The sequence below is a fragment of the Schistocerca cancellata genome, chromosome 10 (assembly GCF_023864275.1).
Source record: "Schistocerca cancellata isolate TAMUIC-IGC-003103 chromosome 10, iqSchCanc2.1, whole genome shotgun sequence".
Classification (NCBI taxonomy): domain Eukaryota; kingdom Metazoa; phylum Arthropoda; class Insecta; order Orthoptera; family Acrididae; genus Schistocerca; species Schistocerca cancellata.
This window is the reverse complement of record NC_064635.1, coordinates 208,810,299-209,387,014: the sequence shown is the minus strand read 5'-3', so window position 1 is coordinate 209,387,014 and position 576,716 is coordinate 208,810,299. Positions and strand designations below refer to the sequence as shown.

Below are 576,716 nucleotides of genomic sequence, written 5' to 3'. Positions count from 1 at the left end.
AAGAGTGACAAATTAGTAAATGCGCTGCGCCAGATGCAAACTACATTTAAGTAAATAAGAACAGATATATGACTACTTATTAGAAGATTCACAAAGAAATACGATCCTGGCCGGATGTCGCCAAGTGTAACCTCCCCACAGAATTATTTTTTTAAAATTAGAAACCAAGAACCAAGTGTAACCTCCGCACAAAAATAATAATTAAATTAATTTTATATATTGTAACCTCTGAACAAAATTGGCTCCCATTTATAATCTCTGTGCAGAAATACATTCACATTTAATGTAACCACAAAATTCAATTCCTAAAACCGGAAATAATAAAAAAATTCAGTAACCTGGTAAATTTTATGACGACAGCAGCGCTGCGTCTCGGCCCTGTATTCTGAATAAAAAAGGAAAAATTCTTACCTCAATAAAAACTGCGAATATATCTGCTCTTACGTAAAAACTTTTCGGGACAGCTTCGTGCAATGCTGGGCCATATTTTTTTTTTGTTTCTTGGAAGGAATGATCATGCATTGGAAATATTCTTTAAATTGAAATGAATGCTTTTCTTAAAAAAATTACTTTATATTATAAAAATTATTATTGGGGCATTTTTTTAAAGAAATTAATGACAGTTAATATACATTACTAGATATGCGCAAGGCTGCTTCTTTACCTTCTACAATAATACTCATCCTCCAAAGTCCCGACCAGAGCAGACTGCCGACACGCGCAGGCACGCGCCGACTACTGCAGACTACTGAAGACTAACGCAGACATGCCGACTGGCGACAAGCAACAACTAACGACATACTGCTCTCTGGTCAGAGGCTCTGTCATGCCTCGCCCATCGCCGGCAACGCATACGTCTTACACACTGACTAACTAGAATCAAACATACGGAAAATGATATTTCCACTCTCGAACACCAGTCTCAGTCATGTAACATATTCGAGATCTTGGCTATAATTTACACGTCGTCAACTAAGGTCTAGAGAACAGACAAGCGTGTATCCAACACACCACAGTTGATCTTCACTCATCTAAACAAAGGAAGCAAATGTGCAGAAGCAGTCAACCGAACAATCTATATCCCATCGAATAACACTCCAACGCAAATCAATCTTCTTCTCAAATTCTCACTTCATCACCAAAGACGCCCCACACATACTATTAATTCGCTATTCGGTCGTCTAGAGGACATCAAAGTTAATTCTTACAGATCAATACACTCCAACAGCTCTCTGCATTCAGACAGCTGCTCCAGTTATTTATTATTATTTATTATCATTTATGATCATTTATTATTATTTATTATAATTTATTATTAGTTATATCATGCCCGTGTGTTCTCCACGAGGTTCGGAGTCCAACTGGGTTAGTACACATCGCCACCAGCAGAGGATCTCATTCAATATGTCCGATTTTGGTAGGGAGATTGAATTTTGGTGGAAGATCATACAATTCGTTTACCTAACAAAAATGGCTCCAAGTTCAACTGGGTTTGGCTCCTATCACAACCACCAGAGCGCTCTTTCATCACGTCAGCTGATTACGCAATTGCCATTATTCAAGATGACTGCACCCAGTGCGAAACGTGTCACCTTTCCCGAACCTGCATGCTACATTAAAATTCCAGCTTGGCTATAGTCACACCCTACACATCGTTCAGCTGATCCCATTTCCACATCTTTCCGCATCTGATATCTGCAATTTAAGTCAGAGAAAGACATATCCATTACCTTCTGCAGCCTGTCTAGAAAACAGAACGATCTCAGTTACTGCAACAGGACCTTGTCTTGACCATTCGCCGGAAATGCGAGCGCTGGCGGCGGCATGTCAAAGCCACATATCTGTCCATCTAAACAGCCGTCCACTAAGGCCCAGGACCAGCATGCCGAAGTGGGCTCTCTCTATACCTGCACTCCAGCTATTGTCTAACGACATACACTGCACAGATGGATGTCTGAATAGCGCAGATCTCTATCCTCCCCTGCATCTCCAACTCGACATGTAAACAGTGTCTCCCCCAGCCAGCGAACCCGATGTCATTCACGCTGCACTGACAATTTCCACTCACAAATCTTAAATACTCTCATATATAAAAGCCTATTCACTCCTGTCAAAACTCCCCTTCTCCCTTTCTAAGCATAGATGAGTATGCATTTAGAACAAATAGACAAACATAATTCCAAGCAGAAGTCATACATATGATTAAAAAGAAAAAAAAGACCTCAATTTAGATTATCCGATATTTATTTACATGTCCTAATGATACAGTCGTAGATGAGTCGTGACATCCACTTGCTCACTCCTTCAAAACACGCTTTCATGGCACTTGTTCTACTTATATGCCACCCACCCTGTTATAATAATTTTGTACAAGCATTTACGCCCCCACATACACAGACATCTCCAGACTCGTGTATTAGAAGACCAAAAATATTCTTAATATAATAATATAAAATTCACCTCGTACTCGTCGATATTAAGCACAGTCCTAGTACTTTAGCGTGCCATAGACCTCTAACTACAATTACTGCCCCGTACAGACATTAACACGGCCTGATGCACGGCCGCTCACAGGAAACTATAACTTGCACCTTGTAAATCATATTCTTACAGTCGATAGCATAACATTGAATGATTTTAAATAAAGGACAGCCACAACACAAGGAAACTAGAAGAGCCTGGTGGCGTTATGGCGACTTTCCAAACTACCCCCCCCCCCCCCCCGAAAGTGATTGACGGCCTCTATATTTAAACTCACATGTCGCAATGACCCAATTGTTGATAACTCTGCATTCCATTTCTAGTCATTGTTCACCGTTTTCGGTGACAGCAACCCTAGAAGTTGCAGTCCATCAACCAAAATTTCTTCCCCAACTCAAACAAGCATTATCGCTCAATCATTATGTGGTACCCAATGCACGGATGGCATGGATGAGACACCACCGATCTGCTGTAATATTATCCTCCACAGCTGATATCGCGAAAAATTTTACAGTAAGTCCAACACTGGCCAATCATGTGACAGCATGTTTTCCTAATTTCAGTATCATAGCTAAACCATACCTCCTCTACTTTGCAAGTATCAATGCGAGCATTGATAGATGACTGCTCAGTACGTCCATTCATACTTAATTCTTGAACACATAAAAACGATCAAAGTATACCAGACAACGATATACATATTCCTAAGACCTCGCACATAGTACTCGCTCTGTGTCTGGCGGTCACAGAGCAATCTCGCCCTCTTACGTTAAAAGACCATCCTCACTTCGGCATTGACCAGCCTACCCCGCAATCGCTACCCAATTAATCCTCAACCGAGCAGACGAATATAGCTACACTTCACCTCTCTTGAATAGAGCTTTCCTAGTCCTAACCCCTCCAACTGCACCACATTTTTCGAGATGTAACCAAGTCTTGGAGTTTAGCGCACCATATCGATCTATAGTGCCTTAATTTAATAGCATACAGTTAAGAAGAACAACAACGGAGTGATATTTATACGCAACGTAGTTCGATACATTTTTACGTAAATCATCCAATCTATCATGTGTAAAGTACTGTAGCTGCATACAACTGGAACGCAGACTATATCACGTGACTAAAGTATCCAGATAGAACACTGGGGAAAAAATTGACCTTAAACAACTTGTCCTTCTCTAGAATAAATGAGTCAACGTTTAAATCCTACCTAGTTACAACACTGTCTCAATCGATCATCCAGTACACTCTCTGTTATCATTTAACACAGATATGAGTAAGTTTAGACGTGAATGATACTCTGTCCTCCTGAAAAGCATCAAATACAGTATTCAACTCGCGTGTATCACTGCTATCTCAGTAGACATACACTATAATACGAACTCAACGAGAAAAAAAATTGACTTCCTTCCTGATTCTGCTCGATTCGATGTCATCGTTTTCCTACATTCCTCTTGTTGCCGCATACTTGACTCCATGTACAAATTGCTATCTGCGAACCAGAAGATAAACAAGCACGTCCTCATTTTCACCGCATTTCGGCGTATATTAGGTTAGTTTATACGTATGCCCTAATCAGTTTTCGCATTTCTTTCGATTTTATATCAGATCCATCCATGCGACCGCGACATAACATATCGTTCCGTGCTCTAAAATTGCCTGTAAATGTAACCCAGGCGTATCCAGCCACCTCCACATTCGGAGAGCGCTTGCTCTGTTTTCTGTATGTCTATTCCTGTTCTTCCTTTCATCGTCCTGCCTCCTCATTCATTTCAACTGGGAACTTCCCTTGTTGTGAAGGCGATGGAGAAGCTGTACCCTTCTTCAATGATCCTGACTTCAGCCACCGATCCATGTTAGAAGTAATAAACTGGTCAAAAATCGACTTATGAAGTAGGTAGCGCAGTGACAAAGCAAGTTTAACATTTAATGATGCCTGGGGCCGCATACGTGCCAGCGAGCGCTGTGATTGGTTGACAAAGCTCTCTCCGCGCATGCATAAAAGGTTTCAGCGCATCTAGTGCCGTGAGCTGGAGCACAAACTGAGAGGCACCCACATGCCTTGCTCATACTGTGGCAACAAGCAGTCAGGCCTGCAAGATGAGTGGTCTGCCAAGCGAGTGGATTCATTCTTATCTGTCGAGTAACATGAACTCTAGTACTCACAATAAAGTTACAAATTATCCTCCCGTATGAATAATGCAACGGATACGCACATCTGACTATTAGTAATTTACACAACACTGACTGTTCCCCACGCACTGGCAATACCACATTTTTCTTTCTTATTTAACGGCTTTTATCAACACGTGGCCATCGCACTGAATATGAATGGCGCACACATTATAAATTCTGGATATCATGACAACATTCAATTCGAAGGAAAAGGCCACCAATCTTTTTCTTTTCACTATCTTATTTATTCCGATAAATTCTATAACCTAAACACACAAATTCTATAACCTACAACAATAACACATGAGAAATTCCGCCCAGTGGGCATGGCTTTACATTGGTGATTCTCTATCTTATGGTCTCGTAATTATTCAACGCTACAGTGCACTTTCTGGATAGGATGGTGGATCTTTTTGTTATATCTCACACTTCGACTCTCACAATCATCGTCACGAAACTTTCCTCCAGACCGAGCGGTACAAAAGGAACACGCATAACCCACTACCTCTGCAACTACCTAGCTACTCTCCCATGCAAACCACACATACCCAAATTACATGACATACACCACACTACAACATGGAATACAACACAATAAATAGTCACAACACTATCACTTTCAGCTTTCCCACTTCAATTAGTATTCATCCCAGTTTCACACGACACTGCCCCACTTCGTAATTCTTCTTTCCTACTATGAACTCTGGAGATATATGCACGTCTTCCTGTGCAATGCAAGCCAAGTGGCGTTGCTGGATAGACGGCTGACTCACCTTGCTTCTCTCTCTGAGTATTATAGTTTGGATCAAGCGTCACACGGAAACATAACATGCAAAGTAATATTAAGTGCGTATTCATCACACACGCGAGTCCTCAACTGATACCATGGACGAGTACTTCTCTTTATCCTTTGTCTCATACACAGATTGAGACTCACACAGTACTCACCACGTGGAAGTACTCGTCTCTAATTTCAAGTCCTGCACACGCCATTCCTTAAATATTTCAACTTATAGTACACACGCTAGTAATTCAGCTTAACTTAGGCACACGGAAGTATTTCAACTTATTGCTACACGTGGTTTCATTGTGACCGTTGGTCACTTCCAAAGATTACTACGATCCCATTAATATTACCTGCCTGACATTTAATTCTCCCCACAAAAGTTCCTGAAATAGAGAAATTATTATTTCAAACTACTCTTAAATATTCCACATGCATACCATGTCTCCACTCTTTTGTCTTTACGGAGCACACCTAAGACAGGTCTTAACAGCACAAGATCCCGTGGCAGAGTGCTGAAACATGGCCGTTCTTCAGGTCATCTCGCGCCTCTGTCGAGGCGGGGGAAGACCATGCTACTGTATTGGTCAGCCACATTTCAGGCGCTCAAAGCTCCGGTAAGTTTCATCTCTTTGGTCCCACCAAAGGTGGCCAAAGGATCATCTCAAAAATGATCATATATTCACATTCACTATCTGCGGTTAGCAGTCGACCATACATTCATTCATTTCACAGATCTCACCAAACTGGATGTAGGGATTTATTTTGTGGTAGTGCACATGTGATCAATTAAATAAATAAATTGTCATTCTTTCCCACACTGGTATCCAGCTTCGCTGTATTAATTGAAATTGAGTTATTATTAGAAAAAATATGTTGTTCTGACAAAAATAATGAAGTATGTTGTACCTATTTTCAATGTCAGGCGGTACTGTACCCTTTCACCACCGGCTACCCATGCAGAAAAAAATGGCACGGTACTATCCTTGCAATGCGAGGGTAGTTCCGAACATTTTTTTAAGGAAGCTGTATTAGAACAAACGTAGCAAGTCATCAAAGTAACCAGGAGGAGATCTTAGCCCCTGGTGACCTCAAATAGACGACCAAATGCTGTTACTTTACCAAATTATTGACACAGTTGTTGCATTATTGTACTCTCCACAATCCGGAGTAACGTATACAAACAAATTTACAGCAATCCACATGACAAATAAAACATTACATCATACAAATAAAAAATAATGCTGAGATAAAAATTTGCTTAGTTACTGGGATCTTCGTTATTTTTATGAGTAATCCAAACTTCACTAATTCTATGACAAATAAAAAAAATACTAATTGTACTCATGAAATTTTAAATAGCTCACCGTCCAAACACAGAACAAGTAATCCGACATTCATAAATTGCGTTGTAATAATCTTTTACACGGCAATGTCTAAATACAAAACAAAATCAACAAAAGAAAAAATTGCGTACACTAGTTCCATGTATAATGTCAGGCTCCATACCATTACTCTAAAATATACATCAAACGTACAGAGAAATAAAACTGAGAAGAAAAACAATGATATACACCACAAGTTTCATACTGATTACGTAATATAGTTTATCTAAGACATCATGTCATCCCTCATTAACTATCATCACTTAAGCAATTGCCACAACTACTCGACTGTGAGTTTAACCTTATCCTTGTCCACCAGTACAAATAACTGCTGCTGAGCGAGTAAGTCCATCAACTTTGATCAATACACGCAATAAATACTTAGCAATAAGTGCTTGAATCCACCAGTAGCTCTCGTATCTTACTCTACTGCTCATTTCTCTGTTGTTACACATTTAGACGACAAGAACTTGCATTTCGACTAGCCTTCATTACACTTTAATGCGAAATATCACCACTGTGATAATGCAAATAAGTGGCTTCAGTCAACACACCAACAAGATCATTACTGTCCACGACATCAAAATGCATCAGTTAATTCCGATATTTGTTGTGCAATGCAAACTCTTGTCCCCTGTGACAACCTTACTGATCAATGCAACAAGAGCCGCTACGTTAGTATTACGCCACTGGCTAATAATTAAAGCATCATTGTACCAAATATTCTAATAAACATGTTACGTGTACTTGATAACCCAGAACAAACAAAAAAAAACACACTAACTATTCTAAACACAAATGTTAATAAAATACAATTACACTTGCTGTCCCTTCAGGAATGAAACATATAAAAAAATTTACACAATCACAAGTACAAATACATTATTCCCTATCTTGCGAGTCACACGGAATCATTTCATTCTGTGATTTTCTTGGGGTCAAAAAAGTTGCTGACAGGTTCCCTAGAAACACTGTCTCGGTGTCATAGCTCTCCCATGGTTACCCGGACGAAAGTCTTTAAGTCACTCAAATCGGCATTTTGAACACGCACTGAACAGTAAACTGTATCTCACATTAAACACAAATGTCATAGTCACTCTCAGAGTACCATCCACACGAATCTGGTCGTCCAGAAATGGCCCTACAACTACTATTACCCACGGTTCTGTCCTTTCAGTTCATGGTGTGATTAAAAGTCGTAAGTTCTCACCAAACTGGATGTAGGGATTTATTTTGTGGGAGTGCACATGTGATCAATTAAATAAATAAATTGTCATTCTTTCCCACACTGGTATCCGGCTTCGCTGTATTAATTGAAATTGAGTTATTATTAGAAAAAATATGTTCTTCTGACAAAAATAATGAAGTATGTTGTACCTATTTTCAATGTCGGGCGGTACTGTACCCTTTCAAAACGACCCCCCTATTGTTGCGAAACAGTCGATCAGAGAAGCCGCATTCTCTGGCCACTAAACTGTGTGTGCGTTCTCACTTCGGAAAGCGCAAAGGCTAATTGGGAATACGACCTGAAGTAAAAGTACAAGTTTTTCAAACGAAAAAAATAGTGATGAATTTGATTTTCACATTTTTATTCAATAATTTTACTCCTAAGATACGACTTGGCAAACAAATGGTAATGAGATGGGGAGCTATTAATATCAATGGGGGCTACTCTGGGAAGAAGGTAGAGCTGGCAGAGGCTGCAAGTAAGATGGGGCTGGACATTTTAGCTGTTAGTGACATTCGGGTAAGGGGTGAGAAAGAAGAGGAAGTGGGAGAATACAAGGTCTACCTGTCAGGAGTCAAAGCAGGAATAGCACAATGGGGTGTAGGGCTTTACATCAGGAAAGAAATGGAACCCAGCGTAGTTGCAATAAGGTATGTAAACGAACGACGGATGTGGATAGATTTGACAGTGTCTAGCAAGAAAATTAGGATTGTGTCAGTATATTCACATTGTGAAGGGACAGATCAAGATAAGATGGATAGTTTTTATGAGGCACTCAGTGATGTAGTTGGTAGAGTAAAGGACAAGGACAGTGTTCTGCTCATGGGTGATTTTAACGCCAGGACTGGAAATCGAACAGAAGGGTATGAAAAGGTTATGGGTAAATTTGGAGAGGATATGGAGGCCAACAGGAACGGGAAACAACTCTTGGATTTCTGTGCCAGTATGGGCTTAGTAATCACAAACTCCTTTTTGAAACATAAGAACATTCACCGGTATACTTGGGAAGGCAGGGGAACCAGATCTGTCATTGACTATATAATAACAGATCAGGAATTCAGGAAGGCTGTGAGGGACACACGTGTATTCAGGGGATTCTCTGATGACACTGATCATTATTTAATCTGCAGTGAAATTGGGATTGTGAGGCCGAAAGTGCAGGAGGTCAGGTCCATATGTAGGAGGATAAGAGTGGAGAAACTTCAGGATAAGGAAATCAGGCACGAGTACATAACAGCGATCTCAGAAAGGTACCAGTTAGTTGAATGTAGCCAATTACAGTCATTGGAAAAGGAATGGACAAGGTACAGGGACACAGTACTAGAAGTGGCTAAAGAATGTCTTGAAACAGTAGTGTGTAAAAGTAGGAAGAAGCAAACAGCTTGGTGGAATGATACAGTCAAGGCAGCCTGTAAAAGGAAAAGGAAGGCGTATCAAAAATGGCTACATACCAGAACCCAGGTAGACAGAGAAAGTTATGTTGAAGAAAGAAACAAAGCAAAACAGATAATTGCAGCATCCAAGAAGAAATCGTGGGAAGACTTTGGAAACAGGTTGGAGACTATGGGTCAAGCTGCTGGAAAACCATTCTGGAGTGTAATTAGCAGTCTTCGAAAGGGAGGTAAGAAGGAAATGACAAGTATTTTGGACAGGACAGGAAAACTGCTGGTGAATCCTGTGGATGCCATGGGAAGATGGAGGGAATATTTTGAAGAGTTGCTCAATGTAGGTGAAAATGCGATCAGTAATGTTTCAGATTTCGAGGTAGAATGGGATAGGAATGATGATGGAAATAGGATCACATTTGAGGAAGTGGAAAAAATGGTCAATAGATTGCAGTGCAATAAAGCGGCTGGGGTGGATGAAATTAAGTCGGAACTCATCAAATACAGTGGAATGTCAGGTCTTAAATGGCTACACAGGATAATTGAAATGGCCTGGGAGTCGGGAAAGGTTCCATCAGACTGGACAAAAGCAGTAATCACACCAATCTTTAAACATGGAAACAGAAAAGATTGTAACAACTACAGAAGTATCTCTTTAATCAGCGTTGTGGGTAAAATCTTCTCAGGTATTGTTGAAAGGAAAGTGCGAGTATTAGTTGAGGACCAATTGGATGAAAATCAGTGTGGGTTTAGGCCTCTTAGAGGTTGTCAGGACCAGATCTTTAGCTTACGGCAAATAATGGAGAAGTGTTATGAGTGGAACAGGGAATTGTATCTATGCTTTATAGATCTAGAAAAGGCATACGACCGGGTTCCTAGGAGGAAGTTATTGTCTGTTCTACAAGATTATGGAATACGAGGCAAACTTTTGCAAGCAATTAAATGTCTTTACATGGATAGTCAGGCAGCAGTTAGAGTTGACGGTAAATTGAGTTCGTGGTTCAGAGTAGTTTCAGGGGTAAAACAAGGCTGCAACCTGTCTCCACTGTTGTTCATATTATTTATGGATCATATGTTGAAAACAATAGACTGGCTGGGTGAGATTAAGATATGTGAACACAAAAGAAGCAGTCTTGCATATGCGGATGACTTAGTTGTGATGGCAGATTCGATTGAAAGTTTGGAAAGTAATATTTCAGAGCTAGATCAGAAATGTAAGGACTATGGTATGAAGATTAGCATCTCCAAAACGAAAGTAATGTCAGTGGGAAAGAAATATAAACGGATTGAGTGCCAAATAGGAGGAACAAAGTTAGAACAGGTGGACGGTTTCAAGTACTTAGGATGCATATTCTCACAGGATGGCAACATAGTGAAAGAACTGGAAGCGAGGTGTAGCAAAGCTAATGTAGTGAGCGGTCAGCTACGATCTACTCTCTTCTGCAAGAAGGAAGTCAGTACCAAGACTAAGTTATCTGTGCACCGTTCAATCTTTCGACCAACTTTGTTGTATGGGAGCGAAAGCTGGGTGGATTCAGGTTACCTTATCAACAAGGTTGAGGTTACGGATATGAAAGTAGCTAGGATGATTGCAGGTACTAGTAGATGGGAACAATGGCAGGAGGGTGTCCACAATGAGGAAATCGAAGAAAAACTGGGAATGAACTCTATAGACGTAGCAGTCAGGGCGAACAGGCTTAGATGGTGGGGTCATGTTACACGCATGGGAGAAGCAAGGTTACCCAAGAGACTCATGGATTCAGCAGTAGAGGGTAGGAGGAGTCGGGGCAGACCGAGGAGAAGGTACCTGGATTCGGTTAAGAATGATTTTGAAGTAATAGGTTTAACATCAGAAGAGGCATCAATGTTAGCACTGAATAGGGGATCATGGAGGAACTGTATAAGGGGGGCTATGCTCCAGACTGAACGCTGAAAGGCATAATCAGTCTTAAATGATGATGATGATGATGATGAATTTTACTCATTATTTTACACGATTTGGTGAAAGGTGGCCGCGGACCCCCTAGAAAGAGCCGGCGGACCTCTAAGGGGTCCGCGGACCACACGTTGGGAAGCCCTGCTCTAGACGACCGAATAGCGAATTAATAATGGTCATCAAGTGAGAATTTGAGAAGATGATTGATTCGCGTTGGAGTGTTATTCGATGGGATGTAGACTGTTCGGTTGACTGCTTCTGCACATTTGCTTCCTTTACTCAGCTGAGTGAAGATCAACTGTGGTGTGTTGGATACACGCTTGTCTGTTCTCTAGACCTTAGTTGACGACGTGTAAATTATAGCCAAGATCTCGAATATGTTACATGACTGAGACCGGTGTTCGAGAGTGGAAATATCATTTTGCGTATGTTTGTTTCTAGTTAGTAAGTGGTTTACAGCATGCTGCACATAGATAAAGTTCGGCTTTTGTAGAAAATTAATTTGAAGTCTATATCTTGGGAATTATGATGAACTAGTGATCGGTAGGGTGTAGCCTAGTGCATGATATTGAGAAGTACAGCTAAAATGGCGTAATATTATGGAGAATGTACATGTGTTGTTGCAGTCTATGAGTCTGAGGATGTTTGTAGAAAAGCGAAGAGACAAGGAAGGAGAAACAGTAAGGCGTTTGTGCTGAGGGGGAACGATACCGAATTTGTAAAAAGAGTTATGAGGGTTGTAACGTGCGCGCGTGGCTCACGATACTCATTAAAGCCTGTACTATGGTACGTTAACGGGCTTCACCTTATGAGAAAGGATTGTGGTATAGATATTGACCGCGTGTACCTGAATGGAGGCAAATCAGACTTACACCCACTCTGTAATAACAATGATACGTCAAATAAGTCCGAAATGCAACTACACGTCAGGACGGACAAAGAAACAACACAGAAGATGCTACCAATTTGTTAATAATACGGTCGCCAGCCTAATTACGCATTAACTGAGTTTCTTTCCTGTACAAGTTGGTGTATATTCGTGCAAACCAACACGTAGTAACACTGCATAATCTAGTAAATTTTAGAACCATAAAATCTATTGAACTGATAATTTCACTTTCTGTACTGATATGGATAAACCATAAATACGTAACACTACACTATAATGTTTACTACAAAACTTTGTACTGTCTATAGATCTGATTAAAATCGGGCATACCGCTCCCTAGATATAGCACTTTCGAATCACACACACAATGTCAATTTTGATAAAGATAAAACACTGATAAATTTTAGTTTTATATCGACTTTAACTTTGTTGGTCAAATCAGTTTAGAACACTTCAGAATTCAAATGAATAAAAAAAGGGGGGGGGTACCCTGAAACTGTTATGATCACTGTCCAAAAAAATTGATTACTGAAATCATTATGCGCTCAAGATTTCCAATATATGAGTTACTACTCTTTTCATCTTATTTCCTGCTTATTTAAATACCTTTATATCTGTCTCAAAATAATTAAACTTCATTTCTAACTCAATATTAAAGTTATCTTCCAACTTTGTCAGACCTTCGTTATTCATTTACTGGTTCATTAACAAAACAGTTCTTTAAACACCATTCTAACATAGTTAGGTCTGCAGGTAATTATTATTAACACAAACTTTAATTTTTCATCTCGGGACACTCGGATTGCACAACATTTGGAAAGGACCCTGTCTAGGTTAGTTGTGAGGATAATTAAACGATAGGAAAGTTCTGGTAAAATTTAAGTTGTTATTGAACAGTATGGAACAAAAGTAACACTGGTCCATACGAATACAGTACTAAAAGTTTCAACCTGTTCGTATCGATGCGGCGGTTGGCAGGCGGCGAGATGGCGAGGCACAGAGCACACATACAACCACAGCCATGGCTCTTGATGTATCGGCACTTTACTTCTTCATAGCCTCGCAATACTTTTCCGTTTAGTGCCTATGGAGTTTTGCCATGCTGTATGGGCGTTGGAACGGCATAGCCGAGGCTCAATGAAACCACGTCTTCCAGGAGAGCCTCCTCGATCCAGAACGTGTTGCTCAGATCGATGCCCAACTCCGACTTCTACTGCTGAGCCCGTTGTGCCGTGCAGCGCCCGTGCGCATTTTCCCGCGCTCGCCTGCCATCCACCTTTTACCGCTCCCTTACAGACAGGGTATTCACCTGAGGTTTTGCATTCTACATATCCTAATACATTGCCTACGTATGGACCAGACGCACAATTACAATTTTAAACATGTTACAACAGTTTCAACATTTGTTACCTTTCAATTCAAATGGTTCAAATGGCTCTGAGCACTATGGAACTCAACATCTTAAGTCATAAGTCCCCTAGAACTTAGAACTACTTAAACCTAACTAACCTAAGGACATCACACACACCCATGCCCGAGGCAGGATTCGAACCTGCGACCGTAGCAGTCCCGCGGTTCCGGACTGCAGCGCCAGAACCGCTAGACCACCGCGGCCGGCTACCTTTCAATTCTTTTACAATATTGCTTGACATTTGACATAAACATTAATATTCACTTCGAAATTTGTTTACAGTTTTCTTAAGACAATGACATGAAACAAAAAGGAAATGAAATCAGAACATCGATTGCACTAATTTATCGAAAAATCAGAAGAAAAAAAATATTATTTATATGTACAATAGTACAGCGTTGTTGTTGTTACCTGCGTGTCGGGTCTGTAGAGAGAAAGAGCAGGTTGACGGTGCTTTCCTAGGATTGGAGAGCATTGCGGTATATAGACGCTGTAGGAATAGGATATTTTTTTCACATGCTGTAGAGATATACTGGACAAGTGGACTGTTTTGTGTCAAATGTGTATATACTGTATTGTAAAGTTACTGTGGTTTACATTGTGTAGCGTTTGTATATATTGCATTGAAAGTTAATATTTTTTGTTCTGTGATGAGTAGAGAGGAAGTCGTAAGAACGGTAGAGATATTTCCAGAGTAACAGCGGTCAAGAGAGTGTATTTCCGATACTTAGCTCGTTGTGGAATGCCAATCAATTGAGACCGCGATGGTAAGATTTAACTGCTGTGCCGACTGTGCAACATGACAACAGGTACATCAGGGCCAGTGTTTTTTGTTTGAGAGTGATAGATATACTCGATGCCTAAATAAAATGTAAGTTATTTGTGGGACGATATAGAATATGAGAGAGTTCTAGCTGGTTCTTATTTTTTCTACTTGGAGGTTTTGTTAGATCAAATTGCTGAGGCAAGTAGCTACGAGAGCGCGAGGGATGTGATTGCAGCATGTCTCCGTCTCTCAGCGGTTAACTACAGGTGGGGCGAGCGATGTACTCGGCTTAGGTACTGGGGGTGTGCTCTGGCCATATCCTAGACCGTGTGGATTGAACAACAGTATTCGGGTCATAGTTTAGCTAAAATATTTACAGAGGGTATGTCCGACGCGAGTATAAAGATCCAGGCTGTGACGTGGGCGGTCTCGCGCTCGTGGTGTGTGAGAGAGGCAAAGCAGACGATCTTGAGTCATCACAGGTGACTTACGTTAGTGGCTTCGTTTGCCGCAATTTTCTTGTGTTGCTAACTAAACACGAACTGACCATCAGAATTCAACCATGGCTTATTAGTATAGACAAAATGTGATATAAGTTAATGTGGGTTAGTAGACGTTAGTGCACGTTAGTAAACGGAAGTACACATTAGTACATGTTAGCCAACGAACATGGGTCGGTAAAGGGACGTGGTGGTCGGTAGGGACTTTAACTATTTCATTTCAAGTCCAGGTGGACGTGGCAGTGGCGCAAATTCATTCCACGTCTAGGTGGACGTGGCAGTTTTCTGCGTCAGAGAGGTTAATTAATTGATCAAATCAATTAAGTAGTCATACGAACTTTGTTACATTCACTTGCGGAGATACTAAGCTAGGTGCGCGCGATGGCTCATGTGTATGGACGTGTATTTTCGCGACGATCTCGGTTTAGGTAAGCGCAGAATGTGGATTGAATAATGAGAGTCGGGTGATCAATTAACTTAGCGAGGGACGTCGTGGTGACGTCACGGAGGATTTCACTCTCGAGCAAACTTTGCCACCAAACGTGCGGCAGGGCATTATTTGTCAACAAGGTGCTGGATCAACCGACCTACCGTTATGAGTCGGCAGGTTCCAACCTGTCCAGCGAGCAGGTTTGGCAGCCAACTGGTCGGTGGGGGCTTAGGAGTAAAACAATAAGTAAGGGCGAAAAATTCAAACTTCGTAGGAAGAGGCGGACTTAGGTTAGTGCACATGGCCCAATTGGTCTCTTTTTTTTTCGTAGGTGTGACAGATTATTGTGTTTGAATTTGAATTTGTGAGAGATTTTTTGTTATGGAAGTAAGGGAATTGGCTTTCTTGCCGCAAAAATCGACCATCTTGAATAAATAATAATGAATCATAATAAATGCTAATAAATAATAGCAAATGATAATAATAATAAATAGAAGTACGGGTTTCCAGAGATTATGGAGAGTGACTCTGAACATGGCGCGATTTTCTATGTTAGTGGAGGTAGGCCAATAATAATAAATGATGATAAAAAATAATAAATAATAAATGATAATAAATAATGATAATAGATAATAATAAATGATGAATGATAATGAATAATAATAAAGACAAGTATGGTTTTGCAGCTATTATTGTTTTGGAATGTGAATTTGGCGTGAATTTTCTCGTGGAGGTAGGTCAATAATAATAAATGATAATAAATGATAATGAATGATAATAAATGATAATCAATGATAATAAATGATAATCAATAATAATGAATAATAATAAAGACAAGTACGGTTTTGCATGCATTATCTTGTTGGAATTTGAATTTGGCACCAATTTCTTCTGGAGGGTTAGGTTATTGGACGTAGCCCAATTGGTCTATTTTCCCGCCAAAATTCAAACTTCTCACCATTTTTTCTGGAGGTTAGGTTAGTGGACGTAGCACAATTGGCCTATTTTCCCGCCAAAAGCCGCCATCATGGATGACGTCATCGCCGCCATGTTGAATAAATTTGGCAACAATGCAGAGTGGCCTGACACGAACCTTGCCCCACTACTACAAATCACTTGCGCGACCAATCCTAGAATCTTGCTCAAGTATGTGTAACCCATACTAGATAGCTCTAACAGGGAATATTGAACGTATAGACAGGAGGGCTGCACACATAAACACAGGTTTGTTTAATCCATGGGACAGTGTCACACAGATACTGAAGGAACTGAATGGCATATTCTTGAAGACAGTCATAAACTGTCCCAAGAAAGTCTATTAAAAAGTTTCAAGAACCAGCTTTAAATGGTTACTCAATGAGTATACTACAACCCCAAGCCCCTATGTGTCGCTTCTGACAAGTGTGAGACTGGTTCTGATCTATCTTCCTACCACGGTTGCGCAAGGTCGCTCTGTGAGTGCTTTAGGAATTTGATGTTCAAGCTATGGTATGCCAGGTAGGAAGATACCACTTCACGCATGCAGAGTGCAGAAGAGTGCAGCAATACGGACAATGATGTAATCAGACAATTATCTCAATGCCGGTTCCACTACACTCCCTGGAAAGGAAATATTATCGCTAACAGAAATTAGTGTACGAGTTCAGGTATAACTATATGTTAGCAAAAATGAAGATCTTAGATTTTCGTTATTAAGGTTCATTTTTACACCCAGTATGACTTCGTGACATAGCAATGCTAGCAAAATTACGTACAGGATGGTAAAATATTGATACTGGGTGTTCACAACTGTGAAGCGAAATTCCTAACTATTGTAAAGTTCCTTATTGGTAAGATGTCTGGGGGTTGATAAAATGCAAACAAATTAAATACAATTGGGCCAGAGATATCTATTACACTAAAATGCACAACGAAAAAAACCAAAATTGAATGGGGGTCAGTTAAGAGCAATCGAAAAGAAGTATACAATTAATACAATTCATAACTCTACAGTGGCTGATCAATCGTTTTCGTTAGATCAGACATCTCGTGTTTCTGCTTCAATTAAGCCCGACAGTCGTGAATATGTTTAACTGCAGGTTATGGTGGAATATACGAAAATACGAGGGCAGTTCAATAAGTAATGCAACACATTTTTTTTCTGAAACAGTGGTTGTTTTATTCAGCATTGAAATACACCAGGTTATTCCCCAATCTTTTAGCTACACAACACTATTCTTCAACGTAATCTCCATTCAATGCTACGGCCTTACGCCACCTTGAAATGAGGGCCTGTATACCTGCACGGTACCATTCCACTGGTCGATGTCGGAGCCAACGTCGTACTGCATCAATAACTTCTTCATCATCCGTGTAGTGCCTCCCACGGATTGCGTCCTTCATTGGGCCAAACATATGGAAATCCGACGGTGTGAGATCGGGGCTGTAGGGTGCATGAGGAAGAACAGTCCACTGAAGTTTTGTGAGCTCCTCTCGGGTTCGAAGACTTGTGTGAGGTCTTGCGTTGTCACGAAGAGGGAGAAGTTCGTTCAGATTTTTGTGCCTACGAACACGCTGAAGTCGTTTCTTCAATTTCTGAAGAGTAGCACAATACGCTTCAGAGTTGATCGTTTGACCATGGGGAAGGACATCGAACAGAATAACCCCTTCAGCGTCCCAGAAGACTGTAACCGTGACTTTAGCGGCTGAGGGTATGGCTTTAAACTTTTTCTTGGTAGGGGAGTGGGTGTGGCGCCACTCCATTGATTGCCATTTTGTTTCAGGTTCGAAGTGATGAACCCATGTTTCATCGCCTGTAACAATCTTTGACAAGAAATTGTCACCCTCAGCCACATGACGAGCAAGCAATTCCGCACAGATGGTTCTCCTTTGCTCTTTATGGTGTTCGGTTAGACAACGAGGGACCCAGCGGGAACAAACCTTTGAATATCCCAACTGGTGAACAATTGTGACAGCACTACCAACAGAGATGTCAAGTTGAGCACTGAGTTGTTTGATGGTGATCCGTCGATCATCTCGAACGAGTGTGTTCGCACGCTCCGCCATTGCAGGAGTCACAGCTGTGCACGGCCGGCCCGCACGCGGGAGATCAGACAGTCTTACTTGACCTTGCGGCGATGATGACACACGCTTTGCCCAACGACTCACCGTGCTTTTGTCCACTGCCAGATCACCGTAGACATTCTGCAAGCGCCTACGAATATCTGAGATGCCCTGGTTTTCCGCCAAAAGAAACTCGATCACTGCCCTTTGTTTGCAACGCACATCCGTTACAGACGCCATTTTAACAGCTCCGTACAGCGCTGCCACCTGTCGGAAGTCAATGAAACTATACGAGACGAAGCGGGAATGTTTGAAAATATTTCACAAGAAATTTCCGGTTTTTTCAACCAAAATTGGCCGAGAAAAAAATGTGTTGCATTACTTATTGAACTGCCCTCGTAAGGAGAGACAGAGGCGACCGCAGTTCCGAGTGTCAATCGAATATCGCTTGCTGGCGTGGCACGAGCTAGCACCAGCGGCGGCAGTGGCTGCTGTCGGCGCGAGCTGTGAACCTGAGAACCTACTCCAAATCTCTCTCAGCTGTTAAACACCAGTTGCATACGTTTTCTACGTTTTTGATGATGCCGAGACTCTTAGTTATTCCCTAGCTAAGTTAATTGGCACGGTACACGCTATTTGGCTGGAATAGCATGTACGACGTTGCTCTCAAATCGCTTGCAAGCATTAACTGTCAGCGCTCCGTGCTACTCTCCATACTAGGAGACTGCAGTTTAACTCCTTACGAGTTAAGACGAGCCTGTCGACAAGTGTTCACATAGTGACTCTCGCAATCGTCTCAGTGCGGCGCATGTCGCCATGCTCAAACATTCGACGATTTACTGCAAAATAAGAAGCCAGTTACGCTGTCTGCAATTTGCCTATATCAAAGCTGGTGGCCACGCGTTTTCTTTCTGGCCAATCAGGGCGTTCGCACTTATTATATCTCCACGCACTAGAGTTTTGTAGCCTGTCACGGACGTCGTTTCTTTCGTAGGCGAGGGTTTAACTTCTGCTACATAATGCTGAGATAAACAGCTTTTTCTTTCGTGCAAGTTTTAAGGTAGGTGGCTACAGTGAGTCACCAGTGTTTTGAGTTGGGTTTCTCTGGACATTTATCTTGCATGTCCCGCCATGTCCCTGTAGAAAGGAACTGTAAGCCTACCGCGAGATAGGACTTCAGTGCAGCCAAAATGTTCCACACTTGATGGAGAAGGACTTAAAATGTCACTAGACGGTCTTCCCAGTGTGTCGTTATACTTCTTTTCGCGATGTACCCTACCAGACACGGGAGTTCTTCAGCAAAGCAGTCGGGTTCCTTGCTGACAGTTCATCTTCTGCTGCAGGTTGTAGAGGTAAGTTAACATCTCGTAATTCTCTTCTCCACCATCTACCATTTCCAGTGCTTTGCTCATGCCGGGCAAAATTCCTCTGAACAAACGTGACGTCAGAAGTCCATCACTGTCATCTGCCTGTACAGACTTTTCATTTTATAGCACTGTACCCCAAGAGTAGTGGTTGGAATCGATGTTTCACTTCTGCTGAAGAAGGATTCACCTGCGAGAAAAAAATTTTCACTGTGTCTTCGTTCAGTTTTGCAGTTGCAATATATTTCATTTGCATTGGCTGAAGGTCTGAAAACAGTCCAAATACCGACCCAATAGTTATCATGATGCCTTTCTGGAATGAGAGCAAACGATATGTGCTGCCTACGCACTTGTTTCCGGCACACGTGTACAGTCCCTTAATATTCTTTCCTGAATGTCCTTGTGCATCCTATCACCACAGGATAACGTATTCTTGTCGTTGGATCTCCGGGCATTCAGGAAGTCACATACGTCGTTTGCAAACTGAAAAAAAAAAAAATATTGCCGCTTCGTCTTCTTCGAGCATCAGGTATCTTATGGCTTTAGCCGTCGTACTCGAAAAAGTTGCATAGCTACATAAACCGTTGGACGTTCTCTGTCCTTGACACTGAGGTGGATTTGCGATGGTTTAGGACGCAACTTCATTTCACTCCTATTTAATGCAAGAAGATTTGTTAACAGTTTTCCCACATGGAAATCTTATTCCATCGTCCTGAAAGTGTTTATTCGTTAATTTAAATAAATGTGGAACTCTGAAAACACCCAGATTCTTTTATTTTCACATTGCGGATTTGGAAAGGAGGAATTTGTCTCTGTTACATTAAGACCTTTCCGAACAGATCAGTTTCTTGTGCTGAGGTCACACGCTTCCGCAGCATCATTGTAGCCAACAAGATGTATGGAGCAGATGGTGTGTTCAGTTGATCACCTGTATCGGTGTGTCAAAAATCATAGTAGACTGGTTGCTTCCATCCTGAAAATAAATTGCGTACCACATCAAAAATGGTTCAAGTGGCTCTGAGCACTATGGGTGTCCCCTAGACTTAGAACTACTTAAACGTAACTAACTTAAGGACATCACACACATCCATGCCCGAGGCAGGATTCGAACCTGCGACCATAGCAGCAGCGCGGTTCCGGACTGAGGCGCCTAGAACCGCTCGGCCACAGCGGCCGGCGCGTACCATATCAAACAACACGTTAGTGTGCGGCGCTACAACACGATCTTCAACAGAATCGTATGTAAATTGATGTTTACATTTATTTCGTCGAATGAGAGCACACGTACAATTGAAGAGTGTGTGTGCCTAACGCTGTAACGTGCAGTTCTATTTGACGCCTGCCAATATATTTGAGTATGTGACGACTCCCAAGGATTGTGCGTCTTTTAATTCTTTGTTTCCTCCGTGGAGTTTGACGATGGTTTTATCCTATCAGACACGGATTGTCGTGTGCTGTCCGCGCTCGTCTTTTGACAGTTTGAGAGATTTTTTACTGACCATGCACGGTTCGGATCGGATGCCCATCTGGTGATTCATCCACGATTTTACCGCGTAGTGACATGTTCTTATGCGCACTTGCACCTTGGAAGTCGTCGCATTACAAGTATTGGTTTAACATGACCTGAAGATATACCTCCAGGGCATGAAACCGATCGTCATGCAGAGAAAGAAACAATAAACAGCTATTGTAGATTTGGACTTTCACTCAGTTTATAATAGATTATTTTACCATGTTTGATTTTAAACGAAGAGTAACTGCTTTACAGATGTCTTCTCTTTGCCATTTTGCTTGTTTCTTTCCACTCAGAAAGCAGTTTATCTACGTTCTTGAAAACAGTTTGTCTAATATTCCGGTCGCCTTCTTCTGCAGTCGCTTCTTTTGATACTTCGGGTGGTGTTTTTATATTCGCAACATCAGGTTTCACTTTTAGTTTTAGGCACTTCTCACTATGCCTCGGTTTTGCACATATAGCTGTCTGTTTGTTGTTCCTGTATTCTAATTCTTCTATTCGTTTACGAAGTTCCCTAATTTGTTTACTGTCAATATCACATTCATCTGTAGCTGTTGTCTGATCCTTTTTTTTTTTTTTTTTTTTGGGAGACACATTAACCAAATGCTCAAGTGCACTTTGTATTGTCTTCCTTGCCTGCAACCTGCCTGCCCAGGGTGACCAGACGTACTCTAAAACAGTACAAGTACATTTTTTCATCTTTTTCTCTATGTGCTCTACACTTTCCCTTTATTTACACATGCTGTACTCATTTTGGAATTCTCGGTCTCGTATAATCTGTTGCGGCCACATATAGCGTTGCTTCATGCAGTGGAGAATGGCAAAACAGAGGCACGCCAGCGACGCACGCACAGATAGCCTTGCTGACAGCAGCAGTTAACCGACAGACTGACGCAAGGACGCACACAGACCGAGCGCCGAGCGAAGCCCGGAGAGTGGCGAGTAAGGGGAAGTGAGGCCAGTACGCTAAGTTACGCTGCAATATACTGCGGGAGTAATAACAAAAGCTACCACCGAGGGTAAAAAACGTCCTCCTGCCGGATATAAATAGTGGACGGCAGGCAGCAACAGACAGAAGCCATTAGGAAGCAGTTCGGATCTGAGGACGGACGTGGTCCGTGTCCGAATGTTCAATCTTCGTAGGTGACGATTCCGGATGTCTGTTCCAGCTCGCAGGCGTCATCCGTTCGCCGCCAGATGTCAACTTCAGCTCTGGAGGTCGGCCGAGTTCGGTCGGCACCGTGGCTGACTGACTACAGCGGGAACTTCCGGCAGGACCGGCCGCAGCGCGGTCTCGGCCACAGGCGCCGCCGGGGGCTGACGCCCGGACTTCACGGCAACCCGGCCCCACGGCGTGTGGTCCACCCGTGACGGCAGCTCGCGGACATCGCGACTGACGGCTTCGCAGCCGCCGGTGCAGCAGGCGTCGGCAGCTGACGTAACGGCGACGCGGCTCCGTGAGCGGCGACGAGTTCATCTCGACCACAGGGCATCCTGGCTTCAGCGGAGCACTGGTGGCCTGAGGCTCCCGATGGCGATCAGAATCTACACGGCAGCAGCCAGGCGGAGGGATCTGCAGGGCTGGGCAGCGACGACGAGGGAGAAACTGTAAAGAAAGTTCAATAAACAATTGTAAAACTCACCGCCGTCTCATTCTTTGGCGCAGCCACTGTTTCTGCTGCTAACAAGTGGTGCAGAAGATGTAACAAGTGGTGTCAGGTGCACCCACGCCACGACTTTGACTAGCACTGTGCGGAGCAACCGAGAAACACCGAATAGGGTGGTGGTGGTTGTTGGGATGTTTAAGGGGGACTAAACAGCTAAGGTCATCAGTCCCCCATTCCAAAAACAGGCGAGACATAAATGCACGAAGCAGGGAAAACCCCAAGGGGAAGGAGACTCCCACCAGGCCCTAAAAGAACACAAATGTGGTAACGAACACTACAGACACGAAGAGTACAGATGAACACCAGAGAAAAAGAAACAGAAGAAAAGAATAGGGTGAGTCCAGCAACTGCCTTCTCTCTATGTTTTCTGTGTAGCTAGACACGTAGAGGGTAACGTTAAGGGATGTGAGAGTGTCATTTGAAAGGCCTAGCTGCCCTGTAGACTTATCGCAGTTTCGTGGGAATGATAGTCACGTTAACTTAGTACCATCTAAATGTGTAGTGTGTGGATTAACAGGTCACGTCGCTCATTGCGATAAATTTGTACCGAGCACTTTTGATGTGTGTGTCTTCTATGGTCACGAAACGAGGCAATGTGGTAAATCTAGACGGCTTGTCATTAGACGTGCTAGGAATTAACTTGCTTCTGGGTAATACAGTTTTACTTTTGTGAGGGGAGGTATACCACACGGAAAATGCCAGAGACACGTTCAACCAGGACAAGTGACACCGTAGTCGCATTGACAGAGCAAGTTAAGAAACTGAAGAAAATAAACTGCAAAAGCATCACATGCAGAGGATGGAACAACAATTGTTGCAAAATATTCAATCGGGCTCGGGAAGCGATAGTGTAGAATGCAAGGGTACTGTCTTTTCCGGTGTGGCAGATTGTTCAGCGGCTAATTTAATACCTTCCTTCGCGGGTAAAACATCAGAATGTGAATGTTTTAATGGGTGACGTACGTAGTACGGCTAGACTGTGTGGCTGGTCGGATGAAACGTGTGTGAAAATGGCGAGGTTATGGTTAGTAGGTGACGCAAAGACTTATGTGGCATACCATGAAGGGTTAAAGGATGCTACTACGTTCACAGAGTTGGCTGAGGGTTTATTGCAAAGGTTTAGGAAACAAAACAGTGCCAGATTTTTTAGAGAAAAATTGGGGTGGATGATGCAAAAAATGGGCGAAACGGTGGAAGAATTTTCAGACAGAATTAGGAGAACGAATGCGGCACACGTATGAGTTAACGCAAGATGCGAATGCAAATGAAGTTCTATTGAAAGAAGCAGAGAAGCTTTAGACGCATTTTTGCGAGGGGTCTCGCCGGATTTTTCACGCCGGATACGGATTGAAAATCCGAGTGACTTAGCAGCAGCATTGCGCGTAGCTACACATTTGCAGGAAGTGGATAGCGCCACTAGAAGTCGCAAGGACAAGAAATTTTTTTCGTCTTTCAAAGAGTGTTATCATTGTGGGAAGCAAGGTCATTTTAAGGGACAATGTCAAGAACCGCAGTGTTTCAGTTGTCAGAAAATAGGGCATAAGGCACAGCAGTGTAAAGCCAAGAAAGGGGTTAATGATACAGCAGGTAAAAAACTGTTAAACGAAAAAGGGAGTGTTCCTGCCGTCGGGAGGCATTCCCAGAGAGTGCACGAAGAGGCGGAGTGTAGTTTGATGGTTTGGCAAAGAGTTTTAGTGGATGCTGGAGCGCAGGTATCAGTTGTCAGTGTGGACCTCGTGGGCAAGAAAGGATTGGAAGCCGAGATACACATTGCGCGCAGTAGGTGATAAAAAATTAGATGCACTAGGGACAGCACAGCTCAAGTTTAAAGATAGCGAACGTGTGGTTCCGGGAGCAAATGGAGGAGTTGTCAACTGTGGGACAGGGATTTTCAGTGATACTTGAGTTGGACTTTCTGATTAAACATCACGCCAAAATTGACCTTTCTCAACATACGCTGGAACTCGATGGGAACTTGTTCTCAATGGGTACAGCCGTCGCAAATGTTTCAGAGTCGCAAGGTGCACGATAGCTGTGGTCTCACCGTCTGACACCACACTTGCTAGGTGGTAGCCTTTAAATCGGACGCTGTCCGATAGTATACGTCGGACCCGCGTGTCGCCACTATCAGTGATTGCAGACCGAGCGCCGCCACACGGCAGGTCTAGAGCTACGTCATTTGCTACGACCTAGCAAGGCGCCATATTCAGTTACTATTAATATTGTGAATCATGTACCGTCAAGAGCGACGTTCATCATTAAGGGATTAAAGTTAAGTATTCCACCAGCTACGTCCGTTTTTCTCAATTATAATTTCCTTGTCATGTTCCAGACCTCACGCCAGCCTGCGTGAGCTAAAACGCGTGCCTTTCGGCCTCCTCTAGTAAAACGGTGTTGGCTCTCCTGCCAACCACAACAATAGCTAAGGTGATACAAGTGCATTAAAGGTGATTTCGTGTGACAAAGTACGAACATATACAGGGAAGTTGATCTGGGTACCGGTAGATGTCGATGTGCCACAGCAGGGGTTATTCTCAGTAGAGCCACTTCCCAGTAATGAGGTTTTAGACGAAAAGCATTGCTTCATTCGTAGGAGTGTATCACGGGTAACGGACATAAACGGGCAATTTATGGTTCCAGTGAGTTTAGATAACTTCGGGCGGGATGATGTCGATCTGCCGAAGGGTTTAGTAATAGCCACAGTAGAGTTAATGGATGAAGAGGACATCGATAGTTCGAGGCTAGACTATAATGTAAAGCAAACCGTCAGCATGTCTGCACTTCGTGACAAGGTAAATCATTTGAGAGGAAATGATCGTTCGGGTATGGAAGCATTATTACTAAAGTATAAACAATTGTTTGAAGCACAGGCTACGTTACCTGCTACACCGATAACACAGCATCATATTCCGACAGGGAATCACGCTCCGGTGTATCATAAGCCACACAGACTACCGAAACAATTACAACCAGTAGTAGAGCAATTAATAGAGCAACAACTGGAAGATGGGATAATCCAGCACAATAATAGTCCTTGGTCTAGTAGCGTGATCCTAGTCCCGAAAAAGACACAGGATCGGTCAAAAAAATTTCGCATTTGTTGCGTTTACAGACATTTGAATGACCAGACAGTGGCGGACGTATATCCGATTCCGAATATCACAGAAACGTTAGACAACCTAGGGGGCACTGTAAATTTTTGTCCACTATTTATTTGCGAAGCGGTTATCACCAGATTGAAGTATGTCCTGAGGACAGGCCAAAAACAGCATTTACGACGCACTGTGGTCACTTCGAGTATAAAAGAATGGCGTTTGGTCTAAAAAACGGTCCAGCAACAGTTCAGAGGTTGTTGGATGGCGTCCTTCGCGGGTTGAAACCGAAAAAATGCATGGTGTATCTGGATGACATTATAGTTTTTTCAAGAGATATAGAACAGCATGTGGAGCGGTTAGAGGAGGTGTTTAAAAGATTAGAGGCAACACTGCTAACATTAAGTTTGGACAAATGCCATTTTGCGCAAGCACAAGTAAATTATCTCGGGCATGTTATCAGGACGGGGTACGGACAGATCCTCGTCTCACTTCTGCAGTACGAGATTTTCCGGTTCCGCAAACGGTTAAACAACTGCAATCGTATTTTGGTCTTGCGAGCTATTATCGAAAATTCGTACAGGGGTTAGCAGAAATAGCGAGGCCACTTACCAAGTTGCTAAGAAAAGGTGTTACCTTCCAGTGGACGTCAGAGTGCGAGAAAGCATTTCAAGAGTTGAAACGGATACTGACATCAGATCGAGTTTGGAAGTTTCCAGACTTTTCGAAAGAGATTATACTACAATGTGACGCAACTAATCATGCTCTTGGGGCTGTGCTTGGGCAAGAAATTGATGGAAAAGAACATCCGATTACGTTCGCGTCTCGCCAACTTAACAAGGCGGAACAAAATTACTCCACGACGGAGAAGGAATTGTTAGCGGTAATATACGGGATTTCGTACGTTCGATGTTATCTGTACGGTAGAAGGTTTAAGGTTGTGACGGATCATTCAGCTCTGAAATGGGTATTAGGTCTGAAAGACCCAGCGAGTAGGCTAGCGAGATCGGCGCTGAAACTCAGTGAGTTCGATTATGAGGTAATACACAAGCCAGGTGTGAAACATGCCAATGCTGACGCATTGAGCAGGAAACTGGCAATATTACAAGTAACAGGGGTGACTGAAGATGAGTGGAAAAGGAAACAAGCCGTGGATAGTGATTGTCAATTGTTCAGAAAGCAACCGCAGTTCCTAGTACAGGACGGGTTACTTTGCAGGTCGACGAAATGCGGTCTACGCGTCGTCGTAGTAGCAGCATTAAGATCTGAAGTTTTCAACAGGCGCATGACCATTTTCTTTCAGCACATGGCGAGAGAAGAGCTACGGATAGGCGGATAACGGAGACGTTTTGGTGGAGGACACGACAGTAGTAGAGTAACCTATGTGCCAGCGCAATCTGCATTGGTGCCAAATTTATTCAAGATGGCGGCGATGACGTCATCCAAGATGGTATCGTGTAGACTTGGCAACGGAGCATGACGTCATCCAAGATGGCGGCTTTTGGTGGGAAAATAGTTCAATTAGACTAAATCCACTAAACTGACCCTCCAGAAGAAATTTGCGCCAGATTCAAATTCCAACAAGATAATGCATGAAAAACTGTACTTGTCTTTATTATTATCCATTATTATTGATTATCATTTATTAACATTCATTATTATTTATTATTATTCTTATTATTTATTATTATTATTGGCCTACCTGCACTAGAAAATTCGCGATAAATTCAAATTCCAGCACGATAATGGCTGCAAAACCATACTTCTCTTTATTATTATTATTCTTTATCATTCATCATTTATTATTATTTGTTATTATTGTTGACCTATCTCCACTAGAAAATAGCGCCAAATTCAAACACGATAATGTCTCAAAACTGTACTTCTGTTTTTTATTATTTATTATCATTTACTATTATTATTTAGCCAAGATGTCCGATTTTCCCGGCGAGAAAACCATTTGCCTTACATCCATAACAAAAATCTATCACAAGTGCAAATGCCAGCACCATAATCGATAAAACGTACGAACTTTCGCGGTCACTTATCTTCTTTCACTAGTAACCTATCAAAATCACGACAAATAATAAAGTGCACTTATAGTAGGCTAAGTCACGTCCTTTGATTTTGCTGGGGCAAAGGTACTGAGGTCTTTATTTCAAGCAGTATGGTCATCACTTGTTCTCCAACACAACCAGTACACATATTCGAGATCGCAGCAGCGCCCAATGCAGTCGCCACGACGTCTGCGCTCCAACTGAATTAGTTCAACTCGTCGCCACCCCCTGGCGCTGCCAGCCAGCGCGCGGGCTGTGGCGTACAGCGGTGACGTGAGGCGGCGAGCTGGGGCCGGCCCGCACTAGCCGCTGGACCGGCGATCGCTCCCACGTCGTAAACGTGTTTTCGCTGGACACGCTGGAGCTTGCCGAGGTTGACGTCACGACGGTCCCTTGTCCGTTCACCATGTGTATTATTCGCCTCCGCAAGTTTCCCGCCAAAATTGTATGCCTCGGAACTGAATCACACAACGGTCGGCCGTTCAGCTCAGCACGTGGTCCGACAAAGAACGCCCTGCCACACTTTTGGTGCGAAAGTTGTTTTCTTGGGCACGTTCAAACCTGTCGATATCGACCGTTCGCCACCCACCACGTGATTTTGTGCGATCGACAATGCCGTGATACACTTTTGGCGCCAAAGTTTGCTCAACAGTTGAATCCGCCATGACTGTACAAGAGCATGTTTGCTCACCACAAGAGCCCTCGCTAAGTTAATTCACTCTCTCTCGCGCCACGCCACCGCCCTGCTCACGTCTGACCGCTTACGTCACACACCCTCGATCGCCCCCTCCATACACACAACGGGCATAGTCTTCTGTAAATATGCTAACACCCACAACGCGCATCTAACCTATCAATTACCTAAGTACTTAATTCCATTTCAATTTTAATCATATCAAATAATTCTATTTACAATTTCATATACGTTTTTAAAGGTGTTCGCCCGCATCTCGTGGTCGTGCGGTAGCGTTCTCGCTTCCCACGCCCGGGTTCCCGGGTTCGATTTCCGGCGGGGTCAGGGATTTTCTCTGCCTCGTGATGGCTGGGTGTTGTGTGCTGTCCTTAGGTTAGTTAGGTTTAAGTAGTTCTAAGTTCTAGGGGACTTATGACCACAGCAGTTGAGTCCCATAGTGCTCAGAGCCATTTGAACCATTTTTTTAAAGGTGTTCAAGTACCTACTTTCAAATACTTTAAGAGGAGCAGACCCCAACCTCTTCCTAGGAACTCTCGCCGAGTTTGAATTCTGTCAGTAAAGAAACGTCACTTGCGATTTCGCTACCAACCTAAGAAAATTGCGCGTAAAGAAAGGGCACTTGTACTAACCTCAGCCACCCGACCACCACTTCCTCCTAGGATCAGGCGCCAAGTGCGAATTCTGCCAGTAAACAAAGCTCACTTGCGTCTTCGCTATCAACTTAAGAAAATTGCTGTAAACGAAGCGTAGCACTACCACCACTTCCTAGGGGCAGGTGGAAAAACAGCTCAGCCCACACTAGGCTGATGGAAGGAGGAAGGAGTGTACTCTATTCATTTGGGAGCAATTTATTTAGGGATGGAGTATATGTATCACAGAACACACGCTTTGACATGCCCCACACCATACAGACCCGCAAACCAATCCCACGTAACTCACTTATAAGGCTCTAGACAGACGCTTGCTAATTGTATACAGTTAAAAATAACGCATAGCACAGCCTACAGACATGCGAACCGCTCGTAAATAATGCAAAACATTTACGTCCAAATAGCCAAACAACTCCTAATTTTCGGAAATAATTTCAGCACAGAACTGCAAACTGCTCCTAAGTAATACAGCACAATGATGTGTAGTCACGCTAAAAATTGTAAACTATTCAAATAGCGCATATGTAGCCCTACCGACCCAATCTCGAAATAATGCAGTCAACGCACGCAAACACAGTCCATTGAGTACACAGGAGGCAGCGATAAGTGATGTATACCTCAGATGTCGAAACGCGCACAGTTGAATACTGTATTTTATGCTTTTCAGGAGGACAGAGAATCATTCACGTCTAAACTTACCCACATCTGTGTTAAAGGATAACAGTGAGTGTACGGGATGATCGATTGAGATAGAGCTGTAACTAGGTACGATTTAAACGTTCTCATTTATTCTAGAAAAGGACAAGTTGCTGAAGGTCATTTTTCTTCTTCCAGTGTTCTATCGGGATGCTTTAGTCACGTAATTCAGTCTGCGTTCTAGTCGTATGCAGCTACAATACTTTAGACATGATAGACTGGAAGATTTACGTAAAAATGTGTCGGACTACGTTTGCATATAAATATCACTCCGTTCTTGTTCTTCTTAACTGTATGCTATTAAATTAAGGCACTTTGAGATCTGTTACTATGACCGCTATACGCAGAGAGATTGATCGAGTACTATGCACGTAGTCTTAGAAATATGTATATCATTGTCTGGTCGCAATGATACTTGCAAAGTGGAGGAGGTATGGTTTAGCTATGATACTGAAATTAGGAAAACATGCTGTGACATGATTGGCCAGTGTTGGACTTACTGTAAAATTTTTCGCGATATCAGCTGTGATGGATAATATTACAGTAGATCGGTGGTGTCTTATCCATGCCATCCGTGCATTGGGTACCACATAATGATTGAGTGACAATGCTTGTTTGAGCTGGGGAAGAAATTTTGGTTGATGGACTGCAACTTCTAGGGTTGCTAGCACCGGAAACGGTGATCCCGTACTTGTGTGCAAAATGAACAGTCACTAGAAATGGAATGCAGAGTTATCAACCATTGGGTCATCACAACATATGAGTTTAAATGTAGAGGCTGTCAATCACATTCGTGGGGGGGGGGGGGGGGGGGGTAGTTTGGAAAGTCGCCACAACACCACGAGGCTCTTCTAGTTTCCTTGTGTTGTGGCTGTTCTTTATTTAAAATCATTGAATGTTATGCTATCGACTGTAAGAATATGATTTACAAGGTGCAAGGTATAGTTTCCTGTGACAGGCCATGCATCGGTCCGTGTTAATGTCTGTGCAGGGCAGGAATTCTAGTTAGTCAGAGGTCTATGGCACGCTAAAGTACTAGGACTGCGCTTAATATCGACGAGTACGAGGTGAATTTTATAATATTATATTAAAAATATTTTTGGTCTTCTAATACACGAGTCTGGAGATGTCTGTAGAAAAGGGAGCAGGCTCTGATCAGAAAGACTGACGCATTTCTGCCAACGGGAAAAGGCTCCCGAATTAGCTGAACTGTTCTGAGAGCGACTTGGGTCGGCTGGGGGTGCTCTGATGCAAAATGGTGAATTTGTACCGTATGGGAAAATGAACTGTATCTTTATTACAAGGACGAGGTGCGCGTCGGAAAATTGTCATCATTGGTCTGTGTTTAAGTATATAATATTAAATGCCCTATCCTAAGTGAGAGGTGTGTGTATGTCGGTAAAAGTATTAGCTTATTTGACTACATGTATGTGTAATTTGGTATGTTTAATTGTTCACTGAATATGACTATCTGTGGAAAAAACAATTATTATGTTCTATTGAGCTGGGTTTTGTGTGGGGGCGTAAATCCTTGTACAGAATTATTATAACAGGGTGGGTGGCATATAAGTAGCACAAGTTGTGTGAAAGTGTGTGTTGAAGGAGTGAGCGAGTGGATACCACGACTCATCTTCGACTGTATCATTAGGAAACGTAAATAAATGTCGGATAACCTAAACTGAGGTCATTTTTTTATTCTTTTTAATCATATGTATAACTTATGATTGGAATTATGTTTGTCTATTTGTTCTAAATGCATACTAATCTATGCTTAGAAAGGGAGAATGCTTTTTTTATTATTAAGTGAGTTTTGGCAGGAGTGAATAGGCATTTATATATGCAAGTCTTTAAGATTTGTGAGTGGAAATTGTCAGCGCAGCGTGAATGATGTCGGGTTCGCTGGCTGGGGGAGAGACACTGTTTACATGTCGAGTTGGAGGTGCAGGGGAGGATAGAGATCTGTTCTATGCAGGAATCCATTTGTGCAGTGTATGTCGTTAGAAAATAGCTGGAGAGCAGGTTGTTGCGAATATAAATTAATAGCGAGTATGTATTAAAATATAGAAAGACTAGTTCAGCTAGTTAAAAGCAATGAAGTGCATGCTCCGGGAAGAAAAGCGTTGTGACAGTATTTGTTAACGATAGGAACCCAGCCGTTGCAGAGGCGCCGATACTTAACCGCCGTACCCCGGGTACATAGCAGGGCACACACGTCTCGTGATGATGGAATTGTACCAGTACGTGTGGCCAGCCTCCAAGATGGAGATACAGAAATTTCTAGACGCTTCTAGAAGATTTTATGACGCACAAACGCAGTATAAATAGGGGACCTTTCAGGGAGTCAGGGCAGTCGTCAGAGGGTCACCAGCGAGACGTCAGTCAGCAGAAAGTACTTCAGTATCCATCCATAAATAAATTGCTCCCAACTAAATAGAGTACACCCCTTCCTCCTTCCATCAGCCTAGTTCAGGTTGAGTCGTTGTCCCCTAGGAAGTGGTGGTAGTGCTACACTTCGTTTACAGCAATTTTCTTACGTTGGTAGCGAAGACGCAAGTGAGCTTTGTTTACTGGCAGAATTCGCACTTGGCGCCTGATCCTAGGAGGAAGTGGTGGTCGGGTGGCTGAGGTTAGTACAAATGCCCTTTCTTTACGCGCAATTTTCTTAGGTTGGTAGCGAAATCGCAAGTGACGTTTCTTTACTGACAGAATTCAAACTCGGCGAGAGTTCCTAGGAAGAGGTTGGGGTCTGCTCCTCTTAAAGTAATGAAAGTAGGTACTTGAACACCTTTAAAAAAATGGTTCAAATGGCTCTGAGCACTATGGGACTCAACTGCTGTGGTCATAAGTCCCCTAGAACTTAGAACTACTTAAACCTAACTAACCTAAGGACAGCACACAACACCCAGCCATCACGAGGCAGAGAAAATCCCTGACCCCGCCGGGAATCGAACCCGGGAACCCGGGCGTGGGAAGCGAGAACGCTACCGCACGACCACGAGATGCGGGCGAACACCTTTAAAAACGTATATGAAATTGTAAATTGAATTATTTGATATGATTAAAATTGAAATGGAATTAAGTACTTAGGTAATTGATAGGTTAGATGCGCGTTGTGGGTGTTAGCATATTTACAGAAGACTATGCCCGTTGCGTGTATGGAGGGGGCGATCGAGGGTGTGTGACGTAAGCGGTCAGACGTGAGCGGGGCGGTGGCGTGGCGCGAGAGAGAGTGAATTAACTTAGCGAGGGCTCTTGTGGTGAGCAAACATGCTCTTGTACAGTTATGGCGGATTCAACTGTTGAGCAAAGTTTGGCGCCAAAAATGTATCACGGCATTCTCGGTCCCACAAAGACACATGGTGGGCGGCGAACGGTCGACATCGACAGGTTTGAAAGGGCCCAGGAAAACAACTTTCGCGCCAAAAGTGTGGCAGGGCGTTCTTTGTCGGACCACGAGCTGAGCTGAACGGCCGACCGTTGTGTGATTCAGCTGCGAGGCATACAATTTTGGCGGGAAACTTGCGGAGGCGACTAATACACATGGTGAACGGACAAGGGACCGTTGTGACGTCAACCTCGGCAAGCTCCAGCGTGTCCAGCGAAAACACGTTTACGACGTGGGAGCGATCGCCGGTCCAGCGGCTAGTGCGGGCCGGCCCCAGCTCGCCGCCTCACGTCACCGCTGTACGCCACAGCCCGCGCGCTGGCTGGCAGCACCAGGGGGTGGCGACGAGTTGAACTAATTCAGTTGGAGCGCAGACGTCGTGGCGACTGCATTGGGCGCTGCTGCGATCTCGAATATGTGTACTGGTTGTGTTGGAGAACAAGTGATGACCATACTGCTTGAAATAAAGACCTCAGTACCTTTGCCCCTTCAAAATCAAAGGACGTGACTTAGGTTACTATAAGTGCACTTTATTATTTGTCGTGATTTTGATAGGTTACTAGTGAAAGAAGATAAGTGACCGCGAAAGTTCGTACGTTTTATCGATTATGGTGCTGGCATTTGAACTTGTGATAGATTTTTGTTATGGATGTAAAGCAAATGGCTTTCTCGCCAGGAAAATCGGACATCTTGGCTAAATAATAATAATAAATGATAATAAATCTATTTTCGTGCATTTTTTGTATTTGTCATGAATTTTGTTTTTTCAGATGAAATTTTCAGACCAGTTCTGTTTGCTAATTTTTCCTGAATGTTTATTTGAGTAACTGCTTCTGTCAGGTTTTCTGAAAGTATTGCGAAATCATCCGCAAATGGCAATCAGTTCACCTTAATGCCATTTGTTTTCCCTCCCAGAGTTATTGGTTCAATTTTGTGATTTTTTAGCTCCGAATTCCAGATCCTTACAATTTTTTCTAGAACACAGTTAAACAGTAAAGGTGATAAACCATCACCCTGTCTAACACCAGTTTTTATTTCAAAAGGCTGAGATACCTCTCCCATAAATTTGACTTTAGATACTGTACCTGTTAGTGTTTCACGAATATTTACAACAAGAAATGTATATCTAGAAAAACAAAACAAAAACACTACACCACAGTGGTATGACTAGAATGTTTATATCGATCTGAAAGCCTAACGATGAACTATAAGATGGACAAACTAGAGGTACTGGAAAGAAGGATTATTAGGAAAATAATGGGTGCAATGAAAACTGCAGTTGGTTGGAAAATAAGAAGTAATGAGGATATCTACAGAAATATAGAGAAAATATCTGAAGTAATGGCTAAACGAAGATTAACCTTTTTTGGACATCTCTACCAAATGGATGAAAATAGACTAACAAAACAAATACTCCTATATTTCTGGAAGAAGAAATCGACAATAGCATTGATTACAGAAGTAAGAAAAGATCTTGAAAGAAACATCAAAGAATCAGAAATAGCAGAAAGAAACAGTTTTAAAAATAAAATACTAAATTTGCAAGGCTTTCAAAGCAGAAGAAATAAAAAATCGGGAACAACATGGACAGAAGAAAGGAAGAGACTTCATGGGGAGAAAGTGAGGGGAATACTGGAAAAATAGGAAACAACAACAAAGGAAGATGAGGAACTGAAGTTTTTAACGTGATCCTAGTTGGTCAATCCGATTGTAAAAAAAAAAGAAAAAAAGATGATAATAAATAATAAAAAATAGAAGTACAGTTTTCAAGACATTATCATGTTTGAATTTAGCGCAATTATCTTGTGGAGGTAGGCCAATATAACAAACAAATAATAATAAATGATGAATGATAAACAATAATAATAATAAAAAGAAGTACGGTTTTGCAGCCATTATCGTGCTGGAATTTGGATTTGGCGCGAATTTTCTAGTGGAGGTAGGCCAATAATAAATAATAATAATAAACACATGGAGGCCCAGGAAAAGAATAGGCCTCTGGTATGTCCTGCCAGTCGTAAAAGGCGACGAAAAGAACAAAGCACTAATAGGGCTAACCCCCCTTTTAGTGTGATTAGTTGGTTCAGGACAGAACTAATGAAGCCTCGGACAAGTGCTGTCATGGTTGGGGACGACGCTTGAACCCTATGCCCGTCCACAATGGTAACGACACTGCTAGCAACACGGAAAATGATTTAAATCCAAATAGAGATGTTTTGCAGGATATGCTTCCTGCAACCACCCTAGAAGGAAAACGAAGACAGAGGATCAGATGGTCAGATGAAGTTAACTCACACCTCATGTTCTGTTAATACCAAGCAACAAACTTAGGAACCAACACAACTGGATACAGATCACAAGTATACACAAAATTTATACCAGATACACAGAATTAAAATTTTTAACAGAACAACGACTAGCTGATCAGATCCGTGTAATAATAAAAAATAACAGGATACCCCAGTCATAATTAGAAAACATCAAACAACAAGTACAACAAATACTAGAACAAAATAATGTGCAATCAGATGAAGAAGAAAATACAGTAATGGACTCAAACATCCCAGAGCAAACAAACAAAGAACAACATGCATCAATTAAACAATCAGAGGAAAACGAAATCTTAAGACAGCCACCAGAACAAGCACAAACAGAACACGAAGTGACGCACATGTTAGATATAGAAGAAAAATTTCAGCTGACATATATAGAATACAAAGACACAAATACAGTCATTAGACCATTCTTGCATAGACCACCAAATAACCCACAAGTCTAAACAACAACAACAACTATCAACATAATCATACACAACAAAATCAATGAAAATACAACTATGGAAGAGTTACAACTACTGGTTTATATAGGAGCACTCACTACACTAAATATACACACTAGGCAGAGATCAGAACAAACCAACACACAGAAGAAACCCACAAAACCAGCATGGTAACACAGGCTACAGATCAGAATAGAAAAACTGAGAAAAGACATCGGACAGCTAACACAATTTATAAGAAATGAAATATCAGACAAAAAATGAAAAAGATTAGGTAAAATCTCACAACAAGAAGCAATAGAGCAATTAGATGAAAAGAAGCAGAAATTACAAGCATTGGCCAAACGACTTAGAAGATACAAAAAAAGTGAAAATAGAAGGAAACAAAACCAAACATTCAACACAAACCAAAAGAGATTTTACCAAACGATAGATAACACACACATTAAAATAGACAACCCACCAAACATAACAGACATGGAACACTTCTGGAGCAACATATGGTTAAACCCGGTACAACATAACAGGCATGCACGGTGGATACAAGCAGAAACAGACACATACAAGATGATACCACAAATGCCCGAAGTGATAATTTTGCAACATGAAGTCACCCGAGCAATTAATTCTACACACAATTGGAAAGCCCCTGGAAATGATAAAATAGCAAATTTCTGGCTAAAGAAGTTCACCTCAACACATTCACATCTAACTAAATTATTTAACAGTTACATTGCAGACCCATACACATTTCCTGATACTCTTACACATGGAATAACTTACCTGAAACCTAAAGATCAAGCAGACACAGCAAACGCAGCTAAATATCGCCCCATAGCATGCCTACCAACAATGCACAAAATATTAACTTCAGTCATTACACAGAAACTAATGACACATACAACACAGAACAAAATTATAAATGAAGAACAAAAAGGCTGTTGCAAAGGAGCACGAGGATGTAAAGAGCCACTGATAATAGATGCAGAGGTGACATATCAAGCTAAAACTAAACAAAGGTCGCTACACTACGCATACATTGATTATCAAAAAGCTTTTGATAGTGTACCCCACTCATGGTTACTACAAATATTGTAAATATACAAAGTAGATCCTAAATTGATACAGTTCCTAAACATAGTAATGAAAAATTGGAAAACCACACTTAATATCCAAACAAATTCAAGTAATATCACATCGCAGCCAATACAGATTAAGTGTGGAATATACCAAGGAGACTCATTAAGTCCTTTCTTGTTCTGCCTTGCTCTGAACCAACTATCCAACAACTAAATAATACAAATTATGGATACATTATTACTGGAACATACCAACACAATATCACACATTTGCTATACATGGGTGATCTAAAACTACTGGCAGCAACAAATCAACAACTCAACCAATTACTAAAGATAACAGAAGTATTCAGCAATGATATAAATATGGCTTTTGGAACAGACAAATGTAAGAAAAATGCATAGCCAAGGGAAAACACACTAAACAAGAAGATTACATATTGGATAACCACAGTGACTGCATAGAAGCGATGGAAAAAAACAGATGGCTATACATATCTAGGATACAGACAAAAAATAGGAATAGATCATACAAATATTAAAGAAGAACTAAAAGAAAAATATAGACAAAGACTAACAAAAATACTGAAAACAGAATTGACAGCAAGAAACAAGACAAAAGCTATAAATACCTATGCTATACCAATATTGACCTACTCATTTGAAGTAGTGAAATGGAGTAACACAGACCTAGATGCACTCAATACACTTACACGATCACAATACCACAAATATAGAATACATCACATACATTCAGCAACAGAAAGATTCACATTAAGCAGAAAGGAAGGAGGAAGGGGATTTATCGGAATAAAAAACCTACATTACGGACAGGTAGACAATTTAAGAAAATTTTTTCTAGAACAAGCAGAAACTAGCAAAATACACAAAGCAATCACTCATATAAATACATTGGCTACACCATTGCAATTTCATAACCACTCCTAAACCCTTTAGTTCACATAACATCAACAGAAACGAAGAAAGTAAATTGGAAAAAGAAAACACTACATGGCAAGCACCCGTATCACCTAACACATCCACACATCGATCAAGACGCATCCAACACATGCCTAAGAAAAGGCAATATATACAGTGAGACAGAAGGACTCATGATTGCAATACAGTATCAAACAATAAACACCAGATATTACAGCAAGCATATTATTAAAGATCCCAATACCACAACAGATAAATGCAGACTTTGCAAACAACAAATAGAAACAGTAGATCACATCACAAGCAGATGTACAATACTAGCAAATACAGAATACCCCAGAAGACATGACAATGTAGCAAAATTAATACATCAACAACTTGCCATACAACATAAACTAATAAAACAACACGTTCCCATATACAAGTATGCACCACAAAATGTACTGGAGAATGATGGATACAAATTATACCAGAACAGAACCATTATAACAGATAAAACAACATCACATAACAAACCTGACATCATACTCACCAATAAAAAGAAGAAATTAACACAACTAATCGAAATATCCATACCCAATACAACAAATATACAGAAGAAAACAGGAGAAAAAATTGAAAAATACATCCAACTGGCTGAGGAAGTCAAAGACATGTGGCATCAGGATAAAGTTGACATCATACCAATTATACTATCAACTACAGGAGTCATGCCACACAATATCCACCAATACATCAATGCAATACAGCTACATCCAAACATATATACAACTACAGAAATCTGTAATTATTGATACATGTTCAATTACCCAAAAGTTCCTAAATGCAATGTAACATATACCGTACAATTAAAAGGAAGTCACACTTGATCAAGGTCCACATCACTTTCCATTTTTAACCAGACATAATGTCTGAGACAGGAAAGAATAATAATAAATAATAATAAATGATAATGAATGTTAATAAATGATAATCAATAATAATGAATAATAATAAAGACAAGTACAGTTTTGCATGCATTATCTTGTTGGAATTTGAATTTGGCGCCAATTTCTTCTGGAGGGTCAGGTTAGTGGACTTAGTCTAATTGGCCTATTTTCCCGCCATAATTCAAACTTCCCACCATTTTTCTGGAGGGTTAGGTTAGTGGACATAGCACAATTGGCCTATTTTCCCACCAAAAGCCGCCATCTTGGATGGAGTCATGTGCCGTTGCCAAGTCTACATACAGCTATCTTGGATGATGTAATCGCCGCCATCTTGAATAAATTGGGCACCAATGCAGAGTGTGTTGGCACATAGGTTTCTCTATTACTCACGACGTCAAGACGTGGACGAGTACGACAGGAAATGTGTGCCATGTGCACAGCTTGCAGACCTGAGCCATCAAAAGATTCAGCTTCAAAGATTACCAGAGGCAGACAGACCTTTCCAACAAATCAGAATCGATGTATTAGGCCCACTTAATAGGAGTGCAGCATGGAATAAGTATGTGTTAACAGTGATTGACCTCTTTTCTAGGTATTTATTCATGGTTGCATTACCAGATCAGAAAGCAAGTATGGTGGCACAAGCTTTAGTTAATAATTGGTTACTCAGGTATGGGATACCTCAGTTTTTAATCTCGGATCAAGTCACTAATTTCACATCTGATCTGATGAAGCAACTGCGTAAGTTACTGAAGGTAAAGAAACTACGGACTAGTCCATTCCATCCACAAGCAAACGGACGAACAGAGAGAATGAATCACACGATAGCTAAGACGTTGAGTCACTATGTAAATAGTCAACACACCGACTGGGATGTGTACTTGCAATTGGTAATCAGTGCATGTAAGTGTCGCCGTACGAAGTGGTGTATGGGCGGAAGATGCCATCACTTTTTGACATGCTTCGTCCAAGGCTGGGAGCGGAGTGCGAGCATGTAAGGAAATTTGTGAAAACCATTAAGGAAGTATGGCAGAGAGTTAGACGAGCTAACATGAAAGCATTGGAACGACAAGAACGTATGGGAGGTACAACGAGGAAGTTGCCACAGTACAGAGTAGGCCAATGGGTGCTACTAGCTAATCCGTATGATCACAAGGGAGAACCAAGAAGTTCACAAACAAGTTCCAGGGACCATACCAGGTAGTGGAAATGACATCACCTGTCAATGTAAAACTACAATTGCCTACCAAGACAATGGTGGTTCATGTTAGCAGAGTTAAGCCGTTCCAGGGGGTAGTACATCCGTGTATATGTACATCTCCTTCTGGCAGAAAGCGAAAAGAAGCGCCAGAAGCAGACAGTAAACCGGGTATTAAGTTGCGTTCGAGGGATGTGTAGTTAACAGTAATTACACTCCTGGAAATTGAAATAAGAACACCGTGAATTCATTGTCCCAGGAAGGGGAAACTTTATTGACACATTCCTGGGGTCAGATACATCACATGATCACACTGACAGAACCACAGGCACATAGACACAGGCAACAGAGCATGCACAATGTCGGCACTAGTACAGTGTATATCCACCTTTCGCAGCAATGCAGGCTGCTATTCTCCCATGGAGACGATCGTAGAGATGCTGGATGTAGTCCTGTGGAACGGCTTGCCATACCATTTCCACCTGGCGCCTCAGTTGGACCAGCGTTCGTGCTGGACGTGCAGACCGCGTGAGACGACGCTTCATCCAGTCACAAACATGCTCAATGGGGGACAGATCCGGAGATCTTGCTGGCCAGGGTAGTTGACTTACACCTTCTAGAGCACGTTGGGTGGCACGGGATACATGCGGACGTGCATTGTCCTGTTGGAACAGCAAGTTCCCTCGCCTGTCTAGGAATGGTAGAACGATGGGTTCGATGACGGTTTGGATGTACCGTGCACTATTCAGTGTCCCCTCGACGATCACCAGTGGTGTACAGCCAGTGTAGGAGATCGCTCCCCACACCATGATGCCGGGTGTTGGCCCTGTGTGCCTCGGTCGTATGCAGTCCTGATTGTGGCGCTCACCTGCACGGCGCCAAACACGCATACGACCATCATTGGCACCGAGGCAGAAGCGACTCTCATCGCTGACGACGACACGTCTCCATTCGTCCCTCCATTCACGCCTGTCGCGACACCACTGGAGGCGGGCTGCACGATGTTGGGGCGTGAGCGGAAGACGACCTAATGGTGTGCGGGACCGTAGCCCAGCTTCATGGAGACGGTTGCGAATGGTCCTCGCCGATACCCCAGGAGCAACAGTGTCCCTAATTTGCTGGGAAGTGGCGGTGCGGTCCCCTACGGCACTGCGTAGGATCCTACGGTCTTGGCGTGCATCCGTGCGTCGCTGCGGTCCGGTCCCAGGTCGACGGGCACGTGCACCTTCCGCCGACCACTGGCGACAACATCGATGTACTGTGGAGACCTCACGCCCCACGTGTTGAGCAATTCGGCGGTACGTCCACCCGGCCTCCCGCATGCCCACTATACGCCCTCGCTCAAAGTCCGTCAACTGCACATACAGTTCACGTCCACGCTGTCGCGGCATGCTACCAGTGTTAAAGACTGCGATGGAGCTCCGTATGCCACGGCAAACTGGCTGACACTGACGGCGGCGGTGCACAAATGCTGCGCAGCTAGCGCCATTCGACGGCCAACACCGCGGTTCCTGGTGTGTCCGCTGTGCCGTGCGTGTGATCATTGCTTGTACAGCCCTCTCGCAGTGTCCGGAGCAAGTATGGTGGGTCTGACACACCGGTGTCAATGTGTTCTTTTTTCCATTTCTAGGAGTGTATAATGTGTGTATTATTTTTGTGCACAGACTAGGGTTATTTTATTGGTATTAAGGGGTAGTGATGGGAGTTTTTTTCTTCTCTTTACATTCTGTAGGTGACACAGGATGGGGTACAAGTGGATAGTATGGGGCATAGTACTTTGGCAGCTGACACAAGCTGGCCAGGTACAGGATATGCCGTTGCGAAGTGGGGTGTTGTTCGGAAAACAACCGGATGTGGTCCTCACGAGTCACGAATGGACGCTTCAGCTGGCACTCAATATCCTGCAGGTAAGGAACGAGATGCGGCAGCTACAGGAGGTGGTATCGAGTGTGGAAATGGTTGCATCTAAGAACGGAATATTACAGGACGTGCAAGAAGGGTACTAGTGTTTGGATAGGTCATGTAAGGAAATAAGGGAACAACGGCGCCAACTCGTGAGCATGATTCCAGGGAGGAGAAAGAGAGTAAAGAGGGTTTGGTTGAATGCAGGTGGGAAGTTGCTGAAAACAATTTTTGGAACATCGGATAGAGACGATATTGAGGGTTTGAACAATCTTTAACAGTTATTCGCGACAGGGAGGAAAGCATAGGGAAGTTAGTGGATATACACACAACAGAGATACGGGGATTAGGTACACAGTTATTGAATGTGACACGCGTGGTGCATGGGATGGCTACAGGGTTACGAGCATATATACAAGGTCCGGCAGAAAAACCTCCCCTTTAAGGAAAGCTAATAAAAACAAAACCAAATAAGGTAGAACAATTTTATTTATACTAAATAAAAGTACATATTATGCCATTTTAGAAAATACTCTTATGGTCTTACTTTTTAAATAAAACATCCCTTAAATGGCTTCCTGCACTGTCGACACACTGATTGAGTCTTTCCCTGAAGTTATTCATTACTCTTTGAGTCATTTCAGGTGGAATATCTTCAACCTCTTGTGTAATTGCTTCTTTCAGGGCTCGTAAAGATTGTGGACGTTGTTCATAAACTTTTGCTTTTAAATAGCCCCAAAGAAAGAAATCACAGGGCGTTAAGTCCGGCGATCGTGGGGGCCAGCCAATGTCTCCACGCAACGAGATCACATGTCCAGGAAACATTTCCTTCACCAATGCCAGTGACTGCCGCGCTGTGTGGGCTGTAGCACCATCTTGCTGGAACCACACGTTCTCTGTTTCACCAAAAAGCTCCCTTAGTTGCGGTTGGAGAAAGTCGCGGAGCATGGCACAATAGCGTTCACTGTTGACGGTTAAATTCCTGTCATTTTCTTCGAAAAAGTAAGGACCGATCACTCTGGAATTGTAAACAGCACACCATACTGTTACTTTAGGGCTATGAAGTGGTCGTTGATGAAGTTCTTGGGGATTGTGTTCACACCAGTACCTGCAATTTTGGCTGTTCACTGTTCCGGCAAGGTGAAAGTGTGCTTCATCAGAAAAAATCACAATATCGTTGGGACGAATGTTCCGAAGAAGGTCTTGGCACAAACTTACACGGACACCACAGTCTCGTGCACTCAGTTCCTGCGTAGTTACAAGTTTGTAAGGATGCATTTTAAGATCTCGATGCAAGATTCTTCTCACACTTCGATCAGATATCCGTAATGCTGCCGCATGCTTTTTAGCGGATCGTCGAGGAGATTGTTGAACTGAAGCTCTAACTGCATCAACATTTCCGGGGCCTGTTGCAGTCCGTGGTCGTCCAGGTGGTTTCCTTTTTAATGCGGAACCTGTCTCACGAAAGTTAGCAACCCAAGAATAAATTGTTTTCTTATCGGGAACAGGGTCCCGTCGTCCGAGCGCAAAGCGAACGCGAAAAGCACGTTGAGTTTTAATAGGCGATTCGCCATTTCGAATAAAATCTTCCACTACGAAGGCACGATGTTCACCAGACCACGCCATGGCGTACACTGAAAACGGCACGTAGGCAGCTACTTAACGACGCGCCCCCCACCACTCTGCTCCTTCTACTGTCCGCTGCACGTTACTTTATAATCGGGGAGTTTTTTATGCCGGACCCTGTAGAACAAACCCAGAAATTATTGAATATAGATCTGCAACAGGTACAAGCGCGATTGCATATAGTGGAAAGGAAGCTGGAAATGGCTAAATTGCTGCAGGAACTGGTTAACAGCATTGGTGATGCACGAGTGAGGATGGATGAATGGCAAGAGGCAGTACATCACGCATTGCATGGGCAGGTGAGTGTGACATTGATGCCACCAGAAAAAATCAGACAGAGTCTGAAGCAGGCAGAGGGAGAGTTTCCAGGGGGGTAGAGCGCATAGTGCTGGTAATTGAAGCGAATGTGTCACTTTTTTATCATATGTCTAGGATTAAGGTAACAACAGATCTACACTCCTGGAAATGGAAAAAAGAACACATTGACACCGGTGTGTCAGACCCACCATACTTGCTCCGGACACTGCGAGAGGGCTGTACAAGCAATGATCACACGCACGGCACAGCGGACACACCAGGAACCGCGGTGTTGGCCGTCGAATGGCGCTAGCTGCGCAGCATTTGTGCACCGCCGCCGTCAGTGTCAGCCAGTTTGCCGTGGCATACGGAGCTCCATCGCAGTCTTTAACACTGGTAGCATGCCGCGACAGCGTGGACGTGAACTGTATGTGCAGTTGACGGACTTTGAGCGAGGGCGTATAGTGGGCATGCGGGAGGCCGGGTGGACGTACCGCCGAATTGCTCAACACGTGGGGCGTGAGGTCTCCACAGTACATCGATGTTGTCGCCAGTGGTCGGCGGAAGGTGCACGTGCCCGTCGACCTGGGACCGGACCGCAGCGACGCACGGATGCACGCCAAGACCGTAGGATCCTACGCAGTGCCGTAGGGGACCGCACCGCCACTTCCCAGCAAATTAGGGACACTGTTGCTCCTGGGGTATCGGCGAGGACCATTCGCAACCGTCTCCATGAAGCTGGGCTACGGTCCCGCACACCGTTAGGCCGTCTTCCGCTCACGCCCCAACATCGTGCAGCCCGCCTCGAGTGGTGTCGCGACAGGCGTGAATGGAGGGACGAATGGAGACGTGTCGTCTTCAGCGATGAGAGTCGCTTCTGCCTTGGTGGCAATGATGATCGTATGCGTGTTTGGCGCCGTGCAGGTGAGCGCCACAATCAGGACTGCATACGACCGAGGCACACAGGGCCAACACCCGGCATCATGGTGTGGGGAGCGATCTCCTACACTGGCCGTACACCACTGGTGATCGTCGAGGGGACACTGAATAGTGCACGGTACATCCAAACCGTCATCGAACCCATCGTTCTACCATTCCTAGACCGGCAAGGGAACTTGCTGTTCCAACAGGACAATGCACGTCCGCATGTATCCCGTGCCACCCAACGTGCTCTAGAAGGTGTAAGGCAACTACCCTGGCCAGCAAGATCTCCGGATATGTCCCCCATTGAGCATGTTTGGGACTGGATGAAGCGTCGTCTCACGCGGTCTGCACGTCCAGCACGAACGCTGGTCCAACTGAGGCGCCAGGTGGAAATGGCATGGCAAGCCGTTCCACAGGACTACATCCAGCATCTCTACGATCGTCTCCATGGGAGAATAGCAGCCTGCATTGCTGCGAAAGGTGGATATACACTGTACTAGTGCCGACATTGTGCATGCTCTGTTGCCTGTGTCTATGTGCCTGTGGTTCTGTCAGTGTGATCATGTGATGTATCTGACCCCAGGAATGTGTCAATAAAGTTTCCCCTTCCTGGGACAATGAATTCACGGTGTTCTTATTTCAATTTCCAGGAGTGTATTTAAGATGTATATAGAGATAGATTTCCAGTAACTAGTGTGGGGAGACAGTATCACTGTTACACAGTGCATCCTTATCCGGTCAGATGGGAGTGCATGGGGCAGGGCGTACAGTTCAGGACACAGGAGGTTTTATTAATTTCTAAGGAGGGTTATACTCCTGCTGCTATGGCGAGTAGATGTCTAACGGCGTCGGGTTCCATTTGTCCATCACGGGTTGTTTTCACGGGCAAGGGGTTGTGTGAGATCCAGTTATTTAGGGCAGAAGCAGAAGCTTCGGAGTGTCGGAGAATAATGGTGAAGCCTACGCCACATTATCAGCAAGCTGGGAGGCATCGGTGGGATTCAGTATTCACTACGGAGAGGATATCAGCCAAGTGTTATGGCAATGGGAATTGGACAGCAACCACGCAGATGGAATTACGGGACAGTGGTTTGCTAATCGACGGGACAAATTGTGAAATAGTAGGGGATCGTTTCAGCTTACCAGCGACAGTCACGGGAGTCACCCAGGTTACACATACTCATCTGACGTTGCACTGGCCAGATGCGTCATTCAGCATCGCTCCAGGAGAAAATTTGTCGTATATTAACAACACCTTGGATGCTACACTATTGCAAACGGTAGATAAACTAGTAGATTCGGAGAAAGGTCAAATTTCAATGCAGCAATTATTAAGGCATGTGGAGGAGTACGATACCAGGCGGAAATGTAGCATAGTGACCATTGTTATTTCAACCAGTACTATTACCTTGTTGATTGTATTTATCGGTGTGGTATATGTCTTATTAAAACAGAGGATTCAGCATGTTAATGCAAGACCGCTCCGTGAGATTCCCTCTGAATGGATTACCAGTAGGGCACGAGTCAGGGCAACCTGGATGTATATAGGGTAGAAGCAGAATATAGGATAGAACTAGAGTTAACGTATAGGGTAAATTCGGGGACGAATTTAATTTTTAGGAGGCAGTGTTGCGGCCACATGTAGTAAGCTTTGCTTCACACAGTGCAGAATGGCTAAACAGAGACACGCCGGCGACCGAGGCGTTGCGAAGTAAGCACGCACAGATAGCCTTGCTGACAGCAGCAGTCTACCGACAAATTGACGCATGGATGCACACGGACCGAGCGAAGCCCGGAGAGTGGCGAGTAAGGGGAACTGAGGCCAGCACGCTAAGTTACGCTGCAATATACTGCGGGAGTAATAACAAAAGCTACCACCGAGGGTAAAAAACGTCCCCCTGCCGGATATAAATAGTGGACGGCAGGCAGCAACAGGCAGAAGCCATTAGGAAGCAGTTCGGATCTGAGGATGGACGTGGTCCGTGTCCGAATGTTCAATCTTCGTAGGTGACGATTCCGGATGTCTGTTCCAGGTCGCAGGCGTCATCCGTTCGCCGCCAGATGTCAACTTCAGCTCTGGAGGCCAGCCCGAGTCCGGTCGGCACCGTGGCTGACTGACTACAGCGGGAACTTCCGGCAGGACCGGCCGCAGCGCGGTCTCGGCCACAGGCGCCGCCGGGGGCTGACGCCCGGACTTCACGGCAACCCGGCCCCACGGCGCGCGGTCCGCCCGTGACGGGAGCTCGCGGACATCGCGACTGAAGGTCGGGACACACATGCCCGGACCGTGGCCGTGACGGACACGGCCTGACGGTAGAACTGTCTTGTGAGCTGTGCAAATACGCAAGACTGTTCTGTGTACAAAACATGGATGTGGAACGACTAATAGAAGAAGTTCATAAGTTTCCTGTTCTTTACGATCAGGGAAGTGAAAACTACAGGAATAGTGAGTACAAAGACAGAGTTTGTCATCAAGCTAAAAGAGGATTTTTTCAATTGTACAAGACGTTGAGGTGAAGCAACTCATGAATGACGTATCAGTCCATCAATTCACTCCATCATCCTCAAATTCCTCAGCAAAATCTGTTTCAACACCATATCTTTCACCTGTGGAAAACGAGTCAACAGAACCTACACAGCAGCTTTTGGATCTGCAAAGGAATTCCCACGATTCGTATATAAACAACCAAAGCGATCATCCTCCAAGTTCCCCTGCATCCTCATCAGCTTCAGAAACTAATTCACTGAATAGTCCTCATTTGTTTTTCTTAGGGTAGTAGAAATTTAACTGTATTATTTACTAACTTATGTATTTATCTTTCAATTACTAAAGTAATAAAATAAAAATGCTGTCCTTAAAACTTCATATTTATTTGTGTTCTGTGTACTTTTCTTTAACCTACCTTAAAAAAAACAGCAAGTCGTTCTTTGGGTGAAACTGAAAAAATGGTTCAAATGGCTCTGAGCACTATGGGACTCAACATCTTATGTCATAAGTCCCCTAGAACTTAGAACTACTTAAACCTAACTAACCTAAGGACATCACACACAACCATGCCCGAGGCAGGATTCGAACCTGCGACCGTAGCAGTCCTGCGGTTCCGGACTGCAGCGCCAGAACCGCTAGACCACCGCGGCCGGCCGGGTGAAACTGATACTCTCCAGAAAGTGTCCTATTTTCTCAGTCTTGGTTCTAGTTTCTTTAAAAGTTCACAGAAGCTGTACTGCGTCATCTCATAATATTCATAAAACTTAGTCTCATCATCTATGAGATGAGAAAATAATGTTCGAAACTCTCCCTGTACTGGTCTTGTTTTCCAGGCACTGTGGATCCATAATTTTCTTCTTCTTTTTTGCCTTGGTTCTTTTTCCTCTTCGTCTAGAGCAAGTGCTATAAGTCCTATTCACTATTACGAAAATTAGTTGAACATGTTTTACAGCTTTCACAAACAGAAACACGGATCACCGCGTCCGAGTCACTACAAGGAACAACAGAGACACGGACGTGCCCCGGTCATGTGTGGCCCCTGCAGGAACGGACCGTATTACGGCCGTCGCTCGTCCGACGCTCGGCCCTGACACGGCCCGGACGTGTGTGTCCCGACCTTGACGGCTTCGCAGCCGCCGGTGCAGCAGGCGTCGGCAGCTGACGTAACGGCGACGCGGCTCCGTGAGCGGCGACGAGTTCATCTCGACCACAGGGCGTACTGGCTTCAGCGGAGCACTGGTGGCCTGAGGCGATCAGCAGCGCGCGTTGCGATCATTGTCGGAGAATCTACACGGCAGCAGCCAGGCGGAGGGATCTGCAGGGCTGGGCAGCGACGACGAGGGTGAAATTGTAAAGAAAGTTCAATAAACAATTGTAAAACTCACCGCTGTCTCAGTCTTTGGGGCAGCCACTGTGTCTGCTGCTAACAAGTGGTGCAGAAGCCGTAACACATTCTACTTCAGAAGTTAGAAGACAGGCAAGTGAATACATTTATTCCACTTACATTAACGACACTGCAGAACACATTAACGAGAATGGTGTTCTAAACAAAACTCAGTTACAGGAAACTGTCAGGATATTTTACTACGAGTGTAACCTATACTTAAAAAATTGATCTAAACGATTTATCAAAGATGTGCTTGAAGTAAGGAACTTGCTGTTAAATTCTATTGTAACAAACGAAGAATTTAAATCACGCTTTGAACTGTACGGAAATGTAAGAGAATACCACGGTGACGAAAACATTATTTTTGATACTGTGCCATAAAGCTAGTAACTGAAGAATACTGGTAATCCTGGAGAACCAATAACGTGTGTCTTCAGAACAAATGGGAGATTGTCCTACAGTGCTGTGCGAATGCTGGTTGTGATTGAAATGAAGAATTTCAAATGTTCGTGGAGTTCATTTTCGCTATTCCAGGAGCCGATGCAGACTGTGAAAGAGTTTTCAGTGTTACTCTGAAAAAAAAATAGGCTTTCAGCAGAGAAAATGGAAAGTGTGATGAAAATAAGAACCAACTCTGACTACAACTGCCGCAGTTTTGGAATGCCACGAGAAAAGAGACCTCCCTTCTCGAATATGTGGGAATCTCAGAAAAATATAATAAGAAAAGACCAAGTTGAAGTGCACAATCTTAAGTGTTCATCAGAGAAGGCAAAGTTAAATGTATGTATTTTTAAATGAACAAATAAATATTACACGTTTGGACAATTCAATTGATATACTACGTGATCAAATGTATCCGGATACCCCACAAAACATACGTTTTTCATATTAAGTGCATTGTGCTGCCACCTGCTGCCAGGTACTCCGTATCAGCGATGTCAGTAGTCATTAGACATCCTGAGAGAGCAGAATGGGGCGCTCCGCGGAACTCACAAACTTCGAATGTGGTCAGGTGGTTGGGTGTCACTTGTGTCATACGTTTGTACGCGAGATTTCCACACTCCTCAACATCCCTAGGTCCACTGTCTACTATGTGATAGTGAAACAGAAACCTGAAGCGACACGTACAGCACAAAAGCATACATGCCGACCTCGTCTGTTAACTGTCAGGGGCAGTCGACAGTTGAAGAGGACCGTAATGTGTAATAGGCAGAAAACATCACACAGGAATTCCAAACTGGATCAGGATCCACTGCAAGTACTATGACAGTTAGGCGGGAGCTGAGAAAACTTGGATTTGACGGTCGAGCAGCTGCTCATAAACCACACATCACGCCAGCAAACGCCAAACGACGCCTCGCTTGGTGTAAGGTGCGTAAACATTGGACGATTGAACAGTGGAAAAACGTTTTATGGAGTGACGAATCACGGTACACAATGTGTCGAGCCGATGGCAGGGTGCCATCTGCCAGCGTGTGTAGTACCACCAGTAAAATTCGGAGGTATGTGGTCTTATGGTGTAGTCGAGTTTTTCATGGAGGGGCCTTGCACCCCTTATTGTTTTGCATGGCACTATCACAGCACAGGCCTACATTGATGTTTTAAGCATCTTCTTGCTTCGCACTGTTGAAGAACAATTCGGGGATGGCGATTGCATCTTTCAACACGATCGATCGCCTGTTCATAATTCACTGCCTGTGGCGGAGTGGCTACACGACAGTAACATCCCTGTAATGGACTGGCCTGCACAGTCCTGACCTGAATCCTATAGAACACCTTTGGGATGTTTTGGAACGCCGATTTCGTGACACACCTCACCGACCGACATCGATACCTCTTCTCAGTGCAGCACTCCGTGAAGACTGGGCTGCCATTCCCCGACAAATCTTCCAGCACCTGATTGAACGTATGCCTGCGAGAGTGGACGCTGTCATCAAGGCTAAGGGTGGGCCAACACCATATTGAATTCCAGCATTACCGATGGAGGGCGTCACGGACTTGTAAATCATTTACAGCCAAGTGTCCGGATAATATTGATCACATTGCGTATGAATTCTTTTCCAGATGGAAATATATGGTCACCCTGTGTCTGTCCTACCTGAAGAAACTGCATCAGCTGCACTTGCATTACCACTTAACACTGGAAACACTTCCTGTTATATTTATCCTCAGTACTGTGCCTGATTTAAACACTTTCCTATGTGATACATTACGTAGTCATACACGTGAGTCACAGACTTAACCATCAGGTATGAAATGTAAACAACACACGTTGTTGTAATATCGAAGAAATCTTTCTGGTGGCACTTCGTTATCCAGACTTTCTGCAACTGATTGTCTTTTGGATACAAATGATAGATTACATCCGAAACTTTTGTTTTCCTGCTGTACGACAGGCATCCTGAAACAGCACAGCGAGGTACTTTAAAATACAACGTTTATCAGGCGTCGCAAAGCACGACAAGCAAAAGCACACGAACAAGCTGCCTTGTTCACCTCGATACACAATGGAGTTGCACGCTCTCAAGTGGTCCGATGATGACGACACGCGCAAAACGACAAATTTTTCAGCGATCTGCGCATCCAATTTGAACTGCCCCCCCGGTTCTCATAACAAAACCTTTGCGTTAATATGAACGTCACATAATTCCTAGCATTCAACGATCGTTGCCAACATTGGCCCACTACGCCGCCGCAGCTGTAAGTAGAATTTAACCGTCCCCAACAATAGCAAGTAAAATCATAGCCGAAGATTAATTAAAAGACAATCGTGTAAATGTTTATAAATCGCCACTTTTTCACTAAGAAAGTGTATTACAAAGTGTTTCAACCATAAACTAATTGACGGCCAGCGTCTTTGCGAGAGATCCACGGAACATGCAACTAACTGTCGTCTAAGCAACACTGCAAACAGCCTCGTGAAAGCGTTCTCATGCGCTGTGGCAAGAGGTTTAGGAGCAGATAAATTGCTGTTGAAAATCTCGCTGTTTCCTTTGTACGAAATAGTGTCACGTAGTGCACTGAATCATGGAGAAAGAAGACGATAAAATGGACGATATTGGTATTGAAGAGGTATGGCATGGGCTGTTTACTTTTTTCACGTGTAACGCGCGTGCTTTGTATGGATGGTTTGATCACTGTGCTCTTGTCTTTCAGTCGGCGGTTTCAAGCACCGACCAAGTAGCCACGTCACTCGCTGACACGCCTTTTGGTGCGATACAAAGAGAATACGAAACAGTAAGTTTTCAGCATTATCGTGCACTTAATAATGATAGTTGGAGAAGTTGAACAATGAAAAATCCAGGATGGAATGTAACAATAATGATGAAAAGGGTAGTTGCTACTCACCATTCAGCCGAAATGTTGGGTAGCAGATAGGCACAACAAAACGACTGTCAGAAAGTATACTTTCGTCCAACAAGGCCTTCGTCGACAATAGACGACACACACACACACACACACACACACACAGACACACGTAAACGTAATCACACACACATCACACGTGATTTGCGTTTACGTGTGTGTGTGTGTGTGTGTGTGTGTGTGTGTGTGTGTGTGTGTGTGTATGTTGTCTGTTTTCGACAAAGGCCTTGTTGGACGAAAGCTCACTTGCTGACGGCCTTGTTGTTGTGCATATCTGCTACTCCACGCCTCTCCGCTTTATGGTGAAATGCAAAAGCTAATTTGATATATCGGCCAGGAAAATATGAATTTCTGCAGTTGTTGTTCATTACATAATGAACGGATTCTATTTATTGCATTCAACAATCAAAGACGAGTAAATAACCGTGGTCATGTCATACTTCATTAAAACTCGAAATTATGCCAATAGTAAATAAAATCAAATACGACAGCAACAGTGTACTAGAGCAAAGATCGCTGAGCTGGACGACCAGCACTCCCCTATTCGATCGTTACCTTCCATCCCATGATTTTTACCAATCCGATCTATATTTGCCCTTCGCTTAGTACGTGTATCAGTAGTCTTCAATGTATGTAATGTATTTGACCATGGAAGTTTATTAAAGAGAGGGCAAAACTCTAAAATCGTTTCCTTTGATATAAATGATTCCGCGAATTTGAAAACTTGCAATGCCTCAAGCACTAATTTTGACCAGATACGTACAAAACGCATTGTATTTGAAACGACGGATAATTATCCACTTAAAACTCCTAAGATAGGTTACCTTGGTATCTAAAGAATATACCTATTTCAGTATAATATGCAACCCTTTGATTTTATTAATCTCGACCCAATATGAATGCTACTTTTTTTATTTAAAGAACTGAAATTATATTATCGTATGACATCCAGGAGTGATAAAATTACGATTGCTTGGTAACAATCTCACAGTTCTGGAATACATTCTGTTGTTACGTCCAAGCCGTACCATACCCTATGAAATCGCGATACGGAAACCACAACATATTCGGAGTAAAACAGCCATATAATTCTCGCAAACAAGCATAGCCATGTCATTGCTTCATTCGTATCGATTTAAGATGTCCTCTTACTTCCCACCCTAATCACATCTTTGACGAAAAAAAAGCGTCCAATATTTGTGACAACTAAAATTATGTGTGAAGCCATGGCTCTATTTATGTCAATACTGTACGTATATTAATTTTTGAGTGCACGCGACGAAATAGCCATGTTGTCGTTGACGAATAGATGACGCTCGCTGTAATTGTCTAACAAGATCACGTGTCCTGCGCTCAGATTGTGTATCAAAAGCACATCGCACACAAAAGCACATCACACAGTGCAATCTCGATTTCATAGTTTCCGTAGATATTGTGCCGTATTTGGTGGATTTCGTATTTATATCTCATTATCGCGCAAATATGCAGTTTTAATGCTACAACTAATTAAATATCTATCCAAGACACGTCCTTTTTTCTCGATTTGTTGTGCTACTGTGGCAGTAAATTCCATGCCGATGTATAAAAGGTTAACCTAGTCTGAATGCTACTTTTTTATCCAGAAAAGTGAAATTATCATACGACATCCATGAAACAACGAGTTATCGAATATAGCTAAACATTAAAAAATACATTGTTTTCGAATAATGTTAAGTTCAAAATAGTCTTCACAGGTTTGCCACCGGATCACGTTGTGCAAACTGCAGCTGTCCGACATCTTCAGGTGCCTAGCCACCAGCAAGGAGCGATATGTAGGGGGTTGTAATATATTGCTAGAGCCATCATTTAAAGCCGGTTCTTGAAACTGTGTTAGTAGACCTTCTGGGGATATTTCACGTTTACCTCCAAAGTTTTGCCAGTTGAGTTCCTTCAGCACCTCTTTGGCATACTCCTACAGATTAAAAAGATCCCGTGGCCATTCATGCCGCCCTTCTCTGTATACGTTCAATATCCGCTGTTAGTCCTATCTGGGATGGGTGCCACATACTTGAGCAATATTCTAGGATGGGTAAGTGATTTGTAAGTAACCTCCTTTGTAGAGTGACTGCACTTCCTCGGTATTCTACCAATAAACTGGCCTACCACCTGCTTTGCCCTGCTGAGCCTATGTGATCATTCCATTTCGTGTCCGTACTAAGTGTTACACCCAAGTATTTGCATAGTTTACAAACTTCAGCTGTGATTCACTATCATTGTATTCAGAGGAAACAGTTTTCTTTTTGTGAAGTGCACAATTTTACATTTTTTACACACTTTGAAACCTTATCAAGGTCTGGCTCAATATTTTTACAGCTTCTTTCACATTGAACTTCGTGTGAGATTACGGCATTATCTGAAAAAAAAAGGCGGAATTCACTATTAATCTTGTCTGCAAGATTATTAACATACAAGTTGAACAGCAAGGGACTCATTAGTCATTACACTTCCCTGAACTTCGCCCGAAATTACTTCTACATGTTCCGATGACTCTTCATCCAAGATAACATGCTGTGTCCTCAGTGCCAGGAAATCCTTAATCGAGTCACAAATGTCTCTTGATACCCCATATGATCACACTTTTTGACAATAAGCGTAGGTGTGGTACTAAGCCAAATGCTTTGCAGAAATCAAGAAATACTGCGTCTACGTGACTGCCTTGTTCCTTGGCTTTCAGGATGTCACGTGAGAAAAGCGCGAATTGTGTGAACATGATCTGTGTTTGCGAAACCCATGCCTGTTGGCTTTGAGGAGGTTTTTTGTTCAAGACACCTCATTATGTTTGAGCTCAAAATATGTTCTAAGACATTACCTGGAATGGATAAGTTTTGTGAATCACTTCGCCACCCTTCTTGTAGACAGGTGTGTTTTCGTGCAAGTACTGGACACAATTTTTTGTTCGAGGGACCTTCTGTAGATTATAGTTAACACAGGGGTTACCTCAGTCGCGAATTGCGTATAGAATCTGATGTGGATTGACTTTGATGCTATTTCATTGGCATATGCGAAATACATCCTTTTATATTATAAGTATGTATGCCACTTTTCTGATTCAACAATCGTAAAGTTATATTCTCAGATAATTAAATCCAGCTCTCAGACGAGTTATGAAGTATAGCTAGTAAATATTCACAAAAAGTTTGTTGATATTCCAATAATGTTAGGTTAACATAGATTCCAAATCTCAAAATTAAAATAAAATCCGAGCGAATGAGAAAATCCTGTTGAATTTCAACAGAAATGACCAACAAAAAATGCCACACTAAATGGAAGTGGACGAAAAAGGAATAAATTCTAACAAATGCCTATTCAACTCTGAAAACACTTTGTTTGCATACAGAACTTCACAGCTGATAATGTTTTAAAATGGGCTTATTGCATTAGTTCTGTGATTTCTGTTTTTTATGTGGACTGGTGTAATTACATTTGAAACAAAATGCGTTATGTAAGGTACATTTTCTGGGTTGATTGGAACTCAGGACCAGTATTTGACAGGATGAAAGTGAGAAATCTCCGAAAACCACCTCGAAATTGGCCAGTACAATAGACTTTTAACAGTATGGGACTGAACCAACAACGTCCTTGTCTCTTCAGTTTTTTGAGTTATTGTGCCGCCGTGCTATATGAAGTGCTATGTTGCACCCTGTAGAGTTTGGGAAGCACCCGGTTCTTGGAATGGATATCTTTTCAAACTTTCCTCCTTGTGCAAACAATGGCGTTTTCCTTTTTTAACTGATGTACTTGGCTCCGTAGACTATGTTAACACGGGAGATGATGCCAGGTGGCCACTCGACAACAGAATGGCCGGGAGGGCGTCGTATTGACCCCAGGTCGTGCTCTTCAACAGCCCCACTACAGCAACACTGCTGCCCGACACTCATCATATACGTCATAGGTGGGCAGCCCACAATTGGTTTCGATCGAGGGGGGCGTTAATACACATACACCTGTCTCTCTCTTTCTGCTCCAGAAAATCAAACTAGTTTGCTGTTCTTGTAATTTGAGATGCTGCGAAAGTGTACCTGCCGACCATGGTTCTCAGGTTTTTCAGTAAAAAGTGAAAACACACGTAAAAGGAATGGAATACAGAAGTACAGCGCCGGCAGTTGTGGCCGAGCGGTTCTAGGCGCTGCAGTCTGGAACCGCGCGACCGCTATGGTCGCAGGTTCGAATCCTGCCTCAGGCATGGATGTGTGTGATGTCCTTAGGTTAGTTGGGCTAAAGTAGTTCTTCTAGGGAACCGATGACCTCAAGTCCCATAATGCTCAGAGCCATTTGAGCCAGGAGTACAGCAGCAATTACTCCACAATAACTGCAACAGAATGCTCGGGTTTTGAAATACTGTCTTGCCACGAGGGAGCAGTGGCGGAAAGAAAGTGGCCCAACAAAGTACAATCGAGTCGAATTTTAGTGGCATGACAAAAGTTGCCTCTCTTAACTTGCGCCACTGAAAACTGGGAATTCACACATGCAACTGCAGTATCCATCAATTAGTATTGAGTATAACTGTGGCGATACTTTTACTGCATGTGAGAGCCCGCCTTAAGTAAGGAGACATCCATTAACTACGTGAGCGCAAAATGCGGAGGAGAGCTCTGACAAAACCGCAGCTAAACGGATTTTGGGGGAGGGGGGGGCAATGAAAATCTCATGTCAACCTTTTCATTCAGAGAATATACATGCATTATTATAATGGATAGTAATTTGTTTTTGTTTTATATAGTTAATGTGGAGCATAGCCTATGTTACACTTCCCACCTGTCTTCTCTGAACTGAACTGAACCGAATGACCTCCACGTGTCTATGCCCGTAATTCCGCTATTTGAAAGAAGAGTTCGCTGCTGTCCTGCTATTCCCCTATTTCTATTTGAAACAAGAGTTCGCTGCTGTGCCGCTCAAAGTTGGTCAGTCAGTGACTTATTTGCAGTTTTTTACAACACATATAAATCCAGTGTTATTGTGTTCAAGATTAATTTATGTCAAACCTTATATAATATGTGGCATGCAAACAAGTCAAAACACGTTTTGTGGAAGAAAGCTAAGCCGAAGTTCACCGACGAGATTTCTTTTAGTGATCATATGAATCAAGAGAGAGAAAAGCTTCGTAAATAAGGGTTTAGTGACATTTAATGTGCATAATATGACAATAAAACGTAATTTTTGCAGGAATCCGTTAAAATGGTTAAGACTATTTTGGTGTAGTCTTTTTGTCAATCTGCCCTTGTTTGTCTGTCTGAATACTTCTCAGGGTAGGAAAGTATGAAACAAAGTGTTTTTAATATTGTGTTAAAAACACTCTTTAACACGAACAATGGAAACTCCAGGTTGAAATAACAACAGGGTATGTTTCTGTTTATGAAGAAGGCTGTGGCCGAAAGCTTATGTGTAAATATCTTAATTATGCCTCTATGCAACTTGTCATCTGTCTTTCCCTACTTTGTTTAATACGCTTTATAAATAAAACATGATTTTATTAGTGTTCTACTGACTGTTTAAAAGAAATTAAACAGTTAATTTTTACGCATTGTTACCCAATTGCAGGTAAACCTCACGTGAGTAGAGATGGGCAAATGGAAACACATAACTGTTTCGAAACAAATGAAACAGTGCAATGTAATGTTTCGAAACGCTGTATCAAAACAGTGAAACAGTTGGTGTTTTTTAATAGCATAGGCCTTCACATTACATCATCTTGAATTTGTACTCGTCATAAAAACACAAAAGAGGTGCGAGAGAGCCAATCACATCGTAGAAAATATGAAACCTTCACTTAGGCGTCTTAACAGTTTCGTATTTCCTGTGACAAATGTGCTGCTTTCGTGTCATGTGACTTTCCTATTGCCTTAGGACAGACTTAGTGTGTTTGACATTAGAGATTTTCCAAACACGTTTTCCTTTATTCTAGTGCCCAATTTTGATAGATTTTATGAATGATAATTTGTATGTGCTCTTGAAAAGTCATATCATGAGATATAATTTATTGAGATAGCATTCTGGCAAGCGAGGCACCGAATTAACTTTTACGAATGTGCCACTCACATTTTTCTACACAGTTAAATTTTCCATTGTTTGTCACACAGAGCAGCATGCAAAGTAACTGATGCAGACAGATAAAAAAATTATCATAACAGAGTTGGGCATATAGCAAAATGGTCAAGTATGGCAGTTTTTCATCAAACATTCACAAGTTAGCTGGATACAGCTCGATAGAATGTACACTTGATTGGACTGGAAAACATGTTAAAACATTTCAAGGTAACTGAAATGCAGAAATTTGTACGTTTCCTTGAAGTATAAATCCAGACTAAAATTTAAAACAATTCATACAGTGTAACGCCTTTGTTATACCTGTATCATGGCAGATGTTGGTCTACATCACTTACAGTTCTTGCTAAAAAAAGTTTGTTTGAGGTACATCGAAATCTACATCTACATTTATACTCCGCAAGCCACCCAACGGTGTGTGGCGGAGAGCAATTTACGTGCCACTGTCATTACCTCCCTTTCCTGTTCCAGTCGCTCGCCGGAGTGGCCGTGCGGTTCTGGGCGCTACAGTCTGGAATCGAGCGACCGCTACGGTCGCAGGTTCGAATCCTGCCTCGGGCATGGATGTGTGTGATGTCCTCAACCTGTTCCAGTCGCGTATGGTTCGCGGGAAGAACGACTGCCGGAAAGCCTCCGCGCGCGCTCGAATCTCTCTAATTTTACGTTTGTGATCTCCTCGGGAGGTATGAGGAAGCAATATATTCGATACCTCATCCAGAAACGCACCCTCTCGAAACCTCAACAACAAGCTACACCGCGATGCAGAGTGCCTCTCTTGCAGAGTCCACCACTTGAGTTTGTTAAACATCTCCGTAATGCTATCACGGTTACCAAATAACCCTGTGACGAAACGCGCCGCTCTTCTTTGGATCTTCTCTATCTCCTCCGTCAACCCGATCTGGTACGGATCCCACACTGATGAGCAATACTCAAGTATAGGTCGAACGAGTGTTTTGTAAGCCACCTCCTTTGTTGATGGACTACATTTTCTAAGGACTCTCCCAATGAATCTCAGCCTGGCACCCACCTTACCAACAATTAATTTTATATAATCATTCCACTTCAAATTGTTCCGTGCGCATACTCCTAGATATTTTACAGAAGTAACTGCTGCCAGTGTTTTTTCTGCTATCATATAATCATACAATAAAGGATCCTTCTTTCTATGTATTCTCAATACATTACATTTGTCTATATTAAGGGTCAGTTGCCACTCCCTGCACCAAGTGTCTATCCGCTGCAGATCTTCCTGCATTTCGCTGCAATTTTCTAATGCTGCAACTTCTCTGTATACTACAGCATCATCCGCGAAAAGCCGCATGGAAATTATGACACTATCTACTAGGTCATTGATACATATTGTGAAAAGCAATGGTCCCATAACACTCCCCTGTGGCACGCCAGAGGTTACTGTAACGTCTGTAGACGTCTCTCCATTGAGAACAACATGCTGTGTTTTGTTTGCTAAAAACTCTTCAATCCAGCCACACAGCTGGTCTGATATTCCGTAGGCTCTTACTTTGTTTATCAGGCGACAGTTCGGAACTGTATCGAACGCCTTCCGGAAGTCAAGGAAAATGGCATCTACCTGGGAGACTGTAACTAATATTTTCTGGTTTTCATGAAAAAATAAAGCGAGTTGGATCTCACACGATCGCTATTTCCGGAATCCCTGTTGATTACTACAGAGTAGATTCTGGGTTTTCAGAAATGACGTGATACGTGGGCAAAAAACATGTTCTAAAATTCTACAACAGACCAATGTCAAAGATATAGGCCTATAGTTTTGCGCACCTGTTCGACGACCCTTCTTGAAAACTGGAACTATCTGTGCTCTTTTCCAATCATTTGGAACCTTCTGTTCCTCTAGAGACTTGCGGTACACGGCTGTTAGAAGGGTAGCAAGTTCTTTCGCGTACTCTGTGTAGAATCGAATTGGTATCGCGTGAGGTCCAGTGGACTTTCCCCTGTTGACTGATTTCAGTTGCTTTTCTATTCCTTGGACACTTCGATGTCAGCCATTTTTTCGTTGGTGCGAGGATTTAGAGAAGGAACTGCAGTGCGGTTTTCCTCTGTGAAACAGCTTTGGGAAAAGGTGTTTAGTATTTCAGCTCCCACTCATTTCTGTACTGCTTCTGGGTCGTCGTCAGCTATTGACCTTGTCTGGATATGCTGTTTCAAACCACTTATTGGTTTAACGTAGGACCAGAACTTCCTAGGATTTTCTGTCCCCCCCCTCCCAGGGGCTCAGCATTCATTTGCTGAGTACGGGCTTGGCGACCCCGGGGTCCTGAGCTGGGGACTGGTCAGCGCCGCCAGTCTCCTGTCACCGTAACCCCCAAAGATGCTTCAGCGACCACCGCATGGCGCGGCGGTGGAATGTTGTGTGCTGTGGGGAATGGTAATCTTGGCTTGACCGCCTGGATTGCGAGGAAGGTAAACCTCTATAAAAAAAACCTCAATCTTACGGTGTGCTGCGCGCCTATGAGATGCATGGCTGTTGGGGTGGAAGAGTCGCAAGCGGGCAACCTCTGAGGCACCTGCCGCACCCCAGTTGTATAAGGCTTACTCAGGCACGCGGGGCTCTGTCTGAGCGGACCTTTAGTTCCCTAGCTGCTCGTGGGACCACAATGGGCCCTTCGACCTGTACGTTTCCCCCTACCAGTGGATTGGGTGGGCCACTGGTAGGAAAACACACCCCATCGAAAAAGCGACTTCGTGCTGCGAGTCCTCCAGCGCCTGGTGTTACTAGAGATTTATCAGACTGTCGTAACAGAGCACATGCTGATAACCAGAATGTGTTTTTGATTGTCAAACGGAACGAAGGTAGCTTTGAGAGAGTTTCTCCCTTTTACATCCACATGGGTCTTGAGGGAATTGCAGAAACACTGAAATTTATGAAGCGACTGCGCAATAGGACTCTGTTAGTTGAAACTTCTAGTTCCCGTCAAGTCACTGCTCTTCGGAAAGCAACCTGTCTCGGAGAGTACGCTATCGAGACTGAGCTCCACTCCACTTTGAACTATAGTAAGGGTGATGTGACATGTAGGGACTTGGTGGATATCCCCAAGGACGAGTTGAAATCTGAGTGGGCTGACGAAGATATTGTCGACGTGCAGCATATTAGGAAACGAGTCGATGGCGACCTAGTCAAATCCGACTCGTTAATTCTCACGTTCAATTGCCCGAGACTCCCAGAGCATGTTAAAGCGGGTTTCTTACGTTTGCCAGTACGGCCATATTTCCCGAACCCAATACGCTGTTTTAAATGTCAGCGCTTTGGGCATACTACGGTGGGGTGCAATGGGATAGCCACTTGTGGTAAATGTGGTCAGCCTGCCCATGAAGGAGCCGATTGATCATCGCCTATGAAGTGCGTGAATTGTTCTGGGAGTCACCCTGTCTTGAGCCGGGTCTGTCCCATCTATCTCGAGGAACGGAAGATACAGGAGATCAAAACATCTAAGTGCATCCCCTATGGTGAGGCCAAGAAGCTCTTTAAGGCCATGCAGCCTCCTGTGTTTACAAAATCTTTCGCTTCCACTCTGCAGAAACCAGTACAGTTGGCCACTGTTGCTACACAAATGGATGTTGCTAGTGCCAGCACTAATACCTGCGTTTGCCAGTGCACTTGTGCTGCTGCGGTTGTTTTGCAACTTGCAGCTCTCCCCACAACGCCGGACAAGGCCGTGGTTGCTGACATTGGGGTACTTCCTGCCCCTCCCCATGTATCACCTTCTGCCCAGGCGAGTAAAGCTCCAACTGTTGACAAGGTTCTGCATTCTAAGCCCCCTAAGACGAAGACGCTGAAGGTGAAGGTTTTGTCACCTGAGGAGACTAGTCAGGGTCAGTCCGATGATGATGCCATCGTACTGTCTGACATCTCCCTTGGGTTGCCATCGGAGCTGATGGACATTGATGTCGACCGGGGGCGATATTCTCGCCCCAGGAATAGATCTCCGGCCAGTACGGGCTCTCCTCCAAAGCACAGAGGCAGGGTGAAAGTTCAGCCACCCTGATCACTGGCTCCCATAATACAGTGGAACCTGAATGGGCTCAGGAATCATGTGGCCGAATTACAACTCCTTGTACGAGAGCGCCCATTGTGCTTATGTCTCCAAGAGACACATTTTCGGGCCACTGATGCTCCTTCTTTACGGGGCTATACCGTGTATCGAAAAGATGATCTGATGGGGGAAAGGGCAAAGGGTGGTGTTGTGGTTTTTGTCCTTGACATGCACCACTCATCTGAGCTCCCTCTCGTTACGGACTTGCAAGCAGTTGCAGTTGACCTTCTTGTGGGGTGGAGGCTCACAATCTGTTCCATTTACTTACCGCCTCAGGATGCAATAGACTCTGAGGCTCTCACAGACCTTATTAGCCAACTCCCCCGACCATTTCTCCTTCTGGTGGACCTCAATGCTCATAATGTCTTATGGGGCTCTACGACTACTTGCCCCAGGGGTCGTATTCTGGAAAGCCTCATGGTTTCCGAAGAACTGTGCATCCTCAACTCTGGTGCTCCCACTCATTTCTGTACTGCTTCTGGGTCGTCGTCAGCTATTGACCTTTCCTTTTGCTCTCCAGCACTCGCGGATTCTGCTCTGTGGGAGGTTGCCGCTGACCTCCATTCTAGTGACCACTTCCCCCTTTGGATTCGCCTCCTGGATGAGACTGTGGCATTACCAGTGCCGCCCAGGTGGGACCTCTGCAGAGCTGACTGGACACTTTTCAGCCATTTAGCTGTTTTGGAACACCGTGCCAGCGTCCACGAATGGGTCGACCATGTTACAGCCGTGATCTCCCATGCTGCTGAATTGTCGATCCCACGCTCCTCAAGTCATCCCAAGAGGCGTCCTGTCCCTTGGTGGACCACTGAGTGCCACTCAGCCATCCGAGCCTTCCGTGCAGCTCTGCGCCGCTTCAAGTGCCGTCCCTCAGCTGACAATCTTGCGGCCTTTCGGGTGGCAAGGGCCAAGGCGCTGCGAGTGATTAAAGAGCGCAAACGACGGTCATGGCAATCATTCTTGAACTCCATCTCCCGCTCCACTAGTTCTACGAAAGTATGGGAAGCCATCAGGAGGATTTCCGGGAAATGCAGCCAACTACCTGTCATGGCATTGCTGAATCAGGGTTGTCTATTCACGGCGCCGAGAGACATTGCCCAAACACTGGCCATGTATTTTGCGGAATCTACTGCCACTATTAACTGTGATCCAGATTTCTGCCGCTACCGCACTGCCATCGAGAGGGATCACTTGGACTTCCGGTCTCCAAATTCTGCACCCTACAACTGCCCCTTCACAATGTGAGAACTGGATTCGGCGCTGTCTGTGGCTCATGATACTGCGCCAGGTGATGATCAAATCCTGTACAGCATGCTGCACCACTTGTTGCTGCCATCCAAGGAAGTTCTCCTGAATTGTTTTAATATGATATGGTCATCCGGCACCTTCCCTGACTTGTGGAGGGAGGCGATTTTGATTCCCCTCCTCAAACCGGGGAAGGACCGAATGCATCCCAGTAGTTATCGGAGTATTGCTTTGACGAGCTGTGTCGGGAAGACATTGGAACGCATGGTCAACCGTCGCCTGGTTTGGCTGCTCGAGACCAGGCAGCTCCTTAGCCACTCTCAGTGTGGCTTTCGGAGATGTCGTTCAACTATAGACAACTTGGCCCTGCTTGAGGCGGCCATCCAGCAGGCCTTCCTACGTAACCAGCATTCTCTAGCTGTATTCTTTGACATTAATAAGGCGTATGACATTACTTGGCGCCGCCTTATCCTCAATCAACTCCATCAGTGGGGCTTTCGTGGCGATCTCCCTATCTTCATTCGGCCCTTTGTTTCCCACCGCCTCTTTCGATATCGGGTTGGTAATGTGCTATCTGATTTGTACATGCAGGAGAATGGTGTTCCTCAGGGAGCGTTTTAAGTGTCACCCTCTTTGCCATCGCAATTAACAGTATCACGTCCACTATCCGGAGTCCTGCGCAGTGCTCCTTGTTTGTGGACGATTTTGCTGTTTTCTGTTCTTCCTCCAGTCTTGTCACTGCTAGTCGGCAGCTGCAGCTTACGATAAAGCGATTAGAGGCATGGACTGCGAAGACGGGCTTTGCCTTTTGTGCAGACAAATGTGTGTGTGTTCATTTTAATCGTTCTCGACGTGCTTTTACCTCCCCTGAATTGCGCCTGAGGGACACCATTCATCCTTTTAGAGGCACTGTGAGGTTCCTGGGCCTCACTTTTGATTCCAAGTTGCCGTGGTTGCCGCACCTTAAAGACCTCAAGGTGCGGGCCCTGAAGGCACTGAATATTTTGAAGTGTCTGAGCCATTGGTCCTGGGGAGCAGATCAGGCGCGTCTGCTGCAGTTTTATAGGGCTTTCATCTGATCGCGTCTTGACTACGGATGCACCGTGTATGGGTCAGCGAGACCTTCGTATCTCAAGATTCTTGACGCAGGACACCATGAGGGTATCAGGCTGGCCACTGGTGCCTTCCGTACCAGTCCCATCCCCAGCCTGTGTGCTGAGGCAGGGGAACCGCCGCTCGCCATCCGGCGGAAACTCCTCACGGTGCGACGGGTGTGTCAATTCCTTGCCTGTCCTACCTCCCCTGCGTACCCTACTGTTGCCCGACTGCCTATGGAACGTCTCTTTTCCAGTCGTCCAAGGGCAACGAGACCATTTGGGATTCGTGCCAAGCATTTGCTTGAGTCCCTTGGTGTGGAGCGTGTGGCACCCCAGGCTTTTACCCGCCTGCCTCCCTGTTTGCTCCAGAGGCCCAGCATCCTTTTAGACTTGTCAGAGTATCGCGTTTGTTTTTACCTCCTTATTTTACGATATTTTAAACCAGCATCCCGACCATGTACCAGTATTTACAGATGGCTCTAAACAGGGGGACTCCTTTGGTTGTGCTGTTGTTTTCCCTGATCGAGTCGTCAAGTTACGGCTTCCTGCGGCGTTTAGCATCTTTGATGCCGAATTGTTTGCGATCTTGCGGGCATTGGAGCAGATGAGATGTGTTCCCAGTCTTAAGTTTCTCATCTGTTCTGACTCCCTGAGTGCCCTTCAGACCATGTAACACTTGTACCCAGCGGATACGGTCGTCCAGAACATCCATGATGCCCTACTCCATCTGCAACGGCAGGGGAAGGAGGTTTCCTTCTGCTGGGTGCCGGGGCACGTGGGTATTAGGGGAAACGAACTGGCGGATGTGGCTGCCAAAGATGCATGTTCCCTCCCTCAAGTTGTTGAATGTGCCGTCCCCCTCCATGCTGTTACCTCCCTTTTGCGTTTTCGTATTATGCGTCAATGGGAAGAGGAGTGGCTGGCAGTCGGTGAAAATAAGCTGCGTTTGGTCAAGGCCACCACGTGGCCGTGGCGTACGTCCTACCAGTCGTGCAGGCGGGATGAGGTTCTCCTCACTCGCCTCCGCATCGGGCACAGTCCCTTAACGCACGGTTTTTTACACCGGCGGGAGGACCCCCCAATGTGCAGTGCTTGTGGCGTCCAGATTACTGTCCGCCACATTTTACTTGACTGTCCTTTATTCTCTGACCAGAGGGTGGTGGTTTCCTTGCCACCGGATTTGCCCTCTATTTTGCAACACGACGCAACGACTGTGGTTAAGGTCTTACGGTTTTGTGTCCTGTCCAATTTGTTGCCTCGGATTTTAGGGAGAGGATTTTAATGTGCTGCTGGGTGACTGGCTCACCCAGGTTTTAGGTAAGAGGTCCGCCAGTCACGATTACCTACTTGTTTCACTTCGATTTGTGTTCTCTTTTTCTTGTGTTTCCTTTCCTTTTTTAGTGCGTTTCTTCTCCTCTTGTTTTGCCTCTGTATGTGAGGATTTGGAACTGCGTCAGGCCTGTGTCTATTAGCCATTCTCCTTGTTCGCTGTCCGTCTTCGTCCCTTCACCGCATGTGTTCCTGTTCCTATGCGTTTGCGCGCTGATGACCACGCTGTTTAGCGCCCGAAAAAACACACACACACACACACGATTTTCTGTCAAGTCGGTGCATAGAATTTTACTTTCGAATTCGCTGAACGCTTCACGCATAGCCCTCCTTACGCTAACTTCGACATCGTTTAGCTTCTGTTTGTCTGAGAGGTTTTGGCTGCGTTTAAATTTGCAGTGAAGCTCTCTTTGCTTTCGCAGTAGTTTCCTAACTTTGTTGTTGAACCGTGGTGGGTTTTTCCCGTCCCTCACAGTTTCACTCGGCGCGTACCTGTCTAAAACGCATTTTACGGTTGCCTCGACATTTTTCCATAAATACTCAACATTGTCAGTGTCAGAACATAAATTTTCGTTTTGATCTGTTAGGTAGTCTGAAATCTGCCTCCTATTACTCTTGCTAAACAGATAAACCTTCCTCCCTTTTTTTATATTCCTATTTACTTCCATATTCAGGGATGCTGCAATGGCCTTATGATCACTGATTCCCTGTTCTGCACTTACAGAGTCGAAATGTTCGGGTCTGTTTATCAGTAGGTCCAAGATGTTATCTCCACGAGTCGGTTCTCTGTTTAATTGCTCGAGTGCACTCAGTATAATGTTACTCGATGCTCTGTCCCTACCACCCGTCCTAAACATCTGAGTGTCCCAGTCTATATCTGGTAAATTGAAATCTCCACCTAAGACTATAATATGCTGAGGAAATTTATGTGAAATGTATTCCAGATTTTCTCTCAGTTGTTCTGCCACTAATGCTGCTGAGTCGGCAGGTCGGTAAAAGGAGCCAATTATTAACCTAGCTCGGTTGCTGAGTATGACCTCCACCCATAATAATTCACAGGAACTATCCACTTCTATTTCACTACAGGATAAAGTACTACTAATAGCGACAAACACGCCACCACCGGTTGCATGCAATCTATCCTTTCTAAACACCGTCTGTGCCTTTGTAAAAATTTCGGCAGAATTTATCTCTGGCTTGAGCCAGCTTTCCGTACCTATAACGATTTCAGCTTCGGTGCTTTCTATCAGCGCTTGAAGTTCCGGTACTTTACCAACGCAGCTTCGACAGTTTACAATTACAATACCGATTGTTGCTTGGTCCCTGCATGTCCTGACTTTGCCCCACACCCTTTGAGGCTGTTGCTCTTTCTGTACTTGCCCGAGGCCATCTAACCTAAAAACCGCCCAGTTCACGCCACACAACCCCTGCTACCCTTGTAGCCGCCTGCTGTGTGTAGTGGACTCCTGACCTATCCAGCGGAATCTGAAACCCCACCACCCTATGGCGCAAGTCGAGCAATCGCAGAACCGTCTCAGCCTCTGATTCAGACCCTCCACTCGGCTCTGTACCAAAGGTCCGCAGTCAGTCCTGTTGACGATGCTGCAGATTGTGAGCTCTGCTTTCATCCCGCTACTGAGACTGGCAGTCTTCACCAAATCAGATAGCCGCCGGAAGCCATAGAGGATTTCCTCCGATCCATAGTGACACACATCATTGGTGCCGAAATGAGCGACCACCTGCAGATGGGTGCACCCTGTACCCTTCATGGCATCCGGAAAGACCCTTTCCACATCTGGAATGACTCCCCCCGGTATGCACATGGAGTGCACATTGGTTTTCTTCCCCTCCCTTGCAGCCATATCCCTAAGGGGCCCCATTATGCGCCTGACGTTGGAGCTCCCAACTACCAGTAAGCCCACCCTCTGCGACTGCCCAGATCTTGCAGACTGAGGGGCAACCTCTGGAACAGGACAAGCAGCCATGTCCGGCCGAAGATCAGTATCAGCTGGAGACAGAGCCTGTAACTGGTTCGTCAGACAAACTGGAGAGGCCTTCCGTTCAGCCCTCTGGAATGTCTTTCCCCCCCTGCCACACCTCGAGACAAACTCCCACTCTCCCACAGGTGAGGGGTCAGCCTCAATGTGGGCAGTATCCCGGGCAGCCACAGCCGTAGCCCGATCGGGGGATGCGTGGGACGAGCTGGCCGTCCCCGACAAACCCCCGTCCGGACCCCCAGAGTGATGCCCATTGGCAACAGCCTCAAGCTGTGTTACCGAAGCCAACACTGCCTGAAGCTGGGAGCGAAGGGATGCCAACTCAGCCCACATCCGAACACAGCAGTCGCAGTCCCTATCCATGCTAAATACTGTTGTGCAAAGAAAGTCTGAACTAATCTACAGCCGGCCACAGTGGCCGTGCGGTTCTAGGCGCCACAGTCCGGAACCGCACGACTGCTACGGTCGCAGGTTCGAATCCTGCCTCGGGCATGGATGTGTGTGATGTCCTTAGGTTAGTTAGGTTTAAGTAGTTCTAAGTTCTAGGGGACTGATGACCTCAGCAGTTAAGTCCCATAGTGCTTTGAACCATTTGAACTAATCTGCAGAGAGCACAAACAATTTGACACAAAGTTTAAACGGTTACTAAAATACAAGACTGCCTAGTAAATGGCAATAATGCTGCTACTTGCGTACTGCTGACACACTGCTCGCGGGCAGAAGACTAACTGTACTGTCAGTAACGTACAAAGACTATTTGAAAGAAATAAACAAATGACAGACGACTACGCGACTTTGCACGTCACAGATAATAAAATGCAAATCTGCCCCTGCTAATTACGAAACTACACAATGATTTGACGGATTTAACTAAACAAGTGCGCTAAGAACAATCAAACAATTTTTCAACTTTTCTACTACACTTCTATGAATGCTAAATAAGCCACTTGCTGCTACCTGCGCACTGCTGACACACTGCTCGGTGGCAGAAGGTACAGGTATATGGAGTTCCCTCAAATACTCACAGAAAGCAGATATATTATCATTTTATTATAAACTTCCCCAGGAAATCAGAGATGAAGTTAATCTGTTGTTGAAATGCAATTTTTGTCACAGTATCTGAACGCCAAAAACAAAAGCATCAAAGTACCATTGTTGATCTGCCTGAGAATTATTTATGTTACACAAGTATTATGATACCCATCGTGTAATCACCAAACATAGCACATTTACAAAAGTAAACACACAAACATATACATGCATAAATCAGATAATTATTATGAAACACATAAATAAATAACAGACTCAAAAAAATTAAACTCGCTGAATGGTGAGCGACAAATTTGAGAAAAATTTTCTTGTACAGTAGCTACATGTAAGATTTAGCGACTAAAAGAAATACAGTCAAATACAAATTCAGTGTACATTGTCCAGAAAAGAACAAACTCAATTCAGATTTTACTATTTCATTTCTGAGTAGACCTGCTGTACCTATTCTAAGTTGTAGTTTAGAAATATCATTTTTGGTACTTTTCCGCTTGAAAGCCAGGATCGTCTGTCTGTTATTGTTTGTGCCTGCTTTGAAAACATCCGCTCACAAGGAACAGAGGTGGCCAAAATACAAAGACGTCGTTTCATTATTTCAAACAGCGCAGGAAACAGTACAAGATTTTTTTTCCACCACAGCAATGGATCTTGTGATCTGTGTATCAGTGGCATCTTCATGTATTTATCAAGCTCGACTATACTTGCAGCACGTGGATCGTCTACACTTTGGATAAAGCCTCCTACAGCTTGGTCAAAATCTTGCCAAATGTTGCCACTACTGGAGTTGAATGTGCTCACAGCAACTGTTTTGGCTGGTGGTGGATTGTCTGTAGAACACCGAGCGGGTTTCTGTCGTATTGCACAGCAGTTTTTTGATTATGGCAACTTTTGTTTCGTTTAAGCGATGCCAAGTTTTTGGAAATCCATATTCCCTGAAGCGAGGATCCAATAATGTTGCTTCACTAGCAGTTGCTTTATCTGCAAACTTTTGAACGAGTCAAGTACAGATTCCATCCTCAAGTTTAGCAGTTGCTGTATTAATGGCTTCATTGCTATAGTCTGAGTTTTTCAGTCAGTGACTTTGTAAGCCTTTGCTTAATAAGACAACTTTTGACAAAGTTACATTTCTTTCGTTGCTAATTTCTGTTGTGACTTGCTCAAAAGGAGATAGTATTTCACAGGATTTTTCAACAATTGACCAGTCTTCATTAGACAGTATTGTTTGTGAATCGACACTGAGGACGGCGAGGCTGATTTGATTTTCAAAAGCCCGTCAGACATTTCATACGGGGAATTCCATCTCATAGTGTACCCTTGTTTCGATGTTAAAATAGGGAAACCCATTTGCTTCTGAATATTGTGTAATTTGTCAAGTGCTTGGGGACTTCTTTTGAAAAATTCCGCTATTGACTTCACTTTTGCCCTTGTGTCTGTAATTGTTTCAAGACTTACTTGCATAATGTATGTACAAAACAAGGTACATACCACCATTTGCACATAATCATTGCCTTCACCGTGTTCTGTACATTGTATATAGTAGAAGCTACAATTTTATTGGTAATACCCCAAGTTGAATCAGATTTTGTAATTCACTGGAAATGTTTTCAGCTGCAGTTTTTAATCAATGAAGTGAGCAGTCACTGCAATATAATTCTCATTTTTCACAGATGTCCATCCATCAGTCATAATGCAGATGTAGGATGCAGCTTGCACTGCAGATCTTACTTGCATTAGTGTGTTGTCGAACACTTGAGAGAGTTAATTGTTGGAGAGTGTTTTTCTACTGGGAAGTACATAGTTTTCTATATCTACATCTACATGGATACTCTGTAAATCACTTTTAAGTGCCTGACAGAGGGTTCATCGAACCACCTTCACAATTCTCTGTTATTCCAATCTAGTACAGCGCGCGGAAACAACGAAGACCTATATCTTTCCGTACGAGCTACGATTTCCCTTATTTTATCGTTTCCCCCCGTGTAGGTCGGTGTCAACAAAATATTTTCGCATTCAGAGGAGAAAGTTGGTGATTGAAATTTCCAGCCCAAGTGACACTCTCTCCCATATTTCGCGATAATACAAAACGTGCTGCCCTTCTTTGAACTTTTTTGGTGTTCTCCGTCAGTCCTATCTGGTAAGGATCCCACACCGTGCAGTAGTCTTCTAAAAGAGGACGGACAAGCGTAGTGTAGGCAGTCTCCTTAGTAGGTCTGTTACATTTTCTAAGTGTCCCGCCAATAAAACGCAGTCTTTGGTTAGCCTTCCTCACAACATTTTCTACGTGTTCCTTTCAATTTAAGTTCTTGGTAATTGTAATTCCTAGGCATTTAACTGAATTTACGGCATTTGGATTTGACTTATTAATAATGTAACCGAAGTTTAACGAATTCTTTTCAGCACTCATGTTGACGACCTCAAACTTTACATTATTTAGGGTCAACTGCCAATTTTCGAATGATTCAGGTATCTTTTCTAAATCGTATTGCAATTTGTTTTGATCTTCTGATGACTTTATTAGTCGATAAACGACAGCGTCATCTGCAAACAACCGCTGAGATTGTCTCCCAAATCGTTTCTATAGACAAGGAACAGCGAAGGGCCTATAACATTACCCTGCGGAACGCCAGATGTGCTGTCACCGCCAGACACCACACTTGCTAGGTGGTAGCCTTTAAATCGGCCGCGGTCCGCTAGTATACGACGGACCTGCATGTCGCCACTGTCAGTGATGGCAGACCGAGCGCCGCCACACGGCAGGTCTAGTGAGACGTACTAGCACTCGCCCAGTTGTACAGCCGACTTGCTAGCGAAGCTACACTGACAAATACGCTCTCATTTGCCGAGACGATAGTTAGAATAGCCTTCAGCTACGTCATTTGCTACGACCTAGCAAGGCGCCATAGCATTTGATAATTAATATTGTGAAGCCTGTACAGTAACAAGAGCGATGTTCTACAATTATGGATTAAAGTTAAGTATTCTACCAGTTACTCTTGTTTTGCTAGTCTTATTTCTCTGACCTGTTCCAGACCTCACGCCAGCCTGCGTGAGCTTAATCGCGTGCCTTTCGGCTTCCTCCAAACTCCGTGAATTGGCTCCTGCCAATTCACAACACCAGAAATCACTTCCGTTTTACTTGATGACTTTCCGTCAATTTCTACAAACTACAAATGCAAAAATACGGAATCGATCTGAAATCCTTTGTCAATAGTACTCAACACTTCATGCGAATTAAGAGCTAGTTGTGTTTCACAAGAGCGATGTTTCCTAAATCCATGTTGACTGTGTGTCAATAGACCGTTTTCTTCGAGGTAATTCATATGTCCTCCCCTCATGAACCATGGACCTTGCCGTTGCTGGAGAGGCTTGCGTGCCTCAGCGATACAGACAGCCGTACCGTAGGTGCAACCACAATGGAGGGGTATCTGTTGTGAGGCCCGACAAACGTGTGGTTCCTGAAAAGGGGCAGCAGCCTTTTCAGTAGTTGCAGGGGCAACAGTCTGGATGATTGACTGATCTGGCCTTGTAACGCTAACCAAAACGGCCTTGCTGTGCTGGTACTGCGAACGGCTGAAAGATAGGGGAAACTACAGCCGTAATTTTTCCCGAGGGCATGCAGCTTTACTGTATGGTTAAATGATGAAGGCGCCCTCTTGGGTAAAATATTCCGGAAGTAAAATAGTCCCCCATTCGGATCTCCGGGGACGTTGTTATCAGGAGAAAGAAAACTGGCGTTCTACGGATCGGAGCGTAGAATGTCAGATCCCTTAATCGGTCAGGTAGGTTAGAAAATTTAAAAAGGGAAATGGATAGGTTAAAGTTAGATATAGTGGGAATTAGTGAAGTTCGGTGGCAGGAGGAACAAGACTTTTGGTCAGGTGAATACAGGGTTATAAACACAAAATCAAATAGGGGTAATGCAGGAGTAGGTTTAATAATGAATAAAAAAATAGGAGTGAGGGTAAGCTACTACAAACAGCGTAGTGAACGCATTATTGGGGCAAAGATAGACACGAAGCCCACACCTACGACAGTAGTACAAGTTTATAGCTCTGCAGATGACGAAGAAATTGAAGAAATGTATGATGAAATAAAAGAAATTATTCAGATAGTGAAGGGAGACGAAAATTTAATAATCATAGGTGACTGGAATTCGAGAGTAGGGAAAGGGAGGGAAGGAAACATAGTAGGTGAATATGGATTGGGGAGAAAGAAATGAAAGAGGAAGCCGTATGGTAGAATTTTGCACAGAGCATAACGTAATCATAGCTAACACTTGGTGCAATAATCATAAAAGAAGGTTGTACACATGGAAGTATCCTAGAAATACTAGAAGGTATCAGATAGATTATATAATGGTAAGACAGAGATTTAGGAACCAGGTATTAAATTGTAAGACATTTTCTAGGGGCAGATGTGAACTCTGACCACAATCTATTGGTTATGAGCTGTAGATTAAAACTGAAGAAACTGCAAAAAGGTGGGAATTTAAGGAGATGGGACCTGGACAAACTGATTAAACCAGATGTTGTACAGAGTTTCAGGGAGAGCATAAGGGAACAATTGTCACAAATGGGGGAAAGAAATACAGTAGAAGAAGAATGGGTAGCTCTGAGGGATGAAGTAGTGAAGGCAGCAGAGGATCAAGTAGGTTAACAGACGAGGGCTAGTAGAAATCCTTGGGTAACAGAAGAAATATTGAATTTAATTCATGAAAGGAGAAAATATAAAAAATGCAGTAAATGAAGCAGACAAAAAGGAATACAAACGTCTCAAAAATGAGATCGACAGGAAGTGCAAAATGTCTAAGCAGTGATGGCTAGAGGACAAATGTAAGGATGTAGAGGCTTGTCTCACTAGAGGTAAGATGGATACTGCCTACAGGAAAATTAAACAGATAGGAGAACCTCTTGTATGAATATCAAGAGCTCAGGTGGAAACCCAGTTCTAAGCAAAGAAGGGAAAGCAGAAAGGTGGAAGGAGTATATAGAAGGTCTATACAAGGGCGATGTACTTGAGGACAATATTATGGAAATGGAAGAGGATGTAGATGAAGATGATATGGGAGATATGATACTGTGGGAAGAGTTTGACAGGGCACTGAAAGACCTGAGTCGAAACAAGGCCCCGGGATTAGACAGCATTCCATTAGAACTACTGACGGCCTTGGGAGAGCCATACCTGACAAAACTCTACCATCTGTTGAGCAAGATGTATGAGACAGGCGAAATACCCTCAGACTTCAAGAAGAATATAATAATTCCAATCCCAAAGAAAGCAGGTGCTGACAGATATGAAAATTACCGAACTATCAGTTTAATAAGTCACGGATGCAAAATACTAACGCGAATTCTTTACAGACAAATGGAAAAACTGGTAGAAACCGATCTCGAGGAAGATCAGTTTGGATTCCATAGAAATATTGGAACACGTGAGGCAATCCTGACCCTACGACTTATCTGAGAAGCTAGATTAAGGAAAGGCAAAGCTACATTTCTAGCATTTGTAGACTTAGAGAAAGCTTTTGACAATGTTGACATGAATACTCTCTTTCAAATTCTGAAGGTGGCAGGGATAAAATACAGGGAGCGAAATGCTATTTGCAATTTGCACAGAAACCAGATGGCAGTTATAAGAGTCGAGGGACATGAAAGGGAAGTAGTGGTTGGGAAGGGAGTGAGACAGGGTTGTAGCCTCTCACCGATGTTATTCAACCTGTATATTGAGAAGCAGTAAAGAAACCAAAAGAAAAATTCGGAGTTGGTATTAAAATCCATGGAGAAGAAATAAAAACTTTGGGGGTCGCCGATGACATTGTAATTCTGTCAGAGACAGCAAAGGACTTGGAAGAGCAGTTGAATGGAATGGACAGTGTCTTGAAAGGAGGATACAAGATGAACATCAACAAAAGCAAAACGAGGATAATGGAATGTTGTCGAATTAAATCAGGTGATGCTGAGGGTATTAGATTAGGAAATGAGACACTTAAAGTAGTAAAGGAGTTTTGCTATTTGGGGAGGAAAATAACTGATGATGGTCGAAGTAGAGAGGATATAAAATGTAGACTGGCAATGGCAAGAAAAGAGTTTTTGAAGAAGAGAAATTTGTTAACTTCGAGTATAGATTTAAGTGCCAGGAAGTCGTTTCTGAAAGTATTTGTATGGAGTGTAGCCATGTATGGAAGTGAAACATGGACGATAAATAGTTTGGACAAGAAGAGAATAGAAGCTTTAGAAATGTGGTGCAACAGAAGAATGCTGAAGATTAGATGGGTAGATCACATAACTAATGAGGGGTATTGAATAGAATTGGGGAGAAGAGGAGTTTGTGGCACAACTTGACAAGAAGAAGGGACCGGTTGGTAGGACATGTTCTGAGGCATCAAGGGATCACATATTTAGCATTGGAGGGCACCGTGGAGGGTAAAAATCGTAGAGGGAGACCAAGAGATGAATACACTAAGCAGATTCAGAAGGAAGTATGTTGCAGTAAGTACTGGGAGATGAAGCAGCTTGCACAGGATAGAGTAGCATGGAGAGCTGCATCAAACCAGTCTCAGGACTGAAGACCACAACAATTCATATGTCCCAAAATCCTTCATTTAAAAAATAAGTCATTTTTCTGAATTCTGTACTCTCATCTGCGTTAAATGGAAGATATTCTTTAACAATAAGTATTAAAATCTTTTCGTCTATTTTGGCTCGTTTGGATGAAGGCACTGGTCTTGGTGCAAATCTAATAATCTTTGTTTGTCCACCACTAGAGATTGGTCGAACTCGTTCATTCCCGTGAACTACTTCATTCATTTCACTCTTTGCGGTGAAGCGTTCAAATGTAGTAGTCATTCGTGAAGTACGGAAGGCTGTCGAAGTTGCCCAGTTCGCCGCTCAGCCGCGGCTACGCTCGCTTCGCCTCGCTCGTACAATAAAGCTTCGTAATACTTCACAATTTTACCAACAGGTGGCCGAACTATGCAGTAACGTGCACGCAACGTTTTACGCTCTTACAGCGTCTGGGTTAACTTAAATAGAGCATGGTCGAAGGGGACAAGGGAAAGATAAACACAGAAGCCTGTCACATAAAAGAAGGTTTTACATTTAATCTTGCTCGACATTTTCTCATGAAGCGCCCAAAAATCTCTTTATCTGCCAAGTGAAACCTTATTTGTTGCCAACTGTGGTGGACGAGCGGTTCTAGGCGTTTCAGTCTGGAACCGCGCGACCGCTACGGTCGCAGGTTCAAATCCTGCCTCGCGCATGGATGTGTGTGATGTCCTTAGGTTAGTTAGGTTTAAGTAGTTCTAAGTTCTAGGGGACTGATGACCTCAGAAGTTAAGTCCCATAGTGCTCAGAGCCATTTTGAACCTTATTTGTTGTATTCGTGGACTGAAAACTGGGGCTACCAACGAAATGGAGTCCAATTTTATGTTCCTTTTAAAATTTAATCCAAAATAGAATGAGTATGTTTACCATTGTCACTGAGTCTACGTTAAGTAATTATTCAGAAGTTTTCCTGTAGATTTTATTTTTGTTGAGAATAATAACCCAACTTCAAAACGTAAACTGTCACCTGTAGTCATTGGTACGATTTCAGGTAAAAACGCTCTTTATTTTATTCGGATAGCAGTTTTTGGTGTCTGTACACTCTTATACAATGGCTAGCAACTCGCGATCGCGTAAAAGTAGTGAAATTTGGGGTTTCTTCGCCGATTTAGGTGATGGGAAAGCAAATTGCAACTGTTGTTAATAGTGTATTTCGTATAAAGGAAGAAATACATTTAATCTAGCGCGTCATGTTCGAGTGCTGCATCCAACAGTGTCATTGTCAGTCAAGCGCTTAGCGCCCCCTGCTCCTGCATCTTCCGATATTTCTTGGACAAATAACCCGGACAATCCGGAACCAACATCAGCAATTGCCAGAAGCGAACAGCAGTTGGTGCCAGAAAATAACAAATGAAAATAAATTCTGCTGAGAAGGTGAAATTAAACCTGATCAGGCACTGTGAGAAATTTGTGACGAACACATCCACTGCTAATGCAACAATCTCAGTTCCAACCACTGAGCTTCATTATCAGACAGCAGACATCAATATCACGGAGCATTACCTATGTATTTTCCGAAACCTCTTTCGAACAAAAGAAATCAGGTCATTTTGCACTTCTGGAGACTGTTGTAAAGGATTATTTGCCCTCCAACATAGTGGAAAGCAAACATTTCCAAAGTTTTGTAGGCAAATTGCATGGTGCTTACAGAATGCCAGCTTGGAAGACAATTTCCACTACACTACTACAACAACAGTACGCCATGATGAAAGAAATTGTAAGAGTCAAAATTAATTCTGCAGAAGCGGTTGTGCTGACCTCAACGGTTGTGCTGGGTGGACCTCAACCACAAATGAGAGTTGTTCGTCGGTGACAGCACACTACGTTAAAGACCTGGAACTAACGTCTTCCCTCCTAGAGTGCTTTAAATACGACGAAAGGCACACGTCAGAAAAACTCTCCGAAGAACTGCGACGTGTCACAAGGGAATGGGGCATTCAAGAAAAAGCCGTGTGTGTTGTTAGCGACAATGCTGCTAATATTGTGGCAGCTGTGACTCACAGCCTGGAAACACATCCCCTGCTTTGCACACACACTCAATTTAGTTGTTCAGAATTGGCTTTCGCACATTCAACCCATTCTGAACAAAGTAAAAAAAAAAGTTAATTTTTTTAAAAGAAGTTCGGGGGTCTGCACGAAACTGAAAAAGATGCAGGAACAGTTAAAAGAGCGAGTTCTGACACTAAAACAGGACGCTGTTACAAGATGGAATCCAGCCTATGATATGCTGCGAAGAATAATCGAGGTTAAGAATTCCTTAATGACAGTTATCAACTCTGAATTATCCGGATCTTCCAAATCTGACTGCAGAGAACACTGCAAGTGTAACACAAGCCTGTGACCTGACTGATGACCACAGATCTTAAGTCCCATAGTGCTCAGAACCATTTGAACCAATTTGATGAAGTGTTTTCCTGGCTGCTGAGTAATCCACACCCGAGAGCTGCTGCAATAGTGGAAGTGGACAAATATTTACAAGAGCCCCTGCTACAGACACAAGGAAATCCACTTCAGTGGTGGTCTAAACGGCTGTCGCTCTTTGAACTTGCAAAAATACGACTGTGTATTGTTGCAACCTCCACGCCGTGTGAAAGAGTGTTCTCGAAGGCAGGACATCTTATAACTGACAGAAGAAATCGCCTGACAGGAAAAAAGTGGAACAAATCATGTTCTTAAACGGAAATCTCTGAATATTCGCCAAATCTGTTGATGTTTATTCATAAATATATATGTATTTTTTTAAAAATTTAACTAGGATAATCCTCATATTGGCATTTAGTATAATTATTTCAATAATTTGCACAAGATAAACATTCCTACATGGACGATTATCTTTCAAGCGTGTATTCCACGCATGCTTCAGTTCCAGACTCACAAGGTAAGCAATTTATTTTCATGTTGGCTGTGCGTTCTCACACAGCCAGCCTTATCGTTTGTATCTTTAATATTCGTTTGTCTACAAGCGCTGCCAATGGTAGCCTAACCGTAGACGCGAAGTATAACTGCACAAATAGTCACGGGTAATGATGTCAGCACTGCAGGAAGCAGCTGACGCTGCCTTCCCCTCGCCCCTCACCAACAAACCCCTCCTAAACCTAGAGGGATGCTAAGTTCACCCAACCTGGATATGATGTGATGTCATTATGACGTATATACACTTTAGTCGATTAACACACCTATCGACTTTTACGAACGTTCGAGATTCTAAACTGTCGTCAGCTAGTGGTTTGTTTTGACACGTGCGATCCTGATAACAGCTCAATGTGGCAGCGTATATGTATTTCGCCAAAATAAAAGTAAAAGAGCTGGATATTAATAGAAATATTCCTGACCGTGGCCTTGAAAACACCACGGACAACACGTTTCGTAAAAAAGTGAAGTCTTCTTATGTCCCGACCAGATTAGATTGTGTGATTGTTGTATTGAACGCTTACGCCGAAAATAATATTTATTTATTATCAATATTTTAGTATGGTTTCATACAATTGGTCTTGTCAGTACATATTAGACTGTAGCAGCATACTCTTGCTGACTTTTTTTTCTTAATTTATATATCTGAAAGAGAACTCGTTCAAGTTTGTTAGTTAAGTAATTTATATGTCCATCCCAACTCCAAGTAATTTTACACTCGGACCGCGGAGACAGGTACCTTAGTGTCCAGTAATGACTGGTGTGTAGAATGATTGAATTTCGAACTTAAAAAGAAAAATATGAGGCATTGTTGAAGAAAAATTTTCGACCGGAGATGAAATACGAGGGGAAGTGGATTTCTCAATGTAATCTTAACCAAAGGTTAGTGTCTTGACGCATCTAAAGATTTTGACTGCTGAGTGCTTCTTCTCACCGAGTACGAATAACCGACGCTCTTCAGCTGGATCAGAAGTACATCAATTTCTGCTTGAGATTCACAATAACCACGCAATTGCCCGTCGTCATCGATGCTGAACTCTTTCAGCTTTTCTCTCATTAGTCTCTCGAATGCTGAACACATAATTAGAGACGAGCAAACGTAAAACAACGCACAGGACACAAACACAATACAATACACGATTTAAACGTAAGGAACGCAAAACACATCTAAACGAATGGCGCAGAGCACAGCGCTACCCTGTCACAACCTCTCGAAAGTTCAGAAAAGTCGAATAGTCGATATACTGTTTCTATCGTTTTCGGTGTAGCGTGTATACGTCATAATGACGTCACATCGTATCCAAGTCCGGTGAACTTAGCATCCTCCCTAAACCTACCGTTACCCACAAACACCACGCGATTCGTCGACTGGCAGGAGAGGGAGGACTGAAGTGAAGGTAGAACGAGTGACGTATCGCCGATGTAGTGGGAGAGGAGAAGAGAGTGAGTGAACTAGAAAAATGTGTGGAGTGTGCTATCTGTGAAGAGTTTGAGTTCATTGAAATTGAGTGGTTAGTTCAACTTCACTGGAGTGTAGCGTTCATTTGAACGACTCATTCATGAGCTCCCCTTCACGATCTACCACACGTACCCAGAAGTGCTGGGTATTTCTTGCAAAGATTGTTCACGTTGACGCAGAGGCACTGAAATGGCCAGATTCCTGAACAGTTGCTCTGGAAACTGAACTGGCTTTGTCACTGTCCCAATTCATAAAAACTCGTGTCGAACGAGTTCCACTTAATTTAACTGTTGGATGCGTATGTCGCAAATGTCTGTTTAAGCAACAAGCTGAACTACTTTTAAGATACAACATTGTTGAGCACAAGTTACTTTTAATTTTCTCAGGAAACATTTTCAGAAAATAATCCCACACCGGTCCTCGTAACGCCATAGCTCAAGACACAAGAACCAACACGAACGGAACCGGAGGCGGGAGCAAACTGCAGAAACAACGGATCCGCTACTGGGATTTCCACATTCCTTTAGTATGGATAATAAACCCGTCCTGCTAATTTTCATGTACACACAAGGAATCATTGTGGAGATTAGGCACATTGACTATAGACTCACAAATCAAGGCGCATAATTCGAATAAATAACAAAATATAAGAGCAAAAAGTTTTGTAGGTATTTTTTGAAGGTATTTCGAAGCTTCACTATAAAACCACCACGCTTCGCAGCCCTTCCCGTTCACAATTACACCATCAATGATCCGTCAATCAGACTGCTTGCAAGTATACATAAATATGTCTAAAACTGCCACTCTACGCCTTTTTTATTCAAAATGTTGTAAGTTTACCTGCGTTTTTTAATATGATTGCGTGAACAAAGAAGTGTATGTTATAAGAGGTGTGTAATTTAACTCAATGTTTTTCACTCTTTTGTTACGGTATTTTGAATGGGGGCAGTGTGCGTTATTTTATTGTTTGTTAGTGTTTATAAAGCAGCTATTGCGCCATTTCGGAATAGCGCAGTCAATTAGAAACGAAGCTTTATTTTCGTAATTCTTAAGCTTCATGCTGTTGCGTGTCAAAAAGATTTCGACACTTTTGAAAGTGTTTTATGAAGCAGTATGTTAAATGTGTTTCAGTACGCCGGTCGAAGTGGCCGTGCGGTTCTGGCGCTGCAGTCTGGAACCGCGAGACCGCTACGGTCGCGGGTTCGAATCCTGCCTCGGGCATGGATGTGTGTGATGTCCTTAGGTTAGTTAGGTTTAACTAGTTCTAAGTTCTAGGGGACTAATGACCTCAGAAGTTGAGTCCCATAGTGCTCAGAGCCATTTTTTTTTTTGTGTTTCAGTACCTGTGCCGTGCCCAAATTTTGCCCGAGACAGAGAGGAATCAAACATCACTGTTTCGATACGATTAGTCCGTTCCAAGCACAAGTCGACTGAAACAGTGTTACTTGGAAACAACGATACAGTTTTCGTGTCTTGCTCGAGATTGAATCTGGGCCCGTTATCCGAGACGGAGCGGAATGAAACACCACTGTTGCGAAACACTGGAACAGTTCCACGTATCGATACACTGTATCGAAACATAGAAATAGTGGCCAAGTCTACATGTGAGTGGATGAGGGCGTCCCACCACATCCAACAAATCGTACCAAGGGAGATTTTAAAGAACACACCTCATGTAATTAATGGTCTTCCACTAAGTATGACTCAAGCCTGTGGGTATGATTCTGCTGTGCGACAAACACAGCCAGCATCGTTTCGGAAATGGCGACGGAAATCAGTTAGGCCCTATGTATCGACTTGAGCCGTGTTTATGTTGTTCCGGCAGTTGACATCGAAATCTGCGTTGAACAGGTCGCTTTCTGCAGCTGCTGTGCGAGAACGCGACAGACAAATGATTGAGGGGACTGTATCCCTTTCATGCCCTGCATGCGCAATTGTGCATTTATGTTATTTCCTGCTTTATTTTTTGGTCATTCAGGGCAGCAACGCAAAATTGTGGCTGGAGGATTCTGCATTTGAATAACTGCTACACTTGCGATCCATGGCATCAGCATCATATTTAATCAGTCAAAGAGTATGATATTATTTGTAGTTCATCTGTATCACCACCTTTACATTCATCACGATGCACAAATGGAATTAGAATCACAACTCTACCCTCCTTTGGCACAAATGAAACTAGACTCAGATCATGCATGAAAGCACACATTAAATAACTAACTTCCTTGCTTCTCGCACTTAAGCATTATTTTGGAATCTCTCTCTCTCTCTCTCTCTCTGCCTCTTTCTCATCCACTTAAGTCAATTTTTGTTTTGAGACATGTTGGTAACTCGATTCAGCTAAACCAGTCGTCTGTGGTAATATTGAGTTAGTCGTTTAGTTGGTTGAGCTAGTGTAACAACAGTCTGAGTTGGTTTTTGGAAGGTTTTTTTTTCCCTACTGGACTTAGATTTCGCCCACATGAACTCTATCGTATGCATCTCTACCACGGGAATCTGTACCCAATACAATATCTGCCATAAATATGTCTACCACTTTTACTCCATACCATCACAATATGCATTCAAGAATCAACAATTTTATTCACTATAGATCATTTTACAATGATATTGGCTTCGTCATACAGGATGTACTATTGCATACAGAATAATAAAATAAACTAGTGTCAGTACATTATACAATACATTTTAAGCATGGCAGTGTACCAAATTACACCAGGATAACTTCTAAAAGTTAATGCAATAAGCTATAATATAGTATTGTTTATTGTGTACATTATGTAATCACACACAATTATCCACAGCACACAATAATATGTTTAACTACAGACAACTTTTAAATGCTAATATCCTCCTCAGGCATCTCAAAGAATTCTTTAATGTTATAGAATGGATGATCTGACAGCCAGCTGCACCACTTAATTAAAAAAATATATATATCCATAGACTGAACTTGAATTGGCAGTTTACTGACATTGTGAGTGGGTCTACTTTGTGGAAATTTCCTGTTCTTACTAATCTGTGGTGCAGTATGTCTAAATTACCCTTAGCCCTGGTGTTGTGTTAATGTATTTCCCCTCTGCCAGTAAATTCAGAAATATTATTTTAATGTAGAGTACAGACACATAGATGTATAACTTTATAATTATAAGTATTCGGAGTCTGGAAAAAAAGAGGACGACAGTGCTCCTTTTACGTATTATGCATAAGGATTTTTTTTGTAATTTCAAGATGTTCTTGATGTGAGGGGAGTGCCCCCATGTAATCAGACCATATGAAATATGTGACTAGAATTGCCCAAAGTATGTCACCCTAAGGTACTCCAAGCTCATTACCTCCCTTAGTTTCAAAATAAGGTATGCCACCCGAGATATTTTTTCACATACGTGATTGACATGTTCCTCCCAACAGAGTTTTGAGCCAATGTGAATAGCTAAGAGTTTTACCGACTTCTTGCCTACTTCATTTAATATTCCCATTAAAAGTTGTTGGGTTTTATCAGGACTGCTCTGAAGCTTATTGGCTGCAAATCAATCCAGGGCCTTATAAAGTGTTTCTTTTGTTAGGCTATTCAGATCTGAAATGTTCTGATGTGTGGTAAGTAGTATTATATTGTCAACATAACACAGAACAGGGTGGACTATGTTTTGAGGTAAATCATTAACAGCTACAATGAAGAAGAAGAAGAAGGGTCTAAGGATAGATCATTGTGGTACACCTGTGCTGATTTCCATTATGGAAGAATTAACATTTCTGACTGAAACAAATTGTTTTCGATTACTTAAATAAGAATTTATCACAGCTAAAGTGCTCCCTCTCACCCCATAAAAATCTAGTTTCCCCAGTAGTATGTCAACAGGAATGCAATCGAAAGCTTTGCTTAGGTCACATAATATCAGTGATACCGTGTTATTGTTTTCAAAAGCTGTTAAAGTTTGGTCAATGATTTCCAAGATGGCCCCTGTTGTGTTTTCCCCTTGTGAAAACCAAACTTATTGCTACATAGTATATTGTGTTTTTCAAAGAAGCCGTTTATCTGTGTGTATCAGTGCCTCAAATATCTTTGAGAATATTGGAACAATGGAGACTGGTCTGTAGCTTTGGGGAAGATGTTTGCCCCTTTTTTAAAAACTGGGACAACTTTTGTTTCCATACCTTAAGTGCATCTGGAAAAACTCTAAATTCTACACATTTATTAAAAATAAAAGCTAATGGCTTGCCGATTGAGTGTATTGTCTTTTTAATTATGTTATTTGATAAACAATAACAGTCCATACTTTTAGCACCTGAAAATTTGGATACAGATTTTATAACATAAGCAGGTGTGACAGCCCTCCATTGAAATACCAGGTTAACAGGCAGTGGTGTTTCAACAAGGTCCATTGCAGATGAATTTGTTGCTTTAATGTCAGAATTTCTTTAACTGAGTTTAAAAAGTGCTGATTTAATTCCTCAGGCTCAAACAGAGCTGTTTCTGTGCATTTTGGTGTATTCTCTTGTTTTATTATTTGCCATGAATTTATTGGGAGCCCTTTCTATATAGTTTTCCACTGCTTGCTTTTTTGTCAGAAGTAGTTTAGCTTTGTAGTATTTTTTGCATTTCAGGTATGACCCATGAATGGTCATGCTCTGTTTTGCTCCTTGGTTAGCGGCTTGCTCATGCATCTGGTACAGCGTATGCATATGATACTCAAAATATTTTCGGTCATAAGCAAATTCCATATACGAGGATCTGGATTAGCTACTAGAGCCGGTGGTCACATTGTTGTAAACCAAATGATGTTATGCTTCTGTCACAAGATTGCTTGAGAAGAGGCCATCTAGTAGTAGTAGTAGTAGTAGTAGTTTATTCATCCAGAAACAATGTACATTGCATGGATTTAGTAATATATATATATATATATATATATATATATATATATATATATATATATATATATATATATATATATATATATATATTTAAAAAGAAAGATGATGAGACTTACCAAACAAAAGCGCTGGCAGGTCGATAGACACATAAACAAACACAAACATACACACAAAATCTAGCTTTCGCAACCAACGGTTGCCTCGTCAGGAAAGAGGGAAGGAGAAGGAAAGACAAAAGGATATGGGTTTTAAGGGAGAGGGTAAGGAGTCATTCCAATCCCGGGAGCGGAAAGACTTACCTTAGGGGGAAAAAAGGACAGGTATACACTCGTACACACACACATATCCATCCATACATACAAGACACAAGCAGACATGTCTGCTTGTGTCTTGTATGTATGGATGGATATGTGTGTGTGTACGAGTGTATACCTGTCCTTTTTTCCCCCTAAGGTAAGTCTTTCCGCTCCCGGGATTGGAATGACTCCTTACCCTCTCCCTTAAAACCCATAGCCTTTTGTCTTTCCTTCTCCTTCCCTCTTTCCTGACGAGGCAACCGTTGGTTGCGAAAGCTAGATTTTGTGTGTATGTTTGTGTTTGTTTATGTGTCTATCGACCTGCCAGCGCTTTTGTTTGGTAAGTCTCATCATCTTTCTTTTTAAATATATTTTTCCCACGTGGAATGTTTCCCTCTATTATATTCATATATATATATATATATATATATATATATATATATATATCTAAAAAGAAAGATGATGAAACTTACCAAACAAAAGCGCTGGCAGGTCGATAGACACACAAACAAACACAAACATACACACAAAATTGTAGCTTTCGCAACCAATGGTTGCCTCGTCAGGAAAGAGGGAAGGAGAGGGAAAGACAAAAGGATTTGGGTTTTAAGGGAGAGGGTAAGGAGTCATTCCAATCCTGGGAGCGGAAAGACTTACCTTAGGGGGAAAAAAGGACAGGTATACACTCGTGCACACACACACATATCCATCCTCATATACACAGACACAAGCAGACATATTCCACGTGGAATGTTTCCCTCTATATATATATATATATATATATATATATATATATATATATATATATATAGCAGAGATATGTGTGTGTGTGCGCGAGTGTATACCTGTCCTTTTTTCCCCCTAAGGTAAGTCTTTCCGCTCCCAGGATTGGAATGACTCCTTACCCTCTCCCTTAAAACCCAAATCATTTTGTCTTTCCCTCTCCTTCCCTCTTGTCTTTCCTTCCAACCGTTGGTTGCGAAAGCTAGATTTTGTGTGTATGTTTGTGTTTGTTTGTGTGTCTATCGACCTGCCAGCGCTTTTGTTTGGTAAGTCTCATCATCTTTCTTTTTAAATATATTTTTCCCTCGTGGAATGTTTCCCTCTATTATATATATATATATATATATATATATATATAAAAATAAAAAGATGATGTGACTTACCAAATGAAAGTGCTGGCAGGTCGACAGACACACAAACGAACACAAACATACACACAAAATTCAAGCTTTCGCAACAAACTGTTGCCTCATCAGGAAAGAGGGAAGGAGAGGGAAAGACGAAAGGATGTGGGTTTTAAGGGAGAGGGTAAGGAGTCATTCCAGTCCCGGGAGCGGAAAGACTTACCTTAGGGGGAAAAAGGGACGGGTATACACTTGCACACACACACATATCCATCCACACATATACAGACACAAGCAGACATATTTATCTCTTTGTCCTTAAATATGTCTGCTTGTGTCTGTATATGTGTGGATGGATATGTATGTGTGTGCAAGTGTATACCCGTCCCTTTTTCCCCCTAAGGTAAGTCTTTCCGCTCCCGGGACTGGAATGACTCCTTACCCTCTCCCTTAAAACCCACATCCTTTCGTCTTTTCCTCTCCTTCCCTCTTTCCTGATGAGGCAACAGTTTGTTGCGAAAGCTTGAATTTTGTGTGTATGTTTGTGTTCGTTTGTGTGTCTGTCGACCTGCCAGCACTTTCATTTGGTAAGTCACATCATCTTTGTTTTTAGGTATAATTTTCCTACGTGGAATGTTTCCTTCTATTATTCTATTATAAGCGTATATATAAGATGATGAGACTTACCCAACAAAAGCGCTGGCAGGTCGATAGACACACAAATAAACACAAACATACACACAAAACTCTAGCTTTCGCAACCAACGGTTGCCTCGTCAGGAAAGAGGGAAGGAGAAGGAAAGACAAAAGGATTGGGTTTTAAGGGAGAGGGTAAGGAGTCATTCCAATCCCGGGAGTGGAAAGACTTACCTTAGGGGGAAAAAAGGACAGGTTTACACTCGCACACACACACATATCAATCCACACATACACAGACACAAGCAGACATTTGTAAAGGCAAAGAGTTTGGGCAGAGATGTCAGTCGGGACGGAAGTACAGAGGCAAAGATGATGTTGAAAGACAGGTGAGGTATGAGCGGCGGCAGATTGAAATTAGCGGAGATTGAGGCCTGGCGGATAGCGAGAAGAGAGGATATGCTGAAGGGCAAGTTCCCATCTCCGGAGTTCTGACAGGTTGGTGTTAGTGGGAAGTATCCAGATAACCCGGACGGTGTAACACTGTGCCAAGATGTGCTGGCCGTGCACCAAGGCATGTTTAGCCACAGGGTGATCCTCATTACCAACAAACACTGTCTGCCTGTGTCCATTCATGCGAATGGACAGTTTGTTGCTGGTCATTCCCACATAGAACGCTTCACAGTGTAGGCAGGTCAGTTGGTAAATCACGTGGGTGCTTTCACACGTGGCTCTGCCTTTGATCGTGTACACCTTCCGGGTTACAGGACTGGAATAGGTGGTGGTGGGAGGGTGCATGGGACAGGTTTTACACCGGGGGCAGTTACAAGGGTAGGAGCCAGAGGGTAGGGAAGGTGGTTTGGGGATTTCATAAGGATGAACTAAGAGGTTACGAAGGTTAGGTGGACGGCGGATAGACACTCTTGGTGGAGTGGGGAGGATTTCATGAAGGATGGATCTCATTTCAGGGCAGGATTTGAGGAAGTCGTATCCCTGCTGGAGAGCCACATTCAGAATCTGATCCAGTCCCGGAAAGTATCCTGTCACAAGTGGGGCACTTTTGGGGTTCTTCTGTGGAAGGTTCCGGGTTTGAGGAGATGAGGAAGTGGCTCTGGTTATTTGCTTCTGTACCAGGTCGGGAGGGTAGTTACGGGATGCAAAAGCTGTTTTCAGATTGTTGGTGTAATGGTTCAAGGATTCCGGACTGGAGCAGATTCGTTTGCCACGAAGACCTAGGCTGTAGGGAAGGGACCGTTTGATGTGGAATGGGTGGCAGCTGTCATAATGGAGGTACTGTTGCTTGTTGGTGGGTTTGATGTGGACGGACGTGTGAAGCTGGCCATTGGACAGGTGGAGGTCAACGTCAAGGAAAGTGGCATGGGATTTAGAGTAGGACCAGGTGAATCTGATGGAACCAAAGGAGTTGAGGTTGGAGAGGAAATTCTGGAGTTCTTCTTCACTGTGAGTCCAGACCATGAAAATGTCATCAATAAATCTGTACCAAACTTTGGGTTGGCAGGCCTGGGTAACCAAGAAGGCTTCCTCTAAGCGACCCATGAATAGGTTGGCGTACGAGGGGGCCATCCTGGTACCCATGGCTGTTCCCTTTAATTGTTGGTATGTCTGGCCTTCAAAAGTGAAGAAGTTGTGGGTCAGGATGAAGCTGGCTAAGGTAATGAGGAAAGAGGTTTTAGGTAGGGCGGCAGGTGATCGGTGTGAAAGGAAGTGCTCCATCGCAGCAAGGCCCTGGACATGCGGAATATTTGTGTAGGCCTCAATCTCCGCTAATTTCAATCAGTCGCCGCTCATACCTCACCTGTCTTTCAACATCATCTTTGCCTCTGTACTTCCGTCCCGACTGACATCTCTGCCCAAACTCTTTGCCTTTACAAATGTCTGCTTGTGTCTGTGTATGTGTGGATTGATATGTGTGTGTGTGCGAGTGTAAACCTGTCCTTTTTTCCCCCTAAGGTAAGTCTTTCCACTCCCGGGATTGGAATGACTCCTTACCCTCTCCCTTAAAACCCAATCCTTTTGTCTTTCCTTCTCCTTCCCTCTTTCCTGACGAGGCAACCGTTGGTTGCGAAAGCTAGAGTTTTGTGTGTATGTTTGTGTTTATTTGTGTGTCTATCGACCTGCCAGCGCTTTTGTTGGGTAAGTCTCATCATCTTTCTTTTTAAATATTTTTCCCACGTGGAATGTTTCCCTCTAATATATATATATATATATATATATATATATATATATATATATATATATATATATATATATATATATATATATAAAAATGTCTGCTTGTGTCTGTGTATGTGTGGATGGATACGTGTGTGTGTGCGAGTGTATACCCGTCCTTTTTTTCCCCCTAAGGTAAGTCTTTCCGCTTCTGGGATTGGAATGACTCCTTACCCTCTCCCTTAAAACCCAAATCCTTTCGTTTTTCCCTCTCATTCCCTCTTTCCTGATGAGGCAACCGTTGGTTGCGAAAGCTAGAATTTTGTGTGTTTGTGTTTGTTTGTGTGTCTGTCGACGTGCCAGCGCTTTCGTTTGGTAAGTCAAATCATCTTTGTTTATATATTTAAAAAGAAAGATGATGAGACTTACCAAACAAAAGCGCTGGCAGGTCGATAGACACACAAACAAACACAAACATACACACAAAAATCTAGCTTTCGCAACCAACGGTTGCCTCGTCAGGAAAGAGGGAAGGAGAAGGAAAGACAAAAGGATATGGGTTTTAAGGGAGAGGGTAAGGAGTCATTCCAATCCCGGGAGCGGAAAGACTTACCCTAGGGGGAAAAAAGGACAGGTATACACTCGCACACACACACACATATCCATCCGCATATACACAGACACAAGCAGACATTTTTCCCACGTGGAATGTTTCCCTCTATTATATTCACATCTTTGTTTATATATATATATATATAGTGAACAATACTCTAGACACAATTCAAATGTGCATAGTAGACTACACATCACATTGCATTGAAATAGAATGTACAACTTTGATTAATTACATTAATGTATGAGAAAGACTTTTTACATGGAATACACAGTTGATATTTAGATATAACACATAATAATTCCAACACTTTTGTACATATTATTTATTTAGACCATAGCTACAGTAAGATAAAAATTACTATTGGCACAGAGTACATAAATATAATTGTTTTGTATGAAGCTATTCCAGGTATTCGATTACCCTATAATAGCAGTTGGTCATTAAAAATTGCTTCTTTAAATGAAGACAATTTTTTTATTTCTTTTATCTTTACCGGTAGTTTGTTATACAATCTACTTACTTGTATGTTTGTTTGTTTCTGCGCCAAAGCCTTATTAACTCTTTTAATATGAATGTCATTGCACTTTCTTGTGTTGTAAGTATGTAGATCCGAGTTGGATTGGAAATTGTCAATATTTCTTTCTACATTAATTACGCTTTTTTGTATATGGATCCACAGTAAGGGTAGAATAAATTAGCTGTTGAAATAATTGCTTTGAAAGAGTTAGCCTTGAACTGTTGGTAATTATTCTAACAAGCTCGTTTTTGTAGAGTGAAGATGGTTTTGAGATTTTTCTTACTATGACTCCAGAAGGTGAGGCCATAGGTAATAGCAGAATGGATATAAGCAAAGTAAACAGTTATGCTATATTCTCTACAACATACAAAGCTAATAACATGTAATGCAAAACAAGCAGAGCTTAACTTATGAGAGAGATACAGGATGGGGGATTTCCAGTCTAAATTTTCATCTATATGTACACCTAAGAATTTTGTGGTAGCAACTCTCACAGTTTCTTTATTTTATATTCTGAGATCCAGATCAGAGTGTGACTTTGTTTTCGTGTAATGGATATAATTAATTTTAGAGATATTTATGGTTAATTTGTTCATTTCAAACCAATTTTGCAAATATTCTATAACTCTGGTTGCCGATGGTGGCAATACCTGGTTTATGTCAGTTAGTACAATGTTTGTGTCATCTGCAAACAGGATTATGTGAGTAACATTTACTGGAATCTTGATATCATTTATGTAAAGAAGAAATAGGAGAGGTCCTAGAACACTCCCCTGCAGTACCCCAACTGGCACACTCTGAATATCCGATCTGTAAACAATACGTTGGTTTTTACTGTTTGTTGATGCAATTTCTACTATCTGTTTCCTATTATGGAGATATGACTGAAACCACTTTTTTGCCACTCCTCATATACCAACATATTCTAATTGGCTAGCAGGATATCATGTTGGACAGTATCAAATGCCTCTGATAAGTCCAAGTTTATTCCTATTGTACTCTTGTTCCTATCTAGCCCTGTTACAATGTTGTCAATGAATTGGGTGATGGCTGACTCTGTACTCATACCTTTGATAAGCCGTGTTGGTTTACAGACAATACATTGAATTTGTAATTCTGTTTTTCATGACTGTCTCTATTACTTTTGAAAATACTGATAATAAAGCTATTGGTCTATAGTTTCCCATTTCGTGTATATTGCCATTTTTATACAATGGTTTTATTTTTGCATATTTTAATCGTTGTGGAGACTCCTTTTGACAACGATATGTTTATGACGTGTGATAGTGGTTCTGATATGACACTAGCACATCTCGTCATGACTGAACAACGTACCTCGTCAATCCCTGAGGACATTTTATTCTTCATTGTTTTTATTATTCGATTAACTTCCAATTTGTTCATGGGAGGTAGCAATATTGAATTAACACTTTGTTCTCCTGGGATTGATGTTCTACTACTCCTAGAATAATTTTTGCTCAGATTGATTGGACTATTTATGAAGTAGTCATTAATGAAATCTGCTAAAGTAAGATTTCTGACTAAGCGCACCTTGATCATCTTTTAAAACAAAATAATCTAATTTCTAACATTTTTGCTTTGGGCCTATTTCTTTTTTTCCTACATTCCACATAACTTTCGATTTGTTTGCTGACCCAGCAATTGCACTGTCATTGTGCATTGTCTTGACTTTTTTGATCACCTTCCTGTAAATTTTCTTATATGTCTTAACAAAATCTGTGAATTGTTCATCTTTGATGTGTTTTTTGAGTTGACTGATATGTTTTAGTGTTTGACTAGATACTCTAATAGCAGGTGTTACCCACTGGCTTGTGTTCTTAGGCATGGAATTGATCTTTGTGAGCTTTTTTGGGAAACACATCTCAAAAAGGGACATGAATATCCTAGAAAAAGCATTGAAAGATACCTCGGTTGTTGTTTGTGCAAAGACATCTTCCCAGGTTTCATTAGCTAACAACTGGATGAAAGTATTCACTTTTTCTCTATAGAAGTGCGTTTTGCATTCCCACTTATATTTTACTGCCTTGAGAACAGAGGAATTTATGTATGCTAATAGTGTATTGTGATCCGAAAGACCTAAGTTTATTTTTAGTGCCTCAGTGATACCATTATCCATATTTGTGAAAATATTGTCTGAAAGAGAAGATGACAGTTCTGTTATTATGGTGGCATCTGTAAAGAGTGGTTTCATGTGAAAGCTGCTTAGTATACTCAAAAGCTGTCTTTTTTTTCATCACTTTCAATTAACAGGTTAATATTAAAATCCCCACATAACAATAATTTCACTTTGTTACTATAAAAAGTGTGTAATGCTGCTTCTATTTTTTTGAAGAATATGTTTTTGTCACCCAGTGGTGATCTATATATTGTTATGACAACTAGTTTTTCACTCTTCTCCTCAGTTTTTAACTCTATGGAACATGATTCAAAATGTTTTTTCTGTACTTTGATGGTCTAATTCTGTTGTCACTTTGAACTGCGGTCCTACTCTAGAGTAAATGCATACCCCACCGGTATTAAAAACACTTCGGCAATAATGTGTTGCTAAATTAAAGTTGCTTGTATTTATGAGACTTAATTCACTAGCCTTGCACCAGTATTCAGATAAACAAATACAAGAGGCATCAGCAAGATTGTTTAAAGCTATTTCTAAATCTAGCACTTTGTTTTTGAGGTACTAAATATTGTGACACTTTATCCTGACTGGTTTGCAAGTATTTTTTCTTTTGTCATTACCTAGTAATGTGCTGCTTTTTCATAGTAGTTGTGACTTATCTGCAAATTTTCTTGCTGGTTTGTCACAATCTTTTCCTTTTCTTTGTTTGAAGCCATAAAAAATCCTTATTTAATGATGTAGATGTACCTTGTCTTTGCTCCTCCTTAAGCAGTGTGTTGTTGCTACAACTGTTGTTCATGGTTTTGTTGCTGCAGCTACTGTTGTTGTTGGTTTAGTTGCTGCTGCTGCTTCTGTTATTGTTAGTTCTGTTGCTACTGTTACTGTTGTTGTTGGTTCTGTTGCTGCTGTTGTTGTTGCTGCTGCTTCTGCGGCTAGAGGTGGTGGTGGTGGTAGTGGTTGTGGTGGTGGTAGTGGTTGTGGTGGTGGTACTGACAGGATTCTTCATCCGGTTGCTGCCTTTGATTCTTTTATTGGCACTGTTTCTGTTGATGGTGGATCTGTTGTTGTAGTATCTGTTGGTTTTGCTGTTGTTTCTGCCAATGGTTTTGTTGCTGTTACTGATGGTGGTTTGACCATTTGTGATAATTTTACTGCTGCTACTGGTGATGATTTTGATGTTGCTGTTGCTTCTGTTGTTGTTGTTACTTGTGATGAACCTGCTTTTATTGATTTTTGTGATGATACTGTTACTGTTGTTGATGGTGCTGCAGATGTTTGATGGTGCCTTTTTATTTCATCCAATACTTTTTGTGCTACAATTTTCTTCCCTAGGCCATTCAAATGAAGGCCATGAGAAGTGTGGAATCTCTGACCAATGCCACTAATATCAACAACACAAACATTTCAGAATTGACTGCATATACTGGAAAAACTCTCATTAGCAGTACTAAACTCTTTGTTCATTCAAGACCAGGGTGGCAGATCATAGCGATGTGGAATGCTGACAAAGAGAATGTTTGTATGTGACAAATGAGCCAGATGCTTTTTCAATTCTGAGAGGGTTGTAAAGGTTTCATTTTTATATACATCGTTAGAGCCACCAAACAAAGCTACAAAGTCTTTTGAAGTCAATTTGATATAATTTCATCAGTGTAAACATTCTTAATTACCTCCGAAAGGGAAGCCCCAGGCTTGACATAACTCATGAAACTGATGCCTCATTAACAAGAGAGGCTATTCCGCGTCCGTGGCTATCAGCTAAAATGTGCAGTTTTCCCATATGATTATGTATTTTTTGCTGTGACCTAGGCATATGTTGACATGGATTGCATGTAGGCCTATTCAGGGGAGCAGCAATGGCTGAAACGTACCTGTGTATTTTCAAAAATATTTTCTGAAGCACTATCATCACTTATTTCGCTTAGCACTTCGTACCTGTTTTGTAGTTGAATAGGTGGGTTTTGTCTGACCCTGTAGACATTGGTCTCATAATTCCATTCTGACGATTTTTTGTGTGTTTTCGTGCACACCAAGAATGGAACTTTGTTTCGCATACGCCATTACTGCCTACTCTCCTGTACTTTTTACACACGTTATGTCTTGTATTTTTGCTACTATAGCTTATGATTCCCGTGAAGTTCACTGAGCGATTTATTTACGCTCGTTGTGTTCAGCTGCAGGGATTTGTTGCACTCGTGTTGTAAAACATGTATCCCTTCCACTAACACTGCAATGATATTGTTTGTGTAATCCATCTTATTAAGTTTTTGCATATGAATGAAATATATATTGAAGTACACATTATGTCTGACAGCATGGTCAGTGCATTCTACCATTGATACTTTTTTTCCAGGCAGTTACTGAATTGTCAAGAACAGATGGTCTCGAAAAATATGCACGGGCATTTACTAATGTTTATGAGTTCTTTAACAAGACTTATGCAAATGAAAAACTTCTAGCGTTAAAATGCCAGGAGCTTGAATCAAATCTGGAGTCATGTACAGAAAAGTGTTCTGTAGCAGTGGCTCAGGTGGAAGAAAATAGGGATATCATAGCAAAGTTCAAGCAGGTAAGCTTAAAATTACCCAATGTATCATTTTTTTATTTGGGAGATAATTACTTTTTAAGTAAATTTTTTAAAATTAATACTGTAATTAAGTTAAATTTTTCCACAATTTGTTCACCGCAGGACTTAGAGTGGTCTCGGAAACTAACAGATGCTGCTCATGTACGGGAACAAAATGCACAAGAAGCAATAGAAAATCTACGGCAACAAGTTTCTCGCCTGAAACAGGAAATTGAAAAGAAAAAAGAAATGGCAGGAGAACAGGCGGATGAGTAAGTGATGGTAACTACTGATTTGAACACATCATATGGATGTAGTTTATGAATGTATTGCTAATTAATGTGTTACTTTGAGTTCTTTTCATAGACAGTGATCAAGTTACTTAATTCAGTTAATCAGTGATTTCTTCCTGTCCTTTACCTCCCCTCCCTCACCAACCTACTTTTTCCTTAAGTATAAACACAAGAACAATTTCAAACAGCCATGGTTGCTATTGTGCAGCATTTATTGTGATGACCGGTTTCAGCAAATTATGTTGCCGTCATCAGATCTGTAAAGCATAGATCAACATCTTCAAGCACACTGGGATCAGACATAAACTTGCGTAATACAGTTTAACAGAAACATGGACTATACTGTGAAATATAATGTACCTTCTGCAGGCTTTTGACACTGTTGACCACAAAATATTACTGGAAAAAATAGAATACTGTGGTATCAGAGGAATTGCAAACAACTGGATTGCTACAATCCTAACCAATCGTATGCAGAGAGTCAGCATGAAATACACTAATAGACAAAGCAACTCAATAACTGAAACACTATCAAGTAATAAAACTGTAAAGCAACGTGTTCCACAGGGCTCAGTATTGGGACCCCTACTTTTCCTCCTGTATATTAATGACTTGAGCTTGAATGTTGATGCACACAAAACAATAATATATGCTGATGACACAACTGTACTCCTCAAAGGGGAGAATACAGAGGCTGTGCAAAAAGCTGTGAACTTGGCCACTGAACAACTGAGCAACTGGGCTAAAATCAACAGATTAACTATCAACACCAAAAAGACAGCTTCCATGAACTTTCACACAACACAAAATGCAAATTACTCTCAGCCATTTGTCACTGTAAATAACCAGCCAATAGATACCGACATTGTTTTCAAATTCCTGTGTCTGTGGGTTCAAGATAACCTGAAATGGAATACACATACAGGAAAGGTAAATGCCAGGATTTGTACTGGCTGTTATGTATTGAGTGTACTGAAAACATGTGCTAGCCTGAAAACATTAACCAGCGCGTACTGCTTCTCCAACTGCTCTGAGCACATTCAGAATCCAGAAGAGCGCAATGAGGATTATTACTGGGAGCAAACCCAGAGACTCCTGCAAACTCATCTTCAGAAAGTAGAAAATCCTTACACTGCCTTGCCTCTACATTCTCGAGACTCTAAAATTTTTCAGAAACCACATAGTGCTAACTGACCCCAGAGTCGTAAAAAATAATGAAATACATGAACACAACACCAGCAAAAATGCAAATCTGCATGTTATACGTACAAACACTCAACTGTGTAAAAAGGGAAGTTTCCACAAGGGCCTCCAACTGTTCAAAAATCTTCCCACATGTGCTAAGTCCATCGAAGACAACATACAATTTAGCAAAGCCGTGAAGTCATATTTGTTGTGTGTGGCACTGTTTTTACTCTGTAAATGAATACTTAGAACAGTAATCTTGCTATTTGTGTTAAGTTGAAAACATTGAGCAATATAATACATTAGGATACTATAGGCCTATGTTAATATATGTTAACAATGTTAACTGATATCTTCCGACATCTGCAACACACTGTGTACCATCAGATCACATGGAATAAATAAAATAAATAAATAAGTACATTCATTGAATCTTGACCAAATGCGTTGGATATCATATCTTAGCATAGAACGATATTTCGTGAACATGAGAACAATAGTGTATCAGCAAGTCAAGCATAAAATGACTATTACGCAAAACAAGGTACATATTGCACTGATTATGCAAGCTTGTGTTCATAAATTAGCAGAATAAAGAGTGAGATTCTCTTGTAAACATCACACACATTACAACTAGCCACCAGGCGACTTTGGTAGCAGTTGCAAACAAAAATAAGTCATGTCATATAATGTATGATCCAAAAATTTTACACTGCAGACATACAATAAATAAATAATCCAAAATCAGAGTATGTTACAGTTATTTTGTTATAATAATTCTAAATTAATATTATATAAAATTTAAAACCACCATAGAAACCATAATGGGATGCACTGTATCTTCAATATATCATTAATACACAAGTAGTGAAGCCAGTCATATGGCATGTTCATATGATAAAAATAAATACTATAAAAATATACATGTTATAAAATGCAGGCAGCATAAAGCCTTGACAACCGTACAATGTTTTTCGATACATCGGTGCAGTTGTACATGAAGGAACTACAAAGGGAACATTAAATTTTCCACTTATAACTACCACAAACACATCATTACAAGTACAGAAGCTATGCAATGACATCACTTAAATGGCTTTATAGAATCACAATATTTACACTGTCAACATGTAGATTGAAGTTTAGGTACTAGTATGGTGCTCAAGGTCTTGGTGTGAAAGACACAGATGACAAGACCACAGGAATAAACAGCGCAATCCTGCAACTTGCTAAGTAATACAATAAAAATAAACTTGCTCTACAATATATTCATTACAAATAGTGCCCTGTAGCTTGCTACACACAATTCACAGTGTATTAAACTATCAACTTGTAGCTCAAAGTCCAAGGGTGCTAGTACTTAATGCTGCTTACATTTTATGACATGTATGTTTTTATAATATGAACATGTTATATGACTGGCTCCACTACTCATTTATTAGACAATACATTGAAGGTACCGTGCTTCCTGTTATGTTTTTGAAGATGGTTTTCAATTTTATGTAATTTTAATTTAAAATTATTATAACAAAAGAAGTGTAATGTACTCTGATTTGGATTATTGATTTATTATATGTCTGCTGTGTAAAATTCATGGATCACTGGTTTGTCTTTATACTTCAAGTGACACGAAGCCTTTTTTTTTTAAAAAAAAGAGAGAGAGAGTGAGAGAGAGAGAGAGAGAGAGACTACTACCACAGTGTCACTTGGTAGCTGGTTGTAAGGTCTATGATGTTTACATAAGAATCTCTCTCTTCATCCTGCTAATGTGCGAAGATGGGCTTGTATAATCAGTGCAATATGCACATTGTTTTATGTAATAATTATTTTATGCTTGACTTGCTGATAGACTACTGTCCATATAATAGTCTTTAAATAATAAAATATCACCAATAGGAATTTTCTGTGACTTGTCCAAAGCATTTGATTGTGTGAACCATGACATTATGTTACTGAAATTACAATTCTATGGTATAAATGGAATAGCACATGCATGGTTTAAGTCATACCTACAGAACAGGAAACAAAAAGTTTCTTTATATGGTCAAGTGATTTAAATAAGTTTGCCACTTCATCTAAATGGGATGTTCCCTTCTGTCCTTGATATATGTGAACGACGACCTCCCTTCTTATGTGAAAGAAGAAGCTGAATTTACACTGTTTGCTGATGATACAAGCATCATTATTAATACAGTAAAAGAAACTCCAATTGAAAATGATACAAATAAGGTCTTTGCAAAAGTCATTAATTGGCTTTCTGCAAATAGGCTTGCTTTAAACTTTGAAAAAACACAGTACATCCAATTTTCTGTAGCAAAAAGTATGGTTCCTTCAATAAATATAAAACATCAACAGAAGTCAGTAGACAGGGTAAAGCATACTAAGTTTTTGGGTGTAGATATAGATGAGAATCATAATTGGAAAATTCATATTTTGGATCTTCTAAAGAGACTAGGTTCAGCAACTTTTGCAATCAGAATAATTTCCAATTATGAGAATATAGAAATTAGTAAGCTAACATACTTTTCATACTTCACTGTCTGATGACATATGGAATAATATTTTGGGGCAACTCAACACTTAGACAAAAAGTGCTCACTTTTCAAAAGAAAGTGGTTAGAATAATGTGTGGGGTTCATAGTCACACATCTTGTAGGTATGGTATCTTTTTAAAAGATTGGGAATTCTTACAACAGCCTCACAATACATTTACTCACTAAAGAAATTTGTTCTCAGCAACATGGACCAGATTAGAAACCACAGTGACATTCATGATTATAATACCAGAAAAAAGAAGGACTTACACTATCCTTTACTCAACCTGTCTTTGGCACATAAAGGGGTAAAATATGCTGCTATAAAAATTGTTGACAAATTACCTGATGAAATAGAATGTCTGACAGACAGCAATAATAGCTTAAAATATAAATTGAAATCATATCTCCTTGACAACTCCTTCTATACCATAGATGAATTCTTGAATAGGAATAAATAAATCTATAAATATAGTATATGCATGTTGTGCCATTTAAGGGAATGGGATAAAGAACAGAAATATTAATCTTTAACACTGTACTGTAAATGGAACACGCAACCAACTAACTATTGTTCTCATGTTCATGAAATATCATTCTGTGATATGATACTATATAGGATGTGTTTGGTCAAGATTCAGTGAATGTGCTGCAGAAGGTATGTTATATTCCATGGTATAGTTCGTGTAGGCAGCATCTATCTTGAACCATGGACCTTGCCGTTGGTGGGGAGGCTTGAGTGCCTCAACAATACAGATAGCCGTACCGTAGGTGCAACCACAATGGAGGGGTATCTGCTGAGAGGCCAGACAAACGTGTGGTTTCTGAAGAGGGGCAGCAGCCTTTTCAGTAGTTGCAGGGGCAACAGACTGGATGATTGACTGATCTGGCCTTGTAACACTAACCAAAACAGCCTTGCTGTTGTGGTACTGCGAATGGCTGAAAGCAAGGGGAAACTACGGCTGTCATTTTTCCCGAGGGCATGCGGCTTTACAGTATGATTAAATGATGATGGTGTACTCTTGGGTAAAATATTCTGGAGGTAAAATAGTCCCCCATTCGGATCTCCAGGTGGGGACTACTCAAAAGGATGTCATTATCAGAAGAAATAAAACTGGCATTCTACGGATCAGAGCATGGAATGTCAGATCCCTTGCAGGAGTAGATTTAATAATGAATAGGAAAGTAGGAGTGTGGGCAAGCTACTACAAACAGCATAGTGAACGCATTATTGTGGCCAAGATAGATACGAAGCCCACACCTACTACAGTAGTACAAGTTTATATGCCAACTAGCACTGCAGATGATGATGAAGTTGATGAAATGTATGATGAGATAAAAGAAATTATTCAGGTAGTGAAGGGAGACAAAAATTTAATAGTCATGGGTGACTGGAATTCGACAGTACGAAAAGGAAGAGAAGGAAACGTAGTAGGCGAATATGGATTGGGGCTAAGAAATGAAAGAGGAAGCCGCCTGGTGGAATTTTGCACAGAGCATAACTTAATCATAGCTAACACTTGGTTCAAGAGTCATGAAAGAAGGTTGTATACATGGAAGAACCCTGGAGATACTAGAAGGTTTCAGATAGATTATATAATGCTAAGACTGATTTAGGAACCAGGTTTTAAATTGTAAGACATTTCCAGTGGCAGATGTAGACTCTGACCACAATCCATTGGTTACGAATGGTAGATTAAAACTGAAGAAACTGCAAAAAGGTGGGAATTTAAGGAGATGGGACCTGGATAAACTGAAATAACCAGAGGTTGTAGAGAGTTTCAGGGAGAGCATAAGGGAACAATTGACAGGAATGGGGGAAAGAAATACAGTAGAAGAAGAATGGGTAGCTTTGAAGGATGAAATAGTGAAGGCAGCAGAGGATCAAGTACGTAAAAAGATGAGGGCTAGTAGAAATCCATGGGTAACAGAAGAGATACTGAATTTAATTGATGAAAGGAGAAAATACAAAAATGCAGTAAATGAAGCAGGCAAAAAGGAATACAAAGTCTCAAAAATGAGATCGACGGGAAGTGCAAAATGGCTAGAGGAGAAATGTAAGAATGTACAGGCTTATCTCGGGGTACTGTCTACAGGAAAATTAAAGAGACCTTTGGAGAATAGAGAACCACTTGCATGAATATCAAGAGCTCAGATGGAAACCCAGTTCTAAGCAAAGAAAGGAATACAAAAGGTGAAATGGAGTATATACAGGGTCTATACAGGGGCGATGTTCTTGAGGACGATATTATGGAAATGGAAGAGGATGTAGATGAAGATGAAATGGGAGATACGATACTGCATGAAGAGTTTGAGAGAGCACTGAAAGACCTGAGTTGAAACAAGGCCCCAGGGTAGACAACATTCCATTAGAACTACTGATAGCCTTGGGAGAGCCAGTCCTGACAAAACTCTACCATTTGGTGAGCAAGATGTATGAGACAGGCAAAATTCCCTCAGACTTCAAGAACAATATAATAATTCCAATCCCAAAGAAAGCAGGTGTTGACAGATGTGAAAATTACCGAACTATCAGTTTAATAAGTCACAGCTGCAATATACTAACGCGAATTCTTTACAGACAAATGGAAAAACTGGTAGAAGCCGACCTCTGGGAAGATCAGTTTGGATTCCGTAGAAATATTGGAACACGTGAGGCAATACTGACCATACAACTTATCTTAGAAGAAAGATTAAGGAAAGGCAAACCTACGTTTCTATCATTTGTAGACTTAGAGAAAGCTTTTGACAATGTTGACTGGAATACTCTCTTTTAAATTCTGAAGGTGGCAGGGGTAAAATACAGGGAGCGAAAGGCTATTTACAATTTTTACAGAAAGCAGATGGCAGTTGTAAGAGTTGAGGGACATGAAAGGGAAGCACTGGTTGGGAAGGGAGTGAGACAGGGTTGTAGCCCCTCCCCGATGCTATTCAATCTGATATTGAGCAAGCAGTAAAGGAAACAAAAAAAAAGTTTGGAGTAGGTATTAAAATCCATGGAGAAGAAATAAAAGCTTTGAGGTTCGCCGATGACATTGTAATTCTGTCAGAGACAGCAAAGGACTTGGAAGAGCAGTTGAACGGAATGGATAGTGTCTTGAAAGGAGAATATAAGAGGAACATAAACAAAAGCAAAACGAGGATAATGGAATGTAGTCGAATTAATTAGGGTGATGCTGAGGGAATTAGATTAGGAAATGAGACACTTTAGAGAGGATATAAAATGTAGACTGGCTATGGCAAGGAAAGCATTTCTTAAGAAGAGAAATTTGTTAACATCGAGTATAGATTTAAGTGTCAGGAAGTCGTTTCTGAAAGTATTTGTATGGCGTGTAGCCATGTATGGAAGTGAAACATGGACGATAAATAGTTTGGATAAGAAGAGAATAGAAGCTTTCGAAATGTGGTGCTACAGAAGAATGCTGAAGATTAGATGGGTAGATCACATAACTAATGAGGAAGTATTGAATAGGATTGGGGAGAAGAGGAGTTTGTGGCACAACTTGACAAGAAGAAGGGATCGGTTGGTAGGACATGTTCTGAGGCATCAAGGGATCACAAATTTAGTATTGGAGGGCAGCGTGGAGGGTAAAAATCGTAGAGGGAGACCAAGAGATGAATACACTAAGCAGATTCAGAAGGATGTAGGTTGCAGTAAGTACTGGGAGATGAAGCAGCTTGCACAGGATAGAGTAGCATGGAGAGCTGCATCAAACCAGTCTCAGGAGTGAAGACCACAACAACAACATTTCGTGTTTATATTAAGTTGTTTTACATCTTTACATATGATACCAGTGCGGCTTTACAGATCTGATATGGCAATGTAGTTTGCTGAAACCGGTCATCACAATAAATGCTGTACAATATCGACCTTGCCTGTTTGAAATTGTGCTTCTGTTTCTACAGTAATCTAGATTATCCCCTAACTTGACAATGTTCAGCAGATATGCTTTTTATAAAGTCATTATGTGGTCATGCGGTTTGTTGCCTTACAGAAGAATGTTCACCCATCTGTTGTGATCTCTGCAGAAAACTGGCCTGCCCTGGCGTCATGTATGTTTCTTAATTATTGTCATTTTGAAGTATAGTAAAACTTGCTCGAAATGGAATCACATGGGACTAAAATAATTGTCACGGGACAAGTTTCCATATTACACAAAACGCAGAAGGCTGCGTGAAATTTGTCAGGTGTCATGTACAAAAGCATAAGTTTGTACTGTGCACGTATTTACCTACCTTCACTCCTGCGCAGTAGACGTTCATTTGCAGTATATTTTAAAATTGTATTTGTAGGTATGCAAAAATGTTCAGTGTGTGCCCACATGTGTCAATAATTATGGAAAACAAGAAACACTGACAAACGTATGACTCACCAATGAATCATTTCCTCTGATGCACCAACACTGTGCCTAACTTGTTCATCGCTGCACAGAGTGGCACGATTTAATGCTGACGCACACAGCGCTGCACTGCGGCGAATCTCTTTTCTCGGTTGTGTGCTGCTCGACAGTATTGTCAGAGCTGTACAGTCCTTGTAATAAAGGTTGTGACCTTGTAAGTCATGAATAAATAATGTATACTGTAATACAACATTACTGTATAAGCTATTTTGCAGATTATACAATGAGTTATTAATCAAGTCTTAAATGTGCATTCCATTTCCACGTTAGGCACATCCTGCTTTATACAAAAAATTAGCATGTACCGAATACATTGGGAATGAAATACTTGCATCCTTAGGTCAGAGTTCTGAATTATACACGCTCCAGATTATGAATATGTCATCAGTAAATCTCGACCGGGTGAAGGATTTGGGATTGTGGTTGTTTCCTCTACATGGCCCGTGAATAGGTTGGCATAGGATGCTGCCATGAGAGTGGCCATAGCCATATCCCTGACTTGTTTGTAGGTAATGCCTTCAAAGAAGAATTAATTGTAGATGAGGATATAGTTGGTCACAATAACTTGGAAGGAGGTTGTAGGTCTGAAATCCATTGGACGTTGAGAAAGATAGTGTTTGATAGTGGTAAGGCCGTGGGCATTATGGATGTTAGTGTAAATGCAGGTAGCATCGATAGTGATGAGCAGGGCACCATACGGTAAAGGAATAGTAACTGTGGAGAGTGGAGAGTCAGTGGAGAAAACAGTTGGTATCTTATATATAGGAGGGTAAGTTGTAAGTAACAGGTTGAAGCTGTCGGTCTATGAGAGCAGATATTCTCTCAGCGAGGGCACAGTAGCCACAGACTGGGACTACTGCTGGATTTCTGCAATGGGGTCACAGTGGCAGGGTTTATGAGTGGATGACAGCTGGCAGAGTCCTTCCTCCAGGTAATCCTTGCAGTTAAAAACAACATTGATGAAGGCTTTGTCAGCATGTAGGATTATAAATTTGTGATCAGTTTTTAGGTGTGGATAGCATTTCTTTTTGCAGATGTAAGCTAAGTTTGCATGCCATTGTGCCCCTACTGAGAGAATCTCTACTCTCATAGACCAATACCTTCAGCGTATGATGTGCAACCTTCCCTCATCTATAAAAGATACCTACCATTTCCTCCACAGACTCTGCACTCTCCACAGTTCCTGTTCCTTTACCACACGGTGCCCTGCTCGTCACTATTGATGCTATTTCACTTTACACTAACATCCCTAATGCCCGTGGCCTTACTGCTATTGAAAACTACCTTTCCCAATGCTTGATAGATTCCAAACCTACAACCTCCTTCCTAATCACCATGACCAACTATATCTTCACCTACAATTACTTCTCCTATGAAGCCATTAACTACAAACAAACTTGGGGTACGGCAATTGGCACTCGCAACACACTACCCTGTACCAACCTATTCGTGGGCCATCTAGAGGAATCCTCCTAAACACCCAAAATCCCAAACCCCTCACCTGGTTCAGATTTACTGATGACATCCTCATAATCTGAGGCCTTCACCGACTGTAATTACCCTTCCCCCCGACCTTGTACAAAAATATATCTCCCGTGCCTCATCTCTCCAGTCACCCACCATCTCTCAGGTTCCACTGTTTGGAGACTGAGGAGCATTCCCTTCGTGACTCAGTTCCACCGAGGACTGGAGCAGTTGAATCACATACTCCGCCAGGGTTTTGACACCTCGTGTTGTGTCCTGAAATGAAAACTGTCCTACTCACTATCCTTGCCACTCTTCCCACAGTGGTATTCCGATGCCCACTGAACCTACACATTATCCTTGTCCATCCCTACACAACTGACCCTTGCTCCCAACCCCTTGCCTCAGAGCTCATATCCCTGTAATATACCTAGAGGCAAGGCTCTGTCCCATACATCCTCCTACCACCACCTACTCCAGTCTGGTCACAAACATCACCTATCCCATCAAAGGCAGGGCTACCTGTGATCGAGTCATGTAATCTACAAGCTAAGCTCAACTGTGGGCGTCACAACCGACAAGCTGTCTGTCTGCCACCGACAAACTGTGGCCAAGAAACAGCTGGACAAGCCCATTTCTGAGCACGGCACCCAACACACTGTCTGTATTTCAATGACTGCTTCACAGCCTGTGCCATCTGGATCCATTCCACCAACATCAGCTTTTCCGAATTGCTCAGGTGGGAGTTCTCCGTGCAGTATATCCTACATTCCCTTAACGCTCCTGGCCTCAACCTTTGTTAGTCTTTGTCCTTACATGCTAGCCTCTTCCCTGTTCCCATCCCAGAACTACAGTCCTCTATTCCACCAACCCACCCACAGTCTTTTCTACATCTCTCCTTTCTGCTAATCTGCCCCGCCCTCCATCTAACCTTCTGACTGCACCTAGCTGCCCTACACTCTCCCCACATTGTGCCTGTATCCTCCCACAAGCAGCACTTAACTGTTCTCCGCTCTTAACCTGCTTTCCCTCCCCCTCCCTGCCCCAGCCTCTGCCTTGCCCCCACCACCCGGTTGCGTCTCCCGTCGTTTGCTGCCGCTCACATTGTGGCCTCGGCAGCCAGAGACCACGGTCATGTATGTGAGTTGTGTTTGTGAAGGGTGTTTGTGTATGTTCTATCTTCAATAAAGGCTTTGTTGGCCTGAAGAATTATTTTCTGATAGTCTTTTTGTTGTGCCCATCTATGACTCAGCATCTCTGCTGGATTGTAGTCTTTATTGCTTATGATACTATTAGGCTAGATCTCCCAGTGTGGTAATGCAAGAAACATCTTTCATGTTGAACCTGTGGCTCATTGCATGTAAGAAGCAAACTATCATATGATTTCTATATGGGGGCTGTACGCTTCTAGACCACAATCGGTTGCTAATGGTTTAATGCTACCGTTGTACCGTGTTGTGCTAATCTTTTCATATCTGCTGAACTGTTCCTTCACTTCTTATTTTTCCCCTCTTATTGCTCCATCCAGGTCTATCTGAACTGTCTATCCTACTACCTTCTCTTGACCATCGTCAGTTTTCCACCTCGGTTGCCCTCTTGTATTTTACGAGTGCTCTCCACTTATGTCTGTCAGTGTACTAGTCTTCTCTCAGGGTGTTTCCTACCTGATCGCTCTTATTCTGGTGTCCCTGTTTACTTGGTCCAGCCAACTCTTCCTTGATCTTACTAGTGGTCTGCCAATCCCATCCACATGTAGCCACTATTGCACTCACCTGCCCACGTCTGTTCGTTTGACATTGCCAAATCAGCCCAAATGGACCCTTGCCACTCCTTTTTTCAAGGATGTGTACACTCCAACTTTTTCTCTTATTTTTTCATTTATATTCATATCCTTCATAGGCTTCTGGACCAAAATATGAAAGAAATTCGTTTCTTCAGCCCACTGTTCGTTGTTGATCTGTTTGGTTGCTGTGCATGTTTCTAGGCCATATGTTGTTATGGGGATAAAGTAAGATTGAAAGAAAGCCTGTTTTGATCTTATGGGGACTTGTTCATTCCAGAGTAGATTCTGAACTCGATACCATAAGTGAGCACTGTGGCAGGGTTATTGATCTTGTGCTGTATCCTGTTATCGCTGGAAATGGTACACTTGATATATTTGTACTGGTCTACTATTTCCAGTTGCGAATTTTCCATTCTTAGTTTTCCTGCCTCTTGATTGACATTGCAAATGTTTTACTCATCTGTGCTCCTAGACAGTCATTCCAGGTGGGCAGCTCTCCTGCATTTCTTTTTCTGTATTATCTCAAAGTAGTACATTGTCTTCACATGCCAAGATTTTGATCTCCTTGTTTTGCTTCATTCCTTTCATAGCTTCTTCTGTGACACTGATAAAAAGTTACAGGGGATGGGCACTGCCTTGTTGAACTACTTTAATTGTTTGGAAACATTTTCTATCTGTACACAATTGCAGCAATCTTTGCAATGTGAGAATTAATCTTGTAGGTATATTTTTATTTCCCATTCTCTCCCATATTGTCTTCCCTGAGACTATCAAATGCTTTTTCAAGATCTAAAACTGGAAGTGTTAAGTCTCTGCTCTTCTCCCAGTGCTTTTCCATCAATATTATGCATGCTTATATGAGGGTTCTCTGACTCCATGCTGCTCTTTCTATGGTTGTGGTTCTGTTAGCCTTTTGTTGTGCATTTTCTCAAATATTTTCAGACTGTGAGACTGCTGTCCGCCCTGATAGCCGAATGGTCAGTGTGAAGGACTGCCGTCCTAAGGGGCCTGGGTTCAGGGATTTTCTCCACTCAGAGACTGGGTGTCGTGTTGTCTTCATCGTCATTTCATCCCCATCTGGTGCGCAGGTCACCCAATGTGGTGTCGAGTGTAATAAGACCTGCAAAGAGGCGGCCGGACCTGCCCCTTAAGGGGCCTCCTGGCCAGTGACACCAAGTGCTCATCTCCATTGTTCTATAACTGCTACATTTCCTTCAGCATCTTTTTTTGAAGAGAGGTACTATTACTTTCTGTTTCCAATTATGTGGAATTTGCACATATTACTCTATGATGTCACTGTATTCTTAGTGGACCAGCTGCTTTGATCATGCCTACACTGACTTCATAAAATGAAGCAATGAACAGTATCGTCAGCTATGTGTCTGCATCTATTATTTATTTAACTGTGACTAATTTTGGTGATCCACTCCACAGTGGCAAGTGGTGGTGATGTAATCAACAGTAATCAGCAACGTAAAAGGAATGAAAACATTGGTATCCACAAACCAGTTCACATGTGGCGTGACTAGTTGGTTGATGGGTTGCATCAGATGCACCGTACATAAGCACAGTGGCGCCAACTTAGGGGGAGGGGGGGGGGAGGGGGATGGCAAGGTACTTCGTGTCCCCCCCCCCCAAAAGTTAAAAGTAGGGGCCTCGCCCCCCCCCCTCCCCCCCCATGATATTCAAACATGCATTTCTCACCACTCTCTTCCCCTTCCTCATCTCTTACAGGGAAATTTGTTAAAACTTGCACGTACATTTTTGCATAATAGTATGTAATGATTATGAAGGAAAAAAATACCGATTTTACGAGTTATTGCGTATTCCTTTCTGCTACTCCTCCAACCTCCGCATATGACGAACTGTCGTGACAGTGTTTGTCCCCTGCATCTGTACTATTCCCATACTTTTACTGTACGTAGAGATGCGGGGAATGAAAGCTCACCGTGAGCTCGCAGCGCTTTGGCTGCTATGACGAGCTCCACTTCCTCCCACAGCAGCCTGCTGGCAGCTTGTAAAAGAAACTAATGAGCAATGGTGACACCGAATTTGATGGCGATCGCTAGAAGGCCTAGGTAACGTTAAAGACTCTTCATTCATTTTTGTAAATTCTATTGACAATCACTAGGTACAACACCATACAAATCAGCACTGGCTCCAGGCATTTTGCTGCCCCGCGCGAACATGTCAAGCATCCCCCCCCCCCCCACCCCCCCCATTTTTCGACATAGTCAACTTTTCCCACAATATATTTCATATATGATGCCTTATTTTCACATATCACACTCATTCGTCTCTTTGTTGTGAAAATGTCTTTAAGATCAAAGCAGCAGTCAGTGATATGTTTACAGTGCAATACATTTTAAGCCATTTTTGTTGGAGAAAACATTTCTTTTGTAAATCGGAGCACACTGTTTCTGTACCACAGATAATTTTCAATAAGACCCTTGATTTTATGAATAATTTGTATTTCCAATTTATTCTCACATTCCTTCATTTACGCAAGATGGATTTGCCGCCCCCAAAAAAATCTGCCACCCTGGGTGATGGCACGGTTTGCCCCTCCTCTCCCCCCTCCCCCCCTGCCCTCCCTAGAGTCAGCCCTGACAATAATCAACACTATTGTTACTTGGCTACTTCTTGTTAGGTGCACAATACTGTTACGCAGGCCACAGCTAATGTTGGCAGCAAACGTAAATATTCCGGAGTAGGGCATCGCCAGTGGTCAGTTAGTCTTTCTGTGATTCGGTTCAGTTGTTAATCTTTCGTCCCTTACTGTCCAGTTTAAAATGGACAAGTTTATAATTAGGAAGAAATGTGACAATGTGGAAAGTGTTAGTGATGGTGTGTTAGTGTTAGTGTTAGTGGTGCGGTGTGTGACAACAAAGACACAGATAGTGACGGAACTGTGGCGGTGACACACTGTTCGCAGAAGAAAACAGCACTGTTATCAGCCCTCTTGGAAACAGCAATTTGGATGGATTGATTACAATAAGGTAAAAGATGTTATTTTTTGCAAAATTTGCAGACAAATGTTTGAAGAAAATCGTTTTCAGTTTTCTCACAAAATGGAAAAACTTTCAATAAACTGGTTTTTTGAACTGGAAGAAAGTGGTAGAAAAGTTGAAAGTGCATGAAGCATCGGGCTGCCACAGAGAAGCTGTACTGAAATTCAAATCCTTAAATTTGAATGACAATGTATTTAGCCAGATTTCCAAAGAAAAACTGACACAAATGAAAGAAAACCGAGTTTGTTTACTAAAAATAATATCTTCCCCCATTTTTTTAGCATTGCAGGGGCTTGCAATACATGGGCATATTGATGAAACACATAACTCTGACAATTTATTACGCCTTTGATGTGAAGATAACCAGCTACTTTTAATATGGCTACAGCACGAAACTTACAATTGGACATCCCATGTTGTGCAAAACAAAATTTTGGCCATTTTAAGTCATACACTTCTTATAAAATTATTGGAGGATATCAAGAGTGAAGAGTATTCTGCAATAATAGCAGACAAAACAACAGACATAGCCACCAAAGAGCAATTTAGTATCTGTATAAGATTTGTTGATGCTTTGGTAGAGGTAGAAGAATATTTGTTAGGGCTATACTCAATACAAAGTACCACAGCTAAGGCTCTGTTTGATATTATTATCGACATTTTAAGACAATTTGGTTTGCCTACATCTAATTGTAGGGGCCAATGCTTTGATGGTTCAGCTAACATGGCCGGATTATATAATGGTGTCCAAGCAAAGTTTATGGAAATGGACAAGAGAGCTATGTTTGTGCACTGCCTTGCACACTGTTTAAATCTAACACTACAAGACACTGTGAAAGCAGTTCCAGAATGTCAAAATGCATTGAATGTTATGAAGGACTTAATACATTTTGTGAGAGATTCACCTAAAAGATTAGATCTTTTTGCTCACCAGAAGGCAGATGCCTCTACAAATTTGAAACCACTCTGTCCTACAAGGTGGGCCGTAAGATGCTTCACAATGTCTTCAGTTTTGTCCAACTATACAGAACTTCAGGAATTATTTCTAAATGTTTCAAGAAATGACAATTCAGACACTGGGGCCACAGCAAACGGCTTTTTGATTAATATGCAGATGTATGGTTTCTTTTTCATGTAAAACTTTTGGTAAAACTGTTTGGTCATATTGATACCGTAAACATAGCACTACAGAGGAAACCCCTACACTTAGAGGAGGCCAATAAGATGGTTTCCACTCATGTAACTTCTATTAAATTTATGAGAAACAATTTTGAATCATTCTGGGGTGAAGTAACTTCAAAATGTCAAGATATGAATGTTGATTCCCCAAAATTACTCCGTAGAAGAAAAGTCCCTAAGAAATACAATGACTCCATCAATTCATCTGTAGAAACATTCACTGAAGTATGTGACAAATATAGAAGATTGTATTATGAAACAATGGATACATCCATCAGCTTCTTGGAATCATGGTTCAAAACTCAACCATTCCTGTTTGTAAATCAAATTGAACAATTTTTTCTTGGTGATAACAAACATTCATTCGATATTTTATCTTTCTACAAATCAGATATAGACAAAGAACGCTTGCTGCTCCACTGGAGCATGTTTCATGAGATTATCCAAAGTAGTGATTCTGCGAATATTAGTTCATTGGATGACATAGTGAAATACCTAAAACAGGAAAACCACCTGTTTGGCCTACTGCCTGAACTAGTGAAATTCATACGTGTAGTGCTGACGATTTCGGTAACGTCCTGCACTGCTGAGCAATTGTTTACTTGTCTGCAGAGGGTGAAAACATATCTTCGTTCTATAATGAGGCAGGATCGTCTTAATGCCATCGCCCTTCTCAACGCCCATAGAGGTGAATCGATGAAACTCGACCTTGATGCCATATGTGACGAGTTCATATGCAGGAATGATCTGAGGAGGAGTACATTTGCCATAAAAAATTAAGGTATGCTTCTTCAACTTTATTTATGTATTTGTTTTGTACCACTACTGACCTAAACTCCAACTGAAATGATATTGTGATTGATGTTTCAGCGAGTCGAGGGATAGGGGCTAGTCGCCAGCCATTCGTAGTTTGCATGATTTTCAGCTGTTTGCATTTTTCATTATCCTCACAATCTTCTTTTGTTTCTTGAAAGGTGTTATGCTGTGAGGGGAATTTCCCAAGAATATGATGTCATAACTCAAAAGGGAATTTATGCATGCATAAATGCATAATACACCTCTCTCCTTCAGCACTTGTGTTGTTCCATATAATTCTCATTGCATAGGTCATTTTAGATAGATTAGAATTTAAGAATGTGATGTGGGAATTCCATTTCAGATTGTCATATAAGTAAACAAAGCAATTTTGCTTCAGTGACGCTTTAAAGTGTTAATCAGTAGCTTATTCTTCACAAACCACTCTGAAGTCTTTTCATTTGTAACTTCAGCATACAGCCTAAGAGCCTTTCTATTTCCACCTTCAATCGATACACTGGTGTCATCTGCAAATAGGACTGGTTTGGAATGTCGAACATGTAGATGGAAACGCAAAGCTATCTGTCAAATGTAGTACCTACTAAAATGATTCTTGCCCCCCCCCCCCCCCAAAAGTATTTTCAAGTCAACACCTCTGCATAAGCAGTTTGTGGATGCCAATATTTTCATTCCTTTTAATGGCACTGAGTGCTGTTGGTTATATGACCACCATTTGCCATAGATGGGCCTGACAAGGTTTTTATTATTTTTATGGTGTCAATTACTATCGGTTATACACTGTCCGGTCACATCAATGCAACCACCTGTCAAAAGCCTGAATAATTACCTTTTGCAGTGCAGACTGCTACGAGGCGTGCACTCCCAGTAGATGCCACCGTGCCAAGGAAAAACAAACTGCATACAGTAGGGGCGGACACGGTCCTGAGGGATAGATGCTTACTTGTGTCGACCAACAGTATCTTCCAGAATGACAAGATCACCTAGGGAATGTCACGAAAACATTCCCCAGACCGTAATACTCCTTTCACGTTTTGCTTTCAGATGTTACTCCATACGCACCGATGACCGTCTGTCCGACGGAGCGTAAAATGTGATTCGTCTGAAAAGTCCTCCAGTTGCCACTCGGTGGACATCCAGTTGTGGTACTGGCATGCAAATTGCAGCCTCGATTGCCAATAAATGGCAGTCATCACGGGTGCGGGAACCGGGCACCTGCTGTGGAGGCCCGTATGCAGCAACATTTGCCAAGTGATCGTCAAGGAGACACTGTCGGTAGCCCCTCGGTTTATCTGGGTCTGGGTGGTCAGTTGCACAACAGTTGCATGTGTATTCACCCGTACACATCTCTGTAGTGGTCATTCGTCCCTGCCATCTGTGGCCTGTGGTGCAGCAGAGATACTCGGGTGCCGGTCGTGGATAGTATCATTTTGCCACGCTCGATATACTTTAATCGTGGTGGCACACAAACAATTTACAAACTTATCCATTTCAGAAATGCTTCCTTCCAGGGCCAGAAAGCCAATGGTAGTGCCATTTTGGATGTCTCATAAATCACTCTGTTTTGGGATTATGATAATAATGTCGTGTGACGAGGGCCTCCCGTTGGGTAGACCGCTCGCCTGGTGCAAGTCTTTTGATTTGATGCCACTTCGGCGTCTTGCGTGTTGATGGGTATGAAATGATGATGATTAGGACAACACAACACCCAGTCCCTGAGCGGAGAAAATCTCCGACCCAGCCGGGAATCGAACTCAGGCCCTTAGGATTGACAGTCTGTCGCGCTGACCACTCAGCTACGGGGGGCGGACGGGATTATGATAACGACTACACTGTTTTTCCATATCCCCCTGATATGCTTTATATATCCTTCCCAGTAGTGTTGCCACCTGCCATCTGAGAATGGTTTCTGCATGCTGACTTCAGAGATAGGTAGTGATCACATTAATGTGACTGGACAGTATATGTTCACCATTTGCCAGAGAGGGACCTGCTGATGATTGTGTGGAGCACCAAAACCAGTCACGGTTAAAAAAACAGTAGGTATAGATGCACAGCTGATGGTGTTATTCATTAATTCACATACATTCATCAGCTGTTGTCACACTAGCTATATGAGGTCAAGGATGGATGTACAAAAATTTTCATCAAACCTGTCAATTTTTCTTTGGGCATACTATAAATACTGCTTCAGCTTCCTTCCGTATTGGTGGATTCCAACCATTACAACTGAAACTAGCTTTCTTTCATTATATTACTTGGGTCTTCTCCTGTACTGCTCTATAAATTTTTAAGTAGATTTTCATGATCTCCTTAATTCTTTCTCTTTCTTGACACTGTGTTTCCATCTGGTTTTTCTGTTGCTCTTATGTATTCACTGTTTCTTCTTATTTTTTGATACAACAGTTTACAATCAACATTGCTGTATTGTTCTGTTTTGTCTGTGAAATGACTCCAAGCTTTCTGTTTTTCTTCTATCATAACTCTTTTTTACTTTTAGCTTCTGATCTTTGTATTTCTGCTGTGATTAATTTACTCCGGATTTGTTTCTTCTGCTACCCTCATGCGTTTCTTTATCTCTACCTGTTCTGGCTTCATTTTTCTCTTTCACAACAATCGTCATGTTATCGTTACATTGAAGGGTTTATTTCATCTTTTTTCATCTAATTTTACCACATACTTCTACTGCAGCTCCAACAATACTTTGTTTCAATCTAATCCACTCATTATTTCCTTCTTGTGACACACCTGATGGCAATTTGTTGCCCACTTTCTTTGAATATCTACATCTACATCTACATCCATACTCCGCAAGCCACCTGACGGTGTGTGGCGGAGGGTACCTTCAGTACCTCTATCGGTTCTCCCTTCTATTCCAGTCTCGTATTGTTCGTGGAAAGAAGGATTGTCGGTATGCCTCTGTGTGGGCTCTAATCTCTCTGATTTTATACTCATGGTCTCTTCGCGAGATATACGTAGGAGGGAGCAATATACTGCTTGACTCTTCGGTGAAGGTATGTTCTCAAAACTTTGACAAAAGCCCGTACCGAGCTACTGAGCGTCTCTCCTGCAGAGTCTTCCACTGGAGTTTATCTATCATCTCCGTAACGCTTTTGCGATTACTAAATGATCCTGTAACGAAGCGCGCTGCTCTCCGTTGGATCTTCTCTCTGTCTTGTATCAACCCTATCTGGTACGGATCCCACACTGCTGAGCAGTATTCAAGCAGTGGGCGAACAAGCGTACTGTAACCTACTTCCTTTGTTTTCGGATTGCATTTCCTTAGGATTCTTCCAATGAATCTCAGTCTGCCATCTGCTTTACCGACAATCAACTTTATATGATCATTCCATTTTAAATCACTCCTAATGCGTACTCCCAGATAATTTATGGTATTAACTGCTTCCAGTTGCTGACCTGCTATTTTGTAGCTAAATGATAAAGGAGCTATCTTTCTGTGTATTTGCAGCACATTACACTTGTCTACATTGACATTCAATTGCCATTCCCTGCACCATGCGTCAATTCGCTGCAGATCCTCCTGCATTTCAGTACAATTTTCCATTGTTACAACCTCTCGATACACCACAGCATCATCTGCAAAAAGCCTCAGTGAACTTCCGATGTCATCCACAAGGTCATTTATGTATATTGTGAATAGCAACGGTCCTATGACACTCCCCTGCGGCACACCTGAAATCACTCTTACTTCGGAAGACTTCTCTCCATTGAGAATAACATGCTGCGTCCTGTTATCTAGGAACTCTTCAATCCAATCACACAATTGGTCTGATAGTCCATATGCTCTTACTTTGTTCATTAAACGACTGTGGGGAACTGTATCGAACGCCTTGCGGAAGTCAAGAAACACGGCATCTACCTGTGAACCCGTGTCTATGGCCCTGTGAGTCTCGTGGATGAATAGCGCGAGCTGGGTTTCACATGACCGTCTTTTTCGAAACCCATGCTGATTTCTACAGAGTAGATTTCTCGTCTCCAGAAAAGTCATTATACTCGAACACAATACATGTTCCAAAATTCTACAACTGATCGACGTTAGAGATATAGGTCTATAGTTCTGCACATCTGTTCGACATCCCTTCTTGAAAACGGGGATGACCTGTGCCCTTTTCCAATCCTTTGGAACGCTACGCTCTTCTAGAGACCTACGGTACACCGCTGCAAGAAGGGGGGCAAGTTCCTTCGCGTACTCTGTGTAAAATTGAACTGGTATCCCATCAGGTCCAGAGGCCTTTCCTCTTTTGAGCGATTTTAATTGTTTCTCTATCCCTCTGTTGTCTATTTCGATATCTACCATTTTGTCATTTGTGCGACAATCTAGAGCAGGAACTACAGTGCAATCTTCCTCTGTGAAACAACTTTGGAAAAAGACATTTAGTATTTCGGCCTTTAGTCTGTCATCCTCTGTTTCAGTACCATTTTGGTCACAGAGTGTCTGGACATTTTGTTTTGCTCCACCTACCGCTTTGACATAAGACCAAAATTTCTTAGGATTTTCTGCCAAGTCAGTACATAGAACTTTACTTTCGAATTCATTGAACGCCTCTCGCATAGCCCTCCTCACACTACATTTCGCTTCGCGTAATTTTTGTTTGTCTGCAAGGCTTTGGCTATGTTTATGTTTGCTGTGAAGTTCCCTTTGCTTCCGCAGCAGTTTTCTAACTCGGTTGTTGTACCACGGTGGCTCTTTTCCATCTCTTACGATCTTGCTTGGCACATACTCATCTAACGCATAATGTACGACGGTTTTGAACTTTGTCCACTGATCCTCAACACTATCTGTACTTGAGACAAAACTTTTGTGTTGAGCCAACAGGTACTCTGAAATCTGCTTTTTGTCACTTTTTCTAAACAGAAAAATCTTCCTACCCTTTTTAATATTCCTATTTACGGCTGAAATCATCGATGCCGTAACTGCTTTATGATCGCTGATTCCCTGTTCTGCGTTAACTTTTTCAAATAGTTTGGGTCTCTTTGTCACCAGAAGGTCTAATATGTTATCGCCACGAGTCGGTTCTCTGTTTAACTGCTCAAGGTAGTTTTCAGATAAAGCACTTAAAAAAATTTCACTGGATTCTTTGTCCCTGCCACCCGTTATGAACGTTTGTGTCTCCCAGTCTATATCCGGCAAATTAAAATCTCCACCCAGAACTATAACATGGTGGGGAAATTTACTCGAAATATTTTCCAAATTATCCCTCAGGTGCTCAGCCACAACAGCTGCTGAGCCAGGGGGCCTATAGAGACATCCAATTACCATGTCTGAGCCTGCTTTAACCGCGACCATCACCCAAATCATTTCACATTTCGGATCTCCGTCAATTTCCTTCGATACTATTGCACTTCTTACTGCTATAAACACGCCTCCCCCTTCACTGTTCAGCCTGTCTCTGCGGTATACATTCCAATCTGAGTTTAGGATTTCGTTACTGTTTACGTCTGGTTTCAGCCAACTTTCTGTCCCTAGTACTATATGGGCATTGTGATCGTTTATTAATGAGAGCAGTTCTGGGACCTTTCTATAGACGCTCCTGCAGTTTACTATTAGCACATTAATATTCTTATTCCCTGTTGCATTTTGCCTACTCCTACCTTGCCGCGTCTCAGGAGGCGTCTTGTCGGGCCTAAGGAGGGGATTCTCTAACCTAAAAAACCCCCATGTGCACTCCACACGTACTCCGCTACCCTTGTAGCCGCTTCCGGTGTGTAGTGCACGCCTGACCTATTAAGGGGGACCCTACATTTCTCCACCCGATAGCGGAGGTCGAGAAATTTGCACCCCAGATCTCTGCAGAATCGTCTGAGCCTCTGGTTTAAGCCTTCCACTCGGCTCCAAACCAGAGGACCACGATCGGTTCTGGGAACGATACTACAAATAGTTAGCTCTGATTCCACCCCGCGAGCGAGGCTTTCCGCCTTCACCAATTCCACCAACCGCCTGTACGAACTGAGGATGACCTCTGAACCCAGACAGCATGAGTCATTGGTGCCGACATGAGCAACAATTTGCAGTCGGGTGCACCCAGTGCTCTCTATCGCCGCCGGTAGGGCCTCCTCCACATCTCGGATGAGACCCCCCGGCAAGCAGACAGAGTGAACACTGGCATTCTTCCCCGACCTTCCCGCTATTTCCCTAAGGGGCTCCATCACCCGCCTAACGTTGGAGCTCCCAATAACTAATAAACCCCTGCCCCGTGTGCCTGCTCGGACCTTGCTGAAGGAGCAGCCACATGTCCACTCACAGGCAGAGCGGGCGATGCCACACGGCCAGCCTCCACATTGACCCTCCGCCTCGTGCGCCGCGAACGCCGCTGAACCCGCCACTCCCCTTGGGGAGAGGGTGGCCCAACCGCGCCCGGTACCCGCGAAGATGTCTCGACAGCAGGGACAGTGAGTGAAGCATGTAACACCTGGGGTGTACCTTGCGACACACCAGACTCCCCACTGCCGCTACACTCCGAGGCAGCAGCCTGAAGACGGCTGACTGCGGCCATCAACACGCTCAGCTGTTTGCGAACAGTGGCCAGCTCCTCCTGCGTCCGTACACAGCAGTCACACATCCTATCCATCCTAAGGAATCAATTTACTGAAGAGAGTTAATCAACCTTTAACTAGACTGCTAATTCACTAGAGGCAGCTGCTTATTCACTAAACTGTGGTTGCTAGCCACTTCTTGTAGAAAACAATGAAAATAGCACTACCTGTCTCTGGACTGTATTGAAAACAAACTCTAGCACTACTGGCACTATGGTTGACTACAGGGACTCTCTCTGACTGTATTCAAAACAAACACGAAATCTATGGAACACTATTACTAGCACTCGAAAATTAAAGCTTCCTAAAAGCAAATTCACACGGAAGAAGAAGTGACAAGTAAGAAAAATACAGTTAATACTTAGATTAAGGTAGCTCGCTGCACAGCAGACGTGAAGCAGGCGGCAGTTACGACGACACTGACACTGACTATGGCTGACTAAAGGGACTCTCTCTGACTGTATTCAAAACAAACACGAAATCTATGGAACACTATTACTAGCACTCGAAAATTAAAGCTTCCTAAAAGCAAATACACACGGAAGAAGAAGTGACAAGTAAGAAAAATACAGTTAATACTTAAATTAAGGTAGCTCGCTGCACAGCAGACGTGAAGCAGGCGGCAGTTACGACGACACTGACACTGACTATGGCTGACTAAAGGGACTCTCTCCGACTGTATTCAAAACAAACACGAAATCTATGGAACACTATTACTAGCACTCGAAAATTAAAGCTTCCTAAAAGCAAATACACACGGAAGAAGAAGTGACAAGTAAGAAAAATACAGTTAATACTTAAATTAAGGTAGCTCGCTGCACAGCAGACGTGAAGCAGGCGGCAGTTACGACGACACTGACACTGACTATGGCTGACTAAAGGGACTCTCTCTGACTGTATTCAAAACAAACACGAAATCTATGGAACACTATTACTAGCACTCGAAAATTAAAGCTTCCTAAAAGCAAATACACACGGAAGAAGAAGTGACAAGTAAGAAAAATACAGTTAATACTTAAATTAAGGTAGCTCGCTGCACAGCAGACGTGAAGCAGGCGGCAGTTACGACGACACTGACACTGACTATGGCTGACTAAAGGGACTATCTCTGACTGTATTCAAAACAAACACGAAATCTATGGAACACTATTACTAGCACTCGAAAATTAAAGCTTCCTAAAAGCAAATTCACACGGAAGAAGAAGTGACAAGTAAGAAAAATACAGTTAATACTTAAATTAAGGTAGCTCGCTGCACAGCAGACGTGAAGCAGGCGGCAGTTTCTTGTTTCTTGTTTCTCCGGCCTCCTTAGTTCCCACTTTTAATTTTTGGTTTCCTGCATTTTTGTGGTCTATGAACTTTATGTTGTATTGCTGCATGGAACAATATGTGGTCACTGTCTAACTTTCACTGCTATAACTCTGATATTAAGTATGGTCTTACCTACTCCAATCTCTGACATGATATAATTGATCACAGTTTTAGACTATCCATTCCAGCTGTACCTTATTACTCTGTAACTTAGCTGTTTCTGGAAGGAACTGGTATTTATTCAAAGTCCACTCCTTACACATTGATCTTTCACATTCTGGGTTCCTGTTGCCATATCCATGTGGATACATGATTCTTGTTGCTGTACCCTTGTGATGATACTGTGCATTTATATCCAAGTCTGTCAGATCCAACTTGGGCATTCAAATCTCCCACTATTATTAAATTACTAAATTTTTTTATCTTGTTTTGTGCCTATGTCTGGAGACGGACTCTTATGACTGTAAGATGTGGTTTCTCTTCTTTTCTCTCTGTAGTGGAAAGTCTCTGTCCTCACTTTATCCTTCTCTTTTCCTTGATTCTTCTCATACCCTTCTTCTCCGCTGTGGTGTTTAAGACCTCTTCTCTTCTTTCCATTTCTTTGTTCCTCCCTTCCTCTTTCTTTCTTCCCTGTGCATGTCTGAAGGCTGACCCATGCATTTCCACACATAGTCGGTGACGGGGTAACGCGTAATCGCCCACCCAGGGTAGACAAGTAGGACACGTACGTACGCCGTGGTAAAGGCCAGGCACAGGGAGCTGGTACCTCCCGAAGGTGCCGATTGGTCCCTCTGTCCATTTCTCGGGAGGTGTGACCTGGGGTGTGGACAATCACCTAAAGTGGGACTGCCCTCAGAGAGGACCCCCACTAGGAAGGAATGTGCCATCGCAGACGCTGGTAATGGGAGATACTTTTGCAATGGTTTCCTCTACTTCTACAACTTCTGCCCACAAGACAAAGTTTGATAAGTCTCAGTCATGGACAATTGTTCCATCATGCCAATGTTCCTAGTCGTTTCTCAGCCTGACAGAGGTCAAGACTTCTCCACAGTCAACCCTTTCATTATTCAGAGAGGTTTTGATACAATTACAGGCCGTGTCAAGTCTTGTTCCCAGTTACAAAATGGAACCTTGTTGTTAGAAACATTGCTTCAAACTACACTGCTACACATCATCCCTGTCTGGGTGGAAGCGCACCGCACTTTATCTCATTGCACAGGGTGGTTTATACAAGATCACTTGACGGATTATCCATTGAGGACATTCAAAATTACTTGTCTGATCAGGACATAGTGGCCATACATCGTGTCATGAAACGGCTTAAAAAAAATTGGTACTGACCCGTACACTCTTCTTGACATTTGACAGAGTTCAACTTCCATCCAGTATTAAAGTGGGATATGAGATCATTTCAGTTTGCCCTTACATCCCCAGCCCTACGCATTGCTATCGGTGTCAGCAGTTTAATCATACCAGCCAGTCGTGTTCCAATTTGACCAAATGCGTTATTTGTGGCAGGGATGCCCATAAGGATGATTGTCCACCTCTATCCCATCATTATATCAACTGTATGGGTGACCACACTACTTCTTCTAGAGATTGCCCGATCTTTACAGATGAATGAATTATTCAGGAAATATGAGTGAGGGAAAAGGTGCTGCTCATAAGTTATTCGCCAGGAGAAAGTCCACTGTGCTCCCCGCGGGAAAATATAGCACTGTCATTGCCTCTCCTTGACCTACTAAGGAGGTAGTCATGCAGACTTGTGATCTCACCTTTAGTGCCACAGTCGTCAGATTGGCCCGCCGAAAGATCACCTGTTCAACCTCCCCACTATCAACCACTCACTCTAAGGCTCAACCTTCATTGGCTCTTGCTAAATCATGGTCCCCAAAATCAGATGCCCATACTTCCAAAAAAAAAAAAGCGTACGCGCGAAGATTTTTTACTTACCCAGACCTCACAGCCATCGAGTCCTCCCTCTTCTCAACGTCCTGCTTCCAAGAAGGCTCACAAGAAAGAAAATTCCTCTCCTTCTCCGCCACGGCGTGTCTCTTTTACAGCACCACCCAGCGGTAGCCATCCTCGGCCATCTTCCGTGTCGTTGTGACCCACTGCAATCATTGGTGCCAGTAGCTGCCCCCGAACAACCTGTGGACAGAATCTTCTGCCTTTGGCTGAATGCCATTCCACACTGTCGGCCACAGGCATCAGCAGTCGTTAAGTTGACGGCAACTGTGGTGAGATTTTTCCCTTTTCTCTCCACCCTATGTCCATTATACATTATACATTATATAACCTCAGAATTTGCTGCAATTGCGATGATTTGTCAATCCTCTTATGATCCTACTCCCCAGTCATCTTCTGTCTTCAGGAAACGAAGCTATGTCCCCACTAAGGCTTTGTTTTCCCTCATTTCCAATTGGTTTGGTTTGATCTCCCCTCTGTTTATGTTACTCCAGCACATGGGGACTTATGATTCTTCTCCATGATACTATCCATTACCACCCAATCCCCTTAAACAGTTTCTTCCAAGCTGTCGCTGTATGTCTTTCCCTTTCTGGATACATCTTCTCTCTTTGTACCATATGCATACCATCGTCCACACAAATGGCAAGAGCCAATCTCCTTCGTCTACTTGGTCAGCTTCCACCCCCTTATTTGCTGGTTGGGGACTTCAGTGCTCACCACTCACTTTGGGGATCTCTGTGTCTTTGTCCAAGAGGCTCGCTATTGATTGGCCTCTTCCAACAAGTGGATCTTGTTTGCCTCAACACTGGGGAACCTACATTTTTGTCTGCCTCTACAGCAACCTCCTCTCATTTGGATCTTTCAGTTGGTACTGTTCAGTTAGATCAGTGCTTCAAATGGTTCATTCTTGCTGATACACACTCAAGTGACCATTTTCCATGTGTTCTTCGATTACAGCCACAACTGCCATCTGTTCTCCCAAGACGCTGGAAGTTTACCAAAGATGATTGGAAACTTTTCTCCTCGTTAGTAACATTTGATGTCCGTCAATTTCCTAGCATCGATAATCAGGTACTCATGTAACGGAAGTTATTCTTACAGCTGCCGGCCGCGGTGGTCTAGCGGTTCTAGGCGCGCAGTCCGGAACCACGCGACTGCTACGGTCGCAGGTTCGAATCCTGCCTCGGGCATGGATGTGTGTGATGTCCTTAGGTTAGTTAGGTTTAAGTAGTTCTAAGTTCTAGGGGACTGATGACCACAGATGTTAAGTCCCATAGTGCTCAGAGCCATTTGAACCATTTTTGAACAGCTGTGGAACATTCAATACCTCATACCTCCCCTTTACCCCAGCGTCCCCCAGTTCCTTGGTGAAATGAGGCATGCCATGATGCAGCATGTGAGCGAAGACATGCTCTTCGTGTTTTCCGCAACCATCTGAAGTTGGCCAACTGTATCTGCTATAAGCAGTTACGTGCCCGGTGCTGTTGCATCATCCGCAATAGCAAGAAGGCAAGCTGGGACTTCTTTACCAACTCCTTTAGCACCTCCACTCCCTCATCTGTAGTTTAAAGTCGAATTAGATGGTTATCCTGCACGTCTAGTTTCTCCCCAATCTCTGGGCTAACTGACGCGCAAGATACCTTAGTGGACCCAGTCACAATTTCTAACTCATTGGGTAAACATTTTGCTGAGATTTCAAGCTCTTCAAATTACGTGCCAGCCTTTTTCCTGAAGAAACGAGCAGCAGAAGTGTGACCTCTTGCTTTCTCCTCTCAAAATTCCGAAAGCTATAATACTGTTTTCTGTATGTGGGAACTCGAACACCCACTCTCTTTGTCTCGCTCTTCTGTCACAGGACTGGATGGCATACATGTCCGTATGTTGCTGCGTTTATCATACCGCAGTCTGCGTTACCTCTTTCACCTTTATAATCAAATTTGGACTGACAGTACCTTTCCCAGAAGATGGCAGGAAGCTATCGTAATTCCTGTTCTGAAACTTGGAAAGGACAAACATCTCCCCTCTAGCTATCACCCCATCTGTCTCATGAGTAGTGTACGTAAGGCTTTGGAGCGGATGGTAAATTGCTGTTTTGGCTGGTGGTTGGAGTCCCGAAACCTTTTAATACCTGTCCAATGTGGTTTCCGAAAGTATCTTTCCACAACTGACCATCTTGTTTCTCTCTCCACTTATATCATGAACAATTTTCTTAGGATACACCAAATGGTAGCTACATTTTTTGATCTGGAGCAGGCATGCAATACCTGTTGGAGGACAGGCATCCTCCACACACTGTTCTCTTGGGGCTTTCGAGGTCGGCTACCATTTTTAATTCGTGAATTTGTGACAGAGTGCACATTTAAGGTGCGCGTGAACACTGCCCTCTCCTGTACTTACTCCAAAACAACAGGGTGTCCCAGGGCTCCATGTTAAGTGTTGTACTGTTTGCCGTTGCCATAAATCCGATTATGGACTATCTCCTTCCCGATGACTTGGGCTCCCTCTTTGTCAATGATTTTACAATCTACTACAGCTCTCAATGGACCAGTCTTCTTGAACGAAGTCTTCAAAGCTGTCTCAATCGCCTCCACTCGTGGAGCATCGAAACTGGCTTCTGATTTTCTCCCAGTAAGACCGTCTGTGTAAATTTTTGGCATCATACAGAGTTTTACCTGCCTTACATACATCTAGGCCCTGTCAATTTTCCATTCAGGGATATCACCAAATTCTTTGCTGCTGGTCTTCCCACATTTCATATCTTTCGGCTAGCTGTCTGCGATGCTTCAACACCCTCCTTGTTCTGAGTGGTACCTCCTGGGGAGTGGACAGAGTGGTCCTCCTCCACCTATATCGCACCTTACTGCACTCGAAATTGAACTATGGAAAGATAGTTTAGTCCTCTGCAAGGCCATCTATTCTTCGTCATCTGTCCACTACCGTGGATTGTGTATAGCGTCTGGAGCTTTTCACACCAGCCCCATGGAGAGCCTTCACACTGAGACTGTAGAACCTCCACTGTCCAATTGGCGAGCTATCCTTCTGAGTCATTACGGTAGTCATCTATCTTCCATGCCTGTTCATCTGACCCATGCCCCTGATTTTGATGCCTCCTTGGATTTAGGGCACGCAGGCCGCCATTGCTCTCTACTGCCACCAGTAGTCCACTTCTGTCAACTACTACATTCCCTTTCCTTCCAATTTTCAAAAACTTTCTTGGCTTCACCGCCGGACCTGCCTTCTCCGTGACCTTTGCCAGCTTCCCAACACCCAACAAGGATAGTACACCCCCCCCCCCTTCCCCGCTCCTCCTCCACTATAGTTTATCGTCAGGCATTTGCTCCTCTATGCGCACAAATGGAGGGTGCCACATTTATTTACACTGACGGATCAAAGACCTCATATGGTATTGGGAGTGCCTATGTTTGTGACACTCCTGTTAGATTTTGGCTTCCCAACCAGTGTTCGGCTTTTCCTGTGGAGCTTTACGCTGTTCTCCAGGCTGTCCAATACATCCATCACCATAAGCGGATTCAGTATATTATACACGTGGAATCGCTCAGCTCTCTTCTTAAGCTTCGAGCTCTTTATCCTGTCCATCATCTGGTCCACCGGATTCAGGACTGCCTCCACGTGATCCACTTGGGAGGCGGCTCTGTGGCATTCCTCTAGCTCCCAGGGCATGTTGGAATCCGCTGAAATGAGGCAGCTGATATAGCGGCCAAGGCTGCTGTCTCTCTTCTTCGGCCCACTGTTTGTGTGGTTCCCTTTCCTGATCTACAGAGCATTTTATGTCATCGCGTTGCTCTTTTAAGGCACACACTTTGGTCTGCACATCCCGATAATAAATGACGGCACGTCAAACCTCTTCCGTATGCTTGGACCTCTTCCTCTCAGCCTTGTCTTTGGGAGGAGGTAATTTTAACTAGACTCTGGATAGGAAACTGTCTTTTTAGCCATTGATGTCTTTTAAGTGGCGATCCTCCCCCTCTTTGTCCCCACAGCTCTCACCCATGGACGATGAGACAACTTTCACTTCAGTGCCCCTATTTTAATACGATACATGCCCTTTTACAGCTGTCGCCTGATATATCTTCCCTTTTAGCAGATGACACGCACTCAGCCAATCGCGTCCTTGAGTTTATCAGTGTCAGTGAGGTGACATCAGTCATTTGAAGCTCTTTGCCGAGGAAACCAAACCCTTCAGTTTTTAGTTTCCCTCCTTGAGTTTCACTCCCATTGCTGCTCATTAGACATTCGGTTTTTTACCCTTCACTAAGCCACAGAATGGGCATTGATCACACAAATGATTTGTAAACAACCTCTTTTGTAGACTAATTGCACTTTGTCAGTATTCTACCAACAAACTGAAGTCTACCACCTACTTTACTCACGACTGAGCCTACATGATCATTCCATTTCATATGCCTACAAAGTGTAACACCCAGGTTTTTGTATGATTTGGCTGATTCCAACTGTAACTCACTGGTATTATAGTCGTTGGATACTAGGTTTTTTTGTGTTGTAAAATGCACAATTGAACATACTTGCACGTTTAAAGCAAGTTGCTAATCTTTGTACCACTTTGATATCTTAGGAAGATCTTACTGAATATTTATGCAGCTTTTTTCAGATGGTACTTCATTATAGATAACTGCATCATCACCAAAAAGTCTCAGGTTACTGTTAATATTGTGTGCAAGGTCATTAATATACGATATGAACAGAAAGGGTCCCATCACACCTCCCACATCCAAAGTTACTTCTACATCTCTCTGTCCAAGATAATATATCTTGTCCTCCCTACCAAAAAGTCCTCAATCAAGCCATAAATGTCACTTGATACCCCATATTATCATACTTTTGACAATAAATGTAGGTGTGGTACTGAGTGAAATGCTTTTTGGAAATCAAGACGTACTGCACCTACCTGACTGTCTTGATCCAAAGCTTTTAGTATGTCATGCGAGAAAAGTGTGAGTTGGGTTTCACATGATCAATGTTTTTGGGCTCCATGCTGGTTGGCATTGAGGAGGTCATGCTGTTCAAGATTATTGTTTGAGCTCAGAATAGTCTACAAGATTGGACAACATAGTTTTGTGGGTCACTACCACTACCCTTCTTATAAACGTGTGAACTGTGCCATGAGGCACTAATAAAATTATTCATGCTGAAATTGTAGATTGCTTGTCTGTTCCTGATGTGGATGCTTCATGTTATTTTGCAATTCAATTTTTTGTGCCCTGTTCAGATGTTAATTGAACTGTCATATCTGTATGCTAGCACAACCACATAGCACCACAATTAACAATGAACTAAAGGTATGAGCAGCTTCAGTACTGCTTCAATATAACATGGAAGAAGTGGACATTCCTCACTGAAAGAAATCTTACAATATCAAACAAAGGCTGTGATCTGAGAAGAATACGCACCTGGAGCTCAGTACTGCAAGGATGTAAATATTGGAATACGAGGGTGGTTCGAAAAGTTTTTTCCATTTGGTAATAAAAAAGGAATTGAATACAAATAAAGAAAGCAAATCATTTCATGGAAATCTATAACATCTACACTACTTTTCAATATAACCCCCATAATTTTCCAGGCATTTCTCATAGTGTAGTATACATTTATATATTCCTTCATCATAGAATGTTGACACCTGTGTTATCAACCATGTGCTCTAATGTGTTCTTTTATCTCGTCATCACTGTTGAAGCACTTATCACCAAGGAACGACTGAAGATGCTGAAAGAAATGAAAATTGCTAGAAGAGAGGTGTTAACTGAATGGAGGATGGCCAAAAATGTCCCAGCCAAAGCTCTGGAGTAGTTACTTAGTCACATTCTCAGTGTATGGTCGGGCGTTGTTGTCAATGAAACCCACATCTTTTGAGATAGTTCCTTTGCACTTGTTCCATATTGTGCAGTGCAATTTCTTAAGCATCTCCCGATAAATATCCTTATTGATTGTTTCACGTCATGGTAAAAAATTGGTCAGTCAAATGCCTTGTCTGTCCCAAAACACGGTGAACATTCCTTTTCATGGTGTCAAGAGTTGCTTGGGTTTAATCTTTCACGGGGACGAAGTGTGCCTCCATTCCATCGATTGCTGTTTCATTTCACGGGTCTCATAAGTAATCTAAGTTTCATCCTCTGTAACAGGTTTGTTGATGAATGTCACTTGGTTTAACATTCTTAGAATTCAGAAAATGCTTCGTAGAACTTGGTTCACACGCAGTGGGATTTTAGACCGACGATGCCATTACAAAATATCACTAAGAATGACACACAACCCAGAGCGAGCTCAAAATGTGTCATTTCATTCTGCTTGTATTGCGCTCCAGCAGAACTGCAATCGTAGCAGTGCCGTGGAGAAAAATCGAAACGGAACTTACTTTCCAAACTACTTTCGTATTTGAAAACTGGAAAAGGAGTCAAAATGTTTCAGATGTAATATTATGGAAGGATGCTGAAAATTAAGAGAATTGATAAGAAACTAGGAGCCTCCCTCCCCCACCCACCACAGAATTAGTGAGGAAATGATACTTCACAGAATAATGTAGGTAGAGAGATAAAAATTGACTCGCATGCTTAAGATGCCATGGGGTTTTATTGAAACCAGAAAAATGACCAACATATGGTGCTTCATATGATACAAAAGCAACAATGACCATAACAAGTGATCTTTAGCAAAGACTATATTCCTTATAACAAATGCTCAACATGTCGGCCATCATTAATCAGCAGTATGTGTAGTCGAGGGACAATTCTGTGAATAGCACTGTGCAACTTGTCAGTAGTTATGGTAAGAAATTGCTGTCGAATGTTGTTTTCTTAGCAACCCTAGTGAGGTCACATAATCACAGTAGACTTGGTAACCCCACAACTGGTAACAGATGGAGGTCTGGGTACCTAGAAGGCTGAGCATGTCAGAGATCTTTCAGATGTGTAGCAATGTGGGGTGGAGCTCCTTCCTGCATAATAAAAATCATACCTTCCAGCAACTGTTTATCAACCAGGTGGCTAGGATGACCTGACTCCCTCTCTACATCTGCATATCTGTGTTGCCCATTTGGGTACAGTTCATAGTAGTGCATATTGTCCAGAGCTATTCAAATCCAGGCATTTCTCCTGGATGCAGAGCAGTTTCATGCATTATGGAGGGCTGTTTTGTTGCCAGAAGCATTTGCACTCATCAGTGGCACTGAATTCATCCTCAGCAAAATCGTAGATTGGGATGTCTTGATCTGAATTTTATCACACCACAGAGAGCTCATCACTCAATTTTCTAGCTAGGTGTTATCAAGAGTCTCATGGTATTTATGTAGTAGTGCATTCTCCCGGCTGGTATCAGGAGGGACTCAAGATAGGTAACCAGTATATGTGAGTGGATTGTATTGCTCCTCTTAACAATGTGCATGATTCATTAAGTAGTACATTGACCTCTCTACATATGGACTGTTGAGTCAGACAGACGCACAGTTCTCTGCTGTCAAGTAGACCAGTTCGAGTGCCAGTATTCAAACAGTGCTGACAATCCCCAACTATTGAAGCAGAACTTATGAAGAATGTTATTTCTTCTTCGGAGCTTAGCAGATTTAGGTGTCAAGTGCTCCTTAAAAGAAACTGTTCTGTCTAAGGTAATCTCTAAGTATTTTGGATGCATCTCATGATGAAGTTTGTATCCTTCAAAATAAACTTCAAAAGCTCTGCGTGGTGATTTGCTGGACTGATGAAAACTTGCAACATCTGTTTTATTTGTATTAGACTGTAACCTCCATTTATGGAAGTATTGGCTTAAGATGTCTAGATTAGAAGTTAGGGTTTCTCCTGACCTAGACATCTTAAGCAAATATGTAAAGCTGAGAAACAAAGGCAGTCTGATCTCAGAGATCTCGTGGCTAAAATAAATTTGTCATAAGACTTGTGAAATATGTCATGAACGATTCCCAAACTCCAGTTTTCCTGAAAAATATAGTGTTTAGAAGTTGATAACATAATGGTGGTCCAATGGCAATGCCTCTAATCAAAGCCTAACCTAAGCTATCAATTCAAACTCTTGAAGCAGTTGCAAACATTTTGCGGAAAATTACTGGTAGCCCGAAAAAATCTGTCGGGTGGCTTTTTCAACGGACAAGTGTTAATTGTGGAATGACTTTTAAGCCCTCACACATGAAATCATACCACATATCATATGTTTAGGCATTACTTGCAGCTGATTAAGAAAAGGAGGACAAGTGTTGCTTAAAAAACTGTCAATGGTGAATGTTACCCTCCACTGTATTTTATGAGTGACAATTCTTGGTTTCACCTTTCCAGTCATGTGAACAGCTACAGGTCCACCAAAAACCCTTACATTGGGGATCAAATTCCTCATTGTAACAAAATAACTGCAGTTTTGGTGCAGATTTTCTAGTAGTCAGTTATCAATTTAATACACTTTTAACCATTTAAATATCTTGTTTGTCTTTAATTGTTCAAGAGCTTATACCTACAGTTTTTTTCCCACTGTATTACAATTTATTGTTTCCAAGAATGCTGAGCTTTAGAAGCTGAACTTTTGACTGCATGAAATTCAAGTAGCTATTAACATTTTGTTTACAGTGGCTTGAACATAATATGAAATAATTTATACAAATAAAAACATTAAAAATTACTGAAACATTTCTATACAGAAGAAAATACAGCAGCTGTGACTGAAATAAATAGTTCTCAGACAATAACTGGGTAATGTCCTTTTCCTGACCCTTCTTTCTTCTCCTTCAACCCTTCTGCCTGAAGAAGGAGCCACGGCTCGGAATGCTTGCCAGTCACAACAGTTTTTTACGTGTGTGTTCTGCTGCCGGTTGGTGAGTACATTTTTTATCTACCCAATTAAATACCTTCAGTTAAAGGAACATGAAAGGCTGTGCTGCTTCTTCCTGCAAGATAGAGGTATTTGGCCAACATTGCTTTAATCTTTCATATCTGCGAAGCCTCCACAGAGGAACACACAAAAAGCAAAGGTTTGTGTCCATCTCATTTTCTTGACTACACCTTGTGATTTATTATCTTTGGGGATATTTAACTGGAAAAGTGTAGGAAAGAAGCCCAAAAACGATAGGCCAACTCAAGGAGAAAAAAACGTGGAGGGATGCAGGGTGACCATTTTCAACATAAGGTGTAATTTTTAAATTAATTGTAATACAGCCTGTCCCACTCAAATCTTCCTAATTTCAAAGACCCAGGAAAGAAAACCACAGTAGATACGACAATGAGATATGCACCACATTGTAGAGCGTCTCAAAAAATTTATTTATTTGTCGTCAATACACCTCTACATGTGAACCATTTGTAGCACGAAGAATATCGAATCTATATTCAATTTCTTGGCAAGTTATTTGTAACATTTCCTCTGTTTATTGTTGCAGTCGCATTAGTGATACTATGTTGCAACTTAGGAATATCATCCACTTTGGTAGTATACACTCTGTCCTTCACTGATCCCCACATGAAGAAATCAAACAACTTAATGTGTCGGGTGAACATGGTGGCCAGGCAATGGGTCCTCCGATCCAACGATTAGGAAATTTCCTATCCAGGAACTTGCGAACAGCCATTGACCAATGTGACTGAGTTCCACCTTGTTGAAAAATGATGTTGGGTTGCAAGTCTTGTATCTGAGGGTACACAAACTGCTCCAACATGTCCAGATACACTGACCCGTTCACTGTTTGTTCCACAAAGAAAAATGGTCCAACAATCCTGTCATGCATTAGCCTGCACCAGACATTTAGTTTAGGGCTATCATGAACACATTCAATGACAACATGCGGATTTTGTGAATCCCAAATCCGAACATTATGCCCATTAACCCTTCCTGATAGGTGAAAGGTTGCCTCATCTGTGAATAAACATCTTTCCAGAAAGCTGGCATCCATATCAATATGCTGCAGCATATCCGCAGTAAATTGTTGTTGGCATGGTTTGTCGTTTGGCGTCAGATATAGCAGAATTTGTGCTTCTTAAGCACACATACGAAGACGTTTGTGAACTACACGATGCAATGTTGATTGGGGTACATCGAGTTGCCTAGATACTTGATGAATTAACTTACGTGGGCTTCTGAGAAACGTTTGTCTGATGTCCTTCACTGTCTCTTCTGAAACACCATAACGAGCAATGTCAGAATGTTTCAGAACACTTCCTGTTGCCAGAAACTTCCTATACCATTCCTTAATTGTTTTCACATCAGGTGGATCACATTCATACACACGACAATAATTTCTTTGCACAGTAATCGGCGAATTTGTTTCTGGAAACCACAATACTGCTTGCGAGCGCTGCTGTGGAGTCGCCATTTTCACTCCATGTGACTATGCTGCACTCTGGTGACGATACTTGGCACTTCTGACATGGGAATATAAATTGGGGAATATAAATTGTTTGAGATGCTCTACAATGTGGTGCATTTTTCATTGTCTTATCTACTGTGGTTTTTCTCTTCTGGGTCCTTGAAATCAGGGAGGTTTGAGTGGAACACCCTGTATTTAAAAGTATGATTTTAAATAAAATGATGTTTTTCTATGAATGAAAGTATGTATTATGTATGTGAGACCACTTTCATCTAGGACATACTCTGCTTTCCTGTTATCACCGGTGGAGGAGTGTCAATAAATAGCATACAATTTCACTTTTATCTCCTTGTATGTTTTTTCATCCTGAATCAAAACCTAAATGCCAAATGGTACTGCACTTTTTCCATCTTACTGGAAAACACGTAGCATAACTTAGTGAAATGTTTACCAAATCCAAACTAATCTACAAATAACTGTCATTTTTGGTTTAGCATCCTCTAACTGATGGTGGCAGATGATCATAACACCAACTTGCATTAACAATGACATCTGTATTCATGGTTTCTTCTGGAACTGCTAGCAAAAGTGCTCACCATTATTATCGGACAGTGAAGTGTTCCGTTTTGTAGGCTACTTGGAAGAGATAAAATTTTGTGATTTGTGATAATGCTTAGAGAACAACCTATTGACCCATTTTCTGCAGTAGTTGCATTTAAAATGTTTGAATATACATTTTGTATTGTTTGTCACACTCCCATTTATTTCTATATTTCCATGCACCTGAAGAAAATTCAGTCTTCTCAGTGTTTTACAGTGGTGAAGAGCTACAGACTCATACTGTTTTCCATCCCAGGTGGCAGACTTAAGAGTCACAGTAATATATAAACTGAAGCACTGAGACCCATAAGGGCCTGAAGCGACACTGCCATCGATTGAGATTTTAGCATGTATTGATGCTCCTGACATGTGTTGAACTTAGGGTGAACCAGCTTTATCTACATCTGTAGCCCCACACAGCTGTCTGTCAGATTTCTCTGACGATATTCATTTTCACATGGGCCCACAGCACAAAGTATAATTTTGCTGCTCTGCACTGCTCAGTTGTTATGTAGGATACACATTGTAATTTAATGTGTGCATCATGTGCATAGTTGTAATGCATTGTAATTGCATGTGTATTGGTAGTTTTATCTGAACCTCAAGCCACAGAATATGCATAATGGAAATGATGATAATGAGAACCATGAAGTGTTGGAATAGGTCATAATTGTGTGTGTGTGTGTGTGTGTGTGTGTGTGGTGCATTTAATATCTGTTCAGTTCCACATTAATTACAAACTTTAGAAAGACAGTATTTCCACTGGCCTATATGTGGAAATTTTGTTAATTAGCATTAATAATAAATATAATCTTAAATATTAATTAATATTCCATAACAGGAAATGAGTACATTGTTTTTTCATATGAAGTGTAGGATGTTGAGACTTGGTTAAAAGGCAATTCAGATCTTTGGGACTGGTAAAAAGCACTCCGTCTTCAGGCCACAAGTGGCCCATTGGGACCATCCGACCGCCTTGTCATCCCCAGATAAGGATGTGAATAGGAGGGGCGTAGACTTAGAGAAAGCTTTTGACAATGTTAACTGGAATACTCTCTTTCAAATTCTGAAGGTGGTAGGGGTAAAATACAGGGAGCGAAAGGCTATTTACAGTTTGTACAGAAACCAGATGTCAGTTATAGGAGTCGAGGGGCATGAAAGGGAAGCAGTGGTTGGGAAAGGAGTGAGACAGGGTTGTAGCCTCTCCCCGATGTTATTCAATCTGTGTATTGAGCAAGAAGTAAAGGAAACAAAAGAAAAATTCGGAGTAGGAATTAAAATCCATGGAGAAGAAATACAAACTTTGAGGTTTGCCAATGACATTGTGATTCTGTTAGAGACAGTAAAGGACCTGGAAGAGCAGCTGAATGGAATGGACAGTGTCTTGAAAGGAGGATATAAGACGAACATCAATAAAAGCAAAACAAGGATAATTTAATGTAGTCGAATTAAATCAGGTGAAGCTGCGGGAATTAGATTAGGAAATGACATGCTTAAAGTAGTAAAGGAGTTTTGCTATTTAGGGAGTAAAATAACCGATGATGGTCGAAGTAGAGAGGATATAAAATGTAGACTGGCAATGGCAAGGAAAGCGTTTCTCAAGAAGAGGAATTTGTTAACATCGAGTATAGATTTAAGTGTCGGGAAGTTGTTTCTGAAAGTATTTGTGTGGAGTGTAGCCATGTATGGAAGTGAAACATGGACGATAACTAGTTTGGACAAGAAGAGAATAGAAGCTTTCAAAATGTGGTGCTACAGAAGAATGCTGAAGATAAGGTGGGTAGATCACGTAACTAATGAGGAGGTATTGAATAGGATTGGGGAGAAGAGAAGTTTGTGGCACAACTTGACTAGAAGAAGGGATCAGTTGGTAGGACATGTTTTGAGGCATCAAGGGATCATAAATTTAGCATTGGAGGGCAGTGTGGAGGGTAAAAATCGTAGAGGGAGACCAAGAGATGAATACACTAAGCAGATTCAGAAGGATGTAGGCTGCAGTAGATACTGGGAGATGAAGAAGCTTGCACAAGATAGAGTAGCATGGAGAGCTGCATCAAACCAGTCTCAGGACTGAAGACCACAACAACAACAACAGGAGGGGCGTGTGGTCAGCACACCGCTCTCCCGGTCGTTACGATGGTTTTCTTTGACCGGAGCCGCTACTATTCAGTCGAGTAGCTCCTCAATTGGCATCACGAGGCTGAGTGCACCCCAAAAAATGGCAACAGTGCACGGTGGCCCGGATGGTCACCCATCCAAGTACCGACCACGCCCGACAGCGCTTAACTTCGGTGATCTGATGGGAACTGGTGTATCCACTGCAGCGAGGCGGTTGCTTTGGGACTGGTAGTTTGTCTATAAATTTGATTTTCACAGACATCTATATAGTTCTCAACAGCATGGTACGAGAAGTATCTCACAAACATTGTCCATCCAAAGAGTCCTGAGAGAGGAGAGAGGAATGATACTCCTGGTGTACAAGAGACATCAGCACAATAACTATGTTGGCAGCTAGAACTAACAACTGCAAACAATAGAAACAAGAGATATGCATTTGACCAGGCTGTTGTGAGTAGGCAGTGTTATGTAGTGGATGTGCAGCTGCAATATGTCACAAGTCACAACATCCTCTAAATCCCGTGGTCAAGACATTCTCAAGAATGTTTTGGAAAAAGAGAAAAGTGTGTGCAAAGTTTGTCCCACACACCCTGTCTCCCAGAGTAGGGCAGGTGGGAGGGTGGGGGGGTTAGAAGAAGAAGAAGGTAGCGACACCTGAGTGCCAGCCTCAGGTTGATTGAAATGCAAACCACAGACAATTATTTTCCAAAAAATGTGACGAGTGAGCTGAACAACTTCCTAAAGAAGAACTTGCCTGACTGTTTCACACTTCTGTGTGAATGTTCTGTGCATAGTGCTCAAATGGGGGAGACTAAGTAGAACACCTCAAGTATTAAAACCACTATCTTAACTTTTCTCTAATTTTTAGTAATCCAGACTCAAAACCTTTTGCGCTGATGTGGTATGATGGTGAGCATGTTCAGAAGTAGCTGAACGGCTGATATGTGAATACCATTAAATGTCTACAGTCAACTTTTTATGACACTAGGGAAGGTTATTTTCTGATAACCTTTCATTGCTCATTTAGTTTAAAAATGTGTATAACTGTATTGTACTAACATTGGCCTCCACTGTATGTATTGTGTAAACTGTGTACAGACTCATTCTGTGGAACAAACAAACGACTGAACTGAATGGAATTGTGGCAGGTCTGGTCCTGCTGCGAAGAGTAAAGAAGGTCTTATGAAAGAAAGAGAGAAGCTATTGAACGATTTGTCAGTCATAAAGGAAAGATTGGCAAACACACTGAATTACCAAGCGGAGCTGGAAAAGGAAATGTCTGCAGCTGACGCACGAATTAGTGAGCTGACTCAAGAAGTGGAGGTGCATTTTAGAGATATAAAGTAGTTTCCATTGAACATTACATTACTTTTGTAGGCAGTACACATGGAGGGTATGGGGAAAGACAATGGTAACCCTCAAATTTGAATTTTTCATACTGAGTACAGTAAGACAATGGTAATCCTGATCTATGCTAGGTGGTGTAACAAGTTCATCTTATCGACGACAGATGGCAGCACAATGTTGATTTGTTTCTGTGGGAACCCACATGTGGTGATTCCAGTGATTCTGACTGTTTTGGTGATGGCATTAATGATCCAGATTTCAATTTAAATGAGGAGATGGAAGATTCTATTTATATTAATTCTACTGCAATCAAGTAAGTTTTGTTTTCCACATAATGTTGTTATTTGCTGGTTACCATTATCTTCATGCTAGCTAGTTAGGTTATGTATTTTATTTCCATATTCAACTTTTTTTACAAGATCTTGATACGAAGATAGAGTTAACACATCTTTTACTGCAACTACATTGTCATCTGTAAATCATGGGATGTTTACAAAAAGAAATATTCTTGTATTTGTGGGTTACCATTTTATTCATCATAACATTGATGAGGTTACCATTTTATTGGTTAACAGCACTTTTTAATATTACACTATCCATACAATTTTTTTCTTTTAGTGGAGTGAAGAGAATCATAACAGAACTGACCCTGAGAATAAAGACGTCGCAATGAAAACATCGAGAAAAAGAAAAAAAAAAAAAAAAACCTAGTGAACAAACAACAACAGAAGAAACTTACAAGGAATAGTGAACTTGAATGTACTACAAAAGAAGGTATTCTAAAAAGTGTTTTGAATGGATCAGGGAGAAACTTATACAGATTATAAACAAGCCATTCTGGAACACTGGGGACTTCAATAGACAAAATGCTTATTTGTTTGGTTCCAAGCAGCTGGAATCCATAAAAAGAAGATATACAGGCAATGAAATTAGCAGGCGTAACAACACTGTATGATACAATGTTATAAAAGATGACAGAAGCACTGATGTCTGTAAAGTTGCATTTTTAAGCATACATGGTTTGCAACACAACAGAGGTAGAGTAGAAAACATGCAATCCAAAATGTGAACAGTGGCTGCTACTCCACCAGAAGATAGAAGAGGCAAACACAAGAATAGACCACATGCCTATTCAGAGGAAGATGCGCAATTAGTCAAAAAACATATAGAAGGTATTCCAAAATACAAAAGTCACTACAGTAGAAAAGATAATGGTGAACAATTCTATGTGTCAATGGAATATTCCATACAAAGTTGCTACAACCATTATAAAGATGAATACTACCCTGATATCAAAGTGAAGACTGTATGTTTTGATAAGTATCATCGCATTTTCATTCAAGATTACAATATTTCATTCAAACCGCCAATATCAGATACTTCCCCAACAGGTGATCCAAATGAAATTCAACTGATAGAAGGAAAAAACGACCTGGAAAGATGAAGAGAAATAAATATACAGAAGGAGTTACATCTCAGAAAAGCCCAGGCAGGTCAGGATAATATAAAACTGCAAACAGAGAAGGCAGTTTTTGATAAAGACAACAATTTAATAACTTCTGATCTACAACAGGCATTGCCCACTCCTAAACTCTCTACAGGTCCAATGTTCTGTAAGATTCAGCATTTATCCCTGTAATTCGTCACCAGGTCATTCTTTCTTTTGGATGAAACGGTAGCATCAAGGGGTTGAGAGCAAATAGGCAGCTGCTTGCTGTAGTATTTTGATCACAATATGTGAGGGAATAAGTTTGATTGCAATTTAAGACAACTGCTCTGGGCAAAACAAAAACTGGAACATTGTGTTTGTTTGGATGCTGCTTATAGCAAAAGGAAGATTTTCCAACATTGAGCACCACTTCCCACTTCCTGGATATTCCATGTTGCCAAGTGATAGAGATTTTGCTGTTGTGGAGCAGTATGTATGCCGACATGTGCAGTTTGTGTGTGCCCCTCAAGACTGTGTGGACAACTTGAAGTGTGGCCAAACACGACCATTTTGTGTCCATGTTATGTTGTCAGAAGATTTTGTATGCATCACTGACATGAGACCTACATTTAGTCAAAAGAATACCTCAATAGAAGGGCATAAGGTGTTATTGCGAGATGATGTAGAGCTCCTTCTCAGTGCAGATGCGCCAGGAATATTGTTCGTATCAAATACATTTCATGGGGAAGACTGACAGAAGGTGAGTTAACCCAGATGAGGTTGCCCTACCATTAGAAGGAACACGTCTTCAAAAGAAGTATTCTGGGTCAGTTCCAATTGTCTCGAAGAAGAAACAAGACCTCATATCTGTACTGAACTGGATACCATCTATTTATCACAAATTCTACAAAGCAATAAAAACCAAGAAGATATTTACAAATGAGGATGAGTATATAGATGCATCTGCAGATGAAATGTGAGGATTTTCAGCTGTCCTGTGTTTGTTGCAGGAAAACAATGGTATGCCACATAATATGTTTGCCACAGCTAGGAAAAGATAGCATTCTGAACATTATTAACTCAAAGTTTGTAGTACAAATAATAAAATATTAATATCTTATGTATGAAATATTTTTTTAAACTTTTCCAGTTGAATATCTCCACTCACCTAATGTGGGTTACCATTATATTTCCCAGTACCCTTCAAATATTGTTTCTTGCCAATATCTGCTTGCAAAACTTGTGTATGGAAGACACTAGCATAGAAACATTGTGCAATAATGATTGAGTTTTAAATAATTTTCTTTAAATTGATCAAAATTATTTTTTCAAAACCTGTTTCTTTTCTTCATGTACAGGGCCATGTGTCAGAAGCGAGCAAGCAACAGAGAATCCGAGACCGCATGGAACAAGATCTGAAAGATATGAAAGCAGAAGTGGAATCCAAGGAGAAGGAGAATTCAGCCTTGTCTTTAAACCTGAAACAAACACAGAATCGTGAGGAGAAACTTCAGATAACCTTATGTGAAGAGAAGGTACTTAAATGCTGTGATTAATCCATCTTATGTAGTGTTTGCCTTTTTCTTCATTTCATGGATTAGACTAAAATGTCTTGTCCCCACTCCAGCTTCCTTTTTCTGGACCCACAAATACTTCTTTATCTTCATTGTTGCTGTTTTATTACTTTGTTCATCATTTGTTTATCTCTGGTTATTTATGTTGTGGGTTGGCAGGAGAGCCAACACAGTGTTCATAGAGGAAGCCGAAAGGCATGCGTTTTAGCTCACGCAGGTTGGCGTGAGGTCTGGAACAGGACAAGGAAATTAGACTTTAGAAAAAACGGACATAGCTGGTGGAATACTTAACTTTAATCCATTAATGATGAGCGTCGGTCTGACGGTACATGAATCACAAGATCAATAGCAACTGATAATGGTGCCTTGCTAGGTCCTAGCAAATGACGTAGCTGAAGGCTATGCTAACTATCGTCTCGGCAAATGAGAGCATATTTTGTCAGTGAACCATCGCTAGCAAAGTCGGTTGAACAACTGGGGCGAGTGCTAGGAAGTGTCTCTAGACCTGCCGTGTGGCGGCGCTCGGTCTGACAGTGGCGACACGCGGGTCCGACGTATACTATCAGACAGCGGCCGATTTAAAGGCTACCACCTAGCAAGTGTGGCGTCTGGCGGTGACACCACAATTTCAATAAGTTTCTTCTATTTTTCCACAATTTCTTGGATTTTCTCAAATTTGGAATATGAACTGCTCAAAAAAGGTTTTGTACCATCTGCTTATTTTCAAGCATTTGTGGTCTGAGATTCAAGGAGAATGGGGAATCAGAATGTTAGCCTCATGAAATTGAAAATACAGGGTTGTTCCTAATTACCTATGGGGTTTGAGAAGATAACTACATGAAAACTGCAAGACATGCAGAAATTAGACACACATCAGTAGACAGAGTATCTCTCCAAGTTTTTAATTCACATTACAGGTGCTCAATATGGGCACCATTAGTGAGGTGAAAAATGTCAGTACGACAGTTGAACTCTTAACATACACATCCCAACATATCAGAGTCGATATCAGTGAATGCATTAATTATCCTTCCTTGCAACTTTTCCAAATTAACAGGCAGTGGAAGCAGAAACACATGATCTTTGACATAACCCCATAAGATGAAATCACATGGAGTTAATGTCACATCACCATGGGGGACAGTGGAGAAGAGAAGAATCACTATGGGATGTGTCTCCAATACAGTGCTGTGACACTTCAGCATTGAAGTAATCATGAATATCTGAAAGAAAGTATGGTGGAGTAGCATCTTGTTACAAAATAAAGTCTCCACTGTCTTTGTGGAATAAGCCGATGCTGTGTTATGTCCAGTTTTCTCCACAAAGAAAAATGGTCCATTAACTTTTGAAGAGGACATGGCGTAAAAGATTTTAACTTTAGGTGAATCATGAATGTGTTCCAGAAGCTTGTGTGGATATTCCGTGCCCCAAACATGCACATTATCAACAAATCACTGAAATAAAAGACAAAGACAGTGAAATACAAAAAAATCTGGTTTTTGCAATATGTTGTTGTTGTGGTCTTTGTCCAGAGACTGGTTTGATGCAGCTCTTCATGCTACTCTATCCTGTGCAAGCTGCTTCATCTCCCAGTACCTACTGCAACCTTCATTCTTCTGAATCTGCTTAGTGTATTCATCTGTTGGTCTACCTCTACAATTTATATGCTCCACGCTGCCCTGAAATAGTAAATTGGTGATCCCTTGATGTTTCTGAATGTGTCCTACCCACCGACCCCTTCTTCTAGTCAAGTTGTGCCACAAATTTCCCTTCCCCCCAATTCTATTCAGTACCTCCTCATTAGTTATGTGATACACCCATCTAATCTTCAGCATTCTTTTGCAACACCACATTTCAAAAGCTTCTATTCTCTTCTTGTCCAAACTATTTATTGTCCATGTTTCACTTCCATACATGGCTTCACTCCATACAACTACTTTCAGAAACGACTTCCTGCCACTTAAATCTATACTCGATGTTAACAAATTCTTCTTCTTCACAAATGCTTTCCTTGCCATTGCCAGTCTACATTTTATATCCTCTCTACTTCGACCATCATCAGTTATCATTTACTACTTTAAGCATCTCATTTCCTAATCTAATTCCCGCAGCTTCACCCGATTTAATTCGACTACATTAAATTATCCTTGTTTTGCTTTTATTGATGTTCATCTTGTATCCTCCTTTCAAGACACTGTCCATTCCATTCAGCTGCTCTTCCAGGTCCTTTACTGTCTGTGACAGAATCACAGTGTCATTGGCAAACCTCAAAGTTTGTATTTCTTCTCCATGGATTTTAATTCCTACTCCGAATTTTTCTTTTGTTTCCTTTACTGCTTGCTCAATACACAGATTGAATAACATCGGGGAGAGGCTACAACCCTGTCTCACTCCCTTCCCAACCACTGCTTCCCTTTCATGCCCCTTGACTCTTATAACTGCCGTCTGGTTTCTGTACAAATTGTAAATAGCCTTTCGCTCCCTGTATTTTACCCCTGCCACCTATAGAATTTGAGAGAGAGGATTCCAGTCAACACTGTCAAAAGCTTTATCTAAGTCTACAAATGCTAGATATACGTAGGTTTGCCTTTCCTTAATCTGTTTTCTAAGATAAGTCATATGGTCCATACTGCCTCACATGTTCCAACATTTCTATGCAATCCAAACTGATCTTTCCCAAGGTCAGCTTCTACCAGTTTCTCCATTCATCTGTAAAAAATTTGTGTCGGTATTATGCTTCTGTGACTTATTAAACTGATAGTTCAATAATTTTCACATATCTTGACACCTGCTTTCTTTTGGGATTGGAGTTATCATATTCTTCTTGAATATACGTACATCTTGCCCACTAGATGGTAGAGTTTTGTCAGGGCTGGTTCTCCCAAGGCTATCAGTATTTCTAATGGAATGTTGTCTACTCCTAGGGCCTTGTTTCGTCTTAGGTCTTTCAGTGCTCTATCAAACTCCTCACATAGTATAATATTTCCCATTTCATCTTCATCTACACCCTCTTCCATTTCCATAATATTGTCCTTAAGTACATCTCCCTTGTATAGACCTCTCTGCTTTTCCTTCTTTGCTTAGAACTGTGTTTTCATCTGAGCTCTTGGTATTCAAACAAGTGGTTCTCTTTTTTTTTCCCCAAAGGTCTCTTTAATTTTCCTGTGGGCAGTATCTACCTTACCCATAGTGATATATGCCTCTACATCCAAACATTTGTCCTCTAGCCAGCCCTGCTTAGCCATTTTGCACTTCCTGTCGATCTCATTTTTGAGACATTTCATCTCTCAAAGCTACTCATTATTCTTCTACATTATTTCTTTCCTCTATTCTTGTCAGTTGTTCCCTAATTCTGACTCAAACTCTCTATGACCTCTGGTTCTTGCAGTTTATCCAAGTCCCATCTCCTTTAATTCCCACCGTTTTGCAGTTTCTTCAGTTTTAATCTTCAATTCATACCTAATAGGTTGTGGTCCGAGTCCACATCTGCCCCTATGAAATGTCTTACAATTTAAAACCAGGTTCCTAAGTCTCTGTGTTACCATTATATAATCTATCTGAAACCTTCCAGTGTCTCCAGGCCTCTTCCATGTATACAGCCTTCTTTTATGATTCGTGAACCAAGTGTTTGCTATGATTAAGTTATGCTCTGTGCGGAATTCTACCAGGCGGCTTACTCTTTCATTCCTTACCCTAATTCCATATTCACCTATTACATTTCCTTCTCTTCCTTTTCCTTCTATCAAATTCTAGTCACCCATGACTATTAAATTTTCGTCTCCCTTCACTATCTGAATAATATATTTTATCTCATCATACATTTCTTCAATGTCTTCATCATCTGCAGAGCTAGTTGGCATATAAGCTTGTACTACTGTAGTAGGCATGGGCTTTGTGTCTGTCTTGGCCACAATAATGCATTCACTATTCTGTTTGTAGTAGCTTACCCACATTCCTATTTTTTTATTCATTATTAAACCTACTCCTGCATTACCCCTATTTGATTTTGTGTTTATAACCCTGTATTTGCCTGACCAGAAGTCTTGTTCCTCCTGCCACTGAACTTCACTAATTTCCACTATATCTAACTTTAACCTATCCATTTCCCTTTTAAATTTTCTAACCTACCTGCCCGATTAAGAGATCTGACATTCCACGCTCCGACCTGTAGAACGCCAGTTTTCTTTGTCCTGATAACAACGTCCTGATTAGTCCCCGGCTGGAGATCCAAATGGGGGACTATTTTACCTCTGGAATATTTTATCCAAAGGAAGCCATCATCATTTAACCATACAGTAAAGCTGCGTGCCCTTGGGAAAAATTTCAGCTGTAGTTTCCCCTTGCTTTCAGCTGTTCGCACTATCAGCAGAGCAAGGCTGTTTTGGTTAATGTTACAAGGCCAGATCAGTCAATCATCCATACTGTTGCCCCTGCAATTACTGAAAGGCTGCTGCCCCTCTTCAGGAACGACACCTTTGTCTGGTCTCTCAACAGATACCCCTCCATTGTGGTTGCACCAACGGTACAGCTATCTGTATCGCTAAGGCACTCAAGCCTTCCCACCAGTGGGAAGGTCCATGGTTCATGGGGTGTTTTGCAATAATGAGCAAGAAAACAAGAATGAAGGCTGAGAATGGATAGTGCTAGAACCTGTCATATTCCTCCTATGTGTAAATGGCTTAGCTGATAAAATACTTGATGGAATGACAGTACTCTTTGAAGATGGCACCAATATTCTGATTAACTCAAACAGTGAGGAAAATCTACAGCAAACTGCAAAATCAATTATCCACAGCTTAACACAGTGATTCAAGGTAAGCAGGCTCATTGATTTCTGAAAAAAACTGTGCAGTTAACTTTCGCAACATGCAAAACCATCGTTGAAGGAAAAAAAATGTCTCAAATGTCAGTTATACGAAATTTTTAGGCACACACTTTCTTTAGGATTTGAAGTGGGAAATGCACCTTACCAATCTCACAGTGGAATGGTCCAATAAGACATGTTGAAACCTACCCTGAAATTTTTTACACAGGAAGAAGACAATGAAAGAAATGCATTGCCAAAATTTTAACTGAGAAGAGGCACTGGAAGTATTTTGTAAAAAATGTTGAAGTTACACATTTCTGCCATGTGAAGAACAGCTTATAACAGCGGTTTGTACAGCCCTGCCCAGCTAACATGCAACTCGGCGAATCACTCATGCAGTGCTGCGTAGAGCAGTTATCTGGATTTCCCAGACACCAATTTTAAGCACCACTTGCTTTCAGCCATTCGCAGTACCACAGCAAGCCTGATTTACAATGGACAAATGGAAACGAATGCGTGTGAATGAGCATTTGCAGAAAATTCTCTACCATTTGCTTGTATATGGGTAGAACCGTTTATACTAGAGGGAACAGAGGAGAACACAAGGTAGCGAACATTGCCTATGAATGCTGTGTTATTAGTTTTTAGTGTTTGGAGCTAATATTCAGCATACAGAATACAACTCTGTGTTTTTAGAGCCACAATGCAAAACTTTGCTGTTCAGTAAGGATTATTTGGCGAGCACACTGTTCTTGATGGATTATGCAAAATGGCACAGGAAAGGAAGAATTTAAGTGTCTCAATTTGTATTGAAGTGTGACATGCATAGAGATCCTGCACTTTACACGGAATTGCATCTCCATCTCTCCTTAGCACTGATCCAAAATTGTCCATGTGTGTTGGCTGCCGTTTTTCCTGGCTTCCAGTGTTAGTGAGAGGAAAGTTATAAACAAAACACTAATTATCGATGTCGAGCATCATCTCAAGACATGACACAGCTAGGGTTTCCACTGTGTGTGTAAGGTCTAATGGTTATATTATTTTTTTTCTAAAACAAAAATGGTCTAGTGGAAAAGCACATGCTTTGTGACCCAGAGAGTGTGGGATCAAATCCCATTCAGACCACAACCCACAACTTTTTCACGATTAACCGAGACTTCACTTCTCACAGATATTGTAGTGGCCACGAAAGACATGTGATTCAGATTCCACAAGAAACTGCAGGTCTTCATTTTTCTATTAGGTAACTAGAGAAGGTTAGGGACATGTAAGTAGCTGCAGTGTCGTGTAGTTGAAAGACCAGTAGGCCTTCTGGGCACACCAGACTCTTTTGCTTGTGTGTGTTAGGTTGTTTGCTCTGGTGAAAACCTGGTTTAAACTAAACAAACATAATTTTTAAATAACTTCATATTGACAGTTCAGTTCTTGCACATATAATGCTGATAAAAGAAGCTACCAGAGAAAATAAAATCATGGCAATGTTTGATGTCACAGACGACTTCCATCAATGTGGACTTGTAATTTGTTGAAATGAAATATGTCTTGCAGTACTACATTTTATAACAATTCCTGTAGGCCATTCCTTATAATAATGTTTGAATGTTTTACATTTGACCATCAGTGAAACAGTTCTTTGTTTATTCCCCATAGTCATCACAAAAATGTGAAATGTCTATTGAATGACAAATGAAACATTTTTCTTGCACCATGCACACTGGACAAAGGAACAATTGTTGCAGTCAGGTCCTTTGCGGTAACCATTATTTTTATTTAGACAGAGCTGGTATGAAGCCATAAATGATTCCAGCCGTTGTTCTGCATATTGCTGTTCTGCATATTGCTCTGCATAGCAGGCATACTTGATCAGATTCGTAAAGCGTGGCAAAGAAAACTGGTCGTGCACAAATGACTGGAGCTTAAGAATATTTTTCTGTTGATAAACCTGGATAGAGAGAGAGAGGTATTGGAAATTATGTTGTCTGATAATTTCATGAAAACTGCTTTCCACTGTTGAAACAATTCTTTATCTTACTTGTAGTTCCAGATGGAATCCACATGACATCAACAGATTTTTCGTCATCCTCCACAAAAGCAGAGGCATCTAGTGTCCAGACCATGAATCCAACAAAAGCAGTGAATTAGTTTCTGTAGCTGGTAGGAATACGTTTCAAATGAAATGCTGAAATTCATCTTTCTCATTTTTTGAGATTTTTCCAACAAGACAGTCCATTTTTTTTATTTTTGGTCATAATTTGCCTTGTGGTTGTTTAAGACAGAAACAGCTGTGGAAACAGTAAACCACTTATACTTATCACTGGTTTTATCATTTATGAATGTGTCATTGCACTCATTGATTGGACAATCGACTCTGTCTTTTTTTACCCCAAAATAATAAAGTGCAGTGTCCACGCAGTTCTTTCATGAAACCTGACTGATCGGCATTATAAGCAGCCGTTGCAGGGATAACAGCAAGATTCATCTTCACATCAGCTATGAATTTCTCAATAGCATTGTCTATCACTGGCAGCTGCTCAAAATGTTTACCTGACACTGCTTAACTTCAATGATTTTTTTCCCTCCTTCGTTAACTAATGTTTCACTGCATTTTCTTTGTCGCTGAAAGCCGTAGCAGTATGTGTATTTTTTTTTTTTAGGCTCGGAAGGTATTCCTCTTCAGAACTGTTACTGGCACAACTGACGTCATCTGAACCATAATTCATTGAATCATCACAGTTATTACATTTTTCTTCTGACGAATCCACAATTTCAAACAAAATGTTGATATTACTTGAAGGAATGGCAAGGAAATCTACTAACAAATGACACGTATGTACATTCTCAGGAGAAGTAGGTGATTTCAGCTGGAAACCACGTTCTTATTTTATCATTGCTAAATTGAGAACGTTAATTGGATTCCGCATTACTGTGAAACCGGAAGAAAAAAAATGGTACTATTAGCAGGTGTGCCTTACAAAAGCACAATAAATATCAATTTAGCTTTATCTGCATTGTCAATACATACCAATAGTGCAAAAAGCAACTGATAATTTGTAATACACTCCTGGAAATGGAAAAAAGAACACATTGACACCGGTGTGTCAGACCCACCATTCTTGCTCCGGACACTGCGAGAGGGCTGTACAAGCAATGATCACACGCACGGCACAGCGGACACACCAGGAACCGCGGTGTTGGCCGTCGAATGGCGCTAGCTGCGCAGCATTTGTGCACCGCCGCCGTCAGTGTCAGCCAGTTTGCCGTGGCATACGGAGCTCCATCGCAGTCTTTAACACTGGTAGCATGCCGCGACAGCGTGGACGTGAACCTTATGTGCAGTTGACGGACTTTGAGCGAGGGCGTATAGTGGGCATGCGGGAGGCCGGGTGGACGTACTGCCGAATTGCTCAACACGTGGGGCGTGAGGTCTCCACAGTACATCGATGTTGTCGCCAGTGGTCGGCGGAAGGTGCACGTGCCCGTCGACCTGGGACCGGACCGCAGCGACGCACGGATGCATGCCAAGACCGTAGGATCCTACGCAGTGCCGTAGGGGACCGCACCGCCACTTCCCAGCAAATTAGGGACACTGTTGCTCCTGGGGTATCGGCGAGGACCATTCGCAACCGTCTCCATGAAGCTGGGCTACGGTCTCGCACACCGTTAGGCCGTCTTCCGCTCCCGCCCCAACATCGTGCAGCCCGCCTCCAGTGGTGTCGCGACAGGCGTGAATGGAGGGACGAATGGAGACGTGTCGTCTTCAGCGATGAGAGTCGCTTCTGCCTTGGTGCCAATGATGGTCGTATGCGTGTTTGGCGCCGTGCAGGTGAGCGCCACAATCAGGACTGCATACGACCGAGGCACACAGGGCCAACACCCGGCATTATGGTGTGGGGAGCGATCTCCTACACTGGCCGTACACCACTGGTGATCGTCGAGGGGACACTGAATAGTGCACGGTACATCCAAACCGTCATCGAACCCATCGTTCTACCATTCCTAGACCGGCAAGGGAACTTGCTGTTCCAACAGGACAATGCACGTCCGCATGTATCCCGTGCCACCCAACGTGCTCTAGAAGGTGTAAGGCAACTACCCTGGCCAGCAAGATCTCCGGATCTGTCCCCCATTGAGCATGTTTGGGACTGGATGAAGCGTCGTCTCACGCGGTCTGCACGTCCAGCACGAACGCTGGTCCAACTGAGGCGCCAGGTGGAAATGGCATGGCAAGCCGTTCCACAGGACTACATCCAGCATCTCTACGATCGTCTCCATGGGAGAATAGCAGCCTGCATTGCTGCGAAAGGTTGATATACACTGTACTAGTGCCGACATTGTGCATGCTCTGTTGCCTGTGTCTATGTGCCTGTGGTTCTGTCAGTGTGATCATGTGATGTATCTGACCCCAGGAATGTGTCAATAAAGTTTCCCCTTCCTGGGACAATGAATTCACGGTGTTCTTATTTCAATTTCCAGGAGTGTAGATGTTACTTGAGTGGCTAATTCGAGTTAGTAGTAACTGTGTAGTGTAGTGTCAGAGACACTATCAGTGAATGGTAAGCTGAAATGTTCTTCATAAATTATGATTAGGTTGTGTTGTGTTTACTGTTTACAAGTGTATCACTGACTTTTGCTGTGTGTGTTTGTCTATTTGCGCATGCGCAGTTGCTACAGTGCCAATAGGAGTATACATTTCTACCGCTGCTTGGCACGCTATGAATTTGGCAATCCTGAGCTACTTTTTTTAAATATGTGTGATATGTGGTGTTTGCTGGTACTAAGAAAAACAATACAGATAGCTGTACCGTAGGTGCAACCACCATAGTAGGAAAAGGAAGAGAAGGAAAAATTGTAGGTGAATATGGAATTGAGGTAAGGAACGAAAGAGGAAGCCGCCTGGTAGAATTTTCCACAGAGCATAACTTAATCATAACGAACACTTGGTGTAATAATCGTGAAAGAAGGTTGTATATGTGGAAGAGGCCTGGAGACACTGGAAGGTTTTAGATAGATTATATAATGGTAAGAAAGAGGTTCAGGAATCAGGTTTTAAATTGTAAGACATTTCACAGGGGCTGATGTAGACTCTGACCACAATCTGTTGGTTATGAACTGTACATTAAAACTGAAGAAATTGCAAAAAGGTGTGAATTTAAGGAGATGGGACCTGGATAAACTGACAGAACCAGAGGTTGTAGAGAGTTTCAAAGAGAGCATCAGGGAACAATTGACAAGAATGGGAGAAAGAAATACAGTAGAAGAAGAATGGGTAGCTTTGAGAGATGAAATAGTGAAGGTAGCACAGGATCAAGTAGGTAAAAAGATGAGGACTCATAGAAATCCTTGGGTAACAGAAGAGATACTGAATTTAATTGATAAAAGGAGAAAATACAAAAATGCAGTAAATGAAGCAGGCAGAAAGCTATACAAATGTCTCAAAAATGAGATTGACAGGAAGTGCAAAATGGCTAAGAAGGGATGGCTAGAGGACAAATGTAAGGATGTAGAGCCATATATCACTAGGGGTAAGATAGATACTGCCTACAGGAAAATTAAAGAGATCTTTGGAGAAAAGAGAACCACTTTAATGAATATCAAGAGCTCAGATGGAAATCTGGTTCTAAGCAAGGAAGGGAAAGCAGGTGCGAGTATATAGAGGGTCTATACAAGGGTGATGTACTTGAGGACAGTATTATGGATATGGAAGAGAATGTAGATGAAGATGAAATGGGAGATATGATACTGCATAAAGAGTCTGAAAGAGCACTGAAAGACCTGAGATGAAACAAGGCCCCAGGAGTAGACAACATTCCATTAGAAATACTGATAGCCTTGGGTGAGCAAGCCCTGATAAAACTCTACCATCTAGTTGGCAAAATACCCTCAGACTTCAAGAAGAATATAATAACTCCAATCCCAAAAGAAAGCAGGTGTCAACATATGTGAAAATTACTGAACTATCAGTTTAATAAGTCACAGCAGCAAATTACTGACACGAATTCTTTACAGATGAATGGAGAAACTGGTAGAAGCTGACCTTGGGAAAGATCAGTTTGGATTCCGTAGAAATGTTGAAACACGTGAGGCAGTACTGACCGTATGACTTATCTTAGAAAATAGATTAAGGAAAGGCGAGCCTACGTATCTAGCATTTGTAGACATAGAGAAAGCTTTTGACAATGTTGACTGGAATACTCTCTTTCAAATTCTGAAGATGGTAGGAGTCAAATACAGGGATCAAAAGGCTGTTTACCATTTGTACAGAAACCAGATGTCAGTTATAGGAGTCGAGGGGCATGAAAGGGAAGCAATGGTTGGGAAGGGAGGTTTGTAGCCTATCCCCGATGTCATTCAATCTTGTATTGAGCCAGCAGTAAATGAAACAAAAGGAAAATTTGTGTTAGGAATTAAAATCCATGGAAAAGAAATAAAAACTTAGTGGTTTGCCGATGACATTGTAATTCTGTCAGAGACAGCAAAGGAACTGGAACAGCAGTTGGACAGAATGGACAGTGTCTTGAAGGTGTAATGGTACTTGAATTACGTAACCATTATGATACCTCACCTGAACCTCTCGATACCAGTGATATTCTACTGTATTTCTGTTAACTACTTAACATATTTCTGAGACAACATTCAGATTTGATTTCATTTGTGAAACATTGATATGTTTATATTGCAATGATATTATTCTTATGTGTATTCTTTCTTTTGTCACTATGATCTTTGACATACTGGGAACTCTGATTTTTGGGTGCATAAGTGATAGTTAGTTAGTTGTTGAGTTGTTAGAGAGTCGGACCTTGAGAAGGTCAAGGCCTGGACGTCATGTAGGAAAGACGCGTATTGTAGTACGCTTATAAAATGTGAACTTTAACAGTGACTGTGAGGAAGATGTTTTCAACTATGTTTTGCATTGTGAAGTGATGTTTTGTGTTTACGTGTAATTGTAATTAAAAGGAAGTGTAACTTAAATTCGGAGTGCTGATTGCTGTTTTTACATCACCATTGTCCAGCAAAAGTGTAATCTTTAAGAATGGTTTGTGAAGCGCATCTACAAAACTTTTGAATATAGCAGTATAAAACCTAGGCCTCTTTGCATCCGAGCTTGGAATCATAACCACCTAGATTTTCAACGATTGAGCCACGATTTTACGACGAGACCTGCGTGGGAAACACAAAAAGATGAGTGCCTAGTTTTTTCATTATTTCATGAAATGACTATTAACTGTGCTCTAATGACACCTGCCACATAATATGACTGTTGTTGCCTGATAATGCAGTATTTAGCAGCGTGAGCAACACCACAATCATTATTAAAATTTTGACCTTTGTTGTGGTAGGGTTGTTAGAAAGGGAGGATATAAGATGAACATAAACAAAAGCAAGATGAGGATAATGGAATGTAGTCAAATTAAATCGGGTGATCCTGAGGAAATTAGACTATGATAGACATCTAAAGTAGTAAATGAGTTTTGCTATTTGGGAAGCAAAATAACTGATGATGCTCGAAGTATAAAGGATATGAAATGTAGATTGGCAATGGCAAGAAAATCATTTCTGAAGAAGAGAAGTTTGTTAACATCGAGTTTAAGTGTCAGGAAGTGTTTTCTGATAGAATTTGTATGGAGTGTAGCCATGTATGGAAATGAAACTTGGATGATAAATAGTTTACACAAGAAGCTTTTGAAATGTGGTGCTATAGAAGAATGCTGGATATTCAATGGGTAGATCACGTAACTAATGAGAAGGTACTGAATAGAACTGGGTAGAGGAGGAATTTTTGGCACAACTTGACTAGAAGAAGAGATTGCTTGGTAGGACATGTTCTGAGGTATCAAGGGATCACCAATCTAATGTTGGAGGGCAGTGTGGAGATTAGAAATTGTAGAGGGAGACCAACAGAGGAATATACTAAGCAGACTCAGAAGGATGTAGGTTGCAGTAGGTACTGGGAGATGAAGCTTGCACAGAAACAGACTCAGAAGGATGTAAGTTGCAGTAGGTACTGGGAGATGAAGCTTGCACAGGGTAGTATAGCATGGAGAGCTGCATCAAACCAGTCTCTGGACTGAAGACCATAACAACAACAACAAGAACAAGGAAAGCATGGAAGGGAGGACCCACCATTGTAAATTTCTTTTCACACAACCTGTTTATTTAACAATATATAATCATAAATTAAAACAAGAACAGTATGATGATAATTATAAGGGCTCGGACCTGCAGCCCACCTGTTATTGGGTGAAACAGTAGTATTTACTACAGCGCTAGACACAGTTGCTCTTATTAAATGCCCTTCTGCATCACATGAAAACATATAAGTAATATTGATGTCAAGAGTGTTTCAATAACTAAAACAAATGACATAAATTTTTTTAAAAAATTTGGAAACTGTATGTCGAATGTTTGGGGCTGATTTGTGCACCGATGCTTAAAGATTAAACAAATCAGGAAACACTTATGGCTATGATAAAGCTTACTTCAACGAGAGCAACCTTTTCATTTCAATCAGCAACAAGATGCGACTGGATCCCAACTCATCCCTTTTGACAATCTTATTCTGACTTAAGCCCTGATGACACTTGGCTGTTAATATGTCAAAAGTTAAATTGCTTCTCATTTATGAAGGCCACTCTGAAGGATTGTTTTAAAACATTATGTATGAGCACTTATTACAAGAGAACTCACTCGGTGGAACCTCAAATCCAGTTAAAAATACACCAATAATGACCTGGTCTTCCAAAGACAGGAACATACAGCTTAGTGCAACAGGTAGCTCAGATTATCTCAAATACAATTACAATCAAGGTATTGAACTGGTTAATATCTAAATCTAACCACATGGCCCCTGTTTGTTTGACGGCAACTTGTACCGTGGTACAATTGTTCTGGTTGTAATTCGGACCGTGAGCTGATTCATTAAAACATTGATGATCGGATATAAACTAGAAGGGAGGGGCAATATAATATCAGAACCAATTTTCAAATGACAACCAGCATCTTAGTACAATACTACGGTCTATATTTACAACCAAAGAGCCGACCGAGTAAAACTCTGAGGGTCGAGTACAAACCAGAAAATAATTAGGAGGTCAGGTAGACAATGACACCAATCACCACGAGGATTACAGAATGTTACTCTCCTTTATCAGCAAGTAGCTCCACGGATCCATGGTGCATCGCGGTGGTTACTGAGTCGTGCCAATGAAAGCCAGGTAGAAGGGGGCAGCTAGGCCTCAAGTGATCGTCCGACACAGATGTTGCCAGCTGACTGGTGGGATGTCAGCCTGCTGCTTGTTGTTGACACTGACCCCAATGAAGTACTCCAGTATCCTTCCACCTGGTGCCCCCTCTCGCAGGCAAGCTAACCCATATATATATATATATATGAAAAATAAAAGTGATGTGACTTACCAAACGAAAGTGCTGGCAGGTTGATAGACACACAAACAAACACAAACATACACACAAAATTCAAGCTTTCGCAACCAACGGTTGCTTCATCAGGAAAGGGGGAAGGAGAGGGAAAGATGAAAGGATGTGGGTTTTAAGGGAGAGGGTAAGGAGTCATTCCAATCCTGGGAGCTGAAAGACTTACCTTAGGGGGAAAGAAGGACAGGTATACACTTGCACACACACACATATCCATCCGCACATACACAGACAGGTCGCTGATATGGAGTATCTGTCAGTAGGTGGTAGCACACTGCACCTAACATAAAAATGTATGTTTTTGGGGGTGTCTGGATACTTTTTATCACATAGTGTAGGTATTTAGTCAACATGTCTTCGTGAACCTGCACACCCCTAATATTGTATTTGAACAGTAGAGGATTGCATTAAGTTACAGTTTTCTATGTTTAGAGCTTGGTGCCATTCATCACACCAAATAGAAATTCTGTCAAAGTCATGCTGTATCTCTCTACGGTCACTCAGCAATAATACTTTTCTGTATGCTACAGCATCATCAGCAAATAGCCACAGATTGTTGCTCACCCAATCCATCAAATCATTTGGAATCTTGTTACAGTTCTTTATGCCACTTCTGACGATACCCTCGGCTCTGACAGACACTCACTGTTGAAGACAGTGTACTGGGTCCTATAATTTAAATAGTCTTTTATGTATCTGGGAAACTGTAGCGTGGGCTCGTACTTTGTTAACAATCCACAGTAGAGCACAGTGTCAAACATATTTTGGACACCTAGGAGTACAGAATGTGCCTGTTCCCCTTCACCTATCAGAGGATAGCATATGAGAAAAGGGCAAGCTGAGTTTTCACAAGTGCTGATCCATGGTCTGATGTTTTTTTTATCTCGAGGAACTTTATTCCATTCAAAATGAGAATATGTTTAATGATTCTGCAGCAAACTGATGTTAAAGATATGGGTCTGTAATTTTGAGGGTCTGTTCGCTTACCCTTCTTATGCACAGGAGTCAACTGCACTTTTTTCCAGTTACTCGGGGTTTGCACTGAGTAAGCGATTTGCAATAGATGTAAGCTCGATGATGGACCTGAAGTACAGAGTACTCACTATAAATCCAAATTCCATCCAGACCTGAGGTCTCATTTGTTTTCAACTCGTGCAGTCACTTCTCAGTGCCAGGATTGTGTATTCCCATGTTCTCCACATCTGAGTCTGTGCAACAGTCAAAAATGATATATCTGGACAATCCTTCTGTGTGAATGACGTTTTAAACTCGAAATTTAAGAACTGAGCTCTCGTATTGCTGTCTTCTGTTGCTACACCAGAGTGGTCAATGAGTGAGTGGACAGTAGTCTTTGATGAATTTAGTAGTTTTATGTAGAAACAGAAATTTCTGGGTTCTTGGCAAGATCCTTCACTAAGCTATGATGGAGGAAGCTATTGTATGATCTGCATATCGATCATTTTACATATGAACATATTTGTGCAATAATTGGGGTTAGTAGATTAGCGCTTCATAGAACCTGCATGCAGTTGCTGTTACTGTCTGTTGATAGGTCCACACCCATGTTTTCCTCCATGACAGGGTTTATGTAACATAGTGCTTTCCTTTACTCCCAAATCAAAATTTTAAATTATTGTTGTTGTGGTTTTCAGTCTGAAGACAGATTTGACACAGCTTTCCATGCTAGACTGTCCTGTGCAAGCCTCTTCATCTCCATGTAAATCCAAAACCTACATTGATTTGTAGTCAGGGCTTTGTCTTCCTCTACAGTTTTATCAGCCATACTGTCTTCTTCCCTGTACTGATTATCATCTGTTTCACTTTTGTGTAAGGCTACATTCCAGACAAATACTTTCAGAAAATATTCCAAACATTTAGATTTACACTACTGTTTGTAAAAAGTGAAACACTCAGAAGTGATGGTCTGCAACACACCACATAAGATCATGTGTGGAACAATGGAACCGTAATAAGTTATTTAAATGACAAAGAGCTAGTGTGCACATAAGCCCAACAGCACCCTCTTTGGCGAGACCAAATGCAATGCTCAGTCAGTGTAGAGCCATTGTTCGAAGTGGAAACACGTAATCCAGTGTCAGTATGCCTCACTGACATCACAGGGTGGAATGTCAGCACATGAGTGCATTCGAACGGAGCAGAACGATCGGTCTCCGAGAGGCGGTTTTGTCGTTCTGTGATATTGCAGCTCACACGGGGAACACTGTTTCAGCAATGAAGCATATGTGGAACCTGTAGAGAGAAGAGGGCCGTACATAGTGTGGACAGCGTACTGCGTGACACTGTGTGACAACATGTGAGATGACTGCCATCTTTTCTGCTGGGCTGTAATGGATAGAACAGTTTTGTCCACAGTTTTGGTACGATGTCGGGGCACTGCGATGGGTGTGGACATTTTTGCATCAATAGTTCGGCACCGTCCTCTGCCAACTGGGCTGGAGGGACGTGTGCCATTGCAAAGGCTTCTATTGACTAGGACCCACCGACACAGCAGACTGCAGTGGGCACGTGAACTCTTGACACTCGTGTGCTGAGCGGAAAAAACCCTTTCTTTCAGGTGAGTCTCATTTAAATTGTCATACAGTGATGGCAGCATACCTGTTTTATGATGCCGTGGTGAATGCAATCGAGCAGACTGCTTGTCGAGTGACGTAGCTGACGAACTCCGAGTGTGACGATTTGGTGTGCGATTGCCTGTAACGTGCGATATCACGTCTACATTTGGCGGGCAATCAGAACAGCTACTGCTATATCTGGGAAGTTTTAAATCCCAAAATACTGTCTCGCCTGCAGGCTGTTCTAGATGCCATATTTCAGCAGTACAACACCCGGTCACATGTCGTGAGCAATGTGCGAGCCTTCTTCGGAGAACGAGGGACACTATTGCTTACCTTGCTCGCCCATTCACTTGATGTGTCACCTGTCGAACGTGTCCAGGATATAGTGGGTCGGCAACTTTTTCATTCAGGTCCTCCTGTAATCTACAGTTGTTGTTTATGGTAGTACCTACAAAATGTGTGGCAGAGTATTCCCCAGCAGCATATTCAGGCACTCTTTGATTCCATCTAGCAGCTCTGATTGCAGCACATGGCCGCACTACTCTGTACTGAATTTCCACAGTCGCAGTGCCTGTACAGGTCTGTAATCTTAATCATTTGTGTAGTGTCATATCCCTAATCAGTGGAATAAATTTCACACCTCCCAGTCTTGGTGTTTCACTTTTTAAACTGGCAGTGTATATTAGATGATAAAGTGTGCTGAACAGATCCTCAACCTTAAAACGGTACTGGCATACTCCAAGATGTGAAACCGCAAATTGCCGTGTCATCTTTGTTGATTTCAAGAAGGCCTACGACTCTGTTGATAGAGAAATGCATAACAAAATACTCCAGGAATTAGGACTAGACAACAAAACCCACAGACTAATTCTAGCAACCTTGACAAACACACATTCGAAGGCAAATTTAGAGGTGAGGTTTCAAAAAGCTTTGAGATAAAAACTGGAGTGAGACAAGGGGATGGACTTTCACCTCTTGTCTTCAACTGTGTCCTCGAGAAGGTTGTGAGAGGATGGCACAAAGAACTGACCAATTTGGGTGTCCAGAATGGTGTCTACCTGGGCCGTAAGAACGAAGGACTCGTTGTAGATTGCCTGGCTTTTGCAGACGACATGGCACTGATTGCTGATTCTCTTGAAATGGCAACAATGCAGATAAACTGCCTCAGAAAACGGGCAGCCAAAGTGGGTCTTCAAGTGTTGCTGGAGGAAACAGAGTTCTTCACCGACATCAAAGAAGCTAACAAAGAGATGTTACTAGACCAGGGAAAGATCAAAAGGACTGAGAAATTTAAGTATTTAATTGAACCCAACTTACCAGAAAAAACATCATTATTCATGGGAGTCAACAAGTTGGAACTAGCCTATTGACTAGCTATAAACACGTACAACAAGAGATGCCTGTCACGAAACCTGAAACTTAAGCACTACACATCAGTCATACGACGAGAAGCCCTGTATGCTGTGGAATGTCTTTCTATGAACCGGAGAGGTCTGATGGAGAAATTGGAAGTCAGAGAGAGGAGAATCCTCAGGAAGATCCTAGGCCTGGCAGAAGAAGCTGGGGAATTCAGGAGGCGGCATAACTTGGAGCTCTATGAACATATCGAGAGGCTCTCTGACTGTGCAAGAAAAAGAAGGGTAGCTTTCTGTAGCCATGTTGCAAGATTGCCTCCAAACAGATTTACCAACCGTCTGTTCACCTTCTGGCAAAACAAGAAGGTTCGCATCACTTGACAGACAGAAACTTGGAAGGACGTTAAAGTACTGGGAATAACTAATATCCAGAACAGACATTCTGTGAGACACGTCCTGAAGGAAGTCTGAGGATTTCAGGAAAGGCCCCAAAGAAAAGGTATCCCCTGGTCAGAAGAAAGGGAGTTACACTGACAGGGGATGTGACAGTACTGGGCAAAGATCAAAGCCCAACAATTGAACAAGTGTGGTCCAAAGTAGATCCATTCGAAACAAGAAGAAGAAGAGAAGAAGAAGAAGAAGAAGAAGAAGAAGATGATAATGATAAAGTATCTTTCATTTTCAGAAAAGCTTTTTTTAAATACAGGTCTGGATTTTACATCCTCTCTACTTCTGCTATCAAGTTGTTTTACTACTCAGATAGCAAAACTTATCTGCAACTTTTAGTGTTTCATTTCCTGAGCAAATCACCTCAATAGCATTTGATTTAACTTGAATCTACTCAAGTATCCTTGCATGTTTGTTTTTTATATTCACATTATAACCTCATTTCAAGATGCTTTTCATTTTGTTCAAATGATCTTCCAAGTTCTTTACCGTCTCTAACATAATTACAATGTCATCGGTAAACTTCAAAGTTTTTATTTCTTCTCTCAGAACTTTAATTCTCTTTTGCATACTCACAGTTTTCCATTAATGTTTGTTCAATGTAAAGATTGAATAACACTTAGGATAGGCTACATCTCTGTCTCACTCCCTTTTCAGCTACTACTTTCCTGTCATGCCCTTTGACCTTTATAACTGCAGTCTAGTCCTTATAAAAGTTGTGGACAACCTTTTGCTCCGTATAATCTATCTGTGTTACCTTTAGAATTTCAAAGAGATTATTCCAGTTTAGAATGTTAAAAGATTTCTCCCAGTAGATCCAGAAGAAAGCCCCTGTACCATGGGTGAAACATTGGTTTCTACAGTACAGTTTGTGATGTTATGACACAGTGCCATACTCAGTAAACATTTATGTTAACTGATTTTGGACATGGAAGCCTACACAGTTAAAGATTTCTCTAAATCTACATATGCTATAAATGGAAGTTTGTCTTTCTTCAGTCATATCTTCTCCAGTTAAGTTATAGTGTCAGTATTGTCTCACAGAATCCAGAATCCAAAATGATTTTTTCTGAGGTCAGTTTCTAGCAGTCTTTCCATTCCTCTGTAAATAATTCCTGTCAGTATTTTGCAATCGTTACTTATAGCTGGGTAATATTTATATCTATCACCATCTACTGTTTTTAGGTTGGTTGTTTGGTTGTTTCGGGGAAGGAGACCAGACAGCGAGGTCATCGGTCTCATCGGATTAGGGAAGGACGGGGAAGGAAGTCGGCCGTGCCCTTTGATAGGAACCATCCCGACATTTGCCTGGAGCGATTTAGGGAAATCACGGAAAACCTAAATCAGGATGGCCGGACGTGGGATTGAACCGTCGTCCTCCCGAATGCGAGTCCAGTGTGTAACCACTGCGCCACCTCGCTCGGTCTACTGTTTTTAGAATTTGGGATTATTACCTTCATCTTTAAGTATTAGGGTATTTTGCCACTTTCATGGCAGAGTACTTTTGTCATGGCTAGCTTTTCTAAAGATTTTCATAATTCTGAAGGAATACCATCCATTCTAGATGCCTGGTTTAGACTAATGTCTTTCAGTGCTCTATCAGACTATACAAATGATATTGTGTAGCACTTTAAACTGCTGATCAGTTTATTATTTGTTGTGAACCCAGCTCGGTTAAAGACAATTTTCCAGAATATATTGTAGACATGGCAGATTCTGTCAAATTCTTGCCACAGTATCACACCTCCCATCTCATTTACATCGTCTTCCTCTTCACTTATTGTTACATATTTTTGTTTCTCTCACACATAAAATAATTTTATTCATTATGGTGAAATTGTATAACTGAATATTTTTTGTTTCAGATTAAAGTAGAGAATCTAACAAAGCAAGTCGAATCTCTGAATTCGCAGCTGCAAAAGACAACGCTCGATTATGAACACCAGCAAATATTATCTGCTAAACTGACAGCTGAAAATCTAGAGAAGACCACTGAAATAAAGGTTAGTTGTATAAAGCAAAATGTAAACAGTAACATGTACTAAGATTCTCGGGTTGTTATATATTCTGTAACTTCAAACATTTTTGGGTTTCCTTTAACAATTGAAGTCTAAATAACTCTAAATAGAACATTTTATGTTGCTGTAGGCTAAGTAAATGCTGCAGGTGGTGAACCCAGCTTGTTGGCTGCAGCACGGCTCCTACCAGTCTTTCCCACAGAATGGAATTATGCTGACGCACCTCAGAGTAGTATACTGTCCGTTAATCTATGTCTTTTTTCATTGGTTTGAGGATCCACAGTCTGTGATACCTGTGATGTGCAAATCAAAGAATGCCACATTTTAACATTAAGCAAGCCTCCAGCCGGAGATTTTAGTGTGTTGCAGAATGGTTGGCACAAACATTTTATAGTCCAGTGATTAGCCAGCCACAGTTATTTGTTGTACTATTTTACACCTTTCTATGGAATTTCTGTTTATTGTAAAAAACGTAACTATTACAATGACAAAGAGGACACATTTCATATCAGTAACCGTGTGAGACTGTGGCCAGTGCCATCTCCCTGGTATTTCTTTCTCCCGGTGGTGCCCTAATTTATTTTTCCTGGTCATAACAAATATTGTCACATACTTGGGTAATGCCATTATTAATGTAATATATTTTGTTTGTACACAGAAAACATTTATACACCAGTGGAAATTGAAAAAATTACTGCTTCTAAAAATATGACACACAAATGTTATATTTCTGAGGGGCACTGGTAGATAGCTGTAAATGAAATGATTAAAACTGCATGAAGTTGGTACCACATACTCTCAAAACAAGAGAAATGTACCATTAATAAATTTTGTATCATTGTAAATTAATCTTGTAATCTGATACTATCAGTTTCTCTATCTTTCTTTAGGGGACTGTCTTATAGTTGACCACATTCAGAGACAACTACAGTTCAAGTGGAACTAAGGGCTTCCAGGGGCAACAAAAATTTGATTTTCAATATTTCATGCAGTTATTAAACAAATTTAAAAATAACCTACTCATTAAGAGCTATAATCATCTTGAGGGTGGTCATAAAAGTTCTTACCCTGATAGTGAAAACAAGAATGTATTTTTCAAAGAAGTTTTTTTTCTTTAATGTAGTTTCCCCTAATATCAATAAATTTCATCCAGTGTTGTTCCAGTGCCACTATCTCCTCTCCATAGTGTTGCTCTGGATGTGCTGCAAAGTAACCATCTATAACCGCAATGCCTTTTAGATTGGATGAAAAGTACCTTACAGTGTGGAATTTCTTCAGATTTGATAATAGATGAAAGTCCAAGGGAGCCAAATATGGGGAAATAGGGTGCTTGTTCCAGCACTTCATAGTGCACATCCCTCAATTTCCTCATTTCCAAGACACTTTTGTTCACTGCCCTGATGAAAGCTGATTTTTTCTTATTTAAGCCATGCCTGCTTTCATGAATGTTTGCATCCAGTTTCATTGGAAGCTGATGGAAGTATTCTCCAGCGTTTTTTGAGAGAATCAATGAACAAAATTTCTTTCACATCCCAAAACACCGAGGCCATCATCTTTCCCGTCTACAACGCCATTCTTATTTTCTATAGATCTGAAGAAATGGCTTCTATGTGCTGCATAGTCTGCTGTTGGGATTCAGGTGTGTAGTGGTAATCCATGTTTTGTCCACTCTCGCATATCTGTGCAGAAAATCAGTTCTGTTTTCTTAAAATGCACTGTGAACTTTTTGGAAAGTGTCATGTGAATGCATTTGTGATCTGTAATGAGCACATGCAGCATCCATCTTGCACTTAGCTTTCTCATGTTCAGTTCCTGGTGCAAGATGTGACCAACACATTCCTGTGATATCTTTAGAGCATGAGCAATTTCATGCACCCTTACATGCTGATCTTCCAAAATCATATCATGCACTCTGTCAATGATGACCAGTGTGCTTGCACTTTTTGGATGTCCTCCGCACGGATCATCTTGGATGCTTTTACAGCCCTGTTTAAACTCGGCTACTCATTTATTTGCACTGGAAATTGAAGGTGAAGAGCTGTCATTTAGATCTATGTACCACAAATGAATTTAAGTTGTTGTTAAACATTCTTTTACAGAGAATTTAATCACTGCACAATACACTTTTTTTTCGGTTTTCAGCATCACGCACAGCACAATTGCTTCAAGCGACTGCTTACAGTCAACTGCTGCCTGGAATGACTTGCAATTTTACATTGCATCTACTAACACTTGTACGAATGTAGGGGGGGAAATATCATATCAATAGTGCTGCAATCTCTGGGCGAGGCAGAGAAGTTTCCAGACAGCCCTCATATGTTAAAGGTGTCATTCGATAGTCGAGTACGAGGATCATCCGATAAGTAAGTTTGCACTCTCCCATTAATTTTTTCACAGCCAAACAACTGTCAGTTGTTGATATCCATAGATAGTTAACCCGTGTCTCTGGGGAAGATTGTATGAGCATGCAAATGGTTTGAAGTTGGCATGTACAGTTTGTGAAAGGGCGTGGAGATGTGCACAATAAATAGCGCTCAGGGACAGGTGATGATGCCATTATTGCAATTTCTAATATTGTAGAGGAAAATTGTCATATTGCCAATGATAACATCCCAATGTGTCTACCACCCAGTGCTAGAATTGGATGCTCATCCGTCGCAAAGACCCTCACAGACGATCTTCACCGTCACAAAGTCTTTGCGAGATGTTTTCTGTGAGTAATACTGCGAGCAGCAATGAATGGATTCGACCAGAATGTTTCAGGAAATGCATCAGAGAGGGAGATCAGTTCTTCAAATGGCTTGTCATTGGGGTTGAGACAAGAATTCATTTGACTCCTGAGCCAAAACATCAGGGCACGATGTGTAAGAAACCTGGTGATAGTGCCCCAAACAAAGTAAAAAGTTATGGTGAACATCTTTTGGAGCTGCCAGAGGGTTTTGCTTTCATTTCTTGCCTTACAACAACACATTGAATGTGGAGAGGTACTGTAATGTCTCGAGGAGTCTGCAACCTGCCACAAAATGGAAATGTCTGGGACTTTTGTCTTACAAAGTTCTTGTACTTCTCGGCAGTCCTCGGCCTCAAACTACTCGTCGACCCAGACGGAGCTCGGAAGATTCGTGTGCCAAGTGTTTTCACATCCTCCGTATTCACCAGATCTTGTCCCGAATGATTTTCACGTGTTCCCCCAACTCAAAGTTCTTCTTGGAGCTAAGTACCTAAACACCGGCAACAGTGAACAGCTGGTTCAAGCACAGGACCCGGCCCGGTACAACACTGGTTTGGAAAAACTTGTATCACATTACTAAAGATGCCTGGTAAGCGTGATGACTATGTAGAAAAGTAACAAACATTGTGCAGTGCCAATACAATTATTTCAATGTGATAAATTGTGTGTAACGTTTTTTTTTGTAAAATAGGGAAACTTATGTATTGGATACCCCTCCTCATATTACAGTTAAATGGTCTACGTGTCTTGCAGCAGCATAACTCGTGGTGCACAAATTACCTACACTACATTCATCCAGTGTTTGAAAATGTGAGCACTTAGCAAATTACAACAAACTTTACACATTATTTTGAATTTTCATGAAAATTTTCCTTGCTTACACTCCCCACAAATTGATGAAAGGAAAAAAAGTTTACTACTTACTACATTTTCACTATTCATGCAGTACTGTTTCAGCATCCAGCATGATGTTTGTTTATTACTTTACTACCAGTTCTGTTTGTAACACTTTTTGCAAACAGTATCCACATATACCACTGAATGTTTCCTCAAAATTATATCACTGTATTATTATTATTATTATTATTATTATTATTTTGTTTATGGTTTACATTGTCATTTTACTTTCTTAAGTAAATGGTTATTATACATAAAATACACAGTATAAAAACAAACACTCAAAAATTTTAAGACAGGTTATCTAGGTCTCTTAACCAGTCTCACACATATTGGCATCACCAAATGCAGTTCAATAAGTCCACCAGGTAATTTTGTTAATAACCACTCTTTAGTCAGGTGCTGAGTAGTTTGCATGACAGTGGCATACTTACCAGGTCCTGTACTGAATTTATTCAGAGCTGTCAGTGTCATGTGAAGACCAGATCCACTTACACATTTTGTAGGATCAGTAATAAGGCAAAAATTTTCTAGAGGAAACTTTTGGCAAAGCTCCCTCCAATCATGACACACGTCTTGTATAAGAGACACATCTTGCATTGGGTAGGGTGATATCCTTGATGATTTAAGTCTGCTAACAGGTGTATTTTGTAGCTGATTATACAGAAGTAAGTTCTGTTGAGGAGCATACTTTTGTAACGCTCTTACAGTTGCTGCTTTTCATCTAATTGATGTTGGAACACAGCAGATATAGTCACTGCAAGATTATATCATTATAAAATATGCTGTTTGGGAGATGACTTTTATACATGGTAGTTAGATTCTTTAAGAATTTGGAGGTGGTATTTTACTGGAGTTTACTAACTGAGTACACTGTTTGAAAGGACAAATCAGTCTTTCAAGAAGACCTGTACAATTGTGCTTAGTGTTTTCATGTGTGTGTCCAGAATGAATTTTTCATTCTTAAGTGGAATGAGCACTGTTTTTGAAACTTTCTGGCAGATTAAAACTGTAGGTCGTTTGTGGGGAAACTCTTTTAATAACTGACCATCCAGGTATGACTCGTGACCTGCCCTTCCAGGTTTAGTCCTGCCGGTACCTCTTTCCTATCTTTGAAACTTCACAGAATATCTTCCACATATCTTGTGAGACTGGCACTCCAGGACAAATGGATGTCACAGAAAAATGGCTTAGCCACAGACTAGGGAGATATTTCACTCTGCACCAGGCTATGTGCCATTTTGTAACTCCCTGACAGGTTAAAACTGTGCGAAGAGTTGGGTCTCAAACCCGGAACCTTACTTGCCATAGAGTTAGTGCGTACGTTGAGCCATTTCGGGTGGTTGCCTTAGGGGCAGTGTGCATATGGGGGACATGATTGTTTATCTGCCTTGTGAAGTCTGAACGAACATATTCTAATGTATTCCACAAAATAAAGTGGAAAGAAAATTATGTGACTGTTCAAAGTTCAGTGTTTGAGTGGTGGAACATGTCACATAGATGGTGCTGCTAACCTCAACATATGATATAAGATTGTCTTTATTGGCATAAGTGTGCTTTTCTCATCATAAGTTTACAACTCTCAAAGCCATGGCTGTAGTTGGAAAATAGTGGGTTTGGTGCCACATGACAATGCGGTTGTTAATGTTGATACAAGCAAAGTCAGCTTCGCATTAAGGTAATAGTAATTGGACTCGGTTAATTTTATAGACTGAAGGCTTGAATGATGTACATAGTAATTCAGAAACAATAGCATGCTAATGGCGTGTGATTAAAGTGTCACCAACCAAAATATTTATAATTAGTAGAGCAGCATATTAGTTATTCTTCTGTTAAATAAAACCAAATACAATTTCCAGTATATTATAATTAATTCATTAACAAATGCGGTTCATAACATTCTCATCCAGAGAGTAACGAGAGAGATAACAAGTGTTAAAGATGAGCATATTAAATAAAACAGAACACAATTTCCAGTATATTGTAATTAATTCATTACTGAATACAGTACATTAACTTTCATCTGGAGACAGATGAGAGAGATAACAAGCATTCAAGACAAGCATTAAGAGAAGAGTTGAAACAGGAGTGAACCGTACACAACTTTTTAAAACAATTGATTCACAAAATTCACACAGATAGTGTTACATGCACTAAAGATGTGCTCTCAGCAGGATGACTGTGTCTTTGACTTTAAATTGCTGTATATTGTCACAGAAGAAGCTGAGTAGCACCGTGGTGTAGTGGTTGTGATACTAGACTGTTGCGTGGAGAGTCCTAAGCTCAAAACTCATCTGGACTGTACAATTTTAGTTTCTATATTCGGTTCGAGTACATTCTAGAAGTATCCACAAATGTCAAGAATCATTGTACTGGAATGTTCTATAGCTGTGTATACGGTATGTGTTCTGGCCGGAGGCAGTTCGCTCGGTGCTCTTGTATGTGCAGGTGCTGAATAAACCTTCATTAAGTGAAGTTAATGTTCATCATTCAGCTAATTACACCTTCTTCTACATGACATTATTCTGGTGGAGACGCTTGGTATTGGAACTTGTGATAGCGCACATTATCGATGACACAGTGACTCCAATGAGGCCACCACAGAGCCGCCATTGACGTGGCGAGAAACTTGAGTTCGAGCCATAGTCAGCAGATCGAAATCTACCGGAGACAGAAGAAGAAGAGGACATCACAATGACAGCAGCTGTGTGCCACCACATGAGATATCCTTCCGGATTCTCTGGTGACGATGGCCAAGATCCGAACAAGTGGCTGAAGGTATATGAGCATATAGCCAAATTTAACAAATGGGATGACACCGTGTGTTTGGCTAATGTATTTTTCTACATGGAGGGCACTGCCAAGCAGTGGTATGAGAACAACGAGGAGAAGTTCACAAACTGGGAAGTATTCCAGGTGGAACTGCGCAAGTATTTTGGCGACACACAATGATAGAAGTGCAAGGCTGAAGATAAAGTGCAGAGCACAGCGTCCAGGAGAAACTACAGCATCCTACATTCAAGACGTATTGGAGCTATGTAAAATAGTGGATCCTAGAATAAAGGAGGAACATAAGGTTGCACATCTCATGAAGGGTGTTACTGAGGACATGTATCAAGCACTACTCCTGAAGGAGGTTTTGACAGCAGACGACTTCATAAAATGGTGCCAATATATCAAGACAATGCATCAAAAAAGAATTACACGCAAGAAGTTTGAACAACTTCCAAACATCATATTGATGTCTGTGACGGAAGAAGTAACTGATTTCAGAAGTGTTCTTCATCAGATATTGAGAGAGGAAGTTCAGAAGGCACTTGGATTGCATGGTGAGCAAAAAACTGAGACACTTCAAGAGGTCATAGGGTAGGAAGTAAAACAGACATTGAACCCAATCTCTCATCCTTCATTTCCCTTTAAAATGGTGAAAAAGTCGAGACCCAGGTGGAGATACGTTCCTACAATACAACATGAGGAACCTGTTTGGGCACCAAGGAAGAGTGACATCTGGAGGACCCAGGATAACCAACCAGTATGTTTCCACTGCGGATGACTGGGACATGTGGTGCACTATTCTCGAGAAAGGCGGCAGATATTTGATGATGCCCGCACCAGAAGATAGCAGGCTGATCTTAGCCGATGCCAAACCCGGGACGACTAAGGTGAACAAGAAGATACGGGTGCAGGACGACGTAGATCACCATCGCCGCAAGCTAGCCGCTGGAGAGGACGCTCCCCAACATGCTGATCGAGGTCTCCATCACCATTTAGAAGCCCCAGCTGATTATCTAACTGCCGCAACCTGGAAAAATAAAGGGTGCGACCTTTCTTGGAGGTGAGGCCACCAAAGAGAAAAATCCTCTGCTGTTGAACGCTACAAGAATGATAGAAAACTACGACGATATCTTCATGGATGGCTGACCAGCCCAAGCTCTTGTGGACTCTGGAGCATCACACTCAGTCATTTTGGTGCAGTACCGTCGTCAGTTGCAGAAAACCGTATTCGTTGACAACAAAACATCTCTCCTGAACGTGGCTAACGGGGAATATGTAAAACCTACAGGAAGATGTACTATTCATGTGGATGTAAGTAGCCATACACAGCCCTTAGAATTCATTGTCTTACAAGAGTATAGTCATGACATCATTCTCAGATGAGAATTTTTGAAAGTTTCTCAAGCAATTATAGATTGTGGTTGCTCGAAGATTATGCTAGACGAGTTGACATACTTTGGACAGGAAGATGCACATCCAAGTGTGTGGAGAGTATGTGTGCTGGATGAAGTGATTATTCCTGCGGTCAGCACTAGAAAGGTAACTGTCATGTGTCATGCCATGCATCAACCCATAGATCTTGTGGTGGAATGGAAGAGAAGCATACCACTGGAGAATAACTTGGTCATTCCAGCCTCTGTCATCTCGTTTAAGAATGAGTTCAGGGAATTGTGGATAGTTAACAGTTGCCGAGAAACACAGATCCTTCCAAGACGCATGTACATAGCAAACGCTGAGCCACTAATTGCAGAACAGCTGAGTGTCATAGAAACCTCCCATGCTGAGTCTGTGGGCGAAATTAGTACTACCACTACGAGACAAGATCTTCTAGCTCGACTATCACCAGATCTCACTAAGGAACAACAGAAAAAGTTTTTTGCCATTCTTCAAGAGTTCTCTGAATGCTTCAATCCACAGGGGAAGAGCAAATTAGACAAATCGATGGTGAGGCACTGGATTAGCACTGGAGACCGTCAACCAATAAGCCAGAGAGCATACCGTGTGTCAGCAATGGAATGTCGAATAATTCACGATGGGGTAGAGAAAATGATGAAGAATGGCATCATTCAGCCTTCGCTGAGCCCATGGTCATCACCAGTGGTCCTCGCCAGGAGAAAGGATGGCAGTTGGCGCTTTTGTGTTGATTGCAGGAAGCTTAATAAGATAACTAAAAAGGACGTTTACCCCATTCCACGAATTGACGATACACTAGATTGTCTGAAGGGGGAGAAGTTTTTCTCAACCATGGACATGTACTTGGGATACTGGAAAATCGAAGTAGATGAGGCTGATCATCACCTCTGAGGGCTTGTATGAGTTTAAGGGAATGCCGTTTGGTTTGTGTAATGCACCAGCAACTTTTGAACGAATGATGGATAATCTTCTACGTCACCTGAAGTGGATGATGTGTCTTTGGTATTTAGATGACATTATAGTGTTCTCAGAGACATTTGATGAACATACAAAAAGACTGAGGGCCATTTTTAAGTGTCTCCAACAAGGTGGACTGAAATCCAAGAAAGTCTGTCTTTGGAGCAAAAGAAATCAGAAAACACCTTGTGTCAAATGAAGGTATGCAGCCATACCCAGAAAAGGTGAGATCTATAACGAAATTTCCTATTCCTAAAAGTATTAGAGATGTGAGAAGCTTCCTCAGATTGTGTTCTTATTACTGTCGTTTTACCAAAGACTTTTGTATCAAAGCCAGGCTACTCCAAGAGTTGTTAAAAGCCGATGCTAAATTATCTGGGGTGGTGCTCAACAAGATTCTTTCGATGTACTGTGAAAAGCTCTGACAACTGACCCTGTACTTGGTCTGTATGATGAGAGAGCACCTACAGAACTACACACAGATGCCAGTGGGTATGGGATCGGTCTTGTTCTGGTGCAAATTTCAGATGGAAAGGAGAAGGTTATAGCCTATGCTTCTAGGACATTTACAAAAGCCAAGATAAACTACTCAACTACAGAAAGAGAATGTCTTGCTGTGATCTGGGCCATGTGCAAATTTCGACAGTATCTCTATGGAAGGCCAATCAAATTGTTACAGACCATCATTCACTTTGTTGGTTGACAGGTCTTAAGGATCCAACAGGATGACTCGCCAGGTGGGCTTTACATCTTCAAGAGTATGACATTATCATAGTGTACAAAGGTGGAAGAAAACACCAAGATGCTGACTGTCTCTCAATAAACACTGTGCAAGACCATAAAGAATTTAATGAAGATAGTAACTGTCTCACTGCACTCCAGGATCTCTCTGCTGAGCGGAAGAAGGACTTCAAGATATCTCAAATTATGCTTGCTTTATATTGGTGAGAGGATGTGAAAGGACAATTTAAGGTAGTTAATGGATCGCTTTGCAAGAAAAACTGATCCGTTTGGAAAGAGGTGGCTACCAGTGATTCCTAAACATATGCGCTTAGATGTTCTACAGAAATTCCATGACACACCTGAGGCTGGACATTTAGGATTTATTAAGACATACAATAGAATCTGCAAGAGATTTTTCTGGCCAGGTTTATTTAGGAGTGTCTGTCACTATGTGTTGTGCTGTCCAGAGTGCCAGAGGAGAAAGGCAGTTCCTCAGAAACCACCTGGCTGACTCATACCAATTCCACCAGCAGAAACGCATTTCCAGCATGTTGGGATTGAACTCCTCGGCCGCTTTCCAATGTCTGCTAGTGGCAATAGATGGATTATTGTTTGCACTGATTATCTGACATTATGTGCCATTACAAAAGCTGTGAAAACTGCCGAAGCATCCGAGCTAGCCAAATTCATTGTGAAAGATATTGGATTAAAACACGGTGCCCCAAGGTCATTAGTTACACACAGAGAGAAAATTTTTCAATCGAATCTTGTGACAGAGATAAACCATTGGTGCAACATTATTCATCACATGACGACTGCCTGCCATCCACAAACTAATGGGCTTACTGAACACCTTAATAAGACCTTGGCCAACATGCTATCAGTGTTTGTCAATGTCGAGCAGAGCAATTGGGATGAGGTGCTACCTTTTGTGACGTTTGCTTACAACACCGCCAAACAAGACACCACAGGATTTACGCCATTTTTCTTGGTGCATGGGCATCAGGCGACTACAACGACGGACACTGTGTTTCCGTTACATCCTGTTGATGTGGACGATGACTACATCGACCAGGTGTTAATCAGAGCTGAGGAAGCTCGGCAGTTAGTTCGACTCTGCACATTGCAGGCTCAAGAAAACGATCACCAAGTGTATGATGCCAGTGGCAAAAACAGTCAATACTGTCGCTGTACGATAGCGATGGAAATATTACCAACGATGGCGCAACTAAAGTGCAGTTACTAAATACAGTTTTCCAAAATTCCTTCACAAAAGAAGACAAAGTAAATATTTCAGCATTTGAAACCAGAACAGCTGCTAGCATGAGTGATGTAAAAGTAGATATCTTAGGTGTTGCAAAACAACTCAAATCACTTAAGAAAGGCAAGTCTTCCGGTCCAAATGGTATACCAGTCAGGTTCCTCTCAGATTAATGCAGACACAATAGTGCCTTTCTTAGCAATCATATACAACCGCTCGCTTGATGAAAGGTCTGCTAAAGACTGGAAAGTAGCACAGGTCACGCCAATATTCAAGAAAGGAAATAGGAGTTAACCCATTGAATTTTAGACCCATATCACTGACCTCAATTTGCAGTAGGATTTTGGAGCGTATACTGTACTCAAACATTATGAATCGCCTTGAAGAAAATGACTTATTGATACATAACCAACATGGATTCAGAAAATATTGTTCTTGTGCAACACAGCTAGCTCTTTATTCCCATGAAGTAATGAGTGCTGTCGACAAGGGATCTCATATTGATTCCGTGTTCCTAGATTTCCAGAAGGCTTTTGATACCTGTCACACACAGTGGTTATGGTTACTACAAGCCACACCACAAGTTGGGAAACAGGGCCAAATTTCTAGTAGTTTACTGTCGAGTTGAGATTTTCACAAATGTTTTATTCGTATCTTACAGAAACTAGCAGTACAGCAATAAACAGCCTTTTAAACATGCCGCTAATGGCAATCAAGTAATTTATAGCAATACAACAATTTAAAAAAAATTTTTTTAAAGAAAAACACAGAAGCTAGCAGTTTGACAATAAGCAACCTTTTAAAACACATCGCTAATGGCAATCAAGTAATTTATAGCAATACAACAGTTAAAATTTTTTTTTTTAAAAAACACAGAAGCTAGCAGTACGGCAATAAACTACCTTTAAAACACTGATAACACCAATCAAAGTAATTTATAGCATCACAACAATTTTAAAAAATTTAAAGAAAATTAGTAAGCAGGCTACTAAAGTAAATACAGAACTTTGTTAATAAGGTACGGTGAGGTAGTGAAGCTACCAACACCACCATTACAAAAATTAATCAGGTCTCAGCAAACACATGATTAATGGCAATAAAAGGAATTTACAAACTTGGAGGAATTTAAAATTTTTTTAAACAAAAGTGTCCTGGAATATCATTAGAACATAACAGATATGACGGACCCGTGTAACACGGCCACAAATCACCCACTCAGGGATGCTCAGGCTAGACAGAATACTGACCAATTTAAATACACCCGTAAACACAATTTCCACTCTCAGGCTGGTCACTGCACCGACTTTTAGCCAGAAAAATCTTGTTATAAGATGGCGTAACTTGCTGACAGAATTAGAGGTAACCTCATGCAAGAAAACATTACACCACTCAGTCCTGAATGAGTGACCACATGATCAACCAACAAGAAGCATGAATTTACTCATAACCCGTGACAGAATAGCGAAACAATTAAACTGCCAAAACTACACCTCCCATTGGACAGTAACGAGAGGGGGAGGAAAGATCACTGTCTTCATTTACACCGGTGCCAGGGACAGGAAACCCAGTCGCCGGAGGCCAAAAGGCAGAAGATCCGCTGGTTACACAAAATTATTACTTAATGATTAAACCTTCCACGAACTTAACTTGCAATTATGCTCAAACAGGCAGTACACAACCTCTGATGGCAAGGATCCACACATCCGACTGCGCATGTGTCGCCAGTGTACCTAACATGCCATGGTCATGCGACAACACGCTCTGTCACTGGAGTTCACATCTTCTCAGATGTACTTGATACTGCTTTCCCGCTTGATTGTCCCAAACGAAGAGATTCACTGGACCCAATCGTCTCTCAATGGTACACGGCCCAATAAAACGAGGAGTCAATTTTCCCAGCCTGTTGACTCGTGCGTCTGTCCCCCCCCCCCCCCCCCCCCCCCCCCTGGTAACCCTGGTAATTACAAATATAAACTTGATCACCAAGCTTGCCCTGAAACTGACGCCGTCTCCGGTTATAACGAATGGCTTGTCTGTTATGAGCTCCGAGAATATTACACCTGGCCCTACCCCTGTTTTCCTTAATAAGCTGGGGAGTAATAACTGCCGGAATTAGGTCTTGAATCTCCCACAAATTAGTAAGGGGAGAATTAACAAGAAAAGTAAACATCAGAGGAGCAGGGGTTGCCTTGATGGATTCATGTTAAAGGCGAAACTAATCCACCAGAGATTTGAATCCCACTTCCTAGGAGAATCGTGATGGTAAATAATAAGAGCGGATTTCAAATTGTGGTTCACCCTTTCCGCAAAAGATCCCTGAGGGTAATATGGAGTTGTGGTAATATGCTGTATCCCGTTCTTGAAGGTAAACATTCTAAACTGAGCCAAATGAAAAGCAGGAACATTATCGCTAACCAATTGTTTAGGCAGTCCCAAACATCGAAGATGTTGAGTAAATGAGCAATGGTAGTGACAGCGTTTACACTTTGACTCGGTATAAGCCAAGTAAACCTAGAATATATTGATTACCCTGGTTAGTCTGGGGTAACGGATCCGCATAATCGATGTACAATTTGTCCATAGGATAAGCCTCACGCTCCGAACTAAGCAACCCTTGACCCAATACATTACTAGGCTTAGCAATACAGCTTTCCCAACACTGTGCTACCATCTGTCTTATATCTCGCTCCATACAAGGCCAAGTGAGAAATTCCTTCACATTCTTTAATGTCTTATAGGTGCCTAAATGTCCCCGAGAACAGGCCAACACTATACAACTAAAATCCTCTTCCCCACTCTCCTGATTGTGATCAACGCTGGGTGAACTATCAAACATCTGACTTAGCACGTCAGCCACAACATTGTCAGTTCCTCTGATATGTTTAACAGTAAATCCCTGTTTTACGTGGGTGAGCCAAAACCCAACACAGCGCCTGATTATCAGTTTCCAGATCAAAGGGTTGATGCTCCAAATATAATCAATACTTTTCTAAGGCAAAGAGGACCGCCAGCACCTCGCACTCATACACTGAATACTTGAGTTCAGCATTTGTTAACCAGCGCGATGCATATGCTAGCGGCTACCTCTGCCCGTCCCCTTCTTGGAGAAGAACTGCAGAAACCCTGGAGTTAGAAGCGTCAGTTTGCACAATAAACCTCTTACTAAAATCAGCAACGCCCAATACCGGAGGATTGGCAATCGCTTCTTTGATCTGGTCGAAGGCTGCCTGCTGTGCGGTTCCCCATTCAAACTTAACTCCCTTCCGACAGAGTTCATTAAGGGGTGCCATAAATTGAGCGAAGTGGGGGACAAAGTGCGCCTAAAATAATTAGCCATGCCAATAAATTTGGCTATTCCCCTTTTATCTCTAGGGGGTGGTAGTGTTCTTAAGGCCTTTGTACGGTCCTGGTCAATACGTATACTTCGGCCCGATACCAGGTGTCCCAAAAATGAGACCTGCAGATGAGCAAAGTGACCTTTTTGGGTTTGACTGTCAACCTGGCACTCTGCAGCCTAATGAATACCTGCCAGATATGCTCAAGATGTTCTTCAAATGACTTACTATAGATGACCAAGTCATATAAATAGTTATACACACAAACCAAATCACCTAAGACATTTTCCAACAATCGCATCAATACAGCTGCCCCGATAGCAAGACCAAAGGTAACCCTATTAAATTCAAACAGATTCCCATCTGTGCAAAAGGTGGTAACATGCTTACAGTCCTCCATTAGAGGAATTTGGTAATACACCTGATTAAGATCGAGGACCGTGAACCAATTTGCATCCGCAGACCAAGTGAATGAATTATCAAGGTCGGGAAGAGGAACCGACTCCAACACCATCTCGTTATTCAGGCAACGATAATCGACAACAACTCTGAAGTCCCGCCCTCGATCCTCGGGCACGAGGAACACCGGAGACGCGTAGGACGAAGTCGAGGGTCTAATGACTCCCTCTTCGAGCATTTTAGATATTTTAGACCTCAAAACCTTGACTTTAGGTGGTGACAAATGATAAGGAGACTGACTAACAGGAATTGGGTCACTAAGGTGAATCTTATACTGAAGAACTTTGGTAACTCCTAGTCAATCACAGAGAAGCTGAGGAAAATCAAGACGAGAAGCCCGCTCCACCGAGAGATGCCCCAGATCAGACTTGCCTGCTTTGACCGCCAAGGCCTTAGGACCCACACATTGCACCCGCTGCTTACATTCACAAAAACCAAACTTCACTTCAGGCTTAAACTTAAAGAAAAAGGTATGCCCCGCACAGTCCAAAACCAAACGAGTTTTATTAATAAAGTCACACCCGAGAATAAAGTTAGCCAACAATCCTTTCACCGAGGCAAAATATATGGGCCAAGAAAATTCTCCCATGGACAAACCCCCAGGATCCCATCCTTGCAGAGGTAACAGCTGCCCATCAGCCAAACGACATCTCTGAACCACGGATGGAATCGATCTAAGGCGAGTAATATGCGTAAACTCCAAGTACCAATGCAAATCTAACTAGGAAATAGAACTTTTGGAATCCAACATCTCACAGAGAGGTTTACCTCCCACACTACAGCAAATATATGGCAACGAGGAGATCGGGGTAGCAATCACTTGGGCACACGTGGCTCGATAACTCCGAGTTCCTCTTTTACCGACAACCTGGCATTCGAGGAGCACTACATTCCCTAACAAAATGCCCTATGCTTCCACATCTGAAACATCGTCGATCCTCCTGCTTATTCACATCACTGCAAATTCCCCGTGTCTTCTTAACCTGTAGATCAGTTTGTGATAACTGCTTCCTACCCTCATCGGGCAGCCCGTTCTCGAGAGACAATGCTCAGATACTACCCACTGCCTCATCCAACTCCTGCCAATTGACAGGATGCTGCCTGAAGACGAAATCAGATTTATCCACCGCTCACATGCCTCTTAAAACTATCGAAACCAGTTCTTCCTCCGAAAGCCCTACTAACGACGCCAATGACGCTAACCCCTCGTCCTTCCGTTGCATACGCCAAATATAACTACACTCCAGCTGTTGCCGGAGTCCTCTGGTTAATTTTTTATCAATGACCCGCTGCCTTAACTGAGTTAAAGACAAACGTCCTTCCATTGCTTGTGAGATAAATTGCCTTAACTCATCTCCCGTTAATGGATACAAGAGCTCCGAGATCAGCTGATGAGAAACTCTCAATGCTTGTGCATGCTGTTCGAGCCGAACCAACAACCACAATAAATCTTATATTTGTTCAGGATGATCTATACGTAACTCCCTGATATCCTTAAACAAATACATGATGGGGTTAGGTAACTTGGAATATGCCGCCTGTCCGGCACTCACAGAGTCACAACCACCCTCACGACTCATCCCATCACAGAACTCTAATTCCTCTCTTCACTCAGGGAGTCCCTTTCTTAGTTCCAAACAAGCAAGATCAAGTTGCAATGCACTTATTCTCTCCTGCAACTCCACCCACGACTGCTTATCTGAGCCACTTAATTCAACTGACCCTAAATCTTGTACCCAATTACCAAGTTGAGCTAACTGCTCCCGCACCCTATCTAATTGCCTACCAATAGGCTGAGCATCCTCTAAGGATATAGTATCTCTGAGACGATCAACTGCCTCACCCAAGAATTTTGCTGCCGCCTTACACTCACCACTGACTTCCGGCGTGATGACCACTAGAGACGAAAATGCAGACTGTAAACGCGCTACCAGCTCCGACACACTTCCTTCCGTGGGCTGCTGGCAGATGGCCAATTCATACAACAAATGTTCCCTCTTCAACAAGTTTATTCAAGGGCACTTTTGCTGTTCCATAATTACTAGGATGCTGAAACAGAACAAACTAATCAGCTTTTGCACCACACAAAGATATCAGACAATGAAACAATTTCTCGAACTCGACAGTAAGCAACTGACCAAGAGACCGTAACCACGCTCTGCTACCAGAGCTGACACACACAGTGGTTACAGTTACTACAAGCCACACCACAAGTTGGGAAACGGAAATTTCTAGTAGTTTACTGTCGAGTTGAGATTTTCACAAATGTTTTATTTGTATCTTACAGAAACTAGCAGTACGGCAATAAACAGCCTTTTAAACACGCCGCTAATGGCAGTCAAGTAATTTATAGCAATACAAGAACTTAAAAAAAATTAAAGAAAATTAGTAAACAGGCTACTAAAGTAAATACAGAACTTTGTTAATAAGGTACGGTGAGGTAGTGAAGCTACCAACACCGCCATTAAAAAAATTAAACAGGTCACAGCAAACACACGATTAGTGCCAATAAAAGGAATTTACAAACTTGGAGGAATTTAAAAAAGAATAGCGAAACAATTAAACTGCCAAAACTACACCTCCCATCGGACAGTCACGAGAGGAGGAGGAAAGATCACTGTCTTCATTTACACTGGTGTCAGGGACAGGAAACCCGGTCGCCGGAGGCCACAAGGCAGAAGAGACGCTGGTTACACAAAATTATTACTTAATGATTAAACCTTCCACAAACTTAACTTGCAATTATGCTCGAACAGGCAGTACATGACCACCGATGGCAAGGATCCACACATCCAAATGTGCACACGTCGCTAGTGTACCCAACATGCCACGGTCACGTGACAACACGCTCTGTCACCGGAGTTCACGTCTTCTCTGCAACGCTCCTTCATGTTAGGTGTCTCCTTTTAAACTCCAGTGTTGAAACAGAGGATGTAAAGAATCTAGTTAACATCCCACCGAGGCGAAATGAACAGCAACTACTCGTGGGGCGATTCTGTATACAACCAACATGCGGGGAGCTCTTCCATCAACTTGACCCACTCGTTACACACAAACGACATACATCATGTGGTGACTCGGTACAACCGACCATGCCTGCTTCGCGCTGGAGAGCCACACTGCCCTCCCGCGTCCACCACACTCTCTGTGTGCATCCCCCCCCCCCCTTACTTTCGCACCACCATTCGATGTTACAACCAGTCAAAGATCTCACTTCCTCCATAGCAGTTTCCTGGAAGCAAAAACACAGATATTGATAGCAGAGGGAAAAGACAACCAAGCAGCCACTTAATGACAGACAACATATCAAACAAACATGTCAGGGGAAGAAAAGGAAAACCAATGCAATATAAATACAAGGTGTAGCACGAGTCGGTACACGGCTCAATACCATTCCTCACAAATGACTATTAATCAAATTGCGTGCATATGGAGTATCATCTCAGTTGTGTGACTGGATTCGTGATTACCTCTCAGAGAGGTGACAGTGCGTAGTGATAGATGGTAAATCATCGAGTAGAGCAGAAGTGATATCTGGCATTCCACAAGGTAGTGTCATAGGCCCTCTGCTGGCATTCCACAAGGTAGTGTCATAGGCCCTCTGCTGGTCCTGATTTATATAAATGATCTAGGTGATAATCTGAGAAGCCTCCGTAGATTGTTTGCTGTCTAGTAAAATCATCAGATGATCAATTCCAATTACAAAATGATCTAGAGAGAATTTCTGTATGATGCAAAAAGTGGTAATTAGCACTAAACAAAGAAAAGTGTGAGGTCATCCACATGGGTACTAAAAGAAATCTGATAAATTTTGTGTACACGATAAATAGCACAAATCTGAGGGCTGTCAATTTGACTAAATACCTAGGAATTACAATTACGAGCAACTTAAATTGGAAAGATCACGTAGATAATATTGTGGGGAGGGCGAAACAAAGACTGCGCTTTGTTGACAGAACGCTTAGAAGATGCGACAAACCCACTAAAGAGACAGCCTACATTACACTTGTCTGTCCTCTGCTGGAATATTGCTGCATGGTATGGTATTCTTACCAGGTGGGATTGACGGAGGACATTGAAAAAGTGCAAAGAAGGGCAGCTCATTTCGTGTTATCGCGCAATAGGTGTGAGAGTATCACTGATAAGATATATGAGTTGGGGTGGCAATCACTGAAACAAAGGCAGTTTTCTTTGTGGCGAGATCTATTTTCGAAATTTCAATCACCAACTTTTTCTTCAGAATGTGTAAATACACTCCTGGAAATTGAAATAAGAACACCATGAATTCATTGTCCCAGGAAGGGGAAACTTTATTGACACATTCCTGGGGTCAGATACATCACATGATCACACTGACAGAACCACAGGCACATAGACACAGGCAACAGAGCATGCACAATGTCGGCACTAGTACAGTGTATATCCACCTTTCGCAGCAATGCAGGCTGCTATTCTCCCATGGAGACGATCGTAGAGATGCTGGATGTAGTCCTGTGGAACGGCTTGCCATCCCATTTCCACCTGGCGCCTCAGTTGGACCAGTGTTCGTGCTGGATGTGCAGACCGCGTGAGACGACGCTTCATCCAGTCCCAAACATGCTCAATGGGGGACAGATCCGGAGATCGTGCTGGCCAGGGTAGTTGACTTACACCTTCTAGAGCACGTTGGGTGGCACGGGATACATGCGGACGTGCATTGTCCTGTTGGAACAGCAAGTTCCCTTGCCGGTCTAGGAATGGTAGAACGATGGGTTCGATGACGGTTTGGATGTACCGTGCACTATTCAGTGTCCCCTCGACGATCACCAGTGGTGTACGGCCAGTGAAGGCGATCGCTCCCCACATCATGATGCCGGGTGTTGGCCCTGTGTGCCTCGGTCGTATGCAGTCCTGATTGTGGCGCTCACCTGCACGGCGCCAAACACGCATACGACCATCATTGGCACCGAGGCAGAAGCGACTCTCATCGCTGAAGACGACACGTCTCCATTCGTCCCTCCATTCACGCCTGTCGCGACACCACTGGAGGCGGGCTGCACAATGCTGGGGCGTGAGCGGAAGACGGCCTAACGGTGTGCGGGACCGTAGCCCAGCTTCATGGAGACGGTTGCGAATGGTCCTCACCGATACCCCAGGAGCAACAGTGTCCCTAATTTGCTGGGAAGTGGCGGTGCGGTCCCCTACGGCACTGCGTAGGATCCTACGGTCTTGGCGTGCATCCGTGCGTCGCTGCGGTCCGGTCCCAGGTCGACGGGCACGTGCACCTTCCGCCGACCACTGGCGACAACATCGATGTACTGTGGAGACCTCACGCCCCACGTGTTGAGCAACTCGGCGGTACGTCCACCTGGCCTCCCGCATGCCCACTATACGCCCTCGCTCAAAGTCCGTCAACTGCACATACGGTTCATGTCCATGCTGTCGCGGCATGCTACCAGTGTTAAAGACTGCGATGGAGCTCCGTATGCCACAGCAAACTGGCTGACACTGACGGCGGCGGTGCACAAATGCTGCGCAGCTAGCGCCATTCGACGGCCAACACCGCGGTTCCTGGTGTGTCCGCTGTGCCGTGCGTGTGATCATTGCCCTCTCGCAGTGTCCAGAGCAAGTATGGTGGGTCTGACACACCGGTGTCCATGTGTTCTTTTTTCCATTTCCAGGAGTGTATTTTGTTGACACCCACCTACGTAGGGAGAAATGATCATTATAATAAAATAAGAGAAACCAGAGCTTGAACAGAAAGATTTAGGTATTCCTTTTTCCCATGCACCATTTGAAAATGGAATGGTGGAGAAGCAGTAGGAAACTGGTTTGATGAACCCTCTGTGAGGTACACAAGTGTGAATTGTGGAGTAACCATGTAGATGTAGATGTAGTCGCGAGCCACTGCCCTGTTGTCTACCAGCCTGGTGACCTCTCCTGGATCTTCACTCCTGTTTGGAAAGTTGGTCTCTCTGGGAAGCTCCTCAGGCGCTACTTTGCCCCTTATAAGGTTGCAAGACAGTTGTGTGATGTTACTTATGAAGTTGAAGATTTTTACCCCCACACAAGACAACGAAAGATCAGAGATGCAGTCCATATCCTTCGAATGAAGCCCTACAAGGATCCTGCAACCCAGGGTAAATTCTAATCTCCAGCGACAGGCAGCAAGCAGAAAGATGATGAAAAGCGTAGCGGCAAAGGAAGTTCTAAGAAGATCACCGCCAGGGCGAGCATCAGTCATCGGGAGGCGGAGTATGCGGGACCGATGACTCATTCCCGGGATAGGAGGATGTAACACCGAGACGCTGTTCTGTTAACGAGGGAGCAGTCCCACAGAAGAAGCTGCATAGCACCATGGCATAGTGGTTCTGATACTAAACTGATGCATGGAGGGTTGTAAGTTCGAAACTCACTTGGACTGTACAATTTTAATTTCTATATTTGGTTTGAATACATTCTAGAAGTATCCACAAATGTCAAGAATCATTGTACTGGAATGTTCTGTAGCTGTATATATATTGTATGTGTTCTGGCTGAGGCAGTTCGCTCGGCGCTCTTGTGTGTGCAAGTGCTGAATAAAACTTTGTTAAGTGAAGTTAGTGTTCGTCATTCATCTAATTACACCTTCTTCTATGTGACAATATAAAAGGCAATGTCCTGACTGAGTGACTGACTCACTGACTCATCATCGACCCACCAAAACCCCTGAGGATGGAAACTGAAAATTCTGAGAAGGTGTGGATCTTATATTGTAGGCTTCGTTTAAGAATGGATTTTTCAAAATTCCAACTCAAAGAGGGTAAAATAGGAATGAAGAGCTTTTTTGAAAATGTCACTATTAAGGCAATTTTGAAGCTAGACCTAGGAAAACTGGTATGTTGTTTCTCAGTTAGAAATAAAGAAATACATGTTTCAGCATTTTTGGAAATTTAACCCTTTAGAGGTGCAATAACGGGTGAAAGCTTTTATTTTTTTATTTATTTATTTTTTTTTCCTTCTAAAATGTCATTATTAAAGAACTATTAAAGCATTTTTAAAGCTACATCTATGAACATTGGTATTTGACTTCTCAGTTACAAATAAAAAAGTACGTGCTTTACTGTTTTTAGAAATCGAACCCCTCGGGGGGTGGAATAGGGGATGTTCCTTTTCACAGTATTGTTTTATTATGAAAGCATTTTTAAAGCTAAATCTATGAAATTTTAAATTTACATTCTTAGAAATAAAAAAAAAATGTGTTTCACTGTTTTTGAAAATTGAACACCAGTGGAGGTGAAATGGAGGATGAAAGATTTGATTTAAATATTTCATTCTGCAAGCCTTTTTGATGCTAAATCTATGAAAATCTGTATTTGTCTTTTCTGTAAGAAATAAAACATATTCATGTCACTGGTTTTGGGAAGTCAACCCCTTAGGGGGTGAAATAGGGGCAAAACATTTTAAGAAAGTATTTCATTGCAAAAGCATTTTTAAAGCTAAAGCTTTGAAACTAGTATTTGGGTAGGGATGAAAAAATACGTGTTTCACTGTTTTGGGAAATTCATACCTTTGGGGGGGTTTGAAATAGGGTCAGACCGATTCACTGACTCATCATCAGGCATCATTTAAGAAGGGAGTGTCTGAAATCCCACTCCTAAAAGTGGGAAATAAGGGATGAAAGGCTTTTTGAAAGTATGTCACTGTTAATGGAATTTTGAAGCTAGAACTGTGAAAACTGTTATTTGGTTTTTCAGTCAGGAAATTAAAAAAAATATATATGTTTCAACATTTTTGGAAATTTAACTACTAGGGGAGTAAAATGGGAAGTGAAAGGTTTATTATTATTATTTTTACTAAAGAACTACCAAAGAAATTTCAATGCTATGTCTATGATAACTGGTATTTGACTTTTTTGTTAGAAATTAAAAAAAATGTGTTTCAGTGGTTCTGGAAATTCACCCCCTGAGAGGGTGTAGTAGGGGATGAAAATGTTTAAGAAAACATTTCATTACATTCAAAAAATTTTGAAGCTAAATTTATGAGAATTGGTATTTCGCTTCTTGGTTAGGCAATGGAAGTTGCCGTGAAAATATCTCTACAAGAATGCAAAAGTTAAGATTTCAAAAACTTTGGACATCAGCTACCAGAATTGCTTTTTTGTCAGAAGTACATTTGGAAAACACCACTCTCATATGGTGTTAATTAGGATGTAAAGCTTAGAAGATGTTGTAATTTGTGTACAATGTAAAAATTTGATTAAATAAGAACGAACAAAAACCTCTGCTGGCCATACAGTCTATGCTAGCTAGTCACATTACAATAATTTCTTCTTCTGTCTGCCTTCCCATTCTTTATTACTGTGTACACGCACAGATGACATTTTAGGCACTGTCTCAGAGATTTTTGTATTGGTAGGTGATGGCTGGCCACAGAAAATGAAGTGATGTTATGCTTCTGCAGAAATAACTGAAGAATTTCACTGTGTTTATGCAGCATGTTATTAATTGCTGCATAGGATGGTAGGGTTTTATTTTTGCATGTTGGTATTCTGGTTGCTGTGAGTTTATTTATCAATTGCCATTTTTTATTTGTAGTTCACTGTTACTATTAGAGTTTAAATATTGTCATTTGGAGATAGTGAGTGAAGCTGTTGATGCTAGAAAATGGAGTGACAAGAGAAGAGAAAGTGGAACATTTCTGACATATTCTTCTGTTTCAATAGAGGGGGTAGCAGCAGTAGAGGTAGCCAGAAATATTTTCACTGTGTATGGAGATAATGTGTTAATTCACAATGATCCACATCAGTGAACTTGTGAACTGGCAGATGTGATGAAATGTGAACATTCCACCATCATGTGACATTTGCATGCAGTGGGGAAGGTTAAAAAATTGGTTGTATGGATACTGTATTCTCTAAGCTAAAATCACAAAACTCAGTGGGTGGCCATATATACATCTCTGCTTGCTTTTCATCAATTGGCTTGTGAACAACACAAACCATTCCTATCCTGTATCGTTACTGGTAACGAGAAATGGTGTCTTTATGCCAACGTAAGAAAAGGAATGGAATGATTGAGCCTAAACAAAGCAGCAACTCCCTGTACAAAAGCTCTGTGCACATCTGTAAAAGATAATGTTATGCATCTGATGGAACTGTGACAGTGTGGTGTCCTATGAATTGATTCCCTGAGGTGTAATTGTCATGCTGACATTTATTGTCAACAACTGTCTTGCAGACACAATCCAACTGGAAAGGCTGCACGAGGTGATTCTACTCGACGATAATGCCTGTGTGCATTCTGCTAGGCTGGAAAAAAAAAAAAAAAATAAAATAAAATAAAATAAAATAAAGTAAAATAAAAAAAATAAAAAAAAATGTACAAGAGTTGGGTTGGGAAGTCATTCAACACCCGCATTATTCAACTAATCTCGCACTCTCAAATTTTCACCTTTTCTGCTGTTTGCCGAACAGCCTTCAAGGAACATCCTTTCTGAACGAAAATGCATCCTGTACACAGCTCGATGAGTTCTTCGCCTCAAAATCACGTGATTCCTACAGTTGCAGAATCGAAAAGATAGCCAGCATTGGCAGACTAGTAAATAGTGAAAGAGACTGTATTATTAATGACAAAAGTCTCTTGTTGTGTGTACCTGTTGTGTCCATTAAACTTACAAGAAAATGCTACAAACGTATGCATCAGACAAGTACCTGAAAAAAAGGAAACAAGTAATTGCACAACTATATTTTTTGAGGTGACAGTTGCAGCGTAAAAGCTACCCCTTGTCTTCCTCCTGCAGCATAACATTTCAAATCATCACATTTACTACCCGTCATCAGGGAGAGTGCCCTGTGGAATCATAGTGTTCGTGTGTCATATCGTGAAGGGGATTCCCTTTGAATTTGTCACCAGTTTATATTTCTTTCATTTTGCAGACGAAGGAGGACGAGCTTACAAAAGTTCGCAACGAGCTCTCGAAAGCTTCCAAACTGCAAGACAGCTACCTGAAAAAAGCCCAGCATATGGACCAACTACGAGGCTACGCAGAACAGAAGAAGGTAAAAGCCATGGAGACTTTGGCACTGGTGCAGCGGGATATGGAGGCTGCCAGGAAGCAGGCAATTCAGGACAAGCGCACAATCGAGAACGTGACGCGCCAGAAGGAAATACTCAAGAACAACCTGCTGAAGCAGTCCAGTAAGTTGCTGAAAATGTGACATCAGCTTTCAGAGTAACACTGTTGCCGTTAGATTATATCTGGGATAGTACATGCCATAGACCCGATAGCAAAGGCATTCTCAGAAATGTGTAGCTTTGACATAGATTAAGACAAATTTATAACCTAAATTGACAAATATTAGTTGATCAAAGACAAAATAAACCTTCCCATTGCATAGCTTCATCTTCCCTCCCACCTCCACCATCCTAATCAGCATTTCCCCCAAGGGTACTTAATTATTTGCTGTACGCATGAGGACCGTTCAACAATTAAAACAGAGAAACTGTATTTTTCAAAATGAGACTTTTACATTGAGGTGACAAAAGTCATGGGATTCCTCCTAATATTGTGTCAGACCTCCTTTTACCTGGTGTAGTGCTGCAGCTCTACATAGCAGGAACTTAACAAGTTGTTGGAAGTCCCTTGCAGAAATGCTGAGCCATGCTGCCTCAGGGTTGCTGGAACAGAATTTTGTGCTCAAACTGACTTATTGATTATGTGTCATAAATGTTTGATGGGATTTATGCTGGCTGGTCTGGGAAGCCAAATCATTCCCTCAAATTGTCCAGAATGTTCTTCAAACCAGTCATGAATAATTATGTCTCAGTGATGCTGCACATTGTCATTCATATAAATTCCATCATTGGTCTGAACACAAAGTCCACGAATGGCAGCAAATGATTTCCAAGTAGCCAGACATAATCATTTCCAATCAATGATCGGTTCAGTTGGACCAGAGGACCCAGTCTGTTCCATGTAAACACAGCCCACACAATTATGTGGAGCCCCCACCAGCTTGCACAGTACTTTGTTAACAACTTGGGTCCATGGCTCCGTGCAGTCTGTGACTCACTCAAACACTACTAATTGCTCTTACTAATTGAAATTACGACTATCCCACAAGGCCACATCTTTACAGTTGTCTATGGTCTAATCAATACGGTCAAGAGTCCAGGAGAGGCACTGTGAGCGATGTCGTGCTGTTAGCAAAGGCACTTATGTCAGTCGTCTGCTGCCATAGCCCATTAATGCCAGATTTTGCCACACTGTCCTAATGGATACTTTCTTCATATGTTCCACATTGATTTCTGTGTTTATTTCATGCAGTACTGCTTGTCCAAAGATTGGGAATTCTTACAACAGCCTCACAGTACATTTACTCACTAATGAAATTTGTTCTCAACAACATGGACCAGTTTAAAAACGACAGTGACATTCATGATTATAATACCAGAAAAAAGAAGGACTTGCACTATCCTTTACTCAAGCTATTGTTGGCACAGAAAGGGGTAAAATAGGCTGCTATAAAATTTTTTGGCAAATTACCAGATTAAATAAAATGTCTGACAGACAGCAGTAATAGCTTCAAAAATAAATTGAAATCATATTTCCTTGACAACTCCTTCTATACAATAGATTAATTCTTGAATAGGAATAAATAAATCTATAAATACAGTATATATACATGTTGTGCCATTGAAGGGAATGGGGTAAATAATAGAAATATTAATCATTAACACAGTACTGTAATATATATATATATATATATATGAATATAATAGAGGGAAACATTCCACGTGGGAAAAATATATTTAAAAAGATGATGAGACTTACCAAACAAAAGCGCTGGCAGGTCGATAGACACACAAACAAACACAAACATACACACAAAATCTAGCTTTCGCAACCAACGGTTGCCTCGTCAGGAAAGAGGGAAGGAGAAGGAAAGACAAAAGGATATGGGTTTTAAGGGAGAGGGTAAGGAGTCATTCCAATCCCGGGAGCGGAAAGACTTACCTTAGGGGGAAAAAAGGACAGGTATACACTCGCACACACACACATATCCATCCACACATACAAGACACAAGCAGACATTACCCGTCCTTTTTTCCCCATAAGGTAAGTCTTTCCGCTCCCGGGACTGGAATGACTCCTTACCCTCTCCCTTAAAACCCATATCCTTTTGTCTTTCCTTCTCCTTCCCTCTTTCCTGACGAGGCAACCGTTGGTTGCGAAAGCTAGATTTTGTGTGTATGTTTGTGTTTGTTTGTGTGTCTATCGACCTGCCAGCGCTTTTGTTTGGTAAGTCTTTTTAAATAAATAAATATATATATATATATATATATATATATATATATATATATATATATATATATATATATATATATATATATATACCTAAAAACAAAGATGATGTGACTTACCAAATGAAAGTGCTGGCAGGTCGACAGACACACAAACTAACACAAACATACACACAAAATTCTAGCTTTCGCAACCAACGGTTGCCTCGTCAGGAAAGAGGGAAAGACAAAAGGATCTGGGTTTTAAGGGAGAGGGTAAGGAGTCATTCCAATCCCGGGAGCGGAAAGACTTACCTTATGGGGAAAAAAGGACGGGTATACACTCGCGCGCACACACACACATATCCATCCACACATATACAGACACAAGCAGACATTACCCGTCCTTTTTTCCCCATAAGGTAAGTCTTTCCGCTCCCGGGACTGGAATGACTCCTTACCCTCTCCCTTAAAACCCACATCCTTTCGTCTTTCCCTCTCCTTCCCTCTTTCCTGATGAGGCAACAGTTTGTTGCGAAAGCTTGAATTTTGTGTGTATGTTTGTGTTCGTTTGTGTGTCTGTCGACCTGCCAGCACTTTCATTTGGTAAGTCACATCATCTTTGTTTATATATATATATATATATATACCCAACAAAAGCGCTGGCAGGTCGATAGACACACAAATAAACACAAACACACACACAAAACTCTAGCTTTCGCAACCAACGGTTGCCTCGTCAGGAAAGAGGGAAGGAGAAGGAAAGACAAAAGGATATGGGTTTTAAGGGAGAGGGTAAGGAGTCATTCCCGGGAGCGGAAAGACTTACCTTAGGGGGAAAAAAGGACAGGTATACACTCGCACACACACACATATCCATCCATACATACAAGACACAAGCAGACATTTTTGAAAAATATATATATAAAATAGAAGGAAACATTCCACGAAGGAAAAATATACCTAAAAACAAAGACGATGTGACTTACCAAATGAAAGTGCTGGCAGGTCGACAGACACACAAACGAACACAAACATACAAACAAAATTCAAGCTTTCGCAACAAACTGTTGCCTCATCAGGAAAGAGGGAAGGAGAGGGAAAGACGAAAGGATGTGGGTTTTAAGGGAGAGGGTAAGGAGTCATTCCAGTCCCGGGAGCGGAAAGACTTACCTTAGGGGGAAAAAAGGACGGGTATACACTCGCACACACACACATATCCATCCACACATATACATACACAAACAGACATATTTAAAGACAAAGAGTTTGGGCAGAGATGTCAGTCGAGGCAGAAGTGCAGAGGCAAAGATGTTGTTGAATGACAGGTGAGGTATGAGTGGCGGCAACTTGAAATTAGCGGAGATTGAGGCCTGGAGGATAACGGGAAGAGAGGATATATTGAAGAGCAAGTTCCCATCTCCGGAGTTCGGATAGGTTGGTGTTAGTAGGAAGTATCCAGATAACCCGGACGGTGTAACACTGCGCCAAGATGTGCTGGTCGTGCACCAAGGCATGTTTAGCCACAGGGTGATCCTCATTACCAACAAACACTGTCTGCCTGTGTCCATTCATGCGAATGGACAGTTTGTTGCTGGTCATTCCCACATAGAACGCATCACAGTGTAGGCAGGTCAGTTGGTAGATCACGTGGGTGCTTTCACACGTGGCTCTGCCTTTGATTGTGTACACCTTCCGGGTTACAGGACTGGAGTAGGTGGTGGTGGGAGGGTGCATGGGACAGGTTTTACACCGGGGGCGGTTACAAGGGTAGGAGCCAGAGGGTAGGGAAGGTGGTTTGGGGATTTCATAGGGATGAACTAAGAGGTTACAAAGGTTAGGTGGACGGCGGAAAGACACTCTTGGTGGAGTGGGGAGTATTTCATGAAGGATGGATCTCATTTGAGGGCAGGATTTGAGGAAGTCGTATCCCTGCTGGAGAGCCACATTCAGAATCTGATCCAGTCCCGGAAAGTATCCTGTCACAAGTGGGTCACTTTTGTGGTTCTTCTGTGGGAGGTTCTGGGTTTGAGAGGATGAGGAAGTGGCTCTGGTTATTTGCTTCTGTACCAGGTCGGGAGGGTAGTTGCGGGATGCGAAAGCTGTTGTCAGGTTGTTGGTGTAATGGTTCAGGGATTCCGGACTGGAGCAGATTCCTTTGCCACGAAGAACTAGGCTGTAGAGAAGGGACCGTTTGATGTGGAATGGGTGGCAGCTGTCATAATGGAGGTTGTTGGGGGGTTTGATGTGGACGGACGTGTGAAGCTGGCCATTGGACAGGTGGAGGTCAACATCAAGGAAAGTGGCATGGGATTTGGAGTAGGACCAGGTGAATCTGATGGAACCAAAGGAGTTGAGGTTGGAGAGGAAATTCTGGAGTTCTTCTTCACTGTGAGTCCAGATCATGAAGATGTCATCAATAAATCTGTACCAAACTTTGGGTTGGCAGGCCTGGGTAACCAAGAAGGCTTCCTCTAAGCGACCCATGAATAGGTTGGCGTACGAGGGGGCCATCCTGGTACCCATGGCTGTTCCCTTTAATTGTTGGTATGTCTGGTTTTCAAAAGTGAAGAAGTTGTAGGCAGAGATACGTTCTGTGGGGGCTTGGTAACCAGCTACAATGGGGCGACCGGGATGTTTGGGTTTGTGAATTTTAGGAAGTAGGTAGAAGGTAGGGGTGCGGGGTGTCGTTGGGGTCAGGAGGATGATGGAGTGAGGTGAAAGGTTTTGTAGGGGGCCTAAGGTTCTGAGGATTCCTTGAAGCTCCACCTGGACATCAGGAATGGGATTACCTTGGCGAACTTTGTATGTTGTCTGAAAGCTGATGCAGTCCCTGAGCCACATACTCCCGACGATCAAGTACCATGGTCGGGGAACCCTTGTCAGCGGGAAGAATGACGATGGATCGGTGAGCTTTCAGATCACGGATAGCCTGGGCTTCAGCTGTGGTGATGTTGGGAGTAGGATTAAGGTTTTTGAAGAAAGATTGAGAGTCAAGGCTGGAAGTGAGAAATTCCTGGAAGGTTTGGAGAGGGTGATTTTGAGGAAGAGGAGGTGGGCCCCACTGTGACGGAGGACGCAACTGATCCAGGCAGGGTTCAATTTGGATAGTGTCTTGGGGAGTTGGATCATTAGGAGTAGGATTAGGATTATTTTTCTCGTGGCAAAGTGATATTTCCATCAGAGACTACGAGTGTAGGACAGTAAATCTTTGACGACGGCTGTTTGGTTGAATCTGGGAGTGGGGCTGAAGGTGAGGCCTTTGGATAGGACAGAGGTTTCGGATTGGGAGAGGGGTTTGGAGGAAAGGTTAACTACTGAATTGGGGTGTTGTGGTTCCAGATTGTGTTGACTAGAATTTTGAGGTTTTGGGGGGAGTGGAGCTGGAAGTGGGAGATTTAGTAGATGGGAGAGACTGGGTCTGTGTACGATGAGAGGAAGTGGTGGAATCAACCAGAAGAAGCACGACAGATTTCAGCATTAAGTTTTTTGCGAATTCTAAAGCCTATTCTTTCAGTATGGCACCTGAAATAGGTACATTAGCTACACACTGTTGCTGAAACCGAGTCTGTAGGCATTTTTCTGCACATGGAAATTTTCCATACTGAATATGCATCAGTTTCTCGCTGCTTGTCCTGGCTTTTGAAGCTCTGGATCATATCTGCATTTAATTTGCCAGTATGGTAGTTAAGGTGGAATACGGGATTTTGAGACAGTCTGTAATGCTCACTTTATGTTCACTAGAACTTTTTGCACATCTTCAATTATATTTACTTTCTCCTGCGTGGAAAGATATGTTCTTTTATTTTGTGATGAACTCGTCATTTTCACATGCACAAAAATTAGAAACTACACTTAAGAATTGAATTCGCCAATTGCAAAAACACTCCTAGTTTCACTCACTGTGCTATCTACCTGCTTACACTACTGTCAAGTGTCACCGGTACGTATTGTGTGACTGTTGGACCGCGGGCCACATTCCCTCCACATTACACGACGCCACCGAGAAATGCTACTCCACATCGCTCGTGCATTCGAAGGTCACGGGGCGCACAACGTCATGCCACCACTGAGAACAGGTGCAGCTGTTGCTGTGTGCAAATTTGGTGCTGGCACTACTGCTGCTGTTTTTGCTGACATCTCGTGCTGACTGTTCGTGAGCAGCTACGCGCTGCTCGGCCAGCAACCTAGAGTGGTGTGTGAAGGCCGCTGTAGGGAGCAGTGTTCCAAGTTATACAGTTTGAAACTGACTACCACAGTGTCACCATGTGTACTGTTGCTAAGATCTCAGTAATAAGTGCAAGACAGCAAAGCAAAGTCACTGGCCACACTATATACAAAACCTTTTGAGACAATTTCTCAGTCTTCATAATGTATAAGTGCAACAAAAATAATAGTGTAAAATTGCGAAAAAATATGAATGGAAGACTTGAAAGCGGAGTAACTTTGCATGCAAAATCGAAAAAGTGCACAGCACACAGTGTAAAAGTGCAAAAGACGTAGAGCTGAGAAACATATAAATGTGACCAGAATGAGATTTTGACTCTGCAGCGGAGTGTGAGCTGATATATAAATGTGGTTTCACTGTAACATGGTGTATATGACACGGGAGATCCGTGAAAAACCCAGGAATTTTTTCATCTGGTAGAAAACTGGGAAAAATCTGGGAATTTTTTTAGAATTCCGGGATTTTTTTTGTTCTTTTTTTGTTTTTTGGTGGAGGGGGGAAGTAGGGGGTAGTGGTGCCAAATTCATAGTTTTGCAGAAAAAAACCTCATTTAACAAAGCGTCTGGTATCCAGCACACATTGGTGTATCAATTATTCATATGATTTTGAAAAGTATCCCTGTTGATTTTTGAACATTTTTGAACATATTCTAAGTTTATTTCTGAATGAATCGTAAGTTGATTTTTGAATGAGTGCATAATGTACATCATGTCTCTACCAGTGGAATCCTCCTCATGTCTAGAAATAAACTTTCCTGCAGACAGAAGGGGTCGGGGAACAGGGACATCACACATATTATGAAAAAATATGACGATTCCAAGGTTATATAAAAATTTCGTACTACTACTTTTCGATCTCTTGCTTGAGAAGCTGGAGCATATGAATTAAATGTGAATCTATTACCTAACTTAAAACTTATTACTTGTAGTAGGCCTTAATAGCCATTTGATATTGGTACTTCATGAATTATATTCTGTCGTGTTAAAAAAAGGCGACCATTTGTGCCAAAACAGTCTCGTTTATTTGGTGTGTGTTACAATTGCTGCAATATTAGACAGGCCTATTTCATTTTATCTAGCAGACAGTGACAAAATACATGTAATCAGATTGAGAAACCACACCAGTCTTGGGTACTGTTTGTGTTAACAGCTTTTTCAGTATTAGACAATGACATTTCGTTTTTTCATTTAGCAAAACGTTTGATGAAGTTTGAGGAGGTAATAGATGCTTTCGCAGAACGGAAAGCCCACCATGTAAAGCTGTAGCAAGGTTAGAGAAAAAAATAAGCTAGGACTTCAGGATTGAAAAATGTGTACTTTCTTGTCACTTGTCTTTATTGGTTTTATGTATCGATATTTAATTTTATGTTACACAAAAAAGCAAGTTATTAGCTAATATACAATAAAGAGTACAAATTTTCTGAATAGTTTCCCCTTTACGATTTTTACCCTTCACACTGCCCTCCAATACTAAATTGGTCAGGGTGTATACGACCTGGGACTACTGGAGGATCTGGGAAAAACCTGGGAATTTTTTCATGCAGGAGAAAACCAGGAAAAACCTGAGAATTTTTTAGAATTCCGGGAAGTTTTCATTGTTTTAGTTTTCAGTTAAATTTTTGTAACGTTGAGTGGTAAGAACCAATACTCTAACAAAGAATATTACTGTATCTCGCTACTGCAGCAATAAAACATGAATGGGGGGGGGGGGGGGGGGAACCTTGAGTTGCAAAGGAAATGCACCACATACAACAACAAAACACAGTCCTCATACAAGCGTCTGCCAACAGCAAGATGTGTCAAAGGCTATAGGAAGACTATGCAATGTTTCATAACAACAAATTGCCTACGATGAGCGTGACGTCACAACAGTTTACCTTAGATTCGTTTGAGTGGTTGCGAATGAGTTTATGCTCATGTGCAGTTGAGTCATGTAAGAGTAGTACCTTGCTCTCGCTTGTGGCTACAGAAGTGTGACAGTTAGCTGTATAAGCAATAGCAGCAAGCAGACAGATGCTATCTGGTTACTGGTGCACCTAAGCTGCCAGATTTATGTATGCGCAACAGGCCCGGAACTAGGGGTAGGGGGCGAGGGCAAACCGGGGTACCTACCTCGAGCGGCAGATTTGGGGGCGGGGGGGGGGGGGGGGGGGGGAATTCATATCATATTCTTGAGGAAAAAGATCATGTTTCACAAAGCGCCTAGCAACCACTGCACATTGGTCTATCATATGATTTTTAACGCATCCCTGTTGGTTTTTTAACAGTTTTGATCAAATTCTAAGATGATTTCTGAATGAATCATAAGTTGATCTTTGCATGCGTGCATAGTATACGTGATGTCTCTGCCAGGGGAATCCCCGTCGCATCTAGAAATCCACATTCCTGCAGACAAAAGAGGACGGGGCTGTACGAGCTGAGCGAATAGAGCTGAATGGGTGAATGCCATTCACTGTTTATGTGGTTGACTGGGTTTGCAAATGAGCAGCATTGTTATAATTACTAGCAAATTCCATAGATTCAGACTACCAGAGTGTAAATAAATAACTAACAAGAATAACAGCCAACAAAGATTATGTATTGTCTTCTCCGAGTATCCAAGGAAATGAAATTTGAAAGAAAATTTTCGGCCAGACCACTACACTACTAAGGGCCAGTTGTACAGTTCCCAGCTAGCAGCCGCTAAAGTTCTATTCTGGGAGTCACACAGACAACATGTTGTACGAACACATAATAACGCCTAACCGGAGAATAAATGCGGGATAACTGCACCGGTGATTGCAGCAGGGTTAGTGAAGTTAACCAGAGAATAAGTTTTGACACTGGCAGGAATAGTTACAGAGTTAGTGATGACAAGATTGTTTGTTAGAACGAGGAAGGAGAAGAAAAGGGGACTCACACAAATTATGGAAGAAAATGACGATTCCAAATTTATATAAAAATTTCATACTACTACTTTTCGATCTCATGCTTCAGAAGCTAGAGAGTATGAATGAAATGTGAAACTATTTTCTAACATAAAAATTTTTTGGTTGTAGTAGGCCTAATAGGCATTTGATATTGGTACTTCATGAATTATATTCTGTATTGTTATAAAAATGACAGTTTATGCCAAAACAGTCTCGTTTATTTGGTGTGTGTAACAGTTGCTGCAATATTAGCCAGGCCTATTTCGTTTATCTAGCAGACAGTGACAAAATACATGCAATCAGATGGAGGGACCACACCAGTCTTGGGTAGTATTTGTATTAACAGAGTTTCTAGTATTAGACAACGACATTTCATTTTTTCATTGACGAACTTTGATGAGGTAATAGATTCTTTCCCAGAAAGGAAAGTATGCCGTATAAAGCTGTGGCAAGATTAGAGAGAAAAAAAGCTAGGACTTAAGGATTGAAGAAATGTGTACTGTCTTGCTTGACTCTTGTTTTTACTCATTTTATGTATCATATATTTAATTTTATGTCACACAAAACAGTTATTAGCTAACAGGCAGTAAAGACTGCAAATTTTCTGAAGAGCTCTTGTTCTGCCAGTTACAAATAATCCCATCCAGTATTAATTGCAAGGTTTTTTTAAAGAGGGGCAGGATATCAATCCGGCCAACTGGGAGCAGGAGAGGCACCACAGGGCATTTTAATTTCCACTTGCTTGAATATAGTTTAATGGCCCCTTTACAATATATTACACATTTGAATTCCACAGAGCGAAATACTGAGACTTGTGATGGAAGAATGCTGTGTTAAGAGGCTCGGCACTGCACTTCGGCACAATTAAGACCAAATAACATGTATTATGTTCCCTCAAACATATATGTTTTATGTTACAGACTCTTCAGAAAGATGAGTGCTAAAAAATGAAGATATCTTTGAGAAGTTGATTTTTAAAATTTTTGTCATCCTACCTCAAATGCTTGAGGAAGGGGAGTGCCACTATCTAATGTTGCCCCGTTTCGGGAATATTGTAGATGTGGACCTGATGGACAGAGCAATCTGAGTTGTAGTGGGGAGTAGAGATGAGTCGAACTCGTTCATTCCCGTGAACTACTTCATTCATTTCACTCTTTGCCGTGAAGTATTCAAGTGAAGTAGTTCATTCATGAAGTACGGAAGCCTGTCGAAGTTGCCCAGTTCACCACTCAGCCACGGCTACGCTCGCTTCGCCTCACTCGTACAATAAAGCTTCGTAATACTTCATAATTTCACCAACACATGGCCGAACTATGCAGTAACGTGCACACAACGTTTTATGCTCTTACAGCGTCTGAGTTAACTTAAATAGAGCATGGTCGAAGGGGACAAAGGAAAGATAAACAGAGAAGCCTGTCACATATAAAGAAGGTATTACATTTAATCTTGCTCGTCATTTCTCATGAAGCGTCCAAAAAGGTCTTTATCTCCCAAGTGAAACCTTATTTGTTGTATTCATGGACTGAAAACTAGGGCTGCCAACGAAATGCAGTCCAATTTTATGTTCCTTTTAAAATTTAATCCAGAACAGCATGAGTATGTTTACCACTGTCACAAACTCTATATACCTACATTAATTAAGCAATTATTCAAAAGTTTTCCTGTAGATTTTATTTTTGTTGAGAATAGTAACCCTCCAAATTCAAAATGTAAACTGTCACCTGTAGTCATTGGTATGATTTCGGATAAAATCCCTCTTTATTTTATTCGGAAAGCAGTTTTTGTGTCTGTTCACTCTTATACAATGGTTAGCAACTCGCGATCGTGTAAAAGTAATGAAATTTGAGGTTTCTTCTCCGATTTATGTGATGGGAAAGAAGAGCGCAACTGTTGTTCTAAGTGTATTTCATATAAAGGAGGAAATACATTTAATCTATCGCATCATGTTTGAGTACTGCATCCAACAGTGTCATTGTCAGTCAGGCGCTTTGCTCCTTAGTGCCCTCTGCTCCTACATCTTCCAATATTTCTTGGACAAATAACCCGGACAATCCGGAACCAACATCAGCAATTGCCAGAAGCGAACAGCAGTTGGTGCCAGAAAATAGCAGTATCACTTAATTATCAGAGAGCAGACATCAATATCATGGAACATTACCTATGTATTTTCCGAAACCTCTTTCGAACAAAAGAAATCAGGAGATAGATTTCACACTTCTGGAGACTGTTATAAAGGATTATTTGCCCTTCAACATAGTGGAAAGCTAACATTTCCAAAGTTTTGTAGGCAAACTGAATGATGCTTACAGAATGCCAGCTCAGAAGACCATTTCCAATACACTACTACAACAACAGTATGCCATGGTGAAAGAAATGGTGAGAGTCAAAATTAATTTTGCGGAAGTGGTTGTGCTGACAATGGATGGGTGGACTTACACCACAAATGAGAGTTATTTGTCAGTGACAGCACACTACATTAAAGATCTGGAGCTGGTGTCTTCCCTCCTAGAGTGCTTTAAATATGACAAAAGGCACACGTCAGAAAAACTGCCCGAAGAACCGCTACGTGTCACAAGGGAATGGGGCATTCAAGAAAAAGTCATGTGTGTTGTTAGCGACAATGCTGCTAATATTGTGGCAACTGTGACTCACAGCCTGGAAACACATCCCCTGCTTTGCACACACACTCAATTTAGTTGTTCAGAATGGGCTTCTGCACATTCAACCCATTCTGAATAAAGTAAAAAAAAAGTTGAATTTTTTAAAAGGAAGTTCGCAGGTCTGCAAGAAACTGAAAAAGATGCAGGAACAGTTAAAAGAGCAAGTTCTGACACTAAAACAGGACACTGTTACAAGATGGAATTCAGCCTATGATATGCTGCAAAGAATAATCGAGGTTAAGAATTCCCTAATGACAGTTATCACTCTGAATTATCCGGATCTTCCAAATCTGACTGCAGAGAACACTGCAAGTGTAACACAAGCCTGTGACCTGTTGAAATTTTTCAAAGACTGCACTGAGGAAATGTCAAGTGAAAATTCTGTCACTGCTTCTAAAGTTATACTCCTTAGTCACTCATTGAAAAAATGGTGTTGTAGGTTTGTTAATAACACTGAAATTCGTGTAGACGTGCAACACATGGCCAAAAGGTAGCTGGAGACCTAAAACAACTATTTCAAAATATAGAGGAAAATTCAATTTTTGCAGAAGCAACTTAATCGGGTTCCCAGTTCAAATTACGTGGTTTTTCTGATAAAAATTCTGCTGAGAAGGTGAAATTAGATTTGATCAGGCACTGTGAGAAATTTGTGACGAACACATCCACTGCTACTGCAACAATCTCAGTTCCAACCACTGAATCTACTTCTAGTCTCTGGCTTGAATTTGATGAAATGTTTTCCTGGCTGCTGAGTGATCCACACCCGAGAGCTGCTGCAGTAGTGGAAGTGGACAAATATTTACAAGAGCCCCTGCTACAGAGACAAGGAAATCCACTTCAGTGGTGGTCTGCATAGCTGTCAGCATACCCCTCGCTCTTTGAACGTGCAAAAATATGACTGTGTGTTGTTGCGACCTCCATGCCATGTAAAAGAGTGTTCTCGAAGGCAGGACACCTTATAACTGACAGAAGAAATCGCCTGACAGGAAAAAATGTGGAACAAATCATGTTCTTAAATGGAAATCTCTGAACATTCGCCAAATCCATTGATGTTTATTCATAAATATATATGTATTTTTTTTTTAATTTAATTACGATAATCCACAGATTGACATTTAGTGTAATTATTTCAATAATGTGAATATAATAGAGGGAAACATTCCACGTGGGAAAAATATATCTAAAAACAAAGATGATGAGACTTACCAAACAAAAGCGCTGGCAGATCGATAGACACACAAACAAACACAAACATACAACCAAAATTCAAGCTTTTGCAACAAACAGTTGCTTCGTCAGGAAAGAGGGAAGGGGAGGGAAAGACGAAAGGATGTGGGTTTTAAGGGAGAGGGTAAGGAGTCATTCCAATCCCGGGAGTGGAATGGCTTACCTTGGGGAGAAAAAAGCACAGGTATACACTCGCACACACACACACACATATCCATCCGCATATACACAGGTGTCTGTGTATATGTATATTACCTTAGCCAGCTTCGTCCTGACCCACAACTTATTCACTTTTGAAGGCCAGACATACCATCAATTAAAGAGAACAGTCATGGGTACCAGGATGGCCCCCTCATACGCAACCTATTCATGGGTCACTTAGAGGAAGCTTTCTTGGTTACCCAGGCCTGCAAACCCAACGTTTGGTACAGATTTATTGATGACATCTTCATGATCTGGACTCACAGTGAAGAAGAACTCCAGAATTTCCTCTCCAACCTCAACTCCTTTGGTTCTATCAGATTCACCTGGTCCTACTCTAAATCTCACGCCACTTTCCTTGATGTTGACCTCCATCTGTCCAATGGCCAGCTTCACACGTCCGCCCACATCAAACCCACCAACAAGCAACAGTACCTCCATTACGACAGCTGCCACCCATTCCACATCAAACGGTCCCTTCCCTACAGCCTAGGTCTTCGTGGCAAACGAATCTGCTCCAGTCCAGAATCCCTGAACCATTACACCAACAACCTGAAAACAGCTTTCACATCCCACAACTACCCTCCCGACCTGGTACAGAAGCAAATAACCAGAGCCAATTCCTCATCCCTTCAAACCCAGAACCTCCCACAGAAGAATCCCAAAAGTGCCCCACTTGTGACAGGATACTTTCCGGGACTTGGATCAGACTCTGAATGTGGCTCTCCAGCAGGGATATGACTTCCTCAAATCCTGCCCTCAAATGAGATCCATCCTTCATGAAATCCTCCCCACTCCACCAAGAGTGTCTTTCCACTGTCCACCTAACCTTCGTAACCTCTTAGTTCATCCTTATGAAATCCCCAAACCACCTTCCCTACCCTCTGGCTCCTACCCTTGTAACCGCCCCCGGTGTAAAACCTGTCCCATGCACGCTCCCACCACCACCTATTCCTGTCCTGTAACCCGGAAGGTGTACACGATCAAAGGCAGAGCCTCTTGTGAAAGCACCCACGTGATTTACCAACTGACCTGCCTACACTGTGAAGCTTTCTATGTGGGAATGACCAGCAACAAACTGTCCATTTGCATGAATGGACACAGGCAGACAGTGTTTGTTGGTAATGAGGATCACCCTGTGGCTAAACATGCCTAGGTGCATGGCCAGCACATCTTGGCACAGTGTTACACCGTCCGGGTTATCTGGATACTTCCCACTAACACGAACCTGTCAGAACTCCGGAGATGGGAACTTGCCCTTCAGTATATCCTCTCTTCTTGTTATCCGCCAGGCCTCAACCTCTGCTAATTTCAAGTTGCCGCCACTCATACCTCACCTGTCTTTCAACAACAATTTTGCCTCTTTACTTCCACCTTGACTGACATCTCTGCCCAAACTCTTTGTCTTTACAAATGTCTGCTTGTGTCTGTGTATGTGCGGATGGATATGTGTGTGTGTGTGTGCGATTGTATACCTGTCCTTTTTTCCCCCTAAGGTAAGTCTTTCCGCTCCCGGGATTGGAATGACTCCTTACCCTCTCCCTTAAAACCCACATCCTTTCGTCTTTCCCTCTCCTTCCCTCTTTCCTGATGAAGCAACCGTTTGTTGCAAAAGCTTGAATTTTGTGTGTATGTTTGTGTTTGTTTGTGTGTCTATCGACCTGCCAGCGCTTTTAATGTTTTTACACTTACAAGCAATCGGGCTTCCTGCATCATAGTAGCTGCCCAAGTGCGGTGACACCTGTTATATGGTGCTCACTGGCAATTGCTGAAACGAACCTATTTCTAACAGGTCACAGGAAAATATTGAGAATGTTTGTTTGAAAAGTGTCACTTTCAAAGTAAATTTCCTTTTATGCAAGCTGAACTATGTGCGAGAATGTACAATGAAATTCTTAAATCACAGAGCGTTTGTCTATCATTTAAAAATCAACTGTTTGAGGATGCCCATTTAGAAAAGTTTCGAGCCCACAAGATCAGACGTTTATGTCATTATTAAAAATTTTACTGACCCATTTGTGTGTTGTATCTTAAAAGTGTAACATGTGCAGAAAAGATCAATCTTATATGTGAAAGCTTAGCTTCTCTTGCAGTTTATCAATGTTTGAGACCAATATCATATGTGAAAGCTATGCTTTTCTTGTAGCAACACTATGTATATTAATTTAAACCATTAACTTTTCCAATTTGTGTATACACGCTGCTATTGGCTGACTACATCAACGTGTCCTATGATCTAAATATACGCTGTCATTGGCTGGCAAGATCACATGACATGAGCTATGACTGGCTTACAAATACTTTGGAAAGTAACATAGAATTCAAATTTACACTTTTGTAATATGAAAATATATAGCGTTTTACTGTTCTGAGGAAAAGTATAGTGTCACTTAACACAGAAAAAGTGAATTTTCACTCAAGAGAAAATGTATTTTTAACCGGGAAATCTGGGAATTTTATTTTCTTGTCCATGTATACACCTTGCCCCAGTGATGAACTACTCTTTCTTTTGTACCTCATGCAAAGAAGTTGTTGCATTGTTGTTTGAACCACTTTCCACAAATTCTTTGACCTCCTCATTGTTGCTGAACTTTTTTCTATATAATGTGTCATTGAGCAGATCAAAGAAATGAAAATCCAAGGGAGGATGAGGTAGCATCCCTCAACACATTTTTTTTCCTGTGGTTTGTCATGTCAGCATGGCAGTGTGAGGACAAGCATTGTTGTGTAGCAATACGCTTTTTGTGCATTTTCAACTTCTAGCTGTGTAATGAATAGTCCATTAAATTTTGGGCATACATACGCTCAAATAAAATTTCCTCCACATATCATCCGGCCGTCCTCAGAGTGAGTCACGAGACTGACGACAAGATGACAAGCACGGCTTTATATGCTCCACCATGGCATTACTGCACATGCTGGTCACAGATGTTGGTTGGCGGCAAATAAATATGCTTACACATGCGCCGCCTGTGGCAAAGGTGTACAGACATTAGATTCCCTTATCGATGTATTGGCGGCAGTGACACCATGACGACTTCTCTGCAGTTTAATTACCCCAAGAGCCAGAGTCATTGCTTCATCCAAATTAAAACCATTATCTTTATTTATTAAATTATTAGCTAATCTAATCTTTATAGCTTTCTTGAAGACAGATTTCCAAAAGGAAGAGGTTGATGTTAAAATCTTCACATCACTGTAATTCATAGAATGCCCTATATCAATACAATGTTCGGCCACTTCTGACTTGTCTGGCTGTGACAAGCATGTGTATCTTCAATGCTCTACAATCTCTCATGAACGGTGTATGTTGTTTGACCTGTGTACGACTTCTCACAATTTCCAGAAGATCACCTTAACACAGTGTTTCCCAAGAATATGGCCTATCTTCGAGGAAAGAGCACCCACATAGGGCAAAAAAGCACTTGATCTGAAGGAATTACTTTCTTCTACCCCATCACATACCTGCATTCTAAGTTTTGCATTGAATCCTCTACGAATTTGTTGTGGAGAAAATCCATTTGTGAAGTATGTGAGCTCTTCTTGCAAATTATCTTTATCAGATATACAGTACGCCTTATGCACTAAGGTCTTAAGGACACCTATGGTCTATGAAGAGTGATGGCAGCTACTGGCATGTAGATATAGATTTGTGTGTTGTGATTTCTGATATACGGCATTTCCTAATGTACCATCAACTTTACGGAGATAACATCCAAAAAGGGGAGATACCCGTCTTTTTCTATTTCCATAATAAATTTTTATACTTCCATGGATAGAATTCAAATGCTCAAGAAATCTATGTATTTCATACATACCGTGTGGCCATACCACAAATGCAGTACCTCCAGAAGACTGTTGGTTTAAAACTTGCAGGGTCCTCAAAGTCTTCCATGAATAAATTAGCTACCAGTGGGAGGGGGAGGGGGGGCTTCCCATAGCAACACCTTCTATCTGCTCATAAAATTCATCATTAAACTGAAAATAAAATGATAAATGCACTTGTTCAAATAAGGCCATAATGTTCTTATCAGAATGGTGGCAGATAAGAGATAAAGAGTCCTTTAAAGGTACCTTGGTGTATAATGGTACCATGTCAAAACTAGCAAGTATGTCCGTACTATTTAGCCTGACATTGCTAAGTCTGAATAAAATCCATAGTATTACAAATGTGGTGACTACATTTTCCTACCAATGGTTTTAATGAGGAAGCTAAATATTTGACAAAAAAATATGTTGGTGAACCGATAGTGCTCATTATAGTTCTCATAGACAAGTCCTCTAGATGCTCATTGTTAGCCATCTTGAGAACTTTAGGAAACCTATAAAATCTCCATGGTACTGCACCTCGCACTTTTAAACTTCTTATGACTTCCTTTGGTAGTGATGAAGCATTCAGCAAGGCAGCTGTCTTTACTGTCACCTTGTTGGGAGGATCTTTATTAATCTTCCGGTATGCACCAGAACTATGTAGACCACATATCTTTTCCTTGTAGATTTCCTGAGGCAAAAGGATGGTAGCATTACCTTTATGAGCAATACAAAAGCTGCATGAGGATACTGACTCAGTTGTCCTGCGTATTTATTCATGGAAGACTTTGAGGACAAGGCAGTGGACTCAGCAAATTTTAAACCAACAGTCTTCTGGAGGTACATGGATGACACATTTGTGGTATGGCCACACGGGATAGATGAAATATATAGATTTCTTGAGCATTTGAATTCTATCCATGCTAGTATCAAATTTACTATGGAAATAGAAAAAGACAGCTGTCTCCCCTTTTTGGATGTTGTCGTTTGACGTAAAGTTGATGGCACCTTAGGACATGTCGTATATCAGAAACCAAAACACACAAATCTAAATCTACATGCCAGTAGCTGCCATCACTCTTCAAAGACCATAGGTGTCCTTAAGACCTTCTAATGTTTTTCTAACAACATGATACAGTGTGGTACTGGGGTGCAAGACCCACACGTCTCTCGCAGTTGACTTACATATTGTGTGCAGCCGATCCTCTTCTCTAGGTAATCAGCTACGTCGATCTCCCAAAAGCTTCTTCTCCAAAGACTATAGTGGATTACAGGAATTTATTAAGCCACTTCTCTATTCTCGAAATAATTTGTGTACTCATGGAACACTTTCAGTTCATTCTTGGTATATTTTCATCTCTCACCACAAAGCAACATTTACTCTTTTTCACCTAAGTAATTAAACTCTGGCAGGTCAACTGGTGTCTTTAAATGTCAGACTTGATAGACACAAATATTATAATAGGTTGTAACAATCCAATAATTAATGGACATCACATGCATCCTGTCTCATGCAGAGCTAAGATATAAAATAAGATAAAAGTCTCTAGTCTCCAGCGAGCCCAATACATGAATGTGCATAGAAATCAAGCATGTGATGGGGGAAGAAGATAGTAATTCCTTTAGATCTAGTGTGTTTTTGCCCTATGTGGATGCTCTTTCCTTGAAGATAGGCCGTATTCTTGAGAAACGCTGTGTTAAGGTGATCTTCCGGCCCCCCACGAAGATTGCATCTTTACTTGGCTCTGTGAAGGACGATTTACAGCTTCATAAAGCGGGTGTGTATCAGATTCCTTGCAGAAATTGTGAGAAGTCATACATAGGTCACACAACACACACCGTTCATGAGAGATGTGTGGAACATCGAAGATACAGCCAGACAAGTCAGCTGTGGCCTAACATTGTATTGATACAGGGCATTCCATGAAGTACAGTGATGTGAAGATTTTAACATCCACCCCTTCCTTTTGGGAATCTGTCTTCAAGGAAGCTGTAGGGATTAGATTAGCTAATAATTTAATAAATAGAGATAATGGTTTTAATTTGGACAAAGCATGGAATCCGGCTCTCGGGGTAATTAAACTGCAAAGAAGTCATCACGGTGTCACCACTGTCAAACATACATTGATAAGGGAATCTAATGTTTGTACACTGTTGCCACAAGCAGTGCACGTGTAAGCATATTACTTTTCCGGTGACCAGCATCTGTGACCTGCACATGCAGTACCACTGCAGTGGGGCATATAAGGACATGCTTTGCCTCATTCTGAGGATGGACAGATGATACGTGGCCGAAATATCAGTGGAGGAAATTTTATTTGTAGGGCTGCATGCTCGAAATTTAATGGACTCTAATGCCTTTTGTTTGAGATCCATGATATTTCCCTCTCATTGTTGGCTTTACCTTGTTCATCTGCTGTGTCTGAGTAGTAGGTACTGTTTATTGTTTACTGCTTTTCCAAACAATCATAGGAGGTGACATCATGGGCATCCCAAGAAACGGTGAACAACGATTTTTCACAGTGACGCTTATGTTCTGAATTTGCAGGTGAGCTGATTTGCTTCCATTCCATGCTTTATCTTTTGGACTATGGTCCAAAATTGTGAACCAAAGTGCTATCTTGTTTAGAAAAGGGTCACCTTCCCTTTGATAGTTCTCTCACATCCATACACACTATGAGTTGTATTTCCTTGTGTTGTTGCATTATTTCTTTTGGGACCCACCTTGCACTTTTTTTGCTGTATTTGAACTTTTTACTGATTATGTTACAAACTGTTCCAACACTTACTGTAATTGTTTTTGTTGTATGTTCAACTGTAACATGACAGTTTTCATGAATAATGTGAATGTGGATTTCAGGTGAAGGAGTTAACACTTCAACTGGCAGACCAGGGCATTGCTCGTCACTCACTGAGGTTCGGCTGTTTTTGAACTGTTCTACCCACATACAAAAATTAGTTCAACACTGTAAAATATTCAAGAAAAGATTTTCACTAATTGTTCATCTGCAGAAAGCAAAAATTGGACCAGTGAACATTGCTCAACTTATGTGGAAACCTTAAGCAGACACACATGCCATCATTAAATGCAATATTGAGGGTTCTTTTTCTCTTCCTTCAGCATGAGTGCCCTATTCAGCCATTAACGGTTAACATGTAAATTTGAATTTGTTTAACTTAGACATAAACATATTTCATTACAATAACTAAACATTGTTCTTCACTATTGGGCAAACAATGACAAGCCTAATTTCTTAACACTGAAGTAAAAAAATCAAGCTCGTAAGTCACTACTCCTTGGAATACAAATGATTTCTGAACTAAAATGGTGACTACATCTTGGAAAACTATTAATACTCATAGTCAAACCATGGCAATCTAGTGTGTTTTTGCCCTATGTGGGTGCTCTTTCCTCAAAGAGGAGTTCTATCCAATTATAATATTTTCCTTTACTTACAGATGATGTTTCCTATTCCTCTTCTCACTGGAGTCTGACTTCCATTTTAACTTGTTGTAATAAGTTGGTGAAAGGCGATAGGATATCTAAGGAGATTCCAGTTATGGCAGCTTCCCTGGTCTACAATTATATTTTTCTAAATACCTGCATGAACTTCAATTCAAATTTTAAAAAAAAAGTTATATTTATTTCTTCAAGAGTGGTCCATTATTTCATGGGCTATTTTGATAACAAGTTCATTGCTGCGTTTACCCCAATTCCTGCTCTGTGTGGCATTAAAAATGCTTTTAGAATAAGAAATAAGCAAAATCCTTTCATCATTCTGGGTTAAAGAGCATTTAATGACCTTCATGACTGGTGCTTCTTCTATAATGTAAGGAGAGGCTGACAAAGGAAGCTCATACTGTTCAAAGTGACTTGTTCTTGGACAAGATATAGCACACAGAGTGTTACCTTCTGATGTAATTTTTGAACCATCTGTGGAAATACAAAGAGTTTCACTCCATTTTTCATGGAGATGTGCTGACTATTGCATTAAGGTTGCTGCCAGTGTATGCATTAAATTCCAAGTAAAGCACTGGAGCAGAGGACATGCAGAGTCAAAGAGGCCCATCATTATAAACAAAACAATTTCTATCTGTCATCTGCTCTCAGATCATCCCAGTGACACCAACCTAAAGTCATGAAACTACAAAACTACTGCTACAAATTGTTTTATTTCTACATAAGTTTGCCTCTTTAATGATTGAACATCTCTTGTATTCCAATCATTGTCTCCCCCTACAGCTTTTACCCTCTAAAGCTTCATCTTGTACCACAGAGATTATTTCCTGATGCCTTAACACTTTTGTGGTTGATCAAATACGTATGTACCACTAAAGTAATATGCAGTTTTGAGTATTAGGATGCTTATATCTCATATCTGTCTAATGCTAGTATATAGCAAGGTGCTTTCAGAACTTGAAGAAAAATATTATGGACCATGGGATTGATAGTAGGAGACTGTGAGTGATCAAATGGGGTGGCACGTGTTTATAGGTGGTGTAGTGCATCTGTTTCAAGAAAATCAGATCAAATCACCATCTCCTCCATTCTGGGAAAGTCTGACATAACTAACTGTGTTTTCTTGTACATCATATGTTATGAAATGAAATGTTACTACACATTTCAGTAAATGTATATGATTTGTATGTAGTGGGATGTATATACTGCAGAAAACTTCATAGAATGTAGAAAACATTGGTGTGTCATGTATCAAAGCCATCTTCAAATGTAATTCCATAGGCTTACATGGCAAGAGTCAGTTGGCATAAGAGTTTTCTGAATATTGTATCACGTCTTAATCTAAAAGAAAAAAATAAAAAAAAAAAAACCGAAAGCAACATTTCAGCCACGATTGCAGCGGCCTTCTTTTGTAACCGTAGCTGGAACATGGTGGCCTTCTTTTGTAACCATAGTTGAAATGTTGGTCCTCCAGTATAGTTTTTCACATTTTGACATGGTATGATACCCAGAAAACTTTTATATCAACCACTTTCAAATGTTGTGTTGAAATGTAATGAGCACTATTTCATGTTTTTCATTGTCAAGAGAATAAACATGTTTAGGTACTGATTTATTGTACTTTTTCCCATAACTGCAAGCATGATAAAATCATTCAACTAAAAATTTATTTCTGAAAATCCTAAGTTCACTCGAAAATGTGGATCTAGTTAGGTTCGTATGACACACGTGCCATACTTCACCAATTTTCAAAATAGGTCAGCTTAAAAATTTTTTGTTAATGAAAGTATATTATTTCTCACAAAGGAAGACAGTTCTTGACTTTTTTTTCAAATCCATGCAGAATCAGTTTTAACAGTGAAAGGTCTGATACCGCGCACTGCGGAATTTGAATCCCCACCAGACGTCATGGACGTCGAAGACCCCTAGAGGTCTCTGCACCATCACACCATAAGCTGTGGTGGCGTGCGCCTGCTGGCCCGCTTTTAGTGTGAGGGTGCCACAGTGGAACACCTGGTTGCAGTGGCCAATAGCGGCTTCCCTGATAGCGTGCTTAAGCGCTTGCCTCTCACTCAGCCAGCCAGTCTAACCGTGTGTACGTCTCTGGACACATCGCTTCACCTTAGACAGCTTATTTGCTTTCTTGTTCTGTGTACGAGTGGACATGGTTGTTAGGTTTTCTTGTGACTCCGTTGTTTCGATCTTTTTGTTGTTCATTCTGTCCTTTGTTGGTCGTGTCCCCCCTCTCCCATTGTGTTGTTGTTCGTGGGCTGCTCCGTGGGTCCCACCGAGCTTTCTGTCACTTCAACCCCGCGACCGTTCCGGTCGCCGTTACAATAAAAGGGTTAACATGTCATATCATACAGTCCTGTGTTCTTGTCAGTGTATTCCGTATATTCTTTCCTAACTGATTCTGCTGAGAAACTCCAAGTTCTTTTATCCAATCAGCCAACCTATTTTTTCAGCATTCTTCTATAAAAACACTTTTCAAACTCTTCAATTTTTTCTGATTTTCCCCCCAGTTCAGGATTTATTCTCATACGATACTGTGCTCCAGTTGTGCATTGTCAGAAATAGAAAATTATGACTAATACTAGTAGAATTCTTGCAGCAAGGAATGATGTGTTTGCTCATTCTAGCCCTTTTTATGACCTCCTTGGTTCAGACATAAAGAGAGCAACGTGAAAAGTGTTCTGAAATGGTAAGGGTGCAAAAATCTGATAGCGGTAAATGACTGAGGCCACACTCGCCAGAAAAATTTGACAAATTTTTCTCCCAAACGATTTATGTAAGGCACAAACTGGCAACCTCAGCACATTTAACTAGTAAGTGAAGCTCTTGTAAGATAATTATTAAATTATCAGAAAGTGCCAATTATTAAAACACGTAACAAAACTCGAGGTAGTTTGAAGTCACCAATAAAAAAACATGAAAAACTTATTTAAAAGTGCCAGTGAATAAACAACAAAATAGTTTAAGGGCACTGATGAGCAAATGAAACCAGACACCAAAATATTCCATGGATTTAAACTTATTAAGTGACAGAACTCCACGAACAAGAGTTAACTTATAACTCAGAATTTACGGAAAGACCTTGACTGATGAAGAATGTCAAGGCCTCATCCTGAAAAACGTAAGAAGGTGGGGTAAGCATATTTGTGTTTGACATGGGTCACAACATGCTGTCACTCCAGATTTAAACCGGTACACTAAAACAGTTAAGTTCTAAAGCAATATTACCACACATACTATATAATCTTAAAACAACTACATACGTTCTAAAATAAGGTATGAGTTTTGCCCTTTTCCTACAGTTTAACAGCACAAAGGAATTTATCAAATGAGCGCGTTCCAGTAACCGACTCTTTTGTCTCAGTTGCATACATTGAAACTGGTTGCCAGCTCAGGAAATTCAACAAATTCAACAATGCTATTACAGCAAGAAGGACAATATTTGCAGATAAATTCAAATTGCAGGAATGTACACAAATTACTACCAGCACTTGTCATTAAATCTTAAATAGAAGGAACACACATCTGACTCCTTGTACCACTGTGGTTGGTACCAAATTTCTCAACGTCCAATATACATACAGGAACATAAACCAAAGGGCAGCCGAGCTGGCACGAGCGCTATCAAGACTGACTAATGTGAGTAGTATGTTCACTCACCTTTGTCGTGACAAAACCCCATTAAGATGTAGTACAGCATATGAGAGCTCACCGTTAACCTCTGTTGTATGATGATAATGACTGCCACAATAGTCTCACATCAGGTACACATCAGTGAACTACCTTTGGGGCAGAATCAAAACCTGAAATCACTGCAGTTCACTGAATGCTGCAAACCAGCAGTGGAAATGCCACACAGGAACTGATGACTTTATTTGTGGCGCCTCATCACTTAGCTCGTTCCAAACCTGCCACCTTTCCAAGTTGACACTTGCCACTATCCTGGGCAGTCTCGATGTGCTCGCTGCTGCCAGCCGACTGTGTAATCGATGCACTGCTCAAGCCACACACTATCCATATGGTGTTCCCACATTGTATTAATAGTGGTGTGTGCAGAATTCGTGTCCTCTAAGAGCGTGCCAAGGAAACTCCAGGTATCGGAAGTTGAGGCCCCACCACTAGCTTACCAAAATATTGATATGAATGCATCATGTTCCGTTGTGTTCATTAAATTTAAAAGTTGTGTACAGTGTCAGCTGGGTGGTCAGGATGTGTGGGCATCTGGGAAAGGCAATAAGAAAAACAGATGTTTTAAGAAGTAAAAATTGGCCAGGTGCAAGTAAGATTCACGCTCTGAGGATTCTGTACAAACTTAATTATGTATATGGACAGTTCATCAATTCTGGGAATCAAGAAGCTCAATGATTTTTGGCTGTTATTGGCATTTATACTGGAATGGTATCAGTCCTGGGAATTCTAAGACTTTTGAGGATATTTTAATTTCAATTTTGACGTCAGATAACAAATGACGAAAGATTTTTTTTTCATGCAATATAATTATAGATTAACAATTTACTGGCCCTTTATTTGTACTGTGAAATCTTACTTCCTGCCACATTTCAAAATTCTACATCCATGAGAAGTACACCGTACATTTTAATAAGTGAGACTTTGTGTGTCAAAACATGTGAAGCTTAAGTTTTTTACATCACATAGTCTTCATTATGTGACATAACTTTCAACTAGATACATTTACCCATTCCTGAGAAAAAAAGGTCTTAACAGATGGATGACCAGGGAGGCAGTCAGATAACAGATTAACCTAACTTGTTGCTAAATTTGATGGTTTTGGGTTAATGAGAAGTACTCTGCAGTTTTGATGAGTAAGTTTGTGAATGTAGAAATGTGTGTCATAAATGGCTGTATCTTTTAATTACATTTACATAGAAGCTTCATTTTTTTACACTGTGAAGGGCCCATAGATTTTAGTGTATGACATAAATTTCAATGTGATATGTTTACCACTTCCTAGGAAAAAGGACTTTCAACAGTTGGACAGACAGACAGACAACAGAGTGGTCCTATAAGGGCTCAGTTTTTATCAGTATCTCCTGATGAGTCTATGAGACACGGTCTGAGGGAGTGTTTTTGCTCTACAACAAGACCTTAACTCATTCTGCACACCGACCGAGGTGGTGCAGTGGTTAGCACACTGGACTCGCATTCGGGAGGACGATGGTCCAATCCCACGTCTGGCCATCCAGATTTAGGTTTTCCATGATTTCCCTAAATTGCTTGAGGTAAATGCCGTGATGGTTCCTTTGATAGGGCACAGCTGACTTCCTTCCCCGTCCTTCCCTAATCTGATGAGATTGATGACCTTGTAGTTTGGTCTCCTCCCCAATCGACCCGACCCCATTCTGCACCAGGTACAGTCACATGTACAGCTTTTTTACACTATCAATTTTTTCCTCAATCCCTGGATTCTCCTGACATGCCACCCAGTGACTTCTTCCTCTTTCTTTGTATTAAGATGTTCCCAGAATGATGATAAGGTGGTACTCGAGGTGGAATGTTTCTTGAACAGCCAAAAGCTAGACTTCCACAGTAATCCATCACTGGGAAAAATGGGTCACATTGAAGGGTGATCGTGTAAAAAAGGGACTAACATCTTCACTAAGCTTCATTATCACAGCCTGAGGAGTTTCCTAGTCTTCCTCCCCCCCCCCCCCCCCCCCCTGCTCCTCCCCGCCCCCCCTTCTCCCGCCCTCCTGACAAGATGATGGCAGAAAGGTATAAATACTGGAAATCTGCTTCTATGAGTACTGTTGCCAACCATTCTGCTGCTGTTAATCATTCTTCAGATTGAGCAATTGAGCATTGAATAGAATAAGGAGATAAGTGATTCTGGAATAGAAAATCAAAATCTCTCAAAAAGAGAAGGGAACTGGACCTAATTATACTGGATGTCACCAGGTGCATTTTATCTGTTCTTTCGGCAGATATTTGCAATTTCATTTTTTCTGTGCATAGCTGGAGTCCCCCTGAACAAATCCTGCTCATCGTGTCCCTTATACAATGTCCAGTGCCAATAGAAAGCATCGATCAGTTTCCCATTATGAACAGAAGATTTGTAAATCAGAATTTTACGTGCCTATTCGATAGAGTGGTCCCAAATTAGTCTAGTGCAATGTTCTTTTAATCAATATATATGAGCAGCAACATTGTATTTTTTGTTCAATTGGAAGTTAATATAGTTAGTTTTCTTTACATTTAGGGTTACTTTATTTTTTAATGACCAGTTGTGAACATTGAGAGCCTCGTTTGCTCTTTCTGACAGTTGTGTTGGGTTTTCACAGCAACATAGTAATAACAGGTGAAAATCCAACACAACTGTCAGAAAGAGCAAACGAGGCTCTCAATGATGTCCACAACTGGTCATTAAAAAATAAAGTAACCCTAAATGTAAAGAAAACTAACTATATTAACTTCCAATTGAACAAAAAACATAATGCCACTAGAATAAAAGTTAATAATAATGAATTAGAACGTGTAACAAGTACCAAATTCTTAGGGATGAATGTAGACGGCCAATGGACAAACTATGTCAACATTCTGGCAAAGAAATTATCCACAGCATGCTACGCTCTTACAATCCTTGCACTGGTATGCAATAATACCTGTCTTAAAATAACATATTACGGATATCTACACTCAGTCCTCAGCTGTGGGACCATGTTTTGGGGAACAAGTGCCAGTAACATACAAACTGTGTTCAAAGTACAAAAAAGAGCCATAAGGATAATAACAAACAGCAACAACAGGGCCCACTGTCTGGAATTATTTAGAAAGCTAGGCATTCTAACTGTTTCTTGTGAGTATATCTTTCAGAACATAATGTTCATTAAGAAAAATCTCAACATGTATAACACAAACAGCCTAATACATGACCATGAAACAAGATCTTGTCACCACTTCCATCTAGATAGAAAGAACAAGGCAAAGACGCAAAAAAGTATATTTTATAATGGGATAAAACTGTATAACAAATTACCACAGGAAATTAAAGAAATAAATGAGCCCCTCACTTTCAGACAAAAGCTTACAACCTTCTTAGTAAGTAAAAGTTGTTATACTGTAAAAGAATATTTAACATAGATGTAGATTATTAGCAACATATGACATTATGACCAAAATATGAGGTAATTATAAATGTGTGTATGACTAGTTATAAAAACTACACAAAATATGAGAAATCTGTTTCATTGTAAATGTAAATGTGTGCTCATGTATTATAAACTGACGACATCCATACAATATATATTGTTCCATGGATGAATAAATAAATAAATAAATAAAAAACAGTAATACACAAACAGTAATCAGTGGTCCAGCAGCAACTGGGCGGCACTGCTGGGTGGTGGGGTAGTGTGATGCTGGAACACTATTAATACACCTTGATAAAACAAAAACCACACTAGATTGATTGGGACTGCATCATCAAATGGGCACATAAAATTCCCCTTTAAAAAGCAGTTTGTTTGTAACTGGAAATAAATCGGTGCTCTCTGTCGATGCTAGGCATCTCACAGAAGAAGTGGTGCGCATTATTTGTTTGGGCTGACTCCAGCTACACACTGCGAAAATGAAACTGCAAGTATCTGCTGAAACAACAGAGTAAATGTGATGAGTCTTAGGAGAGACACCCTGTATGCATGTACAATCATACAATTTTAAACAGTGGAAAGTCGAATTTGGAATATCATGAGAAGGATAGATTGTTACCGGAAGACGACACACTCAGTTTCAGACAGGCATAACAAAAAGATTGTTACATACTAAGCCCTCGACCAAAGCCTTCTTCAAAAAGGAAGTAAAACACACACACATATTCAAACAAGCAGGCACAGCTCTCTCTCTCTCTCTCTCTCTCTCTCTCTCTCTCTCTCTCTCTCTCTCTCTCACACACACACACACACACACACACACACACACACACGACTGCTGTCTCTTAGCAGACTGCAGTGGTGAGTATCAGTCTATCATTTTCAGAATTATTCAAGGACAATTTTATTTAGATTATGCAGAGGATCTGCTCTTTTACTAGAAGCCCTTTATCATACATCACTGGAACATTTAAGAGTTTTAAGTGATTGAAAAAAAGGTGCAGCTCATACTACCTTCGAAAACGGCCATTGTACAGAAGCAGATAATTACAGGCCTAACGGTGTGTAGTTGAATCGTGGAACATTAGTTTCAGTTTGCATATTAAGACTTTCCTGGAGATCAGAGATCTCTGTATTAATCAATGTAGACTCAGCAAACAGTCAGCAGTCTTGTTAGTCAATGGAATCTGGTAGCCGGTGGGTGGCAGCTTCATATTGGTGCTGTTGTTCCTTGACTTCAAGAAGTTTTTCAGTAAGTTCTGTGATACTGTCTTGCAAACAGAATGCAAGCTTCCAGAATATTTGACAGCTTTTGTGACTAGATAGAGGACTTCCAAGCTAACAAAGCCTAACACATGTTTATTGATGGTAAGAACCATTTAATGTGAAAGTAATTTTGGGTGTCCCCCAAGAGCATGTTACAGGATCTTTAGTGCTCAAGAGATCTGTGAATAATGTGGCCAATAATGTTGCAAGCTTCACAAGGTTGTTAGTGTATGTTGCTGTTGTATATAGCAAACCTGTAATGTGAGAAAACAATACCATAATTTAAGAAGACTTACTGAGGGCATGGCAGTTGATACTCAACATAGAAAAATGTGATGTACTGTGCATAAATAGGCTGGGAAGAAATCCTTTATAGTTTGAGTAAGAAATTGGTAGTTAAACAATATGATACACAACACTGATATACATCACACTGCATAATTATTTCGTTACACTTACACGAATGGTTTTATAATGTCACAAAAAGTAATAATCAGACTTCAAAGGATAATAACCCAATACAGTTTTATAAAATGACAAAATAGTTAGTTCATAATGTAAACAAACTTGATTTTACTAGTGTTATGTATGTATTAAAACATTGTATTTTGTATAAAATGATAATGCTTTAGCATTATTCACCATTATAGTAGACAATTAAAATACACTCCTGGAAATGGAAAAAAGAACACATTGACACCGGTGTGTCAGACCCACCATACTTGCTCCGGACACTGCGAGAGGGCTGTACAAGCAATGATCACACGCACGGCACAGCGGACACACCAGGAACCGCGGTGTTGGCCGTCGAATGGCGCTAGCTGCGCAGCATTTGTGCACCGCCGCCGTCAGTGTCAGCCAGTTTGCCGTGGCATACGGAGCTCCATCACAGTCTTTAACACTGGTAGCATGCCGCGACAGCGTGGACGTGAACCGTATGTGCAGTTGGCGGACTTTGAGCGAGGGCGTATAGTGGGCATGCGGGAGGCCGGGTGGACGTACCGCCGAATTGCTCAACACGTGGGGCGTGAGGTCTCCACAGTACATCGATGTTGTCGCCAGTGGTCGGCGGAAGGTGCACGTGCCTGTCGACCTGGGACCGGACCGCAGCGACGCAAGGATGCACGCCAAGACCGTAGGATGCTACGCAGTGCCGTAGGGGACCGCACCGCCACTTCCCAGCAAATTAGGGACACTGTTGCTCCTGGAGTATCGGCGAGGACCATTCGCAACCGTCTCCATGAAGCTGGGCTACGGTCCCACACACCGTTAGGCCGTCTTCCGCTCACGCCCCAACATCGTGCAGCCCGCCTCCAGTGGTGTCGCGACAGGCGTGAATGGAGGGACGAATGGAGACGTGTCGTCTTCAGCGATGAGAGTCGCTTCTGCCTTGGTGCCAATGATGGTCGTATGCGTGTTTGGCGCCGTGCAGGTGAGCACCACAATCAGGACTGCATACGACCGAGGCACACAGGGCCAACACCCGGCATCATGGTGTGGGGAGCGATCTCCTACACTGGCCGTACACCACTGGTGATCGTCGAGGGGACACTGAACAGTGCACGGTACATCCAAACCGTCATCGAACCCATCGTTCTACCATTCCTAGACCGGCAAGGGAACTTGCTGTTCCAACAGGACAATGCACGTCCGCATGTATCCCGTGCCACCCAACGTGCTCTAGAAGGTGTAAGTCAACTACCCTGGCCAGCAAGATCTCCGGATCTGTCCCCCATTGAGCATGTTTGGGACTGGATGAAGCGTCGTCTCACGCGGTCTGCACATCCAGCACGAACGCTGGTCCAACTGAGGCGCCAGGTGGAAATGGCATGGCAAGCCGTTCCACAGGACTACATCCAGCATCTCTATGATCGTCTCCATGGGAGAATAGCAGCCTGCATTGCTGCGAAAGGTGGATATACACTGTACTAGTGCCGACATTGTGCATGCTCTGTTGCCTGTGTCTATTTGCCTGTGGTTCTGTCAGTGTGATCATGTGATGTATCTGACCCCAGGAATGTGTCAATAAAGTTTCCCCTTCCTGGGACAATGAATTCACGGTGTTCTTATTTCAATTTCCAGGAGTGTATTTACTGTGTAGGGTTTCCCAGTGTAATGATTCTCAGTAGTCTCCTCAGGTTTGCTGCTAGAGCTTAAATCAATGTGACTCAATATTTAGGTGATCCACAGCTTTTCTATAGCCCAGATCACAACTAACAATTTGATCAAGGAGTGATTTTGAATTTTTAGTAAAGCACGAGCTGACACCTGCAGTAGTGAAACAGCTTTCCTGTTGAATTTTTTCCTCAGTCCTTGTTTTGAGTTCGTCAGTCATGACTGCAGGTCAGTCTAATCATTCTCCATCATCATATTTGCTCATCCACCATAAAATATGATGCATCAGGTTTGAACTGAAGTGCCATTCAGTAAATTTCCACAAACTTTGCTTATCTGCCTGTAAATTTTGATTATAATAGAAGGAAACATTCCACGAAGGAAAAATATATCTAAAAACAAAGATGATGTGACTTACCAAATGAAAGTGCTGGCAGGTCGACAGACACACAAACGAACACAAACATACACACAAAATTCAAGCTTTCGCAACAAACTGTTGCCTCATCAGGAAAGAGGGAAGGAGAGGGAAAGACGAAAGGATGTGGGTTTTAAGGGAGAGGGTAAGGAGTCATTCCAGTCCCGGGAGCGGAAAGACTTGCCTTAGGGGGAAAAAAAGGACGGGTACACACTCGCGCGCACACACACACATATCCACACATATCCACACATATCCATATGTCACCTTCGAATTCCCCATCTTCTTCTGCCAGACCTTGGATCTTCCTGAGAATTCTCCTCTCTCTGACTTCCAGTTCCTCCATCAGATCTCTCCAGTTCATGGAAAGACATTCCATGGCATACAGGACTTCTGGTCGTAAGTTTCAGGTCATGTGACAGGCATTTTTTGTTGTAGTTGTTCATAGACAGTCGATAGGCTAGTTGCAACTTGTTGACTCTCATGGATAGTGATGTTTTTTCTGATAAGTTGGGTTCAATCCATTCGCTGAGATACTTAAACTTCTCACTCCTTTTGATTTTCCCCTGGTCTAGTAACATCTCTCAGTTAGCTTCTTTGATGTTTTTTTCCAGTGACACTTGAAGATCCCCTTTGGCTACCTGTTTTTGGAGGCAGTTTAACTGCATTGTTGCCATTTAAGGAGGATCAGCAATTTCTGCTGTGTCACTGCAAAAGCCAGGCAATCTACAACCAGTCCTTCATTCTTACGGTCCAGTTAGACACCAGTTTGAACACCCGAACTGGTCAGTTCCTTGTACCATTGTCTCACAACCTCTTCAAGGACACATTGCAAGTGTCTCACTACAATTTTTATCTTGAAGCTTTCTGACATCTGACCTCTAAATTTGACATCAGAATGGGTGTTGGTCAAGGTTTCTAGAATGAGCCTGCGGGTTTTGTTGTCTAGGGCTAGTTCCTGGAGTATTTCGTTAAGCGTTTCTCTATCAACGGCGTCGTAGGTCTTCCTGAAATCAACAAAGGTGATGACCACCTTGCAATTTCTCATCTTGGAGTATGCCAGTACAGTTTTAAGGTTGAGGATCTGTTCTGTACAGGATCAAGTCTTCATGAAGCATCCGTGATATTCTCCCAGTTGGCTATCCAGCTGATCTTCTGCCCTTGTTCGTAATGCCTTGGAGAGAATCTTGTATGTTACTGGGGCAAAAGAAATTCTACGGTAGTTGTTCAGATCAGTAAAATCTCCCTTTTTGTGAAGTGGATGGATCAGAGCTGTGTTCCAATCAGGTGGTAATTTCTCCATTTCCCAGACATTCTGGATGATCTCAGTGAGCTTGCCCATGCATTGCTTCCAACACAATTCCAGAGTTCAGGAACGATAGAGTCCTCTCCAGCTGCCTTATTATTCTTCAAAAGTTGAATGACTTGTCCATCTTCTTCGAATGAAGGGGCAGTGAGTTTGGGTTTGATGTGGTTTGTCTGTAGTCAAAGTCTTCATTGGGTGGATCACAGTTGAGTAGGTTTTAAAGTACTCAACTAATAGGTGGCAGTTGTCCTTGTCATTAAAAACCAATGTGCCTGCGACTCTCTGAAGTGGAAACTTGGCGGATTGTATTTTCTGAGTGCCTGCTTGATGGTTCTGTAGAAATCTCTGGAATTATTCTTAGCAAAGCTCTCTTCGATTTGGGTTAGTTGGTTTTGTGTGAAGGTCCATTTGGTTCCTCGAATTACCTTCTTTGGTCCCAAAAGTTCTCCCAATTTTTCTTGGTTTTCTTACAATTCCACTTCCCTCAGATAGTCTGTCTTTGGGCTATTGCATTGTCACAGTCTTTATTCCACCACAGATGCTTCCTTCTTCTGGTGAGGAGGAGGGGGGGGCGGGGATTCATTGGTCATCTTCACAAGAGTTTCCTTCAGTTGGTCCCAGCTGTTGAAATCTGTACTGTTCAGTCTCTGGCTTACTTCTTGTCTGTTCTTAAATCACTCTACATCAATTCTTACCATCTTGGAGGTTCTGTGTGCTCTAATGTTTTGAGGCTGGAGTCTCATTTTGATCTTTGTGAGACAGTGGTCTGACTCCAGATTGGCACTTGTTAATTCCTTTACATCTTGTATTTCCTTTTGAGATTTTTTTGAAAATGGACACTGTGATCAAACCTATCTGGACACATGGCTGAAATTGACTTACAAGTTTGTGGCAGCCTCCTTTGGTAATGAAGGAACTCAATATGTTGTTGGCCCAACCTTAGCCTTCATGATAGCTTCCACTCTCGCAGGCATGCATTCAGTCAGGTGCTGGAAGATTTCTTGCGGAATGGCAGCCCATTCTTCATGGAGTGCTGTACTGAGGAGAGGTATCGATGTCAGTTGTTGAGGCCTGACATGAAGTCAGCATTGCAAAACATCCCAAAGGTGTTCTGTGGCATTCAGGTCAGGACTCTGTGCAGGCTAGTACAGTGATGTTATTGTCATGTAACCACTCTGCCACAGGCCGTGCATTATGAACAGGTGCTCGATCATGTTGAAAGATGCAATCGCCATCCTTGAATTGCTCTTCAACAGTGGGAAGCAAGAAGGGCTTAAAACATCAATTTATGCCTGCACTGTGATAGTGATATGCAAAACAACAATGGGTGCAAACCCCCTCCGTGAAAAGCACGACCACACCATAACACCACCGCCTCCGAATTTTACTGTTGGCACTATACATGCTGGCAGATGAAATTCACTAGGCATTCACCATACCCACATCCTGCCACTGGGTCACTACATTGTGTACCATGATTTGTCACTCCACACAATGTTTTTCTGCTGTTCAATTGTCCAATGTTTATGCTCCTTGTATCAAGCAAGGCATCATTTGGCATTTAACAGTGTAGTTTGTGGCTTATGAGCAGCCGCTCGACTATGAAATCGAAGTTTTCTCATCTCCTGCCTAACTGTCATAGTACATACAGTGGATCTTGATGCAATTTGGAATTCCTGTGTGATGGTCTGGGTAGATGGCGGTCTCTGTCAGTCAACAAACGAGGTTGGACTGTACACTTTTGTGCTGTGTGTGCCCCTTAATGTTTCCACTTCTCTATCACATCGGAAACAGTGAACCTAGGGATGTTTAGGAGTGTGGAAACCTTGCATACAGACATGTGACACAAGTAACACCCAATGATCTGACCACGTTAGAAGTCTGTGAGTTCTGCAGAGAGCCCCATTCTGCTCTTTCACTACTGAGGTTGCTAATATGGAGCACCTGGCAGTAGGTGGCAGCATAATGCACCTAATATGAAAAACGTATGTTTTTGCGGTTGTTTGGATACTTTTGATCACATAGTGTATTTGGAATTCACCCAAGTTGGTGTTAGGTGAAATCCAACTTTTATACTTTCTTGGTAGGTGTTTGAAGGCTGTAGACTTCATGACCAACCCAAAAGTCCTACAGAGATCCACCAATCATTCCCCATTGTGGTTGGTTCTCATATGTGCCAGATATTTGCCCACTATATTTCTGTATTTTCTTTTCTCTCTTACCAGTTGAGCATTGAAGTCACCAAGCATTGTGATGGTGTGTGTCTCTGGAACTTTGGAGAGAATATCTTCTAAATCTGCCCAGAATTTCTCAGTTCTGTCTGGATTGCATCTGTTGTCCTGTTTGGTTTGGGCATGTATGTTGACCATAGCCCTTGTTAGCACATTTGAGGGAGAGGATGGATACACAACTGCTTGGGGAGGTGAAGTCACTCACTGAATCCAGTATCCGATTATAAATCCTGTACCTAAGGGGGGTACGTTCTTCATCACCTGCTGACCTACTTTTCCTTTGAGGATTCTGTATCTTTGGGACTCAAAGGCATGATCATCCGTGAATCTGGTTTCTTGTACTGCTGTCAGTACTACGTTGTGTTGTGTTAGTGAATCGGTCAGATGTTCCAATTTACCCACTTTGAGAAGTGAATTAGGCTCAAATGTTGCGAAGAAGCTTTGCTGTCTTGGTCTGAGTTTACGTCTGGTGATTTCAGGATGCTCTGACTCATCCTCAAAGCATGTTGGTGCAGACTCCCCAGAATACGAAGGACCGCTAATGTCATCTCAGGTGACGGTGGATTGGTTACCACCTGGGGTAGTGCATTCAGTGAGTTTTCCCTCCATGCTCAGTTGAAGATTATTCTTCATGGAAGAGTGACGAGCCACTGTCCAAGATACTACCCAAGTTGTTAGCTTGAGCAGCTTATTATTTGTTGTTTCCAGGGCTCTCGGGTGTCCAGCTGGATGCGATTGTGGAAGTCCCACAATATTTTTGCAATTAACCTTTCTGCCATCATCAGGTGGTTCTGATGGAATGGTCTGTCTGCTCATTGTCGGTGTTATCTATGTCCATCAGTCGGGCTTTGATTCCCTGCGCTCATGGTCCGATTGCAGCTGCTGACATTCCAATTGCGAGTGCCGACCCTTTGATTACGGCTGCTGGCAATCCGATTATGCCCGACGACAATCCATTTGCGGGTCCTGACCCAGGTCTGTGCCGTCCCTGGCATTGCGCTGGGTGTTGGAAGATGCAGAATCCTGTGGAGTGTCCCCAGTGGTCGTCGTGGAAGGAACTTGTGTTCACTTGAGGCATGATGCCTTGATGGAGCTAAGTAATGGTTTCCATGCCTTGCTGAGTTGAAAACCTGTGTCTTGGTTTATGAGATTGTTCTTTTTGCAAATTTCAATGGCCTCCTTGAAGGTGCTTTCCCAGTAGAAGCTGGTAGGGGCCAAAATCTTGTTCTCTTCGTATTTCATATTGTGCCCAGTTTCCAAGCAGTGTTCTGTCGGTACTAACTTGTTGGGCTGGCCTAGGCACTTGTGGTGTTGGTGTTCTTTGCAGCAGTCTTTGACTGTGGGATCGTTTGACTGATGTAGGATTTGCCACAACTATGTGGAATATTATATATGCCTGCTTTCTTGAGGCCACATTTGTCTTTACTTGCCCCTGGTATGGCATGTATTTTGGACGGTGGTTGGAATACCATTTCAGTTTTTGAGTATACGTGCATGTACGCATGTGTGTCTATCGTTGACTAGGGCCTTAATGGCTGAAAGATTTAAATGTGAATCTTTTTGTTGTGCCTATCTGCGACTCAGCATCTCCGCTATATGGTGAGTAGCAACTTTCCTTCTCACAACATTGTTACATTCTTACTTGCTGTTAGCTTTATGATGGCACCAACGATTACATTGGTCTATGACTTCACATTAACATTGGTGAGAGAAATGCAGAACCCATTACATCACAACATGCTTTACTTTTCGAATGTCCCTCGTATCAGTTAATTGTATGGCATTCCTCAGACACTAATTCCCAGAGTTATATCACAGCCCAACGCTGGGAGTGCTAAGACATCTTACCACAATTTTTCCAGATAGTAATTTCTTCATCTGTCCCATAGTTATGACTACATGTGTCTGCACTTCTTGCTCAACAGGAACTTATGGCACACTATGTCGGAATGGGTAGGAACTACGCTGCCAGAAAAAAATAAAAAATAAAAAAATAAATAAAAAATTAGTACACCCTTTTAGAGATTTCCAATTCACTTAAGATTTATTGTTTCAACAGTGCATATGGAGTGCATGGAACGATTACGTTTACATTACAAGTGGTTCTGAGATACCAGGTATCAACACGTGTATTTAGTACATGGTGTAGCTTTGATGGGAGGCAATGCAGTCACTGACTCTGGCATCCAATTCATCATGCAGCCAGTGAATACAGTCATCGGATACGTTATTACGTGCCTGCTCGACTTGTTCATGTAGTTCTGTAAGAGTTGCTGGTTGATGTGTCACAAGTCACTTCTTGTCCTCACATGTCCCACATGTGCTCTTTTGGAGACAAGTCCAGAAATTGTGGTAGCCAGGAAAGTTGATGCACATCTTGCAGAGCACAAGTTTCACGAGTAGTGTGTGGATGAGCATTATCCCGTTGGAACAACACATCACCTTTTGGTTGCAAGAATGGCAAAAGAATGGGTCTAACAACATTGTGCATGTATCAAGTGCTGGTTAGGATTCACTCTAGAAACACCAAAGGTGAACAAGAATTATAGCTTATTGCACCCCAGACCATAAGACCTGGGTTGGGGCCAATTTGTCTTGTGTGAATTCACTCTAAGAGGCAGCATTCACCAGGTCTGATGAAGAAGCTTGCACAGGATAGAGTAGAATGGAGAGCTGCATCAAACCAGTCTCAGGACTGAAGACCACAACAACAACATGTCGTACGTGCAGGCAGAATCTGCTTTTATCACTTACGATCGTGGTGCTCCATTCCATCTTCCAAACGAAACTCCGATGGCACCTGTCGAACTGTGCACATCGATGCTGTGGTGAGTGGAAGATGGATTAGAGGTGTACATGTCCATAGTCCCACTGCTAATAACCTGTCAACAGTTCATGTTGTTGCATCTGGTCTCACAAGCTATCTTATCTGTGTTGTGGTAGCTGTACGATGTACCACTGCTGCACTTAAAATACAATAATCCTGGAAAGCATCTGTTCTGCGTGGGCATCCAGAGCATTGTCTATAGGTGTGAGAATGTTCATGTGACCACTGACATCAGCGTCATTGCACAACAGACACCATGTCCAACTTATACGGCAATTCTCCAAAAGGACCATCCCGCCACTCAGAAGGCCACAATTTGACCCCTTTTGAAGTTACTCAGTTGGATGTAAGAATCATGAGTGCGTCTTTGTGGCATGATTGCTTGCTTGCTTCACATGTTTGCACCACAGTAATCCTTCTGGCTGTGAGCATTTCCTATTAAATGGTAGACACAGATGATGCTCTGGTAGCTCTGCCACTATGCTATCTGTTGGTGGACCATATTGAAACCATTATCACTACATCTGCTATCCCCCAGGTGACATATACCATCAAAATACGGATCAAAATCTGTGTCGTCTTTCCAGAAGTATTAATTTTTTCCCTGCAGTGTATTTTATTTTTTATGTTTATTATTTATTAGTTATTGCTTTAAACATGCCACACAGTTTAATTTGTCTGCATTTTTGATGCAATTATTGCAAGGAATATTATAGTTTTATTATTTGTTCCAAAGATACGGTGGCCGAGCAGAATAAAATTCTGCAGATTGGGGAGCAGGCACGACGAGGTCTCGAGTTGAAGCTGGGACAGGCAATGAACGAGGCTGCAAAGCAAGCCAACAACATCGCGGACCTCGAGCACGAGAGAGACAGGTAGGCTTTACCTGGGGGAGTGATTTTTTGATTGTGCTGCTGTCCTCTAAAGTTAAATAACTGATGCTTTTACAGTGGGCCTGTGGAAAGATAGTAGTTCCTGGAGCAAGGAGATCCAGGAGAAGCAAACATTGGCCAGTATTTATTTTGCTTCTTCTCTTCCTTATTCATATTAACTACCATACTCTACCATCCTGTCTGTTGGCACCCTTCTATTCTGTGTGTCCATTTCCTTCTGCTGTGATCTATTACATATTAACACCAACTGTGATCTATGTATTCAGAATTTCAGATTTGGTCACAGTATTGTGTTTCGGTGGTGTGCTATTAGCCCAGAGTTAACCATCACCTGTAAATCTGCTGTACTTACGTAGTTATTATGGGGGCACCTATTTTGTTAGATTTTTCCGTAGTGGTTTTGAACAAACCTATAGTAGCCTCTCACCTGTTTAAAATAGATTGTTGTCCTCAGATGATAGTACCTTTCTTTGTGAGCAAGCAGAAAGTCATTAATTTTTATTTGCTCAAATTAGTTTACACGATACATAGACTGTGTGCTTGCAACACACAAATCAAAAGTGTACTCCTTGTAAACTTAATATGTAGCTTGTGTATTATATTTTGGAAGAAATATGTCATAAATATGCAAATGGGCAACATTATACAGGGTGATTTTCCTAAATGGGGACAAATTGCAGCAAATGATCCCTGAGATGGTAAGTTACATAAAACCTTATGTGGCTGTGTAGCCAAAAACTCATTCTGAGGTGAAGATAAAAGATCTTTGACCATTTGAGTTTCAGTGATTGAAAGTTATGTGAGAATACATCAGGCAAGTGAAAATATTCTGTCAGTATTAGTGTCTCAGCTCCACATGGCTCCAGCTACTGGACCATAAACTGTTCACACATTGGTATGAGGGAGCATCTTCTTCACCACTATTGCCAACTCTGGTGTGGAAATTTGTCTTGTAGTGCAGCACTGAGGGACGGTAGCCCAGTATACTAACCAGCAACAAACTGACATTGTCTTTACATATGGACAGGCAAATGACAATGGATGGATGGCTGTATAACTGTACTGGAAAAGTGCCCCCATCAACAGCAACTGGACCATAAACTGTTTGCCACAGTGTTTCATTATGTGTCAGACAGGATTGTTTACGGGAAAGGGCAACCACACAAAGTGGGTGCACTTTGTAAGTACGAGGAGCATTCAGTAAGTAATGCAACACATTTCTTTTTACTCGGCCTGTTTCACTTGAAAAAAATTCAGAATTCATTGTTGGACATGTAGTGGCACATGTCGGCACATATGACACCTTCTTCTTGGGTTGTGAGGCCATCCTTGGCTCCTTTCTGCAGCTCGCTGATTTGGTGTAGGCAACTAGCAACGCACGCGGGTTGCAGGCTAAGCTGCCTATCTGTAACATCATACCCAGGGTTGATCACGGTCCTCTGGTTTTGAGCAGAGTGAAGGTCTAAACCAGAGGCTCAGATGACTCTGCGACGGTATCGAATGCGTTTCTCGTCCTCCGCTATCGGGTGCAGAATTGTAGGGTTCTCCTTAACAGGTCAGGTGTGCACTACATGCGGGAATTGGCTACTAGGGTAGCAAAGTGTGTGTGGCATGCACATGGGCCTTATTTAGGTTAGAGAATCTCTCCCTTGGGAGCAAAGATGAGTAGCCTGTTAAATCAGCCACAGCGACCTCAAAGAATCTTGGTCCTCACAGATCAGAGATAGAAAAGATTAATATGATTTTAGTAAACTGCAGGAGCATCCAAACTGCAGGAGCATCCAAGGAAAGGTTCCAGAATTAGTATCGCTTTCTGAAGGTTATAATGGACAGATAGTATTGTGAACAGAAAGCTGGTTGAAGCCAGGCGTCAGTGACAATGGAATCCTAACTTTGGATTGGAATGTTTATCGTAGGGATAGGTTAGTCACTAATGTTGGTGGTGTGTTTATTGCAGCAAAAAATTTGATAAAATCTAGCGAGATTATTGCAGATTCCAAATGTGAATTAATCTGGGTGAAACTGAATATCAAAGAACAGTCATAAATGGTGATCTGATGCTTTCATAGGCAAGCCTTGTCAGGATATGTAGTTGTACAGTGCTTCAGATAGAACTTGCATAATATCATTAGTAATTTTTCCGATTGTGCCGTTGTAATAGGGGGTGATTTAAACTTTCCAGATATAGATTGGGAGTGTTATGCCATCAAAACTGGTGCCAGAGACAGGGAATTGTGTGGCATTGTTCTGGACGTCTTATCCAAAAATTACCTTGAGCAGATAGTTAGAGAACCAACTTGTGAGGGTAACATCTTTGACCTCCTGGCAACAAACAGACCTGAACTTATTGAATCAGTTAACATAGAGGAAGGTATCAGTGACCATAAGGCTGTGACAGCATCTATGATGATGGGTGCTATAAGAAATGTTAAGAAAGGTAGGAAGATAGTGAAGAGAACAAAGATGTGGAGAACAAATGGAAAAAATTCAAAGGCATTGTTCAATATGTGGGGTCTTGCTCACTCATCACTAATAGAGTGCCTAAGGGATACAGCATTCTCAGAATGCTATACAACACTTCAAACAAACAACATTAGTAGTTTTATTTTTAGAAACCAAATTGACAATACTTAACTTTGATTACAGCAAATGTCCCTAGTGAGTGGTGACATGAAAACAGTAAAGTTCTTGCTATACACAAAGTCCAAGTAAGCACTTTATATGGATCATGACAATCTGATAGCGTAGCAGAAATGTCTGCTGCAGACTGGGCTGATCTGAGCAGTTGAGGCTAGCAGGAGCGGTGCATATATTCACTTCTTCCAGGTGTCGCTCTTGGCGCAATGCGGTCCAATTCTGCGCACCATTGGTCGATGTTTCCTCACAGCTTTCTCTGGTCTTGTGTACTGCATCTTCGTTGTGGTGCCTGTGGTGGTTATGCCAGAACATTCCCCCCCCCCCCCCCCCCTCCCCCCCAGTGATGGACCATCGTTATGTTTGGAGTGCGACCACGGTGGGAGTTGCAGGAGATTGGACGCTCTGATGGGCTGGAAGCTGTAGCTGCAGAGGACGTCAAGCTTCTGGCTGTACGCCACCATCCGGCCTTCACTATGGCAGAAATGTCCCCTGGAAAATGACCTGAAGGGGTACGCAACTACCTCCTGCTGCCATGAACCAGATGAAGAAGGTGGGAACTGTTGTGGTGTGGATGGGTCCAGCTGCATTGGTAGGATGAGAGGGGGCGAAGGCTCCGTCCCCATGGGGTCATGTTACGGTGTCATGATAACACCCTCTGGTGGCTGCTGTGGCCATGCTGTCCTCTGGAACCATGAATCTGGGGAAGAGAGACTGAAAGATTGTGGTGTACATGACAGAGGCAATGTTGATTTTGATGGCGGCGCTGCAAGCCATCTGGACTGAAAGAAGGTACATGCAAGCTCCTAGTCAATGGATGATCTCGCCTTGCGCCCGCCTTCTGCTGCCACTAAGAACCTTGTGAAAGACAACATCTTGTGGCACAAGGCAATACTTGCGACCTTCCTTTGCCACCAGATTCTGAGGAGGGTGAAGCAGTGCGTAATAGTGGCAGGCGTGAAGCAATTCCGCCGCCGACGGTCCATCTCGTGGGTGTGAACGACATGAGGTGAGAAACAGTTACAATGCTTGATCCCTAACGTGTGCGGAGCGAAGTTTGGCCATCTGCTGCTTGAATATCCTGAAAAAATGTTCTGCTTTGCCATTTGACTGTGGGTGGAACAAATCACTAGTTAGATGCTGTATGCCATTGCATTCACAGAATGTTTCAAATTCATTTGACGTGAACTGAGGTCCATTGCCTGACAGTATTACTTCAGGTAAACCTTCTATGCAAAAAATCAATTACAACACATGAATTGTGCTACGTGATGTTGTCGAGTTCATTGGCACAGCAAAAAGAAACTTGCTATATGAGTCGACCACAATTAACCAACGGGTGTTCCAAAAAGGTCCCGCAAAGTGTATGTGCACACGTTGCCATGGCAATTGCAACTTAGGCCAAGCAGAGAATTTCTGTGGTGGAGCGGACTGATTTTCCACACAAGCGTAACACTGTGAGGTCATCTGTTCTATTTTGGTGTCCATAAGTACAGCATTAACGTGCTAACTGTTTCGTACAAACAATCCCCCAGTGTCCTTTGTGAAATAACTGCAACATTTGTTTTTGCAAAGCTTTAGGGATTAACATACATGACTGGCCACTGTCATTCTGAAGAGGAATCGCACCTTTCTGTACAGAAAACCCATGCCAACATGCAAAGTATTGGTGCACTACAGAGTTCTTTATGCTACCCACTGAGTGAGGCCACGTTGTGCAAGTAAAGTGGAGCAAAATGTTCAAATCTGGATCAGCGTCTGTGGCCTGTGCAACTTTCCTATAGTTGAGCTGAAAAGACTGCAGCAATTCAGAGCCCTGAACATTACTGTGACGACAAGATGCAGCAGGATCGTCAAAAGTCTGTATTAGGGTCAATCAGAAGACATGAAAGTGCATCCACTTTATCATGTTGAGCTGTTGGATGATACACAATCTCGTACTGGTATTGAGACAACAACAAAGCCTATCTTTGCAATTTTTGGGCAGTTCGTACATGAACCGGTTTCATCGGATGAAAGAAGGACTGTGATCTGTTACGAAGTAGAATTTTCTGCCATACAAATAATGGTGGAATTTGGTGACACCATACAAATAGCTAAAGCCTCTTTTTTAAGTTGTGAAAAATTACACTGAGCTTTGCACAACACTTTTGATGCTAAAGCAATAGGTCTGTCCTTATCACCAATTCTGGGAAAAGCACAGCACCAATTCCATTAAGAGGAAGTGTCAACTTGCAATACAACTGGTTTTTCAGGATTGAAATGAACTGAGCATCAATTGCTGAACAATGCATCTTAAACTTTTTGAAAACCTACTTGGCACTCACCTGTCCAAACAGAGGGGATATTCTTGTGATGCAAGCGATGCAATAGAGCTCCGATTTGTGCAGCATTTGGTATGAACCAAATATAATAATTCATCTTCCCTAAGACTGACTGCAATTTTGTGTCAATGTGAGGAACCAGCAAATCTTGTTTGGCTAACAAATGCAACTGCAGGGGATGTACACCTTGACTGTTAATGACATGGCCAAGATTCTGCAATCCAGGTTTAAAAAAATCGCACTTGTCCAGTCTACACTTTAGTCCTGCATCAGCCAACACACAAAACAGCGCACATAAATTTGCAATATGTTCTTCAGATGCACGACCTGCTACAACAGTATCATACAAATGGTTTGAACAGTTTGGCACTTGTGCAATCAGCTGTTTCAAATAACGTTGGAAAATGGCAGGTGCAGAAGCACTGCCAAAAGGGAAAAACAAATATTTAAACAATCCCAAATGAGTATTTACTACACACACTTTTTGAGATTCTTCATCAAGTGGTATTTAAAGATATGCAATGCGCAAATCAATTTTTGAAATGTAATGTGCAACACCTAATTTGTCCATGAGGTCCCCTGGGCATGGCAATTGATAAGTATCAATTGCAGTTTGTGGGTTGACTGTATACTTAAAGACAATACAGAGGTGAATGCAACCTGAAGGTTTGGGGAGAAAAATCAGTCGACTTGCCCACTGATTAGCTGATAAGGGCACAATAACTCTGCTATCCTGCAATTCTTTAAGTTCAGCAGTGACTTTGTCCTGTAATTCAATGGTAACAGTTCTGGCCTGGCAAAATTTCAGCTGAGCACTGTCTTTCAGAGTAATATGTGCAACACAATTGCTAGCTGTGCCTAAACATTTAGAAAAGAGTTGTGGGAGTTGCTTTTAGCAAGTGAACAATAAGTTTGTTTGACTGATGTATCACTGATGAAATTGCACACTTTCTAGTTGCAGACTTGAAATATACTGCATTAATGACATGGGCCTTGTGACTAAGATTTTTGGGAGTGGGCCAAATTCTTATGTTTGTTCTGTTGCAAACACACGGATTGTACATGTCCTTTCCCACCACAAGCATAATAGTGAGCTCGTTGGGAGGGACAGTCTCGGTGGTTGTGCCATGTATAACAGTGAGGGCAAGACTCATTTGTGTTCGCCTGTGCAGCTGCCTGTTTAGTGAACTGTGTACGTGGCATGGATAGGTGTCGTTTACCCGGCTTGACTAGTGCAAGCTGCCAATGCAGAATGGGGTGATCGCAACTAAGGGACTCAACTCAGCAAATAGCTGGCTGCCCAAATGTATGAGCCGACAAGGCCCTGGAATCGTACTGATCTGGTATGTGCACCACCTGCTGAAATGATGGATTGGACTGTTTCAAAATTTTTTGTCTGATTTTGACATTAGGCACATTGTACACGATCACATCATGCAACATAACAAATGGTTCAAATGGCTCTGAGCACTATGGGACTTAACTGCTGTGGTCATCAGTCCCCTAGAACTTAGAACTACTTAAACCTAACTAACCTAAGGACATCACACACATCCATGCCCGAGGCAGGATTCGAACCTGCGACCGTAGCAGCCCCGTGGTTCCGGACTGCGCGCCTAGAACCACAAGACCACCGCGGCCGGCTGCAACATAACATCTGAAAATAAAGCACCACAAGCATATTTTAATTTACTGTTCCTTGCCATACTCTACAAATCTGTTACCTACTCACGATATGTTTGTTCTGCCCATTTTTTGCAATTGAAGAATTGATACCAAATTGCTACCACATTCACTTATGGTCATAATAGTTTGTTACAGCCTGTACCATCTGATCGTAATAGAGTTCATGGAGTGGTGGCAGGAAAAAGTTTTTCAATGAGGTGGAACACTGCACTTCCTACCGTTCATAATAGATATGGAAGAATAGATATGGAAGTTTCACAGTACCTGGTCTGTTGTGGGTGGTGATGTGCACCTCAAACTGGAACACCCACTCTTTTGTTCACTAACCTGTCAAAAAGGTGGTATGGCGGCTGTAGTAGGCAGTGCTTGTTCAGTAGGGTGCGCAGCGTTGGCTAGTAGCTGCTGCACCATGTTGAGCAGGGTAGAAATCTGGTTCATCTGAAACTGAAAAATCTGCATTAGCTGTGTTGCATCGAATGCTTGTGGCTGTGGTGCCTGACCAGGGGGTGGGACAGGATTGGTGAGCATTTTGGAAGACACAAATGCAAAAAATATACAAGGCAAGAATTCTAAATAATGACAAAATCATAGAAATGTTCTTCAACACCCACTTGAAAACACCGATTAGCAAACACGACAAGAAACTGTTTAAAGCAAAGTGAGTGCCCGTGGGAAGTAAAGACGACAGAGAATTAAGGCGTCGGCACAATATACACAAAAAAATCGGTGGCCATCAGGCACGGGAATTGTTTCTAATACCTCGCTGCCAGTTATGGGATCTTGCCCACTCGTTGTTAACAGGGTGCCTAAGGGATGCAGCATTCTAGGAATGCTATACAACAGTTCAAACAAATAATATTAGTAGTTTTATTTCTAGAAAGCAGATTGACAATACTTAACTTTGATTACAGTACATGTCACTAGTGAGAGATGACATGAAAATAGTAAAGTTTTTGCTACACACAAAGTCCAAGTAAGCACTTGATACGGATCATGACAATCTGATAGCATAGCGCAAATGTCTGCTGCAGACTGGGCCTATCTGAGCAGCCGAGGCTAGCAGGAGCTGTGCTTATATTCACTTCTTCCAAGTGTCGCTCTTGGCATGGTGCGGACCAATTCTGTACACCATTGGCAGACGTTTCCTAACTGCCTTCTCTGGTCTTGCATACTGCATCTTCATTCTGGTGCTTGTGGTTATGACAGAATACAATATGCCCTAGACAAGTATGTTCTGAGTAAAGTTTTAAGGGATGGGAAATGTCCACCATGGTTTAATAGCAGTGTTAGAAAAGCACTACGTAAACAAAGAGTACTTCATCTCAGATTAAAGAGAAGTAAAAACCTAGCTGACAAACAAAAGCTGAACGAAGCAAAAGGAGATCAGAGAGAGAAGCATTCAATGATTTTGAAAGTAAACGTTGTCAACCAACCTGTGTAAAAACCGTAACAGATTTTGCTCGTAAGTAAAATCAGTTAGAGGGTCAAAATCATCTATTCATTCTCTCAGCGACCACACCAGTACATAAATGGCAGATAGCAGAGAGAAGACTGAAATATTGAATTCGGTTTTCCAAAGTTGTTTCACTGCAGAAGATCCCTCCTTTTAACTGCCGTACAAACATCGAAATGGCAGATATTGTGATAACTGATTGCAGATTTGAAAATCAGCTACAATCGCTCAGTTGTGGAAAGGCTTCAGGAACAGATGAGATACCTATAAGATTCTATAAAGATTATGTGAAAGAACTTGCTCCCCTCCTAGCAGTAATTTATTGTAGATTGCTTGAGCAACGAAAGGTACCTAATGACTGGAAAAAAAAGTGCAGGTCATTCTCGTTTATAAGAAAGGCCATAAGACAGATCCACACAATTATAGACCTATATCGTTGATGTCAATCTGTTGTAGACTTGTGGAACATGTTTTATGGTCAACAATTATGACATTTTTGGAAAATGAACATTCCCTCTATAAAAATCAACATGGATTCCTCAAACAGAGATCCTGCATAACTCAGCTCGCTCTGTTCCTCCATGAGATCCACAGCGCAGTGGACAGTGGCGCTCAGGCTGGTGCCGTGTTCCTTGATTTCAGTAAGGCATTTACAGTCACGCATTGCTGTTTAATGAAAAAAATATGAGCTTGCGGAGTATCGAAGCAGACCTGCAATTGGATTCCAGACTTTCTTGCAGATGAACTCAACAAGTCACTCTTAACAGAACAAAATCGACAGATGTGAAGGTTGTGGTGTCACTGCCAGACACCACACTTGCTAGGTGGTAGCCTTTAAATCGGCCGTGGTCCGCTTGTATACGTCGGACCCGCGTGTCGCCACTGTCAGTGATTGCAGACCGAGCGCCGCCACACGGCAGGTCTAGGGAGACGTCCTAGCACTCGCCCCAGTTGTACAGACGACTTTGCTAGCGATGCTACACTGACAACTACGCTCTCATTTGCTGAGACGATAGTTAGCATAGCCTTCAGCTACGTCATTTGCTACGACCTGGCAAGGCGCCATTACCAGTTAAAATTGAGATTGTAAGACATGTACCGTCAAGAGCGATGTACACCAATTATGGATTAAAGTTAAGTATTCCAGAAGCTATGTAGTATTTTTGGCTACTATAATTCCTTGTCATTTTCCAGACCTCACGCCAGCCTGTGTGAGCTTAAATGCATGCCTTTTGGCTTTCTCCAAACTCCGTGAATTGGCTCCTGCCAATTCACAACAAAGGTAATATCTGGAGTACCACAGAGAAGTGTGATAGGACCATTGCTGTTTACAATATATATAAATGATATAGTAGAAAGCGTCAGATGCTCTTTAAGGCTATTTGCAGATGATGCAGTTGTCTATATCAAAGTGGCAACGCCAGAAGATAGTAAGAATTTGCAGAACGACTTGCAGAGAATTGATGAATGGTGCAGATTCTGGTAGTTGACCCTGAACGTAAATAAATGTAACATATTGCGCATACATAGTAAAAGAAATCCAGTACTGTACAGGTACACTATTGATGACAAACAGCTCAAGACAGTGTCTGCCGTAAAATATCTAGGCGTAACTATGCAAAGTGACCTTAAGCGGAATGACAGTATAAAACAGATAGTGGGAAAAGCAGACACCCGACTCAGATTCGTCGGAAGAATCTTAAGGAAAGAAGTGGCTTATAAGGCTCTCGTTCGTCCGATTCTCTAGTATCGTTCATCTATCTGGGATCCTTATCAGGTAGGACGGATAGAGGAGACGGGGAACATCTGACAAAGGGCGGCGTGTTTCATCACGGGATCATTTAGCTGGCAAGAGAGTGTTACAGAGATACTAAACTAACTCCACTGGCAGATGTTACAAGAGAGGCACGGTGCATCACAGAGAGATTTACTATCGAAAGTTCAGGACAGCAGGAGGAGTCGGACAACTTATTACCTTCCCCCCACGTACATCTCGCGTATTGACCACGCCGAGAAAATTCGAGAAATTAGAGCCGATACAGAGGGTTACCGACAGTCGTTCTTCTCGAGCACTATTTGCGAGTGGAATAGGGTGGGGATCGATATTATTACCAAAAGTACCCTCCGCCACATACCGTTAGGTGGTTTGTGGAGAACGGTGCAGATGTAGATTGTGGAATATTTCTGCTCCGGCCCCTAAGTTTTGTGAAGTTTTAATAGGTGGCACTATAATGTAGCCTTCAAAATGGTATTTGTAACAGAGGTGTGTTCCAAATAGAGAGCTTTTACTGAGTTTCTTTTGGCAGAAAACCGTAGCAACACAGATCTCCACAGGCGCTCGCAAAATATCTACAGAGTCCTAGCAGTGAACAGAAGCACGACGAACTGCCGGACGAGGTGTCGTCACCATCGCGACGAGGTCGCGCAAACCTGTCCGATCTCCCAGGTGCCAGCCGGCCGCACGTGGCCGAGGTCGGTACGTGTGGACACTGTCATCGGAGATCGTCAGTGGAACGCAATCGAACACCTCACTGCACGTCCGGATATCTCTGTCGATAGTGCCGACACACTCGTCCACCGGTTCGGGAACTCGAAGGTACGTGCCCGCTCGGTTGCTCGCCACCTGACAGAAGACCGTATAGAGCAACAGAGGAATGGAGGACGAACTCCGTACAAAGCAGTACGTGGGCGACAGGGAGGTTACGCACCGGGACGTAGGCTCTGACATCGAGCAGTAGAGTGGTACCGTGAGAGTGCACAGGCTCGTCCGATAAGATGGTGCGAGGCCATCACATTGAACAGAGATTACGTTGAAAAATAGGATCGTGTAGCTGAAAGAGTTGGGAATAAAATGGTATATTGGAATTCTGAATAAAACCACTCTGCTTTCGGAAAAAAAAGTGGCGCATTTTTTGACGCGTGCCCCTCGTACGTAGGCCGTGGAGGAACAGGTGTCGAACACTGTAGAATGTGACCCCGGTAGCAGCACCGGGCAGGTGGCCTACCGACACGGGTAAGCCCGACGATCGTGTGGAACATCCTCCACAGCAGCTGCCACTGTCCCTCTTACTTAGAATGTGTGAATGCTTTGTTACTTACGGACTACACGGCATCGGTTTTGTTGCCGATTAATTTCACAGGTCACCAGTGTGCCGGGACTTCTATCGTGCCTTCTGTTCGCAGACGAGGGGCCGTATCGTCATCTTCACAACTCTCACTCGTGAGCTGTCGAGAATCTGTGCAGTATGGTGGCAGTGGTTCGGCCTCAGTGTGAGGGTGGGATTATCGATTACCGCTTCATGGGACCGGTCGTCCCTCCACTACGCCTCGCAGGTGAGGCATATCTGCACTTCCTACGTGTGACCGTACCTCCCTCGCTTTGGTGGTAATGTGGCTGCCACGTGTCGGTGCTCCAGTTCACTTCTGCATTTTTGTGTGGACGCATCTCACCGGGCGATCCAGTCGGACGGCCCACGTAGTCACTGGGCATCGACCTCTTAGATTCCTTTCTGTGTGCACCCCTGAAATAGGTCACGTATGTGGAGCCTATCCCAGATGTACGACACTCGAACAATGCATTTGTGCTGCCAGTGATGCCATTTGGTTGCGGGACGACATATTGTGAATATGTGCGTAAGTCATTGCCATGTTGTGTATGCGTGTGCTTAGAGGCCCATTGGATCTGCTTCAGACTCCTTCTCTAGCTGTGGTCTCATTAAAACATTTCGTGCACAACATTGTACTGTACAGGAATTATGAATTTGGTTCCTTATTCCATATCTTCCAGTACCCTTGCAGTGATTGTTTTCTGGTAAAAAAGCAAGGAGAAAAGTTTGTTTCATAAACTACTCGCCTTACTTCTCAACATAGTCTTCTTTGAGCAATTTAAACTTGCCCCGGCGATCCTCCAGCTTTTTCATGCCGTGGGAAAAATAGGTTCTGTCAAACACTGCAAAGTATTGATTGACTGCAACTATCATTATCTCATGTGGTGGATATTTCTTACCAACAAACCAAAGTTAGGAAACAGGAAGAAGTCACGTGGGGTTAAGTCTGGTGAATAGGGTGGATGAGCAACTATTTCAAAGCCAATTCATGCACTTTTGCCATTGTTATTGCTGATGTGTGGGATGGTGCATTATCTTAGTGAAAAATCACTTTTTTTTGCTAGCCAACCTTTGTCATTTTTCAAGCAATGCAAGTTTCAGACAATCCAACAATAAAGCATAATGTGATCCAGTTATTGTTCTCCCTTTTTCCAAGTAATCTATGAGGATTATTCCTCGGGAATTACAAAAAACAGTGACCGTCACCTTACCAGCTGACAAAATGGTCTTTGCTTTCTTCAGTGCACTTTCACCAGTTGTTGTCTATTGTGCTGACTGCCATTGTAACTCTGGTGTGTAGTGATGGATCCAGGTTTCTCAACAGTCACAAATTTGCACAAAAAGTCCCGTGAATTGCGATTAAACATTACCAGATGTTGTGTTGGAATGTTGTGCCGGATGTGCTTTTGGTCAGCTGTGAGCAATTGTGGTACATACCTCACACCCAGCTTCTTTGTAGTCAATTCTCCAAGCAGCTTATTATGATGATGCCTACAGTCTCAGAAATCTCAGGAATTTTTATTCAGCCTTTGTGGTGGCCTCAGTTGAATGACTGGAGTGTGCTTCATCTTCAGTGAGGGTGCAGAGTCCCTGTGAACTTCATCCAATTCTGTTTTGATCTGTGCAGCAGCCCAATCCTTTGAATGAAAATGTTTAATGACAGCACAAAGCCGGGTTTTCTCGTTTTTCTATTGCAGTTGACATACTGACTAGTTCAGAAGACTGTCAACATTGAACTGTACATTGTACATTGTTGAAATTCTTTTTATGATCCTCGGAATAATTGAGTTTACCTACCGTGAAGGTGTGACAAAAATGTGCCATTCATTCGTGGAAATTTACCCGTACTTTTCAAACCACCCTTGTATACGTTATCTCTACTTTCATTTGAAACTAGTGATATCACAAAATTCAATAGTGATACACTTATTAACAGACGTTATTTTATGTAGGTAATTAAAAAAAAAAAAAAGGCTAAGGAGAGGGTTAAAACTCACAGTGAAAGAATATTAATTATTGGATTTACTTATATTGCTGTACCCAGTGAAAGTGAGAAAGAATTAAAGTCCTATTGAATGGAATGGACAGTCTGATGAGCAAAGCAATTGACTGAGAATGAACCAAAGGAAGATTAAAGTAATGAGGAGTAGCAGAAATATGTATACGAATAAATTTAACATCAAATTACGGATGGTGTTGTAGGTGAAACTGGACTTTTGCTACCTTGGAGGAAGCAAAATAACTCATGATGGATGGAACAAGGAGGTTGTAAGCAGCAGACTAGCACAGGAAAAGAGAGCATTCCATACAAAATATGTGTACTGGCAACAAACACAGACTTTAATCTGAGGAGGAACTTTCTGGTGAGTTCACATCTGGAACACAGTACTGTATGGAGGTAAATCATTGACTTTGACAAAAAGTGGAAAAGAAAAGTGTCGAAGTGTTTGAAATGAGTGTTACAGATGGATATTGAAAATTAAGTGGACTGATAATATGAGAAATGAGAACTGTCTCAGCAGAATCAGTGGGGAAAGTGATAAGCAGAGAACATTAACTAGAAGGTACAGGATGATGAGACATTTTCAGGCATCGTGGAATAACTTCATGGTGCTGTAAGAAAACACAGGAAAAATTGTCGGAAAAGCAGAGACAGAAATATGTCCAAGAAATAATTGAAGACATTGGGTGTAAGTGCTAACATGAGATGAAGAGTTTGGTACAGGAGAGGAAATCACAGTGGACCGCATTGAGCAAGTCCGAAGAGTGATGATGAACAAGAAAACAGTTCCTCCCAGCATGCTTATCTCCCAACCAGCCGCTGAATGTAGCTAATTTTCCATGCTGGGATGATATTTCCTAACACCTACAAGCCACTTTCCTACCTCTTGTCATTCTGATGCATGACCCAGAAGTCCATTAACATTTGAAAATTCTATACTTCATGGACTATTATAGGATAAAAATTGACACAAGTGTTGGAAATAACATAGGGTTTTATTGAAACCAAAAAAAATGCACAAAAGGCTAACAGGTGGTGCTTCATATGATACAAAAGCAATAATTAGCATGATAGTTGATATGTAGCATGGATAATATTCTTTATAGCAAATATTCGTCATGTCAGGTGTCATTCTCAACAATTACCTGTAGTGTAGGGACAATGTTGTGAACAGCACTGTACAGGATATCATTAGGTACAGTGAGAAATTGGCTATGGATGTCGTCTTTTAGTAACCCCAATGAGGCAGCACGATCATGGTAGACTTGCGACTTCTGGTATCACCACAATGAATAATAATCAAACTGGTTAACATCTGGGGAACTGGGAGGCGAAGCACGGTGGAAAGTGGCAGCTCAGTACATGATTCTCACCAAGTGAACATGCAAGAGGTCTTTCATGTTTGTAGCTGTATGGGGTGGAGTACTACCCTGCATAAAACTCATACCTTCCAGCAAGTGTTTATCAGCCAAGCAAGGGTTGATGCAATTCTGTTACATGTTAGCATACTTTTATATCTTCAAATGTAACACATTTTTCGGACAACACAACACACATATAAGTCACTGAGTAAGTTGACCTGTGTACAAGTCGGCATTCGATTAAACACTGAGTCTCAGTCTAGCGACCGCTGCTTGGCTGGCCGCTTAGGTGGCGCAGCTGCACGTAGAGGACGTGCGTAATTGCGCGGCGGCACTTTGAATAATCGGCGAGTCACAACACATACCTTGCAACCATCACACTGATAGTTTGAAAAGCAGCACACTGCACTTCCTTGAAGAAAAAGGGACTGGTCACAATTGATGTTGTAAACCCACACCGCCCCATGACTTTCTCATCATGCAGTGGGTTTTCTATGACAGTTCTAGGATTTTTGGTTGCTGAAATTCTGCAGTTGTAATTGTTGACAGACTCTTGGGATGTAAAATGGGCTTCATTGGTTCATGAAACGTTAGACAACCAATGTCATTTTCTCCAATTTTTTGAGGTGCTCACACAACAAATGCTCTCGCATCACAACAACAGCAGCTAACAGTTCACGATGATGCTGGATTTGGTACGGATAGCATTGGGGGGTATGTTTTAGTGCCTCCAAACAGTAGTGGGTGGAATGCCGGTGCAACTTAAGACTTAGTGAACACTGACTTCAGCGAGTGGAGATGAACCTGCTAAAGTCTCCATTTTCTCCTGAAATGTCTGAGCAGCAGTGCACTTGCTTCCGGTCATTAACCATGGGTGCAGCTGTCTAAACAAATGGTGGCTTTGAACTTCCTGCTGGCCGTTGTGGCTGAGCGGTTCTAGGCACTTTAGCCCAGAACTGCGCGATTGCTACGGTCGCAGGTTCAAATTCCGCATCGGGCATGGATGTGTGTGATGTCCTTAGGTTAGTTAGGTTTAAGTAGTTCTAAGTTCTAGGGGACTGATGACCTCAGATGTTAAGTCCAATAGTGCTCAGAGCCATTTGAACTTCCTGATCATTTTCTTCACAGCGACACTTGTCATAAGATTAGATTAGATTAGATTTACTTTCATTCCTATTGATTCGTAGTGAGGAGGTCCTCCAGGATGTAGAACATGTCAGAAAAACAATAATACATGACAAATAGTTACAACTGAAACAAATAAGCCAATGTACCTTCCACAGGTCCCAAGTGGAATGATTGTCATTTTTTTTAATGAACACTGTATGAAAGAATCATTTTACAGACACTCATTTACTAAGATCGCATTAATGCACTGAATTAAATTTTTTTTAAATGATTTTTTTTTTAAATTTTTTGTTTATAAGGTAATAAACATGTAATAGAACTACTACAATACTTATTTGCAGTGAACACATTACTTGCTGAAATGGTGTAGACGTTAGATTCTACTTACACACATGGCTGCTGGCAAGTTATTGAAAATGTGTATTCCTGAATAATGCACACCTTTTTGTACAAGAATAAGTGACTTTAAATCAAGGGCATTACCTATTCGAACATCCTTTTTGTAGGACTGTAAAGCTGCAGTAGTGTATTCTCCATTCTGCTAATGAAGCTTCACTAACACTACCTTTTCTGGTACCAAACATGCTGTGATTGGTGGAACGTCTGACTTTCCCTCTCACTACAGCCCATTTTATACACAATTCTCACACAGCATCACTGATGTGTTGCTATCCAGCTCCCTCCGTTGTTCAATTTCCGAACTCGTTTTTGGTTTCAATAAAACCCCATGTCATTTCTGACATGTGTGTCAATTTTTACCTCTCTACCTACATTATTTCATAGGTTACTGTATTTCTAAATATTAACGGACTTTTGGGTCACCATGTGTTTCCCCTCTCTCTGTGTGTATGTGTGTGTGTTTTACATCTGACAATATTTTCGGCCTTTTTTGATGTGCCTGCCTGCTGCTCATCACATGCTCTATTCAGTTTTTATTTATCCATTACCTTATGCTACTACACCAGAGGCAGAGTACCTATGAGAACAACGATGTCAAGGTCTCATGCAATTTCTGTGCAGTATTCTATATGGGTGCGAACATCAACCAGTCTCCACTGAAAACTGTAGGCCCAATCAGAGTTGAACACACTGCTGTGAACAACAGGCTCTGTTGCAACAGCTGCTGAGTAACTCATGCCCAATGGGTTGCTCCTCTCCTCCTCAGCCCCATCCCCCCCACCAATACCTGTTTCTCTTAACTATGTAGATGGGAGTTGTCTTTCTATACATCCTTTGTTTCTGTCTTCCTCCTGGCTTCTGTGGCTCTGATGAAATCGATGCCAACATCAATATGCATTCATCTTTGGACTCTAAGAATTATCTTTGGCTGTTCCCCTGTGTTCAGTTCAGTTATTTGCGATCCTTGTATGTGTTAAGGTTAATAAATGAGCTATTGCTAAATGGCTGTGATTATTGCACAACCAACCCGGTAATCCTCCTCACTGGTGACCCCGAGTTGTAACCTCTCCCATTGTCGCCATTTTACTGTGTCCACGACCCCCGTGTCGGTTATTTTCGCGTGTATTACATTGACACAGCATTTGAACAATGACTTCAGTCCAGCGCCTAACACTGGATTTTGTGATCGACATGCATCGTGTTGCGGGCGATGTACACCCGCCAGGACTGCAACACGATGCCTCTCACTCCATGATTGTGCCAATTTCGCCGGACATTTCGAGCCTGCAACAATAAGTGAGGTTAGGAGTGCACATGACTCTGGCTATCAAACGCCTTTGTTCCCGCACACGTGCCCTCCCTCATCGACTGTACAATTACCTCTTACTGATCTCCGTGCAGTGCAGGACCAATGCCGATTTCTGCAAATGCTTTGTCGGACAACCTACTACCACCAGGACAACGATTTGCCACACCACAATCTGTGCAGTACCACCCGGATACCTGCTACATGGCCGGAACTGCTTCGTTCACAGGTCTACCTCCTCAGCATCTGACCACACCTGTGCCTGCCTCGATTCAACATCAGCACACGCCTTCCTACTTCGATACCTCGGCCTGCAACAGGAACAGTAATTTGTTATCTGTACCTGACCTCAGCCTCCACCCCACTGCTATGCCTCAGTGTTTTATGCCACGACATTCACCTTATCCGCACACCGTTTTGAGTGGAGTGACTACGAACAGTGAACATTCAGACATACCATCCCACGTTCAACATCACTTCCCACACTGTGCTTCTGGACAGCCCCACCTCCACAGCCTCCCTGCAACACAGGTGGCCCCGGCTCTGATCATACATCGTGCTTTCCACGGACCAACATACGTTCTCAAATTTTGAACTTTTTCTCACCTGTCGCCCCCGTGCTGGCTCCAGTCGAGCTTCCACTACTGTTCTCGGCACATCTCGGTGCCTCATCTGCGTCGGTCTTCTGTGATGCATCAATCCAAACACACACGCAACGTGTTGAGCTTCCACAACCGCAATCGACACATTACGGTGTCTCACCTGCATCAGGATTCCGCACTCGACCACAACGTGTCACCTTCATGCAGCCACCTGAACAGCCATCGTTGCCACATCCCCTGGAGGCACACTCTCCTGGAATACTACAGCAACAACAGCTCGATTCAGGCAGTGCCCCCACAAACTCAACTCAACCTGCTCTTCCGAACATTCTACAATGCTTACCATTGCTGCCGCCGTTTAATCCCGACAGAGCAACAACCTGGTTCAAAATTGTGGACGAAGTGTTCGACCATTACAAACTCGACGAGTTTCTGTGCCTCATCACCCACCTGCACGACCAGGAGGACTTGATTTCTGACCTGGTCGACGCCCCGGACTCATCTAACCGGTGCACTCTAGCGAAAAAGACAGTTCTACGTCAGCTTGCACGCTCAACTGAGGCACCAATATGGCAAGTGCTCCATGTCGAGCAACTAGGCAACGACAAACCTTCCCAGCTCTGGAGATGGCTACGTGCCCTGGTCATTGCCAATCTATTCTCTGACACAGCTCTCCTCGCCATCTGGTCAGATAAACTATCTCCTCACATCCGCTTTGCTCTGGCTCAGAGGTCTCCTGAACCTGTCGAGCAAAGAATGACAATTGCTGACAAGCTACACGATGCATCACTGCCCTATTTCGCCAGTGACTGCCTACCTGACAAGTCTCAGGTTCAGGTTCATCGCCCTGTGGCCGGGGCTGTACTGAGCCGACCGTTCTGCTCGCTACGGGAAGCAATAAACAAGCAACTGGGACGTGACCGGCTCCGCCCACAGTCACACCCTCTCCTGCAACCGAACCTGCTGTGGCCACCGAACCCTGGCCACCACCACTGGCAATGAACTTTCCGCAGGAAATACAACCGCACTACCCGTACTGTTACTTCCACACACGGTTTGGTGAGGTGGCATGGAACTGCAGACCACCCTGCTACTTCCAAAATGCCACTCGCAGGTATGTCTAGTTGCTGCCTCCTGTGCACAACATGACAGGCACCACCCAGTGCTCCATTCTGTCGGGGAACGACCGGATAATTGCGGATGACTTTGCATTAAAGACATTTCGTAGGGATACCTTTTCCTAGTGGACACAGGCGCTGATGTTTCAGTGCTGCCTACGTCCTTAGCGTTGTTGAACATCTGCCCTCATCATACTTCACTGCAAGCCTTCAGTTCAACTAAACTACAATGCTCGGGTTCAACTACCCACATCGTCTCACTCTCCGCAAACTGCAAACTCGAGTGGACTTCTTTAGTGTGCGAAATTGACAAACCTATACTAGGCGTTGACTTCTTGCGACACCACAAACTTTCACCGGACCTAGTGTGAAACACCGTGTTTCATCATCTGTCCAAGACTCACTTCCCCTGTGTTCCGTCGAGAAACCCCACCCATGACACATCGGTCCGGGCTCATCTCATCCGTACGTGCCTGTCTATGTTGACGATGTTACAAGAAAACATGCACAAGTGCCTTGTCGAGCTTGAACATGTCGCTCGCCTATGCAAGGAAAACTCTGGGCCCTCCCTCCAGCTCCACGAAACACAGCTCCAGCTCTCCAATGCAGCAAAGGAATTACAGACACTACAGCAAGGATAAAGCAAGGTCAGTAAGTGCACCGAATCTGCTTGCAATCGCAGCAATCGAGCCTCCGCATGTTTAACTCTCGCTAACCCTCGCGACTGTGCTGTCAAGACTGCAATAACATGTACTGACAGTTCCGCAGGGCCACACCCTCCTAACACGGCAGCGTTTGACACTCAGCCGGACACAAGTGTGCATGCGCGACAAACGTCACGTGTTCCTGAACTGACACCTAGCGAGGTGGCGCAGTGGTGGCACACTGGACTCGCATTCGGGAGGATGACAGTTCACTCCTGCGTCTGGGCATCCTGATTTAGGTTTTCGGTGATTTCCCTAAATCGCTCCAGGCAAATGCTGGGATGGTTCCTTTCAAAGGGCACAGCCGACTTCCTTCCCTAATCTGATGAGACCGATGACCTTGCTGTCTGGTCTTTTCCCCCAAAACAACCCAACCCAACCAATTTCAACCAACCCTGAACTGACGGCTCCTATCTCGCCCCTCACGGACAGCACCTCAAACTATGCAACTTCGGCTCCTACACGCCGCCATGCGACCGCCACTGACAACACAAACAGTGCACTTGCGCCAAGCGTTTCGCCCGCGATCGTGCTGCCACAGCCCCTCGGACAATGGACTCACCAGCGGCTCACGAGCTCTACCGAGCTCACCCGACCACGGTGCCACTGCTTCAAAACTGCAACCATCTTGTCGTGTTGACTCCTGGGACACTTTGCCGCCCCAGCTCTGGTCGGATCCGCCAAGTGGCTCTGAACACCATGACCACGACTCGCCTGCCCCGCCCGCCACACATTGTAAACAAACCTCCTCCCGTGCCACCGGCGACATTTCCGTCGTCACCAATGGCACGGTTCACAAGCTTCGTCTCACGCCAGGTCCCCCGATCTCCAGTAAACTACAACGACTTTGTCCCGAGTTCCTCTCCGGCCTTAAAAATCAGATTTCTGAACTACTAAGCTCCAGCGTCATTGAACCCTCTGCCAGTAGCTGGTCTACGCCCATACATATGACACCCAAGAAAGACGGGTCCTGGCACATGTGTGGAGACTACCATCGACTAAATGCACGAACAATTATGGACAGCTACATTCCCGACTTTACCACATTCTCTGTCAATGATTGCAAACGGGCCTACCACCAGGTCCCCATGGCACCTGAAGACATTGAGAAGACAGCAGTCACCACCCCGATCGTGTTATTTCAGGTTCGATTCATGCCCTTCAGTCTGAAAAACGCAACCCAGACCTGGCAACGCTTCATCAATGAAGTGCTATTCGACCTAAAATTCTGCTTTGCATATCTTGATGACATTCTTATGTTCAGCTCCTCGTCGAGGACAAAATTCGACATGTACAAACTGTTATGAACACTCTCGTGACAGCAGGCATCGAGACCAACCAGGACATCAACCCGCTGTCACTTTTCTTGGTTTTCTGGTCTCTGCCGACAGATGACATCTACCTCGGGCTACGGAGATTCAGACTCCACTGACGGACGCCTTGGCAGGCACCAAAACTTCTGGATCTTGGCCTGTTCCATGGACCCCTGCTATGACTGACTCTTTCACTGCCCTCAAAAATCTTCTTGCCGAGGCCTGCACCATCACGCATCCTCATCCCAATGCACAGCTTTTCATCACCACAGACGCGAGCGATACTGCCATCAGAGCTGTCCTTAGACAGACAATTGATGGCCAAACTTCGCCTCTACAGTTCTTCTCGCGCGAGCTCACCAGTGCACAACGGAAATATTCCGCGTTTGACAGGGAGTTGCTCGTGGTCTACGAAGAGATTAAGCATTTTAAGACTGATGTTGAGGGATGTCCTTTCTATGTTTTAACTGACCACAAACCCCTGGTTGCGGCCATTACAAACCCGCCAGCTGACCCGCCTCCTCACCGCTTCAGATACATGGACTTTATATCTCAGTTCACCACCAATGTCAGACACATAAAGGGTGCTGACAATATAGTTGCTGATTTCCTTTCACGAGTTGATGCCCTCCATTTGCTGTTAGACCTCACTGACCTGCCTAACCTCCAACCCGCCGACGGGGAATCACAAAACCTGATTTCAGACTCTACTTCTTCACTACACTTCATCCGCACCACCTTCCCTGGCATTTCTGGTGAGATCTGATGCGATGAAAGTACGGGCACGTTACGCCCCCTCATCCCAACCATGCTCTGTTGAGCGGTCTTCAATGCATTGCATAATTTAGCCCACCCTGGTGTTCGTGCATCCACCCGCCTCGTAGCGGAGTGCTTTGTGTGGAGAAATGTCAACAAGGACTGCCAGCAATGGGCACGCTCCTGCGTCATGTGCCAACGCTGCAAAGTACACAACCACACTTTACTGCCCCTCGGCGCATTTTTGATCCCTCCTGGGCGTTTCCAGCATATTCATATTGACATTGTCGGCCCTCTCTCCCCCTCTAACGGCTTTGGTTATGTTCTCTCGTCTATTGACCGAACAACTCGCTGGGTCAAGGCTGTCCCCCTCCCCAATATTACGGCAGAAACTTTTGCTCGAGCTTTCGTCGAGTCATGGGTATTGCGTTTTGGATGTCCAGCTGACTGTTCAGTGGGATTTGTAACATTTTCGGCATCCAGCGCATCTGTACCTCAGCATATCACCCGGAAAGTAACGGGCTAGTTGAGCGCTGGCACTGCACTTTCAAGATGGCTCTTCGATGCTACGACTCTCTATGGGTGGAGGCCCTTCCCCTTGTGCTACTCAGCATTTGTGCGATTTATAAGGAAGACCTCAAAGGCACAATAGCAGAGTTTGTATACGGCCAGAACATTGTTCTCCCTGGCGAACTTGTGAGCCCTTCCGCTTCTCTCCCTCAGTCTAACTTACCTTCCTTCGTGAACCGCGTCAGACACCACTTCATTAACCTCCATATCCCTCAGCCTGCCAGCCATTCCCGCCTTAAGGTTCACGTCCCGAAATCTCTGGACAATTGCGAGTACGTCATGCTCCTAGATGACACTGTCTGTGTTCCCCTCCAACCTCCATATACCGGCTTGTACCAAGTTCTCCAGGGCTCAGCCAACATGTATGACATCCAGATGAAAGATTCAGCTGTTACAGTCTCTCTCAACAGACTTAAGCCTGCTCATGTCGAGCCTTCTTCTACCCCCATTCAGGCCACGACCACGCCACTCACTGTCATGGCTCACGACGCTCCGACCACTCCCTCCACGTCGGACTTACACACTCTGTCGAGTGACTTTCAGCTCTCCTCTGACCTCGCCCTCTACTCTGGTCTCACGCACTCCGTCAAGTGACCACATGCTCCCCAGTGGACATGCTTCGTGTGTTTGCCATGCCCACCGGAGACATCATTGTTGTCGCTCTTTTCCACCCGCAAACTGCCGGCCTACCTGTTGCTGTACAACCAGTACGACACCCGGCTCGCTTCAACAACTTCCAGGTTCAGTGGCTGAACCTTCCTTCACAACATCTACCCACACAGCTCCCCGACAACACTGTCGAGGTGTCCGTGGTCCGGCTCCCACGGTCCACCCTGCTGACACCATAGTCACCACCCCCCCCCCCCCACCCGCACCCCCGCAGCCTCTCAAGAATACTCCGTACTGCAGGGGGGGGGGGGGCTATGTGGTGCTGATGAAATCGACACCAACATCGATATGCATTCATCTTTGGACACTAAGCATTATCTTTGGCTGTTCCACCATGTTCAGTTCAGTTCTTTGTGATCCTTGTATGTGTTAAGGTTAACAAACGAACTATTGCTAAATGGGTGTGATTATTGGTGCAACCAGTGTGATTATTGGTGCAACCAACCCGGTAATCCTCCTCACTTCTATCTCCACTAACCTCCTGCCCGACATCAACATCCATATGGCCCCAGGACCAACTTCATTTATCTCATGCCCGCAGCCTTTTCCTCAGTCTCCCCTTCCTCTGTTCTGTCACTCCCTACCAGTCCACTGCTCTCTGTCATCACCAAGCTCAAGAAAGTGTTTGCCTAAAAGCTAGCCAGTTTTCAGTCTTATAATATGCACCTGTTGATGCCTCAATGCCTCTACTATTCAGTGAGTTGTTATCTTTACTCATAAATTATTCATATTGTGAATTACACATATTATCTTCCATACTATATTTCCCATTATTGCAACCTTTATAGAATATTTTTCAAGGAAAAATATCACTTTTCCCTCTTTTTGTACACAGGCACATTGCAGAAGGTATTGAACTGACAAGGAAAATGCAAGAGACCATGGAGGATGTGCAGTTCAAACAGATGACTATTATTGATCAAAAGAAGCAACTGGCTGATGCTGAAATTAAGTTCTCAAAGCAACAGGACACGATAGAAGCCTTGCGGTCAGATAGAAACAGCCTTAGTAAAACTCTGCAACAGTCTAAGGTAACAAATTAATCCAGTATTGTTGAAGCACCAGTTGTAAATAAATTGTGTGATACTAAGACTGTGGTGAAAATGAAGTTCACTCATAGTACCTTTCCATTTTGTACTTCATCTATCTGGTAACTTTAGCACCTTTTATGCCTAAGTCTTAAGTTTTTCTTCCCATTCTTCTGCATATTATTCCTGTCACTAGTTTGAAAGCACAACAATTAAACTGATAGACCAACAGCTTTTTATTATCTCCTTGTGAATTCATTCCTCCTCAGGGGACACCGCCTCAATGTAGCACTGGGCGAGCAGGTTTGCGTGCCTTGAATCTGGAGGGCTATGCCAGCGGGAGCTTAGGTACCAGAAGGGTCACCCAAGCTGGACAGGCCAAAGGGGAGGAGCTAAACAATAGACAAAGTGTGTTCCACAATGGCCTGTCGCTCCCCGTTTCGTATCCCAAACCTGTCCTCACCATGTCCTTTTGCTGTCATTTCCTGTTATATGTATAAGACCTCAACGGCAGTGACAGCAGAGAAAGAGTCTTTCAGAACGGTGAAGCTGTCAGAAGAGGCACCTTTTCTCTTTGGGTACAAAAGAGTACAAGTAGCGACTGTACCCCAGAGGGGCAGCTACAGACAGCGTCTGATTCATAGTGAGCAGCTGATTTTAGACTGGCTATCCTACTACCTATGTGGAAAGTAACGGGAAACTACAGCTTTACATTCCCAAACAGTACATGGTACATCTCTCCATGTGAAAGATTCCAGAGTTAAAACTTCTCCTCATTCGGAGGGGAACAGATTGAGAGTAGACATATTTGAAAGGAAGAAAGGGACAGTGAAGGAAGGCAAGATAAGGATTGGAATATGGAATGTGAGGAGACTACTGCAAACAGGAAAGCTAGAGAATGCAAAACAGGATATAAAAGGAACAGATTAGATGACCTCGGTTTGTGCGAAATGAGATGGGGAGAGAGTGGTGAGATAGAAAGTGGAGATTATAAGCTCTTTTACTCAGGGGAAATCAAGAGTAGTGAAATCGGAGTAGGAATATTGATAGAGCAAAAGCTGAAAAATAAGGTAATGAAGATGGAAGAGTTATGATGATGCTATGACTGAAGGGTTGTTCGAAAGATTTGGTGTTAATACAGGTATATATATGCCAACCAGGCAGCATAGAGATGAGGAAGTGGAAGAATATTATAAGAAAATACAAGAACTCATCGAGAAAGAAAATAGAAATGCCTGCATTATCATCATGGGGGACTGGAATGCAGTGGTGGGTGAAGGAAGAGACGAAGATACAGTAGGAAAATTTGGATTAGGAATAATAAATGAAAGAGGTGAATGACTAATTAGTTTCTATTAAGAAAATTCATTAGCAGTGGGTAACACATTATTTGAACACCACAAAAAGTGTCGTTACACATGCATATCAAATTTGAATAGAGAAAGATATCGGTTGGACTGCAGCCTGATACAAAAAAGGCTTAGGAACTGTTTTAAGAATGCTAAAGCTTATTCAGGAGTGGATATCAATTCAGACCACAACCCAGTAGTGGGAGAAACACAAGTGAAGTTGAAAAAAGTCTGGAGAGGTAAAGCAAAAGAAAGACTAAACATAGAAAGACTCTAAGAGGTATGAAAGGCATCAGATTTGGAAAACAGATTAACAGAAAAATGGGAAAGAGGTAGTGTTGATGAAAGTATTAATGATAAATGGATAAAAATTAGGGGAGGACTCATGGACTGTGTGAAAGCAGTACTAGGAATTAGAGTATCCCAAAGTACCAGGAAAGAATGTATCCCAAAGTACCAGGAAAGAATGGATAATAGAATCATGTTGAAAAAGATGGAAGAGCAGAGGAAGTGGAAAAATGTAGAAACTGAAGAAGGCAAAAAGAGGCACACGAAACTGAATAGTGGATTAAGAAGAGAAACTGAAGAAGCAAGAAAAAAATGGATGAAACAGAAATGCGATGAAATAGAGAAAATGGAGAAAGAGGGAAAGTATGAAATGATGTATAGACTGGCTAGTGAGATAGTTTTTGGATATAAAAGAAAGAGGAATAACATGGGAATAGAAAGAGTGGATGGTACTCTAGCAGAAGGAGGGTTTGAACAGGTGGCAAGAATACATTGAATGTCTGTATAAGGGGGATGAAATACAAAGTGAAATTAAGGTTGAAGTGGAGCAATATGTGCTGCAAGATGAAAAGGGATTCACCACCTTGGAAGCAGAAGTAATAAAGGCACTGAAGGAGATGAAGACTAGGAAGGCATGTGGATTTGATGATTTGCCAGCAGAACTGTTGAAGAGTCTGGGAAGCAAGGCGAGAAAAGAAACAGTCTACCTCTGTAACAAGATATATGGCAAAGGGGAATGGCTTGAGAACTTCTTGCAACAGTTATGATACCAATAGAGAAAAGAGAAACACTAAAAAATGTGAAGAGCGTAGGACTATCAGTCGTAATTTCTCATGCAGCTAAAGGCTTGCTGAGAGTGTTGAATAGAAGGCTATAAGACAAGCTGGATAGAGGGGTTGCAGAGGAGCAGTTCAGATTTAGAAGAAGAAAAGGAACAAGTAATGCCGTTGGCCTGTTAAGAACTATAGGGGAAAGATGTATGGAAAAAGGCAGAGAAATCTTTGCTGTTTTTATAGATTTAGAAAAGGCTTTTGATAGAGTTCAATGGAACAAACTGATGGATATTTTGAAGAGGAAAGGAGTAGATTGGAAAAAGAGATGACTGATACAGAATCTATATTTACACCGGAAAGTAAAAATAAGGATTGGAAATGAAATTTCACAAGGAAGCAGCACTGGACGAGGTGTTAGACAAGGTTGCTTCCTTTCCCCACTGTTGTTTAATGCATCCCTTGAAGAGATTACTGCGAAAGGCTTAGATGGGAAAAGAGGAGTATGTATTGGTGGAAAGAGAATAGAATGTATAACATTTGCTGATGACATGGTATTAGTGGCAGAAAGTGAGCGGACAGTGAATAACATGCTGAAAGATCTGAATGAAGCTTGTGTGGAATATGGGATGCAAATAAACACAGCAAAAACAAAGAGTATGGTCATCAGTACAAGACGCAGACTGTCCAATATTAAAATAGGACAATCTACCATTAGCCAAGTAAGTGCATTTAAATATCTTGGAAGCACAATAACTGAAGACTTGAGATGTCACCAGGAGGTGAGAAAACTAGAATTTGTCATGGCGGAGGACGTATTCAACAGATGGAGGAGACTCTTATGTGGCAGATTAGATAAGGTCAACGGAAAAATCTTGGCAAATGTTTTGTCTGGAGTGTTGCATTATATGGGGGAGAAACATGGATGCTGAGATGAGAGGATGAAAAAAGGTTAGAAGCATTTGAGATATGGATGTGGAGGAGAATGGAGAGAATAAGCTGGATGGAAGGAGTGAGTAATGAAAGAGTACTGGAAAGGGTTGGTGAGAGAAGATGTCTGCTGAAGGTTGTAAGAGAAAGGAAAAAGAACTGGTTGGGACATTCAATGAGAAGGGAGTGCTTGCTAGCAGATGCTTTGGAAGGATTGGTTTGTGGGAGAAGACTGAGAGGAAGAAGCAGATACAAGATGATAGACAACATAAAGAGAAGAGGAAATTATGCAGACCTGAAGAGGATGGCAGAAGACTGGACAGCCTGGAGACCTACCATGTGAAAATCTGCCTTTTGGCAGAACACTGATGATGATGATCATTCATTCATTCATTCCACATCCACAACTATAGTTGGGAACTCATTTTGCAATGGGTGACAGAAGGTACACTCCCTTATACCATTAGTTATGGTTTCCTTTGTTTAATTCACATATAGATCCCTGCTTTGATACCTCTGCGTGTGCACTGTAACTGAGGACTGTTTTCACAAAAGTCAATAACTACGAAAAGAACACATTTTATTGAATTACTTGAACAGTATACATTGATTTTGTCTTACAAAATTGTATCATGAATTTTTTCCAAAACTGAACGTCTACAGATGAATTGTTTTATAGCAGTAATGTTGTAGTTTATTTTAACCTCTTGAAAAAATAATAATTAATAAAAAATTTGTTCATTAAGGTACTGTAGTTCATTATCTTCATTGTCATGTTCATCACATCACTCTCAAGCCTTCCCCGTAGGCCTCTCAAACTTCTTCTGATGATATATCAAAAAATCTGTTTAGTTTCTTTACGTTGTCAGCTTTTTTGAGACTTACACACGGTGTCTGTGGTTTATTACAGCTAATGCTCAAATGTCCTTGAAACCATCTGTATTACTTTTGTTCACTTCAACAACTTCTTCACTTCAGCAACTTCTTCACTTCAGGGAACTGACACCATGAATCCTGCAGGGCTCTCCATAAATACAAGGGGGTGGAGATCTCTTCTGAATAGTACAGTCAAGGCATCCCAGATATGCTCAATAATGTTCATGTCTGGGGAATTTGGTGGCCAGCAGAAACGTTTAAACTCAGAAGAGAGTTCCTGGAGCCAATCTGTAGCAGTTCTGGAAGTGTGGGGCGTCACATTATCCTGTTAGAATTGTCCAAGTCCATCGGAATACACAGTGGATGCATTGTGCATTGATGCAGGTGATCAGACAGGATGCTTACATTTGTGTCACCTGTCAGGATTGTATCCAGACATATCAGGGTCCCATATAGATGCCCCACACCATTACAGAGTCTCCACATGCTTGAACAGTCCCCTGCTGACATGCAGGGTCCATGGATTCATGAGGTTGTCTCCATACTGGTACATGTCCATCCGGTCAATACAATTTGAAATGAGACTCATCCAGCCAGCAACATCTTTCCAATCACAAACAGTCCAATGTCAGTGTTGGCGGGCCCAGGCGAGGTGTAAAGTTTGCGTCGTGCAGTTATCGAGGGTATACGAGTGGGCCTTCACCTCCAAAAGCCTATATCAATTATGTTTTGTTGAATAGTTCGCATGTTGACACTTGTTGATGGACCATGTAATGGTCGCCTGGTCGTAATATAGCTAATTGCTATAATCGCACTATTTCACTCCCATTTACGGAGCTTGTTAGCACTTGATGTTAGGTTGGCGCCATTAAAATGCATTGTGTTGTGGTAATCGCTGCTACTTGCTGGATCGCTGCTGTGTCTCGATGCTGATGCTGATGCTGGCTCTAAATCTGGTTGTCTAGGGTTAAAAACATGAGGTCCCATGTTTTTTATGTGCTTTTGATGATAAAGAACGAGCGAAACCAACAAATATGTAAACTTCAAATATTTATTACTCTGGTGGCCATCTTAATTCCACTGTCCACCAAAGACCATGACACAACACAAAGTAGTACTTCCGTTACATGTTCTTTGCATTGTTTATCCATCTCAAACAATAACACACAAACACACTTTACCAAAGTGACATTCCGACTGCGACCCTTCTTGCTGCTCGTATTTATAACATTGTCAAAGAACTACTAAAAAGAGATATAGTTTATAAGTCACATGTACATCTGTTATCATAATTTGTGCAGAAAAGTTATTAATTTGCATCGAGTGACATAATTTAACATGTTATTAAAATGACAGAGAGATTTGTTGACTTGACAGAATAATTCTTTGTTACAAAAAGGCCGTTTTTTAGAAGTTTGTCAATTGACTTCTCTAATTTGCATAAATAAGTAAATAACATGAATTATTAAGAATTACATTGGTTTTCGTCTAAAATAGGATTGATTTCGTGAATACTGAGTGAAAACGCTCCTAGTGAACAAATAGGTTTCACTGGGTGATTTTTATTTAAGGAGATCCAAAATACCTAAGTTGGCCACTATTTTTCGTACTTCATATTAATTATTTAAGATGAACTTAGTGCTTTTACATGATGACATTTGCTGTATCAGTGATCAAGTGATATAAACTTTTGTGTGGGTCAGTTACTCAGTATAATTTAATGGGTTGACTGTTTATGCAGACATGTTATGCAATCATTGTTAACATACACAATAACTTTTCTATAATCATAAATACTTGTTAAACTGGTTGAATTTGGAAGGTATCGCATACTTTGGTACAGTAAAGCCTTTAATATGTTCCGTTACAACCAGCATTGAAATCTTCAGCAATTTCCAGAAGGGTTGTGTTTCTGCTGCACTGGACTATTCTCTTCAATCGGCATTGGTCCCACTCTTGCAGGATCTTTTTCCGGCCTCAGCCATGTCAGAGATTTGATGTTTTACTGCATTCTTGATACACTTGTGAAATGGTCGTATTGGAACATCACTTCATTGCTAGCTCAGAGATGATGCATCCCATCATTTGTGCACCAACTCCAACACCATGTTCAGACTCAATTAAGTCTTGATAACCTGCCATTGTAGCAGCAGTAACTGATATAACAACTGTGTCAGACACTTGTTGTCTTATATAAGTCATTTGATAAGACCTGGCAATATCTTACACCAGTCAACATGTTTCATAATACGTAAGGGCCTATTAGGCTATCACCAATAATTCTACCCATACGTTGTAAATCACCACTGATTCCTTGCTCCTTCAACTGTGTGCGGACTTGCGCCAGCCAACATATGTTGGCTTTGAAAATTGACAATCCAGGCATGTGTGAAACTAGCCTTGTGTGTGAACGGTATCTTTGCTGCAAAACATTGGTCTACATCACATCTTAGCAACAGCCATTATCAAAAGTGCATTTTGTCAGACTGATCTTGTGGCCAGATAGCCCAGACATGCTGTACACGATATGGATATAGCAACTGTTTGTGTGGGATCACCCAGACTATGCAGTACCAACCCAGATAGATGAAGAAATTCTACACTAATTCCAGGGTCTTCTTCCGTACATTGCAGTATTCACTTCTCTACAACAGGAGTAACAAAGATGTGAGGTCCGCCATGATCTGTTATTGTCAGAGCTGTGGAGCCAGAGTCTGCTAGGCATTAGAAAAGACCTGTGAATAATTATGCAGTAGTACCATGCATTCTGGATATTTTTCATTGTACAGGACTTGGGCGATATGGTTGCTTCTTTTTGACAGGCCACAATAGAAGATCACATCTACCTCTTCCTGTATGAGGCTTCCATTATGCTGGTAAATATGTGGATAAAACTACAGTATAAAAGCACTTCACACACTTATCAAAATACTAACAGGTTCCATTAGAACTGACGTATGCACTGCACTTACCCAGAACTGTGAATACAGTTTACAGTAACAACACTAACATATATTTATTGTGTGTTGTATCTCTAGACAGTAAGAGAGGAATAGTCTTCCTTTGTTTATTGCAATCTGTAGGTTGTTAATAATAGCAAAGAACTTGCAGTAGAAGAGATGTGTTTAAAAGTAGGGAAGATGTCAAACTCTTATAGCATTTTAGAGACATGTTTACTGGACATTTTTTCCATACTAAAGTTTTATGTTCGCACAAACACTGTACCAGACACTCAGCAGAAGCACTGTGTTACTTGAGGAGCATCAAAATGATAGTCCATTTCATTCCTCACATGAATTAACAGGTTCCTGTTTAATGAATCAACAGCTTCAACAGTTTGATTTCTCAGCTCTTGAAGAATAACTGTGTAGGTGGGATGAAGATTGTCTTTTATGTACCCCCATAGAAAAAAAATTGCAAGGTGTGATGTCTGGTGAACTGGGAGGCCAAGCGAAATGTACAAGATCTTGTTGTTCATCTCTTCCCATCCAGAATTGTGGGATGGTGTTGTTAAGATAATGCTACACCTCAGGGTGAAAATGAGGTGGGACAATGCCATGCATAAAAATGAGATAATTGGAATCTTCATTAAGTTGAGGAAACAACCAATTTTGAAGCACGTCCAGGTATGACATTATTATGTCAATTTTCCCTGCACAAAAGAAAGATTCATATACTTTGTGAACAGGGACACCACAAAACACATTCAGTTTCAGTGAGTCTCTTTCACGTTCCACCAGCTGCGACATAGTCGTTCAATGACACCGTCAGGATTTTGTGACTCCCAGATACTTACATTATAGCAGTTCACTTTAACCAATAGTAAAGTTCATCTGAAAAGATGAATCATTTAGAAAATATGCCCTCTGCCATATCCTGGAGAACTGAAATGCAAAATTCGTACTATCCGTTATGGTCACAGGGATGCAATTCTGCATAACTGCAATTTTTAAGGCTTCATACGTAAGCATCGTTTTGGAACATGCCTCGCTGTTGATAGTGGAAGTCAAAGTTCTTGGCTGCCCATCTCGGAGACTTCTGAGGACTCCGTGTGATCGCATCTAGGATACACTTGACATTTTCATCAGGTGTGCGCAGCTGACCAGTGCTCTTCCCTTTACGTATGCAACCGACTTCCAACAATCTTGTATTCCAGTCATAAATTTTCTTGCACAGAGTCAGCTCCTTCCCATATAAGTGGCAGAATGCATGTCGTATCTGAACAGTGGACGGACTTTGTCCAAATTCCAACACAGAAAATGATGTTTATTGTGGTGTAATCAGCATGTTACTACAAACAAAGAACAGCACAGCTGAGTCAAAACTTTGAACCTTTCTCTGTCCAGTGACATGCACGGTGTGTTTCTATTTTTTATAGCTTGTGTGTAACAAGCAATTGAAATCCACTCTTTATTTCTGAATCACACGGTATGAAATACTTTTCTTTAATCCCCTGTATAAGGATACTGTGCAAGTAATGTCGCGTACCTCACATCTGGATATGGGCTCGTTTGCAGCAAGACAAGTATCCACACGTACATTGTGATTACCAGAGAACCACAGAATGTTGTCACGGTGACTATAGTTGTACCTTCCCTTCGTGCAGTAGGAGAGAGAGGCATACTCCAGAAACAGCATTGGGCACAGGAGAGGCTCCACATCATCTTCTGAGAAAACTCAGATTCTACATACAATAAGACAATTGATGTACTCATGTGTGTTGGCTCTGAGAAGAACAAATATTGCCAAATTGCATTCTTCTTCATAAGGATGCAGCACCTCGGGTAACGATATTGGGAGAGGGTATTGTTATTGTTGTAGTCTTCAGTCCTGAGACTGGTTTGATGCAGCTCTCCATGCTACTCTATCCTGTGCAAGCTTCTTCATTTCCCAGTACCTACTGCAACCTACATCCTTCTGAATCGGCGTAGTGTATTCATCTCTTGGTCTCTCTCTATGATTTTTACCCTCCACGCTGCCCTACAATGCTAAGTTTGTGATCCCTTGATATCTCAGAACATGTCCTAGCAACCAGTCCCTTCTTCTTGTCAAGTTGTGCCACAAACTCCTCTTCTCCCAAATTCTATTCAATACCTCCTCATTAGTTATGTGATCTATCCATCTAATCTTCAGCATTCTTCTGTAGCACCACATTTCGAAAGCTTATCTTCTCTTCTTGTCCAAACTATTTATCATCTATGTTTCACTTCCATACATGGCTACACTCCATACAAATACTTTCAGAAACGACTTCCTGACACCACTTAAATCTATACTCCATGTTAACAACTTTCTCTTTTTCAGAAACGCTTTCCTTGCCATTGCCAGTCTACATTTTATATCTTCTCTACTTTGACCATAATCAGTTATTTTCTCCCCAAATAACAAAACTCCTTTAGTACTTTAAGTGTCTCCTTTCCTAAGCTAATTCCCTCAGCATCATCCGACTTAATTTGACTATGTGCCACTATCCTTGTTTTGCTTTTGTTGATGTTCATCTTGTATACTTCTTTCAAGACACTGTCCAGTCCGTTCAACTGCTCTTCCAAGTCCTTTGCTGTCTCTGACAGAATTACAATGTCATCAGTGAACCTCACAGTTTTTATTTCTTGTCCATGAGTTTTAATACCTACTCCGAATTTTTCTCTTGTTTCCTTTCCTGCTTGTTCAATATACAGATTGAATAACATCGGGGAAAGGCTACAACCCTGTCTCACTCCCTTCCCAACCACTGCTTCCCATTCATGCCCCTCGACTCTTATAACTGCCATCTGGTTTCTGTACAAATTGTAAATAGCCTTTCACTCCCTGTATTTTACCCCCGCCATCTTCAGAATTTGAAAGAGAGTATTCCAGTCAACATTGTCCAATGCTTTAAGTCTATAAATGCTAGAAACATAGGTTTGCCTTTCCTTAATCTTTCTTCTTAGATAAGTCATAAGGTCAGTATTGCCTCACGTGTTCCAATATTTCTATGGAAACCAAACTGATGTTCCCTGAGGCCAGCTTCTACCAGTTTTTCCATTAGTCTGTAAAGAATTCGTGTTGGTATTTTGCAGCTGTGCCTTACTAAATTGATCGGTAATTTTCACATCTGTCAACATATGCTTTCTTTGGGACTGGAATTATTATATTTTTCTTGAAGTCTGATGGTATTCATCTGTCTCATACATCTTGCTCACCAGATGGTAGAGTTTTGTCAGGACTGGCTCTCCCAAGGCTGTCAGTAGTTCTAATGGAATGTTGTCTACTCCTGGGGCTTTATTTCGACTCAGGTCTTTCAGTGCTCTGTCAAACTCTTCATGCAGTATCGTATCTCCCATTTCATCTTCATCTACATCCTCATCCATTTCCATAATATTGTCCTCAAGTACATCGCCCTTGTATAAACCCTCTATATACTCCTTCCACCTTTCTGCCTTCCCTTCTTTGCTTAGAACTGGGTTTCCATCTGAGCTCTTGATAGTCATACAAGTGGTTCTCTTTTCTCCAAAGGTCTCTTTAATTTTCCTGTAGGCAGTATCTATCTTACCCCTAGTGAGATAAACCTCCTCATCCTTACATTTGTCCTCTAGCCATGCCAGCTTAGCCATTTTGCACTTCCTGTCAATCTCATTTTTGAGACATTTGTATTCCTTTTTGCCTGCTTCGTTTACTGCATTTTTATATTTTCTCCTTTCATCAATTAAATTCAATATTTCTTCTGTTACCCAAGGATTTCTACTAGCCCTCATCTTTTTACCTACTTGATCCTCTGCTGCCTTCACTACTTCATCCCTCAGAGCTACCCATTCTTTTTCTACTGCATTTCGTTCCCCCATTCCTGTCAAGTGTTCCTTCATGCTCTCCCTGAAATTCTGTATGACCTCTGGTTTAATCAGTTTATCCAGGTCCCATCTCCTTAAATTCCCACCTTTGGGAGAGGGTACATGACACAATTACCTTTGGTTCATATAGCTGGTAATTTCGACAGCTCAGATACTTTCAGACAGTATTCCACCATTGCCTCATTGAAAACGACCGATCACAGGTTGCCGAGAGACCGGTATGCCACCACTCACCATCTCGTATGATCGGTGAACTCCGGTGTGGAGTTGAAGCGGCGTGGAGGTCAGTTCAACTTTATGCCTGGCAGGGCTGAACTGGTGTTGCTGCCAGAAATTGACTGTGCACTAAATTTTGTGTTGTGTATACTTTTAAATCACCTACAAATTTTATTGTGTATTTTTGTTACTGCACTATAAATGCACAGTAGGTAAAATTTTGTTATCCTTCCTGGTGCTGCAATTTTAAAGCAATGTAGTTTCAGAAGTTAGGACAGTGGCACACACTGTCAAAATGTGTCTTTCGTCTGTACTAAATAGAGTGATTGATAAAAAAAGTGAAGTACCTCGAAGACACGGTCCGCTATCAGTGTAACTTCGAACACATGCACACTGTCGGCAGGTACATAGATGATTAGGGTTGCAATTTGCTGTGGCAGGTAGAATGGCCACCTAGAGTGCATTAGCATCATCCTTGTCTAGTGTTGTTACCGGACCCGGTAGGGTACACTGTTGCTGTTGTGGTCTTCAGTCCTGAGACTGGTTTGATGCAGCTCTCCATGCTAATCTATCCTGTGCAAGCTCCTTCATCTCCCAGTACCTACTGCAACCTACATCCTTCTGAATCTGCTTAGTGAATTCATCTCTTGGTCTCCCTCTACAATATTTACCCTCCACGCTGCCCTCCAATGCTAAATTAGTGATCCCTTGATGCCTCAGGATATGTCCTACCAACTGATCCCTTCTTCTAGTTAAGTTGTGCCACAAACTTCTCTTCTCCCCAATCCTATTCAATACCTCCTCATTAGTTATGTGATCTACCCACTTAATCTTCAACATTCTTCTGTAGCACCACATTCCGAAAGCTTCTATTCTCTTTTTGTCCAAACTATTTATTGCCCATGTTTCACTTCCATACATGGCTACACTCCATACAAATACTTTCAGAAACGACTTCCTGACACTTAAATCCGTACTCGATGTTAACAAATTTCTCTTCTTCAGAAACGCTTTCCTTGCCATTGCCAGTCTACATTTTATATCCTCTCTACTTTGACCATCATCAGTTATTTTGCTCCCCAAATAGCAAAGCTCCTTTACTACTTTAAGTGTCTCATTTCCTAATCTAATTCCCTCAGCATCACCCAACTTAATTTGACTACATTCCATTATCCTCGTTTCGCTTTTGTTGATGTTCATCTTATATCCTCCTTTCAAGACACTGTCCATTCCGTTCAACTGCTCTTCCAAGTCCTTTGCTGTCTCTGACAGAATTACAATGTCATCGGCGAACCTCAACGTTTTTATTTCTTCTCCATGGATTTTAATACCTGCTCCAAACTTTTCTTTTGTTTCCTTTACTGCTTGCTCAATATACAGATTGGATAACATTGGGGAGAGGCTACAACCCTGTCTCACTCCCTTCCCAACCACTGCTTCCCTCTCATGCCACTCGACTCCTATAACTGCCATCTGGTTTCTGTACAAATTGTAAATAGCCTTTCACTCCCTGTATTTTACCCCTGCCACCTTTAGAATTTGAAAGAGAGTATTCCGGTCAACATTGTCAAAAGCTTTCTCTAAGTCTACAAATGCTAGAAACATAGGTTTGCCTTTCCTTAATCTTTCTTCTAAGATGAGTCGCAAGGTCAGTATTGCATCACGTGTTCCAACATTTCTATGGAATCCAAACTGATCTTCCCCGAGGTTGGCTTCTACAAGTTTTTCCATTCTTCTGTAAATAATTCGTGTTAGCATTTTGCAGCTGTGACTTATTAAACTGATAGTTCGGTAATTTTCACATCTGTCAACACCTGCTTTCTTTGGGATTGGAATTATTATATTCTTCTTGAAGTCTGAGGGTATTTCTCCTGTCTCATACATCTTGCTCACCAGATGGTAGAGTTTTGTCAGGACTGGTTCTCCCAAGGCCGTCAGTAGTACTAATGGAATGTTGTCTACTCCTGGGTCCTTGTTTCGACTCAGGTCTTTCAGTGCTCTGTCAAACTCTTCACGCAGTATCGTATCTCCCATTTCATCTTCATCTACATCCTCTTCCATTTCCATAATATTGTCCTCAAGTACATACCCTCTATATACTCCTTCCACCTTTCTGCTTTCCCTTCTTTGCTTAGAACTGGGTTTCCATCTGAGATCTTGATTTTTGTACAAGTGGCTCTCTTTTCTCCAAAGGTCTCTTTAATTTTCCTGTAGGCAGTATCTGTCTTACCCCTAGTGAGAGAAACCTCCACATCCTTACATTTGTCCTCTAGCCATGCCAGCTTAGCCATTTTGCAATTCCTGTCGATCTCATTTTTAAGACGTTTGTATTCCTTTTTGCCTGCTTCATTTACTGCATTTTTATATTTTCTCCTTTCATCAATTAAATTCAATATTTCTTCTGTTACCCAAGGATTTCTACTAGCCCTCGTCTTTTTACCTACTTGATCCTCTGCTGCCTTCACTACTTCATCCCTCAGAGCTACCCATTCTTCTTCTACTGTATTTCTTTCCCCCATTCCTGTCAATTGTTCCCTTATGCTTTCCCTGAAACACTCTACAACCTCTGGTTCTTTCAGTTTATCCAGGTCCCATCTCCTTAAATTCCCACCTTTTTGCAATTTCTTCAGTTTTAATCTACAGTTCATAACCAATAGATTGTGTTCAGAGTCCACATCTGCCCCTGGAAATGTCCTACAATTTAAAACCTCGTTCCTAAATCTCTGTCTTACCATTATATAATCTATCTGTTACTGTTTAGTATCTCCAGGATTCTTCCATGTATACAACCTTCTTTTATGATTCTTGAACCAAGTGTTAGCTATGATTAAGTTATGCTATGTGCAAAATTCTAACAGACAGCTTCCTCTTTCATTTCTTAGCCCCAATCCATATTCACCTACTACATTTCCTTCTCTCCCTTTTCCTACTGTCGAATTCCAGTCACCCATGACTATTAAATTTTTGTCTCCCTTCGCTACCTGAATAATTTCTTTTATCTCATCATACATTTCTTCAATTTCTTCGCCATCTGCAGAGCTAGTTGGCATATAAACTTGTACTACTGTAGTAGGCATGGGCTTTGTGTCTATCTTGGGCACTATAATACATTCACTATGCTGTTTGTAGTAGATTACCCGCACTCCTATTTTTTTTTAATTCATTATTAAACCTACTCCTGCATTACCCCTATTTGATTTTGTATTTATAACCCTGTATTCACCTAGGGTACACCAGGACCGTGAATGTCAGATACCGAGTGGTCGCCACGAAGGTCACGGAGGAGTCACGTACTCGTAAGAGACGGCACTGTGGGCACTTGACAGAGCTCGAAAGGAGCCCCACCATGGGTTTACATTCGGTGAGCTGGTCAAACTGAGCGATATTTGTATTCGTGCGGCATTCTGACGCGACGTCGGTCTGATATCGGACCGCGTGGGAATGTGAGGCAGACGCACCTGTCGCCGAGGTTACAGTCGACCACATCTGATCACTGTGAGGGAGGCTCATCGTATTGTGCACTGAGCACGTACTGAGCACCTGCTGTCCGAGAATTAGTAGTGGACCCACTGTAACATTCTCTGTTGTCCTGCACTGACGGTTCGAGACTAGCAAAACCCAGACTAGTGAATTACCGTACCACTGTTAACGCACCTGCAGTTGGAGTGGTGACACAACTAGCAGAAATAAGACACCTAACAGGTGCTGTCACACGTGTTCGGTGACGAATTGCTCGTCTGCACGACCCCGGATGACCACTGTAGGAAACTACGGCGGCACCCTGGAGAGAGGTTCCACTCTTGCAGTGTTTTGGAGAGGCACAATGGTGATACACCCATTTTCATTGTGAGGGACCTGTCGGGTGTGACCTCTATCGGGTACGACCTCAGTTCACGGCAGGGAGTGACCGAGCAAACTCTCGACAGCACAAAGTTACGTCACAGACGTCCTGCGTCTTTGAGTGTCAGCTCTAATTTGCCAGTATCGTGGCACCGTGTTTTGACAGGCTGAAATAATACCCTCTCAGTTTTTTCGTCAGGCAGTATATTTTGCCTAATGAAAATAAGTAATGGCCTGTAATTCTGTATTATAATTTTATTATTAACTTATTTCTCATTTCTCTTTTACTATGCAAATCATAATTTATGAAATTTACCTAATTTGTTAACTTCTTTGTTAATACTTTCATAAAGCTGTAATTATTACCTTGCCTCCATAAAGAAGTACTTTTTAAAATTTGGGTTCTGTTGGTATTCTTGTTTTTTCCTGCATGTTGCATTAATTGTTCCACATATAGCTTGGGGTCTGTTTAGTTTTATCTTTTTATCTTTGTCATAGTCATGACTGACATTGCTAAAATTGCATAGCTAAAATGAGAAACTTGTTTGACTGACTTATTATCAAATTTACTATTTATTTATTTGGGTAATTTTCCTTCGAACAATATTACTTCGGTTTTCATAGAACAAATTGTGATAGACTGCTACTCCTCACGTACAAGTGTCGAGCAGCAGACGGGCACTTTTAGGAGTAAAGAGTTTGACAATACCAGGTTTCAGAAAAAGTCCTCCATCAGATGAGAAACAAACACATACAAATTTAAACACTGAAAACTATCACACATGAGGCCACTTAGCCACAGCACCTGGTGGCTGCACATGTGTGAGTTGTGCACGTACATGTGAGTGTGTATGTGTTTGTTTCTTGTCTTGTGAAGGTTTTATCCATTTTTGATTTTCCATTACTTTAGCTTTAATTTTTGATGTCAGTAAATAGTAATCGGAGCAGATAAAATTCAGTTTACGAATAGTGAATTGCAGCCTGTCTTTTGATGTGCTGTGTACTGCTAGTAGTGAATACGAGTGTGAATGCACTGAATGTAATGTCACCACACTCGTGTACTTAAATCAGCCACTGACCGAATCATCACAGGCCGGCCACTAGAGGCACCTATAAAAGTGCCCACACGGCACTGTCTCTGGCACACTGTGTATCACCGACTCGTGCCTTTATATGTGCAGAGTAATGCTGACTGGCTGTCCCTTGTGTTCTTCTACTTTGTGCCACTCATATCAGTTGTTCTGTGTCTTGTTATGTGTGGAGTCAAGAGAGGCATATTTCCATTATTGTTCAGAGGTTTATAATTAAAGCTACATCTGTGTTACTTGGATCAGTTTCATGTGTTACTCAGTTATTACATTTCTCATCCACAATTAAAATATCATCAGCAATAATAACATCTGTAATGTTCTGCTGTCATCAATTTTTACTCCTTTGAGCAAAACAGTTTTCTTTCCACCCGTGCAAGGCACGATCTAGATATCTGTGGGTCGGAGGTATAGGACACTATAGCACAATCGTATGAGTTTCTTGTCCCCTACTCAGAGTCCACTTTACCTTAGAGGTATACAACACCATCTGGACATAGTACTGTATACTACTGTATACTTCTGCACACTCTGGTGGTACTAGAATAAACTTGAGGTCAGTCCAGTCAGTTTTACATGGGATTTGACAGCATTACCTCCAGTGTGTGTTTCGTACAACTTAATAATTATGAATCCAAACTCCTGTGGGTACAAATTTATGGTATTACTTAAAGGCAGTAATAGTGCTGCCTCAATGTTGTTGTTGTTGTGGTCTTCAGTCCTGAGACTGGTTTGATGCAGCTTACCATGCTACTCTATCCTGTGCAAGCTTCTTCATCTCCCAGTACTTACAGCAACCTACATCCTTCTGAATATGCTTAGTGTATTCATCTCTTGGTCTCCCTCTATGATTTTTACCCTCCACGCTGTCCTCCAATGCTGAATTTGTGATCCCTTGATGCCTCAGAACATGTCCTACCAACTGGTCCCTGCGGCTGAGTCACAGCTCTCGTACAAGATAAGTAATTTAAGTAGTAATAAACTTTTTTTAACACTTTAAACTAATTTATTACGTTAATTATAGTGCTCGTCAAGCGTACCATTAAAGGTTTTTGTCTTACTCGCGTATTTTCACAGTAATCACGTAAAGTTCGTTTTGTTTACATATCGCGGCTAGGCTGAACTTTTGAACTTTCAGATTAAACTTCATACCGCAATTTTAAGTGCATTTACTGATAGTTTAGTGTGCTAAATACGTTTGCTGCCCCTTTATATCTGTAGAGTATCGTCATCTCTTAAGTAATTTCCAGTAAAAAACTACTGAACCACTGTTTACATAGTCGCGAATGGGCCTAATTTTTCGTACACGTATTTTCATTGTTTTCTGATAACTTAATTGTCTTTCTGTCACTAAAATCTATTTGCACCATGAGTGTAAAGTGCCTGACATGCCGTTGAATCGTTAGCTCTGGGGTCTGGTGTGATGGATGTAGTAACTTTTCATTGGGGCGATTGTAGTGACGTGGGAATTGGGAAAATGAGCGAGACTCATCAGTGGTTCTGTGGGCTATGCAGTAGAGATAGGAAGATTGTGGAACAGGAGGGGAAAATTGCTGCCCTTCAAGCTGAGTTAGATGTGGCTAGGTGAGAACTGGGTAGGTTAAGGGGGGAGAAGGGTAAACAGGGGTGGGAAGTGGCAACAGGCATAAGGAACAGGCCAAGAAATTCTTCTGACAGCTTTGTTATTAATGTACAAAATAGGTTTGACCTGTTGCCTCAGTCAGAAACTGATGAGCCTCTCACAGAAGTAGATGTAGACAGGGCTCAACAAGCTTTCAGCAGCAAATTGAATAAGAATGTAGGGATGTCTCCAAAGAGAAAGAAAGTCTTGTTGCTAGGTAGTTCGCATGCAAGGGGTGTGGGCCAACTTCTGCAGGATGAATTAGGGTCAGAATACCAGGTCACAAGTTTTTTCAAACCTAGTGCTGGACTGGGGCAGGTTACAGAGGATTTAGGTTCACTATGTAGAGGCTTTACTAAGGAAGATACCGTGGTTATTGTGGGTGGGCCAGGCAACAGTATTGATAGAGATCCGAGGTACAGCATAAAGTGTGACCTGGCAAAGATTGCATCAGCATCGAGTCATACCAGTGTCGGGTTTGTGTCGGTTCTGGAGCGCCACGACCAACCTCATTTGAGCTCTTCTGTCAGGAGAGTTAGTTTGGAGTTGGAACAGCTACTTGGATCTGGTGCAGGGTCACACATTGGTGTGGTTCCTGTTGATTCACTCTGTAGGTGGGACTATACTAGACATGGCCTACACCTCAACAAGAAAGGGAAGGGTAAACGGGCTGGGCTGATAGCAGGAAATTTAAAGGGGGGAGGAACTACATCTCATGGTGGAAACTCTTTTTTAGTGTAAGATCAGTGTCCAGTGGGAAACTCAGCCAGGCAAGTACTAAAGATGTTCAAAAAGTTCAAGATACTCACAAAAGTAAAGTGAAAAATAATGTTAGTATATTTCATCAAAATATTGAGGGTTTGAAGAATAAAATTGATGAGCTTCTGCTTTGTTTAGAAGATATAGAAACTGAGAATATAATAGATGTACTATGCCTGTCTGAGCATCACATTGTCATTGATATGCAAAAGGTTAGCATCAATGGGTACAAATTAGCTGCACATGTAAGTAGAGATAATATGATGAGAGGAGGAGTTGCCATATATGTCAAAAGCTTCCACAGTGTAAAAAATTTAGAAACTAAAAAATTTTGTGTAGAGCAACATATGGAAGCATGTGCCACTGAACATAAACTAAATGATGGCACTTCCATAATTGTAACAGTGTATAGGTCTCTCTCAGGGAATTTCCAGCTATTTATAGAAAACTTGGATGCTTTGTTGTGCTATCTGTCAGACAGGGGGAAGCAAATTATCATTTGTGGGGATTTCAATGTTGATTTGCTGAAAGAGTGTAATAGGAAGAATGACCTTGTAGTATTACTCAGTTCTTTCAATTTGAGCTCCACCATTGATGTTCCTACTCAGATAACAAAGAACAGCAGTACATTGATATGTAACTTTTTTATAGACCAAGATAAGTTTAAGGACATAATTGCTTATCCTGTTGAGAATGGTCTTTCAGATCATGGTGCACAGCTAGTTACAGTACATGACGTAGCTCCATGCAGTATATCAAATCAGAATTTCAAAGCAGTGCATTCAATTAACAATATAAATTTTGCAAACTTTAGGGAAAGTCTACAGCAGCTAGACTGGGATGAAGTGTATAAGGAACCCGATGCAAACTTGAAATATAACTTATTTCACGATACATTTTTAAGAGTATTTGAAAATTGTTTTCCCAAGAAAATAGTTAAACATAATTCCAAGAAAACATATAAAAAACCTTGGCTAACTAAAGGAATAAGAATATCTTGCAACCGTAAAAGAGAACTGTATCTAACAGCAAGAGGGAGTACTGACCCCGAAATTGTTCAATATTATAAAAACTATTGTGCGGTACTAAGAAAAGTTATTAAAAAGTCCAGAAGCATGTGTATCATGTCTGTGATCAGTAACTCTGATAATAAAATTAAAGCAATTTGGAATATTATTGAAAGGGAAACAGGGCAACCAAGTGCACAGGAAGACTTTAGTGCCATAAAACTGAATGACAAGTGTACTAACAAACAATCAGAAATTGAAAATATTTTCAATAATCATTTTTTAAATGTTGTGGAGAAAATAGGATCTAGATCTTCACTAGAAGAGGCAAGGCTACTAACAGAAGAGGCCATACCTGTGCAGTTTGAAACAACTGTAATTCACCAACCTCTCCCTCTGAAATCAGTAAAATAATAAACTCACTGAAAAGTGAAAGCTCTTACGGAATTGATGGCATTTCCAGCAAGGTACTTCAAATCTTGTTCCCCACAGATAAGTAGGATTCTCAGCCACGTATGTAATAGCTCTTTGGAGCAGGGTGTTTTCCCCAATACACTGAAATATGCCATTGTAAAACCATTCCAGAAAAAGGGGGATACGTCGGATGTCAACAACTACTGCCCAATCTCTCTTCTGACAGCTCTATCAAAAATTTTTGAGAAAGTAATGTATTCAAGAGTAACCTCCCATATCTGTAAAAATAAAGTACTAACAAAATGTCAGTTTGGTTTTCAGAAAGGCTTTTCAACAGAAAATGCTATAGACGCTTTCGCTGATCAAATATTAAATGCTCTGAATAACCGGACATGACCCATTGGTATTTTTTGTGATCTCTTAAAGGCCTTTGATTGTGTAAATCATGGAATTCTTTTAGATAAGCTAAATCATTATGGTTTGAGTGGGGCAGTGCACAAATGGTTTAATTAATACCTAACTGGAAGAATGCAGTAAATTGAAATAAGTGGTTCATGTAATGTTAAAACAACAGCTGATTCCTCAAACTGGGGGGCTATCAAGTACGGGGTCCCACAGGGTTCGGTCTTAGGTCCTTTACTGTTCTTAATATACATTAATGACTTACCGTTCCACATTGATGAAGATGCAAAGTTAGTTCTTTTTGCTGATGATACAAGTATAGTAATAACATCCAAAAACCAAGAATCCAGTGATGTAATTGTAAGTGATGTTTTTCACAAAATTATTAAGTGGTTCTCAGCAAACGGACACTCTTTAAATTTTGATAAAACACAGTATATACAGTTCCATACAGTAAATGGCACAACTCCAGTAATAAATATAGACTTTGAACAGAAGTCTGTAGCTAAGGTAGAATTTTCAAAATTTTTAGATGCGTCCATTGATGAGAGGTTAAACTGGAAGCAACACATTGATGGTCTGCTGAAATGTCTGAGTTCAGCTAAGTATGCTATTAGGGTTATTGCAAATTTTGGTGATAAGAATCTCAGTAAATTAGCTTACTATGCCTGCTTTCATTCACTGCTTTCGTATGTCATCATATTCTGGGGTAAGTCATCATTGAGTAGAGAAGTATTCATTGCTCAAAAACGTGTAATCAGAATAATTGCTGGAGCCCACCCACGGTCATCCTGCAGACATCTATTTAAGGATCTAGGGATCCTCACAGTAACCTCACAGTATATTTGTTCACTTATGAAATTTGTTGTTAATAATCCAACCCAGTTCAAAAGCAATAGCAGTGTGCATAGCTATAACACCAGGAGAAAGGGTGGTCTTCACTATGCAGGGTTAAATCTGACTTTGGCACAGAAAGACGTAAATTATGCTGCCACAAAAGTCTTTGGTCACCTACCAAACAGCATCAAAACCCTGACAGATAGCTAACTAACATTTAGAAATAAATTAAAAGAATTTCTAGATGACAACTCCTTCTACTCATTGGATGAAATTTTAGATATAAATTAAGGGGAGAAAAAACTTAAACATTAGTGTCATGCAATATTTTGTGTAATGTAATATCTTGTACAGACATCTTTTATTAACCTGACACATTCCACATCGTTACGAAGTGTCGTATTCATGATCTATGGAACAAGTATTAATCTAATCTAATCTTTTTGTCAAGTTGTGGCATAAACTCCTCATCTCCCTAATTCTATTCAATACCTCCTCATTAGTTATGTGCTCTACCCATCTAATCTTCAGCATTCTTCTGTAGCACCGCATTTTGAAAGCTTCTGTTCTCTTCTTGTCCACCTCAATAGGTAAGCTATAATGTTTTCTACAGTTATTAATGAATAATGTGGTTGTAAACATAACATAACTTATGAGGCATTTGTATTTCACCAGATGAGGAACCATTATGTGGTCTGTTTTGTTTCAGAATCAACTACTAATCCAACTAACTATCATACTATTGGCAGCGAAGAAGATGTAAGGGAGCATTCAAGTAACAACAAGCAGGATGCCACTGATTGTGACAAAACCTATGAACCTTCGAGTAGGACAGGTTCTGATTTGGATGACAATAAGAGTACACAGAATCGGTCAAAGAACAGGTTAAAAAGCAACAGTAATGTTCAAACTATCACAAATGAACAATAAATACTGAATGTACTAGAGGAAGATTTATACTTAAGCAGTGATAGTGAAAGTGCTGTTAAAAGTTGTGCAGTTTTAGAAATGAATGAACGTGTGGGAATGAATGTAAACAATAAAACTAATATTCCACAGCAATGGAAGTGTAATGCCCATAAACACAAAGTAGCTGGTGGAAGGAATATGCCAATAAAAAACTGTTCCTGCTAAAGTGTGTAGGATGAAATGCTCAGAAAAACTGCTTGAAACTGAAAGACAGATTTTTCATTCATACTGGCATGAGGAAATGTCTACAGATATGAAAAGGCAATTTGTTGGCATGTGTGTTTAACTATATAGTACAGTTAGTTCAAGAAAAAGAAACTTAACCTCGAATAAGTGTAAAGAAAACACTCTATTTTACTGCAAATGGTGGATGAGTTAAGGTGTGCAATATTATGTTTTTTAACACACGTACACTCAAATACAGCTGTAGTAAACATTTTAAAAAACATGGAGGTAGGTGGAGTAGTAAGAAAAGATCAAAGGGGTAGGCATACTCCAAGCAGAAAAACACCTGATGAAACTGTTGAACATATTAAGAGACATAGTTCTTCTTTCCCACATTATGGAAGTCACTACAGTAGGGATCAGTGTGACAGGAAATATTTAGGACCAGAGCTGAACATACAAAAAATGTATGACCTATACATAAATGACTGTATTCAAAAGAATATTGACTCTGAGATAAGGGGTAAAAAATGGCTTTACGCAGACATCTTTAATAAACAATTCAATTTGTCATTCAATCCGCCTGAAAAAGACACCTGTGATACATGTGATATGTTTCTGATACATGTGATATGTTTCAGGCAGAGATGAAAAGTAATCTGACTCCAGAAGAGACAGAATCTGTTGGAGCTGAGCATACTGCTCATCTGAATGAATCAAAAAACAGGTACCTTCTAAAAAGTAATGACACTAACAAGGCAAGAGGAACACCAACACACAAAGTGTTAACCAGAGACATTAAGAAATGTTTGCCATCCCCACTTATATCAAATGGTACTAGTGTCTATAAAAGGAAACTTTGGGCCTTAAATTTTACCTTGTATGATGCATCAGATTCCTCAGTTAACTGTGTAATGTGGGATGAGTCAAAAGGAGGGCAAGGCGGAAACCAAATTACATCAGCAATTTTGAAGTGGGCTGATAGTGTCATAACTGACAGTGGCATGGAAGAAATCACACTTTGCACAGACAACTGCTTTGGACAAAATTAGAATGTGAATATTATAATGTGTTTTTTTCTGGTTATTGCATAAGTATCCACAAATTAGGACCATAACTCTGAAGTTTCTACTAAAAGGCCATACCCGTGTGGAGGCTGACAGTGTTCATGTGTTAATAGAGAGGAAATGGAAGAAATTGAATACTATGAGGGATTTTAACAGCTTGAGACTGGCAAAAATTGGTAAGACACACTTCCAGCAAGTACATTGTTCATAATATGAAACTTCAAGATTTCAAAAGTTTCAATTCACTGTATGCCACAAAAGACTCTGAAAGGTCTCCCCTTATTCAGGGGAAAATGGATGTGGAGAAATGGCCATTTTTAGTATCAAAGAGTGTGCAATTACAAGTGAAACATGAAAACATGGAAATTCTGTACTTCAAAACATCTTCTGATGTGACAAAAAACAGGCCGACTTCGTTAGGCTATGCAGACATGGACTTACATTTCCAGCAGATTTTAACCAACTCTCAGATGTCACAAGACCTGTTTCGCTGCAGAAATATAATGATTTAATGGCACTGTTGCCATATATCCCTTCAGTTTGTCATGCATTTTATAAGAACCTAGAACGTGCACATAGTACAAACATAACCGACTAACCGGAAGAAGACATAGATGTGATTTAGGACCAAATGTGACATTTATGTTCATACAGCAACTTGTACCACTATGTGAGTAATGTTCTTTTCATGTAATATATTCTTACAATGAAAGTAATGTGATTGAGTGATATTATTCATTGAATACCAAGACCAATATGCCACACAATGCAATATGTTTACGAGAGGTATACAACACCATGTACATTATATATCTTCAAAACTGGTACAAATTAAAAAAAAGACTATTACATGTGAAGCAACATGATACTTAATGTTCAAAGTCTAATCTGACCAAATTTCATCACAGTGATGCTTTATTTAAGGGAGAACATGGTAAAACATCTTCAAATTGCTCTCCTGTAAAATTGACATAGTACCCTATACCTTGGACACAGATATATGTTAAAAACTCTAGGCAACTTGATTTGAAATTATTTGCTAATTATTTAATTGCACCAGGTTTATTACTATTTTGATGTTGTTGTATAATGTTATAACACGGTTTACAATTTCTTTTATTTCTTATTTCGTTTCTTTAGTTAACCTGATCTAATTATGGCCGTCAGACCCCTCTTACATTGGACCAAGGCTCCACACATACAGTGTGTATTACATCACAATTATGTAAGAAAATAACAATTTTAGTATGAAAACTAGTATTAAAATGATTTGAGTGCCCGCACTGGCGGTGTGCCTAAATTATACTGACTATGAACCAACAAAGGTAATACAGCATAACCTGTACTACTGCAGCTGCAGTCACAAATAATGATAATAATAGTAATAATAATAATAATAATAATAATAATAATAATAATGACAACATAATAATAATAATAATAATCATAGTCACAATAATGTACATTATTTTGAAGGCATGGTCAAGTACAGTCATCAATAGACATCATAATCAGATGTATGACAACCCACCCAGCATCATGTCATAAACTAACATGTCAGTTCAACTCTAAATCTATATAGAGGAGACACTGAGTTGCAAACAGACACAACAAAAATGCCGCTATTCCTTTGAGCTTTCACCCAAAAGGCCTTCTTCCAAAATAGAAAGTGCATGCGCGCGCTCATACACACACACACACACACACACACACACACACACACACACACACACACAAGCCTGGCAATTGAGGCTGTGACTCAATGTGTACTTGCTATGTTGCGTAGCACTTTATCCATCATTTGAGTTCAACTCTAAATCTGAAGCACATATAGGTTTAGAGTTGAATTGACACATTCGTTTGTGACATGATGCTTCATAGTGGTTATAGGTTGTCATGCATCTGATTACTATGTCACAATACATTTGAAGATGATCTATTTATGACTGAAACTGGTTGTTAATAAAACTGGCAATACAGCTGTGTGCATGTGTTGATTTTTCAGAAATGTCTGTAGTGCGTTTTGGATTTCCATCTCCTTGAAGAATCTCTCATAAGACTTTTCCATTTACTGAATTGAAGTCATGCAGAGTTCTCTGGTTTTTGAAATCTATAAATGCCAGATGAGTAGTTAGGCTGGATTCTCTGGAATTTTGTATTAGTTGATTAACAGCCAAAACATCAATATATGAGTGTTCATTTCTAAAACTAATTGCTCATTTGAGATAATTTTTATCATGTTCAGTATTCTTCAGAATAATTTATATGTAGTGTTAAGGACACTTATACCTTTGCAAGTGATTGTATCATTGCTGTTGCCTGCTATGTTGCCTGTTATTGCCCACAGCCCACAAAAGGGTTAACCTTTTGTGGGCTGTGGGCGATAAGGTTCCCACTAAATGTATTTCTTTAAGGGAATATGTGGTCACACTTTTGTACGCTCCTGACATCTAGTGGCAGTCTGCTGCACCAGCTGCAGTTTCTGTTTGTTGTGAAATATAGCCTACAGGCCTGTGGAAAGTATATATCCCACCAAACAATGGTGTTTTAATGGTTCTTGGGAAGTATGATTATCACTGAAGTAGTTTCCGGAATGAGCTTGGGAAGTATACTTATCACAAAATTAATGTGTCATTTGTGGTCCTTGGGAAGCATACTTTCCACCAACTTAGGGGTATCTCAAAGCCTTTGGGCATATGTCTTACCTTCTCTGTCTATGCCTGACATCTTGTGGTAGTACACTCGAAGTGTATGAAAACCACTACAGCTATCAGTTTCTGTTTGTTGTGGGATCAGCTGTTGTCGGAACACATTGCTTCACTTCTGAAATATACATTATTGTGACCTGTAACAGCTCATATCTTTATTGCTTGATAATGATTCCAGTATTGTGGTCAGTAAACCTTAATATCAGTAACAAATAAATTTTAAATAAAGTAGAAGAAAACATAAAATAAAAAGAGAAAACACTGTTCATTATTTTTGTATGTGTAATGGTAACACATAACAACTCGCAAAAGGGAAGTGGGAAATCCATTTACCAGTATAGTTTTAATACTTCACAATGGAGCTGTGGTAATATACGTACCATCATATTTTTTTATCCTCAAGCAAAAAATAAAATTATCAAAAAATAAATATAGTCAACTGATCACAGTTCTAATAGGATAACAAAAAATTATCTTTGCTGAGTTGCTACAAAAAAATGCACCTGTGAAAGGGTGAAAGATTAGATATTACTTTATTTTCTTGTATTGCAGGATGAAATCAGTGAACTCAAGCAGAAGCTGGAGGTAATGACACGTGAGGTAGAACAGCTTAAGGAATGTGTGTCATCTGCAGAAGCTCAATTGCGAAAGGAACAGTCAGGTATCTGGTGGCCATTGTGTTCAAAAGTAAGTTACAAATGTCTGCTTGTGTCTGTATATGTGCGGATGGATATGTGTGTGTGTGTGTGTGTGTGTGTGTGCGCGCGCGCGCGCGCGCGTGCGCGCGAATGTATACCTGTTCTTTTTTCCCCCTAAGGTAAGTCTTTCCGCTCCAGGGATTGGAATGACTCCTCACCCTCTCCCTTAAAACCCACATCCTTTTGTCTTTCCCTCTCCTTCCATCTTTCCTGATGAAGCAACCGTGGGTTGCGAAAGCTTGAATTTTGTGTGTGTGTTTGTGTTTGTTTGTGTGTCTATCAACATACCAACATTTTCATTTGGTAAGTTACATCATCTTTGTTTTTAAATAGATATAAAAGTCGATTTAAAAGCTACTATTAATACATGCTATGCTGAAGACACACTAGTATTGGCAGAACACAGCTACAGACACTGTTTAAGAAGTTATTAAGGTCAACAACAATTTTGGTCTCATAATGAATTTTAGCAAAACCAAATCATGATTATTAGCAAAACTGCAAAGATCTCATCTGGTATTACTATCAGTACCAAACCCACTGGAAGGACATCAAAATGTAACCATCTCAGTACTAGGATCAATAATAAACTTGATCAGATCCTGGAAATCGGTAGCAGAACTGAACAAGTTAGACCAGCCTTTTTAAGGATGAGATGTTTGTTACCGACAATAATTTAAACTTGCAACTAAAATTCCAAATGAGTCCCTTATTCTTTATTGGAAGGCATCACTGAAGAAGATTGAAGTATTAGAGATGTGAATGTTGTAATGAGTGTTAAAAATGCCCTGGACACAAAGACTTACCCGTGAAAACATTCTAAAGTAAATCAGTAATGAGAAGGCAATGGAAAACCCAATCAAAGCCAGAAAACTTGAATATTTTGGCCATATCATGAGAGGAGAGAAATGAAATATTCTAAGACTGATAATGGAAAGAACAGTTGTAGGGAACAGATCAGTAGTGAGAAGATGAACATTTTGGCTACAGAATGTGAGAGTGTGGTTTGGATGCACTTCTTCAGCTGGTTAGATCGACAAAATCAGAAACAAGATTAGTCACTATGATGCCTGACCTCCAAGGAGATATGACACCTTGAGAAGAAGGTGTTAGAAAGTTCTGGCAGAATATAAATAATTTAAAAGGTAACAACTCGTTGAATAGTAGAGGTGTGGAGTCATCCACAGCCACATAAACAAGACTGAAAGCTGGCTAGCTTTTGGATAAATTCGTAAAAAAAGTCTGTGGAGTAGAAAAATTTACCCAGAAGATATGATTTTAGGCTATATTTCAATTTAGATGTACTATTAGCCAGTCATTTTATGTTACTTTGCAAATTTTCAAAGCTTATGTGGCTGCATGTTGAACTAGTGTTGAGCCACTGACAGCTTTAACAATGAATAATAAAGGTCAAGTGTTTTCTTGATGTTGTAGCTGTTGCCCTCATCATTTTTCTCTGGTTGTGGTGGGTTATTTATGACAAGTTTCCTTACATACTGTGAGGGAGTGGTTAAAGTGCCTATCTCCTCGAATAAGCACCTACAAGATTATTGTTGGCAAATAAGATATACTATTCTCCTTGCTAACTTTTGGGCTTTCGATTAGTGACGATGAGGACAACACAACACCCAGTCTACAAGTGGAGGAAATCTCGAACCGGGCCCGCTGCACGGTAGACAAACACGTTGCACTCAACTGAGCAGGTGGACAAAATCTGGAGATTACTTGAAGAGCGAAAGCAGCTGAACCTAATTTTTCAGACAGTTCAGTAATATGTTTCATCCATTGTCTTTGTCAATATGCACAGCCAAAAATCTACTGATTCCAGTACATGTGTTACATCAATTATTGGTCTCTCTCTCTCCATTTGTTGTACAGAACTGAATATACCCCCTGCCACCCCAAAATTAACGTATATTTGATTTTCAGAAAACTGGTCATTTGAGAAACATAGTAAAGCACTTGTTCTGTTTCCTTCTCTGTAACACAGTTAATACTATGCTTGTTTCTTCTGTAAAAAGTACCAGCTGTGCCTAATGTTTATTCAGTGAAAGGTGGAAAGAATAGTAGTGGGCCCAAAATCAAACACTGTGGTACTTCCATTGTGATTCTGAGACACTCCTTTCAACATTGTTGGAATTGTACAGCACAACTTATGAATTCTTTTTGTTAAGTATAATTCAAACCTTTTTGTAGCATTGCTGAAAGTCCAGAAGGAACGGGAGGCGCTCAGGGCAGAGCTACAGCAGACACGGGAGACACTGTCAGCGAGTCGGCAGGAGGTGGCGGCTCTGAACCAGGAGGTGCGCCGCCTGCAGCAGACCATCCACGAGGGTGAGATGGAGCGCCGCCGCCTGCAGAAGGACATGGACAAGGTACGGGCACAGATGACCGAACAATATCGTTAGGCTATATCTACTCCTACATTTACACCTGTTTGACATAAGCCACAGTACGATGTGTTCTCTCGGCCGTTCCGGTGTTCTCGGCAGTGAGGATACGTAAACAGAGTCCTTAATGTATCCCCAAAGGAAAAAGTCACAGGGGACAGTGCCCCATCGTCTTCATCACTGTGTCCGATCCGGCAATGTTTCTTTATTGAGAATATTGACACAATACAATGTATCCGATGAACAATTTTACACGATTGACGTAACACTGCATTTGAAAATAATGGAGTGTCGAAATCCTTAAGGTGTTTTTGGAAATAATAAAAGTGTGGTCGAGACATAAGAAAAATTAAGAAAGTGCATCCAAACGATTGCTTCATCTCACAGCGTTTTCACGCAAATTTCACTGCTTTTTTATTTACAGACACGTCCTGTGTCTTTAAATTCCTAAGGAAATTAATTCCTCTACAAAGGAAGTGGCTTACAAAACATTTGTTCAACTAATGTTTGATTATTGCACATCAGTTTCAGATCCTGTCAGATTAGATTAATGAAGGAGGCAAAGAACTTCCAAAGAAGAGTAGCAATGTTTGCCACAGGATCATTTAGCAAGTGCGAGAGCATTAGGGAGATTGAGATGGATAACAAACTTAAGTGGCAGATGTTTCAAAAGGGGCACGGTGCAGCACAGGGAGACTTGCTGTCAACTATTCTGACACTGTGTGTTCCACGGGGAATCAAACGGCTCGTTACTTCCTTCCACATGCACCTTGCAAAATGATTATGACAGAAAATGCAGATAAATTAGAGCTTACTTTGAGGCTTCCTGAGCATTACTCGCAAAGGGGAAATATTAGTGATATCACACGTATCCTCCATCATACAGTGTAAGGTGGCTTCCAGAGTGCAGCTGAAGTTGCAGAAATAAACAGTAGTGAAGTTTTCAGCTTTTGCAACAATATTTCTGGACACAATGCTAAGTAAGAGATTGTATCCCTATGATAAATGCGTAGCTCATTGAAAATGAATAATGATATGCTGTGATGCTGAACTATCTCATAATATGTACAGCTACAGCTACGTATGCACTCAGCGAGTCACCCTGTGGTGCACGATGGTCTTTTGTACGATCGTCTGTCACTCCCATCGTGCTCCACTCAGGAATGGAGTGTGAGAAAAATTACCCTCTGTGTGGATCTCTCTTATCTATGTCTTTTGAGTAATACACTTGATGTACAATGGAGGAAGTGGAAGTGTTTTGCAAATCCATAATCTTTCACATACGTGTATCAGGTAAAAGGATATCATCTTCCTTTTTGAAATTCCCATCCGAGATATTTTAGTATCGTCATAACACCCACCATAACACCCACTAATGATTGAATTTTATTTCCTTTAACTTGAACCGATGAATCGTGATTTTCAGTGTGGCATCTGCTTTCCCTGCAACTGTTTTTGCGTAGTAGATCAACTTTAGCTTACTGTGACTAGTTACACCTAGATATTTTGTGAATTTTACTGTTTCCCTTTATGAAATGATTACATGGCATTATTGGGTGGGGGACCCTTTCTGTGGCTCTGTGGATGCCTGGTGCAAGTTTTTTTACACACATCAAAAAAAGTTTTGCATCACCCCGGTTCCTAGAATTCGTGAAGATAGGCGTTGGCTGTGGGTATTGTATCACAGACACAGTCCCTTTGATGGTACAGAGATGTCACTAAACCCACCCAAAGATGAAACAACCTTGCACAAGCAGCACCTATTAGACAGAGAGGGTCCGACAGCCAGTCAGTTCCAGTCATTCCACCAGGAAGGAGGTACACGGTTCGTGTTGTCTGTAGTTCGACTGTGCCTAGACGGTCAGTACCACAGTTTGATTGCATCCGCAACGTTACTTTTTGCCAAGTAAGGGCTCTCAACAAGGGAAGTGTCCAGGCATTTCAGAGTGAACCGAAGCGACGTTGTTCAGCTGTTGAGGAGATACAGAGAGACAATGACATGCCTCGCTCAGGCTGCCTGAGTGCTACTACTACATTGAATGACCTCTACCTATGGATTATGGCTCAGAGGAACCCTGACAGCAATGCCACCATGTTGAATAATGCTTTTCGTGCAGCCACAGGATGTCGTGTTACGACTCAAACTGTGCGCAATAGTCTGCGTGACGCATAACTTCACTCCTGACATCCACAGCGAGGTCAATCTTCGTAACCACGACACCGTAAACAACGTGCCGAATGGACCACTCAGGATTGGCATCACATTCTATTCACCATCAGTGTCGCGTATTCCTTCAACCAAACAACTGTTGGAGAAGTGTTTGGAGGCAACCTGGTCATGTTGAATGCCTCGGACACATTGTCCAGCGAGTGAAGCAAGGTGGAGGTTTCCTACTGTTTTGGGGTGGCATTATGTGGGGCTGACATATGCCACTAGTGGTCACGGAAGGTAACATAACAGCTGTACAATACGTGAATGCCATCCTGCAACCATATTGGCAGCATATCGGTGAGGCATTCATCTTCGTGGATGACAGTTCACACCCCCATCATGTACATCTTGTGAATGACTTCCTTCACGATAACAGCATCGCTCGACTAGAGTTCTCCAGACATGAATCGTATCGAACATGCTTGGGATAGATTGAACAGGGCTGTTTATGGGTGATGTGACACACCAACCACTCTGAGGGATCTATGCTGAATCGCTGTTGAGGAGTGGGACAATCTGGACCAACAGTGCCTCGATGAGCATGTAGATAGTATGCCATGATGAATAAGGGTATGTGTCAGTGCAAGAGGACGTGCTACTGGGTGTTAGAGGCACCAGTGTGTACAGCAATCTGGACCACTACCTCTGAAGGTCTCACTGTATGGTAGTACAACATGCAATGTGTGGTTTTCATGTGCAATAAAAAGGGCAGAAATGATGTTTACATTAATCTCTATTCCAACTTTCTGTACAGGTTCCAGAACTCCTGGAATCGAGGTGATGCAAAACTTTTTTTGGTGTTTGTATTTGACACAACTTTGGTGACATTCACTTCAGTGAAGATGAGATGAATGAGTAGGACAACGCAAACACCCAGTTCCTGAGAGATGAAAATCTCCAGCTAAAAATCTCCAGTATTGCATACACATGGTATAAAAGGGCAGTGCATTGGCAGAACTGTCATTTGTACTGAGGTGATTCACACGAAAAGATTTACGATGTGATTATGGCCACATGACGTGATTTGATACATTTTGAACATGGAATGGTAGCTGGAGCTAGATGCTTGGGACATTCCATTTTAGAGATCATTACGGAATTCAGTATTCTGAGATCCAAAGTGTCAGGAGCGTGCCGAGAATACCAAATTCCAAGCATTACCTCTCTCTGTGGACAACACAGTGGCTGACAGCCTTTACTCAGTGATCAACAGTAGTGGCATTTGCGTAGATTTGTCAGTGCTAACAGACAAGCAACACTGCATGAAATAACCACATAAATCAATGTGGGACATAAGAGGAATGTTTCCATTAGGACAGTGTGGTGAAATTTGACGTTAATGGACTATGGCAGCAGATGATCAATGTGAGTGCTTTTGCTAGCACCACACCATCACCTGCAGCACACCTCCTGGGCTCGTGACTGCATTGGTTGGATCCTAGATGATTGGAAAACCTTAGCCTGCTCAGATAAGTCCTGATTTCAGATGGTAAGAGCAGATGATGGTACAGTGTGAGTGTGGTGTAGACCTCAGCAAACAATGTACGCAGGTTATCAACAAGGCATTGTACTAGCTGGTGGTGGTAGCTGTGCTTACATGGAATGGACTGAGTCCTCTGGTCCAACTGAACCAATCATTGACTAGAAAAGGTTATGTTTAACTACTTGGGGACCATTTGCATTTGCGTACTTCACGTTTCCAAACAACAATATCGCTGGGCCACATTTATTCACGATTGATTTGAAGAATGTTTGAGAGAATGAGTTGCCCACTCAGTTTGCCCAGCATGAATTCCATTTAACATATACGGGACATGATTGAGAAGTCCGTTTGTGCACAAAATTGCAATTATGGATGGCTATAGAGTGAACGTGGCTCACTATTTCTGCTGGGTACATACAATGATTTGTTGTCTGTGCCATGTCGAGTTGCTGGACTAGGCTGAGCAAAAGGAGTTCTGATACAATATTAGGAGGTATCCTTTGACTTTTGTCACCTCAGAATATTTATATTGAGGGTCAAGCCAACCTCTGCAGGTCTTCCCGTATTTTCCTACAACCTTCTGGCATTGTCACTTTCCTATTACTTGAAATAATAATATTGTAGTATTTGTGTAAGCATAAGGAAACACTTTCTATTAGTAAGGCTTAACAAAATGTGAAAGCATGTATCTTATTGTGGTTTTCCCCCTCACAGATCCTCAATGAGCGTGACATCCTGGGTACCCAGTTGGTACGAAGAAATGATGAGCGACTGATTCTGCACGAGAAGATCAAACTGCTGGAGGGGACTGTGACCAAGGGTGATGCCGAGTATGAGCAGCGCATGGAAGACATCAAACTGCTCAAGCTGGAGGTCCAGACTCTCAGGTGGGCAGGCTACAATAACCGCTAATTTGAGTATCACAAAGTGGAAGCACACAGTGCTGTAGACATTTCTAGTGAGCTGCTGAAATATACTGCCTAGCATGCAGGGACTAATGAGGTTTCTACATTTGTTGCAGCAGTGTATAAATGTGACACTGAAAGTAAGGGGTAACCTGAACCGTGCTCTGGCTCGTGTTTGTGACGTTGACATGTTGGCGTCATGTATTCGGATTGTGACCTCTCATTTGATTAGTCCGTTCACTGGTACCACTACATTTGCTTGCTTTGTCTGTCTGCGAGTGGCAGCAGCGGCATTTATCGGGAGCGAGTACTGTGGTACTATCTTTGGAGCGACCTCTAGTATTTCCGGGTCATCATGTGTCGGAGTTCAGCTGGGACAGATCAGCAGTGAGGTCAGACAGCACCAGTACTCGCCAAGGGAGCTGGCAATATATGCACTGCCCGATGGAAGGATGTGGTCGCGAGAGTGCACGACCACATAGAGGTTTGGATTCAGTGAGTTTAAGTTGAATGGATCGTAATATTCGAGTAGTGCAACTTTCATTTGTGTATGTGTCCACCCGTCGAAGTGACCTCACACCATCAGGCTGTCAGTTGGCAGTTTTATACTCTGACGTTTCCCTTGCCTGACTTGCTTGGCAACAACCGATGGTGGGACTTAGAAAAAGCAGGAAAAGGTGTGGATGGGGCATAACCAGTTACCGTTGGTTGTACAGTAAACACATACACTTAATCTAAGGAAACAATTTTTTAAAGACAGTCATTCTTAAAAAAATTGATTAACACAAGCTACACTGACAGCTGAAGGTCTTATTAAGAAGAATTCAAATCATTTGTTGGCTGAAGGCCATAAGCAATAGGAATCATTTAAACAAAATATTATTTTTAAACAATTGACACAATCAGATCGAATAAAGAAGGGATTGATCCACAGTCAAGAGTTATGCTCACTTAAAGGGATGGCAACTCAAACTAGGGACAGCTTAACACCGACCAACACACTCGCAAAATCCATCTAAAGTGCGATAACCGATACCACGATAAAATGACAGTTAACATCGTCAAATGACAAGCATTTAATTACACAAGTTGGCTCAGCCAAATCCTAGTACGCAGACAGGGTTAAGACCAAACTGCCTATTCAAATTCTGACTACATGCACACGGAACCGCAAAGATAATTCCACAAACAACTCAAACAATTCTAAAACAGTGACTATACAGCGACAACCCAAATTGCACGTAGACACGAATGTTAAGAACACAGAAACGGTCAAAAAATCAGATACACATCATCCACTGAGACGACCGACCGAACGACCGACCGTCGGTCGTTGCCAATCGAGTAAGGCGAGGGAAACGTCGGAGTATAAAACTGCCAACTGACAGCTTGAAGGCACGAGGACACTTCAACGGACGGACACACACACGAGTGAAAGTTGCACTACTCAGATATAACGATCCATTTAAATTAAACTCGCCGAATCTGGACCTCTACGCGGTCGTGCACTCTCGCGACCACATCCTTCCATCGGGCAGTGCATATATCGCCAGCTCCCTCGGCGAGTACTGGCGCTGCCGGAGTTTACTGCTGCTCCGTCCCAACTTAACTCCGACACACGACGACCCGGTAATACTAGAGGTCACTCCAAAGATAGTACGACAGTACTCGCTGTCGATAAATGCCGCTGCTGCCACTCACGGACAGACAAAGTGAGCAAACGTAGTGGCACCAGTGAACGGACTAAGCAAACGAGAGCTCACAATCCGAATACACGACACCATCTTATCGACGGCGCAAACACTAGTCGGAGCACGGCTCGACCTGCCCCCCTCAAACAGCAACCTGGGGGTCACATCTCAAAATGAAGTTGACCAGCAGCTCTTTAAGGAAGGCGAAAGACAATGGCTACAAGAAAGCCCCGAGCGAGATTCCTGTGTGGACTCAACCGGGCAGAGGCAACACCTGCCAACTGGCAACTCGACATCTCTGTGAAAGGAAAGGACTGACTTAAGTCCCACAAGATGACCGATTCAGCTCGACGATGAAAAGAATTGAGATACCCACTTGGACCCATCCGTGCAGAGGGAACGCCTGCCCACAGGCAACCCCACATCCCTGCACTGAAGAAGGTACCGAGCTAAGTCTCATGAGATGACCGACTTCGAGAACTATCTGAAGCTGAACAACACAAAGGAACTATCAGAATTTAAAGGGCAGCAAAAGGTTGGCCACCTACTCAAAAACAAATGTAAGGCAAATGAGGTGATGTCTCGAAACAAACACAGCAGGGGATCAGAGAATTTAGCAAATGCTGCACCTAACCTCTCAGAAGACATAAGCGCATTATTCCCGGGCTGGCTCACATGCCACCCTGAAGATAACAGGTCCTACTCCCCAGTCCTCATCCGCTTTCCATTTGGTTAAGTGCATTAACTGTGCCCGCACCCTGTCTAACTGTCTGCCACTAGGTCGAGTGCCTTCGAGAAAGCCGACGGAGTCCTCGAGACCCCTAGTAGGCTTAAACCGAAACTCAGTGGCTGCTTCTGTCTCACCCACAGCGTCCGGTGTGACATCGAATCACTGGAGGACGGTAGCACGGAAACGGTTCGCCAAGTCCGGGGCCGAATTGCCAGCTCGTAATGAGGTGGTCGCTCCTCGACAGGCCGATGCCTGACTGGCTTTGGCATCAGTCACCTGAAACGGCCGAATAGCAAAGACAAATATCGTGCAACACTGACGTAGTTACACTTCGAACCGACGGTAACTGGAATGTAAATATTACAATCGTAACCTAGCTCTGCTACCACTGAGATGTGGGTACTTAAGGAAGGCAGGAGAAGGTGTGGGCAGGCCTCGTCAGTTACCATCGGTTGCACAGTAAACATGTACACTATATTTAAGGAAATAATTTTTTAAAAACAACCATTTAAAAAAAATGACTAACACAAGCTGCTCTGACGGCTCTAAGCCTTCTTAAGAAGAATTCAAATTATTTGTCGGCTGAAGGCCACGAGCAATACTTAAGAACAATTAGTGGCTGAAGGCCTGAATTACAAGTGAGGAAGACAACTACACATTGAAAATACCAAAATAATAGTAAAACAGTCATTTAAAAAAATTGACTGTGACTCAAGCTACACTGATGGCTGAAGGCCTTATTAAGAAAGAATTCAAATTTATTGTTGGATGAAGGCCTGGAACAATACTTCACAATAATTAATGGCTGAAGGCCTGAATTACAAATGAGGAAGACAATTACACATTAAAATACCAAAATAAATTTTAAAACAATCATCAATAAATTGACTGTGCCAAAAGCTACACTGACGGCTAAAGGCCTTAAGAAGAATTCAAAGTACTTGTCGGCTGAATCATTTCAACAAAATATTATTTTTAAACAATTGACACAATCAGACCAAATAAAGAAGGGAGTCATCCACAGACAGTGCTCCAAGGATCGACCTGAGAAAAGTCCCTATAGCTGCGTATGGTGAGACAGGCAGCCAAGCGTTATGCTCACGTAACAGGATGGCAACTCAAATTAGGGACAGTTTAAACGCCGACCAACCATCTTACCAAATCGACCTTACATCTGATAACCAGTACAATGATGGAATAATTCAGGTGAGGGCGAAGTGACAGACAGCACTGCATCTGTAGAATCCAGCTTTTAAAACACCGAAAGGCAGAAGGAACCACTCCACAAATGCAGTACGCAGACAGCGTTAAAATAACTGATCAACAAACACACTAGATACACATGGAACCTCAAAAACAATTTCACCAACAACTCAAACAATGCTAACAACAGTCACTGTGAAACAACAAGCATGAACCACAAGTTGATGCAAACACATGAGACAACTGACCGAATGACCAACCAATGGTCGTCCCTGCTCAAGTCAGGCAAGGGAAGGTGCCAGTAGGACTTGTCGACTGACAGATTATTGCAATGAGGTCACTTCCATGGATGGACACACACACACACACACACACACACACACACACACACACACACACACACACACCAGTGAAGGTTGCGCTACCCAAAATTAAGATCCATTCAACTTAAACTTGCTGAATCTGGATCTCGACATGGTCATGCACTCTCGTGACCACATCCTTCCATTGGGCAGTACACGTATCACCAGCTGTCCTGGCAAGTACTGGCACTGTGCGGACCTGACTGCTCCTCCTTCCTAAGCCAATCAGGTGACACACGACAACCTGGAAATACTAGAGGTCGCTCCGAAGATAGTACCACAGTACTTGCTATCGATAAGCTCTGCTAATGCCACAGAAGCACAGACAAAGCGAGCAAACGTAGTGGCACCAGTGAACAGAGGAAGAAAACGATAGACGATAATCCCAGTACGTGATGCCAACCTGTCAGTGGCACCGAGATGAGCCGGAGCATGGCTCATAACCCTTTGTTATGAATATTAATTTTTAGTTTTTAATAAACCATGACATTATTTGAGTACAATCTCGCTGTCACTTTTCAATAGAGTCTGTTTTGTTTGAGAAAGAAGATATGATCGAAACAGGCTGTTTTATTGTCGATGCTATTAGCTAACTTTCACTGTTAGTCATTTTCATACATCCATTAGTAATAATGTGCTATACACACATGTGAAAGTGATGTGTATCTTTACTTACGTGCTGTCTATTTAATTAACTGTCAAAATATATGACTTTTCACTCTGCAGTTGTGTTTGTACTGATATGGAGCTTCCTAGCAGTTTAAAATTGTGTGCCAGACTGGTACTCGAAGTCAGGACCTTTGCTTTTCATGGACAAGTGCTCTACCAACTGAGCTATGTGAGCACAACTCACGACCTGCAGAGATATCCTTTCTTGTAGGAGTATTTGTCTTGCAAGTTTTGTGCTAGAGGTTCTGTGAAGTTTGGAAGGTAGGAGATGAGGTACCGGTGGAAGTAAAGCTCCGAGGATAGGTCATGCGTTGAGCTTGGGTAGCCCAGTCAGTAAAGCACTTGATTACAAAAGGCAAGGGTCATTGATGGATTCTTATCTGTTTCTGTTACATGTAAATGATCTATTAAATATATATAAAATAGAAAAAAACATTCCACATGGGAAAAATATATTAAAAACAAAGATTCCATGACTTACCAAACGGGAAAGCGCTGGTAGATAGGCGCAATAAAAATACACACAAACACACACCCAAAATTTCAAGCTTTCGCAACCAACGGTTGCTTCGTCAGGAAAGAGGGAGGAGAGGGAAAGATGAAAGGATGTGGGTTTTAAGGGAGAGGGTAAGGAGTCATTCCAATCCCGGGAGCGGAAAGACTTACCTTAGGGGGAAAAAAGGACAGGTATACACTCTCACACACACACATGTCCATCCGCATATACACAGACACAAACAGACATTTGTAAAGGCAAAGAGTTTGGGCAGAGATGTCAGTCGGGACAGAAGTACAGAGGCAAAGATGATGTTGAAAGACAGGTGAGGTATGAGCGGCGGCAAATTGAAATTAGAAATTAGCGGAGATTGAGGCCTGGCGGATAGCGAGAAGAGAGGATATGCTGAAGGGCAAGTTCCCATCTCCGGAGTTCTGACAGGTTGGTGTTAGTGGGAAGTATCCAGATAACCCGGACGGTGTAACACTGTGCCAAGATGTGCTGGCCGTGCACCAAGGCATGTTTAGCCACAGGGTGATCCATAATCTGCCACCACCAAACCACTCTTTTAATACATCCTCACGTAGTTTTTTCGAAATTTTCCCGTATTTCTCCACCCTTTAACGTGTTTTGGTGGCAACACAACCACCTAACCTTTATGCACATCATTATCTACCTACACAAGTTCACCACAGGATCAAAATAGCCCAGCTCTAACCATCCCTTTTTCGCCTTTTTTCACACCAGACCTCCATTTGCTTTCTAGTTTTACCTTTATCTCTCCCCATATATTTTTATATTTATTTTCATTTTCATTTCAGCCTCGTGTTCCACTTTCCACCTTCTATTACCATGTCACCCTCACAACACCTCCACAACGACCCCATTAAGTTTTATTTACATTCCCTCCGCAAACATGCCTTCGCCCTAGCCAGATTACACTCCCATATTTTATTTTCTCAGGCTTGTCTGACATTTGGCATCACCCCCAAAGGCCTCACACTTAAAGTTCCCATCTCTGGCTGCAACCCTTCTTTCCATCAGTCCCTATACCAGTTCCAAACCGAACAATCCATTGCCCTCACCCACCTAATCCTTCACCTACACATCCACTCAGCCAATCAACACACCCACCAACTCCTGTCCCTAATAAAAGTCCTCAATCTTTCCTCTCCCACATCCACACCGGTTGTTCAGAGCATCCTCCTACAGGCCAACCGCAAATTAGAACAGCATGCCACCCTCCACCTTAAAAAACTATCCAATCTCCTGGTTTCCCACCTCCGGAAAGGCAACTCACTCACCCTTCACAACCTTTCCAGCAAACCTCAACCTCCTCTCATTGCACACAAACCCAGTCTCTCCCATCTACTCAATCTCCCACTTCCAGCTCCACTCCCTCCAAAACCTCAAAATCCTTCCCTCTTTCCTGACGAGGCAACCGTTGGTTGCGAAAGCTAGAATTTTGTGTGTATGTTTGTGTTTGTTTGTGTGTCTATCGACCTGCCAGCGCTTTTGTTTGGTAAGTCTCATCATCTTTCTTTTTATATATATATATAAAAAAAGCGCTGGCAGGTTGATAGACACACAAACAAACACAAACATACACACAAAATTCAAGCTTTCACAACAAACTGTTGCCTCATCAGGAAAGAGGGAAGGAGAGGGAAAGACGAAAGGATGTGGGTTTTAAGGGAGAGGGTAAGGAGTCATTCCAGTCCCGGGAGCGGGAAGACTTACCTTAGGGAGAAAAAGGGACGGGTATACACTCGAGGTTTCGGGTTTGAGGAAATGAGGAAGTGGCTCTGGTTATTTGCTTCTGTACCAGGTCAGGAGGGTAGTTGCAGGATGCGAAAGCTGTTTTGTTGGTGTAATGGTTCAGGGATTCCGGACTGGAGCAGATTTGTTTGGCACGAAGGCCTAGGCTGTAGGGAAGGGACCGTTTGATATGGAATGGGTGGCAGCTGTCATAATGGAGGTACTGTTACTTGTTGGTGGGTTTGATGTGGACGGATGTGTGAAGCTGGCCATTGGACAGATGGAGGTCAATGTCAAGGAAAGTGGCATGGTTTTTGGAGTAGGACCAGGTGAATCTGATGGAACCAAAGGAGTTGAGGTTGGAGAGGAAATTCTGGAGTTCTTCTTCACTGTGAGTCCAGATCATGAAGATGTCGTCAATCAATCTGTACCAAACTTTGGGTTGACCGGCCTGGGTAGCCAAGAAGGCTTCCTCTAAGCGACCCATAAATAGGTTGACATACGAGGGGGCCATCATGGTACCCTGGCTGTTCCCTTTAATTGTTGGTATGTTGGCCTTCAAAAGTGAAGAAGTTGTGAGTCAGGATGAAGCTGGCTAAGGTGATGCGTAAAGAGGTTTTAGGTAGGATGGCAGGTGATCGGCGTGAAAGGAAGTGCTCCATTGCAGCAAGGCTCTGGACGTGTGGGATATTTGTGTATAGGGAAGTGGCATCAATGGTTACAAGGATGGTTTCCAGGGGTAACAGACTGGGTAAGGTTTCCAGACGTTCGAGAAAGTGGTTGGTGTCTTTGATGAAGGATGGGAGACTGCATGTAATGGGTTGAAGGTGTTGATCTATGTAGGCAGAGATACGTTCTGTGGGGGCTTGGTAACCAGCTACAATGGAGCGGCCGGGATGTTTGAGTTTGTGAATTTTAGGAAGTAGGTAGAAGGTAGGAGTGTGAGGTGTCAGTGGGGTCAGGAGGTTGATGGAGTCAGGTGAAAGGTTTCGTAGGGGGCATAAGGCTTTGAGGATTCCTTGAAGCTCCGCCTGGACATCAGGAATGGGATTACCTTGGCAAACTTTGTATTTAGTGTTGTCTGAAAGCTGATGCAGTCCCTCAGCCACATACTCCCGATGATCAAGTATCATAGTCATGGAACCCTTGTCAGCTGGAAGAATGATGATGGATCAGTCAGCTTTCAGATCACGGATAGCCTGGGCTTCGGCTGTGGTGATGTTGGGAGTAGGATTAAGGTTTTTCAAGAAAGATTGAGAGGCAAGGCTGGAAGTGTGGAATTCCTGGAAGTTTTGGAGAGGGTGATTTTGAGGAAGAGGAGGTGGGTCCTGCTGTGATGGAGGTTGGAACTGTTCCAGGCAGGGTTCAATTTGGATAGTGTCTTGGGGAGTTGGATCATTAGGAGTAGGATTAGGATTATTTTTCTCGTGGCAAAGTGATATTTCCATCAGAGACTACGAGTGTAGGACAGTAAATCTTTGACAAGGGCTGTTTGGTTGAATCTGGGAGTGGGGCTGAAGGTGAGGCCTTTGGATAGGACAGAGGTTTCGGATTGGGAGAGAGGTTTGGAGGAAAGGTTAACTACTGAATTGGTGTGTTGTGGTTCCAGATTGTGTTGACTAGAAATTTGAGGTGTTGGGGGGAGTGGAGCTGGAAGTGGGAGATTTAGTAGATGGGAGAGACGGGGTCTGTGTGAAATGAGAGGAAGTTGAGGTTTGTTGGAAAGGTTGTGGAGGGTGTGTGAGTTGCCTTTCCGGAGGTGGGAAACCAGGAGATTGGATAGTTTTTTGAGGTGGAGGGTGGCATGCTGTTCTAATTTGCGGTTGGCCTGTAGGAGGATGCTCTGAACAGCCGGTGTGGATGTGGGGAAGGAAAGATTGAGGACTTCGATTAGGGATAGGAGTTGACGGGTGTGTTCATTGACTGAGTCGATGTGTAGGTGAAGGATTAGGCAGGTGAGGGCTGTGGATTGTGAGATTTGAAACTGGTATAGGGACTGATGGAAAGAAGGATTACAGCCAGGGATGGGAACTTTAAGTGTGAGGGCTTTGGGGGTAATGCCAAATGTCAGACAAGCCTGAGTAAATAAAATGTGGGAGCGTAATCTGGCTAGGATGAACGCATGTTTGCGGAGGGAATGTAAATAAAATTTAATGGCGTCATTGTAGGGATGTTGTGAGGGCGACATGGTATTAGAAGGTGGAAAGGGTAACATGAGGCTAAAGTGAAAATAAAAATATATAGGGAGAGATAAAGGTGTGAAAAAAGTCGAAAAAGTGTTGGTTTGAGATGAGCTGTGTTGATCCTGTGCTGAACTTAGGTTGGTGAACCACGATGGGTACAAAGGTTAGGTAGTTGTGTTGCCTCCAAAACACGTTAAAGGGTGGAGAAATTCAGGAAAATTTCGAAAAAACTGCGTGTAAATGTATTCAAAGGAATGGTTATGTGCTGGCAGATTATGAAAATGAGGCTAACAATTGTCTGACGAAGAAATAATAACATTTAAACCTGTGGGAAGCTGCTAAAAATTGATCGGTTATGTGGGAAAAAATGGGAATGGAAATAAAACGAAAGTTGTTGGAAATAGCTGAAATGGTTATTTAATGGGTGAAAGGAACTGAAGCTATGAAATAGTATTCATGAGTTTACACGAAATGTTTGTAAACTGGGAACAGTGGATTTTATAGCAGCGGTAATGTTGAAAGCGTTAAAAAATTTTAGGTTATGGTTTGGAAGTAAATTACGTATTATTGAATATATTTAGGCAGGATAAAATGTATGGTAGATTATGGAAAAAAGGGAAGATGAATACAAAGTGAAACTACTTGTACAAACAAAAAGAGAAAGTAAGATGACAGAAAAGATTTCGCAATGCAACAGTGACAATAACAGACGTAGTTGTTGGGTTCAAATTAATGATATAAATAAAATAGAAAGAAACATTCCACATGGGAAAAATATATTAAAAACAAAGATTCCATGACTTACCAAACGGGAAAGTGCTGGTAGGTAGACACAATAAAAAAAACACAAACACACAAAATTTCAAGCTTTCACAACCAACGGTTGCTTTGTCAGGAAAGAGGGAAGGAGAGGGAAAGACGAAAGGATGTGGGTTTTAAGGGAGAGGGTAAGGAGTCATTCCAATCCCGGGAGCGGAAAGACTCACCTTAGGGGGAAAAAAGGACAGGTATACACTCGCACACACACACACACACACACACGCATATACACAGACACAAGCAGACATTTGTAAAGGCAAAGAGTTTCGGCACAGAAGTCAGTCGAGACGGAAGTACAGAGGCAAAAACACTGTGCCAAGATGTGCTGGCCGTGCACCAAGGCATGTTTAGCCACAGGGTGAACCTCATTATCAACAGACACTGTCTGCCTGTGTCCATTCATGTGAATGGACAGTTTGTTGCTGGTCATTCCCACATAGAAGGCTTCACAGTGTAGGTAGGTCAGTTGGTAAATCACGTGGGTGCTTTCACACGTGGCTCTGCCTTTGATCGTGTACGCCTTCTGGGTTACAGGACTGGAATAGGTGGTGGTGGGAGGGTGCATGGGACAGGTTTTACACCGGGGGTGGTTACAAGGGTAGGAGCCAGAGGGTAGGGAAGGTGGTTTGGGGATTTCATAGGGATGAACTAAGAGGTTACGAAGGTTAGGTGGACGGCAGATAGACACTCTTGGTGGAGTGGGGAGGATTTCATGAAGGATGGATCTCATTTCAGGGCAGGATTTGAGGAAGTCGTATCCCTGCTGGAGAGCCACATTCAGAGTCTGTTCCAGTCCTGGAAAGTATCCTGTCACAAGTGGGGCACTTTTGGGGTTCTTCTGTGGGAGGTTTCAGGTTTGAGGAGATGAGGAAGTGGCTCTGGTTATTTTCTTCGGTACCAGGTCAGGAGGGTAGTTCTGGGATGCGAAAGCTGTTTTCAGGTTGTTGGTGTAATGGTTCAAGGATTCCGGTCTGGAGCAGATTTGTTTGCCACGAAGACCCAGGCTGTAGGGAAGGGACCATTTGATGTGGAATGGGTGGCAGCTGTCATAATGGAGGTAATGTTGCTTGTTGGTGGGTTTGATGTGGACGGATGTGTGAAGCTGGCCATTGGACAGATGGAGGTCAACGTCACAGAAAGTGGCATGGGATTTAGAGTAGCACCAGGTGAATCTGATGGAACCAAAGGAGTTGAGGTTGGAGAGAAAATTCTTGAAAGCGGATAAAAAAAAATTTTTTTTGGTTATGGTTTGGAAGTGGGTTACGTATTATTATGTATTACGTATTATTGAGTATATATCAGCAGGATAAAAGTGTATAGTAGATTACGGTAAAAAGGAGAAGGTGAATACAAAGTGAAACTACTGGCAAAAACAGGAGGAGGAAATAAGACGACAGAAAAGACTTCGAAATGCAACAGTGACAATAACAAACGTAATTGTTGGGTTCAAATTAATGATAGGAATATAATAGAGGGGAACATTCCACGTGGGAAAAATATATCTAAAAACAAAGATGATGAGGCTTACGAAACAAAAGCACTGGCAGATCGATAGACACACAAACAAACACAAACATACACACAAAATTCAAGCTTTCGCAACAAACAGTTGCTTCATCAGGAAAGAGGGAAGGGGAGGGAAAGACGAAAGGATGTGGGTTTTAAGGGAGAGTGTAAGGAGTCATTCCACTCCCGGGAGCGGAAAGACTTACCTTAGGGGGAAAAAAGGACAGGAATACACTCGCACACACACACATATCGATCCGCATATACAGACATTTGTAAAGGCAAAGAGTTTGGGCAGAGATGTCAGTCGAGGTGGAAGTACAGAGGCAAAGATGTTGTTGAAAGACAGGTGAGGTATGAGCGGCGGCAAATTGAAATTAGCGGAGACTGAGGCCTGGCGGATAGCGAGAAGAGAGGATATGCTGAAGGGCAAGTTCCCATCTCTGGAGTTCTGACAGGTTGGTGTTAGTGGGAAGTATCCAGATAACCCGGATGGTGTAACACTGTGCTAAGATGTGTTGGCCGTGCACCAAGCATGTTTAGCCACAGGGTGATCCTCATTACCAACAAACACTGTCTGCATGTGTCCATTCATGTGAATGGACAGTTTGTTGCTGGTCATTCCCACATAGAAGGCTTCACAGTGTAGGCAGATCAGTTGGTAAATCACGTGGGTGCTTTCACACATGGCTCTGCCTTTGATCGGTGTCAGAACTCCGGAGATGGGAACTTGCCCTTCACCATATCCTCTCTTCCCGCTATCCGCCAGGCCTCAATCTCCGCTAATTTCTAATTTCAATTTGCCGCCGCTCATACCTCACCTGTCTTTCAACAACATCTTTGCCTCTGTACTTCCACCTTGACTGACATCTCTACCCAAACTCTTTGCCTTTACAAATGTCTGTGTATATGCGGATGGATATGTGTGTGTGTGCGAGTGTATACCTGTCCGTTTTTCCCCCTAAGGTAAGTTTGTTGCGAAAGCTTGAATTTTGTGGGTGTGTTTGTATATATATATATAAAACAATGATGATGTAACTTACCAAACGAAAGTGTTGGTATGTCGATAGACACACAAATAAACACAAACATACACACAAAATTCAAGCTTTCGCAACCCATTGTTGCTCCATCAGGAAAGAGGGAAGGAGAGGGAAAGACGAAAGTATGTGGCTTTTACGGGAGAGGATAAGGAGTCATTCCAACCTCGGGAGCGGAAAGACTGACCTTAGGGGGAAAAAGACAGGTGTACACTTGCTTACACACACATAGCCATCCGTACGTATACATACACAAGCAGACACTTGTAAAGGCCCCTACAGTATTTGCAAATCATGTGTATTGCAAATAAGTGCCTGTCTGCCACTCACTGCTTTTTCTGAGGTATATAAATTTGGGATTTATCATGTGTCTCAAATATAGCAGCTGAGCAAGTACGCATTTGTGCTTTGGTACCAAATGGGAGAAGGGGAGCATATAGAGAAAACACAAAACTAAAAGATAAGAGCCACCCTAGTCTATAGTTCTGCACGAGTCTCATGATAGTTCTTATACACTTGGAAGGTCTGTTCCTTTCTACAATCATGCGGCGTGGTCCATTGACACAGAAACCTGAAGTTAACTAGTGCTAGAAGAGAACAGAATTGAGCAGGCATCCCATCCGATTAGTATGGGATTCTATGCACTTGCTCTATTGAGTGATTTATTCTGTTCTTCAGTTCTGTACCCACATACTTCAACATGTCACATTTTCATCTCTCTGATGATTGAACATAGAATATGCGCTTTGATATTCTTTAGTTGCCACTGGTATGGATTCAGAGGCAGTCACTGTCAACCCTCTCACGCCATTCAGCATACGCGGCTTTGCAGTATAGACGGTGTGCTTCAGGGTTCCCCACAATGGCGTCTTTCAACACATTTCTCACAATTGTAATGTGACAGTGCATCATCTTGGTGAGAAAAAAAATCATCATTTTGGTACATTTGGTGAACAGCTGGTGCAATTTGTTCCTGCAACATGGTTGTTCCTTCAAACAAAGGATGTCCAACAAATTCTCTGACAGACTTACCACACCACATTGGTAACACAGTAAGATTAACAGTTTGATCTTCTGTAATGTGGGGTTTATCTCTAGCCCCAAACACATAGTTATGGCGATTGATGGTTCCATTCAATTTAAATGTTGCCTTATCAGACCAGTGACACGAGTCAGTTGTTCATTATTTGCAAAACGATTCACAAAATTCATGATGCCTGTCCAGATCATACTCATTCATTGTGGGAAGCAGCCTGCTTCAAAAAGCACTGAACACTTCATTTGCTTACACCAGAATTACGTGCACCTTGCCGTACAGGCTTCTTTGGGGTTTTTGTGAAAGCTTGTACCACTGGGCCTCTTTGATCCTCTACTGATTTCTTCCTGTCATACGTTTCCCTCTCGAGATCACACACATTTCCTTCCCTCTCAGATTTGTCAGGTAATTTTATAATTGTTAAATGTGACGGTGTTGCCATAGAGACTCTGCCTGCTATCCTCTCTGCTCTTCTTTCATATTTTCACATTTCCATTAATACTTTAAAATACAGTTTCTTTGCTCCAATGACATGTTTCTACCCACCTTGCTATTTACGTGTTGTCACTGGCAACTGAAAGTAAGTGAAGGTAAACAAATGAGTCACTACACACACTAGTCATGAGAGAAGCATAAAATCACAATTGCATCAGGTTATCACTAATACTTCCTTGGTGAAATCCCTTTTTGGGACGCCACATATTTTAATGTTGTAACAACATAATGTTATCATGACCAGTAGTGACAGAGGGAATGATTAATAATTATGGATTTAATACATCAAAGCTCATGTTGAGTTATTGAGGCCAACAGTTTTTTCATCACTGTCACCACTAACTGCAGATGTTTTGGGTGGTCGGCATTTGTTTTGTAGGCAGGAGAAGACGCAGATGACAACCAAAGTGAACAACATGAGTGACCTGAGACAGGAGATCCTTCACCTGGAGCGGAACCTGACCCACGAGAAGCTCAAGTGCCGGGCCCTGGAAGAGGAGCTGCAGAACCCGCTCAATGTTCATCGCTGGAGGCGACTCGAGGTAGCTCACTTGTTATGCAGCTCTATCATTAGTCTGAAGACAGGTTTGATGCAGCTCTCCATCCTATAATCCAATTAAAACTGCTTGATAGTTGTCACTTCATGTGTTGGAGGTGGTTTCCTCCAGTCAGAGCACTTCTTCATCATGCCCGAATCAAACTGTGACAACTGTTCAGCTCACTTCCAATTTCTTGTTCGGCTTCCTTGATGAGTTTGGATCCTGCATCCTGAGTCTGGGCCTTTTATTTCATCACATGTGGTAATGTTACCAAAAACAAGAAAACACACACACACAATGATGATCCTTTTACACGAGATGCCATTCAGTCTCACATACAGAGTTGTTACACTCACAGATGTAATAACCTAACTGAAGATAGTGGCACAGTGCTGCAGTTCATGTACAAATGTGATGTATAGAAAGTCGTATGTTCGAATCTTGTCAAAGGTAGTAATATTATTTTTATTTCTAAATCTAATCAAAATACTTTGATTATTAATTTTATTCAGGTAATTAATTAAAATGTAATATTTTCATTTATAATACTTTGTTCTGTCATTTTCATCATCTTGTTGACTTTTTAAATAGCTCTTTTTTTCTTCCTATCATTACTTTTTCATTTACAATCTTCCTGTGACACCTATAATTTGCAACCAAGTGCCAACCGTGACTGTTCATCAGTTGATGATGGGGCAACTCATGTAGCCAGCATGAGGATAGTTTCTGGTAACCAATGATAGTGATAACCTGTATTTTGACTTTAGTGCTGAAACTGAGTTTGCTTATTGAGGTTAGCTTTAATTGCTGTGAATAAAGTGATCACGATTTTAGTTCCACAGCAGCTTGTCGACCACCATTCTCTTGGATATACTGCACAGCACAGGGTGGTTGTTATGTTAGGACATGAGTTTAAATTTGTGACTGTAAAATGCATTGTCTGCCACAGTTCAGTCATTGGTGACTTAAAATCAGCTGTCAGCAGAACTTAACACATTTCTATGATACCTCACGGTGAACTCTTCCAACATTACTTTGTTTTACACATTACAGCATTTGTGAAGTGACTGGCGTATTTGTGTCACCTATAACCAATCAGTAGCAGGCAGCCAATGTGGCAACAAGTAAGTGACAGAAGTTAACTGCCGCATAATACTAGTCATATTAGAGTCTATTATGTGGAAACCTCTTCACCTCTGCACAATGCATAGGCATTTGAACCTGCTTTTTCTATATTTATGCCGTGTTCCCTGGTTCTCTCTAAAATTCTTATCCACTCCCCCTCCCCTCAACAAAGTACCGAATTGATGATTTCTTGATGCCTCATGTGTTTCCTGTCGACCAAAACCTTCTTTTAGTCAAGTTGTCCCTTACGTCTCTTTTTTTCTCCAGTTCCATTCAGTATCTCCTCATTACTTACTCCATCAGGATTCTTCTGTAGCATCAGATTTCAAAAGTTTCTATTCTCTTCTTGTCTGAACTACTTATCATCCATGTTTCACTTCCATACTAGGCTACATTCCAGACAAATATATGCAGAAAATACTTTCTAACACTTAAATTTAAATAACAAAACTGATCTTCTACTTTTAGTGTGTCATTTTCAAGTATAATTTTCTTAGTGTTGCTTCATTTAATTTGGTTGCATTCAATTACTCTCATTATACTTTTGTGGGTTTGACCTTATTTCTTTTCAGGGCATTATCCCTTTCATTCAACTGCTCTTCTAACTCGTTTGCAATCTTCAACAGAATTACAATGTCATTGATAGACCTCAAAGTTTATATTTCCTCTTTGTGATCCTCAATTTCCTTTCTTAATTTCTCCTTCGTTTCCTTTACTGCTTGCTCAATATAAAGGTCGAATAACATTGCTGACATGCTACACAGCTGTCTAACTCCCTTCTTAAGTGCTGTTTTGCTTTCATGCCCTTTGTCTTTTGTAACCGCAGTCTGGTTTCTATACAAGTTGTACATAATCTTTTGCTCTTTGTATTTTATTCCTACTAACTTCAAAATTTTAAAGAGTGGAATCCAGCCAGTTTTGTCAAAAGCTTTCTCTAAATCAGGGCTTCCCAACATGTGGTCCGCAGACCCCTTAGGGGTCCACCAGCTCTTTCTAGGGGCTCCGCGGCCACCTTTAACCAAATTGTGTAAAATAATGAGTAAAATTATTGAATAAAAATGTGAAAACCAAATTCATCACTATTTTTTTGGTGTGGAAAACGTGTGTACTTTTACTTTAGGTCATATTCCCAAGCAGCCTTTGCGGTTCGTAAGTGAGAACGCTTACCATATTTACTCGAATCTAAGCCGCACTTTTTTTCCGGTTTTTGTAATAAAAAAAACCGCCTGCGGCTTAGAATCAAGTGCAACGCGGAAGTTCTGAAAAATGTTGGTAGGTGCCGCCACAACTAACTTCTGTTGTCAAATATATGTAGCGCTTCGCAGGCACAAAGACAAATACTGGCACCAAAACCTCTGCGTCAGTAAATAAATTTAAAAAAAGGCGGAAGACGAGCTTTTTTTCTCCACCCTGAGTTTCAACCACTGCATTTTCATACATTATCCAACGAAGTAAATACAAATTCCGTATTGTTCATCTTCGAATGTAGCAGCATTTCAATGCACTAGGAAAATCCGACTGGCAAGACTGTTTGGGATGTTTCCCAATATGGCCAACTCTGCGTTCTGAATTATGCCTACCTGTGAGAAGAGATGGTTGCTAATAGGAACTTTTATGAATTGTGAATCACATGCAGTATTCTCTCCACCATAATAATAATACGAATATAAACATTTTGCCATGTATTCTTTCGTGTTTGCTGCTACGAAACTAGAGTGAGACAACAGCAAACGCGGAAGAATATACATATCATGTCATGTTTATATTCGTATTATTCTTATGCCGAATAGTGATACAGTCAGAAATGAAGCACGGCAATGGATTAGATTTTAAAATCTAAGATGACTCTAATATCTGTGCAGAACGTAATGTACTAAAGAGGCGTCTGCAAAGATTTTCAAATGGAGAAAAATTTTCGCTAAACTCTCGTTCAGAACATCTTCTATCATATGCAGTCTATTATTTGGTTCTTGTTGATCATTATCAAAGAAAGCAGTCTCTTGCCATTGTTTCGCTAATGAGACAATTCTTCCCTTTTTTTTTTTCTTTTTTTTTTTAATTGTAAGCGGTGGTAGCCGCGAGCGGCGACAGGTCGTAAACACTCATTATAAGAATGCAACAAACAATGCATGACACAGTACAGTAATGCATTTTCAGCTCTGAGTGACATAAACACCTATAACAAAGAGAACGGCACTTATCAGATCAAAGAAAAATAAGCAATCAATTCAAACCAGACGAAGCACGTGAAAAAGGAAGGGTACCCGTATAAATACGGACGAAGCACCTGACGCATAGCAACGGCTACCTGGTAAAGCTTAACTGCTAAGCTTACAACTCGAACCAAACTGCTATAGCTGTATCATCATTCGACCTAAACTGTGTCTCATATTACGATGGACCAACTTTGTTTCGATTTGGAGGTGCGGCCTAAAACTTTTCTCTCCCCTTGAATTTCGAGTCTAAGATATCAGGTGCGGCTTAGATTCGGGAAAATTTTTTCCCCTCGATTTCGAGTCTCATTTTTCAAGTTCGGGTTAGATTCAAGTGGGGCTTAAATTCGAGTAAATACAGTACACAGTTTAGTGGCGGAGAATGCGGCTTCTATGATCGACTGTTTCGCAACAATACGAGGGTCGTTTGTGCACCAGCTCACGGAGCTAGATGCGCTGAAAGCTTTAACGCATGCGAGGGGCGAGCTTCAGCGACCAACCACAGCGCTCGCTGGCACGTATGCGGCCCCAGGCATCATTAAATGTTAAACTTGCTTTGTCACTGCACTACCTACTTCATAAGTCGTTGACCAGTATATTACTTCTAACATGGATCAGTGGCTGAAGTCAGGATCATTGAAGAAGGGTGTAGTTTCTCCATTGCCTTCACAACAAGGGAAGTTTCCAGTTGAAATGAATGAGGAGGGAGGACGACCAAAGGGAGAACAATCACAAAAGCTCCACAGCCGGATTTATTATGTGAAAACGCTGCAAGTACTCCACTGGTTGCAATATCCTGTGGAAGTGGAATAACCAAGAAGCGCAAGTACAATGAAAGCTATTTAGAAATGGGCATTATGGAGACAAAGGAGGGTAAAGCTCAGTGTGTAATTTGTGCGTGAATCCTTCCAAACAGTTCGATGGTTCCAGTTAAATTGTGCCGTCATTTTGAAGGTACTCACCCAGATTTCCAGGCTAAAGACATCGATTTTTTCAAAAGGAAGAGTGCTGAACTAGATGCTTCTCAGCATTGCATGAAAACTCATGCAAAAACAATTAATGAAAATTCATTAAAAGCTTCTTTCTTGGTTAGTTATCGAGTGGCAAAAACAGGCAAAGCTCATACAATTGCAGAAAAGCTCATAAAACCGTGTGTTAATGATATTGTTTCTTGCATGCTAGACGAAAAGGCAGAAAGCTTGTATCTTCGGTGCCATTATCAAACAATACTGTCAAGACACGCTTTGTTGACATGTCAAAAGATGTGAAAGACACTCTTGTTTCTCGCATCCAACACAATTCATTTTCTCTGCAGATAGATGAATCCACTGATGTTGCAGGATTAGTGATTTTATTGGCTTTTGTCCGTTATGAATATTCTGGAGGTTTTGTGGAGGACCTCTTATTGTGCAGACCACTACCAGCCAACACAACAGGTGCTGAAATATTCCGTCTATTGGATGATTATTTGAGGACTAACGAAGTTTCGTGGTCTAATTGCATAGATGTGTGCACAGTTGGTGCAAGAGCTATGACAGGTGCTACAGTTGGAGCGGAGCAATAACGAAAATAAAAGAAAACGCCAAGAATTGCAGCAGTAGTCATAGTGCTCTCCACAGATACACTTTAGCTATGAAAAAAAAAATGCCTGTTTCGTTCAAGAAAGTTTTAGACGAATCCATTCAAATCATTAACTACATAAAATCAAGGCCTTTGAAGTCAAGACTTTTCACAATACTGTGTGAAGATATGGGAAGCATTCATCGTTCCCTGCTTCTCCACACAGAAGTGAGGTGGCTCTCACGTGGGAATGCACTCTCTTGGTTGTACGAATTCAGATTGCAAGTCTTAGCTTTCCTTTTGGAGCATAACACCAAATTATCAGACCTTATTAAAGACGAAAATTGGCAGTGTATACTTGCCTATTCGTCAGATATTTTCTCCAAAATGAATGAAATGAATAGTTCACTCTAAGGGCAAAGTGAAACAAAGGTCATTGCTATTGACAAAGTTCGAGCATTCAAGAGGAAAATCAATTTTTGGGCAGAGTGTCATGGAGGGGGAGGTCAAGGGTTTTCCTCTTCTCAAAGAGTTTTTGAAAAACAAAACATTGGCGCTTGATGTCATTGTTTGAGCATTATTTCCCAACATCTGAAGATGAGTAGATGCAGAAATACGAATGGGTGGTCAACCCATTCACTGTATCCAAAAAGCCGAACATTCTATCATGAAATGAATATGAGTTGTTGATAGAAATTGCCACAGACCCTACCTTGAAATCAAGTTTCGACATTGATGGTTACTCACACTTTTGGATCCATTTGGATAACAAGAAATACTACACCCTTGTTGAAAAGGCAAAAAGTGTACTTCTTCTGTTTGCCACAACATACATGTGTGAATATGGATTCTCGATCTATGCTGCCCACAAAACTAAGTATGCAGCTATCTAGATGCGGAACTGGACATCCATCTGCAGCTGTCAAGAATTGAACCCAACTTTTCAAAATTGTGTCAGCAGAAGCACCCTCAACCATCACATTAGGATTCCATTATTATTCCTACAGACTCAACTATAGTAAAGAAGAAAACATTTATTTTTGTAGATGCTCAGTGACTGTACCTGAACTATAACTCTGTAGGAATTTTGTTTCTGGCCTCTATCGTTCACAAATTAATTATTAACTGAATTCTGTTGGAATTGATTTATTTGTTACAAAAATTAAAATGATCTCTGAAGCTAATTTCTTTTCCTTATAATATATTCCGTCCTCTCAGTTAAAAATATGGCCTGCCTGTACTTGAATTACAATTACGTGCTGTTACTCTGACACTATATTGTGCAACTGCTGCGAGCGTAAACAAATGAGGACTTTTCACGTGCCACCTTGTAAAAGGTAAACCTCTTCTGCCAGAATTGTTTCCTTTGGGAAAAAAAGTCTTACGTTCTGTGAAATGCTCTGTCCTCTTTTCCTAATTTGTTTACAGTTGAGGCTGACTGCCACAGTATAGTGTCCGAGTAGTAGTTGAAGTTGTCAGCTATGGCTAAACTGTTGCCACGCCGCCTGCCAGTTGCCAGCTACCAACTGACAGTACACTTGCAACGCCGCCTGATAGCTGTCAGCTGTGGACTGACAGATGTTGTTCAGTAGATACGCAAAGACGTAAAAATAACTAGACTTTCCGAGCTGTTTACATGGGCACGAGAATTGATTGTGGAACTGGAAAACGGCTTTATAAAAGCAGATTTGCAGAATCGATTATTAAGTGTTTACCTGACCAACCAAAAGAGGAACTGGGACATCGGCTTACGAAATCCGGTTTTGGAAACGCATGAAAACTGGGTGAATGTATTCCCACACATTGCACAACAGATGTCATAATAGTCCTTTAAAGGCAATTCCTTGGCCTCTTTTCTTTCATGATGTGTTTGTATCCCGAATCATGGGTCTGCCTCTTTTCTTCACAGCTGCGCGAAATGGCCGAGCAGTCTAAGGCGCCATGTCGTCGTGGATTGCACGGCCGCTCCCGCCGGAGGTTCGAGTCCTCCCTTGGGCATGTGTGTGTGTGTGTACTTTTTCCTTAGCAGAAGTTAAACTTAGGTTAATAGTGTGTAAGACTAGGGACTGATGACCTCATCAGTTAAGCCCCATAGACCTGACATACATTCGAACATTTTTCTTCAGATTTCACGAAAAAACCACACACACACACACACACTGTTACGAAATATGCATGCTCCTTACTTACACAACAGTAGCCAAACAGTGGAAGTGAACAGACCACAAGCGGGAGCTTGTCAACAGCGAAATGTTTGAACAGTTTGGACGTGACTTTAATTGCTCTTGGAGGAAGGCAGCTCCAATGTGTGAAATATCAATTACCAAGTAATTTTAATCAGGCTATAGTGTGTTGAACAAAGGGAGTAAATCCACTAGTGAGTGTCTGGATACAATGGGAATTCAAATTGGATTGTTAATTTCAAGTTGTTTTCATCCATCTCTAAACCAAAGACTATTGATACTTCAGGGGGGGGGGGGGGGGGGGGGGGGGGGGGGGAGAGGGGGCATTGGGACATTGGGAACATTGCAATTGCATTAACAAGCTTTCAGTTTCCATGGTTTTCGCTGTGAAATCTAAAGTTACTGTGCTCTTGACTGACTAGGGGTCCGCCATGGATTTTCGACTGAAGAAGGGGTGCGCCAGCTGAAAAGGTTTGGAAGCGCTGCTCTAAATTTACAAATGATATAAGTGTAGGTTTACCTTTCTTCATCCTGTCTTGTAATATAAATCATAGGATGATTCGTGCCTTGTGTGTTCCTACATTTCAGTGGAACCCAAAATGGTTTTCTCCAGTGATGACTTCTACCAATTTTTCTATCCTCCTGTAAATAATTTGTGTAAGGATTGTACAGCCATGACTTATTAAACTGATAACTGAGTAATATTCATAGCTATCAGCACCTGCCTTCTTTGGTATCGGAATTATTACATTTTTCCTGAACATTTTTCCAAAGAAAATTCAGCACTGGCCGTATCAGTGATTTTTATTAAATCTGCGACCGGTTTCGCGCCATTTATCGGTGCATCCTCAGGCAATCTGTACAAAAAATAGTATAATAAGAGCTCGTATAAACTATTCGATCCCCAAATTCTGAGGTATAAACGGAAATTTTAAACAACCAGTTTTTTGAATGGTACAGGAAAGTACACACATACATTATTTATAACATGGTAGATTGTAGATTGTAGATTGTATTTTATTGGTCCTGTTGTCTACATAGCAGCTTATGCATAAGACATTGGACAAGTCAAGTTATAAATATACAGGCTGAAAGTAATTTCAAGGCATACATATTTAAGCTTACAATAATACACTTTACACACAAGTATTTATATAACACATTTCATAAATTTAAATATTCTTCAATGGAATAAAAGCAGTGATGCTGTAAATATGACTTTAGAGATTTTCCAAATGTATTGACCTCAGTGATAGGTTTTATGTTTTCAGGAAGTTTGTTATAAAGCTTAACTCCCATGTGAAAAGTACCTTTTTGGCACAGTGCTGTGCTGATTTGAGTCATATGTAAGTTCCTGTTTTGTCTGGTAAAGTGCTCATGTATATCACAGTTTTTTTGTAGCCTCTGGTCCTTGCCTATTACATTTAATTTAAAGAACAAAAGGGTTTCCATAATGTATACACACGGTAATGGGGGAATACCAGATTTCTTAAACAGGGGTTTACAAGAGTCTCTAGGCTTGCACCCAAACAAGATTCTAATGGCCCTTTTTTGTAGTTTAAAAGTGCTATTAGCTATTTTAGAGTTTCCCCAGAAGGTGACCCCATATCTAAGACGAGAATGAAAGTACGCATGATATGCATTCAATACTGTTTTCTCACTACAGCATGATTTTAATGAACAAAGAAGATAACATGTTTTGCTCAGTTCTGCATTGAGACATTCAATATGCTTATTCCATCTGATGTTACTCTGCAGCCAAAGTCCTAAGAATTTGGTTTCAGTACTGTTACCAACTGGTTCGTCATTGATAGAGACTGATGGGATAAACATGTCCTTGTTAGGAACATTGTGGAATTTTAGAGCAACGGTTTTCTTACTGTTTATTACAAGCTGATTACTCTGTGCCCAGCTGCTAAGTTGTTTCGTGACCGTGTTTACTGTCTGCTGTAACTGTTCATCATCGTCTCCTTTTAGTAGAATCGTGGTGTCATCTGCAAATATGATTGATTTGTGTGCATCAATATTTAAGCTTAGATCATTTATGTACAGAAGAAACAGAAGGGGTCCCAATACGGATCCTTGGGGTACACCACATTTTATTTGTTTATAGTCAGATAAGTGATTAGAAACAGTTTTTAGTTCAATATTTGTGTGCTTGACGCACACTGCCTGCATACGATTTGTCAGGAAGGAACTGATCCACTTGTTGGACAGACCTCGAATACCATATCTTTCTAGCTTTGATAGCAGAATTTTATGGTCCACCATGTCAAAAGCTTTTGACAAGTCAATAAAGACTCCTATTGTTTCCTGTTTTTTGTCCATCAGGTTTAGGATGGAATTGATGCACTCATAGACAGCAGTTGTCGTTGACCTCTTATTTCTGAATCCATGTTGTTCATTACATAGGATGCTGTTTTTATTTATAAATTTCATAAGTTTCTCATACATAACTTTTTCCAGTACTTTTGAGATGCAGGAGGAAATTGTGATGGGTCTGTAGTTATTTACATTGTCTTTATCCCCTTTTTTATATACAGGAATAACATCAGGGAAAGTGCCTGCCTGAAGTGAGCAGTCGCATAAATGTGTGAGTACTTCAATTAGGTTTGATGCACTCTTCTTTAACATTGTTGCAGGTATACCATCAATACCTGCCGATTTGGAATTTTTTAGTCCTTTTATTGCTTTAGCTACTTCATCTTGTGTAACAGAACTGATGTACATTGATCCTCTACATGTACTTATTTTATATTCATTTGCCTGGATGCTCTTAAAGTTTGATTGTAACATATTTTCAGCAACACCTGTGAAAAATTTGTTAAATGTGTTAGCTATTTCTAAGGGGTTTGTTACTTTTTTATTTTTATGTGATAGTGTTATGTTTTTCCAAGGTTGTCTGTATTCTCCACATTCTTTTTTTATAACACTCCACATAGCCTTTGATTTATTAGCTGAATTATAAATGATTTCATCATTATGCATTATTTTTGCTGCTTTTATTACTTTTCTTAATATTTTGGAGTATTTTTTATAGTATGCGCGTACTACAGGTGAGGAATTTTTTGAGTTACATATTTCATGAAGTAGTCTTTTCTTCTGGCATGAAACCCTTATTCCCTTTGTGATCCAGCTGTTTGTTCTAGAGTTTCCCTGTATGGTTAATGTTTTCAGTGGGAATGCAAGTTCAAAGAAATGGGTTAATGTATCAATGAAAGTGTCGAATTTTTCATTTATATCGTTCATTTTGTACACTCCTAGCCATTTTTCTTTCTGTAATAAGTTGTTGAAGTAGTTCACATTATGCTGATTATAGCTTCGATATGCTGTTCTAAAAGACATGTTGTTAATAATACTGCCTTGTACTTTTATGCTTAATATTTGAGCAAGATGATCACTAAAACCTGCATTGAAAATTTTTAGTGAGGTGTTGTGTAAACTCTTCTTTACTAGAAACTGATCAAGAGCTGTTTGACAAGTTTCTGATACTCGGGTAGCTGCTTTTACTTCAGCCTTTAAATTGTAGGACGTTGCAAGGTTCAAAATGGTCTCCCTATTTCCACTATTCGTGAGGAAGTCAATATTGAAGTCACCACAGATTATCAATTCACAATCCATTTTATTTACTTTATTTAGCAATGACTCCATTTTGTTTAAGAAAAGATCAAAATTCTCGGACGGTGATCGGTAAACTGTAGCAATAACCAGGTTGAACTGAGTAATTTTTATAGCTGCAATTTCATAATCCTTTTCGACATTTGCCCTAGTTAAGTCAGGTAGTGTAATAAAATCTACATTATCCTTTGTGTAAATTGCTACCCCACCCTGTTTGCTGTTTTTCCTGCAGTAGTAAGCAGCCAAGACAAATTTGTTTATTTTCGTATTCTGGATTAATTCTGGGTTGAGCCAGTGCTCTGAAATGCATAACACTGAGATATCATTAAGTTCATGTGTTAATAGAACGTTAATTTCATCAATTTTATTACGCAGGGATTGCACATTGTGGTGATAAATTTTTAGTTCGGGTGTATTCACGATTTGGTAATAGGGAATCATATTTACAGCATCACATACCTCTAGTTTAAATTAGGAAAGTCAGCAGCGTTGTATTTTCGTTCTTCTTTCTTGTTTATTTTGTTTTCCTCACTGTTGGAAGGATGTTCAGGAAGCTGATAAATTGTTCTATCCCTTACAAGTCTTTCTTTGATTATTTCAGTAACACGATCACAAACAAATCTTTTCCCATCATAGTTCAAATGCATTCCATGCTTCGTGTGCAGATTTCCATGTAGCTTGCTTATATCCAGTACATCGCACTTAGTGTATTGAGAACACAGTTTCCTTATTTTAATGTTTGTTTTCCGAATTTCTTTGTTTACACACGAATTATAAATCAGATCATGCCTATGAGGAAGTGTGGCAATTACTGTGTTTCTGCATTTATTGGCTTGTAAAAAATTCTGTAGCGTTTTCACGCAAACCTCTGCTTCATTTTTTGCCACATCGTTTGAACCCATTATACAGACGATAAAGTCATTTTCTTGCATTAATTTCGTCTGAGAGTTAATGTCTACAACATTTTTACATCCCGCTCCCGGTTTCACTACACTAGTCACTGCTATGTCGCGATTTTTCTCACGGAGCATGATGGATAGATTCCTGCCATGACTGTCTGTTAGTAATAGTACACTACTCTTTTTCCCTGATGATCTGTGTTTGTTGTTGACATTATTTGAAAAAACGCTATTCATTTTCAGTTCACTGTCTTTTTCAAGTTCACGATCATTTGGAGAGTCGTTATCACAGTCACTTGTTTGCAAAACATGATATTTGTTTTTCTCCGAAAATGTGACATTTTTAGCAGACTTTGTTGTTCTTTTTGTAGTTGGAACACTATTTTTGTACGGCACTTTTACCCACTCGGACGATATATTACTTTTGTCTTGCATCACTTCACTTAGTGTTGGCTTCGATCGCAGATCCCGATTTTCTTTCTTGAGTGCGTCAATATCGCTTCTTAAGGAACTGAATATGAATTGTAAGCTAGCAATTCGTTCTTTTAGCGTTGTTATTGCAGTGTTACAGTTCTTACAAACACCCTTTTTAACAGCATAACTATAACTATTTCTCAAGTTAGATTCACACACTTCTACACTCGCGGCCATCTTGCTAATGTTGAACATTGCCCTGTAGCCACTCCCCACCTTTCATGTCCAATATACTGTCATGTGGTGAAAGCGGTAGCTAAAATTTGAAAATCTTTGTTAAAATTTTTTTAAATAATGGGAGCGGCAATGACCTAGAAAATAAAAATAAAATACAATGCTGATAAAAATCCCCTAAACACAAACGACGAAGAGTGCAAACATTAGCATGAACAAACAGTGCAATTAGAGCCATGTAAACATCTCAGAACTTACTGTGCCAGCTGAGAGGAGCTGCACGGCAGCGGACACGGCCTGACTGACTGGCCAAAACCCGGAAAGCACTCACGCAGTGGCGCGAGGATCGCCAGAGGCCAGATGGTGTGTACATGGTGTGAAGAGTACGGGGTTCTGAACATTTGATAAACAGTTCCTTATGTCATTTTTTTTAAAATAAAAGTCTAATATCATACTAGGTGGCCAATATAAAACATGGTAGTTAGTTAAAACCATAAGAATAATAATTGTGGTGGTTCTGAATGCATAAGGCCCGGAGTGTGCATAAAAATATATAGGACAGAACCTACTAACAAGTGAGCTAGAGGGCTACCTGTTTAAGTAATCAAAATTTTCTAAAAGACCCTTGTGCCTCAGATCGGTCTGGGAATTAAGTGAGGAGCGAGGGGATTTCTTCAGAACTCTGAAGATTTCAACCTCTTCCCAAACATTAAGGGTGTTGCCCTTATTTTCCAAGTGTAACACCCACAAGATTTGGATACTGGTGATATTGTGACCCGTTTCCCGCAAATGCGCACCTACGGCTGATTTTGAGCCTGGGTCGCTGGTGTGCTCCTTAAAGCGGGTCTCAAAACTTCTTCCTGTCTGGCCTATGTACTCTGCATCACAATCATCACAGGCGATACTGTATACCACCGACAACTTGAAACTATTCCCTGTTGCAGCTTCCTTGTGCCTGAATTTCTGTCCATTGTTTTTAGGACTATAAAAAGTCAGATTTATTCCCTTAAAACTTAAGCATTTGCCGATTCTGCTTGAAATGTTACCATAAGCATGAAGCTCACACCCCACTCACACCCAGAAGATTCACTTCCCTATGGCCAGCAAGCAGCGGATTAGCTATTGGGTGTAAATTCCACATGACACCTTTTTATGGTACCTGGGGACCTGTGTCTATGGCCCTCTGAGTCTCGTGGATGAATAGCGTGAGCTGGGTTTCACACAATCGTCTGTTTTGAAACCCATGCTGATTCCTACAGAGTAGATTTCTAGTTTCCAGAAAAGTCATTATACTCTAACATAATATGTGTTCCAAAATTCTACAACTGATTGACGTTAGAGATATAGGTCTATAGTTCTGTTCATCTGTTCGACATCCCTTCTTGAAAATGGGGATGACCTGTGCCCTTTTCCAATCCTTTGGAGTGCTATGCTCTTCTAGAGACCTACAGCACACCACTGTAAGAAGGGGGGCAAGTTCCTTCACGTACTCTGTGTAAAATCTAACTGGTATCCCATCAGGTCCAGCGGCCTTTCCTCTTTTGAGCGATTTTAATTGTTTTCTATCCCTCTGTCATCTATTTCAATATCTACCATTTTGTCATCAGTGTGACAATCTAGAGAAGGAACTACAGTGCAGTCTTCCTCTGTGAAACAGCTTTGGAAAAAGACATTTAGTATTTCGGCCTTTAGTCTGTCATCCTCTGTTTCAGTACCATTTTGGTCACAGAGTGTCTGGACATTTTGTTTTGATCCACCTACCGCTTTAACATAAGACCAAAATTTTTTACAATTTTCTACCAAATCAGTACATAGAACTTTACTTTTGAATTCATTGAACGCCTCTTGCATAGCCCTCCTCACACAGCATTTCGCTTCGTGTAATTTTTGTTTGTCTGCAAGGCTTTGCCTATGTTTATGTTTGCTGTGAAGTTCCCCTTGCTTCTGCAGCAGTTTTCTAACTTGGTCATTGTACCATGGTGGCTCTTTTCTATCTCTTATGATCTTTCTTCGCACATACTCATCTAATGCATATTGTACGATGGTTTTGAACTTTGTCCACTGATCCTCAACACTATCTGTACTTGAGACAAAACTTTTGTGATGATCCATCAAGTACTCTGAAATCTGCTTTTTGTCACTTTTGCCAAACAGAAAATTCTTCCCACCTTTTTTAATATTTCTATTTATGGCTGAAAACATCGATGCAATAACCGCCTTATGATTGTCGGTTCTCTGTTCTGTGTTAACTGTTTCAAATAGTTTGGGTCTGTTTGTCACCAGAAGGTCTAATACGTTATTGCCACGAGTTGGTTCTCTGTTTAACTGCTCAACGTAGTTTTTAGATAATGCACTTAAAAAAATTTCACTGGATTCTTTGTCCCTGCCAACCGTTATAAATGTTTGAGTCTCCCAGTCTGTTTCTGGCAAATTATAATCTCCACCCAGGACTATAATATGGTCAGGAAATCTACTCAAAATATTTTCCAAATTTTCCTTCAGGTGCCCTGACACAACAGCTGCTGATCCAGAGGGCCTATAGAGACATCCAATTACCATGTTTGAGCCTGCTTTAACCGTGACCTTCACCCAAATTATTTCACATTTTGGATCTCCGTCAATTTCCTTCGATACTATTGCACTTTTTATCACTATAAACACGCGTCCCCCTTCACTGTCCAGCCTGTCTCTGTGGTATACATTCCAATCTGAGTTTAGAATTTCATTACTGTTTACATCTGGTTTCAGCCAACTTTCCGTCCCTGGTACTATGTGGGTATTGTGACCATTTATTAATGAGAGCAGTTCTGGGACCTTTCTATAGACACTTCTGCAGTTTACTATTACCACATTAATATTGTTATTCCCTGTTGCATTTTGCCTACTACTACCTTGTCGCTAAAAAACCCACACGTACACTTCACACATACTACACTACCTTTGTAGCCACTTCCTGCGTGTAGCGCATGACTGACCTATTCAGGGGGACCCTATATTTCTCCACCCGATAGCGGAGGTCGAGAAATTTGCACCCCAGATCTCCGCAGAATTGTCTGAGCCTCTGGTTTAAACCTTCCACTCAGCTCAAAACCAGAGGACCACAATCGGTTCTGGGAATGATACTACAAATAGTTAGCTCAGATTCCACCCTGCAAGTGAGGCTTTCCGCCTTCACCAACTCCGCCAACCGCCTTTATGAACTGAGGATGACCTTTGAACCCAGACGGCTGGAGTCATTGGTGCTGACATGAGCAACAATTTGTAGTTGGGTGCACCCAGGGCTCTCTATCACCGCCGGCAGGGCCTCCTCCACATCTCAGATGAGACCACCTGTCAAGCAGACAGAGTGAACACTGGCCTTCTTCCCCGACCTTTCGGCTATTTCCCTAAGGGGCTCCACCACCCTCCTAACATTGGAGCTCCGAATCACTAATAAACCCCTCCCCCGTGTGCCTGCTCAGACCTTGCTGAAGCAGCGGCCACATGTCCACTCACAGGCAGAGTGGGCGATGCCACACGGCCAGCCTCCACATTGACCCTCCGCCTCGGTTGACGTGAACGCCACTGAACCCGCCACTCCCCTTGGCCCAACCACACCCAGTACCCACAAAGATGTCTCAACAGCAAGGACTGTGGGTGAAGCATGTAACACCTGTGGTGTACCATGTGACACACCAGACTCCCCACTGCTGCTACACTCCGAGGCAGCAAACTGAAGACGGTTGACAGCGGCCATCAACACGTTCAGCTGTTCGCGAACAGTAGCCAGCTCCTGCTGCGCCTGTACACAGCAGTCACATATCCTATCCATCCTAAGCAATCAACAATTCACTGTAGATAGTTCATCAACTTTTAACTAGACTGCTAATTCACTAAAGGCGGCTGATAGCTGACTAAACTGTGGTTACTAGACACTTCTTGTTGGCAACAATGAAAATAAGCACTACCTGTCTCTGTACTGTATTCAAAACAAACACGAAATCTATGGTACACTGTTACTAGTACTTGAAAATTAAAGCTTCCTGAAAGCAAAAACACATGGAAAAAGAAGTGACAAGTAAGAAAACACAGTTAATACTTAAATTTATGTAGCTCACTGTGCAGGAGATGAAGCAGATGGAAATTATGACAGCATAAAGTGTGGTTAGCAGTATTTCAGTTGACAACCTGAATGAGCTGGGAAATTACGAACAACTGTTGATTAGATGTGTACAAAGGCGCATCTATGGATGAGGCATGATTATGCATTAAACGTAACACCATAACTTATTTATTGTTTTTACTGTGTGTAGCCACATTCCTACCACACACTATGATGGTTAACGAAGATACATAAAATATAAAGAGTTTCAAAAATGGGTGTGTGTCAATTGATGATGACAATTCCCAGTTGCTTGTTAGCTGACATCGTGCTGTAAAATGTGCATCACACCGTAAAATGCTTACAAACCAAGAGAATTGAATGTGAAAGATCATACACTGACTATCCGAGACATCTGCAACTCTTTGGGAATAACTTATGGTTCATGTGAACATATTCTGTCAAAAGAATTGCACGAGAATAGGACTGTGGCAAAGTTTGTGCCACGACTGCTTCAAGACAATTATAAGTGACAAGAGACGAAAGTCTGAAGGGATATGAAGCAACTGATTCGAGGTGATCCAAACATTCTTTCAAAGGCTTCCATTTGTGGTGAATATTGGATTTCTGGATATGACCCTGAAACTAAGCAGCAGTTGTCACAATGGAAAAACCCTCCTCCACCTTGTGCCAAAAAAGCTCCACAAATCAAGAGTAATGTCAAGTCCGTGTTGATTATTATTGTTATTTTTTATGTTGTTTGTAAAGAATTCTATTGCAATGTTGAAAATATTATGCAAATGATTGTTGCTGCTCACCACACAGTGGAGATGCTGCGTCACAGATAGGCACAACAAAAAGATTGTTAGACAAAGCTTTCAGCCAAACAGTACTGCATCAGAATTAATGACTTCATACAAAAGCTCACAGTCTGGCCTCAGCAATCGGAGACTGTGGCCGTGTGTTTGTCAGCTGCATTTGCTTGAGTCATGTGTGTATATTGCGTAATTCCGATGAAGGCCTGTTTGGCCAAAACATTTTTCTGACGTTCTTTTCGTTGTGCCTATCTGTGACTCAGCATCTTTACTGTATGGTGAGTAGCAATTACCCTTTTCATAGGATTGTCATATTCAATTCTGAGTTTTCTATTCCAATGTGCTAAGAGATCTGAGGGAAGACTGGGTTCCCCATCATGACAATGATTGACTTTATACACTTACATTATTCAGGACTTTTGACTAAAAACAAGTAACATTTATTTCCCACCCTCCACACCCACCAGACTTTTCTCTGTGTGACATTGTCTCTTTCCCTTGATGAAAATCAATTTGAATGAGTGAATATTAGATACAGTGAAAGGAATTGCAATTGGTACTAAATACCCTCCTGTGTCCGGCCATTCTGATGAGGTTTTCCATAATTACCATAAATCACTCCAGGCAAATGCCGGAGTGATTCCTTTGAAAGGGCACGGCCGACTTCCTTCCCCATCCTTCCCTAATTACAATGAGACCGATGACCAAATTCCCTCGATTACAATCAATTTGAAAGGGTGAATATTAGATACAGTGAAAGGAATTGCAATTGGTACTAAACACCCTAACAAAGAAAGACAGACGGTTCAATCCCGTGTCCAGCCATTCTGATTAGGTTTTCCATGATTTCCCTAAATCACTCCAGGCAAATGCCAGAGTGGTTCCTTTGAAAGGGCACAGCCAACTTCCTTCCCCATCCTTCCCTAATTCCAATGGGACTGATTACCTCGCTGTTTGGTCTCTTCCCCCAAACAACCCAACCCAAAGAAAGACACCCATGGTGCATTTTAGATGTGGCATTCAATCCCAAGACACCTATTTTGAAGGTGGTGATGCAAAATAAGATGGAGTGAAATGTAATAATTTTAATTAATGTATTTCAATAGCTTTTGGAGACCATGTTGTAGTTTATCCTGCACAGTGTTATTCAATGTTTCACTTTTTCCTTTTGGATGGGAAACCATCTGGCAAGATAAAAGTAAACTTAGATGATGTTTATTTTTGGCATCTCCATCAGTAATAATACCTAGATATAGGTTTAACAAAGTCAGTTGTGGCCAGACATACAGTTTTGATGAGGATTGCCAAAGATGCCTCACAGGTGTGGTTGACAAAGATATCATTTAAACAGTTTATGACATAGTTCTCAGTGATTGTCAAATGGAAGTCTATAAAATAACAGAAGCCACATACTGGCATGGTATTTAATATTTTATGTGATGGACTGATAATGAAAAAATTGTAGGGCAGCGGGTTTCACGGTTGCTGATAGTGGACACAAGCCGGTGTGGCTTGCAACTTTGAACCTGTGCTTAGAAAAATTTAAGCAACATCAAAAGAACTTTTTGCATTCAGATCTTGATTCACCATTACGTCCCAGAAACTGAGCAGGATTCAGAACAAATCAGTTGCTTCCAGTGTTATCAATTCAAAAGAACACATTGGGCCGAAAAGTTATGGTTGTGACTTTTTGGGAATTGAAAATTGTCATACTACTTAAGAAGAGGAGAAGTAGTCATAGGACAATTATTCAGTGAAATACTGGACTGAATCAACAAGGAACTGAAGGAAACACAGCCCTCTTTGGCAAATAAAAATGTTCTGTTGCACCACAACGTTTGAGGTAGACAAACATGAAGAAGTGACTTCCCTTGTGAGTAGACCTCTCATTGCAAGCTCAGCATCTTGGATTCTTTCCTCTTCTCAACCATTCTTTTCTTTTTACAGTGATCTAACTCAATGACATCTGTTAACTGCTATCTACTCTATATTTTGATCGGCAATGATATTAAAAGGATAGATTGCTGCTCACCACATAGTAGAGGCATTGAGTCACAGACAGGCGCAATGGGATGACTGCTTAACATTTAAGCTTTGCTCAAAAAAGTCCGTCTCCTGAAATAGAAAACACACGAATTTGTACAAGCACAACTCTCATACAAATGGCTACTGTCTCTGGCCACCAGGGGCTGACTGCCCAGTGTGGGTTTTCATAACATGATGAAACCAGCCCACAGTCAATAGTTACTTCCACTCACACCAAGAACAAAGTGCTGCCTAGTATTAAATCAAAATTCTATGGTAGCTGTAGAAAAACTGTGTGCACAAAACTAAATGTTTAACCAAAACAAATGATATCAGAATTTCATATGATCAATACAGTTAAATCGATGGAATTTACAGCTGTTTAATATAGTATGATTTCAAAAAAAAACCTTTACGTCACTCATGTAAGTGAGTGCATCATGCTGAAAGGTCATCCAATGTGTCAAACAAATCTGCCTGAGCAAATTAGGCCACATAAAGTTCCTGAGCTCATCAAACAAGTAATTTAACTATGATGACAGAACTTACTAATCAACAATGTACAAATTAAGCCAGGATCTTCAAATTACAACATGCACACATATTCTGAAGACAGCTCAGTGTACTCACACTTGATTTTTATTATCCCACTTACCAAAAGTTTAGGAATAGCTTGTTTGTAGCAAGAGCATTTTTTTTTTGTTAAAAATGGCAATAAATAAAGACTTATGTCATTCAAAAGTGGTATATACTGTGTAAATTCTGAGAGTACCATGACATATTGTATAGAGAGTACCATGACATATTGTATAAATATCAGTAACAAATACATATGACATGCTAATAGATAGTATTATCGTGATGTGTGTTTTTATTGTCTCAAGCACTTTGCCAACAATAGTAGATGTACAATGATTTGAGAGGTTTCTAAATGATCAACATATCTATTCATGTATAATGTACATCATCAACATTTGACAAATAAGAGTGTCAGGTCATGTAGTATTTCAGAAAGTCACAGTTGATGTTGGATGACATGAGTTCTTGGCTTCATGTCTGTTCACACTCTCAAGTTATGACTCTACTTGTATTTCTGGCAGGCAATTAGGCCATGCCATTACAGTAATGGTATTTATAAAATTTTGTGGTCTGTGTTTTCACAGGGTGTTTAACATTTGAATGTATTGTAACTTTTACGAGATGGTGGTATGTAGCATATTTGCTATTAGTTTAACATTTTGCTGGACTCAAACTTTTGCAAGTAAAGTGCGTAACTTAGTTGCATTTTTTATATCAGCAGTTGTGGCCAGTACTTTATTTTGATTGAACTTAGTCATTTCTTGCGTGAGGAAATGTCACTGACAGCTTTTTTAATTGGTAGTATTTATCAGAACTGGACATTACAGAGAACTAATGAGGCAACATAATACTGAATAATAGTAGGGTATGAATTTTGCTTAAACACATTGCATTGCAATCAGATTCTTATGTCAGACTTCTTATAAGGCCAGCAATCTATACACATTGGATTTTAATGACTCAAGCATTGACTTTTTCCAGTCCAGCTTTATCTGTTATTGTTTAGAGTTGTGAATTAGTTGCAGCCTTGTCTATTTAATTTAGTGTGTTGATGAAGTTGACATTTTTTCTGCATGTTTCACCTACCTCATAAGTAAATATCACCTAGAGATTAATTGTAAGGCTCTATGATGTCACAGAGACATGAGAAATGAGCAAAATTTATTGCAGGATCATAAATTTGTGTCAAATCTCACTCGACCTTATTGGGCTATAGTTGAAGGGTTATCATGCTAAAGTGGCTAAGTGTCAGTTTTGCATAAATTGTATTTCCTGCTTCATAAGTGATATGCGAACAGGGTTTTTCATAATAAAAGGGCTATCTCCAATGATGACTGATGCAGGTGCTACAAAAGTCAGCATGACATCAGAGGTAACTCCTATGACTTGTTCATGCTCAGTGGGGTAAGTACAGAAAGTGTTACACAAGTTGGCTTATGGGGCAGAGAGGTGATACACTTCCGCTTGCCCCTCTCATTTTGTAGCCAGTCTCTTGTGTTTCTTCATTGGTAGTGCAATGGATACTGAAAACAATTTAAATAATTCAGCAGTGGGATGTGACAGAAAAACTGGTGACTTGTAAAACTATACAGACGCTAATATGCCACTTCTGACACCAAATGTAAAAGAGTTCGTGCCAGGATGGGGGGATATAATTGTTACATCCCACTTCTGACACCAGTTGTAAAGTTAGGGGAAGTTTATAAGTGGCTTCTGCAACCGACTTCCAAAAAGACATTTGTTCTGCTCAAGGTCTGGATTACAAGAGAGAGAAGCAGGCGATTACTGCTTTGAAGCACGCTCCGGCATCCACACATGTGATCGGTAACCTGTGCACGCTATTGGCTAAAATCAATGGCATGAATTTGCTAGCAGTTGCAGCAGAGGGCTCAGGGCATCTCCTGTCAGCAGCTTTAACTGGACAGAACCGCCTCGGTTTTGAAAGGCAAGTGACTTGTGTCACATAGACACGGCATGAATTACTCTGGGAGAAAACTTGTAAAGATTCCACTAGGCCTTTGAAATAAATTTCTTAAACCAACACCCTAAAATATTCCTTAACTAGTTGCCATCCTGTACATTCCTTGCCCCTTCCAGAGAAGTGGTGACAAACATTGTTTACAAAAGGGTGTTGGTCACTCCCCGGCAAAATGGTTTGCCATAGTAGGGGCCTTAATACTATGGGAGGGATCTGTTACAATATTTCGTTTAGTGTATGTAAATGGGAGAGGATTTACATGCAGTCACGTTTATCAAATTTCATGAGTAAGAAAATAGTATAATATTAACTTGCTCAAATTACAGTACAATATCTCTTGTAATAGTTGAAATCATCACTATCCATATAATCAAGTCTTAAGACAAACGAAGTTAAATGACACCATAACGCTTCACAAAGTAGGTATGAACTATCATGGTTTCTATTAGTTTGAGGGAAAAATCTGCTATTATAACAAAATACTTAATTCTATGGTAATAAAAGTATTTGGGTAAAAAACATAATAAATTGACTTACTGCAGATCATTAACACCTAGCATGGGTTACACTTGGGTTAAGTACATTTAAAAGTTTGGATCTGTCTCTAATTCCAAAGAAATGACGATTTTTCACCAAAATGTGAGAGGACTTGGTAATAAAGTAAATGACATTACTGTTCTGTTAGAGGAACCACAAGGAATAAAAGATACTGATGTATTATGTTTTAGTGAACACCATGTGAAAGATATTGAAAGGTTACAGCTAAGTGGTTACTGTCAGGCAGCGCATTACTCTAGAACCATCATGGAAAAAGGTGGAGTGGTAATTTATGTAAAAAACAACATATCTTACAATGCATTAGATTTAAAGAGCCATTGTATAGAGCAACAAATTGAAGTATGTGGTGTTGAGATTACTGTAAATGACTTCACGACTGTAGTGTTAGCACTGTATAGATCTCCCTCAGGGAATTTGGATGTATTTCTTAAGCACTTAGATTCTTTATTATCCAAACTGTACTCAAAGTCCAAGAACTTGATAATTACTGGTGACTTTAATGTTGATTTCCTAAATGAGAGCAATAGTAAAGCTGATTTAGTACATTTAATGGAGTCTTATAATCTGATGGCAATAGTAGATTTCCCAACTAGGATTACCGTTAACAGTAAAAGTCTGATAGATAATATATTTATAGATAAGTCTAAATACAATGAGATCACTGTACATCCAGTCCTCGGCCTTTCTGATCATGGTGGTCAATTGCTTAGGCTCAATTACATCAGTGTGTGCAACAGTTCCGAGCATTCTTGGAAATCCTTTAGGATAATAAATGAACAGGGCCTTAAAAAATTCAATGATAGCCTAAAAGAGATAGACTGGAGCCGAGTTTATAAGGAAACAGATGTAAACAAAAAGTACAATTCATTTATAAATGAATTCATGTCTGTATTTGAGTCCATCTTTCCCAAAAAAGTAGTTAGAAATAGTCATATAGGCAATGCCAAGAAGTCTTGGATCACTACAGGGATAATAACATCTTGTAAAACAAAGAGGATGTTATACAGTTCTCTCAGGACTTGTAATGATCCAAAGAAACGACAACAGTACAAACTTTACTGTAGCATTCTCAAGAAGGTTATAAATAAATCTAAAAGTATGTGCATAAAATCAGAAATTGAAAGCTCAGAAAATAAAATTAAAACTATATGGAATGTAATAAAGAGGGAAACTGGCAGGACAACAGGGAACATGTCTCAGGTAGAGATTAATACAGGGGACAGTATCATAAAGAAACCTGAGTTGGTTGCAGAAATATTTAATAACCACTTTTTGAGAGCAGCAGAGAAGACAGGCTGTAATGGTTCTACGGAAGAATCATTGTCCCTCCTATTAGCAACAGAATCCCACAGTTATCCTTACCTCCAGTTACTGTAAGTGAAGTCATAAGAGTAATTAGATCATTAAAAAATAAAAATTCTGCTGGTGTGGACAATATTTCTAGTAAAATACTGAAACACTGTTATAAATTTGTCAGTCCCGTCTTATGCAACATATACAATGCATCCCTACAAGATGGGATTGTCCCTGATAGACTTAAGTTGGCTGTAGTGATTCCTCTCTTTAAAAAAGGGGATAAAAGCATTGTTACAAACTATCGCCCAATATCCCTATTAACTACCTTCTCGAAAATTCTAGAAAAACTCATGCACAGGAGGATTGTAGACCATCTCAACTTCCACAGTATCTTAAGCAAAAATCAGTTTGGTTTTCATGCCGGTCTTTGTACTGAACAGGCAATATTCTCTTTCAGCAACCAAGTTTTGGAAGCCATTAACAAAAAAATGTCTCCAGTGGGTATTTTTTGTGATCTTACGAAAGCCTTTGACTGTGTAAACCACCAAATTCTTTGGCAAAAGGCAGAATACTATGGTTTAGGTGGTACTGTTGGCTTGTGGCTACAATCATATCTACAGGATCGGAAGCAGACTGTAATGCTAAATGGCTCTTCTGGAGAACCTACCTCGTCTGAATGGGGCACGATAACGTGTGGTGTGCCTCAAGGCTCCGTTTTAGGCCCACTGCTTTTCCTCATCTTTATTAATGATCTTCCTCTTTGTTCTGAGACAAACAGCAAATTTACCCTGTTTGCCGATGATACCACAATTCTAATTGACGATTTGATTGATCATGATCTTGAAAAAACTACAAATACTGTTTTTAATGACATCTTAAATTGGTTCTCCTCAAATGGTCTCTCGCTCAATGCAGATAAAACTCATTATATGAGGTTCCATACATCACAAAGTAATCCCGATGAAATTAACATAAAATGTAGAGATCAACCAATACAGAAAGTTGAAGACACAAAATTCCTGGGTGCTTACATAGACAGTAAATGTAATTGGTCAGTTCACATTCTTCATCTATGTAAAAAACTTAGCTCGGCAACATTTGCATTACGGGTAATTTCTTCAGTGGCTGAAGTTGACACTATTAAGGTTGCCTACTTTGGCTACTTCCACTCATTGATGTCATATGCTATCATTTTCTGGGGGAACCAACCACTTGCAAAAAAAGTTTTCACCATCCAAAAAAAAGCAATCAGAATAATGTGTGGGGTCCATCAAAGACACTCTTGCAGGCACTTGTTTCGGAAGATAGGTATCCTAACAACTGCCTCACAGTATATTTTTTCCTTGCTCACCTTTGTGTGCAAAAATTATTCCATCTACCAAGACAACAGTAAATTCCATGGTTATAACACGAGAAACAAAAACAATCTACATTTAGAAATGAAACGTCTCACTCTGGTACAAAAAGGAGTTTACTACTCCAGCATTAAGCTGTTCAATGCTCTACCACTACATATCAAATGTGTTCATACAGAACTGCCAAAATTTAAACAAGTTCTCAAAGATTACCTGACAGAGAAATCTTATTATACTGTGGATGAATACCTGAAAGAAAATGTATACCATCACTAAACTTATTGTGTCTAGAAGTAGTTCAATTGATTTTATTGTGCATTTGAGCATTAGCGCACTTTTTGTAACAACAGATTGGCTGTACATGTATTTACTCTTGTAGGCCTAATATCTGATTTAACTTTGTGCTCTTATCTTTAACCTTTATTTGAAATTCCTTTTTCTGTCAAATGGTAATTATGTTATCTAGCTGACATTGTATCTGTTACTGTATTTATAGTATGTCTTACTTAAACTATGTACAATTTGCCATTGAATTGCCCTTGTATTTATTGTAAGTTTAAATTGAAACCTGTACAATTTGACACGTTCCATATCCTTGTGATTGACTCACTAACTGGATCTACGGAACAAGAAATAAATAAATAAATAAATAAATAAATAAATAAAGAAGAATGATAACAAATGTAAAATCTTAGTACATCCTCCACGTATCAGTTACAGGTAATGGTTATATAAAGTTCCACCGGCTACAACATATACTGACAAAACAGTGGAATTAAGGATGAAATGAGGGGACTGTCAAATGGCATAAAATAAGCTTGTAAAACAAAGTAATAGGCATGGATAACACACAAGCAAAACTCTAGAAAAGGTAATTAAAAGTGTGTCCATAGTGACAAAACAGCTAACAATATTCTCATCCTATTGATAAAACTTCATATAAAGGAAGGGAAAGAATCCAGTGAGTTTTTAAGCAGTTCACAAAATACGGAAAGGTTCACATATAGAATGTGGTTCTGCATGACAGAAACGCACACACTGTTTGTAAACAAACTTTGACTGATGGGAGATGAGCATGTGTCTTGGCCGGCAGTTAAGTGTGATGTCGACAGACTTTAATGGCCGTTCTCTCTAGCAGGGGGATGGAGGGGATATCATCTGTGGCATAAAGCATGTCTTGTGGGAGGGGAAAAAGCAGGGAGGTAAGCACAAGGGATGAGGAATGGTGAGAGGGGTAAAGGGGGAGGGTCTGGCAGTGGCACTTTCAGCATGCAGCACAGCTGTCGGCATGTACTGGTGGAATTTAGTGGTTTCATAAGTGATTTGCTTAAGTACTGGATGTTAGGGCTTAGGAAGAAAAGGAATTTGACCAATGGAAAAAATCGTGTTGTATTTAATGCAGGGTTTGTTCTGGGTATAATAGTGGACAGCCGTCTGTGGTTGCAACGCCAGGGTAGCCCGACATATTGGCCATTTATGCTGAGCAGCACACCCGCAGCGAACCGGAAGGGTCCTAACGTTAAAGGATAAGGAATTGGGTATAATTGGGAACAAGTTCAGGTAGATGAGCAAGTCAGAGCAATGGTAGTAACCCAATGCAATGCATTGTCGAGGAAGACATAGTGCGATTACATCTCGTGGGTGTAAACTACTACGAAATTACCAAAATCCCTGAAGTAACAGGGTGAGCTACGGAAAAAAGGGTTGCACAAATTACTTCGACATTGTACAATGAACCGCGGGACTGCTACGGTCGCAGGTTCGAATCCTGCCTCGAGCATGGGTGTGTGTGATGTCCTTAGGTTAGTTAGGTTTAAGTAGTTCTAAGTTCTAGGGGACTTATGACCTAAGATGTTGAGTCCCATAGTGCTCTGAGCCATTGTACAATGAAACTTTTTATTTATTTGGGTGGTAGTCTCTTGCTAACTAAATTTTCAACAATAGTGTGTTCTGCGCTTGGGCGATGACTTTACATCATGGGTGCAAAACATCAACAAATTAGTGTTAATTTCAGCTGGAGCTTCAGTCTCGTAACATCACGGGTGTGTTTGTTTGAATAAACAAACGGGTGTCTTTCATTTCCTAAACACATGACAGGGCACTGTATCCAAATGGTAAAAGTGTCAATTTCCATGCTTGCTCGTAACATCTTCACTTCATCAATAAATTACTTTGTAAGAAGTAGGATGAATAATAATGAAACTTGTGTTCATCTGGGTGAACTCTCTATATCGCTTACCACTCTACAGTGAGAGGGTAGTGCACTTCTTCTCAACTTCAGGGATACATTCATCTCCTCTCTGTTGAGTAGATAACTCGGGTGCTTCATTTAGCAAGGATTTCCATGAAAATGCATATCGTAGTGTGCATGGTAAGGGTTTACGGAAGGTGATAGGGTGGTACTACACTTCGGAGGAGTCTTGGAAATGCAAAGCGCCACCAAACTAAATGGTGGTGCATGGAAAGACACCCCATAATGGCCAGCTTTGTTATGGCAATGCATTTCCGTTTTGTGTTCCATCAGCTGGTGGTCGCTTGCTTCTAAATTCCACTCGGAATTATAGTCTGATTATCAGGCATGAGGGTGAAAAACTCAAAATCATTTTTAATCTTAGGCTGCTTGAAAGAAAACAGGGAAATAAATGCTTATAAAACGACAGTAGACTTAGCTTACCCACAAAGCAGTGGAGTATTAGTTGCAAAAGTTAGATAAAAATTCAAAGTATCACAATCTATTGAACAAGAAAAGACAAATAGAATGGACAACAAAAGGAGGGCTTCCACAATCTAGGTTTGACAGCAAAACAAAACGTTCAATGACCTACGCTTGTAAAAAGTAACATTGTAGAAAAATTTTAGTAGGGAAAACTTGATGCATTCTTTCGAAAGGCAAAACAAAATCATTGTCAATAATGGAGATCTAAAAGTGAAATACAGTACAATACAAAAATTCTCCAACAAAGATGAATAATGCAAATAGCTTAATATCATCAAATAACAAATACTTATACAGTAGTTGTGAGAGGGTACCTTAAAACACTTAATACTCTGCGTACATGCTCACTCAAAACTTATACAATAAATGGCTTATAAATCAAATGAAGATTAGACTTAATTATGACAGGCAAGATGAACATTCGGGGCATGACTGGCTTATTGCAAGCCGACAGCTGTGCCAGTCAACATGGTTGCGCCATGCAGTCTCTGCATATAATAAACGTTCACAGGGAAATTAGGCCGCAATTTAGATGACTAAAAAAAGAAACATGGTCTCAACTGGAAACTCGCTGCATGGTAAAGGGAATCATGGTTAATGGTTCTGTTGTTGATAATTCTTCCGGGTTATATGGCCATGGTCCATGAAATTCTTCTATTCCTAACGTTTTGTCCAATACTACGTTGGACATCTTCAGAGGTATGGCTGGTCCTTCTGAGTCCTGCCGACTGACAAGTCGGGCGTCAGAGAGCAGCCTACATACCAAGCAAAGTGGGTGTGGTCTAGCTTGCACATAGTAGCAGAGAGAAAACTAGTCAAACATAAAATGTAACTATCGATAACAGTCCCTCATAGATAAAAATCACTTAACGATTATTTAATGCCACTGTCCATATCCTGCTTAATTTCGAGGTCTCATCTTTTCTATTAAAATTATCTTCGTGTTTATAAATTTCAATAGCCTCCCTATACAGTTGTGGATAATAGTTTGTGATAGGACTTAAAACTATAGTTTCAGAAAACTTAACTACATGGTTACCTGACTGAAGTGCATGTTCCGCAACAGCCGATTTATCTATTTTTCCCAGTCGACAAAGACTTTTATGCTCCTTTACCCTTGTATTCACACTTCTTTTCATAGTACCAATATAGATCTCACCACAAGTACACGGAATTTTATACACACCGCTAGATGATAATGGTGGCCTTCTATCTTTAACAGAATGAAGTACTTGTCCTATTTTTCTGGTAGGTTTGAATACTGGTTTCACTTTATGTTTCAGCAAAATTTTTGCCGATTCGATCTGTAACCTTACTAATGAAAGGTAAAGACACCATGTTCTTCCATTGCTGTGTACCATCCTTGTCCTTTGGCCTGCTGTAGTTAGGTCTTAAAACTCTATTAATTTCTTTGTTTGAGTACCCATTCTTTTTGAAGGCCTGTTTCAGATGATTCAGTTCCATATCCAGATGTTCTGGCATACAAATCCGTTTTGCCCTGTCCACTACACTTTTGATTACACCTCTTTTTTGTTGTGTGTGATGATTGGAGTTCTTATGTAAGTATCTATCATTATGTGTGCTCTTCCAAAACACTTTATGTTTTAGACTGCCATCTGTCTGTCACATGACTAACACACTGAGAAATGAAATAGTCTGGTCTTTTTCCGCTTCAATGGTAAACTGAATTTTAGGGTTTATGCTATTAAGATAATCAAAAAATTCATCTAAGGCTTTTTTACCATGTGTCCAAACCACGAGTGTGTCATCTACATAATGATACCAACAACATGGTTTCTTATTTGCTTTATTCAACGCTAACTGTTCAAATTTTTCCATGTAAAAATTGGCAATCACAGGGCTCAACAGGTTACCCATGGCAACACCATCCACTTGCTCATATAACTCCTCATCCCACTGAAACTGGCTAGATGTGAGACAGTGTCGAAACAGAGTGGTCAAATCTTCAGGGAAAACTTCCATTATGTAAACCATAACTTCATTGACCGGAATCATAGTAAACAGAGATACAATATCAAAACTGACCAGAATGTCTTCAGGAGCCAAGGTTAGACCTTCAATTTTCTCAATAAAATGACATGAATCCCTCACATAAGAATCAGTCTTGCCAATGTATGGTTGTAGAAGAGTAGCTAGATACCTAGATATTTGATAAGTGGGGGAATCAATCACACTAACAATGGGTCTCAGAGGGAGATTTATTTTGTGAACTTTAGGTAAACCATAAAGTCTGGGACACTTAGCTTCACTCCTTAGCAAAACATTTTTTATCCTTCTGTGGAATGGAAGAACATGGTGTATTTACTTTTCATTAGTAAGGTTACAGATCGAATCGGCAAAAATTTTGCTGAAACATAAAGTGAAACCAGTATTCAAACCTACCAGAAAAATAGGACAAGTACTTCATTCTGTTAAAGATAGAAGGCCACCATTATCATCTAGCGGTGTGTATAAAATTCTGTGTACTTGTGGTGAGATCTATACTGGTACTTCGAAAAGAAGTGTGAATACGAGGGTAAAGGAGCATAAAAGTCTTTGTCGACTGGTAAAAATAGATAAATCGGCTGTTGCGGAACATGCACTTCAGTCAGGTGTCCATGTAGTAAAGTTTTCTGAAACTACAGTTTTAAGTCCTACCACAAACTATTATCCACAACTGTATAGGGAGGCTATTGAAATTTATAAACACGAAGATAATTTTAATAGAAAAGAAGAAGCCTTGAAGTTAAGCGAGATATGGACAGTGACGTTACAGAATCGATAAGTGATTTTTATCGATGACGGACTATTATCGATAGGTACATTTTATCTTTGACTAGCTTTCCCTCTGCTACTATGTGCAAGCTAGACCACACCCACTTTCCTCGGTATGTAGGCTGCTCTCTGACGCCCGACTTGTCAGTCAGCAGGACTCAGAAGGACCAGACATACCTCTGAAGATGTCCAACGTAGTATTGGACGAAACGTTAGGAATAGAAGAATTCCATAGACCACGGCCATATAACCCGCAAGAATTATCAACAACAGTACCATCCGGTCATGAAAGCCTTCATTCTATAGTTAATGGTTCTGTGCTGACCTATGGGGTGGCAGCATAAAACAGACCATTTAACATCACATAAAACAACGCACAGAGCACCTTTTGCCTGTTCACCAATAACCTCAATAAAAGAACCTCATACATCACTTCATATCAATAAAACTTGGCTGCCCTCAGGGGAATTACAGCCAGAAGTCGTCATATCCTCTCTTATAAACTTACAGTGGTAGAACAGATCAATTCTGTTTCATCAAACTTTGTACATTGTGTTAACCAATCAAGAAACTACCACTTAATGAAAAACAGAAGGCACGGATAGAAAAAGTATAAATGGTCGGGAAAGAGGATGCAGAGAGACAAGAATTTAGGGTGCCAACGATTTCGGATACCTTGCGGACGCGGTATGACGACACAGGGTCTTACAGAGCCCTTAAGCGCTTACGTCTGTGGGGCAACGATAAGGAACCTACTTTCATTATGCTTATAGGAAAGATGAAAGAGAAAGAGTTGATCGTGACATGAAAATGAAATGGAAGACAATGCTGTGAACAGCTAGGAGCCTTTGTGGTTGCTAAACACATTGTGCAAGCTGCACATCCCTGGAGATTAACTAAAAGCTAAAAAAAAAAAAATCTTAAAGCACTTCTCATCACAGTAACTAAGCATGACATACTTCTTTGACAACAGAGTTATGTGTTTAAAATACACAGGCAGTAAATGTATAATGGATGCAAAATTTATGCTATAAAGGGGATCTAAAAGTTCTTCTCTGTATCCAGAGCAAATGCTGCAAATGCTCCAGTATATATCAACTCTCATAGTACAGAAGAGACAGTGGTGTGGCGGCTGAGGGGCGTACACATGCAGTATTCGCACAGCAGCGACACGGGCAGTGAGCCGGGTGGCTACACAGTGCCGAAAGTACACGCCCCGGGCATTGATGCCAGAACCCAAATGGAGACGGCAACGGGAAGTTGATGGGTGGCGAATGTCGGGCAGCGCCTCTGGGTGGCGTGGGCTGTGCAGCTGGGCAACAACAGCGGGGCCCGTGACACAGACATGTGGGCTGGCTGCGAGTGTGAAATGAGACTGGAGCACACGCAATATGCACGTGTGCCTTGTGGCGGATCTCGGTGGACTGGCGATGGAGGTGGGTGGGTGGCAGTGGCAGGCGAGCCACACTGGCCGTGAACAGCTGCAGCACGGCAGCAACTCGGATGTCCGGCGCGCACGTGTTGGTGCCGCACTCAACGAGACGTAGGCAGACTTTGCCCCGGGCGTCGGTATGTGCGGACGCAGCATCTGGCGCGACGTCGAGCCGACGCCCTGCGGCACCTGGGCTCGGCTTGTAGAGGAATGACAGCGGCGAATATTGACCGAGCACACAACGTCAAACGTGAACCAGAATAAATGGCCACTCTGTGGACCGAACGGTGGGAATGAATCACGATTCTGACACCAATTGTAAACTTATACAGATGCTAACATGTCACTTCTGACACCAAATGCAAAAGAGTTCGTGCCAGGAGGGGGGGGGGGGGGGGTGTAATTGTTACATCCCACTTCTGACACCAATTGTAAAGTTAGGGGAGTTTATGAGGTACTTGCAACTGCCGTTAATGTATACCTCGTGGCGGCAGTGTGCAGGAGGTCGAGCGGTCAGGATTTGGTAGTGGGTATCCAGGGCTGCCGTTAAATGACAAAACAGGAAATTAAGAACAATGAACGGGATATATTTCAATATACGGAGTACGAAATGGCACACCAAGGATTGGAAGTTAGTGGGTTTAGGCCAGTCTAGGAGGTCGAATAATTAATTAAAATGGGCAATGGAAGGGGAAGTTGTTCACATTAACTTATGTCGGTGGCCAGTCGCCAAAGGCAGAGCTGGAGGCTCTGCCTTCCAAAAAGGCATCTGTTCTGCTCGAGGTCTGGATTACAAGAGAGAGAAGCAAGTGTGTTCTGCTCCACAGGATGCTCCAGCGTCCACTCACATGATCAGTAACCCGTGCACGCTATTGGCTGAAACCAATAGCGTGAATTCGCTAGCAGTTGCAGCAGAGGGCTCAGGGCGTCTCCTGTCAGCAGCTTTAACTGGACAGAACTGCCTCAGTTTTGAAAGGCAAGTGACTTGTGTCACATAGACATGGTGTGAATTACTCTGGGAGAAAACTTGTAAAGATTCCACGGGGCATTTGAAATAAATTTCTTAAACCAACACCCTAAAATATTCCTTGACTGGCTGCCATCCTGTACAGACTCTAAAAGAAAGTGTGGGCAAAGATGAGGAAGCATTTTGTCCCTGATGATGTAATGAACACCACAGCTACAGCCTGCAGTACCAACTATTTAAACCTTTCGGAATGTGAGGTCATGGTCCAAGAAACTCTCCTGTTCCTGACTTTTCATCCAGGACTAAGCTGGACATCCTCAGAGATGTTCCTCTGCTGAGTCTTGCTGACTGACCAGTTGGATGTCCGAGAGCAACATAAATACTATAGGGAAGGGGGAGTGGTCAAAGCAACAGGTGATGAACAGAGATAATCTTTGTCAGTGATTAAACTTAACTATCAATTGCATTTTGTTAAAGTTAAAACTGTCTACCGATTCTGCAGAGCTACTGTCCATATATCGCTAAGTTTCATTGCCTCCTCTTTCCTGTTAAAATTATCCTGATGCTTATAAATTTCAATGGCTTCTCTACATTGCCGTGGATAATAATTTGACGTTGTAGATAAAATTTCTGTTTCAGAAAACTTCACTTTGGGGTTTCCTGATTGAAGAGCATGCTCTGCTACAGATGATTTCTCTATTTTTCCTTGTCGGTAAAGACTTTTGTGCTCTTTTAACCATCTATTTATGCTCCTCTTGGTAGTTCCAATATAAACTTTACCACAAGTACACAGAATTTTGTATACACCACATGTCAACAGAGGAGGGCATTTATCCTTCACAGATTGGAGCGTACTTGACTTATTTTTTTTGTTGGTCTAAAGACTGATCTGATGTCATGTTTCTGTAAAATCTTACTGGTCTGATTAATTACTTTTTTAAAAAAAGGGAGAGAAACTATATTTTTCCATCATTGTGGTTCATCCTTGTCCTCGGTACTTCTGCTCCTTGGTCGCAAAATTCTCTTTACCTCTTTCCCTGTGCAGCTATTTTTACTTGAAATCCTACTTCAGATGTTTTATTTCAATGTCCAGGTGTTCTGATGTGCATATCTGTTCAGCTCTATTGACAAGATTTGTAGCGACACCTCTCCCTAGTTGTGAATGGTGATTGGAGTTTTTATGCAAATATATGTCCGTATGTGTTACTTTCCAAAAAATTTTGTTCCAAACGTCCATCGGACTGTCTCATAACTAAAACGTCCGAGAAAGATATTCTTTACCATTTTCCATTTCCATGGTGAACTGGATTTTTGGATTAATTTTATTTAGATGATCAAAGAATTCGTCCAAAGCCTTTATACCGTGGGACCAAACCACAATGTGTCTTCTACAAACCGGTGCCAGTGAGATGCTTTGTCCAGAGCCGATTGTTGGAATTTCTCCATATGGAAATTAGTGATCGCAGGACAAGGATGAACCACAACAATCGAAAAATACAGTTTCTGTCCCTTTTATTAAAAAAGTAACAGTTCAGATCGGTAAGATTTTACAAAAGCATGACATCAGATCGGTCTTTAGACCGACAAAGGAAATAAGTCAAGTACTCCGATCTGTGAACGATAAACGTCCTCCTCTGTCAACATGTGGTGTATACAAAATTCCGTGTACTTGTGGTAAAGTTTATATTGGAACTACCGAGAGCAGCATAAATACACAGCTAAAAGAGCACAAAAGTCTTTACCGACAAGGAAAAATAGAGAAATCAGCTGTAGCAGAGCATGCTCTTAAAGCAGGAAACCGTGAAGTGAAATTTTCTGAAACAGAAATTTTATCTACAACGTCAAATTATTATCCACGGCAATGTAGAGAAGCCATTGAAATTTATAAGCATCGGGATAATTTTAATAGGAAAGAGGAGGCAACGAAACTTAGCGACATGGACAGTAGCTCTGCAGAATTGCTACACAGTTTTATCTTTGACAAGACAACAATTAATAGTTAAGTTTAATCACTGATAAAGATTATCTCTGGTCATCACGTATTACTTTGACCACATCCCCTTCCCTACGGTATTTACGTTGCTCTCGGACGTCCAACTGATCAGTTGGCAAGACTCAGGGGAGGAGCACCTCTAAGGATGTCCAGCACAGTCCTGTGTGAAAAGTCAGGAACAGGAGAGTTTCTTGGACCACAACCTCACATCCCAAAAGATTTACCAGCAGCTATGTCATCCAGTCATGAAAGCCTTCATTCTATGATCAACCATTTAAAGTTGTCCAGATGAGAGACAGTTATTTTATGGACATTTAGCAAGCAACTGGTATGATTATGAACACAAATAAAGTTAATATAAGTACTGCAAATTTATTTTTAAAAGTCTGCATTTGTTTGTTATGGTGTTTTGGATCATACCAAGTAATAACTTGCTTTCCTAAAAATCAGTGAGCAAGTGTTAATGTGGAGTTAGTCCATATTTATGTCCCTGAGATCTGAATAAAGTTTATTTTGAATGAGCTAGAAAGTACATTTCGTTACTTAGCCTCTTTACCATGATAACTTTTCAGTTGTGGATCAAGAAGTGGAGATCCATATATAGTATATAGTAGTTTAAGGTTGAGCTTGTCTAGACCTACATTGATATACTTGGTTTTGCTTGTATTTATGTGAACAATCTAATTTTTAAGTATTGCCCAATGTTTTCGAGTCATCCTATAAATTTTCTTGCTCGTAAATTGATTTTTCATGTTAAAATAGTATGTACTTCAGTTCTCTTAAGTCACAATTAGTAATTAAATATGTGATATATTATTTATTATTACATGAGAATTCCTCAGACAGACAAGATGTAAGACTGTTAACAGCTAAATAACATTCCCTCTAGAAATTACCTCAAACTCAGTAATTTCAGCCACTGATGAAATCATGTGAACTGTCACAGGGAGCAGACCCAGAGAAGCATGACCTCGTGCAGAAAGTGCGACACCTACAGAGGAGGGTGCTGAACATGTCTAAGATGGCAACAGACCGTGAGACGCAGATGAAGGAAATGGAGCGACGCTATAAGGAACTTGTCGAAAAGACAGAGAAGCAGTGCAAGCCGGCACAAGAACTGGCAGACAGACTAACTGAAGTGAAGCACACTCTGGAGAAGAAGACTCAAACTGTTAAGGTGAGAGATGCCTAAACCCAGCAAAAAAAACATGCAGCACGAGGACAGCACGCAGCCATGTCAGTGTCAATTTTCTATATCGTCAACCTGTAAATTGCTGTTTGGGCCACAGTTGATAGTTCCTGAATGAGTACCCACACATCTGTCATGAAGTGTATCTTGGGAACTCATGCTGCAATGTATGAGGGGACTTAACCTGGTGGACCATTAGCTCACTTTCCGTTCCTGATGAAGTAGTGATGAGATGATAATCTTTCAATTGTAAGAGTCTCTTTTTTTCCTTTTATTTGTGCCTTTGTCCCTTATTGGCACAAGGTTGACACGGTTATGATTTGCTATGATTAATTTAAGGGATGACCAGATACCCTTCCTGTTGCCCCAGTACGCCCCAGAATGGAATACACAGTGTTGTCAAGAAGTAGCAGGAATTTTAGTTTTTCTTAAGGAATCTTTATTTTTTCATTGACATCCACTTTGTCCACTTTGAAGTGATCCCCCTCATATATAATACATTTATGCCAGTGCTTTTTCCAGTCTTGGAAGCTCTTAGGAAACCCACATTCCATCAGGGTGTTCAGCTCCTTCGGCGATTCTCTTTTTGATTTGTCACTGGCAGCAAAATGACATCCTCAGGAATAGAAATACATTGCAGGGAGCCATGTCTAGCTGTGGAATGGTTTTGTTTTTTGTCAAAAAACACGAACAAGCATTGAGGTGTGAGAGGGAGCATTATTGCGATTCAATTTCCGCTAGTGACTGTGCCACAATTCTGGTCATTTTCTTCAGATTGCTGTGTGCAAACCGTGCATAGCTTCCAGTTAGTATTCAATGTTGACTGTACAAGAATAAGACAGGAACTGGTGATGCTTTATCCCATTGTAATTGAAGATAACAGCGAGAAGAACCTTCACATGTGATCAAACTTTTCAAATTTTTTTTGGCTCTGTTCTTCAAGCAGTTCAAATTGGGCTGACTGGGCCTTGGTTTTGACTTAGTTCCCCGTTTCATCACCTGTTTTAACCTTCTTTAGAAGTTCTAGATCACTGTTAATTTCATTCAGAATTTCCTGAGCAACGTCTAAGTTACATCGTTTTTGGTGGAAATTCAACAGTTTCGGAACAAACTATACTCTTACTCACTGGATGTCCAAAGCATCCAAAAAAATTTCTTAGCATGATCCAGAGGATACGCTGACATCATCAGCAACCTCTCTGATGGTGATTTGGTGATTTTCCAGAACATTTTTTTTATTTCTTCCACATCGTCATCAGTATTTGATGTGCTAGGGTGCCCAGTTACTAATCTTCACCCAGTACTAATCTTCAGCATCTTCTCGGCCCAGTTTGTAACATTTATAATGTTCAACAGTCCATTTCAAAATTCTGCAGTAGCATTAGTAAAGAAACAATGTTCACTGCAAGTAGATAAATTTAAACATGTGAAGATGGTATGCCAGGCATCTTTAAATTCAATTCAATTCAATTTATTATCATCCATTTTATCATATACTTGATATAGGAATTGTGATATGGAAAGAGAGAGAGAGAGAGAGAGAGAGAGAGAGACAATTTATATTTTTAACTACTAAGGGAAATAACATTTTCTTAATTACACTTCAACATTTTCTTGATTACACTTCAAAATTTTCTTAATTACACTTTACATAATTTGTCTTCTTTTTACATGCAATATGGAAAAAACAAAGTTTTATACAAAGAGCGCTATTTGTTTAGATAGCAAAGAAATTCATCAAAATCATAGAAAGTTTGATCTAATAGTAGCCTCTTTAATTCCTTTTTAAATATATGTAAGTTTTTTTGTTTTTTTATTTCTTTTGGTAAGGCATTGAATATTATTTTGGTACAGGGTTTTTGAATGTATGTTTCTAGAGAAATCATGCCTGTTTCTGGTTTGATAGTTGTGTACTTCACTGTTTAGATAAGAGAATTCTTAATTTGACTTGAGGAAACATACTGATTCATAGATGAATAAATTAGAGCGGGTCAACATTTTTAATTCCTTAAAGAGTCCTCTACATGGATCTCTGCAGGCAACGCCCTTCAGTATAGGAATAGCTCTCTTGTGAAGCATAGAACAACTTTTTGTGAAACCTGTATTCCACTAAAATATAATACCATATCTTAGATGACTATGTATGTAAGAGTAATAGGCACATAGTACTGTTCCAAAATTGCAGTTTTCTTAATATATAACACTATTTACTAAGTTTTTATTCAGTAGTACAACATATTTTTCCCATCTTAAGTTATTGTCCAACCATACACCTAAAATTTTTGTAAAAGAAGTTTGATTTATTAGACATTTCCCAATCTCTACTGCTATGTTATTTTTTACTTCGTTTGTTATGTGCCTAAAATTCATCCAAGTGTTCTTTTGTCATTTATAATTAAGTAATTGTCATTGAACCATTCAGCTGCCTCATTTGTTGTTGCAGTTATTTTTTCTTGTAGGCCGGATTCACTAACTCCCTTGACCAAAAGGCTCATATCGTCTGCAAAAAGTACTGATTCTGCTCTTGTTAGATGATTAAGAAAATCATTAATAAAAACAAAGAAGAGCAGAGGGCCTAGAATAGAACCCTGGGATACACCACAGTTGACTTTCTGATATGTAGAATAATATTTTGTGCCATTATGTATTATTTCAACAATTTGACATCTGTTGCACAGATACGATTGAAACTAGCTGTATGCTTTTCCATGGACTATATAGCTATACAGTTTCTCTAGCAAAATATCATGGTTGATGAGATCAGATGCCTTGGATGGATCTAAAAATATTCCACAGTTTAAGTCCTCATTATCCATTGCAATTGAAACCTGATTCAAGAAATGATATACAGCTGTTTCAGTAGACCTGTTTTTCCTGAACCTATTCTCTTCATTGGTTAGAATTTTGCATTTGTTTAGAAAACTCAACAGTCTCTCATACATAACCCTTTCAGTAACTTTAGAAAAACCTGATAGTTGTGACAATGGTCTATAATTTTGTATGGTATATGGACAGTCTTTTGTATAAAGTGGCTTTATTATTGATTTTTTTAAGTGCAGAAGGGAATTCACATTTTAAATGCTATATTAATAATATCAATGAATTTGGTTATTATTTTGTTTGCACAATGTTTTATGACCTTATCAGGAATACCATCACATCCACAGGACATTTTATTTTTCAGCTTATTAATTGCATTTGTTACTTCTGAATGTGTAACTGGGTACAAAAACATTTCTCTCTTCATTTTTGAGAATGTTTCACTTACTAACTTTTTAGTTCACCAGGTTGTTGATAAGATTTTGAGCAGTTTTAATGTCATAGTCATTGAACATATAAGGCAACATATAGATGGTCTTCAACTTTTCCTTCCTTTTTTGTCATAAAATTATTGTTTGTCACTATGGATTTACCTATGTTATGGTTTATGACCTTCCAAACTGATTTAGTTTTATTGCTGCCTTTTCTGATAATTAAATCATTGTTCAGTTTTTTTCCTGCATGAATAACTTTTCTGTAGACTTTTCTGAAGCCTCTAAGATAGATATGGCTTTAATGCTGCATTACTCTTTGAATGCTAACGAAGATTTCTTGGAGTACCTGCAGATTTCTTAATTCCTGCAGTTAACCATGAATTAGAGTTGAGAGAGATTTTTACTTTTCTAAGGGCAAAGCAACATCAAAGTGCCTATAAAAGTAACTGACTGCAGCTTATTCATTATAAATTAACTTCAGGTTCCACAGTTCCATTGTTGTGATATGTCACAAGGAACAAGAATTATTTACTAATGTTAATATGAGAAAGAAGAAACGTGCCAGGTTAGCCAATGTGTCGGCCAGCGTGGATGTGGTTTTAGGCCCTGATGAAGAATGTGGTTCAGTTCTTGCAATGTGAGGTGGTATTAGAATGAAGGGGTAATCCTTTGTAGCTTCTTCTTTGGGATGGCGGGAGGATTGAGAGGGTGTGTGGGGAAATGGCACAAGAAATCTGTTTGTGAACTGTGTCTGAGGTATAGTGCTTGTCTGTGAAGGCCTTTTTGAGACCTTCAACAAATGAGGCAAAGGAGTAGTTGTCACTGCAGATATGCTGTCCCAGCTATCCAGGCTGTATGGGAGGGATTTTTTGATGTGGAAGGGATGGCAGAGGTCGAAATGGAGGTTGGTGGGTTTAATATGGACAGAGGTGTGGCCAGAACCGTCAGAAAGTAGGGGTCAACATTCAGGAAGGTGGCATGCTCAGAGTGGGAGGATCAGATGAAGCAGATGGAAGAGAAGGCATTGAGGTTGTGAAGGAATGAGGACAGGGTGTCTTGGCGTTGAGTCTAGATCATGAAGGTATCATCAGTGAATCTGAAGCAGACTAGGGGTTTAGTGTTTTGGAAGGTTAGGAAGGTTTCCTCTAGATGGCCCATAAACAGATAGGCACGGGAGGGTGCTATGTGGGTGTCCACAGTTGTGCGGTAGATTTGTTTGTTTTCTTTTCCTTCAAAGGAGAAGTAGTTCTGTGTACGGATTAAGTTAGTAAGGTGTATGAGGAATGAGGTAGTGGTCTGGAGTCTGAAGGACATTGGGACAGGTGGTGTATGATAGCAGCAAGAACGTGGGTATGAGAGTTGTTGGTGTATGCGGAAGAGGCATCTGCAGTGACAGGTTGGGGTCCATGACGTAAAGGAGTGGGGAAAGTGGAGAGTTGGTGAAGGAAGAGATTTGTGTCTTTGACATCGGAAGCTAGAGTGTGGGCAACTGGTCAGAGGTGTTGGTCAGTGAGGACCATTTGTACAGTAACAATCTATCCTTTCCAATTTTTGTTAACTGACCAACATAAATTATTAATCAGGGATTTTGGATAGCTTTCAAGAAACTCCACTACTAGCCATTAAAATTGCTACACCAAGAAGAAATGCAGATGATAAACGGGTATTCATTGGGCAAATATATTATACTAGAACCGATATGTGATTACATTTTCATGCAATTTGGGTGCATAGATCCTGAGATATCAGTACCCAGAACAACCACCTCTGGCCATAATAACGGCCTTGATATGCCTGGGCATTGAGTCAAACAGAACTTGGTGGGCATGTACAGGTACCGCTGCCCATGCAGCTTGAACACGATACCACAGTTCATCAAGAGTAGTGACTGGCGTATTGTGATGAGCCAGTTGCTCGGCCACCATTGGCCAGACGTTTTCAATTGGCGAGAGATCTGGAGAATGTGCTGGCCAGGGCAGCAGTCGAACATTTTCTGTATCCAGAAAGGCCCATTCAGGACCTGCACCATGCAGTCGTGCATTATCCTGCTGAAATGTAGGGTTTCGCAGGGATCGAATGAAGGGTAGAGCCACGAGTCATAACACATCTGAAATGTAACGTCCACTGTTCAAAGTACCGTCAATGCGAACAAGAGACGTGTAACCAGTGGCACCCCTTACCATCATGCCGGGTGATACGCCAGTATGGCGATGACGAATGTACGCTTCCAATGTGCGTTCACCACGATGTTACCAAACACGGATGTGACCATCATGATGCTGTAAACAGAACCTGGATTCATCCGAAAAAATGACGTTTTGCCATTCGTGCGCCCAGGTTCGTCATTGAGTACACCATCGCAGGCGCTCCTGTCTATGATGCAGCGTCAAGGGTAACCACAACCATGGTCTCCAAGCTCATAGTCCAGGCTGCTGCAAACATCATTGAACTGTTCATGCAGATGGTTGTTGTCTTGCAAACGTCCGCTTCTGTTGACTCAGGGATCGAGACGTGGCTGCACGATCCATTACAGCCATGCAGATAAGATGCCTGTCATCTCAACTGCTAGTGATACGAGGCCAGGCCATTGGGATCCAGCACGGTGTTCGTTATTACCCTCCTGAACCCACCAATTCCATATTTTGCTAACAGTTATTGGATCTCAACTAACGCGAGCAGCAATGTCGCGATATGATAAACCGCAATTGCAATAGGCTACACTCCAACCATTATCAAAGTCGGAAATGTGATGGTACTCATTTCTCCTCCTTACACGAGGCATCACAACAACATTTCACCAGGCAATGCTGGTCAACTGCTGTTTGTGTATGAGAAATTGGTTGGAAACTTTCGCTAGTCAGCACATTGTAGGTGTCGTCATCGGTGCCAACCTAGTGTGAATGCTCTGAAAAGCTAATCATTTGCATATCACAGCATCTTCTTCCTGTCAGTTAAATTTCATGTCTGTAACACATCATCTTCGTGGTGTAGCAATTTTAATGGCCAGTAGTGTATGAAGTTGGTTGATGAGATAACATTCCAGAGAGAGAACACAAACTGAGATTGGGATAGGAAACTGATTGTGCCCTTTCAAAGAAAATGTCTCAGCATTTGCCTTGTGTGACTGAAGACACATATATGAGTGGTAGGACAGGGATCCTCACAAATACAAGTCCAGTGTGCTAACCAGTGCACCACCTCGTTTAGTCAAAAGTAAACTGACAGAGAGCAAAACACTCCCATACCAGGCACAGTCAGAAGAGTGATGTAAGTGTCTTACAGCTTCTTCATAGCAAAACAGCTTAACCGCCCATCTTATAAAGATAATTCCAAACAAATTAAAATTAATTACAGCTATCAGAAATAGAGATAATGAGCACACTTTAAATGAAACTCTATGTTTGAAATGCCTAGACATCAACATGGAAAATTAACTAGGTGTGTGGATCTAGCCAAGTTGCTCTTATTGCACTTACAAATTGCTCTTATTGTATTTACTCACAGGTTGGACTGCTGTTATCATACCTTCACTCAGTGCTGTGCTATCACATAACCTCTCAGGGTAATTTAGCTAAGGTCAGAAACAAAAAAAATATTACACAGAGTTGATAACTGAACACTTTGCAGAAGCCTCATTGGGGTGTTGGAATTACTACACTTGCAGGCCAATATAGTTACTGTGAATATTGGATGTAGGAATAACTGAAGGAAATTCATCCAGGATACATACTTGACAATCATCTTCTTTTGGTTCCCTGGCTGCATTCCCATTAGTAATTTGAGTAATAACATCCATCATCAGCCACTCCTTATATAATTTACTAGGCCATTGGATTCATGAATGTACTTACCCAACCGCGATATTATTGCACTTGGCCTTGCGTTGTTATAATTGGAAACATGTGGGACTTTCCAGTACACAAGTGCAACTGCGACTAGGGAAAACACATTGCACTGTGAAAGATTTCATAACAGTTGTGCATATACCATCAAGTGTTTCAGCATGTCCTCATGAAATATCATGATAAAAACTCATGATAAGCTGACCAAAGTACCCTCATTCCTGTGTGCAATGATATTGTGGTCAACTAATAAATTCCATCTATTGTTCGTAAAAGGTTTTTAACTTTTCCAAAATTTAAACTGTTAATAGTCATCACTGAAATCAGTAAAGTTTCAGAAGTATTTAGTATGAAGTAGTGAATCTATTTAGTTTTATTTATTTATTTAATGCCCATTTTATCAGATTCATGATGTAGGATTTGTCAAAGTACAAGACAGTATAGAATTATATGTATTCACATTCATGTACAAAGTATAGGCACATACAAGTTGTGAAAGTACATCTAGACTATTTGCTTTCTTATCTTGTAATAAAGTAAACAATAGTCTACTTTATTAAGTATAAGAAATTAGGATTTTATGTACATTCCTATAAACACAAAAAATGGTGGAGAAGATGTGTGTACTAGTCTTGCAAAAAACGAAAATAATGTCGGTAAAAATGTATTGAATAGTGACATGTCTAGACTTCAAAAAGAAATAAGTGAGCCATTAGTCAAATGAAAGTTCATTTCCCTTCCACAAAATAACTCTAACAAGTGGAAGAAAATACCATATAAAAACAGAGATGTAAACATGAAAAAATTGCCAAGGAGTGAAAAACCAAAAAGTTGGTGGTTAAAAACAAATTTCATGTTCTTTCCATGAGTGAAGAGGCGGATTTAGGCCTAATGTTGGTAAGGGAACATGAACTTTTGAGCAAACCTTATCAACAGAATTGTGGTACAAGCTCTTAAGCTCAGCATTAAAGAAAACAGTGACAGTGAGAAACTGTGCATGTCATCTTCTGCATGTAGTAATGGGATGAATGAGAAAGACAATATCAACAAAAATATGAATGTAGTGTGTTATTTTTAACAGACAGTCACAGCAAAAATGTGATGAGACTTTTCAAAGAAAACAGAAAATATGACGCAACAGGTATTGTGAACCCACGAGGAAGTACGAAAAACATTATCGGTGTCGACTTAAAATATCAGGAGAAAATGACTATGTCATGTATATAGCAGATGCAAATGATATTGCAAAAAACCAAGCAAATAACTGCCTAATGGAACTAAAAAAGTTCCTGGAATGCAATAAACAATGAAATACAACAGTTGCAATCTTAACACACAGATACGATCTAATGTATCACTTGTGTGTCAACAAAGAAATTCGAAAAACTAACATTAAAATAAAACAAATGTGTTCTTTGGTAGCCTCCTCGATATAGGCAAATTGGACAGATGACAGCAGACCAAACACGGAATGCATCTAAATTATGAAGGAAAGAACTTTGTGTGTAAAATGATAAATGAAATCATTGTGAACAGAGAGAGAACAAACAGCAAAATTCTGTGTACCAGTGTAGAACCAGTCTCACCAGCAGTGAAGAAGCATCATCATCAAAAGCAGCAGAATCATCAGTGACAGGACCAACAGTTGAAACATCAACACATGCAGCAGAAACTGCTACCCATCCTAAATGCAACAGAAAGCAAACCCAGCGTTCTTTATGGTGAGTAACACAAGAGAAAAAGAATACAAGTTGTGCGAAACATCTCTCTTGTGTGTTCAAACAGAGCTTGGAGGGCATGTACAGGTACCGCTGCCCATGCAGCTTGAACACGATACCACAGTTCATCAAGAGTAGTGACTGGCGTATTGTGATGAGCCAGTTGCTCGGCCACCATTGGCCAGACGTTTTCAATTGGCGAGAGATCTGGAGAATGTGCTGGCCAGGGCAGCAGTCGAACATTTTCTGTATCCAGAAAGGCCCATTCAGGACCTGCACCATGCGGTCGTGCATTATCCTGCTGAAATGTAGGGTTTCACAGGGATCGAATGAAGGGTAGAGCCACGGGTCATAACACATCTGAAATGTAACGTCCACTGTTCAAAGTGCTGTCAATGCGAACAAGAGACGTGTAACCAGTGGCACCCCTTACCATCATGCCAGGTGATACGCCAGTATGGCGATGACGAATGCACGCTTCCAATGTGCATTCACCACGATGTTACCAAACACGGATGTGACCATCATGATGTTGTAAACAGAACCTGGATTCATCCAAAAAAATGACGTTTTGCCATTCGTGCACCCAGGTTCATCATTGAGTACACACCTCAAGCAGAACTATCAACTAGTGTACTGGAAAAAACCACTCCTAGCAAACAGCATGCAGATGCAGGGGTGGGCAAAAATCAAATTTTGTCTTTATTCCACCTAAAATATGCCGTCTCAAGAATAAAATAGACCAGTTGCTAATAAATTTAAAAGACAGTATGAAAGTGAGCCTGATATACTAGGTTTCTCAGAACATCATGTTATGAGTGGAATTCACGTGCTACCAATTGAGTACTTTAATTTATCAGCACATTTTGTACATCTATCATGAGATAAGGTGGAGTAGCAATATTTGTAAAAAAACAATGTAGTGTATAAATCTCTAGATCCAAGCAAATGCTGTGATGAAGAGCATATAGCATTTTCAGGTGTGTGGCTTTGAGTTAACAGCAGACAGTGCAACAGTTATTGTACTGGCACCTGCTGGAAATCTGAATGTATTTCTGAGACAAATAGAATCACTTCTGTCCCACCTATGTAAGAAAACTAAATCAAACATTGTTGTGGGTGACTTCAATGCAGATTTTTTAACAGAAAATAAAAGCAAAATGGGCTTTGAACACCTGATGTGCTGTTAAGACTTAGTACCAGTGGTGTACACTGAAACTAGAGTAACAGCCGGTTCTAGCACTTTAATAGATAATGTATTTGTAGATAAAGATATATACAATAATTTGACTGTGAGAAGTATTATAGATGGCCTCTCTGATCATGAATAGCAATTACTCACTGTAAACCAAGTAAATGTACAAAGGAAAGAGAGTTTCACTTGGAAAACTTTAGGATTATAAACGAACGCACCATTGAAAACTGTAATCAGTATTTACAGCTAGAGGACTGATCTCCTGTGTATGCTGCAATTGATGTTAACTCAAAATTTAATATATTTATCAATGAATATTTATCAATGAATCCATGGAGAAGAAATAAAAACTTTGAGGTTCGCCGATGACATTGTAATTCTGTCTAGATTAGGAAATGAGACACTTAAAGTAGTAAAGGAGTTTTGCTATTTGGGGAGCAAAATAACTGATGATGGTCGAAGTAGTGAGGATATAAAATGTAGACTGGCAATGGCAAGGAAAGCGTTTCTGAAGAAGAGAAATTTGTTAACATCGAGTATTGATTTAAGTGTCAGGAAGTTGATTCTGAAAGTATTTGTATGGAGTGTAGCCATGTATGGAAGTGAAGGATGGACGATAAATATTTTAGACAAGAAGAGAATAGAAGCTTTTGAAATGTGGTGCTACAGAAGAATGCTGACGATTAGATGGGTAGATCACATAACTAATGAGGAGGTATTGAATAGAATTGGGAAGAAGAGGAGTTTGTGGCACAACTTGACAAGAAGAAGGGATCGGTTGGTAGGACATGTTCTGAGGCATCAAGGGATCACAAATTTAGCATTGGAGGGAGTGTGGAGGGTAAAAATCGTAGAGGGAGACCAAGAGATGAATATACTAATCAGATTTAGAAGGATGTAGGTTGCAGTAAGTACTGGGAGATGAAGAAGCTTGCACAGGATAGAGTAGCATGGAGAGCTGCATCAAAGCAGTCTCAAGACTGAAGACCACAACAACAACAACAACAACATCAATGAAGTTACAAGTCTTTTCAAAGAAATCTTTCCAAATAAGTCAGTGAGAGAAAACCTGTTAAAATCTGGAAACAAGCCTTGGATTAGTAAGGGCATCAAAATTTCCTGCAAAACAAAAAGAGAACTATATGCAGTAGCCAAGAGATAAAATGATCCCAGTAGCAGTACGCACTATAAACTCTACAATAAAGTTCTGAATAAGTCCGTACCAGCAGCAAAGAACATGTGCTTGAAGGCAGTTATTGATTACTCGAGCAGTAAAGTAAAAACTATTTGGAATTTTGCAAAGAAGGAAACAAGGGAAAATGCAGTTTGTAGTGAAAATATCCCAATAAAAAGTGAGGGTCATCTTGTTAGCAATCCAGAAATAGTTGCAGACACATTAAACAAACATTTTTTAACAGTGACAGAACAAAAATAGGTTTAGAAGGCTCCATGAACCAAGCCATCGATATTTTTAAAGCCAGAGTACCTAGCTCAGTACAACATATGAAAGAAACAACAGTCACTGTTCAAGAAATTGAAAGAGTTATTAAATCTCTGAAAAGTAAAAACCCTGCCGGAATTGACAATATTTATAAGAAATTATTAAAGTACTGCTGCAGCCATGTAAGTAAAGCCCTTTGCCACATTTTTTATGCATCACTTAAGCAAGCAACAGTGCCTGAGAGGTTTAAGTATGCAGTTGTAAAACCACTGTATAAAGAAGGGAGATAAGATGGGTGCTGATGACTATTGGCCAATATCACTAGTGACAAGTTTTGCAAAGGTTTTAGAGAAACTAATGCATGCCAGGATAGTTAAGCATCTCAGGGATCAAAATATCCTCAGCAAAAGTCAGTTTGGATTTCAGAGAGGTTTGTCAACAGAAGATGCAATATTTGCATTTGCTGGCAAAGTCTTGGAATCTATCAACAAAAAACTGAAGATGGTTGGGATTTTTTGTGACCTAATAAAAGTGTTTAACTGTGTGAGTCACTAGATTCTTTTACAAAAAGCTGCACATCTCGGTATAAGTGGTTCATCAGGAAGATGGCTCATACCTGTCAAACAGGAGACAAAGTTGTATTGGTAATTCAAAATGGAGTCCCATTATCTTCAGAGTGGGGTACCATCACATGTGGAGTGCCTGAAGGCTCAGCTCTGGAGCCCTCTACTTTTTATAATCTTTATAATGATCTGCCTCTCTGTACAGAATATTGTAGATTCACTGTTTTTGCTGGTGACACTACACTACTTATTGATGATTCAGTAGATAAACTTGAGGAAACAACAAATAAGATTTTAAGTGAAACAGTGAAATGGTTTAACATTAATAGCCTTTCTTTAAATTACACTAAAACAAACTACGTTCAGTCCCACGCAACATTCAAAGATAAAGAAATAGTAGTAAAAATAGGTGAGTAGGTGATAACCAGGCTGGATACCTGAAAATAACTAGGCTTGCATATTGACAGCAAACTGAACTGGTCAAACCACATCCTGGATCTATGAAAAGATTGAGTTCACCAACTTCCGCATTATGCATTATATCTTCTTATAGAAATATGAAAACCATGAAGTCAACCTATTATGGTTATTTTCACACCATTATGAACTGTGGAATTATATTTTGGGGAAAATCAGTCACTGGCTAAAAAAGCACTGTGTGGGAGGGAAAAAAAAAAAAAAAAAAAAAAACGTAAGGATCATCTGTGGAGTCCATCCCAGAGCCACATGCAGGAATCTTTTTAAGAAACTTGGAATCCTTACATCCACTGTGCAATATATATTATCTTTGATGTGCTTCATAAGGAAAGAAAAATCCATTTTTAAACTGAATAGTGAGTATCATAGTGAAAATGGAAATTCCGTGTGGCTAAGGCCTCCCGTCGGGTAGACCGTTCTCCTAGTGCAAGTCCTTAGAATTGACGCCACTTCGCTGACTTGTGTGTCAATGGGGATGAAATGATGATGATAAGGACAACACAACACCCAGTTCCTGAGTGGAGAAAATCTCCGAGCTAGCCGGGAATCGAACCTGGGCCGTTAGGTATGACATTCCGTCACACTGACCCCTCAGCTACCATCATAGTCATGAGATGAGAAGAACACATGATATCCACAATCAACAGGCAAACCTAAGTATGGTACAGAAAGGAGTCCATTTCACTGGCTCTAAGATTTTTAATGCCATCTGTTCAAGAATTAAGTGTTTGGTAGAAGAAGAGCTCTTGTTTAAAAAAAACTTTAAAGCAGTTCCTATTACAAGGATCATTTTATACGATTGAAGAGTTCCTGAACTGCAGTGTTTAGCATTTCTTGTATTGTTAGATGCAAATATATGCCCAAATCTACATTTGTAATCCTGATTATTCTTTATTGTAAACACATATTTTGCAATATTTATTTTATGTAACACTTATTACTTTGTAACATTTATTTATCTCTCAAAATTGTTTTTCTTTAGTAGAACCTAAGTTATTGTTTACTGTAATATGAAATAATTTGTTTTTGTTTTTATGTGCTACCACAGATTTCTGACACATTCCATATCCTGTGATATTGTCACAACATGGATCACTGGAACAAGAAATAAATAAATAAATAAATAAAATATAAATAACTAAATACACATAACCGAAAAGTTATTAAAACATCGTGATTGATTTTACAAACTATCTGAGTAATATTCTAGTTAAATATGTACAAGAAAATAGAACTTTAGGTGCATATGTATCGCACAAAAGACTCACATTAATTGGAGGACATTAGTAAAATTAGTTTAGTTTTACCTAGAATTAATCTGATAATTATAAATTTCCAAATCGAGAGATTATGACTCAGAATCTGCATGTTTGAGCAGTGATCCAAATATTTATTAATGCTGTAGAAACTATGAATAATTAGTAGACCTTTTAGTTCTCTTAGTGTACGAGGAACTGAATGGCTTTTTTTTCAAAGTAGCTGGTTTGGTTCCATGTAAAAGTATTTTCCGTTCTTACACTATGTGATCAAAAGTATCCAGACACTCCCAAGAACACATGTTTTTCATATTAGGTGCATTATGCTCCCACCTACTGCCAGGTACTCCATATCAGCAACCCCAGCAGTCATTAGACATCATGAGAGAGCAGAATGGGGTGCTCTGTGGAACTCACGGACTTCCATTGTGGTCAGGTAATTGGATTCATTTGTGTTATATGTCTGTACACGAGATTTCCACACTCCTAAGCATCCCTAGGTCCACTGTTTTTGATGTTATTGTGAAGTGGAGACATGAAGGGACACATACAGCACAAAAGCATCTGTTGAGTGACAGAGCCTGCTGACAGCTGAAGAGGGTCATAATTTGTAATAGGCAGACATTTATCCAGACCATCACACAGGAATTCCAAACTGCATCGGGATCCACTGTACTATCACAGTTACGCGGGAGGTGATAAAACTTGGATTTCATGGTTGAGTGGCTCCTCATAAGTCACACATCACAGCGGCAAATGCCAAATGACACCACACTTGGTGTAAGGAGCATAAACATTGGACAACTCAACAGTGGAAAAACATTGTGTGGAATGACGAATCACAGTACACAATGTGGCAATTCGATGACAGGGTGTGGGTATGAAGAGTGCCCAGTGAACGTCATCTGCCAGCGTCTGTAGTGCCAACAGTGAAATTCAGAGGTGGTGGTGTTATGGTGCAGTTGTGTTTTTCATGGCCTTGCACCCCTTGTTGTTTTGCATGGCACTATCACAGCACAGGCCTACATCGATGTTTTAAGCACCTTCTTGCTTCCCACTGTTGAAGAGCAAGATGGCGAGTGCATCTTTCAACATGATCGAGCACCTGTTCATAATGCATGGCCTGTGATGGAGTGGTTACACAACAATAACATCCATGTCATGGACTGGGCTGCACAGAGTCCTGACCTGAATCCTATAGAACACCTTTGGGTTGTTTTGGAATGATGACTTCGTGCCAGGCCCCACCGATCGACATCAATACCTCTCCTCAGTGCAGCACTCCATGAAGAATGGGCTGTCATTCCCCAAGAAACCTTCCAGCACCTGATCGAATGTATGCCTGTGAGAGTTGAAGCTGTCATCAAGGCTAAGGGTGGGCAAACACCATTTTTAATTCCAGCATTACTGATGGAGGGCACCACGAACTTTTAAGTCATTTTCAGCTAGGTGTCTGGATAATTTTGATCACATAGTGTATTAGTGTGAGCAGATTAGCATTAGTCATAATTTGCTGTTTGTATACTGTGAATAAACAGCTGCTTCGGCGTTAGGTGTGAATGAACGAATGAAGGAACAGTCCCTGTAACTTAACATTTGATCCTTCTTATTCACCCTTACTCCTTGTGTTTCAAATGGGACTAATGCTGTATCAGAAGTACTAAATTTACAAATTTTATTGTTATTCTGATTATTTGGCACTACTTTGTCTTCTGGTAAGATTTTTATGCAAATGGCCCAGTTTAGAACTTGTATTTGTCAACTTAGTAATGTTTCTTTCTTTCTTTTGCTATGTAGTGGATTTCTCACTTTAGACCTCATTGCCAAGCCTTAATCCATTTTCCTGACAATTAATTGCCATTGTCCAACTTCAGGTTGAGAATTTTTCCTGTTGTTTATATTATCTCATGTAATATCTGCCGCTCTTCTTTTCTTTTCTTCTTTTTCTTTCACCAACCCATTAAATGGGAACTGCTTTTGTTTTACTCCTGTTTCCGGAAAATTTGACAGATTTTATTCTTTTGATATGGCCATAAAAGTTTACTCTGTGTTTCCTAATGTCACTGTGAATGTTTGTGTTCCACATGACCTTTTGCTAGATTCTTATACTCAATGTCTTTTGGACCCAGGATTTCTGTATAATTTTTTGTTCTCCTTTTTCGGTGTTTTTAGTATATCATCTTTCCTGTCCTGAATTGATGATTTTGTAGCATACAGACTTTCTTGTTTAACACTGAAATTCTAGTGTTTTAATTTTGAGCATTTCCTACTCTTGTATACATTTCATGTTAGTTGGAATGCTGTTTCTGCCTACTACTCTTTTTTTAATTTTTTCATTGTTTCAGTTTTTTTCCTGAAACAATTTAGTACCTTTCTTCTCAGTTCAATTTCCTGAATTATTGCACCAAGGTACTTAGATTTCTGGACTCATTTGATTTTATCATATTTTGTTTCATGTATCCTGGTGCCAGTTTATTGCAAGTAATATATTCTTTATTTTGGAATGAAGTCAGCAAACCTAGTTTTCCTATGATTAAATGTAAGAGTTAAAGTCTCTCTCTGGACTTGTGATGGAACTCTAATGAGTGGGGAGGGTGGGGATATAATATGGCAGTCAGTGCCGTGACATCAGTTAGGACATCAAAATTGTCCTTCAGCAGTGGTTCATGGATTTTTAAGCAAATGGAATTCAGAAATTGGTTGTTTATTATAAACATTGTGTTCAGAAGTAATGAAAAGCAAAAAGCTTTCATTCAGTAATAAAATTGTTTTTAAGAATGCTCTTTTTGGTTTAGTATAAAAATGCTATTTATTTAAGAACTGTCCTCATATTTTGGTTGTACATTGTGTGGTGGTTGTCAGTAATCTGTTGCTCATGGGTTCATATTTGTTACTGAATTCAACAAGTTTTTGTTGATGGTGAAAATACATCCTAAGTGTAGTTTGGTTTGCATGTCTGTAGTTTCAAAAATCCTTTGTATTTAGTCCATAAATCATGTTTCTCGTAGAGCTACTATTTGAAATTTTTGACCTTTCAAGATTATCTCTAGTTCATGCAATTTTCCTATTGAAAGGGCAAATATATGTTCAGTGTTCCAACAAAGCTTTCAGTTTCTGAGTGAAATTGGCCAGAAATGTCAAATTCTCTCCATTTGTCTGTCAGCCCAGTCTTCCCAGAATCCAAATGCCTAGCTGTACTGTTATAAACAACAGTTGATTGGTTAGCAGCTGGACTACAAAAGTGATACCTGGGAAGCTTCATTTTACTTTGTTATCAGTGATTTGAACCAAATCTCATTTCATCTGGACTATGATGGTTAGTTCCAGAATATATTACAGCTGCTGCTCTGTTGAAGAGACCCAGATCACTATACTGCTGTATATATATAAGTCAGACGCAATGTACTTCTAATAATGTTATTGTTGTTGTTGGTCTTCAATTGCTTTTTCACACTATTTCAATGGTAATAATCTTTATTTCATGCCCAGTACATAAAGGGGATGAGAAATATAGAACTAAATAAAAGGAGTATGTTTACTAAACCATGGTGCTACTGGTGACAAAATGGTAAGCAGTGGTCTTTTGGCCATACTGCCTCATCCTGGAAGATGAAAGGAGAATGCCAATCACTGACAGGCAGAAAGATTATAGCAAACAAGGGCACCCATACCTGAGGCTAGGGGGTGCCTGGCCCCTCCCACTTCCCTCCCCCTAGTGCTCTAGGAAAGGAAAATATATTATGTAGCGCAGAGTTTTTCTTTCAGGTGAATGTTTTAAGATCTGTATTATAAAGGTTTTTAATAGACAGGAAGTGGAACTTTTTTACGGTTACTTATAAGTTGCCGTTTGTCATCCAAAATATTAAAAAAGTACACCATTCCTCCAGGCATAGCCCCCCCCCCCCCTCCTTTCCCGTCCCCCTAAACACTATTGTATGGGCATTCTTGATGCTAAAGGAATCTTATTTATGGATTTTGTGGAGCACTGAAGGGCCAGTCAATTTTGAATCCTACTGTGAAGCTTCAAAAAACTGTGAAGAGCCATTGAAAAAAGTAACACGTTCTTTTGACTAACCGAGTCATATTTTTACCCATCGGTGCTCTGCTTCACTGTGCACAGCACACATGAGAATTGTTGCATCATTTTGAATACGACATGTTTTGAATATCCACGCTACACTGCTACCTTCATTCCACCTCTTGATGAACATCAGACTTTGTCTTTGATGAAGTACTTCAAGACTATTGTCATACACTGAAGTGGCAGAATTTGACACACAGAGAACTAATCAGCTTGTTAACAGATTTTAATAAATGTTTAAACCTAAATGCCGTTTATGTAGGGAATAGTATAAATATAATAAAAATGTTAAGAAATAGATGTTATGGAGATGATAGATTGCTATTCAGTGTAAAGATGATAATGAGTTGCAGAGAGGAGCAACAAAAATACTGTTACACATTGTGCTTTTGGCCAAAGCCTTGTTCAGAAAAGAAAACGCACTCACACACACACATTCACGCAAGCAGGCACACCTCACGCAGACGAGCCTCTATCTCTGGCCACTGCAGCCAGAATGCAGGTGTCGCATTGAGTTGAAACAGCAATTCAGAATGGGGTGGGAAAGTGGCAAGGATAGCAGGGTTTGGTTGGGGTGAGAGAAGAGTGCTGTGTGACAGATTGTGGAGGGATTAGAAGACGTCAGGACAAGGCTATTGGAGCCAGTATCCAGAGGCTGTGGGGGAGGGGGTAAGTGAGGAGTGGAAAAGGAGAGGATCAGAGGGGAGAGACTGGTAGGTGCATTGGCAGAGCATGGCATACAATGGTGGTGAGGGGATGTGAACAGGGAGGAGCTGATATCTTTGTGTCGATAATTATAGTTATTCCTGTTGATCACTATTCCTCCCTTATTCTTGTGTATTTTTGCATATTATTTTCCACATATACCTGTGCCACACACACTATAATTGGAGTCACGAATGACGGCAGTCAAGTTTAACATGATTCTGCGCACCCACGTCACACATTCTTTGACAGCCAGTAAGTGTTTAGTAGTGTTCTGACGGCTCTGCTGTAAATGTTGTACGTGATGCGAGCATTAAACATGTTTGTAGTGAGTTATTTAGTGAATTTTTATTCCATCTGTTGTGAGTTTTCATGGATGATCCACCATCATCCATGACAACTCACAACAGATGGAATAAAAAGCTATAAATTCTACACGAGCAAGTGAGAGACCCAATTTGTGGAGTACACACTTTCTTTGAGCGCAAAGCGCAACTGTTGCTTGGAACCAGCAACAGCACAGTTCCCAGCCTCATCTCGACTCACATGAACTGCTTTTACTTGTAGATCAGGCTATATGGAAACTCGACCTAACCCATTCCCCTTCTCCCTCTTTCTCTTCCCTTACCCCAACATACGCATACCCTGACCATTCTGTCCTTTTCCCCACGTTTTTGTACGTATTACTTTGTGTTTATCTTTACCTATTCTCATGTATTTTTGTGTATTTGTATGCATTTGTGTCAATTTTTGTGTGTCTGTACGTATTTTTACATGTCTTTTTCTCTCTCAACCATCTAATGCCTTCTTTTGATCATTTCCTTCATCTGCCATCCCTACCATAGTGGAACTCTGCTCCATCTTTCTGTACCAGTTCAGAAATGGATCCCTTTTCTTGGCTAAAACCCAGTGCCACATCCTGTTCCTTAAATGCTGCCTAAACCATGGAAACCCCCCTCCACCTCTCATCCACCCCCACCCCCACCCCAATGGCCTGACCATAAAAATTTCTTTCTCTGGATCCCACCATTCCTTTCAGAGTAACCTTCACCATTTCAGATTCTGCCAGTCTCTGTCCCTTGTCCCTCACAAACCTGGCACTACAAAAACACATCTCTATGGCACAGGTATTCCAGAACTTCACTCCCTCAGCAATATACTGCTGCTGTGCAATCCCTACTACATACATTACATCCTTAAAAAAGTAGAATACGTTATAAATGATTAATATTCAGAATTTTTTCCTGTTTAGTCATAGTCTATTCACATATCTTTCAATGTGCAGACTTACTAGTACTACATGACATGTAATCCACTGAGTTTTGTAACAATATTATGAAAAGGATAGTTGCTACACCATACAGCGGAGATGGTGAGTTGAAGAGGGGCATGACAAAAATACTGTTGAAAATGAGCTTTTGGCCAACAAGGCCTTCATTGGGGATAGAACACACACACACACACACACACACACACACACACACACACACACACAAACCTGCACGCACACGCATGCAAATCCAACTAACACGTACATGACCACAGTGATCATGTATGTGTGAGTTGCATTTGTGCGAGTGTTTGTGAGTATGTTCTATCTCCAAAGAAGGCCTTATTGGCTGAAAGCTCACTTTCTGACAGTCTTTTCATTGTGCCTATCTGTGACTCAGCATCTCCGCTCTATGGTGAGTAGCAACTATCCTTATCATAAGATTGTTACATTCCATCCTAGATTTTCCACCACCATGTTTTGTGATTTTTACCAATATATAGCACTGATAACCACATCATTGAGCAGTCATAAACCAGAACACCATTTACTAATGTACTGTATAACAGTTCATTAATGTCGTGATGTCAGAATGTGACTTAGTTGTGAACAATAACTTCGCAGACCAACAATAACTGGAAACAGGTGATATATTTTGAAGTAATACCGCTGTGTTCCTAGCTGTTTTGCACATTTTGTGGAACTATATCTCTTATAGAGGTGCATTAGCTTCCTCGTAGTAATATAAGTTCTGTGTCATAGTAGGCTACAAGAAGACAGTACAAATGTGCCGCAACTTGTCCTGCCATACTTACTTTAGTGCGATTGAGACTGATATGTAAAAATTTAGCCTCCAGTTTGTTGTTGCTGTTGTTGCCATTTTTCAGTACTATGGCTATAATTGTTATCATTGTAAATATCGCTGCTATCATTACATGTCTTTAATGTGCATATAAATTTACATGTAATTCTTCATAGTAATTTACAGTTTCTACAAATAGGTCTGAAAATAGGGTGGGGAACATTTGGTGCAGGTATTTACTGTTCATAACAAGAATATCTATTATAATATCTGATTTCTTCCCACAGTGCCTAGAAGCAGAAGTAATCATGTACAAAGCAGAGGCAAAAGAGTACAAGCACAAACTTGAGCTGACAAAGGAAGAAGTCAATGAATTCAAAAAACTGTATTATGAATTGGTAAGTGTTAAAAAGGTATTTCATACACATAACACCAAACACTATTACGAAAATAAGCTTGTAAGCAGAAAACTTGGAGGGACCATGAAGACAAAATTAGGCTAATTACGGCTTCCATATACAATTGGTACGTGAAGAAACCCTAACATGTGATAGAATGAGAAATACCTCCTGCCTTACACTTCACAGCGGTTTGCAGAATATATTTGTATATGTAGGAGTAGATTTAGGTGAACTGCTGTCTGCAGCATATACACAGCTGCAACAGTGTGTGCTAGATTTGAACAAGCCTCAGTTTTGAACCTTTTTGCAGATCCACCTTCGTTAACGGCGAAAACCAATGAGATCTAGGGCTGATTGTATAAAGTGGTTGATCTTAGATTAGTATGAAAAAATGAATTCAAATTGAACTGAACTCAGAAATCTATGGAATATGAATGTTCCACTATTATGAAGAGGTTACTCACTATATAGCAGATATGTGGAGTCACAGAGAGGCATGTTTGTTGTGTTGTCACAAAATAAGCTTTTGGCCAACAAGGCATTTGTCAAAAATAGACCCTCCCCCCCTCCACACACACACACACACACACACACACACACACACACACACACACACACACACACAGACATATACAACCACAGTCTCTAGCAGCTGAAGCCAGACTTCGGACTGGCTTCTGCCATAAGAGACACTGTGGTTGTGTGTGTGTGTGTGTGTGTGTGTGTGTGTGTGTGTGTGTGTGAGTGTATGTGAGGTCTATTTTTGATGAACACATTCTCGGCCAAAAGCTTATTTTGTAACAAACAACAAATGTGCCTATCTGTGTCTTAGCATATCCACTGTGCGGTGGTGGGGGTGGGGGGTGGGGGGAGGAACTACCCTTTTCATAATGTTGTTACATTCCATCCAGGATTTTCCATTGTTTAAATATAAACATTAATCTCAGACTATTTCACTGTGAACAAGGATCAACTTGGACTGGCAAAATTTCACAAATCAATTCAAGTTCAACTGTAACTGTCACTTCACAACACCCACCCCCCTCCTTTTTTGTCAGCAAAATAGCTGATGATTGCCGAAATATAGAGGATCAAAAATGTAGACCGGCAGTGGCGAGAAAGGCATTACTGTTTCTGAAGGAGAGAAATTTGTTAACCTGAGATATAGATTTAAGTGTTAATATTTTATGGAGTGTAGACATATATGGAAGTGAAACTTGGGTGATAAACAGTTTAGACAAGAAGAGAATAGAGGCTTTTGAAATGTGGTGCTATAGAAGAATGCTGAAGACTAGGAGGGTAGTTCATGTAAGTAATAAGGTGGTGGTTTACAGAATTGGTGAGATAAGAAATTTGTGGCACAACCTGACTAGCGAAAGGGATCAGTTTATAGGGCATATTCTGAGACATCAGGGAATCATCAGTTTAGTATTGAAGGGGAGTGTGGAAGGTAAAAATTGTAGAAGGAGACCAAGAGATGAATACAGTCAGCAGATTCAGAAGGGTGTAAGGTGCGGTAGTTACACAGACAAGGAGAGACTTGTGCAGGACAGAGTAGCACGGAGAACTGCATCAAACCAATCTTCGGACTGAAGACCACAACAAGAAGATAGTAGTCAAATGAACCATCATTTTGGTTAGATCTCTACATGACCAAATTGTGTAAATGTATACTTTGACTCCTTTCTGTATTGATAGTTTCTTCAGTGTCAAATAACAGCTTAAATGCCTGCAAATTATTTAAACTTTTGTTCACACAAAAACATCTTGAGATTCATGGCCAGTGATCCATAATATACATAGGTATTCATCATGCTCTGCACAGATGTGAAACAGTGCCACATTTACATATATTTTATGCAACTGTAACCACGGAATCCGACTTCTGAGTATACTTGGAAAAAAATTTGCCTGTGTGGTTTTGGGCAGACTTGCCCAGTGCATATACCCTGAGGAATAACGTGGATTTCGTCCCCAATGATGTACAGTTGATACGATCTTCACACTCTGGGAAATCCAGGAGAAGTGCCGCGAGGAGGAAATTCCTCTGTTCATTGCCTTTATTGATCTAAATGAGGCTTTTGACACAGTCAGCAGAGAAGGACTGTATGCAGTACTTTCAAGATAGGGTGTTCTCCAATGCTCTTAAAGATGATCACGGCTTTCACGAAAATATGCAAGATGCTGTGGTCTTTGACAGAATCATATCTGACCCATGTGCTGCAAAAAGAGGGGTTTGTCAAGGCTGTGTATTGGCTCACACTTTGTTCAATATTTTTTCCTCAGCACTCCTCAAAGTTGCTTTTGGTGAAACTAACTTGGGCATTCATCTACATACCAGAGCTAATGGGAAGCTCTGCATCATTTCTCTACTCAGATCCAAGCGGTTCCAAGAAGACTTGCTTGCAAATAGGCTTTTACTTGCTGACAATGCTGCATGTGTAGCGCATACTCGAGACAATCCGCAAGAGCTCGTGGACAAATTCTCTACTGCATGCAAGCTCTTCTCCGTGTATATAAACAGTAAGAAGACAGTTGTCATGGCACGAGGATACACAGATTCACCTGTCATCAAACTGGACAGCTCCTTGTTGGAGGTAGTCAATAAATTCTGTTATCTCGGTTCAGTAATGGCAGAAGATATCTCCTCGGATGACGAGATAAATGCTCAAATAGGAAAGTTCTGCACACGAGCACGGGACAACAAACGTCTCACACTGTCAACAAAAATACTCGTGTATCAATCGTATGTACTGAGTACTCTCCTGTACGGAGCTGAGACTCGGACGTCGTATGCCAAACAGTAACGAAAGCTCGACGCCTTTCACCTGAGGTCCTTATGGAGCATCTCGGGAGTATTGTGGAAGGATTGTGTGACAAATGATATGGTTCTGAAAACTGCAAAACGACAGAGTAGCACTGCCACACTCGAGCAACATTGCCTGCAACATCTTCACCGTACGGACCACTCCCGTCTGCCCTGGCACGCATTACTCAGTGAAATAGCAGGAGCAAAGAGACCTCGTGGAAGACCTCTGCTACGCTTTAGGGATTGTGTCAAACATGGCACGTGCACATTTAATATTGACGGTGACAAGTGGGAGCAACTCGCTGACGATCGCAGCAAATGGAGGAAATTGACAGCAGACGGAAGTGAGATGCACAACCGAGTACGGCTTAATGACTTAGTTGCAAAATGATCGTGCAGACACGAGCTTACGACTAACCCTCGTGCTGGAGTGACCCACACTGAGGTGGGCAGCATTCTGTATTCACAAGTTTTAAGCAGAGAACCACATTGTTTCTTTTCATGAAATTTGTGGATATCTCATTAATTTGTTGTTTTTCAGCTGTGGAAAAGTTTTCTTGAAGAAGTTTGAGAAGTTTTTCCCATTTATTTTCCTCCGTCTTTAAAGCACAAAACATGCAGTAACGAATAACGTAGAATTAATATTTGTAGTCAAAGCAGGATAATCGTGTCGGTAGCTGATTTGGTGCTGTTGCTGAGCGTATCTTGTGCAAAATGAGGATCGACACTGAGCCTCACTCAGTTGATCTGTGTCTAGTGTTACGCAGCATAGCAAATCTTGTGAACTGGGCTCATTTTCTTAGTATGGGTCACTATTGATCTTCAGCGAGTGATGTTTATTCGATTGTCACTGAGTCTTCCTCAGGATGTCTTGCTGTGAATAGTTTTGGGCAGTGATTAAGTGCTCTCCTACAGACTGAATTGTGGGCACACTTCAGTTGTGAAACAGTATTATTTGTTCTCATGTGCGGCAACACATTGTAATGATTGGCATTGTGCAATGTCTTCGCCCCATCTCTTCCTTCGAGTCTGGGCTCCTCTGTCACTGCGTCTCTGAGCAGAAGTGCCTTTCAGGATGACGTGCACTGTAAGTGACTTCACGAGAAACATGTGAGCCTGACCGGCATTATTTGGGACACACTGTCTGCAGAGCTTCCACACAACTACTGAGATGTGTACAGTGAAATATTTACACAATAACATGACACTAGAGAAAAAGAACTGAAAATAGCTCAATCCTCAGTCGGTGTGGATCTCACCAACTGGTAGGGGTGACGCTCAGCAGCACGAGGTGACAAATGACCCGTGAGGTTGCTGCATAAACATACTGTTATAATTGAACGTGACTTTACTCGACAGGATGATGTTCACGATTCGTGGGAAGGGGATACGATAGCAGATGTGGAAGAATATGTAGCGCTGGTTGATTTCTGAGTTAAACGTGTAAATAACAGACAAATGGAACAGATGAAGATACAGTCTCTCAGCTTTTGAGCCTTATATGTAGCTAAATTCGATGAATTTAAGTTTGGTTGCCCTCTACATTATTTCAGTGGTGAGCTGATCTGCTGTACTAAGTCAGTGATCTTTCACACATTAACATTTGCCCCTGTTAATAATTGCATGTGGAATTCTTGAATTTCCCCAAGGACTATTTACAGTGATGTCACCAGTCCATACTTAATGAACTCTCACCACTGTTTTTAAAATGTGGCACTTAATACATACTGTCCTCCTTAGCTTTGTGTAAAGGCCATCTCCCCGTGCTACTTGGAAATGTAATATTTGCTGATGATGCAAGGATACTAATTAAAGGTCTAAACTCAACGTCATAAAAAGCAACACAGAATGAATGAGGATGAGAACTACAACTCATTTTCAGGGTAATCGCATCAGAAAGACAGAAACATTTACTAGTAAAACAAAATACTGTACCTTGAGAAAAACCATGAATTTAAAAGCAAATGGGTTTAGCATCTCCAATCAAAAGCTTACACACCTGAGTAATGTCCACCCCCTGTATCTGAGTGGTCAGCATGACAGAATGTCAATCCTAAGGGCCCGGGTTCGATTCCCGCCTGGGTCAGAGATTTTCTCCGCTCGGGGACTGGGTGTTGTGTTGTCCTAATCATCACCATTTCATCCCCATCGATATGCAAGTCGCTGAAGTGGCATCAAATAGAAAGACTTGCACCCAGCGAACGGTCTACCCAATGGGAGGCCCTAGGCACACAACATTTACATTTTACCTCAGTAATAAAAAGGATGAACTTCTCATACGTGTCAGAAAAATTAAAGGAGAAATGGATTGTCAGCAGATTTGTACATATCAAAGAATCACTGAAATTGAACAGATTGATCCTGGTGAAAGCTGTAATAACTGAAAAATCACAATATCTGAATATTAACTGTAATTCTTGTAACTTAGGCAAACAGTGCAAGCTGCTTTCATCAGCTCATTAAGAGGTCAAATGCATAACCACTGATTTCACACTCACTGACTGGGAACTGGAGGCATGAAGTGATGCAGTCATATCGCATCTGCAAGCAAACAGCCCAAGCAGATGGGTTCCAGTGAGCAGAAGAGCTCCACTAGCTTCATATGAACAAGCCTACAGCAGATACTATGCGAGTTAAGCTTGTACACTGAGGAGTTGCAAAAGTGTGTTTGTACGTGCCTCTGGACTTAGGTATTGATTTCCATTGTACATTTGTCTACATATACCTATGGCGGTATGTGATGATTACTTGAATGTAAAGGTTCAGTTATAACAATAGAATCTGGCACATCCATGCTTCATGTTCTGTGGTACCACACATTACTTTATATAACCAAATCGTAATGAAGTTATAGGTTGGGGTGGCTGTCTTTCCTGGTAAATGATTGGAGAATCTAGTAAGCCTTATCTATAAAGTTATAAACTACTGTCTGTGTTCTTCTGCATGTTCATTGCAAATACACGAAGAAGCAATAAGAATCGGACCAGTAAGCAAACCCAGAGTCTCATTTCCCCTAGCCTAACATCCAAGTCATTCTGTACTGTCATCAACCACAAAGACCTGAAAAATCTTGACCCCATTGCTATTTTACTTCTGTAAGCAGACACTTGTGTACAAAGAAATAGATGACCTCAGATCCTGCAACACCTCTGATCTGAGTGTGAGCTTCTAAATAAGTATGTTGTGACTCATGTTTGCTTACAACAAAGCAAGTTAATGTTATACTGTTGTTAAAACAGTAAAAATAAAAGGGGGAATGGCTATATTTGTCAAAATGGGAGTTCAGTCCCAGGCTCCTCAGTTTAACAAATGTTGTGCTAAATAGCTCTTCCAGTGCTGTGCCACCTTGGTCAGTCAGAAAATAAAGATAAACTTGTAGTACTGACAGTTCACAGGCCACCAGCAGAAGATTTCTATCGCATCAGAAAGCCACTGGAGATAATTTTAAATAAGGTTATGCAAACATCACTGCAGAACCATTGTTTATAGGACTTTGGTTTTTATTTTCTGTTAGATAGTGCTAACTGATGGCAACTGGATTTGTTGACCTACAGCTGTGTGTTACCTACAGAGATTGAAGGACATAATGGAATAGGTAATGACAATTTGTTTTCAGATCCAACAGCCTGCAGTGGTTTAGCTGTAAAAACATTAGTTAATAATTAAACAACAAAAACAATCCTTTTTTAGAAAATGATGTATTTGTATAGATAAAAAATCATCACCAAGCAGCAGCAGAACACACACGTAAAAGAAGGTTATAATTAGCCAAGCTTTTGGAGCCAGTGGCTCCTTCTTGAGACAGATGGGGTGAAGGGGAAGGAAGAGGGATGAAAGAAAAGAACTGGAGAGGTTTAGGTGAAGGGGTAGATTTTGAGAAAGTCATATCCAGAACTGTAGGCCATACAGACTTGCCAGATGAGATGAGAAGCAAAGACTCTTATTTTCTCATACTGTCTGGTGAGTCCCATGTGACCTATGGGTTTAGAAGACATTTGCAAAATCTACCCCTTTTCCTAGACCTCTCCAGTCCTTTTCCTTCACCCCTCTTCCTTCCCCTTCAACCCTTCTGTCTAAAGAAGGAGCCACTTGCTCCAAATGCTTGCCTAATTATAACCTTCTTTTATGTGCATGTCCTGCTGTTGTTTGGTGAATAGATATTTTATCTATCCAGTTACATTATTTAGTTAATAATATATTTGAGCATAATGGTACAAGATTTACAGTAAAATATACAGTGGATGAAATTATGGGAGGAACTATAGAGAAAAATTTATAAAGCAGGCAGTGATGACAGAAAATGTAACTCTTTCTTAAAGATATTACTATAGCACTTTGAGTAAAGATATTACTGTAGCACTCTGAGTCTTGGTATCCTCTAAAACAGTAAGGGCAGAATTGAACATCAGGGTAAATGATGGATAATTTGTGGGATTAAAGAGTATTAAAAATATCAAATTATTAAAAAGTAGTAATAATGCTGGCTGTGGTAGTGTTTGTAGATTGTAGATTGTATTTTATTGGTCCTGTTGTCTACATATCAGCTTATGCATAAGACATTGGACAAGTCAAGTTATAAATATACAGGCTGAAAGTCATTTCAAGGCATACATATTTAAGCTTAGAATAATACACTTTACATGTAAATATTTATATAACACATTTCATAAATTTAAATATTCTTCAATGGAGTAAAAGCAGTGATGCTGTAAATATGACTTTAGAGATTTCCCAAATGTATTGACCTCAGTGATAGCTTTTATGTTTTCAGGAAGTTAGTCATAAAGCTTAACTCCCATGTGAAAAGTACCTTTTTGGCACAGTGCTGTGCTGATTTGAGTCATATATAAGTTTCTGTTTTGTCTGGTAAAGTGCTCATGTATATCACAGTTTTTTTGCAGTCTCCGGTCCTTGACTACTACATTTAATTTAAAGAACAAAAGGGTTTCCATAATGTATACACATGGTAATGGAGGAATACTAGAGTTCTTAAACGGGGGTTTACAAGAGTCTCTAGGCTTGCACACAAACAAGATTCTAATGGCCCTTTTTTGTAGTTTAAAAGTGCTATTAGCTGTTTTAGATTTTCCCCAGAAGGTGACCCCATATCTAAGATGAGAATGAAAGTACACATGATATGCATTCCTAGCATAATTTAAAAATCTTGTGCTAACTTGGTATGATTACCCTTAAGTATCTTTGAAATCAATCACTTAGGGTATATATCCTGACAGACTTAAATGTGCTATAGTAACAGTCATCTTTAAAATTGTAGATAAGCAAGCCTCCTCTAATTACAGACTTATTTGAGTCTTGCCAATCATTTCAAAATTGCCTCAAAAAGTCGGCTATGATAGAACACTGACCCATGTAACTGAACAGAAGCTGTTAATTGCCTCTGTTTAGCTTTCATTAAGGACTCTCTTCAAGTAAGCAACGCAAGAACTCAGAAAAGAAGTCCTGACAGAAGTAAACCAGGAAAATTATCCAGTTTTTATATTTTGTGACATAATAAAGACCTTTTGTTGTATGCTTCACATAATTATACTTGGCAAACTAAAGTATTATGAGATTAATCACATCCCTCTAGCATGAATGGAGTCTTATCTTCACAACAGAAAGAAGAGCATCTCAGCGACAGACTGTGTTATAGACATGAAACTAATCTCAGAATGGAGTAACATAACATGTGGAGTGCTGTAAGGGTCAGTACTGGACCTACTTTTCTTCCTACCTATACAAAAGATCCTCCAAAGATTTTAAAGAGTGATTAAAGAAGGGTCGGTTGATCAGTCAATTTGGGGGAGGGGGCCAAACAGTAAGGTCAGTGGTTCCATCAGATTAGGGGAGAATGGGGAAGGAAATCAGCTGCGTGATTTCAAAGGAACCATCTGGGCATTTCCCTGAAGTGATTTAGTCAAATCACAGAAAACCTAAAGCGGGATGGCTGGGCATGGGCTTGAACTGACATCCTCGTGAAAGCGAGTCCAGTGTGCTCAGTAAAAGAAAAGTGTAAATTATGCTGATGACCCAAATGTACTAATCAAGGATTTAAATTCTACCTTAGGAGACACAGCTCAAATGATAGGTGAACAGGACTACTAGTTCTTCACAGCTAACAATTTAATTCTTACGTTTCATCAGCATCTATATCATACTCTGCAACCCACCTGATGATGTGTGGTGGAGGGTACTTCTGGTACCACTAACTGGTTCCCGTGCTTGTTCCAGATATGAATGGTGCACAGGAAGAGTGTTTGTCAATAAAACTCTGTACTAGCTCTAATTTCCTGAATTTTTTCATTGTGGTCTTTTATGAGATGTGTGAGAAAGTAATATGTTGTCCAAATCTTCCCAGAGAGTACTCTCTTGAAATTTCAATTGTAAACCTCCCCATGATCCACAATGCCTCTCTTGTAGTGTCTGAGTAACAAATCCCTTGATGAAATGCTCCACTCTTAATTGGATCTTCTCTCTCTCTCTCTCTCTCTCTCTCTCTCTCTCTCTCTCTCTCTCTCTCTCTCTCCCTCCCTCTCTCTCTCTCTCTCTCTCTCTCTCTCTCTCTCTCTCTCTCTCCCTCCTATCAGTCCTACCATATAAGGGTCCCAGATTGATGAACAGTACTCAAGAATTGGTCAAACAAGTGTCTTGTAGGCCATTTCTTTCATGGATGAGTTACATTTCCTTAAGATTCTTCCTGTGAATCTCAATCTGACCTAGATATCTTATGCTATATACTGTTTATAGCAATATGTCATCAATGGTGTAGTTGTATGGTAGTAGATTTCTTTTCTTATGTATGCACAATATGTTGCATTATTCACATTCAGGGCCAATTGCCAGAGACTGCACCATTCATCAATCTTCTGTAGATCATTTTGCAAATCGATACTGACTTCAGGTGTTGCTACTTTCTTATAGACAACCACATCGTCTGCAAGCAGTCTTAAAGAGCTTCCAGTGCTTTTTCCTAGGTCATTTATATACATTTTATGCATTAACAGTCCTATGACACTTCATTGGGGTCCTCAGGAAAATCTATAGTTCTTGTTCTGTTAAGAGTGAGATGTTGCTACAAGGAAGTCCTGAATCCAGTTGCAAATCTGGTCCACTTCTCAGTAAGCTCATATTTTTTTCATTAAAAGGCACTGCAGGATGGTGTCAAATGCCTTTCTCGAGTCAAGGAACATGGCATCAACATAAGCACTGATGTCTGCAACGTCGTGGAGCTCACAGAAGAACAGAATGAACTGAATTTTGCAAGATCTCTGTTTGCAGAATCCACATTGATTTTTATAGAGGAGATTTTTATTCTCCAAAAACATCATAATTCTTGATTGTGAACATGTTCTGTAATTCTACAAGAGATTGATGTCAATGATATAGGCCTACAATTATGTGCATCCGTCCTATGATCCACCTTGGAAATGGGAATGACCTGCAATATTTTCCAGTTGCTCCAGTGAACTGCAATAACCTGCTGCTAGAAAGACAATAATTTCTTGTGCATAACCTTTGGAAAACCTTACATGTATCTCATCTAGTTGTGATGCCATACCTCTACTAAGCAATTTTTAGTTACGTTTCTGTCCTACGACTGGCTATCTCAATATCTGCTATTTAGACATTTGTACAGTGATTGAAAGGAGGGACCATATTACAGTCTTCCGCAATGAATCAGTTTCAGAAGACTGAATTCAGTAATTCGGCCTTCTCTCAGTTATCTCCTGTTTCAGTGGCTATATGATTACTGAGTGCTGGAATAGATCATTTTGACCCACTTACTGATTTTAAGTAAGACCAAAGTCTCTTAGGGTTTTCAGTCAGATTGGTTGACAACATTTTTTACTTTCAGACATTCTCTCATTGATCTTCTTACTCTCTTAATCTCAGATACACTGATATTATTTAAGGTCAAACAAGCAAAAAGGATCTGGTAGTACCAAAGGCAGTCATTAATGGTAATACAATAAATTCCTTCAGGGCAGCTAGATAACAATTTAACCCATTACATTCTAAATTATTTTACACTTTAATTTTGAGCTGCAAATTAGTCAAAATCATTTCTTAACCGTTTTAACAAGTTTTCATCGCATTTATTTGATTTCTCCTCTCAGATTAAAATTTGAGAAATTTCAGATTTAGAAGATATTCAACTTCTCATTGGCTCAACATTTTATTCAACTCTTATTTCAAATATTGTTGAGAGTGTAGGCATTTTAATATTCCAAACAAGACTTTCCAAATGAATTGCAACTGAAATAATTTCACTGACAGAAATGTTACATTCAAAGGCAAAATTAGTCTACTTTTTGGTATGGAATATTCTCAGACATTTAACATCTAAGCCGGCCGGGGTGGCCGAGCAGTTCTAGGCGCTATAGTCTGGAACCGCGCAGCTGCTACGGTCGCAGGCTCGAAACCTGCCTTGGGAATGGATGTGTGTGATGTCCTCAGGTTAGTTAGGTTTAAGTAGTTCTGAGTTCTAGGGGACTGATGACCTTAGCAGTCAAGTCCCATAGTGCTCAGAGCCATTTAACATCTAAAGTGATATTGCATTTACTGCAATATACTTATGGTGTAGCTGTGCACATTTTGTTTGGCATCTTCTTTGTTTATTTCACTTGGATATAAGGTGTCTCCTTCCATCTACAATTGGAGGTATGTTCATATGAGATGCAGTCAATAGTTGTTGAAGGTCTCCCTGGTGCTCTTTGGTCATAAAGTCCTTTCTTCAAATATGTAATGGCATTCTGTCTTCTCCAGTCTTTCATAGTTATAGAATTTTTCCCATGAATCATGTTACAAAGACTGTGAATCCACAACAGCCATGCTTAGCTCGGCTAAACAAATGTCAGTACCACTTCTTTCCCTTTATGCTAATGAAATGTTTTTCTAGGAGCCGGTCATGATGATTGACACTCCCATACAGTTATTGTTATTACTAGCTTAGTGCCTGCTGCTTCACTCATGTAGACCGTATGGCCTGCAGAATTTTTTTTCTTTATTATTAAATTGAATTTTTACGTTGTTCACAAATTACAACACCTCCTAAGCTTTTAATGCAAATTAAGGCCATGTAAGCATGGTCTTTTTCAAATGTACTTCTGACAAAAAATGATTCTGGTAGCCGTTCCTCAAAGTTTTTGTTAATCATACTTCGTGTGGAGATATTTCCTTAGCAACTTCATCCTCTAACAAATACTTCTTTATATCTAACTGAGAAGTAAAATTTTAGTTTGCATAAATTTAGCTGTAAAACTTTTTAATGTAAAAATATTTTCTTAAAAATTATCATGCCCTGTTACTCTTCCTTAGGAGTCGAATTCCAGAAACACTGAAACAAGTATTTTTTTTATTTCTACCTGAAAAGTCAGATACCAGTTGTCACAGGCGCAGCCTTAAAAATCGTTTGGTAGCTCTTTAGTGATTATTTACTTTCAAAAAACTTTACCCACTGTAGTGTTTGGATTTCCAAAAATGCTGAAACACTTATTTTTTCTTTTCTGTCGGAGAAACCACCAAATACGTTTTTTCAGTTCTAGCTTCAAATTTCCCTTAAAGTCACTTATGTTCAAAAAGTCTTTTATCCCCTATTTCAGCACCGTAGGAGTGGAATTTCGGACAGTCCCTTCTTAAATGATGCCTACAGTATAAGATACACACCCTCCTCAAATTTCAAGTTTCTATCCTTTGCACTTTGGCCTGGACAGTGATGTGTCAGTGAATCACTGTGACCCTATTTCAGCCCCTTGCGGGTTTGAATTTCCAAAAACAATGAAGAACATGTTTTTTCATCTCTAACTGAGAAGCCAACCACCTGTTTTCGAAGACTTTGCTTCAAAAAAGTATTTGCAATGAAATATTTTTGTAAAACATTTCACACCACTTACAGGTTGAATTTCCAAAACATTGACATGTGTATGTTTCATTCCTAACAGAGATGCAAAATACAAGTTTTGAGTCCCAGATAGATACAACAAAAAGACTGTCGAAAAATAAGCTTCCGGCCAACAAGGCAAATAGACACACACACACACACACACACACACACACACACTCTCTCTCTCTCTCTCTCTCTCTCTCTCTCTCTCTCTCTCTCTCTCTCTCTCTCTCTCTGTGTGTGTGTGTGTGTGTGTGTGTGTGTGTGTGTGTGTGTGTGGCAGCTGAAGCCACTCTACGAACAGCAGCAGCAGTACATGATGGGAGAGGTAACTGGGTAGGTGTAAAGAGGAGGCTGGGCCGGGGAGGGGGAGGGAGAGAAGAGTAGGGTGGGGGACAGTGAAGTAATGTTGGGGGAGCATGCAGGGACAAGGTGGAGAGAGGGTAGGGCAGTTAGTAGCAGCTGGGAGGTTAGACGGAGTGCGGTGGAGAGATGGTGGTTGTGGAGGGGCAGAAAAGGAGAGAAGTAAAAAGTGCTGGAATGGGAACTGTGAAGGGGTGATGGGTGAGAATGAGAACAATGAGTAACAAAGGTTGAGGCCAGGAGGATTACAGGAACGTAGGATATATCTGAGGGAGAGTTCCCATCTGGCAAATCAGAAAAGATGGTGTTGATGGGAAGGATCCATATGGCACAGGCTGTGAAGCAGTCATTGAAATGAAGGATATCAAATTTGATAGTGTGTTCAGCAACAGGATGATCCTGTTGTTTCTTGACCACAAATTCTCAGTGGCCATTGATGAGGACAGACAACTTGTTGGTTGTCATGCCAACATAGAATGCAGCACAGTGGTTTGCAGCTTAGCTTGTAGATCATTTGACTGGTTCACAGATAACCCTGTCATTGTTGGGGTAGGTGATATTTGTGACTAGACTGTAATAGGAGGTAGTGGAAGGCTGTGCGGGACAGGTCTTACATAGGTCTATTACAGGGATATGATCCATGAGGTAAGGGGTTGGGAGCAGTGGTTGTATAGGTATGGATGAGTAAACCATGTAGGTTCAGTGGACAGCAAAATACATTGTGAGAGGGGTGGAAGGATAGTGGACAGGACATTTCTCATTTCAGGGCATTATGAGAGGTAGTCAAAACCCTGGCAGAGAGTGTAATTCAGTTGCTCCAATGCTGAAACTCAATTACAAAGGGGATGCTCTTCTGTATATTTCGAGAGGGATCGCTCATCACTGCAGATGTGACGACCACACCAAGTTTGATATGGACAGAGGTACTGATGTAGCCATCTTTGAGGCGGAGGTCAACATCTAGCAAAGTGGTTTGTTGATTTGAGTAGGACCAGGTGAAGTGAATGTCGGAGAAGCTGTTGAGGTTCTGGAGGAATGTGGATAGGGTGTCCTCACCCTCGATCCAGATCGCAAAGATATCTCCTAGACCAACACCTGCAGCCTATTACCCAGAACATACCCTCCATATAAAAGATACCAACCATTCCCTCCACCAACTCTTCACAGTTCCTGTCCTTTACCACGCAGTGCCTGCTCTTCACTATTGACGCTGCCTCTTTTTACACTAACATCACCTGCGTCTTACCTCTATTCGACACTACCTTTCCCAATGCCTGGTAGATTATAAGCCAAAAGCCTCCTTCCTGGTCACCATGACCAAATATATCCTCACCTGTAATTACTTCTCCTTTGAAGTCATGACCTACAGACAAATCCAGCGTATGGCTATGGGCACCCACATGGTACCATCCTAAACCGACCTATTCGTGGGCAATCTAGAGGAATCCTTCACAAACACCCAGAATCCTAAACCCCTTACCTGTTTAGATACAATCTGGACAGAGGGTGAGGACACCCTATTCACATTCCTCCAGAACCTCAACAGCTTCTCCCCCATTCCCTTCACATGGTCTTACTCAACCCAACAAGCCACCATTCTAGATGTTGAACTCCACCTTAAAGATGGCTACAGCAGTACCTCCATCCATATTAAACATACTAATCACCAGCAATACCTCCACTTTGACAGCTGCCACCCATTCCATACCAAGAAGTCCCTTCCGTACAGCCTAGCCACTCATGGTTATTGCATCTGTAGTGACGAGCGGTCCCTCTTGAAATATACTGAGGTTCTCACTGAGTCCTTTACAGATCGCAATTATCCTCCCGTCCTTGTACAAAAACAAATCTCCCGTGCCTTATCTTTCCAGTCATCCACCACCTCACAAAGTCTCACTGTCCGGTCACAGAGGAGCATTCCCCTATTCCCCTCACAACTCAGTGCCACCTATGACTGGAGCAACTGAATCACATTCTCTGCCATTGTTTCAACTACCTCTTGTTGTGCACTGAAATGAGATACGATACTGCGTGAAGAGTTTGAAAGACCTGAGTCGAAACAAGGCCCCCGGAGTAGACAACATTCCATTGGAACTACTGACTGCCTTGGGAGAGCCAGTCCTGACAAAACTCTACCATCTGGTGAGCAAGATGTACGAAACAGGTGAAATACCCTCAGACTTCAAGAAGAATATAATAATTCCAATCCCAAAGAAAGCAGGTGTTGACAGATGTGAAAATTACTGAACTATCAGTTTAATAAGTCACAGCTGCAAAATGCTAACACGAATTATTTACAGAAGAATGGAAAAACTTGTAGAAGCCGACCTCGGGGAAGATCAGTTTGGATTCCATACAAATGTTGGAACACGTGAGGCAATACTGACCTTGCGACTCATCTTAGAAGAAAGATTAAGGAAAGGCATACCTATGTTTCTAGCATTTGTAGACTTAGAGAAAGCTTTTGACAATGTTGACTGGAATACTCTCTTTCAAATTCTAAAGGTGGCAGGGGTAAAATACAGGGAGTGAAAGGCTATTTACAATTTGTACAGAAACCAGATGGCAGTTATAAGAGTCAAGGGGCATGAAAGGGAAGCAGTGGTTGGGAAGGGAGTGAGACAGGGTTGTAGCCTCTCCCCAATGTTATCCAATCTGTATATTGAGCAAGCAGTAAAGGAAACAAAAGAAAAGTTTGGAGTAGGTATTAAAATCCATGGAGAAGAAATAAAAACTTTGAGGTTCGCCGAAGACATCGTAATTCTGTCAGAGACAGCAAAGGACTTGGAAGAGCAGTTGAATGGAATGGACAGTGTCTTGAAAGGAGGGTATAAGATGAACATCAACAAAAGTGAAACAAGGATAATGGAATGTAGTCAAATTAAGTTGGGTGATGCTGAGGGAATTAGATTAGGAAATGAGACACTTAAAGTAGTAAAGGAATTTTGCTATTTGGGGAGCAAAATAACTGATGATGGTCGAAGTAGAGAGGATATAAAATGTAGACTGGCAATGGCAAGGAAAGCGTTTCTGAAGAAGAGAAATTTGTTAACATCGAGTATAGATTTAAGTGTCAGGAAGTCATTTCTGAAAGTATTTGTATGGAGTGTAGCCATGTATGGAAGTGAAACATGGACGGTAAATAGTTTGGACAAGGAGAGAATAGAAGCTTTTGAAATGTGGTGCTACAGAAGAATGCTGAAGATTAGATGGGTAGATCACATAACTAATGAGGCGGTACTGAATAGGATTGGGGAGAAGAGGAGTTTGTGGCACAACTTGACCAGAAGAAGGGATCGGTTTTTAGGACATGTTCTGAGGCATCCAGAGATCACCAATTTAGTATTGGAGGGTAGTGTGGAGGGAAAAAATCGTAGGGGGAGACCAAGAGATGAATACACTAAGCAGATTCAGAAGGATGTAGGTTGCAGTAGGTACTGGGAGATGAAGAAGCTTGCACAGGATAGAGTAGCATGGAGAGCTGCATCAAACCAGTCTCAGGACTGAAGACCACAACAACAACAACAACCTGCCCACAATCCTGCCACCTCTTTCACAGTGGTATTCCGCCACCCACTCCAACCTACACAGTATACTCGTCCATCCGTACACAAACCCTGCTCCCAATCCCTTACCTCATGGCTCGTACCCCTGTCTCGTACATACTCCCACTACCACCTACTCCAGTCTGGTCACTAACACCACCTATCCCATCAAAGGCAGGGCTACCTGTGAAACCAGTCACATTTGATTTACAAGTTAAGCTGCAACCACTGTGCTGCATTCTATGTAGGCAAGACAACCAACAAGCTGTCTGTCCGCACGAATGGCCATCGACAAACTGTGGCCTGAAAACAAGTGGATCACCCCGTTGCAGAACATGCTGCCAAACATGATGTCCCTCATCTCAATGACTGCTTCGCAACTTGTGCCATATGGATCCTTCCCACCAACGCCAGCTTTTGTGAATTGTGCAGGTGGGAACTTTCCCTGCAATACATCCCACATTCCCGTAACCCTCCTGGTCTCAAGCTTTGTTAGTCACTGTCCTCACCCATCCGGCCCCCTCCCTGTTCTCATTCCAGGACTACACAGCCGTCATTTCACCACCACAGCCAGACTTTTAAGTTCTTTTTATTTCTCTTCTTTCTGCTACTTACCCCCTCCGCCCACCCTCCCCACCTTTTCTCCTGCCCTCTGTCTAAACTGCACCACTTCACTGTCCGCCACCCGCACCGTACCATCCCTCACCCTCTCCGCCCCAGCATCCTCTTTTCCCCCACCCACTTGCCACTCCCATCATGCACCGGTGCTGCTGCTCGCAGTCTGGTTTCAGTTGTCTGAGACTGCAGATGTGTGTGCAAGTTGCATTTGCGTGCCTGTGTGTATGTGTGTCTATTGCTAACAAAGGCCTTAATGGCTGAAAGCTGTAGTTGTGTGACTCTTTTTGTTGTGCATATCGCGACTCAGCATCTCCGCTATATGATGAGTAGTAACTTTCAGTCTCTAATATTGTTACATTCCATCCTTGATTTTCCATTGTTTGTTTCTCATAATATTGTTGCATTCTGTCCTGGATTTTCCACTGTTTGATTCAAATGCAACTTTTCATAGATATAGCTTCAAAAATGCTTGCACAACAAAATATTTCCATAAAAACTTTATCCCTCATTGCAGCCCATAGGGGTTGAATTTCCCAAAACAGCAAAACATTTTTTTAAATTTCTAAGTCAGAAGCCAAATTTAAATTTTTATAAATTTAGCTTTAAAAATGCTATCATAATAAAATATTTTCATAAAAAAATCTCATCACCTATGTCACACCCGTAGGGTTTGAACTTTCAAAAACAATGAAACATATTTGTTTAATTTCTAATTGCGGAGCAAAATTTAAATTTTCATTCATTTAGCTTTAAAATGCTTTCATTGGACAATATTTTCATAAAAAAATCTCATCCCTGTTTCACCCCCTGTAGGGATTCAATTTGCAGAATACTGAAACACTTTTTTTTTTACTGAGGAGCCAAATACCAGTGTTCATAAATGTGGTTTTAAAAATATTGTATAATTCTTTAATAATGATATATTTTCAAAAAAACCTTTCAATCACATAGGGTTAAATTTCCAAAAATGCTGGAAAATGTATTTCTTTATTTCTGACCGAGAGACCAAACACAAATTTTCGTGTGCCTGGCATCAAAATTGCCTTAATAGTGACATTTTAAAAATAGCCTTCAGCCTCCCTCAGAGTTGCAATTTTGAAAAATCAATTCTTGAATGACACCTATGGTATAAGTTCCACACATTGTTCAAATTTAAAGTTTCTGTCCTTTATGTGGTTTGGGCTGGGTGGTGATAAGTCAGTCTGTCAGTCAGTGTATTGCCTTTCATGTATAGATATGAAGACATGCTGGCTGCTCAATCTGAACCACTTCCTTCTTTTTCATGCAGAATCCTTTTAACTTTTGCTGTATACTGAATGTTGTCAAAATTTGTGCACATTGAAACACATCTGTTGTCATTCCACTTGGCAACTGCTATCTCATTCTTCTTGTCAAATTTATTGTCATGATAGCCCCTTTCTTTCTTTTGTATTTCCTTGCATGGCTTCAAAGGACACTCCAGTTCTCCTCTCCCTTACTTTTATGCTGGCTCTGAAACACCTCTCTTTCAATACTTTAAGCAATATTGTAAAGAAATCATTGACGTGTGGAGAATTAAAGTTAGCTAATGTATTGAGCACAACTCATTCACCTAAAGGAATAGCTTATGAAGCAAGAGGAAGATTTTTTTCCACAGTCACTTCCACTTGGTGCCCAAAGATTATACTCAAAGCATATAAGCTTTCGTTTTATGAATTACTTTAGGCTGTGATGCCTATAATACCTTACTGTAAGTTTTTCTATAGATAACACAGCATGAAATGTTTCCCATTCTTTTAAATTTTCATTTATCTCATCGAATAACAACCTGATTTTGAAGAATTTGTCATGTGTGTTCTAGTTTTGCTTTCTTGTCTTGAAATGGATCCAAAATACCTGCTCCTACTCACAGCAGTTTTACCCAATGATATTCCTAAGTCTCCATCATCTGCCCAATAATATTTCTGACTCGGTAAAGTTTGACAGCCACTCAAAATTAAAAACTCCATGAAAACTCTTATGTTATCGGACATTATGGTAAATGAGCATTTTGCTTGATTCGGTTGCATAACAAACTGTTTCTTCACAAATCGTTTTATTAACATCATCTGTGAAAAACTGTTCAAAAATTTCAGTGACGTTAGAGTAAAAATTTTTTTGCTTTGGTACCTATAAATTTTGATTTATTTTCTCGTCTGTTAGTTCGTAAAAGCAGGATGGTACATCATTAGACCATACTGGAGCATATCTCTTTATTTTCTTTCAAGGCTGTTCACTGGATTGAAATTCAAAACTCCCATCTTTTTGTTTTCAGCCAGATGTCTTTGAAATACCTCATGGTCAAGATATTGCAACAAATACTGTTGAAATACAGTCTTTTCATCATCAAGTGCTTCTTCATCCCTTAAATATGGCATGGGTAATCTTTGGTGACCCACATGCTTTGGTGACCCATAGAAATCATCTGTGAAATTAATGTTGAATGGGTAATGCAACAATATCAAAGGCATCTCCTTCCCAAGATATCATACCAACAAATTATGCCTCAAAACATGTGTTTTTAAGAGTTTATTCATTTTACGTTCATCTGAAATTTCTTCTGCAGACCAGATTGAATGCAGTTGCCCAACCATGGGTTAGGTCAACAAAATTGGATGGCAGAGTTAGTATGTCACCATCAATTTATGGTGGCATCTGGGATTCTACTGGTTTCTCTAAAGTAATAAAAATGTTACTGTTCAGTTCTATATTTTTTCTTTCTCTTATCCATTGGTATGATATAACACACCCAGGTTTTTTTAAAAAAAAATTATAATCAAGTATAGATTTATTCTCTTCCATGTAAATTGTTAATAGTCAGTCCCAGAATGCTCATTCGAGAAAACTATTTAGAAATTGCTAATATGAATGGAAAAAATTTAAACTTAAAAATTACTGAAAAATTACACATCCATTATATAAGTACAAGTTCAAATTATTATATAAATAATTAATAGCTTACTGGTTTTTGTAAAAGAGTAATGTAATTAAATGATTATTGGACACTAGGCATGAACCAACTAACTCCAACATACACTTCTGAATAACTGAAGAATTTTAGAAATAGATTTGATTGCACATTATTAGCATACAACATTTCATGTTTGGTCTGTTCCCCAAATTCTGCTTGTGACATAAAATATCTTTCATGCCAGTTGGCCATCTGGTACAGTAATTGTATGTAGAATATTTGAATTAAAAGCAAGTCTTAGCTGTATTTGATTAACAATGCATTTCACCTGTGTTGGACATCTTCAATAATAATCTAAAATAACTTGAAACGTAATTGAGATGTTTATTGGTGGTTTTTATCTAAATGTTTGTTAAGTCAGAATATTTTCAGTGTTTGTTTTCAGCAGTCTGTGTGCATCAGTAGCCATGTGGATTCCACAGCAGAAGGTGCAAGGTGATCTATCAGACACGTGCCATTGCAGTTGTGCGGCTATCGCAAATGTTACATGTACAATACTGAAAAATGCTCGGAGTGAAGGGGTATATACATTAGATGTCTTTCACCCCATTAATGGTGTGCTTATCGAGGTGTGTTAGATGTGTAAAAAAATTTGTTTTTGGGTTACCATACTTGTAGAAACATACCATCATTAAATATCTCAATTACTTTTCAAGTTATTACATTTGATAATATTACATGTTTAACCTGAACACCCTGCACTTATGCAGCAGATGCAAGAACTAAGCAAACTGTGTAAAGAAGATAATAGGACTTCTTACAAAGGGCTCTATAAGGATCTTGGAATTATTACGTTCACTACCCACTGCATTTGCTGTGTAATGCGTTTTGTTGCTCACGATAAAAATCATTTTCTGCTGAACTGTGATTTGCTCTATTACAGTAAAAGACATAAAAATAACATTCGTGTAGAGTTTGCCTGCTTGTCTAGAGTTCAGATTGAAGTTATATTGATACAAAGGTGTTCAACAAGGTCCCATCCAACATAAAGTAAGAAATTAGGAATCACAACCAATACGAAAGAAAACTAAAAATGTACCTCATTATCCATTTCTTCTACATGTCAGCTGAATATCTAGATTCAGGGACTGAAACATTCTGCTAGCTACACAGCACAGAGCAACAATCAATGTAAGCCACATCACAAGCAGTGTACACTATCGACAAGCCTGAGTGTTTACAGGTGTTGGTTACTATTTCTTTGAAAAATACCAAACTAATAAAGTAAATATTAAGTTTTTAATGGAAGATAAACACCAGTAGCTTTTTTCAGGGTTGTTTCGTCGTTAATTTACTGTGTTACATTAAGCTGACATTAGTACAAGTAGACCACCTGACAAAAACATGAAGCACCAAGGAAGGGAGGTCAGAAGGAAACGAATTGAAACTTCATGGATCGAGAGGGTATCTGATGTTCTTTCAGTGATTACAGAATGGAGTAAAACTTAACAAGGAATTTATCGGTATGACATTGCATTCGGTCTGCGCAGGATGCATGTGCTGACTGGTCGGGAAAGGTATTAAATGGGTGTATCAGAGGTGAGCTGGCCCACAACTGTTGTAACTGGTCCTTCATATCCTGTATACTGGCACTGGGGTAGTGTTGATATCCGAGCTGGTCCCACGTGTGCCAAACTGGGGAACCTTCTGGTCGTGGAAGTACCTCTACTTTGTGCAGACAGTTCTGCCACATGTCGACAAGCACTGTGTCTGTCGAAAAATGGCACCACTGTACTGTCACACGATTGGTAACACGTGAGGATGTGGGATGTCCGTGATGCACTGTTGCGAAATCGGAGTCACCACAGTCACTGCCAGCTGTGACCTGAAGTTGTGCCCGACGACTCCCGACATTACGAAACCGAGAGTAACACTGCTTTGACTCTCCGACACGTTGGGAGAATGGGGCCTCTCCCCAGGTCACTGTTGCATGCCCTGATGATGATCATCCAGAGCAGTGCAGAACTGCAATTCATTGCTCAACTCAATATGATGCCTTTCATCATCAGTCCACTCTTCCTGGTTGCAGCATCACTCCAGATGCAGCTATTTTTGTGTTGTGATGGTAATGGCAGCATGTACCATGCTATAGTGGACAACCTAATGGTCTGTGGGGATTATCGTATCATTGAAAATAGCAGTATAAGGGGATCTGCAGGTTATCTATACACATTTGTGGATTCAGAGAATGGTGTCTACATTCATTCGTTCACTCACTGTGTTCTATAGATTCTATTGAGAAAGAGAGCTTTAAGGGATACGGAGCGAGTTGAGATATACACTTGCAAATGACAGGCAACACGTACAAATAGAACGTATACTTTGTATTAATCATAAACTATCACTGTGCTTTTTAGCACTACACTGCCTGAAGTGTGACACACACAAAAGACACGGTTGGATGTCAATTAGAATTGCTATTCTCCGTGACAGGTAGACTAGTGTTGTTCACTTTTTGTGTCGTTACTGGGCCTGGTCGGGCACATAAGGAGCATGAGGATTGTCGTATGACGAGTGACGACAGTGAGGTGCCGCATATCTATGAGAGACAACATTGTCGGCACCTGACAGACTTCAAAAGAGATCATTCTGGGTTTCCATTTGGCTGATTGGTCGATTTGTGCACTATTGACATTTGTGGGGCATTCAGGCATTACAGTGACCCAATATCAGACTGCTGGGAATGTGAGGGTAGGGGTACTCATTGTCGAGGTTCCGGTTGACCTCTGACTGACACGGGAGGGGGGGGGGGGGGTCAGTATGTTGTCCACTGAGCACCTGCCATCTGAGAAGGAGTAATAGGCTCCTCACTACGTTTTGTGTTGTCATGCACCGTCGGTCAGAAATAAGCAGCAGCTGGACTAGGGAATTACAGTCTTGAGTGTAGACTGCTGTTAACAACTCGACACAAATATCTGTGCGGGAAAGGTTCCATTGCAGGGAAGCATGGGTTGCTAATGAAATGGTGTCACATTACGTTCGGTATAAATTGAGGTGGTGCACTACTCGAGAAGACTTGTCATCAGTTAGTATGGCAGGGACCTGAGGAGAAGTCTCACTCTCCTAACATTTTGGTGAAGCACAGAAGTGTCAGTGTCACGGTGTCAGGAGCCATTGGGTACGACTCTAGGTCACAGCAGGAATGATCGAGGGAAATTTGACAACACAAAAGTATGTCACGGATGTCCTGCATCCTCGTGTGTCACCTCTCGTGTGACAGTATTGTGATGCCATTCTTCAACAGGATAATGCTCACCTGCACATGGCACGTACCTCACGAACTGTCTGCACAATGTTGTTGCGTTCTCGTGGGCAGCAAGATCTCCAGATCTGTCCCCAATAGAACACATCTGGTACCATTCCAGATATCAACTACATCCCAGTCGATATCCGAGATATCGAGGACAACTCACAACAGTTGTGGGCCAGCTTACCTCGAGAGAGGATAAAATCGCCTTATGACATCGTCCCAGGTAAACTAAGTATGCTTCCAGGGCAGAGGTGGTGCAAATTCATACTAATAAGTGGATCTGTACTACCAAGTTCTTAGTAAACTTGGCAGTGTTTTGTAATTGCTGAAATAACATTAGCTACCCTGTTGAGCTGTAAAGTTTCATTTCTTTTTCTTCCTCCTTTCTGGGTGCTTCAGGCTTTTGTCAGGTATTGCATGTAATTTATAGAAGTGTGTATAGGGAAGAAAGAACCAAATGGCACAGATTGTGAAGCAGCCATTAAGCGGCACGTTTTGCCGACAGAAGATCACTTTAGCTCTCAGCTACAATTTTTCATTGGACATTCGTTCAGTAGAACAGCTAGTTAGTGGTTATGTCTCCATAAAATTCAGTTCAGAAGTTATGATACTGTTAACTTGTGATATGACTGCATTCAGAGATAATCCTGTCTCTGATAGGGTAGGACATGCCAGTGAAAAGACTGTAATAGGATCTACCAGGTAGGTATACAGGGCAGGTCACACTCTCATGTCTTCCACAGGAAGATGTCCCGTATTGTGAGGAGTTGTAACAGACATATTTTTACTAGGTGGCACATGCAATCAAATGTCGACATTAAAATCTCCGAATATACCAGTGAGAGTGATGAGATGATGTATTTATGTTCAATTTTGATAATTATACAACCATTGAAATTGTTCAGTAATTGGTTATTTCTCTTTGGCTTAGTGGCTTTGGTGTTATAATAATTGTGCCTTTTACAGAAACAGAAGGAGATGAAGAGGAAAGAACAGATGGCTTATGAAAAGAAGACAGGTTTCCACATGGAGGTGGGGGTCACACAGACACAAGTGGTTTCTGAGGTCACAGAGACAATTACTGTACTACCACATGCTATTAACAACCAGGCCCGTGGCAAGCCACGCATCATTGGTGGTGGTTTCAGCATGGATGCTCACTCCAGAAGGCAAACGTGCTAGAGTATTTATTCAGTTTTTGCATTTGTAATGTTGGAATAAATAGTAATACTATATAGTGTATGGGTCACGTAACTAATTGATAAACTTTGTATCTACATTATACACTGCTGGAAAAAAATGCAACACCCTCCAGAACAACAAGGTCTTTTGTTGACAAGTGAAGTGATAGCCCCAGCCTCTTTGAGAATGTCCACATCGAAACTGGTATCAGTGACCGTGACCCAGCTGTGGCAACAATGTTTACCAAATTACAAAGGACAACTAAAACAGCAGAAAGATATACAAGTTCGATAATCTAGATAAAAACCCAGTAGTATCGTATTGCAATGAGGAACTTGAAACTTTCAGCTCATAGCAGCAGTATGTAAATGAATTACGGCTCAGGCTTAAAAGGACTGTTGACCACTTGCTGGATAGATATGTACCCAGTACAACAGCCAGTAAAAGGTAGGGAATCTCCATGTTAGGTGGCCATTGTAAAGAAACTTCTAAAGAAACAGAACATAGGGCTATAAATAGAGAGATGCTGAATGAAACGCATTTGGCTCTCAAGATGCCTTCAGTGACTTCTGTAGCAGAATATTGTCAAATGATCTTTCACATAACCTAAAGAAATTCTGGTTGTATGTAAAAGCTGTTAATGGCACCAAAGTTAGTGTCCAGCCCCTAGACATGGATTGAAATTGAGGATAACAAAGCAAAAGCTGAAATGCATAACTCTGTTTTCAAATGCCCTTTCCATAGGAAATCGCAGGAGAATTGCACCAGTTTAATCCTTGTTCCATTGAAAAAAATGAATGAAATAAGTATTATTGTCAGTATCAGTAGTATTGAGAAATAGCTGAAATCATTAAAAACTGAACAAGCTCAAGGCCGCAATGAAATTCCTGCCAGATTCTATAGTGAATTTGTGCCTGAGTTAGCCCCTCTTCTAACTATAATCTGTCGTAGATCCCTTGAACAAAAAAACCTTACCCAGTTCTTGGAAAAAGGCACAGGTTACATCTGTCTACAAGAAGAGTAGTAGAAGTGATCCATAAAATTGCCATCTAATATCCTTGATATTGATTTGTTGTACAATATTAGAACATATTCTGAGCTCAAGTATTATGAGGTGTCTCAAACAGAATGCCCGCCTTGATGTCAACTGGCACGGTTTTCAAAAATGTAGATCGTACAAAACCCAGTTCACACTTTTCTCACGTGACATACTGAAAGCTTTGGATCGAGACAGTCAGGTAGATGCAGTATTTCTCCATTTCCAAAAAGCTATCTCCATACCACACCTATGCTTATTGTCAAAAGTATGGTCGTATGGGTTATTGAGTGAAATGTGTGACCAGATTGAGGTGTTTTTGCTAGGGAGGACACAGCACATTATCTCAGACGGAGAGCCGTCGTCAGATGTGGAAGTAACTTTGGTTGTGCCCTAGGGAAGTGAGTTGTTGGGACCTTTGCTGTTCACATTGTGTATATTGATGTCCTTGCAGACAATATTAATAGTAAAATCAGGTTTTCTGAAGATGATGCGGTTATCTGTAATGAAGTACTATCTGAAAGAAACTGCCTAAATAATCAGCCAGCTCTTGATGATATTTCAGAGTGGTGTAAAGTTTTGAAACACAGAATCAACCAACTCATCCGAATACTCGGGTCTGACACTTTATAGGGATACAAAATGGAACATTCACGTAGGCTCAGTCGTGGCCAAGGCAGGTAGTAAAATTTGGTTTATTGGTAGAATACTGGGGAAGTGCAATCTGTCTACAAAGTAGATTGCTTACAAATCACTCAGGTGACTCATCCTAGAATATTGCTAAAGTGTGTGGGGCCCATACCAAATAGGAATAAAACGAGATATTGAATGTATACAGAGAAGGGTAGAGTGAATAGTCACAGGTTTATTTAATCTGTGGGAGAGTGTCGTAGAGGTAGTGAAGGAACCAAACTGGAAGACTTCCGAAGATAGATGCAAACTATCCCGATAAAGTCTATTGACAAAGTTTCGAGAATCGTTTTTAAATGATGATTCTAGGAATTTACTACAAAGGGATCATGAGAATAACATTAGAATAATTACTGCACGCACAGAGGCATTCAATCAGTTATTCTTCCCGGACTTTGTACTTGAATGGAACGAGAAGAAATCCTAATAAGTGGTACAGTGGGATGTACCCTCTGGCATGCACCTAATGGTGGTTTGCAGAATATAGATTTAGATGTACACAGGTAGTTCATCATTGTAGGAGTAAATTAAAAGAAATTCAGACCAAATGAAGCATATATGTCACAGTAAACATTGCCCAAACAGACACATCATTACACATTGTACCCCACAAGGGCAGCAGCGCAGATGTGCAGTCTCACAAAGGTGTCAAATGGCATCCTGCAATATATTCTCCTGAGTGTCTTGTGCCTTCTGTTGCAATTTGGCAATAGTTCTTGTTGGCTCCAGAGAATGAGTAAATTCCTGCTTCATAATGCCCCACACGTGTTCAATTGGTCGGAGATCTGGTGATCTAGCTGGCCGGGGCAGTTGCCGTACACCACGAAGAGCACTTTGCATCACAGTAGTCGTATGTGAATGTGCGCTGTCCTGCTGAAAAAGCACATCACCTTCCTGCCAAAAAAATGGCAGTAGTACAGTGATAACAGCCTGGGCAATATAGTTACTTTGCAGAAACACCCAAAATGACCATGAGTTGTAACTAATGCCTCCCCACACTGTAAAGCCAGGGAGGGTAGTTTTGTGTCACTGGCAAATGTGCTGTGGGATAGATAGCTCATCAGGTCCGCACCATACAGATGGCACCCACTCTTATCACTGGTGACGACAGAGTGGCATTCCACTCTCCAGCTGACTATTCCCGGGGTAGCCACGTTTGGTGAGGTCGCGGTGACAGTGGCACACATGATCACAATCCGACTTCAGCACAGAGCAAGTCCGACATGAGCACAGATTCCGTCCCTCCGTGACATTCAGTCAGCCACTGTGGCTCGTGTTGTGTGTCAATCTTGACTCACATCTGTACTGAGTGGATGTCCAAAACCTGGTGTACAGGTGTGAGAATATTCTGCAGACCACTTCTGAAAATTGCGACAAACCACTGATACGTTGTGACCGACACATGAGGGAATCAGTCAGTATGTCCCTCTGGCATCCCACAGGCCCACAGTACAACACTGTAGACATGGCTGAAGCTGTTTGACAGTAGTATGTATTCGGTTGTGGGGCACAGTTGTACAGTAAAGTGAATGTTGCAAACACTATTCAGCTCTAAATTCGGCACAGTTACTGCCTGCTGTGTCAAAATAGGTGCCTGCACAGGCAGGCCTCCTGAATCTCTTCTGATTGCTGATGACTGTGACAAATGAATCACTAACCCCTAGTATGCATGAATTGTACCCTGTGTTTGGTGTTGCAATTTTTTTTTCCCACTTGGAAAAACTGTCAAACTCGAAAAATTTTGAGCCCAGAAAACCAGCCACTTACTGCCATTATTTATTACTGGTACATTTATGTTAGATATATCTTAATACGAGGGCGGTTCAGAAAGTAACCTCCGATCGGTGACAGTGCGGGTTGTGGGGGGAGTAGTGACGCCATCTGTGCGTTCACGCACTCAACAGGTCAGTTGGCATCAAGCCGTGGTCGAGTGAACGTCGTACCTGCGCTAGTTTAGTTTTTGTGGCAGTTTGAAATGTGTGCTGCAATAGAAAACCCCGCCAAATGTGAAGTGCGTGCTGTCATAAGGTTTTTTACAGCCAAAGGATATTCTGCAGCAGCTATTCATCGTGAGCTTTGTGCCATGTACGGACCCAGAGTTATGAGTGAAGGAGTCGTCCGTGAATGGGTACGTTTATTTAAAAGTGGATGAGAAAATGTTCATGATGAAGAGAGGAGTGGTAGACCATCATTGGTGACTGACGAACTCGTTCAGACAGTTGATGCAAAAGTTCGTGAAAATCGACGTTTCTCAATGTCGGAGTTGTCTACTGGTTTTCCACAGATTTCTAAGACTCTCTTGTACGAGATAGTGACAGCAAGATTGGGTTACCGTAAGTTCTGTGCACGATGGGTGCCCAAAATTCTTACCGACCACCACAAAACTCAAAGAATGGCCTCTGCATTAGACTTTCTGTCACGTTATGAGGACGAAGGAGAACCATTGTTAAACAGAATCGTGACCGGTGACGAAACCTGTATTAAGTGCGTGAACCCTGAGACAAAAGAACACTCAAAGATGTGGGCACATTCAAATTCGCCTACCAAACCAAGAAAAGCCTCGCAAGATTTTTCTGCCAGAAAACTGATGGCAAGGTGTTTTGGGATGCCAAAGGGGTGTTGTTGGTTGAATTCATGGAACGTGGTACAACCATTAATCAAGACGTGTACTGTGAAACAATAAAAAAGTTACGACGGGCTATACAGAACAAACGCCGTGGTATGCTGACTTCCGGTATTGTTTTTTTTGCACGATAACGCCCGTCCTCACTCTGCTCGCAGAACAATGGCCCTTCTTGAGTCCTTCAAGTGGGACGTTATCAACCATCCACCTTACAGCCCAGACCTGGCGCCAAGTGATTATCACCTCTTCATGCATTTGAAGAAATGGCTCGGGTCACAGCGGTTTGATGACGACGAAGAGCTCAAAGATGCGGTCACAGGCTGGCTCCAGGCACAAGCGGGTGATTTTTATGCAGAAGGAATTTCAAAGCTTGTGAAGAGATACGATAAGTGCCTCAATCGCTATGGAGACTATGTAGAAAAATAGTGCAAAGATGTAGTTGTAAGATGTATATATTAAAATATTTTTATTTAACTTGGTGTATTTTTTTAAATCAACCGGAGGTTACTTTCTGAACAGCCCTCGTAGCTACTCACCACATAGTGGAGATGCTGAGTCACAGATAGGAACAACAAAATGATTGCATGTATTTGAGGAGGAATTGAGTTCCAGCCACAAATTGTGAGAATGCTGTGATTCCATGGCTGTTGAGTCTGTGCTTGGTTTCAATTCTCCTTGGCCCAATCAGAGAGAATCTTCCACACAAATTCTCGTTAACATGAGAATGTGCAGGTATTCCTACTCTAAAGTTTGGCACTGGATCGCCATCCAGTGATGCAACTGCCATCACCACATGTGCTGCTATTCCTAGTGATGGTATCTCTTCAAACAGGTTGTGGCGGTGTGGTATCCTCCCATGTTTTGCAGTACTGTGGTTGGAAGTGCTGGAAGATCCAACCCTGTCTCCTTTCCCATCACATCATTCACATTCCCTATTTGGGAGATGTAAGCATGGATCGGGTGAGGCACATTCCATTCAATGTCCTGTGTCGCTTTCTGAATATCCTTCTCTGCACTAGTCAAAGCTGGTCTACCTTGCTTAGCCTTGACGTCAATCATCTTCAGACATGCTAACCCTGTTGCATAGTAAGATACCTCTTCGCAAGTTATCTTACAGTCAAGTTGCTTGACGTCAGATAGATAGTTGTCATATGTTTCGGCTGCAATGATAGGCAATTTGCTTAAATTAGTAGCAAAGTTTTGTTTTGGACCAGTGGCAACAACACTCACATCTACACCAAAGATCGGTTGAGATATGATGCTCTCATTACGTTGCAGTGTTGGTTTCTGTGGCTGGGTCGGGGATGGTTTTGGTACCTCTGCAGTCACCGGGCCACAAGGTTTTGCGGGTTGCTTCACTCCTGCCTTTGCAAGATAGAAGTTTTCTCGATTCCTTCTATAATTTGGCACGATCTTCTTGATCTCGGCCATCGAATATGCCTTTTTTGAGTCTTCCATCTTTCTTGTGCCTATCTGGAACTCAGCATCTCCACTGTATGGTGATTAGCAACTTTCTGCCTCTAATAAGTTACATTCCATCCTGGATTTTCCATTGTTTGATATATCTTAATAGGTAATACACACTAAAAAAGTACAAGCTTGAAGGTATATTTTTTGTATTTAATTTAGTTCTGTGATAGATTACAGATTTTATAACAACAAAATTGTGAAAAGGGAAGTTGCTACCCACCATATAGTGGAGATGCTGAGTCACAGATAGACATGACAAAAAGACTGTCACAAATATAGCTTTCAGCCAGGAAGGCCTTCGTTAGAATTAGACGGAAACACACATGTACGCACTCATGCAAATGCAATTCACCCACACAATGTGTACATGAGTTGGGGTTTCGTTTGCATGAGTGTGTATGTGTGTGTTTCCTGTCAAATTCTGATGAAGGCCGTACTGGCCAAAAGCTATATTTGTGACAGTTTTTTTGTTGTGCCTATCTGCAACTCAGTATCTCTGCTATATGGTGAGTAGCAACTTTCGTTTTTACAATATTATTACATTCCATTCTGGATTTTTAATTGTTAGATTTTATAGTAATGATGACAGAAAGTATAATTATCCTTCAAAAAAAGTGCTTAGTGCAGTGCACAAGAAATGAATTCACTTCACTTTGAGTCAAGCCGGAGTTTGAGAGTAATGTGACTGCCATCACAGTCTCCTCCAAAATACAGTTTCTTATCCAATGTGATTCTATGATTCTATGCTGAATACTTATTTTGGCACTTACCTCCTGCATATTTTGCACTTGATCTAATAAGGATTCTAAACTTTGACTTCTTTCTTGCACAGGGTACCTGAATTTGTGGCATGACTGCACACACAGTTTCATACATCACAACTTTGGAAGCAATCCATACTCCCAACAAATTTCCAAGCCTTTCATTGTATCACTCAAATGTGGTATTGACCCACTCTATGTAAGAGAACCCAATCACATGATACATGTACATTTGTTGCATAATATTTTACTCTTTGCAGCTGACATTCCACTGTCAAAGTATAAAACAATGTCAAAGTATAAAACAATATTTGTATTTCCCTCTTCGAGACTCAACAGAGTCAAATGTCTGCAACTTCAATGTGCACTGATTCTTGCAAATTACTGGGTTTTGCCTCTGGAATCTTCCAGGGTATTGGCACACTAATACTTCTACAGATTTCTTAGGATATTTTGTAGTTTACTAGTGAGGACAAGATCTATTTACATGTGTGGTGGAAAGACGAAAAATAGTGTGTAACTTTTATATTTCTTACAACTGCCCCTTGTAGAGTTTGAGAGCATTCTGGGTGACAAAACCACAAAAAATCTTGATATAGCTTTAATCTTGGTACATTAGTTACTAATTGAATGAATTCCAAGTAGTTCATGTAATCACAAACATTTAATACATAACCAATTAGAGGTATGCATTTTGAGAGGAGACTTAAATCATACTTATTCAAATCATGCAAAGTTTATCAGTAACAATGTTATCCACTGTCATTTGTTACTTCAGTGGTCAGTCTTGTCCTGTAAGATTTTGATAGTCCCTCTGGGCATTACACAAGACCCGGGTGCGTACTATTCGCTACTCTGAGTTTCCGTGTAGCGCACCTCAGCAAGTAAGGCCAATGTGCAGCCGTTAACAAATTGTGTTGCTCGATCAAAAGGGGCTGGGTACACACCAACACTCTAAAGCCCTTATTATTCCACAGTGTGAAGAATTCATGTTACCTTGTGTAGGTAGAGAGACAAGTTAGTGAATGATAACATGTCCACTGAATTATATCAGCACAGCACAGAGTTTTGCATGGTGGTCTCATACATATTAAAAGATAGTTTTTAGCAACACTCTCGACTTCTTAGGAGTAATGTTCATTAAAATTGCAATTATTTATGGCACAATATCATAGAAATCATGTCAATATTGAAAGTCTGAAAAGCTACACAAGTCCTCTTGTTCACCGTATCTCTAAGTTAACAAAATCATATTTCTAAATGTGTTAAATTTGTGGCACATACGCCACCCAAAAGATAACTTACCAAACTGAGGACCAGTGACCAAAGACCTCATGTTCTGCTGAGCTTGCTTACTTATAAAGTAGGTCACATGACCACCACTGGAGTCAATGTAGCTGCCTTACTTCTGACCACCATCCAACTTGTATACTACAATTTTCATACAAATTTATAGTCGTTTACGAGTTCATCTAATTACTTTACAACAAAATATAATTTATATAATTTCAAGAAACTTTTTCAGTATTTCACATTTTATTGAATATTTGTAACAATACAACCTCAAATAAAAATGCAATACAAAACAAATATTTGCACTGACACAAAATATCCTATATATTAAAATGACGCACCAGTATATTATTCAAAACTGATAACTTTTACAATAACATTAATTAGACACACACTTGCTCATTTATATATGACGGTGCGCACACTGCGCCTCTAGCACTTACAAGAATGTCCTAAAGTTAATTTCATAAAAATTCTGTATCCTCACTACTTGGAAGGAAGGAGAATTGCAAGGTGAAGAAATTAGCTTTATTAAACTCACTAGGTACTCACAGGAAAAGGTTTATTCTATATAGAGGTTGTTGCTGTAAGTAGGGGCACATTCTATTTTCTATTAGAGGATATTGTGACAGGATGTTTGGCAGTAGTCTGTGTATGAATGCTTGATAAACATAACAACACAGCTGAGTTAGATATTTTAGAGGTAATCACTTCCAAATTTCCAGAGAATCTACCATGCTCTTTTGCGATCTGTCATGCTGTATTATGCTGAGGGCAGCCCAGTGTTGGCAGATTCCAGCAACTGATGAAATGCCATTTATCAGTGTTAAAAGTGGCTGCATAGCTTCACAACTTGCCTCACCTCACAAGTAAGTTTTTGACATGCCAGCACTTCACGTATGCATCTTCCTGACTGTAGTACTAAATTCACTGAGTTGTGATAAATAACAATATGTTCTAAAGTGCTCTAACACTTGGTGAAATTTTGCAACTTGAAAAATAATGTGTAACACCTGCATGACAGGACCAACATTTGGCTCCTTTTACTTTGGGGCCAGGCACCATTGTAACTGGAGAAGTTTTTTGTATTGTTTTCTGATGCCACAGTGCTTCAAAGTAAGTAGCGTTTCCTTTCAAAAGATAAATCTGTTCTGACTGGCCAGCTGATGAAAAAAGCCTTCCCTAGAGAAGTTACTTGTTTTCCCTTCTTCACATCTACATCTACATCTACATTTATACTCCACAAACCACCCAACGGTGTGTGGCGGAGGGCACTTTACGTGCCACTGTCATTACCTCCCTTTCCTGTTCCAGTTGGGTATGGTTCGCGGGAAGAACGACTGTCTGAAAGCCTCTGTGCGCACTCTAATCTCTCTAATTTTACATTCGTGATCTCCTCGGGAGGTATAAGTAGGGGGAAGCAATATATTCAATACCTCATCCAGAAACGCACCCTCTCGAAACCTGGTGAGCAAGCTACACCGCGATGCAGAGCGCCTCTCTTGCAGAGTCCGCCACTTGAGTTTGTTAAACATCTCCGTAATGCTATCACGGTTACCAAATAACCCTGTGACGAAACGCGCCGCTCTTCTTTGGATCTTCTCTATCTCCTCCGTCAACCCGATCTGGTACGGATTCCACACTGATGAGCAATACTCAAGTATAGGTCGAACGAGTGTTTTGTAAGCCACCTCCTTTGTTGATGGACTACATTTTCTAAGGACTCTCCTAATGAATCTCAACCTGGTACCCACCTTACCAACAATTAATTTTATATGATAATTCCACTTCAAATCGTTCTGCACGCATACTCCCAGATATTTTACAGAAGTAACTGCTACCAGTGTGTGTTCCGCTATCATGTAATCATACAATAAAGGATCCTTCTTTCTATGTATTCACAATACATTACATTTGTCTATGTTAAGGGTCAGTTGCCACTCCCTGCACCAAGTGCCTATCCGCTGCAGATCTTCCTGCATTTCGCTACAATTTTCTAAAGCTGCAACTTCTCTGTATACTACAGCATCATCCGCGAAAAGCCGCATGGAACTTCCAACACTATCTACTGTTGTTGTTGTTGTCTTCAGTCCTGAGACTGGTTTGATGCAGCTCTCCATGCTACTCTATCCTGTGCAAGCTTCTTCATCTCCCAGTACCTACTGCAACCTACATCCTTCTGAATCTGTTTAGTGTATTCATCTCTTGGTCTCCCTCTACAATTTTTACCCTCCACGCTGCCCTCTAATACTAAATTGGTGATCCCTTGATGCCTCAGAACATGTCCTACCAACCGATCCCTTCTTCTGGTCAAGTTGTGCCACAAACTTCTCTTCTCCCCAATCCTATTCAATACTTCCTCATTGGTTATGTGATCTACCCATCTAATCTTCAGCATTCTTCTGTAGCACCACATTTCAAAAGCTTCTATTCTCTTCTTGTCCAAACTATTTACCGTCCATGTTTCACTTCCATACATGGCTACACTCCATACAAATACTTTCAGAAATGACTTCCTGACACTTAAATCTATAGTCGATGTTAACAAATTTCTCTTCTTCAGAAACGATTTCCTTGCCATTGCCAGTCTACATTTTATATCCTCTCTACTTCGACCATCATCAGTTATTTTGCTCCCCAAATAGCAAAACTCCTTTACTACTTTAAGTGTCTCATTTCCTAATCTAATACCCTCAGCATCACCCGACTTAATTTGACTACATTCCATTATCCTCGTTTTGCTTTTGTTGATGTTCATCTTATATCCTCCCTTCAAGACACCATCCATTCCGTTCAACTGTTCTTCCAAGTCCTTTGCTGTCTCTGACAGAATTACAATGTCATCGGCGAACCTCAAAGTTTTTATTTGTTCTCCATGGATTTTAATACCTACTCCAAATTTTTCTTTTGTTTCCTTTACTGCTTGCTCAATATACAGATTGAATAACATTGGGGAGAGGTTGCAACCCTGTCTCACTCCCTTCCCAACCGCTGCTTCCCTCTCATGCCCCTCGACTCTTATAACTGCCATCTGGTTCCTGTACAAATTGTAAATAGCCTTTCGCTCCCTGTATTTTACCCCTGCCACCTTTAGAATTTGAAAGAGAGTATTCCAGTCAACATTGTCAAAAGCTTTCTCTAAGTCTACAAATGCTAGAAACGTAGGTTTGCCTTTCCTTAATCTTTCTTCTAAGATAAGTCATAAGGTCAGTATTGCCTCACGTGTTCCAGTATTTCTACGGAATCCAAACTGATCTTCCCCGAGGTTGGCTTCTACTAGTTTTTCCATTCGTCTGTAAAGAATTCGTGTTAGTATTTTGTAGCTGTGGCTTATTAAACTGATTGTTCGGTAATTTTCACATCTGTCAACACCTGCTTTCTTTGGGATTGGAATGATTGTATTCTTCTTGAAGTCTGAGGGTATTTCGCCTGTTTCATACATCTTGCTCACCAGATGGTAGAGTTTTGTCAGGACTGGCTCTCCCAAGGCCGTCAGTAGTTCTACTGGAATGTTGTCTACTCCAGGGGCCTTGTTTCGACTCAGGTCTTTCAGTGCTCTGTCAAACTCTTCACGCAGTATCGTATCTCCCATTTCATCTTCATCTACATCCTCTTCCATTTCCATAATATTGTCCTCAAGTACATCGCCTTTGTATAGACCCTCTATATACTCCTTCCACCTTTCTGCTTTCCCTTCTTTGCTTAGAACTGGGTTTCCATCTGAGCTCTTGATGTTCATACAAGTGGTTCTCTTATCTCCAAAGGTCTCTTTAATTTTCCTGTAGGCAATATCTATCTTACCCCTAGTGAGATAAGCCTCTACATCCTTACATTTGTCCTCTAGCCATCCTTGGTTAGCCATTCTGCACTTCCTGTCAATCTCATTTTTGAAACGTTTGTATTCCTTTTTGCCTGCTTCATTTACTGCATTTTTATATTTTCTCCTATCATCAATTAAATTCAATATTTCTTCTGTTACCCAAGGATTTCTACTAGCCCTCGTCTTTTTACCTACTTGATCCTCTGCTGCCTTCACTACTTCATCCCTCAAAGCTACCCATTCTTCTTCTACTGTATTTCTTTCCCCCATTCCTGTCAATTGTTCTCTTATGCTCTCCCTGAAACTCTCTACAACCTCTGGTTCTTTCAGTTTATCCAGGTCCCATCTCCTTAAATTCCCACCTTTTTGCAGTTTCTTCAGTTTTAATCTACAGTTCATAACCAATAGATTGTGGTCAGAGTCCACATCTGCCGCTGGAAATGTCTTACAATTTAAAACCTGGTTCCTCAATGTCTGTCTTACCATTATATAATCTATCTGATACCTTTTACCTATCTACTAGGTCATTTATATATATTGTGAAAAGCAATGGTCCCATAACACTCCCCTGTGGCATGCCAGAGGTTACTTTAACGTCTGTAGACATCTCTCCATTGATAACAACATGCTGTGTTCTGTTTGCTAAGAACTCTTCAATCCAGCCACACAGCTGGTCTGATGTTCCGTAGGCTCTTACTTTGTTTATCGGGCGACAGTGCGGAACTGTATCGAACGCCTTCCGGAAGTCAAGAAAAATAGCATCTACCTGGGAGCCTGTATCTAATATTCTCTGGGTCTCATGAACAAATAAAGCGAGTTGGGTCTCACATGATCGCTGTTTCCGGAATCCATGTTGATTCCTACATAGTAGATTCTGAGTTTCCAAAAACGACGTGATACTCGAGCAAAAAACATGTTCTAAAATTCTACAACAGATCGACATCAGAGATATAGGTCTATAGTTTTGCGCATCTGCTCGACGACCCTTCTTGAAGACTGGGACTACCTGTGCACTTTTCCAATCATTTGGAACCTTCCGTTCCTCTAGAGACTTGCGGCACACAGCTGTTAAAAGGGGGACAAGTTCTTTCGCGTACTCTGTGTAGAATCGAATTGGCGTCCCGCCAGGTCCAGTGGACTTTCCTCTGTTGAGTGATTTCAGTTCGTTTTCTATTCCTTGGACACTTATTTCGATGTAAGCCATTTTTTCGTTTGTGCGAGGATTTAGAGAAGGAACTGCAGTGCGGTCTTCCTCTATGAAACAGCTTTGGAAAAAGGTGTTTAGTATTTCAGCTTTATGCGTGTCATCCTCTGTTTCAATGCCATCATCATCCCGGAGTGTCTGGATATGCTGCTTCGAGCCTTTTACTGATTTAACGTAAGACCAGAACTTCCTAGGATTTTCTGTCAAGTCGGTACCTAGTATTTTACTTTCGAATTCAGCATAGCCCTCCTTACGCTAACTTTGACATCGTTTAGTTTCTGTTTGTCTGAGAGGTTTTGGCTGCATTTAAACTTGGAGTGAAGCTCTCTTTGCTTTCGCAGTAGTTTCCTAACTTTGTTGTTGTACCACGGTGGGTTTTTCCCGTCCCTCGCAGTTTTACTCGGCACATACCTGTCTAAAACGCATTTTACGATTGCCTTGAACTTTCTCCATAAACACTCAACATTGTCAGTGTCGGAACTGAAATTATGTTTTGATCTGTTAGGTAGTCTGAAATCTGCCTTCTATTACTCTTGCTAAACAGATAAACCTTCCTCCCTTTTTTTATATTCCTAGTAACTTCCATATTCAGGGATGCTGCAACGGCCTTATGATCACTGATTCCCTGTTCTGCACATACAGAGTCGAAAAGTTCGGGTCTGTTTGTTATCAGTAGGTCCAAGATGTTATCTCCACGAGTCGGTTCTCTGTTTAATTGCTCGAGGTAATTTTCGGATAGTGCACTCAGTATAATGTCACTCGATGCTCTGTCCCTACCACCTGTCCTAAACATCTGAGTGTCCCAGTCTATATCTGGTAAATTGAAATCTCCACCTAAGACTATAACATGCTGAGAAAATTTATGTGAAATGTATTCCAAATTTTCTCTCAGTTGTTCTGCTACTAATGCTGCTGAGTCGGGGGGTCGGTAAAAGGAGCCAATTATTAACCTAGCTCGGTTGTTGAGTGTAACCTCCACCCATAATAATTCACAGGAACTATCCACTTCTACTTCACTACAGGATATACTACTACTAACAGCGACGAACACTCCACCACCGGTTGCATGCAATCTATCCTTTCTAAACACCGTCTGTACCTTCGTAAACATTTCGGTAGAATTTATCTCTGGCTTCAGCCAGCTTTCTGTACCTATAACGATTTCAGCTTCGGTGCTTTCTATCAGCGCTTGAAGTTCTGGTGCTTTACCAATGTAGCTTCGACAGTTTACAATTACAATACCGATTGCTGCTTGGTCCCCGCATGTCCTGACTTTGCCCCGCACCCGTTGAGGCTGTTGCCCTTTCTGTACTTGCCCGAGGCCATCTAACCTAAAAAACTGCCCAGCCCATGCCACACAACCCCTGCTACCCGTGTAGCCGCTTGTTGTGTGTAGTGGACTCCTGACCTATCCAGCGGAACCCGAAACCCCACCACCCTATGGCGCAAGTCAAGGAATCTGCAGCCCTGTGTGATGGGAAGAGTGCATCACATGCTTTTACTTTTTTTAAATGACAAGTGGGTAGATGTTGCAGGACTCTGGCCCATATGTCAGTGGGATGAAATGCTTTATTGAGGTTAGTCCATATAAGAGGCAAGTTTATTAGCGTGCTACTTGGCTGACAGCAAAAAGGTAGAGTTAGGTGCTTTACTCACTCAGCCTACCTCATGTCATGAAGCATACTTCATGAACCTTTCCAAGGTTCCCCAATAGCTAAACATTTCCTCTGTGAGAAGCAACTGACAGTTCTAAAAACAGGGCATAGTTTTCCTACCTTTAAGCATATCTGTTCAGAGAATGCATTTCACCTCCTGAAGGTATGATTGGTCAGCCAGTCTCTCTCCTTGTAATTGGTCTAATGCTCTAGAGGACTGATAACAGTAACTCCCTGTGAATTGCTCAGTGGCTTTTTGTCCTAATTTTAATAGCCAAACAGTTGTAAATGGACAAACATTGTATCAAATTGATGAGCATGAGGTCTAGTTTTTCAAAAGGTGGTTTAATTGAAAGTTCCTGGCAGACTGGGACTCAAACCTGGGACCTTTGCTTTTTGTGGGTAAGTGCTCATCTGACTGAGCAATCCAAGCATGACTCACAACCCTCCCTCACAGCTTTACTTCCATCAGTATCTCATATTCTACCTTTCAAACTTCACAGTTCTCCTGCATATCTTGGGGGTAGCTCTCCTGGACGAAAGGTTGTAAGTTCAGAGGGTAGGAGATATGGGGTATTGACAGGACTAAAGCTATGATGGCAGGTGATGAGCTGGGCTCAGATAGCTCAGTCGGTAGAGCACTTACCTACGAATGGCACAGATCACAGGTTTGAGTCCCTGTCCAGCAATCTGCCAGGGAGTTTCAAATCAGCATACACTCCACTGCAGAGTGAAAATTCATTCTAGAAAAGGTTTAACTTCTTGACAGTACTCAGGGTAATCAAGAAAATCCATCAGACTGATATGCTTTAAATTCTCAATCGACATCTCATTTGCTTTCTGTTATTTATATACTCTATATTAATAGAATTATGATTGATATTTTAATAGATTTCGTGCTGTCTGAAAAAAAATTGAAAAAAGCAATTAAAATGTTTTGTTGAATCATTTGTCTAAAGGTAAAAAATAAAACAGATCAGAAAAATATGATGCTTGAAATCATTTACTTTTCTTACTGGGAGAAGTGAATGACCAAGAACAATGATGAAAGCAGCAATTGTAACTGATGCAATACATTTTACATGTCCAGCTTCTTCACACAAACTTTTGTACTTCATTACTATCGGTTTCGGCTACTGCCTCTTCAGATCTGTTACAGACAGAAACAGGGTATAACCAACTAAGTTCAGTTTGCTGACACTAAATCTATAAAAGCCTAGTGCTACATAAGAAAGACAAAAAGTGTTTACATGATTAACAGCCACGTATGCCAGCCATACGAACCATAAAATATGCTGACATAATATGAAGTCAAACTAAAGATGTAGGTACATATTAAGTGCTGGTGATGATTAGAATGCATCTGGTATATACACAAAATAACTGAGGGCAGCAAAGGGTGCTTAGCTAGGGTACACGGTTAACCAGTATTGTAAAGCACTATGCATAGTCATTAGTTACAATTACTTCACATGGCAAGGGAAGCATCTGACAATAAAATGTACTAACGTACTGTATTTGGAATTAGGTCCATACTAAAAATTGACATAAAAAGTGAAAATACTAGAAATCTAACCTGACAAAGTAAAACATAAAATTTTGTAAAAACCAGTATAAAAAGCTTAAGAATAAAACCACATGTATAAAACAAATTCTTCCATATTGACAAAACAATTATCATAATCATAAGTGTAAAGTATTTAATGAAACAGTGATTATTAATTAAAAAATTAAGATATATCTAAAAAGGAAGATAATGAGACTTACCAAACAAAAGCGCTGGCAGGTCGATAGACACACAAACAAACACAAACATACACACAAAATTCTACCTTTCGCAACCAACGGTTGCCTCGTCAGGAAAGAGGGAAGGAGAGGGAAAGACAAAAGGATTTGGGTTTTAAGGGAGAGGTTAAGGAGTCATTCCAATCCTGGGAGTGGAAAGACTTACCTTAGGGGGAAAAAAGGACAGGTATACACTCGCACACACACACACATATCCATCCGCATATACACAGACACAAGCAGACATTTGTAAAGGCAAAGAGTTTGGGCAGAGATGTTAGTCGGGGCGGAAGTACAGAAGCAAAGATGATGTTGAAAGACAGGTGAGGTATGAGCGGCGGCAAATTGAAATTAGAAATTAGCGGAGATTGAGGCCTGGCGGATAGCGAGAAGAGAGGATATGCTGAAGGGCAAGTTCCCATCTCCGGAGTTCTGACAGGTTGGTGTTAGTGGGAAGTATCCAGATAACCCGGACGGTGTAACACTGTGCCAAGATGTGCTGGCCGTGCACCAAGGCATGTTTAGCCACAGGGTGATCCTCATTACCAACAAACACTGTCTGCCTGTGTCCATTCATGCGAATGGACAGTTTGTTGCTGGTCATTCCCTCATAGAACGCTTCACAGTGTAGGCAGGTCAGTTGGTAAATCACGTGGGTGCTTTCACACGTGGCTCTGCCTTTGATCGTGTACACCTTCCGGGTTACAGGACTGGAATAGGTGGTGGTGGGAGGGTGCATGGGACAGGTTTTACACTGGGGGCCAGAGGGTAGGGAAGATGGTTTGGTGGTTTGGGGATTTCATAGGGATGAACTAAGAGGTTACGAAGGTTAGGTGGATGGCGGAAAGACACTCTTGGTGGAGTGGGGAGGATTTCACACTCCACCAAGAGTGTCTTTCCGTCTTTCCGCCGTCCACCTAACCTTCGTAACCTCTTAGTTCATCCCTATGAAATCCCCAAACCACCTTCCCTACCCTCTGGCTCCTACCCCTGTAACCGCCCCCGGTGTAAAACCTGTCCCATGCACCCTCCCACCACCACCTATTCCAGTCCTGTAACCCGGAAGGTGTACACGATCAAAGGCAGAGCCACGTGTGAAAGCACCCATGTGATTTACCAACTGACCTGCCTACACTGTGAAGCGTTCTATGTGGGAATGACCAGCAACAAACTGTCCATTCGCATGAAGGGACACAGGCAGACAGTGTTTGTTGGTAATGAGGATCACCCTGTGGCTAAACATGCCTTGGTGCACGGCCAGCACATCTTGGCACAGTGTTACATCGTCCGGGTTATCTGGATACTTCCCACTAACACCAACCTGTCAGAACTCCGGAGATGGGAACTTGCCCTTCAGCATATCCTCTCTTCTCGCTATCCGCCAGGCCTCAATCTCCGCTAATTTCTAATTTCAATTTGCCGCCGCTCATACCTCACCTGTCTTTCAACATCATCTTTGCTTCTGTACTTCCGCCCCGACTAACATCTCTACCCAAACTCTTTGCCTTTACAAATGTCTGCTTGTGTCTGTGTATATGCGGATGGATATGTGTGTGTGTGCGCGAGTGTATACCTGTCCTTTTTTCCCCCTAAGGTAAGTCTTTCCGCTCCCGGGATTGGAATGACTCCTTACCCTCTCCCTTAAAACCCAAATCCTTTTGTCTTTCCCTCTCCTTCCCTCTTTCCTGACGAGGCAACCGTTGGTTGCGAAAGCTAGAATTTTGTGTGTATGTTTGTGTTTGTTTGTGTGTCTATCGACCTGCCAGTGCTTTTGTTTGGTAAGTCTCATCATCTTTCTTTTTAGATATATTTTTCCCACGTGGAATGTTTCCCTCTATTATATTCATATCATTAAAATATTAAGATATTGATAGTCGATAAAACATCCAGAGTGGGATCTCAATGTTGGCAGTCACGACTTTTCTGTATGACATGCTTGTTTTCCTGTGGCGGCACCCATAAGGAAGGCCCAGTCTTCTTATTGCCAGCGGTCTTTGTACACGACTACATGCCAAGCTGCTGGGGCACTCGATGCTGCTCAAACTTAGGTCTCTGAATACATCAAAATAAGCATTCAGGTTAAATTAATTCTGTTCATTCAGCAGTAGTTCCAGTTGCCATTTTCTGTGTACACAAATTTCCGTTTCCTCCAGTAAGTTCGGTAACTGCCCATTTGCTGCCCTGTGCAACACTTTCATATTATTCTTTATATTTCCTGCCAAGTGCTTTTCACTGTCCAAATGCATAACAAAAGCACTCTTATTTTGGTTATACATATGCTCCCTAAAATGAGTCTTGAAATTCCTATATAAAACTTGTCGAAGGCTTGGCAGTTGATGCTATAGACAACAGATTCTAAATACACTCCTGGAAATGAAAAAAAGAACACATTGACACCGGTGTGTCAGACCCACCATACTTGCTCCGGACACTGCGAGAGGGCTGTACAAGCAATGATCACACGCACGGCACAGCAGACACACCAGGAACCGCGGTGTTGGCCGTCGAATGGCGCTAGCTGCACAGCATTTGTGCACCGCCGCCGTCAGTGTCAGCCAGTTTGCCGTGGCATACGGAGCTCCATCGCAGTCTTTAACACTGGTAGCATGCCGCGACAGCGTGGACGCGAACCGTATGTGCAGTTGACGGACTTTGAGCGAGGGTGTATAGTGGGCATGCGGGAGGCCGGGTGGACGTACCACCAAATTGCTCAACACGTGGGGCGTGAAGTCTCCACAGTACATCGATGTTGTCGCCAGTGGTCGGCGGAAGGTGCACGTGCCCGTCGACCTGGGACCGGACCGCAGCGACGCACGGATGCACGCCAAGACCGTAGGATCCTACACAGTGCCGTAGGGGACCGCACTGCCACTTCCCAGCAAATTAGGGACACTGTTGCTCCTGGGGTATTGGCGAGGACCATTCGCAACCGTCTCCATGAAGCTGGGCTACGGTCCCGCACACCGTTAGGCCGTCTTCCGCTCACGCCCCAACATCGTGCAGCCCGCCTCCAGTGGTGTCGCGATAGGCGTGAATGGAGGGACGAATGGAGACGTGTCGTCTTCAGCGATGAGAGTCGCTTCTACCTTGGTGCCAATGATGGTCGTATGCGTGTTTGGCGCCGTGCAGGTGAGCGCCACAATCAGGACTGCATACAATCGAGGCACACAGGGCCAACACCCAGCATCATGGTGTGGGGAGCGATCTCCTACACTGGCCGTACACCACTGGTGATCGTCGAGGGGACACTGAATAGTGCACGGTACATCCAAACCGTCATCGAACCCATCGTTCTACCATTCCTAGACCGGCAAGGGAACTTGCTGTTCCAACAGGACAATGCACGTCCGCATGTATCCCGTGCCACCCAACGTGCTCTAGAAGGTGTAAGTCAACTACCCTGGCCAGCAAGATCTCCGGATCTGTCCCCCATTGAGCATGTTTGGGACTGGATGAAGCGTTGTCTCACGCGGTCTGCACGTCCAGCACGAACGCTGGTACAACTGAGGCGCCAGGTGGAAATGGCATGGCAAGCCGTTCCACAGGACTACATCCAGCATCTCTACGATCGTCTCAATGGGAGAATAGCAGCCTGCATTGCTGCGAAAGGTGGATATACACTGTACTAGTGCCGACATTGTGCATGCTCTGTTGCCTGTGTCTATGTGCCTGTGGTTCTGTCAGTGTGATCATGTGATGTATCTGACCCCAGGAATGTGTCAATAAAGTTTCCCCTTCCTGGGACAATGAATTCGCGGTGTTCTTATTTCAATTTCCAGGAGTGTATTTGTTACTGTTGTTGCCAACTTTGTGGCATAGCCTACAACAAATTGTGCTTTTCATCTGAAATCCAATTTTTACTTTCATTTTTCTGTAAGGTTGTGCAATTTTGTCAGAAAATACACCATTTAACAGCGGCTTGGTGTGCGGTCTTGTGCCACGAGGAGGCTGGGCCTTCCTTCGTGAGTGCCACCGCAGGAAAACAAGAATGTCACATAGAGAAACCATGATGCACTGCCATTGAGATTCCACTCTGGATGTATTATCAACTATCGAGATCTTAATTTTTTAATTAATAATCACTGTTTCATTAATTACTTTACACTTATGGTTATGTTAATGGTTTTGTCATGCCGAAGAATTTGTTTTATAGATGTGATTTTATTCTAAAGCTTTTTATACTGGCTTTTACACAATTTTATGTTTTACTCTGCCAGGCTAGGAGCTTCAAATTTTTAGTATTAGCACTTTTTATGTCTATTTTAAATATGGATCTAATTCGACATATAGCATGTCAGCACATGTTTTATTGTCAGATGTTCCTTTTGCCATGTGAAGTAATTTTAATTAATGACAATGCATATCACATTTTAACCATTACATTTGCAATAGCAGTTAATCATGTACCCTAGCTATAGTATCCTCTGCTTTCCTTAGTTTTTTGTATAAATACCAGATGCATTTTTATCATCAGCAGCACTTACTATGTACCTACATGTTTAGTTTGACATTGATATTACATCAGAAAATTTTATGTTGTGTATACAAGGCTGTTAATCTTGTACACTTTTTGTCTTTCTTATGTAGCACCAGGCTTTTATAGACTTAGCATCAGCAAACTGAACTTAGTTGGTTGCACCCTGTTTCTGTCTGTTCTTCCTTTAAAGTTCAACCCTGAGGTTGGTTTGCAGCAGAGTGCCATTCCTCTCTTCAGTCTTCCTTCCTCTTCATTTCCACATATGTGTTACATACAACATCATTCATGATCTGTTGCATGTATGATATCCTTGGTCGCCCCCACTGATTCCTTCCCTCAATAACTCCTTCTGCTATTGTTCCAATGATGTTGTTGTGTCGTAGGATGTGCCCTACAAGTTTGTCTCTAAGCACCTCTTCATTTGTTGCTTTGTCTCTCCAATGGATCTTCATAATCCTTCTATAGCACCACATCTCCAGGGCCTCTAGCCATCTTCTCTCTTCTCTTCCAACTGTCCAAGTTTCACATCTGTATAGGGCCACACTCCAAACAAAACATTTCGTGATACATTTCCTTATTTTCAGACTGACGTCGTTGCTGGTGAGTATGTTCCCTCTCCAATTAAATGCAATTTTGGCCTTTTGTATTCTGCTCGCAATTTCTTTCTGGCTTCTACCATCCCTTGTGATTTTGCTTCCCAGGTAAGTAAATTTCTCTATGACTTCCAGCTCCTCTCTTCCAATTCTCATTCTCATATTCTGCTCCTGTACTGCATACCATCACTTTAGTCTTTTTCTTGTTTACTCTCATTCCATACTGGTTGCATAGAATTTTTTCCGTTGTTCTGAGGACTTCCTCTAGATCTTCTTTTGTCTCTGTGATTATAGCAATATCATCTGCATAAGTAGCATGTCTATCTTCTGCCCATTAATTTTGATCCCCACCTCAGTAGTTTCTCGAACTTAGTCTATAGCTTCCTGGATGCAAGCATTGAAAATAAGAGGAGAGAGAGCACATCCTTGTCTTACCCCTTTCCTGATATTTGCTTCTTGTTCCTGGTTACAGTTCATAATCACTGCCACCTCATTCTGACAGAAACTGAGTATCATACGGATGTCTTTGTACTTCATTCAACTTTTCCTCAGCACTCTGAACATCTCTTGTCAGATAACATTATCAAATGCCTTTTACACATCTACAAAGGCAATTTAAGTGGTTTATTTTTCTGTAATTGCTTTTTGATAACGAGTCTCAGTGCCAGAATCACCTCTCTTGTTCCCAATTTTCTTCTGAAACCAAACTGATCTTCACTCAGCATATCCTCCACCTTCTCTTCAATTCTCTTCAGAACTACTTTTATGAGAATTTTTGATGCATATGATATTAGGCTTAGAGTTCAGTACTGTTCACATTTTGTAACTGCTGCCTTCTTTGGTATAGGGACAATGAGGCATTTCTGGAAGTCTGTTGGTATTTCTCCTGTGTTATAGATGGACCTAATAAGTTTAAGCAGCATCGTTTTCATGCTGTCACCAGCATTCTTTATTAGTTCTGCAGGGATGTCATCAATATCCATTGCTTTGTTGTCCCGTAGTTCTTTTAGAGCTCTGTCAAATTATTCTTGCAGAATGTCATCTCCCTTGTCATCTTCATCTACTTGCTCTTCTCTTCCTATTACTTCTTCCAAAAGAGGTGTTCTGGCATACAACTCCTCTATGTATTCTGTCCATCTCTTCATCATGTCTTCACCAAACAGCATATTCCCCTCTTTATTTTCTATAGTGCCTGAGAGTGTTGTTTTAAGTTTGTTAAAAAATTGATTTGCTGTTCTGTAGGCTAAATCAGTTCTTCCGTTTTGAATATTTTCTTCCACTTCCCTTCACATTTCTTCAAGAAAATTTTCTTTTGCTTTCCTAGCTTCTCTATTAACTAAATTCCTTAGTCTTCTGTATTCAGCTTTTCCTTGTTCATCAGTTGCATTTTTGTATATCTTCTGTTTTCTATAAGCTCAATAATATCTGCTGTAATCCATTTTTTCTTGTTTTTGGGTTTAGCTCTTCCAACTTTTCTGCTGCTTTGTATATACCAGATTTAATTTGATCCCAGTCTTTATTTACTCCACCATGTTGAAATTTTTTATCTAGGTTGTTTGTTTCATAAGCATAGGGCTTTGCCAGTCCCTCAGTTTTCAGTTTTTCTAGTTCCCATTTACGTTTTACTGGATTCTTCTTCAAATGTTTGAATCTCAGTGAACTTTTCATCTGGGCCAGGTTATGATCACTGACTATGGCTGCAGATGGATAGCTCCTGAAATCTTTTCTGCCTGTAACGGATCTAAAGAGGGCAGGAGCTGAAACCAGTAATAGTGTAGTGTAATAGTTTGTGTGATCAAGACAGACCTGTGAAATAAAGTGCCAAAATATGATAAAGGACTCATTTTCAGGCTTTATGTCTTCAATTGATAAACATGCATTCTCTTTTCTGATATTTGAAGGGCTCCTTATTGAAATATTTTTGACACTGAAAAATTGGAACTTTTTTATGCCTTCAGTCATAGATGATCAAAATATGTCAGCGTCACACAACAGGAGAATGCACATTTTATGTAATCCACCAGACAAATGTCCTCCAGCACTCGTTAAAATTCTAAGATTATTAGTTAAACATTGAACTTCAAGTTCTCAATTAGCACCTCATTTACTGTACATGATATCGAACATCATTCAAAGGCTCTTCATATGTTTCTGTAATCTGTTCTATTTCTTACCCTTAGGCAAATGATTTCACAAAACATTTGATGAGTTTTCTTTCTAAACATTTCTTTTTTTACTGTTTATTTATTTACATAGTTTACACCCACATTGGAGCACCAAAATCAAACATAATACAACAAAGTCTACAATGATTAAGTTTAGGTCTTAGCAGTCAGCAATTTCTTCGTTTCCCAAAAGTTCTTCATTCGCTGTGATCTGGCTGCTCGTTCTTCTACAGATATGACATACTACTTCTCTTCTGATGGTTTGAATGTCAGCCGTGTGTATTTGTTATTCAGAAGCAGTTTCTCTTCTCTGTGTTGAATTTGGTGTGTGGTGATGTTCAGTTCATCCAGATCACTTTGTACTTCTTTAAGCCAGATGTTTTTGTTTTTATTGTTCCTGAAGTAGTCAAAAAGTTGCTTCAGGATTCTAGTATTTGGTAGGCGAGATATGTGACCGAAAAATGCAATCCTTCTTTTCTGCATTGTATCAATAATGGATTCACTTTCTTTATACACTACTGAATTGGGCAAAAGTCTCCACTGCCCATTAACTTAGTGTTTCTTACTGATAATTGTTCAGCGTATTCTTCTATCAACTTTCTGCAATTTGTCAGTTATTGCTTGAACATTTAACTGAATAGTGTTTCACTTGCATATGTTGCTTCCAGTTTAATGATGGAGGAGTAATTTCGAAATTTAGCTTTTATTGACAAAGATTATTTTTTGTTGGTTGGCCACATGGTTCTCTGCACTTGCTGAAGTTTGAATGTTCTACTATCTATTGATGCTCTTTCATTAACATTCCAAGTAATAATCTCACCAAGATATTTAAACTTTTTTACTACTTTAATTTTTTGATCATTATGGAGTATGGTATGGGATGTGTCAACTGGGAAGCGGGGCATCATTTCTGTTTTCTCAAACGAAATTTGCAATCTGACCTTTGCCACTAATCATTCTAGTTGTTCTATCTGAACCTTTGTGTCATCAATATTGTTTCTAACAGCGCCAAATCATCTGCAAATGCAAGGCAGTTAAGTCGAATCTTTCTTCCAATCTTAACACATGGTAGGCATATCTTGTTCCATTCATGCATGATTTTCTCCAGCACACAGTTGAACAATAGTGGAGACAATTCATCGCCTTGTCGAAGGCCTGTATGAATCTCAAAAGGTTCAGAGAATTCATTTCTGAACCTTACTCTAGCTTTAGTATTTCCAAGTGTGACTGCAACAAGGTTTACAAGTTTCCGATGTAAACCAAATTCTTTAAGAATTGACAGTAGAGGTTCACGATGGATACTATCGTAGGCTTTTTTAAAATCGACAAATGTGATCACTAGTTTCCTGTCCCTGACCCTTTGATGTTTCATTATCCATTTGAGACTAATAATTTGATGAGGACAGCTTCATCCTGGATGAAAGCCTCCTTGATATTCGCCTAGTTCACCATCAAGCTGTTCGTGAATTCTGAAATACAGAACCTTGGAAAAAATTTTATACCTAATATCGAGCAGGGATTTAACCCTATAATTGTTTGGATCCAATCTATCTCCTTTTTTGTGTAGTGGATGGATTATTGCAACATTCCATTCCTCTGGAACTTCTCAGTATTACAAATGTCAGTAAGATGATTGTGTAAGTTCAGGATAATTTGTAGATTTGCATATTTCCAAAGTTTTGCCACTAGTTGGTTCTCACCTGCTGCTTTATAATTCTGAAGTGAGTTAATCACTGCTTGTATTTCATCTGGATGTGGTGGTATAACTTTTTCTAAATGTGTTTTGTTTCTTGGATAGGGGTCAAGTTCCAAATGATTTTCAGGTTCTGCACTATTTAGTAACTGTCTGAAATATTTAGCCAATATCATTGAATTGTCATAATTGTTATGTGCTATCTTTCCATTTGTATCCTTCATCATAAGAGTAGGTGGAGTGTATTTCGACTGGTACTGTTTGAATGTCTGATAGTAATCTCTTGTCTTGTGGTGATTAAAAACATCGTTGATAGATTTTAGTGAGTTCTTATGAAATTGCCTTTTGACCCTTATAATTTTTTTATCGGTTGATCGTCTAGCATTTATTAATTCCTCCCTGGAGCTTTCAGTTTTCTTTTGTTGGCCATTTAACCAGAAACAGAAAATGTAGCTCACTCCGAATGGGCACTGGGTTTGGGCAGCCAGCAAGTGCCCATAGGTTGCACAGAAGTGGCACTGCACGTGGGCAAACAAGGCAGTGTGGTGTAGCTCACAACTCCCCTCATTGCCATGAGATGTCACTCTGACTGCCAATTAAATAATGGAACAATTACCATTTGTGCTTCCTGAAAATTTTCCTAGTGTGCACTGCTTAAATCTCTTAATTTATATGAAAGTCATGATATTAAGTTACCTAATGTTGTTCCCTGAATTATAATCATAACTCTTTGCAGTGGCCAATAAGCAAAGTTACCAATACACCACTCAAGTCATCTGGCTGTAGACATTTACAACCGGTGCAAAGCTGGGGCAGGTTGCTAGTTATATTTATTCTTATCTACCAATAAACACCGTTTGTGAGTAGACTTTCATGAGATAATTGATGTGTTTCCTCGTGCGTGTGCCAGCTTAGATTTTTCAATGTTTCCGTGACACTCCCCTGTGATCATAGAAACCTGTATCTAGTCGTGCTGCCCTTTTTGTGCATGTTTAGTAGCCCTGATGGTCCTATGTGATTTGGGTACAAACCACTTGAGCAATATTCTAGGATTGATCACACAACTGTTCAATAACCAATCTCTTTTGTAGAGAGACTGAATTTTCCCGTTATCCTACCAATGAACTTATGTTGGCCACCTACTTTTCCTAGAGCTGAGCCTCTGTGATTGTTCCAAGTGCGTAATTTTACATTTTTGAACATCAGAAGCAAGTTGCCGATCTTGTATCATTCTGAAATTTTATCAAGACCCGAATGGGTGTGTGAGCAGCTTTTTTCAGATATAGTTCTTCATTGTAAATGACTGCATCATCTGCAAAAAGTCTGAGGTTACTATTAATATTTTCTGCCTTAAATTACTTTAAATTTGTCAGTGACTCTTCATCCAAGATAACATGCCTCATTGTGTCTGCCACGAAATCCAGAAAATCTAGTAAAAAATTTCGCAAAATTTCGGTTGAAAACTTCTTTATAGATTCTGACAGGGATTTGGCTGGGCAGTAGTGCTTTGTTTAATGTTGATGATTTCAGCTGTTTCTCAGCAAACTGCCTGGATGACAATGTGCTATAGTATCCTTCTTCCAGGATTCAGGGAGGCACGTCAGCCCCAGATCAAATCCACCTAGCAGTGTAATGATGACAGCTGGTGTGCCCCAGTTGTGTGTGGTTTTTAGGCACTTTTCCACATCCGACTAGGTGAATACTGGGATAGTATCCACAGCCACCTCAGTTACATAATTTTCAACTATTTCACAAACACTGTTGCACTTACATGTGGGGTAACAGTAGATGGAGAGTTGGGTGCTATATCCTGCTATTAGTGTGAGTGAGAGTGAGTGTGCCAAGTATAATGTCACTGTGTGTACGTGCCGCCAACTGTATCAGCATGGGCAGCCATTAGAGGCAGCCTGAAGGAAGCGAGCACATGGTACAGACTCTGCCGTGCCATCTCCTGTCAACTTGCGCCTATATGCTTGTAAAGCAGCACTGACTCGTACCCACTGTGTTCTTTTAGTTTGTGCCGTTCATATAAGATATTCTTTGTGTTGCTTATGTTGCCTTTTCTGTATGATTCTTTTGTCTTGTTACATGTGTAGTCACAAGAGGCATATTTCCATTATTGCTTAGTGGTTTGTGAATAAAGCCATATTTGTGTTACTTGGATCCATTTTGTTTATTACTTGTTTACTACATGATTGGCAAGGAGTTTGGAAGGATTTCTGCGTGTGCAGTCTTTAAGTGCAGTATCATCAGGCTCAGTCATTACTGGCACCATGCTGCTGGCCCTGATTGAATAGCTATCTTTGGTAGCTAGCATTCCTACCTGTCGATCACAGAGTCCTGGGTTCAATTCCTGGCCAGGTTGGGGATTTTCTCTGCCCGGTACTATATTTTTACTCAAAAGAAGAATTTAATATTTTTCAAGCTGGTAATGTTAAGCTCGTTATTAAACTAGGGTGAGTAGTGTCTCTGTTTGTATGCCTGTGAAGAAAACTATCTTGATAGGCACCAACTACTCCCAGAGACAAGTTAATCTCGTGATGGAGAAGCAGGTGCTTACTCTGATGGTTGCCTGTAAAATTCATGAAATGTAAGAAGAAAAAAAACTATAGGATCTATACATACGAAGATGGAATCTTCACCATCAGTGACCATGCAGCTTGTTACAATGAAATAAATACCCCTAACTGCATACAGGTGTTGATATAAGTCAACAGGGACAGCTGAAAATGGGTGCCCTGACTGGGACTCGAACCCGGGATCTCCTGAGTCGCCGTGGACACAGAGGATGGTGGGACTGCAGGGACTTACCTCTGGCATGCGTCCCGTGAGACCCACATTCCCAACTTATTGTCCTGCATTATATTCATAGTACCCCTGCCCACTATACTAATTACTCGCAGCTTTTTTGCTAATTCCCATGAGTTTGGGCACTGTTTGTGCATCCGCACAGAAGAAGATGAAAGAAAAAAGTCCATCTGGCAGGATACCTTATAAACATTCTGGTTCTTACCGGCAGCACTTCATCCAGACGAGGAGGAATAAGTCGTCTAAGGAAGTTGGCATATGCTGTGCTGTTTAAACTACCATTGATGAAATAAGGCCCAAAAATTGTAGCACCAAGCATCCCATACCAGACTTTATAACACTTTGGAAGACTTAAAGTGGCAAAGTATGAGTATCTTTATCGATAAGACTTACTTAAGATGGTCAGCCAACTTTCCATGCTGGTTAGCTTGCTGCTGCAACCTCCTTTTCTCTCCTTCTCTGAAGTATATCTGCTAGGAACAGGAGTTTCTCAAGACTCCTTCCACTTATAAAAATAAGCATACATATGCAGTTTCTTTTGTTTCACTTCACAACGTCTAGTTGAGCGTTGAACTTTTACAAAACTCCTCCACATAAACAAACACTATCAAGTAAGTCTCTTCACATGTCCAAAGGTTAAAAACAGACTTCATTTACACATAAGAAAAGGTTGGCTTAAAACCCAATTCCATTCTCACTCTGAATCCAAGTCCAAAACGAGCATTAATTAACAATATCTCAACTGTTCTTTTTTTCCATTACAATTGCCAAAGTTATAAAATGGCACAGAATACATAAACCCTCTTTGTTCTTTCACTAACCATGGCGCGACCAGGAAACACTTGTCAGTGCCGTTTGACTGCCATGTCTATAGTCATCTCACAATAAACTTCCAGTCTGTACACACAGACAGATGGTATGCAGTAAATAGGCCCATGGCTCGTTCTCGGCCATCGATCTCTCTATTTGCAGCCCTGGACTTGTCCCATCCCTCCACTGGAGAGTGCATCCTGACCTGTGTGGTAGTGACCATTTTCCCATCTATTTGTCACTGCCCCAGTGTCATTCTTCTGGGCGCTTGCCCCGCTGGGCTCTCCACAGGGCTGACTGGCCAGCTTTTACTTCTGCTGCAACCATTGAGTCTCCCCCACAGGGTGACATTGACGAGGTGGTGCGTGTTTTAACCACGTCCATCATTTCAGCGGCCGAGGCTGCCATCCCCCGTTCTTCTGGCCACCCTCGGAGGAGGGCTGTACCCTGGTGGTCGCCGGAGGTTGCTGAGGCTATTCGCGACCGTCGGTGGGCTCTCCAGCATCATAGGCGGCACCCGTCTCTTGAGACCCTCATCACCTTTAAGAGGCTCCGTGCCTTCGCCCGTCGTCTTATTACACGGCGTAAGCAGGAGTGCTGGGAGAGGTATGTCTCATCCTTGGGCTCCCATGTCTCCCCCTCGCTCGTGTGGTCCCGGATCCGGCGGATTTACGGATACCAGACCCCTATGGGTGTCCCTGGGCTCTCCTTGGACGGCGCTGTCTGCACGGAGGCTGCCGCCATTGCTGAACGGCTTGCCGCGCACTTTGCTCAGAGCTCTGCGACTGCATCCTATCCCCCCACCTTTCGCTATCTAAAGGAGTGAGCCGAGCGGACGCCGTTCTCATTCCACACGTGTCGTTCTGAAACATACAATGCTCCTTTCAGCGAGAGGGAATTCCTCGCTGCCCTCGCCGATTGCCCTGATACAGCACCAGGCCCAGACTGCATCCACGCGCAGATGCTGAAGCATCTCTCCAGGGACTGCCAGAGACACATTCTCGCGATATTTAATCGCATTTGGAGCGAAGGCGTGTTCCCGTCGCAATGGCGAGAGGGTGTTATTGTCCCCATCTTGAAGCCCTGTGCAGACCCACTGGCGGTGGACAGCTATCGTCCCATTACCCTCACCAACGTTTTGTGCAAATTGCTCGAATGTATGGTGGGGCGGCGTTTGTGTTGGGTCCTTGAGTTGCGCGGTCTCCTCGCTCCATCCCAGGGTGGCTTCCGTCGGGGCTGGTCTGCCATGGACAATTTGGTGCGGCTGGAATCTGCAGTCCGTACGGCCTTTGCCCGATGTCAGCATCTCGTTGCTGTATTTTTCGATCTGCGGAAGGCGTATGACACCACATGGCGGCATCACATCCTCGCCACGTTGCATGAGTGGGGTCTTCGTGGTCGGCTCCCGGCTTTTCTTCAAACCTTTTTATTGCGCCGCTCTTTCCGGGTGCAAGTCGGTGCCACCTCTAGTTCATCTTATATACAGGAAAATGGGATCCCGCAGGGCTCAGTGTTGAGCGTCTCCTTATTTCTAGTGGCCATTAATGGTCTGGCTGCAGCAGTGGGGTCGTCGGTGTCTCCTTCTTTGTATGCCGACGACTTCTGCATCTCATTTAGCTCCACGACTACGGGAGTCGCCGACCGCAGGCTGCAAGTCGCCGTTCGCAAGGCAGCATCATGGGCTCTGACTCATGGTTTTCAGTTCTCTGCAGCCAAGACTCGAGTTATGCACTTCTGCAGGCATCGGACGGTCCACCCTCATTCTGAACTTTACCTCGGCGGCCACCTGCTTGAAGTGGTGGACACTTGCCGCTTCTTGGGACTCGTGTTTGATGCCCGGCTCACATGGGTTCCGCATGTTACTCAGCTGAAGCAAAAATGCTGGCGGCACATCAACGCCCTCCGCTGCCTTAGCCACACGTCTTGGGGTGCAGATCGCTGCACGCTGCTGCGATTGTACAGAGCCCTTGTGCAGTCCTGGCTTGATTATGGGAGCCCGGCCTATGGGTCTGCATCACCCTCAGTGTTGAAGTTGTTAGACCCCATACACCACTGTGGGGTTCGGCTTGCAACTGGCGCTTTTCGTACCAGCCCCGTGGATAGTCTACTGGTGGAGGCCGGGGTTCCCCCGCTGCGGATTCGCCGCCATCGACTGCTCGCCGACTATGCTGTCCACGTGCATTGCTCGCCAGACCATCCCAATCGTCGCCTGCTTTTCCCTGCCATGGTCCTCCATCTGCCCGAACGGCGACCTAGGTCTGGGCTTTCCGTAGCTGTCCGTGTCCAGTCCCTGCTGTCAGAACTGGGGTCATTCCCTCTTCTGCCTCCCTTCCGGGTCCGTACACCTACGCCTCCCTGGTGTTTGTCCCGGCCGTCCATCCGTCTGGATTTGGCACAGGGACCTAAGGACTCGGTTCCGCCTGTGGCCCGCCGTCGCCGTTTTCTTGCGCTCCTCGAATCATTTCCGGGCTGTGAGCCTGTCTACACTGATGGTTCCCTGGTTGATGGTCGCACTGCCTACGCTTATGCTCACGCTGCCCATGTTGAGCAACGCTCCTTGCCGGCTGGCTGCAGTATTTTTACTGCAGAGCTGGTGGCCATCTTGCGCGCTCTTGAACATATGCGTTTCTGCTCAGGTAGGTCCATCGTCATCTGCAGTGACTCCCTGAGCAGCCTTCAGGCCATTGACCGCTGCTATCCCTCTTCTCCTCTGGTGTCCTCTATTCAGGAGTCTGTTTCCGCCATTGCCCGTTCTGGTCGTTCGGTGGTCTTGGTTTGGACGCCAGGTCATGTTGGCATCCCGGGGAACGAACGTGTTGACAGGCTGGCCAAAGGGGCGATCGACGCCCCAGCTTTGAAGATCGGCCTCACGGCTCCCGATCAGCAGCTGGTGTTGCGCCGTAAGGTGCTCGGGATGTGGTCTGCTGAGTGGCGAGGCTTGACAGCCCAGAATAAACTGCGGGCTGTCAAGGAGACGACCGATGTGTGGCGCTCCTCCCTGCGGTCTTCTCGCAGGGACTCTGTTATCCTGTGTCGGCTCCACATCGGCCATACATACCTGACGCACGGCCATCTTTTGCGTCAGGAGGATCCCCCCCTGTGTCGGTGTGGGTCCTGGTTGACGGTCGCCCACATTTTATTGGAGTGTCCCCGACTGTGCACCCTTCGGCAGTCTTTTAATTTCCCGGGCACCTTGCCTTTGATTTTATGCGACGATGCCTCCATGGCTGACAATGTTTTACATTTTATCCGTGCTAGTCCTTTTTATGGATCCATTTAGGGGGGTCCTGCACTTTTCCGTTTCTGTGTCTTTTGTCCTCGCGTCTCTCCATATTTGTTGCTGTTTTGGTGTCTCATCGGATGGTTGACTCTTTCCCTTTTTTGTTGGCGTGGTTAGTCAACCAGTCTCCGGCCATCTTCTTTTCTTCTATTTCTTTCTGCCTGGTGTTCGTCTGTACTCTTCTTTTCTGTAGTGTTCGTTGCCTAATTTGTGTTCTTTAGCACCTGGGGTGGGGGGGTGGGGGGGGGGGAGGCAGTTTCCTTCCCCTTGGGGTTTTATCTGCTCTGCGACTTTGTCTCGCTTGTTTTTGGAATGGGGGACTGATGACCTTAGCTGTTTAGTCCCCCTTAAACATCCCAACAACCACCACCATCTTACTTATATTTAAAACATCGTGTGTTCGAGATGGTAGAAGGCTGAGTGGTTCTAGAATTTATGCAGACATTCTTGAAACACTACATATCCCACCCCCTCAGATCAAACACACTATATTTTATACATAATCATTATGTAGCTTCTGCTTGTTGTCTTTCTGCTGATTCCTTACTCTACCTTGTGCTTTTCTTTTCTCTTTTTTTTTCTTTAAGTAACTCCAATCACAAACTTCAGGAGTTCATGACACTTGAGTACTATTCCCTCCTGCTAGCATCTGTACCTATACCTTACTTGTGTGTTGACCATATGAGTGCACTTCCTCTTTCCATTCTGGTAGGTACGCTCGTTTATAAAACATCCCTATTTTTCAGGCCCCAGGTCGTCCTATCTCCATGTAGATACGTCTGCCCTATATACACTCCAGGAAATGGAAAAAAGAACACATTGACACCAGTGTGTTAGACCCACCATACTTGCTCCGGACACTGCGAGAGGGCTGTACAAGCAATGATCACACGCACGGCACAGCGGACACACCAGGAACCACGGTGTTGGCCGTCGAATGGCGCTAGCTGCGCAGCATTTGTGCACCGCCGCCGTCAGTGTCAGCCAGTTTGCCGTGGCATATGGAGCTCCATCGCAGTCTTTAACACTGGTAGCATGCCACGACAGCGTGGACGTGAACCGTATGTGCAGTTGACGGACTTTGAGCGAGGGCGTATAGTGGGCATGCGGGAGGCCGGGTGGACGTACCGCCGAATTGCTCAACACGTGGGGCGTGAGGTCTCCACAGTACATCGATGTTGTCGCCAGTGGTCGGCGGAAGGTGCACGTGCCCGTCAACCTGGGACCGGACCGCAGCGACGCACGGATGCATGCCAAGACCGTAGGATCCTACGCAGTGCCGTAGGGGACCGAACTGCCACTTCCCAGCAAATTAGGGACACTGTTGCTCCTGGGGTATTGGCGAGGACCATTCGCAACCGTCTCCATGAAGCTGGGCTACGGTCCCGCACACCGTTAGGCCGTCTTCCGCTCACGCCCCAACATCGTGCAGCCCGCCTCCAGTGGTGTCGCGACAGGCGTGAATGGAGGGACGAATGGAGACGTGTCGCTTCTGCCTTGGTGCCAATGATTGTTGTATGCGTGTTTGGCACCATGCAGGTGAGCGCCACAATCAGGACTGCATACGACCGAGGCACACAGGGCCAACACCCGGCATCATGGTGTGGGGAGCGATCTCCTACACTGGCCGTACACCACTGGTGATCGTCGAGGGGACACTGAATAGTGCACAGTACATCCAAACCATCATCGAACCCATCGTTCTACCATTCCTAGGTCTAGGAATGGTAGAACTTGCTGGGAACTTGCTGTTCCAACAGGACAATGCACGTCCGCATGTATCCCGTGCCACCCAATGTGCTCTAGAAGGTGTAAGTCAACTACCCTGGCCAGCAAGATCTCCGGATCTGTCCCCCATTGAGCATGTTTGGGACTGGATGAAGCGTCGTCTCACGCGGTCTGCACGTCCAGCACGAACGCTGGTCCAACTGAGGCGCCAGGTGGAAATGGCATGGCAAGCCGTTCCACAGGACTACATCCAGCATCTCTACGATCGTCTCCATGGGAGAATAGCAGCCTGCATTGCTGCGAAAGGTGGATATACACTGTACCAGTGCCGACATTGTGCATGCTCTGTTGCCTGTGTCTATGTGCCTGTGGTTCTGTCAGTGTGATCATGTGATGTATCTGACCCCAGGAATGTGTCAATAAAGTTTCCCCTTCCTGGGACAATGAATTCACGGTGTTCTTATTTCAATTTCCAGGAGTGTATTTAGCAAATGTTGGGTATGCCCTTTTTATCCTGTCTGAGTAGGCCTCACGGTTCATTACCCTAGTACATGTTCATATGTATACTATATATACATATAGGCATTACCTACCGTAATATTATAAAAAAGAAAATGCTGAGTTGTGATAGGCACAATAAAAAGATTCACACACTCATAACTTTCAGCCATTAAGCCTTTGTCAGCAGTAGTTACACATACACACACATCATTATTGTGAACCACAAGGATTACATGGCAGAAGAACTCCATCAGCTGTCAGATACTTCCACCTACAAACCGTGCCACAGTGATCCCATTCCTGCAATCCAACAGGATCTCCAGTCACTACTCAAATCCTTAGGCCCATTCCAGAACCTCTCCCCAGAGTCCATCTCTCTACTTACCCCTACCATGCCCCACACTCCCACCTTCTACATGCTTCCTAAGTCCATAAACCCAACCCCCCAGGATGCCCCATTGTGGCCGGTTACTGTGCCCCCACTGAGAGAATCTTTGCTCTCGTAGACCAACACCTTCAACCTATTACCCGGAATCTATCCTCCTATGTAAAAGATACCAACCATTTCCTCGACCTACTCTCCACAGTTCCTTTCCCTTTACACAAGGTGCCCTGCTCGTCACTATTGATGCCATCTCCCCGTACACTAACATTCCTAATGCCCGTGGCCTTACTGCTATCAAACACTACCTTTCCAGAAGCCCTATGGATTCCAAACCAACAACCTCCTTCCTAGTCTCCATGACCAACTATATCCTCACCCACAATTACTTCTCCTTTGAAGGCATTACCTACAAACAAATCCATGGTATGGCTATGGGCACCCACAGTGCACCATCCTATGCTAACCTATTCATGGTCCATCTAGAGGAATCCTCCCTAAAAACCCAGAATTCTAAACCCCTCGCCTGGTTCAGATTCGTTGATGACATCTTTGCTATCTGGGTTGAAGGTGAGGACACCTTATTCACATTCCTCCAGAACGTCAACAACTTCTCCCCCATTTGCTTCATCTGGTCCTACTCAACCCAACAAGCCACCTTCTTAGATGTTGACCTCCACCTCAGAGATGGCTACATCAGTACCTCTGTCTATATCAAACCTACTAACCAACAGAAAAACCTCCACTTCGACAACTGCCACCCATTCCATACCAAGAAGTCCCTTCTGTACAGCCTAGCCACTCATGGATGTAGCATCTGCAGTGACGAGCAGTCCCTCCCAGAATATACCGAGGGTCTCACTGAACCCTTCACTGACCGTAATTATCGTCCCATCCTTGTATAAAAACAAATCTCCCATGCCTTCTCTTTCCAGTCTCCCACCACCTCCCAAAGTCTCACAGTCCAGCCACAGAGGAGGATTCCCCTCGTGACTCAGTACCATCTGGGACTGGAGCAACTGAATCACATTCTCCGCCATTGTTTCGACTACCTCTTGTCGTGCCCTGAAATGAGAAATGTCCTTCCCACCCCTCCTACCATGGTATTCCGCTGTCCACCAAACCTACACAATATACTTGTCCATCCTTACACAACTCCTGCTCCCAATCCCTTACCGCATGGCTCATACCTCTGTAATAGACCTAGATGCAAGACCTGTCCCATGCATCCTCCTACCACCGCCTACTCCAGTCCAGTCACTAACCTCACCCATCCCATCAAAGGCAGGGCTGCCTGTGTAACCAGTCATGTGATTTACAAGCTAAGCTGCACCACTGTGCTGCTTTCTATGTAGGTATGACAACCAACAAGCTGTGTGTCTGCATGAACGGCCACCGACAAACTGTGGCCAAGAAATAAGTGGACCACCCTGTTGCTGAACATGCTGCCAAACATGATACCCCGCGTCTCAATGACTGCTTCACAGCCTGTGCCATATGGATCCTTCCCACCAAAACCAGCTTTTCTGAACTGCGCAGGTGGGGACTTTCCCTGCAATACACCCTACGTTCCCATAACCCTGCTGGCCTCAACCTTCGTTAGTCACTGTCCTCACCCATAAAGTCCCCTTCCTGATCCCATTTCAGCACTACACAGCAGTCATTTCACCACCACACTCAGTCTTTTAATTTCCTTTTATTTTTATTTATTGTTCTCCTTTCTGCTACTTACCGCCTCCCCCCTGTGCACCTTCTCTCCTGCCCTCCGTCTAAACTGCAACAATTCACTCCCACCATACTATCCCTCCCCCTCCCATTCCCAGCCTCTTCCTTACCCCCATCCAGTCGCCATTCCCTTCATGCACTGGTACTGCTGCTTGCAGTGTAGTTTCAGCTCTCTGAGACTGCAGACATGTGTGCAAGTTGCGTTTGTGCGTGCGTGTGTGTATGTGTAGCTACTGCTGACAAAGGCTTAATGGCCGAAAGCTACGAGTGTGTGAAACTTTTTATTGTGCCTATCACGACTCAGGATCTCCGCTATATGGTGAGTAGCAACTTTCCTTCTCTGGTATTGTTACATTCCATCCTGGATTTTCCTTTGTTTGGTTAAAAAAAAAGAAAAACGATGTGTGCATATTTCCTGATGTACACTTTTCTTTCCCCCTACCGCACTTGGCGGTTCTCACATCTTTCTAATCTGTTACCTCATTGTTTGTGTTTCCGTCTCTTTATGTGTGTATGCGGATGTGTGTGTGCGTAGTCTGATTCTTTGGCCTTCTTATCTGAAGATAAGATATAGGTTATTGGAAACCATGGAAACTAGGAAGGACTTCTGCGATAGAAGTAGATGAATATGGAAAGAGGGAAAAAATAGATAGGTCCACAGATGAGAAGTAAGAAAGGAAATAAACAGAAATGGTTGCTAAGATTGAGGAAGAGAAAGAAGATAACCCCAAAGACAGGAAACCCTTCCCACCCCCCTTCCCCAGGATCCCTACCTGGCAGGTACTTGAGTGAGAAGCCGGAGGAGGTATGGTGTTAAATTGTCTCCTACAGATCAAAGGAAATCTTACCAACCCTATGGAAATGGCAAGTGTTGAAGAATCAGTCACACTTGTTCGCAAGGGTTGTTTGAAATGTGTGGTGTGTGTTTTGTGTTAATCATGATTTATGCGTTCTCGTAAACTGTGCTGTTATCCACAATACCTGCCACTTTCAAACTAATACAAACCCTCCCATCTACATCACATCTCATAAAAGGTATAAAATATTTTGTAAAAAGTAGAAAATTGTATACTATAGTATTAGCATTATTTAATTAGTCATCCAATGTTAAACGTTCTGCTAACGTAATATTCACTTCAGTTCATTAAGACAAATATGCGTTAGGAAATCTAAATTTGAACTCTGGCTGTGCCAAATGACTGAGATTGGAGACAACATGTGTACAAATTTCTGCCTCATGCTGCAGCTGAGCAAATTCAGGACATCTAACTGACTGGAACAAGAAAATCTCTCACCAGGAGCAATTTTTGATGACGTAATCACAAATTCTCGCTGGTGTGGTTTTTTCCAGTACCCCTCAGTGTGGGATGACAGAATAGTTTAAGAGCTTGGGGGAATTCGGTGCAGGAAAATTATTACTGAAGAACACCGAAAACAACTCGGGACTCAACGGTTGTCACTCCGTCCGTTAACTAAGAATGTTAACATCCCGGGGGGATATACAACTTTATGTCTTTCACATTGTACTTTCCCTTTTCTGATCCAGTTGTAGGATCTGTCTTGGGATGGATTACTGTTTGTACTCGATATGGTCCGTCATATTTTTGGAAAAACTTCTGTGTGTTATTTTACTAGAACTAGGTCATCGACCTTGCACTGAGGTTCTACAGCATTCTCATTATGCTTCCTCACCCTTTGTTGGGCCTTCTCAATTAAATTCTTAGAAACGATTTCCTGGTTCAATTCGTAACCAACAGTAGGTTGTTCAGGCCAATTAAAAAATTTAATTAGAGGGTTCTCCTACAAAAGGCCTATTACTTCTAAAGGTGTTTACCCTGTTGACAAATGTGGTAATTCATTTAAAAGAAGTTCAAAGTCTTTAATTTTTGTTGCCCATAAAGTATGTTTTTCATGGCAGTAGGTACAGCATAGTTTTCCAATTTCTTTCATAACCCTCTCACATGGATTCGAGGACAGGCTGTAGTTGGATATTAATACTTGACAAATACCTTCCCATGCTAGAAATTCTTTAAATTCGCTACTCACAAATTGTGGACCATTATTGGTGAGAAACTTATTTATTTTATTTATTTATTTATTTCATGTTCCGTAGAGCCTGGAAGTGAGTGAATCGCAAGCATATGAAACTGTTTTGGTTTACCTGCCTCCAGAAAGTATTGTTATAAACAGTTTATAACTGTCTGCTTATTGGCTTTTTTGATGGGATATAGGTTACCATATTTTGACTAAAAAGTATGACACTTCTTCCTTTCATTTTGGAACTGGTCTAAAAAAATCTGCTGCAGTGAGATCATGTAACGACTTAGGGATAATTGGATACATTTTATATTTCACATGAGTATTACTCTCTTTCACCTTCTGACAGATCTCACAGGTTCCAATTAAAGATGCTACTTTATACCCTAGCTTGTAAAACTTATTAATATGAGCTATACACTTTTTTATTCTGAAGTTTCCATATCATGTATGAACATACCACACCAATGCGTCCTCCATTACTTTCAAAATGCATAAGCAACAACGTTGCAATGTCATGCTTTTTCTCCAAAACAAATTATGACCCATAATTTTCCATTTTCCCCACTTGATTAGGAGGTAAGAAATTTTGGATACACATAGAAACCATTTCTGCAAAATAGGGATCATGATGGATATTTTCTGTTGTTTTTTGAGACATCTCTTGTACCTTGCTGTTCGTATATTCTACTGACATAAAATTGATTGCAAAAATAATGCTGGGTCCTTCCATACGTTTTAATTCTTCCATTTCTATGGGTAACCTAGACAAAGCTTCCAGTACAATTTTCTCGGAACCTTTTACATATTGTATCCTAATTGTATCATATACCTGTAGGACAAGCATCCAGCACATTAACTTTGTTTCTTTCACTTACACCATAGTCCCTCAGCGATAGCAGGGTTGGCGTGGTTGCAAAGGATGTGGCAAGGTTAGTTTTAGGGGTGGCCGTATGCCCTTCCTGCCGCCACCCTGTACCCCCCTCGGATGGAATCAGTGTACCCCAGCTAGTGTAAATCGTGAAATAGTGCGGACGTGTTTCAAATGTCTCCGGTGCATGTAACTGAGGCGGGATGTGGAAAACCGCCTAAAAACCACATCCAGGCTGGCCGGCACACCGGCCCTCATCGGTAATCTGCTGGGCGGATTCGATCCGGGGCTGGCGCGCCTACCTGAGTCCAGGAAGCAGCGCGTTAGCGCTCTCGGCTACCCTGGCAGGTCATCCAGCACATTAACCTACTATGTAATAAACGACAACTCATTAGAAAAGATAAAGCTTGATTATCCGTATAGATGTGGATTTCTTAACCCCATATTAGTGTTTGAAATTTTTTGATACTCCATACAATTTCCAACAGTTCTTTTTGAGTAGCCATTTAATTTAACTCGTGTTTATTCAGACTACGGTTAGCAAAAGCTATGGTTCAGTGTTTTACATAATTTAGATCACACTCTCCTAGGAAAAGTTCTACCACCATTGTCTAACTTTGCATAAGACCCTGAAAAAATTTAAAGAGGAAGTTCACAGACAGTTTTTAATCTGTTATGTTTACTGGTCACTACCAAATACTTTTCCTGGCATTCTATTTTCTTGGTGCTCCTGAGTGAGGACGATCTACATAGGAGCCCGTTTCTCGCTGCTGGTGAATGCTTTCGACAATTTTGCTGATGGAAATCATCAGTTTCTTTGCTATTTGTCAGACACTATTGCCTTCTTGGTGCAAAGTGATTATCATTACCCATGATTCATAAGGAATCTGGCACTTTGGGGCCATTTTCAATTACTTTCGTGGCATGTTATACCTTTATGCAAACGCAACTACAAATGAACATAAATGTAAACAATGTACCTCTACATAGCCATGTGGTCTACTCGCGCCACCTGTCATGTTTAGTAAAACTGCTTGGACAGGTAACGTCGGTTTACATAAACCGGAGCAATACTAGTATGTTCCAGTATGTATCTATATGTACAATAATTAAGTCTACAATACTGTACGTATCGTTATTAACCATTATTTGAGCTTGCTATGCCGTATTCTAACCAATAACTCATATATATCGCTTCCATCTTGCTCCGTTGTAATACGCAACATGGTGTTTCCAAACTTACGGAGGGCAGTTTATGTCAGCTTGATGTGATACACGATGTACACTATCAATCTCTGGTGACAATTGTGTGGTAGCTGTTAATCGCAGACACTGACACTCAGTTGTTGGTTTACCAATGTAACTGTTTGTCACAAACGGTATCCAGTATCTACTGTCCCCTTTTCCAAAACATAGAGGATTTTCCTCAAAGTTTAAGATGACTTTAAATTCTAATAACCAGTCTAAACCAAATAAAACATATTCTGTACAGTTAACAGTGTTTGACGAAATAAAATATTTCCAACGCTACAGTTCACTTGAGTTTTGTGTTTCACAACTTTACTTTTCGTTCCTGTTATATCAACTGTGTGAACTCCAGTCACTGGTAACAGCGATAAGTGTTGTTTAGTCTGTAATGAATTGAAGAATGTGCTAGATATGAGTGATACTTCACTCCACGAGTCTATAAATATGTTAACCTTGGAATTTTCCACGGTCCCTGCTATTATAGGTTGTGGGTTGTTGGTAGTCAAGCTTGGTTCTTGCAGCAGCAACTATTCCTTTGTTGGTATTTTGTGCATGAAATTAACATATTTATTATGAACCAGGCCTCCTAGTGTATCACTATGACCTGGGCCCCGGCCCTGGAACCATATCACACCACGTTTTCCCTCATCATCAGTAATCACAGGTTGGTTACCAAATTGGGATATTATATTACCATTCTGAGTTCTAGTGTTTCTCGGTACAAGTTCCTGCGGAGTTACGTGACCTAAATTCGAAAGTGAATGTTTCTTTTGACAATTGTCATTACCATTTTTTCTATTGCACTGGTGTACTCTAGTTAGATTGACTTCGTGCTTTTTGAAATTATTACCACTATTCATTTTGTAGTTCAGATTTCCCCCTTGCTGTAGAATTTCATAACGGTCTTTATTTATTGCATCTAGAGCATCAACGAAAGATAGCAATTCTTGAACCATTTTCCAGCCACTACACAAGATGTCTTTCCATGCATAGATGGATAAACATCTAATTAAGATTCTAACCAGTCCCTCTTCCTCCATCAGTTTATCTAAATACTTTCTTCTTGTTAAATGCCAGTCAAAATATTTTCTCATAGCACCCCACGTATTATTGAAATATTTCGGGTCCCACAAATCTGATATTAACTTCTCTCGTTCACTAGCCAACCTTTAAATTTCTTCTCGAAGTCTTCCCAAGAAGAAAAGTTCACTATGTTTGCAGTACCCCATTGTGAGGGTTCCTCTAAAAGGTACCCCATAGCACATTAAATTTTCTTAGAATCTTCCCAGTTCTTTGGCAAAGCTTTGATTGAATCTTTTCAAAAAATAAGTTGGATGTACATCCACATTCAGCTTAAACTTAGGGAATTGCCTGGATAATCCTGAATTGGCCCCCCATTGTAGATCAGTCATCACTTCACTAGTCAGTACCACATTAGGAGAACTCATCCTCTTGTCTACTTTATCTTGGATAAGTTTGAATTATCTCCATAGGTCATCCATACCTATCTTGGTATCACTAAGTTCAGAAGATAAAATAGGATGATGATGATGTTTGGTTTGTGGGGCGCTCAACAGCGTGGTTATCAGTGCCCGTACAATTACCCAATCTTTGCTCAGTCCAATTGCACCACTTTCCTGGATGATGATGAAATGATGAGGACAACACAAACACCCAGTCATCTCGAGGCAGGTGAAAATCCCTGACCCCGCCGGGAATCGAACCCGGGACCCCGTGCTCAGGAAGCGAGAACGCTACCGCGAGACCACAAGCGGCGGACATAAAATAGGAGTTACATTCCTGGATGTTACTTTCTCGGAAACTGTTTGATCTATAACTTCTTCCTCCTGCTCCTCCAAACTATTTATATTTATAACGTCGGAGTTTCTCTCTGAAATTTCTTTCCACAGTATCTACTTTGTATTCATGCCTGTAATTTGCAATTGGATAATTGGTATCAACTTCTCTTGCTTATCAACGCTCTTTCTTACAGTATGTAATTTCTGCTTTGGAACATCAAATTTAACATTACATACAATTTCAAATGACCCTAATTTTTCAATGATTTTGGTTTGTACCATATTACATTTTTCCTCGATATCAAATTCTAACCTTATTGCTAACTCTTGGATTTGATCGTTCTGTTTCTGACTAAAGTCAATGAATAATTGATTTACATGAAAGTTTAAAGAACTTGTTAATTCTTTCTTTAAATCTATTTTCAAATTTTTCAACTTTACTATTTAGTGTGTCATATTCAGTCTTTAGTAAACCTATATTTGTTGCTTCACTAGTCAAGGTTTCTTTCTGGTCATTTAGAACTTCACTTTGAGCATTTAAACTAGAATGTGCCAAACCTATTTCTTTCCTTAGAGTTTCATTCTAAGCATTTAATCTAGAATTTAAAATTTCACTTAATTGTAAACTCTGGGCTTCTAGTTTATCATTTAGTTCCTTTCTTAAAGCTGCTGAATCTGCACTCTGTGCATCTGATTTAGCATTTTGAGCTTTGATTAGGTTTACTAACTGAGACCAGTCTGACATTACTCTGCTGACTCTCATAGCCATAGCTGGTTCTTGAGTTTTTTTCCATTTGTCCTAAGTTATTCATATTCTTATTAGCTTTAGACCTAGTAATCATTAAAAAAGAATTCAACTCTGAGTATAGTAACTACAGTAACATTGTTCACTTAACTGTTCTTACTATTTTGTACTAAAACAATAAAGTTCTGTTTCACACTCAATCGGTGCAGAGTTTAGGCTCGAGCGGATGTGTAACCAGCACCGATGAACAGCAACTGGTGCCAGTGGCATCAGATGCTGCTTTCTGCATCAGCATACAGACGATATGTGAGAGGTGTATACTCCCCACACCAGATCTTCCTAGTAGAATTGTTCTTGGCATATCTCTTCTAGGTCTAATACGTCGAGATTTTCTCTCTGCTCTTTTAATGTTATTACTTTATTATGTCTTCTCTTTTTTGCATTTACTAATTTTGTGATTTTAATTTTTAGGCAGAATCCAATTCTGTGAACTGGTTCTTTTATATTGTTATGCTCAGTTGCTGTGGCAACACATAATATCTTCTTATCTAGCTTTCATCTCAAAATTCCTGTGTTCTCCTGTCCTTTCACACAGGTCACCATGTTCTAACACTTTGGACAACTTAAAATGGCAAAGTGTGAGTGAAAAATCCAGCTTCTTTAATGATATGACTTACTTGAGATGGTCAGCCAACTTTCCTTGCTGGTTAGCTTGCTGCTGCAACCTTCTTTTCTCTTCTTCTCTGAAGTATATCTGCTAGGAACAGGAATTTCTCAAGACTCTTTCTACTTATAAAAGTAAGCAGACACACGCAGTTTCTTTTCTTCACTTCACAACATATATTTGAACATCAGACTTTTACAAAACTCCTTCTCCACATAAACAAACACTATCAAGTAAGTCTCGTCGAGTGTCCAAAGAGTTCATTTAGACATAAGAAAAGGTTGGCTTAAAACCCAAGTCCATTCTCATTCTGAATCTGAGAACACGTTTTCTCCTTTCCAAGTCCAAAATGAGCATTAATTAACAATATCTCAACTGTTATTTTTCCCCCCACTACAATCGTCAAAGTTATAAAACAGCACAGAGGACATAATCACTCCTTGTTATTTCACTATGGCTTCCATCGCATGACTGGAAAACATTTTTCGGTGCCGTTCGACCACATCTATAGTTGTCTCATGATAAACTTCAAATCTGCACACACAGACAGGTGGTGCGCAGTAAATAGGCTCTCTCTCACTTATATTTAAAATATCGTGTGTTCAAGATGGTAGAAGGCCGAGTGGCTTTAGAATTAACGTGGAAATTCTTGAAACACGAAAACTTTAACTCTTCATTGACACTGATGTTCCACCTGTCTAAGCCATCATGGATTGTCGCTAGACCAATAATGCATGTTCCTTGTATTTACTTAACATTGGAGAAGTTCAGGTTGGTGAGGATGTGCTGCTGTGACCACTGACAGAACCGTACACGATTCTGGAAATGATTCCCATGCAATTCTTGACGTAGGTGTATGTGGTAAGGATGGAACTGATGACATGTAAGAATACGATGTACACTGGTATTAGAAGTGCCAATCTCATATTCAAGCTGTCGTGTACACACATGTGGATTCATAGCAATGGAAGCGAGAACAGTAACTTCAGCAGCTTCGTCTGTGTGAGTGCTATGACGATTGCGTTGTTGTGGGTTGAAACTTCCCGTTTCCTGAAGCATCACAACAAGACGAGAAACCGTCTGTCGGGAAGGTGGATTCTTGTCAGGGTATCGCTCTCTGTACAGTTTTGCTGCCTGCGTAGCATTTCGCCTACCTTCAACAACAACAACAACAGCAATAAAGGAAATGTTATGTCGATGCAGTTTGTAGGAAGGACAGCCTTTACTATATGTGTACTCTACACAACAGTATTTAAAAGGACTATGTACCTGTACATAAGAAAACAGCATTGCAATTACTGTTCTGCTAACTGACATTCCCCATAGATGAGTAGCACTTCCACTTTCTCTTCATTGATGTATATTCTACTCACACAACTCTTCAACTGATGATGGTTGACAGAATGACGGATGTGCATTTTACTTATGTTTACATTTGCCCTCTGTCAACATCAGCATGTGGATGTATTCCATTACCCTGAGTGCCTTCACTAAGTGCTGGGAGCATCAACGTCAATGTTGTGTTACGTGATTAATAATGTTGTCTTTCAGAGGAATGGTACTCTGTGATACATTTTTCAATACATCTTTAGGAGAGGAAATGAATTACCAAATAAAAAATACAGGGTGCGATTTAAAAAAGTTATACCACTGTTCATATCTTTCTAAAAAAAAACAAAGCTACAACAAAGGCAATCGTGCTGATTGATGTCCCCCTGACAGTTCAAGAACATTTGCTTGAAACATTTTGTAATTTGCATCTGGACAAACAGTTGTTTAGGGTGGTCAAGATAAATGTGACACCTAGTATCTTTGTATTGTCCAGCTTGGATTCTTATCATCACTCACAAACAGTACAGTTCTTACATTGTATTACCTGTATGTTGTTTATATATAAAGCAATATCTCTCTGCATACAAAAACCTCATCTTGTTACACCTCGTTGTACAGCGGGAGTATGGTGATAACTTCACTATTTGCAATGCTTTCCAAAAAAGCAGTTGTTTGTAAGTAAAGTAGATGCATTTATCCTCAGTTGTCCATTTCTCAGACTAACATAAATTGAAGCTATATACAATATATCCCACCATCAAAACAACTGCTGCAATGTATTCTTGCTAACACTATTTTCGTATTTTGCATAAAACTTTTAAAAATTTATGACCCCTTCAGGATTTGAACCTGTTTTCTTCTTTTTCATAATCACATATGCTATTCTCTGTGCCACATGATGCTTATTGCTTGTGGCACCTCTGCGTGTACCTTGTATACTGCAAATCATCATTAAGATTTTCCACGAGATCAATTTTATTGTACTTTAGGTAGTATTTCATAACTGATAGTCAACAGTCTAGATGTAAGATTTGAACCCATTTGAAAAAGTTCCACAATTCCTGAGTTTCAAGCAGGTTTAATGATGTTGCACAGAGCAGAGAAAACAATGTCCCTCCTTGCACATGTTGCCACTCTAAATAAGTGGAGCATAAACACATCAATTTTTGTAAGGTTTCCTCTGTCATGTTCAGAAATTTCTTTTCTATTGTTACTTAAAAGATGTAAATGCATTTTCTGTCACTATCTATTTGCAAAAATGGTATGTAAGAACATAGTAACTTTGGATAATACTCCTGTAACACACATATAGCTTTGTCTTACTCCTAGTCTGTGACGTCACCAGAGCTTCAGTCAATAAAAGAGTGTTTCCAGTAACATGACCAAATCTTGATATTTAATGATTTTTAAGCTTTAATTACATAAAAATAAGGGATATTTTGTGAGAACACTGTAAATGCAATTTGAATGTTGTGGTTGGTTGGTTGGTTGCTTGGGGAAGGAGACCAGACAGCGTGGTCATCGGTCTCATCGGATTAGGGAAGGATGGGGAAGGAAGTTGGCTGCATCCGTTCAGAGGAACCATCCCGGCATTCACCTGGAGTGATTTAGGGAAATCACGGAAAACCTAAATCAGGATGGCCAGATGCGGGATCGAACCGTCGTCCTCCCGAATGTGAGTCCAGTGTCTAACCACTGCGCCACCTCGCTCGGTGTTTGAATGTTATGATCACACCAAATAACAACAATTTGAACCATATTTTTAACATAGGAAAATAACCTTGTACAAAATCCATTTTCGACCTGTTTCTAAATGTGCTAATGTGGACGTCTTGCCCCACCTTCCTGCAGATCCTGATTCCAATTTTGATTGTGAAGAATTGCTGAATTGCTTAACTTCCATCTTAGTATTAAAATGCAGGCCACAGTCAAAGGTTTCCCAACTATGAGGTTGTGCGTAGCAGCTGCTGACCCAGTTCTTCACCAGATGGTTTGATTTGTACAACAGGGTGGACTAGAATTTAGATTAGATTAGATTAATTATTCATACCATAGACCCACAAAAGAGGGGATCCTCCTGGGTATGGAACATGTCAAATAAACACATTACAGAAATGAAATTAGAAAAACTTGAGTTTCATTAATTTTAATGATCCTCAGTCAATAAACAGTAAAATTATGTACATGAATTAAAATTGAACTTCTAATATTTACAGGTTTTATACTTACATCTGCTTTCATTAAATCCATCATTCACACAGTAGCTAGTTACTTGGCTATTACAACCAAGTATTGTCAAAAATTTAAGTAAATTATTCATTTTAATGATCCTCAGTTAAGAACAGTCAAATTATGTGCAGGATTTAAAATTAAACTTCCACTATTTAAAGACATAAGACTTACATCTGCTTTCCATACATCCATCATTCACACAGTAGGTAATTACTTGGCTCGTACAACCAAGTATTGTCAAAAATTAAAATATAATAATTTTCATTAAAATGGTCTACCACATTTGTTGAGAAATTCATGGATGGAATACGAGGAGTTGGCCACCAAAACTTCTTTTAAATTATGTTTAAATTGTGCTTTGTCTGAAACTAAACTCTTAATGGTTGCTGGTAACTTATTGAAAATATGCGTTGCTGAATACTGGACTCCTTTATGGGCAAGAGTAAGTGATTTTAAATCCTTATACATATTGTTCTTATTCCTAGTATTGATACTGTGTACTAAGTAGTTAGTTGGAAAAGGGATGTATTATTTACATTAAGAAATAAATATACTGAGAAGCTGTGGTTAGTATGCCCAATTCTTTGAATAGGTTTCTACATGATGTTCTTCGATTTACACTACACATTACTCTTATCATACGCTTCTGTACTCTAAAACTTTTTTCTCGGTTTGTGGAATTACCCCAAAATATGATACCATATGACACAATGGAGTGTAAATAAGCAAAATATGCCAGTTTTTTTTATATTTGTATCTCCTATGTCTGACATCATTCACATCAGAAGTACAAGATGGCGCCGATAGAAGTGTAGTGGTACTGTGCTCTCGTTCAAAAGGCAAAAAATAAGCAGTTCGTCGTGTAAAGAATGTGAAAAGCGAGGTATGAAAGGTATTTGGTGTGTCAAGTGGAACTATTGGTTACACGAAAAGTGCGTGAAAATAAACTTAAAATACATCAGTGAGGATTTTCCGTGGACGTGTCACGCTTGTTTACGTAACGAAACGGCCGATCTTGAACCATAGTGGACTCCAAAAATGAAATTATAAAATTACTTCAAAATGACATTCAGGCATTAAAAACTGAAATACTATGTTTAAAGGAAGAAAATTCTAGATTAATACTTGAAAAACAGTCCGGTGTGGGTGAAATACATAAAACAAAACAGCAACAAGAATTGAAAACCACGTGTGAAAGTGCAACTGCAAATGCAAGTAGTGTCACCAAAACTACAAAGAGTAATCCTAAGATTAAACAAACTCAATTTCAGTGTAAAAAGAATGTTAAAATTTACGGAGATAGTCATGCACGCAATATTTCAGATTGTATGTCTAACTCGACCACAGAAAACGTGCGCAATTCATCCGTTATTAAACCTGGGGCGACGTTTGTTGATGTAACAAGCTCTGTGAACAATGACTGCACCGATTTTACAGATAGTGATGTCGTTGTTATTATAGCAGGTTCAAACGACGTTTATTGCAACGAGGCCAGTTCATTCATTAAAAAGTCGATTGTTATGTTAATGATGTTGTCCCATACAAATGTGATCTTGTCAAATATTCCGGCGAGATTTGATCTGCCTGACTGGTCCTGTGTGAACCGAGAAATCCGATCTACAAATAAAAAATTAAAACATTTCTGCTCCAAGTTAAAAAATGTGAGACTGCTGGACCTTAACAGTTATCAAAGAAGCAGCTTCACTGTACATGGACTACATCTTAATCGTCTCGGTAAGAATACTCTAGCAACTGACATCAACAGAGCTATTGAGGAAACAAAAAGCGATAATTCAAATCTGATACCTTGTACCTCAGATGTCATACACACGAAAGACGGAAGTGATAATTATATATGCCTGCAGAGCAAGCAAACGGAAATAATTCCTCACTGCAGTGTCAAGACTGTTGTTTTTTAGGATAAAAAAGTCCCTCAGTGTTCCCAATTTAGAAACTATCAATTTGTGTGATAATGTTAACCTTGAGAAGGATATATCCTCTCATGATTGTACTAATGTATCATTTTTACATTATAATGTTGAGGGCTTGGGTAACAAAATCGATGTATTTGAGGCCTTAGTTACAGATCTAGCTCCACAAGTAATCGTGGTTACAGAGCATCAAAAAGATAACCATAATATTCAGTATTATAAGTTACAGGAGTATAATCTTACATCGTTTTTTTTTTTGTAGAACAGAACATAAAGGAGGGGGTGTTGCTACTTACGTAAGGAAATGTAACCTAATAAGTTCTGTAGAAAAAGTATCATGGGTTAAGGATTATTGTATCGAGAAAGACTTTGAAGCAGTGATAATTAAGTTAATGATTGTATCCGTCCCACTTATTGTGGTAGGTATATATCGAGCCCCTTCTGGTAATCTCGAGGTTTTCCTGGAAGCACTGGATAGTGTATTGGGGAAGCTAAGCAAGGGTGGCAATACAGTAAATATTATAATGTTAGGAGACTTCAATATAAACACACTAAGCAACAGCCAGGAATGCAAAGGTTTACAAGACTGCATAAGATCCTATGATATTAAAGATCTACTTGGTCATGTGCCCACTAGAATAACTGAGTCAAGCAGCAGTTCCATAGATCATGTGATGACCAATTATGAAAATGTTGTGTCAGCACAGACTGTAAATGGGCACATATCTGATCATCTAGGACAATTATTAGTGATTGGTTGTCTTAATAAACTTAATCAAAACAAAGAATATGAGAATAGAAGATTATTTTCTGAATACATCACCACCTTGCTAAAGAAAACTTTGGGTCAAGAATCTTGGGAATCAGTTTATAGAGAAAGGGGAGTTGACAGCAAATGGGAAGTATTTGTAAAAATTTTAACTAGACATATTGATATTACTATCCTGGCAAAGAAGATAAATGTAAATAAAAATAAACCTCCAGTAGCCAAATGTGTAAAACTTGATGAAAAAACGAAAAGACTCAAAGAAGGAATGGAGTATATGTATAAGCTACACAGAGAAACCAGTCTTGATTTATATAAAGAGGATTATAAAAAAATATGAGTATCGCAAGGAAGTAAGAAGAAGGAAAGTAGAACATATTAGTAAACAGATCCGAAATTCTGACTGTGTCTCAAAGTCGTGCTGGGCAGTAGTTAATAATATGAGGAACACTGATTCAAAAACTAAGATTAATAATATAGAGGTAAGTATACATAATGATTATTTTTCTGATCCTTATATAGTTAGTAATATATTTAATGATTACTTTATAGATGCTATTGAAAATGATACTTGCATGAAACAGGAGAGGCAGTTTAAATATGATAAGGAAAAGGAGCGGGACTCTTGTATGCTACCTACAGTAACCATCAAGGACGTAACAGAGCTAATTGACAACCTAAAAAATAAAAGATCAGCTGGATGGGATGAATTCTCTCCTTTTCTCCTGAAAAAATTCAAGGGTGAGTTAGCCAGACCATTAGTCCATCTAATAAATTGTGTACTTGAAGAAGGTGTGTTTTCAAAGAAACTGAAACTTGCTTTAGTTAAACCTTTATATAAAAAAGGGGAAAGAAAACAAGCACAGAACTACAGACCAGTTGCCTTAACATCAGTGTTTGGTAAATTAATTGAAAAAATAATGCTAGAAATCCTAATTGAGCACTATAATATGAATAACTTAATAGGAGTTTTCCAACGCGGCTTTAGAAGTGGTCGGAGCACCTGATCTGCAGCAGTACAGTTTGTACACTGTCTGATGGAGAAAATAAATGAGGGTTACGAAACGGCAGGAGTGTTTTTAGATCTTTCCAAAGCGTTTGACAGAGTCCATCATGGCGCTTTTTTAAGTAAACTTGTTTATAATGGTGTCAGTGGGAAACTGTTGCTTTTAATAGAATCTTACCTTAAAGATAGACAACAATGCACAGAAGTTGTGTATGATAATGGACAGGTAATTGCAAAAAGAAGATCAAAGATAAGGAACATAAATTTTGGTGTGCCACAAGGCTCTATCTTGAGCCCCTTCTTGTTTATTTGCTACGTGAATGATTTCCCAAAAGTATTAGACACCAGTCATCATTTTACTATGTATGCCGATGACACCTCTGGAGTTTGCTGGGCACATAGTAATGATGACCTAAATTCAGTGGTACAGAATTTTGTTGAAAAAGCCCAAACACATTTTGAAAAAGAAAACCTGAGGGTAAATATTAACAAAACTAATTTAATTTATTTTAAGAGAAGTAGTTCAAATAAAAATACTGTTCTAAATGAGGACATTCAGGAAAATACCTGTTCAGAATGTAAATTTCTGGGGATATATATAGATGACAGACTTTCGTGGAATCAGTAAATAGATCATATCTGTGGTAAAATAACATCTAGTCTGTATTTACTAAGGAGATTAGTTCAATATTTAGATATCGAAGCAATAAAAATAGCGTATTTTGGGTTGGTGTATCCCCATCTATCTTATGGAATTGTATTGTGGGGTGGGTGTAGCCAATACAATATAAAAAGGGTATTTGTATTGCAGAAAAGAGTAATAAGAACTATGGCCAAAGTAAAACCCAGAACTTCATGTAAAAACCTGTTTATTAAGTTTAATATTATGAATATCTATGCAGTATATATGTTTCAATCAATATTATTAGTGAAAAAAGACAAAAAAGTGACAAACAGGAATATGGAAATCCATGATTAGAATACAAGACACAAATCAGACCTTCATATGGTGAGCAGACGATTGAATCTAACAACAAATACCCCATTCATTAAGGGAGCAATATTTTATAATTCTCTGCTAAACAACCTGAAACAGCTTTCTGGTAGAATTTTTAAAAACGAGCTAAAAAAATGGCTTGTATTGAAGTGCCCATACAGTATGGTGCTGACATGATTTGACCTCAGGAAGGCTATATTAAATATACTTAAATGATATTTTACTTAGTAGCATGTAATCTATTTATATTGTGTATCAATAATCTAAATGTAATTATTATAACATTGCCCATGCATGTTAAATACATGTTTCGAGCTGTAAGATAAATAAATAAATAAATTGCAAACACAGATTTGTTTAGGCACTATGATGTATCAGGCAGCGTCACTTGCTGTGACAGTGCGACAGAGAGGGAGAGAAACAAAGATATTGTTTATTACTCTGTGGCAGTCAGCGCTCACATAATTATTCTTAGGATATAGAGCTTTTGTTCTTCTTAAGAGTAAATTTTACTAGAAGAGAGCCATTCTTGTGATGTAAAAATCGACGCCATTGCGAGTTTTTGATTCACATTGTAAAATATATGTGTATATGGAAGGAAATCAGTTAATAGAACAATAAAAAATTGTTCATTTCAAGAAGGTATGTGTTATTCTACACCCAGCATATACTTCTATTGTGATTTAATAATAAATACCAGCTTGAGAACAGTTCCGATGGGAGCGTTCAATTCTAGTGAAATAGGTCGATTTATTCGGAAATGAAGTCACTTCATGGATCATTCAAATCCACAATAGTACCTGGACATTTCTCAGAACTGAAAGCAATCTGATTGCTATGCAACAGAGCCCCGAAGAATATTTCTCCGTACTTTGGTTAGCACTTTCAGCTCAACACGGTATCTGCAGCATCTGGAGCAGAATTCTACAACAGTGGAAGCGTGTAATCGTTATCAGTTTCACACATCGCCCTGTGTATGCTGTATGTATTTACCCACAACAGTGAACATACAGTTACTCACACACCAAGAAAGACAAAAAAATTTTTTTTTTCAAAGGAGCCTTTATGTATGTGTACCGTTAGACGGGACACGATCCTGATACAACACTCATAGTGAACCTGCAATATAACTATGTTAGTAATTTAGTAATTAATGTTTCATTGTGTGTATATTGTGTATATATGTCTAGTTTTATAGACTAACGGCGTTATGGTCCTTTGTATGTTTCATGCTAACGGAATGTGCGGGAGTATCTTGTGAAGAGAACGAGTACGCCGTCCCAGCAGCCGAGCAGAAACTTCAAAAAGGCCAGAACATTTGAAGTACTAGCTTTCTTGAGCATTTATGCATTGTAGTGACCTTTCACGTATTGATTTTCTAAGTATAAGTAGTGTTGTTACATTACTTTTACTAGAATTCCAGTATTTCAGTAGATATAGTAAGGCAATATGATATTTGTTATCTATGTACTGTGTTTGTGTCACATTGCAAAGCGTACATTAACAGCATTAGGACATTAACGTTTTTGCGTGTGTTAAATTTAATAGTCACTTTTGTAGGACTTATTTAGCGGAGAAACTCTCAATTGCTTATTTACATGGTGATAACTAGATCTATGTTCAAAGCCAATAAGCAAGCACGCATCACAATGCCACAAAATGAATTAAATAGTGTGATTGCATCGTCAACTAGTGCCACAGAATTTAATACCGCCGTAGTTAGCGATATGTCGTTTACGGCTGAGCAACCAGCAGTAATTAATGCGCTCACGCCGTCGACACAAACGGTTGCTAGTTCCGACATTCATATGTCGAGTGAAGTCCAGAGAAATATGCAGCAACCAGCAAACAACATGAATTTCATCTCTGACACAGGCGCGTGCGAAAACGAAATGACTGTACCGAAAAATGTGTCGGTACAATCCTCATTAAGCCCAGTGCAATCGTCAATTGCTGAGAATACCGATTTGTTGTCCCAGCTGATGTCAAGTTTGACTGTCATAACACAAGGGATTATAGCATTGGAAACCACGCAATCCACGTTTGCAAATGACATGAATCATAGATTCCAGGGATTTTGGAAACCACGCAATCCACTTTTGCAGATGACATGAATCGTAGATTCCAAGTATTGGAGAGTGCGTAATTTAATTTGACTCAGGAGCAATCTAATAAACTAAAAGAAATAAATGATTAGATAACTGAAAATTTCCAGAGATTGGAAACAAAGCAGAGTCACTTGATTGCCAGTCAGGCACAACTCATAGTTACACAAGAACAACAGTATCAGGAATTAACAACCAAATACAAAGACATCTTATGTCGTCAAGATACACTAAATCATCAAGTGCAAGAAGTTATTCATGTACAGAACACTACTGCGCAGGACGTGAATACAATTAAGCAAGATAACGAGCAAGCTGTCATTGAGCTTACTCGGAGGACAGATACTCTCAGTCTCGAACGTGAGAAACACATAGAGAAACTTTTCAATGAACATAAGATCGGATTCTCTAAGGACATTGAAGATTGGGCGAAAGAGCAAACCGAGACAGTGCGAAATTATGTTGACCAAACCTTGAAAGAAACGGTTTCTAACGTGCAACTTAACAACAAAACTGCACAAGAACAACTTAAAGCAGAAGTTAAAGAGATTAAGGAGAATAAGGGGCACATACTACTTGCAGTTTATCAAAAGCAGACATTATTCCTGATGAAACTAGTGAAACCGAATCGATGCAACAATATCCATGTATTGGTGAATATTCACGTAATCAACCAGAAACAAATTACCGCGAAGTAGCCACCAGAATACACCTGTGACTATGAATGAAGGAGAAATGCTTAAATATCGTCAATTCCAGATATTTATTCCCGAAAGGAAGTCGATCAATCCCGTAGTATTTACCAAGCAACTTAAAGGCATATTGCCGCGAATGTGGACTGAGCAACAAAAAGTTATGTACGTTGCAGGATTTATACATGGAGATGGATCGATGTGGGCGTCAGAAGCATCCAATTGGTGTCAAGATTATGACCAATTTGAACGCGCTTTCTTGCAAAAATACTGGAATAAGGGAGTGCAAGAAAGACTACGTAAGGAAGTTTTTGACCCACAACCTTTTTCTTTCAAAAATGGATCTTTAAGAAAGTATTTCGAGAAGTATATAAATAAAAGCAAATACTGGAATGAACCAATCCCGACGCAGGATATCAATCGAATATTAAAGGGCAAACTTCCACTTCAAGTTAAGGAAAAACTTCTACATGTGCCTGAACAACATTTGGAAGATTTTCTAGCCACATTGAATTCAATAGACATTCTGTTCTAAGAATCACATGTGCGCTATAACCAACCAAGTTACCAACCTAACAAATACAATAGTAACAACAAACATTATGGAAACAAACCTTTTGCACACAATTCACCAAACCCACAGGTGAATTGTTTCCAGAAAAACGTGAAATTTGGTAATTAAAATCCCAACCTGTGTAATTATGACCAACAATGTGAACAAACATATAAACGGAAATGGAGGAAGAATAATAAGAAGAGGAAAGGATACTATCAAGAAGGGAATTATCAGCAAAAACGCCGATATCAGCAACCAACCCAAGAATATCACAACCAGCCACAAACTTCAGGTTGGGTACCAAATGCTAATGCAAATGATTGGAGAAATGAACCACCAATAATAACTGACATAACGGAGCAGACATCTACTAATAATGGGCAATCGTCAAATTAAACTCGACTGTCAGAAGCCCCGACGGTGCAGTCGTTTGAGGGGCGAAAATTCAAGAATCAATTTTTTTCGGTACAATGATGGCAGATTATTAATAGAAGAACTTCAGCAGGATATGATGCGTTGTCAAGAGGAACATATCACGGAACGTGTTGCGAAAATTCAGGCGGCAATTGAAGGCATTACTGTGCAAATAAGTCTTCTCAGGTTAAAGTGCAGACTCAACTCCAGTTAGATGTTGAAATGTAGCTAGAAATTGCACGTTCCTTGTAATAGAAAAATTGGTTGAGGACTGTACCCTGGGTATAGAGAGAGAAATTGGCATATCGATTTTTCTCTATGCCGTGCCAGTTTTACAATAATGGATCAGAAACATCAAGTGAATCTTCTCAGGGAATATAGTACCCATGGAAAGTATTGTCAGGGACGAAAGTTGCAAATAAAGTGGATACATAGCAAACCTGCACGGTATTACCAAATTAATTACTTGCAACCAGTCTTAAACCCTGAAGATATGGTATATAAAAAGGTGCAAGAACCTGAATATTTGCACAACATCAAAGAAAGCAATTATATGATCTTCTGCAGGAATATCATGAAGTCTTTCAAGAAAGACCTGGTGTAATCAAAGGATACACATGCCATTTAGATGTGATACCACACCAAGTTTTCTGCCGTATTTTTTAACCAGTACCGTGGCACCACCAAAAGGCAGTTGATGCGGAAATCCAACAGATGCTTGAATGGGATCTGATCGAACATTCGATGAGTCCATACTGTAGTCCGCTTCATGTTGTCCCGAAAAAGGGAGGAAAAGTTCGTCTCGTGCTAGACGCACGGCAGATAGATAAGATTATCGTGCCCATGCGAACTCATCTGGAAAATATCGATGAGTTAATTCAAAAGTTCGAGGGGATAAAATACTTAACAAATATTGATCTGAGAAGTTCATTTTGGCAGGTGGTTCTAGACGAACCATCAAAAAAGTACACCGCATTTGTACATGCAGGTAGAAGCTATCAATTTAAGGTTTTACCCTTCGGGCTAAACGTGAGCTCAGGAGTTTTTATAAATGCTCTAGATTACGTATTGGGACCCGCACTTCGAAGCAATTTAACTTTGTTTGTGGACGACATGCCCATAGCTACGACCACATGGAAGGAGCACGTTGATTTATTGAGAAGAGTGTTAGAACGTTTCAAGGAAGAAGGCATAGCCGCAAATCTGCAAAAGTCCCATTTTTCTCGAGATAAAATCAGATTTCTGGGTCATCTTATAAATGGAAAAGGCATCTTACCAGACTCCGAGAAACTAAAGGCAATCAAAAACTTTGCGGTTCTAACAACAAAAAGGCAAGTAAAGGGCTTCCTCGGAGTTGTCTCTTTTTTCAGGCGTTTCATTCACGACCACTCTATTAATGCAGAACCGTTGTACAGCTTGTTGCGCAAAAATACTCCATGGGTGTGGACGCAACAATGCCAGAATGCATTTGAAACAATAAAACATGCCTTAGTCAATTCACAAATATTATATCATCCAGTTATGATTAAAGAATTTGGTTTAATGGCAGATGCTTCGGAAACTGGAATAGGTTCATGCCTCTTCCAAGTAAAGATGATAGATAGAAAATCAATTTTCTGTCCAATAGCTTTTGCTAGCCGACTCTTAACTGCTTGTGAATGAACATATACGACTACCGAAAAGGAAGCATTGGCCATAGTCTGGTCATTTAAGAAATTTCACTATTACTTGTACGGAACGAAGACAACAGTATACAGTGACCACAAAGCGTTAAGTTTTTTGCAAACATGTAAATTATTACATCCAAGATTAGCAAGATGGATGCTCTCACTCCAAGAGTTTCAGTTTGAAATTAAAGACATATGCAGACAGGACAATTTCATCGTCGATGCACTGTCTGGAATGCCAGATGGAGATTTGTCAACTATCAACATCACGGACAAGCCGTCCAAATTTAATGTTCTTGTAATGACTGATAGAATATATAGGAAACATTTTCTTGACATGTGTAAGAACATGGGAAAACTACAGAATGAAGATCCTCGTTGGCATTCAATAAAGGAAACTTTAGCAAAGCCTGGGAATGATGATCTGAAGAGACTGTACAAAGTTGAGGACGATGTCTTGTTTTTCAAAGGGCATCTTGATTCAGATAATTGGAAGGTGTGTATTCCCGAGAAGAATGAGAATGACTTAATTTTTTACACGCACATCGCTTGGGGAAATTTTGGAGTATTAAAGTGTGCTCTGAAGATTCAAGCATATTGCTACTTCCCAAATATTCACAGGAAAGTACACAGACAGTTAAGGAAATGTAAAATTTGTCAGCTAGCCAAACCAGGAAATTTTTGTGTAAAAGATTTCCTACATCCTATTATACCCACTAAACTGCTGTCAATCATTTTGGTCGACATCTGTGGTTCTCTACCATCATCAAGGGGAGGATGCAAATATATTGTAGCTTTTCTTGATATATTGGCTAAGTATGTCAAACTTTATCCCTTAAAATCAGCTACTGCTGCATCCATAGCCAAGAAGTTGGTCAAGGATTATATAGTCAAGGTAGGCAAACCAGAGGCTATTCTTTCTGACAATGGGTCAATGTTCACTGGATTTCGTTGGGGGCAAACATTAACCGGTTGTGGTATAAAACAAATTCTAACATCAGTGTACCACCCTTCGGCGAATACCGTGGAATGAATTTTTCGTGAATTAAACCGGTTCATGAGAACATATTGCCACAACCAGCAACCCAAATGGATCGATTATATTGACGATTTTCAGGAAATTGTAAACAATATGCCACATGCTATGACAGAACACACCCCACACGAACTGATGTTTGGAAAAAGGGAACAGAATGGCTGGATTAGACCAATTCCTAAAGTAGATATTATCAAAATAGCCCTACAAAATAAAGTATAACAATCCTTACTCAATATAATGGACAAGGCAAGGAAAAGGAAAATATATTTTGACAATCGACTTGGAAAAATAAAAAAGATATAAAGTGAAAGACCAAGTTCTAGTAAAAACTCATCCTAAGGCTTCACTTATACAGAGGAATAACACAAAATGGCAATTATTGTATCAAGGACCATTTGTAATTTCCAAAATACCCCATCCAGGAACTTATGTTTTGAAGGATGTGAAGAATGCAAAGGTAAAAGGAATGGATCCCCATCACTTGTTAAAGGAATTTCATGATAACTGAAGATTATGAAGATTGAAGATACTATTCTTATCAATTAATATTGATTAGACAATTTTCATTAAACCTATGAATCATACTTAGGATAGGTTGTTTCTTTTTGCAATTTAGTAGTTAGTTTTTCTTTTCAGGCATAATGTACGAGAGATATGCAGACATTATGTATTTGTTTCCCACTGTAAAGATAAGTTTTCTTTTCAGTATGCGGAGAATTTAGCTGTAGTATGAATGATTTCTTTTAAAAATTTTTTATTTAGTTGATAGTAACTTCAATCAGGTTTCACAATGCATAATGACCATGGGTTAGTGACTCAAATGAGTCTGGTCTATGGCAAGATATTTTTTTCTTATGTCAATTTGACAATGTCAGTGTATGTTTGTATTTTTTTTTTTACTCGCTGGGCTGAAGTCTTGCTGTTCGGTAGGGGTAACTCGTTCTCAGTTAAAAAAAACCGCCTATTACTTTGTTTCAATCTTTTGTGATGCACATTGTCTTTATAATTGTACTATTGTTGTAACATACCTGTCTATGTAAATTATGTTATGTCAATTGTTGCTCGCGAAGTTACCAACTGAGCGAATGCCGATCAGTTACAAGCACACCAACAAGTGTTAAAGTCCATCTGAAAGATGACGAGCGTAAGTTGAGATGGCATCACCAGTTGCATTAGTGTATATTGCATTCTATGGCTGTTGATAGAAATGAAGAACACCTTACGACTTCCAAATATTTCGAATTCAGGACAGACAATTAGAAAGAACTTTAGATTAGATTCTATTTCAGCTCACCATAGATCAAACACCTTTTCCACGGAACTTACACTGACTCTTATTTTCATGTTAACCATATGCGGAAAACCATAATACCCACGAGGATATGGTGAGTTGGGAACAGAATTCAATCAGTTACCCGGAGATGACAAATAGAAGGGAATCGTAGTGAATATAAACCAACTTGTCAACGGTTCACCTCAACACACAGAAGATCAACAGCGTTGTGTTTCTTTTGTGAACAGTGTTTAAATTTATTAAAAAAATATCCATGTCGTAAATACTTTTTTCATTGTAATTCAATTAATTTTCTTCGCAAATGAGAAATATGATAATGATAAATCCACCCCGAGGTTTTCCTTGGTTTTCCTTTGTGGGGCTTGGCCGAATGGCTAAATTAATCGTTTGAGACATCCCAAGGCGAGTGACAGAAGCTTTGAGTGATGACGAAAAAGGTTTCTGATCACATCTCATGCCATCCCCGAAAAATGAATAAAAGCAAGCAAGTAAGCTATGCATATAAGCTGCACCAGGAATTTTCAAGCAGCACAGGTTTGTCAGCAGTATATGCACCCAAATCTATAATTTCCATTTGGATAGTCATTCACTAATACCAAAATATCATAAGAAATTAGCGGACATTAATACTCTAGTGGACATTAATACAGCATCATAAACAACCACCGATATAGTGTTGTGTGAACGTTCGTCCACAAGAGGAGCATATATGATGTATCAGGCAGCGTAACTTGCTGTGATAGTGCGAGAGAGAGAGAGAGAGAGAGAGAGAGATATTGTTTATTACTCTGTGGCGGTCAGTGCTCACATAATTATTCTTAGGATATAGAGCTTTTGTTCTTCTTAAGAGCAAATTTTACTAGAAGAGAGCCATTCTTGTGATGTAAAAATCGACGCCATTGCGAGTTTTTGATTCACATTGTAAAATATATGTGTATATGGAAGGAAATCAGTTAATAGAACAATAAAAAATTGTTCATTTCAAGAAGGTAGGTGTTATTCTACACCCAGCGTATACTTCTATTGTGATTTAATAATAAATACCAGCTTGAGAACAGTTCCGACGGGAGCGTTCAGTTCTAGTGAAATAGTTCGATGTTTTCTTCGGAAAAGAAGTCACTTCATGGATCATTCAAATCCACAATAGTACCTGGACATTTCTCAGAACTGAAAGCAATCTGATTGCTATGTAACAGAGCCCCGAAGAATATTTCTCCGTACTTTGGTTAGCACTTTCAGCTCAACACGGTATCTGGAGCAGACTTCTACAACAGAGGAATCGTGTAATCGCTATCAGTTTCACACATCGCCCTGTGTACGCTGTATGTATTTACCCACAACAGTGAACATACAGTTACTCACACACATAGAAAGACAATACAAGTTGGTGTGGGAAACATTTCAGTATAAAGGTCATGTAGAGCTAAACAGTAATTAGCCTAGTAGTAGTAGTAGTAAAAAAAAAAAATATTTTTTTCAAAAGGAGCCTTTATAGCGCTTTAGCAGTCCGTTAGTATGTTGCTCCCAACTGAATTTATTATCAAGTTGTAATCCCAAGAATTTCAAACTCTCAATTTCTCCTATTTCCCGGTCATCATATTTTATACACCCACTAGAAGGAAATCTCTTGGAAGTACTGAACTACATATAGTGGGTCTTTTTAAAGTTTAATGACAGTGGATTGGCTATGAACCACTTATTAATGTCAGTAGATTAATGTCTGTAGATTCCGATGCACCACTTGACCTTTCCATTGACGATGAAACACAGAAATTTCATCGGGATTGAATTAAAAAGGCACAATGTCGACTTCTATCCAGGGGGAGTAGCGCTTCAAACAGTCAGTGTTGGAAACTTTCCTGGGAGACCAGTATAAAATTTTGATGCACCACGGCAGGTTTACTGTAACCCTTGGATCTTCACATTGACGGTGAAACACAGAAATTGCATCGGGATTCAATACAAAAGGCACAATGCTGACTTTTGTCCAGGGGGTGTATCGCATCAAACAGTGTGTGTTGGAAACTTCCGTGGGAGACCAGTAATAGATTCCGATGCACCACTGCCGGTTTATTGCAACCCTTGAACCTTCAAGTTGACGATTAAACACAGAAATAGCATCGGGATTGAATACAAAAGGCACAAAGCCGACTTATGACCAGGGGGAATAACGCTTCAAACAGTCTGTGCTTTGAACCTTTCCTGAGAGTCCAGTACTAGATTCCGATGCACCACGGCAGGTTTACTGAAACCCTTGGACCTTGACATTGACTATAAAGCACAGAAATTGCATCGAGATTGAATACAAAAGGCACTATGCGGACTTCTGTCCAGGGGGAGTAGCGCTTCAAACAGTCTGTGTTGGTATCTTTCCTGGGACACCAATACAAGATTCCGATTCACAACGGCAGGTTTACTGTAACCCTTGGACCTTCACATTGACGATTAAACACAGAAATTGCATCGAGATTGAGTACAAATTTCACAATGGTGATTTCGGTCCAGGGGGAGTAACGTTTCAAACATTCTGTGGTGGAATCATTCCTGGGAGACTAGTATTAGATTCCGATGCACCACGCCAAGTTTACTGAAACCCTTGAGACACAGGTACTGCATCGACATTGACAATGAAACACAGAAATTGCATCGGAATTGAATACAAAATTTACAAAGCCGACCTCAGTCCAGGGGGAGTAACGCTTCAAACTGTGTTTGGAAACTTTTCTGGGAGTCCAGTAGTAGATTCCGTTGCACCACGGCAGCTTTACTGTAACCGTTTGACATTCACATTGGTGATGAAACACATAAATTGCATTGGGATTGAATACAAAATGCAGAATGCCGACTGGTGTGTAGGGGAGTAATGCTTCAAACAGTCTGTGCTATGAACCTCTCCTGGGAGGCCAGTAGTAGATTCCGATGCACCACGTCAGTTTTACTGAAACCCATGGACCTTCCCATTGACGATGAAACACAGAAATGGCATCGGTATTTAATAGAAAAGGAAAATGCCGACTTTTGTCCAGCGGGAGTAACACTTCAAACAGTATGTGTATTGAACCTTTCCTGGGAGTCCAGTATTACTTTCTGATGCACCACGGCAGGTTATTGTAACCATTGAACCATCACATTGACGATGAAACACTAAAATTGCATCGGGATTGGATACAAAATGCACAATGCCGACTTCTACATCTACATTCTACATTTACATTTATACTCCGCAAGCCACCCAACGGTGTGTGGCGGAGGGCACTTTACATGCCACTGTCATTACCTCCCTTTCCTGTTCCAGTCGCGTATGGTTCGCGGGAAGAACGACTGTCTGTAAGCCTCCGTGCGCTCTAATCTCTCTAATTTTACATTCGTGATCTCCTCGGGATGTATAAGTAGGGGGAAGCAATATATTCGATACCTCATCCAGAAACGCACCCTCTCGAAACCTGGCGAGCAAGCTACACCGCGATGCAGAGCGCCTCTCTTGCAGAGTCTGCCACTTGAGTTTGTTAAACATCTCCGTAACGCTATCACGGTTACCAAATAACCCTGTGACGAAACGCGCCGCTCTTCTCTGGATCTTCTCTATCTCCTCCGTCAACCCGATCTGGCACGGATCCCACACTGATGAGCAATACTCAAGCATAGGTCGAACGAGTGTTTTGTAAGCCACCTCCTTTGTTGATGGACTACATTTTCTAAGGACTCTCCCAATGAATCTCAACCTGGTACCCACCTTACCAACAATTAATTTTATATGATCATTCCACTTCAAATCGTTCCGCACGCATACTCCCAGATATTTTACAGAACTAACTGCTACCAGTGTTTGTTCCGCTATCATGTAATCATACAATAAAGGATCCTTCTTTCTATGTATTCGCAATACAATACATTTGTCTATGTTAAGGGTCAGTTGGCACTCCCTGCACCAAGTGCCTATCTGCTGCAGATCTTCCTGCATTTCGCTACAATTTTCTAATGCTGCAACTTCTCTGTATACTACAGCATCATCCGCGAAAAGACGCATGGAACTTCCGACACTATCTACTAGGTCATTTATATATATTGTGGAAAGCAATGGTCCCATAACACTCCCCTGTGGCACGCCAGAGGTTACTTTAACGTCTGTAGACGTCTATCCGTTGATAACAACATATTGTGTTCTGTTTGCTAAAAACTCTTCAATCCAGCCACACAGCTGGTCTGATATTCCGAAGGCACTTACTTGGTTTATTAGGCGACAGTGCGGAACTGTATCGAACGCCTTCCGGAAGTCAAGAAAAATAGCATCTACCTGGGAGCCTGTATCTAATATTTTCTGGGTCTCATGAACAAATAAAGAGAGTTGGGTCTCACACGATCGCTGTTTCCGGAATCCATGTTGATTCCTACATAGTAGATTCTGGGTTTCCAAAAACGACATGATACTCGAGCAAAAAACATGTTCTAAAATTCTACAATAGATCGACGTCAGAGATATAGGTCTATAGTTTTGCGCATCTGCTCGACGACCCTTCTTGAAGGCTGGGACTACCTGTGCTCTTTTCCAATCATTTGGAACCTTCCGTTCCTCTAGAGACTTGCGGTACACGGCTGTTAGAAGGGGGGCAAGTTCTTTCGCGTACTCTGTGTAGAATCGAATTGGTATCCCGTCAGGTCCAGTGGACTTTCCTCTGTTGAGTGATTCCAGTTGCTTTTCTATTCCTTGGACACTTATTTCGATGTCAGCCATTTTTTCGTTTGTGCGAGGATTTAGAGAAGGAACTGCAGTGCGGTCTTCCTCTGTGAAACAGCTTTGGAAAAAGGTGTTTAGTATTTCAGCTTTACGCGTGTCATCCTCTGTTTCAATGCCATCATCACCCCGGAGTGTCTGGATATGCTGTTTCGAGCCACTTACTGATTTAACGTAAGACCAGAACTTCCTAGGATTTTCTGTCAAGTCGGTACATAGAATTTTACTTTCGAATTCACTGAACGCTTCACGCATAGCCCTCCTTACGCTAACTTTGACATCGTTTAGCTTCTGTTTGTCTGAGAGGTTTTGGCTGCGTTTAAACTTGGAGTGAAGCTCTCTTTGCTTTCGCAGTAGTTTCCTAACTTTGTTGTTGTAGCACGGTGGGTTTTTCCCGTCCCCAGTTTTACTCGGCACATACCTGTCTAAAACGCATTTTACGATTGCCTTGAACTTTCTCCATAAACACTCAACATTGTCAGTGTCGGAACTGAAATTTTCGTTTTGATCTGTTAGGTAGTCTGAAATCTGCCTTCTATTACTCTTGCTAAACAGATAAACCTTCCTCCCTTTTTTTATATTCCTAGTAACTTCCATATTCAGGGATGCTGCAACGGCCTTATGATCACTGATCCCTGTTCTGCACATACAGAGTCGAAAAGTTCGGGTCTGTTTGTTATCAGTAGGTCCAAGATGTTATCTCCACGAGTCGGTTCTCTGTTTAATTGCTCGAGGTAATTTTCGGATAGTGCACTCAGTATAATGTCACTCGATGCTCTGTCCCTACCACCCGTCCTAAACATCTAAGTGTCCCAGTCTATATCTGGTAAATTCAAATCTCCACCTAAGACTATAACATGCTGAGAAAATTTATGTGAAATGTATTCCAAATTTTCTCTCAGTTGTTCTGCCACTAATGCTGCTGAGTCGGGAGGTCGGTAAAAGGAGCCAATTATTAACCTAGCTCGGTTGTTGAGTGTAACCTCCACCCATAATAATTCACAGGAACTATCCACTTCTACTTCACTACAGGATAAACTACTACTAACAGCGACGAACACTCCACCACCGGTTGCATGCAATCTATCCTTTCTAAACACCGTCTGTACCTTTGTAAAAATTTCGGCAGAATTTATCTCTGGCTTCAGCCAGCTTTCTGTACCTATAACGATTTCAGCTTCGGTGCTTTCTATCAGCGCTTGAAGTTCCGGTACTTTACCAACGTAGCTTCGACAGTTTACAATTACAATACCGATTGCTGCTTGGTCCCCGCATGTCCCGACTTTGCCCCGCACCCGTTGAGGCTGTTGCCCTTTCTGTACTTGCCCAAAGCCATCTAACCTAAAAAAACACCCAGCCCACGCCAAACATCCCCTGCTACCCGTTTAGACGCTTGTTGCGTGTAGTGGACTCCTGACCTATCCAGCGGAACCCGAAACCCCACCACCCTATGGCGCAAGTCGAGGAATCTGCAGCCCACACGGTCGCAGAACAGTCTCAGCCTCTGATTCAGACCCTCCACTCGGTTCTGTACCAAAGGTCTGCAGTCAGTCCTGTCGACGATGCTGCAGATGGTGAGCTTTGCTTTCATCCCGCTAGCGAGACTGGCAGTCTTCACCAAATCAGATAGCCGCCGGAAGCCAGAGAGGATTTCCTCCGATCCATAGCGACACACATCATTGGTCCGGACATGAGCGATCACCTGCAGATGGGTGCACCCTGTACCCTTCATGGCATCCGAAAGGACCCTTTCCACATCTAGAATGACTCCCCCCGGTATGCACACGGAGTGCACATTGGTTTTCTTCCCCTCTCTTGCTGCCATATCCCTTAGGGGCCCCATAACGCGCCTGACGTTGGAGCTTCTGTCCAGAGGAGTAATGCTTGAAACAGTTTGTGTCGAACCTTTCTTAGGAGAGCAGTTCTAGTTTCCAATGCTCCACTGCAGGTTTACAATAACGCTTGGACCTTCACATTGACGATGAAACACAGAAATTTCAACGGGGTTGATACAAAAGGCACAATGCCGTCTATTGACCAGAGGGAGTAACACTTTAAACTCTCTGTGTTTTAAACATTTCCTGGGAGTCCAGTATTAGATTCAGATGATCCACTGGAGGTTTACTGTATCCTTGGACATTTTCATTGACGATGTAACACATAAATTGCATCTTAATTTAATAGAAAAGGCACAATGCCGACATCTGTCCAGGGGGAGTAACGCTCCAAACAGTCGGTGTTGGAACCTTTCCCGGCAGACCAGACCTAGATTCTGATGCACCATTGCAAGCTCTTCTGTAACCCTTGGTCCTTCACATTAACGACGAAACACAGCAATTGCATCGGGACTGAAGACAAAGGGCACAATTCCGACTTATGTCCAGAGGGAGTAACGCTTCAAACTGTCTTTTTTTGGAACCGTCCCTGGGAGTCCAGTAGTAGATTGAGATGCACCACTGCAGGTTTACTGCAACGCTTCTACCTTCACATTGACGATGAAGCACAGAAAGTTTGCCGGGATTGAATATCAAAGGCACAATGTCGACTTCTGTCCAGGGGGAGTAACGCATCAAAATGTCTGTGGTCGAAACTTTCCTGGCAGATCAGTCATAGATTCCCATGCACCAGTGCAGCTTCACTGTACCCTTCGGACCTCCACATTGTCGATGAAACACAGCAATTGCATCAGGATTGAAGACAAATTTCAGAATTCCGACTTCTGTCCAGAGGGAGTACTGCTTCAAACAGTCTGTGTTTGCAACCTTTCCTGGGAGTCCAGTAGTAGATTCCGATGCACCACTGAAGTTTTCCTGTAACCTGTGGACCTTCACATTGACGATGAAACACAGAAATTTCGTCGGGATTGAATGCCAAAGGCACAATACCGGCTTCTGTCTAGGGAGAGTAACGCTTCAAACAGTCTGTGCTTTGAACCTGGGAATCCAGTGGTAGATTCCGATGCACCACGTCAGGTTTACTGAAACCCATGGATCTTCCCATTGACGATGAAACACAGATATGGCATCGGGTTTGAATAGAAAAGGAAAATGCCGACTTTTGTCCAGCGGGAGTAAAACTTCAAACAGTCTGTGTATTGAACCATTCCCGGGAGTCCAGTATTACATTCTGATGCACTACGGCTTGTTTGCTGTAACCCAAGGACCTTCACATTGACGATTAAACACTAATAGTGCATTGGGATTGGATACAAAATGCACATTGACGACTTCTGTCCAGGGGAGTAACGCTGGAAACAGTCTGTTTGGAAACTTCCCTGGGAGACCAGTTTTAGATTCCGATGCACCACGTCGAGTTTAGTGTTAACACTCGGACCTTCACACTGAGGCTGAAACACAAAATTATAAGGGGATTGAATACAAAAGGCACAATGTCAACTTCGGTCCAGGAGGACGAACGATTCAAATAGTCTGTGCTTGGAATCTACCCTGGGAGCCCAGTAGTAGATTCCAATGCACCACGGCGGGTTTACTGTAACCCTTGGACCTTCACATTGACGATGGAACACAGAAATTGCATCGGGATTGAATACAAAAGGCAAAATGCCGACTTCTGTCCACGGGAGTATCGGTTTTGGAATCTTTTTACTAGAGCAGAACTAGTTTCCCCAGCACCACTGCAGGTTTAGTGAAACCCTTAGAGCCTCCCATTGATGATGAATTACAGAAATTTCAAACGGATTGAATACAAAAGCACAGTTATGACTTCTGTCCATTGGGAGTAACACTTCAAGCAGTCTGTGTTGGAACCTTACTGGGAGACCAGTAGTAGAATCCAAAGAACCACTGGAGTTCCAGTGTAACCCTTGGACCTTCACACTGATAATGAAACACAGAAATTGCATTGGGATTGAATAAAAAAAGGCACAATGACCATTCTGACTAGGGAGAGTAACGAATCAAACAGTCTGTGCTTTGAACCTTCCCTGGGAGACCAGTATTAGACTCCTATACACAACGACAGGTTTACTGTAACCCTTGGACGTTCACATTGACGATGAAACACAGAAATTGCATCGGGTTTGAATACAAAAGGCACAATTTCTACTTCTGTCCAGGGGGAGTAACGCTTTGAACATTTGCTTCGATTCCAGTAGTAGATTCCGATGCACCAATGCAGGTTTACTGTAACCCTTGGACATTCACATTGTCGATCAAACACAGAAATTGCATCGGGATTGTATACAAATTTCACAATGCCGACTTCGGTCCAGGGGGAGTAACGCTTCAAACGGTCTGTGTTGGAATCTTTCTGGAAGACCAGTAATAGATTCCGATGCACCACTACATTTTTTCTGTAACCCTTGGACATTCACATTGTCGATGAAACACAGAAATTGCATCGGTATTAAGTAGAAATCGAAAATGCTGGCTTCGGTCCACAGGGAGTAACGCCTCAAACAGTCTGTGCTTTGAAGCTTTCCAGGGAGACCAGTGTTACATTCTGATGCACCAAGGAAGTTTCACAGTAACAATTGGACCTTCACATTGTCAATGAAAGACAGTAATTGCATTGGGATGTAATACAAATGACACAATGCCAACCATTGTCAAGGTGAATAACGCCACAAACAGACGGTGCTTGGAACCTTTCCTGGGAGTCTAGTAGCAGATTCCGATGCACCACTGCAGGTTTACTGTGACCCTTGGACCATCATTTTGATGTTGAATCACAGTATTTGCATTGGGATTTAATAAAAATGACACAATGCCGACATTTTACCAGGGGAATAACGCCTCAAACAATCTGTACTTGGAAACTTTTCCTGCGAGTCCAGTAGTAGATGCCGTGCTCCACTGCTAGTTTAGTGAGCCCTTCGACCGTCACATTGATGATGAAAAAATGCAATTGCATCGGGACTGAAGTCAATTCCGACTTCTGTCCAGAGGGAGTAACGCTTCAAACAGTCTGTGTCTGGAACCTATCCTAGGAGTCAAGTGGCAGATTCCGTTGCACCACTGCAGGTTTAGTGTAACCCTTGGACCTTCACACCGACGATGAAACATAGAAAATTCATCGGGCGCAGCTTCACTGTACCCCTTGGACCTCCACATTAACTATGAAAGTTCAGCAATTGCTTCAGGACTGAAGACAAATTTCACAACTCTGACTTCTGTCCAGGGGGAGTATCACCTAAAACAGTCTGTGGTGAAAACCTTCCCTGGAGTCCAGTAGTAGATTCCGATGCAACACTGCACGTTCACTGTAACCTTGAACCTTCACACTGACGATGAAACGCTGAATAATGCGTCGGGATTGAATACAAAACGCACAATGCCAATTTCTGTCAAGGCGGAGTAACACGTCGAACATTCTGTGTTGGAACAGTTCTGGGAATCGAGTAGTAGATTCGGATGCAGCACTGCAGGATTACTGTAACCCTTGGACCTTCACATTGATTGATGAAACACACAAATTGCATAGGGATTGAATACAAAAGGCAGAATGAGGACTTCAGAACAAGGGGAGTAACGCTTCCAAAAATCTGTGCTGGAACCTTCTCTGGGAATCCAGTAATAGATTCTAATGCACCACGTCATGATTACTATAACCCTAGGACCTCCACATTGTCGATGAAACACAGAAGTTGCATCGGGATTGAATACAAATGACACAATGTAGACATTTGTGAAGGCGAATAACGCCTCAAACAATCTGGGCTTGGCACCTTTCCTAGGAGTCCAGTAGTAGATTCCGATGCACCACTGCAGGTTTACTGTAACCCATAGACGTACCCATTGACTATGTATCACAGCAATTGCATCGGGATTGAAGACAATATGCACAATTACAACTTCTGCCCAGAGGGAGTAACGCTTCAAACAGTCTGAGATTTGAACCTTTTCTGGGAGGCCAGTAATAGATTCCGATACACCTCGGCACGTTAAACGTAACCCTTGGACCTTCACATTGACAATGAAACATAGAAATTGCGCCGGGGCTGAATACAAAAGGCAAAATGCCGACTTCCGTCCAGGGGGAGTAACGCTTGAAACAGTTTGTGTTCTGAACTATTCCTGGGAGTCAAGTTGTAGAATCCGATGCACCATGGCACCTTTACTGCAAACCTTAGACCTTCACATTGACGATGAAACACAGAAATGCATCGGGATTGAATACAAAAGGCACAACGCCGTCAACAGTCCAGGGAGAGTAACGCTTCAAATAATCTGTCCTCTGAACCTTTCCTGGGAGTCCGGTAGTAGATTCCGATGCACCACTGCAGGTTTACTGTAATTCTTAGACATTCACATTGACGATGAAACATAGAAACTGAATCGGGACTGAATACAAAAGGCACAGGGAGTAGCATTTCGAACGGTACGTACTTAAACCCTTTCCTGGTAGTCTAGTATTAGATTCCGGTGCACCACTGCTGGTTTAAAGTAACCCTTGGACCTTCTCATTGATGATGAAACACATAAATTGCATCGGGATTAAATACAAAAGGCACAATGCCGCCTTCTGTATAGGGGGAGTAATGCTTCAAACAGTCTGTGCTGGAACCTCTCCTGGGCGACCAGAACTAGATTCCGATGCACCACTGCAAGTTTTTCTGCAACGCTTGGACCTCCACATTGTCGATGAAACACAGAAATTGCATAGGGATCAAGTAGAAAAGATCAGTACTGACTCGTGTCCAGGGGCAGTAACGCTTCTAACAGTCTGTGCTTTGAACCTTTCCTGGGAGACCAGTATTACATTCTGATGCACTATGGCAGGTTCACTGTAACCCTTGGACCTTCGCTTTGACCATAAAAGACAGTAATTGCATCGGGGTTGAATACAAATGACACAATGTAGACATTTGTGAAGGCGAATAACGCCTCAAACAATCTGTGCTTGGCACCTTTCCTAGGAGTCCAGCAGTAGATTCCGATGCACCACTGCAGGTTTACTGTAACCCATAGACGTTCCCATAGACGATATATCACAGCAATTGCATCGGGATTGAAGACAATATGCACAATTCCAACTTCTGCCGTGAGGGAGTAACGCTTCAAACAGTCTGACATTTGAACCTTTTCTGGGAGGCCAGTAATAGATTCCGATACACCTCGGCACGTTAAACGTAACCCTTGGACCTTCACATCGATTGATGAAACACAGAAATTGCATCGGGATGGAATACAAAATGCACAATGCCGACTTTTGTCCAGAGGGTCTAACGCTACAAACAGTCTGCGTTTGGAACCTTTCCTGGGAGTCCAGTAGTAGATTACGATGCAACACTGCAGGTTCACTGTAACCTTGAACCTTCACACTGACGATGAAACGCTGAATAATGCGTCGGGATTGAATACAAAACGCACAATGCCAACTTCTGTCAAGGCGGAGTAACACGTCGAACATTACGTGTTGGAACAGTTCTGGGAATCGAGTAGTAGATTCGGATGCTGTACTGCAGGATTACCGTAACCCTTGGACCTTCACATTGATGATGAAACACACAAATTGCATAGGGATTGAATACAAAAGGCACAATGCAGTCTTCAGTACAAGGGGAGTATCGCTTAAAAATGTCTGTGCTGGAATCTTCTCTGGGAATCCAGTAATAGACTCCGATGCACCACGTCATGTTTACTATAACCCTAGGACCTTCACTTTGACGATGAAACACACAAATTTCAACGGGAATGAATACAAATAACACAATGCCGACTTTCGTCAAGGGGAATAACGTCTCAAACAGTCTGTGCTTGGAACCTTTCCTTGGTGTTCAGTAGTACATTCCGATGCACCACTGCAGGTTTACTGTAAATTTTGGACTCTCACATGGACGATGAAGCACAGAAATTGCATCGTGAGTGAATACAAATGTTACAAGTGCGTGTGGTTTGAGGTTTTCGGGCGGTAAACAGCGTGGTCATCAGCGCCCAAAGGCACAGAAAAAGGAACACATGTGGTGAAGGGACGAGGACGGACAGCGAACAAGGAGAATGGCTAAAAGACACAGACCTGACGCAGTTCCAAATCCTAGCATACAGAGGCAAAACAAGAGGAGAAGAAACGCACTAAAAAGGAAAGGAAACACAAGGAAAAGAGAACACAAATCGAAGTGAAACAAGTAATTAAAGGTGACTGGCGGACCTCTTACCTAAACCACTGGACTCGCATTCGGGAGGACGACGGTTCCATCCCGTCTCCGGCCATCCTGATTTAGGTTTTCCGTGATTTCCCTAAATCGTTTCAGGCAAATGCCGGGATGGATCCTTTGAAAGGGCACGGCCGATTTCCTTCCCAATCATTCCATAACCAGAGCTTGCTCTCCGTCTATAATGACCTCGTTGTCGACGGGACGTTAAACACTAACCACCACATCTTACCTAAAACCTGGGTGAGCCAGTCACCCAGCAGCACATCAAAATCCACTCCCTAAAATCCGAGGCAACAAATTGGACAGGAGACAAAACCGTAAGACCTTAACCACAGTCGTTTGCGTCGTCTTGCAAAATAGAGGGCAAATCCGGTGGCAAGAAAACCACTGCCCCTCTGGTCAGAGAATAAAAGACAATCAAGTAATATGTGGCGGACAGTAATCTGGACGCCACAAGCGCTGCAGATTGTGGGTCCTCCCGCCGGAGTAAAAAACCATGCGTTAAGGGACTATGCCTGATGCGGAGGCGAATGAGGGAACCTCATCCCGCCTGCACGACTGGTAGGACGTACGCCATGGCCGCGTGATGGCCTTGACCAGACGTAGCTTATTTTCACCGACTGCCAGCCAGTCCTCTTCCCACTGATGCATAACACGAAAACGCAAAAGGAAGGTAACAGAATGGAATGGGACGGCACATTCAACAACGTTAGGGAGGGAACATGCATCTTTGGCAGCCACATCCGCCAGTTCGTTTCTCCTAATACCCACGTGCCCCGGCACCCAGCAGAAAGAAACCTCCTTCCCCTGCCGTTGCAGGTGGAGTAGGGCATCATGGATATTCTGAACGACCGTATCCGCTGGGTACAAGTGTTGCATGGTCTGAAGGGCACTCAGGGAGTCAAAACAGATGAGAAACTTAAGACTGGGAACACATCTCATCTGCTCCAATGCCCACAAGATCGCAAACAATTCGGCATCAAAGATGGTAAACGCCGCAGGAAGCCGTGAATAGACAACTCCACCAGGGAAAACCAACAGAGTCCCCCTGTTTAGAGCCATCCATAAATACTGGTACATGGTCGGGATGCTGGTTTAAAATATCGTAAAATAAGGAGGTAAAAACAAACGCAGGAGTGCAGCTCCTCCAGTACTCTGACAACTCTAAAAGGACGCTGGGCCTCTGGAGCAACCAAGGAGGCAGGCGGGTAAAACCCTGGAGTTGGGGTGCCACATGCTCCACACCAAGGGACTCAAGCAAATGCTTGGCACGAATCCCAAATGGTCTCGTTGCCCTGGAACGACTGGAAAAGAGACGTTCCATAGGCGGTCGGGCAACGGTAGGGTACGCAGGGGAGGTAGGACAGGCAAGGAATTGACACACCCGTTGCACCGTGAGGAGTTTCCGCCAGATGGCGAGCGGCGGTTCCCCTGCATCAGCACACAGGCTGGGGATGGTACTGGTACGGAAGGCACCAGTGGCCAGCCTGATACCCTCATGGTGTACTGCGTCAAGAATCTTGAGATAAGAAGGTCTCGCTGACCCATACACGGTGCATCCGTAGTCAAGACGCGATCAGACGAAAGCCCTATAAAACTGCAGCAGACGCGCCCGATCTGCTCCCCAGGACTGATGGCTCAGACACTTCAAAATATTCAGTGCCTTCAGGGCCCGCACCTTGAGGTCTTTAAGGTGCGGCAACCACGACAACTTGGAATCAACCGTGAGGCCCAGGAACCTCACAGCGTCGCTAAAAGGAAGAATGGTGTCCCTCAGACGCAATAGGGCAGGTAAAAAGACGTCGAGAACGATTAAAATGAACACACACATATTTGTCTGCAGAAAAGGTAAACCCGTCTTCGCAGTCCATGCCTGTAATCGCTTTATCGTAAGCTGCAACTGATGACTAGCAGTGACAAGGCCGTAGGAAGAACAGAAAACTGCAAAATCGTCCACAAACCAGGAGCACTGGGCAGAACTCCGGATAGTGGACGTCTTACTGTTAATGACGACGGCAAAGAGGGTGACACTTAAAACGCTTCCCTGAGGAACACCATTCTCCTGCACGTACAAATCAGATAGCACATTCCCAACCCGATATCGAAAGAGGTGGTGGGAAGGAAAGGACCGAATGTAGATGGGGAGATGGCCACGAATGGAGTTGATTGAGGATAAGGCGGCGCCAAGTAGTGTCATACGCCTTATTAATGTCAAAGAATACACCTAGAGAATGCTGGTTACGTATAATGCCTGCTGGATAGCTGCCTCAAGCAGGGTCAAGTTGTCTATAGTTGAACGACATCTCCGAAAGCCACACTGAGAGTTGCTGAGAACCTGCTTGGTCTCGAGCAGTCAAAGCAGGCGATGGTTGACCATGCGTTACAACGTCTTCCCGACACAGCTCGTCAAAGCAATACTCCGATAACTACTGAGATACGTTCGGTCCTTCCCCAGTTTGAGGAGGGGAATCAAAATCGCCTGCCTCCACGAGTCAAGGAACATGCCGGATAACCATATCATATTAAAACAATTGAGGAGAACTTCCTTGAATGGCAGCAACAACTGCTGCAGCATGCTGTACCGGATTTGATCATGACCGGGCGCAGTGTCATGAGCCACAGACAGCGCCGAATCCAGTTCCCACATTGTGAAGGGGCAGTTGTAGGGTTCAGAATTTGGAGACCAGAAGTCCAAGTGACCCCTCTCGGTGGCAGTGCGGTAGCGGCAGAAATCTGGATCACAGTTAATAGTGGCGGTAGATTCCGCAAAATGCATGGCCAGTGTCTGGGAAATGTCTCTCGGCGCCATGAGGAGACATCCCTGATGCAGCAATGCGGTGACAGATAGTTGGCTGCGTTTCCCAGAAATCCTCCTGATGGCTTCCCATACTTTCGTAGAACTAGTGGAGCGGGAGATGGATTCAAGAACGATTGCTATGACCGTCGTTTGCTCTCTTTAATCACTCGCCGCGCCTTGGCCCTTGCCACCCGAAAGGCCGCAAGATTGTCAGCTGAGGGACGGCACTTGAAGCGGCGCAGAGTTGCACGGAAGGCTCGGATGGCTGAGCGGCACTCAGTGGTCCACCAAGGGACAGGACGCCTCTTGGGATGAACGGAGGACTGTGGGATCGACAATTCAGAAGCATGGGAGATCACGTCCGTAACATGGTCGACCCCTTTGTGGACACTAGCACAGTGTTCCAAAACAGCCAGATGGCTGAAAAGTGTCGAGTCAGCTCTGCAGAGATGCCACCTGGGCGGCACTGGTAATGCCACAGCCTCATCCAGGAGGCGAATCCAAAGGGGGAAGAGGTCACTAGAATGGATGTCAGCGAAAGATGTGTAAACACAGGAGGCTGCATGGCCTTAAAGAGCTTCTTGGCCTCACCATAGGGGATGCGCTTAGATGTTTTGATCTCGTGTATCTTCCGTTCCTCGACATAGATTTGGCAGACCTGGCTCCAGACAGGGTGACTCCCAGAGGAATTCACGCACTTCACAGGCAATGCACAATCGGTTCCCTCATGGGCAGGCTGACCACATTTACCACAAGTGGCTATCCCATTGCACCCCAACGTAGTACGCCCAGAGCGCTGACATTTAAAACAGCGCATTGGGTTGGGGAAATATAGCCCTACTGGCAAATGTAAGAAACCTGCTTTGACATGCTCTGGGAGTCTCGGGCAACTGAACGTGAGAATAAACGAGTCGGATCTGACTAGGTCCCCATTGACTCGTTTCATAATATGCTGCATGTCAACAATACCTTCGTCAGCCCACTCAGATTTCAACTCGTCTTTGGGGATATCCACCAAGTCCCTACATGTCACAACACCCTTACTATAGTTTAAAGTGGAGTGGAACTCGGTCTCGATAGCGTACTCTCCAAGACAGGTTGCTTTCCAAAAAGAAGCGACTTGATGGGAACTAGAAGCCTCAACTAACAGAGCCCCATTGCGCAGTCGCTTCACAGATTTCAGTGTTCCTGCAATTCCCTCTAGACCCTTGTGGATGGAAAAGGGAGAAACCCTCTCAAAGCTACCCTCCTTCCGTTTGACAATCAAAAACACATTGTGGTTATCAGCATGTGCTCTGTTACGACACTCTGATAAAACTTTAGTAACACCAGGCGCTGGAGGACTCGCAGCACGAAGTCGTTTTTCCGATGGGGTGAGTTTTCCTACCAGTGGCCCACCTAATCCGCTGGTAGGGGAAACGTAGAGGTCTAAGGGTCCATTGTGGTCCCACGAGCAGCTAGGGAACTAAAGGTCCGCTCAGACAGAGACCCGCATGCCTGAGTAAGCCTTATACAACTGGGGTGTGGCAGGTGCCCCAGAGGTTGCCCGCTTGCGACTGTTCCACCCCAACAGCCATGCATCTTATAGGCGCGCAGAACACCGTAAGATTGAGAGTTTTTTGCAGAGGTTGACCTTCCTCACAATCCAGGAGGTCAAGCTAAGATTACAATTCCCCGCAGCACACAACATTCCACCACCGCGCCATACGGTTGTCACTGAAGCATGGCCGGTGTTACGGTGACAGGAGACTGGCGGCGCTGACCAGTAACCACTTCAGGACGCCGGGGTCGCCAAGCCAGTACACGGCAATTGAATGCTGAGCACCTGGGGGCCAAATGACACAAGGCCGACATTTTCCAAGGGGAATAACGCCTCAAACAGTCTGTCATTGGAACCTTTCCTGCGAGTCCATTAGTAGTTTCCGATGCACCCTGTCAGGTTTACTGTAACCCTTGGACCAGCCCATTGACTATGAAACACAGAAATTTCATCGGGTTGGAACAGAAAAGGAAAATTTCGACTTTTGACCAGTGGGAGTAACGCTTCAATTTGTCTGTGCTTTTAACCTTTCCTGGGAGTCCAGTAATAGACTCCGATGCACCACTGCAGGTTTACTGTAACCCTTGGACCTTCACATTAACGATGAAACGCAGCAATTGCATCGGGATTGAATACGAAAGGCACAATGCCGACATGTGTCCAGGTGGAGTAACCGTTCAAACGTTCTGTGATGGAACATTTCCTGGGAGACCAAAAGTAGATTCCGATGTACCACTCCAGGTTTTTCTGTAACACTTGTACCATCGCATTGTCGATGAAACACAGAAATTGCATTGGGATTAAATAGAAAAGGGAAGTGCTGACTTCTGATCAGGGGGAAAAACGCTTCAAACACTCTGTGCTTTGAACCTTTCCTGGGAGGATAGGTATTACATTCTGACGCACCACGTCACGTACACTGTATCCCTTGGACATTTACATTGGCGATGATACACACAATTTGCATTGGGATCGGATACAAAAGGCACAAATGATGACTTCTGTCCAGGGGAGTAACGCTTCAAAAGGGCTGTGTTTGAACCTTTACTGGCAGGCCAGTATTAGATTCCGATGCACCTTGGCAGCTTTAATGTAACCATCGGACATTCACATTGACAATGAAACACAGAAATTGCATCGGGATTGAATACAAATTCACAATGCCGAATTCTGTCCAGATCAGTAACGTTAAAACTCCTCCTCGGAGTATAGTAGTTGATTTCGATGCATCACTGCACGTTTACTGTAGCCCTTGCACCTTCACATTGTCAATGATAGGCGAAGTTGCATCAGGATTGGGGAGAAAAGGAAAATGCTGAGTTCTGTCCAGGAGGAGTAATGCTTCAAGAAGTCTGTGCTTTGAACCTTTGTTGGGAGACCAGTATTACAATCTGATGCAGCATGGCAGGTTCACTGTAACCCTTGGACCTTCACTTTGACGATGAAGCACAGTAATTGCATCGGGAATTGAATAGAAATGACACAATGCCGACATTTGTGAAGGGGAATGACGCCTCAAACAGTCTGTGCCTGAAACATTTCCTGACAGTCCAGTAGTAGATTCCGATGCACCACTTCAGGTTTACTGTAACCCTTGAACCTTCCCATTGACGATGAAACACCGAAATTGCAACCGGATTGAATACAAAAGGCACATTGCTGTCATCGGTCCAAGGTAATAACGCTTCAACAGTATGTGTTTTAAACTATCCTGGAACACCAGTATAAGGTTCCAATGCACCACTTATGGTATACTGTAACCCTTGGACCTTCACATTGACGATGAAAAACAGAAATTGCAACGGGATTGAAAACAAAAGGCACAATGCCGACATGGGTCCAGGGGGTAGTAACGTTTCAAACAGTGTGTGCTTGAAGATTTCCTGGGACACCAGTATTAATTTGCGATGATACCAGTTACTTTGGAATAAGGCTGGGCATCTCGGACATATTCTGAGTCGTGGCCACCTTTGTGCTCATACGGCGAAGACTACCAAATCCACCGGTTAGTCCCTCAGCCGTTAGGGGTAAAACCCAATGGGACTCGGGGCAAGTAAGGCTAGCAACCTGCTTCCCTGGTACTTTAAATATGATGCTGGCAACAATCAAAGCAAAATGCCTCGGACCTTTGGAAGTGACGGAGTCACACCTCTAACTGACAAACCAGGGACTCCTAAGATACGACATGGCAAGCAAATGGTAATGAGATGGGGAGCTATTAATATCAGTGGGGGCTACTCTGGGAAGAAGGTAAAGCTGGCAGAGTCTGCAAGTAAGATGGGGCTGGACGTTTTAGCTGTTAGTGACATCTGGGTAAGGGGTGAGAAAGAAGAGGAAGTGGGAGAATACAAGGTCTACCTGTCAGGAGTCAAAGCAGGAATAGCACAATGGGGTGTAGGGCTTTACATTGACAGTGTCTAGCAAGAAAATTAGGATTGTGTCAGTAGATTCGCATTGTGAAGGGACAGATCGAGATAAGATGAATAGTTTTTATGAGGCACTCAGTGATGTAGTTGTTAGAGTAAAGGACAAGGACAGTGTTCTGCTCATGGGTGATTTTAACGCCAGGATTGGAAATCGAACAGAAGGGTATGAAAAGGTTATGGGTAAATTTGGAGAGGATATGGAGGCCAACAGGAACGGGAAACAACTCTTGGATTTCTGTGCCAGTATGGGCTTAGTAATCACAAACTCCTTTTTTAGACATAAGAACATTCACCGGTATACTTGGGAAGGCAGGGGAACCAGATCTGTCATTGACTATATAATAACAGATCAGGAATTCAGGAAGGCTGTGAGGGACACACGTGTATTCAGGGGATTCTTTGATGACACTGATCATTATTTAATCTGCAGTGAAATTGGGATTGTGAGGCCGAAAGTGCAGGAGGTCAGGTCCATATGTAGGAGGATAAGAGTGGAGAAACTTCAGGATAAGGAAATCAGGCACAAGTACATAACAGCGATCTCAGAAAGGTACCAGTTAGTTGAATGTAGCCAATTACAGTCATTGGAAAAGGAATGGACAAGGTACAGGGACACAGTACTAGAAGTGGCTAAAGAATGTCTTGGAACAGTAGTGTGTAAAAGTAGGAAGAAGCAAACAGCTTGGTGGAATGATACAGTCAAGGCAGCCTGTAAAAGGAAAAGGAAGGCGTATCAAAAATGGCTACATACCAGAACCCAGGTAGACAGAGAAAGTTATGTTGAAGAAAGAAACAAAGCAAAACAGATAATTGCAGCATCCAAGAAGAAATCGTGGGAAGACTTTGGAAACAGGTTGGAGACTATGGGTCAAGCTGCTGGAAAACCATTCTGGAGTGTAATTAGCAGTCTTCGAAAGGGAGGTAAGAAGGAAATGACAAGCATTTTGGACAGGTCAGGAAAACTGCTGGTGAATCCTGTGGATGCCTTGGGCAGATGGAGGGAATATTTTGAAGAGTTGCTCAATGTAGGTGAAAATGCGATCAGTAATGTTTCAGATTTCGAGGTAGAATGGGATAGGAATAATGATGGAAATAGGATAACATTTGAGGAAGTGGATAGATTGCAGTGCAATAAAGCGGCTGGGGTGGATGAAATTAAGTCGGAACTCATCAAATACAGTGGAATGTCAGGTCTTAAATGGCTACACAGGATAATTGAAATGGCCTGGGAGTCGGGACAGGTTCCATCAGACTGGACAAAAGCAGTAATCACACCAATCTTTAAACATGGAAACAGAAAAGATTGTAACAACTATAGAGGTATCTCTTTAATCAGCTTTGTGGGTAAAATCTTCTCAGGTATTGTTGAAAGGAAAGTGCAAGTATTAGTTGAGGACGAATTGGATGAAAATCAGTGTGGGTTTAGGCCTCTTAGAGGTTGTCAGGACCAGATCTTTAGCTTACGGCAAATAATGTAGAAAAGTTATGAGTGGAACAGAGAATTGTATCTATGCTTTATAGATCTAGAAAAGGCATATGACCGGGTTCCTAGGAGGAAGATATTGTCTGTTCTACAAGATTATGGAATAGGAGGCAAACTTTTGCAAGCAATTAAAGGTCTTTACATGGATAGTCAGGCAGCAGTTAGAGTTGACAGTAATTTGAGTTCATGGTTCAGAGTAGTTTCAGGGGTAAGACAAGGCTGCAACCTGTCTCCACTGTTGTTCATATTATTTATGGATCATATGTTGAAAACAATAGACTGGCTGGGTGAGATTAAGATATGTGAACGCAAAATAAGCAGTCTTGCATATGCGGATGACTTAGTTGTGATGGCAGATTCGATTGAAAGTTTGCAAAGTAATATTTCAGAGCTAGATCAGAAATGTAAGGACTATGGTATGAAGATTAGCATCTCCAAAACGAAAGTAATGTCAGTGGGAAAGAAATATAAACGGATTGAGTGCCAAATAGGAGGAACAAAGTTAGAACAGGTGGACGGTTTCAAGTACTTAGGATGCATATTCTCACAGGATGGCAACATAGGGAAAGAACTGGAAGCGAGGTGTAGCAAAGCTAATGCAGCTACGATCTACTCTCTTCTGCAAGAAGGATGTCAGTACCAAGACTAAGTTATCTGTGCACCGCTCAATCTTTCGACCAACTTTGTTGTATGGGAGCGAAAGCTGGGTGGATTCAGGTTACCTTATCAACAAGGTTGAGGTTACGGATATGAAAGTAGCTAGGATGATTGCAGGTACTAGTAGATGGGAACAATGGCAGGAGGGTGTCCACAATGAGGAAATCAAAGAAAAACTGGGAATGAACTCTATAGATGTAGCAGTCAGGGCGAACAGGCTTAGATGGTGGGGTCATGTTACACGCATGGGAGAAGCAAGGTTACCCAAGAGACTCATGGATTCAGCAGTAGAGGGTAGGAGGAGTCGGGGCAGACCGAGGAGAAGATACCTGGATGCGGTTAAGAATGATTTTGAAGTAATAGGTTTAACATCAGAAGAGGCACCAATGTTAGCACTGAATAGGGGATCATGGAAGAACTGTATAAGGGGGGCTATGCTCCAGACTGAACGCTGAAAGGCATAATCAGTCTTAAATGATAATGATGATGATGATGATGCTCCACTGCAGGTTTACTGTATTCTTTGGACCTTCACAGTGACGATGAAACACAGAAATTGCATCGGGATTAAATACAACAGGAAAATGCCGACTTCTGTCCAGGGGGAGTAACGCTTCAAACAGTCTGTGTTGGAAACTTTTCTGAGAGACCACTAGCAGATTCTGATGCACCACCTCAGGTTTACTTTTACCCATGTACCATCACATTGTTGATGAACATACACTCCTGGAAATGGAAAAAAGAACACATTGACACCGGTGTGTCAGACCCGCCATACTTGCTCCGGACACTGCGAGAGGGTTGTACAAGCAATGATCACACGCACGGCACAGCGGACACACCAGGAACCGCGGTGTTGGCCGTCGAATGGCGCTAGCTGCGCAGCATTTGTGCACCGCCGCTGTCAGTGTCAGCCAGTTTGCCATGGCATACGGAGCTCCATCGCAGTCTTTAACACTGGTAGCATGCCGCGACAGCGTGGACGTGAACCGTATGTGCAATTGACGGACTTTGAGTGAGGGCGTATAGTGGGCATGCGGGAGGCCGGGTGGACGTACCGCCGAATTGCTCAACACGTGGGGCGTGAGGTCTCCACAGTACATCGATGTTGTCGCCAGTGGTCGGCGGAAGGTGCACGTGCCCGTCGACCTGGGACCGGACCGCAGCGACACATGGATGCACGCCAAGACCGTAGGATCCTACGCAGTGCCGTAGGGGACCGCACCGCCACTTCCCAGCAAATTAGGGACACTGTTGCTCCTGGGGTATCGGCGAGGACCATTCGCAACCGTCTCCATGAAGCTGGGCTACGGTCCCGCACACCGTTAGGCCGTCTTCCGCTCACGCCCCAACATCGTGCAGCCCGCCTCCAGTGGTGTCGCGACAGGTGTGAATGGAGGGACGAATGGAGACGTGTCGTCTTCAGCGATGAGAGTCGCTTCTGCCTTGGTGCCAATGATGGTCGTATGCGTGTTTGGCGCCGTGCAGGTGAGCGCCACAATCAGGACTGCATACGACCGAGGCACACAGGGCCAACACCCGGCATCATGGTGTGGGGAGCGATCTCCTACACTGGCCGTACACCACTGGTGATCGTCGAGGGGACACTGAATAGTGCACGGTACATCCAAACTGTCATCGAACCCATCGTTCTACCATTCCTAGACCGGCAAGGGAACTTGCTGTTCCAACAGGACAATGCAAGTCCGCATGTAAACCGTGCCACCCAACGTGCTCTAGAAGGTATAAGTCAACTACCCTGGCCAGCAAGATCTCCGGATCTGTCCCCCATTGAGCATGTTTGGGACTGGATGAAGCGTCGTCTCACGCGATCTGCACGTCCAGCACGAACGCTGGTCCAACTGAGGCGCCAGGTGGAAATGGCATGGCAAGCCGTTCCACAGGACTACATCCAGCATCTCTACGATCGTCTCCATGGGAGAATAGCAGCCTGCATTGCTGCGAAAGGTGGATATACACTGTACTAGTGCCGACATTGTGCATGCTCTGTTGCCTGTGTCTATGTGCCTGTGGTTCTGTCAGTGTGATCATGTGATGTATCTGACCCCAGGAATGTGTCAATAAATTTTCCCCTTCCTGGGACAATGAATTCACGGTGTTCTTATTTCAATTTCCAGGAGTGTAGAAATTGCACCACGATTGACGACGAAATTCACTATGCCGACTTCTGTCCAGGGGTGAAACGCTTCAAACAGTCTGTGTTGGAACCGTTCGTGGGAGTCCAGTAGTAGTTTCTGATGCACCACTGCAGATTTGCTGTTACTTTTGGACCTTCACATTGACGATGAAGCACTGATGTTGCTTCTGGAGTGAATACAAACGGCCCAATGCCGACTTCTGTCTAGGGGGAGTAACGCTTCAAACAGTCTGTGTTTTGAACCTTTCCTGGTAGTCGAGTAGTAGATTTCGATGCACCAAGGCGGGTTTATAGTAAACCTTGGACCTTCACTTTGACGCTGAAAGACAGGTATTGCATCAGGATTGAATGCAAAAGGCACAATTACAATCTCTGTATAGGGGGAGTGTTACTTCTTTGTTGGAACCTTTCCTGGGAGGCTAGGTTAGATTCTGATACACCACGACAGGTTTACTGTAACCCTTTTACCTTCCTATTGACGATGAAACACAGAAATTTCATCGGAATTGAATACAAAAGGCACAACGCCGACTTCAATCCAGGGGGAGTAACGCTTCATACAGTCTGTGATTTGAACCTTTCCTAAGAGTCCAGTAGTAGATTCCGATGAACCACTCCAGGTTTACTGTAGCCCTTTGTAACACCTCCGTTTTTATCCCGAGCTAATCTGATCGAATAGCAGCCCAATAATTATTATTAACGTGACGGTGAACCTAATGGGGCTGGTAATTGGAATTGACCATTACGGAAGTTGTTACTTTCCAGTTCGTCCTGTTCAATACTGTAATACTGAATATATGGTAATAAGGAACACCAACACAGTTTTACTAATTACGAACTTATATTCTTCTCAAAACACAAAAAGGAGACAGTCACTGCCTTCGTTATAAATATCCAATTACGGCTAATCTCATTACAGGCTTTCTTCATTTGCCATTATCGTCACACGATAATCCGTCACTGCATCTAACACTGCAATCCAAGGTTAGGCCGGCGCGGTAGACGCGAAACTAAACATCGACACTTTAACGTCACTAATAACTTTTATAAAGATAATTCATCACTTTCCCTGTATTTATTTATTATTTAGGGATCTAACCACGGCGATGGAGATACTGGAACAATTGGAATCTGTTCGATCACAGGAACACAACCAAGCTAATGATCAAAACCGAGAGGGAAGTAGTGACCAAAGGAATCATTTTAATACCGTAATTCGTCTAGTAATAGAGAAAGAGGTGGTGGCCATAGGTATAGGAACCATGGTGGTGAACGGCAATTGAGAAATGATTGGAGAAGGAGTGAAGAACCGAGAGATCATGAGAGAGGAAGGGATGGGCGAATGAATGGCACAGTGCATATAGAAGAGGCGGAGAGACCGGAAAATTGAACGACCCTCCAGATGAGGTCTGGTCAGGGGTGAGACCTACAAGGACCAGAATAAACCTACGAAGAAACGACAATGGTGGAGATCTAAGAGGATAACTACTGGAGGAAAGAAGTAGGATTCCCAAAGAACCCATACTACCCATGATAGGGATCAAGCTATGTGGACTGAATATTGAGCATTAGTTGACACAGGAAGTGAAGCATGTGCAATATCCAAGAAGCTGTATGAACAGGTACTGAAAGCAAACATTAGCTTGCCTAGTTTCCCAGTGAGTGGAGTGAGAATTGTGAATGCGTTGGGTGCAAGGAGTAAATCTATTAAAGAACAAGTGTTGATTACCTTCGAGATAGAGAAGAATACGAAGTAACATTTTTGGTGGTGGCTGGACTGAACACATCAATTATTTTAGGGACAGATTGGTTGAATGAAGTTGAAGCGATAGTGAGTTTTGATGAAGGTACTATCAAAGTCAAAGGGAGAAGAGGTTAAAGTTTGCTGAGGGTTGTGCAATAAAAGAAGAGGAAGAATTCAAAAGGATAAGCTTGTGTTATGAAGAGGAACCCACAGTAGTATACGGGGAAGAGGAACTACAAGAAGAAGTGTTGGTGTACTTTGAGGGATTAGCACGAGGGGGTCAACATGAAGACGATAAGATCAGTAAAAAGTTGGAGGAAATGACACACCAAGATGAGGAGATTAAGAGGAAATTAGCCACAGTATTATACAGGCATTGTAAAGTATTTTCTCAATGGCCAGGTATCATGAAAGGGGTGGAGTGTAAGCTAAAGATAAAGAACCATAAACCGTTCAATATAAAACAGTATTCCATTAACCAGGCGAAAAGAAGTGCAGTAGATGAGGAGATACAGAGGATGATGGACCTTGGTGTTATAGAAAGAGCCAACAGTCAATGTAACAGCCCCCTATTTGTTGTTGATAAAGAGGATGGAAAGGTGAGGATACTTTTCGATGCACGGATGGTGAACAAGTTCATCGAGCTGTAGCAGGACAAGTCTGAGACAATAGAACAACTGATTCAAAAATTCTGAGGAGGGAAGGTACTTAGTAGTATCGACTTAACTGACAGTTACTGACAAATACTTTTGGCCACAGAGTCCCGGCTGTATACAGCACTTACTTATCAATTTAGAGTATTGCCGTTTGAGTTTAATGTGTCAGTGTCTCAATTCATAAGAGCAATGGGTAAGATACTGGGCGAGGAGTTACTTAAGAAAGTCACCGTTTTGTGGATGACCTCTTGATAGCAAGTGAATCATGGGAACAACATTTGGATAGGTTGGATGCAGTCTTGGAAGCTTTTGAAACTGCAGGGGTAACCGTAAACCTGGACAAGTCGGAATTTGGCAAATCAAAGATAAAATTCCTGGGCCATATAATATCAGAGGAGGGTATCTACCCTGATCCTAGTAAAATGGAGGCTATTAGTAATTATTTTCCGATCCCCCATAGTAAGAAGCAGTTGTGAACGTTCTTTAGGGTTTGCGAGTATTATAGAACATTTGTCAAGGGATCCGTACTTAATGCCATGAATATGAGGGAATTGACCAAGGCAAGAATGACGTGGCATTGGAGTGCAGAGTGCCAAACCGAGTTTGAGAATATCAAGGAAGCACTATGTAGTGCAGACATATTGTACCACCCAGATTTCTCCAAGGACTTTTATTTGGGAGCGGACAGCTCTGACTATGGACTGGGGATACATTTCTACCAAATGGAGAGGAGCAGAAACGGTGAGAGAGTAAGAACAATAGCGTTCGGTAGCAGGAGTTTAAATGCTTGGGAGAGGAAATATTTGATTACTGAAAGGGAGGCACTGGCAATCGTATGGGGGTTTAAGCGATTCCCTTATTATTTGGCGGGGAGACATGTGAAAGTGGTGACTGACCATAAGGCCCTTACATTTCCTACCACAAGCAAATTGAGGCCTAGCAGACTAACACGATGGGCCCTGGCATTACAGGACTATGACTTCGAGATAATTTATGTGCCAGGAGCAACCCATATAATACCTGACACCTTGGCAAGATTACCAGCTGACTCGAGAGGAATGTTGGTGGACAGGCTGGAAGGAGAAGAAGTTAGAATTAACCTGATGAAAGGAGTACAGTAAGAAGAATTCGTAAGACAGTTCCAAAAGAATGTAAGCAGGGAACAGAACGAGGGCGAGAAATTAAAGACAGTTAAAAACAAATACGGGTGTGCAGGAGAGGAAGGAATTTGCACATTTTTTTTTATATTCACAATTGGATACTTTATAAAAGAAACAAGGAGAGTGAGGAGAACTGGAAACTCTGTGTGCCTGAGCATGTGGTAGAGAAATTAATTTGGTATACACACTATAGTAATGCGCATTATGGATCGAAGTTGATGGAAAAGTTGAACTCAGATTGTGTATGTGACACTTGTCAAAAATCTAAAACGACTACAGTACAGCACAAAGGATATATGCACCCAATTGTACCAACAGCGATTAAGGGCATAGTAGCAGTGGATCTCTTTGCGCCACTTCCTGCCTCACGAGGGAATTACACACTGCTGCTATGAAGTTTACTTTCCTGTTTAGTTATATTTCATTCCTGCTATGTTCTATGTGTTTTTGTGCACTGCATAAATATTTTCTTTTATTTGTAATATAAATTTTGTATATGGTGTTGTATAAATGTTAGTTGATAAGCATTGTATTTGTGACGCAGTCTGTCCAGCCATGGCTGGTAAATGACGAAGATATAGTAAAGTAAAGTAAAGTAAAGTAAAGTAAATCTTAGTATTGGAAGATCTGGTTTCAAAGTACATAAAATTTTACCCATTAAGAAAGCCACTAGTAGAGCCATCATTAACCAATTTGAGAAAGACTACTTTCAAAAGGTGTGTATTCCGAAGCGTATCTTGAGTGATAATGGGTCACAATTTAGGTCAAAGGAGTAGACAGAGATGCTAAATGAACATAAAATAGAGCAAATTGCCATTTCTAGATATAGACCAGCTTCTAACCCTGCAGGACAAACAATGAAGGAATTGAACCATTTATGCCAAACATGCTGTCATAGGAAGCATGGTTCATGGAAAGTATATTTGGAAGAATTTGAGCAGGTCAGGAATCACCTCCCGCATGATTCTACAGGGTTTGCACCATGTGAAGTATTGCTCAATCAAGAACCTGACAGTATTTTTCGCGAGTTACTAGTCTATCCACCAGAAAGTTCATTGACCTGGGGAAGGAAATTGGAACTAGTGGAATTAAGTATGAAGGAGAAGGCTAGGAAAAGACAGGAAAGACACAACTAGTCAGTGAAACAGATAACTTACCGAGTGGGAGACTTAGTACTAGTAAAGGTTCATGTGAAAACAAAGTTAATAAACTCTGAAATCCACAAATTCAATCACGTTTATAAGGGACATACAGGATTATAAAAATTGGGCATCCTAACACGGTGGAGTTGGAATATGCACGGACAAAGAGAGTGTATGGTAAGTAGCATGTGGAAAACATGAAAAGGTACTACTCAGACGAGAACAGGGATAACCCAGACGAGGGAGTGGAATTCAATTAGAGCGAATGTCTGAAATGGGGTGTTCAAGCACCATGATGTAGATGGGTAAGACATGTTTGGAACATTTAGTTGTTAATCGGACATTTGAAAAAGGGGAATGTTTATTTGCATTGAATTTTCTGGTGTATTATAAATTGAGCTTCATATTCCATATCAATAATTACTTGAGAACGGCTGTAAAACCTGTAACAACTCAATTGTAACATAATAACTCATATGTCATGTGTATACGTAATAATTTTTGATTGTATGTTGTGTGTTATATTCAATATGGACTGTAGAGGATTATTACGGCTTCATGGAAAATTGTGATTTGGACAATGCCATGTTTGTGAGATGTAATGACCTTTTGTAGAATATTATTATGAAGGCAGCCCACTACCGGAGTCGAGGGATTATTTGGTAAACTGTAGTTTCATTAATTATTTACACTGTGGCTTTTGTTCAGATGTAATAATATCTAGTTTCTTTGCCGATTCTTTTACGCCAGAGGCTTCAAAGAAGTCTTCTACTGCGGGGATGTAAGGGGTCCATAGGTCCTTACTAAAACTTTGCACTCGGCACAGGTCGATAGGGCGAACAATCGATTGTGACGTATTGCGAGAGCGAGTGTCGAGATGCGCCAAAATGGCTGGCGGGAATGGTGTGTGTGTGGAGGCCATTATTGGAATTCAGGATTTTGCCACCAGTATTTTGCAAGTTCATTTCACTGAACAGAGTAAAATTACCCCTATTATGAACAACAAATACTATTAGGGAGTAAATATGTTGACATGTAAGTGAAAGACTCCAAAGGCCCTGAAGAGACTTCTGTAAGAAGCTGCACTATCGATTTTACACAATAATTTTACTCACATGGATCAAAAGTTCTGTTAACTTGCCATATCAGATTTGAATAATATCGCAAGCTTTTCATAACAGCCTCCATCACCGTCACCAGTAATGGTACTGCTATGTAATGGTATGGTGTACTGTAGCAGCACATTGCAAGTGTTTCAATTGAATTGATTCTGCATTATTTCTCTTCCCCATGTCCTTGACATTAATGCTACCAAGTTATGTTTTTGTATGGTAATTAGTTTCCATGTTATAACATGTTAAATATAGAAAGTTTAACTGTAACCAAGCAGTAGTTTTCTTTCATGAGAATATCAGTTCCAGTGCACAACTGAATTTAAAAATCTGTCTTGTGGAGTGAAAATCCGTTACTGCTGCTATCTTGTGCTGAAAATGAAATGACTTTCATAGAAATACTGAGTTATTTCATTTGTAATACAGTTTCATAGTTTTTGTAGTTGCTCATGATCTTTACACTTCCATGCAATGGGTGTAGCATCAGCATACAGAACTATCCTTGAATTTGAGGAGCAGTATTTTGTCATTTACACAAATCAACAAAAGAAGGTGTCCCAGTACAAAGTCCTGGGTATCCTGTATTACCTATCAGTAATGTTAGATCTGTGTGTGCCACTCACTATCCTTATGAGTGAAAACTGATTTGTGTTAGATAAGGTTTTATTAAAATGTGAACAATTATGAGCACAATTACCAGCCATTTTCCCTTAGTATTTACTATCTCTCTCTACAAGCAACTGATAGAGATTAGCTAAAACAAATCTGTAATTTCAGATGGAGGTCTGTCTATATCTAAAATTATGTTTCCTTTCCCATCTATAGCTTATCGCAGAAAGTTGAGTAACACCTTCAACACGTAGGAATTACATCTCTGAGCACCAATTATTGCCACTTTTTGCAACATCACCATAAGGTTTGATATCCCTACTGAAAGATGAGCAGAAATTCTTTGTTAATGGGTGCATAATAAGATTTTTTTTGGTATACCAGTGCTCAGTAATAACTGAAACATGTGGTTTATTAAAACATGCTATTATGTCCAAATCATTGTGCCTATTTCCTACGCTCGTAAAGTTTTGGAGGATGATCTTGGTTTGCAGGTTGCATTGTATCCACATATTTTTATTTATTTATTTTTTTGTAACCATAAATATCCCCATTAAGCAAATCAGATGTGCTTGTCAAACTGGGAAGAGGAAACAACATGTACAAAATAATAATAAAAGGAAAGATTCCAAAAGAGTTCCTGACAGCAAAATGTAAAACTTAATTGTTTTTGGATATATTACTTCTTATATTCTTCATTCAAAAACTTAAGGAGACTGTTAGTTTAGTGTCTTCAAGGCATAATGCTGTTTCATTGAGCATCACAACAATCAAGTCTGAGATAGTAGTGTACTATGATACTACCTATGAAGAAATTGATGCGCTGGATGTGAAGTGCACAGTTTAGTCTACCCAGCAGGTGTTCCAGAAGATGGCCCTGCACTGTTCTATACCATCATGAATATAGCTATACATTAGTGATATATTCATCACTGACAGAAAATTGAATAATCACATTTTTGCTTCAAGTTTCTGAAATGGAAGTTGATGAGATCATATCTGAAGAGACAGCTATCAACCCACACTTTCAGCATGAGGTAGGACTAGCAATTACCTGAATTCTGAAATGTGGAACTTGTAAACCTAGAGTTGCTCTAGGAAAGCAAGTAAGATGTGACACGTGTTCCAGATCAAAGATGAGAAAATAAAAGGTTGCTGTATTAGTTATAGCACACAAATATGCGGTGAATAAGAAGTGTGAAATGACTGTGTTATCTGGCCGGGGTGGCCGAGCGGTTCTAGGCGCTACAGTCTGGAACCGCGCAACCACTATGGTCGCAGGTTCGAATCCCGCCTTGGGCATGGATGTGTGTGATGTCCTTAGGTTTACGTAGTTCTAAGTTCTAGGGAACTGATGACCTCAGAAGTTAAATCCCATAGTGCTCAGAGCCATTTGAACCAACCATTTTTTGGCTGTGTTCAAAGCTATGTAGACTTGTTTAATTCCTGGTTTAAGTAATTCACATTATTTCATTGCTGCTTGCTGCTGTCATCCATTAATAGCTGAATGTCAACAACTACTTTGTTACTTTAAAACCTTCAACATGTTCACTGTGGCTGACACAAAGGTCAATAAGAGCTACTAACACCGTGCTTTTAAGTGTCATCCACAGTGAATGTGCAAAACAAGAACATTTTTGCAATTTAATTGAAAGTCCTAATTCAGATTCCTTTTTCAGGTGTTTATTTTTAAATATTAAAACTGATGAGAGTTTCATTACTAGACCACTAATTTTGAAATCTGGATGACATCATCCCAGCACTGTAACAAAATGTGCACCATACACAACAGGTTCAATGCAATCTCCCCTCTCCACAAATTGGCACCTCAGATGTGTTGTATGTCATATAATACTACAGTTAATTTTCCATATATCTGAGCAAAACCAGTTCTTGCGTGTCCAAGTTTATCTCATCTAGGCATTGCACCTTTCCCTTAACTTTAGTGTGCTTTACAATAAAATTTGTATGAAAAGTTTTCTGTGTAAATTACCTATTCTACACCCACAGCTAATGCTTGTGTAACCCAGTGTGCCATTCAGGTGGGTTTACTTGTGTGTCAATATAATTGTCAGGTTTGGTGTGAAAGGGTTTCTTGAAACATATTCCCACATAAATTTTTTAGTATCTATTCTCAGTTGCAAAATATATTACGCACTGTCAGTGCCATTTCAATGCAAAAATTTTAAATCATGCTGGGGAATATACCAATGACACAGTTCCAGCACACCTCAGAAATTTGATTTTAGTTGCTTCAACCAATGAGAATTACAGACCAAGTCTTGCACTGCCCTGTTTTGTGTATTAACCCATTGGCTGGCATGAAGGTGCCGGTGGTCACAGCAGACTGCTCTGCTGGGGCCAGCAGTGATATGGTAACAACCAGGTATCAGAAATTTTACACTTTAATCTTACTGAGGATAAATATTTACTTATATTTGATATTCCTTGCCATTTCCAGACTATTTTTGGGTCTGCAGTATTTTTATTTAAATGTCTTACAAAATCAAACGATTAAATGACTACAAAGTTATACATGAATTCATTTTAGATACATATTTAACTGTGTAAAGGATAATTCCTGAAACAGTAATTAGCATTCTAGCTGTTCTTTTTAGCCACGACTGTACAGATGCATATACTTCACATTAAAACTTCCTAAATGCCTGCTTAATAGATTGACTACCATGCTGCTCACAGCAGAGCAGAACACTTAATGCTGTATGCCTGACCTGGTGATGAAACATCCATTACTAATCATGTCAGGGTCAAGAAATGCAGAAGATAATCTCTCAGGGAGTACTATAATCTAAAAACGTAAAATTATAACTAAAAAGGCCATTTCCAGTTATGTCTACCAAGCAAATTATGCTTTCAGTCAGTGATTTCTTTTGCCATAAATGACTAGTGAATGCATATGCCAGAGGATGGTAAATATTCATACTTTGCCTCTGAGAAGCAGCAAAGCCATTAGAAACAGCTATGCACATAGTCCAAATTATGTTGAAATTATCACCTGGGTATTTAAATTAAATTTTTGTCTACTATAAGCAACATGATAAAGGAATCAAAAGAAACACACACACACACTGAATTAATTTCTTTATTAACAACGCTCGGATTTCCACATCATCATAGAGGTACCAAGCTTCATGTGTTACTCGTCTTTTTACATGGCGAGTTTCCCCAGTAGGCCTATAAACCATGAAACAGACAAAAAGCTACTTCTCGCTGTCTTCTCTTCTTTGGATTTTCACTTCATTAACTGAAACATTCATTACAAAAACAGATTACATCACTCACAAATCTGGATTCAGTCACTGCAATTCATACCTATTTTACTGTAAAAAATACTGACTATGATGAATGATGTAATTTTAAACATTCAAAAGTTTTCAAATGTGCATGTTACTGACGTTAGAATACAGTTACTACACAATTTTTGATCAGAAAAAAGTTACGATGATTGCAACTTAAATACCGAAGCCATTTGTTATGAGAATACGCTGTTACTACAAATAATCCACATAGAAACAGATTACATCACTCACAAATCTGGATTCAGTCACTGCAATTCATACCTATTTTACTGTAAAAAATACTGACTATGATGAATGATGTAATTTTAAACATTCAAAAGTTTTCAAATGTGCATGTTACTGACGTTAGAATACAGTTACTACACAATTTTTGATCAGAAAAAAGTTACGATGATTGCAACTTAAATACCGAAGCCATTTGTTATGAGAATACGCCGTTACTACAAATAATCCACATAGAAGCATTGAAAGAAACTTTACTGGGTAACATAATGCATCAGAACACTACAGGCACAAAGAATGAAATTTCTGTAGATTTACCATACACTTTACTTTTCTTGAGCATTATAAGATTACCAACGGAAGTTAGTTACCGTCCATTATCTGGAATATAAACTATCCTTTCTCCTCTGCAAACATCTGCTTTTGCAGCAAGTATTATCAATTTTTTTCCGTGACTGAAAAGCTTTAACGCACACAAATCACAAAACCCGCCATTATATACACACACACACTCACAAGGCATTATCATGTCATGTTCAAAGAATATCCGCGTTTCGAAAACTAACAGCGATATTGGCTAGCGTGAGAGACGACGTCATGTCGTGATGTGACGTCATGATTCCTCGGGGCCCGCGAGACGCTTCTCAGAGCCACCTGCGTCTAGGGGACGCCAGGGAATTGGGTCTGCTGATTGGTTGAGGCTCATGACGTCATCAGGGAGACAGAACGTGTGTAGCAGTGCCACCTGGTGACGAGAACTGTAATGACCTCTGTTGACATTAGCGACATCGCTCACCTGTAGTTTAAAAAGCCATTACATGTAGATATGCCCACAGCTGTCATTTTGGAACGCCAAATAAGTCCAGATTATTCAATGGAGCTTAATTTATGGGAGTTAAATGTAAAATCTTGGTTCGAATGCAAATAATCGCGAATGCGGTGACAGACTAGCCCAGTTGCAGCTCTAGCTAATGCGGAAAAGCGGACCAAACATATGTAAAAGTTACATACATATTCCTTGCATTTTCTGCAGTTTATGTACGTTATTGTTCATAACATGTATCAAAATATTCTTTGAATACTTATTCATTAACTATATTTTCTGATTTTTGCCTTTTTCTTTTAGGTTGTATTGCGAGAAGTGGGATAAATACGGTACCTTCAAATATAACGCAAACGTAAATATTAGGCAATTCCATGCCCGTCTGTCACAACAATTATTCTGCATTCAGACTTCACGAGTTCCACAACTAACGAAATTATCACCCTTCAACTAATCTAGGCTTCATTATGCTTCAATTTTGGTCGTTGTTGTGTAAACAAAGAACTATATATCAGTGTTATGCACAAACTGCATCTTCCTATACCTTATCTAGTTTTTCAGAATCCGGGTTATGTTCATATGGCATTGTGATAAACAAAGCTGAATGAGGAATTATTAATAGGTCTAGACAATACTCACATCTCCAAATAATGAGACTGTTATAGATGTGTGTCACTGGTAATCACAGTTATCAGTTATAGTGAAATGTGTAACAAAACATTTGAAATAAATCACAAAGCGTTAGAGTGATACCGTATGTTTTAATGTATTAGACATACACTCATAGTTCTTTTCCGTATTCTGTATTACATAGGGCCTAGTCTGCTAGCTACAATATGGTATGTGGTGATTGGTACCTTGTATGACATTTCTCTAAATTTTCTCAATAGTGTTCTATGTAAAGAACATGTTTGTCCAGGGTTTTCTCACTTGAGTTCATGAAGCATCTCCATAATACTTGCCTGTTGATTGAGCCTACCAGTAAGAAATCTAGAAGCGCACTTCTGAACTTCTGGGTTTCTTCCTTAAACTGACCTGGTGGGGATCCCAAAAATTCAAGTGGTACTCCAGAATGAATTCCGTCAGTGTTCAATACAGGTGGGTTTCTCCCAACTTGTGGTCTGAGTGACACTCCCCTCATTCCCAATCTTCCCAGAGGAAGGAGCTACAAGTACAGAAAGCTAGAAATAGTTTTTTTACTCAACTATTGTTTCCTCTAATAGTTCATACAAACCATTTTATAATTTTTAGAGAGCACCATCAGGTGTTCATATAACTGTAAAGTTAAATATCTGTTTAATATGAACATTACTGTTATCCAGTACATGCATCCTTGAGTCCTAACATGATTAATTATAGGAGAGGAGGCTAATGAGATACTCTTTTACTTTATATTTATTTTGGATAATTTACTTTAAATCATTCTCGATAACAATTTGAATTTATTTGTGGTGACTGGCTTCGATCACTTATGTGGTCATCTTCAGACCCATTGGCAGTGGCTGTCTTGTGTAGCAGAACTTCATATGGAGGAGGAGATTAGTGTTTAACATCCCGCCGACAATGAGGTCATTAGAGACGGAGCGCAAGCTCGGGTTAGGGAAGGACGGGGAAGGAAATTGGCTGTGCCCTTTCAAAGGAACCATCCCAGCATTTGCCTGAAAGGATTTAGGGAAATCACAGAAAACCTAAATCAGGATGGCCGGAGACGGGATTGAACCGTCGTTCTCCCAAATCTACATCTACATCTACATCCATACTCCGCAAGCCACCTGACGGTGTGTGGCGGAGGGTACCTTCAGTACCTCTATCGGTTCTCCCTTCTATTCCAGTCTCGTATTGTTCGTGGAAAGAAGGATTGTCGGTATGCCTCTGTGTGGGCTCTAATCTCTCTGATTTTATCCTCATGGTCTCTTCGCGAGATATACGTAGGAGGGAGCAATATACTGCTTGACTCTTCGGTGAAGGTATGTTCTCGAAACTTTGACAAAAGCCCGTACCGAGCTACTGAGCGTCTCTCCTGCAGAGTCTTCCACTGGAGTTTATCTATCATCTCCGTAACGCTTTCACGATTACTAAATGATCCTGTAACGAAGCGCGCTGCTCTCCGTTGGATCTTCTCTATGTCTTGTATCAACCCTATCTGGTACGGATCCCACACTGTTGAGCAGTATTCAACCAGTGGGCGAACAAGCGTACTGTAACCTACTTCCTTTGTTTTCGGATTGCATTTCCTTAGGATTCTTCCAATGAATCTCAGTCTGCCATCTGCTTTACCGACAATCAACATTATATGATCATTCCATTTTAAATCACTCCTGATGCGTACTCCCAGATAATTTATGGTATTAACTGCTTCCAGTTGCTGACCTGCTATTTTGTAGCTAAATGATAAAGGATCTATCTTTCTGTGTATTCGCAGCACATTACACTTGTCTACATTGAGATCCAGTTGCCATTCCCTGCACCATGCGTCAATTCGCTGCAGATCCTCCTGCATTTCAGTACAATTTTCCATTGTTACAACCTCTCGATACACCACAGCATCATCTGCAAAAAGCCTCGGTGAACTTCCGATGTCATCCACCAGGTCATTTATGTATATTGTGAATAGCAACGGTCCTATGACACTCCCCTGCGGCACACCTGAAATTACTCTTACTTCGGAAGACTTCTCTCCATTGAGAATAACATGCTGCGTCCTGTTAGCTAGGAACTCCTCAATCCAATCACTCAATTGGTCTGATAGTCCATATGCTCTTACTTTGTTCAATAAACGACTGTGGGGAACTGTATCGAACGCCTTGCGGAAGTCAAGAAACACGGCATCTACCTGTGAACCCGTGTCTATGGCCCTCTGAGTCTCGTGGACGAATAGCGCGAGCTGGGTTTCACATGACCGTCTTTTTCGAAACCCATGCTGATTCCTACAGAGTAGATTTCTAGTCTCCAGAAAAGTCATTATACTCGAACACAATACGTGTTCCAAAATTCTACAACTGATCGACGTTAGAGATATAGGTCTATAGTTCTGCACATCTGTTCGACGTCCCTTCTTGAAAACGGGGATGACCTGTGCCCTTTTCCAATCCTTTGGAACGCTACGCTCTTCTAGAGACCTACGGTACACCGCTGCAAGAAGGGGGGCAAGTTCCTTCGCGTACTCTGTGTAAAATTGAACTGGTATCCCATCAGGTCCAGAGGCCCTTCCTCTTTTGAGCGATTTTAATTGTTTCTCTATCCCTCTGTCGTCTATTTCGATATCTACCATTTTGTCATCTGTGCGACAGTCTAGAGAAGGAACTACAGTGCAATCTTCCTCTGTGAAACAACTTTGGAAAAAGACATTTAGTATTTCGGCCTTTAGTCTGTCATCCTCTGTTTCGGTACCATTTTGGTCACAGAGTGTCTGGGCATATTGTTTTGATCCACCTACCGCTTTGACATAAGACCAAAATTTCTTAGGATTTTCTGCCAAGTCAGTACATAGAACTGCGAGTCCAGTGTGCTAACCACTGCGCCACCTCGCTTGGTAGAACTCCATATGGCAGTAAATCACTGTTTAAAAAGTAATTACATTTATTTAATATCTGGAGTTTCCAGTTTTCTGTCTGATGCCTGCCAGCAACCTGTTAGACTACAGGGTGTAGAATAAAGGAACAGTCATGGAGACCAGCACCATCCATCACGGATAAAATTCTGATTTTGCACCAGAATGTAAATTACTATTTTGAACCCCAGGCAGAGAAACAGTCTATGCAAGTATTATGGCATTTAATTTCACAAATAATCCTAAATTCACACTTCTTATTAACAGCAAATAAAATTAGGGGGTTAATATATTGACATGAGAGTGTGAACTCAAAGACAATGAGGAGGCTTCTGTAAGATGTCAAACTATCACTTTTACACAATAATTTTACTCACATGGATAAAAAGTTCTCTCATAAGATTCCACATTAAATCTGAATAGAATCCCATGCTTTTGATTACTGCCTCCATCACCATTGTCAGGCGCCAGGTCTGACTGTCATAAAATTAATGAGGTTCACACTTACGCCCAGCGGACACAATGCAATTGGCTAAATTACATCACGGAGAAAGCATATGCTAAAGCAAAACTCTGTGCATCCATAGGTCACCTTTTTTGCAAGCTGTTCAGCATAGCTTGCAGTGCCATCACTTGTAACAGATGGTGAACTATGTGAAGTTTTTCTCTGTAATTTTTCTTTCCGAAGTGCATGCTTCCATCCATTGCTTAATTATACTAATTAATTTGAAATTGTGTGAAAATATTGTGTTATATTCCTACATACTGCCTGATGTAGTCTGTTCTTGTATTAGAAAATAGCAAATAATTAAACATAAATAAATAGCCAGCATGTGTATTATTGTGATCATACAGTCTAATTTCAGCTGCTTCCGTAGTTACAGAGACCCAACAGTTAGAAATATGGGCCAGATTCTCATCTGCTTAAAGGCTATCTTGTAGTTACTCACTAAACAGTTCTCGGAAACCGCTGATTTTCATTTTTTCATGCTTGAGATGATGATGATCATCAACACAGCAATTAGCAGTAGTTTGTATAGGCTGTCCCATATAACTGATACCATACTCACAAGGAATATTATAAATCCCTGGTACACTGAGCCTGAGAGTATGTTTGTTAGGCCACGACCTTTCTTTAATTTTCCTTGGTGACAAAAAGACTCCTGTGATTCCTTGCCTGTTTACACTCTAACTTACCTGTTGCACCACAGAATGGAAGCCATGCTGTGTATTCATCCTCATGACTTGGCTGATGATTTCTTCAACAGATTTGACCTGATTTCATATACAGAATGTTTGTTTGGTGGGAAGGGGGGGGGGGTGGATTGTGCAAGAGCAATGGGAAGGTGAGGAGGTATGGTCAAGGATATAAGTAAGATAAATAGTGACTAAATGGTTGTGGCAAGGGGGTGGGAGGTGGTTTGGAGTCATAATAAATACAAAACCAGAAGACATTATGTCATAGCATTATGACAAGACCACAGACTACATGTCGAAAGGCATGATCCAAATTTATACAGCAGTGCTCTATCTGAATTAATAGCAAACTGACTTCCAACTGGGAATTTGCATAGGTAACCAATACATATATTACACACCTAATACTGCAAAGAATGCAAACATTATAAACAATATCATGATTTGCTAAATATGCAAACACACAAAACAATTCAATAATAATCATAACCAGACTATTTCTCCAACAGAAAATACCTGATTGGTGATATATGTCATGCAATTTAAGGCACTCTTGAGATTATTATCCTATTCAACTTTCTTAAAGTAAAAATGTTTTTACAATGATGCCTACACAAGTTTATCTTGTTGTCCATCTTTTCTATAACTTTTGCAAGCTTTATAACAAAATTTATACGAAAAGTTTTCTGTACATGTTTACTTATCCTGTAACTACAGCTAATTGATGCATAACATAGTGCTATTGTGATGGGTTTACTCATATGTTAATCCAACCGACAGGTTTGGTTCTTAAGGTTTCAATAAAATATAACATTTCCATATATTATGCACATGTCAGAACCATTTCAATGTAAACATTTAAATTATGGTGAGGAGTATGTGATTTTTAACTTGCTTCACAAGTTTGATTTTAATTGCTTTAACCAAAGAAAACTAGGTTGAACTTCTTGCACAGCCCACTTTTGTATATTATCCCTTAACTGTCACAAAGTTGCCAGCAGCCATGGCAGATGGCTCTGCTGTGGCTGGTATTGGCCTCACAGCACTTACCATGTTAACTAATTAGCAGAATTAACCGAATTATTGGGCAAAAACATTACATTAAATGGAAATTCCTCAGACAGACATTAGAATTTTGGATGCACTTTTTAAAAAAGACTTCTAGATGCATATACTTCATGCTCAAGCTGTTAACACATCAACTGTAGTTTTGTCACTGGAAGCCACACACCTGATGCTATATGCCTGGTGACAAAGCATCCATCACCAAGCATGTCATTACTGACATGTTAAATATAGAAGATTAGACCAAGAAATTCAGCAAAATAAATTCTCGGGGACTGTTTTAATACAAAAAATAATAACTGGAACTGAATAAACAATTTTCAGTTTGTCCAAGCAAATTCTGCTTTTTGACTTCATTCAGTTGTCAACTGGAAAACATTCGTACTGAGGGATTTTGGTGAATACTCATACTTTACCTGTGAAAAATAGCAAAACCATTTGAAAGGTCTATGTACATAGTCCAATTAATGTTATAGTATATAATAGAGGGAAACATTGCACGTGGGAAAAATATATCTAAAAACAAATTTGATGTGACTTACCAAAAGAAAGCGCTGGCAGGTCGATGGAAACACAAACATACACACAAAATTCAAGCTTTCGCAACCAACGGTTGCTTCGTCAGGAAAGAGGGAAGGAGAGGGATAGACGAAAGGATGTGGGTTTTAAGGGAGAGGGTAAGGAGTCATTCCAATCCCGGGAGATGAAAGACTCACCTTAGGGGGAAAAAATGACGGGTATACACTCGCACACACACACACACATATCCATCCACACATTACAGACACAAGCAGACATATTCAAAGGCAAAGAGTTTGGGCAGAGATGTCAGTCGAGGCGGAAGTGCAGAGGCAAAGATGTTGTTGAATGACAGGTGAGGTATGAGTGGCGGCAACTTGAAATTAGCAGAGATTGAGGCCTGGTGGATAATAGGAAGAGAGGATATATTGAAGGGCAAGTTCCCATCTCCGGAGTTCGGATAGGTTGGTGTTAGTGGGAAGTATCCACATTACCCAGATGGTGAAACACTGTGCCAAGATGTGCTGGCCGTGCACCAAGGCATGTTTAGCCACAGGGTGATCCTCATTACCAACAAACACTGTCTGCCTGTGTCCGTTCATGCGAATGGACAGTTTGTTGCTGGTCATTCCCACATAGAAAGCTTCACAGAAGTAGGCAGGTCAGTTGGTAAATCACGTGGGTGCTTTCACACGTGGCTCTGCCTTTGATCATGTACACCTTCCGGGTTACAGGACTGGAGTAGGTGGTGTGGGAGGGTGCATGGGACAGGTTTTACACCGGGGACGGTTACAAGGGTAGGAGCCAGAGGGTAGGGAAGGAGGTTTGGGGATTTCATAGGGATGAACTAAGAGGTTACGAAGGTTAGGTGGACGGCGGAAAGACCCTCTTGGTGGAGTGGGGAGGATTTAATGAAGGATGGATCTCATTTCAGGGCAGGATTTGAGGAAGTCGTATCCCTGCTGGAGAGCCACATTCAGAGTCTGATCCAGTCCTGGAAAGTATCCTGTCACAAGTAGGGCACTTTTGTGGCTCTTCTGTGGGAGGTTCTGGGTTTGAGGGGATGAGGAAGTGGCTCTGGTTATTTGCTTCTGTACCAGGTCGGGAGGGTAGTTGTGGGATGCGAAAGCTGTTATCAGGTTGTTGGTGTAATGGTTCAGGGATTCCGGACTGGAGCAGATTCGTTTGCCACGAAGACCTAGGCTGTAGGAAAGGGACCATTTGATGTGGAATGGGTGGCAGCTGTCATAATGGAGGTACTGTTGCTTGTTGGTGGGTTTGATGTGGACGGACGTGTGAAGCTGGCCATTGGACAGATGGAGGTCTATGTCAAGGAAAGTGGCATGGGATTTGGAGTAGGACCAGGTGAATCTGATGGAACCAAAGTAGTTGAGGTTGGAGAGGAAATTCTGGAGTTCTTCTTCACTGTGAGTCCAGATCATGAAGATGTCGTCAATAAATCTGTACCAAACTTTGGGTTGGCAGGCCTGGGTAACCAAGAAGGCTTCCTCTAAGCGACCCATGAATAGGTTGGCGTATGAGAGAGCCATCCTGGTACCCATGGCTGTTCCCTTTAATTGTTGGTATGTCTGGCCTTCAAAAGTGAAGAAGTTGTGGGTCAGGATGAAGCTGGCTAAGGTAATGAGGAAAGAGGTTTTAGGTAGGGTGGCAGGTGATCGGCGTTCTATCGACCTGCCAGCGCTTTCTTTTGGTAAGTCAGATCATCTTTGTTTTTAGATATATTTTTCTCACGTTGAATGTTTCCCTCTATTGTATTCATATCATTAATTTGAACCCAACAATTACGTTTGTTATTGTCACTGTTGCATTTCGAAATCTTTTCTGTCGTCTTATTTTCTCTTTCTGTTTTTGCCAGTAGTTGCACTTTGTATTCACCTTCTCCTTTTTACCGTTATCTACTATACAATTTTATCCCGCCTATATATACACAATAATACGTAACCCACTTCTAAATTATAACCAAAAAATTTTTTTTCCGCTTTCAACACTACCGCTGCTATAAAATCCGCCGGTTTCTAGTTCACAAACAGTTCCTTACACCTATTAAACAACCATTTTGGCTAGTTCTAATAACTTTCGCTTTATTTCCATTTCCGTTTTTCCCACATCACTGATAATTTTTAGCCGCTTCCCACAGGTTTTAACGTCATTATTTCTTCGTCAGACAATTGTTAGTCTCATTTTCATAATCTGCCACCACAAAACCACTCCTTTTAATACATTTACACGCAATTTTTTCGAAATTTTCCCGAATTTCTGCACCCTTTAACGTGTTATGGCGGCAACACAACCACCTAACCTTTGTACACATCGTTGTCTACGAACCCAAGTTCACCACAGGATCAACATAGCCCAGCTTTAACCAACACTTTTTCGCCTTTTTTCACACCAGATCTTCAGTTACTTTTTAGTTCACCTTTATCTCTCCCCATATATTTTTATTTTCATTTTCATTTCAGCCTCATGTTACACTTTCCACCTTCTAATACCATGTCACCCTCACAACACCCCCACAACGACCCCATTAAGTTTTATTTACATTCCCTCCGCAAATATGCTTTCGCCCTAGCCAGACTACACTGCCATATTTTATTTTCTCAGGCTTGTCTGACATTTGGCATTACCACTTAAAGTTCCCATCTCTGGCTGCAACCCTTCTTTCCATCTGTCCTTATACCAGTTCTAAACTGCACAATCCATTGCCCTCACCCACCTAATCCTTCACCTACACATCAACTCAGCCAATGAACACACCCGTCAACTCCTATCCTTAATAAAAGTCCTCAATCATTCCTCTCCCACATCCACATCGGCTGTTCAGAGCATCCGCCTACAGGGCAACCACAAATTAGAACAGTATGCCACCCTCCACCTCAAAAAACTATCCAATCTCCTGGTTTCCCACCTCCGGAAAGGCAACTCACTCACCCTTCACAACCTTTCCAGCAAACCTCAACCTCCTCTCATTGCACACAAACACAGTCTCTCCCATCTACTCAATCTCCCACTTCAAGCTCCACTCCCTCCAAAGCCTCAAAATTCCAATCAACACAATCTGGAACCACAACACCCTAATTCAGTACTTAACCTTTCCTCCAAACCTCTCTCCCAATCCGAAACCTCTGTCCTATCCAAAGGCCTCACCCTCAGCCCCACTCCCAGATTCAACCAAACAGCCCTCGTCAAAGATTTACTGTCCTACACTCGTACTCTCTGCTGGAAATATCACTTTGCCAAGAAGAAAAATGATCCTAATCCTAATCCTAATGATCCAAATTCCCAAGACACTATCCAAATTGAACTCTGCCTGGAACAGTTCCATCCTCCGTCGCAGTGGGACCCACATCCTCTTCCTCAAAATCACCCTCTCCAAACCTTCCAGGAATTTCTGACTTCCAGCCTTGCCTCTCAATCCTTCTTAAGAAACCTTAATCCTACTCCCAACAACACCACAGCTGAAGCCCAGGCTATCCGTGATCTCAAAGCTCACTGATCCATTGTCATTCTTCCGGCTGACAAGGGTTCCCCGACCATGGTACATGATCGTCGGGAGTATGTGGCTGAGGGACTGCATCAGCTTTCAGACAACATACAAAGTTTGCCAAGGTAATCCCATTCCTGATGTCCAGGTGGAGCTTCAAGGAATCCTCAGAACCTTAGGCCCCCTACAAGACCTTTCACCTGACTCCATCAACCTCCTGACCCCACCGACACCCCACACCCCTACCTTCTACCTTCTTCCTAAAATTCACAAACCCAATCATCCCGGCCGCCCCATTGTAGCTGGTTACCAAGCCCCCACAGACCGTATCTCTGCCTATGTAGATCAACACCTCAACCCATTACATGCAGTCTCCCATCCTTCATCAAAGACACCAACCACTTTCTCGAACGACTGGAATCCTTACCCAATCTGTTACCCCTGGAAACCATTCTTGTAACCATTGATGCCACTTCCTTATAAACAAATATTCCGCACGTCCAGGGCCTTGCTGCAATGGAGCACTTCCTTTCACGACTATCACCTGCCACCCTACCTAAAACCTCTTTCCTCATTACCTTAGCCAGCTTCATCCTGACCCACAACTTCTTCACTTTTAAAGGCCAGACATACCAACAATTAAAGGGAACAGCCATGGGTACCAGGATGGCTCCCTCATACGCCAACCTATTCATGGGTCGCTTAGAGGAAGCCTTCTTGGTTACCCAGGCCTGCCAACCCAAAGTTTGGTACAGATTTATTGATGACATCTTCATGATCTGGACTCACAGTGAAGAAGAACTCCAGAATTTCCTCTCCAACCTCAACTACTTTGGTTCCATCAGATTCACCTGGTTCTACTCCAAATCCCATGCCACTTTCCTTGACATAGACCTCCATCTGTCCAATGGCCAGCTTCACACGTCCGTCCACATCAAACCCACCAACAAGCAACAGTACCTCCATTATGACAGCTGCCACCCATTCCACATCAAACGGTCCCTTCCCTACAGCCTAGGTCTTCGTGGCAAACGAATCTGCTCCAGTCCGGAATCCCTGAACCATTACACCAACAACCTGATAACAGCTTTCGCATCCCACAACTACCCTCCCGACCTGGTACAGAAGCAAATAACCAGAGCCACTTCCTCATCCCCTCAAACCCAGAACCTCCCACATAAGAACCCCAAAAGTGCCCCACTTGTGACAGGATACTTTCCGGGACTGGATCAGACTCTGAATGTGGCTCTCCAGCAGGGATATGACTTCCTCAAATCCTGCCCTGAAATGAGATTCATCCTTCATGAAATCCTCCCCACTCTACCAAGAGTGTCTTTCCGCCGTCCACTTAACCTTCGTAACCTCTTAGTTCATCCCTATGAAATCCCCAAACCACCTTCCCTACCCTCTGGCTCCCACCCTTGTAACCGCCCCCGGTGTAAAACCTGTCCCATGCACCCTCCCACCACCACCTACTCCAGTCCTGTAACCCAGAAGGTGTACACGATGAAAGGCAGAGCCACGTGTGAAAGCACCCACATGATTTACCAACTGACCTGTCTACACTGTGACGCATTCTATGTGGGAATGACCAGCAACAAACTGTCCGTTCGCATGAATGGACACAGGCAGACAGTGTTTGTTGGTAATGAAGGTCACCCTGTGGCTAAACATGCCTTGGTGCACGGCCAGCACATCTTGGCACAGTGTTATTCAGTCTGGTTTATGTGGATACTTCCCACTAACACCAACCTATCCGAACTCCGGAGATGGGAACTTGCCCTTCAATATATCCTCTCTTCCTATTATCCACCAGGCCTCAATCTCTGCTAATTTCAAGTTGCCGCCACTCTTACCTCACCTGTCATTCAACAACATCTTGGCCTCTGCACTTCCGCCTCGACTGACATCTCTGCCCAAACTCTTTGCCTTTGAATATGTCTGCTTGTGTCTGTAATGTGTGGATGGATATGTGTGTGTGTGTGCGAGTGTGTGTGTGTGTGTGTGTGTGTGTGTGTGCGCGAGTGTATACCCATCTTTTTTCCCCCTAAGGTGAGTCTTTCCGCTCCCGGGATTGGAATGACTCCTTACCCTCTCCCTTAAAACCCACATCCTTTCCTCTTTCCCTCTCCTTCCCTCTTTCCTGACGAAGCAACCGTTGGTTGCGAAAGCTTGAATTTTGTGTGTATGTTTGTGTTTGTTTGTGTGTCTATCGACCTGCCAGCGCTTTATAGTAGATATTTCAGTTACAGTTTGTTACCTATATGCAATAGGATAGATGAGTCAAAAGAAACACACAAACAGTGACATTTTCTTTATTAAGAACACTCGGATTTCCACATCACCCTGAGGTACCGAGTATGATGCGTTACTCATTGTTTTACATGGCGAGTTTCCCCAGTAGGCCTATAAACCATGATACACAAACATGCACAGACAACTGTAAAATTTTTTTTTTTAGAGTATGTGTGATCAAAGCCAACATGCACACTCAACACTTCACTGTCGGGTTGCACCAAAGCACTTGCAACATTCGACTTTTCAGCCAGGGTTGTTTTACCAAACAAACTTTTTGGACCGAAGTTCTGTTTATTAGATGTTGGTTGCACTTGCACCTTCTCATTGCTGGCACAGTGTGGACCTTCTTTCTTGGAGCGAGAGTTATCTAGTGACAGCAAATGGTTAGCTGCCTTTTCCACTGTCTCTTCTGTTTCAGTATCTAATGAATCGACATGGTTTAGCAGGACTTTTAATTTAGCTTTCAACTGTGTTCCCCGTGAAGCAGTTATCTCATCATTTTGCTTTTTCATTGAGGACAAAATAGCAGATACCTGTTCTATCGAAGTGGTTTCTTTATGTTTGACTGTTTTACCGAAATGTAAGTCATATGTCATTGATACAGCATGAATGTGTTTACAAATGTTAAGATTTATTAAATTGTCCAGACAACAGCAAGAGAAACTGTGAATGCAAATATTACAAGTGCAACACAAAAGTCTGCAACTGAGGTTACATTTTAGTGCTTTTAAAGTAACAGTATATGTGATGCCACTTGTTGATTGAGATTTCACATAAAATCGTTTGCCATCACTACTGGCCGTGATTTGGCCTCTGTCAATTTTTTTGGATTCTCTATGCCGTTCTTGAATTTGCTCTATTCGATGAGTATGTCCACCCTTGTAAAGCTTAATAATTTTTTCAAAACATTTGTCTCTTACTAATTTCATTAGTACCAGCAGCAACTTGTCCAGTCTATTATTGGCTTTGCCATCAAGGTAGCAGTACTTTAATACTCTATGCATGGCTTCCAGATGCATGTTTGTGTTTACGTTTAAATTACAGCGGTAACAATATGCCCAATGTTGGGGCCTGAATCCGTAATGATTTGTGAAATACATTCCAAATCATCCTCTTGTAGCTCCCTCTCGAACACCTCTAGCAACTCACTGAACTTTTCTATATCTGCTTCTTCTAACAGCATACGCAAAGCTTTGTAAACCTGCGTTTGCTTGTTTGGGCCACCATGCACTTTCCTCAAGTTGCTTCTCCAGCTGCGGTCAATATGCCACGTGCATAGGAAATTGTGTTCTGCCAGACCCATTACACCTGCCCAAGCACATCGAAAAACATTTGTGTCGTCCGACATAAACACAGTTGATTTGATAACTCCTGCTTTCTCCCTGACACAAGTAAAGAACTGTGTCATTATGGCTGTATTCTCTTTATTAGAAATGCAAAATGCCACTGGAATACCACTCCCATATTCATCTATAACTAACAATGTTGTCACTAATCATTTGTACACGTTTGTGCAATGTGTCAAGTCCACACAAACAATATTGGAACCGAATTTTCTAAGCAATTCACTTTGGAATGGTGTCATTAACACTATCATTGTGTCTTCACTCGATAAATTTCCCATGTTTTGACCAGCTTGTTTGTGCATCAGAACACAGTCTTTCATTCTTTGTAAAAAAATACTCACACTAATTTCACAACTAGGATGGTACTGGTGAGGATCAATTAGAAATTCCCTTTTGATATTGTGAAGATCCTTCCAAGTAAGGAGGAGCAGTCTGTCAACCTCCTCACAATGTATGGAATCTCTTACATCATCCAAAATCCTCTGGAACGTCACACCCTCAGCAATTTTCCCTGCAACATTTCTACTATGAATAAAGCTACAACCATAACATTAAACAAATACTACTACCTAGACCTAATATTTCACTGTTTGCGCAATTCTGTCAGGACAAATACTGGTTGCCAGTAAATAAACAGTTAACACAATGCATCATCATTGCTGCAAGTTATGATGTTACGGTCACAAAAACAGTCATTACAACTCAAGTATATAGAAATTACACCTTTCACAGATCTGAACGGTATCTTTACTTCTAATTATATTGGTAAGGTATCCAGACAGCATGTATTCAATTGTGTATAATGTAACAGGTGAATAGTACATCAGGTGGTGGGCAAAACGTCTAAGGTCACAGTAGCACCTAATTACTACAGGGTGGATGAACTAAAAATGCAACCAAGTGTTTAGTGAAAAGTGATTACGTATGTGCAAGACAAACAATAGAAATCTCCTACATACTATGAAATGCACATCCATTCACTAACAACAACAAATTATTTCCTCAAACATCAGCCAACAGTTCAATACCAACATTTTATTATACACAGGCTGGCACAGTGTTAAAATTGCCAGTCAGCTGTACTTTTAAAACCAACTGTTCAGAAAACTTCCACAAGCGACATTTTCACTTCTGTCACCTCATATCAAATATTTATTACATTCTTAATTAGCACAATATACTAGGTTTCCATGCAATGTATATGAAAGTATTAATTATATCAAAGATAGAAAAAGAAAATATCAAAGAATTAAAAACTGGGAACTGACCACTAAATATAATGTTCCAGTTGAAATGTCATGATTTACTCAGGAATATGCGATTATTCGAGTGTACACACCCAGAAAGGCGAAGACTAGTAGAAAAATACTTCCTGGACATCTCTCCAAGAAGTCGGAGAAAAAATTGAGGAAGGAATTTGTTATTATAGGAAACATGGGTGCAAGAGGAGGAACCAGGTAGCCTGTTCTTGTATAGCAGTGGAGGAAACTAAAGAACTGGTAATAATTACAAGAGCAAAAATGTGATGGAAATTTATGAATAAGTCATGATCAAAAAATTAATAATACTTTAAGAGAAAGATATTAACAACTTCACACATTCAATGTATTTCGTTCTGACTCCGCACCTGAATTGTGACATTACTCAGAATTTTGTTTAGCATTTGGTTAGCAAATGGATTTGCAGAGCAGTATCATTGTGGCATTACGCAATTTTACTGTGTAATGGCATGTGCAGCACCTATTCTTTCTAGTCTGTTGATGAAGTATTGTCACTGTTTTGTCATCTATAAACAAAGCTATATCAGTGTTTTCTTTTACTCCATCTTAGTACATGCACGAAACTATGCAAAAAAAGGTAAATATTTTGTTCACATAACAGTTGCAAATACTATCAGTTAAAAGGCAAGGAGCTTAAAATGACTAAGGTCATCTGAGCGTCTGTTGATTAATGAGGTTGTATTGCAGCAGGCTACACTAATAAGTCACTTTTGCTACCACACTCGTTGGCGTTGCCAACTTGCAACAAAATAGTCGCTTTACCCAACCTACCTATAACTCTGACTGCACTACAAGTTAGTTCGTCACTACAAGTTGAAGTCAACAAGCAAGAATTGAGCGTGAATCGCTCACTGTAAAATTTAGTCCCACAACCTATTCAAGTAGCCTAAAAGGTTATTCAAAGTGTGCTCCCAGACTTTTCCCGTCTGTTGAAAACTGGAACTACTCATTTCCAAGAAAATAGCATTACCATCACACAATGATTTAAGCTGATCACTATCTACATTCCTCATGTGAATTCCACAAGCAGGAACGCCAATCATTATGTCATATCAGATGGTAATACTTCCACCAGCAAAATATGTTACGAAAATAATTCATAATTTCTGATCCAATAACGCTAACATTACATAATGAATACATACAAACCCACAGAAATCTCTTTTGAATGAATAACACAATACATTACCTTTACACAAGGTTGATTCTAGATAGGCAACTAAATTTCATTGCTTTAAAAATTATAAAAATTGCTGTAGCAAAAACATTTGTTCTAATGTTGAACTCACCCGCAATAATCTCGCTTTCAGATTTACTAAGGTGCAGAAAACCAATATTCAGTTCATGGCCGAAATGTGTTTTAAAATAAACACAAGAACACATTCCATTTTTTTCTTGGCTGACCTCAATGGCAGACGGGCAGTGGCCACCCATTTTGTTACTGCTTTGAGACTTCAGTAGCCTCTTGCCCTTTGACTGAGATATGAATATCCCAGATCTGTGACATACATAAGTGATTTTGGTGCCACCCTTCACATGCTTCGCACCACCACGCATCACAAAGCTACATCTCGCTAACTTCTCCTCTTTGGACTTCCATTTTAGAAAGTCTGAAACATCAAACACGAAAAACATTGTACAATTTGCAAGCCTTGATTGTTTACTGTAAATCGACCATACCTATTTGGCTGTAAAAGAGAACGGCTAAAATGGCTTGTAATTCTAAACATTCAAAAGTTTTCATGAGTGCAAGGATGTTACTGAAAGCAAATATTTGAGCGATACATAAAAAAAGGAAACAGTTGCTACACAATTTATGGAGAGTAAAATAAAGTTTATTAATTACCCATTGTGGACTACAATGAGTGCGACTTTAATGTCTTCTAAGACTAGGCCGTTAATACAAATGATCCTTTCACATGAACTGAAAGAAGCTTTGCACTACAACATTGCACCAGATTACTGAATGCAGAAAGAAAGAAATTCTACAGTTTTACCAGAAACATTCCTACTATTGAGTAGTAAAAACTAATTATTATACGCTGTTTCTTACCGTCCGTTGACTGGAATACAATCTTTTCATCCGCAGTTCAAACCATGTGCTTTTTCTCCACATGTGCTCTCAAACTAGCCAATGTATTTAAGGAATGGCTAGTCGTCTTGTGGGCACTTAATCGTACCTTCTGTATTTGGCTCTACATCATGCATTTTCCTGATGTGCGCATATAAAGTTTTTCGCAGCTGAAATGCTTTATCACACACAAAACACGTGTTGGAATCTGCCATTATAGACACCGGCTTAGAACAGTCTTGCATAATAGAGGGCAAATCCGGTGGCAAGGAAACCACCGCTCTCTGGTCAGAGAATAAAGGACAGTCAAGTAGAATGTGGCGGACAGTAATCTGGACGCCACAAGCACTGCAGATTGTGGGTCCTCCCGCCGGAGTAAAAAAACCATGCGTTAAGGGACTGTGCCTGATGCGGAGGCGAATGAGGGAACCTCATCCCGCCTGCATGACTGGTAGGACGTACACAATGGCCGCGTGGTGGCCTTGACCAGACGCAGCTTATTTTCACCGGCTGCACATTCAACAACGTGAGGGATGGGACGTGCATCTTTGGCAGCCACATCCGCCAGTTCGTTTCCCCTAATACCCACGTGCCCCGGCACCCAGCAGAAAGAAGCCTCCTTCCCCTGCCGTTGCAGGTGGAGTAGGGCATCATGGATGTTCTGAACGACCATATCCGCTTGGTACAAGTGTTGCGTGGTCTGAAGGGCACTCAGGGAGTTAGAACAGATGAGAAACTTAAGACTGGGAACACATCTCATCTGCTCCAATGCCCGCAAGATCGCAAACAATTCGGCATCAAAGATGGTAAACGCCGAAAAAAGCCGTAACTTGACGACTCGATCAGGGAAAACAACAGCACAACCAACAGAGTCCCCCCTGTTTAGAGCCATCCGTAGATACTGGTACACGGTCGGGATGCTGGTTTGAATTATCGTGAAAAAAGGAGGTAAAAAAAATGCAGGAGTGCAGCTCTTCCGGTACTCTGACAACTCTAAAAGGACGCTGGGCCTCTGGAGCAACCAGGGAGGCAGGCGGGTAAAGCCCTGGAGTTGGGGTGCCACACGCTCCACACCAAAGGACTCAAGCAAATGCTTGGCACGAATCCCAAATGGTCTCGTGGCCCGGGAAACGACTGGAAAAGAGACGTTCCATAGGCGGTCGGGCAACGGTAGGGTACGCAGGGGAGGTAGGACAGGCAAGGAATTGACACACCCGTCGCACCATGAGGAGTTTCCGCCGGATGGCGAGCGGCGGTTCCCCTGCCTCAGCACACAGGCTGGGGATGGTACTGGTACGGAAGGCACCAGTGGCCAGCCTGATACCCTCATGGTGTACTGCGTCAAGAATCTTGAGATACGAAGGTCTCGCTGACCCATACACGGTGCATCCGTAGTCAAGACGCGATGAGACGAAAGCCCTATAAACCTGGAGCAGACGCGCCCGATCTGCTCCCCATGACCAATGGCTCAGACACTTCAAAATATTCAGTGCCTTCAGGGCCCGCACCTTGAGGTCTTTAAGGTGCGGCAACCACGACAACTTGGAATCAACCGTGAGGCCCAGGAACCTCACAGTGTCGCTAAAAGGAAGAGTGGTGTCCCTCAGACGCAATTCAGGGCAGGTAAAAAGACGTCGAGAACGATTAAAATGAACACACACACATTTGTCTGCAGAAAAGGTAAAAACCGTCTTCGCAGTCCATGCCTGTAATCGCTTTATCATAAGCTGCAACTGATGACTAGCAGTGACAAGACCGGAGGAAGAACAGAAAACTCCAAAATCGTCCACAAACTAGGAGCACTGGGCAGAACTCCGGATAGTGGACGTCTTACTGTTAATGGCGACGGCAAAGAGGGTGACACTTAAAACGCTTCCCTGAGGAACACCATTCTCCTGCACGTACAAATCAGATAGCACATTACCAACCCGATATCGAAAGAGGCGGTGGGAAAGAAAGGACCGATGAAGATGGGGAGATGGCCACGAAAGCCCCACTGATGGAGTTGATTGAGGATAAGGCGGCGCCAAGTAGTGTCATACGCCTTATGAATGTCAAAGAATACACCTAGACAATGCTGGTTACGTAGGAAGGCCTGCTGGATGGCTGCTTCAAGCAGGGTCAAGTTGTCTATAGTTGAACGACATCTCTGAAAGCCACACTGAGAGTTGCTGAGGACCTGCTTGGTCTCGAGCAGTCAAAGCAGGCGACGGTTGACCATGCGTTCCAACGTCTTCCCGACACAGCTCGTCAAAGCAATACTCCGATAACTACTGGGATGCGTTCGGTCCTTCCCCGGTTTGAGGAGGGGAATCAAAATCGTCTCCCTCCACGAGTCAGGGAACGTTCTGGATAACCATATCATATTGAAACAATTGAGGAAAATTTCCTTGGATGTCAGCAACAACTTCTGCAGCATGCTGTACCGGATTTGATCATGACCGGGCGCAGTGTCATGAGCCACAGACAGCGCCGAATCCAGTTCCCACATTGTGAAGGGGCAGTTGTAGGGTTCAGAATTTGGAGACCAGAAGTCCAAGTGACCCCTCTCGGTGGCAGTGAGGTAGCGGTAGAAATCTGGATCACAGTTAATAGTGGCGGTAGATTCCGCAAAATGCATGGCCAGTGTCTGGGAAATGTCTCTCGGCGCCATGAGGAGACATCCCTGATGCAGCAATGCGGTGACAGATAGTTGGCTGCGTTTCCCAGAAATCCTCCTGATGGCTTCCCATACTTTCGTAGAACTAGTGGAGCGGGAGATGGATTCAAGAACGATTGCTATGACCGTCGTTTGCTCTCTTTAATCACTCGCCGCGCCTTGGCTCTTGCCACCCGAAAGGCCGCAAGATTGTCAGCTGAGGGACGGCACTTGAAGCGGCGCAGAGCTGCACGGAAGGCTCGGATGGCTGAGTGGCACTCAGTGGTCCACCAAGGGACAGGACGCCTCTTGGGATGAACGGAGGACTGTGGGATCGACTATTCAGAAGCATGGGAGATCATGGCCGTAACATGGTCGACCCATTCGTGGACACTGGCACAGTGTTCCAAAACAGCCAGATGGCTGAAAAGTGTTGAGTCAGCTCTGCAGAGGTGCCACCTGGGCGGCACTGGTAATGCCACAGCTTGAACCGGGAGGCGAATCCAAAGGGGGAAGTGGTCACTAGAATGGAGGTCAGCGGTACCCTCCCACAGAGCAGAATCCGCGATTGCTGGGGAGCAAAAGGAAAGGTCAACAGCTGACGACGACCCAGAATCAGTACAGAAATGAGTAGGAGCACCAGAGTTGAGGATGCACAGTTCTTCAGACATCATGAGGCTTTCCAGAACGCGACCGCTGAGGCAAGTAGTCGTAGAGCCCCATAAGACATTATGAGCATTGAAGTCCCCCAGAAGAAGAAATGGACGGGGGAGTTGGGTAATAAGGTGTGTGAGAGCCTCAGAGTCTATTGCATCCTGAAGTGGTAAGTAAGCGGAACAGATTGTGAGGCTCTGTCCGACAAGAAGGTCAATTGCAACTGCTTGCAAGTCCGTAACGAGAGGGAGCTCAGATGAGTGGTGCATGTCACAGGCAAAACCGCAACACCACCCTTTGCCCTTTCCCCCATCAGATCAGCTTTTCGATATACAGTATAGCCGCATAAAAAAGGAGCATCAGTGGCCCGAAAATGTGCCTCTTGGAGACATAAGCACAAGGGGCGCTCTCGTACAAGGAGTTGTAATTTGGCCACATGCGTCCTGAACCCATTCAGGTTCAGGTAATATGGGAGCCAGTGAACAGCGTGGCTGAACTTTCACCCTGCCTCCAAGCTTTGGAGGAGAGCCCGTACTGGCCGGAGATTTAGCTCTGGGGCGAGAAGATCGCCCCCGGTCGACATCAATGTCCATCAGCTCCGATGGCGACCCAAGGGAGATGTCAGACAGTATGATGGCATCGTCATCGGACTGACCCTGACTAGACTCCTCAGGTGACAAAACCTTCACCTTCAGCGTCTTCGTCTTAGGGGGCTTAGAATGCAGAACCTTGTCAACAGTTGAAGCTTTACTCGCCTGGGCAGAAGGCGTCATGTGGGGAGGGGCAGGAAGTACCCCAATGTCAGCAACCACAGCCTTGTCCGAAGTTGTGGGAAGAGCTGCAGGTTGCAAAACAACCGCAGCAGCACAAGTGCACTGGCAAACGCAGGTCTTAGTGCTGACACTAGCAACCTGCTTTTTATGTAGCAACAGTGGCCAGCTGTACCGGTTTCTTCAGAGTGGAAGCGAATGATGTTGTAAACACAGGAGGCTGCATGATATCGTGTATCTTCCGTTCCTTGAGATAGATGGGGCAGACCCGGCTCCAGACAGGGTGACTCCCAGAGCAATTCACGCACTTCACAGGCGATGAATAATCGGCCCCTTCATGGGCAGGCTGATCACATTTACGACAAGTGGCTATCCCATTGCACCCCAACGTAGTATGCCCAAAGTGCTGACATTTAAAACAGTGCATTGCGTTGGGGAAATATGGCTGTACTGGCAAACGTAAGAAACCCGCTTTACGATGCACTGGGAGTCTCGGGCAACTGAACGTGAGAATAAACGAGTCGAATTTGACTAGGTCCCCATCGCCTCGTTTCATAATATGCTGCACGTCAACAATACCTTCGTCAGCCCACTCGGATTTCAACTCGTCTTTGGGGATATCCACCAAGTCCCTACATGTCACAACACCCTTACTATAGTTTAAAGTGGAGTGGAACTCGGTCTCGATAGCGTACTCTCCGAGACAGGTTGCTTTCCAAAAAGAAGCGACTTGACGGGAACTAGAAGCCTCAACTAACAAAGCCCCATTGCGCAGTCGCTTCACAGATTTCAGTGTTCCTGCAATTCCCTCAAGGTCGAAGGGTCCGTTGCGGTCCCACTAGCAGCTAGGGAACTAAAGGTCCGCTCAGACAGAGACCCGCATGCCTGAGTAAGCCTTATACAACTGGGGTGCGGCAGGTGCCCCAGAGGTTGCCCGCTTGCGACTCTTCCACCCCAACAGCCATGCATCTTATAGGCCCGCAGCACACCGTAAGATTAAGGGGTTTTAAAAGAGGTCGACCTTCCTCACAATCCAGGCGGTCAAGCTAAGATTACAATTCCCCGCAGCACACAACATTCCACCGCCGCGCCATACGGTGGTCGTTGAAGTATGTCCGGGGTTTACGGTGACAGGAGACTGGCGGCGCTGACCAGTCCCCAGCTCAGGAGCCGGGGTCGCCAAGCCCGTACTTGGCAAATGAATACTGAGCCCCTCGGGGCCTTTCCTGGAAGACCAGTATCAGATTCCGATGCACCACTGCAGGTTTAATGCAAATCTTGGACTATCACATTGACGATGAAACATAGAAATTACATCGGGATTGAATACAAATTGCACAATTCCGCCTTCTGTACAGGGGGAGTAACGCTTCAAGCAGACTGTGCTTTCAACCTTTCCTGGGAGACCAGTAGGAGATTCCGATGCACCACTGCAGGTTTACTGTAACACTTGTACCTTCACCTTGATGATCAAATTCATAACTGGCATTGGGATTGAATACAAAAACCACAATGCCGTCTTCTGTCCAATGTCTGTTCACTATAAACCTTGGACCTTGACATTGACGATGAAACACAGAAATTGCATCGGGATTGAATAGAAAAGGCACAATGCAGACTTTTATCCAGGAGGTTTATCGCTTCAAACAGTTTGTACATTGAACTTTTCCTGGGAGTCCAGTAGTAGATTCCGGTGCACCACGGCAGGTTTACTGTATGTAATCATTGGACCTTCACATTGCCGATGAAACACAGAAATTGCATCGGGATTGATTACAAAAGGCAGTATGCTGACTTCTGTCCAGTGGCAGTAACTCTTCAAACATGCTGTGTTTGAACGTTTCCTGGGAGTCCAGTAGTAGATTTCGATTCACCACGGCAGGTTTACTGTAACACTTGGACCTTAACATTGACGATGAAACAAAGAAATTGCATACAGATTGAATACAAAATGCACAATGCCGACTTCTGTACTGTGGGAGTAACGCATGAAACAGTGTGTGCTTAGAACTTTTTCTGCGAATCGTGTAGTAGATGCCGATGCACCACTGCAGGTTTACTGTAACCCTTGGACATTCACATTGACGATGAAACACAAAATTGCATCGGGTTGAATGCAAAAGGCACAATGCCGATTTCTGTCCAGGGAGAGTACCGCTTCAAACAATTTGTGTTAGAAACATTCCTGGGAGACCTGTAGTAGATTCCGATGCACCACTGCAGGTTTACTGTAACCCTTGGACCTTCACATTGACGATGAAACACAGGAATTGCATCGGGACTGAATACAAAATACACAATGCCGAATTCTCTCCAGGGGGAGTAACTCTTTAAACAATCTGTGCTTTGAACCTTTCCTGGGAGTCCTGTATTCGATCTCAACTCACCACGGGAGATTTACTGTAACCCTTGCACCTTCACATTGACGATGAAACACAGAAATTGCATCCGGAATGAATACAAAAAGCAGAATGCCTACTTTTGTCCAGGGGGATTAGCGCTACAATTAGTCTGTTTTCTGAACCTTTCCTGGGAGTCCAGCAGTAGATTCCAATCAGCATTGCAGGATTACTGTTACCTTGGACCTTCGCATTGTCGATGAATCACAGAAATTGTATCGGGATGGAGTACATATGGCACAATGCCGACTTCTGTCCAGGGGAGTAGCGCTTGAAATAGATCGTGTTGGAAACAATTCTGGGAGACCGGTAGAATATTCCGATGCACTACTGCAGGTTAACAGTAACCCTTTGACCTTCACATTCCCGATCAAACACAGAATTTGCATGGGGATTGAATAGAAAAGTACAATGCCGACTTCTGTCCAGGTGGAATAACGCTTCAAACAGTCTGTGCCTTGAACCCTTCCTGGGAGACAAATATTAGTGTTTGATGCACCACGGCAGGTTTGCGAACCCTTGGACCTTCACATTTACGATGAAACACAGAAATTGCATCGGGATTGATTACAAAATGCACAATGCCGACTTCTATCCAGGCGAGTAACGCTTCAAACGGTCAGTGCTTTGAACCTGCCCTAGGAGTGTATGTAGTAGATTCTGAAGCACCACTGCCGGTTTACTGTACCCCTTGGACTTGAAAAATAGTAGGATTTGGCAAATGGAACTTTTTTCACCGAGGTCTATATCTACATGATGGGAACTATGCAATGCATGCGACGAAACGCACATCTAGGAACCCACAAGTTTCGATAATATTCATGAACACCCACTTCGCAAGTTTCAAAATTTGAAAAAAGTTTTTTTTCCGAAAAGGAAATTTCCTATACATCAAACGGAGTGTCATTTTATCCTCTGTCGAAATTGCAAACCGTAGCTCTTTGCGACAATTTGGACACTTGCTATGTCCGTTTGAACACGCGAAACTGCAAACAGCTTCGACATCAAAAATAGTAGGATTTGGAAAATGGAACTTTTTTACCCTGGTCAACAGCTTCATGATGCGAAATATTAAATGCGGTCCACGATACATACTTCTAGGAACCGCCGAGTTTCGGTATAATCCGCGAATTTCAAAATTTTGAAAAACAAAAATTTCCGAAAACCTCACTTCTGTATATCAAACGATGCGTCATTTCATCTGGTGTCGATTCCTGGAAACCACAGCTCTCTGTGACAGTTAGGAGTGTTTCTATGCCCGATTGAACACGCAAAAGTGCAAACAGCTTCAGCTACAAAAGTAGATTAAAAATAGTAGGATTTGGCAATTGCAACTTTTTTCACCCTGGCCAATATCTACATGATTTGAATTATAAAATGCATGAAAAGAGACGAACTTCTAGGAACACACGAGTTTCGATAACAATCACTAGTACCCCACTTCGAGAACTACAAAATTTTGAAAAAGTTTTTTTTCGTAAACGTAACTTCCCCTACATAAAGCGAAGCGTCATTGCACCCACAATCGATTCCTGCAAACCGCGGCTCTCTCCAACAATTTGGACTTTCTCTACGCCCGTTTGAAAAATGAAACGTGCAAACAACTTTGAGTTCAAAATAGATAAAAAATGTAGGATTAGGCAACTGGAACTTTATTCACTCTGGCCAATAATTACATGATGGGAACTATAAGACGCAAGCAACGATACGCACTTCTAGGAACACACGTGTTTCGATAAATTTCACGAGTACACACACCCGTCGCGAATTCCAAAATTTTGAAAAAAAATTTTTCATCGAAAACCCAACTTCCTATATACATCAAACGAAGCGTCATTTCATCCTCTGACGATTCCTGCAAATCGCAACTCTCTGCAACAATTTGAACACTTTCTATGCCCGTTTAAAACGCAAGAGTGCAAACAGATTCGACTCCAAAAAGAGAGAAAAAATTGAAGGATTTTGGAAACGGAGCTTTTTCCACTATAGTCAACATCTAGATGATGGGAACTATAAAATGCATGCAACAAGATGCAGTTCTAGGAACACATGAGTTTCGATAAAATTCACTAGTATACAGCAAACCTCGCTAATTTAAAAAGTTATATAAATTTTTTGTTGCAAAAACCCATCATTCTATAAATCAAACGAAGCGTCATATCATCGTCTGACGATTCGTGCAAACCTCAGCTCTCTGCAACAATTTGGACTCTTTCTACGCCCGTTGAAACACGCAAGTGTGCAAACAGCTTCGACTTCAAAATTAGATTAAAAATAGTGGGATTTGGCACTTGGATCTTTTTTCACCCTGGCCAATATCTACGTGATGGGAACTATAAAATGCATGCAACGAAACGCACTTCTAGGTACACACGAGTTTCGATAAAATTCACGAGAACACACCAAACTTCGCAAACTTCAAAATTTTAACAAAAATTAATTTTCGGAAAACCCATCCTCCTATACATCACAATAAGCGTTATTTACTCCTCTATTGATTCCTGCCAAACCGCAGCTCTCTGTGACAATTTGGAACTTTTTTCATTCTGACCGATATCTACATGATTTAAACTATAAAATGCATGCATCTAAACGCACTTCTAGGAACACAGGAGTTACGATAATTTCTGGAAGTTAAAAACATTGAAAAAGTTTTCTTTCGAAAATTGTGCAAACAGTTTTAAAAATAGATTAAAAATAGTAGGATTTTGCAAATGGAACTCTTTTCAACCTGGAGAATATCTACATGATGGGAACTATAAGAAACTTGCAACGAAACGCACTTCTAGAAACACACAAGTTTCGAAAAAAATTCAAAACCTTCTCGAAATTCAAAATTTTGTAAAAACAATTTTCAGAAAACCCAACTTCCTATGTACATAAAACGAAGCGTCATTTCATCGTCTGTCGTTTCCTCCAAACCACAGCTCTCTGCGGCAGTTTGGACTCCTTCTATGCCCATTTGAAAACGCAAAAGTGCAAACAACTTCGACATAATAAATAGATTAAAAATACTAGGATTTTGCAAATGGAACTTTTTTCATCGTGGATAATATCTACTTGATGTGAACTATAAAATGCATACAACGAAACACACTTCTAGGAACACAAGTATTTCCATAAAATTCACTTGTACCGCCTTCAAAATTTTGAAAAAAAAATACATTTCTGAAAACCCCTCTTTCTATATATATCAAACGAAGCGTCATTTCATGCTCTGTCGATTCCTCCAAACCGTAGTTCTCTGCGTCAATTTGGACTCTTTCTATGCCCATTTGAATATGCAAAAGTACAAACAACTTCGACATCAAAAATAGATTAAGAATAGAACGATTTTGCAAATGTAACTTATTTCACCCCGGCAAATATCTACATGATGGGAACTATAATATGCATGCAACTCAACGCAACTTCTAGGAACACACGAGGTTCGATAAAATTCACGAAAACACACCAAACTTCGCTAAATTCAAGATTTTAATATTTTTTTCTCAGAAAACTCATCCCCTTATACATCACACGAAGCGTCATTTCATCCTGTGTCGATTCCTGCAAACCACAGCTCTCTGTGACAATTTTATACTCTTTCTATGCCCGTTTGAACACACAAAAGGGCAAACAGTTTCGACTTCAAAAATAGATTAAAACTAGTACGATTAAGCATATGGATCAATTTTCTCGTGGCCAATATCTACATGATGGGAACTATAAAATGCATGCAACGAAACGCACTTGTAGGAATCCACGATTTTCAATAAAATTCACGAATATACACCACGCTTCGCGAAATTCAAAGTTTTGGAGCAAAATTATTTTCCAAAAACACAACTTCATAAGTACATCAAACGAAGCGTCATCTCATCCTCTGTCGATTCCTCCAAACCGCAACTCTCTGAGACTATTTGGACTCTTTCTACGCCCGTTTGAACACGCAAAAGTGAAAACAGAGTCGAATTCAAATTTTATTATAAATAGTAGGATTTTGCAAATGGAACTTTTTTCATGCTACCTAATATCAACATGATGGGAGCTATAAAATGCATGCAACGAAACGCACTTCCAGGAAAACACGCTTTTCAGTAAAATTTACGAATACACCCCTCCAAGAATTTCAAAACTTCGTAAATATTTTTTCCGACAACCCAGCTTCCTATACATAAAAAATCGGCATTTCATCTACTGCCGATTCCTGTAAAATGCAGCTCTCTGCGACAGAGGAAACAGCTTCGAATTAAAAAAATAGACTAAAAAAAGTAGGATTTTGAAAAAAGCCAATATCTACTTGAAGGGAACTATAAAATGCACGCAGCGATACTCACTTCTAGGAAACCACGAGTTTCGATAAAATTCACTAGTACACAGCAAACTTAGCTAATTTCAAAATATTAATAAAAATGGTTTTTCGAAAACCCAACCTCCTATAAATCAAACAAAGCGACATATCATTCTCTGACGATTTCTGAAAACCGCAGCTCTCTGCGGCCATTTGTACGCTTTCTATGCCCGTTTGAACACGCAGAAGTGGAAACAACTTCAGCTTCAAAAATACATTAGAAATAGTAGGATTTTACAATTGGACCTTTTTTCACCCTGGCCAGTATCTAAATGATGAGAACTATAAAATGAATGCAACGAAACGGACTTCTAGAAATACAGAAGTTTCGATAAAATTGACGAGAACACCCTTCCCGAATTTCATACTTTCGAAAAAAAATTGTTTCCGAATACCCAACTTCCTATACACATCAAAGAAAACTTCATTTCATCCTTTGTCGGTTCCTACAAACCGCAGCTCTCTGCGACAATTTGAACTCTTTTTATGTCCGTTGAACGCGGAAAAGTGCAAACATCTCAGACTTCAAAAATAGATAAAAAGTAGTAGGATTTGGCAAATGGAACTTTTTTCACCCTGGCCAATATCTACATGATGGGAGCTATAAAATGCATGCAACGAAACACACTTTTAGGAAAACACGAGTTTCGTTAAAATTCACTACATCCCTCCGAGATTTTGAAAATTTTTTTCCCGCAAACCGAACTTCCTGTATGCAAAAAACGAAACGTCATTTCATCCTCTGTCGATCCCTGCAAACCGCAGCTCTCTGCGTCAATTTGGACTCTTTCTATGTCCGCTTGAACGCGGAAAAGTGCAAACATCTCAGACTTCAAAAATAGATAAAAGTAGTAGGATTTGGCAAATGGAACTTTTTTCACCCTGGCCAATATCTACACGATACAAACTGTAAAATGCATGCAACGAAACGCGCTTCTAGGAACACACGAGTTTCGATAAAATTCACCAGTACAACCCTCCGCAAATTTCCAAATTTTTGAAGAAAGTTTTTCCCTAGCACCCAGCTTCCTACACATCAAAGGAAGCGATATTTCATCCTCTATCGATTCCTATAGACTGCAGCTTTCTGCGACAATTTGGACTCTTTCTATGCCTGTTTGAACACCGAAAAGCGCAAACAGCTTCGAATTCAAAAATAGATTCAATATAGTAGGATTTTGCAAATGGAACTATTTTCACCCTGGAGAATATATACATAAAGGAAAATATACAATGCATGCAACGGAACGCACTTCTAGGAACACACGAGTTTCGATAAAATTGACCATACCCCACTTCGCGAATTTCAAAATTATGAATAAGTTTTTTTCCGACAGCGCAGCTTCCAATACATCAAAGATAGCGCCATTATATCCTCTGCCGATTTCTGCAAACTGCGGCTCTCTGTGACATTTGGAATTTTTCTATGTCCGTTGGAACACGCAAAAGTGCTAACAACTTAGACTACAAAAATAGATAAAAAATAGAATGATTTGGTAAATGGAACATTTTTATCTTGGCCAGTATCAACATGATGGGAACTATAAAATGTCTGCAACGAAACGCACTTCTAGTTACAAGCGAGTTTCGATGAAATTCACTTGTACCACTCTATGCGAATTTCAAAATTTGGAAAACTCTTTTCCGAAAAGCAAAATTGTGATATACATCAAACGAATCATCATTTCATCGTCTGTCGATTACTGCAAACCGCAACTCTCTGCGACAATTTGGAGTCTTTCTATCGCCGTTTGAACATGCAAAAGTTCAAACAGCTTCAGTTTCAAAAATAGATCAAGAGTAGTAGGATTTGGCAAATGGAACTTTTTTCACGTTTGCCAATATCTACATGAAGATAACTAAAAATGCATGAAACGAGACGCATTTATAGGAACACACGGGTTTCAATAAAATCACGAACATTCCGCGATTTTCAAACATTTGAAAATTTTTTTTCCCGTAAATCTAACTTACTATACATCAATCGAAGCGTATTTTCATCCTCTGTCGATTCCTGTAAACCGCAGATCCCAACGACAATTTGGGCTCTTTCTATGCCCGTTTGAACATGCAAAAGTGCAAACAGCTTCAGTTTCAAAAATAGATCAAAAATAGAAGGATTTGGCAAATGGAACTTGTTTCACCCTGGCCAATATCTACATGGTGGGAACTATAAAATGCATGCAACGAATCGCACTTCTAGGAACACATGAGTTTCGATAAAATTCACGAGTGCATACCGCACTTTGCGAATTTCATAATTTTAATAAATTTTTTTCCGAAACATAACGTCCTACGCATTAAAGGAAGCGTCATTTCATCCTCTGTTGATTCCTGCAAACCCCAGCCCTCTGCGACAAATTTCACTATTTCTATGCCTGTTTGAACACGCAACAGTGCAAACACCTTCAGTTTCAAAAAATGGTTCAAATGGCTCTGAGCACTATGGGATTTAACAGCTGTGGTCATCAGTCCCCTAGAACTTAGAACTACTTAAACCTAACTAACCTAAGGACATCACACACATCTATGCCCGAGGCAGGATTCGAACCTGCGACCGTAGCAGTCGCGCGGTTCCGGACTGCGCGCCTAGAACCGCGACCTTCAGTTTCAAAAATAGATTAAAAATAGTAGGAACATGGAAATGTAACATTTTTCATCCTGGCAAATATCTACATGATGGCAACTATAAAATGCAGGCAACGATACTCACTTCTAGGAAAAAACGAGTTTCGATAAAATTAACCACTAAACCCCCATTCGCGAATTTCGGAATTTTGAGAAAGTTTTTTTTTCGAAAACGCAACTTCCCATACATCGAAGAAAGTGTCATTTCATCCTCTGTCTATTCCTGAAAACCGCACCCCTCTGTGACAATTTGGACTCTTCCTATAGCCGTTTGAACACGAAAAAGTGCAACCAGCTTCAACTTCAAAAATAGATTAAAAATAGTACCGTTTGGCAAATGGACCTTTTTTCACCCTGGCCAATATATACATGATGGGAACTGAAACTAGCATGCAACGAAAAGCATTTCTAGGAACACACATGTTTCGATGAATTTCTCGAATTTCAAAATTAAAAAAAAAACTTTTTCCGAAAACCTAATTTCCTATTTACATCAAACAAAGCGTTATTTCATTCTCTGTTGATTGCTGCAAACGGCAGGTCTCTGCGACAATTTTGACTATTTCTATACTCGTTTGAACACGCAGAAGTGCAACCAGCTTCTACTTCAAAAATAGATTAAAAATAGGAGCATTTGGCAAACGGCCTTTTTTTCACCCTGGCCAATATCTACATGATAGGAACTGAAAAATGCATGCAACGAAAAGCATTTCTAGGAACACAAGAGTTACGATAAAATTCATGAATTTCAAAATTTTGAAAAAATGTTTTTTCCGGAAACCCAACTTCCTATACGTCAAACGAAGCGTCATTTCATCCTCTGTCGACTCCTGCAACGCACAGCTAGCTTTCTATGCCCATTTGAACACGCAAACAGCGTCAGCTTCAAAAATAGATTAAAAATAGTAGGATATGGCAAAAGGAACTACATTCACCATGGCCAATATTTACATGATAGTAACTATAAAATGCATGCAACAAACGCACTTTTAGTAACACACGAGTATCAATATAATTCACGAGTACACACCCCAATTCGCGAAATTCAAAATTTATAAAGATCTTTTTTCCTAAAACCCAAGTTCTTAAATGTCAAACTAAGCGTTGTTTCATATTCTTTCCATTCCTGCAAACCGCACCTCTCTGCGACAAATAGAGCTCTTTCTATGCTTGTTTGAACACACAAAAGTTCCAACAGCTTCGACTTCAAAAATTGATTAAAAATACTAGCATTTGGCAAATGGAACTTTATTTCACCCTGGCCAATATTTACATGAAGGAAACTCAAAAATGCATGCAACGAAACGCACTTCTAGGAATACAAGAGTTCCGAAAAAATTCCACTTCGCGAATTTCAAAATTCTGAAAATGGTTTTTTCCCGAACACCCAACTTCCTTTACATCAAACGAATCGTCATTTCATTGTTTGTCGATTCTGCAAACCGGACCTCTCTGCGACAAATAGAGCTCTTTCTATGCTTGTTTGAACACACAAAAGTTCAAACAGCTTCGACTTCAAAAATTGATTAAAAATACTAGCATTTGGCAAATGGAACTTTATTTCACCCTGGCCAATATCTACATGAAGGAAACTCAAAAATGCATGCAACGAAACGCACTTCTAGGAATACAAAAGTTCCGAAAAAATTCCACTTCGCGAATTTCAAAATTCTGAAAATGGTTTTTTCCCGAACACCCAACTTCCTTTACATCAAACGAATCGTCATTTCATTGTTTGTCGATTCTGCAAACCGGACCTCTCTGCGACAATTTCGAATCTTTCTATGCCCGCTTCACACGCATAAATGCAGACAGTTTCGACTTAAAAATATATTAAAAATAGTAGGATTTGGCAAATGGTATTTCTTTCTCCCTGGCCAATATCTACATGCTTAGATGTATAAAATGCATGCAAAGAAACGCACTTCTGGAACACACGAGTTTCGATAATATTCATGAGTACCCCTCTACGCCAATTTCAAAATTAGGAAAAGAATTTTTTTCTGAAAACCCGACTTCCTATATACATCTAACGAAGCATCATTTCATCCTCTGTCGATTATTGCAAACCACAGCCCTTTGCGACAATTTGGAGTCTTTCTACGCCCGTTCGAACACGCAAAAGTGCAGACAGCTCCGATTTCAAAAATAGTTTAAAAATAGTTGGATTTGGCAATTGGAACTTTTTTCACCTTGGCCAATATCTACATGACGGGAACCATAAAATGCATGGATCGAAACGCGCTTCTAGGAAACCACGAGTTTCGATAAAAATCACGATTTCCCCCTTCGCGAATTTCAGAGTTTTGAAAAACTTTTTTTCTGATATCCCAACTTCCTATACATCAGAAGAAGCGACAGTTTAACCCTCTGTCGATTCCTGTAAACCGCAGCTCTCTGCGATAATTTGTGACTCTTTCTATGCCCGTTTAAACACACCATAGTGCAAATAGCTTGGAATTAAAAAATAGATTAATGATAGTAGGGTTTGGCAAATGTAACGTTTTTCTTCCTGGCCAATATCTATATCATGGGAACTATAAAATACACGCAACGAAACGCACTTTTCGGGACACACAAGTTTCGATAATATTCACGAGTACCCCTCTATACAAATTTCAAAATTTTGAAAAGGACATTTTTCCAGAAACCCTACTTCCTATACATGTAACAAAGCGTCATTTCATCCTATGTCGATTCCTCCGAACCGTGGCACTCTGCGAAAATTTGGACTCTTTCTATGCCCATTTGAACCGGCGAAAGTGCATACAGCTTCGACTTATAAAATAGAGAAAAAATAGTAGGATTTGGCAAATGGAACTTTTTTCACCCTCGCCAATATCTACATGTTCGGAACTGTAAAATGCATGCAAGAAACGAACTTTTAGGATTACACGAGTTTCGTTAAAATTCACGAGTACACACCCTATATCTCGAATTTCAACGTTTTAATATTTTTTTCCCCAAAAACTAGCCTTTTTTTGGGGGTGAGTTTGTTCGATTGGCTTAATCTAAAGGACAGCTTGCGCTACTTGCTTAAATATATTTTACTCCTTCTTTTACGCTTCGTAATTCACATGGTGCAAAGACTCTGCTACTGGGTAGGAACAGTGATCAAGTAAGACTGACCTTGGAGTTTTACTAAAATGTGGGAATCATGAAATAAGGTTTATCTTATGCGGAGAAGTATTCCAAATTTGTAACGCACTGTCTGTAACGGAACTTTTATAAGCCTGTGTCCTTACTGATTGGACATGGTACTTTCCCTTTCGTGGACGATGGAAGAAATGTGCGTTTTAATAGAGCTAACGTGGGAATTACGCGCACCCGTTGAGTAAACAGTGTGATTTACGAACTAGAAACATCCCTTAACTGCCGCTGGAGTGCGTTGCGATCGCGTATACCACGTTGGGGCCCACGTACCGTATGCACAAGTCGCATCGTTCCTGAGCGTTCAGCAGCACGTTGAACTTGGCACGCTCAACGTTAACGTTCGACAGCACGGTCCGTGTGCCGACGGCTTAAGGCACGGAGGATCGCACTAGGGCGTATCGTTTCTAGTCGGGCGTGCCGCGACAGTCCTCACAGGGGAAGTGACGCGCCTCTCACAGCCTCTCCTTCCCAAGTGGCTCTGTCCGCCTTCCCGTAGTGCCAGATTTTAAGCTCGACATTCTGCCTTGCGACAAAAGGGAGAGCTGCGACCCAACCCGATGCGAAAGCGAAGGGTGCGTGGCACAGGGGCAGCTGTGTCGTGGGACCGGTCCCTTTCTGTTCGCAGGGCACAGACCAGCAGGTGTTCTGCATGCCGGCGTAACCGGGGCGTGTTCTACCAAACCCAGGAGGTGGTGACTAGAGTCCTGCATGACCGAGTAAGCGAGCACAAAATACGAGATGGGGCGAGCACACCCTAACTGGATAGGCTGCCCGCACTAGTTCTTGTGACCGAGCATAGAAGCCGTGACCGGATACGTAGCACGTAACTGCAAACACATTATAGTGTCATTATCCGTGTGAGACTGCAGCCAGTACAAGCTTCTCATTTGTGGTGTCTCTCTCTCTCTCTACAATCATGCAGTGCGAGGAAACCAGTGCAGTAAGACGTAAGATTGAAATCAATGTTTACACATTGAAGAGACGGGAAGGTCTAAAAAGCCAAGTACGGAGCATATTTTTGGTGGTTGTAGACGAAAACAGTGCGTCCACTGGATACGTATCGTGCATAAACTGCTCCACATTATTGTGTTTCCAATCGGGAACCACTCTTTTAAAGAAACACAGTTGCAAGAAACCTCACAAAGATACAGCTCCTTCAGGAATACCGGCAGTCATAAAAAATAGTATTACAGCAAAGTGTGTTGCAATGTGTGCTAAAGATATGAGACCTTTTAATGCTGTTTGCGGTGAAGGTTTGAGAGAACTAGGCCAAGAATTAATACATCTAGGTGCGCATTATGGAAAAGTTAACGTGGCAGATGTCATGCCACATCCCTCTACTATAAGCAGACATGTGTCAAAGAACAAGCTGATGCAATACGAAAGAGTATAATGCCTTCTGTTATTGCGGAAGTTATTAATAAAACATGTGCTGCGATAGTTGATATGTAGACTGGTTCGCATAATCAGGTGCACTATTTGACGCTTAAATCTCATTACATTAACACAGATTGGTCTCTTCTGATCAATGTTTTATTTACAACAAAATTCCCAGACGTTAGGAAGACGGGAGTAAACATTATAAAAGAAAGTGCTCTATGAATTTAGCTGTGTAACGTACCCGTTCTTGGGAACGTTACTTTTGTATTAAAAGAAAGAAAGAGAGAGAGAGAGACAGACATAGAGAGAGAGAGAGAGAGAGAGAGAGAGAGAGAGAGAGAGACGTTGCATTTGTACAGTAAAGTACAGAGCAGCGAGCCGTGGCGAGGCGAGGTTAGACGTCAGCGGTGACCGGTCATGCTCGGTTATCCGCGTGTCCGGAATCCGGACAACAGACATGCGGCGAGTACGTGCCCGAGCCGAGTCGTGTGGGACCGGACACGAGCGGCTCGGTCCCCCCGTCAACAGGCGAGCCGTGACCGGTCAAACATGGAGCGTTGCAGCACTCTAGTGGTGACACCGCCTGGGCCAGGTTAGCTGGGTCCAGACCGCTGAACGACTGAGTGACTGACCCGCCACACGAGTAGGAGTGGGTCCTCGGCCGAGAGGTGGAAACTCGGGCAAGTAGGCAGCGAAGGGCGAGAGGTGCATTCGCCTCTCCGGAGCGCGGGGCGCAGTTGCCGGGGTGTGTCGCGTGAAATCGCCTGTGTCGGAGTCACCGAGGGGGGACCAGTGCGCTGGGAACGGTGCGCTGAACCCCGCAGCTCGAGAGTGCACTTGACCTAAGGGCGAGGTCGCTGGGCGAGCTTCAGAAGTCCCCCCCCCCCCCTCCCCACCCACCCATGCCAGAGGAGCCAGTCCGAGGCAACAGACGGGTTCCCACCGCTTTATATCACTCGTACAAAAATGGCGACACCAGAAACGAGTGATACGAGTGCGCCTTCACGAGCTTCTTCGATGCCTGAACCCGTGCCTCAGGACGAGCTGGGACAGGCCACTGATGGGAAACGTTCTGCAAAGATATACGGGAATCACGTTGCTCTCGGAGCAAAATATCAAAAATGGCAAGATTAGTCAGGCGGCTTTAACAAACATCAGGAGTGAGCTGGCGGCATGGTCCATCGCCAATACCAAGCTCGAGGGCCGCGTAGAAGAACTTGAAAAGGAAAACGAGAGACCCAGAAAGCAACCGATCAAGACCTGGGCGGGGGTGGTCGCACAAGCGCCACCCAAACCGCAAACAACAAAAGACACCAATGCACGAGACGCTAAACGGTCAGACACAACGGTCTTTTTAAGGACCCTGCCTGACCAAGATACCAGTGTCAAAAAGATTCAGGAATTGCTTACAACTTCTATTAATCCCATTAAAGACAAAATCAAAATAAATAAAATAAAACCTAGCAAAAACTCAGTAATTGTTGAGGTTGCCTCAGAAGAGGACAAAGAAATACTGCTAAACAACGTCAAACTAAACTCGGTGGTCAAATGCGAGCCACAAAGAAAAAGAAACCCTCTAGTCATCCTATGTGACGTCCCAAAGGTCATGACTAACGAGGAACTATACGATACCATTAGGGCTCAGAATTTCGAGGATTTAAAAGATGAGGAATCCAAAGAAAGCTTTAGATTGAGATTCGAGACGGAGCCTCGGGACCGTGATGTGGTCCATCACGTTTCCGAGGTCTCCGCTCACATGTGGAAGAGAGTAACAGCAATGGGCAAATTATACATTGGCTGCCACGTGGTCAGTACCAGATATTATCTTGTGGTAACACGTTGCCACAATTGTGGAGACTCGACCACGTTCTGAGGCACTGTACCAGTTGGTCGGCCTGCTCAAAATGTGGTGAAGATGGTCATGTTAGGAAAGATTGCAGGGCTGCAGCAGTCTGCATCCCTTGTAAAAGACGGGGCAAAACACCTTGCGGAGCCACCGGATGCAACTGCCCCACTTACAGATTACTGGAACAGAGATTAATCTCAAGGATAGATGATAGCTGACTGTGCTAAGGCCAACAGGATGCCCAAGAGAAAATCCCCGAGCAAAAGGAGGAAGGATGCCATGAGGGCAAGTGCATTCAAGCTATTCTTGAGGTCGCTTACGGGCGCCACCATGAAAACTACCAACACTAGCACTCAAACCGACCTTCCCACAATGGACAGAGGGACTCAAACGGAGCTCCCTCTCACAGGTACGACTCCCTCCTCCCCAAGCCGGGAGACGAGGCCGACTAAAGATCAACGGCAACGGCATCCTGTAACACAGTCTGTGGCAACCTCAAAAACAGAAGAGAACAGAACTCCGAAGAAACCCGTTCAGGAAAATATAATAACCAGTTCTAGCGAAACACCTACCACATCAGATCCTGTTGTCAGATTGCCACCAGTTGACCCAGTTAGAGTCTATCCCAACATCGAATTTACCATGCAACTAGCGAGACTAGAGCAGCCTAGAGCAGCCGACCACCCTGACCACTGCCTTGAGACACATGGTCTGGGTGGGACATGAAAATGGTAGGAAAGTCACCTTCTCGGTAATGGAGGCTGTGGACAGGATACAGCGCAAGTCAGTGAATCTCCCCACTGACTTTGGAGACCTGCGGGACTTACTTAAGAAAGTCTTTGAAAGGCGAGGGGAAAAATTCGACCTTGATGACATTAGTGAACAAGCAGTTCTGGCAAATGGACGCATATCATTCGACTGGAGCAAGACATGGCCAAATGACAGAATCCATACGTATTTTCTATAAATGATGAAATGGCGAAAATTACCATTGGCCAACTCAACACCCACAACAGCAGACTAGTGTTGCAGGAGCTATGCAAGGAAGTGGAAGAGAGGAGACTAGATGTGCTCGGTCTGCAGGAGCCGTACTCCCACACTGGGAAAATAGCTTCGTCGCTGCGACCTGGCAATTCGTAAGCTGAGGACAGGACACAAGATCGGCAATCATAATAACCAACACACTCCTAAGGGCTACAGTACTATCACAATTCACAACCAGTGTAATGGTACTTTGACTTCCGCAAAGTTATAATTTACGATCGTGCACGCAGAAGAGCGCTGCACCAGCGACCAATTTTATAAACAAATTTGTTCTTTTTTTTTACTTTTGCGTAGTTTTTTGTTTTTAAGAACTAATGGATGTCTCTCTCTCTTGTCTTGACACGAAAGACGTGTATTTTTCCGCGATGTGAATGAATGTGCTTTTGGTGAAAATTAAAATTACATTACAAAGCGATGTTGTTTCAATAGCTAATGAGGAGAAGATAATAAAAGGTAACACTACACCTTGGACCTTCACATTGAAAATGAAACACAGAAATTGCATCGGAAATAAATACAAAAAGGACAATGACGACTTAAGTACAAGAAGAGTGACTCTTCTTAGAGTCTGTGCTTTGTGCCTTTCTGTGTGACCAGTAATATATTCCGATGCACCACTGCAGGTCTAATATATCCCGTGGACCTTCACATTGACTACGAAACAGAGAAATTGCATCGGAATTAAAAAGAAAATGCACTATGCCGACTTAAGAACAAGAAGAGTGACTCCTCTTAGAGTATGAGGATTTAGCCTTTCCTGTAAGACCAGTAATTCATTCGGATGCACCACTCCAGGTTTAATGTATCCCTTAGACCTTCACATTGACTACGAACCACAGAAATTGCATCGGAATTAGATACAAAATGCACAAGGCCGCCTAAAGTACAAGAAGAGTAACTCTTCTTAGAGTCTTTGGATTCATCCTTCCCTGTGAGACCAGTAATTCATTCCGATGCACCACTGCAGGTTTAATGTATCCCTTGGACCATCACATTGACAACGAAACAGAGAAATTGCATCGTAATTAAATAGAAAAGGCACAATGCCGTCTTAAGAACAAGAAGAGCGACTCTTCTTAGCGTCTGTGGATTTAACCTTTCCTGTGAGACCAGTAATTCAATCCGATGCACCACTGCAGGTTTAATGTATCCATTGGACCCTCACATTGATTACGAAAGACAGAAATTGCATCGGAATTAAATGCGAAATGCACAATGCCGACTAAATTACAAGGAGAGTGACTCTTCTTAGAGTCTGTGATTTGAGCCTTTCCTGTGAGACCAGTAATACATTCCGATCACCACTGCAGGTTTAATGTATACCTTGGACCTTCACTTTGACTACGAAACACAGAAATTGCATCGGAATTAAATAGAAAAGGCAGAATGCCGACTTAAGAACAAGAAGAGTGACTCTTCTTAGAGTCTGTGTTTGAGCGTTTGTTGTGAGACCAGTAAATCATTCCGGAGCACCACTGCAGGTATAATGCATCCCTTGGACCTTCACATCGTCTACGAAACACTGATTTCGCATCGGAATTACTTACAAAATGCACAATGCCGACTTAAGTACATGAAGAGTGACTCTTCTTAGAGTCCGTGCTTTGAGCCTATCCTTTGAGACCTGTAATTCATTCCGATGCACCACTGCCGCTTTAATGTATCTCTTAACCTTCACGTTCACTACGAAACAGAGAAATTGCATCGGAATTAAATAGAAAAGGCACAATGCCGACTTAAGAACAAGAATAGTGACTCTTCTTAGAGTCTGTGTTTGAGCCTCTACTGTGAGACCAGTAATTGATTCCGATTCACCACTGCAGGTTTAATGTATCCCTTGGACCTTCACATTGACTACGAAACAGAGAAATTTGATCGGAATTAAATGGAAAAGGCACAATGCCGACTTAAGGACTAGAAGACTGACTCTTCTTACAGTCTGTGTTTGAGCATTTGTTCTGAGACCAGTAATTCATTCCGGAGAACCACTGCAGGTTTAATGTATTCCTTGGACCTTCACATTGACTACGAAACACAGATTTCGCATCGGAATTAAATGCAAAATGCACATGGCCGACTTAAGTACAAGAAGAGTGACTCTTCTTAGAGTCTGTGCTTTGAGCCTTTCCTGTGAGACTCGTAATTCATCCCGGTAAACCACTGCAGGTTTAATGTATCGCTAGAACCTTCACATTGACTACGAAACACAGAAATTGCATCGGAATAAAATACAAAATGCACAATGCCGACTAAAGTACAAGAACAATGACTCTTCTCAGAGTCTGTGGATTTAGCCTTTCATGGGAGACCACTAATACATTCCGATGCACCACTGCAGGTTTAATGTATCCCTTGGACCCTCACATTGACTACGAAACACAGAAATTGCATCGGAATTAAATAGAAAAAGGACAATGCCGACTTAAGAACAAGAAGAGTTACACTTCTTAGAGTCTGTGTTTGAGCGTTTGTTGTGAGACCCGTAATTCTTTCCGGTGCACCACTGCAGGTTTAATGTATCCCTTGGACCTTCACATTGACTACGAAACACAGAGATCGCATCGGAATTAAATACAAAATGCACAAGGCCGCCTAAAGTACAAGAAGAGTAACTCATCTTAGAGTCTTTGGATTCTTCCTTCCCTGTGAGACCAGTAATACATTCCGATCACCACTGCAGGTTTAATGTATACCTTGGACCTTCACTTTGACTACGAAACACAGAAATTGCATCGGAATTAAATAGAAAAGGCAGAATGCCGACTTAAGAACAAGAAGAGTGACTCTTCTTAGAGTCTGTGTTTGAGCGTTTGTTGTGAGACCAGTAAATCATTCCGGAGCACCACTGCAGGTATAATGCATCCCTTGGACCTTCACATCGTCTACGAAACACTGATTTCGCATCGGAATTACTTACAAAATGCACAATGCCGACTTAAGTACATGAAGAGTGACCCTTCTTAGAGTCCGTGCTTTGAGCCTATCCTTTGAGACCTGTAATTCATTCCGATGCACCACTGCCGCTTTAATGTATCTCTTAACCTTCACGTTCACTACGAAACAGAGAAATTGCATCGGAATTAAATAGAAATGGCACAATGCCGACTTAAGAACAAGAATAGTAACTCTTCTTAGAGTCTGTGTTTGAGCCTCTACTGTGAGACCAGTAATTGATTCCGATTCACCACTGCAGGTTTAATGTATCCCTTGGACCTTCACATTGACTACGAAACAGAGAAATTTGATCGGAATTAAATGGAAAAGGCACAATGCCGACTTAAGGACTAGAAGACTGACTCTTCTTAGAGTCTGTGTTTGAGCATTTGTTCTGAGACCAGTAATTCATTCCGGAGAACCACTGCAGGTTTAATGTATTCCTTGGACCTTCACATTGACTACGAAACACAGAAATTGCATCGGAATAAAATACAAAATGCACAATGCCGACTAAAGTACAAGAACAATGACTCTTCTCAGAGTCTGTGGATTTAGCCTTTCCTGGGAGACCACTAATACATTCCGATGCACCACTGCAGGTTTAATGTATCCCTTGGACCATCACATTGACTACGAAACAGAGAAATTGCATCGTAATTAAATAGAAAAGGCACAATGCCGTCTTAAGAACAAGAAGAGCGACACTTCTTAGCGTCTGTGGATTTAACATTTCCTGTGAGACCAGTAATTCAATCCGATGCACCACTGCAGGTTTAATGTATCCATTGGACCTTCACATTGATTACGAAAGACAGAAATTGCATCGGAATTAAATGCGAAATGCACAATGCCGACTAAATTACAAGAAGAGTGACTCTTCTTAGAGTCTTTGGATTCTTCCTTCCCTGTGAGACCAGTAATACATTCCGATCACCACTGCAGGTTTAATGTATAACTTGGACCTTCACTTTGACTACGAAACAAAGAAATTGCATCGGAATTAAATAGAAAAGGCAGAATGCCGACTTAAGAAAAAGAAGAGTGACTCTTCTTAGAGTCTGTGTTTGAACGTTTGTTGTGAGACCAGTAAATCATTCCGGAGCACCACTGCAGGTATAATGCATCCCTTGGGCCTTCACATCGTCTACGAAACACTGATTTCGCATCGGAATTACTTACAAAATGCACAATGCCGACTTAAGTACATGAAGAGTGACTCTTCTTAGAGTCCGTGCTTTGAGCCTATCCTTTGAGACCTGTAATTCATTCCGATGCACCACTGCCGCTTTAATGTATCTCTTAACCTTCTCGTTCACTATGAAACAGAGAAATTGCATCGGAATTAAATAGAAAAGGCACAATGCCGACTTAAGAACAAGAATAGTGACTCTTCTTAGGCTGGCTCAAATGGCTCTGAGCACTATGGGACTCAACTGCTGTGGTCATAAGTCCCCTAGAACTTAGAACTACTTAAACCTAACTAACCTAAGGACAGCACACAACACCCAGCCATCACGAGGCAGAGAAAATCCCTGACCCCGCCGGGAATCGAACCCGGGAACCCGGGCGTGGGAAGCGAGAACGCTACCGCACGGCCACGAGATGCGGGCGAGACTCTTCTTAGAGTCTGTGTTTGAGCCTCTACTGTGAGACCAGTAATTGATTCCGATTCACCACTGCAGGTTTAATGTATCCCTTGGACCTTCACATTGACTACGAAACAGAGAAATTTGATCGGAATTAAATGGAAAAGGCACAATGCCGACTTAAGGACAAGAAGACTGACTCTTCTTAGAGTCTGTGTTTGAGCATTTGTTCTGAGACCAGTAATTCATTCCGGAGAACCACTGCAGGTTTAATGTATCCCTTGGACCTTCACATTGACTACGAAACACAGATTTCGCATCGGAATTAAATACAAAATGCACATGGCCGACTTAAGTACAAGAAGAGTGACTCTTCTTAGAGTCTGTGCTTTGAGCCTTTCCTGTGAGACTCGTAATTCATCCCTGTAAACCACAGCAGGTTTAATGTATCGCTAGAACCTTCACATTGACTACGAAACACAGAAATTGCATCGGAATAAAATACAAAATGCACAATGCCGACTAAAGTACAAGAAGAGTGACTCTTCTTTGAGTCTGTGCTTTGAGCCTTTCCTGTGGGACCAGTAATTCATTCCGATGCACTACTGCAGGTTTAATGTATCCCTTGGACATTCACATTGATTACGAAACAGAGAAATTGAATCGGAATTAAATGGAAAAGGGACAATGCCGAATTAAGTACAAGAAGAGTAACTCTTCTTAGAGTCTGTGGATTTAGCCTTTCCTGTGAGACCAGTAATTCTTTCCGGTGCACCATTGCAGGTTTAATGTATCCCTTGGACCTTCACATTGACTACGAAACACAGAGATCGCATCGGAATTAAATACAAAATGCGCAATGCCGACTTAAGTACAAGAAGAGTGACTCTCTTTAGAGTCTGTGTTTGAGACTTTCCAGTGAGACCAGTAAATCATTCGGATGCACCACTGCAGGTTTAATGTATCCCTTGGACCTCCACATTGACTACGAAACACAGAAATTGCATCGGAATTAAATACAAAATGCACAATGCCGACTAAAGTACAAGAAGAATGACTCTTTTTAGGGTCTGTGAATTTAGCCTTTCCTGTGAGACCTCTAATTCATACCGATGTACCACTGCAGCGTTAAAGTATCCCTTAAACCTTCACGTTCACTACGAAACAGAAAAATTGCATCAGAATTAAATAGAAAAGGCACAATGCCGACTTAAGAAGAAGAAGAGTGATTCTTCTTAGAGTCCGTGGATATAGCCTTTTCTATTAGACCAGTAATACATTCCGATGCATCACTGCAGGTTTAATGTTTCCTTTGGACCTTCACATTGACTACGAAACAGAGAAATTGCATCGGAAGTAAATTGAAAAAGGCACAATGGCGACTTAAGAACAAGAGCAGTGACTGTTCTTAGAGTCTGTGGATTTTGCGTTTCCTGTGAGACCAGTAATACATTCCGATGCACCACTGCAGGTATAATGTATCCCTGGAGCTTCACATTGACTACGAAACACAGAAATTGCATCGGAATGGAATAGAAAAGGCACAATGCCGACTTAAGGACAAGAAGAGTGACTCCTCTTAGAGTCTGTGTTTCAGCGTAAGTTGTGAGACCAGTAATTCATTCCGGAGCAACACTGCAGTCTTAATGTAGCTCATGGACCTTTACATTGACTACGATACAGAGAAATTGCATCGGAATTAAGTAGAAAAGGCACAATGCCGACTTAAGAACGAGAAGAGTGACTCTTCTTTAAGTCTGTGTTTTGAGCTTTTCCTGTGAGACCTCTAATTCACTCCGATGCACCACTGCAGCTTTAATGTACCCCTTAAACCTTCACGTTCACTAAGAAACAGAAAAATTGCATCGGAATTAAATAGAAAAGGCACAATGCCGAATCAAGACCAAGAAGAGTGATTCTTTCTAGAGTCTGTGGATTTAGCCTTTCCTGTGAGACTAGTAATTCATTGCGGTAAACAACTGCAGGTTTAATGTATCCCTTGCACCTTCACATTGACTACGAAACAAAGAAATTGATCGGAATAAAATACAAAATGCACAATGCCGACTTAAGTACAAAAAGATTGACTCTTCTTAGAGTCTGTGCTTTGAGCCTTTCCTGTGAGACCAGTAATTCATTCCGATGCATCACTGCAGGTTTAATGTATTCCTTGGACCTTTACATTGACTACGAAACAGAGAAATTGGATCGGAATTAAATGGAAAAGGCACAATGCCGAATTAAGAACAAGAAGAGTCACTCTTCTTAGAGTCTGTTTATTTAGCCTTTCCTGTGAGACCACTAATTCATTCCGATGCACCATTGCAGGTTCAATATATCCCTTGGACCTTCACATTGACTACGAAACAGAGAAATTGCATCGGAATTAAATAGAAAAATCAAAATGCCGACTTAAGAAGAAGACGAAGAGTGACTCTTCTTAGAGTCTGTGGATATAGCCTTGTCTATTAGACCAGTAAACATACCGATGCACCACTGCAGGTTTAATGTATCCCTTGGACCTTCACATTTACTACGAAACAGAGAATTTGTATCGTAAGTAAATTGAAAAGGCACAATACCGACTTAATAACAAGAACAGTGACTCTTCTTAGAGTCTATTGATTTAGCGTCTCCTGTGAGACCAGTAATTCATTCCGTTGCACCACTGCAGGTTTAATGCAGCCCTAAGACCTTCACACTGACTACGAAGCGGAGAAGTTGCATCAGAATTAAATGGAAAAGGCACAATGCTGCCTTAAGAACAAGATGGGTAACTCTTCTTAGAGTCTGTGGATTTAGCCTTCCCTGTGAGACCAGAAATTCATTTCGATGCACCACTGCAGGTTTTATGTATCTCTTGGACCTTTACATTGACTACGAAACAGAGAAATTGCATCGGAATTAAATAGAAATGCACAATGCCGACTTAAGGACTAGAAGAGTGACTCTTCTTTGCGTCTGTGGATTTAGCCTTTCCTGTGAGACCAGTAATTCATTCCGATGCTCCACCGCAGGTTTAATGTATCCCTTGGATCTTCACATTGACTACGAAACGCAGAATTTGCATCGGAATTAAATATAAAATGCACAATGCCGACTATGGTACAAGAAGAGTGACTCTTCTTTGAATCTGCGCTTTGAGCCTTTCCTGTGAGACCAGTAATTCATTCCGATGCACCACTGGAGGTTAAATGTATCACTTTGACGTTCACATTAACTACGAAACTCAGAAATTGCATCGGAATTAAATAGAAAAATCAAAATGCCGACTTAAGAACAGGAATGGTGACTCTTTTTAGAGTCTGTGTTTGAGCGTTTGTTGTGAGACCTGTAATTCATTCCGGAGCACCACTGCAGGTTTAATGTACACCTTGGACCTTCACATTGACTACGAAAAACAGATATCGAATCGGAATTAAATACAAAATGCACAATACCGACTTAAGTACAAGAAGAGTGACTCTTCTTAGAGTCTGTGTTTGAGCCTTTCCTGTGAGACCAGTAATTCATTCCGATGCACCACTGCAGGTTTAAACTATCACTTGGACCTTCACATTGACTTCGAAATAGAGAAATTGCATCGGAATTAAATAGAAAAGGCACAAACCCGACTTAAGAACAAGAAGGGTGACTCTTCCAAGAATTGTGGATTTAGCCTTTCCTGTGAGACCAGTAATTCATTCCGATGCACCACAGTAGGTTTAATGCACCCCTTAGACCTTCACATTGAATACGAAACAGAGAAATTGCATCGGAATTAAATAGAAATGCACAATGCCGACTTAAGAACAAGAAGAGTGACTCTTCTTAGAGTGTGTTTGAGCCTTTCCTGTGAGACCAGTAATTCATTGCGATGCACCACTGAAAGGTATGTATCCCTTGGACCTTCACATTGACTACAAAACACAGAAATTGCATCGGAATTAAATAGAAAAGCGCAATGCCTACTTAAGAACAAGAAGAGTGACTCTTCTTAGAGTCTGTGGATTTAGCCTTTCCTGTGAGACCCGTAATTCATTCCATTGCACCACTGCAGGTTTAATGTATCTATTGGACCTTCACATTGACAACAATACGGGGAAATAGCATCAGAATCAAATTCAAAAAGCACAATGCTACCTTAGGAACAAGAAGAGTGACTCTTCTGTGAGTCTGTGGATTTAACCTTTATTGTGAGACCAGTAATACATTCAGATGCACCACTGAAGGTTAGTGTATACATTGGACCTTCACTTTGACTACGAAACAGAGAAATTGCGCTGGAATTTAATAGAAAACGCACAATGCCGACTTAAGAACTGTGATTTGAGCGTTTCCTGTGAGACCAGTAATTCATATCGATGTATCCCTTGGACCTTCACATTGCCTACGAAACGGAGAAATTCCACCAGAATTAAATAGAGAAGGCACAATGCTGCCTTAAGGACAACAAGAGTGACTCTTCATAGAGTTTGTGGATTTAGCCTTTCCTGTAATTCATTCCGATGCACCACTGCAGGTTTAATGTATCCCTTGAACCTTCACACTGAATAAGAAACACAGAAATTGCAACGGAATTAAATACAAAATGCACAGTGCCGACTAAAGCACAAGAAGAGTGACTCTTCTTAGAGTGTGTGGAATAGCCTTTCCTGTGAGACCAGTAATTCATTCCGATGCACCACTGCAGGTTTAATGTACTTCTTGGACCTTCACATTGACATCGAAACGGAGAAATTGCATCAGAATTAAATAGAAAAGGCACAACACTGCCTTAAGAACAAGTAGAGTGACTCTTCTTAGAGTCTGTGGAATTAGCCTTTCATGTGAGACCAGTAATTCGTTCCCATGCACCACTGCAGGTTTAATGTATCCCTTGGACCTTCACATGGACTGCGAAACAGAGAAATTGCATCGGAATTAAATAGAAGAGGCACAATGCCGACTTAAGAACAAGAAGAGTGGCTCTTCTTAGAGTCTGTGATTTGAGCCTTTCCTGTGAGACCAGTAATTCATTCCGATGCACCATTCCAGCTTTAATGTATTCATTGGACCTTCACATTGATTACGAAACAGAGAAATTGCATCTGAATTAAATACAAAAGGCACAATGCCGACTTAAGAACAAGAAGAGTGAAACCTCTTAGAGTATGTGCTTTGAGCCTTTCTGTGAGACCAGTAATTCATTCCGATGCACCACTGCAGCTTTAATCCATTCCTCAAATCTTCACGTTCACTACGAAAGAAGAAATTGCATCGGAATTAAATAGAAAAGGCACAATGCCGACTTAAGAACAAGAAGAGTGACTCTTCTTAGAGTCTGTGTTTGAGCTTTACCCGTAAGACCAGTAATTCATTCCGATGCACCAATGCAGGTTTAACGTATCCCTTGGTCCTTCACATTGACTACGAAACAGAGAAATTGCATCGGAATAAAATAGAAAAGGAACAATGCTGACTTCAGATCAAGAAGAGTGACTCTTCTTAGAGTGTGTGGATTTAGCCTTTACTGTGAGACCAGTAATTCATTCCGATGGACCACTGATGGTTAGTGTATCCCTTGGACCTTCACATTGACTACGAAACAGAGAAATTGCATCGGAATTGAATAGAAAAGGCACAATGCCCTAAGTGGTAAGAAACACAGAAATTGCATCGGAATTAAATACAAAATGCACAATGTCGACTAAAGTACAAGAACAATGACTCTTCTTAGAGTCTGCGGATTTAGCCTTTCCTGGGAGACCACTAATACATTCCGATGCACCACTGCAGGTTTAATGTATCCCTTGGACCTTCACATTGACTTCGAAACAGAGAAATTGCATCGGAATTAAATAGAAAAGGGACAATGCCGACTTAATAACAAGAAGAGTGACACTTCTTAGAGTCTGTGTTTGAGCGTTTGTTGTGAGACCAGTAATTCTTTCCGGTGCACCACTGCATGTTTAATGTATCCCTTGGACCTTCACATTGACTATGAAACACAGAGATCGCATCGGAATTAAATACAAAATGCCCAATGCCGACTTAAGTACAAGAAGAGTGACTCTCTTTAGAGTCTGTGTTTGAGACTTTCCAGTGAGACCAGTAAATCATTCCGATGCACCACTGCAGGTTTAATGTATCCCTTGGACCTTCACATTGACTACGAAACACAGAAATTGCATCGGAATTAAATACAAAATGCACAATGCCGACTAAAGTACAAGAAGAATGACTCTGCTTAGAGTCTGTGTATTTAGCCTTTCCTGTGAGACCAGTAATTCATTCTGATGCACCACTGCAGGTTTAATGTAGCTCTTTGACCTTAACATTGACTACGAAACAGAGAAATTGCAACGGAATTAAATAGAAAAGGCACAATGCCGACTTAAGAACAAGAAGAGTGACTCTTCTTAGAGTTTGTGCTTTGAGCCTTTCCTGTGAGCCCTCTAATTCATTCCGATGTACCACTGCAGCTTTAAAGTATCCTTTAAACCTTCACGTTCACTACGAAACAGACAAATTGCATCAGAATTAAATAGAAAAGGCACAATGCCGAACTAAGAACAAGAAGAGTGAATCTTCCTAGAGTCTGTGGATTTAGCCTTTCCTGTGAGACCAGTAAATCATCCCGGTAAACAACTGCAGGTTTAATGTATCCCTTGGACCTTCACAATGATTACGAAACAGAGAAATTGCATCGGAATTAAATAGAAAAGGCACAATGCCGACCTAAGGACAAGAAGAGTGACTGTTCTTAGAGTCTGTGTTTGAGCCTTTCCTGTGAGACCGGTAAATAATTCCGACGGACAACTGCGGGTATAATATATCCGTTGGACCATCACATTGACTACGAAACACAGAAATAGGATCGGATTTAAATGGAAAATGCACAATGCCAAATTAAGAACAAGAAGAGTCACAGTTCTTATAGTCTGTGTATTTAGCCTTTCCTGTGAGACCAGTAATTCATTCCGATGCACCACTGCAGGTTTAATGTATGCGTTTGACCTTCACATTGACAACGAAACAGAGAAATTGCATCGGAATTAAATAGAAAAGTCACAATGCCGACTTAAGAAGAAGAAGAGTGATTCTTCTTAGTGTCAGTGGATATAGCCTTTTCTATTAGACCAGTAATACATTCCGATGCATCACTGCAGGTTTAATGTTTCCTTTGGACCTTCACATTGACTACGAAACAGAGAAATTGCAACGGAAGTAAATTGAAAAGGCACAATGGCGACTTAAGAACAAGAGCAGTGACTGTTCTTAGAGTCTGTGGATTTAGCGTTTCCTGTGAGACCAGTAATACATTCTGATGCACCACTGCAGGTTTAATGTATCCCTGGAGCTTCACATTGACTACGAAACACAGAAATTGCATCGGAATGGAATAGAAAAGGCACAATTCCGACTTTAGGACAAGAAGAGTGACTCCTCTTAGAGTCTGTGTTTCAGCGTATGTTGTGAGACCAGTTATTCATTCCGGAGCAACACTGCAGGTTCAATGTAGCCCTTGGACCTTCACACTGACTACGAATCACAGATTTCGCATCGGATTTAAATACAAAATACACAATGCCGAGTAAAGTACTAGAAGGATGACTCTTCTTAGAGTCTGTGGATTTAGCCTTTCCTTTGAGACCAGCAATTCATTCCGATGCACCACTGCAGTCTTAATGTAGCTCATGGACCTTTACATTGACTACGATACAGAGAAATTGCATCGGAAATAAGTAGAAAAGGCACAATGCCGACTTAATAGCAAGAAGAGTGGCTCTTCTTTAAGTCTGTGTTTTGAGCTTTTCCTGTGAGACCTCTAATTCACTCCGATGCACCACTGCAGCTTTAATGTACCCCTTAAACCTTCACGTTCACTAAGCAACAGAAAAATTGCATCGGAATTAAATAGAAAAGGCACACTGCCGAATCAAGAGCAAAAAGAGTGATTCTTTCTAGAGTCTGTGGATTTAGCCTTTCCTGTGAGACTAGTATTTCATTGCGGTAAACAACTGCAGGTTTAATGTATCCCTTGGACCTTCACATTGACTACGAAACAAAGAAATTGCATCGGAATAAAGTACAAAATGCACAATGCCGACTTAAGTACAAGAAGATTGACTCTTCTTAGAGTCTGTGCTTTGAGCCTTTCCTGTGAGACCGGTAATTAATTCCGATGCACCACTGCAAGGTTTAACGTAACCCTTGGACCTTTACATTGACTACGAAACAGAGAAATTGGATCGGAATTAAATGGAAAAGGCACAATGCCGAATTAAGGACAAGAAGAGTCACTCTTCTTAGAGCCTGTTTATTTAGCCTTTCCTGTGAGACCAGTAATTCATTCCGATGCACCATTGCAGGTTCAATATATCCCTTGGACCTTCACATTGAATACGAAACAGAGAAATTGCATCGGAATTTAGTAGAAAAGGCACAATGTCGACTTAAGAACAACAAAAGTAACTCTTCTTATAGTCTGTGTTTGAGCATTTCCAGTGAGACCCGTAATTCATTCCGTTGCACCACTGCATGTTTATTGTATCCCTTCGACCTTCACATTGACTACGAAACACAGATATTACATCAGTGTTAAATACAAAATGCACAATGTCAGCTAAAGTACAAGAAAAGTGACTCTTCTTACAGTCTGTGGATTTAGCCGTTCCTGTGAGACCAGTAATTCACTACGATGCACCACTGCAGGTTTAATGTATCCCTTGGACCTTCACAAAGACTACGAAACAGAGAAATTGCATCGGAATTAAATAGAAAAGGCACAATGCCCACTATAGAACAAGAAGTGTGACTCTTTTTAGAGTCTGTGGTTTTAGCCTTTCCTATGAGACCAGTAATTCATTCGATGCACCACTGCAGCTGTTATTTATACCTTCGACCTTCCCATTGACTGTGAGCAGAGAAACTGCATCGGAATTAAATAGAAATAAGCACAATGCCGACTTGAGAACTTGTAGAGTAACTATTATTAGAGTCTGTGGATTTAGCTTTTCCTGTGAGACCAGTAATTCATTCCGATACACCACTGCAAGTTTAATGTATCCCTCGGACCTTCACATTGACAACGAAACAGAGAAATTGCATCGGAATTAAATAGAAAAGGCACAATGCCGACTTAAGAACAAGTAGAGTGACTCTACTTAGAGTCTGTCGATTTAGCCTTTTCTGTGAGACCAGTAATACATTCCGATGCACCACTGCAGGTTTAATGTATCCCTTGGACCTTCACATTGACTACGAAACAAAAGAAATTGCATCGGAAGCAAACAGAAAAGGCACAATGCCGACATAAGAACAAGAAGAGTGACTCTTATTTGAGTCTGTGGATTTTGCCTTTCCTGTGAGACTAGTAATTCATTCCGATGCACCAATGCTGGTTTAATGTATCCCTTGGACCTTCACATTGACTACGAAACGCAGAAATTGCATCGGGATTAAAGAGAAAAGTCACAATGCCGACTGAAGAACAAGAAGAGTGACTCTTCTTAGGGTCTGTGGATTTAGCCCTTCCTGTGAGACCAGTAATTAATTCCGATGAACCACTGCAGGTTTAATGTATACCTTCGATATTCACATTGACTACGAAACAAAGAAATTGCATCGGAATTCAATAGAAAAGGCACTATGCTGACTTAAGGACAAGAAGAGTGACTCTTCTTACAGTCTGTGTATTTAGCCTTTCTTATGAGACCAGTAATTCACTGCGATGCACCACTGCAGGTTTAATGTATCCCTTGGAACTTCACATTAACTACGTAACATAGAAATTGCATCAGAATTAAATAGAAACGGCACAATGCTGCCTTAAGAACAAGAATAGTGACTAGTCTTAGAGTCTGTGTTTGGGCCTTTCCAGTGAGACCAGTAATTCTTTCCGATGCAGCACTGGAGGTTTAATGTATCCCTTGGTACTTCACATTGAGTATGAAACAGAGAAATTGCATCGAAATTAAATGGAAAAAGCAGAATGGTTACCTAAGGAAAAGAACAGTGACTTATCATACAGTCTGTGGATTTCGCCTTTCCTGTGAGACCAGTAATTCATCCGATGCACCACTGCAGGTTTAATGTATCCCTTGTGCATTCACATTGACTACGTAACAGAGAAATTGCATCGGAATTGAATCGAAAAGACACAATACCGACTTAAGAACAAGAAGTGTGACTCTTCTTAGAGTCTGTGGATTTAGCCTTTCCTGTGAGACCAGTAATTCATTCGATGCACCACTGCAGGTTTAATGTATCCCCTGGACCTTCACATTCACTATGAAACAGAGAAATTGAATCGGAATTAAATAGGAAAAGCACAATGCCTACTTAAGGACAAGAAGAGTGACTCTTCTTAGAGTCCGTGGATTTAGCCTTCCCTGTGAGACCAGGAATTCAGTCCGTTGCACCACTGCAGGTTTAATGTGTTTTTTGGACCTTCACATTGACTACGAAACACAGAAATTGCATCGGAATTTAATAGAAAAGGCACAGTGCCGAATTAAGAACAAGAAGAGTGATTCTTCTTAGAGTCTGTGAATTTAGCCCTTCCTGTGAGACAAGTAATTCATTCCGATGAACCACTGCAGGTTTAATGTATCCTTTGGACCTTCACATTGGCTACGAAACACAGAAAATGCATCGGAATTAAATACAAAATGAACTATGCCGACTAAAGTACAAGAATAGTGGCTGTTCTTTGAGTCTGCGTTTTGAGCCTTTCCTGTAAGACCAGTAATTCATTCCGATTTACAACTGCTGGTTTAATGTATCCCTTGGACCTTCACATTGACTACGAAACAGAGAAATTTCATCGGAATTTAATAGAAAAGGCACAATGCCGACTTAAGAACTAGAAAAGTAACTCTTCTTATAGTCTGTTTTTGAGCCTTTCCAGTGAGACCAGTAATTCATTCCGTTGCACCACTGCAGGTTTATTGTACTCCTTGGACCTTCACATTGACTACTATACGCAGAGATCGCATCGGAATTAAATAGAAAAGACACAATGCTGGCTTAAGAACAAGAAGAGTGACTCTTCTTAGATTCTGTGGATTTAGCCTTATTTGTGAGACCAGTAATTCATTCCGATGCAGCACTGCAGGTTTAATGTATCCCTACAACCTTCACATTTACTAGGAAACACAGATATTACATCAGTGTTAAATACAAAATGCACAATGCCAGCTAAAGTACAAGAAGAGTGATTCTTCTTACAGTCTGTGGATTTAGCCTCTCCTGTGAGACCAGTAATTCACTACGATGCACCACTGCAGGTTTAATTTATCCCTTGGACCTTCACATTAACGACGTAACAGAGAAATTGCAACGGAATTAAATAGAAAAGGCACAAAGCCGACTTAAGAACAAGAACAGTGACTCTTCTTAAAGTCTGTGTTTGAGCCTCTCCAAAACACCAGTAATTCATCCGATGCACCACTGCATGTTTAATGTATCCCTTGTGCATTAACGTTGACTACGAAACAGAAAAATTGCAACAGAATTAAATAGGAACGGCACAATGCTGCCTTAAGAACAAGAAGAGTGACTATTCTTAGAGTCTGTGGATTTAGCCTTTCCTGTGAGACCTATAAACCATTCCAATGCACCACAGCACGTTTAATGTATCCCCTGGATCTTCACATTGACTATGAAACAGAGAAATTGAATCGGAATTAAATAGGAAAAGCACAATGCCTACTTAAGGACAAGAAGTGAGACTCTTCTTAGAGTATGTGGATTTAGCCTTTCCTGTGAGACCAGTAATTCATTCGATGCACCACTGCAGGTGTTATGTATACCTTGGACCTTCCCATTGACTGTGAGCAGAGAAATTGCATCGGAATTAAATAGAAAATGCACAATGCCGACATAAGAACAAGTAATGTGACTCTTCTTAGATTCTCTGGATTTAGCCTTTTCTGTGAGACCAGTAATACATTCCGATGCACCACTGCAGGTTTAATGTATCCCTTGGACCTTCACATTGACTACGAAACAAAGAATTTGCATCGGAAGCAAATAGAAAAGACACAATGCCGACTTAAGAACAAGGACAGTGACTCTTCTTTGAGTCTGTGGCTTTAGCCTTTCCTGTGAGACTAGTAATTCATTTTGATGCACCAATGGTGGTTTCATGTATCCCTTGGACCTTCACATTGACTAAGAGAAATTGCATTGGAATTAAATAGAAAAAGCACAATGCCGACTTATGAAGAAGAAGAGTGACTCTTCTTAGTGTCTGTGCTTTGACCCTTTCCTGTGAGACCAGTAATTCATTCTGATGCACTACTGCAGGTTTAATGATTCCCTTTGACCTTCACATTGACTACGAAACACAGAAATCGCATCGGAATTAAAAAGAAATGTCACAATGTCGACTTGAGAACAAGTAGAGTAACTATTATTAGAGTCTGTGGATTTAGCTTTTCCTGTGAGACCATTAATTCATTCCGATACAACACTGCAGGTTTAATGTATCCCTCGGACCTTCACATTGACTACGAAACAGAGAAATTGCATCGGAATTTCATAGAGAAGGCACAATGCCGACTTAAGAACAAGAACGGTGGCTCATCTTAGAGTCTGTGGATTCAGACTTTCTTGTGAGACCAGTAATTCATTCCGATGCACCACTGCAGGTTTAATGTATTTCTTGGACCTTCACATTGACTACGAAACAGAGAAATTGCATCGGAATTAAATAGAGAAGGCACAATGCCGACTTAAGAACAAGAAGGGTGACTCATCTTAGAGTCTGTGGATTCAGACTTTCTTGTGAGGCCAGTAATTCATTCCGATGCACCACTGCAGGTTTAATGTATTTCTTGGACCTCCACATTGACTACGAAACAGAGAAATTGCATCGGAAATAAGTAGAAAAGGCACAATGCCGACTTAAGAACAAGAAGAGTGACTCTTCTTAGAGTCTGTGGATTTAGCCTTTCCTGTGAGACCTGTAAATCATTCCAATGCACCACAGCACGTTTAATGTATCCCCTGGAAATACACATTGACTACGAAACTCAGAAATTGCATCGGAATTAAATACAAAATGCACAATGCTGTCTAAAGTACAAGAAGAGTGACTCTTCTTAGTGTCTGTGCTTTGACCCTTTCCTGTAAGACCAGTAATTCATTCCGATTCACAACTGCAGGTTTAATGTATCTTTTGGAAATTCACATTAACGACGTAACAGAGAAATTGCTTCGGAATTAAATGGAAAAAGCACAATGTTTACCCAAGGACAAGACGAGTAACTCTTCATACAGTCCGTGGATTTAGCCTTTCCTGTGAGACCAGTAATTCATTCCGATGCACCACTGCAGGTTTAATGTATCCCTTGGACCTTCACATTGACTACGTAACAGAGACATTGCATAGGAATTGAATAGAAAAGCCACAAAGCCGACTTAAGTACAAGAAGAGTGAAGATTCTTGGAGTCTGTGTTTGAGCCTTTCCTGTGGGACTAGTAATTCATGCGATGCACCACTGCAGGTTTAATGTATCCCTTGGACCTTCACATTGACTAAAACACGCAGAAATCGCATCGGAATTAAATATAAAAGGCACAATGCTGCCTTAAGAACAAGGAGGGTGACTCTTCTTAGAGTCTGTGGATTTAGGCTTTCCTGTGAGACCAGTAATTTATTCCGTTGCACCATTGCAGGTTAAATGTATCACTTGGACCTTCACTTTGACTCCGAAACAGAGAAATTTCACCGGAATTAAATGGAAATGGCACAATGCTGATTTAAGGACAAGAAGAATGACTCTTCTTACAGTCTGTGGACTTAGCCTTTCCTGTGAGACCAGTAGTTTACTACGTTGCACCACTGCAGGTTTAATGTATTCCTTGGACGTTCACATTAACAACGTAACAGAGAAATTGCATCGGAATTAAATAGAAAAGGCACAAAGCCGACTTAAGAACAAGAAGAGTGTCTCTTCTTAAAGTCTGTGTTTGAGCCTCTCCAGGAGACCAGTAATTCATCCGATGCACCACTGCAGGTGTAATGTGTCCCTTGTACATTCTCATTGACTACGAAACCGAGAAATTGCATCAGAATTAAATAGGAACGGCACAATGCTGCCTTAAGAACAGGATGAGTGACTATTCTTAGAGTCTGTGGATTTAGACTTTCCTGTGAGACCTGTAAATCATTCCAATGCACCACAGCACGTTTAATGTATCCCCTGGACGTTCACATTGACTACGAAACAAAGAAATTGAATCGAAATTAAATAGGAAAAACACAATGACTACTTAAGGACAACAAGAGTGACTCTTCTTCGATTCTGTGGATTTAGCCTTTGCTGTGAGACCAGCAACTCATTCCGATGCACCACTGCAGGTTTAATGTATTCCTTGGACCTTCACATTGACTACGAAACAGAGAAATTGCATCGGAAATAAGTAGAAAAGGCACAAAGCCGACTTAAGTACAAGAAGAGTGAAGATTCTTGGAGTCTGTGTTTGAGCCTTTCCTGTGGGACTAGTAATTCATCCGATGCACCACTGCAGGTTTAATGTATCCCTTGGACCTTCACATTGACTAAAACACGCAGAAATCGCATCGGAATTAAATATAAAAGGCACAATGCTGCCTTAAGAACAAGGAGGGTGACTCTTCTTAGAGTCTGTGGATTTAGGCTTTCCTGTGAGACCAGTAATTTATTCCGTTGCACCATTGCAGGTTAAATGTATCCCTTGGACCTTCACTTTGACTCCGAAACAGAGAAATTTCACCGGAATTAAATGGAAATGGCACAATGCTGATTTAAGGACAAGAAGAATGACTCTTCTTACAGTCTGTGGATTTAGCCTTTCCTGTGAGACCAGTAGTTTACTACGTTGCACCACTGCAGGTTTAATGTATTCCTTGGACGTTCACATTAACAACGTAACAGAGAAATTGCATCGGAATTAAATAGAAAAGGCACAAAGCCGACTTAAGAACAAGAAGAGTGTCTCTTCTTAAAGTCTGTGTTTGAGCCTCTCCAGGAGACCAGTAATTGATCCGATGCACCACTGCAGGTGTAATGTGTCCCTTGTACATTCTCATTGACTACGAAACCGAGAAATTGCATCAGAATTAAATAGGAACGGCACAATGCTGCCTTAAGAACAGGATGAGTGACTATTCTTAGAGTCTGTGGATTTAGACTTTCCTGTGAGACCTGTAAATCATTCCAATGCACCACAGCACGTTTAATGTATCCCCTGGACGTTCACATTGACTACGAAACAAAGAAATTGAATCGGAATTAAATAGGAAAAACACAATGACTACTTAAGAACAAGAAGAGTGACTCTTCTTAGAGTCTGTGGATTTAGTCTTTCCTGTGAGACCAGGAATTAAGTCCGATGCACCACTGCAGGTTTAATATGTTCCTTGGACCTTCACATTGACTACGAATCACAGAAATTGCATTGGAATTTAATTGATACGGCACAGCGACGTCTTAAGGTAAATAAGAGTGACTCTTCGTAGAGTCTGTGTTTGAGCCTTTCCTGTGACACCAATAATTCATTCCGATGTATCACTGCAGGTTTAATTTTTCCCTTGGACCTTCACATTGACTACGAAATAGAGAAATTGCAACGGAATTAAATAGAAATGGCACAATGCCGACTTAAGAACAAGAAGAGTGACTCTGCTTAGAGTCGGCGGTTGAGCCTTTCCTGTGAGTCTAGTAATCCATTCCGATGCACCACTGCAGGTTTCAAATATCCCTTGGACCTTCACATTGACTACGAAACTCAGAAATTGCATCGGCATTAAATACAAAATGCACATTGCCGACTAAAGTACAAGATGTGTGACTCTTCTTAGAGTCTGTGCTTTGAGCCTTTCCTGTGAGGCAGTAATTCATTCCGATGCACCATTACAGGTTTAATGTATACCTTGGACCTTCAAATTGACTACGAAAGAGAGAAATTGCATCGGAATTTAATAGAAAATGCACAATGTCGACTTAAGAACAAGAAAAGTGACTCTTCTTATAGTCTGTGTTTGAGCCATTCCAGTGAGACCAGTAATTCATTCCGATGCAGCACTGCAGGTTTAATGTATCCCTTGGTACTTCACATTGAGTACGAAACAGAGAAATTGCATCGAAATTAAATGGAAAAAGCACAATGCTTACCTAAGTACAAGAAGAGTGACTCTTCATACATTCTGTGGATTTAGAGTTTCCTGTGAGACCATTAATTCATTCCGATGCACCACTGCAGGTTTAATGTATCCCTTGGACCTTCCCATTGACTATGTAACAGAGAAATTGCATCGGAATTGAATAGAAAAGGCACAACGCCGACTTAAGAACAAGAGTGGCGATTCTTAATGTCTGTGTTTGAGCCTTTCGTGTGGGAACAGTAATTCATTTCGATGCAGCACTGCAGGTTTAATGTATCCCTTGGTACTTCACATTGAGTACGAAACAGAGAAATTGCATCGAAATTAAATGGAAAAAGCACAATGCTTACCTAAGGACAAGAAGAGTGACTCTTCATAAATTCTGTGGATTTAGCGTTTCCTGTGAGACTAGTAATTCTATCCGATGCACCACTGCAGGTTTAATGTATCCCTTGGCCTTCACATTGACAACGTAACAAAAAAATTGAAATGGAATTAATTAGAAATGGCACAATGCCTACTTAAGGACAAGAAGAGTGACCCTTCTTAGATTCTGTGGATTTAGCCTTTCCTGTGAGACCAGTAATTCATTCCGATGCACCACTGAAGGTTAGTGTATCCCTTGGACATTCACATTAACTACGAAACAGAGAAATTGCGTCAGAATTAAATCGAAAAGTCACAATACCGACTTAAGAACAAGAAGAATGAGACATTTTAGAGTCTGTGGATTTAGCCTTTTCTGTGAGGCCAATAATACAATCCGATCCAGCACTGCATTTTTGATGTATCCCTTGGACCTTCACATTGACTACGAAACAGAGAAATTGGATTGGAATAAAAATAGAAAGGGCACAATGCCGACTTATGAACAAGAAGAGTGACTCTTCTTCGAGTCTGCGGATTTTGCCTTTCCTGTGAGACCAGGAATTCAGTCCGAGGCACCACAGCAGGTTTAATGTATCCCTTCGACCTTCACATTGTCTACGAAACATAGAAATTGCATCGGAATTAAATACAAAATGCACAATGCCGACTAAAGTACAAGAAGAGTGACTCTTCTTCGAGTCTGTGGAATTGGCCTTTCCTGTGAGGCCAGGAATTCATTCCGAGGCACCACTGCAGGTTTAATGTATCCTTTCGACCTTCACATTGTCAACGAAACACAGAAATTGCATCGGAATTATACACAAAATGCACAATCTCGACTAAAGTACAAGAAGAGTGTCTCTTCTTAGAGTCTGTGCTTTGAGCCTTTACTGTGAGACGTGTAATTCATTCTGATGCACCACTTCAGGTGTAATGTATCCCTTGGACCTTCACATTGACTACGTAACAGAGAAATTGCATCGGAATTGAATAGAAAAGGCACAAAGCCGACTTAAGAACAAGAAGAGTGACGATTCTTAATGTCTGTGTTTGAGCCTTTCCTGTGGGACCAGTAATTCATCCGATGCACCACTGCAGGTATAATGTATCCCTGGGACCTTCACATTGACAACGAAACAGAGAAATTGCTTTGGAATTGAATAGAAAGGGCACAATGCCGTCTAAAGAAGAAGAATAGTGACTCTCCTTAGAGTCTGTGGATATAGCCCTTACTGTGAGACCAGTAATTCATTCCGATGCACCAAAGCAGGTTTAATGTATCCCTACGACCTTCACATTGACTACGAAACACAGAAATTGCATCGGAATTAAATACAAAATGCACAATGCCGACTAAATTACAAGAAGAGTGACTCTTCTTAGAGTCGGTGCTTTGAGCCTTTCCTGTGAGGCCAGTAATGCATTCTGATGCACCACTGCAGGTTTAATCTATCCCTTGGACCTTCACATTGACTACGAAAGAGAAAAATTGCATCGGAATTTAATAGTAAAGGAACAACGCCGACTTAAGAACAAGAAGTGTGACCCTTCTTATAGACTGTGTTTGAGCCTTTCTAGTGAGATCAGTAATTCATTCCGATGCAGCACTGCAGGTATAATGTATCCCTTGGTACTTCACATTGAGTACGAAACAAAGAAATTGCATCAAAATTAAATGGAAAAAGCACAATGCTTACCTAAGAACAAGCAGAGTGACTCTTCATACAGTTTGTGGATTTAGCGTTTCCTGTGAGACCATTAATTCATTCCGCTGCACCACTGCAGGTGTAATGTATCCCTAGGACCTTCACATTCACTACGAAACAGATCAATTGCATCGGATTTAAATAGAAAATAAATAATGCAGACTTAAGAAAAAGAAGAGTGACTCTTCTTAGAGTCTGTGGATTTCGTCTTTCCTGTGAGACTAGTAATTCATTCCGATGCACCACTGCAGGTATAATGTATCCCTAGGACCTTCACATTGACTACGAAACAAAGAAATTGCATTGGAATTGAATAGAAAAGGCACAATGCCGACTAAAGAAGAAGAAGAGTGACTCTCCTTAGAGTCTGTGGATATAGCCTTTACTGTGGGACCAGTAATTCATTCCGATGCACCAGAGCAGGTTTAATGTATCTTTTGGATCTTCACATTGACTACGAAACACAGAAATTGCATCGGAATTAAATACAAAATGCGCAATGACGACTAAATTACAAGAAGAGTGACTGTTCTTAGAGTTGGTGCTTTGAGCCTTTCCTGTGAGGCCAGTAATGCATTGCGATGCACCACTGCAGGTTTAATCTATCCCTTGGACCTTCACATTGATTACGAAAGAGAGAAATTGCATCGGAATTTAATAGAAAATGCACAATGTCGACTTAAGAACAAGAAAAGTGACGAATCTTAATGTCTGTGTTTGAGCCTTTCCTGTGGGACCAGTAATTCATCTGATGCACCACTGCAGGTTTAATGTATCCCTAGGACCTTCACATTGACTACTTAACAGAGAAATTGCATCGGAATTGAATAGAAAAGGCACAAAGCCGACTTAAGAACAAGAGTGACGATTCTTAAAGTCTGTGTTTGAGCCTTTCCTGTGGGAACAGTAATTCATCCGATGCACCACTGTAGGTTTAATGTATCCCTTGCCCCTTCACATTCACTGCGAAACAGAGAAATTGCATCGGCATTAAATAGAAAAAGCACAATGCCGACTTAAGAACAAAAAGAATGACTCTTCTTAGAGTCTGTGGATTTAGCCTTTTCTGTGAGGCCAACAATACATTCCGATCCAGCACTGCATTTTTAATGTATCCCTTGGACCTTCACATTGACTACGAAACAAAGAAATTGGATTGGAATTAAATAGAAAGGGTACAATGCCGACTTATGAACAAGAAGAGTGACTCTTCTTAGAGTCTGTGGATTTAGCCTTTCCTGGGAGACCAGTAATACATTCCGATGCACCACTGCAGGTTTAATATAACCCTTCGTCCTTCACATTGCCGACGAAACACTTAAATCGCATCGTAATTATATACAAAATGCACAATGCCTACTTAAGTACAAGAAGAGTGACTCTTCTTCGAGTCTGCGGATTTAGCCTTTCCTGTGAGACCAGTAATTCATTCCGAGGCACCACAGCAGGTTTAATGTATCCCTTCGACCTTCACATTATTTACGAAACACAGAAATTGCGTCGGAATTAAATACAAAATGCACAATGCCGAGTAAAGTACAAGAAGAGTGACTCTTCTTCGAGTCTGTAGATTTAGCCTTTCCTGTGAGACCAGTAATTCAATCCGATGCACCAAAGCAGGTTTAATGTATCCCTAGGACCTTCACATTGACTACGGAACACAGAAATTGCATCGGAATTAAATACAAAATGCACAATGCCGACTAATTTACAAGAAGGGTGACTCTTCTTAGAGTCGGTGCTTTGAGCCTTTCCTGTGAGGCCAGTAATGCATTCCGATGCACCACTGCAGGTTTAATCTATCCCTTGGACCTTCACATTGACTACGGAAACGAGAAATTGCATCGGAATTTAATAGAAAAGGAACAACGCCGACTTAAGAACAACAAGTGTGACTCTTCTTATAGTCTGTGTTTGTGCCTTTCCAGTGAGACCAGTAATTCATTCCGATGCAGCACTGCAGATTTAATGTATCCCTTGGTACTTCACATTGAGTACGAAACAAAGAAATTGCATCAAAATTAAATGGAAAAAGCACAATGCTTACCTAAGGACAAGAAGAGTGACTCTTTATACAGTCTGTGGATTTAGCGTTTCCTGTGAGACCATTAATTCATTCCGCTGCACCACTGCAGGTTTAATGTATCCCTTGGACCTTCACATTGACTACGTAACAGAGAAATTGCATCGGAATTTAATAGAAAAGGCACAATGTCGACTTAAGAACAATTAAAGTGACGATTCTTAATGTCTGTGTTTGAGCCTTTCCTGTGGGAACATTAACTCATCCGATGCACCACTGTAGGTTTAATATATCCCTAGAACCTTCACATTGACTACGAAACAGAGAAATTGCATCGGAATTGAATAGATAAGGCACAAAGCCGACTTAAGAACAAGAGTGACGATTCTTAATGTCTGTGTTTGAGCCTTTCCTGTGGGACCAGTAATTCATCCGATGCACCACAGCAGGTTTAATGTATCCCTTGGTACTTCACATTGAGTATGAAAACGAGAAATTGCATCAAAATTAAATGGAAAAAGCACAATGCTTACCTAAGGACAAGAAGAGTGACTCTTTATACAGTCTGTGGATTTAGCGTTTCCTGTGAGACCATTAATTCATTCCGATGCACCACTGCAGGTTTAATGCATCCCTTGGACTCTCACATTGACTACGTAACAGAGACATTGCATCGGAATTGAATAGAAAAGGCACAAAGCCGACTTAAGAACAAGAAGAGTGACGATTCTTAATGTCTGTGTTTAGGCGGGTGATGGAGCCCCTTAGGGAAATAGCGAGAAGGTCGGGGAAGAAGGCCAGTGTTCACTCTGTCTGCTTGCCGGGGGGTCTAATCCGAGATGTGGAGGAGGCCCTACCGGCGGCGATAGAGAGCACTGGGTGCACCCGACTGTAAATTGTTGCTCATGTCGGCACCAATGACTCCTACCGTCTGGGTTCAGAGGTCATCCTCAGTTCGTACAGGCGGTTGGCGGAATTGGTGAAGGCGGAAAGCCTCGCTCGCGGGCTGGAATCAGAGCTAACTATTTGTAGTATCGTTCCCAGAACCGATCGCGGTCCTCTGGTTTGGAGCCGAGTGGAAGGCTTAAACCAGAGGCTCAGACGATTCTGCGGAGATCTGGGGTGCAAATTTCTCGACCTCCGCTATCGGGTGGAGAAATGTAGGGTCCCCCTGAATAGGTCAGGCGTGCACTACACGCCGGAAGCGGCTACAAGGGTAGCGGAGTACGTGTGGAGTGCACATGGGGGTTTTTTAGGTTAGAGAATCCCCTCCCTAGGCCCGACAAGACGCCTCCTGAGACGCGGCAAGATAGGAGTAGGCAAAATGCAACAGGGAATAACAATATTAATGTGCTAATAGTAAACTGCAGGAGCGTCTATAGAAAGGTCCCAGAACTGCTCTCATTAATAAACGATCACAACGCCCATATAGTACTAGGGACAGAAAGTTGGCTGAAACCAGACGTAAACAGTAACGAAATCCTAAACTCAGATTGGAATGTATACCGCAGAGACAGGCTGAACAGTGAAGGGGGAGGCGTGTTTATAGCGGTAAGAAGTGCAATAGTATCGAAGGAAATTGACGGAGATCCGAAATGTGAAATGATTTGGGTGAAGGTCGCGGTTAAAGCAGGCTCAGACATGGTAATTGGATGTCTCTATAGGCCCCCTGGCTCAGCAGCTGTTGTGGCTGAGCACCTGAAGGATAATTTGGAAAATATTTCGAGTAGATTTCCCCACCATGTTATAGTTCTGGGTGGAGATTTTAATTTGCCGGATATAGACTGGGAGACTCAGACGTTCATAACGGGTGGCAGGGACAAAGAATCCAGTGAAATTTTTTTAAGTGCTTTATCTGAAAACTACCTTGAGCAGTTAAACAGAGAACCGACTCGTGGCGATAACATATTAGACCTTCTGGTGACAAACAGACCCGAACTATTTGAAAAAGTTAACGCAAAACAGGGAATCAGTGATCATAAAGCGGTTACGGCATCGATGATTTCAGCCGTAAATAGGAATATTAAAAAGGGTAGGAAGATTTTTCTGTTTAGAAAAAGTGACAAAAAGCAGATTTCAGAGTACCTGTTGGCTCAACACAAAAGTTTTGTCTCAAGTACTGATAGTGTTGAGGATCAGTGGACAAAGTTCAAAACCATCGTACAATATGCGTTAGATGAGTATGTGCCAAGCAAGATCGTAAGAGATGGAAAAGAGCCACCGTGGTTCAACAACCGAGTTAGAAAACTGCTGCGGAAGCAAAGGGAACTTCACAGCAAACATAAACATAGCCAAAGCCTTGCAGACAAACAAAAATTACGCGAAGCGAAATGTAGTGTGAAGAGAGCTATGCGAGAGGCGTTCAATGAATTCGAAAGTAAAGTTCTATGTACTGACTTGGCAGAAAATCCTAAGAAATTTTGGTCTTATGTCAAAGCGGTAGGTGGATCAAAACAAAATGTCCAGACACTCTGTGACCAAAATGGTACTGAAACAGGGGATGACAGACTAAAGGCCGAAATACTAAATGTCTTTTTCCAAAGTTGTTTCACAGAGGAAGATTGCACTGTAGTTCCTTCTCTAGATTGTCGCACAGATGACAAAATGGTAGATATCGAAATAGACGACAGAGGGATAGAGAAACAATTAAAATCGCTCAAAAGAGGAAAGGCCTCTGGACCTGATGGGATACCAGTTCAATTTTACACAGAGTACGCGAAGGAACTTGCCCCCCTTCTTGCAGCAGTGTACCGTAGGTCTCTAGAAGAGCGTAGCGTTCCAAAGGACTGGAAAAGGGCACAGGTCATCCCCGTTTTCAAGAAGGGACGTCGAACAGATGTGCAGAACTATAGACCTATATCTCTAACGTCGATCAGTTGTAGAATTTTGGAACACGTATTGTGTTCGAGTATAATGACTTTTCTGGAGACTAGAAATCTACTCTGTAGGAATCAGCATGGGTTTCGAAAAAGACGGTCATGTGAAACCCAGCACGCGCTATTCGTCCACGAGACTCAGAGGGCCATAGACACGGGTTCACAGGTAGATGCCGTGTTTCTTGACTTCCGCAAGGCGTTCGATACAGTTCCCCACAGTCGTTTATTGAACAAAGTAAGAGCATATGGACTATCAGACCAATTGTGTGATTGGATTGAGGAGTTCCTAGATAACAGGACGCAGCATGTTATTCTCAATGGAGAGAAGTCTTCCGAAGTAAGAGTAATTTCAGGTGTGCCGCAGGGGAGTGTCATAGGACCGTTGCTATTCACAATATACATAAATGACCTGGTGAATGACATCGGAAGTTCACTGAGGCTTTTTGCAGATGATGCTGTGGTGTATCGAGAGGTTGTAACAATGGAAAATTGTACTGAAATGCAGGAGGATCTGCAGCGAATTGACGCATGGTGCAGGGAATGGCAACTGAATCTCAATGTAGACAAGTGTAATGTGCTGCGAATACACAGAAAGATAGATCCTTTATCATTTAGCTACAAAATAGCAGGTCAGCAACTGGAAGCAGTTAATACCATAAATTATCTGGGAGTACGCATTAGGAGTGATTTAAAATGGAATGATCATATAATGTTGATTGTCGGTAAAGCAGATGCCAGACTGAGATTAATTGGAAGAATCCTAAGGAAATGCAATCCGAAAACAAAGGAAGTAGGTTACAGTACGCTTGTTCGCCCACTGCTTGAATACTGCTCAGCAGTGTGGGATCCGTACCAGATAGGGTTGATACAAGACAAAGAGAAGATCCAACGGAGAGCAGCGCGCTTCGTTACAGGATCATTTAGTAATCGCGAAAGCGTTACGGAGATGATAGATAAACTCCAGTGGAAGACTCTGCAAGAGAGACGCTCAGTAGCTCGGTACGGGCTTTTGTCAAAGTTTCGAGAACATACCTTCACCGAAGAGTCAAGCAGTATATTGCTCCCTCCTACGTATATCTCGCGAAGAGACCATGAGGATAAAATCAGAGAGATTAGAGCCCACACAGAGGCATACCGACAATCCTTCTTTCCACGAACAATACGAGACTGGAATAGAAGGGAGAACCGATAGAGGTACTGAAGGTACCCTCCGCCACACACCGTCAGGTGGCTTGCGGAGTATGGATGTAGATGTAGATGTAGATCTTTTCCTGTGGGACCAGCAATTCATCCGATGCACCACTGCAGGTATAATGTATCCCTAGGACCTTCACATTGACTACGAAACAGAGAAATTGCAATGGAATTGAATAGAAAAGGCACAATGCCGACTACACAAGAAGAAGAGTGACTCTCCTTAGAGTCTGTGGATATTGCCTTTACTGTGAGTCCAGTAATTCATTCCGATGCACCACTGCAGGTTTAATGTATCCCTAGGACCTTCACATTCAGTACGAAGCAGATCAACTGCATCGGAATTAAATAGAAAATGCACAATGCAGACTTAAGAAGAAGAAGAGTGACTCTTCTTAGAGTCTGCGGATTTAGCCTTTCCTGTGAGACTAGGAATTCAATCCGATGCACCACTGCAGGTTTAATGTATCCCATGGCTTCACGTTGACAACGGAACAAAGAAATCGAAATTGAATTAAATAGAAATGGCACAATGCCTACTTAAGGACATGAAGAGTGACCCTTCTTAGATTCTGTGGATTTAGCCTTTCTTGTGAGACCAGTAAATCATTCCGATGCTCCACTGAAGGTTAGTGTATAACTTGGACTTTCACATTAACTAGCAAACAGAGAAATTGCATCGGAATTAAATAAAAAAGTCACAATGCCGACCTAAGAACAAGAAGAATGAATCTTCTTAGAGTCTGCGGATTTAACCTTTCCTGTGAGACCAGGAATTAATTCCGAGGCACCACTGCAGGTTTAATGTATCCCTTCGACCTTCACATTGTCTACGAAACACAGAAATTGCATCGGAATTAAATACAAAATGCACAATGCCGACTAAAGGAGAAGAAGAGTGACTCTCCTTAGAGTCTGTGGATATAGCCTTTACTGTGAGACCAGTAATTCATTCCGATGCACCAAAGCAGGTTTAATGTATCCCTTGGACATTCACATTGGATACGAAGCAGAGAAACTGCATCGGAATTAAATAGAAATGACACAATACCGACTTATGAACAAGAAGAGCGACACTTCTTAGGGACTGTGAATTTAGCCTTGCCTGTGAGACTAGTAATTCATTCCGATGCACCAATGCAGGTTTAATGTATCCTTGGACATTCACATTGACTACGAAACAGGGATATAGCGTCGGAAATAAATAGAAAGGCACAATGCCGACTTAAGGACAAGAAGAGTTACTCTTCTTAGAGTCTGTTGATTTAGCCTTGCCTGTGAGACGACGAATTCAGTCCGATGCACCACTGCAGGTATAATGTGTTCTTTGGACCTTTACATTGACTACGAAACACAGAAATTGCATCGGAATTTAATAGAAAAGGCACAACGACGACTTAAGATAAATAAGAGTGACTGTTCGTAGAGTCTGTGTTTGCACCTTTCCTGTGACAACAATAATTCATTCCGATGCATCACTGCAGTTTTAATTTTGTCCCTCGGACCTTCACATTGACTACGAAAGAGAAAAATTGCATCGGAATTTAATAGAAAAGGCACAATTCCTACTTAAGAACAAGAAGAGTGACTCATCTTATAGTCTGTGTTTGAGCCTTTCCAGTGAGACCAGTAATTCATTCCGATGCACCACTGCAGGTTTAATGTATCCCTTGGACCTTCACATTGACTACAAAACGCAGAAATGGCATCGGAATTAAATAGAAAAGGCACAATGCTGGCTTAAGAACAAGAAGAGTGACTCTTCTTAGTTTCTGTGGATTTAGTCTTTCCCGTGAGACCAGTAATTCATTCCGATGCAGCACTGCAGGTTTAATGTATCCCTTTGAACTTCATATTGAGTACGAAACAGAGAAATTGCATCGGAATTAAATGGAAAAAGCACAATGCCCACTAAAGAAGAAGCAGAGTGACTCTCCTTAGAGTCTGTGGATATAGCCTTTACTGTGAGATCAGTAATTCATTCCGATGCACCAAAGCAGGTTTAATGTATCCCTTGGACCTTCACATTGACTACGAAACACAAAAATTGCATCGGAATTAAATACAAAATGCACAATGCCGACTAAATTGCAAGAAGAGTGACTCTTCTTAGAGTCGATGCTATGAGCCTTTCCTGTGAGGCCAGTAATTCATTCTGATGCACCACTGCAGGTTTAATTTATCCCTTGGACCTTCACATTGACTACGAAACAGAGAAATTGCATCGGAATTAAATAGAAAGGGCACAATGCCGACTTATGAACAAGAAGAGTGGCTCTTCTTAGAGTCTGTGGATTTAGCCTTTCCTGTGTGACCAGGAATACATTCCGAGGCACCACTGCATGTTTAATGTATCCCTTCGACCTTCACATTGTCTACGAAACACAGAAATTACATCGGAATGAAATACAAAATGCACAATGCCGACAAAAGTACAAGAAGAGTGTCTCTGCTTAGAGCCTGTGATTTGAGCCTTTCCAGTGAGACCTGTAATTCATTCCGATGCACCACTGCCGGTTTCATGTAATTCTTGGACCTTCACATTGCCAACGAAACAGAGAAATTTCAAATGGAATTAAGTAGAAAACGCACAATGCCGACTTAAGAACAAGAAGAGTGACTCTTCTTAGAAACTGTGAATTTATCGTTGCCTGTGAGACTAGTAATTCATTCCGACCACCAATGCAGGTCAAATGTATCCCTTGGACCTTCACACTGACTACGAAACACAGAAATTGCATCGGAATTAATTACAAAATGCACAATGCCGACTAAATTGCAAGAAGAGTGACTCTTCTTAGAGTCGGTGCTTTGGGCCTTTCCTGTGAGGCCAGTAACTCATTCCGATGCACCACTGCAGGTTTAATTTCTCCCTTGGAGCTTCACATTGACTACGAAACAGAGAAATTGCATCGGAATTAAATAGAAATGACACAATGCCGACTTAAGAAGAAAAGTAGTGACTCTTCTTAGAGACTGTGAATTTAGCCTTGCCTGTGAGATCAGTAATTCAGTCCGATGCACCAATGCAGGTTTAATGTATCCCTTGGACCTTCACATTCACTACGAAACAGGGATATTGCAACGGTATTAAATAGAAAAGGCACAATGCCGACATAAGGACAAGAAGAGTGACTCTTCTTAGAGTCTGTGGATTTAGCCTTTCCTGTGAGACTAGTAATTCATTCCGACGCACCACTGCAGGTTTAATGTACCCCTTGGCCTTCACATTGACAACGAAACAGAGAAATTGCATCGGAATTAAATAGAAAAGTCACAATGCCGACTTAAGAACAAGAAGAATGACTCATCTTAGAGACTGTGGAAATAGCCTTTCTTGTGAGACAATAATACATTCCCATGCACCACTGCAGGTTTAATGTATCCCTTGGACCTTCACATTGACTACGAAACAGAGAAATTGCATCGGAATGAAATACAAAGGGCACAATGACGACTTATGAACAAGAAGATTGACTCTTCTTAGAGTCTGTCGATTTAGCCTTTCCTGTGAGACCAGTAATACATTCCGATGCACTACTGCAGGTTTAATACAACCCTTTGGCCTTCAGATTGAAGACGAAACACTTAAATCGCATCGTAATTATATACAAAATGCACAAAGCCGACTTAAGAACAAGAAGTGTGACTCTTTTTGGAGTCTGTGGATCTAGCACTTCGTGTGAGACCAGGAATTCATTCCGATGCACCACTGCAGGTTTAACTTACCCCTTGGACCATCACTTTGACTACGAAACAGAGAAATTGCATCTGAATTAAATACGAAATGCACAATGCTGACTTCAGGACAAGAAGAGTGACTCTTCTTACAGTATGTGGATTTAGCCTTTCCTGTGAGACCAGTAATTCACTCCGATGCACCACTAAAAGTTTAATGGATCCCTTGGACATTCACATTGACTTGGAAACAGAGAAATTGCATCGGAATTAAATTGAAAAAGCACAATGCTGACTTCAGGACAAGAAGAGTGACTCTTCTTACAGTATGTGGATTTAGCCTTTCCTGTGAGACCAGTAATTCACTCCGATGCACCAATGCAGGTTTAATGTATACCTCGGACCTTCACATTAAGTACGTAACAGAGAAATTGCATCGAAATTAAATAGAAAAGGCACAAAGCCGACGTAAGGACAAGAAGAGTGGCTCTTCTTAAAGTCTGTGTTTGAGCCTTTCCAGGAGACAAGTAATTCATCCGATGCACCACTGCAGGTTTACTGTACCCCTTGTACATACACATTGACTACGAAACAGACAAATTGCATCAGAATTAAATACAAAATGCACAATGCTGACAAAAGTACAAGAAGAGTGACTCTTCATTGAGTCTGCGTATTGAGCCTTTCCGGTGAGACCAGTAATTCATTCCGATTCACAGCTGCAGGTTTAATGTATCCCTTGGACCTTCACATTGACTACGAAACAGAGAAATTGCATCGGAATTTAATAGAAAGGGCACAACGTCGACTTAAGAACAAGAAAAGTGACTCTTCTTATAGTCTGTGTTTGAGCCTTTCCAGGAGACCAGTAATTCATCCGATGCACCACTGCAGGTATAATGTATCCCTTGTACATTCACATTGACTACGAAACAGAGAAATTGCTTCAGAATTAAATAGAAACCGCACAATGCGACCTTAAGAACAAGAAGACTGACTCTTCTTAGAGTCTGCGGGTTTAGCCTTTTCTGTGAGACCTATAAATCGTTCCAATGCACCACAGCACGTTTAATATATCCTTTGGACTTTCACATTGACTACGAAACTCGGAAAATGAATCAGAATTAAATACAAAATGCACAATGCCGACTTAAGAACAAGAAGAGTGACCCTTCCTAGAGTCTGTGGATTTAGCCTTGCCTGTGAGACCAGTAATTCATTCCGATGCACCACTGCAGGTTTAATGTATCCCTTCTACCTTCATATTGACAACGAATCAGAGAAATTGCATCGAAATTTTATAGAAAAGGCACAATGCCGACATAAGAACAAAACGAGTGACTCTTCTTAGAGTCTGTGGATTTAGCCTTTCCTGTGAGACCAGTAATTCACTCCGATGCACCACTGCAGGTAAACGTATCCCTTGGACCATCACATTGACTACGAAACAGAGAATTGCATCGGAACGAAATAGGAAAGGCTCAGTGCCGACTTAAGAACAAGAAGAGTGACTCTTCTTAGAGTTTGTGATTTAGCCTTTCCTGTGAGACCAGTATTATCATTCGATGCACCGCCGCAGGTTTAATATAACCCTTCGGCCTTCACATTGCCGACGAAACACAGTAATCGCATCGTAATTATATAAAAATGCAAAATGCAGACTTAAGTACAAGTAGAGGGCCACTTCTTAGAGTCTGTGATTTGAGCTATTCCTTTGAGGCCAGTAATAGATTCCGATGCACCACTGCAGGTTTATTGTATCCCTTGGACCTACACATTGACTACGAAACAGAGAGATTGCATCGGAATTAAATAGAAAAGGCACAATGCCGACTTAAGGACAAGTATAGTGACTCTTCTTAGAGTCTCTGGATTTAGCCTTTCCCGTGAGACCAGTAATTCGTTCCGATGCACCACTGCAGGTTTAATGTATTCCTTGGACCTTCACATTAAGTACGTAACAGAGAAATTGCATCGGAATTAAATAGAAAAGGCACAAAGCCGACGTAAGGACAAGAAGAGTGGTTCTTCTTAAAGTCTGTGTTTGAGCCTTTCTAGGAGACCAGTAATTCATCCAATGCACCACTGCAGGTTTACTGTACCCCTTGTACATACACATTGACTACGAAACAGAGAAATTGCATCAGAATTAAATAGAAACGGCACAATGCTGCCTTAAGAAGAAGAAGTGTGACTATTCTTAGAGTCTGTGGATTTAGCCTCTCCTGTGAGACCTGTAAATCATTCCAATGCACCACAGCACGTTTATTGTATCCCCTGGAACTTCACATTGACTACGATACTCAGAAATTAAATCGGAATTAAATACAAAATGCACAATGCCGACTGAAGTAAAGATGAGTGACTCTTCTAAGAATCTGTGCTTTGAGCCCTTCCTGTGAGGCAGTAATTCGTTCCGATGCACCAATGCAGGTTTAATGTATACCTTGGACCTTCACATTGACTACGAAACAGAGAAATTGCATCGGATTTAAATAGAAATGGCACAATGCCGACTTAAGAACAAGAAGAGTGACTCTTCTTACAGTCTGTGGATTTAACCCTTCCTGTGAGACCAGTAATTCATACCGATGAACCACTGCAGGTTTAATGTATCCATTGGACGTTCACATTGACTACGAAACACAGAAATTGCATCGGAATTAAATACAAAATGCACAATGCTGACAAAAGTACAAGAATAGTGACTCTTCATTGAGTCTGCGTATTGAGCCTTTCCTGTGAGACCAGTAATTCATTCCGATTCACAGCTGCAGGTTTAATGTATCCCTTGGACCTACACATTGACTACGAAACAGAGAAATTGCATCGGAATTTAATAGAAAGGGCACAACGTCGACATAAGAACAAGTAATGTGACTCTTCTTAGAGTCTGTGGTTTTAGCCCTTCCTGTGAGACCAGTAATTAATTCCGATGCACCACTGCAGGTTTAATGTATCCCTCGGACCTTCACATTGACTAAGAAACGCAGAAATCGCATGTGAATTAAGTAGAAAAGGTACAATGCTGCCTTAAGAACATGAAGGGTGACTCTTGTTAGAGTCTGTGGATTTAGACTTTCCTGTGAGACCTGTAAATCATTCCAATGCACCACAGCTCGTTTAATGTATCCCCTGGACGTTCACATTGACTACGAAACACAGAAATTGAATCGGAATTAAATAGGAAAAGCATAATGCCTACTTAAGGACAAGAAGAGTGACTCTTCTTTGATTCTGTGGATTTATCCTTTGCTGTGAGACCAGTAATTCATTCCAATGCACCACTGCAGGATTAATGTATCTCTTGGACCTTCACATTGACTACGAAACAGAGAAATTGCATCGGAATTAAATAGAGAAGGCACAATGCCGACTTAAGCACAAGAAGGGTGGCTCTTCTTGGAATCTGTGGATTTAGACTTTCCTGCGAGACCTGTAAATCATTCCAATGCACCACAGCACGTTTAATGTATCCCCTGGAGATACACATTGACTACGAAACAAAGAAATTGCATCGGAATTAAATAAAAAATGCACAATGCTGACTAAAGTACAAGAAGAGTGACCCTTCTTTGAGTCTGCGCTTTGAGCCTTTCCTGTAAGACCAGTAATTCATTCCGATTCACAACTGCAGGTTTAATGTATCCCTTGGAACTTCACATTAACTACGTAACAGAGAAATTGCTTCGGAATTAAATGGAAAAAGCACAATGCTTATCCAAGGACAAGACGAGTGACTCTTCATACAGTCTGTTGATTTAGCCTTTCCTGTGAGACCAGTAATTCATTCCGATGCACCACTGCAGATTTAATGTATCCCTTGGACCTTCACATTGACTACGTAACAGAGATGTTGCATAGGAATTGAATAGAAAATCCACAAAGCCGACTTAAGTACAAGAAGAGTGAAGATCCTTAGAGTCTGTGTTTGAGCCTTTCCTGTGGGACTAGTAATTCATCCGATGCACCACTGCAGGTTTAATGTATCCCTTGGACCTTCACATTGACTACAAAACGCAGAAATCGCATCGGAATTAAATGTAAAAGGCACAATGCTGCCTTAAGAACAAGGAGGGTGACTCTTCTTAGAGTCTGTGGATTTAGGCTTTACTGTGAGACCAGTAATTCATTCCGATGCACCATTGCAGGTTTAATGTATCCCTTGGACATTCACTTTGACTCCGAAACAGAGAAATTGCACCGGAATTAAATGGAAAAGGCACAATACTGATTTAAGGACAAGAAGAATAACTCTTCTTACAGTCTGTGGATTTAGCCTTTCCTGTGAGACCAGTAATTCACTACGTTGCACCACTGCAGGTTTAATGTATCCCTTGGACGTTCACATTAACAATGTAACAGAGAAATTGCATCGGAATTGTATAGAAAAGACACAAAGCCGACTTAAGAACAATAAGAGTGACTCTTCTTAAAGTCTGTGTTTTAGCCTCTCCAGGAGACCAGTAATTCATCCGATGCACCACTGCAGGTGTAATGTGTCCCTTGTACAATCACATTGTCTACGGAACAGAGAAATTGAATCGGAATTAAATAGGAAAAACACAATGACTACTTAAGGACAAGAAGAGTGACTCTTCTTCGATTCTGTGGATTTAGACTTTGCTGTGAAACCAGCAACTCATTCTGAAGCACCACTGCAGGATTAATGTATCCCTTGGACCTTCACATGGACTACGAAACAGAGAAATTGCATCGGAATTAAATAGAGAAGGCCCAATGCCGACGTAAGAACAAGAAGAGTGACTATTCTTAGAGTCTGTGGATTTAGCCTTTCCTGTGAGACCAGTAATTCATTCCGATGCACCACTGCAGGTTTAATGTATCATTTGGACCTTCACATTGACTACGAAACAGAGAAATTGCATCGGAATTTAGTAAAAAAGGCACAATGCCGACTTAAGAACAAGAAAAGTAGCTCTTCTTATAGTCTGTGTTTGAGCCTTTCCAGTGAGACCAGTAATTCATTCCGTTGCACCACTGCAGGTTTATTGTACTCCTTGGACCTTCACATTGACTACTAAACGCAGAAATCGCATCAGAATTAAATAGAAAAGTCACAATGCTGGCTTAAGAACAAGAAGAGTGACTTTTCTTAGATTCTGTGGATTTAGCCTTATTTGTGAGACCAGTAATTCATTCCGATGCAGCACTTCAGGTTTAATGTTTCCCTACAACCTTCACATTGACTAGGAAACACAGATATTACATCAGTGTTTAATAAAAAATGCACAATGCCAGCTAAAGTACAAGAAGAGTGACTCTTCTTACAGTCTGTGGATTTAGCCTTTCCTGTGAGACCAGTAATTCACTACGATGCACCACTGCAGGTTTAATGTATCACTTGGACCTTCACATTAACTACGTAACAGAGAAATTGCATCGGAATTAAATAGAAAAGGCACAATGCCGACATAAGAAAAAGTAATGTGACTCTTCTTAGAGTCTCTGGATTTAGCCTTTTCTGTGAGACCAATAATACATTCCGATGCACCACTGCAGGTTTAATGTATCCCTTGGACCTTCACATTGACTACGAAACAAAGAATTTGCATCGGAAGCAAATAGAAAAGACACAATGCCGACTTAAGAACAAGAACAGTGACTCTTCTTTGAGTCTGTGGATTTCGCCTTTCCTGTGAGACTAGTAATTCATTCCGATGCACCAATGCCGGTTTCATGTATCCCTTGGACCTTTACATTGACTAAGGGAAATTGCTTTGGAATTAAATAGAAAAGACACAATGCCGACTTATGAAGAAGAAGAGTGACTCTTCTTAGTGTCTGTGCTTTGACCCTTTCCTGTGAGACCAGTAATTCATTCTGATGCACTACTGCAGGTTTAATGAATCCCTTTGTCCTTCACATTGATTACGAAACACAGAAATTGCATCGGAATTAAAAAGAAAAGTTACAATGTCGACTTGAGAACAAGTAGAGTAACTATTATTAGAGTCTGTGGATTTAGCTTTTCCTGTGAGACCAGTAATTCATTCCGATACACCACTGCAGGTTTAATGTATCCCTCGGACCATCACATTGACTACGAAACAGAGAAATTGCATCGGAATTAAATAGAAAAGGCACAATGCCGACACAAGAACAAGTAATGTGACTCTTCTTAGAGTCTGTGGTTTTAGCCCTTCCTGTGAGACCAGTAATTAATTCCGATGAACCACTGCAGGTTTAACGTATCCCTCGGACCTTCACATTGACTAAGAAACGCAGAAATCGCATCGGAATTAAGTAGAAAAGGTACAATGCTGCCTTAAGGACATGAAGGGTGACTCTTGTTACAGTCTGTGGATTTAGACTTTCCTGTGAGACCTGTAAATCATTCCAATGCACCACAGCTCGTTTAATGTATCCCATGGACGTTCACATTGACTACGAAACACAGAAATTGAATCGGAATAAAATAGGAAAAGCATAATGCCTACTTAAGGACAAGAAGAGTGACTCTTCTTTGACCCTGTGGATTTAGCCTTTGCTGTGAGACCAGTAATTCATTCCAATGCACCACTGCAGGATTAATGTATCCCTTGGACCTTCACATTAACTACGAAACAGAGAAATTGCATCGGAATTAAATAGAGAAGGCACAATGCCGACTTAAGAACAAGAAGGGTGGCTCTTCTTAGAATCTGTGGATTTAGACTTTCCTGTGAGACCAGTAATTCATTCCGATGCACCACTGCAGGTTTAATGTATTTCTTGGACCTTCACATTGACTACGAAACAGAGAAATTGCATCGGAATTAAATAGGAAAAACGCAATGACTACTTAAGGACAAGAAGAGTGACTCTTCTTCGATTCTGTGGATTTAGCCTTTGCTGTGAGACCAGCAACTCATTCCGATGCACCACTGCAGGATTAATGTATCCCTTGGACCTTCACATAAACTACGAAACACAGAAATTGCATTGGAATTTAATAGAAAAGGCACAGCGACGTCTTAAGATAAATAAGAGTGACTCTTCGTAGACTCTGTGTTTGAGCCTTTCCTGTGACACCAATAATTCATTCCGATGCATCACTGCAGGTTTAATTTATCCCTTGGACCTTCACATTGACAACGAAATAGAGAAATTGCATCGGAATTAAATAGAAAAGGCACAATGCCGACTTAAGAACAAAAAGAGTGACTCTTCTTAGAGTCGGCGTTTGAGCCTTTCCAGTGAGTCCAGTAACCCATTCCGATGCAACACTGCAGGTTTCAAATATCCCTTGGACCTTCACATTGACTACGAAACTCAGAAATTGCATCGGAATTAAATAGAAAAGGCACAATGCGGACTTAAGAACAAGAAAAGTGACTCTTCTTATAGTCTGTGTTTGAGCCTTTCCAGTGAGACCAGTAATTCATTCCGATGCAGCACTGCGGGTTTAATGTATCCCTTGGTACTTCACATTGAGTACGAAGCAGAGAAATTGCATCGAAATTAAATGGAAGAAGCACAATGCTTACCTAAGTAGAAGAAGAGTGACTCTTCATACATTCTGTGGATGTAGCGTTTCCTGTGAGGCCAGTAATGCATTGCGATGCACCACTGCAGGTTTAATCTATCCCTTGGACCTTCACATTGATTACGAAAGAGAGAAATTGCATCGGAATTTAATAGAAAGGGCACAATGCCGACTTATGAACAAGAAGAGTGACGCTTCTTAGAGTCTGAGGATTTAGCCTTTCCTGTGAGACCAGTAATACATTCCGATGCACCACTGCAGGTTTAATATAACCCTTCGGCCTTCACATTGCCTACGAAACACTTAAATCGCATCGTAATTATATACAAAATGCACAATGCCTACTTAAGTACAAGAAGAGTGACTCTTCTTCGAGTCTGTAGATTTAGCCTTTCCTGTGAGACCTGTAATTCATTCTGATGCACCCCTTCAGGTGTAATGTATAACTTGGACCTTCACATTGACTACGTAACAGAGAAATTGCATCGGAATTGAATAGAAAACGCACAAAGCCGACTTAAGAACAAGAACAGTGACGATTCTTAATGTCTGTGTTTGAGCCTTTCCTGTGGGACCAGTAATTCATCCGATGCACCACTGCAGGTATAATGTATCACTAGGACCTTCACATTGACTATGAAACAGAGAAATTGCATTGGAATTGAATAGAAAAGGCACAATGCCGACTAAAGAAGAAGAAGAGTGACTCTCCTTAGAGTCTGTGGATATAGCCTTTACTGTGAGACCAGTAATTCATTCCGATGAACCGAAGCAGGTTTAATGTATCCCTAGGACCTTCACTTTGACTACAAAACACAGAAATTGCATCTGAATTAAATACAAAATGCACAATGCCGACTAAAGTACAAGAAGAGTGACTCTTCTTAGAGTCGGTGCCTTGAGCTTTTCCTGTGAGGCCAGTAATGCATTCCGACGCACCACTGCAGGTTTTTGTCTATCCCTTGGACCTTCACATTGACTACGAAAGAGAGAAATTGCATCGGAATTTAATAGAAAAGGCACTATGTCGACTTTGGAACAAGAAAAGTGACGATTCTTAATGTCTGTGTTTGAGCCTTTCCTGTGGGACCAGTAATTCATCCGATGCACCACTGCAGGTTTAATGTAGCCCTAGGACCTTCACAATGACTACTTAACAGAGAAATTGCATCGGAATTGAATAGAAAAGGCACAAAGCCGACTTAAGAACAAGAGTGACGATTCTTAATGTCTGTGTTTGAGCCTTTCCTGTGGGAACAGTAATTCATCCCATGCACCACTGTAGGTTTAATGTATCCCTTGGCCCTTCACATTCACTACGAAACAGACAAATTGCATCGGCATTAAATAGAAAAGGCACAATACCGACTTAAGAACAAGAAGAATGACTCTTCTTAGAGTCTGTGGATTTAGCCTTTTCTGTGAGGCCAATAATACATTCCGATCCAGCACTGCATTTTTAATATATCCCTTGGACCTTCACATTGACTACGAAACAGAGAAATTGCATTGGAATTAAATAGAAAGGGCACAATGCCGACTTATGAACAAGAAGAGTGACTCTTCTTAGAGTCTGTGGATTTAGCCTTTCCTGTGAGACCAGTAATATATTCCGATGCACCACTGCAGGTTTAATATAACCCTTCGGCCTTCAAATTGTCGACGAAACACTTAAATCGCATCGTAATTATATACAAAATGCACAATGCCTACTTAAGTACAAGAAGAGTGACTCTTCTTAGAGTCTGTGGATTTAGCCTTTCCTGTGAGACCAGTAATATATTCCGATGCACCACTGCAGGTTTAATATAACCCTTCGGCCTTCAAATTGTCGACGAAACACTTAAATCGCATCGTAATTATATACAAAATGCACAATGCCGACTAAAGTACAAGAAGAGTGACTCTTCTTCGAGTCTGTGGATTTAGCTACTCCTGTGAGACCAGGAATTCATTCCGAGGCACCACTGCAGGTTTAATGTATCCCTTCGACCTTCACATTGTCAACGAAACACAGAAATTGCATAGGAATTAAACACAAAATGTCGACTAAGGTACAAGATGAGTGTCTCTTCTTAGAGTCTGTGCTTTGAGCCTTTCCTGTGAAACCTGTAATTCATTCTGATGCACCACTTCAGGTGTAATGTATCCCTTGGACCTTCACATTGACTACGTTACAGTGAAATTGCATCGGAATTGAATAGAAAAGGCACAAAGCCGACTTAAGAACAAGAAGAGTGACGATTCTTAATGTCTGTGTTTGAGCCTTTCCTGTGGGACCAGTAATTCATCCGATGCACCATTGCAGGTTTAATGTATCCCTAGGACCTTCACATTGACTACGAAACAGAGAAATTGCATTGGAATTGAATAGAAAAGGAACAACGCCGACTTAAGAACAAGAAGTGTGACTCTTCTTATAGTCTGTGTTTGAGCCTTTCCAGTGAGACCAGTAATTCATGCCGATGCAGCACTGCAGGTTTAATGTATCCCTTGGTACTTCACATTGAGTACGAAACAAAGAAATTGCATCAAAATTAAATGGAAAAAGCACAATGCTTACCTAAGGACAAGAAGAGTGACTCTTCATACAGTCTGTGGATTTAGCGTTTCCTGTGAGACCATTAATTCATTCCGCTGCACCACTGCAGGTGTAATGTATCCCTAAGACCTTCACATTCACTACGAAACAGATCAATTGCATCGGATTTAAATCGAAAAGTCACAATACCGACTTCAGAACAAGAAGAATGACTCTTCTTAGAGTCTGTGGATTTAGCCTTTTCTGTGAGGCCAGTAATACATTCCGATCCAGCACTGCATTTTTAATGTATCCCTTGAACCTTCACATTGACTACGAAACAGAGAAATTGCATTGGAATTAAATAGAAAGGGCACAATGCCGACTTATGAACAAGAAGAGTGACTCTTCTTAGAGTCTGAGGATTTAGCCTTTCCTGTGAGACCAGTAATACATTCCGATGCACCACTGCAGGTTTAATATAACCCTTCGGCCTTCACATTGTCGACGAAACACTTAAATCGCATCGTAATTATATACACAATGCACAATGCCTACTTAAGTACAAGAAGAGTGACTCTTCTTCGAGTCTGTAGATTTAGCCTTTCCTGTGAGACCTGTAATTCATTCTGATGCACCCCTTCAGGTGTAATGTATAACTTGGACCTTCACATTGACTACGTAACAGAGAAATTGCATCGGAATTGAATAGAAAAGGCACAAAGCCGACTTAAGAACAAGAAGAGTGACGATTTTTAATGTCTGTGTTTGAGCCTTTCCTGTGGGACCAGTAATTCATCCGATGCACCACTGCAGGTATAATGTATCACTAGGACCTTCACATTGACTACGAAACAGAGAAATTGCATTGGAATTGAATAGAAAAGGCACAATGCCGACTAAAGAAGAAGAAGAGTGACTCTCCTTAGAGTCTGTGGATATAGCCTTTACTGTGAGACCAGTAATTCATTCCGATGAACCGAAGCAGGTTTAATGTATCCCTAGGACCTTCACATTGACTACAAAACACAGAAATTGCATCTGAATTAAATACAAAATGCACAATGCCGACTAAAGTACAAGAAGAGTGACTCTTCTTAGAGTCGGTGCTTTGAGCTTTTCCTGTGAGGCCAGTAATGCATTCCGACGCACCACTGCAGGTTTTATCTATCCCTTGGACCTTCACATTGACTACGAAAGAGAGAAATTGCATCGGAATTTAATAGAAAAGGCACTATGTCGACTTTGGAACAAGAAAAGTGACGATTCTTAATGTCTGTGTTTGAGCCTTTCCTGTGGGACCAGTAATTCATCCGATGCAACACTGCAGGTTTAATGTAGCCCTAGGACCTTCACAATGACTACTTAACAGAGAAATTGCATCGGCATTAAATAGAAAAGGCACAAATCGACTTAAGAACAAGAAGAATGACTCTTCTTAGAGTCTGTGGGTTTAGCCTTTTCTGTGAGGCCAATAATACATTCCGATCCAGCACTGCATTTTTAATATATCCCTTGGACCTTCACATTGACTACGAAACTGAGAAATTGCATTGGAATTAAATAGAAAGGGCACAATGCCGACTTATGAACAAGAAGAGTGACTCTTCTTAGAGTCTGTGGATTTAGCCTTTCCTGTGAGACCAGTAATATATTCCGATGCACCACTGCAGGTTTAATATAACCCTTCGGCCTTCCCATTGTCGACGAAACACTTAAATCGCATCGTAATTATATACAAAATGCACAATGCCTACTTAAGTACAAGAAGAGTGACTCTTCTTCGAGTCTGCGGATTTAGCCTTTCCTGTGAGACCAGGAATTCATTCCGAGGCACCACAGCAGGTTTAATGTATCCCTTCGACCCTCACATTTTCTACGAAACACAGAAATTGCATCGGAATTAAATACAAAATGCACAATGCCGACTAAAGTACAAGAAGAGTGACTCTTCATCGAGTCTGTTGATTTAGCCTTTCCTGTGAGACCTGTAATTCATTCTCATGCTCCCCTTCAGGTGTAATGTATAACTCGGACCTTCACATTGACTACGTAACAGAGAAATTGCATCGGAATTGAATAGAAAAGGCACAAAGCCGACTTAAGAACAAGAAGAGTGACGATTCTTAATGTCTGTGTTTGAGCCTTTCCTGTGAGACCAGTAATTCATTCCGATGCACCAAAGCAGGTTTAATGTATCCCTAGGACCTTCACATTGACTACAAAACACAGAAATTGCATCGGAATTAAATACAAAATGCACAATGCCGACTAAATTACAAGTAGAGAGACTCTTCTTAAAGTCGGTGCTTTGAGCCTTTCCTGTGAGGCCAGTAATGCATTCCGACGCACCACTGCAGGTTTTATCTATCCCTTGGACATTCACATTGACTACGAAAGAGAGAAACAGCATCGGAATTTAATAGAAAAGGAACAACGCCGACTTAAGAACAAGAAGTGTGACTCTTCTTATAGTCTGTGTTTGAGCCTTTCCAGTGAGACCAGTAATTCATTCCGATGCAGCACTGCAGGTTTAATGTATCCCTTGGTACTTCACATTGAGTACGAAACAAAGAAATTGCATCAAAATTAAATGGAAAAAGCACAATGCTTACCTAAGGACAAGAAGAGTGACTCTTTATACAGTCTGTGGATTTAGCGTTTCCTGTGAGACCATTAATTCATTCCGCTGCACCACTGCAGGTTTAATGTATCCCTTGGACCTTCACATTGACTACGTAACAGAGAAATTGCATCGGAATTGAATAGAAAAGGCACAAAACTGAACCAAGAACAAGAGTGACGATTCTTAATGTCTGTGTTTGAGCCTTTCCTGTGGGACCAGTAATTCATCCGATGCACCACTGCAGGTTTAATGTATCCCTAGGACCTTCACATTCACTAGGAAACAGATCAATTGCATCGGATATAAATAGAAAATGCACAATGCAGACTTAAGAAGAAGAAGAGTGACTCTTCTTAGGTTCTGTGGATTTCGTCTTTCCTGTGAGACTAGTAATTCTTTCCGATGCACCACTGCAGGTATAATGTATCCCTAGGACCTTCACATTGACTACAAAACAGAGAAATTGCATCGGAATTGAATAGAAAAGGGACAATGCCGACTAAAGAAGAAGAAGAGTGACTCTCCTTAGTGTCTGTGGATATAGCCTTTACTGTGGGACCAGTAATTCATTCCGATGCAACAAAGCAGGTTTAATGTATCCCTTCGACCCTCACATTTTCTACGAAACACAGAAATTGCATCGGAATTAAATACAAAATGCACAATGCCTACTAAATTACAAGAAGAGTGACTCTTCTTAGTGTCGGTGCTTTGAGCCTTTCCTGTGAGGCCAGTAATGCATTCCGATGCACCACTGCAGGTTTAATGTATCCCTTGGACCTTCGCATTGACTACGAAAGAGAGAAATTGCATCGGAATTTAATAGAAAAGGCACAATGTCGACTTAAGAACAAGAGTGACGATTCTTAATGTCTGTGTTTGAGCCTTTCCTGTGGGACCAGTAATTCATCCGATGCAGCACTGCAGGTTTAGTGTATCCCTTGGTACTTCACATTGAGTATGAAAACGAGAAATTGCATCAAAGTTAAATGGAAAAAGCACAATGCTTACCTAAGGACAAGAAGAGTGACTCTTTATACAGTCTGTGGATTTAGCGTTTCCTGTGAGACCATTAATTCATTCCGATGCACCACTGCAGGTTTAATGTATTCCTTGGACCTTCACATTGACTACGTAACAGAGAAATTGCATCGGAATTGAATAGAAAAGGCACAAAGCCGACTTAAGAACAAGAGTGACGATTCTTAATGTCTGTGTTTGAGCCTTTCCTGTGGGACCAGTAATTCATCCGATGCACCACTGCAGGTTTAATGTGTCCCTAGGACCTTCACATTCAGTACGAAACAGATCAATTGCATCGGAATTTAATAGAAAATGCAAACTGCAGACTTAAGAAGAAGAAGAGTGACTCTTCTTAGAGTCTGCGGATTTAGCCTTTCCTTTGAGACTAGTAATTCAATCCGATGCACCACTGCAGGTTTAATGTATCCCATGGCCTTCACGTTGACAACGGAACAAAGAAATTGAAATGGAATTAAATAGAAATGGCACAATGCCTACTTAAGGACAAGAAGAGTGACCCTTCTTAGATTCTGTGGATTTAGCCTTCCCTGTGAGACCAGTAAATCATTCCGATGCTCCACTGTAGGTTAGTGTATCCCTTGGACTTTCACATTAACTAGGAACAGAGAAATTGCATCGGAATTAAATAGAAAAGTCACAATGCCGACCTAAGAACAAGAAGAATGACTCTTCTTAGAGTCTGCGGATTTAGCCTTTCCTGTGAGACCAGGAATTCATTCCGAGGCACCACTGCAGTTTTAATGTATCCCTTCGACCTTCACATTGTCTACGAAACACAGAAATTGCATCGGAATTAAATACAAAATGCACAATGCCGACTAAAGTACAAGAAGAGTGACTCTTCTTAGAGACTGTGAATTTAGCCTTGCCTGTGAGACTAGTAATTCCTTCCGATGCACCAATGCAGGTTTAATGTATTCTTGGACTTTCACATTGACTACGAAACAGGGATATTGAATCGGAATTAAATAGAGAGGCACAATGCCGACTAGAGGACAAGAAGAGTGACTCTTCTTAGAGTCTGTGGATTTAGTCCTGTGCAGGGATGAGACCCCCCAAGAGGGGTCATTGCCGACAAAATTTTATTAAGTAAATTTTCAATGCACAATGCTCGGCCGTAGCCGGCTTAGGCATACTGTGGTGGAAGCTGCTGGCCGGAAGACCACGGTCGGCACATTCCTGCCACGTGCTCCTCGGTTAGACTCAAGTCCCACGGGTTGGTTGCGCTGACGGGGGTACGCTACTAGCAAGGCGCGTTGGCGGAATCAACCCTCCAATCAGAGACTAATCGTGTGATCACGTGGGGACGCGGCCGGGAGCGGCGAGGGCGGCTCGGAAACAGCTCCGCGCTCTCTTAGCTTCTGACCTCGGCCCCGAGTAGTCGCTCCTCTAGCCTCTGCCTCTCTGATGAGCAGACGGCAACCCCTCTTGGGGCTGCTCAGCCCTACGTAGGCACCACTGTACCATCATTACCAGAATAAATTGGGTCCATTCCACTCAATTAATTGTCATTTTACAACGCCCTCCGCTCCTGATTTCTATCCTGACGAACAAATGGTGTCAGAAGTGGGATGCGACCCACCTTACGGTTGCAAAATCAACTCATCAGTTGAGTATGAGTACTACTATGGGGAGGAGTCTGAGCAAGTAAAGGAAACTAGACCGAACGTGGCGAGGCTGCAGCGCGCCGTGCGCGGTCCAGCCGGTCGCCTGCGTTGCAGAATGTGCGTGGCCGCGCACTGGCGCGCCACAAGCGTGACGCAGTTCGCCGCCGGGCGCCAGCCGAGGACGGTCCGCGGTGCAGTCCCGCTCGCCGCCGCCGCCGCCGCCGCCGCCGCCGCTGTCCGTAGCTGCCACGGGTCGCCGCCTGCGCCAGGGTCCGGGGCGCGGCCCTCGCGCCGCCCCGCCGTCGCAGCTGCCCGTGCTGTCGCCCGCCGCCTGCTGCGCCCGCGCGTGATCCACGCGCCTGCCGCCGCTCGTCGACACCGCCGCCGTCCGTCGTCTACATCTACATCTACATCCATACTCCGCAAGCCACCTGACGGTGTGTGGTGGAGGGTACCTTCAGTACCTCTATCGGTTCTCCCTTCTATTCCAGTCTCGTATTGTTCGTGGAAAGAAGGATTGTCGGTATGCCTCTGTGTGGGCTCTAATCTCTCTGATTTTATCCTCATGGTCTCTTCGCGAGGTATACGTAGGAGGGAGCAATATACTGCTTGACTCTTCGGTGATGGTATGCTCTCGAAACTTCAACAAAAGCCCGTACCGAGCTACTGATCGTCTCTCCTGTAGAGTCTTCCACTGGAGTTTGTCTATCATCTCCGTAACGCTTTCGCGATTACTAAATGATCCTGTAACGAAGCGCGCTGCTCTCCGTTGGATCTTCTCTATGTCTTGTATCAACCCTATCTGGTACGGATCCCACACTGCTGAGCAGTATTCAAGCAGTGGGCGAACAAGCGTACTGTAACCTACTTCCTTTGTTTTCGGATTGCATTTCCTTTGGATTCTTCCAATGAATCTCAGTCTGGCATCTGCTTTACCGACGATCAACATTATATGATCATTCCATTTTAAATCACTCCTGATGCGTACTCCCAGATAATTTATGGTATTAACTGCTTCCAGTTGCTGACCTGCTATTTTGTAGCTAAATGATAAAGGATCTATCTTTCTGTGTATTCGCAGCACATTACCCTTGTCTACATTGAGATTCAATTGCCATTCCCTGCACCATGCGTCAATTCGCTGCAGATCCTCCTGCATTTCAGTACAATTTTCCATTGTTACAACCTCTCGATACACCACAGCATCATCTGCAAAAAGCCTCAGTGAACTTCCGATGTCATCCACCAGGTCATTTATGTATATTTTGAATAGCAACGGTCCTATGACACTCCCCTGCGGCACACCTGAAATCACTCTTACTTCGGAAGACTTCTCTCCGCCACCAAATAATGTAAGTCGCTCGCGACGCTACGGTGGTGTAGATGCCCACACTATTGTAACGTGCCGATCACCAGGCAGCAATCGGAGGCAGGAGCAGCCGGAGCGGATGAAGATCCCCTCTTGGCGCTGCAGTCCCAGTTAAATCAATTAATTCTAACTAACGCGGAGCTTAAGCAACAGATAGATGATCTTAAAATGGCTTCTCCGCAATCTAATGTTGCTAAGCCAGTGCTAGTGGAAGAACAGCCGAAGCAGGTGATTCCACCACTCACTAGTGCAGAATCACCTGTGGCAGTAGCCACCTCTACCTTGGTGCAGAGCTTCCCAGCAGTAGCGTTTATTCCGGCGTTCGCTGGAAAGCCGCACGAGGATATTCGAACGCTTGTGCAGAATATCCAGGACATCGGAAAGCTTTTGCGGTTGGCCAGATGAATTTCTCTTAAACGTGATGAAAATGAAACTCACCGGCGCAGCGCGGAACTACGTGCAGTCGGTCGAGAGCTTGAAAAATGCCCCCACCTTCCAGTCCCTTGCAACAGCGTTGATTGAAAGATATACAGACAAACGTGGTACTAGTTACTATCGCGACTTGCTTTCCACCCTTAAGCAAAAAACGGGTGAAGATTTAGAAGCATTCGCGGACAGGATTATAAGCGTCGCATGCCGCACGTACGCACTAAGTGCCAGTTCTGCTCGTAACGAAGTTCTGTTGGAGGAATCAGAATGTCGTGCGATAGACGTGTTTATTCGTGGCATAAACCCTCAAATAGGGGGTGAAATCAAGGTAGCTTCCCCCCGCACCTTACACGAAGCCGTGCGATTAGCACTCTTGAGAGAGGACGCGAGCTGATTTGTGGCCGTCTCCGCGCGGCAAAGCGAGACCCGACGTGTCTTTTCGAACGATACTAAGTGTGGGCGCTGTAATAGACAAGGACATGTGGCAGAGCAATGTCGCGTGCCATATTGTCATCAGTGCAGGAACATGGGTCACCAAAGCGTGCATTGTCCAAATAGTAGGACACCACCGCCTGCAAATTCCAGGCGAAATGCAAACCAACCACAGAATTCGGGAAACGGCCGCGGGGCAGGAAGTGCCACCCCTCCCGGCCCCCGTTAAAAATAGTGACCCCCCTAGCTTATAAGGGAATCACGCAGGTGGCAAGCGTGGTTGTCGATGGTGTTAGAGGCCGCAAACCAATACGCGTGCTAATTGACACAGGCGCACAGATCAGCTTGGCATTTTTATCGAAGAGGGATAAAAGAACATTGCAACCGCCGCGGTACCATGTCAGTGGTATTGGTCCCGGCATAGTGAAACCTGATGGCAGCTGTTGCGTTGAGTTCATGTTGGACTCCACAGAATATGCTTTTACGATGGAGGTTGTACGGAACAGGCGCACGGATTACGACATCATCCTGGGAAGTGACTTTCTGCGTCATTTCTAGGGGGTTATTGACTATAGGTTAAATACCGTCCAATTCGGCGACAACGTGCACCGTTTTGGACGTGACTGCACGTTGCGGGCGAGCGGAGCTGGGAAAAAAGGATCCGTTTCCCAAGTTTCGTAGTCTCCCGTAACGATGCTAAAAGCCGATAATCCCGTGGAGATACCAGAAGGCACAGGAAAGATCCTTTGGGTGCCTGTCGGGATACGTGAATCCGAAGAGGTTCATTTCTTGGTAGATCCACTCTGCCAGAATGAAACTCTTGACCAGATGCAGGTCCACGTAAAATGTAGCCTGTGCAAAGCGTAGCAATTACAGAAAGAAAATTGCGTACCCGTGTGTTTAGACAATTTTAGTCACAAACAAGCTTTAATACCGCATGGTACAGTATTAGCCAGCTTACACGTTATCACAGAAGATGAGTTGCCAATGAGAACCCCTTCTCTGAAAAAGAAAAAGACTGCTGCCGCCTCTCAACACCTTTTGACAATCACGTCACATCTGACAGATAAGTTTAAAGCTAAGCTTAGTCACCTCCCATTGCATGAACAAAAGCTAATAAATGAAGTATTGAATGAGTATTCATGGTTGTTTGAAGACAGGAAATATTTACCAGCAACAGATCTAATCCAACATGAGATTCCAACCGGAAATGCTAGGCCAATAGCTCAAAAAGGGTACCGAATTCCCTACCATCTTCAGTCAGTGGTAGAGGAAACTATACAACAGCAACTAGAAGCAGGAATAATACAACCCTCTTCTAGTGCGTGGTCTAGCCCAATTGTAGTCGTTCCAAAGAAATCTATAGACGGAGAAAAATCCTATCGCCTCTGGGTAGACATGCGAGCACTAAACAAAGTTACTACTCCAGATCGTTATCTATTACCCCGGATCGATGAAACACTCGATCGTCTGGGCAATTGCCGGTACTTCACAACATTAGACATGCGCAGTGGGTATCATCAAATTCCAATTGCTCCTCAAGATCGAGCTAAGACAGCTTTTGTAGTTCCTGGTGGCTTATACGAATTCTTAAGGATGCCTTTCGGGCTTCGCAACGCGCCAGCAACCTTTCAGCGATTTGCAGATCTGCTATTACGTGGGTTGAAACCTACTATGTGCCTTGTGTATCTTGATGATATAATTATATTTTCAAAATCCATTGCTGAACATGCTGAACATCTACGCAGTGTGCTGTTGCGCTTGCAAAATGCTAATTTAAGCTTAAAATTAGAAAAATGTTCTTTTGCTCAATCACAAGTGCAGTATTTAGGTCATGTCATCAGTTCCAGCGGAGTCAAGCCAGATCCACGGTTAACTGGAGCAGTAGACACTTTTCCTATTCCAACAAATTTAAAGGAATTACAATCCTTCCTTGGTCTTGCAAATTATTACCGCCGTTTTGTTAAAGATTATGCTACTATTACCAAACCACTTACTAAATTGTTGAAAAAGGATACTCCTTTTGTTTGGACGGATGAATGTTCGACCGCCTTTCAAACAGTGAAAACTATTTTAACTAGTTCACCTCTACTTGTTTACCCAGACTTCGCTGAACCTTTTATTTTATCTTGTGACGCATCTGATTTTGCTGTAGGATGTGTCCTAAGCCAAGTGCAAGATGGTGAGGAAAAACCCGTTGGGTATGCCTCTCGTCAACTGAATAAAGCAGAAACTAATTACAGTACTACAGAAAAGGAATTGATTGCCCTTCTTTTTGGAATTAATTATTTTAGATGTTACCTTTATGGTCGCAAGTTTACAGTTCTTACCGATCACTCTGCTCTGCAGTGGTTATTGAATCTTAAAGACCCTAGCAGCAAAGTTATGCGCTGGGCCATGAAACTGTCAGAATATGATTTTGAAGTTCGGCACAAGCCTGGTCGGTTGCATCAAAATGCTGATGCGTTAAGTAGAAAAGTGCGTGTCATTTAATCAGATGAGGTATCAATTGAAGAGTTAAAAGAAGCACAGCAGGTGGACGTTCAATGTCAAAGATACGCCACCTTGCCAGAATTTGAAGTAATAGACGACCTTTTGTATCGAAGAACTCCCCATGGAAATCGTTTGGTAATACTGGAATGCTTGCAGCAACGTATAATACGGCAATGCCATGATACAATCCAAGCATGTCACAGCGGAAAACGCGCTACGAACGCTCGAATTGCGACACGTTATTGGTGGCAATACCGACAACGTGACGTGGGCACGTATGTAAGATCTTGCCTGTCGTGTGCACAACGAGCACAAAATAGGCATCCGCGAGTGCCGCTGCAAACACTTCCTCAGGCATCTTCACCCTTCGAAATTCTTGCTTTAGATTTCCAAGGTCCTTTTCCACAGTCGCAACAAGGTAACAAATACATTTTGTCTGTTATTGACCACTTTTCACGTTATCTAATTTTGATTCCCCTCCCCGACATGACAGCTGAAACTGTGGCGAGAGAGTTTGTAAATCGTGTGATACTACCTTTTGGAAGTCCCGATGCCATTTTAACGGATCAAGGAACCAATTTCATGTCTGCTTTATTTATACAAGTTTGTAATGTTAAGAATCAAAAAATGGCGTACAACTCCGTTCCATCCTAAAGCCAACGGTCGCGTTGAACGCGTGCACCGTACAATTTGTAAAATGTTATCCTATTATGTTGCAAAAACGCACGCTGATTGGGACAGATATGTACCGTATATTTCTTCTGCATACAACACCCGAATACACGAATCCACGGGGTATACCCCTTACGAAGCTGTGTTTGGACGGCCGATGAATTCGCCGTTCGAAATAGACAAACTACCTCAAGGCGTAGAAATAAAGGAAGTAAAAGGTTTAGCCCGCCGGCTAAAAGCGATCTGGTATAAGGTAAAGAGGAATAATATCAAAGATACCAATAAACAGTTGCACAGGCAGAACAAAAATGCCGTTTTACCGACTTATCAAACAGGCGATTTAGTGTTACTACGAAACCCGGCAATCAAAAAGGGACGAACTAAAAAGTTCTCTCCCCGCTTTGAAGGCCCGTATCGGATTGTACGGTTGACCTCACCAGTCAATGCAGAACTGCAATTAACCGATCGTACGGTGATAGTGCACTTTGACCGCCTGCAACCTTACCACGGTAGGGCTGTGTCACCACAACAGGTCGCAGCCCCCGATCCGCCTGTGTCACCTCCACCTCAAGTGGAACAAAGACGAAAGAAAAAACGGAGGAGATTACCTCCACAGGGTTGTAGATACCCTTTGCGGAATCGACACCCTTATGGCTTGAGGTCGCGTGATTAATCACGCCTAATTAGAGTTTTATGTTATGTTTTATTGCAGCTTAGTTTAAGTCATTTTCTCCAGGGACTTGGAAGCAAGACGTGCCTGGCCACCACGGTGTTTCCAGCCATTCTCAATTGTCAATTTCCAGTCATGTCATGTATTTTTGCTCATTTTCATATGTATGATTATGTTTTATGTTTTGCCAGCAATGCCACGTATTAGACGTCACGCCACTGACTTGCTTCAAATGCAACCATTACACTTGGTGTTGGCTGCTAACTCCGAATAATATTCCTCAATGTCCTCTATTGCCATCTATTTGGCAAACCAGTACATGTGGAGTATTTTTACTCCGAGCTTTTCTTAGTACTTGTTACGTTGACGTCTAGTGTATTGTACCATATGTCGTAGTTCTGTATTTGCTGCAGCTAATCGTAAGTAATCGGAACAGATAAAGCCAGGACTTGAAATGCATACGCCTCGTACGCTTTGTTTACGGGACCAGCTGTTGGCGGGGCAACACATCAGCTGTCGCCTCCCCTCCTCTCTCAGCGCTGTCCCTTCTCCTCGCCAAGAACAGGCCAGCGGCCATCATTTTTTCTCAGCCAGTAACAGCGCTCCGCGCGATGACGTATCTTATCACCACGTGCGCTGCCGCCTCCAGCGTCTCAACACGCGGCGCGTCCGAGTAGTTACAAAAACAAACCGCAAATTACTGCCCTATCTTCCGTGTATGACAGACTACAATGCATTTACCATCAATTTATATAACTAACAGCCTTTTTAAAAAAACTCTTATTCTAGATAATTAGCAATTTCTAATTCATCGTTATTTCTTGTACACGCTGAGCGCGTGATATTTGTCGCTGCAGTAGCGGCCGGCCTCTCGCGGATACACGCCGCCTCACATAACCGCTGACGTGCCGGTGCCTACTCCGCACCTACGCGTGCGCTGCGCGCTCGCTAACAGCTCCAAGCTGGTTTCTTTCATGCAGCCGGAAGACACGGCAAACAAAATTCATTCAAACATCCCAATAAATCTTAACATAAATATTAAGCAGATGTGATTCATTGTTTAAATTCTTTTCCTCGTTTTGTTTCACATTAGCTGGATAAATCAAACGAAGTTCTTAACGATTTACATTATTCTGCATACCTTAGTCTGCCAATCCTATAAGTGAAGTTTCACTACTGCTTTGATTCATTGTATAAGGTACAAACTACAGCCCTAACCCTCTTACACATCGAACTATGAGGACATTTAACGTTATCTGCCCTGGACAAGGCCAGATATGGGCAAACCAATGCAATGCCACGGGTTTTTCACGCTACTGACGAGGCACAAACGACCAATCATCCGGGCTGCCGTATATCGGTGGGCGATTGTTCCTTGGTTGCTACGCAGTTATTTTTGCTCTCCCCATTTATTTTACTCTACCGCCGTGGTCATTGTTCTATCCTGTTTTCCTTCTTCTGTCGATGAGGAGGCCCCTACAACATGTTAGGTACCCTCTTCCGACAGTACCGGTCTTTTAATCTTACCACCTATTTACACCGAGATATTGCTCTCCCTTGTTGCAGTCTTGCCCCAAAATATCGGCCGATGGTCCATTGTGAGATACGTACTTTGCCTCTAATTAGCCGGTGATGTAAGCGCTACGGGAACTGTGCCTAGTTGTCCTTCCAGTTCAATTTGTTGTCGTCAGTTTTAAAACTAACACACACACAGCCCAGCAGCCAGCCCCAGATGGTCAGTGTTACATGTTGACGTTGAGCGTTCCGACTACTTACAGCGTTATTATTATACATCATTGTGTTTTTATTTTGCTGTCAATTTATGTCATTGTGTTTAATTATGTCATTATGCTAGCACTAGCGATTTACAGTTCATGTTTTTCATTTTATGTAGTGTTATGTACTGCGCGCACCAAGAGTGACGCTATTTATGCATGTATGCTATTCTAGCTTCAGAGCTATTTTTATTGCTTGAACAGTCGACATTTTCCTAGTACAGCAGGTCGCTAATAACGCCGCTGATACTTTTATTACATGTATCGCAGGAAACCCATGTGCCTACACTAATTCTTATTAAGTCAGACGGACGCCCTTAGGCCCGCTGAACCACGGTATCGCAGATAGCTCCAATGCACTGCCTACCCCTCAATTATTAGACAGGTTGTTTTAGCACTGTCCGCAGGTTGCTCCATTGCCCTGCAAATTATATAATCATCAATCCAAGTCTGCAGATTGCACTAATGCACTGCTGAACTTAATAGTCGAGTCACTCGCAGGTAGCTCATACGCACCGCGAACTTGTACTTACACGTCACCGAATCCTAGGCTCCTCGGTTGACCACAAAACAGTTTATACATTAATTACCGTGAGATAATTTGCGCTCACACTGCGCCTTTAGCACTCAACCACAAATGAACTGAGCCCCAGACGCTCTTTTATTACATTTTATACAACGCCACTTTCTTCTAGATGGTAATTCCATTGCAAAATCATCGGATTCTGCCAAAGATTCAGATACCGTTCCCCAGATGGCAGCCTTTTCCGTTGCTGAACGGATTAGTTCCTTTTCACCATCTGACAGTGCAAACTGCACTTTCATGAACAATGTTGTTATATACACACACTGTCGGATTCTACTGACGTAGTACCTTATGCACTTCGTCAACCAACTAAAAAAACAACATCCCCTGACGGATTTCGTATCCGATTCGGAAGTTATGTTCGGGAAATATTCCCTTTTTTTATTTCTTGTCAATTATTATTATTTCAATGTCATGTTTTATTGTTATCAATTTATAGTCATGATTAATGTTAGTACACTTTATGGTTATACGTTATTTTTGTGTCATATTCTGTATTCCCTTTTAACTTTCATTGTTTCTGGACTGGAAGTATCTCTGATAGCACCTATTGGCCTTCAATTCGTATCCGCCATCAGCTACCATTAGTCACACATTTACACGACACTTCATACGCCCAATAACAACTCACAACACACTCACACTGTTCATATCCACACTACCTTGGTGTAACTTGTTGATGTTACCAGACCTCTATTGTCATATACTAAGTACATGAACAAGGCTTTTATCGTTTATGCCCTCCGCTCTTCGGAAGGGGAAAGGGAAGTACGTACGTATGTACGTTATGTTCAGTAGCAGTTTCTTTTAATCAACAACGTAATGAATTTACCTGTTGAACACTTAAGTTGTTCTGTTAAAATGGAATCAAACGTCTTTGTGACATCAGCTATTCGTTTATTATTGCTTTGCAATAGACTGTTACTTTTAAGTTGCGCTTGCAATGCCTTAGTCTCGGACGCAGAGCCACTAGCGCTCCCCGACGCTGTTATCTGAGCTCAGCGCTCCGCCGGCTCAGCGCTGATAGAGCTGCGCTGCGCCGCCTCCACGGCTTCACATACCACCCTCTGTATTCACGAGCAACAGACTCGCTCTCGCTAACATTCATTTCCGACTTCAGTACAGTCAATCTCTCTATTGACCACTTCTGTAAGTAGAGATCCTATGATTATTGAGTTAACTTGAGTTGTCCTACCCTCATTCGGGTTTTCTACAGCTGAAAAACCACTCAATATTATTTCTGAAATTTATGAAGTACTTCACCTGTCTCGCCGTGTCGAGCCTCAGCGGGGTGGGTGCCCCTGCGTGGTGGCCAATGCGTGGGAGGTGCCTAGGCTGTGCAGGTTTACACCGCGATCACAGGATTCCTTCTCATTTTATTCATTTTAAAAAAATAAGTAAAATAAAATGAAAACTTTCTTCGTACAAAATCTCAAATTAATTAACGACACTTGGCCTTCGTCGCATAGCAGGTTGAAAAATTTTTCCAGCGAGTTACGCTTAGTCTGCGCTGCGTAGTAATGCCTCCGCGTTCAGCGTCCTTTTTGCTGACGCGTGATTGATCAGCGGATACTCAGTATTGAATTACACCATTGTCTTGCCGCCTTGCTACCCCACGGCTGCCAAACTGTTGGTTGCCTGCCGTGATTCTACTTCGTGGCCTTCTTCATCAGTAAGCATCACTGAACTGGTCCATCGTCGCTACTTGCCAGGTAATTATTGCTACAACGTTATACCCCCTCTGTCATCTCTGAATTACTCATCAAGTAAGCCAGGAAATTTTTACTTGTAGGGTCACTAATACTTTCTCTCGCAGTCGACCGTTATCAACATTGGAAGCTGAAAGCAACCTCCGTTCAAATGGCTGTCAATTTATCATCCGCAATGGGCAGCATGTTAATCTCAATGGTTGTCGTCATCGCCGTTAAGGCGCCTCCATTTCACGTCTACCCCTCCACATCTGGCGTGCTTTTTGGACGTCGTCACAATCTGGTGCATACTCCACATTATGCTATTGTGTTAGCTGATGTCAACTTAACATTATTAGAAGAGGAAGACCGTGCTTTATATGATACAGCTCAGCAATTGTCAAAATATGAAACCTTCTTGACGCAGACGAAGGAACATGAGTTTCTCCGATCTTTGTGGGAAGTGACTAGAATTATTTCAACCCTTCGAAGTCAATTGAACAGTATTAGGGATGCAGTACCACTGCCTCGTTTCAAACGAGCCTGGTTGCCCGTTGGAGGTACATTATTAAAATCTGTCTTTGGGACTCCTGACGAAACAGACGCAAAACGCTGGGATTTGGACACACAGCAAGCGCTTTCGGAAAAACAAGTTAATCACGAAGTGTTGGTACATCAACAGGTGCGCCTGACACATCTCGAGAATAACCTGTTAGCCACAACTAGACAAATACAAGTTGTAGCCGACAGATTAACACGACACTATGGTGCACTTGAACAATCCTTTAACCAAGAGTGGACTCATCTTCGCACGGGATTACGTAATCTGACTATCACATTGGACATTATGAAGACCACGCAGATTCTTTTATTTAATATACACACAGCACAGTTACACGTGCACATGTTACACTCGGCCATTCAACTCGGACTGCAAGGAAAGCTCAGTCCACATCTGTTACCCTCAGAGCCCTTCTTGCACATCCTACACAATGTGTCGTCGCAAATTTTGGCCCCTAAACAAATGCTTTATGCCATGCGGGAAAGCAACCTCCCCTTTTACTATGCTGCGTTGGAGGTCCGACCGTAATTCGGACGGTATTCGGATGCGAATGAGGTTGCCAATCACGTGCGCAAATTGCGAATACGAGTGCTATCAGATATACACTTTTCCAGTCTCTTGGGCTACCCTTCACCACCATGTTGTTTGGCAGACTCAAGAATTTTTAATAGTTAGTCGGGATCGACAAACTCACGCCACTCTCTCCCGCGCTGAACTATCCAGTTGCTTCCACACAACACATTACTTATGCTCCACGCTAATTTTACACACTAACACTACTGAGTGCGAGATGTCACTGTTTTTAGCTGAAACTACTACACCTCCATGTCCTCGTGTTCTAGTCTCACTTCGTCAACCTATAATTCAGCCTGTTGGCAACAGTTTTCTGTTCGCTGTTCCACAGACTGTCACCGCCACCCTGGTGTGCCACCGTTCAATGTCAGAGACTGAATCGTACCGGGTAACACTGAATAATAGTGGCCTAGTGTATAATAGTTCAAGATGTGACGTATACGCTGCTTCTATGAGGATATCAGCTCAATTCCACTCCACCTTTCATGTCACCATTCCCACATTTACCTTACACCTTCCTGAATTCTCTTTTAAACTCCATCACCATGAGAAGCTAAAGAATTTACCGAATACCAATGATTCAGATCTACTCCAATCGATCAATCGTCTCCTTACCCAGGAACACAACCAAGTTGCTCTTGACCGAGTGGCCTCACATATTGCTGATTGGCACCAAACCGAGCGATTAACCACCGTTGTATTACCCAGCGCTGGTTCGGTAATCATCATTGTAATGATTCTGATTATAGTATCCTGGATACTCTGTAAAAGAGGGTTTTGCAAATGTTTCACTTCCTTCCGAGAAGTAGTACCACCCCCACAACTGAAGGTGAATATCACACCTGAAACTATCTGCCAACCTTGGTGCATGCGAGCAGGCATGAATTAAGTTGTAGTCTAGGTGTCAGGTCAATGAACTAATTTTGTAATAGATTTGTATTTCTATGTAAAGTCTATGGAATCACAATGTAACTGTCGAGTCTTAACCCTCATGTAAGTCCTTTTGTTTTCTCTTTAAACTTTTGTCATTTTGTAATGTTCTCATTCACCCACTTGGGCAATTACCATTGTAATCCTAGATTTAAGAACTCAAAGTAATATTACGGGGAAAAACCCCCTAGTGACTGTTAGGCCTGGGAGCCTTCTCTCACCCCCACGAGGGTGGAGTGTTTCAGTGTGCCGTGCTCCGGTGCCCCTCATCATCGCATGGGTACCCACCACCACTGATACCGCCGACACACACTCACAGCATGGCGACGCCCCACTGCCGTCGCACCAACTTCACAAGTTTGTTATTCAAGAGCCTTCCTTCAGGCCCTTCAGGCCACTTTGTAACTTTTGCACATATTTGAATATTTTTTTTAAATGGAATAATCAACTAGAATAGGCTCATCCATTTTCATCCAGAGAGCCTTCTTCGGAAGGGGAAAGGATGTGCAGGGAGGAGACCCCCCAAGAGGGATCATTGCCGACAAAATTTTATTTAAATAAATTTTTAATGCATAATGTTCGGCCGTAGCTGGCTTGGGCATACTGTGGTGGAAGGTGCTGGCCGGAAGACCACGGTCGGCACATTCCTGCCACGTGCTCCTCGGTCAAGTCCCACGGGTTGGTTGCGCTGACGGGGGTACGCTACTAGCAAGGCGCGTTGGCAGAATCAATCCTCCAATCAGAGAGTAATCGTGTGATCACGTGGGGACGCGACCGGAAGCGGCGAGGGCGGCTCGGAAACAGCTCCGCGCTCTCTTAGCTTCTGACCTCGGCCCCGAGTAGTCGCTCCTCTAGCCTCTGCCTCTCTGATGAGCAGACGGCAACCCCTCTTGGGGCTGCTCAGCCCTACGTAGGCACCACTGTACCATCATTACAAGAATAAACTGGGTCCATTCCACTCAATTAATTTTCATTTTACAACGCCCTCCGCTCCTGACTTATATCCTGACGTATGGGGTGAGATAAGCTACAACTCTCATTCCCCTTTGGTGTTCCTGGAGGGGACGCTAACCGGCGCCTGGTACATACAGAATGTTGTTAGACCCTTTTTTGTGGTTTTAGGGCGCACAACTAGAGTGCTCATTAGCGCCCATACTAAGTTATGAATGCACTGCGAGGCACAATGTTAAAACAGCAACTAAAAAGGACAACACTATAAAAGGCACATAGCACACAGCATAATCAAATGTCCTTAGACAGGTTTGTCAAGTTGATAAAACGAAGAACGCGAGCAGCTGCTCCTGGGTCATCCGCTAAAATGGCATCCAGAGTACATGGCAGGCCAAGATCAATGCGCTGTGTTTTAAAATTCGGACAGGACGTTAAAATGTGGCGGATCGTCAGCAATTGCCCACATGGGCAGAACGGCGCCGGCGCAGCCGTCAGCAGATGCCGATGGCTGAACCGGCAGTGTCCAATTCGTAACCGGGCCAAAACGACCTCCTCCCGCCGAGAAGGGCGTGAAGAGGTCGTCCAAGCCCTGGGGACAGGTTTCGAGGCCCGAAGCTCGTTTTCAGTAAGTGTAGCCCAATCGGCATGCCACAGCGATAAAATGCGCTGACAAATGACCCTGCTAAAATCAGATGAAGGCACACAACAAGAAGCTGTCCGAGGCTGGAGGACCGCAGCCTTGGCCGCGGCATCTGCAGCTTCGTTCCTAGGGATACCGACATGGTCAGGAACCCACATAAAGCTAACCGGAGAACCGTCGTCCGCCAGCTGCTGAAGAGAGCGTTGGATCCGGTGCACGAAAGGGTGAACCGGATACGGATTACTGAGGCTCTGGATGGCGCTCAGGGAATCAGAGCAGATGACATAAGCAGAATGTCGGTGGCGGCGGATGTAAAGAACAGCCTGGTAGAGGGCAAATAGCTCAGCTGTGAAGACCGAACAATGGCCATGGAGCCGGTATTTGAAACTGTGTGCCCCGACAATAAAAGAACACCTGACACCGTCATCGGTCATAGAGCCATCTGTATAGATGAAGATCGTATTAATCAACTTCGAACAAAGTTCGACAAACCGTGAGCGGTATACCGAAGCTGGGGTAACCTCCTTTGGGAGCGAGCTGAGGTCAAGGTGAACGCGAAACTGAGCATGGAGCCAAGGTTGTTACACCTGCTCTTTTACCATTCTGTTGTTCCAAGAGGCTAACGCTAGCCCACACATTGCCTGTGAAACTCAACATGCTCTGCCAGAGGAGCGGCAACTTCCCTGGACAGCACGATCTCTGGACTTGTCTCCAATCGAGCACAGATGGGATGTGGTGGGGGACGAGAAATGGCTTGTGCGACTCGTTAGCCATCAACTCATACAGAACTACGTGAACAGTTCGAGCAGGTTGGTTGGTCGATTTGAGGGAGGGGACCAAACAGCGAGGTCATTGGCCTCATCACATTAGGGCAGGATGGGGAAGGAAGTCGGCTGTGCCCTTTCAGAGGAACTATCGCAGCATTTGCCTAAATCGATTTAGGGAAAACACAGAAAACATAAATCGGGATGGCCGGACGCGGGTTTGAACCGTCGTCTTCCAGAAAGCGAGTCCAGTGTGTCGACCAGGTGTGGTACAACGTATCCCAGGACAGTTTTAGCCGTCTGTTCAGTCGATTGGACGCCAGAGTGAACACCTTCATTGCCATCCGTGGAGGCTACGCCACGTACAAATACGTGTGTGTCAGCACGGTTCGATACCTGGTACCTCAGAACCGCTTGTGCTATTGATATGTAAATCTAATCATTTCATGCGCTCGTTATGCACTGTTGCAACAATAAACCTTGAGTGAATTGGAAACCTCTAAAAGGGTGTATAAATTTTTTTATGGCGTTCTATTTTGTTGACTCCCACCTACATAGGGAGAAACGACCATCTTGATGAAACAAGGGAAATCAGAAGTCGCCCAGAAACATTTATGTATTCAATTTCCCCACGTGCTGTTAGAAAACGGAGCTGTGGACAATTTGCCTGAAAGTCGTTGTACACATCCTTTGTCAACAGTTCAATATGAATTGCAGACTAATCATGTAGATGTAGATAGTAATCCATATCCATCCTCTTCATGTCCCGGCTCATGCTCCGACTCCAACTCCAACATCCTGGTTGACAATGAGATGTTCAACCCTGATCTACCTTCCTTCCTCTGTTTCTTCCTTTAGTCCAGTGGTCGTCAAAGTTTTCCGCTTAAGAGCCAATGCTGATATTGCGAAGCGGCACATCGGGCGCATATCTGCCGATCTCATTAATTTTTAGCCTATTCGTGTAGGTATTTTATGAGCCCCCAGTAGCCTAGTTATAGTAAGCGTGGTATATGGTCACCAGCCCCCAAGTATTGATTGAAGTCGGCACCATTCGGAACGCTCCGGGTCGACTGTTCTGTATTTCAGATTGCTGACACTCTCAGCGACTCCAGAGTAATGGCACCGCCAGTCCAGTACGAGACACGATCACAAATCATTTCTAAATGTTTTGAATGTCATTTTTCTTCTTCTCGTCGCTTTGTATTAAAACAGGCTTAATTTAATTTCATATTCCTTCCTACAGTAGGCCTATGTGCCATACTTGAAGAAGACCGTCTTTATAATGGACATTCACGAATTTAGGTTACCTCAGTGTCAAAATTTATACTGTAGCAGCTGATCGGTACGAGTCGCACATGCCCGTGGTTTGTCAGTACCGGAAAACAATCAATAAAACTGTCCACCACTCACATACTCTAAGCCTACTGCTCTGCCCCTGTGGTAAGCAGCCAGCTTTACTTACCTCATGCCCGGATTCGCCAACGTCAATTAAAATTAAGCACACCTTAAGATGTTACTGTCTCTCTAAATATTTTTGTAACTGACGAGGGAAACTACCTTCTTAAGATGCTCTCAATGTTAGTTGACCTTTTTGATTCGGCTGTTAATTGCTAGATACTATTGTAACACACGGCTAAGAACCGCAGGCCACTCCAGTACTTGGTTCGAGCCGCAAGCAACCTTCGAGCTGTAGTTTGACGATCGCTGCTCCAGTTCTTCAAGAGGCGCGAAGCAGGGAAATTGTCTCTGTGAACATCACCAATGTGGAACATTGCATCGGTGGGTTGTCATTGCCTGTAAGTGTATGCTGTACAATACGTAACATGTTTTGTTTTGAAGGACGATGCGTCATTGTGTAGGTACTTCTGTCAGCAAATACTCTGCAACTGTTTCTGATGGAAATAAAATATGTTATTTTCTGGCCGTGTAATGTCTTCAAGGTTTTGAGGGGGATTATAAATTCACGTGTGGCTCAGTCAATGTTTTGCTATACATCTCCCACTACAGGAGCCGTTCGCTTTTATATAATTTTTCTCTTTTATGGGAAATTATAGTTGCAAGGCAGTTTGTACTGTGGTTATGTGTTCTTCTTGTGGTCTTCAGCCCACAGACTGGTTTGATGCCACTCTAGTCCACCGTATTCTGTCCTACACAAGCCTCTTCATCTCCAAATACGACGGTTGGAACTTAAGTGGCAACTATTTATTCACAACCGATACAAAAGAGTTACATGTTTGCACCTGTTAATGACCCTCAAAGTAGTCACCAGCGTTGTGTAGAACCCGTTGCCAGCGATGTGGAACGGCGTATATGCGGACAAGGAAAAAAAATTCCCGGATATATCCCGGATTTCCCGCTTAAAAATACGCTTTCTCCCGGGTGACTTAAGTGACATAATACTTTCCCTCGGAACTGCAAAACGTATCAACCCTTTGAATGGTTATGTTTTACACACCAGCGTCGAATTTCCCGGCACTTTAAAAGACGAAACTCAGGGGAAAAACACGTTTTGGAAAGATCCCTTTCCGAATTTCTTCCCTGTTTCCTCTAAGGGGACATTGTATGTCCTACGCCGCCAATGTTAAATCATCGAATTTTGTGACCCGTTATCTTGGAATCTTTTTTTAAGACACCAACTTCAAATTTTCTATAATTATTGAGTGCACCTTTCTAGATACACTGAAGTAGAATTATTACTAAAATTGTATTGAGGGGCATGTTACTTCTTTTTCCAAACACTCAATGTTCTGACAGAATTTTGTAAATAAGTGAACATAAAAACAAAATAACAGGATATTTTAATTATTCTAGTTCCTTATGTGCTGAATCTCACACTTGGTATGCTATGAAAATTTCATGTCTATACCAGTACATTTTTTAGAAAACAGGTCATTTACTGTAATGTAGTTAAGAGATATTGAGGTTTAAAACTTTTTTTAGTACAAATTCTTTACCATTTCTGCGTCTTTTATGCACTAGAATTGCCTTGGCCCATAGTCTGTGTCTTCTTCAGTGTCACAATAGCCCAGTGCCTACCTTCGCCTTTTCTTTCTTGCTTCTTTCCTCATTTGCTGAGCAGCTAACTCTGCTTTACATACATGAAGCTCGTGTAGGGCACTTGCCTGCGAAAGGCAAAGGTCCCGAGTTCGAGTCTCGGTCTGGCACACAGTTTTGATCTGCCAGGAAGTTTCGTATCAGCGCACACTCCGCTGCAGAGTGAAAAATCTCATTCTGGAAACAAGCAGAAAACACTGCGGTACCCCCTTCAGTGCACGCGTGAGTTATCGCTACTTAGTGCACGTGCACGAATTGGCGGCAGTTTAGAACTGCTCTCTGCTCTGGCGAGCGGATAATGTCTGCTAATTTTCGTAGTTTCACCCGTTCTACCGTTAGATGGCTGTCGCGCTAGACCAGTACCGATCGCGCTGGATCGTTACGTAATACCCTCTTTACACGCCGTCATTTGGAAGAGTGGCTGCACAAAGGATGCACAGCACCACTGATGCAGGCCAGTGTGGGCAGAATTATGCCGTGCGGTAGAGTGAGTTGGACTTCCATTGGATCTGTGGTGGTAACCGAAGGAATCAAGAGAGCAGCGAACTACGTCAACATCACTGCGGACCGCCTGCATCGCTCGATGCTTGAAGTCTCCCCTACAGCGATGACATCTTCCAGCAGGATAACTGTCCCTGTTTCAAGGTCAGAATCGTGCTGCAGTGGTTTGAGCGGCATTATAGTGGACTGACACTGATGTCTCGGCCAGCAAATGTGCCTGACCTGTACCCATCGGAACGGATATAGGGCGCCAGCTGCGTGCCCGTAAAGCGCCACCCCGTAATTTGTGAGAATTACTTGACCTGTACAGAGACATCTGATGCTACATACTTGTAGAATCTCTGTTGTACTGTGTTTGAAAAGTGGAACAACACGCTGTTCAGCAGGTGGGCATAATGAAATGAAATGAAATAAGCGTGTGGCATTGTTGGCTGGGAGGCCCCATCCGGGGAAGTTCGGCCTCCGAGTGAAAGTCTTATTTCGGTCGACACCACATCAGGCGACGTGCGTGCCGGTGGTCAGGATGAAATGATAATGACAACACAACACAGCAGTCCACGAACGGAAAAAATGTCCAATCCGGCCGGTAACTGAACTCGGGCCGACTGCATGGGAGACAAGCATTTTACCACTTCCTTTTTTTTATCTCATTTTGTTCGTTTTCGCTCGTTGAATCTGCTCGGGGGGGAGGGGGGGGGGCGGCGGACGTCGTAAGACATCCGTTCGTTGTTGATCGATTAAGGGGCTCCGGAAAGGCTCAAGATCATGAAAAGTTCAATTTTTACTTTTTTGCGTTTTCTGAATCTGCAGACTATTACCTTTTAATAGATATATAATTTATTCAATTCCGAAGACTACAACTAATTTTAAATTTTTTTTGAAATGTGTTCTACATGGGCGTGACCCACTGTGGCGCTGTTAAACTGCTGTCAAATGGTGTTATTATTAACGTCCGTTTTCATCAGGTACATTTTAGTGATGTGAGATAAAGTATGTGTTGTGGCTAACCTGTGATGGTTCAATATATATCGCTGGTGTAATTGTCGATTGTTTCATGTTTATTTACCTTGTCGTTATCTCGAAAATATTCGTAATTAATTCTGTTTCTTGAATCTCTGTTTTGTTGAAGTATAATAATGAGTAAAAGTAAAGTTATTAGAAATCCTCTGAAGGCTTTTAAGAAAAGGAGAAATGTTGGAAAGCCAAAGGTATGAGTTATTACT

The 576,716-nt window shown here is 41.7% G+C and overlaps 1 protein-coding gene across 1 annotated transcript; it reads left to right on the top strand.

Moving 5' to 3' along the window:
* Positions 1 to 94,954: 94,954 nt before the first annotated feature.
* On the top strand, positions 94,955 to 377,367 carry LOC126106273 (cilia- and flagella-associated protein 58-like). Its single transcript, XM_049912496.1, has 16 exons — positions 94,955 to 94,969; positions 95,005 to 95,220; positions 95,341 to 95,489; positions 135,913 to 136,087; positions 138,899 to 139,075; positions 159,597 to 159,734; positions 184,196 to 184,457; positions 223,054 to 223,192; positions 247,178 to 247,373; positions 274,056 to 274,164; positions 276,398 to 276,576; positions 281,001 to 281,173; positions 295,559 to 295,721; positions 331,481 to 331,711; positions 352,615 to 352,725; positions 377,152 to 377,367. Exons 1-16 carry the CDS (start codon positions 94,955 to 94,957, stop codon positions 377,365 to 377,367), a joined length of 2,649 nt encoding a protein of 882 aa, XP_049768453.1.
* Positions 377,368 to 576,716: the final 199,349 nt, after the last annotated feature.

Coding starts and splice junctions, on each gene's coding strand:
- LOC126106273 (XM_049912496.1), top strand. Junction 247,374..274,055: donor AAACTCTGCAACAGTCTAAG/GTAACAAATTAA, acceptor CTTGTATTGCAG/GATGAAATCAGTGAACTCAA. Junction 276,577..281,000: donor TGCAGAAGGACATGGACAAG/GTACGGGCACAG, acceptor TCCCCCTCACAG/ATCCTCAATGAGCGTGACAT.